General features: G+C 44.9%; 12 protein-coding genes and 1 long non-coding RNA gene across 32 annotated transcripts; 5 read left to right on the forward strand and 8 right to left on the reverse strand.

Annotated features, from left to right (window-relative positions):
• Positions 1–6,432: 6,432 nt before the first annotated feature.
• On the forward strand, positions 6,433–320,967 carry BSN (bassoon presynaptic cytomatrix protein). Its single transcript, XM_084839602.1, has 10 exons — positions 6,433–6,644; positions 39,315–39,714; positions 87,279–88,121; positions 283,186–283,620; positions 293,560–300,402; positions 314,124–316,287; positions 316,647–317,485; positions 318,370–318,466; positions 319,282–319,422; positions 320,927–320,967. Exons 1-10 carry the CDS (start codon positions 6,454–6,456, stop codon positions 320,965–320,967), a joined length of 11,994 nt encoding a protein of 3,997 aa, XP_084695728.1. The 5' UTR covers positions 6,433–6,453.
• A 10,925-nt stretch (positions 320,968–331,892) lies between these two features.
• Positions 331,893–337,931, reverse strand: LOC146354708 (zinc finger protein 28 homolog). 2 transcript variants are annotated; one of them, XM_084839619.1, is made up of 2 exons: positions 337,657–337,931; positions 331,893–335,578 (listed from the first exon to the last, which is right to left on the reverse strand). In XM_084839619.1, exon 2 carries the CDS (start codon positions 335,012–335,014, stop codon positions 334,535–334,537), a length of 480 nt encoding a protein of 159 aa, XP_084695745.1. In that variant the 5' UTR covers positions 335,015–335,578; positions 337,657–337,931; the 3' UTR covers positions 331,893–334,534. The 2 variants fall into 2 exon arrangements, with proteins under 2 accessions (XP_084695745.1, XP_084695744.1); XM_084839618.1 differs by having other exon boundaries at positions 336,284–337,931.
• Positions 337,932–338,001: 70 nt separating this feature from the next.
• APEH (acylaminoacyl-peptide hydrolase) lies at positions 338,002–363,622 on the forward strand. Its single transcript, XM_084839603.1, has 22 exons — positions 338,002–338,090; positions 350,758–350,887; positions 351,622–351,748; positions 352,197–352,287; positions 352,681–352,756; positions 353,112–353,272; positions 353,927–354,064; positions 354,529–354,620; positions 355,138–355,178; positions 355,263–355,384; positions 355,878–355,938; positions 356,827–356,924; positions 359,094–359,145; positions 359,350–359,438; positions 360,271–360,409; positions 360,580–360,663; positions 360,763–360,843; positions 361,702–361,790; positions 362,277–362,467; positions 362,562–362,664; positions 362,798–362,904; positions 363,078–363,622. Exons 1-22 carry the CDS (start codon positions 338,079–338,081, stop codon positions 363,178–363,180), a joined length of 2,187 nt encoding a protein of 728 aa, XP_084695729.1. The 5' UTR covers positions 338,002–338,078; the 3' UTR covers positions 363,181–363,622.
• Positions 363,623–363,712: 90 nt separating this feature from the next.
• Positions 363,713–407,786, forward strand: LOC146354710 (acylamino-acid-releasing enzyme-like). Of its 10 annotated transcripts, XR_014788469.1 has the most exons (24): positions 367,044–367,442; positions 367,632–367,761; positions 372,462–372,588; positions 373,118–373,205; positions 373,980–374,055; positions 376,463–376,599; positions 377,607–377,744; positions 381,172–381,263; positions 382,123–382,163; positions 383,353–383,474; positions 384,253–384,313; positions 384,588–384,682; positions 385,249–385,300; positions 386,033–386,121; positions 387,358–387,496; positions 389,416–389,502; positions 389,886–389,966; positions 391,335–391,426; positions 392,513–392,703; positions 393,016–393,118; positions 393,666–393,772; positions 398,248–398,390; positions 400,078–400,179; positions 401,084–407,786. XR_014788469.1 is itself a non-coding variant. In XM_084839608.1 (23 exons), the coding sequence occupies exons 1-23, from the start codon at positions 367,015–367,017 to the stop codon at positions 400,101–400,103; spliced, it is 2,229 nt and encodes a 742-aa protein (XP_084695734.1). In that variant the 5' UTR covers positions 363,713–367,014; the 3' UTR covers positions 400,104–400,999. The 10 variants fall into 10 exon arrangements, 9 of the variants coding, with proteins under 9 accessions (XP_084695734.1, XP_084695730.1, XP_084695732.1 ...); XM_084839608.1 differs by lacking the exons at positions 367,044–367,442; positions 401,084–407,786 and adding an exon at positions 363,713–367,026 and having other exon boundaries at positions 400,078–400,999; XM_084839604.1 differs by lacking the exon at positions 401,084–407,786 and having other exon boundaries at positions 400,078–400,999.
• Positions 395,577–398,084, reverse strand: LOC146354711 (taste receptor type 2 member 134-like). The gene has a single exon (XM_084839617.1). It carries the CDS (start codon positions 396,524–396,526, stop codon positions 395,630–395,632), a length of 897 nt encoding a protein of 298 aa, XP_084695743.1. The 5' UTR covers positions 396,527–398,084; the 3' UTR covers positions 395,577–395,629.
• On the reverse strand, positions 405,599–440,737 carry MST1 (macrophage stimulating 1). Of its 2 annotated transcripts, none has more exons than XM_084839615.1 (18): positions 440,622–440,737; positions 437,720–437,852; positions 435,800–435,912; positions 429,318–429,432; positions 423,610–423,746; positions 421,672–421,792; positions 420,416–420,534; positions 416,886–417,045; positions 413,901–414,031; positions 413,072–413,174; positions 411,536–411,672; positions 410,750–410,785; positions 410,413–410,524; positions 409,761–409,838; positions 408,979–409,125; positions 407,456–407,562; positions 406,330–406,469; positions 405,599–406,086 (listed from the first exon to the last, which is right to left on the reverse strand). In XM_084839615.1, exons 1-18 carry the CDS (start codon positions 440,668–440,670, stop codon positions 405,925–405,927), a joined length of 2,100 nt encoding a protein of 699 aa, XP_084695741.1. In that variant the 5' UTR covers positions 440,671–440,737; the 3' UTR covers positions 405,599–405,924. The 2 variants fall into 2 exon arrangements, with proteins under 2 accessions (XP_084695741.1, XP_084695740.1); XM_084839614.1 differs by having other exon boundaries at positions 416,886–417,048.
• A 10,731-nt stretch (positions 440,738–451,468) lies between these two features.
• Positions 451,469–474,408, forward strand: IFRD2 (interferon related developmental regulator 2). Of its 2 annotated transcripts, none has more exons than XM_084839620.1 (12): positions 451,469–451,657; positions 461,051–461,167; positions 461,920–462,004; positions 465,292–465,416; positions 466,366–466,523; positions 466,696–466,746; positions 470,067–470,248; positions 470,729–470,834; positions 471,718–471,855; positions 472,590–472,718; positions 472,945–473,040; positions 473,647–474,408. In XM_084839620.1, the coding sequence occupies exons 1-12, from the start codon at positions 451,612–451,614 to the stop codon at positions 473,725–473,727; spliced, it is 1,314 nt and encodes a 437-aa protein (XP_084695746.1). In that variant the 5' UTR covers positions 451,469–451,611; the 3' UTR covers positions 473,728–474,408. The 2 variants fall into 2 exon arrangements, with proteins under 2 accessions (XP_084695746.1, XP_084695747.1); XM_084839621.1 differs by lacking the exon at positions 451,469–451,657 and adding an exon at positions 460,158–460,252.
• Positions 474,409–476,071: 1,663 nt separating this feature from the next.
• Positions 476,072–486,893, reverse strand: LSMEM2 (leucine rich single-pass membrane protein 2). Its single transcript, XM_084839622.1, has 4 exons — positions 486,849–486,893; positions 480,440–480,589; positions 479,739–479,978; positions 476,072–477,424 (listed from the first exon to the last, which is right to left on the reverse strand). The coding sequence occupies exons 1-4, from the start codon at positions 486,868–486,870 to the stop codon at positions 477,291–477,293; spliced, it is 546 nt and encodes a 181-aa protein (XP_084695748.1). The 5' UTR covers positions 486,871–486,893; the 3' UTR covers positions 476,072–477,290.
• A 2,273-nt stretch (positions 486,894–489,166) lies between these two features.
• Positions 489,167–521,838, reverse strand: HYAL3 (hyaluronidase 3). 3 transcript variants are annotated; one of them, XM_084839625.1, is made up of 4 exons: positions 521,726–521,838; positions 495,765–496,751; positions 494,372–494,461; positions 489,167–493,039 (listed from the first exon to the last, which is right to left on the reverse strand). In XM_084839625.1, exons 2-4 carry the CDS (start codon positions 496,686–496,688, stop codon positions 492,569–492,571), a joined length of 1,485 nt encoding a protein of 494 aa, XP_084695751.1. In that variant the 5' UTR covers positions 496,689–496,751; positions 521,726–521,838; the 3' UTR covers positions 489,167–492,568. The 3 variants fall into 3 exon arrangements, with proteins under 3 accessions (XP_084695751.1, XP_084695749.1, XP_084695752.1); XM_084839623.1 differs by lacking the exon at positions 521,726–521,838 and adding an exon at positions 516,752–516,891; XM_084839626.1 differs by lacking the exon at positions 521,726–521,838 and adding an exon at positions 498,383–498,452.
• NAA80 (N-alpha-acetyltransferase 80, NatH catalytic subunit) lies at positions 510,106–521,838 on the reverse strand. The gene is made up of 2 exons (XM_084839630.1): positions 521,726–521,838; positions 510,106–511,576 (listed from the first exon to the last, which is right to left on the reverse strand). Exon 2 carries the CDS (start codon positions 511,509–511,511, stop codon positions 510,495–510,497), a length of 1,017 nt encoding a protein of 338 aa, XP_084695756.1. The 5' UTR covers positions 511,512–511,576; positions 521,726–521,838; the 3' UTR covers positions 510,106–510,494.
• Positions 521,839–521,913: 75 nt separating this feature from the next.
• LOC146354717 (uncharacterized) lies at positions 521,914–529,391 on the forward strand. The gene is made up of 4 exons (XR_014788470.1): positions 521,914–522,090; positions 525,259–525,365; positions 526,523–526,589; positions 527,748–529,391. It is a non-coding gene; the product is annotated as an uncharacterized LOC146354717 (long non-coding RNA).
• HYAL1 (hyaluronidase 1) lies at positions 525,207–535,006 on the reverse strand. Of its 3 annotated transcripts, XM_084839628.1 has the most exons (5): positions 534,765–535,006; positions 532,899–533,100; positions 529,590–531,101; positions 527,715–527,804; positions 525,207–526,147 (listed from the first exon to the last, which is right to left on the reverse strand). In XM_084839628.1, exons 3-5 carry the CDS (start codon positions 530,517–530,519, stop codon positions 525,821–525,823), a joined length of 1,347 nt encoding a protein of 448 aa, XP_084695754.1. In that variant the 5' UTR covers positions 530,520–531,101; positions 532,899–533,100; positions 534,765–535,006; the 3' UTR covers positions 525,207–525,820. The 3 variants fall into 3 exon arrangements, with proteins under 3 accessions (XP_084695754.1, XP_084695753.1, XP_084695755.1); XM_084839627.1 differs by lacking the exon at positions 532,899–533,100 and having other exon boundaries at positions 529,590–530,827; XM_084839629.1 differs by lacking the exon at positions 532,899–533,100.
• A 12,672-nt stretch (positions 535,007–547,678) lies between these two features.
• HYAL2 (hyaluronidase 2) lies at positions 547,679–563,726 on the reverse strand. 4 transcript variants are annotated; one of them, XM_084839634.1, is made up of 4 exons: positions 563,618–563,726; positions 560,426–561,406; positions 552,260–552,349; positions 547,679–550,311 (listed from the first exon to the last, which is right to left on the reverse strand). In XM_084839634.1, exons 2-4 carry the CDS (start codon positions 561,350–561,352, stop codon positions 549,907–549,909), a joined length of 1,422 nt encoding a protein of 473 aa, XP_084695760.1. In that variant the 5' UTR covers positions 561,353–561,406; positions 563,618–563,726; the 3' UTR covers positions 547,679–549,906. The 4 variants fall into 4 exon arrangements, with proteins under 4 accessions (XP_084695760.1, XP_084695757.1, XP_084695758.1 ...); XM_084839631.1 differs by having other exon boundaries at positions 563,443–563,726; XM_084839632.1 differs by having other exon boundaries at positions 563,430–563,726.
• Between the last annotated feature and the right edge of the window lie 5,500 nt (positions 563,727–569,226).

Here is a 569,226-nt window from a genome sequence, read left to right on the forward strand (position 1 = left end):
CCTTGCCGACAAAGGTCCGTCTAATCAAAGCTATGGTTTTCCCAGTAGTAATGTATGGCTGTGAGAGCTGGACTATAAGGAAGGCTGAGCGCCGAAGCATTGATGCTTTCGAACTGTGGTGCTGGAGAAGACTCTTACGAGTCCCCTGGACTGCAAGGAGGTCAAATCAGTCCATCCTAAAGGAAATCAACCCTGAGTGCTCATTGGAAGGACAGATAATGAAGGTGAAGCTCCAATATTTTGGCCACCTAATGCGAAGAGAGAACTCCCTGGAAAAGACCCTGATGCTGGGAAAGACTGAAGGCAAAAGGAGAAGGGGACGGCAGAGGATGAGATGGCTAGATAGCCTCACGGATGCAATGAATATGAACTTGAGCACGCTCTGGGAGAGAGCGCAGGACAGGAAGGCCTGGCGTGCTATGGTCCATGGGGTCACGAAGAGTCGGACACGACTGAATGACTGAACAACAACAACAATCCCAGCCTTCCCTCCAAGGTGCTCTGACAGGCATATCTACACCTTTCTTGGTTGTGCACTGGCTGTGTCCACACATGCTTAGCTAGCACTAGAGCGGTAACCTTCTCCACTCCCATTTTGAGTACATGCCCAATGATGTCAGGGGTGTGGCCACAGCCCCTGATGTCATCAGGCCCATGCTGGAGGGCTGGGGGGCAGTCATTAAGGGGCATTTGGCCCAAGACCCTCTCAAACCTGGAGCTGGTCGCAAGGCAGAGATCATTTCCAGCCCTGCTACCTGAGACCCTGCAAGTCTGGGCTGGGGAACCTATGGTCGCCAGCTGTTGATGAACTACTAATCTCATGATGCCTCACCAGTGGCCAGGCTGAATATGGCTGATGGGAACTGGAGTCCAACAACATTTGGAGGGCCACAGGGATTGGATCTGGGACCTTCTTAGCTCTTATACTACCATAGGTTTCAGAGTGTATCTAATGCAGAGCTGGGAGACCTGTGGCCCTCCAGATGTTGTTGGACTCCAATTCCCATCAGCCTGAGTGAGGCTGAGGGATGATGGGAGTAGTCATTCATCAACATCTGGAAGGCCACAGGTTCCTCATCCCATTGATCCAATGTATTCCCAATGGGAAAAGTCAAAGCTCCGTGGTAAACACTTTTTTGCATTCAGAAAGTCCTAGGTTCTTGTCAGGCAGCACAGGGCTAGGAAAGACCCTGATCAGGGGCCCTGGCCAGTCAGAACAGACAGTCCCGAGCAGAATGTATGGTATATTAGGGATGGCCCAAGATACTTCGCTGCCTGAGGTGAAAGACAAGATGGTGTCCTGTCCCCATTCCACGTACAGTACCAACTGGACCAGCAGCTGAATCTTACTTCAACACTGTTGACAGGATAGAGTTATCCACTGCGCCTGAGGGCAGTGGGCTTGTTTAGGGGGGCCACGACAGGCTGTGTGGCATACACAGTTCTGTCTTCCAAGAGAGGGGAACCAAGGAACACCCAAGGAGGCTGCTGCCGCTGCCAGAATCTGCTACCTGAGGTCATCTCCTCATTCTGCCTAATGGTAGGGCTGACCCCATGGTACCACTTTTCACAGAAAAACAGCTATGTGCACATCTTCTTCTGGGGAGTCAGCTATGCAGTTTAGATTCTAAAGGTGATAGAAAAGCAGTATATAGGATACACAATGTATCTTTTGGCACATCTGAGTGCTAGCTGCCATTATTGGTGACAATTATCAATGTTTTCCTGCAAGGGCAGTTAACTGCTAGCTTTTCTAATTGGAACATTTGTTAACTTCATCTGCAGGAATACATTTGTTGTTGCTAGCAGTTTCTTCAGTTTAAATAATCTCTCAAATCTCCTTCTTTCAATGAAGCAGCACCAATAACACGTCTGATTCAACTGATCAGTTTCAAGTCTTATGCAGCTGAAGCCATTTACAAAAGAAACCTTCCAAATAAGTTAAAACTACATATCAACTTACCTGGAGTGGATTTTTATTTGAAACTCAAACAACATTTAGTTTATTCTGGTCAGATAGAAAAAACAAAGGGGAGAAATACTAAATACAGATTCTTCTGTGCTAAGAAGGTCGGCCGATAATTTTTCTTTCTGGCTTTCAACGACCAGTTCTTGTAGGATAACTATTGAGTATCTGAATCTTGTGATGACTGAGGTTAAGAGTTCTAGACCCTTTGTTACTTCTTGGCTGGAATATTGTAAATAAGCAGTAAACAGAATTTCTCTGAAGATTTCTACCAGCAAATAAATAAATAAATAAATAAATAAATGAATGCTGCTCCTTAGTAAGTGCAGGCTTCATCCATTTGATTGGCATGATGTATTTAAAAAGCAATGAAAGGTTGGGGGTTTAGCTCTATTCCAGTGAGAGTATGGCAATATGAGTGTGCTAGGTAACATGAGAGCTAATTGTCTCTTTCTTTGAACCCAAGAGGGACTGCTCGGGCGTATGCTTTGGCTACAGACCTCAAATAGCTGAAAAGTCATGGCATCTTTTGCAAGGAAATCTGGGAACTTGAAGTTCTATGAAGGGACTAGGACTCCCATAACAGTTCTGTGTAGGAAAGAATGCCAGTATAGCAAAAGCATGAAACAGATCTGTAGATTATTGGCTGTGATTATTTCATATGCTTCCATCACGCCCAATAATCTACCCAGCTGTTTCACACTTGTACATGTGCAAGAAAAGGTATACAAGTGCTTTGCCGGTTGTAAAAGTATGTGAACAGCAACCTTAAAATTGCATCCAGACTGAGGTCCCCTATACATTGTGCAATATAGTGTTAAACCTGGTGCAGGAAAAAGTTCTGATGAACTCCTTTTTGGGGGAGAGGTCAAAGCTACAATTCCCTGGGTTACTTAGAAGAAACTATGGCAATTCATCTGATTTTAAACCCATTAGGTTGCAATTCTATGCACACTTACCTGTGCATTGATCTAAATGGTGCTTAGTTCTAAATTTGTTGCTCAAAATACTACAATGAAAATGAATTAGATTTCAGAAGAGAAATTCTGTGTATGACAGTGGAGGCTGATGGCTCCAATTTTGGTAGGGCTGCGAATCCACTCTGGGTTTCAGTCAGAATGAGCCAGAACTCTAAAGGAGATATCCAAGGTTCTGAACCAATTAGGACTCCCCACCCCACTGCTGGTGAATGACACTGAAAGAAATGAGCAAAGAGAGGAGCTACATAGATCCGTTCATATAAGAGGAGCGTTTGAGTTCAGAGAATGTATACTTTATTTTCTAACAATTAATACACAGAGACAGGGAGAGTTTAAACAGAAGAAAAAATGACTGACAATGGTGGCTTCAGAGATACCCAGCTGGCAGTTCTCACCCACCAGGACTGGAAGTAGAGTTTATTGGCAGGATATGTACACGTGCCAAAAGTACAGCTTTCTTCTGATAATCATGTTTTAAAATAATTAGTTGATTATCACTTACATGGGGTGTTACCCAAATATAGACATCTTAATTGATTTACAGCACAATCTTATACATGACTTCTCAAGAGTAAGTCACATTGCGTTCAATGCAGCTTATTCCCCGAAAGTGGGTTTAGGATGGCAGCCTAAATGAGTTTTAACTGACTGATTAGTCAAATCAGCATATATTTGTATTTAGAAACGATGGTTCTGAAGAAAAAAACACATGATTTATCCATCTTTAGATGATATTTAGATGGTAATTGTCACCCATAGGATGGTCACAGCAAGAACTCTCTTGGAAGAGGCATTCCATCCTGTGTGGGAGAGAAGAGTGAATGCCTCTTCTAAAGGCCAAACTACAGTTGATGTGACATTAAGTGTATCTCTACAACTAACCTGCAAATTTTGAAATGTACATTGCATCAGCTATGGGTGCGGTTGGTTTTGATAGTTAATAGGATCAGGGCAGGCATTTCAGGGGAAATTTAACCCTTTCCTCCTCACTGTAGCCCTAAGAAAATCCTTCTTCTGAAGCAGGTATTTATTTTGGGGGGAAATCCCTAATTAGCGTGAATGAGGGATTTTCTTTCAGTGCAGATATTAGCTTCAGAAGAGGGGTTTTCTTGCGGATCACAAGAGGAGGGAGAAAAGGGTTCATTCTTCCCCCAAGCCTACTCTGATTCTATTAACTGTCAGCCCCTCACAGCTAATGCAATTTGCATTTTTAAAAATGTGTGCCCTAAATGCAGCCAGACATTTATCATCAGTGTAGCTTCACCCTTGGATAGCACTTTATATGTGTTTTTTGTAAGTGCCTGTATTAAAAAAAAATTTAAATCTGCCTGATGAATTGGGGGAAGCTTTTTAATAGATAAAAAGGTTTGTAATCAATGAAAATAACAATTAATTAAACATTGCAGCCTTATACATTACATTTGAATAGCATATTACCAAACCCTTAACAGAAAGCAACAATGCCTTTATAATAATATAAAATGAAACATCATGTTTGCTGGAATTGCTCATTAGATTCCCCCCTACCTTTACTGCATTCAGTTGACATTCTGCAGCCACAATTTCAAGCACACAAACTGACCCAGAAAGGATAATGCTGTGGGTTTCTATGCCTTGGCAACTCCTTCAGTAGTCCCAAGTTCCAGAGTTTTTGCCTGCTGCCAACTCAGCTCCATTGATTAATAGTAGCTATAGCCTATCAAAAAGAAGCATTAAGGGTTTTTTTTTTTAAAGTAACAGTCCATGTTGTATGATGAATGGGATGGTACTTTGTCATTGGTGGCAAGCACTGAAATTGGATGAGTTATTGATAATTCAGCCATTAGCAATTATTGACAACTAGATAACAGCAACCCTAGTGGAAACAGACATCTGGAAATGGTGACAAAAGTTTCTGATGGCTATTGACAATAAGGTGTCAAAATGCTCTGAAGCAGTGAAAGTACCTGGCATTTATTTATTATTAATATTGTCCAGGGTATTATATTTATTTATTTAATGCATATCCTAGCTGCCTTTCAAGACTACAGTCTTCCCACAGCAACCTATAATATAAAAAATGCAATTATATTTCATTATAGTCCATTATAGTCCTGGGGTGAATCCAGATGAGGCTTTTATTGTGCAATTGCCCTGTCTCATTCAAAGAATTTTAGAGGAGGCTGAGATGTCATCCTCAGTTTCTAGCCATTTCTTTTTTCTTACCAGAAAAAAAAAAACCGTTACAAGAACAAGGTCGATTAGTTAACCAATGCTTTTGAGTGTTAGCGCTGAGTCTGGAAGCACCATGGTATACCGTGCAATGGCTGGCGACTCAGAAGCTGGAGTGAAAGTGTGTTTGTCTGAAATGTTTTGTTCGTTATCACTCCAAAGTTGTACCAAAGACCAACCATGTTCGTTGCCTTTCCAGTTCTTCATATATGGGGTTGTTATTTGGATATGGACATGCATAGTTGGCCTAAAAAAAAAAAAAATCAATTGAGCTCATATAAACAGTAGTGCTGCCTACCCAGCCTTATTGCATCCTCTGTGATTAATGAGAATGACAATGCTCATAACATTATAATGCAGCGCACATACACACACCATGTTGTGCCCCCCAAATCAGTGTCAGTCACAAGACGGGCACGTGTCTTTGCTAGCAGTAGGCAGCGCTGAATCCTGTCAACCATCAGTGCGTCCCACTAAGAGTGTAGCGGCTGGGCAAATGATCTTCAGGGTGAGAAGCCCTCTGAGACTGTCTCCGCCATCCCACCCAGCGGCAGTTCCAACGCATGGGTCAGGCCAAGGGCAAAAACAGTGGGTGCGTGTCCCCTTGGACAGGTCACGAGCGGAGGGAGGGAAAAGGTGGCGAAGCTGGGGATGGGGAGACTCTCTCCCACCTATCGGGCGAGGCAAGAGCGCGGAATGAGCCGGCCTCGTATTAGGCGAGCCCTGCCTGTGCTGGAGGGTGGAGTGAGGGGGAAAAGGCTCCTATTGGCCAGGTAAACGGTGGAGGGAATGAGCGCAAGTCCCCATTGGCCAGCCAAAATTCCATTCCAGGCACTGTGCCTTCGGAGTGGAAGGGGAGGCACGGAGGGTTTGGTTTCGGCCGCCTGCGCGTGGGCTCGCCGACAGGACTCGAGGGGCCGCTCGCGCTGGACTCTGATACCCAGACCCGGCGCGTGCCTGCGCTGGCGGGAAGGTTGAGGAGGCAGGACGGAGCAGGGGGAGAAACGAATAGGAGCAGCGCGCTCCCATTGGCCGGGCCGCGCACGTGCGCGCGGTGGGCCGGGTTGAACTCTGCGCGAGCCTCCATTGGTCCCGGGCCGCGCGCCCGCAGCGCGCCCCCCTGCCCGCGAAGCGCGCCTCCGGAGGGGTGGGTGCCGAGCTCGCGCCCAGGTGAGCGCATGCCCAGTGCGGATGGGGCAGGCGGCGATGGTGGAGCTAGGCTGATGGCGGCGCAGGCGGCGCTGCGCTGAGGACGCTCAGGGAGCCTGTCCCCATCCCGGCCGCTGCTGCCTGGCCATGGGCAACGAGGCCAGCCTGGAGGGCGGGGGAGCCGAGGGGCAGCTGCCCCCCGGCCCCGCCGCCGGCCCCTCCACGGCGCCAGGGACCGCCAAGCCGTCTTCAGCACCAGGCAGCGGCGGACAGCTCCCCCCGGGCAGGGCTCCAGCCGCCGCGCCGGGCCCCGCGCAGCCGCACGGACCCTCCGCCAGGTGGGAGACGCAGACTGGCCGGGCGAGCGGGGCGCTCGGGGGCAACTCGGGCGCGCGGTGCTGCGGAGGTGGCGGGAGGACGGGCGCCTGCCTGGGCTGCAGGGGGGACGGGGATTACGGGCGAAGTGCATCTGGGGCGCCCTCAGCTGCGGGGCGCGTGGCGGTGCTGAGGACTAGGTGCTGGGGCTGGGCGAGGGCGAGGGCGAGGCTCAGCCTTTCGGAACAGCGGAGAGAAGCGGGAGAAAGAAATCGAGAACAACCCTGAGGGGTTGTCAGTGTTTGTGGGGTATGGCGGGATGCCTCCCCAGAATGGATGGCTGTGAAGAAACCGAAAGATGGTTTGGCCTGTGTGGGAGTTTTGCCATGTGCAACTAATTTTAGGACGGCCCCTGTTTTCAAAGGTTGCCTCTTTATCCCAGGGAGCCAGGCTCCCTAGAGCATGTTGGATGCCCCTTATTCCAGAATGGTGCTCTCCATAACGCCCCTTATTTGGGGAATGTTGACCTGGTAACCAGGCTCCCTATGGTATAGAGTTTTGGCATTGTCTAAAGTGGGGAGAGCTGATCTGTAGAAAGCCTGTGGTAGGTGCCATTTGGGATTCATCTTTTTAAGACAGACGATGGAGGAGTCTGCCCATGTTTGACAGTGAGTAGGAAAATCAGCCTAGCTGGGTGATGGGGGAGAAGATAGCAGCATGTGCACAGACACAGGGTGAAGAAGACTCTTTCACAGAGTGCCGTAGTGCAGGCTAGTGACAGGGAGAGGGGAGCAGAGAAACATGAATGGGTTGCTGATTACATTACACAGCAGAGGATGGAATGTTGAATGGCATTTGAAACAGAGAGGGAAGGACATGGTTTGTGGGTGAGGAACCACAAGTAGCTTTTCTCAACCTGTGTGCTGTCAAGAATACTTCCTGTTGGAGTTGTCAACAAGAACAAATATTTCCCCATTCTTCTCTTACACCTAGCTATTCTTCTAGCCATCCCTCCTCGACCAGTTGTGTTGCTGTGATGCTTGCTTACAGCAATACAATTGATGGTGCTTAAGCCCAAGAGACATCCCTAGATTGCAGCCTGTTTGTAGTATATAAAAAAGAATAGTGGTTATGTAACCTACACATTGTACGTTAGCGTAGAGAAATAATTGAACTAAAATACTGTATACTGTCTCTTTAAGGAAAAGAAAACACGTTGGGGGTGGGGGGAGTAGTATAATGATTAGATATCATGCAGCAGACTAATGCATTTAAACTAAATTATAAAAATAGACATCATCCTCAACTAATATAGATAATTAATGTTGGAAAACAGCACAGATGGAAAAACAAAAGTTAGTGAAAAATTCAGGAAAATAAATTTTTTCATTGTCCAGTATTTTAAAATACAATGTGTAGCAATGCAAATAGATAGTGAGCCATTTTTGTTTGTTTAAAAGCTGGATAGAAATATATGAAATGAATACATTAATAAGTGTATCACCCATGTCCACAAGTTTAAAAAGGACTTGTGCTGCTGAATGCTCCATTATTATATGGAGGTTGTTATTGTGGGTTCTGGAAGAAATCAGATAGCTTGCTATTCTGTGTTAAGGTTGTATTGGGATTAATACTGAGCATTCTTTATCACCTTTTTATGATCAAAATATTTGATTCTGGCTGAACTGGATTTTTTTTATATCATTTGATTTTCTTGCAAAAGTTTGTAGAAGAAATCTGTTAAAGTGAAATTTGATGTTCAGTACTGTATCCATCTTATACTTCAAAATTGTATAGATATGTGTTTTCATAATCTTTAATTTTTTAATTTCTTCTGAAAATGTAGATCATCTATTTGTAGGATTGCTATCTGCATGGATAAAATTATGTCAGAGATGTGATGTGGCAGTTATTTCCATTCTGCAGGATCCCAGGTTTGCATATTATTCCCCAGCTGAGTTTAGGGAGGAGGTAGGCCAGTGCATAAGCAAGGAAAGTTCACGCAGTGAATGGACGTTGAAGTGCTTAGGTACAATGGATTTGTGTAAGGTGTAGAAGAGGTTTGTTTGTATGATAGGGTGTGTGCACGTGTATATATAGATAGATGGTATGGAAAGGAAATTAGTGCTTTTGTGCTGGGACCTGTAGCAGGATTATCTAATTCTTGTGGGCTGGGAGTCTGTGCCTCTGGAAGGTTTCCTTAATTCTGCAGCTTAGATTCACTTATGTACCATAAAGCGTTACTGATGGAGAGCTGAGTGTCTTGTTTTGAGGGTTCTGCGCATTGAGGCTTTTCTGTGACACTCCTGCCATGGTGTGTTGAAGAGCAGGGCTGGGAAGCCTTCCAAGTACTAATACATCTGTGCAGAAGTACTGGACTCTCTTCCAAACCCAGACAATCAGCACAACCCTTTTCTCTCAAAACAGGAATCCTATCATATCCCCACCCTGATTAATAAATATTTATTTTGTCAGTCTTCTCTTCCTCTGCTTAGGGAATGTGCTGGAATATTCACGAATATGGGCAATTTCCATGGGAGTAGCCCATGTTAGTCTGTTGCAGCAAAAACAACAAAGGGTCTTGTGGCAGCTTTAAGAGAAATAAGAGTTAAGCTAAGGATGTTAATTAAAAGTATCATCTAATACTAGAAATTTCTTTGTGCAAGAGAGTATGTGTGCCTTACTTCATATTAAAAAGGGCTGTTTTGCTTAATGAAAAATATATTTTATTAAGTGATCTTATTGTATAGTAACTGAGATGCATTTAATTCCATGTATTTTATTTATTTATTTATTTCATTTCTATACCGCCCAATAGCCGAAGCACTCTGGGCGGTTCACAAAAGTATTTATTGCTATCCATGGATGTGTTTCAGAAGCAGGTGATCCAAATCCATATGAAACATTGGAATCGGAAATGTACTATTTCAGATTTACTGAATCTGAACAGGGCAGGGGAGTGCTCTAGCTTGGTAGGAAACTACATGTTTTCCATGGATAAGGTCCCAGCCCAGGAGGTTCAAACCCTGGCATTTCCAGGAAGGCCTGGGAAAACTCTTGCCTGAAACCCTGGAGAGTCACTGCCAGTCAGTTTACTGAGCTGGATGGATCAGTGTTCTGGCTCTATGCAGCTAAGAGAACAATCCTATGCATTTTTAACAGAAAAAAGTCCTACAACTCCCAGCATGCCTCAGCCAGCATGGCTAGCTGGTGGATGCTGAGAGTTGTAGGACTTATTTCTGTCTAAACATGCATAGGATTGCGTCCTAACTACATTACCAGCTCATGATCCATCCTGATGCATATACATCCATCCTGTTCAATACATAACTTGGAGTAAACCCCATTGAACATAGTGGGATTTGCGTCTGAGTAAACTTGCACAGAATATTATTTATTTATTTATTTATTTGATTTGTGCTCCATCTTTCTAACAAAAATTTGGCACTAAAGGCAGCTTACAGGCACAATTAAAATTGATTAAAATAAAAAATACATTAAAATTCAATAAAAACATAACAATTATAGTATAAAAAAATAAAAAACAGCACCCATACCAACTGACCCACTAACAGGCCAAAGGCCTTCTTGAATAAAGCAGTCTTTACTTGCCAGTGGAAGGACAGCAGAGAGGGAGCAAGCCTAGCCTCCCTTGGGATGGAGTTCCACAGCCTGGGAGTGGCCACTGAAAAGGCCCTCTCTCGGTTGCCACCAAATGCTCTTCTGAAGGCAGCAGTCTTGAAAGAAGGGCCTCTCCAGAAGATCTTAAGAAATGGGCAGACTTTTATGGGAGAAGGTGGACTTTCAGGTAGCCTAGTCCCAGACTGTATAGGGCTTTGTAGACCATAACCACCATTTTGAATTCTGCCTGGAAATAGACCAGTAGCCAGTGAAGCTGCCATAACAAAGGAGTCATCTGCTCCCTGTAACCAGTCCTGATAAAAAGTCTGGCCACAGCATTCTGGACCAGCTGAAGTTTCTGAACAGTTTTCAAAGGCAGCCCCACACAGAGCGTGATACAGTAGTCCAAACGGGGTGTGACTAAGGCATGTGTGACTGTGACCAGATCAGACATTTCTAGGATGAAGGTGGTGCTCTAGTTTCAGCTGTGCAAATGCACCCCTGGCCACCGCCAAGACCTGAGTTACCCAGGTTCAGGACTGAGTCCAAGAATACACTCAAACTGTGAGCTTGAGTCTTCAGGGGGAGGGTAACCCCATCCAGGACCAGTTGAATACCTATTCCCGATCTGCCTTTTGACAGACCAAAAGCACCTTTGTCTTGTCTGGATTAAACTTCAATTTGTTTGCCTTTTTAGAACCAGAATTGAGAACCAGAACATCTTCCTTGGCTTTAAATGGAAAGGGGAGAGAGAGTTGAGTGTCAGCAGCATACTGGTGGTACCAAACCCCAAAACTTCGGACAGTCTCTCCCAGTGGTTTCAGGTATATGTTAAATAGGAAGGGGGGATAAGATGGAATCATGAGGGACAACACAGGCCAATGGCCACAGCATTGTTAGATTTTTTGGTAGCTTTCTTGTAGCTCTCCAGTTGTACTAATCCTGTTCCTTCAAATATTTAACATGTTTAGAATCAGGGATACAGCTACTTCTATCTCCCTAGGTAGAACTAATTTCTGATGGAACTGCTGCCTAAGAATGCAAATTACTCTTTTATTGCCACCTGATCTTCTGAACTTTCTCTGTGTTCAGCATTTTAGTAAAACATAGTAATCTAGTGCAAAATCTAGCCAAATGTAAGGAATTGCGGCACCATCTAGTAAAAGATAAAGCATTTTTTGTCCCATTGATTTTGTTTTGACTTGAGTGCTTAACTTTTTTCAGGTTTATTCTTCTATAATAGGCTAAAAATGTATTTCTCCTGCCTGTTGCCAATGACAGTCCCATCCATCACCACCCTGCCAATTTATTTATTTATTTATTTCTATACCGCCCCATAGCCAAAGTTTTCTGGGCGGTTCACAAAAATTAAAACCACAAAGTACAACATAAAACAATATAAAATATGAAAGCTTAAAACTACAATATAAAAGTACAACCGGAATAAAACCTAGCAGCGATGCAGAGATTTAAAATACAGATTTAAAACAGCAGAGCTCAAAGACTAGAATGCTAAAATGCTGGGAAAATAAAAAGGTCTTCAACTGGCACGTAAAGGAGTACAACGTAGGTGCCAGACGAGCCTCTCTAGGGAGCTCATTCCACAGCTGGGGCGCCAAACCACTGATGGAGCTGGAACCATGAAATGGGGGCCTAAAGGCAGGTGCCCAAAGGAAGAGAAATACAGTAGGCATTGGGCTTAGGGAAGGCGTAGGGAGAAGAATGAACTGAGGTGGCTACGTGAGTGAGGGCGCAATCCTATGCATGTTTAGACAGAAAAAAGTCCTACAACTATGGCCGGGGAATGCTGGGAATTGTATGACTAACATACATAGGGTTGCACGCTAAGGGAAGTAAAGTAAAGTAGGAGCCAAAGAAAAAAGTAGTGGGAGAGGGCTAGGTAAAAACCTGATGTGGCACCTGGAGATAGGAGGAAAAGGAGCCAGGAAGGTTAAAGAGGCAGATGTGAGTGTGGGGCACCTATTCAATATTTTGATGTGAATTAACCAGTTTGGTTGCAAATCTCTAGTTTGTATGTAATTCAGGAGTCAATAGCAGTTGATCAAATACATGTCTATTTGCAATGAAAGGGATATATGTTTTGAGCATAATCTTGAGCATACAGAACATGTTCCTGAAATTTCAGTTAAAGGCAACTTTAAAGACACACAACTGCATTTTACTTATAAAAATCAGGCATATCATTGGGATTAAAATGCATTTTCCAGTTTCTTAATGCGTTTTACTGTTAAGCTCCCTTTCCCCACAGTATCAAACCTAACATCTCAGTAGCATTCAGCAGTAATCTTTAGCAAACTGTTTTTTCTGCCCTGTTCCTTTTTTTTAACCTTTTATTGCCATAGAACATAATAGCAATATAAAAGTACATATATAATCACAAAGAAATATACTATTACATAAAGAAAAGTATAGCTCTCTACATATTGTAGACAAAGTTATAAATCTCTGACCTTTTAAAAAAAGACAGACTGGGGGGAAAAGAGCAAGTTCTGCCTACAGTGTTGGACTTGGGAGACCTGGGTTGAAATCCCTGCTTAGTTTTTAGATCTATTTCAGTCAAGGTTTAGGCCTAGTTTTTGCCCTAAAACTGCCATGGCCACCCTGCGGCAGCCTTCCCCAACCTGGTGCCTTCTAGATGTTTTGGACTACAATTCCCAACATTCCTGATCATACTGGTAGGAGTTGAAGTCCAAAACATTTGGAGGGCACCAGGTTGAGGAAGGCTGCACTATGGGATGACCTTTGGCAGGAGAGACAGGGTGAGGGCTGTGAGTATGACCCTGTTGATTCTTCTAGACCTCTCAGCAGCTTTCAGTACCATCAACCATGGTATCCTTCTAGAGAAGCTCTCTGAGTTAGGAGTTGATGGCACTGCTCTTTGGTGGTTCTGGACATGCCTGCATGGCTGCTTCCAGAAAGTGGTTGTGGGGGATATATGCTCTGCTCTGCGGAATCTATGCTTCAAGGTCCTGCAGGGCCCTATTTTATCCCCTGTGTTGTCTAACATCTATGTGAAACTGCTGACCGAGGGCATCTGGGGATTTAGAGTGTGGTGTCATCAGTATGCAGATTACGCTCAACTCTGTCTCCATTTTTCAACTAACACAGGTGAGGCAGTTGAGGTGCTAGATCAGTGCCTGGCCGTGGTAACGGGCTGAATGAAGGAAGCCCAATATACTGAAGCTCAATCTACTGTTGGTGGGTGGTTTGCCAACCCATTTTGCATACCCCTTAAAGGACCAGGATCGTAGTTCGGAATTGCTCATTGGGCTATCTTTGCCATTGGAGGTTCAAATGGCCTCTGTGGTTTGGAGCACATTCTGCCAACTTAGACTGGTACACCAACTATGACCCTACCTGGATAGACATAGCCTGGCTTTAGTGATTTATACCCTGGTAACCTCCCGTTTGGATTACTGCAACACATTGTACATGAGGCTGACGTTCAAAATAGTTTGGAAAATTCAGTTGATACAAAATATGGCTGCTAGAGTACTAACTGGGACTAGGTGTTATGAGCCAGCACTTGATAATCTTCAGTGGTTCCCATTCCATTTCTGAGCCCAATGCAAAGTGTTGGTTTCGACTCGGACATCAGTATTTGAAGCAGTGCCTCCTCCCACATATAATTACACAAACTCAGATATTGTTATCTGAGGTCCTTCTCTAAGTGCCCCTGCCTAATGAGATATGGCAGGTGGCTACAAGAGAAAGGGCTTTTTCAGTAGTGGCCCCTTGGCTGTGGAATGCTGTCCCCAAAGAGACCTGCCTGGGACTTACTTTAATATCTTTCTAGCCAAAGGAAAATACCCAGGGAAGGATTGTGTGGTGTCTGGCCACTAGGTCTATTCACATTGCAGGAGTGGAAACAACACTTCCACAACATCAGTAGCGCTTGTTAGTGCAATGGATTTCAGGAAACCCACTGTGCTAGCAAACACTGCGATTTCTGCTAGTGCAACGTAAACAGCATCCAGACACCATTGGGCTCTTCCCCTTTTATTTCCTCAGGTCTTTTAAATTAAATTATGGTTTTATACTGTTTTAGTTTTGTAGATTTTATTCCTCTTCCCTCAGTTTTAAATTGATTTGTTGCTGTAATGTTCTTTGCCTCGGTTTTAAAATGTTTTGTGATTTTATAATGGTGTAGTATTGGTTTTATTTTGTTGTTTTACTGTGATTTTGTTTGTTTAATCTTATAAGCTGCCCAGAGAATATTGTCTATAGCACAGCCTATAAATTGTATAAATTAAATAATTAGTAAGGTTGCTGGGGAGGCTTTGGGTTAATCATTATCTCTAATCATAGCCTACCTCAACAAAACAGCAACCTTTTACACTCAAGATGTTTTGGACTTCAACTCCCATCAGCCCCAACCAGGATGGCCAATTGTCAGGAACGCTAGGAGTTGTAAGTCCAAAACATCTAGAGGGTACTAGCTTTGGGAAGGTTGGTTTATCTCTGATAAAATATGGGAAACCCCAGTACCTGTGAGTTTCTTGGAGGAAGATAGGAATGTGATTAATAAATTGGAAGGTGATATTTTGAAATGCAGATCTACAAATTGAAAAGGCTATGACGATAATAATTCACTTGTATCGACTGCCTCTCATTTGTTCAAAGCACTTCTCAGTAAAAACAGCCTTGTATGTTAGGCTGGTATAATAATTCGCATATAAAATGATGAGAGCAATCAGTTTCTGAGTATGTTTTATAAATCTTAACCTGCAGTCCTACAGTACCTGGGGTTTCAAGGGGGCCATAGAATAGATTGGACATTCCCTTCTGCGGTCAGAGACAGAGCTCTGTTCTTGGAGAAAGGTATCCGAGCTCTGATCTCTGTTCCCAGCTCCCAGAGAAAGATCTGCGCCCTCACTTCTCCGATATCAGAGAACAGGAAAAGGGGGAGGATTTAGAGCATGGTATTAGGAGAGTGGGGGAGGTCTGGATCTGCAGGATCCAAAGCCTTCTCAGCCCTTGACCATGGTGCCAGCTGGGTCAGAAATACAGGCCAGCCCTGGAGCTGGTCTAAATTAATTTTCTCCCATTGCACACAAAGGGAGGAAAATTGTTTTGGATCAAAAAAACATGGAGGAAAAGTGGTGAATGCCACTCCTGCTTCCCTTCTGCCCTGCCAGCAAGAGCTCAGCAGGGTATTGGATGCATTGGACACTCTGATGCCATCTATAGGATTGCCCTTCCCATATGCAATTTGGAGGGGAAAGTGATTAGCGAGGCATGGTGGAAGAAGTAATCTAAAATGGGGCAGGTGACTCCTCCAACTTTTAAGTGTTGCACTTTTAGTGTTTGTAGTTCAAACAGAGAAGAGAAGGCAGGGGAAACAGACTACTCACTAAGTGATACTGGGCACCATCCAGCTACACTTGTGCATTTTAAGTCATACTTGTTTTAACAGGAAGAATTATGTAAGTATTTAACACTCTCATTGAAATCAAAGTGCTTAATTTGCTTATTCATCTCCTATGTTGTGTGTGTGTGAGTGTGAATTACTGCAGTGCTGACTCCACAGTACTGCACTGCCTTTAAGAAGAAATGTGAATCTAAATAACTTAATAATCTTGTGGATTAATCATGGGGGCGTTGATTCTTTGTCTCAGTAAACTTTTTTTTTCTGTTGAGAGCTTTATTTCCTTGTGAGTTATCCATTGGAAGCTGCATGACAATGATGGATCCAGAAGTGGATGGGGTTAAAGTCTCTCTCTTTCTGCTAGCCCCTTGTCTCTCCCCCGACTTTCTTCCCCTCCCAACGCGTTGCTGGGTGAGGAACAGATAGCTCTTGCCAGAGATCATAATTTATCACTTGCAGAGGACTTTCCCCTTTCCATTGCTTGGTCCATTTTGATCCCCTACCAGTTTCCCTTCCTCCCATGACCTTGCCAGAGCCCTGACTTGATCACTTGCAGGGGCCAGTTCAGAGGCCTAAACTGATCGCTTGCCCCCCCTCCAGTGCTCCATCTATTTCAGTTTCCCCCAGTCCCATTTTCCCTCTCCACTTCCTCTCCCTTTGGGTTTCCCCAACCTTCATGATATTAGGCCAAGAGTTCCATGAAATTGGGCTGAGGGCTAATTGTGGCCTGCCACTGCTTTGTATCTTTCTGAATTAATTTTCTTTCCTTTATGTCTAGTAACTTTGTAGAAGAGGGAATGCCTTGGTTTCTTTTTTTCCTTCTTCTTTTTTTAAAAAACTCACATTATTGTTGCATTTGACAAAATTCCTGCCAAAGAAGATATTGGGCAGACAACATTCCTAAAGTGCTGTTTTCATGTGTCAAATCAAACAGTAGTCAGGAAATGAAATGCTTAAAACCATGAAACTGCATACATATCCTTAGGAAGGTCCTTGATAGTTCAAGAGCCAGAGTCTAGACATACTTGTGGTAGAGATACCTAGTGCCTCTATACAGACGGCACCTATCAATCAAAAGTCATTGTGTGCAATTCCGTCTAAAGGATTTTTGTGGAAAGAAAAAATGGAAGAAGTGGTCAACGCTAATATAAAGGAAGCACAATACCAAGTTCTCAGTAGGTGGCACATTACTCCTGCAAGTCTTCACCTAATACATCCAAATTATAGTCACTATTGTTGGAAGGGGTGTGGTCAGATTGGTTCATACTTTCATCTTTGGTGGGAATGTTCTACAGTGCAGGAGTTTTGGAACATGGTTGCTGATTACTGTTAGAAATTCCTTTATGATAGACCACTTAAGTCCTAAAGCTATGCTTCATCTTTTTGAACCTAATGATCCTGGATTCTGTATAAAGACCTTCTTAAGCAGATGATACAGCTGAAACGTAATATATAGTGTCTAATTAGAAGTCTCCAAAGCAACCAACCAAAGAGCAGTGGATTGATAACATTTGGGAGACTATTTATTGATTTATTAAATGTATTAATCGCCTATCTGGCTGGTCACCCAGCCACTCTGGGCGATGTACAACATACAATGAAACAGTTTAAAACAATAAAATTCTACCATAAAAACATTTTCTAAAATACCCTAAACCACCCCAAATGCCTGCCTGAACAACCACGTTTTTAATGTGCGGCGGAAGCTCATTAAAGAGGGGGCATGGCAGAGTTATACTATACATGGCATAGTATAAACTATGACTATGTATAAACTTAGCAAGTGCAGCAAGCAAGGAATCCTAACTTTAAGAACAATATTACAGCACCATGGTTTGCATTTATTTCCTGTGCTGAAGCTCTTCAAACTTTTGATCAACATCCAGCCAAGTTCAGTTGTCTACATTTTTTCTCGCTAATACAGGCATACGCACAAAATAACATACAAACATGCACTTGCACACACTCCTTTTATATGTTGTATAAATTGTATTTTTACACTTTCATTAGGTATTGAGCTCCTACTTAGGCTGATTTACTGTAGATGTTCCATAAGCATACCTTTGTTTCTTTAGTGATCTTGATTTATTATTATGTATCTTCTTTTTGTTGCCTTTATTTTGTTAACTTTATCTTGAAATAAAGTAAAATTTCATGGAAGTGGTGGGAAAACATGGGAGAGTTACAGGTGGAAGTTTTACAAGTGGAAGAAGACATCTACTGGCTTCCCCCATAAAAATGCCATGAATGAGACAGAGTGATTGCATGATGAAAGCCTTATCTAGAAACATTCATCAGCGGGTATTAAGCATGACATGCAGGGCATCCATGTTAATACTTAGGCAGGAGATGGCAACATGTGGCCCATGGGCCACATGTGGCCCCCAGTGCCACCAAAACTTGCAACACCCCCTTCCCACTGATTTGCCTTAGGGTATCCCTAAACCCAAACTCCTAGGAACTAAAAATTGAGTACTGCTTTGTGAAGTCTCTGGATCTGGCTGTCTGGATGTGCAAACCTGTGTGATCTAGAAGGATTTTCACTGTTCCTCTCACAAGAGCCTGCTCACACAAGGGGGAGCTTGTTCTCCTCTGCTTTTCCACTTCTAGAAAGCCTCTTTATAACCTTCAGAATCCTGCCACTATACTTTAAGATATGATTTTATTTTTCATCTCAAGAGAGTCTGTACCATAAATTGCATACAAAGTCACTAGCCATAAGGAAAATGAAACAGGAGAAACCTGTTAGGCTGGAGAACCACTCTGCTGGCGACTAGTGTTTCTTCATCCATTCACACATTTCCCCACATTTGCACTACAGTTTGGAACAGCAAATGTCATGCTCTAGTGCATGTCCACTGCAGTTTTATAAACACACATTTCTGCTTCACATTTTATTTTATAGTGTTTGCTGATCCAAATTCCAGTGTATATACCACAGCATCCTTCCTACGTAGAGCCCCAACGCCTTTCCGGAAAACTACTTTCTCATTCTGAGCTTTCTGATACCAGTCATGTTCCCCTTTACACCATTGTCCTGTCCTAAATTACAAACCCTCTGGACAGGGGCCATGTCACTTCTGTGGCATTAAATAAATGTAAATAGTAATAGCAGCAGCAGAAGCTGTACTGCTTCAGCAGCAGACTGGAACAGAAGTTGCTGCAAAAAGTAGAAGGTGCTAGTGGAAGAATTAGTCAAGGCCAAGAGGGAGAGCCCAGATGGCTAAGATTTAAAATATTTATTTTATTTATTTATTTACAACATTTGTATACCACTCCTCATCTAAAACAGATTCCAAAGTGGTGAACATAAGAGGTATAACAGTAAAAAAGATAAAAGATTAAAACGCCATATTAAAATTATTAAAAACAATGCCAATAAAAGCCGTGGCTGGTCATTTAAGGAATGCTTCCTGGAACAGAACTGTTTTCAGGAGGTGCCAGAAGCAACAAAGTGTTGGCTTCTGCCTGACCTCCAGAGGCAGGGAGTTCCAAAGAAAAATAGAGCTTCAATTAATCCATGGTCAAGTAATTAAACATTTAATTGTACAGATTAGTCAATTAATGGTGTTAGCCTCCAATGTTCTTCCAATAAAGCACAATAATTGCTACACATCTTCCCATTTGTTTTGTTATTTTCATTTTCTTGCAAAACTAGGCTCTGATATTCTTATCACCTTAGAAATGTATTGGGTGTTATCATGCATGTGTCATCCTTTCATCCATCTTCTCTAAAGGCTCTCTCATGATATTCTTGCTGACAAGCTGGTAATGGGCTAGACAGTACTACTGTTAGGTGCATTTTGTAGCTGGTTGATGGACTGTACCCAAAGTCTACTTAACAATGGTTTCTTGTCAACTTGGAGAGAAGCAACAATTGGGGGTGGGGGTGCCTCATGGTTCGGTCCTGGACTGAGTGTTGGTAAACATCTTTATAGATGACTCGGCTGAAGGAGCAGAGGAGATGCTCATCAAATTTTCAGATGACACCAAACTGGATGAGGTAGCTAATACCTTAGAAACAGGATTCAAGATCTTGACAGCATGTAGAACTGGGCCAAAACTAACAATGAATTTAAACAGAGATACATTTATAGATCCGCATTTAGGTAGGAAGAATCAGTTCTACAAATACTCCTGGCTTGACAGCAGTACCTGTAAGAAGATTCTAGTGGTTTTAGTGGAACACAAGCTAAACATGAGTCAGCAGTGTGATGTAGTAACTAAAGAGGCTAACTGAATTCTAAGCTGTGTCAACACGAGTACAGTGTCCACAGATCATGAGAAATAATGGTACCATTCGATTATGGTTTGGTCAGACCTCATCTGGAATTCTGTGTCTATTTCTGTATAAGAAGGATATTAACAAAATGGAAGACGTCTAGAGGAGGGTGACAAAGATGGTGAAGGGCCTAGAGATCAAGTCCTATGAGGGAATTCTATGAAAAAGGGGATTTTGACTAAATGCGAGGACACGATTCTTGATGGTATGAGCTGTTTGACAGTAGAAGAGAATGAGTCAGGGTGGATTTTCATTAGAAGTTGACGGGAATGCTGCAAGTAATGCATTTCCCACATTGGCAGGGGCAAGGCTTTTGAGGTGTCTTCCAGCTCTAGGATTCTATGGTTTCTTCCAATAAATGACATGACTGTGTTGCTTGCATTAACCGAGGCCTGCTTGAAGGATTGTACCTGGCTCTTGTAACAGGAGAAGAAAAGACTGCTCCTGTTTTAAATAGAACTTTAGAATACTGTCTGCTGCTCAGCAATTGGAGCAGTGGGCACAGGTCTGAACAATTTATGCTGGCTCCAAGAAATAGGGATTTTTGCCATCATGATGGAACGTTGGGAGTTTCTTGTATAATTCTTTTTCCATATTTAGTATATGGTCTCTACCTTCAAACTTTTAAAGAGAGAACATGTACCATACTCAGGGTATACTGTGTAATACAAAAGAAGAAGTTATGTATTCTGAAGTATTCAGTGTTTTCTTTAAGGTGCTTGTTTCAGACTTTTATATGGCTGTTGGAAGGATATGAAAGGAATATATAATGGGACCTAGAATGGTATCTGACTAGGTTGGGATGAAGTTTTCGCACTACAAATGGGATTGTCTGATTTATTGTCAGAGCATAATTTTATTGAAGCAGTTGAGCTTTATGCATATATTAATTTTATCCCAAATGGAACTGCCATCTATTAAATAAATTGGTACTAATATAGAAGTGGGAACCTGCAATGAAATGTTGCTGTGTATACCCAGCCCCTAACAGAAGTGTTCAGGACTCAAGCCAACCTGGAAAGAAAAGGAGCTGTAGCATTGTTTGGTGCTCCCATGGTGGGATGGTGCTATAAAGCATTAATGAGTCTCCCTCCCAGCCCTGTCATTTTTCCTTTCCCCTTTCCTGAAAGCTCCCCTTATAATTCCTTTGTTAACTGATAGACAACTTGCATTTATATATTATTTAAAACTTCATATTTAACATTAACATTATATTTAGAGTACAAAAATGTGACTGTTTAAAACAAGGTGTTTGGATAGAAGGCTTTTGTTTTGAATACTTTGGTGTATTTTGGAGGAAAGTAACATTACTAAGCTGTGCAATGTACTGCTTTAAAGTTAACCGTCCCAGAACTTGAATAGACTGGGCACTAGCTCCCTTCCTTTCTCTTTTGCTCACCAAACAAAAGATGGATCTTATCAGTCACTGGGGTACTGTGAGCACAGCTGAAGGTTTGCCCATTTTCTGCTTGCACTTGCTTTCCATATACGGTTTATTGAGTCAACAACAGTGTCAGTTTTGTATGTATAACAGCTTGTAAGATAAATTTACTTTACACGTGCGTTAAACTAGAGTTGATATGATAAATTATAATCTTTACCTACTTCGAGCCTGAGGGACCAATGCCTGTATTTTCTAGCTGTGGGTTGTTGTTGTTTTTAAAATTATTGATGTTTTTAATATTGATTGCTTTGTTGTGGTTGTCAGCTGCCCTGAGTCCTTTGGGGATAGGCAGATTAAGAATTGAAAGAAGTGGAACAGGACTCAAAAACACAGGCTGTATGTCAAGTAGTAATTGATCACCTAGTGAATAACACAAGTTATGGAATAAGTGGTGCCCTTCCCACTTTCACCAGAGTGTGCAGCTGCTCCAGTTCTTTCCAGGACTACCACTTGCCTAGTCTTTTCTGTATGTTGATCAGAGCTAGTTATTCTTTGGAAGCAGCTGTGGAAGTGCACTTCCACTCCAGAGAGCCCTGCTGCAATTACCCGGCCCTCCATCTAGAGGAGCATTTCAGATTTTTTAGCAGAAATGCACATCCCTTGCAACAATATCTGATATTTCTCCTCCTTTCCTCCCCCCCCCCCGTTTTTTTTGTGCTATCCTCCACTCTTTCCATAGGTTGGTTACTCTAATTCTTACTGAAAGGTGCCAGGGGGCACTGATAATTAATCCGTGAGCGTGTGTAAAAACTTTCCTGGGAAAAGAGAGGCCATAATCTTGAATCTGACTTCTACTAAGGCTTTATTTTTGTGAAGAAACGAAGATTCAGCAAATTCACATAACAGCTCATGAGCTTGTAATTTGATTAAGCCGCAAAATGAAGACTAGTTGGTGTGTACAGCCACTTATATGGGGGTGGGGGCATTTGAAATGCGACTTTATGTGTGCAGTTCCACATGGTAAGGTGCTTGTGTGAGAGCTTTATTGCAAGGTTTGGGTGATTTCAGCCATGTCCATTTCACCCATGGGTAACAGCTCTGGGTTTGAGATGATATGGCTAAAATTACTGCTCATACAAATGGCATAACATATAAGACTGGAAACTCGTGATTCCATCTGAAGGGGACACTCAAGCAGGGTGCTATGTGTTTGGAGTCAAATGCTTTGCTTATACAACCACCAAGGCCATGCTGCTCTAAACTATGTGAGTTTGCTGTTTCTTCATTTTAGAGCTAAGCTGATAAAAGTTTAACAGGGCCACTGGAAAGGATAGAACCAACATCTTCCAAACTATGTAGGCTTCAGCCTTCTATCAAGTCACTGTGTAATTTAGTGTGAAAGTGTGACAGTTCCTACTCCAGTGGCTGCAATATAGGAAGGGTTAAAGGGTTAAAAAGAAAAAAAAACTGTAGTTCAAAGGGTGGAGTTTTGAAAAGGAGTTGGAAGTTCAGGGGTTTAATTATTATGTTTATGATTGACTAGCAGATATACAAGTGACATATCCTTAGATTCCTGCATTGAGCAGGGGGTTGGACTCGATGGTTTTATAGGCCCCTTCAAACCCTACTATTCTATGATTCTTTAATTCTATCCTTGAAAGTATGATTATATGATGAGAAAATGGCGTCTACCATACCTGTTGTGTACTGCAGTAATAATCCAGCTACAATAACATTGTAGCTCCTTTTGTCACTGGAGCATTTACTCTCAAATGGCACACATCACAACTTACATAATTCTGTGAGCCAAAACAAAGAAAAATTAGCTGCATTATCTGCTCTGTTTAGCATAGCAGCCATAATCTGCAGCTACTGCAAGCTGATGTGACTTTTTATTTACTGCTAGTCTTCATACTCTGATAAAGGCAGCATAGCTGTCAACTGTTGTCAGTCATTCCAAGACATTCTGCTACAGTGCTGGTACTTTACCTGTACCATTTGAAATATGTTTTCATTTGATGTAGGCTAGTAAGAAATACATGATGAAACACTCAAATACAGTAACTTTTACTTGAGTTAAATTCTCAACAGGATATCCTCGTGTGTGGTTTTGCTTCCATTGACAGAAGATTTTAAAAATGACATTGGTAAAACAATGATTTTCTAGGCACCTACAAATATTTTTGGCTGGCTGGTTCAAACTGATGTAATAAATTCTGCCAGTTCAGCCTTGCTTACAGTCCCCCAGCCTCCGGTATTGTTGACACCATAGTGCCCCTCCTGCCCCCTGGGCATCTTGTGAGGTTTTTTCTAGCCCCCGATCTTTCTGCTTAGATCTCATTTTCTCAACTCCTGGCCTCCATTGACTCCATTCCCCATTTATATCTCTGCATCCTCCATCTACAGTTCCTTCTAGGTTCTGTTTTCCAGGCCATTGACTGCTGTGTCCTAGTTTCTTTAAACATCCTTACTCTCAGCAACCTTCACATTCAGCTCCCCACTCCTTTGTTTCCTTGCTTTCCTTGTACTACTTAACAACAGTATGCACTGCACCTGTGTTGCCTCTCTCCTTTCTGCCAACAGCACAGAGATAGCTTTGCCTGTATTTAGGATCCCCATGTTAAGGTTTTTCTCCCATACTTTCTAGGTTGCCCCTCATTTCCTTCGCTATCTGTCTCCTCCGCTGTTACTTTCCTCAGCTCTTAACATAGCATAAGATGAGCCCTGCTAGATCAGACCAAAAGGCAGTCCAGCATCCTATTTCCCACAGTGGTCAACTAGGTGCCCCAATGGGAAGCCCATGATCAGGACATGAGTGCAGTAGCATCCTGCTTGTGTTCCCCAGCAACTGTTATTAAGAGGCATATTGCCTCTGGACAGCCAAATAGCGATCCTGGAGAGGCATACAGCAATTGTGGCTAGTAGTCATTGAGAACCTTATCCTCTTACATAAATTTGCCTAATCCCCTTTTAAAGACATTTAAACTGTTAGCCATCACCACAACTTGAAGAAGCAAATTCCATGCATTAACTATGCTCTGTGTGAAGAAGTATTTCCTTTTATCTGTTCTGAATCTCCTGCCATTCAGCTTTATTGTATGATTCCAGGTTCTAGTGTTACAAGAGAAAACTTCTTAACCAATTTCTCCACACCAGATGTAGTTTTATAAACCTCTGTCACGTTTTCACTTACTTCACAAACACTGTAACCTTCACTTGTAATGGAGTTGCTCTTGCCCTCTGTTCATTTTGGTTGCTCTTTGATGCAGCTTACAATATCCTTTTTGAGATGTGGACACCAGAACTGTACACAGTATTCCACATGTGGAATGCTGGCCTTCACTCACCCTTCATCTCTTTCTCATCCCACTGCCTCAGTAATGCTGTCTCTTACCTGCCTGTCACTTGGCTTCTCTCTTACTGAACCCTTTTATCATTTTCTTATAGCCTGTGTTCTTGTATAGCACCTCTGTCTCTGTACCATCTTTTGTCAACAGCACACAACTTCTGTTGACCATAGGACCTGTTCGAAGTTTTTCTTCCATACAAGCTTTGAGTTTTCTCACAGGGGATTCATTCTGTTTTCTGTTTGAACAGCTAGAATGTTTATGAATACTCCATGGCATTAACAGAGCTCAGCTAGTGCCAAAGGGGTGGGGTGGGGGGTTGTGTAAGTAGGTGAGAGTTCATCCATCCAGATATAGAATAGTTGATATAGAATAGCTGATAGGTGGATCCCATGGAGGTACAGTATTGAGACTCCCAGCTATTGATACTTGCAGCCATAAGCTTTCCAGGCCTTCCTTTAGATGGATTTGAATCCTTGGCATTCCAAACACAGACAGCAAAACAACAAGAAAGAGTGGCAGCAGGGTTATTTGCTCCTTCTGTTTTTGAACAGTTTCCATTCTAGCTGATTGTGATAAGACCAACAACTTTTGGCTGCACTACATAATTACATCTGCGTTACACCTGGTCTTTATAAGATCTGTACAATATTAACAATAGGTGCCTGAGTTCGCTTGCTTGCTTGCTTGCTCTCCTCTCCTCTCCTCTCCTCTCCTCTCCTCTCCTCTCCTCTCCCCTCCCTATCCCTTTTTCCTTTTGTGTCATGTCTTTTTAGACTGTAAAGCTGAGGGCAGGGACTGTTTTGTTTTTATTAATCTGTAAGCTGCTCTAGGAGCCCGTCCAAGAACAGGGTATAAATTCTTCAAATGAATAAATAAAACAGAGACCTCCATTTTTCAGTGGTTAGAAGAGATCCAGATGTGGAATCTACAGGTTTCCCTTGAGAAGGGTCCAAGTCCTGCTGGTGAACCAGTGATCCCATAGAGACAATGTTGAGAGCATTGTACACAACAAATCTGTATTGGTGTCTGAATGAGGGGAACAACCTTTTAGCAAGGGAGGGTCACTTTTGAGAACCACATGGATAAGGAAGAACAAAAACTAGAGCAGGAAATTAACAGAAGGCAACACCATAAACTACCTGGTTGCTAACCGGGAAAGAACTAGGCAGTTAGAAATGGGAAGAGTCAATTTGAGTCCTACCCTGGGGAAGCAGGAGGTGACCTCCACAGCACAAAGCTTACCTTTTGGGTCTCCTGCCAGCAACAATAAGTTTGGGTGGGAAAAGATAGAGAGGCATCAGGGCTAGAATCCAGAATTCCTGTTCTAGAGAGCTACACTTTCACCTCTAGGCCACAAGAGAGATTTACAATGGGGCTGTTGTAGTTTCTCAGAGGCCTAGGCCATAATATGTCACCTTTCCTACTCCTCAGCCTCATGACCCAACCATATAGATCTAGACTGCAGGTATTCCCTAGAGGAAAGGTTGTGACGAAATGTGCACACCTGAGGCAGTGCAGTGTGATAACTAATCATAGTGAGTGATGCAAGGACCAGTGGGGTTCACCTGGCTGCTGTCAACCCAACCCATTCTCCTTTGCTGGTGCTCCAGAAGCAAGACTGTGGCCAAGACAGAGACTCTTAGCCTTAAGTGGAGTGTTGTAGAACTCTTTGCCCCACCTCCCATGATGTGTCCCTTCATGAATGCTGGTGAGATGAAAAATAAGCTGGAGCTTATAATAAGAATAGAGTTGTAGTGGAAACCATCATGGCTTTTACTCAACAACTTTAGTTGTGGGGTGAATAATTGTCAGTACCACAAAGGTTGCCAATATTTTCTTCTTCCAGGACCCTTGTGCCTTTGAAGTCTGCATGACAGAGTGGAAGCAGGTACATCTTTTACTATTACTGCATCTCCTTGCTACATTTCTGCCTGTTATGCCCTCTGGAAAGGCACAGGAGCCCTGCAGCAACAAAAAGGTGACAACGCTACAGTGGAACAGCTTGCTTCTTACTGGTCACTACTATTGCATAGCACTGGGGCTAGGGACCATCTTTGCATTGTACATGGTGGATGGCCACCTAGTGACCTGTGGAGAGACATGGTGATAATGTTGACTAATGGGTAGCAGCTGGAGTTAATAGTGCCTATAACTAGGTGCTCATTAGGGGTTGTTGGAAGTGATGTAGGTGCTTTTCCATTCTACATGCCACAATTCCACTCCCTACTGTCTCATTGGTCTATGTCTGGAGTGTCACCTGATGGGAAAAATTATGTAGTAATTACAACAATAGTCATCCAATGACTTTGGGAATATTACACTGGAAATCTGTCTGCAGTTTCTGTTTGTTCTGTTCCATGTGCCCTGGCCAGCATGTTACAACAGCACCGGGGATGAAAATGATATCTGCTAAACTGATATCTGAGCAAGCATAGCATTCTGACTAGGCCTTATGCGCTATGCCCCGCCCCCAAATCTGCCCATACTTGCACTTTGTTCTAGCCGTATTATGCTGGTATAGCAGTAATGTGAGCATAACATAACACTAGTACAACCATGGTGTAATGCCAGCATAGTGTACCTTTCACCTAGTGTGCCTTCAGGCCCCTCCAGCACAATGGTAGTTAGTAGCAATCTCATCCTCATCCAGTGGGCATAATATATGGGTAAGAACATAAGAAGAGCCATGCTGGATCAGACCAAGGGTCTATCTAGTCCAGCATTCTGTTCACACAGTGGCCAACCAGTTGTTGACAGGAGACGCACAAGCAAGAGTGCAACAGCACCCTCTCACCCATGTTCCCCAGCAACTGGTGTACATAGGCATGCTGCCTCTGATACTAGAGATAGCACATAGCCATCAGGACTAGTAGCCATTGATAGCCTTTTCCTCCAGGAATTTGTCTAACTCCCTTTTAAAGCCATCCAAATTGGTGGTCCTCACCACACCTTGTGGTAGTGAATTCCATAGTTTAACTATGCATTGTGTGAAGAAGTACTTCCTTTTATCTGTCCTGAATCTCCCACCAATCAGCTTCATTGGATGACCCTGGGTTCTAGTATTATGAGAGAGGGAGAAAAATGTCTCCCTATCCACATTCTCCACACCATGCATAATTTTGTACAACTCTACCATGTCTCCCCTTACTCGCCTTCTTTCCAAGCTAAACAGTCCCAGGTATTTTAACCTTCCCTCATAGGAGAGTTGTTCCAGCTCTTTGATCATTTTAGTTGCCCTTTTTTGCCCTTTTCCCAGCTCTAACAATACCTGTTATAGGTGTGGTGACTAGAACTGTACACAGTATTCCAAGTGTGGTTGCACCATAGATTTGTATAGGGATGTCAGAGAATTCCGCCATGGATCTCGGTGAGGCTGAATGCCAGTGCATTTGGCCCCCCGAAATCCATGGAGGAACGAAGCCCCCACCCCCCCATGAAAGGCGCGTGAAATGGAGCACTTACCTGCTGCCATCCACGCTGACTTGCGAATGGCGGCCACGCTGTGGCCGCCATTCGCTTCCTCATCATAGCTGTGATAGGCTACATAAATAATTACGTAGCCTATCACGGCTAATGCAGGGACGCCATTTGCGTCCCTGCGGAGGCTGTGATAGGCTACGTAAGTATTTACGTAGCCTATCACGGCAAGCTAAAAAACCCCCACAGCGTACGCAAATGGCGGCGGCTACGGCGGCCGCCATTTGCGTTCCCTTTTTTTTTTGCTGTTTTAGCCTACTTAACTATTTACGTAAACTATTACGGCAAAAAAAAGGGGAACGCAAATAGCGTAGTGGGCACTATTTGGGTTCCTTTCTTTCCCCGCCATAATAGCTTACGTAAATATGTAGGCTAAAACGGCGGGGGGGGGGGGGAAGGAACGCAAATAGCGCCCACTACACTATTTGTGTTCCCCTTTTTTTCACCGTAATATCTAATGTAAATATTTACATAGGCGAAAAAATTACAGCGAAAAAAAGGGAACGCAAATGGCGGCCGCCGTAGCCACAGCCATTTGCGTACGCTGTTTTTTTTTTTTTCCTGCAGGCTGCCCAGCAGCCGGATGTCTGGCTGTGGGCGGCCCTGGCCGGTGGCTCTGTGGAATCTCCGCGGAGCGGAGCCAGCAAGATTAGGATTTCGGGGGAAAGTGCGGAGCGCCTCCCCCCCACCGCGAATCACCCCGTCAAAAAGGTAAGTGACTTTCGTACATTCCTAGATTTGTATAAGGGCAGCATGATATTGGCAGTTTTATTTTCAGTTCCTTTCCCAATTATGCCTAACATGGAGCTTGCCTTTTTTACAGCAGCCACACAGTCTGTTGACATTTTCATTGAATTGTCCACCACAACTCCAAGATCGCTTTCTTGGTTGGGCACCGCTAGCTCAGATCCCATCAGGTTATACTTGAAGTTGGGATTTTTTGCCCCAACGTACATCACTTTACACTTGCTTAGGATTGTAAGTGTAAAGGATTGCACTATTAAGGAACTTCATGGTACCGAAACTAAGGCTGCTACCTTACTGCCTCTCAATAACAGGACCAATGCTGTGGCAGAACAAGAGTGTTGCCAGGTGACTAATCCTTTGCTTAAACACAGTTCCTGATGCAAAGGCTTCAACAGTTCCTTTCTTGACTTTCAAGAGGCACCCTAGGAGTTAGCTGAAGAGAGCTTGGGCATGTGTCCAAAACATAGCGAATATTTTGCCTGTGTTTTTGTAGGCTTGTAATATATCTTGACACTGTATTAATAATTGATAGCAAACTTCAGTCTTAATTGACTGCAGTATTAATAATTCCTTTGTTTTGATTTTTAAGCATTTATGTATCTATTTTAAAGGAATCCTACTTACTCCTTTGGTCTCCATTTTCCGTATGACAGTATGTATCAAATATCATACTGAAGTCAAAGAATATTAATCTTCTTTGTTCATTAAGGAGCAACTTCCGCATGGCTTACTGTGCACGTAATTCCATTGCCCTCACCTTAACTTGCTGAACAAGATTAGACTTTTGAATATTGGGAAAATAGTTAAATTAGTCTCACATACTTAAATTTGAACAGTACACTGTATCCATGAATTGTTCTTTATTCCTTCAGGTATTTCATAACTTCATCCTTCATTAAATATTTCACCAGTTCACTACTTGTACTATTTTTTTCTGATCTGTTTTAATTGATTTTGTTTTTTGATAAAATGACATTTGCTTTTAATCAGCATTTTCCAATGGAAAAAACCTTGGGACCTAATAGAACCCCTCCTACACATGCAGCTCTGTTCTTCTGGAGAGGAATCCCATCAAGCTCTTCCTCTCCCCCACCTGGGCTGGCTATCAATTGGGTGGTCATCACTGTGAATATTAGGTCTTTCAGGTACCCATGAACTGCTCTTGAGTGTTCTGTGCATGGGAAAAGATGGCTCATGCTCTTGATTAAACAAACAAATTAGGTTCTGTTTGGATTTTGAATTTTTCAGATTTGAATTATAATAAGCATCTCTTTGTTTAGAAAAATAATCTGGTTTAAAATCAAATTTGAATTTAATACAATATTTAAGCAACAAGCTTCCACGTAATCAAAACTAAATCCAAGGGCCTTCCATCAAACATGTGACTTAGGGTTTCTCTACACAAGGCTTTTTTTGTGCACTCGTGATTGGGTAGTCATGGTAGTTTGCAGGTCCTTTACACAACATTGTCAACCTCCAGGGCCTCTCCCATGCTTTCTGACCATTATCATGGCTTTTTTCTTAATGGGCAAAATGCAGCATTTTAAAAGTGCTTTGAAGCTCTCCAGTGGCTGGTGAAATTCCGCAATCCTGCTATACTACAGCTCTACCTCAGCGCCATCTAGTGGCTGTATAATGAAACATATAGAACTTGCAGAGAAAGGAAATCTCTGAAAAAAGGCTTGCCTAAGGAGCCAACTTAATCCTGCAAAGAATCCAGAAGCAGAAGCCCCGGTGAAGGTTTAGGATAAAAGCCTGGTGTAGAGAAACCCTTAGTAACAAACACACAGGTTGTCTCTAGCTCCTAGCTCAAGGAGATGGCAAATTGTATCTTGCTAGGACCATCCACTGAGCCCAGCTGGATGATCTTTCACTCCTACTTTATGTCCTCTAACTATTTAAATTGTCCCATTTGCCCAGTTTTCAAATTATAAATATTTATGATTCTACCTATCAAACAAACAACATGTGCCCCAGTTCAGCAAGAGAGATCGATTCACATAGCAGCCTTGCCCTCACTTTGCTGATGTGGATGTACATTTGAACACATATCCATACCTTCATACTCATCCAAGTTGTGTTGAATTGGCTGGATGTATCTTTTTATGCAAATGGGATGCCCGTCTGTGGCCACCAGTTGTTATATGTGCCTGGTTGCCCATGACGACAGCTGGACTGGAACCATGGAGGCTTATTCCCAGTTTTGGGGGGGAAATACTGATCTGCCCAGTAACTATCAGCCCTTTCTTGGTGGTATTTGGTCTGCAAGTAAATAACCATGTTTACTGTTCTTACATGGGTAAAGAGAGGGAAAAACAGAAATTCATGTTTTGGAAAAGAAAGAAAACACACACACATTTTTTGTTTTGTTTGAAGCTCACTTCTAATTACCATCCTGACAAAGGTCATACGCAAAACTGTTTATTAAATAAGGAATGCATCATATTGATTTTCTAAAGGAGTAAAATATTGTTAGATATTTAAGAAATAATATGTAGTTACCCTCCTAGGAAGTATAAACACTTTATTTAATTGTGGATCAGCATATTTCAAGGCAGTTCCTTTGTTTAGGAACTATATTAAATAATAAATCTATTTGAATTAGTCTCTTCTCTACTAGGTAATTTTATCTAGAGCTAAACATTACTGGAAATGCATGGGTACTATTAAAAACAGCAATCCTGTTTCTCCTTTGTAAACTCTAATGAACAAAACACCTGATGTGACTATGAATCCACACATTTTGGCTGACCCTGTCCTTCTCCTGACATGGAGGCACTTGGAAACTGCTTGATGGTTTCAAGTTTCTCCTGCGTCTGGTGCTAGATCAGAGGGAAACATCTCAGTTTGGGCTGGGATAGGTACCACAAATGTGCTGTCCAGAATAATTTCTGTACTGACCTCTGGCGAAAATGTAAGAGCATTTGTAAAGCTGTGGACATGCCGTTTCCCTGCCCCCTCAAAAAGCAGCCAATGAAGTGGAGTGGGGGTGAGGATACTTGGAAAGCAATGACCACGATGTGTTTTGCTTTACTACACATGTTTTTTGAGGTTTTTGTTGTTGTGTTTTACGTGTTTTAATATGCCACATAAATAAATGAATTAAAATAAATACACATTACCTGGGAGGTAGGAGAAAGAGATTCAGGACAGCCATTTTCGGTGGCAACTGTGTGGCTCCAGTAAAGTATCATTTTGGCCTGGAGTTGATCTTGATTTCAGTCAGGCCCTGAGTTTTCTAGGACATTCTCTGTGGTCAGGAAATTCTAAAAATCTGTTTGTGTTCAGTTTATACTTCAGTGAATTCATTTCTTCTGTTGATTTTTTAAGTCACTGAATTGTTTAGATGTCAGTCTCAGACATTTGCACAGGCGTATCTGTTTAAAGTTCCAGAGCTAGGTCCCCGCAGTCCTGGTGAAACATCATGGTTTATGTGACATTGTGCTGGCATAAAGATTAGTACACCCTGTTAACACTTATTTTGTTGTGTAGCAAGTCTGAAACCAAGCGATTAGTAATTAACTAATATATTCTTTGCTATTTCTGCTTCTATAATTCCACTCCCTGCCCAACCACCATATTTTTATGCCTATAACTAGATACATATAATTTGGGCTGGAAGAAATCCCAGATACCTAATCATCCAGGAACCTAGAAATGTAATGTTGGCACTTAAGAGTTGGAAATATTTTTCAGCCTTGTTATTAGATGGTAAGCTTGCGATAATGGATTGTTTTGAATGTGTATCCTTGTGAAGTGCTTAATACATGTTAAGAATGCTTGCAGTAAGAAGTGATGATGCCTAAAAATGTGATGCTGGCTTTTAAAACACTTGATGCTGGAACATACTTTTGTGAAATATGTCATATTTATGTCTGGGAGACACTTCGAAAAGTCCAAGCTTGTCCTAGTGCCTCAACATGTGTAGGGAGTAGGGATGTACGAAAGTAGGGATGTACCTTTTCGCAGCTTGGATTCACGGTGGGGGGGAGGCGCTCTGTCCCTCCTCCCGGAATCCTCCCTGGGCCGGCTCTGCTCTGCGGCAGCTCCGTGGAGCCGCCGGCCAGGGCTGTCCGCAGCCAGAGTACCGGCCATGGCCGGCTGCTACGGCCGCAAATGGCGGCCGCCATAGCAGCTGCCATTTGTGTCCTGCCAGGCTGCCGTGATAGGCTATATAAGTATTTATGTAGCCTATCATGGCAAAGAGTAGGGGCGCAAACGGCGGCCGCTACGCCGTTTGCACTGCTGCTCTTTCCGTGATAGGCTGTGTAAGTATTTACGTAGCCTATCACGGTAAAGGCAGCTACGCACGGTAAAGGCAGCTACCATTTGCGTGGCTGCCTTTACCGTGATAGGCTACGTAAATACTTACATAGCATATCATGGAAAGAGCAGCGGCGCAAACGGTGTAGCGGCCGCCGTTTGCGCCCCTGCTCTTTGCTGTGATAGGCTACGTAAATACTTACGTAGCCTATCACGGCAGCCTGGCAGGACAAAATGGTGGCTGCCATTTGTGGCCGCAGCAGCCGGCCGAGAGACCAGCTGCCGCCGCTGCCGGAACCACAGCCGCCAGAACATCCGCCCCAGGTAAGATTTGTCCCAGGGGGGATTCTGCGGGGTGGTGGGGGGTGGGAGGCCGTTCCGCCATGGGTTCGGGGGGCCAAATGTCAGTGCATTCGGCCTCACTGAAATCCGTGGTGGAATTCTCCGCCATGCCTAGTAGGGAGTGAGTTAAAGTACTCACCTTTCTGTCTTGACTAAAGATGGGTGAACTCTCTCAAGCTTGCCTCTGATTAGTTCATTAATTATCCAAGATCGTCTGAAAAAAATTAGGAGGATGCTGGATCATTTTTCCAAGCCTTCTGAGGGCTTGGCAGAATGTCCCTGCCAGCCCTTACACTTCTCAGAAGCCCTTTACATCAACCCCTTCCCTTTACTTATGTGTGAAGCAGCAGGGGTGTACGAGGAGAGGCGGCAGCCCCCCTTTCTTCCCCCTTCTCCCTTGCCCTGATATGATGGGTAGTAGTGTTCCAGGGTGCAGAACCCAGGGAACTATGGGAGATGTAGTTCTCCCATGGGCTTTTGCAATTGCAGCAAGGCAACAGAGAGGGAGGGAAAAGGGAGAAATTGCCTCCTCTCCCTGTATGCCCCTGCTTGAATGGTAGGTAAAGGGAAGGGGCAGCGTGTCTGGAGCTGTGGAGGCCAGCTGGGAGGACAATTGGGGATCACAAAGGCTGGCTGGGAATGAGCTAGGATCTCTTCTCCATCTTGCATTTTAATACTAGCCAGAGAAGAATTTCTGGGGCTGTAAAGATTGGATATCCAATGCTAGTCTAATGTAAACCCCATTTATTTCAATGGGTCTACTCTAAGTAAGACTAGCATTGGGTACAACCATTGTCTCTCCTTTGAGGTGAACTCTTACAAGCCCCAGAAGCTTGTTTCTGAGCCAAAACTCGTAGAACTTTGCTGGCATCTCTAGTCTCCACTCCACACATTGAATACTCCAACCTGGCTTATGGTAGAACAGAGTTCCCCTTTTGCTACCCTCCGCTTCAGTGTCCCTTTGCACCTTCTTTAATCCCTACTCCTCTCATAATGGTTGCTCCATTTTGCTTCCCTGCCATGCTCCACTAATGCCAGATCAGCTGAATGTGGCAAGGTTCCTCAGCAACCTGGCTCCCACACAAACTGCTTCCTCATTTTTATATAATAAACTGTTTTAAAATCATTTTAACAACTTAGGTGATGCAATTTATGCCAGTATAAAAGTGCTTATAGAAATGTAGTTTGGGCATATTTGTGTACTACTTTGGTAGATCTATAGAAGCTGGTGTGATATAGTTAAATCTGAACAATACCCTTGTGGAGAAGAAGCACTACATTACCTTTTTAATGCTATTTGGCAAACTGAGGGCAAGTAATTATAGAATCATAGAATAGTAGGGTTGGAAGGGGCCTATAAGACCATTGAGTCCAACCCCATCAAGACTTTAAAGTGTTTCTCTACCATGTATTAGGGCCATTCAATGGCTGCAAGAATAATCAGAATAAATAAGCATTGGAATGGTCCGAAATGGATAACAAAATGTTTGTGCTCATGTTGTAGGTGAGATATAGAAGAGTCCCCCTACTGCCTGTGAGATTTGTAGTTACACAGTGAGGGTAGAAAGATCTTTATCTTTTCAAGAATGATTATTTTAGGCTACATGTCTAGGCACACTTATCTGGGAGTAAACCTCCCTTGAATTGAGTGGGATTTATTTCAGAATGAGCATGCATAGAATTGTGCTGTTAGGGCGCAATCCTACCGGGGATAGGTGGCTGCCTCCAAACTCAGAGGTGACCACCTATCCAATGCAGGGCGGGAGGACCGCGGAGGGGATTGTCTCCTCCGGGCTCCAGCCGCCCTGCATTTGTGGCTAGACGACTGAATTTGGCCGTCTAGCCACAGGACATCGGAGTGTGGGTTGCGCAGGCCAGACAATGCATGGGAAGCATCATACCGGCACTTATATGCTCCTCACCCCACCCTGCCCCCAGGAACGTCCGCTTTTGCCCTGCTCCGCGCTGCTCTTCTGAGTGCAGAGCCCAGGGACAATCCACGTAACTTACAAGGCAGCACGGGAGGGGGAGGGGAGGTGGTTCTCTGGGAACTGACCCTCTGAGGGAGGTTCCCAGAAACCAACCAATCCTATGGCCCTCTAGCTGCTGACTAGCAGCCATGGGATTGCGCCCTTAGTTACTTTTCAGTTTGGGACAAATGGCTATTTTGAATTCAATGATAAAAGTATTGCATGTTTACATCAGGGTCTGGATGTTATGCAGATTTGATAACAAAGAATAATAACTACATTTACTTGAATTCACTGGGGTGTTGTTTTCTGCTGCAGTTTGCCAGCAATTGAAAGGAAATTTTGTATGCCATTTTGAGCATTCCAAAATGGCAATTCATACATTTTCTAAATATTAAATAAAACATTCTGGGACTGAAAGAACAGAAATGGTTTCTCTCTGCTTGTAGTGTGATTCCACATTTTCTATATTGTTACTATTACACCGCTTTGCCACTCTAGCATTTCTGCAATGGAAGTCTTAAAAAACAAGAACTAACAACTGGAAGGTGGCTGTCCTGTTCATGTCCCAGATATTTGCAAAGTTCAACTGAAGGCAGCAGAAAACAAAACCCTCGTCTCTTAAGGAAGTGATCCAAGGGCAAAAGCTCTCCATCTAGAGTCCTGGCTTGAACATGGGCGGCCTGAGAGAATGATGGGGACGCCATCTGAATCCATGTGATCATCATTTTTTAATAGAATGGGAAATTTGGTCATTTTTATTAATCTGCGGAAAATATATACACATAGATTCTGCTTTCATGATACCTTTTATTTCACGGAGGGAAATGTGAAAAGGCTTGGACCAAAGATTCTGTGAGTTATTCTTTCACCTCTGGCACCAAAAATGATATCCAGCTGGGCACTGGGCAGTTCCTTTCATCAGGTTGCCTTCTTCGTTTATTTTGTAGCCTGCTAGGAAGGCTCTCCCTAAACCAAAAAACCTTCATCTGGACAGTTTATGTTCCACTGCAAATATCTGTCAAGAGAATGCTTTGTGTCATTGAAGTAGCTGATGGCTAGAGGTACAGTCAGTATAGAAGTGAGGGAAGGAATCTACAATAATATTTTTATTTATTTGTTATATTTCTATCCTGACTTTACTCCAAGACGACCTACATGATCCCTCTCTCCATTTTATCCTCACAACAACCCTGTGAAGTATGTTGCCAGAGCCCAGATGGAATAGATGACAAATTCCTGTAGTCCAGTTTTGTGCCAGTCTGTCCTATAAGTACTACTGATTTCCTCTTCAGGAATTTCGTAGTGGGTCTGGTTTATCATGCTGGTCAACGTCAGATGGTCATAAAGTCTCCGGGTTTTACAGTCCCTGATCCAAATATTTGGTAGTGTTTCTGTGCATTCTCAGTTGATGTGAAATGCCCATTTAATTTAATTTAATTTAATTCTCATCAGTTGAGAATCTGACTCAGCATATTTTGAATGTCATGGCTTGAATTTCTACATATATACACAATGTATGTCATGTATTGGGATATATACATACTAAATGGTTAAATAAACTGAAATGAAATACATTTTCAGAAGATAATAGAATTTTTTAAAAATAATAAAATCATGTTCAATACCACGGTACCCATTTTCATGGAGATGTAACAATGATAGCACCTGGAGGGTCTAAAGTAATCGGAAATAAACTTCATTTTCAGTCTCTTGGCAATATTGCTGTCAGCTGGGAACAGGCTTTTCTAATGTGAATGGTTCATGTGAATTCTTTTTATGTAGTTATCGGTTTGCATGAGATAAGGGAAAGATTTGTCTCACACTATCTTCATTTTTCTTGTTAAGAACTGCTGATGAAAGTGACACGTTATGTCGTAACATTATTTGTGTGTGTGGGGGCTATATGCAAATGATTTTAGACAGCATATATAATAAACCTCTGTTTATTACATTGTAAAATTGTTTCTCAGAATGGAAAACACTTTTGTTGCTGATGCAGTTACTTGTGTAAAAGAAAGCAGTAACAGTATGAAGCGTTTCTATTTGAAAGTAGTTAGCTATCATTTTCAAATCCATATTAATTAGACCTGTCGTTTTTTTTTAATCCACTCAATACTTTATTCATTCTAAATCCATTCTTGTGAGGGGTTTTTTTAAACCATAAAGCAGAGAGAAAAAGCTTAATATATATTTGTTTAGTTGACCAAATTGATAAATTGTTTTGAGCAAGAAAAACGTGTTCTGAGGCTGGAACTACACACAGTTAAAAAACACAGGTCTGCCACTGAAAATGGAAGCCCCATGTCATGTTACCCCTCTATTCTTCGTAATGTCTAGGATCATGATCATTTACCCCATATCATCACATCATCACATGGTAAATTTCCCCACTCCCTTTCCATGTCATTAGCAGCTCCTTGGGGGCGGGATGGGAAAATGCACAGCATAACGATCTCAGAACACTTGGTAAGTGATCCTACACATTATCGAGGAAGGGGAAAATTCAGCATGGGGCTGCCATTTTCAGCCTCAGCATTATGTTTCTTACAATGCGTGGTTCCACTCTAATAGATACAAGAAATTATATGACTAGAACAGCAGGCATACATTGAAACAGTCTAGTTGAACAGTGTGAAACTGTGTCATTGATGTATTTTAAAGATTTATTGTGTTTGTTAAACATTCTGGAAGACTTTGGCCTTCTTTGCTCCAAATCTGCGTCTGAGGACAGATAAACTTGATGTGCCTTTGGGCACAAATCATCACTTTTGCAAAATATTATTGCATATATTTTATTCTGTTTTTAATATAATTCTAGTTACAGAAGAAATCAGAAAGTATTTGGGACAATGCCAGACCATTTGACATAGAGGGCTGAGCACTGAATAAGCAGTATAGGATTTTCTGTTTCTGAATGATTGGAATTTATTAATATGACTTAGACATGAGAGAACATGAAACTGCAATATAACATTCTGAGAAATTTCACTGGGCTTGAATTCCAAAAAGACCATGCTTAATCCTGCCCTATAAAGAGGGTGGGTAGAAGCAAGTGAAAGTGACAGCTCTTTAATCTGAAAATGCGTATCAGTTTAGATATTCTGGTTTGTTGGACTATTCCTTAATGAGGGAAGCAGGAACGAATGACAATGTATGTGCATGCTTGTGTGCTAAAGAAGAAGAGATGTTCTTGCAGTCCATTGACCTATTTTAAACTAGGAACAATGAACCAGCAGCAGCAGCAGTCACAGAATCCTATTTTAAATGCCTTTCATTTTGGGGGGGAAAACTGAGAAAACTCCTTTTTAGAAAGCCCTGCAACAGCTGGATTATCTACCTATCCCCTAGCCATTTTGTCCTATAGAAGCACCATAAGGTAGAGCGGATTTGTTTCTACTGGTAGGCTGGGAATTCTTCTGTTGCAAGGAGATTTTAAGTGCTATTGCAAAGTACCAGATAGCCTTCTCCAATAATGGAAAACTATCTGATTGGAATAGAGGATGCCTGATTTCTGGCGGTTCACATATAGTCTCCCCTTCCCTCCTGTAGATTGCAGGTAAAAGATAGACCAGACTTTTAGCTGGACTGACTTAAAACACACTATAGGGTTGGCCAGTGTGATAAATTAGCCATAACTGCTTTTTGAAAAGTCTCCTATGTTCAGCAGTTCTAAGAAAGGGGCAGAGATAATAATGTGTGTCTAAACAACTATTTACAAGTTTTACTTTTATTAACTTTAAATCTTAGAGAAGTTCACATTTCCTTTCAGGGAAGGTCCTGAGGAAATATCTGAGGAAGTTTTGGTTATTGTCTTACCTAAATTCTCTGCAGCCAGTTGATTATATACGTGTTTCATATGTTTCAGCACACTAAGAAGACCAGATCAATCAGGCCCCTCCTTTGGACAGAGAGCAGCATCCCCATCCCTGAAACAGGCTGCTCAGACCAGTGAAAGCACAAAGGAGATGAAGAGCCATGGGCAGACCCCCCAACAGGCTGATGGGCCAAGGAGGACTCTCCAAGTGGACAGGAGGGACCAGAGATCAGGACGTTCACCATCTGTGTCACCCGATCGAGGCAGCACCCCTACCTCACCTTATTCTGTCCCGCAAATTGCACCCCTTCCCAGCAGCACTCTCTGTCCTATATGCAAGACAACAGAACTCACCTCTTCTCCTAACCAGCCAAACTTCAACACCTGTACACAGTGTCACAACAAGGTCTGCAACCAATGTGGATTCAACCCCAACCCTCACTTGACTGAGGTAATTGGTCTTTATACATCTATGTCTAAGCCTAAAGTTTTGATCAAGCCATGTTTCAAGAGTGGTCAACTTGTGGCCTTCAGATGTTTTGGCCTAAAAGTTGTAGGCCAAAACATCTGGAGGGCCACAAGTTCACCATCCTTGCAAAATGGCATCAAAGCTCTTATAAACTACTTGACTGCTCTTAATGCTTCTATATGTTGCGGACATACAGAAGCATTAAGTTAGTGCTCCTACTGCACTTTATGAAAAAGGAGTACAGAATTCAACCTTTGGGAGATAATTCTTGACATCTGAAACATATATGTGAAGTTGGGATTTCACATATATGCTGATAGGATCTGAGCTAGCAGTGACTGACCAAGAAAGAGATCTTGGGGTTGTAGTGGACAGCTTGATGAAAGTATCAACCCAATATGTAGCTGTTGTGAAAAAAGCAAATTCCATGTTAGGCATAATTAGGAAAGGAATAAAAAATAAAACTAGCAATATCATACTGCCCTTATACAAATCTGTGGTGTAACCACACTTGGAATACTATGTACAGTTCTGGTTTAAAAAAGAATTGGAAAAAGTGCAGAAACGGACAACTGAAATGCTCAAGGGGCTGGAAGTGGGAGGAAACGACAGTCCTTTGAAATGACTTACTCTCTCCAGCAGATTTTGTTGTTGGTGTCCTCAAAAAGTGGAATTAAAAACAGATTGCAGCGAGAGACAGTTTACGCTAATTGGTTTGAATAAAATTTATTTTTTGAATAAAATTTATTTATTTATTTATTATTGCATTTATATCTCGCCTTTTCTTTTCTTGCAAAGAACCCAAGGTGGTTTACATGGTCCTGTTGTAGGGATATCACATTTTCCTAGCATTCCATATGCAAAATTTGATACCAAGAAAAAGAGAGTACTTGTTGACAATATTTTCTGCTATACTTTCCGTGAAATACATTTAGTTGCTCCCCTTTTCAAGTCTCTGGCAGTCCTTCAGCTGGATATCCACTTGCAAAGGGGTTGACTTGCCACAGCAGCTGCCAAACAGTTATCACAACTGCTAGGTACAGATCCTATAATCTGTATGAAAAATAAATCTGGGTTCCATGACCGTGATGACCAAACCTAGGGCCAAACTAGGTGCAATGCATGATTGCATTTCATATATCTGTTGTTAAATAGCAGCCTTGGGTGTGGAGGACCAATCAGCATGAGAACTGTGTTACACAGGGATGGGAGGTAGCCCTTTTCCCCTATTTCACAGCCCCAACAAAAATCATCCCTCTGAAGCTTTTGTTCCATGGCAAATGGCAGCTTTGGATGGTGATTTTCGGCAGAGCTATGGCATGGGGGATAGGGCTAAATCCCCTTCCTGCACACCATGGTCCCAGTCCAGCAGATTTCACTGCTATATAACAGAAAACAACAACCAGATACATGATGTGCAGTCATGCAGATCTTGGTATATCATTGTGTGAAGCTTGCACAGCAAAACATCAAATTGCTTTGAATCTCCAGAAAGTGTGAGGGAGAATACAGTGGGCTGGAAGACTTGAGGCAAGGTGAATAATGTAGGGTGCAGCACCTTATTATGTCAAATTGGTTCAATATGGTTTCTTCCCACTGGTCTGAGTATGAGAGTCTAGATAATAAGATATCCTAGTTATACAAGGTCCCTTTTATAATAGAAAGTAACTTGAGCACCTCTCAAGCAGAGAGAGTGACCATAATAAATAATCCTTCATCTAGCACCCTTTCATTTGTGATTAAAACTGGATGAATTATTTGCTGCAACATTTTCTGTATGTTCTTTTTCATTTCAAAATTATTTATATACAAAAAAAGATTCAGCATCCTAACCACTTTTACTGTTCAACCTCCATTTATTTCAATGGAGTTTGAAATTAATGGCGTTTGTACAGCAGCTGTGTTTGAATTATGCCCCTGTTGTGTTAATGCATATTTGTCTGAGTATTTGGTGTGAAATATATTTTTGAATGAATGTTCATTATGCTTTTCCATTTAGAGAAATGAAACTGAATTTCCTGAATGGTATTAAAGAGCATTAAAAGCTTGGGAAAAAATAAAAGGATATTTAAGTTAAAATGAGTTAGCATCAACATATTTCAGAATTTGCCTGTTTCATTTTTTGTTCTAGCAAGGCAGAGAACCAGTAAACTTGGATAATTCTTGCTTCTTTCCCCTGTTCATTAGGAGGATTTAACTGAACAGTACCCTATAAGCAAACAACAGTCAGGCTGGCATAGTACCAGGTTATATATATATTTTTTTTAAATGATGACCAGGTGTAATACAAACCTGACTATTTTCAGTAAAGGAGGAGTTGTAATTGTGGGATGTGATGCTTGTATATGAAGGAGACAAATTCGAAGGGGGGAATCTAATAATCATTTACCATGTGAAGTGTTGATCATCTGCGTGTTTTAAAGTACCCATTATGTTCCTGCAGTCACTTAGAGCTTCAGAGAAGGGGTGGGGGCAGGAAACAGTGGTGGTTCATATGCCTTAAACCTACACACAACCATCTCTTCAAGCAGTTTGAGAGGCCACACAGGACATTTTTGAGCAGTCACATTTAGTAGTCACTGCTACACCGGCAGAATGCCTCAAACCTGATATTATATCAGCACTGTAGGGATGTTGTGCCAGGATTGTATCAGCACATATGTTTATGAAGAAATCCTCTTTTTATATGTTTGTTGAGTGTTTAATGGTACTGCTGTTCCTTTCACTTTCTAATTGGCAGACATAGCAAAAGCTTTGCTGCTTGGATTTGTTTTTTGTTTTTTTGTATTAGGCATAACGCCTAGGGTCTTCTATTTTTTAGCTTCCAGTGGAGGTTTGGGATGATGAAACAAAGTTGCTAATTTACAGACTCAGTCCTTTCTCTGTTTTATCTCCATATATTTAATTTGCTTGTCTTTGTTTAAGTAACCAATGCAGTATATAAAAGATACTAGAATGATGGCCAAGGGACATTTTTCTTCTCTGAATGTTTTATCCAATGTTTTTAATCCCAGGTGGGTTTTTTAAAGCAGGTTTGTAGATCTTTGATTTTTATATATATATATATATATATATATATATATATATATATATATGTGTGTGTGTATGTGTATACACATAAACATACACACACACACATATACATGCACACAGATGCACATAAACACACGTGCAGGCAGCAGCTTCAGATTCGTGACTGCAGAGCTATTGCAACTTGTATGCTACCTCTTCCTCCCTCATAAACTCTTCTGAGGTTCTTCTACTCTGTCAGCCTTCACTTATCCATATTTCCTCTGCCACTTCATCTTCAGGTTTCTGCTGAAAATTTTTTAAATCAATTATGCAAACTGAGCTTTTCTTATCTTATACCTTCCTAGAATACATTGACAGAAGTAAGAGGGAGTAACAGTACAACTTGCTATTGATTATGCCTCATCTGGATTATAATATTCAATGTAAGAAGGATGTTAACAAGCCAGAGAAAACTGAGAGGACAGCTATGAAGGCTAGAAAGGGGGCATCTCTACAGCAGCCTAAAATTCTGCATTTAAAACTGGGCTTTCTGCTTCCGTTTTAAAAGCAGGATCACGACGACTCCTTTTTTCATGTGCTTCCTTTCCCCCCACCCCCTTTCCCCCTCCTTCTCTCTGTATCTGAGTCTTCCATTATCTTTCATTGATCTCACTCCTCTTCTTGCCCTTTTACTCTTTTCACAGAGGGGTAATTTGATAGCTCATTATCTGTGATCTATTTAAAAACGGAACAAAGGGCATTTAGTGCAGGAGATGCCTTGAATGATCATGGCATCAGGTAAAGAGCCCGCAAACTTCCGTGAAGGAGCAATCTCAATCGCAGGATAAAAGCTGAGTGTGAAGGAGCCCAAGCTTTAGAAAGCATACCATAGGAAACATTAATGAAACGAGTCTATGTAGGCCCTAAGAAAAGATGGTTAAATGATTTCTTGATAACCATCTATTTTCAAATACTTAAAAGGTGGCCATAGAGAAGATAAAGAACAGTAGTTCTCCACTGCCACAAACCACAGGGTTAGATGCAGTGAGTTTGAATTGTGGCAAATAGATTTTAATTGGGTGCTATACAAAATTTTCCTAAACAGGAAAGCTCTTGACCAAAATTAGAAGTTCCCTGAATACTTCTAGAACCATCTTACATGGCAGATTTTAAAAGGAGACTGGGATTGATAAATCCTACTTCATCTAATAAATAGGATTAGAAAATTCTTGAGATCTTTCCCCAACTTGGCTCAGTGGTCACTTGAATGGCTCAAATCCTATATTCTAGTCTGTGTTAAATGCCAAGTTGGCAAACATCTATGCATCCAGGCAAGTAAGGTGAGTTTTTATTTAAACAGTTGCACATGCATGCTTTAAGTGCTCTATTTGCTGAGTAGTTCTTTGATGCCTAACAATTAATCATGATGCAAGAGCACAGTTTCGCTTAGAAGTGCTTACAAGGTTATGAACATTCTTTGACATTACTTTGCTACTTGGAATGTTGATAATTTAGGGAACTACAAATTAAGTGCAATCTTCAAGGTATTTACACCCACTCAGCATTTAATTTTGCTCTGCATGAGAGGAAGCGTATTTTGTTTTATTTTGTTCCATTGCTCTGTGCTCTGCTAGTTGATGAATCTGGCTATATCGCTCATTTTGCACACTGGTCAAATCTGTTTTCCCAAGTGTGGTGGCATCATGTTTAGAACCATGTCAGTTTTAATTATTTTAGTTTTTAGAAGAATGCTGCTGATTGTTCGAAAGAAAAATATATAGCTAAGCCATACTATTTAGTGAATGAGACATCAGTCTTGGATGCAGCCACAGAATATGAAAAGGAAGAGAAGCAAGAGGGAAACTTTTGTTTCAATATGCAGTACCAAAGTGGATCGAGAATGAGCAGTGAAGTGGCCAAGTTTGTTGATGACACCAAATTATTTAGGGTGGCTAAAACAAAAAGGGATTGTGAAGCACTCCAAAAGGATCTCTCCAGACTGGGAGAATGGGCAACTAAATGGCAAATGTGGTTCAGGGTAAGCAAATGTAAAGTGATACATGTTGGGGCAAAAAATCCCAACTTCAAGTATAGCCTGATGGGATCTGAGGTAGCGGTGCCTGACCAAGAAAGAGATCTTGAGGTTGTGGTGGACCGCTCAATGGAAATGTCATCCCAGTGTGCGGCTGCTGTAAAAAAGGCAAACTCCATGTTAGGCATAATTAGAAAAGGAATTGAGAATAAAACTGCCAATATCATACTGCCCTTATATAAACCTATGGTGTGACCACACTTGAAATACTGTGTACAGTTGTAGTCACCACACCTAAAAAAAAGATATCGTAGAGCTGGAAAAAGTGCAGAAAAGGCCAACTAAAATGATCAAGGGGCTGAAGCATCTTCCCTATGAGAAAAGGTTACAACAGCTGGGATTGCTTAGCTTGGAAAAAAGGAGGGTAAGGGGAGACATGATAGAGGTGTACAAGATTATGCATGGTGTGGAAAATGTGGATAGGGATACATTTTTCCCCCACTCTCAAAATACTAAAACCCGGGGGTCATTCCATGAAGCTAATTGGTGGGAGATTCAGGACAGATAAAAGGAAGTACTTCTTCATACAGTGCATAGTTAAACTATGGAATTTGCTACCACAAGATGAAATGCTGCTGGCCACCAATTTGAATGGTTTTAAAAGGGGGTTAGACAAGTTCCTGGAGGAAAAGCCTATCAGTATCTACTAGTCTTGATGGCTATGTGCTACCTCTAGTACTAGAGGCAGTGCTGGGGGACCAGCTGCTGGGGAACCAGCTGCTAGGGAACATGGGTGGGAGGGTGCTGTTGCGCTCATGTCCTGCTTGTGGGTTCCTGGTCAACAGCTGGTTGGCCACTGTGTGAACAGAATGCTGGACTAGATGGACCCTTGGACTGATCCGGCACAGCTCTTTTTCTGTTCTTATAATGTTATTTATTTATTTGGTCATTTATAAAGTACCTTTGTATAATAAAATCAAATTCAAGGCAGCTTACAATAAAATATAAATCACAAGAAAACCAAAAACAAACCTAACAAATAACAACCCAGCAGTAAAACAACATAGTAAAAAGCATATGAACAGCAGCAGAAATGAAGTGTTATACAGTATATTTGTTGACAGCAGTAGTATATTTTTTCTGTATTTCTGATAAAGTAGACTTCAGATAACCCTTTTTTGTGGTTAAAATAATAAAAGAAGGTCTGAAACAGAAGTTTCCTAAAATGTTAGACATTATCTCAAGGATTAAACGTTCATTTAAATGTTAGAGGCAGCAGGTGTTTGCAACTATAAGCATTTTTGATGCAACTGAAAGTGTTAGTCATACACAATTGACTTGGATCCTGAGTTTTGTTCTGCAAATTGAACATTTGTTCACATCCATGGAACAGGGATTCCTACCTCTCCCTTCCCTTTGCATTCCCTGTGTTCTCAAAAAATCTGCTCTTGGGGTTTGGGGAACCCTTGGGAATGGTGTGGGATATGGTGCCAGTGGTGACAAAGGGAGGGGGTTGGTGGAAATTGCCTCTGTCCTTATATGAAAGGAGGAGTCACTTAGGATCCAAGCCACTGTTGTTCTAGATTTCACAACTGGCCTGTCTTAGGGATATGAACTATCTTCAGCATTAACCTGCTTCAACTTCATGCCACAAAGGAGGTTGTAAGAAACTGTTATACAAAATACAGATGGGCAGAATTTTCTGTCTTGCTAAACATGGTTTATGTCTGAAGTTGCTCTTGATAATTCTATGCGCCACTCCAAATTTATTATAACCTCTTTACTTTCCCTCTGTCAGATATTACTGTCAATGGTATTTTTGTTCTTCTGGAAACTCAATTAAAAACAACAACACACATCTCAGTATTTTGAATGAAAACAGTCTTTGTGAGCACTTCCATTTTGTCATAAATCCATCAAAAATGTTTCAACCAGTCTGATTCATCCTTGCAACTCCAGCAAGTCTTTGTTATAGCACTGTGATGCAACATGAGTTTGCTTTCATCTTATGCACCTCTTTCTGGTGCAAAAGTCATGTTCGGGGCATTCTACATTTTAGCCTAGCCAGTACAGACATTTGTTAATGGTTTTGTAACTTATACTAAGCCTTTGTGCTTTGACCCTTATTGCAATGAATTCTTCAGGGCAATATCACCTAGCTGAAGAATTTTCCATTTTCATCTTGCAGTGTTTTCGTTCTTCTTTTACGTAGAGGAAAAAAATAAGCATCTGCCGTTCTTTTTATAGCAGATTCAATATTTTGTGCTCTTCTACAGCACCACCTAGCTTCTCTCTGAACTAAATATACCTGTTCTTTTAAGTCTTCTCTAATTTGGGATTTATTTATCTTTTTGGCTGTTGCCTATGTGTCATATCTTTTTTTAGAAGAAATTGTAGGCAAATAAGGCCTTTACATAATGGCATATTTCTCAACTTCAATTCTGTGAACCTTTTGCAATACATACTTTGCCACTATAATCTCTAAATCTGTTAAATAGAAACAACAAGTTATCACCTTGTTATATAAAAAAAGATTGTTATAGTGGGCGATCTTTTTCCAAATCATCAATAACATCCAAGGTTGCTTTATGTGCAAACAGTTCAAATTGCTCTCCTGCTCTGTTTCACTCTTCTGATGTATAGAGTGGGGGAGAATAATGAAAAAGTGTTGCAGCAAAACAAAAAGATGAAACAAGTGCTAATAAAAATGTGTTGGATACATTATTCACTATGAATAAGGCAATTCGTTTTACTGACAGCCCTCTTTAGATTGTGTCATCCACATGTTCTGCCTTCAGTATAAGAAGTGAGCAAGACCAAGCCGGAGTTCTGCGACATTTTAAGAGATATGACAAACAGTCAGGGCGGTTCAGATTGAAACATCAAGCTTTCCTCAAAGGATGTAGGCGTGTCGGTTTCTTTGTGGGAGAGCGAACATGGGGGTGAAAAGTAATTAGAGCAGCAGGTAGCAGAGACAACAACTTTCAATGTATTAAAAACCGCATGCTTGCTTCTTTGCAATTGCAGTTTTATCAAGGGCAGCATGAAGAACACTCCACAAGGATAGCCAAACGCTCCAAGGTTTCAAACTCATAATTTTAGGAAGCTGTGGAAGCTTGCATTTGGGATATCTGTCACTAAAATTATCTCAGTTGTTTCTAATTAAAAGTAAAACTATTTATTAATCATCTAATCCAGCATTTTGTTCACACAGTGGCCAACCAGCTGCCCACATGAAACCACAGAGAATTGAAGCCTATAGATGGATTCAAGTGACAAGCAGCTATGTGCAGCTTCTTTAATTCTGACTGCGTAGAGGCTGCTCTACAAGGAAACCAATAGTGTGTATAGGCTCACTACGTTGAAGCTCTAGGCTTGATCACATCACTTCAAAGTAGATTGCTGCAAAATGGTGGGGATGAGAACTTTTGAACCCCAGTACAACTAACTAGTTCCCCATAGGTGCTTGCGTTTAAATCCATCCTATATATATATAGTGCTTGCAGTGTTCCTAGCTGCAGAAAAGATGTTCCAAAATTAGTGCAAAAGTGCTCAGAAATAAAAATGGACATCTACACACGCCAGTACAATGCACTAACTTTCCCCCACCTGGTGCCCCCAGACGTTTTGGATTACAGCATCCAGCATTCCTGACCATTGGCCATGCTGGCTGGGTCTGATGGAAGCTGAAGTTCAAATCATCTGGAGAGAACCAGGTTGGGGAAAGGTTGCAATATACCATATTGTGAAGATATATTTTGCTGTATTTTGTAGGTCTGTATTTCTTTGATTTTTGCAAAGCTTTCTATTTGTAGCTTGAAACATTTCATTTCATTTGGAGAGAAAAACTCTTTAGGGATGAATTACATGTTGCATGTAAATTTCTGTAATAAAACTCCCAACAGTCTGGAACCCCATAGGGGGAAGAGTAAATAGGGGCAAGGAAGATTCAATAGAAAATAGTTGGTGGGGAAAGGGTTAAATGCATGCACGCAGGTACACATGTGCACACACCGTTTCTCCACTGTAAATAATGCGAAGATGGGTGAGCATGTATCCCCCTTTACAAAGGACAGACCTCTGATTGATGGCATCCTTTATTTGAAGGGCTGTATGGTCCAAGTCAGGTTTAAAGATAAAGAATCCTAAGGAGCTGCCTTGGGTTCCTTAAGGAGGAAAAAAGGCAGGATATAAATGTAACAAACAAACAAACAAACAAACAAACAAATGAGGGAGAGTCAGGGCCTTGAAGTCACCTATCAATTTATTTATTTATTTATTAAATTTATTAATCGCCCATCTGACTGGTCACCCAGCCACTCTGGGCGATGTACAACCCACCATAAAACAATTTAAAACAATAAAATTTTACCATAATTTTTTTTTTTTAAATACCCTAACCCACCCCAAATGCCTGCCTGAACAACCACGTTTTTAATGCATGACGGAAGCTCATTAAAGAGGGGGCATGACGGAGTTCCCTAGAGAGGGAGTTCCACAGAGTGGGGGCCACCACAGAGAAGGCCCTCTCCCTCGTCCCCACCAGTCTAGCTGTCCTGGCTGATGGGACAGAGAGAAGGCCATCCGAGGCTGATCTTGTTAAGCGGCCTGTCTGGTGTTGCTGGAGGCGCTCCTTCAGATAGGCTGGGCCGGAACCATATAGGGGTTTAAAGGTCAAAACCAACACCTTGAATTTGGCCCGGAAAACAACTGGTAACCAGTGCAACTCCTTCAGCACTTCATCAACAGTTAGCAACTGGGCAGCAGGATGAGCAGTTCCCCTTGGCTCAGCCAGCTCCCACTAGGGAGAGATGTATTTATTTCTATTTAAATTTTAAATGTATTGATATATGTTTGTTGTTCAGTCGTTCAGTCGTGTCCGACTCTTCGTGACCCCAGGCCTTCCTGTCCTGCGCTCTCCCCCGGAGTGTGCTCAAGTTCATATTCATTGCATCGGTGATGCTATCTAGCCATCTCATCCTCTGCCATCCCCTTCTCCTTTTGCCTTCAGCCTTTCCCAGCATCAGGGTCTTTTCCAGAGAGTTTTCTCAACGTATCTGTGTTCTCTTTCATCCTCTTTTAGGGTGATTGTGGGCACCGCTGGGACTCACCATCTCCTCAAGGCGACAGCTGAGAGGGCTCATCAGTCCAGCTGGCTAGGCAGAAACACTGCAGCTGCTGCTTATCAAGCAGGGTGGGGCTGAGACAGAGATGAAGAGGCACAGCAGAGGCATGGGGGGGGCAGAAGGAAAGGCTGAGTCGGAAAGAGTGAAGAGTCTTGAGGAGGCTGAATGGAGAGGCAAGTGATAAGATGACTGCATAGTAGAGAGAAAGACGAACAGAGAGGCAAGTGGAAAGGAGGAGGGGAAGGGACTGCTGGGGGAAGAGAAGCCTTGGCTGGAAGGTGGGAGCAGTCAGTAGGGACAGGCAGATGAGAGCAGCTCTGGCCAGTCACACTGGAAAGGGAGGAAAAGGGGCTTGCTCTGACCACCTATGACAGCTACTTCTCTTGGCCCTGGGGATCCTATGTTGAATGACTGCAGGGCCTAGATGGAGAGTAGGCAATGATAAGATTTGGGCTTTAGAGTGGCTGCGGGAGAAACACGAGGTAGAGAAACCAGAAAAGGGGAGGTTCCCAACTCTTTTTCCCCACCCAAAGGCCATAATGTATATTTGACTGATCCCTCAGCCAGGAGTAAGAGACATAATTCCTTGCCTTGACATGGAAGTACTTTGGGAGGTTGACTGAATAGTGATGCAACTAGCAGTGCTTAATAAAACGCATTGCATCCAACACTTCCCTGAGCATAGTGTCTTAATGGACATGATGGAAGGTGGCTGCTTCAATGTTCGCCCTCCAGGGGAGGTGCTGACAATGAGGCATTTCCTCCTTTTTGGCAATGTGTAAGTGGCCTCCCTACCGGCCTTCCACTTGTGTCTCAGACCTGGACTATCTTATCTGATAGCTTCTAGTGGAGGGCGCGGGGGGGGGGGGGTTGCCCAGTTGGGCCTGGGAAATGGTAATGCCTCGTTGATAGAGAGATTTGTCCCAGTCACCTAAAAGGTGGTAGTGTGATCATTCCTAAAGAAGCCTTCCTTGGACCAAAATGATCTGTTCAGTGACTCCCCAGTCATTATTATCCCCCTTGGGGAGATATAAATAAATAAAAATGCCCCTTCCGAACTTGCTTTTCTGTAAAAGGGTAATCCGTTGAGGTATTGTTACACACACTTGCATGTAATGTTTAGTTTGGCCCTCTGAGACTTCACTTACAGAGCAATCTTATGGAGGTGGCGGCGAGGGGAGAGTCTGCAGCGGAGTGCCGCCACATCTAAGCCATGCAGGACAGAAGGTTGGGGAGGGGTTTCCTGTTCACTACACTAATCCAGGGTTGTATTTTCTTTCCTGTTCTAAGTCCATGCTTGGGAAATCCTGTGGGTCCAAAGCCTCCCTCGGCCCACCCCCTAGCATGTCCCCTTTTTCTCCTTACCACTGTTGGAGCACCGGCAGAGGGGCAATAGTGGCAGAAGTTTCTGCCACTGCAATGAGGAGGCCTCCAGAGGTAGTTTTTCCTCCCACTATGGACCATCCTCTGCCTGAAAAGAGGGGCATCTGCAAAATGCTATGTCCCTTGGGACACCCTCTCAGGGACCATAGAATTGCTCCCTTAGAATCATGATTCAGTTTTAACTATGGTATTACAATCAGCATTTTGCAATAAAGGGGAATGAGACATTTAATACACTCTAGCAGAGAGAGGCAGTTATCTTACTCTGTGACTCTCCATCCAGGGCACTAGATTCATTTAAAAGCATTTCTGGCATTGTATTAATGATGAGAAAGAGAGAGCTATTTGTTTTCTTGACTTCTTCTCTGAGAAACTGAGCTGTTTTCCTCCAGCTTTCAAAGAAATAGGCAGAGATGAAGCATATTGTACCAACTGCAGTAGTTGTTAATGAGTGAAGCTATAAGAGAACAGAAAACCAGGAATTATTCTTGGCAACTTCAAATAAAACAGATGACATTTCCAGCTATGTCCACCAGTCCAGTCATGTCTGAGCCATTGCCTTTATTTCAAAAGGGTTGCTGTGTTAACTGGACTATAAAAAATAAATATTTTTAGCTTTGATTTAAAATGTCACTTTTATCTGCCCTGTGAATGCCTTTGATCAAAGATAGCCTAAAGGATGTAGGTCTGTACTACAGATTTACCATATGAAGCTAGTGTGTTCCTGTTAGAATCAACTATTTCACTGGAATTGGATGAAAAACTTTGTTTACATGGGTAAAGAAGGCTGAAATAACATATTTAATGCAAATACTCCATTAAGTGCAATGTCAAGGCACAAAGTTGGCCAGGATAGTAATTTTACACTGCAACGAGAGGTTGTAAAGGAAGATATTTTTGTGTAGTTGCAAATGATGAAATAAAATAATTCACTGGTGTCCAAAGAGCTTTGCAGGGTCAACCATCTGTGCATGGTCTTCGGTGTATGCATGTGACCTTTTCAGCTACCCTCTTATCTACTGCAACCCTCTCCCACGTGCCCCGAAGGTCAGGGGATTGTCCAGAGCAGGAAAAAAGAAGACAGGCACTAGTTTCCAAAACTACCAAACAAGATGAGGTGAACGTCCAAAGTATGCTTTTAAACACACACAAACTTCTTTATTGATGCATTTCATAAAGTTATTTCATAAACTCTGATGTGCTTAGAGTGTAATGTAACTAGTCAAGGGTAAACTCCCCTAGGCTTGACTTTGGATTCAGGTTGATAATTACAAACAAAAGTGGAGAAACCTTGGAAATAAGTTAACTTGAGAGTTCTAAATTCACCAGTAATTGCTTCCCCTCATGAGCCATCAAAAACCCTCCCCATGGATCCCTAAACTCTTTTTCCTGATGGCCACTGTGGCAGCGTCTGCTCTAGTGGCTATTGCAGCAGTTGCTACTGCTCTGCAGACGGATGCCCCCCCTCCCCCCCTCCATGGTGATTGCTGTGGCCATGGCTGTAGGGAAGTAAGGGTCTCTCGCTCTCCCACCCCATCCTCCTTTCTCTCATTCTTGTACTTGCTTGCTTGTTTTCTTCTCTTTCTTTTTCCCTCCTCCACTCCTATTTCTGGTGACTGAAACGCTGTTACGGCAAAGTTCCAGGTGCCAGGAGCCTTGGGAAACATAATTTTATCAGGGCACCAATGTCCATATAAACAATTTCAAAGCATGTTCGAGGGGAGAGAGAAAGAGAGACTGCCCTCCTAGCCTCCACCACCACAGCAGCTGCCACTTCAGCCAAATAAGTAGGGGGCAGTAGGAGGGAGGAGTTATTCCCAAGCTTAAATTAAAATCTGAGCAGAAGAACTCATAGTGCATAACAGTCACCTCATATTAAAGGTGAGTCAGAATATGAGGTTCTAAGCCAAGGAATTATGAGCTTTGGTAACATCACTGAATGTGAGCTTTTCTACACGAGGCTCTTAATCCGTTGTATCTACTTTCGGTTTCAACACAGAACTGAGATCGGAGCACTACATGAAGAACATTTCCTTTCCTGCTTTTCCATTACATAACCTCTAAGTGGCACTGTGGTATAGTGGAATAGTGCAAACACACCGGTAGAAACAGTGTTTTCTTTTGCTGTCTTTAAATAATACTGCATTTTCCCTGCTCTAAAAAAACTTGCTGACAGTGCTGTTTAAAACAGAAGTGAAACTGGAGGGTCATGATGTCGTCTAAAGAACCTGTAAACAACCATGACTAGGGAATGATGAGCATACAATAAATAACTCATGTAAAAAAGCTCTCAAACTCTTAATTGGAGGTAATGGTCATTTCATATCAGTTGCAGGAGATGTTTACATCTTCAAGAATGGTTTTCAGAATGCATCAATGAAAGTATACTCTTTCAAATCTAGAAATTGGCTAGAATTAGCATCCACCCCATGACAGCTGGTAGGCAGAGGGATGTTAAGAGCCAAGATAGCCTGAGATGTCTCCTGACCTTATTGGTGGACTGGGCTCTGACACTGGATATGAAGGTTGTCTTGTGGAGCTGACTGAGGAAGAATCAGCCAGCCTGTTCCCTTGAGGCCAAGGTAGGTGGCCTAGAGAAGCTGAGAGGCAGAGAGGTGTATAGAAAACACCATAAGGGATGCAGTAGAAACATCACATCTCCTCTGCTGTCCTGAAGAATGAGGGTGTGTCAAAGCAAAAGGGTACCATTTTGAGGAAACGGGAAACAATTATTTAGAAGGGACCTGTTCCTTGGGTGATGAAGTGATACCTTCTTGCACTGTGATATGCCTCCAAGGATGGGGGGTCTCTTAGTAGTAGGCTGATTCACTCGTTAGTAATATAATGAAGGCAGAACAGAGTTATTTCTGGTGGCTGGTGGCAGGCATTCCCCCTGTCCCTCATCATTCCTTTGGATACATACAGGGCCCAAGTATTGGGCAGGGAAGGATATACTTTACCAGGGCCTGTGTTACATGTTTGTACTGGGCAACCCAAAATAATGCTTGGGTTCTGAGCACCCTAACTGCCGTTACTGTTCATCCTGCTTTTCTGCTACATAACCTTTAGGTGGCACTTTGGTATAGTGGAATAGTGCAACTACACAAGTGAAAAAAGCAGGTTCTTTCCCTTTCACAATTAAATGCCACATTTCCCCTGTTCTGAAAAAACTCGCCAAAAGGGATCTATAGACACAGAAGAGAAACTGGAGGATCACGACATTGTCTAAAGAACCTGTTAACAACCTTGAGTAGGAAATGATGAGCGCATGATAAATGCCTCATGTAGAAAAGCTTTGGGTGAATGTGCAAGATAATGGCAAATTTGGTTCAATGTATGTAAGTGTAAAGTACACATAATGGCCTGGTTCGCATGCAACGACAAGCCTGAGTATGGGTTGTCATTGAATTGTGGATTGTTGTTGAATCAGGGCTTGTTGTACCTGCACTACAGTTTAACTGTGAATTTTTAACCATGAACAGTATAGGAAGAGAACCCATGGTTTATTGTTGGGTTGTGAATTCTGGGTTGTTTGTGGTTAACGATCTATAGTTAAACCATAGGGCAGGGTTCACATGTAATGCAATTCAACAACGACCATGATTCAACAACAACCCATAATTAACTCATACTCTGAGTTATCGTTATGTGTGAACCAGGTCGTTGTGGCAAGATCCTCTAACTTTACATATTCAGTGATGGTGTCTGAAATGGTGGTGACTAACCAGGAAAGAGTTGGGGGGGGGGGTTATAATGTGTAGTTCAATGTGTGTGTCAAATTTCATGTTAAGTTCATAGGAAAGGAACTGAAAATGAAATTGCCAATATCAAACTATACTTATACAAATGTATGGCAAGGTAATATTTGGAATACTCTAAAGTATTGCCCATCTTCATGTGTCCCTGCTGTTTTTTGAAATAATAATTGGAAAACCTTACCTGGGTTCCTTTGCCATGTGAGGTGTGGTGGCTGATTAATGGGGAGAGGGCCTTTTCCACGGTGGCTCCCTGGCTTTAGAAAACTGTCCCCAGAAGATTGCCTGGCGCTCACTCAGAGCTCTTTCTGGTGCCAGGTAAAAACCGTTATTTCTTAGGCTTGTTAATTTTTCTCTATCTGTTTTCCTTGGATTTTAAAAAAAATATTTCCTTTGATGCTTTTTAGATTTGCTATTTTTAGGTTATTTTATCTATTATTTATTTTATGGTGTTTTAAATATTTTATTGTAAGCTGCCCTGATAACGTGCTTGAAGGGAGGGAGTTGAAATCTTAATGAAAAATAAATACTATGTAGAGTTCTGATAGTTGTTGTTCAGTCGTTAAGTCGTGTCCGACTCTTCGTGACCCCATGGACCATAGCACACCAGGCCTTCCTGTCCTCCGCTCCCTCCCCCAGTGTGCTCAAGTTCATATTCATTGCATTGGTGATGCTATCTAGCGATCTCATCCTCTGCTGTCCCCTTCTCCTTTTGCCTTCAATCTTTCCCAGCATCAAGGTCTTTTCCAGGGAGTTTTCTCTTCGCATTTAGTGCCATCCTAAAAAAGAATGTTGGAGAGCAGGAAAAGGTACAGGAAAGGACAACCAAAATGATCAGGGGGCTGGACTAGCTTTCCTATGTGGAAAGGTTAAAGCATTTGGGGCTTTTTAGTGTAGCGAAAAGATCAATTAAATGATAGAGGCGTATAAAATTATGTATGGTGTGGAGAAAATGGATCAAGAACAGTTTTCTCCCTCTTTCAATATGCTCGAATTTGGGGTCATTGATGGGATGCACATTCAGGATGGACAAAAGAAAGTACTTCACATCTCACATAATTAATTTATGGGATTCACTGCCACAGGATGTAGCAATGGCCATTAGCTTAGGTGGTCTCAAAGGGGATTAGACAAATGCATGGAGGATAGGTCATTCAAATGCAATTGCTTAGTCATGGTGGCTCAATGGAATCTCCAGATTTAGCGGTGGCGGTCTGCCACTGTCTGCTAGACAGCAATAGTGGGAGAAGGCTGTTGTGTTCCATTCTTGTGTGCAGACTTCCCAGAGGCATCTAGTTGGCCACTGTGGGAATCACGATGCTGAGACTAGATAGATGGACCTTTGGCCTAATCCAGCAGGGATGTTCTTAATGAGAGCTCCAGCTCTCTTTAGTCTGTGGTCGCAAACTCTGAGGGGCCAGAATGAAGCCACCGTTCTTACTCCTACTGAAGCCTTTTTCTCTTTGTTGCCTTTTGAGGGAGCAGTTGAGAAGAAAACTTAAAATCCTCACAAACTATACTTCCAAAAAGCAACACCTACTCAGTTGGAAATGCTGTAATGAGGAGATGTCAGTCCATAGTGCAGGGCTAGGTAACATGGTACCTTGCCAGTGACTAGGGATCATGGGATTTGCAGTCAAAAACATCTGGATGGTACCAGGTTGTATACTCCCGCCCATGGGCCTTGCTGCTGTAATGTTACATAGATAGTGGATTTTTTTTTCTTAGAATCCCTGATACATTCTCAGATTATGCCTATTTTTGGTTTAAGAGTTTGTAGTGATCTTAGATCAGAGGTGGGAGCTTGTGGCCCCCCAGATGTTTTGGCCTACAACTTCCATCATTCCTCACCATTGGCTATTCTGGCCATGTCTGATGGGAATTGTAGGCCCAAATATCTGGAGAACATAAGAAGACCCATGCTGGATCAGACCAAGGGTCCATCTAGTCCAACATTCTGTTCACACAGCGCCCAAGCAGCTGTCGACCAGGAACCCACAAGCAGGAATGAGTGCGACAGCACCTTCCCACCCATATTCCCCAGCAACTGGTGAACATAAGCTCATTGCCTGTGGTAGTGGAGGTAGCACATAGCCATCAAGACTAGTGGCCATTGATAGCCTTTTCCTCCAGGAATTTGTCTAACCCCCTTTTAGGCCTTCACCACATGCTGTGGACATGAATTCCATCATTTAACTATGTGCTGTGTGAAGAAGTATTTCCTTTTATCTGTCCTGAATCTCCCACCAATCAGCTTCATGGGATGACCCCGGATTCTAGTATTTTGAGAGAGGGGGAAAAATGTCTCCCTCTCCACATTCTCCACACCATGCATAATTTTGCAGACCTCTATCATGTCTCCCCTTACCCTCCTTTTTTTCAAGCTAAGCAATCCCAGCTGTTGTAACCTTCCCTCATAGGGGAGATCCTCCAGCCCCTTGATCATTTTAGTTGGCCTTTTCTGCACTTTTTCCAGCTCTATGATATCAATTTTTTAGGTGTGGTGACCAGAACTGTACACAGTATTCCAAGTGTGGTCACACCATAGGTTTATATAGGGGCAGTATGATATTGGCACAAGTTGCCCACTTCTTTCTTAGGTCATGGAATGGGTATTTTAAGCAGGCCCCAAATGAAGTCCCTCTGCCCCTGTACAAGCAGTATTAAAGAAATTAAACTAACCCCCTTACCTCCAAAGACTTGGATGAGTTAATCTAGTTTTACAAGTAATTTACCACTGGCCATCAGCCACAACAAAGCAAATATGCAGTGAGAACCACAGTGGCTTATGACAGAAAAAAATGTTATCATACTCTGCGTGTTGACAATTCTTTCACTTCTAATATATATGATGAATGGTATTCTTTTTTTAAAAAAACACAAACCAGCTCAGTAAACATACCAACTTTAATATTGAGCAGAGTCTAGATTATTCAGGAACATCTAATGTTCTTATCAAAGTGGTGCAGACACTGCTTACATCAGTCATGGTTCAGGCCACCATATTAGAGTTGGCTGCAGAGCCCTTCCAATTTAATAGTCACTACGAGGCAGCTAGTTGAAAAACAGTCCTGATAAAGCAGAAGTTCTTGTCACTGCACATAATTCAACCTTGCAGAAAGCATTGAGGTTGATAAAATATATTACCTGAGGGATGCCTTTTTAAGGAGGGTGACAATAAGGATAGGTACAGGTAGCAGCAGCAGCACACTGTGTCTCTGCTCACCTTGTGGTCTTGATTGCATATTATTATGTATGTGTTGGGAGAGGAAGTGTTCCTAACACTAACCTGCTGTTTCGTTCGCTCATATGATGCAATGATTTCCACTGTAGAGCTGTTGTCCTGTAATTCTAGAATATGTGATAGAGAGTGCATTAAGTACCTGTGCAGGAGGTTAAAAATGGAGATGCCCCTGCTTTTACTGAATCAGCTTGTCCAAGTGGGGTAGCTGGCACACAAACTAAAGCTCCCCCCCCCCCTCGACACAATGTATTTAGGCCTAATTCTCATGTTATTTAATCATATTTAGATATATACTTGTGTGCAAAAATGTGTGTGTTGTATAGTGTAAAGAATGGTTGTACAAGAGTATCTTTTAGTTTTGACACGTATCAGGAAACTGATACCTACATCACCATGCTGATGCATGTATTGGGACTAAAATATATCCTTGCATGGGCATTTTTACCTTACATAAAATACGCTTTGTTATAAATCAGTATGAATTCTACTTAAATAAAAGTAGTGTAAGAAACAGCTTATACAGACATGGATAAAATAATGGAGCTGATCAAGTGCTTTACTTAAATACTGTTAGTAGGAAAGGAGATCTAATATTACAGGATTTGCCAAGGCTCTTCTATCTTAATATTACCATTGCCACTCATCTCTGAAAATGTTGGGACATGTATAAGACTACTGTTATGCACTGAGAGCAAGGTTTGACACCCAAGTTACTTTAGGAGACTTACAGTGCAATTCTGTTAGGGTCAAACAGACATTGGGGTGGGTCCAACCTTCATGCGAACAGAAGTCCACTCACGCAATGAGACTTTCGCTTGTGCAGCAGGACCTGCCCATCCTCTCCTTCCCCCTGCAGCCCCCTGTGCATGTTGCAGATCTCCTCCAGAGGGTCCAACCCTCCAAAGCAGATTGGGGAAAGGAGAAATCTGTTATGGGTTAAACAACCCAGTGTTAACCCAACAATTGCCCATGTTTTGTTGTGTTAAGTCTGGGTTATTTAGCCCATAAACAACTTAGAATTTCTGGGTCTGTACATCACAAAACAACCCAGAAATGGGGTGTTCCTGGGTTGTTGATTAAAAGCAGAAATGAAGTGTGTGTGCTCTGCTCGTGCCCGCAATTCCTGGATTGAACAACACAAAAATTGCAGTTGTAATGTCTGAACCAGCCCAGTGCTGTGTAAAGGTATTGGATGATGCTTAAGGTCAGAAACAAAATGAGAAAGGTGGGGGTGGGTGGAAGAGCAACTAATTGTCAGTTGTTAGCACTTGGATAGACTGATATGCACATGAACATAATTTAAAATGTTTAAAAATGGATATGTAATAACAGTACAAGAGAAGAGGTGGGATATTATGGGGAGAGATGTTTCAGGAAGGTTAGTTCCTTTTTAACGATATAACAACTTTAGTGATAAAAAAAAGGAGAAGAACAACTAATCCAGACAGGGCATGGGATTAGGCGCAGACTCTGCACCTGCAACATCTGGTCCCTGCTTCTCTATCTGGCTAATTTCCATCTGGCCTCGGAGGGCAGCGCCCTGACTGACTCAGGGCGCACGTTGCGAGAAGAATTGGTGGTGGTGATGTGTATCGTTGGTCTCCCTGGCAAGAGGAGAAGGAGGCTGAGATGGAAGATGCCCTAGGTGAGAGCTAGGAGGAAAAGTAACCTGGGAGAGAGATGGGTTGCCCCGCCATATTTTGCATCAGTATATTTCTTTGGCATGGACTTCGTGGAAGGTTGAGGGGATTGAAAATGTGAGCATGTTTACTGCTGCTATCATGTTGATTGAGATTAATGCACCTCCGTTTTCTGCTGTCTTACTGTAATTCTGCTTTGATAGACTTTGAATTTAATTGGCTTAAATCGTAACATTTTGATATTGAAGTATTTTCTGCTGCTGATTAGTTAGTGAAAGGTTTGTTAAGTGTAGATTTTTTGCTGATAATTGTTCTTATTTATGAAAGGAATGTTTTTCATATGTTTAGGGAAATTTTAATTGCATTGTTTTAGTTTGCTAATGTGGATATAAATATTACATTATGAAATATGTTATATTTATGACTGGGTGCTTCCAGAGGAGGCTTTTATGGCACTGTTGCCCTGCGTAATTCACAGATTTTTAGGGTCCAGACAACGTCTTCCATTATAACCTTTATGTATTTTCTTACTGCTTCTTCCATCTTTTCTCTTAGTGTAGATGATTTGTTAAGAAAGAAAATACAGGATACCTGCATAATGCCTCCTCATTGGTAGCACTAGGAACCCTCTATCTGGAAGCACCCCCTATCAATTTTTGTTGCTGATATTGCTGATTTGCTTACTGTTCTTGTGAGTCACTTTGACCATAATTTGGAAAAGCAGCATACAAATCAGCTCGATGATAATTAAAGATGCTGCTTGGTGTTAAAATCACATGAAAATTTCTTGGTGCTGAGATATCCTTAAGAACCAGAACTAAGGTTATGACATTATCTTGCCATTATTGGTTCATCAGAACCAAAGCAGTCTCTTTACATCTTAGTTAAATTTAGGCAAGGAAATACTGAGAATAACAAGTGTGGATATAAGTGCATAAGACAAACCTGAATGGATGAGATTAATATTTCTGCAAGTCTGGTGTTCTGTTTCTGATGGCAGCCAGTTCTGGATGCTTTGCAAAATATGCACAACACAAGGCACTATAAAATTACTTTGATTCCTGTTGTTCATTTGCAGCATTTTACATTGTAATGACAAGTTCAGTACAGTGATTTGTGGTTTGAGTATTTTCAAATACAAGTTGGAATGGGTGACATCATGGCATTCAAAATGGAATCCTGAGCATATAGATATCATTTGTCTAGCGATAGCAACAGTCTCCCCTTCATGTCCAAAGAAATACCTGGCCATAAATTTGAAGAGCAGTACATGTTCAGAGAAACAAAGAGAGACCAGCTGCAAGAGAGAACTCAGCTACTGCATTTTTCAGTCATTGTAGAAGAAGTCATTGCAACCTGTATAGCTTGATGTTTCGTAATGCTACGGGGGTTGAAAATGGCTGAATTCCCTCTTCTGTACCACTATAATAGGTGCAGGACCCCGGTATTACACACTGGCAGTGGCAAAAGGTCTTGTCTCCTAAGATGTTACCTCTCTAAATGAGATATTTTAGAAATATAAGGACCTGCCTGGTTATTTTCATTCATTCACTCATTAAAATATTTATATACTAACTTTTTGTCCCACAGTATGTTTGCCCTGTTGCCCAATCTGGCAAGCTGACAGATTCAAATAAAAACAAAGCAATGCTATATAATGAGTTCTATTGTTCCATCTTATCCAGTATGGTGTATTTTGACAAGTAGTTATTCTCCAGGGCATCAGTCAGAGGTCTTTTTCTGCCTGAGAGTCTTTTAACTGGAGATGCCAAGGATTGAACCTGGGATCTTGTACACATAAAGCAAATGTTCTACTGCTCAATTGTGACCCCTGCCTCAGTACAGACTGTGAAAATGCCTCTGCTGGGCTTTGGCACACAGACCTCCTTTCCAAGATCTTCCTATCTTATACTAATTGAATGGCCTGAACAAAGACTCCTAGAAACTCTGTAACTAAGGCCGCAATCTTAACTAGATAGGTGGACGCCACCAAATTCGGAGGTGACCGCCTATCCAAAGCAAGGCAGGAGAGGCACGGGGGATCGTTCCCTCTGTGCCTCTCCTGCCCTGCTGTTTTTCGCTAGACAGCCATTTTCGGCTGTCTAGCTGTGCAGGTGAAAAGAAAATCCGATGCTGTAAAGAACAATATTGTTTAGGAACCTGGAATGTCAGATGAATCAAGGTAAGCTGGAGGTGGTCAAACATGAGATGGCAAGATTGAACATCGACATCTTGGGAATCAGTGAACTAAAATGGACAGGCATGGGCGAATTTAATTCAGGTGACCATCATATCTACTATTGTGGGCAAGAATCCCTTAGAAGAAATGGAGTAGCACTCATAGTCAACAAAAGGGTGGGAAAAGCAGTACTGGGGTACAATCTTAAAAATGATAGAATGATCTCAGTACGAATCCAAGGCAAACCATTCAACATCACAGTAATTCAAGTCTATGCCCCAACCACTGATGCCGAAGAAGCTGAGGCTGATCGGTTCTATGAAGACCTACAACACCTTCTAGAACTAACACCAAAAAAAGATGGCCTCCTCATCATAGGGGATTGGAATGCTAAAGTAGGAAGTCAAGAAATCCCTGGGATAACAGGCAGGCATGGCCTTGGTGTACAAAATGAAGCAGGACAAAAGCTAATAGAGTTTTGCCAAGAGAACATGCTGATCATAGCAAACACTCTTTTCCAATAGCACAAGAGGCGACTCTACACATGAACATCACCAGATGGTCAATATCGAAATCAGATTGATTATGTCCTTTGCAGCCAAAGATGGAGAAGCTCTATACAGTCAGTAAAAACAAGACCTGGAGCTGACTGTGGCTCAGATCATGAGCTGCTTCTTGCAAAATTTCGGCTTAAATTGAAGAACGTAGGGAAAACCACTAAACCATTCAGGTATGACCTCAATCATATCCCTTATGAATATACAGTGGAGGTGAGGAATAGATTTCAGGGATTAGACCTGATAGACAGAGTGCCTGAGGAACTATGGACGGAGGTCCATAACATTGTTCAGGAGGCAGCAACGAAATCCATCCCAAAGAAGAAGAAACGCAAGAAAGCCAAGTGGCTGTCTGATGAGGCTTTACAAGTAGCTGAGGAAAGAAGGGAAGCGAAAAGCAAGGGAGAAAGGGGAAGATATATCCAACTGAATGCAGAGTTCCAGAGAATAGCAAGGAGAGACAAGAAGGCCTTCTTAAATGAACAATGCAAAGAAATCGAGGAAAACAATAGAATGGGAAAGACTAGAGATCTCTTCAAGAAAATCGGAGATCTCAAGGGAACGTTTTGTGCAAAGACAGGCATGATAAAGGACAAAGAGGGCAGGGACCTCACAGAAGCAGATGAGATTAAGAAGAGGTGGAAAGAATACACAGAAGAACTATACAGGAAAGATCTGAATGTCCCTGATAGCCATGATAGTGCGGTCACTGAACTTGAGCCGGACATCCTCGAGAGTGAAGTCAAGTGGGCCTTAGGAAGCATTACTAACAACAAAGCTAGCGGAGATGACAGTATTCCAGCTGAGCTATTTAAAATCCTAAAAGATGATGCTGTTAAAGTGCTGCACTCAATATGCCAACACATTTGGAACACTCAACAATGGCTGCAAGACTGGAAAAGGTCAGTTTACATTCCAATTCCAAAGAAGGGCAATGCCAAAGAGTGTTCAAACTACCGCACAATTGCGCTTATTTCACATGCCAGCAACGTGATGCTCAAAATCCTACAAGCTAGGCTTCAGCAGTATGCGAACCGAGAACTACCGGAAGTACAAGCTGGGTTTCGAAGAGGCAGAGGAACTAGAGATCAAATCGCCAACATTTGCTGGATCATGGAGAAAGCAAGAGAATTCCAGAAAAACGTCTATTTCTGCTTCATTGACTATGCTAAAGCCTTTGATTGTGTGGATCACAACAAACTGTGGCAAATTCTGAAAGAGATGGGAGTACCAGACCACCTTACCTGTCTCCTGAGAAACCTGTACGAGGGTCAAGAAGCAACAGTCAGAACCAGACATGGAACAGCCGACTGGTTCAAAATTGGGAAAGGAGTACGACAAGGCTGCATATTGTCACCCTGCTTATTTAACTTATATGCAGAGTACATCATGAGAAATGCCGGGTTGGATGAATCACAGGTCGGAATTAAGATTGCTGGGAGAATTATCAACAACCTCCGATATGTAGACGATACCACCCTAATGGCAGAAAGCGAAGAGGATCTCAAGAGCCTCTTGTTGAGGGTGAAAGAGGAGAGTGCAAAAGCTGGTTTGAAACGCAACATTCAAAAAACTAAGATAATGGCATCTGGCCCTATCACTTCCTGGCATATAGAAGGGGAAGAAATGGAAGCAGTGACAGATTTTACTTTCTTGGGCTCCAAGATCACTGCAGACGGTGACTGTAGCCATGAAATTAAAAAACGCTTGCTCCTTGGGAGGAAAGCTATGGCAAACCTAGACGGCATAGTAAGAAGCAGAGACATCACCTTGCCGACAAAGGTCCGTATAATCAAAGCTATGGTTTTCCCAGAAGCAACGTATGGCTGTGAGAGCTAGACTATAAGGAAGGCTGAGCGCCGAAGAATTGATGCTTTCGAACTGTGATGCTGGAGAAGACTCTTGCGAGTTCCCTGGACTGCAAGGTCAAATCAGTCCATCCTAAAGGAAATCAACCCTGACTGCTCATTGGAAGGACAGATACTGAAGCTGAAGCTCAAATATTTTGGCCACCTAATGCGAAGAGAAAACTCTCTGGAAAAGACCCTGATGCTGGGAAAGACTGAAGGCAAAAGGAGAAGGGGACGGCAGAGGATGAGATGGCTAGATAGCATCACCGATGCAATGAATATGAACTTGAGCACGCTCCAGGAGAGAGCACAGGACAGGAAGGCCTGGCGTGCTATGGTCCATGGGGTCACGAAGAGTCGGACATGACTGAACGACTGAACAACAAGCTGTGCAGGGGCGGGGTGTGTGTGTGTGAGACTGGGAGAGAAAGCTGCCATATGACACATTGGATGTGTTGTACGTGCAGCTCTGCTCTCCCCGCCCTGGAACGCCCCTCAGCCACGCCCTTTTTCAGTTGCGCTGCGCTTCTCTTATGAGCGTGGAGGATGGGGCTTCTCCACACTGCCTCCGAGGCAGTGTGGATGATGGGGGAGGCCAGTTTTCCGGGAACCAACCTTGGAGGTTCCTGGAAAAGAGCATATCCTATGGACCTGTAGACACTGTCTATTAGCCGTATTTGCTCCCCCTGTGTGTTGGGGCTTGCCTTTTCTGCATCCTGTGTGTAAAAACAAGGTCTGCTTTTATTTTTAGATACCTCATTTCATTTTATGCTTTGAATGTCTTGTGATTCTGAATTCCTTAAAATAAATCAATTTTAAACTGCCTTGGATTTAGCCCTCAGTGTCTACCTACACTTAACTATTTTGCCATGCAACTGATAACCAGGTATTTTGGCTTTCACAAGAGAAGAGTCTCCAGTTGGCTAGAAGAGCTGGTGTGGTCAGAGATTACTATCAGCTTTGGAATTTTAAATTTTTATTTATTATTATCCAGAGAACCACCAGAGGGTGCACAGTTGAGGAAGTTAATAAATCCCCTTTCTTGTCCCCATGATCTCCACAGGAACATACTGGGGAAATGTAATACTGCACAAACAAACCCTGAGGAATTGGACAGATTGGTTGGACTGACCTTCACAGTCCTCAAGATTTATATTGTGCTGTCCAATGAGAAATTAAATAACATAAACAGTGCTTGGACAACTTTCAACCATTTACAGTTCAGCCATATCTGAACAGATTTATGTTGCTAACAGCAGCATCTTCCTGTACCCTCACCGACGTTCAGTTTAAGAGCTACAAGGCAAGGCTATATTTTTATGCAACCTATATAGAGAGGGCTCTTCCTTGCTCTCTGCTCTTTATTACTTTTGTATGGCCCCATTATAGAAAATTGAAGTTTATCAGAACACTTGAGAGAACAGCCTGCCTTTTAAAAATTGAGATAAAATTTGAGAGAGAGAGAGAGCGCATCTGACTCTATTTCACTGGCTGTCTCTGAAATTAATTAACCCTTCTGAGTAAAAACATGGTTTTTGTTTTAAGAGCTTGTCTGCCATTGATCCCCTTCATGGATCACTGCCTTGTGGCGAAGGGGCTTGGTAACTCAGTGAAGCCATAAGCTATGCAGTGCAGGGCCACCCAAGATGGACAGGTCATGGCAGAGAGTTCTGACAAAATGTGGTCCACTGGAGAAGGAAATGGCAACCCACTCCAGTATTCTTGCCAAGAAAACCCCATGAAAAGTATCACAAGGCTAAAAGAGATGACGCTGGAAGATGAGCCCCTCAGGTCGGAAGGCGTCCGATATACTACTGAGGAAGAGCAGAGGGAATTTCCAAGTAGCGCCAGAAAGAGTGAAGCGGCTGGGCCAAAGCTGAAAGGACACTCAGCTGTGGATGTGTCTGGTGGTGAAAAGAAAATCCGATGTTGTAAAGAACAATATTGTTTAGGAACCTGGAATGTCAGATCAATGAATCAAGGTAAGCTGGAGGTGGTCAAACATGAGATGGCAAGATTGAACATCGACATCTTGGGAATCAGCGAACTAAAATGGACAGGCATGGGCGAATTTAATTCAGGTGACCATTATATCTACTACTGTGGGCAAGAATCCCTTAGAAGAAATGGAGTAGCACTCATAGTCAGCAAAAGGGTGGGAAAAGCAGTACTGGGGTACAATCTCAAAAACGATAGAATGATCTCAGTACGAATCCAAGGCAAACCATTCAACATCACAGTAATTCAAGTCTATGCCCCAACCCCTGAGGCCGAAGAAGCTGAGGTTGATTGGTTCTATGAAGACCTACAACACCTTCTAGAACTAACACCAAAAAAAGATGTCCTTTTCATCATAGGGGATTGGAATGCTAAAGTAGGAAGTCAAGAAGTTGAGTGCATGTACTGGAGGTTGGGCCCGAAGGGCAGTCTGGGGATTCTGCTCGTGTACCGTCCACCCCGCTGCACGACTGACTCCCTGGCCGAGGTGCTTGAGGTGGTCTCTGATGTGCGTGTACAGTCCCCTAACTTACTGGTGTTGGGGGACTTCAACGTACATTCGGAGGCCATCCTCACAGGAGCACCTCGGGACTTCATGGAGACCATGGCCTCCTGGGAGCTGCACCATATTCTAACTGGGCCCACCCATGTAGCCGGTCATGCACTAGACCTTGTGTTTGTTTCTGGAGAAGCGGGGAGTGATCTGGAAGTCGGGGGTATATCCACCACCCCCTTGTCATGGTCAGATCACTATCTGGTGATGTTGGACTTCTCGGTTCCACAACCCCTCCGCAGGGGTGGAGGACCCATTAAAATGGTCCGCCCCAGGCGTCTTATGGATCCAAATGGATTCCTGAACACGCTTGGGGATTCTCTGGGGCATGCCAACGGCCACTCGGTCAAGACCCTGGTGGGTGGCTGGAATGCCGCAATCACCGGGGCATTAGATAGGGTGGCTCCGAAACACCCTCTCCCCCTGAACAGGGCTCGGACTGCACCATGGTTCAATCCGCGGTTACGAGCTCTGAAACAGGAGGTGAGACGGCTAGAGCGCCGGTGGCGGAAGTCTCGCTCCAAAGACAATCAGACACGGGCTAGAGCTATATCTTCAGCCTATCATGTGGCGGTGAAGGCAGCAAAAAAGGAATATTATGCTGCCTCCATCGCGTCTGCAGAGTGCTGCCCCAGGAGGCTGTTCCAAGTGGTCCGGAGCCTGGTCGGTCCTGTGGCTCCGGAACCACTGGAGCATTCTAAGGCCTCCTGTGAGGCTTTGGCAAGGCACTTTGCAGATAAAATTGATCAGATTAGGTGTGTTACTCTGCACACTGTGAATACAGTTAGTGAGCAAGAGGCGGCCTGTGGCAAACCGGTTTTGTGGGATCGGTTCCAGCTTCTTCCTCCTGATGAAGTGGACAAGGTGCTTTCATCTGTAAGGCCGACCATCTGCTTACTTGATCCTTGCCCATCTTGGCTCATTATGAGCTGCAGAGAGAGACTGGGTGAAGGGATCAGGGCGGTGGTGAACGCCTCGCTTGAGGAGGGAGTGATGCCAACAGCCCTCAAGGAGGCAGTTATAAGACCACTCTTAAAGAAGCCCTCCTTGGATCCTCAAGTTCTGAACAACTTTCGCCCAGTCTCAAATCTGCCATTTTTGGGCAAGGTGATTGAGCGGGTGGTGGCGGTGCAGTTGAAGGCACACTTGGAAGAAACTGATTATCTAGACCCATTTCAGTCGGGCTTCAGGCCTGGGCATGGGACAGAAACGGCCTTGGTCGCCTTGGTGGATGATATGAGGAGTGCTCTGGATAGGGGTGAATGCTCCTTCCTTGTTCTCCTTGACCTCTCAGCGGCTTTTGATACCGTTGACCACGGTATCCTCCTGGACTGCCTGGAGGGGATGGGCATTGGAGACACTGTATTGTGGTGGTTCCGGTCCTTCCTCTCCGGCAGGTACCAGAGGGTAGCACTGGGAGAGGAGGTTTCGGACCCGTGGCCACTTACTTGTGGGGTGCCACAGGGTTCCATCCTCTCCCCGATGCTATTTAACATCTATGTGAAGCCACTGGGGGCTATCATCAGGAGGTTTGGGGTGCAGTGTCATCAATATGCGGATGACACGCAGCTCTACCTCTCATTCAAATCTTCACCAAGGTTGGCCGTAGAATCCCTGTCCAAATGTCTGGAGACGGTGAGTGGCTGGATGGGGAGGAATAAGCTGAAGCTCAACCCTGACAAGACCGAGGTACTTTTGGTGGGAGACAAGAGGAGGCTGGGGGATGTTGACCTGGTGTTGAATGGGGTACGGCTACCCTTGAGAGACCAGGTCCGCAGCCTGGGGGTCATTTTGGACTCCCAGCTGTCCATGGAGGCTCAGGTGTCAGCTGTGAGCCGGACAGCACTGTATCAACTCCATCTGATACGGCGGCTGCGCCCCTTCCTTCCCGACCATCTGCTCCCATCGGTAGTACATGCCCTGGTCTCCTCTCGTTTAGACTACTGTAATGCGCTCTACGTGGGGTTACCCTTGAAGACGGTTCGGAAACTGCAGCTGGTACAGAACGCGGCGGCTCGCCTGATTAAAGGCAGCCACCGGCGAGATCACATCACTCCAGTACTGAAGGAGTTGCACTGGTTACCAGTTGTTTTCCGGGCCAAATTCAAGGTGTTGTTTTTGACCTTTAAAACCCTATATGGTTCCGGCCCAGCCTATCTGAAGGAGCGCCTCCAGCAACACCAGACAGGCCGCTTAACAAGATCAGCCTCAGATGGCCTTCTCTCTGTCCCATCAGCCAGGACAGCTAGACTGGTGGGGAAGAGGGAGAGGGCCTTCTCTGTGGTGGCCCCCACTCTGTGGAACTCCCTCCCTAGGGAACTCCGTCATGCCCCCTCTTTAATGAGCTTCCGTCGTGCATTAAAAACATGGTTGTTCAGGCAGGCATTTGGGGTGGGTTAGGGTATTTAAAAAAAAAAATTATGGTAAAATTTTATTGTTTTAAATTGTTTTATGGGGGTTGTACATCGCCCAGAGTGGCTGGGTGACCAGTCAGATGGGCGATTAATAAATTTAATAATAAATAAATAAAATAAAAAGATATCACTGGGATAACAGGAAAGCATAGCCGTGGTGTACAAAATGAAGCAGGACAAGGGCTAATAGAGTTTTGCCAAGAGAACACGCTGATCATAGCAAACACTCTTTTCCAACAGCACAAGAGGCGACTCTACACATGGACATCACCAGATGGTCAATATCGAAATCAGATTGATTATGTCCTTTGCAGCCAAAGATGGAGAAGCTCTATACAGTCAGTAAAAACAAGACCTGGAGCTGACTGTGGCTCAGATGATGAACTCCTTATTGCAAACTTTCGGCTTAAATTGAAGAACGTAGGGAAAACCCTAAACCATTCAGGTATGACCTCAATCATATCCCTTATGAATATACAGTGGAGGGGAGGAACAGATTTAAGGGATTAGACCTGATAGACAGAGTGCCTGAGGAACTATGGACGGAGGTCTGTAACATTGTTCAGGAGGCAGCAACTCAATCCATCCCAAAGAAAATGAAATGCAAGAAAGCAAAGTGGCTGTCTGATGAGGCTTTACAAGTAGCTGAGGAAAGAAGGGAAGCGAAAAGCAAGGGAGAAAGGGGAAGATATATCCAACTGAATGCAGAGTTCCAGAGAATAGCAAGGAGAGACAAGGAGGCCTTCTTAAATGAACAATGCAAAGAAATCGAGGAAAACAATAGAATGGGAAAGACTAGAGATCTTTTCAAGAAAATCGGAGATCTCAAGGGAACGTTTTGTGCAATGATGGGCATGATAAAGGACCAAGAAGGCAGGGACCTAAGAGAAGCAGATGAGATTAAGAAGAGGTGGCAAGAATACACAGTAGATCTATACAGGAAAGATCTTAATGTCCCTGAGAGCCATGATAGTGTGGTCACTGAACTTGAGCTGGACATCCTCGAGAGTGAAGTCAAGTGGGCCTTAGGAAGCATTACTAACAACAAAGCTAGCGGAGATGACAGTATTCCAGCTGAGCTATTTAAAATCCTAACAGATGATGCTGTTAAAGTGCTGCACTCAATATGCCAACAAATTTGGAACACTCAACAGTGGCCACAAGACTGGAAAAGGTCAGTTTACATTCCAATTCCAAAGAAGGGCAATGCCAAAGAGTGTTCAAACTACCGTACAGTTGCGCTCATTTCACTTTGCAGCAAGGTTATGCTCAAAATCCTACAAGCTAGGCTTCAGCAGTATGTGAACCGAGAACTACTGGAAGTACAAGCTGGGTTTCGAAGAGGCAGAGGAACTAGAGATCAAATTGCCAGCATTTGCTGGATCATGGAGAAAGCAAGAGAATTCCAGAAAAACGTCTATTTCTGCTTCATTGACTATGCTAAAGCCTTTGATTGTGTGGATCACAACAAACTGTGGCAAATTCTGAAAGAGATGGGAGTACCAGACCACCTTACCTGTCTCCTGAGAAACCTGTACGAGGGTCAAGAAGCAACAGTCAGAACCGGACATGGAACAACCGATTGGTTCAAAATTGGGAAAGGAGTATGACAAGGCTGTATATTGTCGCCCTGCTTATGTAATTTATATGCAGAGTACATCATGAGAAACGCCGGGTTGGATGAATCACAGGTCGGAATTAAGATTGCTGGGAGAATTATCAACAACCTCAGATACGCAGAAGACACCTCCCTAATTAAGACGATTTAAAGAGCCACTTGTTGAGGGTGAAAGTGGAGAGTGCAAAAGCTGGTTTGAAACTCAACATTCAAAAAACGAAGATCTTGGCATCTGGCCCCATCACTTCCTGGCATATAGAAGGGGAAGAAATGGAAGCAGTGATAGATTTTACTTTCTTGGGCTCCAAGATCACTGCAGATGGTGACTGTAGCCATGAAATTAAAAGACGTTTGCTCCTTGGGAGGAAAGCTATGGCAAACCTAGACAGCATAGTAAGAAGCAGAGACATCACCTTGCCGACAAAGGTCCATATAATCAAAGCTATGGTTTTCCTAGTAGTAACGTATGGCTGCAAGAGCTGGACTATAAGGAAGGCTGAGCGCTGAAGAATTGATGCTTTCGAACTGTGGTGCTGGAGAAGACTCTTACAAGTCCCCTGGACTGCAAGGAGGTCAAATCAGTCCATCCTAAAGGAAATCAACCCTGAGTGCTCGTTGGAAGGACAGATACTGAATCTGAAGCTCAAATATTTTGGCCACCTAATGCGAAGAGAAAACTCCCTAGGAAAGACCCTGATGCTGGGAAAGATTGAAGGCAAAAGGAGAAGGGGACGGCAGAGGATGAGATGGCTAGGTAGCATCACGGATGCAATGAATATGAATTTGAGCACACTCCGGGAGAGAGCGGAGGACAGGAAGGCCTGGCGTGCTATGGTCCATGGGGTCACGAAGAGTCGGACACAACTTAACCACTGAACAACAACAACTGCCATTGATGGATATCCCTTGCTTGTATTCATGGTTCTTTTTTTTATGGAACCATAACTTCTATGGCAACTGTTTCTGGCATTGTGAACAGCAAAATGGCAATTTTATATGGGAAACAAGCATCAGGAAGAGATCAGCTCTAAGGGTGGTCAGTCTCCCCCACCTTTATCCTTATACTAGCCCTGTGAGGTGGGTTAGACTTGCCAGAATGTGACTGTCCTAAGGTCATCCAGTGAGCTTCATGGACTTGAACCTAGGTCTTGCTGGTCAAAGTCTGATACTTTGTCCAGTACAGCAAATGGGTCCTCTGGTAATATGGATGCAGAATTCTCTTCTTATGAAGATTCATCAAAGACCAAACTTGAGCATATTTAAGAAGCAATGTAAGACTTTCTTAAAAAGCACACAGATCAGGCTGACTTTGGTTACTGGACTGAAGCGTGCGTGTGTGTATGTGTGGTAGAAATGGAATTTTAATACATTTTAATTAATTTTATTTGGAGATTTTAATGAGTTTTTCTAAGACTTCCAGCTGGAGGTAGTAGTCACTTGAGCCTTACAACTGTAAACATATGCTTGCTTAACTTCAGCCTTTATGCGGGGGTCTTAGAAATGAGAATACAATAAAAAATAATTAAACTAATAGCAATTTAACATTTGAGTTCTTTAAGAACTGGGGGGGGGGCTGTCAAATGTCGTTGTCCTCCACTTGTAGCTGTCCTGTTTTCCCACTGCTTTTTCCATCCTTTTTCTTACCACAGAAAATCTGTTAAGGAGGGAAAGATGGAAATTGCTGCAAAATGGTTTGGATCCAGACATAGTCATACTTAGACTCATTGAACCAATGACTAACTTAAATCCCATTGATTCAAATGCGTTTACTCTAAGTATAATTAAGTCTGGATCCAACCCACTGACCCTGTTCAGGGTTTTGTTAGGGGTTTTGAGCTAACCATGGCGGCTTAGCATGGCATCTGAACAGGGGTCTGACCCAACCATGGTGGTTTATTAACCGCCGACTAACCACGCTCACTAACCACTTGCTGTAAGATGGTTAGTGGGCTCTTCCATGACTTAGTATGACATCTAGACAGCCTCTGTGGTTATTTTTGCAGCTACCATAGAGCTCCACAGCAAGAGCGGCCAAAGAAGGAGTAGCCACTCTAGCCTGAGCAGCAGATTTCTATGGTTGAGATCTGCCTAGCAACACATGATGCGGCTGCCAATCCCCATCCGTGCCAGCAGAGGAGTGCCCCTAGAGCTGTGGCTCATGCCCACCCATGCCCTGAGCTGCCACCGCAATGGACATGCTCTTTCTCCCGCGAGGCGCATGTCTTCCGACTGTGATTGGAGATCTGCTGAGAGTGGCAGGAAACAGCAGCAGTGCATCCCCACTACTGGCAGATCTCCTTCAGCCAAGATCTGCCCAGCAACACATGATGCTGCCGCTGCCAGCGCCAAGCACCAAAAAGGTCACTGCCACCACCAGCACAAAGGCTGCTGGGATGCCTGGCCTCCCATGTGGAAGAGAGTGGGTTCCTGTGGGAGGGAGGGTGGTTAGAGAATGGTTAGTCTAACAGCGTTGTGGACTGTGGTTAGCTACAAGTGTGGCAGTGGCACTCGCAGTGGTTAGCGGTAACCACCATGGTTAGCCTAATCATCCTTCCCAATGTGCATCTGAACAGGGTCTATGTCTTTTAATTGGTAGCACTAGTAGCCATCTGTGTGGAAGCACCCTTTGTGTGCATGTATGAAAACCAGAAATACAGTTTTTAAAACCTGTACAAACACATTTAAATCAGTTGATGGCTGTATAAGAGGATGGACTTACAATCACATATCTGTCTTCCCATGGGGGTTTTGTGTCATCTGTAAACAGAGGTGTTCTATCTGAGATACATTTTTAGTCCTTGGCCTAAAATTTTGTTGATAAACTTGTACATATTTGGGAATATCTTTTTTCACATTTAATCTCTCATTCCTGTATGGAGGTTTGGTGGGAAAACCTTGTAAGTTTTGCAAATTTCCTTGATAATTCCCCTTTCTCTGTCTTTTCCTGGTGGGGGTGGGGGTGGAGTGGGTGGGGAACCTTGTCATTTTCACTAGTGCAGATTTCCTTCACTGTTGTCCTATGAAATCAACAGTCCTGTCCCCTGACCTCAGTTTGACTGGACAGAATAGACTGGGATCAGCTAGAACTACACTTGTGTGATTAGATCTAAATCTAGTCTCAGGGTGGTATTGGCCAGCATCTGAAATAAGCAGAAATAAGCAGATGGGGACTACCTTCTCCCACACTGCCTGGAGAGTCTGTGGTGACATTTAAAGTGGCAAAAGCATAACTTTTGGATGATTGTAATGCATGTTAAAGTAGGTGGAAGTTTCCTGAGAGGAAATTAAAGCATTTTAAAATGCATGTGTGATTTTGGCCTTGATATTAATCTAGAATCATAGAATAGTAGGGTTAGAAGGGGCCTATAAGACCATCGAGTCCAACCCCCTGCTCAGTGCAGGAATCCAAGTCAGAGCATCCCTGACAGATGGCTGTTCAGCCTCATCTTGATCTAATCTGGTTGGCCTCTAGCTTTCATTAGCCTGATGTTAGTGATGTGAATCTATACAGTTTTACATGGAACAGTGAAGTAGAGTACCATAAGAAGAATAGTACAATGTATTCAAATCCCTAGATCCATTTAGTTTTTAGTAAGGTGCTGCAAAGCTGCCTTTACCAATGCTTCGTAGTCTAGCAGGATTTTTGCCTGTATACTTAGAAGCAGTGGTACTGTTTGTAAAAGGATGTGTTAAAGAGACTTTTATTAGGGCTCACAGGTAGTGTGATTTGTAGAGGCCTAGCTCCATAGAGACTACATTCTTTTGTATGACTATCTTGACAATGACATGCTCTTAAGTTATCAAATGTAAGGCTGTTTACAGAGAGCAGTTTGTTCTTTCTAGTATAATATCTATTGTGAATGACATCAGTGCTGTACTCTCCAGCTAAACTCCTCCCCTCCCTTCCTATATATAAAAAAAATCCAATGTCTTTATGTGTTTCTTTTGCTTCAGGCCTAAGGTACCAATGAATGAAAACAATTTTGAGCACCAGTGATCCTGGTTGCCTGCAGGCCACCTTCCTTCCTCTCAAGTTGCTGTTTTAATTCTGAGAAAGACAAAGAATGACTTCTCAGGGCCCCGAGCCTCTTGATTATTCACTTGCTTATCCCTTGGCCCTTTCTACCCTGCACTGAAAAAGCTTCCTAAATGCTGTTGTCTTGATTGAGAAGGCTGACTTTTAGAAGTGCTTTTTAAGGTAGCAAAAGAGGAGCTTAACTATAGGACATCATGACACATTCAGGTTTCAATGGCTAAAATCTGTGGAAAGACTTTTTCACATTTCTTTCTTGCAAAGGAGGGAAGAAAGGATTATGGACACATGCACAGGCTGGGACTTCTTTATCTTTTCCCAGAGCCAAGGAACAAGGGACATCTAAACTGGGTCTAGTGAGGCATCTAATCACACAAGAAATATTTCTTAATGAACTGGAAGGTTTGTCACTTTGCCTTGGGCTGGGTTGCTTTTGTGAGTTATAATTGACAGCTTAGTGCCTTGATTGGAAGACCTGCCCTCAGATAAGAGAAGTGCTGTAGTGTCTGTCCCCTTCATGGATCACTGCCTTGTTGTGGCGAAGGGGCTTGCATAACTCAGTGAAGCCATAAGTTATGCCGTGCAGGGCCACCCAAGACGGACAGGTCATGGTGGAGAGTTCTGACAAAATGTGGTCCACTGGAGAAGGAAATGGCAACCCACTCCAGTATTCTTGCCAAGAAAACCCCATGGAATAGAATTCCAGAAAAATGTCTATTTCTGCTTCATTGACTATGCTAAAGCCTTTGATTGTGTGGATCACAACAAGCTGTGGCAAATTCTGAAAGAGATGGGAGTACCAGACCATCTTACCTGTCTCCTGAGAAACCTGTATGAGGGTCAAGAAGCAACAGTAAGAACCGGACATGGAACAACCTTTTGGTTCAAAATTGGGAAAGGAGTACAACAAGGCTGTATATTGTCACCCTGCTTATTTAACTTATATGCAGAGTACATCATGAGAAACGCTGGGTTGGATGAATCACAGGTCGGAATTAAGATTGCCAGGAGAATTATCAACAACCTCAGATACGCAGACGATACCACCCTCATGGCGGAAAGCGAAGAGGATCTAAAGAGCCTCTTGTTGAGGGTGAAAGTGGAGAGTGCAAAAGCTGGTTTGAAACTCAACATTCAAAAAACGAAGATCATGGCATCTGGCCCCATCACTTCCTGGCATATAGAAGGGGAAGAAATGGAAGCAGTGACAGATTTTACTTTCTTGGGCTCCAAGATCACCGCAGACGGTGACTGTAGCCATGAAATTAAAAGACGCTTGCTCCTTAGGAGAAAAGCTATGGCAAACCTAGACAGCATAGTAAGAAGGAGAGACATCACCTTGCCGACAAAGGTTCGTATAATCAAAGCTATGGTTTTCCCAGTAGTAATGTATGGCTGTGAGAGCTAGACTATAAGGAAGGCTGAGCGCCGAAGAATTGATGCTTTCCAACTGTGGTTCTGGAGAAGACTCTTACAAGTCCCCTGGACTGCAAGGAGGTCAAATCAGTCAATCCGAAAGGAAATCAACCCTGACTGCTCATTGGAAGGACAGATACTGAAGCTGAAGCTCAAATATTTTGGCCACCTAATGCGAAGAGAAAACTCCCTAGAAAAAACCCTGGTGCTGGGAAAGATTGAAGGCAAAAGGAGAAGGAGATGGCAGAGGATGAGATGGCTAGATAGCATCACCGATGCAATGAATATGAATTTGAGCACACTCTGGGAGAGAGTGGAGGACAGGAAGGCCTGGTGTGCTATGGTCCATGGGGTCACGAAGGGTCGGACACGACTTAATGACTGAACAACGTAGTGTCTGTAAAAGGGAGAGAAAACCCTCTCCATTAGCTGTGTTTTCTGGAAGATTTTTTTTTCTTTAGGTCTTCTAAAATTTGTTTATTTCTGTGAGAGATTTGGGGAATGGGGAGCTGAGGCAAGGAATCAGACCTTCAAACTTTCTGGGAATAAGATGGACTTAATTCTGCTTCTACTGATGAAACATGTGAGAGGAGTTTCATCTTGCACACAACTATAAATCAAGGTTAGTAGGATTGATATTACTTTATTTTTTAAAGGAGTGCCTTCATTTATCAATCAATTCCTGTAAATCTTTTCATTTAGGTCTCCCAGGTTGGGAGCACAAAGAGAGAGAGGCACTTGGGGATTGCTTTAAAATCCATTGCCCTGAGTGGGGTTTAAAGGCTGGTTAAAGTTGCAGACTTGGAAGTAAGCCGCCTTGAATTCAGTGACTGCTTACTTCCAAATAGACATTCCTAGATATGCAAATGAGATCTGTATTAGCTAAATGGTGATTATGTATTGCAAAATACTAACCTGTCAATAGAACTCCTCTGAAGTTGATAGGATTAGTGGAGAGCAGTATTTTTCTTGAAACTGTATAAAGGCTTCAGGGCAAACTACACATTATGCACAATTGCATATAAAGCAACCCCAGTGGCCCCTTTTTCATAAGATAACAAGCTTTGTGAGGAGCCAGTTTTGAATACAGAAGTGGCAGGTGGAGAGAGGGGAGTTTACCATTTCCCCACCAGTTTTTCTGCACAAAATTCCCCTCCTCCAGCTGCCTTTCCAATGCAAGTAAACAACACAGTTGTCAGGTAGAGCTGAGTGGGGGTGTTGTTTGCACAGATGGGTAACAGACTAGATTCCTGACAGCACTTTGAGCTGGAACATCTAGTTCAGTCTCCCCTGGTGTGGCTGTGTTAGTACAGCCTTTGCAGCTTTCCTGCTAAGTAAAGCAATTACTAGCTGCTGTGTCAGTGTGATTGGAAGCATCTCTGATAAGTGCTCTATTTCTAAGATTGGTATACAGTGAGGCCACCAATTGCATAGCAGATACTTATGGCACACAGACATGGCTGTGTATTGTAAATCACAAGGAATTTTTGCTTTTGCATATATCAAGGCAAAGCTTATCTTGACAGGAGAGAAATAATGACGCATTCTCTGCTCTGCCTTTGCTCTTCCTATCTTCCCCGCTCCCCCACCTTTCAGTGCAGCATAGTTATTTTGTTGTGACTTTTGTAACAGTGTAAAACAGGGATGGGGAACCTTTTTTTGGCTAAAGGTCTACATTGCCTCAGTGAAAACTTGCTTGGGGAGAGTGTCATGGGCTGGATTCTGAGTCAACAGGTTCCCCATGCTTGTTGTAAAAAGAGCAAAAGAACATACAAACATAAAAAGGGCCACGCTGGATAAGACCAAGGTCCATCTAGACCAGCATTCTGTTCACATAGTAGACAGCTAGCTGCCCACAGGAAACCCACACTTTATTTATTTGTTCGTTTATTTGTTCGTTTGTTAGAATCATAGAATAGTAGGGTTGGAGGGGGTCTACAAGGCCATCGAGTCCAACCCCCTGCTCAATGCAGGAATCCAAGTCAGAGCATCCCTGACAGATGGCTGTCCAGCCTCATCTTGAATGCCTCCGGCGTGGGAGAGCCCACTACCTCCCTAGGTAATTGGTTCCATTGTCGTATTGCTCTAACAGTCAGGAAGTTTTTCCTGATGTTCAGCCGGAATCTGGCTTCCTGTAACTTGAGCCCATTATTCTGTGTCCTGCACTCTGGGAGAATCAAGAAGAGATCCTGGCCTTCCTCTCTGTGACAACCTTTCAAGTACTTGAACAGTGCTATCATATCTCCCCTCAGACTTCTCTTCTCAAGGCTAAACATGCCCAGTTCTTTCGGTCTCTCTTCATAGGGCTTTGTTTCCAGTCCCCTGATCATCTTTGTTGCCCTCCTCTGAACCCTCTCCAGTTTGTCTGCATCCTTCTTAAAGTGTGGTGCCCAGAACTGGACACAGTACTCCAGATGAGGCCTAACCAGTGCTGAGTAGAGGGGAACTAATACTTCCCGGGATTTGGAAGCTATGCTTGTATTAATGCAGCCCAAAATAGCATTGGCCTTTTTTGCAGCCACATCAATTGTTGGCTCATCTTCAGCTTGTGATGGACAACAATTCCAAGATCCTTCTCGCTTGTAGTGTTGTTGAGCCACGTATCCCCCATCTTGTAACTGTGCATTTGGTTTCTTTTTCCTAGGTGCAGAACTTGGCATTTATCCCCATTAAAAGTCATTCTGTTGTTTTCAGCCCAGCGCTCCAGTCTATCCAGATTACTTTGAATTTTGTTTCTGACTTCCAAAGTATTAGCTATCCCGCCCAATTTTGTGTCATCTGCAAATTTGATCAGCATTCCCTGCACCTCCTCCTCCAAGTCATTCATAAAAATGCTGAAGAGCACTGGGCCCAGGACTGAGCCCTGCGGTACCCTACTCGTTACCTCTCCCCAGTTGGAGAAGATCCCACTGATAAGCACTCTTTGAGTCCGATTCTGTAGCCAACTGTGGATCCACCAGATCATTGTTTCATCTAGCCCACTTTGAGCTAGTTTGCTCATCAGGATATCATGGGGCACTTTGTCGAAAGCTTTGCTGAAGTCGAGGTATGTGATGTCTACAGCATTCCCACAGACTACAAGGGAGGTTACTTGATCAGAAAATGAGATCAGATTCATCTGGCAGGACTTGTTTTTGACAAATCCATGTTGGCTTCAAGTAATCACTGCATTGTTGTCAAGGTGCTTCCAGATGGATTGCTTTATCATCTGCTCCAGAATTTTCCCAGGGATTGATGTCAGACTGACTGGTCTGTAGTCCCAGGTTCCTCCTTTTTACCCTTTTTGAAGACAGGGACAACATTAGCCCTCCTCCAGTCATCTGGCACTTCACCCGTCCTCCATGATTTCTCAAAGAGACTAGACAGCGGTTCTGAGAGTTCTTCTGCCAGTTCCTTTATTACTCTAGGATGCAGCTCATCTGGCCCTGGAGATTTGAACTCATTCAAAGTAATGAGGTGTTCCTTGACCATATGCCTATCGATCTCAAGCTGCAATCCTGCCCCTTCAGCCTGTACTTTGCCTTTGCCAGGGGGGTCATAGACCCTCTTTTGGGAGAAGACTGAGCCAAAGTAGGAATTGAGCACCTTTGCCTTTTCTTTGTCATCTGTTATCATTTTGCCATCCTTATTTAATAGCTGAACTACCATTTCTTTCATCTTACTATGGACGTATCTGAAGAAAGCCGAATTGATGTTTTTAGCATCCCTTGCTAACCTCAGCTCGTTCTCAGCTTTAGCTTTCCTGACACCATCCCTGCAATTCTGTGCTACCTGCCTGTACTCTTCCTTTGTTACTTGGCCTTCTTTCCACTTCCTATATGTGTCCTTTTTTGTTTTCAGGTCATCCCTAAGCTTTTTGTGAAGCCACCTTGGCTTCTTCTGTTGTCTTCCACCTTTTCTTCTTGTTGGAATTGTTTGTAATTGTGCCTTGAGAACTTCCTTTTTTAAAAGCTCCCACCCATCTTGGACTCCTTTTCTCATTAGCATCGCTTGCCATGGGACCTTACTGATCATTGTTCTGATTTTATTAAAATCAGCCTTCCTAAAATCCAGGGTACACGTTTGACTACACTCGGCTTTTGCTTCCCTTAGAACCAAGAGCTCAAGTACAGCATGGTCGCTTTCCCCCAGAGTTCCTGTAACTGCTACTTTATCCACTAAGTCATCTCTGTTGGTTAGGATCAAGTCAAGGATAGCTGATCCTCTAGTTTCTTCCTCTACTTTCTGTAGGAGGAAGTTATCCGCCACACAAGTCAGGAATTTCCTGGAGGGGCCATGTTTATTTATTTAAAATATTTCTTGGACACCTTTCAGGGTAGAGGCCCTCCCAAGGTGGCTTACAGCAATAAAATACATAAAACAGTTAAAATATTAAAAACAATAAAACCATAAACACAGTAAAACAGCAATAAAAACAACAATAAAAGCCTACAATAAAACCAGCTCCAACAACAATGGCAGGAGCAGCAACAACGGCGGTCAAAGAGAAGGCCACAGTAGAACGATGTTTTAAAGGCCTTCTTAAAAGCCTGCAGTTACGGAGCATGTCAGGCCTCCAATGGCAACTTGATCCAAAGGTGTGGGGCCACTGCAGAGAAGGCCCTCTCACATGTGGTCACCCATCTAACTGCTGTCATGGGTGGGCAAATGAGAAGGGCCCCACTTTTTGACCTTAAAGTGCAGGCAGGCTGATATAGGTGAAGTATATCCTTCAAGTAACTTGGTCCTAAAACATTTAAGGCTTTAAAGGTCAAAACTAGCACTTTAAATTGGGCTCAGAAGCACACTGGTAACCAGTGCAGCTGGCGCAGTATAGGCATTATGTGATCGAATGACCTCGCCTCCACCAATACTCAGGCGGCTGCATTCTGCACCAGCTGAAGAACATGGCTCTTCTTATGTCCTTATGTTTCTGAACCATCTTCAAAGGTAGCCCCACGTACACTGCATTACAGTAGTCCAGCCTGGGTGTCACTAGTGCGTGGATAACTGAGGCAAAGTCTGTCCTCTCCAGATAGGATGGTACGTCAGCTGCGGCCCTAAGCTGGTAAAATACACTTCTGGACACTGGAGCAACCTGGGCTTCCCCAATTAACTCAGATAGCAATAGCACCCTGTGTTCTCCAGCAACTTCCTCTGATGCTGGAAGTAGCATATATGCATCAGAACTATTTTATTTATTTATTTATTATTTTTTATTAAATTTATTAATCGCCCATCTGGCTGGTCACCCAGCCACTCTGGGCGATGTACAGTGTATAATGAAACAGTTTAAAACAATAAAATTCTACAATAAAAACATTTTCTAAAATACCCTAACTCACCCCAAATGCCTACCTGAACAACCATGTTTTTAATGCACAGCGGAAGCTCATTAAAGAGGGGGCATGGCGGAGTTCCCTAGGGAGGGAGTTCCACAGAGTGGGGGCCACCACAGAGAAGGCCCTCTCCCTTGTCCCCACCAGTCTAGCTGTCCTGGCTGATGGGACAGAGAGAAGGCCATCCGAGGCTGATCTTGTTAAGCGGCCTGTCTGGTGTTGCTGGAGGCGCTCCTTCAGATAGGCTGGGCCGGAACCATATAGGGTTTTAAAGGTCAAAACCAACACCTTGAATTTGGCCTGGAAAACAACTGGTAACTAGTGCAACTCCTTCAGCACTGGAGTGATGTGATCTCGCCGGCAGCTGCCTTTAATCAGGCGAGCCGCCGCATTCTGTACCAGCTGCAGCTTCCGAACCGTCTTCAAGGGTAACCCCATGTAGAGCGCATTACAGTAGTCTAAACGAGAGGAGACCAGGGCATGTACTACCAATGGGAGCAGATGGTCGGGAAGGAAGGGGCGCAGCCGCCATATCAGATAGAGTTGATACAGTGCTGTCCGGCTCACAGCTGACACCTGAACCTCCATGGACAGCTGGGAGTCCAAAATGACCCCCAGGCTGCGGACCTGGTCTTTCAAGGGTAGCCATACCCCATTCAACACCAGGTCAGCATCCTCCAGCCTCCTCTTGTCTCCCACCAAAAGTACCTCAGTCTTGTCAGGGTTCAGCTTCAGCTTGTTCCTCCCCATCCAGCCACTCACCGTCTCCAGACATTTGGACAGGGATTCTACGGCCAACCTTGGTGAAGATTTGAACCCGAGGTAGAGCTGCGTGTCATCCGCATATTGATGACACTGCACCCCAAACCTCCTGATGATAGCCCCCAGTGGCTTCACATAGATGTTAAATAGCATCGGGGAGAGGACGGAACCCTGTGGCACCCCACAAGTGAGTGGCCACGGGTCTGAAACATCGTCTCCCAGTGCTACCCTCTGGTACCTGCCTGAGAGGAAGGACCAGAACCACCGCAATACTAGTTGGTATTGATAGCCTTCTCCAGGAATTTCTCCAATTCCCTTTTAAAGTCATCCAAATTCCTGGCCATCACTACATCTTGTGGAAATGAATTCCATAGTTTAACTATGCACTGTGTGAAGAAGTAATTCCATTTATCTGTCCTGAATCTCCTACCGATCAGCTTCATGGGATGACTTTGGATTCTAATATTATGAGAGAGGGAGAAAACTGTCTCCCTATCCACTTTCTCCACCCCATGCATGATTCTGTGCATCTCTATCATATCTCCTTACATGCCTTCTTTCTAAGCTAAACCCTCCTAGCTGTTGTTACCTTTCCTCATAGGGGAGTTGCTCCAGCCTGTTGACCATTTTAGTTGTCCTTTTCTATACATTTTCCAACTCCACAATATCCTTTTTTAGGTGTGATGATGAGAACTGTACACAGTATTCCAAGTGTGGTTGCACCATAGATTTGTATAAGGGCAGTATGATCATGGCAGCCTTATTTTCAACTCCTTTTGTAATTATGCCTAACATGGAGTTTGCCTTTTTCACAGGAGCTGCTCACTGGGTTGACATTTCCATCGAGCTGTCCATCACAACCCCAAGATCTCTTTCTTGGTCAGTCATTGCTGGTTTAGATCCAATCAGCTTATACTTGAAGTTGGGATTTTTTGCCCCAACATGCATCACTTTACATTTGCTTACACTGAAATTAATTTGCCATTTTGATGCCCATTCTCGCACTTTGGAGAGATCATTTTGGAACGCCTCTCAATCTTTTTTTTTTTTTTTTTAACCATCCTAAATAATTTGGTGACATCAGCAAACTTTGTCATTTCACTGCTCATTCCTAATTTCAGATCATTTATGAATAAGATTTATGAAGAAGCAACTGAATATCCTGGAAATTAGGAGACATTAACACAGAGATGCCTTATTGTTTACATAAAATATGAGTCTCTTGAACATATGAAGCTGCTTAAACTGAGTAAGGTATTACTCAATGTATTACCCAACATGGTCTATTTTGACTGGCAGCAGCTCTCCAGAGTCTCAGACACTGGTCCTTTTGAGCCCTGTTATCTTTAACTTGAGAATGAACCTATGGCTTTCTGCATTCAAAGGATGTGCTCTGCTATTGGACTATGGCCTTCTCATTACCTTTATGAATGCAGTATTACAATTCGTGATTGTTGATTGTGAAAAATGAGGCAGGAGGTGGAAGATTTCTGGTCTTGAAGAGATATATAAAATAGCTCATATTCATTTCCAAACTGGTGTGGTCAAAGAAGTGTCTATGACGGGTAGATCAGCCTCTTACACATGACTTTGCTCCTGCATCTGCTGCCTCTGAGGACAAATAAAGTCTTGTTGCTTTGTTTTCTTGGTAAATATAAGGAAGGCTGCACCTCACCTCATTGTCTTTAAGAGGCTGCTTATAGCCTCTGAAAGCAATGAAGCCATGCAGATTTCTCAGTGGCAAGTGCAAAACTGGAACCCATTTTTGGGTGCTGTCAGTTGTACAGATGCCCTTTCATCCCTTAGGTCTCTGAAACAACCATAGCATTTCAGCAGAACTAGAAATGCCAGGGCAGGACCAAAATGTGTTGGTTGACTTCTTCAGCACTTCGGCCTCTGAAGGTGAATTGGTACTTAACTTTGGGGCGAGGATACTCCGCTTGGGAATATACTTTGGTGCCAGAGGGGATGGGAAGCAACAAGGTAAGGGGGAAATGAGTTCAGGGAGAAAGGATGGAAAGGGTAGTGTTTAAGAGGCACTTTGTATTTATTGGGTAGAAGAACATCAGGATACATTGCTGCCGTGTTAATTGTCTCAACAACAAGTACTAAAGTTCTCCACTATTATTTTGCTCTTTTTTTTTTTTTTTTACTCTACTAGTTTTTAGGACTGCAGTTGCTTGCCCTCAGAAACAAAAACCCAATTTGTGAAGAACTGGTGATTAATCCATGTAAATTTGGTCCCGTTTAACCTCAGAACCTGCACTAAATGGTTCCAAGCAGTGGGTAACCAAGCTAATCCCAATGGACAAACATCACTACAGACAAAAGCATAGATTGAAATCTATTCAAGGCTTTATTTCAGAAAAATACAAAATAAAGAAAGTGGCGTGGTGGTTATATGAGTGTTAGAAACTTTCTCTATAATTATAAGGAAAGAGAATGCAGCAAAAATAGAAGATTAAGCAAAAGGATTGCAATTGCCAAAGCTGGTATTATGAATTTGGCCAATAAGATAATGGCTTGAGCTTCTAACATTGTTATGACTCCTCCTCCTAACTTTCTCCTGTTTACTACTTGCAGTTTGAAGCCAGAGCAACAGGAACAAAAACACCGTACTGGAGCTCCCATTCCCTGTGCTTTTATACCCCTGCTCTGGTCAAAGGTGGGGCCCAAGGAGCAATGAGACAATCAGCTACCAATAAAAATGGGGTGCACGTGGTTAGAGCGTTTGCTCACCAATCAGAAGCAAGGTGTCTCATCTATCTCCCACAATTTCATGTATCTGGGGAACGTGTCTGGCACCATTACAAACGGGTTACTTTGAAATGTCCCAAAATATGACCCAAAGTCTGCCATCTGGGCATGTTATCTTGATTGACACATTTCTCTCTGGTATATCTTCTTTGAACTCCCAGTCATCTTTGGCCATTTTTGGTCATATCCACCCAAACACCTCCTCCTAGCTGTCGCTCGTCCTCAGGGCTACACTCCCCCGCCCAACTAGCATCAAGTAAGGACATTCCCTTATCAGCAGGTGTACACCACGAGATGTCAAAACAGTACTTTTCCTCCCCTCAGTAGGCATCTGAGCATGCTCAGTTCTGCTGTTCATCTCACTTAGACACTCTGCCAGCACGTTGGTGGCCTTGAGCAAGCTCTGTGAAGCCCCTTGTAAAGACAGCTGCATTTTCCCCCCTTTCTGCAAAGGCAGTCCTGCAGAGTCTCAGAGTCTCAGTTAGTGAAATAATATCATTTAGCATAGAATCAAACTTCAAGGTCTTCTTGCCCAGGGGTCAAGAGCCTGGAATATAAAGCTGGTTACGAGTCTGGGGTCTTCCAGGGGCTCTTCTTGTAGGCCTCCCCCAGATCAAATCAGCCATCTTTACTCTTTGTTAACCCTTTTAGTACCAGACTAACAAACAGCAGTGTGTTACATATTAATATTTGTACCGTCACATAGGTACAAATAGGTACACTGAGGATTGCAAGAATCAAAAGAACTGCAGCTCCCATAAAGCCTCTTTAATTAACTTGATTCAGATATTATTGTGTCACTAGGTATATCTCTCACGGGGAGAATGTTTCATTTGCTTAGCCTCGGCATGCCACAGTTTTCATTTTGTATCTAGAGGGTTTCACATTTGTTGAGTGAAAATGTGTCTTGCTTTCAGCCAACTGTATTCTAGTGAGGAAGGTTGAAACTTACTTCCTTGCTTCTGAGAGGCTGCTGTGCTTACAACCTTTCAAAGCCTGGGAATGCAGTGTGTGTCGAGCAGTAGTACTGTTGCCAAACAACATGATTTGGCATATTGCTGCCAGGTTGGCCGTTCACTGAAGAAGTTTTCCCAAATAAGCTAACGTATTGGAGAACAGTGAGCGAAACCTGGCCACTAAATGTAGGGCTGACTCATACGTGTAGGTGGTCCCCTCAGGAATGCATGGTGTGGCAGTGACAGCTGCTGCTGCTCAGCTCCCAGTTGGGCTATGTTCATGCTGAGTTGCTGTGTGAACGGATGTCTCCACGTATGTGACTGCTGTGATTTGCCTGTTCATGGTGGCTTAAGAAAGGTCACAGAAACAGTGCAGCATGGCCGTGAACCTATTTATTTATTTCTAAAATGTAAGCACACTGTAGTCAATAGGTCTTGGGGTGATATACAGTAAAAACACACATTAAATCCAAAACGATAATTAAACGATCGATTAAAAGCAGAAGAGGCTAAAAGAGGAATCACAAGAAGATCTAAAAATATCATGGAGATAAACCTGCTCAAAAACATAGCAGCAGAAATATTCAGAGGATTAAAAGGCCTGAGAAATTTTTTTTTTAAGTATTTGCCTGGCACTGAAAAGATAACAAAATCGATGCTGGGTAGACTTCTCTGGGAAAGGTATTCCATAACTCTGTGTGTGTGTGTGGGGGGGGGGGGGAGAAGAACCACTTACTCATGTTTATTGAATAGTAAAATATTTCTCTGGAGAGGAGGCTATAGCTGTGTACTAATTCTAGTTCTGTAAAGGGTGTTGCTCCTTGGATAGAAAGGTAACAGTCAATCCTTTTGCTGTCAATTAATTGCCAGTCAGAACCTGGCATTTGATGACTGAATCGTGTATGTGTCCTTGTCGGATTATCTTTGTTTCTTTGTCTTCTAGGTGCAAGAATGGTTATGTTTAAATTGCCAGATGCAGAGAGCTTTGGGGATGGACATGACCACAGCGCCCCGCTCCAAAAGCCAGCAGCACCTACACTCCCCTTCCCTTTCCCCTTCCCCTTCCCCTTCCCCAGCCAAACAGCCACAGCCCCAAGTGGCAACAGGACCAGAGAAACCACCAGGAACTATGCAGCCAGGCCCCAGGCCAAGTGCTGGTGTCATGCAACCTGAGACCCCCAAACCGCCCCCAGCTTCAGCACAGAGGGAACCACACAGCCAAGTCCAGCCAAAACCTGCTGCTCCTCAGGAAGTGGTGAGGTCTTCCCCTCAGCATCAACAAGCAAAGCCTTCATCCACAGATCAGAGAAAGACTGTGGGAGACCCCCCAGCCAAGACTCCAGCCCCTCCTCCCAGTGCTGGGGCACCAGAGCAACCCCAAGAGGGCCTCACCGGGAAACTCTTTGGATTTGGGGCTTCTCTCTTGACCCAGGCAAGCACACTCATGTCTGTCCAGCCAGAGGCCACCCCACCAAGTCAGCAGTCGCCTGGCAAAGTGCCTCCAAAAATTGTCTTCAGTGACGCCAGCAAAGAAGCTGGCCCGAAACTCCCAGGCACTGCACCTGGAATGCAGGGTAAGGCTGGAACTGTCCCAGCTGCAAAGCAAGTGAAAACAGAACATGTAATCAAGCCAAAGGAAGTGCCGAAAGTAAGGGTCTTGTGCCCCCTCTGCAAAGCGGAGATCAATGTGGGCTCTGGGGAACCCTCCAACTACAATAGCTGTACAACCTGTAAGCAGCAGGTCTGCAACATGTGTGGATTCAACCCAACACCTCATCTGGTGGAGGTAAGGACGTTTCTCTCCGGGCGGGGCATCTTTCCGTTTATTTCAACTCCTTATCCTGTTTTTATATTTAACACAATGTTGAAAAGTGATGTGCTTTCCTGTGGTGGTTTTTGATATAGGTAAGGTTATGATCAGCCGTGTATGTTTTGATTAGGTCGACAGGGAAAATTGCAACTATGCTAGTGGGTTAACAAACATGTAAAAGGAAGTGATTTGTGCATTTCTCATTTTTTCCCACAGTTTGCTCAGGTAGAGCAGGAGTACACACCCTGGTGTCCTCCAGATGTTCTATACTTCACCTCCCATAACTCCCAACCAACATGGTCATCAGGGATTACGGGAGTTGTAGTCTAAAATATCTGGAGGGCACCAGGTTGCCTAGCTCTGAAGTAGAGTCTGCTGGGAACAAAGTGGTAATGTTTTCTTGCACCATGTGAGGGTGAGGGTCCTTGGGAAAGTAGCACTGTGACAACGGCAGTAGTCAAGTAATGTTTTCCATTTTTTGAGCAGAAAATCATCAATAAAGTATGGGTAAGAAGGAACTATTTTGGACTTGGTTGCAGATCTGCTGCATTTGGTTTGGATAACAATCTGCAATGGCAGTGCGCTTCAAAACTCACTGGGATATACCTTGGAAATAACTCTTTGGTTGCCAAAGAGAGGACAGAGTAATGTCTCGCCTGTTAAATACCTGGAGGCTGGCATTGGCGTTGTGGCATTCCTATGAATAAGAGTAGAAGAACTGCAGGTAGGGAAAGGTCTTGAGCAACCCAGAGTCTTGTATCAGTCACCACACTGACTTCTTGTTCATGTTATTCAGGATAAAAAACCCACTGAATGTCATTCTGGGCTTGGGTTTCTGATGTTTAAAGGAAAGATGTATAACTACCATCATTTGTTAATGAATGAGGTCTCAGCTTTAAATGAGAGGATGACTTGCATCTGGATGATGTCATGTTGCTTTCTGTAGGGAAATTCAGTACAGCATGAATGGGAAACAGTAAATTTGCTCAGAAGATGGTGCGGCCATATTCTTTACACCTAGTTGGAAAATGCACAGGAAGGTCTTCTCCAGTTCTACTAAAATGTGGTACATCATTATGTGTTGAAATGGAGCTGGTGACGCAGAGATGGCCATAGTTACTGCAGGCCTCCTCATGAGTCCAGCCAAGAGGTACAGAAGTTAGTAGTACTCTTTTACTCTCTTTATGAGTATCAGATATCCTGAGCGTTAGTAGGAATTTAATGGCTAAAGGTGATAACAGTGGGGAACTGAGCCACATGGCTTGAATGAGTTGCCCAGTCTCTAGCTGATATAATTTAATTGGAAGTAATGGAGGTTAGAAAATAGAGGAATGAACAATGAGAATATCCATGCCTTAATGTATTGTATTAAGTGGATTAATTTTTTGGGTTTTAAAGACAACATATGAGAAAGTAACTTTTTGGGAAACAGTTTTGTTTATCTGAAGTACAGTAAAACCTCTTTCTCCAAAGGGACTTGGAGATATAAAAATATTTGCCATATCAGAAATTTGGGTTAAAGTAAGTGCTGCTTAAATAAAATTAGGATGATGCTGGTTTGGGAGGAAACATTGGCTAAAACCAACATTGTGTGGACAGATTTCCCCATCCTCTCCTCCCCTCTGCACAGCTGAATCTGCTCCGAAGGGTCCTGCAACTGTCCAGAGCAGATTTAAGGGGGGATGGGGGGGTTTGGGGGGGGATCCTTTCTGTGAGTGGTTTATGTTTTGCTGGTGGAAGGACCCATTGGATTCAATTTGGACAAGACTGGGATAACTGAGATGTGCATAATACAGGCCCCGATATGTGTAACTTCGATATGTTGAATATATTTTCTTATAACTTGAGCATAAAATTGCAGAGCCAAGTTTATGGTATAGACTTAGAGCAGTTCCTTTTCATTTTCAGAGCATTACTCCCCTTGATAGCAGAAGATCATTTTCCTAATTGACCCTGCAAGCATGACTTTGTTTATTACTATTCCACTTGAGCAATGCAAAATAAGGCTAGGGATCAGTACCAGTTTTTGATGCTCTGAGAACTGGTATAGATGACTGGGTAGCTTATGGTCTCTAAATTAGCAAGCAGCATGAAGACAGTGTTGTACGGTCCTGCACTGTGTTGGCACATCTCTTACTTGGACGGGACATAACATCCAATTCCTGATTATCTGGCCAATTTCCAAGTCGCATAATTTCTTCTAGACCTCACTCCACCCTTCCTTTCCCAAAAGGAAGAAAAAAAGGCTATCTTGACATTTCAAGTGCATATAGATGTTCCTTGCACAACTTTAAATTGCTTCTGGCTTACTTTAACTGCTGCTGTTAAACAGCTGTCACGTCCCACACAGCATAACTCTGCTGCATTTCACTGGTGGAGTTGAAATGTCTGTGTGGTGTGATGTTACCACTGACGTTGCAAAACCAGTAGTGCAGTATACTTGATATGCCTTTATCCATGGAAAGTCAAGAGGCCTCTTATTCTCATAAGTCAAAGCCCATCCTAGGCAAACTCAAAGTACTGCGCTTATCACAGGTAATAAGTTTGGATAACCTACCTATGTGAACAAGTAGGTTTTTATTTTTAAGCATCACAATATCTTTCCTTGGGAAATTCCTCCCTTGTTTTCTCTGTCAGAAAAAAAAAAAAAGGCCACATGGTGCAATTCTGCAAATTGGGTAATAACAATTCCTTGCATTGAACAATCACTTTATAACATTTGAGTAGTGGTGTCAGGAACAGCTGTTGTAGCAGGTAATGAAAAAAGGTGTGTGTGCATGCGTGTGTATGTGTTGGAGGGGGCACTTTTCAAGCACCATATAGTTAAAGGCAGTGCAGGGTATTTTTGCACGCACTGCAGCTGAAAGGGACGAGCAAAAGAGGGTGCCACGTTACACATTGGAGAACAATTCCCACATCAATAACCCAGATCCTCAACATAGATTAGAACAGTCCATAAACTCCATGTATCAAGAGTAGCAAAATTGTAACAGAGGGATTAGCCACTGGTTAATATAAGGCAAAGAGTGGCAAGGAGGAGGAGGGAGAGCTACAAAAGCTTATAAAAGCATAACACAATGTATGGATATGTACAGTGAAAGACACCTTCCCACCTCAGGTTGACAGATGTATTTTCTGTAACATTTGAGAGGCATTTCCATGATTGAAAATATGGGGCATAGACTCTCAGAAATCTCAGCAAACCAGGACTGCTTAGCATGGACTGTGGAGATGGGCGTACGGATCACTTCCTGACACTGAACTCTGGAAGTGTAACGGTCTCTAAAAGTCAATAAATCAGGACATTTCTTGTCTTGACACTTCAAAGAATGGGGTATTCCCTCTTGTATGGTATTTCATGTGTATAACAGTGCCTCACAGTGCTTTGAAATTTCCATCCTAGGGTTTGAAATAGGATTTTACTGCCAAGTTCTGTGTTGTTCCAGAGGGCCAAACTTGCGGGTGCTTCCAGGCAGAGGGCTCCTACTAGTGCTACCAGTCAAAAGGCATTGTACAATTATTCTGTCTTTTCCTTCTTAATTGGTGTGTGTGTGTTTGTGTGTGTGTGTATAAAGAAAAAAGTTGGAAGATGCAATGGGAAAACATGGTTTGTTTGTTTTTTACAAATGCAACACATCATCATCTGAACCCTGTACAATTTCTGTGCCTCATTTGGACATACCCTGCAGGTGGTGCAAATGCAACTTTGTATCTAACATGCAGGTTTTTAAAAAGTATGGTTGTGGCTGATAATGAATGGGATCAGAGTAGGTGTGGAGGGTGAACCTAATCATTTCCTCCCCTTCTGCAGTTCTGAGGAAAACCCTCTTCTGAAGCCAGCATTTGGTTTGGAGTCCAGTACTCCATTGGTGGCAAGGGAGTGCAGAGATGCACTCTGCAGCAAAGAGATTCGCAACGTTCTGCCAGAACCCATAATTTCGATCCTCGTGTGATCATGTATAAGTATGGTTAAGTCTCAATAAGAGGTTTAGCCCTGAAAGGGGGAAAAAAGGTAAACACCATATCAAGCCTACTAACCTAGCAAGACAGTGAAGGGCAGCTTCAGAACTACTTGCTAGTCTGACTGTTCTTATAATTTCAGCAATAGCTCTCTGTCAATTCATAATTAATAATCTAGCGGAATAATAATCACACAGTTATATATTGCTTTGTGCTTGTCTGTTTTCAACAGAAATGCAGCTGTGCCCTGCATAAGCACTGGTGTTACACTGCAAGAATGCCACAATTTAGGCCCGGTTTGCACATAATGTCAACCCATGGGCTGTTTAAACTATGGGTTGTCGGGGCCAAGCAGAAATGGGTGCGCTACATCCTGTGCGCTCCCCGCTTCTGCTTTGCATCTGCTTTTTTGTGATGTCTGAACCTGGCACTCTGGGATGATGAGGGTTAAACAACACAAAATTTGAACCCATGGTTTGTTCTTGAGTTCCGCTCATTTAACCCTCAAAACCTAGAATGCTGTGCTCAGACTTCAGGACTAACAATCCAGGAATGGGGCATTCCTGGGTTGTTTCATAAAGTGGATGCAAAGCAGAAGTGGCAAATGGGCAGGAGGTTGTTTAACCCATGAATTGGCATTATGTGTGAACCAGGTCAGTATTTGAAGAATGTGGCCAGCCCAAGTGTTGGTGGGGACAAGACAATTTGATCATATAACACCTATACTGAACCAGCTGCACTGGTTACCAGTGTGTTTCTGAGCCCAATTTAAAGTGCTGGTTTTGACCTTTAAAGCCTTAAATGGTTTCGGACCAAATTACCTGAAATATCGCCTGCATCCATATCAGCCTGCCCACACTTTAGCAAGATCAGCAAGAGAGGTCCTTCTCATTTGCCCACCCATGAGAGCAGTTGGGCGGGCTTCCACATGAGAAAAGGCCTTTTCCGCAGTGGCTCCACACCTCTGGAATGTTTCCATTGTGGGTCTGCCAGGCCCCATCATTGCAGGCTTTTAAGAAGGCCCTGAAAACTTACTACTTTATCCTGCTCTTCCCTGATAGCATGTTATCAGATTGCAGTTGTAGCTGCAATTGTCTCTTGTAAGTTTTATTTTATGCTGGTGTTGATGTTTTTAGAATGTTTGCTGCTGTTTTTACTGTGCTTTTATTGTTTTTATTGTTTTAATTATGTGTTTTATTGCTGTACGCTGCCTTGGGAGGGCTCCTGCCTTGAAAGGCGGTCGAGAAATATTTTGAATAGAAATAAATAAATAAATAAATAAATGTAAGACTCAGAATTGCTGTACAGGAGTACATGGGGCTCCCTTGGGCTAGAAGACTAGCGTTCCCTGCTGCCGCTGAGGTTTTAAAACTGGCAGAAGCAAGGGCTCTGGCAGCCCCCTATACAAGACCCTGAGGACCATTTGATTGGAGCTGGAGCACTGTCCTCAGGACTCCAGTAAAAATTTTCCTTTTATTTTTATGTCCCATATTTACTTCCCATCTTTTTCCCAAGGAGCTCAGGGTAGCGTCCATGGGGCTTTCCCCCATTCTGTTCTCATGTGGGGAAGTTCAGTCTGAGAGAGAGAGAATGTCCAGGTCCAGCACTTTTCTCTGGCCCAGGTCCAGCACTCTGAAGAACACTCACCCAGCCCGGCTCTGGAGGACTCTGCCCTTCATACCAGGCACAGGATCCAATTTTAGCTGAATCAGTGCAAGTCATTTGTTCTGAAAGGAGATTAGAAAAATCTACATAGCTGATTGTATGACTGTTGCTTGTGGTGAGCTTTTCCACTGAACAATTGATTACACTCAGAAGCCTTCACAGATACAAAAACCAAAACAAAATCAAGCCCAGTTGTAGCCATGTGAACCTGCTCCTTTGCTAAAATCAAAAATTAATGCTCAACAAACAGCTCTGTCTGCTTGTGTAGCTGCTTCCCATGCTAACAGGAAAATGTAGTTGCAGCCCTGTTTATTTTCCTTTTGTTTATAAGCAGTGCACTATCTGCAAGTTAATATTAATTATAGATTGATAAATAATAAACGGAAGACTACAGGAAATGTAAGTGTTCTGCACAGAAAAAAGACTTACTATTCTTTTGAAGTTCTTTTATTTCTTTCAGATTTATAGGCTAAAAGCAGACAACTGAATTAATATTTGTTGTTAAAATACACTTTCACATTGTTTATGAAAAGTACATTCCAACAAAATTATTCTTGCCCATTAGATTTTGTCTGCCATGCCAATCTGTTTTTAACAACTCAGTGCTAATTATGCTGACATGGAATTAAGCACTATTAATTTTAATTCCAGGGTGGTAGTCATGTTAGTCTGTTGCAGTAAAACCAAGAAAGAGCCCTATGGCACTTTAAAAACAATTCTGTGTGGGGTGGGACAGGATAGGGAGTTATGGGGCTGGCCACCACTTCAAAAGCCTAGCTGGCTCACTGTGGCCAGGATGAGTGGTGTGTGTGTTGGGGGAGGAACATGGCTGTTTTCTGTTTTTTCAAAGGGATGTAAAATTACTACCTTACACTGGTGTAGTTTGTGGGCCCAATCTGGGGCCATATTGGGGGAGCAAGGGGGCTTTGGACCTGGTGAATCCAAGGCTACGCCCAGAATACCCCTAGATCCCCTGCTTGGGCTCCTTCCAGCGGTGGGAACACTGCTAGTGCTAGATCAACGCACACAAGGTTTTCTAGCAGTGTACCAGGGCCTCCTTTGCAGCCATGCTGCCCTGCCCACAGTGGGGCACTTCCCCTCTATCCTGACCCTCTTCAGGGGCTAGGTTACCTGAAGGATCGCCTCCCCACATATGTGCCTGCCCGGACCTTAAGATCATCGTCAGCGGCCCTTCGTGAGCCCCTGCCAAAGGAAGTGAGGCGGGTGGCTACTAGGAGGAGGGCTTTTTCTGCTGTGGCACCCCGGCTCTGGAATGAGCTCCCTAGTGAGGTTCGCCTGGCACCTACATTGTATTCCTTTTGGCGCCAGGTGAAGACCTTTTTATTTTCCCAGGCATTTTAGCATTTTAGCTTTCTAAATTTTTAGCTTTGCTGTTTTAAATCTGTATTTTAAACTCCTGCACTGCTGCTAGGTTTTATTGTGGTTGTATTGTTATATTGTGGTTTTAATGTTCTATATATTTTAAATTGTTTTATTGTGTGTTGTTTGGTTTTAATTTTTGTGAACCGCCCAGAGAGCTTCGGCTATTGGGCGGTATAGAAATGAAATAAATAAATAAATAAATAAATAAATTATCTGTCTTGAATCTCCCACCATTTTGCTTCATTATAGTATTATAAGAGAGGGAGAAACATCTCCCTGTCAACTTTCCAACTTGTCAACTTGTGGAAGTTGTGGAATTCCATCACTGAGTGTTTTAAGGAGGAGGTGAAATCAGGAACAAACTGGGTGTGACACTGGGTATGTAAGATGGCCACTGACTTCCTATAAAGCCAGGGAATGGTAGAGCAACTGAAAGTTGTAGCATGAGCAGGTGGAAGGGGTTGCTGAACTTTTCTCCCAAAACTGCTTTTCCTGTAGCCATTCTGCCACGCCATCCCCACCGCCAGTGAGGCTCCAGGGCTGGAAATAATCATTATCAGCTAAGAATATTAATTCAGAAAAATGGTGCATTTCAGGAATCAGATATTTGTGAAACAGTGGGTTAACCAGTGGGTGAAACAGACAATCCAGGGATGTGTTAGGCATAACGTATCCTGCCTTATATCTGAGATTGGACTGAATAATGCTTTTTGATCCCTTCCAAGTCCATTTATATGATATTTTTTATAATATTGATCTTTTTATCTCCTTGGAGATGGCCATAACCTTCTTCAAAGGTTGTCCATCTATTTTGAATCTGGCAAATGAATTATTTCTCTCCACCACTTTAGTAAAGCTTTATGCTGTGAATAACATTTTACAATTTTTTTCAGAGAGAGAGAGAGAGAGAGAGAGAGGGAGATCATGTTATGGCTCCCTGAGCTGGGTTGGATCTTCAGGAGGTTCTCGAAGGCCTGAACTCATTTTGCACGAAGCAGAGACATAGAATGCAGCTCTCCCATTTTCTGGAGGAGTGCTACATTAGCTGTTCTAGCTTTGCAGTCATGGAGGTCAGCAGATGCAGCTCTGGATACACCAGCAGCCTGAACTGTTAAAGATGAACTCAGTTGAAACTGGTAAAGAATAATATAGGCTGCGCTCCCAGTGGAGGGTAGATTTCTGTTCCAATGCTGAGCTTTGGTTGGTTGAACGTTAAGTATATTACACATTTTCAGCAGTCTCTACACATGATCAAAATGGCAAGACTTGATTTGGTAAGAATGACATGCAGAGTTGTGAAGCAGAAGATTTTTGGGAGACACTGTGATGTAACAATCAGATTTGGAAAAACCGAAGAAAATGCAAACTGAAATGAAAGGGAATTAGCCTTAGCCTGCAAGATGGGGAAATGGATGTGACATGTAGGACTCTGCCCAAAGGCATGCCTCATCCCGTTTCAGAGAGGCGATGAACTCCCATCTACAATGTACCTGCTACTGTCACTGCTGAAGAGCAAAGTTATAATTGTGCTGCAAATTGTGCAGCTCCATCTGTTAATTGGTTACTTGAAGTAACTACATAGCTCCTTTTTGTGCCCCTTTGGCAATCTGTGCTTGATCTTATCTAGGAAAACTCGGTTTTCCCACCATTGATTAAAGCCCTTCCCTATCTCCATGCTCTATGATGGATAGCCCCTAGCAGCTCATAAGATTATTTTGCCTGGCCCCTGCGACCTGTGCCCTACCAGCCTTGACTACAGCAAAGGACAGGGAGAAGAGTAAAAAGAGTTTCTTATCCCAACCACCTTCAGTGAGCGTAGGAGTGCCTTGGCTCCCTTTTGTAATCCTTATGTTGCCCTCTACTCTGAGCTTGCATAGAAGATGCTACTCTTGAAGTATAGCGAAGGATAATGAAGAGGCACTTTTGCCCTTGCTACCATAGCACCCTCATCCATAGCCAGAGCCTGGCAATGGTGTCATGACCACAGATGATCCAGCCACTGAGCATCTTGCTTCGGAAGAATCTGGCCCCTTCAGCATAGAAAGTGATCCTCTGCTGCTCCAAGCTTCACTCCAACTTGGTGCCCTTTAGTAGTTGTAGACTGCAGCTCCCATCATCCTTGACCATTGGCTATGCTAACTGGGGCTGGTGGGAGTTCAGAATATCTGAAGAGCACCAGATTGGGGAAGGCTTTATTCATTCTTCGCTGGGTGGTGCTGGTGCATAAGGGAGTGTGTTGGAGCAAGCTTAGCAAAAGAGGCAGATCTTGATTCTGGATCAGGAGCCAGCTATGTAGTCATGGAGTTGGGAAGTGAATATAGTCACTGCACTGGTTCACTACTTCACACCCCCAAATGAACTGAGAATTGTGTATGAGATGTGGGAAAACAGATGGATGTGCAAAGTGTAATGAGGTGTGTGTGTGTGTGTGTGTGTGTGTATACATGCATATAACTAGGTTTCAGTCCTTTCCTCTAAAAAAAAGGATTAGTATATACCGCCTGTTCTTCATGTTTTTAATATGTAGCGGGACTCATCAGTGCATGTATCCTCCTCTCCATGTACAGGGTTTTCAGTTCTGTGTGTGTGTGTGTGTGTGTGTGTGTGTGAGAGAGAGAGAGAGAGAGAGAGAGAGAGAGAAATTGTTCTCTCTAAATCCACCAGCCCTAATATTCGGTACATAAACATCCCCATCAGATGCACATTCAAGCCCCAAAGGAGTTTTCACAATTTTCCTCCCTAGACAGCTTCTTGTCTTAGCTAGGGAGTTGAAATGGTCTCTCTGGGGAGACCATTTAAAGCAGTGGAAGCAGGCCTATTTCAGGCTTGCTTTCCCAACCCCTTTTCTCTGGGGAGGAAATCTATCTCCACAGCTCTCTCCACTGTGAATCATTGTTGAAGCAACTTGAGGCAATTCCCCACTTCACATATATGGCAAGCACCTTTTATTATTGTATTTTGTTTAATTTGCAGTTAATATAATAGATTGCTATGCAGAATCAATAAACAAAGAGGAAAAAAATAGAACCTTACCAGCTCCAAGAGCTAAGAGAGAAAGTAAAGAACAAAACATACTACTACTATGATATATTTAAAATTTAATTAGCAATGTTGATGCAGTCCTTTCCCAGAGGGCTTCCAGTATACATTAAACTGACAAGACAGGGATGCAGGGAGGGATCACAGTTTGACATAGAAGAGATAAGGGAGACTCAGGTGTAACTTAAGATAAGCTAGTCCAGGAAACACCTAATGAAAAAGGTGGTCCTGAGGAGGGAGGGAAGTGGCTTGTAGGAGGCGGCTGTTCCAGGCATAGAAATGCCTTGGCAAAAGGCATAGTGGGAGGAAAAGCACACCAATAGCAGATAATCTTGTTGGGATGCTGAGAGTGTATGGAGGGAAATACGGGGAGACAAGAAGTGTGATATGGAGGCAGTGACACAGAACCGCCATACAAGCAAAGACTAGAGGGTTATTGAAGGGATTATGCAGAAACATAAGGAGGGGGTAATCTAATCATAGTAATGAGATGATCATATGAAATGGGATGATTGCATGAAACAAATTCTTAAGTGGGAGGACATTCAGTGAGGAAGCCCAGCAATGAGATTACGAGAAGAGACGACCAGAGCATGTGTACAAACTGTTGGTTGCTGCATTTTGGAGTCATTACCTGAATGTTGTAGAGCCCCATCTTCTTGGTAGGAAGAGAGGATCTTCCCGTCGTTTGGGTTCTTAAAGAATAGAAGAGGACTGGTTCTTAAAACGCAGTTCAGTCTCCTCCTTAGTATTGAACCACTAAGGGGCAAAGATAGTTGTGAGTCAGTACATGTATTGAGCTAGTTGATGGGGTAGGTCATTTGTTTGTTTTTGTTGGTTCTTCTTTGTGGTCTCTATGCATCACACATCAGTTCAGGAAACTGATGTATCGTTTCAGGAAACTTCTATAGCTGAGGAGTTTTGGCAGGAACCCTTCCTCCACCATCCTAGTGTGCATGGTTCCCACCTATTCTGGCAGTTCTCGTTCAACTGCTGTCTGGGAACTTCTGCAATCAGACTCTGTTCTGATAGCATTTTTTCTTGTCAAAAGCCGAGGTTTTACTCTCTCTTTCTCTCATTATTCTGTCTTTATATCTGTGTTTACATTATTTTCCTTTTATTTTTTGCGATCCTGCAATAGCTGTCATGGGCATATGGCTCTTCAGGCCCCATTTAGAAAGCGCTCCTGCTGTGGGGCAAAGTTTCTGGCCTCAGATGGGCATTCTGTATGCTTGTTTTGCTTTGGGGAAGGCCATGTAGCCGAGGCCTGTCCGAATTGTTAGGCTTTCTCCAAACAAGCCCTTAGGAACCCGGCAGATTGCCTAAAAGCCACACTTTGGAAATGTGCGTTAGAAGTGATTGATGAGCCAGGAGATGCAGCTTCAAAAATCATGCATGCCGCACCTCCACAGGGGTCACAGTCCCCTCAACACCATACTCCACCGAGTATACAAGATCCCGCCATGCTGGACCAATCGTTGGCATTTGCTCTGGCTAAGAAGCTTAAAAAAAAAAAAAAAGCTGAAGCTTCGAAGAAGGCAAATCTTTCTTCCTCAGAACCGAAGCGGAAAAAGAAAAAGACTCGTGATAAGCCTGTGACTTTAGCTCAGAATCAAGCGCACCCATTGGGCTCTCTGGCTCTCCCTAAAACAGCACAGACCTCCTGGGATTGACAGCTGCCTCCGTCTTCGGTAGTATCTCCTGCAACCCTGACTCAAGATGAACCGCGTCCCTTGAGTCCGGCAACACAACCTGGGCCACTTTTGATATCTCTGGATTGATAGCATCCATCGATACCAACTCTGCTGCCCACTGCTCTGCCAATGTCTCCTGGTCACCTTTGGCCATTGGTACTGATGACTTTTCTGACTGTCTCACCAATGATGTTTTCACCAACCTGTATGCTGAATCCACTCCAGGTGACAGAGACAGTACCGAATGCCTCTACACCGGAAGACAAGATTAGGGATCCATCACTGCCGATACCACCCTTTCGGTCACTGTGTTTCTACCAAAAGGATGATTACGGACCGAAGTATGATCGACCCCTATGATCACCAGAATCAGTTTATTCCCTCACTTCATCTTACAGGAGTCATGCCCCTAGTTTTTACGAGCACAGCCCTTACCATGACAGGTCCAGATCCCCATATTATAGGTAGGATGAATACCCATCAAGGGACCCGCAGTATGGTAGATCACAAGATTGGGTAGATGACTGCAGCGAACATTATGAGTTGTACTACTTGCCTTGCCATCCTGACCCAGCTTACCTTGGAGTCAGTTGATACCGATCACAACTGTCGGCCACAGTGTTGAGACCCCCTGACCCTATACCGCAAGAACAACCAGTACTGTTACAGCCATTACTAGCACAACTGACACAGCTTTTTCCCTCTCTGCCTGCCACACAATCACAGACCATATAACAACGCTTTTCGCAATTGTGCACTAGTGACATGCCTAATCACCTTGTAAAGAGGTGGAAAAGCAAAACCCACCCCAGGTTCCACCTCAAGAATCCCCTCTCTCCGCCGTTGAGGATTACCAGTCTGACACGATGCAGTCATCCTGTCCTCTTTCAATCTCATTCCCGGATGCAGTGGTTGGGTCGAATGATTCTATCTCCCCATCCAAGGACTTGGGCCAATTCTCCAGCCAAGTGCTTAGGATGGCGCAAGCTTTAGAGTTGGAAACCCAACAAGTGGCTTCAACTGTACAGGACCCAGTGTTTAACATGGTAAATACTGATTCCTTTCACCCTGTGGCTTCTCCTCCCTGCACTGGAGAAGACAATAAAACAGCCCTGGAAATGCCCATCCACAATGTCATCAACATCCAAATGCTTGAAGGGGATGTATCACCTACAAGAATCATCCTCTGAGTATCTGTTTAAGCACCTGACACCAAATTCAGTGGTTGTACAGGTGGCTGAAGGCAAGGCCTGCAGGACTCATTCATCACCCACTGATAAAGTGGGTAGATGGCTACACTTGCTACAAAAACTGTCTACTCCTCTGTGGCAATGGGTTTCAAAATATCCAACTATCAGGCAGCAGTCTGGATATGAGTTGCTGCTATGGGACAAAGTTGGCCATCTTCTTGAGCATCTCCCCAAGAAGAAAAGGAACTGGGGCACCTGTTCCAAGCGCAGGCTGTAAAACTGTTGAGGCAACAAATTAATATATTAATAATAATATATTAATTAACCAGGTCAATTGTGATGCAAAAGTACTGGTCGGATCAATTGCCCTGAGTCACCATGCCTTGCTCAGGTCCTCAGGACTCTCACAGGAAATTAGGGCTCGTATCAAGGGCTTGTATCGAGAATCAAGGACTCAACCTTGGGGGAGCTGGGGGTGGTGACGGCCGACAGGAAGCTCTGACGTGGGCTGGTCCATGAAGTCACGAAGAGTCGGAAGTGGCTGAACGAATAAACAACAAATTGAGGATTTGTCCTTTGATGGACAGGGCCTATTTAATGCCAAAATCCATAACGTGTTGGATCTCAATGGACTCCTGGGTTCTCTCCATTGTATAGAACAGCTACAGGACTGAGTTCAGTACCCTTCCTCCTCATGGTACCGTGAAAGTCATAGTCTTGCATCCCACCCATCCTTTCTCACCAGGGAGAAGGGCCAGATCCATCTCCCAGACTTGGCTTCTCTCCAAGTAATAGCATGGAGGATCAGGTGACAGAGGGTGAAGTTGTCTTGACATTGATACAGAGAATCCTCAATGCTGTTCATAAACCACCAACGCAGCGCTCATACATGAGAAAATGGACAGCTTTCACCGCCTTTGCTCGTACCCAGGAGTTTCATCCACACCAGTGCTCTTTGCCACAGATGCTGCAGTTTCTTCTGGCGCTGTTTGACAAAGGGTTGAAGTTGTCAACGTTACAAGTTTATTTGTTGGCTAGTTCTGCCTACCACCCTCCTGTTGAGGGGTTTTCTGTTTTGTCACATCCAATGGCAAAGAGGTTCCACAAAGGGATCATTCTGGCATCACCAGTTCGGCCCATGGAACCGAGCTGGAGTCTTTCAGTCATGCTTAAGATGCTTTCATCTAAGCCCTTTGAGCCACTGGCAACTACAGATCTATGCCTCCTTTCGTGGAAAGTGGTGTTTTTGGTGGCAGTTACGCCTGCGCGATGAGCTAGTGAGCTCTGTGCACTCAGCCTTATTTAATTTTCCACAAAGAAAAAGTGGTGCTTAGACTTGATCCTGCTTTTCTGCCAAAAGTTGTATCAGATTTCCATTTAAATCAAGACATTGTATTGCCTGCTTTCTTTACATCCCCATCTTCACCACTGGAATTCCCTCTTCACACACTTGACATTCATTGGGCACTAGCCTTTTCCAAATCCAGGACTGAGCAATTTAGACTCACTCCTTGGCTCTTCGTCTGCTATGGTGGCAAGCACAAAGGTCAGCCTCTCTTGACTCAGCACTTCGCATCCTGGGTTCTAAAGACTATTGAACTATCATATGACCTGGCTGGGCTTGAACTGTCTGCCCCAGTCTGAGCTCATTCTACTTGTGATGTAATGGCATCAGTTGCATCCAAGAGAGGGGTTGCCATCCCTGAATTGTGCCACGCTGCAACCTGGTTAACGCCGTGTACATTTATGAAGCGCTATAGACTGGATGTCCAGGCTAGAGCTGACTGCGCCTTTCATCGTGCTATCCTCCCGTCTGTTTTGTAATTGGACACTGGCCCACCTCCATGTAAGTTAACTTGCTACTTGCCCATATGTATGATGCATGGAGACCATGAAGAAGAAAGGTTGCTGCCTGTAACTGTAATTTGAGTGGCCATCTAATTCACACAACCCACCCACCGTCCTCTTCGGTGTCATACTCGAGTTCGATGTTGGTTACCAAAGGTGTTGGTTTTTTCTCCCTTGGTTCTGAGGCTACAATGTCGTTTTCAAGGAACTGAGGAAATAGGCAGGAACCTGCTAGGGACATGTGCACTGGGATGGTGGGGGAAGGGTTTCCACCAAAACTCCTCAGCTATAGAAGTTTCCTGAATCGAGGTTCTGCACAGACACAGAGCCCGTATGTGTGAATGCATAGACGTCACGACCACTCAAAGAACTACAGTTAGAGGTAGTAACCTGTCTATTTCAAGACATCAGAATGAAAAATTAATGAGCGGATACTACATATCATATGGCATTCTGGTTTGGCTGTTGTATCAGTGGCAGTTCTTATGTTAGTCTAGATTTTACCTTTGCTGGATTAAATGGATATAATTTGATTGCTTGCATTGGTGCAAAACCCAACTTTTACAGGCATAGGGATACAAGCTAAGTGAACTACCATGGCCATGTCCTGCACTTAACTAACCTGTTTGCCCATAGGCTAACTTTCAAACTTCATGTGATCAATTTGACATGTCAGTGGGAAAAGTCATATTAATTTTTGTAGGGAAAACTGTGAAACCCTGTAAATCTTTTATATTTACCTGTAAAATATTATGGTTTAAGATGGGCGGTTTTCCCCACAAAGCATTACTCTAGACCAGACTTTCCCAGCCTGGTACACTCCAATGTTTTGAACTCCTTTCAGCCCTGGCCAACTTGGCCAGCATTAGGCTGAGGAAGGCTACTTTAGACTTTGTGAAAGGCAGCCATATCCCAAAAGTACTAGAAGAATACTATGGATTCTCTGCTTTCTCTTGGTTGACAGAACAACCAAGCCAGCGTTTGAAGTACATTCTACAGTAAATTCAATCTGTTGGAACTACTAACAAAAAGGAGATTGCTATAGCGAATATAGATCTAACCCAGAATATCTGCTTTCTGAACAATTCATGACCGTGTAGAGATCTACAAGGAAATAAAGATAAATAGAGCAAGTACCAGCTTAAAAAAAGGTTTTAAAGATATTTTCCTGGCATTGCCTTATATATTCCGTAAAGTCTTAAACTACTCCCTTCTGGTACTGAATTAAAGAAAGAATGCACTAAAGTAATCTGTGGCAATTTCTGTGGCAATTTGGCCCTTCAGCTAATAAGCTAAAGTGACATATGATTTGTACCAACTTTCCAATGGAGAATACTACAGCACCTGAATAGGAAATTCTAAAGAGAATTCGAAAGACTAATAGCATGCCCAGCATTGTTGTTGTAGTGATGATTTTTGCTCTGCTAATCTTTACACATTGTAAGTGCACATGGGGTTGGGGGTTGGACCCAATGGTCTTATAGGCACCTTCCAACCCTACTATTCTATGATGGTTCTATGATGGATGAAATCCTGGAATTACAGGACTTAATTTTTAATTTCTTCCTTGAAAATAATTTGTAAAACTGAATTTGTATACCAAGACTCATGTGTCTGTCTGTCTGTCCCCTAGTCAATTTGATGCAATTCACCAAGAACAAGAGCGAGGGATTTTGCTATGGACCTCCAAAGTAGCCTGGCTTTTAGCTTCTGATAAAAACAACAAATTAGCAGACTAAGAGAGCAATCCTATGGCTGCTAGACAGCGGCTAGATGGCCATAGGATATGCTGTTTTCTGGGAACTGACCTCGGTGACCATGCTGTGAGGTCGGTTCCTGGAAAACCTACCTCCCCCCATGCCCGTGCTGCCTCAGAGGCAGCGTGGAGAAGCCCCGTCCTCCGCACTCAGAACAGGTGCGCGGAGCAGCTGAAAAGGGGCAGTGCTGGGGCGTTCCAGGGCAGGGAGAGCGGAACTGCGTGTATGACACATCCTATGTGTTGTGCAGCAGCCTCTTCTCCCACTCAGCCCCCCCCCCATGGCTAAGCAGCCAAAAATGGCTTTCTAGCTTCAAAAGCAGGGCAGGAGAGGCGCGGAGGGAACACCCCCCCCCCCGTTATTCTCCTGCCTTGCTTTGGATAGGCGGTCGCCTCAGAGTTTGGAGGTGGCTGCCTATTTAGATAAGATTGCGCCCTAAGGGTGCAATCCTAAAGACATTTATTGAGAGTAAGTTCCACTGAACTCACTGAGATTTACTTCCAAGGTAAACATGCTTAAGATCGTATTGCACATTAGCGAGATATCTAATTTTCATATTCACCTTGGTACATTGAAGGAAATTAGATGTACAGAGCATGAAAAAGGCTCCAGTATTGAAAGAGGAAGTATGGGACAATAGCTGGGAAAAGGACCATGGGAGATGTCTGTCCAGACAAGTCACCGAAAAGTTTGTATTCCTTTAACATGTTAGAAGTCACTGGGTTTTTCCTTGTACAACCTACTCCCTACGTCATGTGCTAAAGAAGAAGAGAAACAATTGATCATTGTAAAATGTATATATGTATTGTGCATGTTCTGTGTACAGTTGTGCAAATCCCACAAGTCTCAATGCACCCAAAGTAATTTTGGATCTTTATAGTGCATTGTTTACATTATAATATTATTATTACTATTATTTCTGTTTCATTGTTTGCACAATCTCCAGAATGGTATGCACTGACAACTTTTTCAATGCTTTATATACCAATTTTAAGAGGCACATGAACTTTGGGGAGATGTGCAAGTCCCAATGCAGGGACAGCTTGTACATGGGGGTGGGGGGCAATGCAAAGTTCCCTTCAGACACGACAGCTTGCACTTTCTGTTCCCCTCCCCACCTACTGACACTGTCACATCCAAAATAGCTCTCACTTGTGATATTCAGCTATGACTAAAATCCAAAGCCTGTACATATCACTCTCTTAATCTGATAACTTAAGATACTATTGGTTAGTTTTTATATAGTGTTCCCTTTCTCAGTATAATAATATGCAATTTCAGTCACATTTATTTATTTATTTATTTAATTTATTAATCGCCCATCTGGCCAGTCACCCAGCCACTCTGGGCGATGTACAACAATAAAAACAGTTCATACAATAAAATGCAACATTAAAAACATCACATTTCTAAAATTACCCTAGCCCACTCCAAATGCCTGCCTGAACAACCATGTTTTTAATGTGTGGCGGAAGCTCAATAAAGAGGGCGCATGGCAGAGTTCCCTAGGGAGGGAGTTCCACAGAGTGGGGACCACCACAGAGAAGGCCCTCTCCCTTGTCCTCACCAGCCTAGCTGTCCTGGCTGATGGGACAGAGAGAAGGCCATCTGAGGCTGATCTTGTTGAGCGACCTATCTGGTGTTGCTGGAGGCACTCCTTGAGATAGGCTGGGCCAGAACTGTATAGGGTTTTAATGGTCAAAACCAACACCTTGAATTTGGCCCAGAAAACAACTGGTAGCCAGTGCAGCTCCTTCAGCACTGGAGTGATGTGATCTTGCCAGTGGCTGCCTTTAATCAGGCGAGACACTGCATTCTGTACCAGCTACAGCTTCCGAACCGTCTTCAAGGGTAACCCCACATAGAGTGCATTACAGTAGTCTAAACGAGAGGAGACCAGGGCATGTACTACTGATGGCAGCAGATGGTTGGGAAAGTAGGGGCGCAGCCGCTGTATCAGATGGAGTTGATACAGCACTGTCCGGCTCACAGCTGACACCTGAACCTCCATGGACAGCTAGGAGTCTAAGATGACCCCCAAGCTGCAGACCTGGTCTTTCAAGGGAAACCGTACCCCATTCAATGCCAGGTCAACATCCCCCAACCTCCTCTTGTCTCCCACCAAAAGTACCTTGGTCTTGTCAGGGTTGAGCTTCAGCTTGTTCCTCCCCATCCAGCCACTCACCGTCTCCAGACCTTTGGACAGGGATTCTACGGCCAGCCTTGGTGAAGATTTAAACGAGAGGTAGAGCTGCGTGTCATCCGCATACTGATGACACCGCACCCCAAACCTCCTGATGATAGCCCCCAGCGGCTTCACACAGATGTTAAATAGCATCGGGGAGAGGATGGAACCCTGTGGCACCCCACAAGTGAGTGGCCATGGGTCTGAAACCTCCTCTCCCAGTGCTACCCTCTGGTACCTGCCGGAGAGGAAGGACCGGAACCACTGCAGTACGGTGTCTCCAATGCCCAACCCCTCCAGGCTCTCCAGGAGGATACCATGGTCAACAGTATCAAAAGCTGCTGAGAGGTCGAGGACAACAAGGAAGGAGCATTCGCCCCTATCCAGAGCCCTCCTCATATCATCCACCAAGGCGACCAAGGCCGTTTCTGTCCCATGCCCAGGCCTGAAGCCCGACTGAAATGGGTCTAGATAATCGGCTTCTTCCAAGTGTGCCTTCAACTGCATCGCCACCACCCGCTCAATCACCTTGCCCAAAAATGGCAGATTCGAAACTGGGCGAAAGTTGTTCAGAACTTGAGGATCCAAGGAGGGCTTCTTTAAAAGCGGTCTTATCACTGCCTCCTTGAGGGCTGATGGCATCACTCCCTCCTCAAGGGAGGCGTTCACCACTGCTCTGATCCCCTCACCCAGCCTCTCTCTGCAGCCCATAATGAGTCAAGGTGGGCAAGGATCAAGTAAGCAGGTGGTCAGCCTTACAGATGAAAGCACCTTGTCCACTTCATCAGAAGGAAGAAGCTGGAACCGATCCCACAAAACCGGTTTGCCACAGGCCACCTCTTGCCCACTAACTGTATCCACAGCGCATGGAGTAACACTCCTAAGCCTTGGGTACTTAATAATGGCATAATATTTGCACTACCATTCACTCTATTTTGAAATAGGGTGTCTAATGCGCAGGTGCCAAAATGGGGTAACTGACTGGGAAAAAGAGGGTCCCTATATATGAGAAGGGCGTTCGAAGTATGCTGGAAAATCCTACTTTAAAAAGGAGGCTTCACCCAAAAAACCCAGTGGGGTCGTGCATGTGTGCTGCCCTCCTGCTGCCAGAGAGCAGTCCCCAAGCCTTCACCTGACAAAACTTGGAAGAAAGATGGGATATAAATGTGCCCACTAATTATTAAAAAAGTAAACCTGCACATCTCACATCTCTTTCACTAGGCAGTCTGTAAGGGGCAGGCAGGGTAAATGGATGTTGGATTACTGTAGGGTAGTAGGCCATTATTGGGATTTTGTTTATGAACTGTTAGAGCCTCTTGAAATGGTCATTTTCTTGCATTCATAGCAGGGAGGCTTGGAGCATGTTACTTGGAATTGTGCAAAGTTCTTGCTATGGTGCCAGATCTCATTACAAGCACATATTTCCAGTGTAACCAGACCATTATTGCAAGGCCCTTCTCAGTATGATTGCTTAGCTTCTACTTCCTTCTGTATAGCTTTGTTGAGGAAGAAGCATGGCATTTTCTCTTTCAGAATCCTCTGCTATCTCACTGAAAGCTCTGTGCTCTTTAGTCCCTTAACAATTCCTCTGTAAGCCTTTGAATGTTTAGAATCAACAGTGAATGGCACTGCAGTCCTCATTATCTGGTCCTTTATCATTAGCAGAGGTAGCACAGGTCTAATGCTAGACAATCACTCAGAATTGTTCCCCCCTGATCCACTTAACACATATTGATTAATCAGCCTGGCTTCATTCTGTCTGCCAGTGAGTCTGTTCAAACAGAGTTTTCAAGAGAGAGTTTGTGTCTGTATGCAGGTGCCATCCAGATTTGCAGAGGTTCTGATTTCCTGTCAAAACCCTATTATTCATACTGGAGTTCAAAAGAATTAGTCATATATTAAGGTGGAGAATGGACCTTGAATATATATATATATATATATATATATCTCATCTACTGGAAAGTGCACTGTAAAACTCAGGTTTGAGGTTATAATGAAAGAAACAAAAGCAGCACAGCTTGTCCTACTTCCAGTTTTTTCGTTTGGCTATAGTGAACAATGCTTGTAAATTACATCAAGCACTCTGTTAGCACAGCAGTTAAGAGGAGTATGTTACATCCCCCCAGGCATCAAAAGAAGAGACAGAAGAAAGGTGTGGGGTTAGAGGTGTTAAAGTTTAAATTCTTTTAATTTCTGCACGTATGCTTTTGAAACATAAATGTGTGGTCAGAAGCTGCAGTCATAGGCAAGCAGCTGTCTCTGGTCCCATTATATTGGTTTCAGTTCTCGAGTAGTCCCTCTCAGCTTGCATAAAGGGTGTGAGAGAGAGATTGACCTAACTGTTTTAGGAGATGGGAGCAGCTATGTTTGGAATGCCTTTTATTTAAGAATTCTTGAATTTCTTACTTAGTCAAAGCACCTTCTGCTGCTCTGGGAGGGGCACATTGTCACTGGGAATGTAATTATTTAGTCATTCCTGGCAAATGAGGATTAGAAGGTTGAGGCAATCCCAGTAGGTAGCTCACTGTTACCCACTTTCTAAGACTGTATTACTTCTTTTGAGAGCAGGGAGAATCAAGAAGGGAAAGAGAAAACTAGAGGAATTTGCAGTTGTATTTGGTGCAGTCGTGACAGTGAACACAGGTGGCTTCCAGATAGAGGGAAGGCTCCTAGCACTACTAATCAACAGACATTGTGCAGCTGTTCCGCCTTTTCTGCAACTTTTTTTGGTGGAAATCAAAAAGACGGAAGAAGCAGTGGGAAAACATGCAAGGGCTGCCAGTGGGAGACAACATTGTCTGGAAACACCCCCCCCCCTGAAATTCTGTGAATGAGGCAGGGGGATTGCTTGATATGATCTGGAGCACCCATGGTGATTGGTTACATGACCTGGAGACTTCCAACAGCTAGTGAGCCATCACAGGCAAAGAACCCCAGAGTTGACCTGCTCTAGATCGAGTCTTGGCTATTTGCAAGCAAGGACAGGGAGCGATGAAACAGAGTAGTCTGGTCTGGGGTACCTTGGGCTTCAGGGGCCTCTAGCTCTCCTCTGAGGAGGACTCCTCCAGTCAGGGCATGACAGGGTATCTTAGGCCAAACTAGACGTAATGGGGCAATTGTCCATTTGTCTGTCGAATCTACATATGAAATGGGTGGGGGAATCTATGCTTTACATGAAAAGGAGTGCACAGGGGAAGTTACCACAGCTGAAGCATCAGGAAGAAGAGAATGGAGCATTTTACTTGGGCCTGCAGATTCAAGGAGCGCCCCCCCCTCCAATCTGGGCTGTTAGCCCACTACCATGAGGAAAATGCATATGTTTATGCAGTCTTATTTCCCTGCATTCATATTGGGTGTCCAGATTCTGTGAAACTTAGTGGAACAACTCAGAAGCAGCATTAGAAGAGAACAAGCAACGTTTTGAACAGTGAACTACTAGTCCAGGCCCTCCTCTAAAACTATAAGAAGCATGTGTGTATACGTGTTTGTGTGTAATTGCATGGGAAACTACAGGACTTGCACGAGAAACTGTAGAGACAAGTGTGCCATTCTATGTGATATGTTCTCTGGGGAATAAGTACTTATTAGTTCTTGTTGGCATTTTCTATGATAGGTAGAACGAGCCAACAGGGTGTGGCAGCAGGAGGGTGGGACAAGTACCATAATAATCAGGGATATTGAGAATAGTTTTTTTCTGTTTCTAAAATCTCAGGGACAGTGGGGACCACAGCTGCTTATAGGATTAGGCCATGGAACATATGTGAATAAATGAGTTAGCCTTCTGGTCTCTACATTTCATAGAAGAACTAGATCCCAGGGATAGGGGAAAGTGCCTAAAGAGCATTGCATCCGTTATAATTAATATACATACATGCAGTACATCATATATGGCTACAAATACAGAAAAGGCAGCCAAACATGTAAGAACTTAAACAAAGGGACCTAAAAAAGCTAAAGTAAATCAATTAATTCTCCATATTTTCCAAACAGGTAGGGCCTTCCTGTGTGTGAGCCTGTTACAAGTCCATACTGGGCCCAGAGAAATGATGCTTGGGCACTTGAGAGGAACAAAACCCACCCCTATCCCAACCATACCTTGCAGTGTTCAAATGCTTTAAACAGTTCCTTCCCAGCCTGGTTATGGTATGGCAGGCAAATGACTTTATGTATGTATAAAACAGACATGTGGATAAGTAAACGTGGCTGCCCCATCATATTTAGCTTGGCCCTTAGCCACTCTCTCACTCACATGTCACATTCATGTCACTGTGTACTTACTGTGAATTCCGAATTTCCACCTACCTAAGAATAAAGATCATGCTGCTATTGTCTACAAAGTTACTTCTCTCAAGATGAAACACAGACAAAGCAACAGCCTATGACTATTTAGGAACTCTTTCATTCACTGTTCATCTTGCCTTACCCTCCGATTAGCCACATGAATCATGATCATGTAAATAAACAGATTAGAGACTGGGGGCATCTCTACACCAGCCTAAAATCTTGCATTTAAAACAGGGCTTTCTGCTTCCGTTTTAAATACAGGATCACAACGACTCCCTTTTTCACATGCTCCCTTTCCCCCCTCCCCTTTCCCTGTATCTGAGTCTTCCATTAATCTTGCTCCTCTTCTTGCCACTTTCCCTCTTTTCCTGGAGGGAACTCAAGCGGAACACAACAAGGTAATTTGATAGCTCATTATCTGCGATCTATTTAAAAACGGAACAAAGGGCATTTAGTGCAGGAGGTGCCTTGGAGGTTCATGGCATCATGTACCGAGCCCACAAACTTCTGAGAGAGAGCCTTCTCAATCGCAGGATAAAAGCTCTGCACGAAGAAGCCCTGGAGCAAGTTCAAAGGCTGTTATTCTAGGATAAATGATTATGTAAATAAGCTGTTAGATTCAGATGGGTACCACACCCCGTTTCTATACCTCTGAAATAGCCTGGCATGAAGAAATGGATCGTGCTGCTCAAAAGCCTGTATGCGTACTACCAATACATGGAAATAAGTTAGCATGGATGGGGCTCTCACATTGCGCCACTTAAACTTTCCATGAAGAAGGAGTTTCAAGAGTCTGTCCATGTTGCTCCATATAACACAGACCAGATTTTGAAATCTGCAGTATGACCCTTAGGTTGAACACAAGATGCCAAGGAGCCTGCCATCTCAAACGCTAGCACATTTAGCATGCTGAAGGAATACTTTCAGTGGTTGATGTATTTTTAAAATGTGCATGGCAGGCAAAGGGGCCTAAGGGGCATTTTCCTTTACCATCCTGAAGTCCTTTAAATTGCAAATCCCATGGCTGTTTTCTGGTGAGCCAGATATAGCACCTGTTCGTTTGTTTTTAAAATGATAATCTTGAAATAACCTAACAAGTTAGATCAAAGCTTGTTAAGTATAGGCTTGACACTAAAGACATCATAAGATTTCAACTGACTTCATTTTGAGAATAAATGTATAAGGAGAACTGGAGAACCAACAAGACCAACAGAACTGACTTACCATTTCTCTGCTCGCTTACACAGGCAGCTCACATTTTACAGGCCCCCAAACAGGCAATTGTCTCTTAAAGGTACAGCAACACCATTTTACAGAACGGTTTACTACACAATGCTCATATTTCCAAGAGCTGATGGTGCTTTCACTTTTATGAGTTCTGGCACAACACAGATTTCTTCTAAGTGACAGAGGAATGAGTAGTGGAATAGAGTCAAGGTGGCTTGTCTTATACATCTCTTAGTCACAAGGTCATGCAATGTTCTCTGACTTACATCTGTGCATTTTTTAAAGGCTTTCATACTGTCTAATTCCAGGATGGAATATCTTGATGACCAGGGAAGGGAAATATGTCATATGCTTAGTATTTTCCCTTCCTCACTTCCTGACACAGGAGAGAAAAGTGTGATTACTTTGCTCATAATGTCCAAAACTAACCTCTAAATCCTTGTCTGTAGTGCTGGAGCCTCTCTAGCTTCCCCTAGTGTGCAGTAAAGCCTCTGCAGGCCTTATGTTATTGTTTTCATCCCAGCATTTTAATTCTTCAGGATCATTTAGAATTTCTGCATCTATTCTTTAGAGAGTTTGCAAATTCCTCCCAGTTTTATAGAGTCTAAATTTCAGTCCTGTTTTTTGAGTAAACAAACTGTTACTAACAAGCTGATTTCTAATAGATTACGTCTTCCTGGGAATTGCAGTTGCAGGTAGCATTATACTTTTTAGCATTTGAAAATGCTGAAATCAGTGAAAATTAGTGGATCTTTTCAGAGCTTTATGAAAGATGCATCCTTTTATTACCAAACAGATGTCTCTTGTGGAAAATTTTGAAGAATCTTTTCCTACTGCAATGATGCAAACTGGGAAATTTTATCTGCTTAATGTTTCAAGGGTCAAATGCAGAATGCTGCCAAGTCTGTAAATGAATGGGTAATTGCTGCTCTGAGGGCAAGAAAAAAAGCAACAATTGTTGCTTTTTAAAACTTTATTTTTCTTGTAACACACACTTCCATACCAGTGGGACTCTGTTTTTAACCTCCAGTGAGCAGAGGACCAGGCACAGGCTACTCTAGAACAATCAGAAAGCTAGACGCAAAAAGGGAAAAGAGGCTATGGAAGGACAAGACTCTCCAGTGGTGGTGACCTGCAAGGTGTGTGCAATGTTTGTTTTCTTGCCTGAGAACAATATGGCCTACATGTGCAACAAGTGCAAGTTGATCTTGCTGCTGGAAGAAAAAGTAAGAGGACTGGAGCGGTGACTGTTGACCCTCCGGGGAATAAGAGAACATGAAGAGTTCTTGGACAGAATGGGGAAACTACAGCAGCAAAGTGAAGAACAGAAGCTAGAAGAGCAACAGCAAGCTGAGGCAGAAGAGGGAAATGCTGAGGTGAGGAAAAATGAAGTAGAGGATACTCCTTGGAAAAGGGTAACAGGAGCAGAAGAACTAGAAGCCACTCTACACCAGTGGAAGCATTGGAACTATGGAACCGTTTCCAGGTACTTGAGGATAAGACAGCCTGCAGAGGAAGAATTACAGGGGAACCTGCATGAGAGTGAGCAAGAGGCTGAAGGTCCATCAAGCAGAGGCAATGAAACCAAGGCCTACAACAAGAAGAAGAGAAGAGGAGGAGGAGTGGGAGACTCCTTGCTGCGTGGGATCAAAACCCATGTATGTCGCGAAGACCCGTGGACTCACCAGGTATGTTGTCTCCTGGGAGGAGGGATTAGAGACATGACTGAAGAGTTGCCTGCACTCATAAAGACAGGTATCCCTTTCTTCTCATCCATGTGGGAACAAATGATACCGCCAAGCGGAGTTACGAAGAGATCACGTCAGACTTTGAAGCTTTGGGAAGGAAACTCAAGAACTTTGGGGCCCAGATAGTTTTCTCATCCATCCTTCCAGTAGTTAGAAGAGGGATAGAAAAGGAAAGAAAAATACTCCAGGAGAATGACTGGCTACGAAGGTGGTGGTGTTGCGAGAGATTTGGATTCTGGGACCAAGGGCTGATGGAAGATGGACTGTTGGCAAGGGACAGGTTCCACCTCACAAGGGCTTGGAAGAATGTGTTTGGCCACACCATGAAGAACTTTTATCAGGTGGGCTTTAAACTGAATCCTACAGGGAAGGGAGATGTAAAGTTTGGGGTAACAATGGATGAAGGCTCATGCACCGCAATAGAGAGAACAGCTCTAATAGCAACCAATAACAGCCTTCACAAACATGTAGGAAGAAAGCCAGACTATGAAGCACATGGTCTTCGATGTCTATATACTAATGCCCAGAGTATGGGAAACAAACAGAATGAACGTGAACTCTTAATACAGGAGGGAAATTATGACTTTATAGGTGTAACTGAAATTTGGTGGGATGACTCTCATGACTGGAATATAGCAATTGAAGGATATAACTTGTTCAAAAAGAACAGGAGGAACAGAAAGGGAGGTGGGGTTGCACTAAATGTGAAAAATACATATCTCTGCACTAGGGATGTACGAAAGTCACTTACCTGTTCGCGGATTATGCTGATGCTGGGGGGGAGGTGCTCCGTCCCTCCCCCCGAAATCCTGGCTGGGGGGGAGGCGCTCCATCCCTCCCCCCCCCCGAATCCTGGCCGGCCGGCCGGCTCCGCTCCGCAGGGATTCTGCGGAGCCGCCGGCTGGCTCCGCCAGCGGCCGGACATCCGGCCGCTGGCTAGCAGGGACACAAATGGCGGCGGCTGTAGCCGCCGCTGTTTGCGTCCCTGCAGTCAGCTGTGATAGGCTACGTAAATGTTTACATAGCCTATCATGGCTGATTAAAACAAAAACAAAAAAACGGGCGTATGCAAATGGCGGCGCCCATGGGCGCCGCCATTTGCGTTCCTTATTTTGGCACGTCTTAGACTACGTAAACATTTACGTAGACTACGGCGAAAATAAGGGGAACGCAAATAGCGTAGACGCTACGCTATTTGCGTTCCCCTTATTTTCGCCGTAGTCTACGTAAATGTTTACGTAGACTAAGACGTGCCAAAATAAGGAACGCAAATGGCGGCGCCCATGGTTGCTGCCATTTGCGTACGCGCATTTTTTTTTTTTTAAATCAGCCGTGATAGGCTACGTAAACATTTACGTAGCCTATCACGGTGTTTTTTAAACTTTAGCTGTGATAGGCTACGTAAATCTTTACGTAGCCTATCACGTTGTTTGTTTTTTTTTTTAAACTTGGAAATGGCAGCGGCGGCAGCCGGTCGGAAGACCGGCCGCCACAGCCGCCGCTGCCGAACCGCTGCCGGAGCCGCCACCGCCAGGAAGATTCGCCCCAGGTAAGTCCCGACCCGAGTGGGGCGGGGGGGCAGGCCGTTCCGCCACCGATTTCGGGGGGCCGAATGCGCTGGCATTCGGCCTCCCCGAGATTCGTGGCGGAACTTCCGTACATCCCCACTCTGCACAGAAATACGGGAGGATGAGCTTGGTAGCCCCGTTGAGAGCATCTGGGTTAAAATTAATGGAGCAAAGAATAAAAGGAACCTGGTGGTCGGAGTCTACTACCGGCCAGCCAATCAAGGAGAAGACGAGGATGAAACTTTTGAAAAGCAAATAGCCGATGTTTTAAGGAAGCATGAGGTAGTAGTAATGGGGGACTTCCATTTCCCCGATATTTGTTGGGAGACAAATTCTGCAAAACATGGCCCCTGCAGGAAATTCCTGACTTGTGTGTCGGATAACTTCCTACTATAGAAAGTAGAGGAAGGAACTAGAGGATCAGCTATGCTTGTAAAAGGTAAAGGTGTCCCCAGCCAGTCGTGTCTGACTCTAGGGTGTGGTGCTCATCTCCATTTCTAAGCCGAAGAGCCAGCGCTGTCTGAAGACGCTTCCATGGTCATGTGGCCAGCATGACTGAACACCGAGGTGCACGGAACGCTGTTACCTTTCCCGCCGAAGCGGTACCTATTTATCTACTTGCAATTTCTTGCTTTTGAACTGCTAGGTTGGCAGAAGCTGGGACTGAAGACGGGAGCTCACTCCATCACGCAGCACTCGGGTCTCGAACTGCTGTCCTGCTGACCTTCCGGTCTGCAATTCAGCGTCTTAACCACTAATGCTTGACTTGATCCTAACCAACAGAGATGACTTAGTGGATAAAGTAGCAGTTACAGGAATTCTGGGGGAAAGTGACCATGTTATACTTGAGTTCTTGGTTCTAAAGGAAGCAAAAGCCAAGTGTAGCCAAACACATAGCCTGGATTTTAGGAGAGCCAATTTTAATAAACTCAGAACAATGATAAGTAAGGTCTCATGGCAAGCAATTCTAATGAGAAAAGGAATCCAAGATGGATGGGAGTTTTTAAAGATGGAAATTTGAAAGGCACAACTACAAACAATTCCAACAAGAAAAAAAGGTGGAAGACAACAGAAGAAGCCACTGTGGCTTCACAAAAAGCTTAGAGATGTAGGGGTGTACGAAACCCTGCTTACCTGGCTCCGCCAGTTTCCGCAGGTGGGAGGAGGCGCTCCATCACTCCCCCCGGAATCCTCGCCAGGGGGGGAGGCGCTCCATGCCTCCTCCCGGAATCCTGGCTGGCCGGCTCCGCTCCGCGGCCAAGCTGCGGAGCCGCCGGCCAGCTCCGGCCGCCCACAGCCGGACATCCGGCCGCTGGGCAGTCCTGCAGGGATGCAAATGGCGGCTGTCATAGCCGCCGTCATTTGTGTCCCTGTAGTGAGCCATGATAGGCTACGTAAATATTTACGTAGCCTATCATGGCAGGGGGAAAACCCCAGCGTACACAAATGGCAGTAGCCGCCGCCATTTGCATAGGCTGGGTTTTTTTTCCCCTTGCCGTGATAGGCAACATAAATATTTACGTAGTCTATCACGGCAGGGGGGGGAAAAAACCCAGTGTATGCAAATGGCGGCGGCTACCGCCATTTGCGTACACTGAGGTTTCCCCCCCCCCCGCTTTGATAGGCTATGTAAATATTTACGTAGCCTATCACGGCCTCCACAGGGATGCAAATGGCGTCTCTGCGTTAGCCGTGACAGGCTACGTAAGTATTTACATAGCCTATTATGGCTGAAGAATGAGGAAGCAAATGGCGGCCGCAGGACAGCTGCCATTCGCACAGCAGCGTGGACGGGAGCAGGTAAGTGCTCCGTTTTGCATGCCTTTTGTGTGGTCTGGGCGGCAGACACTTCGTCCCGTGTGCCTTTCATGGGTTAGGGGGGTGGGGGCTTCGTTCTGCGATGGTTTTCGGGGGGCCAAATGCACTGGCATTCGGCCTCACCGAGATCCGACGCAGAATTCTCTGACATCCCTATATAGATGACCTGAAAACAAAGGAGACACATATAGGAAGTGGAAGGAAGGACAAGCAACAAAGGAAGAGTACAGGCAGGTTGCAGGGCTGGTGTCAGGATGGCTAAAGCTGAGAATGAACTGAGGTTAGTGAGGGATGCTAAAAGCAACAAAAAGGCTTTCTTCAGATAGGTGCATAGTAAAAGACAGAGGAAAAATGGTGGTACAACTATAAAACAAGGATGGCAAAATGATAACAGATGATGAAGAAAAGGCAGAAGTGCTGAATTCCTACTTTGGCTCAGTCTTCTCCCGAAAGACCGTCTATGAACCCCTTGGCAAAGGCGAAGTACAGGCTGAAGGGGCAGGATTGCAGCTTGAGATGGATAGGCATATAGTCAAGGAACACCTAATTACTTACAATGAGTTCAAATCTTCAGGGCCAGATGAACTGCATCCTAGAGTAATAAAGGAATTGGCAGAAGAACTCTCAGAACCACTGTCTATTCTCTTTGAGAAATCATGGAGGACGGGGGAAGTGCCAGATGACTGGAGGAGGGCTAATGTTGTCCTTATCTTCAAAAGGGGTAAAAAGGAGGAACCTGGGAACTACAGACCAGTCAGTCTGACATCAATCCCTGGGAAAATTCTGGAGCAGATGATAAAGTAATCCATCTGGAAGCACCTTGAAAACAATGCCGTGATTACTTGAAGCCAACATGGATTTGTCAAGAACAATTCCTGCCCGATGAATCTGATCTCATTTTTTTGATCAGGTAACCTCCCTTGTAGACTGTGGGAATGCTGTGGACATAATATACCTTGACTTCAGCAAAACTTTCTACAAAGTGCCCCATGATATCCGGATGAACAAATTAGTTCAAAGTGGGCTAGATGAAACAATGATCCAGTGGATCCACAGTTGGCTACAGAATTGGACTCAAAGAGTGCTTATCAATGGGATCTTCTCCAACTGGGGAGAGGTAACGAGCGGGGTACCTCAGGGCTCAGTCCTGGGCTCAGTGCTCTTCAACATTTTTATTAATGACTTGGAGGAGGAGGTGCAGGGAATGCTGATCAAATTTGCAGATGACACAAAATTGGGCAGGATAGCTAATACCTTGGAAGACAGAAACAAAATTCAAAGTGATCTTGATAGGCTGAAGTGCTGGGCTGAAAACAACAGAATGAAATTTAATAGAGATAAATGCCAAGTCTGCACCTCGGAAAAAGAAATCAAATCCACACTTACAAGGTAGGGGATTCTTGGCTCAACAACACTACAAGCAAGAAGGATCTTGGAATTGTTGTCAATCACCAGCTGAATATGAGCCAACAATGTGATGTGGCTGCAAAAAAGGCAAATGCTCTTTTGGGCTGCATTAATAGAAGCATAGCTTCCAAATCCCAGGAAGTACTAGTTCCCCTCTACTCATCACTGGTTAGGCCTCATCTGGAGTACTGTCTCCAGTTCAGGGCACCACACTTTGAGAAGGATGCAGACAAATACAATCCCTGGGGAAGGAAACGGCAACCCACCCCAGTATTCTTGCCATGAAAACGAAATGGATCAGTACAACCAGAGATATGTTGGTATACCATCGGAAGATGGGACTCCCAGGTCGGAAGATGGTCAAAATGCTACTGGGGAGGAACAGAGGATAAGTTCAATTAGCCCCAGATGTGATGACGCAGCTAGCTCAAAGCCGAAAGGACGGCTAGCAGACGATGGTGCTGGTGGTGAACGACGAATCCGATGTTCTAAAGATCAACACACCATAGGAACCTGGAATGTAAGATCTATGAGCCAGGGCAAATTGGATGTGGTTATTGGGGAGATGTCAAGAATAAAGATAGATGTTTTGGGTGTCAGTGAACTGAAATGGACTGGAATGGGCCATTTCACATCAAATGACCACCAGATCTACTACTGTGGACAAGAGGACCACAGAAGAAATGGAGTAGCCTTCATAATTAATAATAAAGTGGCTAAAGCAGTGCTTGGATACAATCCAAAAAATGACAGAATGATCTCAATTCGAATTCAGGGTAAGCCATTTAACATCACAGTGATCCAAATATACGCCCCAACCACAGATGCTGAAAAAGAAGTAGATCAGTTCTATGAGGATCTGCAGCACCTACTGGATAGTACGCCAAACAAAGATGTAATTTTCATTACAGGAGACTGGAATGCTGAGGTGGGTAGTCAAACGACACCTGGAATTACAGGCAAGCATGGTCTGAGAGAACAAAATGAAGCGGGACATAGGCTGATAGAATTTTGCCAAGACAACTCACTGTGCATAACAAACACTCTCTTCTAGCAACCTAAGAGACGACTTTATACTTCACCAGACGGTCGACACCGAAATCAGACTGACTACATCCTTTGTAGCCAAAGGTGGCGGACATCTATGCAGTCGGTAAAAACAAGACCTGGAGCTGATTGTAGTTCAGATCACGAACTTCTTATTGCACAATTTAGAATCAGACTAAAGAGAATAGGGACGACCCACAGATCAGTTAGATATGAGCTCACGAATATTCCTCATGAATATGCAGTGGAGGTGAAGAATAGATTTAAGGGACTAGATTTAGTAGATAGGGTCCCGGAAGAACTATGGACAGAAGTTCGCAACATTGTTCAGGAGGCGGCAACAAAAAGCATCCCAAAGAAAAAGAAAACCAAGAAGGCAAGATGGCTGTCTGCTGAGACACTGGAAGCAGCCCAAGAAAGAAGGAAAGCAAAAGGCAACAGTGATCGGGGGAGATATGCCCAATTAAATGCAGAATTCCAGAGATTATCCAGAAGAGATAAGGAATTATTTTTAAACAAGCAATGCGCGGAAGTGGAAGAAGATAATAGAACAGGAAGGACAAGAGACCTCTTCCAGAAAATTAGAAACGTCGGAGGTAAATTCCAGGCAAAAATGGGTATGATCAAAAACAAAGATGGCAAGGACCTAACAGAAGCAGAAGAGATCAAGAAAAGTGGCAAGAATATACGGAAGATCTGTATAGGAAGGATAATAATATCGGGGATAATTTGACGGTGTGGTCAGAGAGCTAGAGCCAGACATCCTGAAGAGTGAGGTTGAATGGGCCTTAAGAAGCATTGCTAATAACAAGGCAGCAGGAGATGACGGTATCCCAGCTGAACTGTTTAAAATCTTGCAAGATGATGCTGTCAAGGTGATGCATGCCATATGCCAGCAAATTTGGAAAACACAAGAATTGCCAACAGATTGGAAAAGATCAACTTATATCCCCATACCAAAAAAAGGAAGCACCAAAGAATGTTCAAACTATCCAACAGTGGCACTTATTTCACATGCCAGTAAGGTAATGCTCAAGACCTTGCAAGGTAGACTCCAGCAATTCATGGAACGAGAATTGCCAGATGTACAAGCTGGGTTTCGAAAAGGCAGAGGAACTAGAGCCCAAATTGCCAATATCCGCTGGATAATGGAGAAAGCCAGGGAGTTCAGAAAAACATCTATTTCTGTTTTATTGACTATTCTAAAGCCTTTGACTGTGTGGATCATAACAAATTGTGGCAAGTTCTCGGTGGTATGGGGATACCAAGTCATCTTGTCTGCCTCCTGAGGAATCTGTATAACGACCAAGTAGCAACGGTAAGAACAGACCACGGAACAACGGACTGGTTTAAGATTGGGAAAGGAGTACGGCAGGGTTGTATACTCTCACCCTGCCTATTCAACCTGTACGCAGAACACATCATGCGACGTGCTGGGCTTGATGAAGCCAAGGCTGGAGTTAAAATCACTGGAAGAAACATTAACAGTCTCCGATATGCAGATGATACCACTTTGATGGCTGAAAGTGAGGAGGAGCTGAGGAACCTCATGACGAGGGTGAAAGAAGAAAGTGCAAAAGCTGGGTTGCAGTTAAACCTCAAAAAACCCAAGATTATGGCAACCAGCTTGATTGATAACTGGCAAATAGAGGGAGAAAACGTGGAGGCAGTGACAGACTTTGTCTTTCTAGGCACAAAGATTACTGCAGACGCTGACTGCAGCCAGGAAATCAGAAGACGTTTACTTCTTGGGAGGAGAGCAATGACAAAACTTGATAAAATAGTTAAGAGCAGAGACATCACACTGACAACAAAGGCCCGCACAGTTAAAGCAATGGTATTCCCCGTAGTAACCTATGGCTGCGAGAGCTGGACCATAAGGAAGGCTGAGCGAAGGAAGATAGATGCTTTTGAACTGTGGTGCTGGAGGAAAATTCTGAGAGTGCCTTGGACTGCGAGAAGATCAAACCAGTCCATACTCCAGGAAATAAAGCCAGACTGCCCACTTGAGGGAATGATATTAAAGGCAAAACTGAAGTACTTTGGCCACATAATGAGAAGACAGGATACCCTGGAGAAGGTGCTGATGCTAGGGAAAGTGGAAGGCAAAAGGAAGAGGGGCCGACCAAGGGCAAGATGGATGAATGATATTCTGGAGGTGACGGACTCGAGCTTGGGGGAGCTGGGGGTGGCAACGGCCGACAGGAAGCTCTGGTGTGGGCTGGTCCATGAAGTCATGGACTGGAGAGGGTTGAGAGAAGGGCAACAAAGATGATCAGGGGACTGGAATCAAAGCCCTATGAGGAGAGACTAAAAGAAATGGGTATGTTTAGCTTGAGAAGAGAAGACTGAGGGGAGATATGATAGCACTGTTCAAGTACTTGAAAGGTTGTCACAGAGAGGAAGGCCAGGATCTCTTCTTGATCATCCCAGAATGCAGGACGTGGAATAATGGGCTCAAGTTACAGGAAGCCAGATTCCGGCTGAACATCAGGAAACACTTCCTGACTGTTAGAGCAATATGACAATGGAACCAATTACCTAGGGAGGTGGTGGGCTCTCCCATAGTGGAGGCATTCAAGATGAGGCTGGAGAGCGATCTGTCAGGGACGCTCTGACTTGGGTTCCTGCACTGAGCAGGTTGGACTGGATGGTCTTGAAGGCCCCTTCCAACCCTACTATTCTATGATTCTATGAGGGGATTATGGTGTTAAGGGATACTTACAAATGAAGCTAGACTAGAAATAGTATTTCATTTTTGCTGTGTATTCTACATTCAGTGTTAATTCAACAAAGATACTTTGAAAATCTCTCATCCTGAGTCTGCAAGACTGATTTACATGAGCTTTCCAACTGGGTTAATTGCTATTTAGTTATGTGAATTTAATATGGGTTAGTTAACCTTTATTAAGTCTCTGTATTGACATGGTTCCTGGAAAGCCATTCTTAACTAGTGATTGTCTGCAGTAGAGTTAGTATGCATTGCACAACTCATATTAGCAGAGCAGAGTTAATTAAATCTAGATTCATCTTTTTTGGGTGGGGCTTCTGTACCTTAAGCAACTGTGAGACAATGTGAAGTTTCCCCAGTCACTATGCAGAGAGCTTTACCTGTTGGATTTTGGTCTGTCATGTAGCTGTGTAAGTCATGAGTCCTGCCAGAAAAAGATAGCAGCCCAAATAAAACATGAACAGTCTAACACAAGAGTGGGAAGTTTACACCCTCCACATGTTTTGGCCTACAATTCCCATCATCCTTCACCATTGGCTATGCTGGGTAGAGCTCATGGGAGTCATAGGCCAAACCAACTGGAGGGCCACAAGTTGCCCACACCAGGTGGTTAAACAAGAAAATAACACAGAAAGGTGTTGGGACATAATTGAGATAGACGTAGGAATAGATCCATACAGCATGTATTTATTTGATTTGTAAGTCGCCCTATAACAATTGTTCTCACACCATCACAAATAACATCCAAAAATCCAAATATGTAATTTTAAAAAAACCTTTAAAACAATAAAGCAATCAATTTAAAAGAAGCAAAGGCTAAAATCATAACAAGGAGTAAATGATACAGAGATCATTAAAAAAAAAAACTAACAGAATTGAAACCACACAAACACCCTAAAAACACACACACCATGGCACCACAAATATACAATTTTAAAAGCCTGTGAGGAGAAAAAAGTCTTTGCCTGGTGCCAAAAGGACATTAAACTAGGCACCAGGCAGACCTCTCTGTAGAGGGCATTCCATAACTGGGTCCCGTACTCAAAAGGCCCTTCTCATGTGGCCACTCACCATATATCATCATGTGAGGGCACTCAGAGCAGAACTCTCTTGACAAGCTCAGGGCACCCGCAGGAATATGTGGGAAGAAGCGATCCTTCAAATACCATGGTCCCAATCCTAAAGGGCTTTATAGGTTAGAACCTGAACTTTGAATTGGGCCCAGAAATGGACTGGGAGCCAGGGGAGTTGATATAATACTGGCGTAATATGACCATAATATGGCCATAATGCCCAGTTCCAGTCAGTATTCTTGCCATCGTTCTTTATGCTTGCTGAAATTTCCAGGCCATCTTCTAAGGCAGCCCCACATACAGTGCGTTCTAATCTAAATGAGACGTTAGTGGAGAGTGGATCACTGAAGCCAAGCTGTCTCTATCCAAGTAGGGTCATAGTTGGTGGACCAGCCGAATCTGGTAAAAGGCACTCCATGCCACAGAAGACACGTAGTTATTTATTTAAAAAACTTCAACATTGCTTAATATACGTGTGTCTCTAATGACAGAAATGCTTCCACAAACACCTCCAAACCTGATCCTTTAGGGTGGATTGACACGACCTCCTTTTTTCTCGCTGCTTTTGTATTACTGAAGGAGAGATCGCACTGATTTTTTTCCATCATCTAGTACAGGGGACATATCTAGATAATGGGCAACCCAAAATGACCAGTGTATGCTTAGTCAAATCCCAGCCATCTCTTGGAAACCACTGTCGTCTATCTGGCAGATCAGAAATATCACAGAATGAGGAAAAGCTGAAGGAGTTGCTGATTCCTTCCCTAATACAGGTACCTAATACAGGCTAAACAAAGTATCTGGGTCATAAGTGCAATTAATTTATCAAGGCTTTTGACTGTTTGCAGAGCCATTGGCTAATGTGGAAAAGATAATGTTCCATTTGATAGGCCTTTCTCTGATGGATCAGCTCAGCCTAAGAAATATGCATGCTATAATGTCTTTACGGTTCAGAAATAACCACTTTGCTTTTCACTTCCCCACCTTATTTGTTCCTGAACTGATAACACATTACTTCTTAAATAACACATCCATGATTTATTTTTAATTTGCTTTGGTACCAAGCTGGGAGCGCAAAGAAATTAGCAGCATTTGAAAAAGAGTCACATTTCTGAATTCATTTGCCTGTGCTCTATGCAGTTGGATACCTGGCTTCTATTTCAAAAGCTGCTTGTACTCCAGGCACAAACAGGTGGCAGGGGGTTATAAATAACTGGCAGTATAAACCCAAGTCAATATCAGAAAGTCTTTAATGGCACATGCTCCTTGAATCTGGCCCTTGTCTACATGAGCCCTCAAATCCTGTTATGAATCTTCTGTAATTAACGGCTTTCAGTAGCACTGCAATATTTTGGGCTTTCATGTCTGGGGCAAGGAAGATTGATTCCCACCATACATGACCTGATAAATTTATTTATTTACAGCATTTATAGGCTGTCTTGCAACAAAGTTCTTGGGGCAGCTCACAACAGAGTTACATAAACATTTAGAAGTGTGAGGAAAGCCAAGAAGTCACACCTCAATGTGCTAGGGACACAGATTTAATTTCTTAATTTAAAATGGGGTTTTCTAGACAAAATAATTCAGAATGCTCTTCACTGTGCTTTTCAAAGGGCCAAACTACATGCCATTCACATAGTTAGCCATTACATGAACTGCTTTTAAAAAGTAAAAAGCAGGTATGGGGTGCTTGCCCCTTCATGGATCACTGCCTTGTTGTGGCGAAGGGGCTTGCGTAACTCAGTGAAGCCATAAGCTATGCCGTGCAGGGCCACCCAAGATGGACAGGTCATGGCAGAGAGTTCTGACAAAATGTGGTCCACTGGAGAAGGAAATGGCAACCCACTCCAGGATTCTTGCCAAGAAAACCCCATGGAACGTATCACAAGGCTAAAAGAGATGACGCCGGAAGATGAGCCCCTCAGGTCGGAAGGTGTCCAATATACTACTGGGGAAGAGCAGAGGGAATTTCCAAGTAGCGCCAGAAAGAGTGAAGCCGCTGGGCCAAAGCCGAAAGGACACTCAGCTGTGGATGTGTCTGGTGGTGAAAAGAAAATCCGATGCAGTAAAGAACAATATTGTTTAGGAACCCGGAATGTAAGATCAATGAATCAAGGTAAGCTGGAGGTGGTCAAACATGAGATGGCAAGATCGAACATCGACATCTTGGAAATCAGCGAACTAAAATGGACAAGCATGGGCGAATTTAATTCAAGTGACCATCATATCTACTACTGTGGGCAAGAATCCCTTAGAAGAAGTGGAGTAGCACTCATAGTCAACAAAAGGGTGGGAAAAGCAGTACAGGGGTACAATCTCAAAAACGATAGAATGATCTCAGTACGAATCCAAGGCAAACCATTCAGCATCACAGTAATTCAAGTCTATGCCCCAACCTCTGATGCCGAAGAAGCTGAGGTTGATCGGTTTTATGAAGACCTACAACACCTTCTAGAACTAACACCAAAAAAAAATGTCTTCTTCATCATGGGGGATTGGAATGCTAAAGTAGGAAGTCAAGAAATCACCAGGATAACAGGCAAGCATAGCCTTGGTGTACAAAATGAAGCAGGACAAAGGCTAATAGAGTGTTGCCAAGAGAACACGCTGATCATAGCAAACACTCTTTTCCAACAGCACAAGAGGCGACTCTACACATGGACATTACCAGATGGTCAATATCGAAATCAGATTGATTAGGTACTTTGCAGCCAAAGATGGAGAAGCTCTATACAGTCAGTAAAAACAAGACCTGGAGCTGACTGTGGCTCAGATCGTGAGCTTCTTGTTGCAAAATTTCGGCTTAAATTGAAGAACGTAGGGAAAACCACTAAACCATTCAGGTATGACCTCAATCATATCCCTTATGAATATACAGTGGAGGTGAGGGATAGATTTAAGGGATTAGACCTCTTAGACAGAGTACCTGAGGAACTATGGACGGAGGTCTGTAACATTGTTCAGGAGGCAGCAACTCAATCCATCCCAAAGAAAAAGAAATGCAAGAAAGCCAAGTGGCTGTCTGATGAGGCTTTACAAGTAGCTGAGGAAAGAAGGGAAGCGAAAAGCAAGGGAGAAAGGGGAAGATATATCCAACTGAATGCAGAGTTCCAAAGAATAGCAAGGAGTGACCAGAAGGCCTTCTTAAATGAACAATGCAAAGAAATCGAGGAAAACAATACAATGGGAAAGACTAGAGATCATTTCAAGAAAATCGGAGATCTCAAGGGAACGTTTTGTGCAAAGATGGGCATGATAAAGGACAAAGAAGGCAGGGACCTAACAGAAGCAGATGAGATTAAGAAGAGGTGGAAAGAATACACAGAAGAACTATACAGGAAAGATCTGAATGTCCCTGATAGCCATGACAGTGCGGTCACTGAACTTGAGCTGGACATCCTAGAGAGTGAAGTCAAGTAGGCCTTAGGAAGCATTACTAACAACAAAGCTAGTGGAGATGACAGTATTCCAGCTGAGCTATTTAAAATCCTAAAAGATGATGCTGTTAAAGTGCTGCACACAATATGCTAACACATTTGGAACACTCAACAGTGGCCACAAGACTGGAAAAGGTCAGTTTACATTCCAATTCCAAAGAAGGGCAATGCCAAAGAGTGTTCAAACTACCGCACAATTGCGCTCATTTCACATGCCAGCAAGGTGATGCTCAAAATCCTACAAGCTAGGCTTCAGCAGTATGTGAACCGAGAACTACCGGAAGTACAAGCTGGGTTCCGAAGAGGCAGAGGAACTAGAGATCAACTCGCCAACATTCGCTGGATCATGGAGAAAGGAAGAGAATTCCAGAAAAACGTCTATTTCTGCTTCATTGACTACGCTAAAGCCTTTGATTGTGTGGATCACAACAAACTGTGGCAAATTCTTAAAGAGATGGGAGTACCAGACCACCTTACCTGTCTCCTGAGAAACCTGTATGAGGGTCAAGTAGCAACAGTAAGAACGAGACATGGAACAACTGATTGGTTCAAAATTGGGAAAGGAGTACGACAAGGCTGCATATTGTCGCCCTGCTTATTTAATTTATATGCAGAGTACATCATGAGAAACGCTGGGTTGGATGAATCACAGGTCCGAATTAAGATTGCTGGGAGAATTATCAACAACCTCAGATACACAGATGATACCACCCTAATGGCAGAAAGCGAAGAGGATCTAAAGAGCCTCTTGTTGAGGGTGAAAGTGGGGAGTACAAAAGCTGGTCTGAAACTCAACATTAAAAAAACTAAGATCATGGCATCTGGCCCCATCACTCCCTGGCATATGGAAGGGGAAGAAATGGAAGCAGTGACAGATTTTATTTTCTTGGGCTCCAAGATCACCGCAGACGGTGACTGTAGCCATGAAATTAAAAGACACTTGGTTCTTTGGGAGGAAAGCTATGGCACACCTAGACGGCATAGCAAGAAGCAGAGACATCACCTTGCCGACAAAGGTCCGTATAATCAAAGCTGTAAAGGTTTTCCCAGTAGTAATGTTTAGCTCTGAGGGCTGGACTATACGGAAGGCTGAGCACCAAAGAATCGATTCTTTCGAACTGTGGTGCTGGAGAAGACTCTTACGAGTCCCCTGGACTGCAAGGAGGTCAAATCAGTCAATCCTAAAGGAAATCAACCCTGAGTGCTCATTGGAAGGACAGATACTGAAGCTGAAGCGCAAATATTTTGACCACCTAATGTGAAGAGAAAACTCACTGGAAAAGTCACTGATGCTGGGAAAGATTGAAGGCAAAAGGAGAAGGGGACGGCAGAGGATGAGATGGCTAGATAGCATCACCGATGCAATGAACATGAACTTGAGCACGCTCCGGGAGAGAGCGGAGGACAGGAAGGCCTGGCGTGCTATGGTCCATGGGGTCACGAAGAGTCGGACACAACTGAACGACTGAACAACAACAGCAACATTGGGGTGCTTGATCTGTAATAGCATCTAGTGGAGTGGTAGGGGGCTTTTACCCTTTGCCCCCCACACCTGCTATGTACGTGGGAGTGGGAGAACTTTCATTGGCATGGATGGGAACTTTCCTTCCAATGTAAACAGCAGATGTTGGTATCCTTGTCACGACCACAGCAGGGGGCAAATGATTAAAGCCCCCTCACATGCTGCTGAAGTCCCAGTCTGGTTTGGGCCTCCCATGACAGCTATTCATTTTTTGAAAAAACGTTTAAACAATTGCTCATTGCATTAGTGGCATCTTGTATGATTTGACCGTAAAGAATTAGCCTGAATCACATGGCATGAATAAAATTATTTAAATTTAAGTTAAATACATGAAAATAAAATAGTAGAAATCAATAGCTGATTTGCCTTTATGGATTCCCCCCCCCCTTGTGGAATCCCTTGGTAATGTTTGGCTCTGCCTTTCTTTTGATACAACTCTGTTCCAAAGGGTGTTGCTTCTCTCTACTCTTCCTTTTCATTCAAGGTCTCCGAGGCTTTGAGCTCTTCACATGCATGTAGAAAATTCTATGTTCAGTCTCTGGGCTCCTTCACACTGGGCTTTTATCCTGCAATTGAGATTGCTCCTTCACGGAAGTTTGCGGGCTCTTTACATGACACTGTGACCCTGCCATGGCCCTCCTGCACTAAATGCCCCTTGTTCCGTTTTTAAATAGATCGCAGATAATGAGCTATCAAATTACCCCGTTGTGTTCTGCTTCAGTTTCCCCCATGCAAAGAGTTAAAGCCAGAAGAAGACGAGCAAGATCAATGAAAGATAATGGAAGACTCAGATACAGGGGGAAGGGGAGGAGGGGAAGGGAGCCAGTAGTGATCCTGCATTTAAAATGGAAGCGGAAAGCCCCGTTTTAAATGCAGGATTTTAGGCTGGTGTAGAAATGCCCTCTGACATCCACAGAAAAGGATATCAGGGAGCAGAGCTACGAGAAAATCTCTGCCAGAGAGTAGGTACTGGTCAGTTTGAGCAGCCATACACAATTTGTGACCGACCATGCTGAGTACATCCCATACTTATTTTTGTGTGTCCCCAGCAGTCAGCACAAGCAGGAGGTTTGCACAAAATTGCACTCTCCAGCTTAAGATAAACCATGCAAGAGGTTGTTGTCAGAATTAAGAGTCGAGGATTTAAGCATATGTAACTATTGAAGTTTGACTTAATACTATTCCTAGCTTCGGTGTTCCCCCAACTTATGTAGGAAGAGAACTGGAATGGAAAGATCAAGGGAAAAGGTGGGCTTACGGTTAATTTTCCAGTTTGCATACAAACAAATGTGAAGAAGCACAGCAGATACAAGCACACACAGCAGCACATCACATACAAACATATGCAGACACAAGACTCACCATATATGAGTATGTACAGGTGCATGCCATGTGCAAGCACATGCAGGAACACGCTATGTGCACGTGCAGCAACACATGCCACATACAAGCACGTGGTAAGGTACACTTGGCTTGCTTTCAAGACAGTCCAGGAATAGCACTTAGTTCAGAATATAGTGGATAGACTGCTAACTGGGGACAGACACAGTGGTGCTTCATCAATTGAGCTGACTTGTGGTCTGTTTCTGGGCCCAGTTAGAAAGTGCTGTTTTTGGCTTTTAAAGCCCTTTATTGCTTGGGCGCAGGTTGCTTGAAGAATCAAGCGTCTCTACATGTCCCTATGAAGGGTAACTACTAGGGAAAGGGCCTGTTCCATGGTGGTGCCCCAACTTCAGTATGTTCTTCCCAGAAAAGCTTACCTACTCTGATGTCATTGCAATGCCAAGTGAAGCCCTTTTCCCCAGGCCTGTGTTTTCAGTTATCTTTGCTGGTGGTTATATTTTTATTCTTCTTTTATTCTGGTGCTTTTAGCTTGTTGATATGTATTGTTTCACTGTATTTTAATTATTTTAGTGTTAGTTGCCCCACTGATTTTATTGTTGTAAATGACTGATTTAAAATAGGAACTTTGACATCTCTTAACTTTAGCAACCCATAACAGATTTTCATCCAATCAGCTAAAGGAAAACCCTTGCAGTATCCTTATACTTTTGACATAATCTAAATTGCCAAGAGGAGAAATTGAAGATATGTTTTGAGTAGGTACAGAAATGGTTGCAAACACAGGGTGCCTGGCCTTCAGGGCGAAATTTTTAAATTGCTATAACCTGGCCATTCTCTGAAATTAGGTCAGATTATACTCCACAGAAGATAGATTCATCATTCTAGATTTCCCACTGATAGTTTTATGAGTAGATATGTCAGTTTTTTTGTAATGATACAATGCTGAAAAAACCCACTCACCTTAACTATAGAGCCACGGTGGTTCTATAATTGTTGTTTTTTACCCACCATACAACTGTTAAAGGCAGAGAATGTCTGCCAGAAATGGGTGGTAATTCATGTCTCTGCTTTAGCCATGTTCAGCCCATCCTTGTTTCTTTATAGTTTAGCGTGCAGATTACTGCCACTTTTCAGCATTACAGTGCTCCAATGAGAAGAGTTGCCATACTTGTGTGTTTGTGTGTGTGGTGGTGGGGCAGGGAGGAATCTTCCTTTCTAGGCAAAAAGGATAGAAGAGTCCTTTCAGAAACCATATCATCACAACAGAAATGCAGCCTTGAAGAAAGACATGTGGATTGGGCACCGCAAATGAGAAAAGGAAGTGCATTTATTGCATTATAATTGCACCACCTGCTTAGGCCTTCTGTAACCTTCTGGATCTGAAAGTATCAAAGCCACTGGAACACTACCTGCAAATGAGAAGACAGATGCCAGAACCTCACTGTACTTTTTATTGGAGCTTTTTTGAAGAGACCCATTTAATTCCCATCTTCCCCTGCTAGGGACAAAGTTTTTTGAATTCCTTTGGGAGTCATCTCAAGAAATTGTCAGCTCTATTTGCAGTACAATCTGCCCTTACAAACACGTCTTAGCACATCTTCCCTCTGTGAAAAGTTAGCACATCTTCCCTATATGGTACATCTCATCTGCTGCATAACTTTGTTTTCACTGCACCATCCGAATTCAGGGCGTCTCTACACCAGCCTAAAATCCTGCATTTAAAACGGGGCTTTCTGCTTCCATTTTAACTGCAGGATCACAATGACTCCCTTTTTCATGTACTTCCTTTTCCCCCTCGCTTTTCCCCCTCCTTCTTCCCGTATCTGAGTCTTCCATTATCTTTCATTGATCTCGCTCCTCGTCTTGCCGCTTTTCCTCTTCTCATGGAAGGAACTCAAGTGGAACACAAGGGAGTAATTTGATAGCTCATTATCTTCAATCTATTTAAAAATGGAACAAAGGGCATTTAGTGCAGGAGACACCGTGAATGATCATGGCGTCATGTAAGGAGCCCACAAACTTCTGTGAGGGAGCAATCTCAATCGCAGGATAAAAGCTCCATGTGAAGAAAGCCTCAGAAGCGGCACCTATAGCAATGATATTCACAGGACAATTGCCAAGGGCCAGTTTGGATAAAGGGTACGTTTATTAGGACTCCAGCTATAATCAAACATACTATGATTTTTTCCAATTTTAACACACATTTGTGAAAATATCCTTCCACCCTGAAAACTCCATCTCCAGTGTCTTAATCACAATTCTCTTTCCATTGTATCTTTCAGTGCCTGCATTTGCAGTCTCCTCTGAGAGTAGTGATTCCTTTGGAGTCACTACTCCCAGATATTCTTAACCTTGCCTGTTATCCTTACTCCTACTCTTGCATATGCACAAATGCTCTAGCTTCTCTTAAATCAGGTAAGTAGCTCGCATTTATTGTCTGAAAGCAGCTCAGCATGCAGTGCTGCTGATGTAAAGCAACTCTTGAAGTCCCACTTGCTGATTAAGAGAATGGCTGCTGGAATGGTAAACAGGAGATTAGAGGACTGTAAGCAAAGCCAGCCCAAGGTAAATATCCTGCCCCCCATGGTTAGTTAGTGAATACCAGTGTTCATAGGTTTCATATACATCCTTTACAGCCTGTGGTAATGGAATATCACCAATGGTATTTTCTTCATTTTTTCATACATACGCACAAAAATCTCAGGGTTGCCTCTGAACACATAGAGTGGCAGAGCAGTTCAGATTCTGGGGAAGAGCTGCAAAACGTGGAGGAGGAACTTTCCCAGGCTTCAGAGGCACAGCCGGATGGAGGGGGGGCCCCTTCTCACATCCCTGTGATAGATAACGAACAGGGGGAAGCAGGAGGAGGAGAACCTGAACTTTTAGACCCAAGGCGCAGACTCAGAGAGAAGAGGGAGTTGGCAGGGGCTGAGCTTAAGCATTCTGCCCGATTGGCTTGGTGTCAACAGCTGCGTCTAGAGGTGTCACGGGAGAGAGGGAGATCTTCCCTTCCCACCCCTTAAGTTAGGATAGTTTGCCTCCTTTTCCCAAATGGTGGCCAACTTTCGTAGCTTCCCTTTAAACTCCTTGAAGGCTTTTCCTTTGTCGTCTGGGAGTCACTAGCAATTTGCATCTGTATACCTCATTAGAGTAAATGGATTAAAGCCATGGAATAAAAGACTCTTGTCTGAGTTTTGATTTGGCTTTTGGAGTTCTCAGCAGGGCAAAAAGGGAATCCTGACACTGTAACTCTTCCTAGATGATACCAATAAGAGTACTACTGCTGACAATAAAATGCATTGATCTTTGGTATGCTTTACTTGAGGGATTTTAGTACCAGTGCTGTATAAGCCTGAGGTAAGTAAGCCCTGTTACACCCTTTCCCTTTGCAAAGCGAACGTTTTTGCTTGAGAAGGAGGGGCAGCACTTTTGGGTGGAGCTAGCTAGCAGCAGGAGGTGAGCCCCATTTCAGGCTGGACTCAAAGAGATCTGAACACAGCTCAGAATGGAACAAGGCTCTTTGAATCGTCTGTATGGGGGTGGGGGTGAGGAGATTGCTTTCTGAACCCACAATATAAAGTACAACACCATCATTATTAGGCAGCCAGAAAAATTGCTCTAGGGAGGAGAAATTACAAAGGCAAATGAAAAAGGAAGGTGCAGTTCCTCAATTCTAGAGGGAGGTCAGTTGACAATCTTGAGGCCACATCTGTAAAAGCCCTGCTTCTAGTGGCAGATACTCATATTACATGAATAGATGGTAAGTAAAGTGGGGCCTGATTTGACAAATGAAGATGTTGGGAGGATTGATAAATCAGCGCCTTTACTTAGTCATGTAACCACCCTGAACAAGATAGATATTAACAGTTAGATAGATATAGATCACAGGTGCCATATACCCTTGGTCTTGCAGCACAATGTATATGGCACCAAAACTGGAATGCCTGTGCTTGCTACTGAGCAGCAGATCATTTTTTTAGACTAGGGACTGAGGTTTCTTCTTTCCCCTTGGAGGAATTGGAAAATATACAGCAATTTAAATTATGATACCCCAAAAGTAAGACACTGCTACATTTCTAGTTCCATTAGGATCTCATTCTCCATTAGAACACCTATGGAGAGTAGGCAAAGAAAACAAAATAATACTGTGCCAGAAATTATGGAAATAAATGTCTTAAATACATGAGGCATACAGTCAATTACATGCAAATTAAATTCTACTACTACTACTTGTAGTGGTGACAGTGGTCGTAGTTTTAATATTTCTTTAGTGCCAACATTGTACTAGGCCCCAGTTGCTGGAGGGCTTTGGTGTTGCGGCCTCTCAGAACAATCTCAAATCTCACTGTTGAACAGGGCTTATAGCCCACCCATATTGAGCTATCTTATTCCAGCTGCTGTGGAATTGGACACCAACATTCTGTCCTCTCAAGAGTAAATCAGGATATTTATAATATTTTGATCAAAAGAATAAAAGCCATAAATCAAATGAAACAGTAACTTCTATTGGATCAACTGGGGGGATCAGTTGGCACAAGTCTTCTTCAACATTAGAACAGTAACTGCCAACCATTCCCAGGGATGTATTTGTATGGACAAAAGAAAGTGTTGTACTAGTCATCCCACTGCTAGTACCAATTCCTCCTATGGTAGTGTCTGGAACAAGTGATGCTGCTGTCAGAGGAATTGTTGCTGCTGTGTTTGTGTGTGATCTCGTGGTTCAAGCTTTACATTTGTCTATGTGAGTGTGTGTTCAAGGATGGTCAGGACTGCATGCATATCTAGCAAATGTCCTAGGTGAATGAGCTCTGCTGGTTAAAATATTGCAAGGCTTTGGATCTTCTTCCTTTGTGAATATTCAGAATAAAAATAAACTAGAAGTAGGTCCTGCCATTTGTCCAGGATGACCGTCACCTGATTTGTTCTCTCTCTCTCTCTTTAGAACAAAGGCAATCAGAGCAGGCCATTAATTAGATTACAAATAGGCTTTACCCAGAGTTTTCACTTTTAGAACAAGTTCAGTGTCACACTGTGTAGGGAAAAGGTGGAAAGAAGGCTTAGTTAATTTTTGATGAGGTGTTTATTCAGCATGGCTGATTCAAGAAAACTAAGACATTCCAAAGGAACTACTCCAGGTTCCATGAACAAGAAACAAGATGGTGACTAAAATGTAAAGTGATGCAGATTGTAGATGAAATTTAAAGTACTCTCCATTTTCAGGCTAACACTACCATTGTCTCAGGGAGACGATCATGGACGTCATTTTAGGTAGCTGTTGTCAAAAAAGTAAACAGAATGCCAGAAAGCTTTTTAAAAAGAAGGAAAAGAATGGAGAAGAACTGTGCCATTATACAAATCAGTGATTCACTCTTTTATGAAATGTGGTGTTCAGGACTAGTTACCTCAGAATGAATAATGGAGAATTGTAGGTGACTCAGAGATGGATAATGAGTTTGAGCTCAGGAAGAAGTTGTAAAAAGACAATGTGAAGAGAACGTAAAAAAATTATTTACCTTTGAAATTAGACCTATATAAATTGGTGGCACAAAGATAAAAAGCATGTGTGAGTTGCAGAAAAGGTATTTCAAGGCTTATTCTTGAACACCAGAGCCAGGAGTCATTCAGAAAAAAGGAAAGGCCGCAAACTGAAAGCAGAAGTACTTTATTACAGTTAGGGGTCAGAACCCAGTGACAAATGAAGCTTAAGTGAGAGTTGCAAAAAGATTTGGAAGAAACCACAATCAAAGGCCATAGCAATTAATACCATCAAAATTTGGAGCAGATTAAAGAAGACAAAGCCCAATAACATTTCCTGGTTGTTAAAGTTGGGTGTGTTGCGTTGTCTTTGAGATAGAAGAAAGTAAGGAATTTAGCCAGGTCTGCAGAAAAGAGAATAAAAGGTATATTATCTAAATATGGTTAAATCTTGTATAAGCAAACAAAAAGGATTATTGTAACAGTAACTGGGAAAATTATTTTGGATAATAGTAAAATTATATGTGTTCTCAGAGATCCTGTGCTAAAGGTACATGACAGAACAGGAGAAATATTGGAGCTGTTAGGAGGAAAAATATATCCCACCCCACTACCCAATTTAGGGTTTTAAATATGTCTGTTTGGCTTGCTGATTACACCCTAAATAACATTGGAGGAAAGGTATTGAGATAATGTATACTAAGGCATAATCTTTCACGTGACCCACCATTTTTATGATCCACATTACCACCAACAAGAGGAGGGAGGATTGGCAAATAGTGGGCCAGTTAGAATCCTTCAACAGTCCTGATTCAGCTGAATGACTACCAGTTGCTAACCTCTATTTTAGGCTATTTAGACTTTTTGGTTTAGAGCCATGATGAGTTAATATTAAATTTCTTGACTGCAGCAAGACTGCTAGCTAAAAACTAGGAAAAGGCTTTATCTCCAGCAATAGAGAACAGGTTTTATAAAGTTTGAGAGATAGCTGTAATGGCTATTCCCAAGATTGGCCAGCTGGATGCATTTATGAGAAGGTAAACAAAATTATGATTCCTTTTTCTGTTAAAATGGAAATATTTTCTGAATTTCCCTAGAGCCCTGGGAAAACCAATTTAGAATACCTTGATATATGTGTTGCCTGTATTGTCGTGTCCATGAATCATTTTTTTCAAAAGGCTTGGTACATTAATCGACATCTTGGTAGTGTGGGAGCTTTATACCTCTTTTGGGGTAAGCCTGGTGCAATAAATATCCATAAATCAGCTTTCCTGTTTAGATAATTGGATTTATAAGAGAAAACATAATGGGTTGGACCTAGACTCGGTGCAATGGAACTCTGTGAACTGGATGATCGAAGAAGGGGAAGATGATTTTTGCCAATTCCTTGTATGGCCACTGAAATCTCCTCTGGATAGTTGGGGGATCCTCCAGAACAGTGTGTGAAGTGGCACTGGGAGGGAAGGAGAAACTGGTAAAAATTGCTGCTCTACCTCCTTCCGCCAGCAAGGAGGCTCTGCTGATCCCTGGTTACCTCCACCAGTGGAAAGAGCTCTTCCACTTGTGGGGTGGTCAACTCTGTATCCATCCCATTCAATTTTCCTTTCTGAGGAGTTCTGCCTGATCAAAATAGGAAGCTTGTACCCATGCATTAACAGAGGCAGGCTGGTGCCAATGTTTTCTCCAGGAATTGAAACTGGAGTGGTGTTGGTGCTTGAGGGTTAAGCAGGTGAGCTCCTTTGCCTTGGGTGAATGTAGACTCAGGGTGTATGACAGTATAGTAAAAATGAAAAATGTTTCACTATCATTATCATTTTATTACATTTAGTTTATGTTTTAATTATCACACAAATTAAAATTAGATACATTTATATCCTTCTAGATGCCTTGTAATTAGCACAGCTCTATTCCTAAACTTGAATACAGTGTATTCATCTTCGGTTGCATCTTGTGCATTTGCTAGTTCTGGTCCTTTAATTTATATACTTATTAGTTTATTCACATAATCAAGCAGGAGGTAAATTCTGGCTCTGGCTCAGGCTCCTGCTGTGTTTCTCTGGCTCAAAAAGTGTTCCTTGCATGCGTCCGTCAAGGGGCTACACTTGCAGGGTTACAGGTAAGTTATTTGAAGATCTAGTATGTACAGGGCCTAGTACACTAAATAGTTTGCAGATATCATTCTGTGACATCATCATCACTATCATTTCTTAGTCACTGGCAAAATCACCTTGTAACTGAAGTGTGTATTAAAATTTTGATTTCAGTGCAAATTTCCAAGCAATAATGATATGGAATGTTTTTCAACCAGAAAATGAAAATAAGCATGTGACAAGTGATCACTGGGAGGGGGGATATTGAGAGTAGTTGGTGTGTAGGTTGAGAGAAGGAAGAGTGGATGTCTGTGAGAGAGTAGGGGAGATATTGTAGTGCTCTAGAGTCTGTTTGCTTCTCAGAGGGCTTTCTGAGTGAAACAGAACTAGGTTTTCACTACAAAGTGTTCGTGAAAATAATTTAGAAATGCTGCAGAGGCAGCTGAGTGTCATGTGCAGGAGGAGCTGCAGAACCAAGCCGCCTCTGTGATTGCCTGAAGCACATCAGAATGTAATGGAGAAAGTGGGACAGTGCAGCAGGAGAGTAGAGGAGGATGCTCTGTTTCTCATGATTCTTAGCTTCCTTGTTGAGTCGAATTCACTACACCAATTTTTAATTGGTTCTTACCTAATCGTTCTTGACCCATCTGAGAAACACTGGCTCATTCAGATGTTACGTTAAACAGGGAATCATGGATTAAGAAATGACAATGTGAACGAGCTGCATGCTGGTGTATGTGGCCTATCTGCTCCCATTTGCTCCTTCTGTTGTGTGAGTGGGTAAACAAATCAGGAAGGAGATAGCTTTTTATTACCTTCAAACATGAGATTATGATTAAGTGTGTCCCAAACAAGCCAGGATTGGAAGCCAGGATTGGAAGCCAGTGTTAAACATAACACCTGAATGCAGTGTATTAATTCACTTGTGATTGTGATCAACTTTTTACCACTAGAAAACTATAGTGGCAGCTTACAATGAACAACCATAACAATAATTTAAATAGAAAATAGAATATAAAATCATACAAACAAAAGCAATATAAAATATAACAACCAAATAAAACTCACAGCACTCCAAAATTAAATACACAGATTTTAAAATTTGAGAGGCCCAGACTACTTGAGTAATTTAAAAGGCCTGGGTGAACAGACAGGTCTTCACCTGGTTCTGGAAACACCACAGGGATGGTCTCAGGCAAACCTCTCTGGGAAGGCTGTTCCATAACTGGTTCTATAACAGAGATTCACAAGTATCTTAGATACACTGCAGCACTCAGTTTATATCTGAAGTTGTTGTTGTTGTTGTTCAGTCATTCAGTTGTGTCCGACTCTTCGTGACCCCATGGACCATAGCACACCAGGCCTTCCTGTCCTGCACTCTCTCCCGGACTGTGCTCAAGTCCATATTCATTGCATCGGTGATGCTATCTAGCAGTCTCATCCTCTGCCATCCCCTTCTCCTTTTGCCTTCAGTCTTTCCCAGCATCAGGCTCTTTTCCAGTGACTTTTCTCTTCGCATTAGGTGGCCAAAATATTTGAGCTTCAGCTTCAGTATCTGTCCTTCCAATGAGCAGTCAGGGTTGATTTCCTTTCGGATTGATTTCCTTTCAGATTGACTGATTTGACCTGCTTGCAGTCCAGGGGACTCGTAAGAGTCTTCTCCAGCATCACAATTCGAAAGCATTGATTCTTCAGCGCTCAGCCTTCCTTATAGTCCAGCTTTCACAGCCATACGTTGCTACTGGGAAAACCATAGTTTGATTATATGGACCTTTGTCGGCAAGGTGATGTCTCTGCTTCTTACTGTGCTGTCTAGGTTTGCCATAGCTTTCCTCGCAAGGAGCAGGCATCTTTTAATTTCATGGCTACAGTCACCGTCTGCGATGATCTTGGAGCCCAAGAAAATAAAATCTGTCACTGCTTCCATTTCTTCCCCTTCTATATGCCAGGAAGTGATGGGGCCAGATGCCATGATCTTAGTTTTTTTAATGTTGAGTTTCAAACCAGCTTTTGCACTCTCCACTTTCATCCTCAACAAGAGGCTCTTTAGATCCTTTTCACTTTCTGCCATTAGGGTGGTATCGTCTGCGTATCAGAGGTTGTTGATAATTCGCCAGGCAATCTTAATTCGGACCTGTGATTCATCCAACCCAGCGTTTCTCATGATGTACTCTGCATATAAATTAAATAAGCAGGGCGACAATATACAGCCTTGTCGTACTCCTTTCCCAATTTTGAACCAATCAGTTGTTCCATGTCTCGTTCTTACTGTTGCTACTTGACCCTCATACAGGTTTCTCAGGAGACAGTTAAGGTGGTCTGGTACTCCCATCTCTTTAAGAATTTGCCAGAGTTTATTGTGATCCACACAATCAAAGGCTTTAGCATAGTCAATGAAGCAGAAATAGACGTTTTTCTGGAATTCTCTTCCTTTCTCCATGATCCAGTGAATGTTGGCAATTTGATCTCTAGTTCCTCTGCCTCTTCGGAACCCAGCTTGTACTTCCGGTAGTTCTCGGTTCACATACTGCTGAAGCCTAGCTTGTAGGATTTTGAGCATAACCTTGCTGGCATGTGAAATGAGTGCAATTGTATGGTAGTTTGAACACTCTTTGGCATTGCCCTTCTTTGGAATTGGAATGTAAACTGACCTTTTCCAGTCTTGTGGCCATTGTTGAGTGTTCCAAATTTGCTGGCATATTGAGTGCAGCACTTTAACAACATCATCTGTTAGAATTTTAAATAGCTCAGCTGGAATACTGTCACCTCTGCTAGCTTTGTTGTTAGTAATGCTTCCTAAGGCCCACTTGACTTCACTCTCGAGGATGTCCAGCTCAAGTTCAGTGACCGCACTGTCATGGCTATCAGGGACATTAAGATCTTTCCTGTATAGTTCTTCTGTGTATTCTTGCCACCTCTTCTTAATCTCATCTGCTTCTGTTAGGTCCCTGCCTTCTTTGTCCTTTATCATGCCCGTCTTTGCACAAAACATTCCCTTGAGATCTCCGATTTTCTTGAAATGATCTCTAGTCTTTCCCATTCTATTGTTTTCCTTGATTTCTTTGCACTGTTCATTTAAGAAGGCCTTCTTGTCTCTCTTTGTTATTCTCTGGAACTCTGCATTCAGCTGGATATATCTTCCCCTTTCTCCCTTGCTTTTCGCTTCCCTTCTTTCCTCAGCTACTTGTAAAGCCTCATCAGACAGCCACTTTGCTTTCTTGCATTTCTTTTGCTTTGGGATGGTTTGAGTTGCTGCGTTCTGAACAGTGTTATGGACCTTCGTCCATAATTCCTCAGGCACTCTGTCTATCAGGTCTAATCCCTTAAATCTATTCCTCACCTCCGCTGTATATTCATAAGGGATATGATTTAGGTCATACCTGAATGGTTTAGTGGTTTTCCCTACGTTCTTCAATTTAAGCTGAAATTTTGCAATAAGCAGCTCATGATCTGAGCCACAGTCAGCTCCAGGTCTTGTTTGTACTGACTGTATAGAGCTTCTCCATCTTTGGCTGCAAAGTACCTAATCAATCTGATTTCGATATTGACCATCTGGTAATGTCCATGTATAGAGTCGCCTCTTGTGCTGTTGGAAAAGAGTGTTTGCTATGATCAGCGTGTTCTCTTGGCAAAACTCTATTAGGCTTTGTCCTGCTTCATTTTGTACACCAAGGCCATGCTAGCCTGTTATCCTGGTTATTTCTTGACTTCCTACTTTAGCATTCCAATCCCCCATGATGACGAGGACATCTTTTTTTGGTGTTAGTTCTAGAAGGTGTTGTAGGTCTTCATAGAACCGATCAACCTCAGCTTCTTCGGCATCAGTGGTTGGGGCACAGACTTGAATTACTGTGATGTTGAATGGTTTGCCTTGGAGTCGTACTGAGATCATTCTATCGTTTTTGAGATTGTACCCCAGTACTGCTTTTCCCACCCTTTTGTTGACTATGAGTGCTACTCCATTTCTTCTAAGGGATTCTTGCCCACAGTAGTAGATATGATGGTCTCCTGAATTAAATTCGCCCATGCCTGTCCATTTTAGTTCGCTGATTCCCAAGATGTCAGTGTTCAGTCTTGCTGTCTCATGTTTGACCACCTCCAGCTTACCTTGATTCATTGATCTTACATTCTGGGTTCCTAAACAATATTGTTCTTTACCGCATCGGATTTTCTTTTCACCACCAGACACATCCACAGATGAGTGTCCTTTCGGCTTTGGCCGAAATAGCGTTGCCCTTATTTTCGCCGTAGTCTACGTAAATGTTTACGTAGACTACACGTGCCCAAATAAGGAACGCAAATGGCGGCGCCCGTGGGCGCCGCCATTTGCGTACGCACTTCCCCCCCCCGCAAGGTCAGCCGTGATAGGCTACGTAAACTTTTACGTAGCCTATCATGGTGTTTTTTGAAAATCTAGCCGTGATAGGCTACGTAAATCTTTACATAGCCTATCATGTTTGTCGTTGTTGTTGTTTTTTACTTGGAAATGGCAGCGGCAGCAGCCGGTCAGAAGACCAGCCGCTGCCGCCGCCACCCAACCTCCGCCGGGAGCCGCCGGGAGCTGCCACCGCCAGGGACATTCGCACAAGTTAAGTCCCATCCGGGGGGGGGCAGACCGTTTGTCCACCAATTTCGGGGGGCCAAATGCGTTGGCATTTGGCCTCCCAGAGATTCGCGGAGAAATTCTCCGACATCTCTAAATATTTACGTAGACTAAGACGGCGAAAATAAGGGGAACGCAAATAGTGTAGCGTCTACGCTATTGTCAAGGGCTCCTTGGAGGGCTCTCTCTGTCTAATCCAGTAGCCAAGTCCAGACACAGACAAAGGGATTCTTTGCAAAGCTTTATTCTTCTTTTACAACTTAGTAACTCAACAGGTAGCAACTAGATCTGAGCAGCAGCATCCCTATGCCCTAAGTTGGAACAGTTGGTCCCCGTTTGAAAGGCAATTACTGGCAGACCCCTGAATATAAGGACTAGGGAGAATCCCTCCCCTTTTCCCTTGGATCCTCTGGGCACAACCGTTCTTTGAGCACGAACCATTTGGCGCCACTCTCTGCGTCTGCGCCGCGCATCCCCCCCCAGTCTGCTATCTGTGCTGAGTCACTCCCTGGACTGCTTTCTAAACTAGGAATGTGGGTGGGAGGAATCTCCGTCAGCTGTTGGTCCTGGGAAAAAAGGAGCGCGCTCCTCTCCCGAAGGAGCGACTGCTCTTCCTCAGCATCAGAACTACTCTGGGATTCTATGGGCTCAGTGTCCACCCTGACAGCTATTTGCGTTCCCCTTATTTTTGCCGTCTTAGTCTACGTAAATGTTTACGTAGACTAAGATGTGCCAAAATAAGGAACGCAAATGGCGGCGCCCATGGGCACCACCATTTGCGTACGCATGGGGTTTTTTTTCTTTTAAATCAGCCGTGATAGGCTACGTAAACATTTACGTAGCCTATCATGGTGTTTTTTAAAAATCTAGCCGTGATAGGCTACGTAAATCTTTACGTAGCCTATCACTTTTTTTTTTTACTGGAAATGGTGGCGGTGGCAGCCGGTCAGAAGACCGGCTGCTGCCGCACCGCCTCCGCCGCTGCCGGGAAGATTCGCAGAAGGTAAGTCCCGTCCCTGGGGGGGGCAGGGGGGCAGACCGTTCCGCCACCGATTTCGGGGGGCCGAATGTGCTGGCATTCGGCCTCCCCGAGATTTGTGGTGAAATTCTCTGACATCCCTATTGACGCTCCAGGGAATAAGAGAACACAAAGAGTTCTTGGACAGAAGGGTGGAACTACAGCAGCAAAGTGAAGAACAGAAGCTGAGGCAGAAGAGGGAAATGCTGAGGTGAGGAAAAATGAAGTAGAGGATACACCTTGGAAAACTGTCACTCCTTGGTGACAGTTAGGAGCAGAAGAACTAAAAGCCACTCTACACCAGTGGAAGCATTGGAACTATGGAACCGTTTCCAGGTACTTGAGGATGAGACTGGAGGACAGCCTGCAGAGGAAGAATTACAGGGGAACCTACATGAGAGCAAGCAAGAGGCTGAAGGTCTGTCAAGAAGAAGTGATGAAACCTCGGCCTACAACAAGAAGAAGAGAAGAGGAGGAGTAGTGGGAGACTCCTTGCTGCGTGGGATCGAAACCCAAGTATTTGTGAAGACGCATGGATGTATGCTGTCTCCTGGGAGGACAGATTAGTGACTGAAGGGTTGCCTACACTCATAAAGCCCACTGACAGGTATCCCTTTCTTCTGATCTATGTAGGAATAAATGATACTATTAGATAAAAAGGGGAGGTCATAAGTAGCTAGTGTAACTAGTGACTCGGTCACGTAGGCATGACTAGGGATGTCAGAGAATTTTGCCACGAATCTCGGGAAGGCCGAATGCCAGTGCATTCGGCCCCCCGAAATCGGTGGCGAAATGGTCTGCCCCCCCGCCCCCCCCGGGATGGGACTTACCTTGGGCGAATCTCCCTAGCGGCGGTGGCTCCGGCGGCGGTGCGGTGGCAGCTGCGGCGGCCGGTCTTCTGACCGGCTGCCGCCACCATTTCCAGTAAAAACAAAAACAAAAAAAGTGATAGGCTACGTAAAGATTTACGTAGCCTATCACAGCTAGATTTTTTAAAAATGGGCACCGCCATTTGCGTATGCGTGGTTTTTTGTTTTACTCAGCCGTGATAGGCTACGTAAACATTTACATAGCCTATCATGGCTGACTGCAGGGACGCAAACGGCAGCGGCTACGGCCGCCACCATTTGCAGACCCGGCCGGCCAGGATTCGCGGCGGTAGGGACAGGGTGCCTCCCCCCCGGCCAGAATTTCAGGGGGGAGGGACGGGGCGCCTCCCCCCGGCCAGAATTTTGGGGGGGAGGGATGGGGCGCCTTCCCCCCGGCCAGAATTTCGGGGGGAGGGACGGGGCACCTCCCGCCCACCTCGAATCACATTTCGTCAAAAGGTAAGTGCTCGAGATTGCATTTACCCCAGATGGGAAAATGGAGGTGCGGCTCCCCAAACAGCAGAGTAGCAATTATGAGATGGCACTCTTGAATGCCATACCAGAACCCCATGCAGAAAAGGGGGAAGAATGGAAACAGATAGAAAACCGAATTAATCCCTTGGTTTGGGGTGGAAAAGGAGGGGCGGCCCGCGCCAAGACAGCCGCACCCTACAGAATACCTCTTAAACCAGGAGCCAGGCCAGTTGATGTGAAGCAGTACCCCCTTTCGCGACAAGGAAAAATTGGACTGCAGCCAGTAATATCAAGACTGCAAGAAGAGGGACGCCTAATCGAGGTAATGTCCCCCTACAACACCCCCATCATCGCGGTATCTAAAGGGGAAGGAAAAGGGTACCAACTTGTGCAAGACCTCTGCCTCCTCAACCAGCAAATAGAAACCCCCTACCCCGTGGTGCCAAACCCACACACTCTCTTGACAAAAATTCCAGAAAGCCATGAATGGTTTACTGTCATAGACCTGAAGGATGCTTTCTTCAGTATCCCACTGCATCCAGACTTGAGGCCGTTATTTGCCTTCCAATGGGAGGACCCAAGAGGCAGGGCCAAGGTTCAACTAACATGGACAGTGATTCCCCAGGGACTTAACTTATCGCCTGTCATCTTTGGCCAACAGCTTCAGAAGGATTTAGGGCCATGGATTCATCAACACCCTCAGATAAATGTCTTGCAGTATTGTGATGACCTCCTAATTTCGTCTCATACCAAGGACGGGACTTACCTGGGGTGGATCTTCCTGGCGGCGGCGGCTCCGGCGGCAGCTCCGGCGGTGGTGCGGTGGCGGTGCAGCAGCGGTGGCGGCGGCGGCCGGTCTTCTGACCAGCCACCACCACCACCATTTCCAAGTTAAAAACAACAACAACAACAACGTGATAGGTTATGTAAAGATTTATGTAGCCTATCACGGCTAAATTTTAAAAAACACCGTGATAGGGTATGTAAATGTTTACGTAGCCTATCATGGCTGATTAAAACAACAACAACAACGCGCGTACGCAAATGGCGGCGCCCATGCGCGCCGCCATTTGCGTTCCTTATTTTGGCATGTCTTAGTCTATGTAAATATTTATGTAGACTATGGCGAAAATAAGGGGAACGCAAATAGCGTAGCGTCTGCCCTATTTGCGTTCCCCTTATTTTCTCCGTAGTCTACGTAAATGTTTATGTAGACTAAGATGTGCCAAAATAAGGAACACAAATGGCGGCGCCCATGGGCGCCGCCATTTGCATACGCGCGTTTTTTGTGTGTTTTTTTAATCAGCCGTGATAGGCTACGTAAACATTTACGTAGCCTATCACGGCTGACTGCAGGGACACAAACGGTGGCAGCTACGGCCACCGCCATTTGCGTCCCTGCTAGCCAGCGGCCAGATGTCTGGCCACTGGTGGAGCCGGCCATCGGCTCCGCAGAATCCCTGCGGAGCGGAGCTGGCTGGCCAGGATTTGGGGGGGGGGAGGGACGGAGCGCCTCCCCCCAAGCATCAGCATAATCCGCGAACAGGTAAGTTACTTTCGTACATCCCTAACCCCAACCGGCCCTTTAGGCTTTATGTACACGAAAACAAGGGGATAGCTTTGGGGGTTCTCTGCCAGAAGAAAGGGCTGGCCTGGAGGCCTGTAGGATATTACTCCAAGGTCTTGGACGTTGTGGCAAGGGGCTGGCCGAGTTGTCTTCGAGCTGTGGCAGCTACGGCCCTAATCAACACAGAGGCAGAAAAAATGACTATGGGAGGACCCACTGAAATTTGGGTCCCCCACGGTGTGCCACAGATCCTGGGATCCGGAGGAGGAAGCAAATTCCTCAACCCTGCCAGGCACTCCAGATATGAGATAAGCCTACTCCTGAATGAGAGCCTCACCTTTAAAGCATGTTCCAGCTTTAACATCGCTGCCCTACTGCCAATACTCCAGGGCCCAAATAAGCCCGGACCACCCGACCATGATTGCCTTGAGATATTGGACTTAGATACAAAAGGCCGACCTGAACTAGAGGATGAGCCAATTGAAGGGGCTCAGGACTTGTTTGCTGACGGGTCCAGTTACATGCTAGATGGAAAGCGGTATACAGGAGCAGCAGTCGTCACTCAAGACAAGAGCGTACATGAAGAACAGCTACCACCACATTTCTCCGCCCAGTCCGCCGAATTGGTGGCCCTAACAAGAGCGCTCCAGGCCGGAAAAGGGAAGCGAATTAATATCTACACTGATAGCAAAAACGCTTTTGCCATCGTACACGCCCATGGGCAATTATGGAAGGAAAGAGGCTTCCTCACGGCTAATGGATCCCCAGTGGCCAACGGGGGCCTAATAGTAGATCACCTTGATGCACTTCAATTGCCCCTACAAGTGGCCATCATCCACGTCCAAGCTCACGGAAAAGAGAAGGAGGACAGATGGAGAAAAGAAATAAAAAAGCAGATGAGGCGGCAAAGAGGGCAGCCCGAGAGGGAGTTCAAGGGGTGTTCCTAGTCCTACCGGGGCAGGAGGACCCACCCACATATTCTTCCTCTGAGTTGCAGATGGCGTAGGAACACGGAGTATATCCTCAGGCTGATGGGTGGATCCAGATGACAGATGAGAGGTTACTTCTACCACAGACCTTGCAGAAGGCCATCTTAGAACAGGTGCATCACTCCCTCGGACACCCAGGGGCCTCAGCTATGATTGAGTACTGTAAAAGACTGTTTGTGTCCCCAGGTTTGACAGTCCGTGCCCATCAGCTAGCATCCACTTGTGTGATCTGCCAGAAAACTAACCCTGCAAGATCGCCTCCTCCACCCAAAGGGGGGAGGCCTTGGGCATATTATCCCTTCCAGAGGGTCCAGATTGATTTTGCTGAAATGCCACCTTGCAGGGGTTACAGATACCTGCTTGTCATTGTGTGTCAAATGACAGGATGGATAGAGGCATTCCCATGTAAAAATTGCCAGGCAAAAACTGTAGTCTCCAAACTATTGCAAGAGGTAATACCACGGTTTTCTTTGCCCGAAACTATTGAGTCAGACCAGGGTTCGCACTTTATTTCCACCGTTACCCAAGGGTTGGCCCAAGCTTTGGGGATAGGTTGGCATCTCCATTGCCCCTGGAGACCCCAGGCGAGTGGCGAAGTTGAAAGGGCCAACCGTAGCCTCAAGGAAACTTTAACTAAGCTCCAGAGAGGGGTTAGGCTCACGTGGGTTGAGGCCTTGCCCGTCGCTCTGACAAAAGTTAGAAGGATGCCCAGAAAGGGGATAAAACTTTCTCCCTTTGAATTAATGTTTGGATTCCCCCCCCCCCCGGTGCATTGCGGAAGAAGGGAAAAGGTTAAATGGGAATTGAGGGATCAGATGTTGAGGGGGCAATTAACTACTCTGCAGTCTGTTCTCTCACAGCTACGAGCTTACTCTGTGCCGTTCCAGAGGCTACCGTTCGATGCACCAATCCACCGATTCCAATCAGGGGACGAGGTGCTGCTGAAAAAGTGGAATAAAGAAACTCTAAAGGAGGGGTGGGAAGGGCCTTATTTAGTGGGACCTACTAGTCACTCATGCGTAAAACTTGTAGGATCAAGTAAGTGGACCCACTGCAGTCGAATAAAACCTTTCCGGAGGCCCCTGTCTCCTCCTGTCACCCGGAAAGAACAGGAGGACACGGGCAGGAACAACAGCCCTCTGCTTCCTGGCACTCACCTGGAAGCTGCCAGGGACACAGGCGAAGAGATCAACCAGGAGCCACAATTGCCTGTTATTTACAAATTCCAACACTTGGGGAAAGCTAAGGTTCGACTCAGCCGAGCCTGAGATTCAGGGGGATTGCCTATTGACAATCAAGGTATTCGTGTAATAGAGGCAGAAAATCCCGTACGCTGACAAGTGATTGGGAAAATGGAGTGGTTCTGGGTCCTAGCACTGCTAACCAATGGGGTAATGGGATCAAAGCAACCTTGTTGTCAGGAAGGGGGGAAAATAGTCTTCAGAACCTCTCTAGGGGCAGAATTCTACAAATCCATGAAGTCTATCACTTGCTTAGGAAAGAAGGTTTTTGAGATACAATTGACCAAACCCTACATCTATTACACTGGTAGTCAGAGAAGCCAATTATCACTAGGAGCCAAAGTTTGCCTCACTAAGGGAGGGCAGTGGGGATTAGATAAATGGAGCCCGCCGCGGGTCCATCAGACCTTTAAGCAAGCTGTGCAGCAAGCCGGGTTAACCCCTGCAGCCCCACGAGATAGAAGATCGCCCCTGGAAAGCCCAGCTTGGGCTTCAAGTGGCCCAAGATACTGACAATGTATGGTTAGAATGGGTAAAGTACACCGCCAAATCCTTGAACAAGTCTGATTGTTTCGTGTGCGCAGCTGGGAGATCTGTCACCAAGGTATTGCCCTTCCCTTTAGGCTGGGATCAGCCCTCCCTCCTCACTTGTATAATCTGTTTGTTCCAGCACTCCAATGCATGGGGGGATAAAAGCTGCCAGAGCCTTAATAAACCTTTCCCCCCCCCCAAGAGGGAGGATCGCGTTGTACCTCCCGTGGCTTCCATAGAGGGATGGAACCATACTGGGTGCATCTCTCGGGCCCTTGAGGAAGATAGTATTTCATTAGGAAACCTCTTGACCTGTACCAACATCACCACGTTTACTAATGACTCTTTGCCGATTCCCCGTGCTGATCTTTGGTGGTAGGCTCAGAACTCTTTGAGACCTTTCCCTCAAACTGGTCTGGAATCTGTGGACTGGTCCAGCTTGCGGTCCCCTTCTCCATCGCCTTCCACCTGACCCAGCAACCCACTCACCGCCGCCAAAGATGCAGCACAACCCCCTTTGACAATCAAATATACATAGATTCAATAGGAGTCCCGAGGGGGGGTCTCAGATGAATTCAAGGGAAGAAATCAAATAGCTGCAGGATTTGAATCCACCCTGTTTTGGTGGGCAACCATAAATAAAAACGTTGATTGGATTAACTATATTAACTACAATCAACAGCGATTCATAAACTACACCCGAGATGCCATAAAAGGACTAGCCGAGCAGCTAGACACCACTAGTCAAATGGCCTGGGAAAATAGGCGTGTCCTTGATATGATGTTGGCAGAAAAAGGAGGGGGGGGTGTGATGATGGGCAGAAGGTGCTGCACCTTCATCCCTAATAACACTGCTCCTGATGGCACAGTGGCAAAAGCACTACAAGGTCTTACCGCCCTATCTGAGGAATTGGCCGAAAATTCCGGGATCAGCAACCCTCTCATCATTTGGCTAGAAAAGTGGTTCGGCAGATGGAAGCATTTGGCAGCTTCCGTCCTTATCTCATTGGTAGTAATGGTAGGAATCTTGGTGCTCTTTGGCTGTTGCATCATCCCATGTGCCAGAGGCCTGTCCCAAAGATTGATTGAAAGTGCTTTATCAAAACAAATGCTTCTACTATACGACACAGCCGAAACAACCAGCTAAGCACTCGGACCACCAAAAACCAAAAACGGCTGTGAGACATGAGTAAAGACTTAAAGGGGGGAGTGTTAGATAAAAAGGGGAGGTCATAAGTAGCTAGTGTAGCTAGTGACTCGGTCACGTAGGCATGACATGTGACAGATGAGTCGGCTTAAACTGAGAGCAGGTGGAGAGACAAAGAACAATGGGTCAGTTTAAACTGAGAGCAGGCGGAGAGACAAAGAACAATGGGACAGTTTAAACTGAGAGCATGCGCAGAGACAAAGAACTGATGGAGAAGTATTGAGCTGTTAGGGGTGGGTATAAAAAGGTTGGGTGCGCCATGTTCTGGGTCCAGACTGCTCTGCACCTGTTTTGCAAAACGATCAATAAAACTTTGTTGGCTCCACTGTCGCCTGCCTGGCCTCTCATTTGACCAGAAGCAAGAACTTTTTCTAACAATACCACCAAGCAGAACTATGAGGAAATCACATCAGACTTTGAAGCTTTGGGAAGGGAACTCAAGAACTTTGGGGCCCAGATAGTTTTCTCATCCATCCTTCCAGTAGTTAGAAGAGGGATAGAAAAGGAAAGAAAAATACTGCAGGTGAATGACTGGCTACGAAGGTGGTGCTGACGTGAGAGATTTGGATTCTGGGACCACGGGCTATACTTCCTGGAAGATGGACAGTTGGCAAGGGATGGGTTACATCTTACTAAGGCTAGGAAGAGTGTGTTTGGCCACAGCATGAAGGACTTCGTCAGGAGGGCTTTAAACTGATTTTTTTCAGTTTAAACTTATTGGGGAGGGAGATGTAAAGTTGGGGGTAACAGTAGATGAAGGCTCATGCACCACAATGGATACAACAACAGCTCTAATAGTGCCCAATAATAATCTTCAAAAACATGAAGGAAGAAAGCCAGACTATAAGGCGCATGGTCTTTGATGTCTATATACTAATGCCCAGAGTATGGGAAACAAACAGAACAAACTTGAACTCTTAATACGGGAGGAAAATTATGACTTGATAGGTGTAACTGAGACTTGGTGGGATGACTCCCATGACTCCTTCTGCAACTGAAGGATATGACTTGTTCAGAAAGAACAGGAGGAACAGAAAGGGAGGGGGAGTTGCACTATATGTTAAAAATACATATCTCTGCACAGAAATACAGGAGGATGAGCTTGGTAGCCCCATCGAGAGCATATGGGTTAAATTTAATGGAGCAAAGAATAAAAGGAACATGGTGGTGAGAGTCTACTACCGGCCACCCAATCAAGGAGAAGACAAGGATGAAACTTTTGAAAAGCAAATAGCCAATGTTTCAAGTAAGCATGATGTAATAGTAATGAGGGACTTCAGTTTCCCCAATATTTGTTGGGAGACAAATTCTGCAAAACATGGCCCCTCCAGGAAATTCCTGACTTGTGTTGCTGATAACTTCCTCCTACAGAAAGTAGAGGAAGGAACTAGAGGATCGGCTATCCTTGACTTGATCCTAACCAACAGAGATGACTTAGTGAATAAAGTAGCAGTTACAGGAACTATGGGGAAAAGTGACCATGTTATACTTGAGAGCCGATTTTAATAAACTCAGAACAACGATAAGTAAGGTCCCATGGCAAGCAATTCTAATGAGAAAAGGAATCCAAGATGGGTGGGAGTTTTTAAACATGGAAATTCTAAAGGCACAATTACAAACAATTCCAACAAGAAAAAAGGGTGGAAGACAACAGAAGAAGCCACTGTGGCGTCAGAAAAAGCTTAGAGATGACCTGAAAACAAAAGAGGACACGTATAGGAAGTAGAAGGAAGGGCAAGCTACAAAGGAAGAGTCAGCAAGGCTAAAGCTGAGAACGAGCTGAGGTTAGCAAGGGATGCTAAAAGCAACATAAAGGCCTTCTTCAGATACGTGCATAGTAAAAGACAGAAAAAAGAAATGGTGGTTCATAAAATAAGGATGGCAAAATGATAACAGATGACAAAGAAAAGGCAGAAGTGCTGAATTCCTACTTTGGCTCAGTCTTCTCCCGAAAGAGGGTCTATGACCCCCCTGGCAAAAGCGAAGTACAGGTCGAAGGGGCAGGGTTGCAGCTTGAGATCGATAGGCATGTGGTCAAGGAATTACTTTGAATGAGTTCAAATCTCCAGGGCCAGATTAACTGCATCCTAGAGTAATAAAGGAACTGGCAGAAGAACTCTCAGAACTACTGTCTATTACCTTGAGAAATCATAGAGGACGGGTGAAGTGCCAGATGACTAGAGCAGGGCTAATGTTGTCCCTATCTTCAAAAGGGCTAAAAAGGAGGAACCTGGGAACTACAGACCAGTCAGTCTGACATCAATCCCTGGGAAAATTCTGGAGCAGATGATAAAGCAATCCATCTATAAGCACCTTGAAAACAATGCAGTGATTACTCGAAGCCAACATGGATTTATCAAGAACAAATCCTGCCAGATGAATCTGGTCTCATTTTTTGATCAGGTAACCTTCCTTGTGGACTGTGGGAATGCTGTGGACATCATATACCTCGACTTCAGCAAAGCTTTTGACAAAGTGCCCCATGATATCCGGATGAGTAAACTAGCTCAAAGTGGGCTAAATGAAACAACGATGCAGTGGATCCACAGTTGGCTACAGAATCGGACTCAAAGAGTGCTTATCAATGGGATCTTCTCCAACTGGGGAGAGGTAACGAGTGGGGTTCTGCAGGGCTCAGTCCTGGGCCCAGTGTTCTTCATTTTTTATTAGTGAACTTGGCTGAGGAGGTGCAGGGAATGTTGATCAAATTTGCAGATGACACAAAATTGGGCAGGATAGGTAATACCCTGGAATACAGAAACAAAATTCAAAGTGATCTTGATAGGCTGGAGTGCTGGGCTGAAAACAACAGAATGAAATGTATTAGGGATAAATGCCAAGTTCTGCACCTAGGAAAAAGAAACCAAATGCACAGTTACGAGATGGCCAATACTTGATTCAACAATGCTACAAGTGAGAAGGATATTGGAATTGTTGTCGATCACCAGCTGAATATGAGCCAACAATGTGATGTGGCTGCAAAAAAGGCAAATGCTCTTTTGGGCTGCATTAATAGAAGTATAGCTTCCAAATCCCGGGGAGTACTAGTTCCCCTCTACTCAGCACTGGTTAGGCCTCATCTGGAGTACTGTCTCCAGTTCAGGGCACCACACTTTAAGAAGGATGCAGACAAACTGGAGAGGGTTCAGAGGAGGGCAATGAAAATGATCAGGGGACTGGAAACAGAGCCCTATGAGGAGAGACTGAAAGAACTGGGCATGTTTAGCCTTGAGAAGAGAAGACTGAGGGGAGATACGATAGCGCTCTTCAAGTACTTGAAAGGTTGTCACAGAGAGGAAGGCCAGGATCTCTTCTCGATCATCCCAGAATGCAGGACACGAAAGAATGGGCTCAAGTTACAGGAAGCCAGATTCCGGCTGAACATCAGGAAACACTTCCTGACTGTTAGAGCAATACGACAATGAAACCAATTACCTAGGGAGGTGGTGAGCTCTCCCACACTGAAGGCATTCAAGATGAAGCTGGACAGCCACTTGTCAGCGATGCTTTGACTTGGGTTCCTGCATTGAGCAGGGGGTTGGACTCGATGGTCTTATAGGCCCCTTCCAACCCTACTATTCTATGATTCTAAGATTCATAAGTGCATTTACTTCCCAAAGATATCATATCATCTTTCACTCTTTTGCGTCATAAAGAAAACGTATGAACAATAGCACAGTAAGCAGTTATTCTTCCTGCCTTCTTACTTAATGCACATGTTTCCCAATTTTAGGTGGGAAACCTTGCTTTTCTTAAGGTTAGCTTTTCTCATGTCATCATGCTTAGCGGTCAGTGAAAAGTTCAGTCATAGCATGTCAGCATGAGTGTCTTGCTAGTAGCAAACTGATTCAAACGTAATATAGGAATATATTGTAATATTTCATATGCTTCTTTATGAAAATGGTAGTTTATGAGAATGTAGTAATTCATGATAAAGGTAGAAGACCAATAATTATTCTTTAGGATGAATATTTGCAAGGTAGCATATTATGCAGGTTGGTGCAGGAGTTTTGCAAGATGCAAAGTCTTCTGGGACAAATATTCAACACACCCTGTAAGATACTGTGTTTGAGGCAGAGTGATTGCACACTAAAAGCCTGATCTGGAAGCACCCTAAGTCCACTCAATTTATCTCCCATTATTATAATTACATCACCACTTGCCTTAAAGCTTTGCAATGACTGGCTGTCCATGAAGGAGAATTTTCTATGGTCCATAGTTTTAAAAGCTCTTCCACCTTCTATCCCACCGCTCCCCCTTTCCCTCATAATATCCCTTCTTCCTACCTCTATTCCTTCATGTTTTATCAGATTTTCTCAATATCTTGCTTCTGCTCTAACCTCCCTGCCTTCTACTATATGCTTCCTTATGCCTGCAGGAGCACTCTTCCCATCTCTGTTGATCAGGCCTTCCTTTTTCTGGTTTAAATACTACTTTACTACTTCTACTTTAAATTTTACATCACTTTGGTGGTTTTGTAACAAATAAGGCAGTATATAAATGCTAATGAATAATAATAATTGCATAAACTCCTACTGCCAACTAATCCCCCCCCACCATCTCCATGTCCTCACTGTTAAGCAATCTTGAGTTCTCATCCCAATTCCTGCTTTCTCATTTAAATGTATATCAAATTGTATATTTCTGACACTTTTCTACCCTGGGACTCTGGCACTTTTCTATCAGGTACAGCATTTACCATCTGTAGAGGTGCCAAACTATGCTTAGTAGTATGACTAGTGATAGTAGATCATCCGTGTTTCCATGCATGACAACTGATTTTGCTATTTCTCTGCCATCCCTGGTAGTTTAATTGACCGTTGTGTGCCTTATTCAACAGCCTGAATTCAGTTTGTATTCTTTGATGGAATGTGCGGAGTCATCTCTGTGATGTTAACACTGCAATGACATCACTAGGCAAATGATAGTGATTTCACTCATCATCACTCATCAGATATGAACTTCTTTATATGGGTGGCCCAGCATTAATTCTAGTATAACAGACTGTCGATTCATTTTCTTCGCAAATGGCTCCTTATTTTCTTTGCTCCGCTGCTTCTGTCAGGTGGGAGTAGAGATCTAGATAACAGTCAGCTGGCTCTGCTTCAGAATGGAAAATACAGATGAGCTGCATCTTGGCAAGAGAGACTGCTTTGAAAGGGCTGAGACAAGATGGTTGTCAAAATCTTATTTTTCAGTCTTTGCTTATTGGATCCAACAAGTGCCTTTATTATCTTTGATTCTGGCCAGGAGAAAATTATATTTCTTCTGTTGTTGTCCTGTCTCAAAAAATGTGGTGCTCTGGTATCAGATGAAGCCACGTTTCATAGAAAGACTTGGAAGTGCCAGTTCTAAGCCCAGAAGTGAATGAAGAAAATGTTTGAACTTAATTTAGGTTTCTAATCTATTTCAGTTCTTGGTTGAAGAATTAATTTGTTCTTATTTGAAAGCCAGTCTGAGGCTGTGGCTAGAATGTTGTGCCTGGATTTGGGAAACCTCAAGTCCCTGGTTGTCTTTTAAATTACTGAGTGGCCTTGGGCAAGTCAATATTTCTTAGCCCAGGGGTGGACAACTGATGGCCCTCCAGATGTTTTGACCTACAACTCCCAGCAGCCCTAGCCAGCATAGCTGATGGTGAGGAATGATGGAAGTTGTAAGCCAGTACATTTGGAGGGCCAAAAGTTGCCCACTCCTTTTAGCCTTACCCTAACATACTGTGCAGAGGAGGAGGTGGCTAAAACCACTGCTCTGAGTGCCTTAGAAAAAGGGTGGGGATACAAATGTAAACCCCCCCCCATCCAAATGTTTGTCTGAACTGTCTCATTCTAACTGAAACTAAACCAGTGGAAGGATTGTGATCCCCTAATAATTTTTAGCTGCAAAATACACAGGGGAAGACGTGTGTAGATTTAAAGTGGGTGTGCAGCCTCGCAACTGTGAATAGAGCAGAGTGTTGAATTTCTCTAGTGTCTTGGTTTCTTACAGTCTTTATGTATGCCCAATACCAGACAGCAGAAATATTTATACTTATCTGTACAAAATGGAATAATGCTTGTGATGCATTCAATGAATGTGTAGCAATAACTGGGGTCATGGACTTTGGCACAAGCAATGTTTCTGCACTCAGTTGAGGGAGCCCATTTGTTTAACAATAGAATGAGAAACTTCCAGGGTCAGCAAGGTATACATGCTATGCAGGGAAATCGCATCTTAACAACATCTCTACAGCAGAGAGAACAAAATGAAGCAGTAAATAGAAGAGTCTAGTAGATGGACTGGGAAGAAACAGAAAAGACGGTGACAGGTACAATAATATAGGTAGACAGTTGAAATCTGAAAACTGTAATGGTCTGACAATATGTGCAGGAGGAAGGGTGGGAGAAGAGTCTGTTTTGATTCTTCTTTCTCTAGTCACCAAGCTTTTGTTAAAATCTGTTGAAAGTGAAAAGTGTCTGTGAATAGGAACAGTGAAAAAAGTGACATTAGGATCTGCCTGCAGATACCTGCAATTGTCTCGATAGTAAAATGAAGCACTCTCCTGCTCTGTATCCGTATGCTTTTATATGCTACCTTGAGCTCCCTGGATGAGAGTCAGGATATAAATGTAATAAATAAGCCCACGGTGAGATCGTATACGATCAAAAATAAGCAGGAAATGAAATAATTGTAGTTAATGCTCTGCCAGTGCCCCTTACTTTTATTAATAGCAACCATTTTCATTTTTACACTTAATCGCATTTTTACCCAGGTTTGATCCTGGTTTGTTTCTAACATTCAGAATTAAAATAAACCACAGATCCCAGAATTCATACTGGGAAACTGGTTTAGTGGGGAAAAATTAAAGCTTTCACTCTCCTCCTCTCATGCACAAAGAGGAAGTAATGGGGAGGGGAGCATGTTATGATCTAGTAATGAAAGAGGGGAGGATAGCTTTGAGCATATGCAGAATACCTTTTCCTCACCCCTGGAAATCTAGTGGTAGAAACTACATACAATGCATCAGGGATAAGAGGACAGCCTCCAGGACAGAGAGCATGCCTTCCAGGCAATTGTGAACTGTGGTACAGTTCGGTTTAGAAAACATTGGATTTCCCGCTAACTAGTACTCCCTCTAAGATATTTCATTACTGCTGTCCCTGAAAGCAGCCCCCTCTATAGCATGACTTGGAGCAGTAAGTAAAGTTAACATGTGATGTCTTATGGTTGTACAAGAAACTTGATCATTTACTTAGTGTTCATAACCTTCAGCTAGATAAAGGAGGTCTCTTAATATTTAATGCTGAAAGAGACCACTTCCCTTAGCTTCCCTTAAAGCTACAGTCAATGAGTGTGGATATTCAAGGCCAAAACTAAGCTTTAAAATAATAACACAGTAGAACATTTTAGAAACTTCTCATGGGGGTTGTGTATTTATTTATTTACCATATTTATATACTGCTCCATATCTAGAACAGATTTTGGACCAGTGAACACAAAAAATAAAACAATAAAAGAATAAAAAGATTAAAGCACCACATTAAAATTATAGTTGTTTAAAAAAACACAGTGCCAATAAAACCCATAGGTCCATATGGAACCACCAGGAGCAAGCCCTCCAACGACCTCAATGACTGGGCAGGTTGGTAAGGGAGAAGGCACTCTCTCAGGTATTCTGGTCCCAAGTTATTTAGGGCTTTATACACTAGTACTAAAACCTTAAACCTGGCCCAGTAGCAAATAGGCAGCCAGTGTAGTTCCCTCAGCAAAAGAGTTATATGATGGAAAGGGGCAGCTCCTGACAACAGCCAAGCTGCTGTGTTCTGCAGTAGCTCCGGCTTCTGGACAGCGTTAAGGGGAACCCTGCATAGAGCACGTTGCAGTAATCCAGTCTTGAGGTTACTAGCACCTGTATCACTGTGGCCAAGCTATCCCTATTCAGGAGAGGCTGTAGTTGGTGAACCAGCTGAAGCTGGTAAAAGGCACTCTGAGCCGCCATGGCCACTTGGGCTTCCAGCAACAATGATGGATCTAGGAGTACCCCCAAACTACAGACCTGATCTTTCAGAGGGAGTGCAACCCCATCCAGAACAGGCAATGAGCCTATCTCCCAGACTCGGGAACCACTCACCCACCCCCGTCTCACCAGGATTCAGTTTCAGGTTATTGGCCCTCATCCAGCCCATTACTGAGTTTAGGCACCGGTCCAGTACTTGCACAGCCTCTCCTGATTCAGATGTCACAGGGAGGTAATGCTGTGTGTCATCAGCATACTGATGGCACTTGGCTCCAGATCCCCTAATGACCGCTCCTAGTGGCTTCATATAGATGTTAAATAGCATTGGGGAATAAGATGGTACCCTGCGGCACCACATAGCTCAATTGCCAAGGGGCCTGTCAGTGTTGGATCAGAGCCCAGAGAGCCCTAAAGCAGTTCAGATTCTGAGGAAGAGATATAAACCACAGGAGGGGAACCCACGTGCTGTTCAGAGGAGCAGCCAGGGGGAGAACCCCTCCCCCAGGAGTGGTCGCACTACTGCCTCCTTAAGAACAGCAGGGACCACCCCTTCCTGAAGGGAAGCATTCACCACACTCTGGACCCACCGAGTCATACCCCCTCGACTAGCTTTTATTAGCCAGGAAGGGCAAGGATCGAGAGGGCATGTGGTTGGTTGCATTGCTGCAAGCACCTTGTCCATGTCATCAGGCCACAACAACTGAAATTGATCCCACAAAATTAGGCAGATGGTGGCATCAGATGCCTTGACTGGAACTGCGCTAACAACAGCATCAAGTTCGCTGCAGAGACAAGCAATTTTGTCCTCAAAGTGCGATGCAAAAAGGTCACAGTGGGTCCTTGAGGGGACCAGGGCCCCATTCTCTGGGGAGAGTGTTAACAGCCCCCGGGCCACCCGAAAGAGCTCCGCTGGACTTGAGGATGCAATGGAGGCAGGAAAGTAAGCCTTCTTTGCTGCTTGCACCACCACACAATAGGCATGATTATGTGCTCTAGAGCATGCTCGGTCATCTTCACTTTGAGACTTGCGCCATTTGCGCTCTAGCCGACGTCCAGCCTGTTTCATTGCCCATAGCTCCCCAATATACCAGGGAGGAGAACAGGTTCCACAGCACCGGAGAGGGCACTCAGGTGCAATCGAGTCAATGGCTCTCCGCATCTCACTGTTCCACAGTGAGGCTAGGGCCTTGATTGGATCACCAGCTTTCTTCACTGTGAAATCACCAAGATCATTTAGAAATCCATCAGATTCCATCTTTCTCTTGGGGCAGACGATCCAAGTGATCGTCCCCAAATGATCATCTTCAAGTCCAAATGATCCAAATGATCGTCTTCAAGTCCCCCACCCCTGCAGGAGGGAAGTAATGCCATGACTTCAAATCTTACCCGGAAATGATCTGACCATGACAGTGGAATTACTTGGGAACCCCCCCCCCCCCGATTTTCAGATTACTCATCTCACACCTTGGAGCAAAAACCAAATCAAGGGTATGCCCTGCTTCATGTGTTGGACTGATGACAAACTGAGACAGCCTGATGGAGGCCATGAAGTCCTGAGCTCCAGAGATAGCCTCAGCGTGGAAGTTGAAGTCACCTAGAATTACTGTCCTAGGCTCCCCCAACACCACACTTGAGACCTTCAGCTTGTTTAGAATGTTGGTTATAGGAAGCATGCAGCTTTCATGTTACAGCAATGTTGCTGGATTCCAATCCATTTCCGAGCATGATTCAACATGCTCAGAAACAAAGCCCTAAACAGCATGGGACCAGATTACCTGAAGGACCACATTCTGTCATATAAGCCTGCCAGGATTTTACGATCTTTAGGAGAGGCCCTTCCTTCTGTTCCACCAACATCTGAAGAGGGTTTGACAGGAATTTGAGAGAGGGTCTTCTCAGTGGTGGCTCCCAGGATCTGGAATTCATTGCTGAGGGAGACCTGTTTAGCATCTTCCTTGTTGTGCTTCTACTGGTAGGCAAATACATTTTTATGCAGACAAGCCTTTGGCCTGATATGCTTATTTGGCTGTGAACACTGTAAATGTTGCATTTTGTTCAATTGGCTGCTATTATTAATTTATTGCTATGTTTTATCTGCCCTGTTTTAATTTATTTTTGTTTGTTGATTTGTGTTTTACTTTGTATTTTACATTTATTGCTGTTTGCTTCCCTTAGCACCATTTGATGGAATGGTCGTATAGACATTATAACAACAACAACAACGTTCCTTGAGGTGCTATGATTTCTGATTGTGGCTGTCAGATTAATAAAATTTAAGGCGAGGAGAGACTGATGAAAGTGTGACCACTTGATTAATAGTAAATCATGTTGAATATCATCCGATTATTACTGCATCATCTGGTCTAACAAGATCTTGTGTTAGACTAGAGCTTCTCCACTGTGATTTCTCTTTTGTGATCCATAAAGAATTCATTACTTTGGCGCAGCAAGGAAATCCTGCTGAATATCTGATGTTTTCACAGACAACGTTCTAATCAACTTAGTTTATTCTACCCAAAGGTGAGGATATCAGATGAAATAAAAACAGATTATTACTATAAGAGCCAGTTCTTGACGTAGACAAGAAGTTCAAATGAGACCATATAATAATACTTTCCTTTCTCCGTTTTATCTTGGACATTTTAATGGGCTCCATACTGAAATCCTCCTGCCAGTCTTCCTGGATGCTTGGCTGTGATCACGTTGTCATCCGTGCTACCAAGCCACCTGATCTACATTGAACAGCCTTCTCCAACCTGGGGTCCTGCAGATGTGTTAGACTGCAATTCCCATCATTCCCATGGCCATTGGCTGGGAATGATGGGAGTTGCAGTCCAACATATCTAGAGGTTACCAGGTTGGGGAAGACTGACAAAGAGAGTGTCAAGAAGAGGAAACCAGATACGAACATATTTTAGATTGTGAGCATCTGAGGAGAGCCATTTTTTATGCCAGAGTAAGACCTAAGGACCAAGCCACATAATACATTGCAATGGAGCCCACTTAAATCTTCCTTTGTTACAGAGGCTAATGGGAGGTCTAATGAGGGGGAAAAACACACACCCCAAACCATTCCCAATAGATAGTATTTTGAGATAAAATAGAGGACATGTATTTAATCCAAAGCTTTTTCTCTATATTATAGGGTGCTGTACTAGGATTTAACCCTCTCAAGTAGGCTGCCCTGGCAGGGCATAAGTAACCTTACTTACACTGGCAGCCTCATTACTCTTTGCGATGGCCCCTTAGCAGGGGCATGATTTGGCTGAAATAGTGGGGCTTCTGGATTTTATTAAAGGGCCTCTAACTCCCTCTTCCCCTGACATAACTCAAGCACTCCCACACTATCTTTGCAGCAATCATTATTAGACACTTGAAAATGTGCCTTTTCCTAGAAATATATTGAATGTAGCTTCAAATCTGCATGTGTTCATGGGAAAGTTGCAGTCCCAGATGAATGGTTGTGGTAGAAATATTACTAGAAAGGCTATTTGTACAGGGAATATCATCAATGTATCCTTAATATTTTGGGCAGTCATAATTAGTGGGCAAAAAGCCTACATACTGATGCACCCTGCAAAAGTAGGCTGCAATGTACTGTCATAGTAGCAACATTTCCTATGCAGGGGACCCCCTGCAAATAGATTTTGTAGATGGTGTCAGGAAGGGAACAGGAAGCCAACAATTTGGGAGGCAGTAACTTGAATGGAACAATTGTGTTCCTTCCTAGCATAATTGGCATGCATCTCCTTTGTCTGCCCCATTTATTCAACACGCTCGCATAGGAATCACTGCAGGAAAACAAATTGTGTGAATGGGATCTTTAGTATTTACCAAGATATTACTGAAGATTGAGAGATGAAGATGCAGACTGATGTCGCAGTGCAGGGCTGTAAGTCAGCTGTTGACAAGTTAGAACTGCATGTTTGAAAGAAAACACTGGGACTTCTACTTAGTCTTCTGAATAATAAATGTGACTGCACATAGGAATGTTATGCAACCAGCTTGCATCTTTAGCCTGACTGTGCACTGGAATGGAATAAGTCTATTCAAAATATGACTGTAAAAGTTTTGTACTGTAATATCAAGTAAATATCAAAATAATCAAGTAAATATCAAAATAATGAAGGATGGAAATATACTTCAAGACAGGTTGAAATGGATTACATTGAAATACAAGTGACAACAAACCTAATCAAATTAGTCTATCCAATAAAATTAGTTTTATGCAACTACAGGCATCTGGTTTCAGGGATGGCTGACATCCAAGGATGGCGGCTTTATGATTTAGAACCAAGCAGCTTGGAAACCAGTTAATTAAAGGTTTTTCCTATTGCTAATTAAAATTTTTGTTCCTAATGTCCATGGGGTTTTGTTTCTTATATTCATATCTGTATACAGGAGGTGCTGTGGCCATTTAAGCCAGGAACCAGTGCTGATACTAGCCAGGTTCAATGAGAACAGAAGCATTTCGTCTTCTTGTTATCTGAGCCAAGTGGGTCTTATCATTCCATATGTATTTGTGCTTGGCATCAATGTGTCCACAGATAACATTGCCACAGGTGCCTGCGGCAAAGAAATATCTCAAGAACGCTCCCCAGCCAGGGATCTGGTGGACAGAGAAGGCAGGCCCATGAGGCCATACAGATCACCTCTCAGACGTGGTGCTACCTGTATGCTACAGTAAGCTGATCAAGCTGCAGCAGTTTACAGTTCTATGACAATAGACTGAATTCCATGAGAACATTTTCACCCTTGGATATTTCTGGATTAGAAGTAAAATGGAGCATAATGTAGAAAAAATAATCTTCTAGATGGTCACCACAGCTGATCCGTTACATATTCACTCCTTTATTAATATTTCAGAGCTGCCACTTGCGTTATTGTGAAGATGATGAAAGGTGAACATTCAGGAAGGTGTTGGCAAGAAAGGTGAAAATTCAGAGAAGGGGGCACTCCCAACACTTTAACCCCCACATTTAAGAACAGAAAGCAGAGAGTAGGAATAAGTGGTAAATAAATGGTAAAATAAATGGTAATTTGTGGTGATGCCCGGGAAACTTTTTAAAACTGTCACATGTGCCCGCAGGCCTCAAAATGTTGCCTACCTCTGGTTTTATTGAAATGACTACCCTGATACTTAGTAGCAACATTAATGGAATGGGAAAGAGCATAAGAAGATAAGAAGACCTATGCTGGATCAGACCAAGGTCCATCTAGTCCAGCATTCTGTTCACACAGTGGCCAACCAGCTGCCCACAGGAAACTCATGCATTGCAACAGCACCCTCCCACTCAAGTTCCTCAACAACTACTGTACATAGGGCTTACTGTCTCTGATACTGGAGGTAACATAGCCACCAGGACTAGTAGCTATTGATAGCTTTATCATCCATGAATTGGTCAAATCCCCTTTTAAAGCCATCTAAAGTGGTGGCCATCACTATATCTCATGGAAATGAATTCCATAGTTTAACTATATTTATTTATTTTATTAAATTTCTTAATCTCCCATCTGTCTGGTCACCCAGCCACTCGGGGTGATGAAAAGTACAATTTAAAACAGTAAAATTATACATTAAACATTTTAAAATATCCTAACCCACCCCAAATGCCTGCCTGAATAACCAAGTTTTCAGTGCGTGGTGGAAGCTCATTAAAGATGGGGCATGGCAGAGTTCCCTAGGGAGGGAGTTCCACAGAGTGGGGGCCACCACAGAGAAGGCCCTCTCCCTTGTCCTCACCAGCCAGCAGTCCTGGCTGATGGGACAGAGAGAAGGCCATCCAAGGCTGATCTTGTTGAGCAGCCTGTCTGGTGTTGCTGGAGGTGCTCCTTCAGATAGGCTGGGCCGGAATCATATAGGGTTTTAAAGGTCAAAACCAACACCTTGAATTTGGCCCGGAAAACAACTGGTAGCCAGTGCAACTCCTTCAGCACTGGAGTGATGTGATCACGCCGGCGGCTGCCTTTAATCAGGTAAGCCGCTGCGTTCTGTACCAGCTGCAGCTTCTGAACCGTCTTCAAGGGTAACCCCACATAGAGCGCATTACAGTAGTCTAGACGAGAGGAGACCAGGGTATGTACTACTGATGGGAGCAAATGGTCGGGAAGGTAGGGGCACAGCTGCCGTATCAGATGGAGATGATACAATGCTGTCCAGCTCACAGCTGACACCTGAACCTCCATGGACAGCTGGGAGTCTAAAATGACCCCCAGGCTGCGGACCTGGTCTTTCAAGGGTAGCCATACCCCATTCAACACCAGGTCAACATCCCCCAACCTACCCTTGTCTCCCACCAAAAGTACCTCAGTCTTGTCAGGGTTCAGCTTCAGCTTATTCCTCCCCATCCAGCCACTCACCATCTCCAGACATTTAGACAGGGATTCCACAGCCAACCCTGGTGAAGATCTGAACGAGAGGTAGAGCTGTGTGTCATCCGCATATTGATGACACTGCGCCCCAGACCTCCTGATGATAGCCCCCAGCGGCTTCACATAGATGTTAAATAGCATTGTGGAGTGGATGGAACCCTGTGGCACCCCACAAGTGAGTGGCCATGGGTCCGACACCTCCTCTCCCAGTGCTACCCTCTGGTACCTGCCGGAGAGGAAGGACCGGAACCACCATAATACAATGTCTCCAATGCCCATCCTTTCCAGGCGGTCCAGGAGGATACCATGGTCAACAGTATCAAAAGCCGCTGAGAGGTCGAGGAGAACAAGGAAGGAGCATTCACCCCTATCCAAAGCCCTCATCGTATCATCCACCAAAGTGACCAAGGCTGTTTCTGTCCCATGCCCAGGTCTGAAGCCCAACTGAAATGGATCTAGATAATCGGCTTCTTCCCAGTGTGCCTTCAACTGCATCGCCACCACCCACTCAATCATCTTACCTGAAAATGGCAGATTCAAGACTGGGCAAAAGTTGTTCAAAACTTGGGGATCCAAGGAGGGCTTCTTTAAGAGCAGTCTTATCACTGCCTCCTTCAGGGCTGATGGCATCACTCCCTCCTCAAGGGAGGCGTTCACCACTGCTCTGATCCCCTCACCCAATCTCTCTCTGCAGCTCATAATGAGCCAAGATGGGCAAGGATCAAGTAAGCAGGTGGTTGGCTTTACAGACGAAAGCACTTTGTCCACTTCATCAGAAGGAAGAAGCTGGAACCGATCCCACAAAACCGGTTTGCCCCAGGCCGCCTCTCGCTTGCTAACTGTATCCACGGTGCATGGAATAACACTCCTGATCAGATCAATTTTATCTCCAAAGTGCCTTGCCAAGGCCTCACAGGAGGCCTTATAATGCTCCAGCGGTTCCGGAGCAACTGGACCGACCAGGCTCCGGACCACTTGGAACAGCCTCCTGGGACAGCACTCTGTGGACGTGATAGAGGCAACATAGTATTCCTTTTTTGCTGCCTTCATCGCCATGTGATAGGCTGAAGATACAGCTCTAGCTCGTGTCTGATCGTCTTCGGAGCGAGACTTCCGCCACCAGCGCTCTAGCCGTCTCACTTCCTGTTTCAGAGCTTATAACTGCGGATTGAACCATGGTGCAGTCCGAGCCCTGTTCAGGGGGAGAGGGCGTTTCGGAGACACCCAATCTAATGCCCCAGTGATTGCAGCATTTTAGCCACCCACCAGGGTCTCGACCGAGTGGCCGTTTGCGTGCTTCAGAGAATCCCCAAGCATATTCAGGAATCCATTTGGATCCATAAGATGCCTGGGGCAGACAATTCTAATAGGTCCTCCACCCTTGCGGAGGGGTTGTGGAACCGAGAAATCCAACATCACCAGATAGTGATCTGACCATGACAAAGGGGTAATGGATATACCTCCGACTTCCAGATCACTCCCCACTTCTCCAGAAACAAACAAAAGGTCTAGTGCATGACCAGCTACATGGGTGGGCCCAGTTAGAATAGGGTACAGCTCCCAGGAAGCCATGGTCTCCATGAAGTCCCGAGGTGCCCCCGTGAGGATGGCATCTGAATGTACATTGAAGTTCCCCAACACCAGTAAGTTGGAGGACTGCACACGCACATCAGAGACCACCTCAAGCACCTTGGCCAGGGAGTCAGTTGTGCAGCGGGGTGGATGGTACATGAGCGGAATCCCCAGACTGCCCTTCGGGCCCAACCTCCAGTACGTGCACTCAGCAACCTTGGTCTCCCGGAGAGGGGGTCTGGTGAAGACCAAGGACTCATGGTAGATAATAGCCACTCCCCCTCCCCAATCCCCAGCCCTCGGCCACTGTGCATATGAAAATCCGGCTGGGCACATGGCCGCCAAAGTTGGAGCAGCTGCCTCAGCCAGCCAGGTCTCGGTAATACATGCCAGGTCTGCACCCTCATCCAGGATCATGTCATGGATGAGGGATGTTTTCTGGGTAACAGACCTGGCATTGCAGAGCAGCAAATGAAGGCCAGAAGATGGAGTCACGCCTCCCCCAGCCATCCTTTGGCTCTGGACGGGCCCGAACAGGGGACAGATATTACACATCTCTCCCTTGCTCCCCTTACCTGGCATAGCCTGCCCTTAGCGCTCTGCCAGCACCTGCGACCCAGCCTCTGCATAGTCTGGCCCCCAACACTCCCCGTCAGGTGGACACTTGCCCCCTTGCTTCCACCTATCAGGCAGGCTATCCACCCCTAAAAATACAACCCCCCCAAAAAAACCCACCCCCACCAACAATTAAACAAAAATCAAACAAAACAAAACTACACTGATTGACTCAGGTCCCCTCAACTGGCGCAATATCGTTCCTCCCCGGCACATACTCAGGCCACCAAAAAGCTAGACAAAGGAACAGGGTCCAGGTCCTGAATCACTCGCAACTAGGTGGTTCCTGGCACTTCCAGCAGTAGGCAGCCTTTACAGCTGGAGCTAGGTTGGGGCCCTGCCCTCCCAGGCCAGGTGGAAGGAGCCAGGCAGAAAAGCAGGGTCCAGGTCCTGCAAGGCTCACAGCTGGGTGATCTCTGGCCCCTCCAGCAGCAGGATAGCCTTTGTAGCTGGAGCCAGGTTGGGGCCCTGCCCTCCCAGGCCAGGTGGAAGGAGCCAGAAAGAGAAGCAGGGTCCAGGTCCTGCAGGGCTCACAGCTGGGTGGTCTCTGTGCACTGTGTAAAGAAGTACTTCCTTTTACCTGTCCAGAATCTCCCACCAATCAGCTTTATGGGATGATCCCTGATTCAAGTATTATGAGAGAGGGAGAAAATTGTTTCTCTATCCACTTTCTCTGCACCATGCATAATTTTGTACATCTCTGTCATATCTCCCCTTACTCACCTTTTCTCTAAGCTAAACAGTCCTAGCTGTTGTAACCTTTCCTCATAGGGGAGTCATTCCAGCCCCTTGATCATTTTAGTTGTCCTTTTTTGCACTTCTTCCAGCTCTATAATATCCATTTTCAGGTGCGGTGACCAGAATGGTACACAGTATTCTACGTGTGGCCACATCATAAATTTGTATAAGGGGAGTATGATCTTGGGAGTTTTATGTTCAATTCCTTTCCTAATTATGCCTAACATGGAATTTGCCTTTTTCACAGCAGCTGCACACTGACTTGACATTTTCACCACAACCCAAGATCTCTTTCTTGGTCAGTCACTGCTAGCTCAGATCCAGTCAGCTTATACTTGAAGTTGGGATTGTTTACTCCAACATGCATCACTTTACATTGCTTACATTGAACCGCATTTGCCATTTTGATGCCCGTTCTCACAGTTTGGAGAGATTGTTTTGGAGCTCCTTACAATCCCTTTTTTATTTTAACTACTCTAAATAATTTGGTGTCATCAGCAAATTTGGCCACCTCACTGCTCACTCCTAATTCCAGATCATTTATGAATAAATTGAAAAGTATTGGTCCCAATACAGATCCCTGTGGGACCCCACTATTTACATCCCTCCATTGGGATAATTTACCACTAATTTCTACTCTCTGCTTTCTGTTTTTTAACCAGTTACTGATCCATAAGAGGATCTCTCCTCTTATTCCATGACTGCTAAGTTTGCTTGGGAGTCTTTGGTGAGGGACTTGGTCAAAAACCTTTTGGAAGTCCAAGTAAACAAAGTCTACAGGATCCCCCCTGTCCACATGTTTACTGACACTCTCAAAGAACTCTAACAGGTTGGTAAGAAAGGACTTACCTTTGTGGAATTCTTTGTTGATTCTTTTTCAGCAGGGCTTGTCCTTCTATATGCTTACTAATTTTATCTTTAATAATGCTATCAACCAATTTACCTGGAACAGATGTTAAGCTAACTGGCCTGTAATTTCCTGGACCCTGCCCCCCCCCCCCGATCCCTTTTAAAAAATTGTTGTTTTTTAAAAGACCATTTTCCAGTCCTCTAGTATAGAGGCTGGTCTTAAGGTCATGTTGCATATTGTTGTTAGAAGATCAGCAATTTCATATTTGGGTTCTTTAAGAACTCTGGTATGGATACCATTGGGACCTGGTGATTTATTAACTTTCAGTTTGTCAATGACATTGATAATTTCATCTTTTGTCATGACTATTTGCCTCAGTTGCTCAGACTCCCTTCCTAAAAACATCAATTCAGGCACAGGTATCTCTCCTATATCTTCTGCACTGAAAACCAATGAAAATAATTCATTCAGCTTCTCCACAATCTCCTTATCCTCCTTTAACTCCATTATCATCCAGCAGCCCAGTGGCCTCCCTAGCTGGTTTCCTGTTTCTGATATATTTAGGACGCAGTCCTATGGGGATAGTCGGCCACCTCTGAACTCGGAGGTGACCGACTATCCAACGCAGGGCGGGCAGAGCATGGAGAGGATCTTCTCCTCCATGCTCCAGCCAGCCTTCATTTGCGGCTAGACGGCCAATTTCAGCTGTCTAGTCGGGGCAGCTCAGAGCAGGTTGGGGGGAGCCCGGATGGTGCATAGCAAACATTGTACCAATGCTTCTGCCGTCCCCTCCCTGCCCCCAGGAATGCGCCCTTTCCTCCCACTCCGCACTGCTCTTCCAAGTGTGGAGCTGGGGACGAACCATGTTGCCTTCCAGGTGGCGGGGGGGTGGGGAACTGGGAGGCAGTTTTCTGGGAACTGACCTCAGAGTGCTAGCTCCGAGGTCGGTTCCTGAAAAATGAAAAATCCTATGGCAGTCTAGCCGCTGTCTAGCAGCCATAGGATTGCGCCCTTAAAGAATTATTTATTGTTGGCTTGATGTTGTTGTTAGCAATATCAGAATCTTCAGAATGCTGTTTTGCATCTCCTGTTGTCTGCTTGCATCTCCTTTGTGTAAGCTTGTGCTCGCTTTTGCTTTCCTCATTTGGGCAAGACTTACATTTTCTGTCTGGCAAATATGACCAGCATAGAACTGAATTTTAGATGAATTCCATCAATTTAAAAACTTTGGGAAATAAATGTAAAAGTTTTTTTTGAAGCAGAAAAAGTCTTTTTAAAAAAATGTCTCCTTATACTACAGGGTTCTATATGCAATTTATTTTTAACATGGTAATGGATTCTAGCTAGCACTTGCAATAAACACATAAAAGGTGAAAAAGCTGTTGGAAAAGGTGTAAAGTTAAATCTTAATTGCCTCAAATAAGTAACTGATTAAAGGAAGCATCATTCATTTTAATACCTCATACAGATGACCCACTTTGACATTTATTTAATTATTTATTTTGTAATATGATGGTGTATAATGCCTAAAGGCTATTTCTCTTGAATAATGACCTAGTCAATGATATTGTGGTAATTAAAAATATGAGTGATTGGTGTACAAGATCTTACTGTGATGCTTAGTAACAGCATTTATTCAACAAGCCTTTTGATAAAAGACCCCAGAGATAACTTACCGTTTTCCCTCTCTTGTTTGCACAAGCAAAAGAATTCACAGCCTTGACATTCTAGTGCAGGGATCAATTCTACATCCGTTGGTCCTTATCATTCCCATTTCATTCTGCCAACCATTCTTTTAAGGTGTCCTGGTAAGCTTGAATGTAGGCTTACACTGCAACTATGGAGTATTTTTTATGTTGCTTTTGAAAGCCATGGTTACATGTTCAGGTTGCACTTTAATTTATATTGTATCTATCTTGGGTAGAAGACATACAACCTCTGAAATTACTTCTGGAATTTTTCCCTACAGGGTCACATGTAGCATAGCTAAGGCATTATGTAGTCATAGATCTTAGCCATGGGAAACTTTCCAGAGTGCACTCACTCTTGCAAAAATGAAGTGAAAGGAAGCCTTTTAAAGAGCAAATGAATTGGCATACAACAGTCTTCCCCAAGCTGGTGTCCTCCAGATGTTTTGGATTACAACTCCCATCAGCCCCAGCCAGCATGGCCTAGGATAAGGAATTATAGGAGCTGTAGTCCAAAACATCTGGAGGGCACCAGGTTGGGGAAGGCTGCCATACAGTCATATGTGGTGCTTATGCCCACAAAACTGGATAGCTACATACATGGTTCAGGGGAAAATCTGGTGTTCATGTCAATACATTCTTGGAAATTCTTTCTGTGATGTTCAGTGGCTCCGCACCTATCTTTCTTGCTAATGTATAATTACAAGAAGCAAGCCACCTCTTGGATACTCCCATGTGAGCTACTTTCAAGTAGAATATTATGGATGTTTGCTTGAGCCTGGCTCAGAAACAAACTTATGAGGTTCTTAAAGGAGCACCTCAAAAGAGAAGCACCAGCCTGGATCAAGATCAAGGCCAGAGCAGAATAGGGATGGGTGAGAATTTCATTTTCCGATTAGAGAACTAACACTATTAACTCCATTCTGTTTTTGAAGAAATTTGTCAAGAACTGGAGATTTAAGACACTTGATCCAGAGAGCGAGCTTTGAGTGCTTAGCTCTTAGAATCCTGGAACTGAATCCCTGTGTGCTCAGCCATGTTTGTGGTGTGGCATTAAGGTCGCCACTTAACAGGCAGGTACAGCATGGTGCTCCCCATGCTGGGAATAGCTGTGCCTATTGAATTTGGCAGGTGCAGATGGTTGAGAATTTCGTTCAGTTCATTTTCTATAACAAACTACCAAAATTTGCACATTTCATCATAAACTGGCTAAAATGACCTTGAGATTTTAAAGAATCCGAATATGGGAGAAAGCGAAACTGACAGATTTGTCCATCCCCAGAGCAGTCTTCATTTTAGGAACATAGGAACCTAGGAAGCTGCCTTATACTGAGTCAGACCCATGGTCCATCTAGCCCGGTATTGTCAACACTGACTGGCAGTGGCTCTCCAGGGATTCAGGCAGGATTATTCCCTAAGCCTACCTGGAGATGCTGGAGGGGATTGAACCTAGGGCCTTCTGCATGCAAAGAAGGTGCTCTTACCACTGAGCTACGGCCCTCCCATTTTTATTCTCTCCCTGTCCCCACCAACCGCCAAAGCACCTGTCTCACCTTTCCCTTTTGTTAGCTGTAAGCAGGGAGTGGGAACAGTGGTAGTAGTAGTAGCAGCAGCAAAGAGTAAGAAGGAAGTGTTTTTTCCTACCCCTGCCTTCTCCACGATACACCAGGACTGAAAGAGCAGTGGCCACTGGCCATTGGGACTTGGGGTAGTATGACCGTCTGTGAGCAGCCAGCCCCGCTGATTCCGTTGTGTGATACCCACCACTTGTGCAATGGAGATTTTGTGCTTCTGGGGCCAGGCAAAGTGAGTGGAAACACTTGTTTTTTAAACAGGTCAGGTCAGCAGAGCTTGCATAAGGGAGCTCTGCCCACCTGCCCCGATCCAGAAACAAGTAATTCTGCTCATTTGGGGGCTTGCCCCTGGAAGTGCTAAATCTCAGTTGTGCAAGCAGTAGGTGCTGCTTGCCCAGTGGAGTCCCAAGTGCAGCTCTCCAGGTCCATGGCTTGCCCATGAGTAGATCTAGACATAAATTTTTCCCACATTAGGATCGTGCTAGAGTAAATTGGTAGCATTCCTGCAATCATAACATGGGAAGTGGCTTAAGACAGGTTCTTGATAGGGATGCTGAACACTAACAGATGACTCCAGTGTTGATTGCTCATCTCCTCCATGCCCTTTGTTCATCTCAGTCTTTTTGTCTTCCCCTTTCCTTTCTCTTTTTTCTACATTTGCTTCTCTCTTCTGCCTCAAAGCAAGGTTTTGTATTGTAGCAAACTTTGTGCGCTGTGGCTTTATTTATTTTGTTAGTTTATATTCTGGCTTTTGACCTAAACCAGGCATTCGAACCAGCAACGTAAAGGAAGCTAAAGTTTGCTAAAGTTTGAGTCTGCCAGGGATCTTCATGACATCTTCCCTAGTAAAGTAGATTGTGCCTGTTAAGATTCAAACAGCTCCTTTCAGAGTGGGAGGTGAGTGAGAGTGTGTAGGCTGATGCAAGGAAGAGAGATTTTTGCAGCCTAAATGTGCTGCTAGCATTAAAAGCTCTTTTAGGTGCTTCTAGAAATGATTCTGCAACAAAGCAACAGTTTCACCTAATTAAGTACCTGTTTCATAAGCTCCAGATAATACTTTGCAACTTAAACAATTTTCCAGGGGTTTTTGGAACAGAAATAGTTTTGAAGGAGCAGCTGTTGCTATTTACCAGTCTGAGAATGTGTGATTAGAATGATTACTAGATTTTCTTTTTTGTGTTTATGTGTGCTTCATGATGTGATCTGAGACAATATATAAAGCCATCTGAATGTACTGCAGCTCCAAGAGTCTGTGGAGGCAAAAAGATTCAATAGAGGTCATATCAGTGATGTATGGTAAGAAGCTGACTCTATCCCAGCCCCAAATAGGAAGGCCTAAAGTAATTTAGGGAGCAATCCTATGTCTGCTCTAGACAGCAGCTAGATAGCCATAGGATATGCCGTTTTCTGGGAACCGACCTCAGAGCCCGCGCTCTGAGAACTGACCTCCCCCCAATTCCGCACTGCCTTGGAGGCAGCACGGAACTGCCTGGTCCTCCGCGCTCACAAGAGGAGTGCAGAGTGGCTGGAGAGGGGCGTGGCTGGGGGTGTTCTGGGGCAGGGAGGGTGTAGCTGCGTGTACAACACATCCAAGATGTCGTACAGCAGCCTTCTTCCCCGCTCTGTGCGCCTGTGGCTAGACAGCCGCAATCAGCTATCTAGCCAAAAAAGCAGGGCAGGAGAAGCACGGAGGGAGCAATCCCCTCCGTGCTTCTCCTGCCCTGCTTTGGATAGGCGGTCACCTCTGAGTTCAGAGGTGGCTGCCTATCTCGATAGGACTGCGCCTTTAGTGGGCTATTTCCTACGCAGAAATATATCTTTTATTTCTGTCTGTAAAAGCCAGATCTCAATCCTGAACAGAAAAAGGCACATGTCTTCTATGTTCCTGTGGTCTGGGTTTCACCCTGTTCAGCACAGAGATTAAGGAGCTCTAGTTTGCTTGGAGTGACCCTTTTCCTGCCTTTGAGGCTGAAGGGATAATCCCTTCTCCTGCTGACACTGGCTGTGTAGCATAACAACCTAGCTCATTATTTCTTAGGCAATGGGCTCCATCATAGTGGTTCCTGAGACAAAGGAAAGGCAATAGCTTCAGGAGCTAGTGCTGAACTGATTGCTGGCAGCGGGATTCCGGTCTGATCTGATGCTTGATTTTTAGACATGCATGCTGGCAAAAGAACAAGAGAGCACACTACTCGCAAACTCAGAATGGCATAGGTAGAACCAGGGCCAACCCAAGATACTTCCCTGCCTGAGGCAAAGTACAAGATGGTGCCACCCTCCCATTCCATGTACAGAAGTTGACCAGACTGGCAACTTAATCTTGCTTCAATGCTGGCAAGAGGACACTGTCTGCAACTGCACCTGAGGACAGCAGGCCTGCTTAGGGGGCACCGGGCAGGCCATGTGGCATCTTCAACTCTGCTCCCAACAGCTCACTACTATTCTCTGCCTCCAACATCTGCCATTTCACTCTGCCTCATGTTAGGGCCAGCCCTGGGTAGAACCAAAGCACTGTTTGCATATATTTCCCTGAGTTTGTTTGCCATGACAGGTAAGAAAACAGAACAAGGTTTCCATTAACAGAAGTTGTTACTACTATGTACTGTCCATTTTTGCTTCTACTCAGCATGGACTTAGTTACAGACAAAATGAACATAAGCATAGTTTGGACACAGACAGGGGACACCAGAACTGAACTATGTACCCGCAGCTGGTAGCAAGATTCACAGTTTACATCTGTTTTGTTAATGTGGAGCTTCTTCCAGACTGCTGCACTAATGTAATTATTTGCATATCATGAAGATACAGAAAATCAAATCCAGACATGAAGAGATTCATGAGCACTGTAAGAAGAATGAATTGTCCATGTGATGTTTGAATTGTCCATAGCACTCCAGCTCTACCGTTTCTAGAGTTCCTGACTGCTTGCTCTCAGATGCCATCTGCTGGCATACTTGCAACAAGTGCTTTCTGAGTTTTTGGTGAACAAAATGAAATAAGCGCATGTGGAAGAATTGGACAAATAACCAAAGTTAGCACCTTAAACTTGCAGGTATACAGGAACATGCTATGTGTCCTTTGAAAATCAGAACAGTTGGTGTATCAGTACCCCACTGTGATAAACAAAGGATAGAAAGCGCCATGATAATCCACACAGGAAGAGAACAAACCAACTGTTGTTAGTGCGTTCGAAACAAGTGTATGACCTAGGCTTTTCCGTTTCGTGCTGTTAACTGGGAACCTTATGGATGTTTTGCACCCAGTCAGATGGGCGGCTTAGTACAATAAATCACACACACAAGAGATAGGAAGCAGTACTTTGAAGACCATGTCTCCAGCCTTTGAAAAACAGGTCTTTTTTCTTCTTTTTTAATCATTCGGTATGAGACATGGATAATTTAAGCTGTAACAATAACTAACATGGCATTTATTATCTAGTTAATTATAAATGCGCTATCTTTTCCAAATATTAGTTCAGAATTGTATTTATGTTGCTTTCTGTTCTTCAGATGTTGTAAGTGGAGCAGTGTTAATCTTCAGATTCCTGAGGCTTTTAGATTGTTCTCAGATGTGATGTTAAAATACCATTCAAGTATCTCATGTGCTACCTGACTGTAAAGCCACTATTTTCCTTCCCACAGTTTTGATACTTGATTTCTTGACTGTGTTGCTGTGAGTTTCGTCTTCTTTGAGCAATGCTTCAGAGTGCTGCAGTAGAGTGACAAGGATGTCACTACTGTCTGAGAAGACACTGGCCTACATTGGCAATGGGAAAAAACCTCCCTGCTCCCTTCTCTTTCTCTTTATAGATGTCCTTTCTCTTTATAGCGAAAGAGAAGGGAGCTCTTTACATTACAGCTCATCACGTTACATTATACCCCGTTGTGTGCATAGCACTTTACAGAGTAATATAATGACAGACAAAAAAGCAAAAGCTGCCCCAAGGAGATAATAATCTAAATTTTGACAGTGGGAGGAGACAAGAGAGGGAGGGAAAGGAGAGGGAAGAGCAGCAACACAGAGGGAGGAGCAGAGGAATTTGGAGAAGCAAGGTTAACAAAGGATTAATGTGAGCGGTGGTGTTTCTTGGTGGTGGTGCATATAAGGGGGCTGTATGTGGTGTGCATGGCAGCAGCGGAGGCAGGAGCAGCTGGAGCTACAAAGTTGTTCGAAGGCCAGCCAGAACCAACATAGACCAATTATATTATTGGCTTACAGCAGCACTAGTGCCTATTCAAGAGCTGCACAACTGCACAACATAACCCTGGCAGCCCACTGTGTCTGCCACCAAGCCACACCCATCAGCAAGGGCATGACTGCTTTCATGCCCTCTTGTTTGCTCAGCAGCGGCAGCCATGTACTTCATTCAGCCCCTCCCCTGCACACACTTCCACTTGAGCTGTTTTCTGGTGTTTCTGAAGCTAGATAATTTAAAATATTTCTTATAAAGATTGAAATTAATTTTTTTTAAGATTAAATATTTTTAATCTTAGAATTAATCTTAAGGGCTGCAGCATAGACAGATTAACCCCAAAGAGCACCTTCTCCCATATGTTCCTGCCCAACCGTTAAGGTTATCTTTGGAGGCTCCTCTCCAGCTGCCTATGTCCACAAATAGTATGGTGGTGGGTAACAGGGAAAGATCCTTCTCTGTAGTTGCTCCCAGTCTTTCCCAGGGAGATCTGCCTGTTGTCTTCACTGTATACATTTAGATGCCAGGCTAAAGACCTTCCTCTCCCAGCAGGCATTTAATCTTTCATTTGTTGTTTTAATGATCGGTTTTATTGCTGGCTCAATGTTTTTAATATTTTGTTCTTTTCATAGGCTGTATTATTGTTTTGGCTGTTATCTTATTATTAGTTTAGTTTTTTATGACTGTAACCCGCCCCAAGGGTATTTGTCACTTAGGCGGTGTATAACTCAAATAAATGGATCAACAAACAAACATTGGTAAGATATGGGTGCCACACCAGCTATGACAAATTTAGCAGCAGCCTGTTTCATGGCTTTTTTGTTGTTGTTGTTCGTAAGGAAAACATTCAGGCCAGATTAGAAGGCTGGCTTTTGCCACGGTATCACTGTCAAAGGAGGAGAGGATTAATGTTCAAGCTCAGCTGGCTGAGATCCAGACTCTCTCTCTGTCTGTCTCTCTCTGTCTCTCTCGCATCCAGAAGAAGTTCTGAGATCTCTACGTTAGCCAGTTTTTAATCCATTTAGTAGACATTACATAGGTATTTCTAGAATCAGAACAGTATGAAATACTAAGCCAAAGAAATACTACATAATAATTTAAGGTTTTATCCAACAGATGCAATATACTGTTTTTATTTACTCATTTTGATAGATTTTCACATTTCTACCTAATATGCATTTGTATATTATTGATTACATGTATATGACACCCTTTCTCTGAGAAGCTCAGTGTGGCATTTTATCCTCCCGCAGGTTAAGCTAAACTAAGAGAGAGAGAAAGAGAGGGAGACTTGCTCAAGGCCTCCCAGTTGGGTTCATTACTGAGCAAGGGTTTGTACTTGGGAATCCCACATCAAATCCTAATGTTCCAGCCATTGAACAAGACTGCCTCTCTAATATCTAAAACTAGCATATGTATTATGAGCGTTTGCAGAAGACAGAAGTGGCTGCTTTACTGCAGTCTTCATAAAGTTAACATCTTTTGGAGAATGAGCATAGATGTTGGGTCTGTTTTTTATGCCATGCATGGTGGCTTCTCCTGAAGCACGCTAGGGGTTTCGAATTTGTGGGGCCTTAGGCTAGAGATTTGCTAGACTGATGTTTAGATGTACAGGAAGTTCAGTGTTTTATGTAGTGCATTACCTTTGGGACAACTTTACATGTCTTTGACAACTGGTTTATTTATAAAGCTTGCCTGATCTCATGCTGAAGATGTACTGTACCAAAGCTGTTGGCGTATGGAGTGCAGCACTTTAACAGCATCATCTTTTAGGATTTTAAATAGCTCAGCTGGAATACTGTCATCTCCGCTAGCTTTGTTGTTACTAATGCTTCCTAAAGCCCACTTGACTATACTCTCTAGGATGTCCAGCTCAAGTTCAGTGAGCGCACTATCATGGCTATCAGGGACATTCAGATCTTTCCTGTATAGTTCTTCTGTGTATTCTTGCCACCTCTTCTTAATCTCATCTGCTTCTGTTAGGTCCCTGCCTTCTTTGTCCTTTATCATGCCCATCTTTGAACAAAACATTCCCTTGAGATCTCCGATTTTCTAGAAAATATCTCTAGTCTTTCCCATTCTATTGTTTTCCTCGATTTCTTTGTATTGTTCATTTGAGAAGGCCTTCTTGTCTCTCCTTGCTATTCTCTGGAACTCTGCATTCAGCTGGATATATCTTCCCCTTTCTCCCTTGCTTTTCGCTTCCCTTCTTTCCTCAGCTACTTGTAAACCCTCATCAGACAGCCACTTGGCTTTCTTGCATTTCTTTTTCTTTGGGATGGATTAAGTTGCTGCCTCCTGAACAACGTTACGGACCTCCGTCCATAGTTCCTCAGGCACTCTGTCTATCAGGTCTAATCCCTTAAATCTATTCCTCACCTCCACTGTATATTCATAAGGGATATGAATTAGGTCATACCTGAAAGGTTTAGTGGTTTTCCCTACGTTCTTCAATTTAAGCTGAAATTTTGCAAGAAGCAGCTCATGATCTGAGCCACAGTCAGCTCCAGGTCTTGTTTGTACTGACTGTATAGAGCTTCTCTATCTTTGGCTGCAAAGGACATAATCAATCTGATTTCGATATTGACCATCTGGTGATGTCCATGTGTAGAGTCGCCTCTTGTGCTGTGGGAAAAGAGTGTTTGCTATGATCAGTGTGTTCTCTTGGCAAAACTCTGTTAGCCTTTGTCCTGCTTCATTTTGTACACCAAGGCCATGCTTGCCTGTTATCGTGTTTATTTCTTGACTTCCTACTTTAGCATTCCAATCCCCTATGATGAAGAGGACATCTTTTTTGGGTGTTAGTTCTAGAAGGTGTTGTAGGTCTTCATAGAACCGATCAACCTCAGCTTCTTCAGCCTCAGTGGTTGGGGCATAGACTTGAATTACTGTGATGTTGAATGGTTTGCCTTGGAGTCGTACTGAGATCATTCTATCGTTTTTGAGATTGTACCCCAGTACTGCTTTTCCCACCCTTCTGTTGACTATGAGTGCTAATCCATTTCTTCTAAGGGATTCTTGCCCACAATAGTAGATATAATGGTCACCTGAATTAAATTCGCCCATGCTTGTCCATTTTAGTTCGCTGATTCCCAAGATGTCCACGTTCAATCTTGCCATCTCATGTTTGACCACCTCCAGCTTACCTTGATTCATTGATCTTACATTCCGGGTTCCTAAACAATATTGTTCTTTACAGCATCGGATTTTCTTTTCACCACCAGACACATCCACAGCTGAGTGTCCTTTCGGCTTTGGCCCAGCCACTTCACTCTTTCTGGCGCTACTTGGAAATACCCTCTGCTCTTCCCCAGTAGTATATTGGACACCTTCCGACCTGAGGGGCTCATCTTCCGGCGTCATCGCTTTTAGCCTTGTGATACGTTCCATGGGATTTTCTTGGCAAGAATACTGGAGTGGGTTGCCATTTCCTTCTCCAGTGGACCACATTTTGTCAGAACGCTCTGCCATGACCTGTCCGTCTTGGGTGGCCCTGCACGGCATAGCTTATGGCTTCACTGAGTTACGCAAGCCCCTTCGCCACAACAAGGTAGTACATACACTATAAAAAAATCTTCAGTATGTTTTGTAATGTCTAATCTAGATGCATATCTGGCTCTTTATGAAGTTGTCATGGGGAAAACATAGATCAGAATGGAGCAATTTTGCAGGTAGTCTTGCTCCGTGCCATGAGCTGAGTTCTGAATTATTTTTCAGTGCCAACACTGATGATAATGAAGGAGTATCCTTTGAATAGATGAAACCACACAGGTTTATGTTTGCTGTGTGTTACAGAATACTCAAAAACCTCATTGCTGTCAAAAAGAACAAAAAATCAGAATGTTCTTCTTGAACTTTCTTCTAATGATGAGCTAAGGTGGATTTTGGAACCGTGTTGCTTTCTTCTTCTTTTTTTTAGTAATATCAGCAAAGATGCACATGGAAAATACAGTTACCATGTGTTAAATGCCATACCAGCAAAAAAGCACGTGGGAAGAATTCTAATGAAATAACAGCATTTTCTGTGCTGTCGTTTGAGAGAACATCTTACTCTAATATGCACTGGAGGTAAATTTACAGACCTGTAGGTGCATTCAGTATGTAATAAGATGAACTGTCCAGATGATACTTAGGTTATTTATATATTGTATGGCTTTGGATCTAACCACTAAAGAAGCTCTATGTCCAGCTCCCTGTTCTTAATATGCTAACACCACACACATGCTCCATTAACCAATCAATGTAATAAGTGTATTCATTCAGTAAAATATCAGGGTTCATGCTGAGCGAATGTGAATTCCCTGCTGTTTTCTCTTTTCCGTTATTAGCAGTGGCTCATTACATTGCAAAAGGCTGGAGCTTGTAGTGATCACTTAGGTTTATGGAGAACATTGGCAGAGCAAGTGATTACAAACTTTTGTATGCCTGGTATTGGCTGAGTGGGAGCAGGGGAGCTCTGGTTGAGAGAACTTAGGGTGGGGATGGGCATGGGGGGTAATATTTCACCCATATTAGCCTACCCGCACTTTAAGGCGGTTTCTCTACGACAATGGAAGGAGAAGCTAATGGAAGATTACCCAGATTGTAAAGATAGAGAGATAGTGAGATGGGGGGGGGGGTATAGGAATAGCTGGCAAATGCGAGATGGAGATATAGGTATTGCTGGACAAATGCACAATAGTGAGAAAGGGGGTGTAGGTTTTGCAGACAAAAGCGCTATTTTGCTTTAATGCTTTACTTAAAAAAAAAAAAAGTTACAGGCTGCCCGAACCACACCTGTACTTTGCAGGGATGGCCACCAGAGTTTAGTGGTAGGCAAGGTGAAGTAAATGCCATGAAGAAGCTCAGAACTCTGAGGGCCAGCCCTGAAATGGCAGAAACATCGGGGAAACACAGGCAGGGAAAACATTGGGGAAATACCCCTTGACCGGGGTCAGTGAGGTCACGGCCAGGTGAAAGACACACGACTGGGCAGGGCTATCATGCCAGAGTCAATGCAGAGGGTGGTACACACCAAAACAGAAGTGCAGATAAGATGAATTAAGGAAAACAATCGGACTAACAGTTGTCTCAGAAGAACCATTTTTTCTGCAATAAGCTCCAGGATAGCTGTGGGATAGCCACGATGTCATGTATCCCTAACGACCTCCAAACACAGCCAGCTTGGAGTAAATTGGTCATGGAGACACCTCCTAAGATCAGAAAAGAGGCCCTTCTCATTTGTCCACCTGTGAAAGCAGTTAGGTGGGTGACGACATGTGAGAGGGCCTTCTCTAAAGTGGCCCCACACCTTTGGAACAGGCCATTTTAATGTGCCCTTCTCTTGATATGACTGCTGTTCTTGCTCTTACTGCTGTTGTTATTTTTGCTGGTTTTATTGTTGGCTTTTATTGTTGTTTTTTTGCTAATTTTACTATGTTTATGTTTTTTATCATTTTTAATATTTTAACTGTTTTTATGTATTTTATTGCTGTAAGCCACATTGGGAAGGCTTCTGCCCTGAAAGGCAGCCAAGAAATATTTTAAATAAAGTAAATAAATAAAATAGTACTAGTAAATATTCAGATGTCTTCTGTAACTTCAAACACTAATATAACACTAACGTAACTTTATTGAACAAACTTCACAGCCATCCATACTAGCTAAAACTCCTGTTCCTTTTTCTTCTAGTCTTCCCTAGAAGAGAGTGTTGCCTTTTCTTAAAGGGTTGTTGTATGGATGAAATAATGAATGTAAGGCACTTTGAACTGGGGCTGGGCCAAAGTATTGACTCTGCTCTGTTTTTTGGCAATATTGGGAGTAGGGGAGCTCAATTTTGGACTGGCTTCCTTTCTGTGGGGAGGGTGAAAGCAAGTTTCTTCTTCTTCTCCCCCCTCAAAAACCCCCCACAAGCTTTGCCTTGGCCAAGCCTTTTTTTCCTCCCCAAAATGCCTCAGGGAAGCATGCTTCTTCATGATGTAGTGTCATTCCCATCGGGCCACTGGATGGGAGAGATGAGCCAGAGCTAAATCCTGCCTAGAAGGTCTGGCACATAAGCACCTCCTGTTCTCCTCCTCTCCAAAAAAAAGCAAAGAAAAGAGTCTCAGTTCCAAGCTTTGAAAACTGGTAATGGAGCTGATGCCCTGGCCAGCCTCAGCCTCAAATTAAGCTCAGCTGTAAGATGTACAGCAGTCCCCTGTGGCTCATTTAGTGAGCTTTCTGTCAGCAGGAGCTGCTAAAAGGGTCTCCAGTGCAGACCAAGATCCTGGCTATGATGTTTACTTTGCAAATATTGCAATCTTAGCAAGAGCATGATTGACAGACTATATATTTTCAACAGGCTGGTGAGGTAGCAATCGCAGAACAAGCGCTAAGCTGCTGCCCATACAGAAGCTTACAGTAAAGCTATGCTTATATTTTCATTCATTTTTTTAAAAAAAACTCTTTTATTGTTGTTCAGTTTAGCTTGAATCAGGCTAGGCCCTGCATAGTAATTTGGTTTGTGATTAACAGGATTCATTCATGGCAGCTGGCTGGGCTTATCTTTAACGCTAATAGACATCACGATTAATTTCCTAGGCGATGTGAATGGTAATAAGACCAGCCCAGGCTGTGTAGCAGCAGCGTTGAAGTAACGCCTTGAAATGTGCAATGTATTGGGATTGGCAGGCTCAATGGTTTTGGAACACTGCAATTGAGGTTTCCATTTTTCATTCTGAAGTGACTATGATGTAGGACATTGACATGGCTTATGTGGATAAATGTCGCTACATTTTGTTTCGGATGAAACAAACTTCACAGCCATCCATACTAGCTAAAACTCCTGTTCCTTTTTCTTCTAGTCTTCCCTAGAAGAGAGTGTTGCCTTTTCGTAAAGGGTTGTTGTATGGATGAAATAATGAATGTAAGGCACTTTGAACTAGGGCTGGGCCAAAGTATTGACTCTGCTCTGTTTTTTGGCAATATTGGGAGTAGGGGAGCTCAATTTTGGACTGGCTTCCTTTCTGTGGGGAGGGTGAAAGCAAGTTTCTTCCTCTTCTTCTCCCCCCTCAAAAACCCCCCACAAGCTTTGCCTTGGCCAAGCCTTTTTTTCCTCCCCAAAATGCCTCAGGGAAGCATGCTTCTTCATGATGTAGTGTCATTCCCATCGGGCCACTGGATGGGAGAGAACTCTGTCAGCCTGCCGATTCTGGGTCTGCCCCTTGAGGAGGCAGCAAAACATTTCTTGTAAAAGAAAGTGAAAGGAGCTGAAAGCCTTCTGCCCCCTTGTCTTATACTGATACCCCTGCCCCTCCTGAATATTATTAGAATTCAGCACTCCACCCTCAGAAGTTGCTGAAAATGCCTCTTACGTGAGACAAATGGCCCTGCAAAAGGGAGAGGGATATTTGGTCCAGCACTACTTTGAGCACTCTGAAGTGCTATATAGATGCAAAATATAGTTATTAAGACACCTTTGGCAGGAAGGATCTGCAGTAAGCACTGTACTTCCATCATTTGCAATTTCCCACTCAAGTCTTGTTCTGGGATGTAGCACTGCCCTTGGTCACCTCTTTCCTACCTGCTCTTGTATCAGCTGAAGTTAGTACGCATTTCTATTCAGCAGGTAGAAAAGTGAGCAGGACCATGTCATGCAAAAGTATCTGCAGTACTGGATGAGGCATTCCTACAATGCCCCATGAGCTGGGTTTCAGATGGGCCTCCTCCCTCCTGAGCCTAATTCATCTGTCCCATCTACCAGCATTTTCTCTGTTGTAATTTGTCTTTGCTGGCTCTGTTCTTGCGGTTTCTCTTCTTCTTTTGGTTGTTGTTGTAAGAGGTTGATCTAGTTCTCTTTTGCTTCTGAAGTTACATCCCAAAACAGAGAGAATCCCCAGTGGCGGGTGGGTGGGGAGGTGAAACAATTCTATTAGCTTTGCTAGAAGAGGAGTTAACCCTTTTCTTCCTGCTGTCCTGCAGGCTGAACAGAAAATGACTTGGTTAAATGGTATTCAGCTTCCCTTTTATTGAAAAATGAAAATCGTCTTATGGTTTTCAGTGACAGGAGTGCTCTGTAATTGACTTGTGGATGTCTCAGCAGATCTGTGTCTGATTCATGGGTAGCTGCTGTCAAAAATCCTTCTGGCGTTACTTTTGTCTCAGGAGTGACTTATGGGATAACATTCTTTTGAATGAAAGTGGAAATGTGTGAAGTGGCTCTAAAAAAATAGTATTAGTTGGGGAGGAACGAGACTTAAATATAAACACAAAGTGCACCCTTGAGTCATATCCTAGGGAAACCTATGAATACCTGAGTGTACCCAACAATTTTTTCCCCTTTTGGAAACAACAAACCAGCAACAGCTAATACACACACTACCACCCACACATTGCAAACCCCCAGAACTTTTAATAGCGGTTTGTAATGTGATGCGATTTATGTTGGTGCAGCTGTATTTGTTTTCAAAGGAAAAAAATGTGTGTGCTCATGGTGCCCTGTGGATCATGGCCTCTGGCAAAATTAGGCAAGACGTTGCCCTAGTTTGCATGTAATGGTGGCAAACCATGGATTAATTAAATAACCCACAATTTGCCTGGGTTACATGCTGCTGCCATTCTAAGTATGCAACCTTCCATCCATGGTTTGTTGTTGGGTGAACCGCTGGGTTGTGTAGCCCCAGTCAAGAGTTGTGGAGTAAAGGGGAAGTGGTGCTGTCTCCTGCTTGCCTCCGAGAGCCCATAGTCTATTTAATTGATGAGCTGTCATTACATGCAAATAACACCACTGTCTCATCCAGTCTGGGCTACAGTGTCTCTTATCCGTAGTCTTGATGGAAGGAAGAAAGGAATAGTGGGAAGTTAAAATGAATGAATATCTATCTTCTGCACATCCCCAACATTTAAATCGTTGTGTGCCATGTTAAAAATTCTCATTCCTTTCTGATTAAAATCAGTTATCTCCAATGGCTGAGCTAATTAAAAGATGAGGCTGGCAAGTCAGAAGTCTCATAAGGAGGTTGCTCCTACAATTCTTGTAGCTGTTCCTATACTTCAGATAAAATTCCCTGAAACTTTTTATTTCACTGGGACCTTTAAAATCTTAAATCTACAATCTATAAAAACGAGACATTGACACCTCTGATTTTTTGTTATCCTACTGAGCAGCAAGTCTGAGCACAAAACTACCATAATCTTCTAGCAAAGCATATGACCCAGGTAACTCTTGATAAGCACAGAGCATGTTCCAGGTCATTTTGCTTAGCTCACCCTCTTTTTTCAGCACATTGCATAAAATCTGTTGGAAGGTATGTATGTGCATATGTGCACTTGAGCAAATTAAGCATTTATGGCCAAAAATAATCATTTCCAAGCATTTGGTTCTTGGAGGGGGAAGGCTGTGTATACAGGAACACACAAAGGTTATTGCAGGACAGTAAGGACTGAAACAATGAAATGATATGTGACAAGGGTGTCCAGGAATTTTGACAGCATCTATGAGAGTGCTGATCTGTTCACAACTTCACCTGCATGCACAGTAATAGGCACAATGTGGAGCCTGTTCATCTGCTCATATATGTGCTGTATGGTTGTTGTTGTTTTAATTAACTCATCTGAGAGCACAATCCTATTGGTAGCGACCTGGGTACTCGTAAGCCCCCGAGCTTATGCGTATCCTATTTAGAGAGCATCCTATGCAGAGAAAGAGGCTCCTTGCACCTCCCTCTCTGACAAGCAAAAGCAGAGGCTTTGGGGAGAAGGAGGGAAGGAGGCTGGGGTGGTATAAGCCAACCGCCCTGGCCCCCTCCCCTCCTCACCCCCAGGAATGCCCACTTCCCTCTGTCTCCATGATCCGTTTACCAAGCACAGAGAGGCAGCCAGCATGGTTCTCTCTACACTGGCCACAAGGGGGAATGGGCGGGGAGTGCAGTTTCCTGAGTCCAAGCTGGAAGCCCTGTTTTTGAGCTCAAAGCCAGGGAACGGAAAAATCAGTGAGCTTTGCATCCACTGAATAGAACAGAAGTAGCCAATTTTATATGCTGCAGTACTGTTATATGTAACTCTATACTGTGTGCTTGTCATGGCTTAGGAATAGATGCGCACACACACCCCTCAACCTAGGCTTGTCTATTACCCTCAGAAACATGGCACTTAATATATACATGAGATGAGTTTTGGAACACTGCAATTGAGGTTTCCATTTTTCATTCTGAAGTGACTATGATGTAGGACATTGACATGGCTTATGTGGATAAATGTCGCTACATTTTGTTTCGTATGGAAGTACAGGAGTACAAGTCTGTTTGCGTTACTAGTTTTACTGCTGATGTATTACTACTGGAATGATGGGTGGAATTCTCCCCTCACACTTCACCAGTGGTAGTTTGGTGTTCTGTTTCCGACAGTGGATAGGTGACAAAAAGCTATACTGGGAAGTTGTATAGTTTTAGAGGTTAAGCTCTAAAGCTCTAAACCCCATTGGATAGATAGACAGCCGTAGACAACATGAGCATGTGTGCATGTGTAAGCAACCTTCTGCTTACATTGCAGCATGGATGCGCTCCTGCACATCCCCATCTTCAGCATCGTGACACTCATCCAAACCCTATTGAACTGGCTGGATATGTCGTTTGTTGTGAATGGAGATCTGTATTTGCATCTGGGGCCTACCAGTTGTTTTGACAAGTCCAAGATTAGAGGCATAACTAGGTAGAGTTTTCTTTTCCAAGGCAGAATGGTCTAAATTTACTCAAGGCAATATGGAAGAGCTATTACATTTTTTTCATCAGCAAAGCAGAGATGGGCAGCAGTAGTTTAATCCCCACTGAAGTGGCAGTGTGAACAATATAGAAGTAAGGTACATACTTCTAAAATAAATGTGGATGAATTCTCCTGCCATCTGAAGAAGTGGGTGGTACTTTTTACATATTAGGATTGTATATAATGAAGACAATATGTTTGAGTTTGGATGCTTTCCGTTACACTGTACTGAGTTGTGTCCACATTCACACATGCTAAACCATAGTTTAGCGTGATGTGAATACGCAGGGATGAGCTGCAGTGAGCCTCAAGCTCTCACACTTTCCCCCTCCCCTCATGTTTATCCCATGTGACCAGGAGGGGTTATTCAGACATTTTTGCTTCTGATTTTTATTAACCACAGCTTGCCATGTCATCTAGAATGGTGGTTAATCTTAACTTTGATTAGTTTTAAGAAGCTCATTCCAGTAACTTTGAAGTTGGCTTGCTTGAAACTGACCATAATTAATGTTAACCACAGTTTTTTGGTCTGGATGACATGACAAACCACTGTTAAGAAAAAGTGGAAATGAAGGTTTTCAAGCTCTTGCCAGCTGAGTGGGAAGAGGAGAGGGGAGGGGCAAGTGCTCAGGCCCAAGACTAGCTGTGTTCTTTCCTAGTTGCACTAAAATTTAGTGCCTAAGGGTGCAATCCTATGCATGCTTCGCTGGAAGGATGCTGGCTGGTGGGATGCTGGGAGTTATAGAACTTTTTCTGTTTAAACATGCATAAGATTGCGCCCTACACTATTAATCAGTGTGAAGTGGAAATGTGGCCGCAGTCTCCCAGAAGTTAGGGCACATCGTTCAGTGGTAGAGCACATACCATGCTTGTACACTGCCTTGAAGTGCTAATAATAAATAACATTTTCAGAAGAAATGAAAGCAACTTAAAAATAAAGCCAAGCTCACTTCCTTCCACCAATGCATGTTCTTGTAGCTTAAGCCTTTAGAATTACCACCACCACTTGACTCTGAAAATTTTGAGAAGGGATCAGTGTTTCTTAGAAGCTAAAATTTCAGAGGAAAAAGAGTTGCTTACCAGGAGGGCAAAGGTTTAGCTGGAATCTTATGCTTGCTGAGGGCTTGCTGCTACCCTTTAACATTATCCGTGCAAAAGAGGAGGCATAAGTAAAACACTCCCATTGGAGAGCCCCAGATGACTGAACATCACTTCTGCCCACCACGTTAGAGGGCAGGATTGCAATTAACCCAGTAGCCAATCATGGGACATCACCAGGAGTACATAAGTCCCAGAAAGAGAACACACATGTGCCTATCACTCTGTTTCTGTGTCTAGAGCAGCCTTCCCCAACCTGATGCTCTCCAGATGTTTCAGATTTCAGGGCAATCTACATTACAACTTTAAACTGGTTTCAAACCTGTTTTTAGCAATTAAAAAAAACAGGCTACCAAATACAGGAATTCCGGGAATTGTAGCTCTAGGAAGCGGGGCCGCTTGGGCAGGGGACAGGGGTCTCTAGCAAAGAATTCTCAGTACCCTCATGAAACTGCAGGATCCCTTTAGACAAACCGGTTTGAAACCAGTTTAAAGTTGTAATGTAGATTGCCCCTACAACTCCCAGCATTCCTGACCATTGCCCATGCTACTGGGGTTTATGGGAGTACCGTCTGGAGGGCACCAGGTCGAGGAAGACTGGTCTAGAGTTATATAAGACGTGCCCTTGGTGAAAGGCAGTAGTTTGTACGAACAATAAAGTTCCCTGTCACCAACCACTCAACAGTCAAGGAGAACTCAACAAATAAAAAAGGGCAGATGGATATCACTCGTGTTCCCAGAATCCCTTACAGGTACTCTGCCTCAGGACTCCAGACACCAACAGCTTCTAGGAAACTCAATTCTGTTCCTGCAACTGGGACAGCAAGAATAAGACCCTCGATGCAGATAAGCAAGGAAGGGGATGGGGAGGCCTTTCCCCAAAGTATGCCTCTTGCACCTCCTCCATCCCACCTCTCCTAAATGCCCCAAGCTGTGCACAGCTCTCAAATACCCATGGTCATGGTGTGTGTCTTCTTTCCTCTGGAATATAAGAAAACTGTGAGCTGGCTTAAAAACCTTTTCTTATTCTCAGACTGAACAGGTAGTAGCAGTACCTCCCACAAAGACAAGCCAGGTTTACACAGTTAGTGTTCAAGACTGGGGGGGGGGGGGCTAGTTACCCATTAACTCTCTCAAATGCAGGTGAGCTTCCACCACACACTGGGTAAGGAATACCTCTGCCTTTGTTAGGGAACACCAAACACTCCACTCCACCAATTGGTCCTGCTGGCCTAACATTTCAGCATCATAGCAGGCTCAGGGTTAATGGACATGGGATGAAAATGAATTGTTACTGCAGACAGCATTGCAGTGGAACTCCCTTCGCTGGACAAATGAGCATTCCTGTAATTTCCCCAACAGGTGAACCCAAAACGTAGACACCTATGGGATGATTAAATGAATACATCCCCAGAGGGAGAGTAGGGAACTGGACTAGGCCACACAAAATGGAAAAACGCTCAGGTAACGGCACTCTTTCACAATCACTCGTCCCTCAAATACGCATTCACAGATCTGTTGCAACTGCTAACCATTATCCCTCACTATCCCAAAGTGTTTTGGTCTCTGCACAGGCAACTAAGCAGCTCTTCCCATTCCTAGTGCCATGTAGGCCACAAGGAAAGCTTACACCAGCAATAGTGAGCAGTGGACAGCCAGCTATTCCTGTTTAGGGTTGACACCTCTTTCCTCCAAGGGCTCCTGTGCCTTTCAAAAGTGCATGATGGGTGGAAATGAAACACATGCAACTATAGCCACCAAGGAGGTGCAGTGATGGAGAAAGTGCTAGGCTTGCAGCCACCAGCATAGCAGGACCATAGGACTGGATGTTAAATTAAGCAAGAATGAACCAACCTAGGGAGAATCTTCATGGAAACACACTGAGAATCACTTTCAGCTTTTCTCCACTTTCTCCTGAAATCGGCTTTGGTCCGTCAGTGACACACTACACTGAAAAAAGTGGACTATACCCCTCCCAAACCAACGGTGTTCACAGGTCACACTGTGCTCTAATCTACCTTACTTTAGGGTGGGGTGGGCAGAGTCAACCACATATGAAAGGCTTCGTTCCCGCCCCCTTCTTTTCCCTACTCAGGGACAGGAAATCTATTGTAAGGGATATCAGGTATCCAGAGAAAAGGCACAGATCCTTTGGTCTGGAAGTTTCCCTATATTCCACCAACAAGTGTGCTTGTCAGTCTTTCTCCACAGAAACAAGTCTCCCATATCACTGAAGCATTAAACCCTTAAAGCATTAAAGCAGTGAATCTGTAACATATCCCTCTGCTGGTTGAGAGTCTCTGTAAAGCCCCCCCTTCTGTGTGTGTTTACTCAGAAGTAAGAAATCTCACTCCCCTGCAGTGAATCTTTAACATATCCCAATGCATATGGAGCCACAGTATATTGCTAAAGCCTTCAAAGGTTAAAGTGCTAAAGGGTTTTAGCTCTTTAAATGCTTTAGCGATATACCATAGCTCAGTATGCTTTGGGATATGTTAAAGATTCACTGCAGGGGAATGAGATTTATTCCTTGTTGTTGTTCAGTCGTTCAGTCGTGTCCGACTCTTCGTGACCCCATGGACCATAGCACACCAGGCCTTCCTGTCCTCTGCTCTCTCCCGGAGTGTGCTCAAGTCCATATTCATTGCATCACTGATGCTATCTAGCCATCTCATCCTCTGCTGTCCCCTTCTCCTTTTGCCTTCACTCTTTCCCAACATCAGGGTCTTTTCCAGGGAGTTTTCTCTTCGCATTAGGTGGCCAAGATATTTGACCTTCAGTTTCAGTATCTGTCCTTCCAATGAGCAGTCAGGGTTGATTTCCTTTTGGATTGACTGATTTGACCTCCTTGCAGTCCAGGGGATTCCTAAGAGTCTTCTCCAGCACCGCAGTTCGAAAGCATCAATTCTTCGGCGCTCAGCCTTCCTTATAGTCCAGCTCTCACAGCCATACGTTACTAGATTTATTCCTTACCTCCAAGTAAACATGCACAGAAGGGGGCGGGGGCTTTACAGAGACTCTCATCCAGCATTGGGATATGTTAAAGATTCACTGCAGGAAGCGAGATTCCTTTCTTCTGTTTAAACATATACAGAAGTGGGGGATATGTTAAAGATTAAAAGCAGGCTACCTAAGGTGAATTAGTGTCCCCACTACTGTGATTGGCATTGTGACGGGTCACTGCTACGCTCCTGGGGATTTTCTCAATGGGAAAAGATACTTCGATTGGGGAAACAAGAGGGAATGGGGCATCCCACCCTCTTGACCACATCACTGACAGGTCACAGAGGTACGCAGAGGATTTAATGCAGTGGGGCATGGCACACTGTGGCAAAGCCACGTGGAAACTGCATCTTAGGAAAAAGACTCAGTGAAAGGACTTTCAGAAACTGCGCCTTTTCCAGAAGGAACCGGCGGCTTTGCTGTGGATTGGCAACGATGTCATATGTCGCAAACGACCTCAAAGTGCTCCCCCTCTGCAGTAGATCACCCATGAAGATTGGCCCCTATAGGAGCTTAGGTAGACGATAATATCCCGTTTTTCCCTATTAACGCGGTCTACAGTTTGGCTGCTTTAATAAGATTCATTTTGAACATGTTGCATCCTAACACACTGCATGAGCCAAGGGGGGTCTTGCAGTTCAGTGAATTGAACTTGCATAACCTTATGCCCACTTGTGACTCTTCAGCCTCAACTTCCCACATCTAAAAGCCCAGCAACATGCAAATTCTGCAGGTATCACATTCAGCTCAGGCCAAGTCATTCCAGGAACTTCATGAAAAGATGCCTCATCATAATTCTTTTCAGTGCAGCAGCGTCTCACTTTAAATGTAGCTGGATCAGTGGCAAGTTAGGCATGGCAAGAGGGGTACCTATAGGATCTTCCACATTGTGCTTGGGGAGTGGGAAAGGGATGTGTGTGTGTTGTCAGAATGCTAATCACTGTGAGAGCAATAGGATGTGGAAGTATTTGACAGTCTATATTTATTTATTACATTTCTATACTGCCCAGTAGCCAAAGCTCTCTATAAAACCTTCTGTGGATTTTTCCCATTATTGGATACAATCCACCTAATTAATGCAAAGACAATGGGAGTTTTACATAGATTTGAAGGCATTCTCTGTTGTGATGTGTATCCCGAGATCCACAACTCCTTTTAAATCAATAGTATTTCCTTGAATCGCCTAATGTACAATATAATCTTGCATATTCTTCAAAAATATTGTTCGAGAGTGGATTGAGAGGAAAAACAAAATTAAAATCTTGTAACAAGTGTTGCAATAATTATCCCTGTGGCACATTACAGTCAGGGTGAAGACTGTTCATGTACTTATTCTTATTTGTATTATTTATTATTAAAATGTACTAGCATTTTACAAAAGAAAAAGGCCTTTCCCATTTGGTTTGCAGTTTAAATAGAGGTGGGGGGGAAACTACAGTTTTTAGGATTCTCATGGGAAAGGAGGTTACATAAGAAGCAAGAATTTAAAGATGGAAAAATGTGCACACTGTTAGAATAATGTGGCACCACATATGCTACAAGTTACAAAAATGGAACCTACACCTTTATTTTTATATTAAAAGAAAAAAGCTGTGTTTTAAAAAGGATTTTAAAAGGAAAATTTATGAAGCTTCTTGAGAATTAACTTCCAAATGAATATTTATCAGTACCGATAAGAAGAGAATAGTAAAAAGAGAGAATTTAGGTGTCACTAATGGCCAAACTAGAGGTGCTTCCAGATGGAGGGGTCTTAGCACTACTACGCAAAAGACACAGGGTAGCTAATCCATCTTTTCCTCCTTCATTGATTTGTAGAAAGAAAAATGACGAAAGAAGCAGTGAGAAAATATTGGAGGGTTACAAGTGGCAGGTGCGCTTATGCGTATCCCTGTAAAATTCCCTGAATGAAGCAGCATAATTCTGAAAGTAGCCAAAATGTGACATAGTTTTTTTTCCATTACTGCAGCTCTCAATGTATTTGTTTTCTAAAAAGCATAGGTGACTCGGTTTGGATCAGGGCTGTCACCTCTCAAGCTATTAGCTGTGGAGGGGAAAACGCATCGGCACATTTTCACTGGGGACTCAGCACAGATCAGAAGGTTAGCCCCCTTCTCCCCATGCCACAGCTCCGGTCCAAATCCTACCCACCTACCCATGGCTGCTTTTTGGACATGAAATACACATCAGGGGCTGCAGGAATGGGCCATCCATGTCATGTTTAGTTTGGCCCTTAGGGAAGTGAGCATTCAGAATTGTCTCCCTTTCCACAGTTTGTTCTGGCATTGTAAAACAAAAGATAAAGTGCAGAATTTCTTCATTTTGCATAGAGAGTGCTCTGGAGAGAGTCTTTGTATAATGGCACGAGTAGGTGGCTTCTCAAGTGTCACTCCACATAGAAAAGGGACATTGGCTGTAATGTGTTCTAGTGATTACAGTTGAGAAACTGGACTTTCTTTTCCACCATCGCCACTGCAGTTGCCAATAATTACCTAAGGTCCAAAAAATGCAAAGGTGGCCATGTTGACCTTAAGAAAAATTTCAAAATTCATGCTAGTGTATTACCTTTATTAGGCCAACTCGAAGGTCACAAAAACTGTGCAAGCTTTCAAGATCTCCAGATCCCTTCATCGGGCAAGAACCCCAGGTTGGAGACAATTCTGAGTTAACAGCTGAATTTTATATTTTTAAAAATGGAGGATCAACAATTGTCTGTTTCTTTCTTGTTCCCAGTTGTCCTAAAGGCAGAGAGAACTGAAACCATCACTTCACCTGATAGAACCCTCCTCCACCATATCATCTTAAGACTCTGACTATGCAGGTATCATGACTTCCAACATAAAATCAGCCTCGTTTCCCCTCCTCCTATCTCTCCCCCCCCCCTTACAGACATTTTTTGTAACTTCGTGGCTGATGAAGAGATCTGGGGAGCTTGAAAGCTTTCACATTTTTTGTGACCAGTGAGTTGGCCTAATAAAGTTGTTACAGGAATATGGATGTTTGGATTTTCCCTCCTCATAAATTCACAGCTTAGCTTTATAAATAGCCTCTCCCAGTTGGCCAACACTTCCCCTCTTTGCTATGGCTGGGACCAATTAACCAGTGCTCCGGTGTCTGGGCTGCTAACCCTAGCATCTCTATCCCCAACAGGATGCTTCCCTGCAAGCACTTAGGACATGCTCCATTATGCTTCATGTACCTATAGTTACCGTTTGCAAGAGGGAGAAGGAATTTCCTCCCTTTTACATATACGATACTACGTTTTGTCTTCTCTGTGAACAATAAATCATCATAATCTGCTATCTGTTTCTGTCCAGCCTCTTGAGCCATGTTTAGTTGAGTGCTGTCTTGAGTTAAAATAGGAAGACAGACAGTTAAGAGATCAGTGAGCAAGAAAAAAGGATTTTCTGATACTTCTTGTCATCCTGCTCCTGTAGGGTGACTCTGCCTTTTTCCTGTTTCCCCTCTAAGTGTGAGCCAGACCCAAAGGAAAACAGTATATCCATTTTGCCAGTACTATCTTCAGTAGCTGATACAAGGAAGTCTTTGTTTTACTTTTACGTTCCAAGTTCCTATAGCAGAAGGAAAATAAGATGGCTCCTGGGATACCCCTGGCATTGTCCTTTTGTCCTTTCCCTATTTTTTTCTGCTTTCAAAACTGCTCTAAATTCTCTAATGTCTTTTCTTACCCTAAGTGTTGTTGTAGACAGGCATTTCTCATTTTGTGATCTGAGAAGATATTTGTTTTCTTTCTGGGTACTGATTTTTGTTGTTGTGTTCTGTCAGGCCTTTATTGCTAAATAGCGAGGAGCTCAACACTGTTCACGATCACACAGCAAATGTCTTCTTCTTAGTTTCTTCTGGGCATGTGAATTGGCCTTGTGTGCAACCTTACTGTTTACTGGTAGGGTATGCTTAATTAAAAATCAGGATACCGCTTCCATTGCTTTTCTTGCCTCGCAAACTGTATTTTTCCATGCTGATAACTATTTAGAAGGGCATTAATTTTGTGATGAACTGCAAGAATAATTTGTAATCTAAAAAAGAAAAAAAACATGGCTTCTGGAAGGACAACACAAATACATTAATACAGTTCTATAGATTGTGAGCCTGTGGAAAGAGGCAGACTTCTGCTTTGGATTTTATTCTATTTGTTGCAGTACCTAGACTCAGGGTGCTTCCAGATGGAGGTCCCCTTGTACTACCAATCAAAGAGCACTGTGGAGCTCTTCTGCTTTTCCTCCCTAATGGCATTTTTCTGGAAAGAAAAACAATTGGAAGAAGCAGTGGGAAAACACAGGAGGGTTACAAATTGACGTTGATGTTGTCTGGACTCCCCAATAATAGGGAGTCCAGTATCCCCAACCAATACTGTGGTTGCACAGTAAAAGCCCTGTCTTGAAGCACCCTCAGATACTGGTTACCACAAGTTGCTTATGAAAAGAATAGAAATATGTAGAAACTATCTCAGACCCCTAGACCAGAGTATTTCAACTGTCACTTGTTCTCCTACTTTAAAATAGCTGGAAGTGAAGGAGTACTGCCATCCTAAGCAAAGTAATCACTTAGGAGTTGAGAGTTTGGGGTCTGTTCTTTGGTACTGTAAAACCAGAGCTTGCACAACTCAGAACAGTCTTATAAATTATAGGAAGCAAGAAGAGCAGGATCAGACCAAAGACCTATCTAGTCCAGCATTCTGTTCCAACTGTAGCCAATTACATGCCTCTGGGAAGCCCACAAGAAGGGTGTGAGGGCAATAGCTCCCCCACCCCCTTCTCAAGCCTCTGAGATTCAGAGGAGTGCTTTTTCTGATCCTGGAGGTAGCTGTCTCTGATACTGACTAGTAGCTCTTGATAGGCTTATCCTCCTTGCCCATGAACTTGTCTAGTTCCATTAGAACACAAGAAGCATGTTTTGAAGTCCAGAAGATTCAGGGCATAGTGAGGAAGCACCAATAGCAAAAGTTATATTTACTGTAAATAAATTCTATATTTACATCAATGAACATAAATAGGGGCACAGAATTAAAGCATTAGAGAACAGAAGGAAGGAAAATGAAGCTGCCTATTTACTTTGGCTTACTCTATTTGGTCTTTGTTAATTCCAAGGATATAAAACATACGTTAGTAAGCCATGTTACAAGAGGTTACATGTCCAAAGTCCAGATGTTTTGGGCCTCAGCAACTTGCTTTTGACTTCAGCTCAGCATGGATGCAATTGGTCAGTCTCTCCCCAGTCAGAGACAAAGGTCAAATGCATACAGATCATAGACAAAAGCATGGTCCAAAGACTTATGGCCAAAAATGTAGCAAGCCCAGCAATAAAAGACATGAGGCAACTCTCATTGCTAACAAATAAATTCTAGACATATATGTACCTGTAGGTATTAAAAAATCACATTGATTTATCCCCCCACTGATCCACGTCTTGTGCACTGTGAAAGGACAGTCGACAGATAAAATATTTTAGGTTTGAAGAAAGAGATTCTTTGATTGTTTACCCTGAAAAGGTCAGATATTGATCATGAGTCTGAAAGCTGTGAGATGATGTAATTTAGCTCATGCTAATGACAAGGCTTGAAGCACAGAGGTTTTTACAATACGAAATTTTTAATCTTGATCATGTTAACCCCAACAAGTTTATAGACTGGGAATATATTGCTCACTTCACCCTTTCTGCCTTCCTGTTTATGGATGTTCTTCATACCACCTTGGCAGCTCAACTGTGATGGTCTAAACCCGAGGTAGAGATGAAATGGTGGGAGATGCAATCATTTTTCTTCAGCGGTATGAATGCTCATTTATTTGATGTTTTCCTGATAATGAATAGTATAGGGAAGCAAGATTGGACTCTCACTCTGCAATGCTATTTAGCAATATTTTTGTAGAAAAATGAAATAGAAGCAATACTTCTATTGTTAACAGTGCTTTGGGATATTACATCCTCATTCATGTATATTTATAGTCCCAGGTAATCACCTTCAAGGAGTTGAAATTATAAATGCATATTCACCTAACGTTCCATGGCTCAGTGCTAACAAAGAAGTCTCAAGACACTTAGCGACCTGTGCCAGTGGCTTTTAAACCAGATCCTCATTCTGAAAACATGAGCACATGAGTGTGGCCCTCCGGATTCAGTGAAGCTCCTACTGATTCATATATTTTGACATTCCAGCTATCAGCTTTTTGTCTCAGCCCATATAGTCGCTTGGTACAACCCTTTGTCAGGATATGAGAACATGTCTGTTCACAGTGACATACTCTGAGATCCAGCACTGAAGGCTGGGCTTCATGATTTCTAGATGAATTGCATGAACACACTAATGAAACAACATGGATTGTCATATTGAGTTAGCAACATGGACTGTAAAATCAAATGCGGCATAGCCATGGCTGAGGAAGCCAACACAATAGAAAATAAAAGGGAAGCAGGAAAGAAGACCTGTATGGTGGAGACATGTATGAACAGCAGTAGAAATATAATGCAAAAACAGCCTTGAGGAATAGAGAGAGATGTGTGCCATACGTCCCAGCGGCCTTGTTGATTTTTTCTGCACAGCGGTTGCAATCCAAAGAGGCCTGTATGTGTGGCATTGCCCCACAACTGATACGATGCTACTTTAGAGGATCCCCAACTTCTGGGGGTTATTTTTCAAAGAAAGTCCCAATTTTTTCAAATGATATTTCACAATAAAATCCCAGTAAAAACAGTCAATATAAAATTAATAACATGCCAACATAGCATCAAATATAGTAAGAATATAAAATGGAGTTAAAACCATTAAAAATAAAGAATATAATCCAGCATCAAGTAAAAGTGGACTGAAACATCCAGGTCTCTAAAGCCTGTTTAAAAATAGTGAGGGAGCCAGGCCTTATCAGTTGTTGTTTGGTGAACAAACAACTGTTGACTTGTGCTGACTTCTGCTAGCTCTTGTCTATGCGGACAGTTCCTTCAAAACAGATCTAACACAACAAATCTCAGTTCTCTCATCTTTTGGTGTAAGTCCTTATGGAAATAACATGTTGAGCTGTTTTAGTGTCTGCCTACTCTGCCATCATGTCTGAGGAGAAAATAAATTATTCCCTTGCCCTTTGCTCTTAGGAATACAGTTAGGTCAGAGTAGGGAAAAAGTACAAAGGCCTAGCCAAAATTATACAGAGCACTTTCCTTTGCCATTTAGAGAATGTTCTCAGAGCACAAGAGAGCTCTATGCAGCAATTTTCTGTCTTCTGTACCTAAAGCTGGTGTAGCTGTCACCCTGTTTTAATTATCTGGAATAAAGTATTCAGGGAAACTGATCATATCACTTTGTAGACTAAGACTGCCTTTTCCACTTCCATGCCTGACTTTTGTTTCAGTGCCTAATCCCAGAGCAGAATAGCTTGGAATGATAATTCTACAGTAAGCTTAACTCTACCTATTATTTTTCATGGCTTTCGTTTAAAGAGGATCTTTACAATTTGGCAGCAGGCCTCAGTGGGGGAAAATCAGTTTATTCTGCTTCCTGAAGTTCTTTTTTGTTAACAGTAACCCAATGGGACAATGTGGGATTTTTAGTATTTGGATTCTACTTTGTTTACTTTGGGAGGTGTTCCCATTTATTTTCATAGACAGTGCAAAGAAAGATGGATTTAATTCTAATTTTATCTATCCCCCCTCCAATCCCAATAATCTGTATAACAATTTCAACAATGCTGTGAGGAAAATTCATGGTATCTTCTGAACACATTTGAATGGTGACATTAGACCTTCTGCCATTTTATACAAGAAGAATTTGAGACAAATATTGTGACTAAGTTAATTCAGAATTCCATTCCACAAATTGCAGCAGTTCTACTGAAATCTACCATGCTTTAGGAGAATCTGCTTCATCCCGAACCAGGAAATTTTCATTGTTGTCACAGCTGCATTAACAAGCATTCAGTATATTTTTTTATATCTGCATTCTTGCGAGATTTTAATCCCTTTGTTCCATTCTTTTTGCATTCTCGTATGTTAATCCGTTCATGCCAGACATATATTGCACAAAACTCATATGCTTCCATATTCACCACAATTCAGTAGTCCACATAATGGACAATAAATCCCATGATTTGGTGTGCCATGATTTTGCATATACATACAAGTTCACTAAATTCCAGTGCAGATTCAAAACTTCCAGAGAAAACCCTTTCCATGGTTTTAAATGGGCAATCCCTGGAGTGCTCCAGGGAGATTCAAATAGGGATGTTCAAACTCACCCCCGTCCGGGTTCTCCAGACCTGCCCAGTCCCTGTCCCCATTCGCCAGCTCCCAGACTGCACTTGAGCCCCTCCTACGTTCAGCAAGCAACCCGCACTCACCCCAGGGGCCTTGTCGAGCTCTGCGGTTGCCATTTAAAAATAAAATAAAATGGCAACCACAAAAATGCGCATGTTTTTGTATGCGCGAACATGCACATTTTTGCGAATGCTCATATTCTCATCTGTGAAACGCACATTCTTTAGAAGGCACACATTAGTGTATGTGCGAAAATGCGCATTTTTTGGAAAATGCGTATTTTTGGACATGCACAAATATGCGCATTCACAAAATGCACATTTTTGCATATGTGAATATGCTCATTCGCAAAAATGTGCATTTTCGTGTGTGCACAAATTTGCACGTTTTTGCTATCACCATTTCATTTCTCCAAAAATGGCAGTCGTGAAGCTCGACAAGGTCACCAGGGTAAGTGCAGGCCATTCGCCGAGGATGGGCAAGGGGTGAGCAGGGGCAGGGGTGGCAAGTGGGGCTCAGGTGTGCGGGCAGGAGCAGGTCCGCCAGATTCCCAGACTGAATCAGGTGCCCGTACCATCCCTAGATTCAAAGCAGTATTAGTTAGGTACTTCCTGAAGTTATTTCTCCGTCCACTAGGGTTGCCACCTCCCAATTCACTTGGAGCTCCTGTACCATCTTCTGCTGTGCTGTTGCAAAGGCCTGACTATTTGCCCACCTCCCCTTGTTGCTGCAGTGTATATCTATCTATCTAAAATTATTTCTAGGCAGCCTTTAAGGGTGGAATGCTGTCAAAGTGGCATACAAAAAAACCTACACAAAGTAGATACAATTAAAAAAAATTCATGAAAACATGTTCAAAACTATAAAATAGAGATTGCCAGATAAAATAATTAAAAACAAAATTTACCAAGAAAAACCAACAGCCCAGACTTACAAGACGGCCAGTGAAAACTTTCCTGAAGACCTGCAAAGAAGGGGCCTAATGAACTCGTGATGGAAGTTGATTCCAGAGGTGCAGGAGAAAGTCCTCTCCCTTGTATTCACTAGCCTAACTGCCCTTGGTGGCAGGCAGGTGAGAAGGGCCTCTGTTGATAACCTTGGAATGCAGGCAGGCTGGTACAGGAGAAGGCAGCCTTTCAAGTAGCTTGGGCCCAAACCATTTAAGACTTTAAAGGTTAAAACCAGAACTTTAAATTGGGCTCGGAAATGCACTGGCAACCAGTACAACTGGCATAGTAGTAGTGTCACATGGGCTGACTGACACACCAATATCTGGGCTGCCATATTCTGCACCAGCTGAAGTGTCTGAACTGTCTTCAAAGGCAGCCCCACATACAGTGGATTACAGTAGTCTAGCCTGGATGTCACCAGAGCATGAATAACTGAAGCAAGATCCGCCCTCTCCAGACTGGGTCGCAACTGGTGTACCAGCCTAAGCCGGTAAAAAGTAATCCTGGCACTACCACCACCTAAGCATCCCCAGTTAGCGTCAAGTCCAGAAGCACAACCAAACTTCACACTTGGTCCTTCCAAGGAAGTACAACCCCATCTAGGACCAAAGTAATTCTCTATCCAGATTAGTTGGTTTCCCTACCCATAGTACTTCCATCTTTTCTGGGTTGAGTCTCTGCTTGTTTGCCCTTATCCATCTCAAAACCACCTCCAGACACCAGTTCAGGAGTTCAATATCCTCCCTACGATCATTAGATGGAAATGAGAGGTAGAGTTGAGTGTCATCTGCATATTGGTGACACTTCAGCCCAAGCCTCCAAATGACTTCACCCAGCGATTTCATTTATTTTTTATTATTAATATTTATCACGTTTCTATACAGCCCCACAGCGGAAGCTCTCTGGGTGGTTTACAGAAGTTAAAACATTAAAATACAATATACAAAGTTTAAAAGCATTTGCATAAAAGCACATAGACAATATACACGAACAACATATAACTAAAAACAACTTGAACAGTCTGTCATAAGTAAAGACACATCCAGGACTGATTAAAACTCACCATGTGCTTCCAAATGCCTGGGAAAAGAGATAGGTCTTAACCTGACGCCGAAAAGATAATGATGTTGGCACCTGGTGGATCTCATCAGGGAGCTCGTTCCGCAGATGGGGGGCACTACTGAGAAGGCCCTCTCCCTCATTGCCACCTTCCAAGCTTCCCTCGGGGGAGGCACCTGGAGGAGGACCTTAGATGCTGAACATAGAGTATGGGTAGGTTCATTTCAAGTGAGACATGCCGTCAGGTGATGCTGAAAAGCATAGGGGACAAGATGGAAACTTGTGCCACACTATATGCCAATGACCATGGGGTGGAGCAGAAATCCCCAAGGAACCACCTTCTGAGACTGTTCATCCAGGAAGGACTGGGAACACCATAACACTGTGCCTCCTATCCCTAGCCCATATAAATGATCCAGAAGGATACCATGTCCGATGGTATCAAAAGCCAATGAGAGGTCCAGGAAAACGAACAGGGATGCACTTCCCCCATCAATTCCCTGGTATAAGTAATCTACTAAGGCAACCAAGGCTGTTTCTGTCCCAAAACTGGGCCTGAAGCCAGACTGGAATGGATCTAATTCATCAGAATCATCCAACACTACTTGGAGCAGATAAGCTATCACACGCTCCAAAACCTTGCCCAAGAATGATGAGTTTGACACTGGGCCATAATTATCAGAAACCAATAGATCTAAGCTAGGTTTCTTCAGTAGTGGTCTCACCACTGCTTCACTTAAGCTAGCAGGGATCACCCCTTCCCTCATGGAGGCAATAATCACCTCCAGCGTCCAAGTACTTACCCCAGCTCTGGCTGATTTCACAAGCCAGGATGGGCAAGAATCCAAAGAGAAAGTGTCAGGCCTCAATTCTCCAAGCAGTTTGTCCTTGGCCTCAAGCTGTACAAGCTGGAAGATATTAATGATAACATGACTAGATGGCACTCTGTTTGCACCCCTGTCAAGGCAGCCTCAGCATGAATATTAAAGCCCCCCAAAACTAAAAACAAAACTAACTACTATAGGCCTCAGTCATACCAGATTATCAAATTGGAATCTTCTTCCAGTTTCCAAATTCTCCGTGTTTATTCTGAACTCTTGGGGTGAGGGTAAAGATACTCCACTCTTTCCTCATGAGGTAACCTTCTTTCTTTCACAGCAGCATTATGTGGAGGTGGTAATGCCAGCATGGCTCTCCATTCCCAGGGAGCTTTTGCAGATGCCATCTTCTCCTCCTTCTCCCCCTTAGGTGACCCCAGATCTGGAGGTGGGGTCTTAAGCAGAATCCCAAATTACTACTCCTCCCCTCTGCAATTGGTCTGAGGGTAACCTGCTAATTTTCAAGGGGCATCCTCCTTGGCCTGCCACCTCCTCATCTCCAAATGCCCATGGCCTTCTGGTTCATGGCCTCTATGTCTCTGTTTCCCAGGAACCAAATTCTTCTTGTGATCAAGGGACAGAACAGCAACATCTCTCCTTGCTGGGCCCATTGGTCTGTTTTCCTATGCTCCGTTGCTGGGATGGTCAGCTTTGTACCAGGGGCTGAATCATCTGGCCAGAGATCCCTTGCCCTGGGCACAGTCCATGACAGTATGTAGATGTGGTCCCTGTGATCCAGAACTCCTCCCAGGATGGGGGTTGTAGCCCCCAGACGCTTGTTACCTCAGGCAAGTGCCTTGGAGCAACTCAGTTGCCATGTTCCTTACCAATTTCCTCTCTCACCTCTGGCGAAGTGTCTCTACTATCCTTCACATCAACATGGGACCTAAGTCCTGTTCTGGCATTTGTGTGAACGCATGAGGGCTTAAACTGGGTAGGGGGATGGGGCTATGCCCCATATGTCCCTGTGGATGCCAGCCCCCGCCCCCTCAGTTCCCAACCTCTCCACGTTGAGCAGGGTGCTGTGAAGGGGCATCCTCTGTTGTGCAGAGTTATGTTGCTGCACTGTTGAAGACCTAGTACCTTTTAAAAAGAAGAAAAACAGTAAGAAGCCTTCCTGCCACCATTGTGAGATGCTCAGTCTCCACCAAACTTATTTTGGGCGTTGAAGCAAAGCCCCCAAATGGCTGACTGTGAATGGGATGGTGACCTAGACCAGCAAATGGGATGGTGAGTTGGTGTACCCCTAAAAATCCTTGGTTCTTTTAAGCATATGAGAATTCTTGCACAGTTGGCGACACAGATAGGCTTCCATCTTCATATTACAACAAATGCTGGCTGAAGATGGCAGACTAGAATACAAGAGCTTTAGGCTTGTTGAGTGGTGGCCACCCTATCACTTTAGTATAGGAATAGAAAACGGGCCTTCAGTTGTAAATAGCTGTAGAGAGTGAGAAGGCAAAGCAGACAGTATAAATGAATGACCGAATAATAGAATGAAGCAGTCCTTGCCAAGGCATGATTCCAGGGTAATAAGATTACAGTCTTCTCCCTTGTGCTTTTAATCGCATTACTTGTAGTGTGAAGACCTGCAGTACATCACTAGCACATCTTAAATAGTAACTGGAGAGATTATCAACTTCATCACCGAAGGGGAATTGGCAGAAGTCAGCTGATCCTTGGAAACACACAACTCAATTCATAGTCATATGTCTAACTGTGAATTGAATGAAACCCGTGATTCTAAAATGTATAGATCCCCTTTGTGATCTCTACAGCAGATGTTCTAAATGACATTGATAATATTGGCAGATTTATAAATTGCATCAGTGATATAAGTTGAATTGTCTTATATGCTTGAAGTTCAGGGGATCACATATTTTAAACTGTATAGCATGTAAGTTTACATCTGTTTCACATAATGCCCTATACTCATTTCTAAAAAAAACAAATCCAGAAGTTGTTTACAGTTCCTGAAATGAACCATGTATTTATAGGCCTTTAAAGAAAAAGTTCACCCAGAGAACATGGGACAATATTTTGGACATTTTGCTGTGCTGTCTTAAAATAAGTAATATAAGCAGTCTAAATAAGTGAATTTCCATGTAGGCATGCTCACCTTGCTTTCATTGTACTTTTAAAAGTTATCTATATGTGCCAGAATGTGGATGGTGATGTGCATTGGAATGTGCATTGAAAGAGGGTAAATGACATCCACACTTAACTGTGCATCTCAATGCACATCCAGTTTATGCCCGTAATTCCTAATCCAGGAAGTGATATTTTCATGGAAACCTGGTTTCACTCACAGAGTTATTCTGTGTAGAATATCTGTGCTACAGATATACTGCACATGATTAAGCAGATTAAGGGCATTTCTACACCAGCCTAAAATCCTGCATTTAAAATGGGGCTTTCTGCTTCCGTTTTAAATGCAGGATCACAACTGACTCCCTTTACACATGCTCCCTTTCCCCCCTCACCTTCCCCTCTCCTTCTCCCCTTATCTGACTCTTCCATTATCTTTCATTGATCTCGCTCCTCTTCTTGCCGCTTTTCCTCTTTTCATGGAGGAAACTGAAGCGGAACACAACGGGGTAATTTGACAGCCCATTATCTGCAATCTATTTAAAAACGGGACAAAGGACATTTAGTGCAGGAGGGTCACGGCAGGGTCATGGTGTCATGTAAAGAGCCTGCAAACTTCTGTGACCGAGCAATCTCAATCGCAGGATAAAAGCCCGGTATGAAGGAGCTCTAAATCACATTGACTACCTGCAAACCACACCCTGAATTTATCATGATTTATGACCCAGAACTAGCAATGTTATTTTTATTTATTGTAATTTATGTATTTATTGTAATTTATGTATTTATTGTAATTTATGTATTTATTTATTCACTTATTTTATTACATTTCTATACCGCCCCATAGCTGAAGCTGTCTGGGTGGTTCACAAAAATTAAAACTGCAAGGTATGACCCAGAACTAGCAATGTTATTTTTATTTATTGTAATTTATGTATTTATTGTAATTTATGTATTTATTTATTCACGTATTTTATTACATTTCTATACTGCCCCATATCTGAAGCTGTCTGGGCGGTTCACAAAAATTAAAACTGCAAGGTACAGCGTAAAACAATATAAAAACTTAAAACTACAATATAAAACTACAACCAGAATAAAACCTAGCAGCAATGCAGAGATTTAAAATACAGATTTAAAACAGAGCTAAAAGACTAGAATGCTAAAATGCTGGGAAAATAAAAATGTCTTCACCTGGTGCCAAAAGGAGTACAACATGGGGCACCAGGCAAACCTCTCTAGGGAGCTCATTCCAGAGCCAGGGCACCACAGCAGAGAAGGCCCTCTTCCTGTCAGTAGATAAGTGCTTTATATCAGAGCCAGATATCCCACTTGGTAGTATGTATGTATATATTTATTCACTGACGCTATTTTATATAATTTTCCCAAAAGCTCAAAGCTCTGTACAAATAAAATAAAAACACATTACAAACAATACCGTATCAATATCAATTACAAGCGCAACAATCATCCTAAAAAATAGCAGCAGTCAGTCCACGTAGTCCACACCAGCCCTACACTTGCCATTTTGGTTAAGTCTAAAATATGGTAGCACCGCCTTTACCAATAACAGTTGCACAGAGATCAGGGCAATTGCTATTAACTCTTAAAGTTATAGGAATGGAGGGAGGGGAGTGAATAAGGATATGTGGAAGGGCCACCGTGTTTGGAATGTTCTGGAAGTGGGCGATATAGTAGGTATTTTAATATTTTTTTATTATAGTGTAATCAGCCACCCAATAGTTGAAGCTCTAAATAAAATATTTTATTTGCTACATTTTGCATTTGGAGCTAAAAATGTCCAAGACCAGCCCCACTTCGGAGGGAATACAAATACAGCTCCTTTACCTATGCAGTGCCACAAACTACGAAGCAGCCATGAAGCATACTTGGTGACCTTGGGCCAGTCATAATCTCGCAGCCTGTCCTACCTCACTGGCCTATTCTGGGGATAAAATGCAGAGGGAAGAACCATGTACGCCAGCTTGAGCTCCATGGAGGAAAGTGGGGAATAAATGTAATAAGGAAAGCAGTAATTGCATTCTGATCCTATGCATCTTGATCAATGGGACTTAATCTTAAGTACTTTGCGCAGGATTCCACCACCACTTGCACTTTTCTTCTAGTTCTATACAAGCGCCATAATCAGCAGTTCTCTCTCTACATATAATTATGTTGTATAGCCGTAACCTGAATGTTAGCAACATGGCTTTTGCAGCCCCTCTCGTCTTCTGTATAAGGTTTTTATCAACATCCTGCAGAATTAGTAAAAACCTTTCTCAAACAGAACGTAGTAATTGGTTTCCTAGCAGAGACAGTGAAGGACCAGAGCATCTGTCCAAGTCATTTGGCTCTGAAATGGATTGTCTTTTATTCTTGTGCAGTTTGATATAATTCACAGCTGAAGCTGATTGACAGTAGAATCACAGGAAGGACAGATTTAAAGCTCCTTGGATTTCTCCTAGAGATTTAGCACCTACAGTAGAGGCTTTTCGACTTTAGCTTTCAGTTCCATTGAAGTCTGCACCTGTGGTCATAGCAAAAGCCCCTTAAATTTACAGCTCCTCAGGACTGATGATATTATGGCAAGTTTGTTAAAAAGAAACATTGCATGCAATAGCAACTAGTGCCTCCATATAATTTAAAGATCATTTGCTTTTCCTCCAGGATACTGAGATGTTCAAACCCACAAATATGCTTTGCAGGATTCTCTGTCTGGCTGAAAGAAAATTCTTGCTCTGACCATACTTCAGAGAAAATTCCTAGATTCTATACAGAATTAATGGCTTGCTTTCTCTTAAAACAAACTTGCCCACACAGAAGACTGTTTCTCCGGCAATGTATATCCACATTGAGCCCATATTAGTGCTCATCTGATTTGTTTGAAAGCCAGAGCCAGCCTAAGATATCTTGCCTGACCCATTCATGTATCCCCTGCCCCCCATTCCATGTACAAAATATGACTAGACTGGCAGATCAGACATTCCAACACAGCTCAAAATCTACTTCTGAGTTAGATCCAGGATGCTAGGACAGCTCTAAAATTGGCTAGCAGAGCTGCACAAAGACCTGGGGCCTGTCTTCACAGGTGATTTGCTGCGAATTGGGATCATTGGGAGAAACCTGTACGAGGGTCAAGAAGCAACAGTAAGAACTAGACATGGAACAACTGAGTGGTTCAAAATTGGGAAAGGAATATGACAAGGCTGCATATTTTCACCCTGCTTATTTAACTTATATGCAGAGTACATCATGAGAAATGCCGGGTTGGATGAATCACAGGTCGGAATTAAGATTGCTGGGAGAATTATCAACAACCTCCGATATGCAGACGATACCACCCTAATGGCAGAAAGCGAAGAGGATCTAAAGAGCCTCTTGTTGAGGGTGAAAGTGGAGAGTGCAAAAGCTGGTTTGAAACTCAACATTAAAAAAACGAAGATCATGGCATCTGGCCCCATCACTTCCTGGCATATAGAAGGGGAAGAAATGGAAGCAGTGACAGATTTTACTTTCTTGGGCTCCAAGGTCACCGCAGCCGGTGACTGTAACCATGAAATTAAAAGACGCTTGTTCCTTGGGAGGAAAGCTATAGCAAACCTAGACAGCATAGTAAGAAGCAGAGACATCACCTTGCCGACAAAGGTCTGTCTAATCAAAGCTATGGTTTTCCCAGTAGTAATGTATGGCTGTGAGAGCTGGACTATACGGAAGGCTGAGCGCCGAAAAATTGATGCTTTCGAACTGTGGTGTTGGAGAAGACTCTTACGAGTCCCCTGGACTGCAAGGAGGTCAAATAAGTCAATCCTAAAGGAAATCAAACCTGAGTGCTCATTGGAAGGACAGATACTGAAGCTGAAGCTGAAATATTTTGGCCACCTAATGCGAAGAGAAAACAGGACAGGAAGGCCTGGCATGCTATGGTCCATGGGGTCACGAAGAGTCGGACACGACTGAACGACTGAACAACCCTGCAGTTCAACTGCTGTGTGCCCATTCCCCCACTTTAAATTTGGTGTGATTGGGCATTCATAGGGGTGTGTCTTTCACCTGGCTGTGACCTCAGTAACCTGGGTAACTAGAGTAACTAGCGTGCCTTTCCATCTCCTGAAAGCACTAGAACGCTCTTCTGTCCCTTCAAGAGTCGCTCTGTACTTCTTTTCACCAGTGGGAAAGTAGCCTCCATTTCCCAGCCCAGCCCCATTGAGACCTGTGATTATGTGCTTCTCTAATGCTTGTGTTACTTCCCCACTTCTCTGATGCTTGTGTTACTTCGCTGCTTCTCTGCATGGAGGGAAAGGGCTGGCTGGAGTTGCCTCCCTCAGCTAGCACTGCTGCTGCTGCCTCTACTGGCCGCCTCCTCTCCTCCCTCTCCTACATTCTTTAGTTTTCACTGTATCACCATATCGATACAGTGAAATACTGGGGCTGAAGGCTCCCGCTCCTCTGGCCGCCTCCTCTCACTAGATAGCTAGTACTTGAAACAGTGCTGCTCTGATTTTCTTAATGGGAAAAAGACACTCCTTGGGAGGAAAGCAGGCAACAGAGGCTGCAGACTGAGAATGGGAGAAGCAGCTAGATCCCTGTATTACTCCCTGGAAAAGGAGAAAGGGCTGAGAGGTCTAACTCCGTGACGGTTGGCTAGAATGGGGCAAAATTGCACTGGTGGGGTACTCTCATGGGGAGCCTTCAGATGCTGTTGGGGATAATAATGTGGTAGCCAGGGGGAGCCTGGAAACAAGCCTCTCTCATTGGTGAGCAGCACCTGCTAGGTTGATGACATTCAGTTCTGCTCCCCACCCCCTCACCCAACCCGGAAGTATGTTGCTTTCAAGTGCTGTGTGACCTGTGAAAAGCAGATTTTAAAGGTACGACACACTTGGCTTTTCTTGCTTTGTGTCTCCCTGATGGACCAAAGCTGATTCCATGAAAATCTGGATAATATTCCAACACGTTTCTCATTCCGTTGTTGTGAAGATCCCCCCCTAGTCAAAGGCAACTGCTTTAGAGACACTGAGGCTGGGAGATAAATGACTGACACAAGGCCAGCCATGGCAGGGAATTCTTTTTAGATGTTACTGGCATTTTTAATTGTTATTGTTAAACTATTGGGAGTCAGAAATCCTTGCTGATCTAGTGCAAATCACCCAAAGATCTACCAGTAGATCCTGATCTACCTTCTGCCCACCTGTGGCTTAGGAGACTCTAGAGGAATCGTGAGAGGGGGGCTGCTGCTGCTGCTTAAGGCAACCACCTCACTCTGGCTAATGGTATGGACAGCCCTGATGAGTTGTGAAAGCCTGGGGGGGAGTAGAAAAAATGGGAGGAAAACCATATTTAAAAAAAAAAATCATCCCCCACCCCATTTTTCCCAGGGGTTTTTAAAACATTTGGGGAAAATCACATTTCCCCCCCAAATTTATCATTCCCACACTCCCACCCCCATTTTTTCTGTTTTTCAGGTCTTCACATCTCTACTTATACATTGGATCATTTTTAAATGAAATTTTGGAGAAACTCATTAACCCCACCATGGGGCAATTTGGCCATTTTAAGATCTGTGCCTCATTTAAGGTCTTGGAACAATGGCTGAAGTGCCTGAGACTAGGCACAACTTCTGAAACACTAATTAATCTATTTTACAAAGCAGTTGGACAGTCACTATAGGGAGTTAGAGTTGTTGTCTTTAAATCTTGGCCGAGGTGCCAGGGCACCATGGCACAGGACTGTCAATTTACTTTCTAAGACTATTATTGTGTTGCAGCTAATTTAATTATGAAGATGGTAAATGCTGTTCAGACAATATGGAGAAATTGAGCAGTTTTGAGGAAGAGAAAAGCAAGTGATGGACCCATTCCTGCCAAAGATAAATGGTTACAACTAATTAATATGGGGGAGGGGGGCAGGGGACCAATTTCAATCTGTATTAAAACAATGGAACAAATTCAACAAATACTTAATCATTGTCTTACAGATCTTGGCAGAAATCTACTTAGAGGGGAAAGTTGCTAGCCCTGTCACATGTTATTACTAGATCATATACGCAAGCATTTCTAGGGCAAGTTACTCCCTCTTTTCCATTACAGGAAACTTACAGGTTCTGTACATTCCTAAACTTACTACCAAGGTATTTTATTCACTTTGCTGAAGATTAAAACTTTGGGCTTTGTTATTGACTGACAAAAATATTGGCTTTACTGGTGAATATCAGCTTCATAATTTAGATTAATAAAAAGATCAAAGTACAGATCTTGTAACTAAGATGTAAATTACAAACATTGAAGCTGCAATCTTATATATACTTACCTAGAAGTAAATCCCATTGAACTCAGTGGGGCTTATATCTGAGTTGATGCTTATAGAATCACTGTAAATTAGATTTTTCACATTTAATTCAGATTCTCACCCCCCTACTTTTAATTCTCTTGAAAAGTCAACCACTTGCATAGCTTAAACAACTGATATATCTCCCGTAGAGTCCTGTTGCTCAATAGAACTAGGGTGCTCCCAGACAAGGCTTTTGTTGTTCAATTGTCCTACCTCAAACACAGAATTTTACAGAGGCGCTAGACGATGTCATCTTCGATTTGTAACCCTCCCATATTTTCCCACCACATTGTCTATCTCTTACAACAAACAGTCTGTTAAGTAGAGAAAGATGGAATAGCTGCACAATGCCTTTTGATTGGTTGTGCTAGGAGGAGTCTGTCTGGAAGCACCCCTAGGCTACTTAAGCAGTAGTCCCTTTCTCAAACTTAGAATTTTGCATACTTTATGGCCTTTCAGCAACCCTCTCTGTCTCACATCTGAGTTTAAGTTATATGCTTCAGATAGTCATCACTAGACCAGAGAAAAGCTGTCAAGTATTATGATTTGACTGAAGTTATTTTGCGCCTTGAAGAGCAAGGTTCTGATTCAGTGAGTCCCATTACATGAATGTGTATTATTTATTTATTGACTTGATTTGTATCCCACCTTTCTACCAAGAAAATGACACTCAAGGCAGCTATGTATGTGTAGACTGGAACACATACAACAGGACTTTTTAGATTCATTTTTCAGCAATAGCTTCCCCATGCCATATTGCAAGATGCTTCTGCCACATACCATCTGATGTTTGGATACCAGGCTGAACATGGAGGACCCTGCATTTTGGGGATAGTGACCATAGATCAGGAGTAGAGCAAATGCTTGGCATGCAGAAGGTTCCAGGTTCAGTTCCTGACATCTCCAGTCAAAGGTTCAGGTGATGTGAAAGACTGAGACCTTGGGGAGCCACTGCCAGTCAGTGTAGACAGTACTGGGCTAGATGGATGAAGAGTCTAACCTGATATATGGGCAGCTTCTGATGTTCCTTCCTATCATGTACAAGCTATGCTGTTGTATTCCGTATTGTCTTCATTTTAGATTGCCCAATGGCATGTCAAAGTGCATCTCTCCCTGTCAAAGTGCATCTCCCACTTCACTGGAGTGTTGCCCCCCATGAACGCAGGAGGAAAGAACTTTAGGTACTTCCATGGGAAGACAGAGCATTGTTCACAGCTATGTTCCTGAGGGAAAAGATGGCTGCCCCCCTGGCCTACCCAAACTTTGGGGAGGTTTTCTCACACACATACACACACACACACACACACACACACACACCAACCCACTCCTTGAAAATTGAGGGAAAAGCTGGCTGAATGTCTGAGGCCAGCTTTAATTTATGATCACTAAAAACTTTATTCTTTTTTACATAGACCAATTTATAAACAAAACAAGAAAGATATTGGGGTCCCATTGTACTTGGCCTTATTTCAAGCAAGATATATCTGAACTGCTGGCACACGACAACAGCTTACAGAGCAATCTTCTCTTCTAGCAACCTAAAAGATGACTTTATATATGGTCAACACCGAAATCAGATTGACTACATCCGTTGTAGCCAAAGGTGGTGGACATCTATACAGTTGGGAAAAAAAAACCTGGAGCTGACTGTAGCTCAGATCACAAACTTCTTATTGCACAGTTTAGAATCAGACTAAAGAGAATAGGGAAGACCCACAGATCAGTTAGATATGAGCTCACTAATATTCCTCATGAATATGCAGTGGAGGTGAAGAATAGATTTAAGGGACTAGATTTAGTAGATAGGGTCCCGGAAGAACTATGGACAGAAGTTCACAACATTGTTCAGGAGGCAGCAACAAAAAACGTCCCAAAGAAAAAGAAAACCAAGAAGGCAAAATGGCTGTCTGCTGAGACACTGGAAGCAGCCCAAGAAAGAAGGAAAGCAAAAGGCAACAGTGTTAGGGGGAGATAAGCCCAATTAAGTGCAAAATTCCAGAGGTTAGCCAGAAGAGATAAGGAATTATTTTTAAACAAGCAATGTGTGGAAGCGGATGAAGATAATAGAATAGGAAGAACAAGAGACCTCTTCCAGAAAATTAGAAACGTCGGAGGTAAATTCTAGGCAAAAACGGGTATGATCAAAAACAAAGATGGCAAGGACCTAACAGAAGCAGAAGAGATCAAGAAAAGGTGGCAAGAATATACGGAAGATCTGTATAGGAAGGATAATAATATCGGGGATAGATTTGACAGTGTGGTCAGTGAGTTAGAGCCACACATCCTGAAGAGTGAGGTTGAATGGGCCTTAAGAAGCATTGCTAATAACAAGGCAGCAGGAGATGACGGTATCCCAGTTGAACTGTTTAAAATCTTGCAAGATGATGCTGTCAAGGTGATGCATGCCATATGCCAGCATATTTGGAAAACACAAGAATGGCCACCAGATTGGAAAAAATCAACTTATATCCCCATACCAAAAAAGGGAAGCACCAAAGAATGTTCAAACTATCGAACAGTGGCACTTATTTCACATGCCAGTAAGGCAATGCTCAAGATCTTGCAAGGTAGACTTCAGCAATTCATGGAACGAGAATTGCCAGATGTACAAGCTGGGTTTTAGAAAAGGCAGAGGAACTAGAGACCAAATTGCCAATATCCGCTGGATAATGGAGAAAGCCAGGGAGTTTCAGAAAAACATCTCTTTCTGTTTTATTGACTATTCTAAAGCCTTTGACTGTGTGGATCATAAAAATTGTGGCACGTTCTCGGTGGTATGGGAATACCAAGTCATCTTGTCTGCCTCCTGAGGAATCTGTATAACGACCAAGTAGCAACGGTAAGAACAGACCACGGAACAACGGACTGGTTTAAGATTGGGAAAGGAGTACGGCAGGGTTGTATACTCTCACCCTACCTATTCAACCTGTACGCAGAACACATCATGCGACATGCTGGGCTTGATGAAGCCAAGGCTGGAGTTAAAATCGCTGGGAGAAACATTAACAATCTCAGATATGCAGATGATACCACTTTGATGGCTGAAAGTGAGGAGGAGCTGAGGAACCTTATGACGAGGGTGAAAGAAGAAAATGCAAAAGCTGGGTTGCAGTTAAACCTCAAAAAACCCAAGATTATGGCAACCAGCTTGATTGATAACTGGCAAATAGAGGGAGAAAACATGGAGGCAGTGACAGACTTTGTCTTTCTAGGCGCAAAGATTACTGCAGACGCTGACTGCAGCCAGGAAATCAGAAGACGTTGACTTCTTGGGAGGAGAGCAATGACAAATCTTGATAAAATAGTTAAGAGCAGAGTCATCACACTGACAACAAAGGTCCGCATAGTTAAAGCAATGGTATCCCCTGTAGTAACCTATGGCTGCGAGAGCTGGACCATAAGGAAGGCTGAGCGAAGGAAGATAGAACTGTGTTCTATCTTCCACAGTTTTGAACTGTGGTGTTGGAGGAAAATTCTGAGAGTGCCTTGGACTGCAAGAAGATCAAACCAGTCCATACTCCAGGAAATAAAGCCAGACTGCTCACTTGAGGGAATGATATTAAAGGCAAAACTGAAGTACTTTGGCCACATCAAGAGAAGACAGGATACCCTGGAGAAGATGCTGATGCTAGGGAAAGTGGAAGGCAAAAGGAAGAGGGGCCGACTAAGGGCAAAATGGATAGATGATATTCTGGAGGTGACGGACTTGACCTTGGGGGAGCTGGGGGTGGCAACGGCCGACAGGAAGCTCTGGCGTGGGCTGGTCCATGAAGTCATGAAGAGTCGGAAGCGACTGACCGAATAAACAACCACCACCACCACTGGCTGTGGAGCTTGGGGTGGACTAGGCATGTCCTTCCACCAGCAGAGAGGAGCTCCACTGGCAGTGGGGAACGTTTACCCTGGAGTTTTCAATTACACCTTCAGAAAGTTCTGCAGGTGTAAATCAACCACTGGCAGAGTCCCACCAGTGGCAGGTGCCAAAAAAAACAGTATTCCAGGTAGGGCATGGGTAGCCATGGATCTAAGGCCCCACCATTCCCCTGTGAGGCCACAAGATTGGACCCCCTGCCTATGCCAGCCTCAGACTGGCATAGGCATTTCCCCTCCCTATGAAAGCAACAGCAAGGGAAATGAAAACTACCACTGAAGACAAAAAACTCAGGTAAGTCTACCCCCTCTCCCCTGAGCAGCATGAGCTGGCAGGGCTTTGGAAGAAGCAGAGGATCCGCTGCTTCGCTCCTCCACCCCCACCCCACTTAGAATCAGTTTCTTACACTACAATCCTATATACACTTACCTGGGGTAAGCTCCATTGAGTGTATATGTGTATATAGTAGACATGCATAGGATTGCACTGTTCGTCACTTTGGGTGGGAGGTAAATTACCCTTTGCCCTTCTTCCCCACAGAATTGCGTGCCAAAGGCATCTTTGGACACTGTTTTTTATTCAAAATAATGCTAAGTGCTTCTAAGTTTCTGATTAAAAGTATCTGATTTATTGACACAACAAAACACTGAGTGACAATGAGAAATGGCAAGGAAAAGCAATGAACAAAACTGAAAAGCCAGGAATGATTTCCTGTAAGAGGTGCAGATATGATGATAAATGGGGATTGTGCTAAAGTTAGGGAAAACATAATAAGATAGCACAGCTGACAGGTTTTTGCTTTTTCCTGAAAGTTGTGTTGAATGTGAAGCTGAGAAATGTACACCTCATACATTATTTTCAGAAATCTCTGAGGCTGGCTTGGTTTCTGATTGAGATGCTAAATGTGCTTTCTAGACACTTAGCATTCCAGAAAGCACCAGACTAATGTCTATTAATAAGTTACTTGAAAGGTTCAGTGAGATTTCCAAATTTTAATCTTGACAAGTAGAATTGAAGGCTCTTGCACACATCGCCCCCAGTCGGCAATGTTAGCTGGGAAACAGGAAGCACAACAACAGTGCCTCAATAAAAAGGAGATAGTAAGTGGAGGTTTGAAGAGACTTACTATTTTGATTTGATGGCAGGACTTTCTCCCATGCTGCTTCTGCTGGCCTGTATGCTCCACGTCACATATATTTTGCAAGTGGTCAGTGATGCAGTTAGGAAATTTTAGATTCTGAACATAATGGCCTCACAGGAGGGGTGGGGGCTCTGGTTTTCTTCAGATGGCAATATGTATTACTTCATTTACTTCCAGTGGTGCAGCTAGGTAATTTTAGACCCTGGATGTAATGGTCATACAGGGCCCCTCCCCGCTTTCAGTGGTGACATGTATCATTCACTTCCTTCAAAATGTGATAAGCCAGCCCTGCTGATGCCTTCCTGCTCATTCTACTGAATGGGGCCTTGGACTCCTGCCCCAAAGGTCTGCCCTGAGCGCATCATTGTTCTCAGTGCATTTGTGCAGAAGCTTCCAAAGAATGCAGAAAAATTGTTGTTGCCTTTTTTATTTTTCAACTTGTTCATCATAGTCCAGTTGCCCAGTCCTTTAGAGGGAGTCCAGTCACCTCTGGAACTGGTTGAACACCACCTTTGTGGCAAGGTAAACTGCCCATGAACAACACCTCCATCTTGTCAGGATTCAGTATTTATTTATTTTTACATTTATATCCTGCCTTTTTTTCCTCTTGCAAGGAACCCAAGGCAACTTACAGGGTCCTCCTCCTCTCCATTTTATCCTTATTTATTTACCCTCATTCAGCTAGAAAAGACAGAGCTGGGTGTTATCAGCATAGTGCTGACACCCAGCTCCAAATTCCGCGATGACTTCATTAAGGGGCTTCATGTAAATGTTGAACAACAGAATAGATTCGCAAGGGGATGGGGGACCTGTAATTCCCCATCCACCCCAGCAGCTTCTTGCCCTGGCCCCTCCCGCCAAGGATTTGGGTTTAGTCCCAGCAGGAAGTCAGTGGGGAGGTTCTGCCTATGCCCCATTGCTAATAGCTCTGTTGGCAAAGTAATCTTTGACCTACTAGCAAAATATTTGCCATAAAAATTGATAACCTAGCAGTGGCACAACCAACAAAATCAGTGAGTAATCTTAACATGCAGGGAAGAAGTAATGACTGAAGTGGCCTTTTTACCTGTTACTTCTATGAGTTGATGAATAGTCAGAAAGTTTACAGATTAGAATAGAGGGGCATTAGTGAAACTGCAGGTGGCAGGGATTGATGAGATGAATAGGAGGCACTGAGCACCGGAACTCAGAAGAAACCTGTAAAATGTCATTGTTATGTAGCAGTGAAGTTGAATGCAGCATTGAAGTGAAGGGGGCACCAGTCACTACCTATGGGCTGCATATATGTTTTTGTGCCCCCCCCCGACCACCACCCTCCCATTTTACTGGTGCTGATAATATATGCCCCCCCCCCCAACTACTGATCACTCCCCATCCCCCACTGCTGATCACCACCATCCTCTCTAATGAAGTCAAGGATTGTTGCTGGCTGCTTCCAAATAGACACTCTAGGAACTGGTCTCAGAGGGCCCATCCTCTGAGTGTTGGGGGCCAGAGTATCTACTAGGAGATGCTCTGGTAGCTGCTCTCAGAGGGCTCTGTGACCCTCTGAGTGATGCTGCTGACAGGAGAGTGACAGGAGCGCACTCCTCAAATCTGTGAATACATTTCTGTTTTACAGTCTGACTTGAAAGCAGAGAGGCTAAGGCAGAAGATAGAAAAAGAGCCACCAAAGAGAAAATATGGGCTTCATCACACGGAGCTTTTATCCTGCGATTGAGATTGCTCCTTCACGGTAGTTTGCAGGCTCTTTACATGATGCAGTGACCCTGCCGTGACCCTCTTGCACTAACTGCCCTTTGTTCCGTTTTTAAATAGATCACAGATAATGTGTTATCAAATTACCCCGTTGTGTTTCCTCTGTGCAAAGAGTTAAAGCGGCAAGACGAGGAGTGAGATCAATGAAAGATAATGGAAGACTCAGATATGGGGAGAAGGGGGGGGAGGAAGCGTGTGTAAAGGGAATTGTTGTGATCCTGCATTTAAAACGGAAGCAGAAAGCCCTGTTTTAAATGCAGGATTTTAAGCTGGTGTAGAAATGCCCTATGTATCTATTGGCTGAGAATATTCTTAAATGGCATAGTCCTTGCTGTTTTGTCAGCTTGATCAACACTGCATATTGCCCTAAGTGCCAGAAAGATTGTGCACCCCTGATTTAAGCAATGGAGTGATTATGTTGACCAAAACCCTGCAAAAGAAGTTTTATTTTTCTTAATTGCAATTTTATTTGCCATGCATTAGTAAAATAAAACAATTGCTGAGTCAGAGTCCTTTGTTGGCTACCATTGTTCCAGCTAAGTGCCAATGAACACCAAACAGCTAAAAAAGAAAAGAAAAAAAGAGCCAGCCACATAATATGGTTACATCTTGAAATGGATGACCTCACTGCTACTGCATAGGTTTTTCCAGTGCTGGCAGCTGGTTTCAAATTAATTTCAGAGATGATGGGTGAAAATAGGATGGTGAGAAACATGCTTTCTCAGCTGATCACTCTCTTAGCACTGCTGTAGCAGCACCACTCCGTAGTTCTGGATTGGAAACCTGATTTATGTTCCTGGGAGTGGTGCTAGCAGTTATTGCTAACTCAGAATACGAAATGTTCTAAACCCAAAAATTTAACTTTCATTTCACTAAATATGCCTGTTCTTTAGTCACTGATGGGCTGTAATTCATTTTGAGAAAAATAGATCTAGTTAGAAGGCAATATATCCCAGTCATGTTCTTTCAGTAGGCACACAGACACTAACCCTGCTTTCAGATGCTTCCTTGCTTTGTGTGTTTTGCATAGTGGACAATATATAATAATATGAGTTTCCTTTTCCCCTGACAAGTTGGCTCTTTCTGCAGTGTGCATGTATATGTGTGCGTGCGTGCGTGCGCACGAGCATGTGCATGTTTATATACAAGAGTGATTTATGAGAGTGCTCCTGTGACATAAGAATGTAAAATGGGAAGTGGACCAGCAATTCAGGGGCACTAATACAGACTGTTCCTTGAGCATATGTCTTCTCCCTAATTCCATGATGAGAAAGAGAGTTGTGGTAATTGTTACACTCGTATTGGAGCTCAGTATTATGAGAACTGAGATAGCAATGTATCCATTAGGGTAACACGCACAGTGGAACCAAGTGGTTCTAGAGTAGCAAGCAAGTGATAATTGGCAGTACCAGCCTCCTAAGGAGAGCCATCTGCACACTTCTCTGCTGCCAACACCCTCTCAGTCTTCCCCTTCCCTGACTGCTTCTCAAAACATCTTGAAAGGAGGGAGTGATGGAGATCTGATCACAGAAGTGAAAAGGAACCTTCCTCTCCCTGGCATGTCAACATTTATCTCATCCTTTCTGCCTTCTCCTTACGGACAGAGACAAACAGGAAACGAAACTTAAGCTGGGACATACCAAGCAGCACAAAGTAAAGGCTAAAGAGAGAAAGGTGAGGGAGCATTGCTTATGCTTGCTATCAGACTATTTTTGAGAAGCATTTGACTCTCTGTCATTTAGAGTGACCCTTTGGCAAAAGTAGCTGCCAACCAGGATGTTAGTGCCTAGCTTGGCTGCCATTACAAAAGAACATGCACAGCTGCAAAACACTCAGAACTGCAAACAGTTTCAGCAGTATCTTCTGACAGGGAAGGGAGCAGAGGTATCACAATATCCTGCGTTCAGCTCTGGTACCATTGGCACAGGTTACTACCAAGCTCTGTGATGTACCAGACGTCTTTAAAATATTGCATACACAAATTGTCTCTGATCATGCCCAACACTACCCATTTTGGTCTTTGTGTGATGTATCTTTTTCCAGCATAGCAGTGTCTGTTCAGTCTGCTGTGTGGGCTTGACATCATAAATAATCCAGAGTCAGGGTGAACAGTCAGGTAGCCAAATTGGCAAATAACACTGAGGTAGAGAAATCCCAAACAGAATATTTCTTGAAGCAATAAATGGGCCACAAAATAGCCGTTGAGTTTAAGTGTAAGTGCAAAGTCATGCATGTTGATAGAAAAATCAAGCTGAATGGAGTTTAATTGGTTGTGATTACCCAAGAAAGAGATTTTTAGGTCACAGTTGAAAGATCAGTTAAAATGTCAGTTTAGTTTTCTAGAGCAGTGAAGGTAAATTCATAAGGGTGAATTCAGTTTCAGAAATGATTAAGAAAATGGATTGAAAATAAAACCAGTATCCTATCCTAATGTCATTCTATCAATCTATGATGCAGCCACATTTAAATTAGTGTGTGCAGTTCTGGTCACCCAAAAATGTTATGATAAAAAGAACAGCTAAATTCATGAAGAGGCTGGAGTATATTTTTTGTGCAGAAAAGCAAAACACGTTTGGTTGTTTTAGTTTGGGGGAAAAGACACGAGAAATACTCCAATACACATTTACTAAGGAGTAAGTCCCATTGAACTGAATGGGACTTACTTCTGAGTAGACATCTAAAGGATTGAACTGCATGGGAGGGTATGATAAAAGATTTATAAGATTATGAATTGTGTTCAGATAGCAGATAGAGCAAGTTCTCTCTCTCTCTCTCATACACACACGCACACACAATATTAGAATGCAGCAGCATCCAGCAACTGGCAGTTATGTTCAGGACTGAGAAAAGAAAGTAATTCTTCACATACCCATAATCATCACAAGATACAATGATGGCAACTAACGTAAAAAGTGAAGGGGGATTTGACAAAAAATGGAGAACAGGTTTATCATTGACTATTAGGTATGACAACAAAATGGAACCTCCATGTTCCAAGGCAATATATCCCTGATTACTTGATGATGGGCAAACAGTGGACAGTCATCATCATCATCATAATCACTCCCTGTTTGTGAGTTTTCCAGAGAGAGAATCCTGGACTATAGACACCTTTGTCCAGCAGAGCAGTTCTTATGCTGTTTAGGCAGCTAGGTCTGATTGTGATGCCAGGACAATGCCAGAGGTTGCAGTGTTATAATGACTTAAGTGGTTGTTCTATCCTCTTGACATTTAGTGGTCATTGTGACCACTGATTTGCTGGCACAGTGACTCATAGAGTTGGTCTTTGAGATGGCTCCCACATTTGTGAGCTCTCTAAAGTGCTCCAACTGAGTATGCTTTACTCTACGTCACTTGTGGCTTCCTCTTGTTCTCTTCCACATCACATTTATAATAGCTCTATAATTCTCCAGCTAGTGCTTGCGTGGTTTTGTTCGGGCTTTTGCCATGTTCCATTTCATCCTCAGTGTTTCAAAAGCACCCCTGACTCATTGTGTATGCTCCCCAGCCCTCGCCTATCAACTCCTTTCATGTGTGCCTGCCATTCAGAAGACCAGGCAGTGTTACATGGCTCCTGAAATATATCCTGCCTTTCCTCCTTCCTTCCTGCTGCTGACAGAGTTGAGCATATTGCTGTCAATCTATTTGTGAAAGCTGTTCTCAAACGTTGCTGCAATTTTTGTACTATTCATCTGTTCACCGCAGTATCCCTGCACATTAAGATTCACATACAATAAGTATCTCATTATTATCTGTTTTGCTTTTCACGTTGCCTCCTGTTATTACGAATGTTGTGGAAATTAGCATCTTCCCTCCCTGATTGCAATTTGGAGTGCACATTTTAACAATATGTATTTTTTTTTCTTCTTGTCCAATTTACTGACTTCTGCTAGTACGGTCAGGATATTTGGATTGTAGAAAATTTGTATTGGCATCAAACAGCCTCAGTTCATATAGATGGAGAGTTATATCAAGAAATTCAAATCCAAAGAGGAGTAAGACAAGGCTGTGTCCTATCACCTATGCTGTTCAATCTATATTGTGAAGCTATATTTAATTAAGCACTTGCCGAACAAATGGCTGGCATAAACATCAGCAGGAAAATAATTAACACAGTTCTATATCCTGATGATACCGTAGTAATGACAGATAATATATCTGAATTACAAAAATTACTAGATCGAATTAATAAAGTAAGTAACAAGTATGGCCTTAAAATAAATATCAAGAAAACAAAATATATGGTGATAAGCAAAAAGCCTTTTACTGCATTTAATATTATGATAAATAATATGCCAATTGAATGAGTCAAAAAATACAAATACCTAGGAACTTGGCTCAATGAAAGAAATGACCAAACACAAGAGATAAACGCAAGAGTGGAGATGGCAAGAACAGCGTTTGTTAAAATGAAACAATTATTATGTAATCGTTACCTTAATCTTGCAGTCCAGATTCGGATGGTAAGATGCTATGTGTTCTCAATATTATTTTACAGAGTGGAAGTTTGGACACCTAAACAGAACAGTCTGAGGAAAATTGAAACCTTCAAAATGTGGATATACTGATGCATGCTGAAAATATCATGGACTGATCAAGTAACACATGAGAATGTACTGTGCAGAGTAAGCAAACAAACAGAATTGGTAAAGACCATCAAGAGAAGAAAGTTATAATACCTTGGTCATATTATCCGAGGCGAAAAATACACTATACTCCAACTTATTATACAAGGGAAAATGGAAGGAAAAAGATCAATAGCAAGAAGATGAACATCATGGTTAAAGAATTTGAGGGAATGGCTCAGCTGTACTTTTATACAACTATTCAGAGCAGCAGTGTCAAAAACAAAGAGCTGTAATGATAGCTAACCTCCTATAGGAGATGGCACCTTAAGAAGAAGCTAGTAGAGGGACAGAGCAAATGAGACAAGTAGCAGAAGGTCACACTGTGATTCTTCAATATATAGTGAGGTTCACACATTGTTTGCAACCAACCTCTGTACACATTCATAGGAGGAGTATTGGCTCTCATGACTCAGTAATAAGGTATCTCTATCTGTTACAGCAAACAATCAGGTGTGTGTGTGTGTGTGTGTGTATTATCACTCTGAAACCTTTTCTAGCATTACAAATTCAACAATAATTCCCACATAGTCCCTCTCCAAAAGTTATTTCTCTCCAGTTGTTCAGCTTGTAATAATACAGTAAAATTTCTCCCCCTTTGTCTCCACTTGTACACATTTCTAATTACTCTCTAAAACAGATTTCCCTTTGGGGGCATTATCACACTTTACCTTACTACCATCTACATCAAGCATACAAAGATTCAGTTTCCTAGTCAGGCTGAAAGACTAAAGATTTTCCCAAGCAACCATTTGTTTTTATAATGCCAAAGATTCTACCCTTTAAAACAAAAACAGTGTCTACTCCTTTATGGTTCCTGAGAAAAAAATCCTGAAAATGTGACTTCAGTCTGTGTTATAAGCTTCTGCTTTCTAAATTGCAGGGTCAGAATCCACCACTGGATTGTAGAAAGCTTATGGGTAGATCATCAAGCAGCTTGCTAGGGACAATGGAGGTTCCAGTTGAGAAGCTGGAATCAAGGGGATTCCTGAACAAGACAAATGTTCACTGGTAAATCTCTTGAGTAAAAATATCAAAGAATGATAGAGTTGGAAGAGGCCTCAAGGTCATCTACTATTGAAATCCAACCCCCTGCCAATCCAGGAGAACTGCTGCTACAGCATCCCTAATAGGAGGCCATCCATCTGACTATTTTGGAAACAAACTGGTGGCATGGTAATGTCACTGATCTCTAGCACTGAGAAACCTGGTTGGAGTCCAGAGAGAATACAGGCATAAGCCTCAGCATTTCTGTGGGCTGGGTTAGATGTAATGTTCCCCTCTCCTCCTCTACTGTGGCCATGAGGAGGACTTCAGAAGCATTCACTTCCATTTTTTATTCATTGTAGCTTGATGTGCCATCTGAACTCAGACACACTGTGGTTAAATTTTAATTATGGTTAGTGGAAGCAAACCAACTAAAGACCATAGTTTATGAACCTGGCTTGTTTTCACTAACCATAGTTGGATATAACTACAGTTTGTGATTTGGACAACAAACTGAACTGCGGTGAATTTTAAACAGAAGCAGAAGTCCCAGAAGAGAGGGGGAAAGGGAGTATGTGAGCCTGAGGGACAGGCTAAACTGATTCTTGTAGTGCTTGTTCTCATAGCCGTGCTTTAGCATTACATCTGAATGCAGTGTGTGCTGTAGCTTTCCCAGTGTTCTACTTCAGTCTCTGCATGCCTCAGGTCAGGTTTAAGCACAGCTTGACGGGTGGTGCAGGGCAGGGGGCTGCAGTCAGATTGCTTGTGATAGCTCTCTACCATGCCATTTTAGGGTTTGGTCTTTATCGTTATATTATGTCTGTGCAACTGCTATGAAGACTGCAGGCCCCTACCAGCTTCCTTGGAATTCTGAAAGCAAGCTCCACTAAACCCAATAAGACTTTACAGTAGACAAGTATAGCATTTTGTTGCAAGATTAAGATAATTTCTTTTGATAAGATCTTTAACATCACCAAATTGGCAAATATGATTTTCTCAGAAATATTTTGAGAGCTTGTTGAAGGCTTTGTTGTTGTTGTTGTTGTTGTTGTTCAGTCGTTAAGTCATGTCCGACTCTTCGTGACCCCATGGACCATAGCATGCCAGGCCTTCCTGTCCTCCGCTCTCTCCCGGAGTGTGCTCAAGTTCATATTCATTGCATTGGTGATGCTATCTAGCCATCTCATCCTCTGCTGTCCCCTTCTCCTTTTGCCTTCACTCTTTCCCAACATCAGGGTCTTTTCCAGTGAGAATATTTTCCAGTGAGAATATTTCTCACTTTTCCAGTGAGAACCACCAATAAGGATATCTGGGACCTTAAAAAGATTTAGGAGGTCCACTCTTGGGGACTCTAAGCTATATTTATGACTGTTTGTATTTAAAGCACATGAAACAGACATATTCTATCAAAATCCTTAACGGTCCTGTGAAATCTTATATAGGAGGGTGAGTCTTTGATTTTAGTACTTTTGTAAATATCAGGGAATCCCTTTTCCAGTAAAATACCAAAAGTTGTAAATGCATCATTAAATTGAATCGTTACTTCAGTGCTTGGAGCAAATTAAACTTATCCTGGCCGGGCAGAATTGCCACCATGAAAATGATGATTTTATCCAAGTTCCATTTCCTCTTTCAGGGCTCCTTCACACTGAACTTTTATCCTGTAATTGAGATTGCACCTTCATGGAAGTTTGCGGGCTCTTTACTTGATACTGTGATCATTCAAGGTGTCCCCTGAACTAAATGTTTGTTCCGTTAAGTAGATCACAGATAATGAGCTGGCAAATTACCCTGTTGTGTTCCGCTTCAGTTTCCTCCATGAAAAGAGTAAAAGTGGCAAGAAGAGGAGCAAGATCAATGAAAAATAATGGAAGACTCAGATACAGGGAGAAGGGGGGGGGGAGGAAGCATGTGAAAAAGGGAGTTGTTGTGATCCTGCATTTTTTAAAATGGGGATTTTAAGCTGGTATAGAGATGCCCTTAGACTCTCCCGGTCAAGGTTTCAGAAGAATCAATTAAGAAATGGCAAAGACTACTTGAAGCTTTTGCCCAGAGTGGGAAAAGAGCTCGGCTTCATAAGCTAGCTCTTTACAGAAACACTAAAAATGGTGGTGGTGGTGGTGGATTTTCCAACTTGAAACTTTATTATCATGCTGCTCAACTCTCTCTGTTACTTCACTTTATCAATAACACCCCCGGACATCAACTGGGTACAGATGGAAAACGTACGAGCAGTTCCATCATTACAGGGAAGTGTTTTCCTTTCTATTAGGCCATCAAACTTGGCACACCTAACTAGCCCATTCACCTGAACCACCTTTCAGTTTGGAAGTGATGGGTGACACAGCTCACTCCATTTCCCTCACCTCTTCTTCTGTTCCTGGATCACCAGTAGGACAAATATGGTTTTATCAGTAGGACAAATATGGACAATACAGGGAATGGGAAGTTAGAGGGCTTTATAGACTGAGGTATCTTGTAGACAAAGGGCAGCCCATTTCAGTTGCAAAACTGAATGATCTATTAGTTGGAACATGAGCTGGGTGGATGCAAAAACTCCAGATAAAAGTATTTGCTTACAAGGTAGCCAAAAACATGGCATTAACCAGGTCATTAACAAACTTTGAATCTTTGTGCCTTCAAGCCATAGACAACATAAAAGGACTTTTATCTAACATACTGACGGGTGACATGCAAAGTTTAAAGGCGGTCTGGGAAACTGATCTACGCTGCCAAATAGACAATGACTATTGGAACAAACTTCAAGACTGTCTCCACAAAACTGAAAGAGCTGACAATCACAACAATATACAGATGGTGCTTCACTCGAACCAGACCTGATCAGATGAACCCTTCCCAGTCCCTACTTTATGGAGGGGGGGTGTGAGTGTTGGGATGCTGGCCCATATTGTTGGTTGCATTATTGTGCCAGCACTTCTGTCTCTAACAGATAATGTAAGAGGCAATTTGCCACACTGTGAGATCCTTTTTTTGTTGATAGCAGCGCGCCTAGAAATAGTACAACATTGGAAAAGAGGTACTGGCTGCACGATGCAGGGCTGGAAATATCTGGAAAATTGCACTTTCATAGAGATTAACCCACCATAGCAGAGTTCTGACAGGGGTGGGCAAACATGACCACTTCGTGGAAATCTGGTTTCCTTCATTGTGTTTGTCAACAAAGGACGGTGGCCAATAAGTCCCTAATACCCCAAACATCATTTTGGAGGGATCTAATTAATGAGGGCCGCGGTGGCTTAGTGGTTAAGACGCTGAACTGCAGACTGGAAGGTCGGCAGGTCAGCAGTTCGAGACCCGAGTGCTGCGTGACGGAGTGAGCTCCCGTCTTCAGTCCCAGCTTCTGCCAACCTAGCAGTTCGAAAGCTAGAAATTGCAAGTAGATAAATAGGTACCGCCTCGGCGGGAAAAGTAACAGCGTTCCATGCACCTCGGTGTTCAGACATGCTGGCCACATGACCACGGAAGCGTCTTCGGACAGCGTTGGCTCTTCGGGTTAGAAACAGGGATGAGCACCGCACCCTAGAGTCGGACACGACTGGTTGGGGACACCTTTACCTTTAATTAATGAGGAGTGGTCTACAAACATTCTACTGTTAAACTCAGACAAGAATGGGAACACAGTTTCTTTTTATTCTTGTTTGAATAGTTGACTTTTATTGTATTTTTCTATAAGCTCATTGTATTATGAACAATAATTAAAGTTTTTTTAAAAATTGAATCATCTGCCATCATGCATATCAATCTACCAGGACTACCAATATCAAAATTATGTATTTCCTGGGATATGGGAGGCAGTATGTCATTGGGGGAAGTATGTGCTCTTGCACTCATGTCCTGCTTGTGGACTTCCCACAAGCATCTGGTCTGGCACTGTGGGAAGAGAATGATCCAGCAGGGCTCTTACATTGTCAGTGGCCAAGTCATAGTTCTTGTCTGTCTGTCTGTCTAAATCTATCTAAAATTATTTCTACACCACTTTGAAGGTGGCAACCTCCTCCTGCTGCTGCTCTTGCTCCTGCTCCTTATTATGATTATTTCAGTTCTCTAATAGTTGCCATGCTGGTTACCTAAATAGAGGACTCACTTATGCGAAAAGCTTCATTTAGCATATGCATTTGCAGCAAATCTTGATAATCTCTAATTAAGTAACTCAAGATCTCTTCATTTGCATATCAATAGGAACCTCACCCACATTCATTCTTTATGTAAATTGTCTTCTTTCCCTCTATGCCCCAACCCCTTTAGAAAGGAGAGTGCCAGAAACTTCTCACAACTACACAGTTTCCTTCAAAGGAATCCTTTCTCAAAGTATCACCACTACTGCCTGCCTGTTCATGCTTCCAGCCCTCTGGCTTCCTTCAAAGCTCAATTTACCAACAGCTGGAAACCTCATGAACACTGAACTCTGTCTGTTTAAGGGCCCACCTAGACGCTAAATGCATATTTGATGAGCACACTTTTCTCCTCCCCTCACCAAATGCAAATCCCAGCTATAGGGTGTGTTGTTGTTCAGTCGTTAAGTCATGTTCGACTCTTCGTGACCCCATGGACCATAGCACGCCAGGCCTTCCTGTCCTCCACTCTCTCCCGGAGTGTGCTCAAGTTCATCCTCTGCCGTCCCCTGTGAATGTACTCATGTGAAATGAGCGCAATTGTACGGTAGTTTGAACACTCTTTCACATTGCTCTTCTTATATAGTTCTTCTGTGTATTCTTGCCACCTCTTCTTAATCTCATCTGCTTCTGTTAGGTCTCTGCCTTCTTTGTCCTTTATCATGCCCGTCTTTGCACAAAATGTTCCCTTGAGATCTCCGATTTTCTTGAAGAGATCTCTAGTCTTCCCCATTCTGTTGTTTTCCTCGATTTCTTTGCATTGTTCATTTAAGAAGGCCTCCTTGTCTCTCCTTGCTATTCTCTGGAACTCTGCATTCAGTTGGATATATCTTCCCCTTTCTCCCTTGCTTTTTGCTTCCCTTCTTTCCTCAGCTACTTGTAAAGCCTCATCAGACAGCCACTTTGCTTTCTTGCATTTCTTTTTCTTTGGGATGGATTGAGTTGCTGCCTCCTGAACAATGTTACGGACCTCCGTCCATAGTTCCTCAGGCAATCCGTCTATCAGGTCTAATCCCTTAAATCTATTCCTCACCTCCCCTGTATATTCATAAGGGATATGAATTAGGTCATACCTGAATGGTTTAGTGGTTTTCCCTACGTTCTTCAATTTAAGCTGAAATTTTGCAACAAGAAGCTCATGATCTGAGCTCCAGATCTTGTTTGTACTGACTGTATACAGCTTCTCCATCTTTGGCTGCAAAGTACATAATCAATCTGATTTCGATATTGACCATCTGGTGATGTCCATGTGTAGAGTCGCCTCTTGTGCTGTTGGAAAAGAGTGTTTGCTATGATCAGTGTGTTCTCTTGGCAAAACTCTATTAGCCTTTGTCCCGCTTCATTTTGTACACCAAGGCCATTCTTGCCTGTTATCCTGGTGATTTCTTGACTTCCTGCTTTAGCATTCCAATCCCCTATGATGAAAAGGGCATCTTTTTGGGGTGTTAGTTCTAGAAGGTGTTGCAGGTCTTCATAGAACCGATCAACCTCAGCTTCTTCAGCCTCAGTGGTTGGGGCATAGACTTGAATTACTGTGATGTTGAATGGTTTGCCTTGGATTCGTACTGAGATCATTCTATCGTTTTTGAGATTGTACCTCAGTACAGCTTTTCCCACCCTTTTACTGCCTATGAGTGCTTCTCCATTTCTTCTAAGGGATTCTTGCCCACAGTAGTAGATATGATGGTCACCTGAATTAAATTCGCCCATTCTTGTCCATTTTAGTTCGCTGATTTCCAAGATGTCGATGTTCAATCTTGCCATCTCATGTTTGACCACCTCCAGCTTACCTTGATTCATTGATCTGACATTCCAGGTTCCTAAACAATATTGTTCTTTACAGCATCGGATTTTCTTTTCACCACCAGACACATCCACAGCTGAGTGTCCTTTCGGCTTTGGCCCAGCCACTTCACTCTTTCTGGTGCTTCTTGGAAATACCCTCTGCAGGGCTCATCTTCCGGCGTCATCTCTTTTAGTCTTATGGTACGTTCCATGGGGTTTTCTTGGCAAGAATACTGGAGTGGGTTGCCATTTCCTTCTCCAGTGGACCACATTTTGTCAGAACTCTCTGCCATGACCTGTCCATCTTGGGTGGCCCTGCACGGCATAGCTTATGGCTTCACTGAGTTATGCAAGCCCCTTCGCCACAACAAGGCGGTGATCCATGAAGGGGTGTATGGGCAAGTAATTATCAGGATTGCACCAGATGCAAGGGGGGGGGGATTTAACCCTTTCCTCTCCCTCTGTGGTCCTGAGGAAAATCACTCCTCCAAAGCTGCTCTTTGCATTAGGAAGAAGGCTCCCATTGGCACCAAGCTGAAACTAACACTTTGGAGAAACAATTTTTGTCAGGATCATGGCAGGGGGGAAAAAGGGTTAAACTCCCACTCCCCACCTGCTATGATCCAGTGAACGATCAGCCCCACCGCACCTCCCCAACAGCTAGTATTTGAATTTTTAAAAACTGTACGTGTTAAATGCAAAGACATATCTATCGTCTTTTCTTGTTTGGCCATTAGAGGTGAAGCAGCCCTGAAGATGGGATGAGATGAACAAGATAGGTCAAGAGAAGGCTTACATTCGCCACCTTGGGTTCCTTAAGGAGGAAAAAAGGCAGGATATAAATGTAACCAACAAATAACAAACAAATGGGCTTGTGCTCCTCCCAGACCTTTGACTTGCTCTGTGTTTCCTACCTCCTCTTCCTCAGGGACTCTCCAGACCAGGAAGAGCCCTGTGCAGATGACAAACCTAAGTACTATGAACACATGGAGTGGGAGATAGATTCTCAGTGCCAAGTCTTGCCCCTGACCCCGCTGCTTTAGTCATTACATGCTGTATCACATAGACTCTGTACATGAGCGATGATCAGCATGTGAAAGTCAGAGATGATGTTAGCTGTCACAATCCCATTCCCTCCTCTATACATTGATTGTACCTAGATATCACTTCTCTGTATCGCATGTGTGTGTAAAAACAACAACAACCCTGAAGCTTCTGGTGGACATTGGATATTTAGGATTTCCACTAGAAAAGAAGGTGAATTATCATCATATGACTGTCGCATCTCAACAAATAATTAACTTCTTAGGTACATTGGCAAGAGATGTAAAAGAAGGCCTTGTCTGTTGTGGCACCCAGGATATGGAATTCGCTGCCCTGGGAGGTTGATTTGTCTCCTTCTTTGCCAGTGTTCCACCACTGAATGAAGACCTCGTTTTTTCAAAAGCATTTACTTTTAATTTATCTGCTTTCTTGGGAGCTTCCAGAAAAAGGGGTCCTACTGTTAACAGTCAGAAGGCCTTGTGCAAGTATTCTGTCTTTTTTCACTTTACGGATTTTCTGTGGTAAGAAAAAAGATGGAAGAAGCAGTGGGAAAAGTTGGGAGCGTTATGAGCGGAAGATGATGGCGTCTGGAATCCCCTGTAATATTCTGTGAATGAGGCAGGGTGACAGTGCCATAAAAGCCTATTCTGGAAGCACCCTTTGTTTCCTGTCTCTGCGTTTGGTTTCTTTTAAATCTTCTGCCTTAATTTGATTTATACGTTTGGGTTTTTAATTTTTTATCTATATAAGCCAACCCCTCTTTGGAGATTTTATTTACTTATTTATTGCATTTATACCCTGCCTTTTTTCCTCTTGCAAGGAACCCAAGGCGGCTTACATTATCCTCCTCCTCTCCCTTTTATCCTCACAACAAATAACCCTGTGAGGTGGGTTGGGCTGAGAGCGTGTGACTGGCCCAAAGTCACCCAGTGAGCTTCCATGGCCGAGTGGAGACTAGAACCCGGATCTCCCAGCTCCTAGTCCAACACTCTTGCCACTACACCACACTGGAAAAGAGAGTTATAAATGTCTAGTTAAATAGCATTATTGCTGCATGAGATTTGGTACTTCATCAGCTGCATAAAATAGATTACGCGGGGGGGGGGGGGTATACATTCATTGGTGGGAAGAGAACTGACCAGTGGAGGATAAACCTCTCCGTAATGACTCTGTGCCCTTTTGTGCATTTTTTCTTTCTGAAGTACCCAGTATTGGTTGCTGTCTCGTACAGTATTATGGACTGTGGATCTTACTCTGTTATAGAATTATTTGGTTTTTAGTGATTATCATGTGGATAAGCAAAGCAATAACTTCCAGGGGATGGGCAGACTGAGTTCCAGACTAATGAACTTGTACAGATAAATTCTCAGCCTGAACAAATAATTCTCTTTTTTTTAATATAGCCATTGTCATGTGTTTTCTATGGATAGTGGGACCATTCAGAATACATATTAGGTGGTGTTTCAGATGGTTACCTTTCCTGTTTGAAATTTGGGGAACGTTAAGGGGAATCTGCATGGACCTGTGTATTGAACTTCGGTCTCTACGAGTTTAGATCCCTGATGTATCCTTTAAGAAATGGGAATTATCTGTTTATTTGGGTTTCTATATAGTACTCTTCTTCATAGTATCTAAGGCTTTGCTTCAGAAAGTGAAGAACAAATCTCTCACCCAGTTATTTCCCAGCAGTGAATGGAATATAACAAATGTTTGTGCTAGGTTTTGAAACTGTTAACTGCAGAATAAGTCCTAATAGCTATCACTGTCAGATCTTCTTAACCTTTATGTGGGTTTTTAGATGCCACCACATCCACTGGACAATTTATACTTTTCCCTGAAGCTACTTAATGTTGTACTCACATGAGGCATTGCCAAGTGAAGAGCCATAACATTTTGCCAGAAATATAATGGGGATACCACCACCTCCAGTACCCTGTAAAGACCTGGAAGCCAAATAGATGTGCTTTTATCCTTGTAATAGCATTGTAATGTTTCATGTTAGGTAATTTTTATATTTGGTTGCTTGTGCCTTGTCAGTGTGTGGATTTGCAGAAGAGCAGAGAAAGTCTAGCTGCAGCACAAGTGGAATGGAAATTCTCCACTGTGTCGTGTGCCTTCTGCTGGACTGTGTGTGCCAGTACTGACTCTCATTCATCAGGTATAAGAAATCCCATATCTAATTATTAGTTACAAAGTATGATTTTAAAATTGTAGCATTTGTCAATTTGCCATTTGTGATTACCGACATTTTTTTTAAATGTCAGTTTGGGGGGGAGGGGACGTTTAAATCTACCAATGAGACTTTTTTTGATTAAGGGCTAGATCACACAATCATTTTCATGACTGAAATGTCTTCTTGCAACTGTCCTTTGTGGGCAGAAGAATTTCTGTGATTGTGTGGAGAAATCTGTGGTATAAAGGATACATTATTCCTGCAAGTGTTTCTTGTAGTTGTGTTGCTGGAAACATAAGCCCTGTCCATCCATCCCCCCACCCGCCTGCCCAAATATGCACACTTATCATTCATGCTATATTTTCCCCAAACAGTTATGCACTCAGGAACTGTTTGCATGGAGAAATCATGGTAGCCAATGACAGTGTAAACTTGCCCTAATTTTAGTAGTCATCATATTTACTAAAATGAAGCTTGGTTGAGCTGTTCATTAAACCTGCACATTATATATCACAGCCAGCATGGCCTTTCAATTAAGGCACTGAAAACAGTCTCTGCAACAGGAACATATTCTATGCAATAGTACTGTGTTGTGAGAACAGGTCTTCAGATACATTTTTAACCAGAGCAGATTTATTAAGGAATTTCTTTTATAACTGCTCTAGAAGGATCTGGGAGTAGATTCATAACTGCTGCAGTCAGCAAAACAAGTAAACAAGTAACCAAATTGTGGTAGCCTAGTGGTAGATTAATGCCTGTGGTTCCTCTCTGCAGAGTTCTTACAAACAGTGGTGTAGTGGTGGCGGGTCACGCCGGGGCTTCGCTCCAGCACTTTTTTTGAAGCCAGCCCCCAGCTGGGTTGCAGTCTGCTAGGGAAGGAGGAGGGAGCAGAGGAAGTGCGGGTTGCTACCTCTTGGCTGCCGCTCATCTACTACACAGAGCCGGCTGGACAAAGGGAGTGAGAGAGAGAGGGAGCCTGAGGGAGCACTGCAGCCTCCTCTGGCCCCCCGCTTCTCCTCCTCAGCTCTTGGGTTCTCCGCCTGTCCCTTCTGCATGCCCAGCGCTGTCCTCGTCTCCTGCAACACTGGCCACCCGTTCAGGGCTGCTGCTGGCCACGTCAGCAGCGGGGGGGGGGGGGGCGCTGCCACCATTATTTACTTATGGGCCAGGGCGGGTGGCTGCTTTGTGCCTGTTTTTAGGATTTATCACACAATCCTATGCATGTTTACTCAGAAGTCAGTCCCACTATGTTCAATTGCCAAAAGCTGTTCATTGGGCTTTCTCCCAGGTAAGTGTGCATAGGACTGCAGCCTTAGCTGCCTTCCCAAGATCTCTGTAAATTTAATTTGAAATAAACACCCAGTGGATTGCACTGTGAATTCTTCAACATTAATTTCTACAGTAAGCAGAACTGCCAAATGCAACCTGTTTGGTCAGCTACACTTTTTGGTACAAGGTTGGCAGGTATCTGGGCAAACAAACCCTGGTGGAGGGAAGGGAAACAGAAAAACATCAGTTGTGGGGAGAGGAGAAAGAAGGTGTGTGTGTGTGTGTGTGTGTGTGTGTGTGTATTTGTGTGTGTTTCAATCCAGCTGGGTGTGTGGATGTTTCTGTTGGGGGCGGGGGAGATATAATGAAGGAGCTTAGGGAAGGCTAGTGGGTAATGTTGGGCCGCTAAGGGAGTGTGCAAGGGGGCTCTTTAAATGAGAAGGGCTCTGTCCATGAGGGCTGAGTTGAGAGGGTGAAGCTTCCACAGAGTATCATATTTTGAAAACCTAAAATGTTTATGTTTGAGTGAGTGAGTGAAAAAGATTTTAACACCCCTGCATTTTTTCTCAGATGTGCAATTGAAATACCACTGCCTTACTCTCAGCTGCACTTTTTTTGGATCCCAGTTGAAGGCTGTGTATCTTACAAGGTTGTACAATCTTAGAAGGTGGTGGCTGTGGTTGTCACGAAGGCACCCTGCACTTCTGAATTTGCCACTACACTACAGCTTACAGACATCAGGAAGCAGCCATCTTAAACCCTGGCTACCTGAAAATAGAAGTTAGTCTCCAACAGCTGTAAAGCTGATCTAAAATTCAGAAGTGGTTCACTAAACAATAGTCATTAAACAATTAGTATTATGTCTGGCACGTGCGCTTGAGAGAAGGTATGATTGTAGTAGGTCAGAAGGCCTTTACACACACTCACTTGAATGCATGCCAGAAGTACATAGTAGCCCAAGAATGAACAGGACATGGGGGGCAGAGAAAGAAACTTGACCCCATGTGTGGTGCGGTACAGTGACTCAGCCATATGCCCAATCCCATATAAGAAACCTCAGCAGAAAAAGGACTGTCCATCACATGCCTAAGAAACTGAATGTCGCATCATTTTCTTAGAAATGTATTCAATTTGTGACAAGCAATTGCATTTTCTTTTAGGGTCTGAAATAATTGCTTTGCTGTCTGTTGTGAGGGAAAAATCTGATTCAAAAGCAAGCTGATGAGAATGAATTCTGAAATAGAGGAGACAAATGCGATCATTAAGATATAACGGGGCTGTATTTGCCCTCTAATTAGACTTTCTTTTTGATTAAGCAGTAATTAAATATAGCAGTGCGGAAAGGGATTTTATAGCCAGCAGAATCAGCACCCTTCTTAAGATGTTTATGTGATGAGGAAGCAGCAGTGTACACTCCAGTACCCGCTGTGTAATAGAGCTTTTTATGTTCATGAGTCAAATTTGACTATTCGTTTACTTGGACACATATTTAAATTGGTTACCACTGAATAGTTTAAAATACTTTTAATTTGCAGTTTCTAGAGCTGCTGTGAATTCATCTTATTCATAGTGAATGAACTGGACTTAATCTAAATTTGATTAGTTCTTATCTGGGTGAGTGAATCAACTGGTTTATTTCCAGTGCAATTCATGGATTTTAATGATTTTTTCAAGCTATTTGATTTACTTAGATGTATGCAACAGAGGAGGGAATAAACAGATCCCTGTTCCTAAAGGGCACTTAGACTAATTTGCATACAAATAAGAGTTGCCTTGCTGCATCAAGCAAAGGTCTGCCGAACCTTGCAATAGCCGGGTTTGCACAATTGGGGAAGGAAAATAAGCCACCGTAGCTTATTTTCCCAAACCATATGTGCCAGTGGTGCACCATGTAATTACCATACTTACCTTCACTGGGTGTGGTTTGCCATGTTGTCAAACCCAGCAAGGGTCGGGGGCAGGTGGGTGTACAAACCACCACAGGCACCATGTCTTATAACACACCCTTGCTGCCCACGCTCACCGGGTTCAGATGACATGACAAACAGCACCTGGTAATTATGTGAGGCCTTGTCCTAGTTCAGGCAGAGCTATAGGCTGTGATGCTGATTCTGAGTCAGAAGGCGACACTGCAGAATCAGGTCCAGCTGTGGGAAGTCAGGAGCCTGAGAACTCAGTTTTACTAGGCCTCCCACTGGTTTGCCAGATGGGAGGGGGAGAGACACAGGACACTGATACGGCCTATCTATCTCCACAGCCGAGAGACCTGACTTTTGCGGAGGCCCCTGCTTCTTGACCAGGGGAGCCTTCCATGGGAACAGGGCAGCAGGAGGAGGTCTTTCCAGGAGAGGGTGGTTCAGAGGTGTCTCCTTTACAGTGGTGTCAATTAAAGAGGGTGAAGCAGAGGCGTCCAGTGAGATGCAGCAATTGCCTAAGATGTAGGTTTCCCTGCCAGAATCGAATGTTTGATACTGATCCATAGTGGCCACTCCCCTGTATTTAAGCCAGAGCCTTTAGCAGTAGTCTTTGCTAGAGACAACACTTGGATAACCTGCAAACCATCCCTACATTATATTGGACTTTCTGAATGTAGTGGGATTTATTCTGCCAGCTTGTTACAAGACTGCTTGGGGTTTTGTTTTGCTGATGATGAACTGAACTTGGTTTAACTCTTATGCTGAGAACCGTTATCTGTGGATCTTTATTAGACCTGTAAAGGCATAAACCTGTTGACCGGCATTATGACAATGAATGGTTGTACTGTGAATTGGGCTTCATCTCAGGGAAGTCACGTCCTGACAAAGTATGGTAATTATGCAGCGCATGACCAGCAGGTGCTGGGGGGTGGGGATAAGCTACGGTGGCTTATTTTCGTTCCCCAGTTGTGCAGACCTGGTCATTCTGTTTCCAGTGATGGCAACCTCCTATTAGTTGTCCCTAACATCTGCTAATCAAAAGTATACATCCTCTGAACTCAAGACTTCTTTGTTGCTGTCTTGACTAATAACTACTGGCCAGTGGTGGCTGGTGGCGTGGATGATGGGCTCACCAAAGGTGGAGCCAAAGGATCATCAGAGGTGAGCCAAGAAGTCACCAGAGACAGAGCAGTCTTTTGAATGCCCAGCATCCCATATGACAGAAAGGGGAAACTGAGGCACATGAACGTAAATATTACTAATGCAAAGTGGTGGTGGTGGTGGTGGTGGGGAAACCATGCAGCCACACAAATAATAAATGCATCATCACTGTAATTATTGCAAAAGGTGACACTGAGAAAAAAAAGCTGAGTGTGTAGTGGTGGAGTGGTGGGAAAATAATAATGATAATGATTATATATTCCGGATCATTCAGGAGTAAACATGGGCAGCAAGTTCAGAGACCATCCAAAATCTACCCATTGCATGTGATGATGATGATGATCCATACAGACAGACAAAAGCATAATAAAGTGTCCATAGAATTAGTCAAGAGTGGCTTCAGAAATTATGCAGAACTTTTTTCAGTCAGTACCAGAAGCACGAGGAGCACCTTTAAGCTAGAGGCAAAAAAAGAAGAAGCTAAATTGTTCTTGTATAAGTGACAGATTTTGTGCCTTCTAAACTAATAAGACTTATAGAATGGGGAGTTATAAGAAAAATAGATTTCGACTTGGCAGAAAAGGGAAAAGTTTTTAAATGATGAAACATCAAAAGGCAAGAAAAGGTCAGTCCCCTTCTTCATGGACACTATGGTGAAGGTAAAAATAGCCTTTTGAAGGCTGTTTCTGATCTGTTGACACAGAGTTCTCATTTTAAGCCCTGGAGGCTTCCTACCACATACATCCTTAGTTGCAAGCTGCTCTTTCCCAGTAGGCCAGGTCAGAAAATAATAGTTCTTTCTGCATGTTTCACTGGAGAAAAGTTGGCTTGTTCATTCTTCTATACTGTACCCTTAAGTTGATATCCTCAACTACTTTGTTATTTGTGTGACCTCCCCCTACCAACCGCATTTTCTGATAACCAAAAGGAAAATTCTTAAGCACTTTAGTAGAGCATTGAATTATATACCTTATACCAAACAAAGTGAATCCTATAAAAGAGGAGTCATGATTCAACAAATGGTTGAGAGCCAGTGTGGTATAGTGGCTGGAGAATTGGTTTTGTAAGTGTGCTTTGTCAGTTCCCTGCTCAGTTTTGATGCTAAGACGTTGTTCTTGGGCCAGTCACGATATCTCAATCTAGCCTACCTCATAGGCTTGTGTTGAGGCTAAAATGCTGCTCTAAGCTTCTTGAAGAAAGGGTGGGATACAAATATAGACAGCAGTGACAGTAAAGTGATTTACTGTTATTGTAATTTTAAATTACCATCAATCAGTGCTTCCAGATTCTTTTATTTTAACTACTTAGCATTCCAAAATACCATATATCTCTTCTTTTTACAGAAGATCCATTATTTCAGGGCTGTATGTGCTTCAGAAATACATTATTTTTGTGCTGACTAACATGATAGAGATTAGCAAAATGCCAGTCATTAAGATGAGCAGAAGGTGGAGAATGGGGTGGAAGAATTGACTATATATTACAGGGACCTCTGGAGGGGTTGCAATGTCCCCATGTACCCTGGTCAGTAATGCCTAGTCACCAAGTGTCAATGACACAGTACAGGTTTTTCCCTCACTGTAACAGTTCTCCAAGTTCAGTGTTCCACATTTTACCATGGGATGGATGGTTTTTAATTTTTATTGGGAGTAGAGGATGAGATTGGAAAGAATTGATGTAAAACAAGGAGGTGGGTTATAGACCTAGTGCGGGCCCAGGTTATGCTTGTGCTGGTGTAACCAGACATTTATCTGAATTTAAATGTGGTAAGTGACAGCAGCAATTCCTTGTTCATCCTTTATGATGCCTATATGAATTGTTGAATAACTCTGATTGGTATTATCCTGGTGTACTGTGGGTCTTTACATAGGCAAGGTAACATAATGCAAGGTTTTTACCCCATATTGCTGATTTGCTGCTTTATGTCCAGGAAGATCTACAGCTGTAGAAACTAGAAAAGGCTCTACTATGTTTGCTCTTCCTCTGCTTTATGAACTCTATTTCTACTTAGCAAATAGCAAGACTTGATAAGGGGTGGTTATGAAAAGGATAATCAGGTGGTAGGATCCCTTCCTTGAGGTTTTAACCAAGCCAGAGATTTTGAGCTAGATCTCTTTGGGAGTTAATATACACGTGTGCGTATAGGTTTAAAAGCTGCCTTTAAACCATCTAGTAAAACTCTACAGAAATCAATAGCAGGAGTAAGTCGCCTGGGAGTAGTATATTGTACTGCTCTACAGTGCTTTAGACTATATATTATGAATGTTAATGGATCTGCCAAGCATATTAAGATAGCAGGGCACAATCACTCAGAGCCCTTTGTGTGTGGAATTCGCTTCATGCAGGAAAGCCTTTGTAATATGGAAGTAATTTTGTACTCCCTCTGCGTGAACTATTTGGATATTGCTGTAGTACTGTGTTTATGTATTGCTACAGGTGAACATTAGGCGTTACAAGTAAATATAACAACCCTCATTCTCTGTCTCCATCTGCATGAGGCCTAAATTAAATCATCAAAACGCATTGCCAGTAGGTCATGGTGTTCATTCCAGAGGGATAGCTGTATTAGACTGTTGCAGCTGAAACAACAAAATTGTATTGAGGCAAAGATATTGTATCACAAGTTCTCAAGGACCAGTGCCCATGTGGTCAGATACATTGTGTTTGTGATTCTCGTGGCAATTTGTTTTCTGTTCATGGCTGATGTAGCTCTAGACCAGCCTTCCCAAACCTGGTGCCCCCCAGATGCTTTGAACAACCATTGGCCAACATGGCCAATGGTTAGTAATGCTGGGAAGTATAGTCCGAAACATATGGAAGGCACCAGGTTGGGGAAGGCTGCCCTAAACAACCCCTTTATATGTTTTGTTATCAGGGCTACAATCCGATTAAAGAAATTTCAGTCAATTAATACAAGATTAGTTGATTAATCTAGCATTTAAATATGTATATTCATTAAGCAATTTTTCTCATGCTCATTAAAATGAATACAACTTCACTATTCAGTGAATGCACTTGGTAATATTGCATCCACCTCCACACTGTGCAAACTGATTCGCTGTGTGGAGGTGGCTCTCGTATCAGGCAGGCATCTTGCTTCCATCATCCTTTATAGCTTCTCCCAGCAGCTCCTATTCCTAACCATATGTAGAGGTTCCATTTCCAACTTATAGCTGCTTTTCTGGAAGAGACCCCGAAGTTGTAGTGTCCTGTACCCACCCCTGGCCAGCCAGTCAGTGGCTAAGAACTGCCTCACTGGAACAGATCAAGGGTTCATACAGTATAGTATCCTGTTCCTAACAGTGGCCAGCCATTGCCTCCAAGAAGTGCACAAGCTTTGAAGCCCTCATAACACAGCTGTAATTGATACCAGCAACTGGTATTCACTTGCTTTGCTCCACCTGCACACATTTCTCCATCAGATGGATCTTATGCTAGGGATTGGGGGGACAGCATTGAAGGGACAGAGCTCCCCTTCTTCTATCCCTTCCCAGTAGCAGTCCATGCTGCATACATGAGCTGCTGCTGCCTGCACCTCCTTTTCTTCCAAATATTAGTCAGATCTGCTAAGTGGCTGAGCCTCCTCTGCCTTTGCCTTCCCAGCACAGCAGCTGCGGCATTCTCTCATTGGTGCTGGCTGGGCTAAAAGGAACCTGGGTGTGTTGGCGGTGGATTTGATCAAGTTCTGAGCTGAGCTCTGACTGATCTAGGAAGGAAAAAGTGGCAGAGGAAGCTCACACAGGAGAGGAAAAGGAGGGGAAGGGAAAGGAGACCATCGCACTGTGATTGGTGTGAGGAGAAGCATTATTGGACTACAGGCAGTCAATATATCCTCATGGGAGAGGTGGGGGGCAGAGAGAGGGAGAAATGGTCTGAGCCAACTCAAGCACAGAGCCTTGAAGACAGAGGAGGGGGGATATCCCAATCAGTCAGGGCCATGATTTTGATCAAGACAGAATATTTTGATTGATTGATTGATTGATTGGGTTGATTAATGTTGCAGCCCTTGCCATCCAAAAGGAGGTAAGATGCAGACAGCTGGAACAGTTTCTTGCTGGCACTGTTTTTTGGATAAATTAACCAAAACAAATTGAATTTCTACTAGCCAACAGCAATAGATACATAATTGAAAAGATGGTTTGATATGCCTTTGCAGCACAGTATGCACTTCAAAGCTTTTTATCTTTGCATGTGATATATGGTTTTAATGATAAATGACTATAGATTTTGACATTCTACATATGTTGTATATCAAATTATGGTTTATGTTATGACTTGTGGTTTGATCATATACGTTATCATTGCCCAGATTGTCACTGTCTGCTGATCATTGTTACAGAACACCTTGTTCTCATTCTCATTCTCTCTCTCTCTCTCTCTCTCTCTCTCTCTCTCTCACACACACACACACACACACACACACACTTATTTCATGCGGTCCAGCTGCTGAGATTATAGTCTCACAAGCATTTAACCAGAGCTGGAACTAGCAGGACACTGAGCAGCTAGTGTCTCACCTTGCAAGTACTTTAATGCAAAGCGAGGTGCACCTGGGCAAGGTGCAGATCCTCAGCCACAGTGGGGTGTGGTGATAGAAAACCCATTGCCCTACCTCCAAAATGTAAGTGCATGCCCCATCATAGGATCATTTGAGGTGCAAACAATTGGAAGGGTGGTGGTTCCCTATCCGCTAATCACCATGAGAACATGCACCCAGCTAATTACCACGTTTAATGAAAAGCTTCAGTTATGGAGGGAGTTCTGGCAGCATCACAGAGGGGGAAAGTTGCAACTTTTTTGGTTTTGCAAGTCCCTGTGCCTTTGAAAGTAAATGACAGATGGGGATCAACTGGTACAGACTTCCTCATCACTGCATCTCCATGCTGTAGAACTGCACCTGTTACATTACAGTCTGTCTGAACAGGAACCCTAGAAAGACATAGATGGCAGACCCACAGAGGCATAGCTGGCTTTCTGCTGGTCAGTGCTGATGCTTTAGGGCTCACTTATAGTTTGCTTCACTCAGGGAATAGGGAACATCATTGCCAGTACATTGAATGGCTGCCTGGTTGCCTATGGGGAGACAAAAGAAACATGGGAATAATGAAATGGGCAACAGCTGCAAATACGTAAGTCAGGTAACTATGTGCTCATTAGAAATTGTTGAATAAGTAAGTTGAAAAGAGTACTGTTGACTCAGATATTTTCTTTTCATCATTTGCACCATACTCCCTCCTTGGCAGCAGGGAATTTCCTACACACAACATACACACATTCACTCACTGCATTCCCTGAACACCCGACCCTAAGAGACCAAATTGTCAGGCATAGCGTTGTCATTTTCTAGATGAAAAATGTGTTCATTTTGACCCAGTGTTGTTGATATGTTCTCTGGAAGTAATCTGACTACCTCCAAGCACAACATCTACAGATCAGTATTCTATCTCATCCCTGAATAAAATTTTATATTCTGAAAAAAATTGTTTCTGTACAATCATGTAAATGAACGAATAAGTACGTCAGTTGGAGGACTGAAACTACTGAACTGACACAAATGAAGCGACTGAAACTGAACACATTGGGTTGGATCCAGAATAAGTTAGTTGTAGTTAGGTCCCACTGAAATCAATGTGAAAAATTACACTTTTTAAAAAGTGGCACAAACACATGTATCAGCAGCCTTCACAAGCCCCAAGGTTATTTTTGAACTTTTTGCCACTATATATGGTGGCAGTACAGCAAGAGATGTTGGTGGCCTCTGTCACGCCACTTTCTCATGTTATGCCCTTGACGCTACACTGGAGTCAGGGGACATTATGGGGAAATCAAAATGCCAGGTGGAGGCCACCAAGTACCTCTTCTTATATTACTACTGTAGCTTAAAAATAACCTGGCCCTGGGTAAAAGCCAACCATGCTTGTATTGCTGTCACCATAGCATTGTTGTTGTTCAGTCGTTCAGTCGTGTCTGACTCTTCATGACCCCATGGACCGTAGCACGCCAGGCCTTCCTGTCCTGTGCTCTCTCCCGGAGTGTGCTCAAGTCCATATTCATTGCATCAGTGATGCTATCTAGCCACCTCATCCTCTGCCATCCCCTTCTCCTTTTGCCTTCAGTCTTTCCCAGCATCAGGGTCTTTTCCAGAGAGTTTTCTCCTCGCATTAGGTGGCCAAAATATTTGAGCTTCAGCTTTCTTGATTCATTGATCTGACATTCCAAGTTCCTAAACAATATTGTTCTTTACAGCATTGGATTTTCTTTTCACCACCAGACACATCCACAGCTGAGTGTCCTTTCGGCTTTGGCCCAGCGGCTTCACTCTTTCTGGCGCTACTTGGAAATACCCTCTGCTCTTCCCCAGTAGTATATTGGACACCTTCCGACCTGAGGGGCTCATCTTCCGGCGTTATCTCTTTTAGCCTTGTGATACGTTTCATGGGGTTTTCTTGGCAAGAATACTGGAGTGGTTTGCCATTTCCTTCTCCAGCGGACCACATTTTGTCAGAACTCTCTGCCATGACCTGTCCATCTTGGGTGGCCCTGCACGGCATAGCTTATGGCTTCACTGAGTTATGCAAGCCCCTTCGCCACAACAAGGCAGTGATCCATGAAGGGGCACCATAGCATAGGCAGTAGCAAAAAGAGATTTTTAAGCAGTACAGCTGCAGAGGAGTGCTGTAGAAAGGGGGTCAAGGACAGACATCAGTAGTGGGACCCCCAGGAGGCAAGTCCCACTGCCTCACATGGAGCTGACCCTGTCACCCTTCACCTCCTGAAAATTCAACCCTGGCCCCAATTTCAGTTCTTGGGGGAAAACACTGCTTGGCAATCCCCCTGATGTCCAACCTATTGTTGAGGACTATTGCAACAATAGTCACCTATCCACAACAAGGTGATGCCTTGATATTCCACCTGCAATTTCTGTTTGTTCCTTTCATGTGCCACAACTATGATACTGCAAAGAAAAACAAGTCATGAGTGTTTGGCTGGCAGTGACAATAGATGGACTTGAGTGCTTGGTGTTCACTCACAAAGTGGCTGTGCTCCCCAGTCCTTTTAGTGGTCATTTGGGGGGCTTATCTGAGAGTTTGTTTGCTGACCCCTCTCCACATTGTATACTTAGCCTGTGCCCCCTCTGGGGAGGGGCAGTATTGGGTGAGTGAGGTTTGTTAAACCTGTATACAGTTTCCCTATATTGCATGTGGAGGGGAGATATAATAATGGGCATCTGAGTCCTCTGCATATCCATCTCTTTTCTAGGAGTGGGGGAGGAATGGAGGAAATAGATGGTCCCTACCTCTCTGGAGACTGCCCTCTTCCTTGCTAACCTGTGCAGGATGTCCTGTGCATGTTTATCCAGATGTAAGTCCCATTGAGTTCTATGGGGCTTACTCCTTGGCCCTAATATGCATGTTTAGGATTGCAACCTAAAAAATATGAAGTAAATATTTTAATTGTTGGCTTTTATTGTTTTTATGTTTTATCACTTTTAATATTTTAATGGTTTTGTGTATTTTATTGTTTTAAGCCGCCTGTAACCAAGAAATATTTTAAATAAATAAATAAATAAAATAAAATAAACCTCAGTTATAGCAGTGACGTTGAGGGCGTACTTCCAGATGGGTGGCTCCTAGCACCACGCAATCATTGCTCTTCTGTTTTAAGCTACAAATGGAATTGCAATAGACTTTCCATATTATTACGGGTATGGTATTTTTTTCTGGGTGTACATCTACATTATTGGGCTTGGCAGAGCCATGTGGGTGGGAAAGGAAAAGTACAATTTGCCTGAGCAACCATTTAAAACACACACACCCTGCCGCCACTGCCCATTTTGCAGGTACTGTGTTATGCAGTTTGGAGGGGCAGGACCAATCTCTCAACCAGCAAAGGATTTCAACTTAAGCCCACTCCTCCTCCACCTTGATCCCAGCTTTGCCTAATTGCCTCCCTTATGCCAGTGGAGTCCTGCCAGTATAAGGGTTGCACTGGCGATATTCTCCAAATGGCACAAGGCTAGCACCATGCAGGTGTAGTCCCACTCACCCCTGGCTTATCTTTCGGCCTCCACCAATGCAGAAGGACTTGATGAGATATATTATTCCTGCTCAATATGAGTAAGTCAGAGATAGGATCCATCCATTAGTTTCTTTTTTCATTGTAGAATTCTCTGAAATAGCAGAATTAGTGTTTTGCCGTTGATCAAGAATCGTCATCCTACTTGAGGAATAATTCTTCTTAAATTAATTCAGATTTTAGATTATTTTGAACAAAAATGGCAAGTACCTTTCTGTTACTAGATATTGAATAATGTTCTTTGGTTGCTCTTAGTTCCATTTATTTACTTCTACTCATCCCAATTAATTTTATTACAATAAGAATTGTTGTTGTTTTTAATGGAACTGCTGATGCTTTGTACTAATATTATTGTCAAAGGGGTCTGCCATTGCTCCTTTTTCCCACGAGAGGGGTGATTTTAATCTTCTGTAGTGGGGAGCAAATGATTAACCATTCACTAGTTCTAAGAAACTGGAGCTTAAATTAGGAGATAAGACTAATAATAATACACTGTATGGAATGTGATGCCTGTGAATGGCCATTTTCTTGCCCACTATTAAATGCAGGGCCTGAAGAATACGTTGTTCCTTTGGCTTATATGCATTTTCAAGAGAAGAAATCTCAAAAGATTTGCTACAGCAATGCAACTGACTCTTGAAAACTGGAATCATTTAGTGGCTATGAATTCTGAACTAGAAGGGCCCTGGTTGAAATCTCACCTCAGCCATGGACTCCCAAGCAGCCTTAAGCTGTTGCCTTCCCTTCTGCACAACAGCAAACATATGGTGAGCAGCAAAAACGGCCCCAGCTGAGATGAGCTTTCAATGATTCAACATCAGATGACATTGCCACTAGCCCCTTCAGCTCAGCTAATCTGCAAGAGGCAGGATGGCCAGTGGCCAAGCTGATGAAGCAGATGCCAAACCAATGAGCAAGGCCTTCTGACAGCCACCTTGAGTTTCAGGCTTCATCTTCTGCTGCCAAGGAGAACACTGTCCTTTTCAACACAATGGTCCTCACTCCTTTTTGAAGTCAAAGAGTAGCCTTCAGTTGCAGGCTTCCCTTTCTCATGTTAAGTTTTTATATAGAAATGTTCAAAATAAATAAATTTCCAAAGCCACATATACTGTAGGCTAAAGCTCAACCTCCAGAGCAGACTTACTAAAACTTTCCCAGGGCCATTAAGCCATGATGTTGAACAGTGTTCATGTCTTCCCTTTGGCAAAATAGAGGAGTCCCTGATGAGCATTGCTGCCTGTAAATAAAGCTCTTCTGAAGTGGCTGTGTCCAGGCACAGACTTTCTATCCATTCTGTGTTTCCTTTTTGTCAGCAGCAGGTTGAGAAACAAATGGAAGCCCTGTCCCAACATACCTCATGCTGCTTAGGAAAACGTTCCCTTGCTTGATGCAGACTGCATACATACCATCCATTCGCCTAATTGGACAGGTAATTCTGGAAGAGGCAATTTACAGATAAAAAGCTAGTGTTTCTTGTTTTTCCTAAATATACTTCACTTCTGTTTGTTGAGCCTGGAGCATTACTGAAAATATTTTATTGAATGGCCGTTTTAGCACGCAGCCTTACTGTTGCAGCCAGAGTTTGGGAGATAGTGATCAAAATCATGGGTTTAGCCTTGTGTTGCAGCTCTCAGACTGTTACACCAGAAGTTCCGAGCATACCTCATAATTTCAAAACAAAACAGAAAGTGAGCATTGTCTCTTTAATATCTCTCTAGTTGTGTTCAGGCATGTGAAATAACTTTGAAAGAAAGTACAAAGAGTATGAGAGTCAAATAAGAAAAGTTTATACAGTAAGTAACCATCATAGTCCAGTTTGGTGGGGTCTTTTTGGTCTTCGAAGAGCACTTTCCACATTGATTTGTCTTATAAAGAGTCTGTTCATATCAGCCATGGAACCCCAACATACTGTATAGGATTCTGGAGACTAGGGGGATTTCTATACCAGCCTAAAATCCTGCATTTAAAATGGGGCTTTCCACTTCCGTTTTAAATGCAGGATCACAACTGATTCCCTTTACACGCAGTTCCTTCTCTGTAGATGGCCATTCCCATAGCGTTATGTTTCCGTGAAGAGGCATTACAAATGCTCCAGGTTCAACGATACTTGCTCCTGGGTTCCTGCCCCTTTCCCTCCCCTTGCACGTTACTGGTGGATGGGGACTGACACGCGGACAGCCCCGCACGATCTCCCCAGAACCCGCCTCCCTCTTTCATGCTTTTGGCCAGTCCCTGCCACTCAGCCCCTCTGCTGCTCCTCCACTCTGAGCCCTCCCTTGCTACCGCCGTGCCGCTCTGTTTTGAACACGCAGGCAGAAAATGGCACAGGAGCGGGAAGGCTGAATGCCCATCAGACCTTCATTACCACCTTCGACATCATGACCATGCCCCCAACAATCACACACTCAGCGCTTCATTCACCCTAGGGGAGAAATACACGGGGAGGACATGGTGCTCCATTTGCGGATATCTGGAAAAATACCCAATTTTTTCCGTTTGAGGAAAACATGGGATAGGTGGGAGGAAATAGTGGAATAATGACTGGACAACGAAGACGTCATGTAATGGACCTGCACAATTCAGTGAGTGAGCAACCATGAATGAGCAATAAACTTGAGGTGTAGAGATCCCCTAGGAAGTACTCTAGGCTGGACACACACAGTTCATATAAAATGCTGGCCACAACTGTTGGGTCTCTTTGTTGGCTCTGCATGAACTGAGAACAAAACACACCCAACACAGCCCTCTGTGGGCTGCAGGGGCAGTTTGGTAATGAGGGGCTGTCTTTTAGCAGAGCATGTTCTTCATTTTGGATCTTGTCACTGAGGAATCCCTGAGCGTATTCTTCCATATGATTCCCTCCAGGTTTTATGATCTGGCAATGAAGCTCTGCTAAAGGTATCAACTTTTATGGATGGAAGTTTAGCATCCACTGGATGCTAAACTCTTCAGTAGTTAACCCAGTGTTATAGAATGCCCTTTCTCGGGAAGCTCACTTAGCCCCTTTCCTTTTTTCTAGTGGCAGACAGAACCATTCTTATTCTGCTCAGCTTTACTGAAACCATACCCTTAATGGCTGAGGTGAAGCGTCTGAGGCTAAAGATTGAGTTTATGTAATCCTGCTGCTGTTTGATGGCTGCCTATTGTATTGGGATTTTGTTTTATTTGATCATTGTTTCCTGATCACATAAAGGGCTATAGCTCAGTGGTAGAGCATATGCTTTGCATGCAGAAGGTCTAGGTTCAATCCCTGGCATCTTCAGAACAGCTCTTGAAATGCAACACATACATTCTATACATGCATAACCTTCTGAAGAACCCCAGGTTGTCGTCCTCCATGCACACCCCAATCTGAAAGTTACTCCCATTTGCAATTAAGTAAATGATATGAGTTAATGAACCATACTTTTTCACAAGCTAAAGGACTAGAAGAGTTTAGGTTACATGCAGTGCAAGTATATACACAGAAGTAAGTTCCACGGGCCATGTTCAGATGTAGTGCTAAACTATGGTTTGGGTAGGGGGAGGCAAATTCTGAGGGTCCGGGAGGCAATTTCAGCCCCCCTGAACCCACAGCCACCAAAACTGTGACCACCAAATTCCTGCCAAATTTTGGCAGAGAAAAAAGCCACCTTTCTGCTTTAAAACAAGGTGTGTGGGGTACGTGCACCTTGTTTTAATGAAAAACCATGCTTCCATAGCCCCATGGGAGCATGATTTTGCCTTAAAATAAGGCACATGCTCCTTGTGCACATAATTTAAAGCTAAAATGCGACTTTTTTTGCTGCCGCTGCATGCCAACAGCCACTTAAAGACAGTGCATTACATGAATGAACTTGGGCAAGCCTCAGCCTTATGTGCTCCCTGCTCTGGTGCAACTGCTAGGAGGAAATCAGGAGCTTTTGCTTCCATTTTTTACCAACCGCAGTTACGTGTTATGTCCCAGCCCGGACAAATTGTGGTTAGTCTTAACTGTGGTTTACTGAAACAAGGCAACTTCCACCCTTGATTTACGAAGCTGGCTTGTTTCAATAAACTATAGTTAAGATTAAGCACAATGTAGGGTTTGGATGTTATGGTAAAATGTGGTTAAACAAAAACAGAAGCAAAACTTCTGATCTCCTTGCATGTCAGAGGAGAAAGGGGAAGGGGGTGCACATGAGCTCAAAATTCATGCACATAACAATATATAATAGTTTATTGTTACATCCAAATCAGGCCAATGAGTTACTCTCTCCCAGCTGTGCCCTCCTGGGTACTCAGGGCAGCACCAACACCGACTCACGGGTCAGGGAGTGGGGGTGGCCGTGGTCTATAGGAATTCGAATTCGATCTCCCTCTCAAGGCTTCCTGTTCATTCAAGTGTGGAACTTGAGTGTCTGTACCTTGTGTTGGATACCTGGGCCAGATTAAGGATTCTGCTGGTGTACTGTCCACCCTGCTGCCAGTCAGACTCCCTGCCTGACGGAGGTGGTCTCGGACTTGGTGTTGAGGACCCCTAAGATGATGGTTCTGGGAGATCTCAACTTCCATGCCAAGGCTGCTGTACCCAGGGCAGCTCAGGACTTCATGGCCACCATGACACCCATTCGGCTGTCTCAACATGTCATCAGCCCAACACATGTAAAAGGACTAGGGATGGCGGAGAATTCCGCCACAGATTTCAGTGAGGCTGAATGCACTGGCATTCGGCCCCCTGAAATCTGTGGTGGAACAGCCTGCCCCCCCACCCCCCGTGGATTCCCCCCAGGACGAGGCTTACCTGGGGCGGATGTTCCGGACGGTGGCAGCTCCGGCGGCGGCTCCGGCAGCAGCAGCTGGTCTTTTGACCGGCTGCCGCAGCCGCCATTTGCATCCAGGTCTTTGCCGTGATAGGCTACGTAAGTATTTATGTAGCCTATCACGGCAAGCCAAGCAAAAAAAACACGGCATACGCAAATGGCGGCAGCTACAGCAGCTGCCATTTGCGTTCCCTATTTTTCGCCGTTTTAGTCTACGTAAATATTTACGTAGGCTATTACGGCAAAAAAAAGGGGAACGCAAATAGCGTAGTGGGCACTATTTGCGTTCCTTTCTTTTCTGCTGTTTTAGCCTACATAAATATTTACATAAGCTATTACGGCAGAAAAAAAGGAATGCAAATAGCGCCCACTACACTATTTGCGTTCCCCTTTTTTTTCGCCGTAATAGCCTACGTAAATATTTACGTAAGCTAAAATGGCGAAAAATAGGGAACGCAAATGGCGGCCGCCGTAGCCTCCGCCATTTGCGTACGCTGTGTTGTTGTTGTTTTGCCCAGCTGTGATAGGCTACGTCCGCAGTAGGCCACTATCAGCTGTGATAGGCTACGTCCACCATTTGCATCCACAGCAGCCCGTCCATAGTGCCTGCGGATGGGCCTGGCTGGCTGCGGAGCAGAGCCAGCCGGGCAGGATTCTGGGGGGGAGGACCGGATCACCTCTCCCCCGTCAAGGATTCTGGGGGGAAGGACAGAGCGCCTCCCCCCCCACCGCGAACACAATCCACGAAAAGTTAAGTGACTTTCATACATCCCTAAAAAGGACACATGCTTGATCTGGTTTTCTCGAATGGGCAGGAGGATGGTGATCTGAAAGTGGGGAAATTAACATATGTCCCTTGTCATGGTCAGATCACTCCCTACTAAGGTTTAGACTCTTGGCAGCCTTTCCCCTCTGCAAGGGTGGGGGACTTATTAAAATGGTCCGCTCCAGAGGCTAATGGAATCCGATGGATTCCAGAGGGCTCTGGGGGATTTTCCTGCTGGCATGGCTGGTGCTCCTGTTGAAGACCAAGTTGCTCTGTGGAATGCAGAGATGACTCAAGCAGTTGACACGATTGCACCCAAGCACCCTCTTCCCCTGAGCAGAGCCCGGCCAGCTGAGGGCAATGAAGCAAGAGGGGAGACAGCTGGAATGCAGGTGGAGGAAAACCCGTGCTGAGTCTGGCCAAACACAGGTTAGAGCTCATTATCAAGCCTACGCTGTGGCAGTGAGGGTGGCAAGGAGACAGTTCTTTTTCAACAGCATTGCATCTTCCCAGTGTTGTCCAGCGGAGCTTTTCCTAATGGTTTGCATCCTGTTACATTCTGGGCCAGGGAGAGAGACCATGGAACCCTCGGTAGCATGCTGTGACAAGTTTGCATGGCACTTTGAACATAAAGTTGCTCAGATTCATCATGAATTGGACACCACAATTAATGCTGTTCCATTAGCAGAGGTGTCCAAAGCACTGTCTGGCTCAGTTTTATTGGATGAGTTTCAGTATTGAGTCCCGAGGATATGGACAAGGTGCTTGGCCAAGTCCGGTCAACCACCTGTGTACTTGACCATTGCCCTTCACGGCTTATTACATCAAACAAGGAGGGGATGTCTGGCTGGGTCCAGGAGGTTGTAAATTCCTCCTTGAGAGAGAGAGTAGTGCCAGCCTCTTTAAAAGAGGTGGTAATCAGGCCACTCCTGAAAAAGCCTAACCTGGACCCAGAGGACATTAATAACTATAGGCCAGTGGCCAACATCCCCTTCTTGAGCGGGTGGTTGCAGGACATCCCCAGGCAGTCTTGAATGAAATGGATTATCTAGATCCATTTCAGTCAGGCTTCAGGCCTGGTTTTGGAACGGAAACTGCCTTGGTCACCCAGTGGGATGACTTCTGCCGGGACAGGGGGAGTGCGACTCTGTTGATTCTCCTGGACCTCTCAGTGGCTTTTGATACCGTCAACTATGGCATCCTTCTGGATAGGTTGTCTGGGTGGGGAGTTGAAGGCACTGCACTGCAGTGGTTCCGCTCCTACTTGGATGGCCGATTCCGGAAGGTGGTGCTGGGGGATTATTGCTCTGTGCCTTGGCAATTATGCATGGGTTTCCACAGGGCTCTATTTTATCCCCCATGCTGTTCAACATCTACATGAAACCGCTGGGGGTTTCAGAGATGTGGGCTGAGGTGCCATCAATATATGGATGTCACCCAGCTCTACCTATCTCTTTCATCAAATTCAGGTGAGGCAGTGGCTGTTCTGAATCAGTGCCTGAGCACAATAATGGACTGGATGAGGGCCAATAAACTGAAACTCAATCCAGATAAGACAGAGGTAGTGTTAGTGGGTGGTTCATCTGCCCAGCTAGGTGATGTTCAACCTGTTCTGGAGGGGGTTGCACTCCCCCTAAAGGATCAGGTTTGTAGTTTGGGGGTGCTTTTGGATCCAGAACTGTCACTTGAGGCACAGGTGAACTCAGTACCTTTTATCAGCTTAGGCTGGTATACCAACTATGTCCCTATCTGGACAGAGATGTCAAGGGCTCCTTGGAGGCCTCTCTCAGTCTAATCCAGTAGCCAAGTCCAGACACAGACAAAGGGACTCCTTTCAAAGCTTTATTCTTCTTTTACAACTTAACAACTCTACCGTTTGCAGCTAGATCTGAGCAGCACAGTACCTATGCCCTAAGTTGGAACAGTTGGTCCCCGTTTGAAAGGGAATTACTGGCAGACCCCTGAACTTAAGGACTAGGGAGAGTCCCTCCCCTTTTCCCTTGGATCCTCTGGGCGCAGCCGTTGTTTGCGCGCCAACTGGGCACTACACCTCCTTTCTGCGCCCTCCATCTGGCGCCGCTCTCTGCGTCTGCGTCGCGCGTCCACCAAGTCTGCTATCCGCGCTCTGTCACTCCCTGGACTGCTATCTAAGCTAGGAATGCTGGTGGGAGGAATCTCCGTCAGCTGTTGGCCCTGGGAAAGAGGAGCGCGCTCCTCTCCCAGGAGCGGCTCCTCTTCCTCAGAATCAGAACTACTCTGGGATTCTATGGGCTCAGTGTCCACCCTAACAAGAGATAGCCTAGCTACAGTTATCCGTGCTCTGATAGCCTCTCGTCCGGATTACTGCAATGTGTTATACATGGGGCTGGCTTTGAAAATGGTCCGGAAACTTCAGCTAGTCTAAAATAGGGCAGCGAGATTGTTAACAGGGACTGGCCAACAAGATCACATTACGCACATACTTTTCCAGCTGCACTGGCTGCCAGTCCATTTCCAGGCCCAATTCATCGTGCTGGTATTAACATTCAAAGCCCTAAATGGATTGTGGTCAGATTATCTGAAGGATCGCCTCTTCCCATATGTGCTGCCCGGACCCTAAGATCATCTTCAGGGGTCCTTCTCTGGGTGCCCCCGCCAAAGGAAGTGAGGCTGGTGGCTACCAGGAAAAGGACTTTTTCTGCTGTGGCCCACTGGCTGTGGAATGAGCTCCCTAGAGAGGTTCGCTTGGTACCTGTGTTCTCCTTCTGGCACCAGGTGAAGACCTTTTTATTCTCCCAGTAATTTAGCATTTTAGCTTCCTAATCTTTTAGCTCTGGTGTCTTAAATCTGTATTTTAAGTCTCTGCATTGCTGCTAGATTTTATTCTGGTTGTACTGTTATATTGTGGCTTTCAGCTTTCGTATTTTATATTGGTTTAGGCTGCACTCTGTGCTTTAAATTTCTGTGAACCGCCCAGAGAGTTTCAGCTATTGGGTGGTATAGAAATTAAATAAATAAATAAATGCTCACTTGTAAACCTTATAAGGATTACAGACTTATTTTAAGAGATTGTGGCATGATAGATGATATTTCTTCCATCTTTTATGGTATATTGTGCAAGAATTCATGTAAAAAAATCAGTGGTAAATACAGAAGCAACTCTTTTGCATTCTAGTTTAACAGGAAACTAAAACACTTGAATAAAGCACTTGTGCTGGACAGTGACCCTGAAGCCACAAGTTAGTCAGTTATCCAATAATCACTATGATATGGCCCACTGTGGATGTATCACTGCACATCCTACTCTGTACAATGAAGTAGGTACATTAGATGTAACTTTGGCAGGATCAAGTGATTCAGCAACTGAAAAGGGGATACATAGGACCCAACTGAAGGTGAACAATAATAATGTCTTAGGCCTTTCTTTTAATGTGCCAGTTGCAAGGGAATGCTTAAAAGGGTTCTGTTAGCCTGCCCTATTCATTGGAAGTGCTGCCTTCCCTTTCAGTAAGACCTTTAGTTTTTTATTTAATTTTCAAATGTAAAGGCTATGCAGGAGATGCTTTATAGCTGGGTTATTTTTAAACAGCTCTGTTAATACATTTTAAGAGTACATATGAAATCATCATGTCCATATGGCATTTCTTTCAAATGGGAAAACATTAAAAATAAGCGTGAGTACCTCTATTTAACTTTGCTTGCATTCACATGAACATTACGGAAGAGCATTTGGCACTAATGTAGAATTTATTTAGCAAGTGCATTATTTTTGTATTATTTTCACATTTTTAAGAGTATTTTAATGCTGTCCATGTTCAGTGAAAATCATATGGAGATATCCCAGAGTTCTTCTTGGATATGTTTTGTCCATTTGAAATGGGCATATTCTCTGTATCCCCTTCATGGATCACTGCCTTGTTGTGGCGAAGGGGCTTGCATAACTCAGTGAAGCCATAAGCTATGCTGTGCAGGGCCACCCAAGATGGACAGGTCATGCTGGAGAGTTCTGACAAAATGTGGTCCACTGGAGAAGGAAATGGCAACCCACTCCAGTATTCCTGCCAAGAAAACCCCATGGAACGTATCACAAAGCTAAAAGATATGATGCCGGAAGATGAGCCCCTCAGGTCGGAAGGTGTCCAATATACTACTGGGGAAGAGCAGAGGGTATTTCCAAGTAGCGCCAGAAAGAGTGAAGCCGCTGGGCCAAAGCCGAAAGGACACTCAGCTGTGGATGTGTCTGGTGGTGAAAAGAAAATCCGATGCTGTAAAGAACAATATTGTTTAGGAACCTGGAATGTAAGACCAATGAATCAAGGTAAGCTGGAGGTGGTCAAACATGAGATGGCAAGATTGAACGTGGACATCTTGGGAATCAGCGAACTAAAATGGACAAGCATGGGCGAATTTAATTCAGGTGACCATCATATCTACTACTGTGGGCAAGAATCCCTTAGAAGAAACGGAGTAGCACTCATAGTCAATAAAAGGGTGGGAAAAGCAGTACTGGGGTACAATCTCAAAAATGATAGAATGATCTCAGTACGAATCCAAGGGAAACCATTCAACATCACAGTAATTCAAGTCTATGCCCCAACCACTGAGGCCGAAGAAGCTGAGGTTGATCGGTTCTATGAAGACCTACAACACCTTCTAGAACTAACACCAAAAAAAGATGTCCTTTTCATCATAGGGGATTGGAATGCTAAAGTAGGAAGTCATGAAATCACCGGGATAACAGGCAAGCACGGCCTTGGTGTACAAAATGAAGCAGGACAAAGCCTAATAGAGTTTTGCCAAGAGAACACGCTGATCATAGCAAACACTCTTTTCCAACAGCACAAGAGGCGACTCTACACATGGACATCACCAGATGGTCAATATCGAAATCAGATTGATTATGTCCTTTGCAGCCAAAGATGGAGAAGCTCTATACAGTCAGTACAAACAAGACCTGGAGCTGACTGTGGCTCAGATCATGAGCTTCTTATTGCAAAATTTCGGCTTAAATTGAAGAACATAGGGAAAACTACTAAACCTTTCAGGTATGACCTAAATCATATCCCTTATGAATATACAGTGGAGGTGATGAATAGATTTAAGGGATTAGACCTGATAGACAGAATGCCTGAGGAACTATGGACAGAGGTCCGTAACATTGTTCAGGAGGCAGCAACTAAATCCATCCCAAAGAAAAAGAAATGCAAGAAAGAAAAGAAATGCAAGAAATGCCACAAGACTGGAAAGAAAAGAAATGCAAGAAATGCCACAAGACTGGAAAAGTTCAGTTTACATTCCAATTCCAAAGAAGGGCAATGCCAAAGAGTGTTCAAACTACTGCACAATTGCACTCATTTCATATGCCAGCAAGGTTATGCTCAAAATCAAGCTAGGCTTCAGCAGTATGTGAACTGAGAACTACTGGAAGTACAAGCTGGGTTTCGAAGAGGCAGAGGAACAAGAGATCAAATCGCCAACATTCGCTGGATCATGGAGAAAGCAAGAGAATTCCAGAAAAACATTTATTTCTGCTTCATTGACTATGCTAAAGCCTTTGATTGTGTGGATCACAACAAACTCTGGCAAATTCTTAAAGAGATGGGAGTACCAGACCACCTTACCTGTCTCCTGAGAAACCTGTATGAGGGTCAAGAAGCAACAGTCAGAACCGGACATGGAATAACTGATTGGTTCAAAATTGGGAAAGGAGTACGACAAGGCTGTATATTGTCGCCCTGCTTATTTAACTTATATTCAGAGTTCATCATGAGAAACGCCAGGTTGGATGAATCACAGGTTGGAATTAAGATTGCCGGGAGAATGATCAACAACCTCAGATACGCAGACGATACCACCCTAATGGCAGAAAGCGAAGAAGAACTAAAGAGCCTCTTGTTGAGGGTGAAAGTGGAGAGTGCAAAAGCTGGTTTGAAACTCAACATTCAAAAAATGAAGATCATGGCATCTGGCCCCATCACTTCCTGGCATATAGAAGGGGAAGAAATGGAAGCAGCGACAGATTTTATTTTCTTGGACTCCAAGATCACCGCAGACGGTGACTGTAGCCATGAAATTAAAAGACGCTTGCTCCTTGGGAGGAAAGCTATGGCAAACCTAGACAGCATAGTAAGAAGCAGAGACATCACCTTGCCGACAAAGGTTCATATAATCAAAGCTATGTTCTTCCCAGTGGCAACGTATGGCTGTGAGAGCTGGACTCTAAGGAAGGCTGAGCACCGAAGAATTGATGCTTTCGAACTGTGGTGCTGGAGAAGACTCTTACAAGTCCCCTGGACTGCAAGGAGGTCAAATCAGTCCATCCTAAAGGAAATCAACCCTGAGTGCTCATTGGAAGGACAGATACTGAAGCTGAAGCTCAAATATTTTGGCCACCTAATGCGAAGAGAAAACTCCCTGGAAAAGACCCTGATGCTGGGAAAGATTGAAGGCAAAAGGAGAAGGGGGCGGCAAAGGATGAGATGGCTAGATCTCTGCAATGAATATGAACTTGATCACATTCTGGGAGAGAGCAGAGAACAGGAAGGCCTGGCGTGCTATGGTCCATGTGGTCACGAAGAGTCAGACACGACTTAACGACTGAACAACAAATTCTCTGTATAGATGGATGAATCAGTCTATTTCACTTTCACATGCTCCTTGCATCCCATTTCCTTATTAATCTGTGATATATGCATTTTAAATTCACACAAACAAATTTAAATACATATTTAAATATGTATTTTCTCTCATAATATGCATTTCTAAACATAGTTTGATTTTTATGCGCATTGGAACATGGGAAGAGTGAAAGATGGGGAATAACAAGATTCTGATAGCACATTGTTCCAAGAAGTAAGGTTGGATCAGGGTTGTTTTTTTTTAATTCACAAAGTTCTGATTACTAACATCCTTATTTCAAGAAGCACCCTGGGAAGGGGAACAATAGACCATATACCTGTAATGTTCAAACTGTGAAAGGGTTGGGATATTTATCCTTTTCAAAGATTGCCTTCCTTCTTTGAACTACTCTTTGTGTGAAGAGTAAAGTAGTTAAATAACACCTCCTGTAAACATTGCCTTGGCAGCAACTTTCCTCTACAGCCACCTTATATCTCATCAGTATAATTTACAGACCTGCACAATGTGTGTGGACAAAAAAATCACATTCATCACTGGAAATCTTACATTGAGCCCTTTGTCATCCTTCTGTTGCTTTTGATCAGTCCTCCTGGTAGAGCCGTGAAAGGGGTGTGTAGTACTTAGGTAAACCACTGCTGGTTTTTGACTTTCCCCTCTTTTCCCCCCTCTTTGCTTGTTGTACAATTCTATGCAAGCAAGCACAGAAAACAGAAAGACATAATGTCATAATTGAACATATAACCAGAGGCATCCTATTGTCATTTGCAAGAGCAAAACAGGCCAGTTGATGATGTCTGATAATTGATAGCCCAGTCTTAACCATATTTACTCAGAAGTAATGCCATTGATTTTAATAGGAATTACCTTCCAATACATATATTTAGGGTTGCAGCCTTAGCCGCTAATATATGACAGGCATCCATGTACCCATTTTTTTGTTTGCTTTTATTTCCTGCAGAATGTACATATTTCTGGCTTTAGGATACATTTTGTTTTGGAGAGTGCTCCATAGAACTACTGTATGGAAGAGTGCCTATTGCATGCCTTAGGGGTTATGCAGTCCCTGTCCATTAGATGTTGAAAATGTTTTCTTTCATGGCTTTGAAAGAGAAGCATGTAGGAGACTATGGAGTTTTTACTGAACTTGTCCAGTTGCTAAATTAGATGGTGAGCCATTCAGGGACAGGGCTGGGCGCTATCTTCCATTGTTAATGCAAACATTTGTATTGTGCTTTTGAGATCACACAGGCTATACATCTAAACAAATAATATCAAGGGAAAGTTGCTTGTCACTAATTAGTCTCTTTCCTATATCTTATTCTCTTTTTTATTAAATTACCATCATATGAGGGTAGTAACATCTGGAGCACATTCATCTCCCCTCCCCTTTGGAAGCTTCAGAACTTGCTGTATAGAACAGAAGGGACATGTTTCATCAACCTGAGGTGGTAATCTCTCTAGCGGCTCTCCACCAGAATCAGCCCTCACTGTCAGCACCCATAGCTTCAGATCTTCAGCAGGCAACTGTCATAGGGTGGAAGGCATGGTTGTCAGATCTTAGAGTGACTGTTTGGGTAGGACTGAAGCTTCTGTGTAAGGACCAGCTTTTCCCATATGTTCCTCCCTGCATGTTCCATTCATCACCTGAGCCTCTGCTCCAAATTCCGTGGCTGTCTGAGGCCTGATGAGTGGCAACAAAGAGTAGAGCGTTTCTGGTGGTCACACCTGCCCTGTGTGGAATGCTCTCCCAGCTGAGATCTGCCAAGCCGCAACACTTTTTTGTTTTAGGTGCTGACCAAAATCTGATTACATAGCAAGGCCTTCAGACAAAAAACTTTCCTTTCCTTGTTATGACTATGTTAAATCTGTTTCTATGTGTCTTCACTTTCTTTTTTTGGGGGGTGCTATTTTTGCTGATTTTGAATTTTGTTTTTTCTGGTAGTTGTTTAATGCATTCTATGGATTTGGTTTTATTGTATGTATATATTAGTTGTAGGCTGCTTTTGAATTCTTTGTGGGGGGAAGGCAGGATATACGTTTTTTAAAATAAATAAATACTCAATATGAGAATTGGCTGAGCACACTGTGGATACAATGGAATAAGGACTGTAGTCCATTAAGAGTTAAGAATTTTCCCCTGGGGTTAATTTTCCCCAGAGAGCTTCGGCTATTGGGCAGTATATAAATGAAATAAATAAATACACAAAATAAAATAATGGTGGGGGGGCATTTGAAGTGTGTGGGAAGTTGGGAGCAGGAATAGATGGGGATGTTTTGATAAGATGGAAGGAGGATAAAGGAATGGTTTGACTGGAGAGCTTGTTTGTGCTGTAAAGAAGGATGGGGACTATATACTTGGGAAGGAGCTTTGTATAGCTGTATAATTTGTGAGCCTTCAGAAGAGAGAGGTTTGTTTTCATACGGTGTAATGCTGTAACCCACCCTGCAGTCTTAGAGTAAAATAAGATGCAAATCTAAATATACTGAATAATGTCCTCTTATGTCTGGTTCCAAGGATGAATGTACACAGACCTTTATAATGGGGGAAGGCACCACTGAATACATTTTCCTCCTTTCAATCTCCTCTGGTGAAGCTTTCTCAGTTGTTCAGACTTATATTTAACTACATCCTGAAGAAACTGATTGAGAACTAACCTTTTTCAGGTCACCCTCACTCAACCTCTCATGTATGTTTCTAGCGTTAGAATTTAATTAAAGAGGAAGTGGGTGGACAGGATTGGCTATTTATACCTCTGTGACTGGCACACTTACATTGTCTTCACTTGTTCTTTCCTGGATGGAGATTTTGATACTCATTAGAACAGCATCTTATTTATTTTAACAAGTGATACAAAGGATTGCAACAAAATCTTTAGGAAGTTTGTGTCAATGCAATGAAGCCTTTTCCCATGCCTTACAAAGAGGGCAGATTATTAAAGTTCTGCTGTGATAGTAATAAGCAGCACAGAACCATGGTTTGGGAGTTGCTGGCCTTCAAAAGCTAAAATCTAGCAACAGATCTCACGGGCAAAAAAATCTTGAGGGTGAAACATATACCCTTGTCTCCTGATCTGTGGGGGTGACTTACATAAAAGTAGCAGATTGACTACCTTTATGGCCCACTAATGGCAAGGACAAGTTCACAGGTAAATGGAATGGAGAGTCCTAACAGACCAGAGCAATGCACCAAGAATAAACATAGAACATAACAAAAAAAGTAAATAGACACTGGATGATTTTCTTCATGCTTCCTTATAATGATATTTTACCACAGGAACACATGCTTTGAAGCAGTATGGCATCAGACCACTGCATCATCTGTACTGACATGGTTGTAAAATAGACATGTGGGTTTCACCTCTTTTACCTCTTTCCCAAAGATGTCACAACTGGATGACATATATACTCTTCCCACCTCATCCGTCTCCCATGATGCAGCGTTCTTGAGATCAAGTATAGTGTAATGGCCAAGAGACTGAGCTGCAGATCAGAACTTCCCTGCTTCAAATCTTAGTTCTGCTGTGACGTCACTAGGTAGCTCTACAAAGCTACTCACACTCTCTCTCCCAGCTTCATTTTCCCCTTCCCTCAACTGTAATATGGAGATAAAAATGCTGACCTAACTGACAGGTTTGTTGCAAGGATGCTAACATGTGAAACACTTTAAAGTGCTATATAAGGACCAAACTACATGTTATGCTACTAGAGTGCTTAGGACTGGCCATGACTGTTTCTTAACAAAATGCAGACATGGAGGCTGCCAGTCTAGATCAAGATTGCAGCTGCTTTTTGTTAAGAGAGCATCATGGCCAGTCCTTAGCACACTAGTAGCATAACATGTAGTTCGACCCTTATATAACAGTTTAAAATGTTTCACATTCTGTAATCCTTGCAACAGACCTGTCAGTTAGATCAGCATTTTTATCTCCGTATTATAGTTTATAATATAATATTTATTTACAGCATTTATATACCACTCCATATCTAAAGCAAATTCCAGAGTGGTGAACATAAAAGGTAAAATCGTAAAAAGATAAAAAAAAGATTAGAACACCATTGTTAAAATTATTATATAATATTATATATTATACCATTTAAATGTGCTATTAACCTAACATGTAATTTGGCCCTAAGGTGCTAAGTAGTAGTATTTCTTGTGAATGAATCCTCCCTCTGTTCTTGATCAGATCATTTTCTACCACATACGCTTGGTCATTCTTAAATTTGATGACATCATGAAAATGTATTAAAAACTATATTTTCTAGGTTACTCCTCTTATGATTTATCCTTTTTCTGTTAACAAGTTCATGAGAGTTTTACCTATTCCAGTTCATATATTCTTGCCCATGATCATACCCATTGTAGAATCAGAATGGTCAGGTTCTTGGTACGTTGGTCCCTACAGCCCACATTAACTTGCAAACTATTTTATGTATGATGCACCACAGGATCTCTATAACTGAGTTGTCAAGGAATCTCAGGGGAAGTTCTGTATTGGAAAATATCCACACTGTCCACCATATATTAGACCACTACAGAAGTTTCTGCACGAAAATGATATCCAGTGTTTTGCTTCTGCAGAAAAACTTGGTCTATAAACTTTAGGTCATACTTCAGAGAAAAAAGCAGAAGACACAGGCTGTGTTTATATGTTGCATCAGTTTTCAACCTGATTTAAAGCAAAGTTACCCATAAACTGTGTAACTGAATCAAACCTGAACCAAGTTATTTATGACATGCATTGTTGCTTAGGTTTGTGTGTATTGGTGTAGATTTGTACATGTGTGCTTCAACAGGTGTTTGATCAAGTTAAACCATATGCTTATGGCAGTTCCTACATTGTGTGGCTACAGAAATGGCACAGAGCTGATTACGAGAAGTGTAGTTTTTCTTTCCACTGCCTGTCCGTCTCTGCATTTCTATTTTTTCATCACCATAGCAACTCTCTTTATTTCAATGGGTTATTTTTACTCCCAATTCTTGCAGTACCATCCATCTCCCTGAGGATTAGCACTCGCTTCTTCTCACCAGGAGAAAGCTATAATCATGCTAACAAACTTCAGCACACAGCAGGAACTAATGGATCTTCTGGAAAAAGTCAGAGTCGTCAGCAGCGTTAATTGCTCTGAATACCTGAAGTGTAGTGAGCACAACTGGTACAGCACTGAATGAATGTGCCTTGGGAACACCAGGAGATAGGCTACTAAATAAATCCATAAATAAGCTGCAGTGTGTTCCAGCTGGGAGTTTCCTTATGGCCAGCACTCTTGGACTACAGGGTGAAGAAGGATATGTACTTAACTGACTCCACAAACAGCTCAACTGTCTGAAGTTTGAGCTCTGGACAGAATCCAGCAAAGTCCCTAAATGGCATAGCAGCACACAGTTTAGGGGAGAGCTAACATGGGAAGATTCTGGGATTCACATGGCTGCTTCAAAGAAAAAGGAAACAAAATGGCTGGAAGTAGTGGAGCTGTCCTTAGGAGTGCTCAGAGGAAATCTATTGCTGTGTGTGGGACTTGGGGCTACCCAGAGGTTGAGTTTCTTCCATAGGTGGACTTTCTGTGTCCCTGTATGGAAAACGAATTGGGAGGATTAAAGTGTCGTGCAGACTCTGAGACAAATCAGAGAAAAGTTTGTGCACAGTAAAGCAATGCTTGTGATAGACTTGAAGTCTGGAGAGACAGGTGGCCTGAGAACACTAAACATAAAACAGACTCTGTGGATAGCTGTGTAAAATGTTCTGAAATCCTTATCAGGATTTATCAGACGCAACAGTGTAAACACTAGACCCATGGTGACAGAAAACTGGATCTTTGAAGTGAAGCCTAAGTATGCAGGAAGGGTTAAACATTCTGATCTCGGAAGCTAAGCAGGGTCAGCCATGGCTAGTACTTGTATGGGAGACTCCCTGGGAATCAGGCTTCCTGCATTAAGCAGGGGGTTGGACTCGATGGTCTTATAGGCCCCTTCCAATCCTATGATTCTATGAAGTAATTAAATAAATATATGGGAGGCTTCCCTCTACATGGATAATCTTAGAGCCCAAAGAGAGCCATGGCTCAAATATTGTTGATGTATTGTAACTTGTGATAATTATTGGGGATCCTTTCAGAACTATCGCTAAACCATGTGTCTGACCATGATGTATCTGAAAATAGCTTCCACAGCCTGATTCAGAAAAGATATATGACAGGAAATAAACTGAAAATGCTGTGCTCTGAGATCACATACGGATGATCAGAAAACAGCAGCTGAGCCAGAAAACCAGCTCTCAAATATCTGATTTTTCTCCAAGTGGGAAAAATAGAATATAAGTGAAACAGCAGAAGGCTCTTATGGCTGATGCTAAATTTTAGAAATGAGTATCCAGGTTCTACATATAGAACATCAAACTACATCAAACCCATTCTTGCCATTTCCAGAGGGGTAGCTGTTGCAACAGAAACAACAGAGTCTTGTGGCACCTTAAACAAATATATTTATTTTAGCATAAGCTATCATGGATGCTATCCACTTCATCAGATGCATTCTTGGTAACTTGGTCCACAAATGCATCAGTTGCCACCTATTTCCTGAGGGCAACAGTGGGTTTTAGATACACTAATTCCATTATTTAGCAAGTGTACCAAGAACCCAAACAATGCAATCTTCCTTGAGGTTCTGAGTGTTACTTGGTGTTATTTGCTCTGCTACTGAGAAAATACTTGACTTACTGAGAACAGGTGTTATGATTGCTTATTGATGGAGGCTGATGTTACAGACAGGAACTTGACTTGAAACTATCCCCTTTGTGATATTGTCCACAATAAAGTAAGTAAATGTGATTGAAATCTTCACTGCAGTATTGAATCACTTGCACCAGAATGGAAAAATACATTGCAGCAGATTCCCAAATAAATAGGATTAATATTTGGAATTATACTTTATGTTAAGGTATTTTATTAGACCATTTTTTATTAGACCATTTATTAATCTCTTGAGTTTGGGTTGGTTATGGGTTGTTATTGAATTGTGGGTTGTCATTGTGTGCAAACCCTGCACTATGGTTTAACTTTGGTTTGTTAAGCACAGACAACCCAGAGTTCACAACCCAACAACAAGCCATGGGTTCTCTTCCTTGGTTGTTCATGGTTAACAACCTATAGTTAAACCATAGGGCAGGGTTTGCACATAACAACAACCCATGATTCAACGACAACCCATACTCTGGGTTGTCATTTTGTGCAAACCAGGCCTATGTAACTTTAGGAACTGGTGCCTGAGGGCCAAACTAGACTTTTGTTATTTAGCCCTGGTATGCATGACTTTTTTTTTAAAGGAAAAGCTGGCATCAGGGTGGGGGGAGTGAACTGCATTGGGACTGTCATGTACAGGGAGAGGGTGTTACCTTTTTGTTAACCCTTTTTCCCCTGCTGCAGTCCAAATCCAAACTGGAGGGACCGCACATGCTATTTGTAATTGGAGGAAAGCTCCCATTTCTACCATTTGATGATGAGATGTTAGTGGAGGACGTTGTGTAACTAGTCAGAGAGTTGTGGGATGACAAACTGTCACGTTTTTGTATATTTGCTTAAAGAATGCACTGCAAGTACTCCAGATAAAGGAGAGCAATACACTGATGACAACAGCTCATGCTGGAAGAGAACTGCCCTTTCATCCTAGTTGCAAGTTTGCAGTAGAGGTGTCAAGTGTTACTGTCAGGAATATATTCCCTTTAGCTGAAGAGTTCTTTTTATGTATTGGTTTTTGTATTATATGCGATGTTTTTAACTCTGTTATAAGATATGCTGGGTATCCATGATGGATGCAAGGCTGGATGACAAATGTTTTTAAAAATACATAAAATAAAGAGTACCTACTCTCACCTCACCCCCTTGGGTCCAGTCTATGGTCTTTGCTTCAAGACTAAAACATTCCCAAGCCATGTTTGGGAATGTTTTCCCAACATTTTCCTACAACACTGCAGGATAGTATATTGCTTTATAGTGTCATCTTAATGATTTAGCTGTTGTTGACAGTGTTTCCAGTTGTACTAATTTGGCTTATTGGCTTAGCAAGTCATAGTACCACAGCTAGCTGTAAGGAGGGGACAGGTTTATGTCTTTGTTTAAGCCAGTCATGGGGAACCTGTGGCCCTCCAGAGGTTATTGGACTACAACTCCCATCAGCCCCAGCCAGTTTGGTAAATCATGGGAACTGTAGTCCAACAACATCTGAAGAGCCACAGTTTTCTCATCCCTGCTCTAAGGCAAGTCTAACTGTGAGTATGCAGGTACTACAAGTCCCCATGGAAGTGGCAAACCTGTGCCTGAATGGTTCCACTCCAGACTGCAGGTGGGAGATGACATGGCAGAATTTTCCTCCGCCACAAAAGGAAGTCAAAGTTCTAGCCTTGGCTTCTCCCTAACATAACTGTATATTTCAGTAACTATAATAGTAATTTAATTACCATCAGTATCTTCTTATAATTCCATCTTTTATGAGTAAAAACCAGCTTTTCCTTTTGACATGGCCAGCATTTATCTGAGGCCCTAAAAATTTTCTTAGCCTAGATTAAGAGTGGGCAACTTGTGGCCCTCCTAATGCTGCTGGACTGCAACTCCCATCATGCCTCACTGCTAGCTGTGCTGGCTAGGGCTGATGAGAGTTTCAGTCCAACAACATCTGCAAGGCCACAAGTTGCCCACCCCTGGCTTAGATGATGAAAAATGGCACTAGAAAGTACTTAGTAACAGTTTTTAAATCTGATATTGATTAAATATTTCAGTCCGCAAAGCAAAGAAATATTTTTGTTATTAATCTCTTATTTTAAATTTTCCACATAAAATAATTTAAAGCTTCCAGATATAGCCTTCATCAAAGTGCTAAAAACTTTTGATAACAGACCCTGAAATTCTTGTTACATCACTAACTTACCATTGGAGCTTATTGTTCCAAACCAGTCTCCTGATCAGTGCCTAAGTGTATGTTGGTTTTCTTTCTTTTTAAAAAACAGTGATGATCACAGAAATGCATTTCATCAAAGAGAAAAATAATTTGGACCAAGAGTACAAATCTTGCTTCACTTTTTCTGTTAGTAAATTGTAGTTGTCTGTCCAATTAATTGGCATCATTTGATAATTTAATCTGCAGATATTAATATTTCTGGCTTTCAAAGGGCAGTGCATGCAGCACCGGGCTTGCCCAGCCTGGAAGGCAGTTGCAGATTTTCAGGTTTAAACTTTCCTGAACTCTACTTGATTGGGGGAAATGGGAGCTGGGCCAAACATTCATAAGGAACATGGGATGGAATTTTTTCTGTGGCCCTCGCCACACTTTATTAGTGACTTGGAAGACTGTCAATCCATGCCACCATCAAACCATATATGATAGCTCCATTAGCTGGCAGATATGTAGTTATTAAGTGGATTCTTGACTTAATATGACAGAGACATCAGGATGAGCTAGGTGAATATATGGAAAAATGCAATATACCAGCATATTATTCCTTAATATGAAATCCCCATGCCCCCTCTTTGAAGTAATAATTGCCTCAATTTTCAGATTTGGCGGGGACAAGATGGGGTGTGTGTGTGTGTGTGTGTGTGTTGTTATCATTGTGTTGTTATCACTCTTCGATCTGAAATGAAGTTGCCCTCAAAAATCCTCCTCTGTGAGTTTTGATTAATAATATTCTCTGCATGTGTGAATATTCGGTGCCTATTTGAGGTTCAGTCTCAGCATTTGACATCCAGAGATTTTGTAATAGCAGTAAACATTTGCAGTATCTGACATCTGGCATGCAAAAGTAGTCAGTTTTGAACTATAATTGAGATGTAGCAGTTAGTCTTTGATAATGACAGCTGATATGCAGTAGCAGCCAAATATTTGCCAGTATTTGACAGCTTGCAATAGAAGTTAGGATGCTTAATAATAATGTAGCCAATCAAAACAGGCCATTTTCAAATTTTATTGTAAAATTTTGATTTGGAAATTCAGCTGAAAATTTTGGGGTCAAATTTTGTCATCCATATCCAGATTTCAGCTTTTCGTAAAAAAAAAAATTAATTTCACCTCTACAAATTACAATAGTGCTGCCACGTTTTGATTTTATTTCATTAATTTGCATTCATATCTCACTATATCCAGAGGGCTCAGGTTCAAAACCAAAAGATAAAAATAAAGGTTGATGTGCAGTGGATCAACTTTTATATGCAGATAATATAGGATTACTGCCTTGCACATCAGCATTACCCTCTATTGCTGCCCATAGTCACTGTAATACCATTTAAATCATTTTGGCAATTGAGGGTTATGAAAGTCAAAGTGATATGAAATGTTATTTATTTGTTATGCATTTATTTATTCATTTACTTTTTTATAAGAATGTTTCTATACAGCATTTTGGCTCTAACAAGGGTCTCCCACACTAGTTTACAAATCATACAATTTAAACAATAACAGAATTAAAACAGAGTATTAAAATAAAAAGCAGAGTTAAAATCTTCAGCCTAACAACCATTAAAAGCCAGGTGGAATAAACACGTTTTTGCCACTTGTCTTGGGACAGAATTCCATAATCAGGGTGCTGCCACAGGAAAGGTACTTACTTGTTTTGGCTTAATTTTCACTTACTTGCTACACAATTATATTGATTCATTTGCTGCAATATGAAAATATGTGATAAGAATTCCTGGTATTATTATTTTTTGTTTCTTTCTATTAAAGCAAAATGCCTTGTAGACAACGGTGTGGGCTAGGCCAGTGGTGTGTGTGTGTGTGTGAGAGAGAGAGAGAGAGAGAGAGAGAGAGGGAGGGAGGGAGGGGGGGAGAGAGAGAGATTCTGCAGATATTTGCTCATGAAGATATAATTCACACCACCTACATTCCCTGTTTTTTCACTCAAAGGGCTTCATTATACTGAGCTTTTATCCTGTGATTGAGATTGCTCCTTCATGGAAGTTTGTGGGCTCTTTACATGACGCCATGACCCTGCCATCACCCTCCTGCACTAAATGCCCTTTGTTCCGTTGTTAAATAGATTGCAGATAATGAGCTATCAAATTACCCCGTTGTGTTCCGCTTCATTTTCCTCCCTGGAAAGACTTAAAGCGGCAAGAAGAGGAGCGAGATCAATGAAAGATAATGGAAGACTCAGATACGGGGAAAAGGCGTACGGGGGGGGGAGCGCATGTAAAGGGAGTCAGTAGTGATCCTGCATTTAAAATGGAAGCAGAAAGCCCTGTTTTAAATGCAGGATTTTAGGCCTGGTGTAGAAATTAGGGGTGGACGAAAGTCCCTTACCTTTCGCCGAAGCTTGTTCGCAGTGGGGGGGAGGCGCTTCGCTGCTCCCCCCACGAAGTTCAGCCCGGGGGGGGAGGCTTCCCGCCTCCTGCCCCGGCTGAAATTCAGGCCGGGGGGGGAGGCTTCCCGCCTCACCCCGGCCAAAATTCAGGCCGGGGGGGAGGCTTCCCGCCTCGCCCGGCCGCAAACTCCAAAGTTTAAAAAAAAAAAAAAACGCCCCCGTGATAGGCTACGTGATGATTAACGTCCCGGGGGGGGTGCGGGGTGCGGGGGGGTGCAGAGGATTTCTCCCCGAAACTTGTTCGGGGGGCCGAACACGTTGGCGCTCGGCCCCCCGAAGTTTCGGGGAGAAATTATCCGCCATCCCTAGTAGAAATGCCCAAACTCTTGTACCTCATGGAAGAAAGGCTACAAGCTTTTGCCTGCTTGCTGTGCACAGAATTTTCAAGCCATCCATCTTTCTGGTCATTGTTCCATCCCTCTCTTTTCATTATCAGAGCCTTTTTTCTTTTTAAATGTTCTAGTGAATTTGTGCCATTGCACCTGCACACCCATTCATCTTGGCAATCTTTTCTGTCAGTTTCTTCAAGCAGAAGCTAAACTGTGGTTACTTCACAATCCCAGACCCCAGCTATCATGGCTCGATCTTCCCACCTCATTTGTTATTTGCAGGGTAGTATTGGTGTACACAGTTGTGTAAATTCAGGCATTTACTAATAAAAAGAAAAACAAGCCTGCAATTCTGGAAGCACATGTATATAGGAAACATACAGAAATTTGTTCTGGGACAGGGAATGACAACAATGAAATGTGTTAGGAGTGCTGATCTGGGCATCGCTTTTTTTTACAATAAAATGTAAAAAATTACTAGGTATTATGCCATTTATTAAATTTGATCTTGTGAACTTTCAGTAGTGTGCAGTTACCATCCAGTCCACTCTTCAAAACTGCTCGCTTTTATAAATGTTCACATATTTCAATAGTAAGGATGGGATACAGTTCTGAAGGCAAGAAAAGAAAGGCAGAACGTGTTATCCACATGTTCAGATGTAAACAGGGTAGGATCTACACTAGAATCCCTTTTGTGTGTGAGGCACCAGTGTGCCAGTATTTTTTCAGGACATAGTAATTGCTCTAGGGGCACACAATAATGAATACAGTGCAGTATCCACCGCTATTTCAGTTTGCCCTTTTGTTTTAGTCCACTAAGAGTGTGCACACCTTTGATGCTGCACAGGAATGAAGAAAAATAAATTGTGTGGTTATTCACATCAGTGCAGCTCCACAGGTACTCAGTCAAAAATAGCCTAAACAAATATCATGGCTGAGGAGCAAGATGTGGGAAGGGGGGGAAAGGGGGGAAGGTCATGGAGCTGTTTTTGGTATGTGTGGCTGTCCTGCCTGCAAATCCCATAAAAATCAGTGTGAAGAAAGTTGTTGTTGTTGTTCAGTCGTTCAGTCGTGTCCGACTCTTCGTGACCCCATGGACCATAGCACGCCAGGCCCTCCTGTCCTGCGCTCTCTCCCGGAGCGTGCCCAAGTTCATATTCATTGCATCCGTGATGCTATCTAGCCATCTCATCCTCTGCCGTCCCCTTCTCCTTTTGCCTTCAGTCTTTCCCAGCATCAGGGTCTTTTCCAGGGAGTTTTCTCTTCGCATTAGGTGGCCAAAATATTGGAGCTTCAGCTTCAGTATCTGTCCTTCCAATGAGCAGTCAGGGTTGATTTCCTTTAGGATGGACTGATTGGACCTCCTTGCAGTCCAGGGGACTCGTAAGAGTCTTCTCCAGCACCACAGTTCGAAAGCATCAATTCTTCGGCGCTCAGCCTTCCTTATAGTCCAGCTCTCACAGCCATACATTACTACTGGGAAAACCATAGCTTTGATTAGACGGACCTTTGTCGGCAAGGTGATGTCTCTGCTTCTTACTATGCTGTCTAGGTTGGCCATAGCTTTCCTCCCAAGGAGCAAGCGTCTTTTAATTTCATGGCTACAGTCACCGTCTGCGGTGATCTTGGAGCCCAAGAAAGTAAAATCTGTCACTGCTTCCATTTCTTCCCCTTCTATATGCCAGGAAGTGATAGGGCCAGATGACATGATCTTAGTTTTTTTAATGTTGAGTTTCAAACCAGCTTTTGCACTCTCCTCTTTCACCCTCAACAAGAGGCTCTTGAGATCCTCTTCGTTTTCTGCCATTAGGGTGGTATCGTCTGCATATCGGAGGTTGTTGATAATTCTCCCGGCAATCTTAATTCCGACCTGTGATTCATCCAACCCGGCATTTCTCATGATGTACTCTGCATATAAGTTAAATAAGCAGGGTGACAATATGCAGCCTTGTCGTACTCCTTTCCCAATTTTGAACCACTCGGTTGTTCCATGTCTGGTTCTTACTGTTGCTTCTTGACCCTCGTACAGGTTTCTCAGGAGACAGGTAAGGTGGTCTGGTACTCCCATCACTTTCAGAATTTGCCACAGTTTGTTGTGATCCACACAATCAAAGGCTTTAGCGTAGTCAATGAAGCAGAAATAGACGTTTTTCTGGAATTCTCTTGCTTTCTCCATGATGCAGCGAATGTTGGCGATTTGATCTCTAGTTCCTCTGCCTCTTCGAAACCCAGCTTGTACTTCCGGTAGTTCTCGGTTCGCATACTGCTGAAGCCTAGCTTGTAGGATTTTGAGCATCACCTTGCTGGCATGTGAAATGAGCGCAATGGTGCGGTAGTTTGAACACTCTTTGGCGTTGCCCTTCTTTGGAATTGGAATGTAAACTGACCTTTTCCAGTCTTGTGGCCACTGTTGAGTGTTCCAGATTTGTTGGCATATTGAATGCAGCACTTTAACAGCATCATCTTTTAGGATTTTAAATAGCTCGGCTGGAATACTGTCATCTCCGCTAGCTTTGTTGTTACTAATGCTTCCTAAGGCCCACTTGACTTCACTCTCGAGGATGTCCGGCTCAAGTTCAGTGACCGTACTATCATGGCTATCAGGGACATTCAGATCTTTCCTGTATAGTTCTTCTGTGTATTCTTGCCACCTCTTCTTAATCTCATCTGCTTCTGTTAGGTCCCTGCCTTCTTTGTCCTTTATCATGCCCGTCTTTGCACAAAACGTTCCCTTGAGATCTCCAATTTTCTTGAAGAGATCTCTAGTCTTTCCCATTCTGTTGTTTTCCTCGATTTCTTTGCATTGTTCATTTAAGAAGGCCTTCTTGTCTCTCCTTGCTATTCTCTGGAACTCTGCATTCAGTTGGGTATATCTTCCCCTTTCTCCCTTGCTTTTCGCTTCCCTTCTTTCCTCAGCTACTTGTAAAGCCTCATCAGACAGCCACTTGGCTTTCTTGCATTTCTTTTTCTTTGGGACGGATTTCGTTGCTGCCTCCTGAACAATGTTACGGACCTCCGTCCATAGTTCCTCAGGCACTCTGTCTATCAGGTCTAATCCCTGAAATCTATTCCTCACCTCTACTGTATATTCATCAGGGATATGATTTAGGTCATACCTGAACGGTTTAGTGGTTTTCCCGACGTTCTTTAATTTAAGCCGAAATTTTGCAAGAAGCAGCTCATGATCTGAGCCACAGTCAGCTCCAGGTCTTGTTTTTACTGACTGTATGGAGCTTCTCCATCTTTGGCTGCAAAGGACATAATCAATCTGATTTCGATATTGACCATCTGGTGACGTCCATGTGTAGAGTCGCCTCTTGTGCTGTTGGAAAAGAGTGTTTGCTATGATCAGCATGTTCTCTTGGCAAAACTCTATTAGCTTTTGTCCTGCTTCATTTTGTACACCAAGGCCATGCCTGCCTGTTATCCCGGTGATTTCATGACTTCCTACTTTAGCATTCCAATCCCCTGTGATGAAGAGGACATCTTTTTTTGGTGTTAGTTCTAGAAGGTGTTGTAGGTCTTCATAGAACCGATCAACCTCAGCTTCTTCGGCCTCAGTGGTTGGGGCATAGACTTGAATTACTGTGATGTTGAATGGTTTGCCTTGGATTCGTACTGAGATCATTCTATCATTTTTAAGATTGTACCCCAGTACTGCTTTTCCCACCCTTTTGTTGACTATGAGTGCTACTCCATTTCTTCTAAGGGATTCTTGCCCACAATAGTAGATATGATGGTCACCTGAATTAAATTCGCCCATGCCTGTCCATTTTAGTTCGCTGATTCCCAAGATGTCGATGTTCAATCTTGCCATCTCATGTTTGACCACCTCCAGCTTACCTTGATTCATTGATCTGACATTCCAGGTTCCTAAACAATATTGTTCTTTACAGCATCGGATTTTCTTTTCACCGCCAGACACATCCACAGCTGAGTGTCCTTTCGGGTTTGGCCCAGCCGCTTCACTCTTTCTGGCGCTACTTGGAAATACCCTCTGCTCTTCCCCAGTAGCATATTGGACACCTTCCGACCTGAGGGGCTCATCTTCCGGCGTCATCTCTTTTAGCCTTGTGATACGTTCCATGGGGTTTTCTTGGCAAGAATACTGGAGTGGGTTGCCATTTCCTTCTCCAGTGGACCACATTTTGTCAGAACTCTCTGCCATGACCTGTCCGTCTTGGGTGGCCCTGCACGGCATAGCTTATGGCTTCACTGAGTTACGCAAGCCCCTTCGCCACAACAAGGCAGTGATCCATGAAGGGGTGAAGAAAGAGCAGGGAACAAACAGGGGAGGAGGGAAGAAGGTGGAGAAAAATGTTGCAAAACACGTTCTACAACTTTAAAGCCATCCCTACCAGTAAGAGTTATATCACTAGATTAGAACACACATGTTTTTGTAGCACACGGAAACCACAAGCACCGAAAAATCTGTCATAAAAATAGTTTAGGAAACAACAGGATATTGAGGGAGAAATATCATGAGAACAATGGGTTGTGGTGTGTGTCCCGTGTGTAAGCCAGATGTTAGAGTACTGGGATAAAACTCTACTGTAGATTGACCCCAGGTAAAATTATTCAAGATTACTGTAATACAGTTGCTCCCACACAATTAATCTCTAACTCATAGGCATTAACACATCAGAAGCTTTTTTTATTCTCCTCAGTTATGAAGCAATTATAGTTTACGACTTGGAATTGATTTACCTGCTCACTTTCAGAGCCAATCAAAATCATTAAGTTGCTACCACATCACCTAGAAAGCTGAAATTTCATAGAGATGCAGTCCAAGATATCCTGATTTCTAGTAATCAAGTTGCCTTGGACAGTGGACTACATATGTACCAAGTTTTCAGATGTCTGAAAATGGGACATTTTGATATCTTAACCATCATAATTTAGGACATGACATTTACCCCCAGGCAATCTAACTAAGTGTTTGGCTTTGCTAGTTTTATTGTTTTAGAGTTTATGGAGCTAGGATTGTGTTAAGGTCTTAATCTTTGAATGTTGTACTTTATATTGTTTCATTGTATGCTATAAGGGAGTTTCTTGAGGTAGCAAATATGTCTATATTTATTTGAAAGAACCATAATATTAATTGCACTCTAGCACAAATAAAGCCAAGCCAAGAAATGCCAGTCCCACTGCTCCAGCCCAAGACTTAATGAACATGGCCTGGGAAAGTAATGGTAGTGTATAAGCTTACCTGCCAAATGTGTATGAATAAAGCCCAAGGAAACCATTCCATTCCTTAATTCATGGTTCCCTTTTCACTTGTATTTTGAATTATGCTGTACCTTGAAGTTTTCATCTTTGTGAACTGCCCAGAGACCTTCAGGTCTGGGGTAGTATAGAAATATAATAAATAAATAAATAAATCTCCAGATTGGGGGGGGGAATCCTTTGTGGTAACAGTGTACTTCTTTGTTCTGCAATTGTTATTTTTGTGCTTAATTTTCTTTTTCTTTCTTTCACTAATTTAGAATCAAGGCATGTATTTCACCATAGCCTGTTTATTTTATTATCTCATATGCTTTGCTCACATATGTGCAATATATATGTTCATGATTGTGGCTGTATTTTTAGTTTTATGATATATCATCTTTTTCCCAACTTGGTAGTTGTTGTTAAAAGTGGTTGAATATTATATTACAATGAAAATCCTTCATAAATACAATGGGTTGGATACAGACTTAGAGAGTTTTTCTACACGAGGAATTTATTGTGTGGTCGTCATTCCTTACTCAGAGTTGTTTATGAGTTCTTTAGATGATGTTGTGATCCTCCAGTTTCGCTTCTATTTTTAAAGAGCAGTTTTGCAGGGGGTGGGGGTGGGTTAGAGCGGGGAAAATGTAGTATTATATGAGAAAGTGAAAAAGAATACATCCTCCTACTTGGTGGTAGTGCTATTCCACTTCACCATAGCACCACCTAGAGGTTATGTAGCAGAAAAGCAGGAAAGGAAAAACTCTTTGTGTAGACCTCGGATATTAACTCTGTGACAAAACCAAAAGTAAATATCTCGGATTAACAGCCTCATGTAGAACAGCTCCTATGTCATACCTAGAGTAGACCTATTGAAATCAATGGGGCATAAGTTAGTCATGACTCGGTCTGGATACAATCCAGTGTTTAAAAATAAAGCCAAGCTGGGCTTGGAATGTTGGGTTGTGGGAGTTTCCCTTTCACAACTTGAATCAACTTTGGGTTTGGATATGGAGGATTTCCGGTAGCAGTCAGTGCTTGCAGAATGCAAGCTGTGTTTACTAGAAGAAAAAAAACCCTTACCCATATATGTAATGGGTGGGGAGTGAGGGAGAAATATAGTTGGAGAACTACTTGTTTACTTCACTCACTGATTGTGAACTTTCATAGAGTGAGCAAGTCTTTTTCCTATTTTCCTCCTCTCTTGCTGCATTGGGACATTTGAGCTGAGCCTTAGCACTGACCTGAATAAAGAGAACAGCCGGTTATATTAATTATAGTCCCTGAGGAGAATGAATACAGCAGAATTTTCAAAATGATTGTCTCATCATTTTAACTGTGCATTTACCTTCCCACGTAACAGGGCGATGGCAGAAAATGGCTGTCTTTATGTTCTCTACAGATTTTTCACAGAATCTCAGGGGTGTCAAAGTATGCTTATAGCTGCACCCTATTATATTTATAAGGATGTTTAAAATGTTCAGCATACCGTGTCAGTCAGAAAAATCATTTCTACATGATAGATGTATAACAGGAAGAATGCTAAGAACAGAAGCAAGGTATCAAAAGCCTATTACATATCCATCAAAAAGTAAAAATGATAGGACTCCAGTCCACTGGTAACTTTTCATTATGAGAGAACTGAAAGAAGTACGTCAGCCTCTCAGTGGAGGGGAAATGGGTGCAGACAAATGCACCAGATCTATGGAAGAACCAACAGGAGAAAAGTACTATTTGTGATGGATCATATATTATTGTACAGTCATATATATGTCCTTCTGGGGCCCACAACATCTTATTTTGTATGATTTCTCTTCTCTACTTCCATAGATCCGACACTCCAGTCATACTAGAAGTCTGGAGCCAAAGAATTGGCTTGTTAGTTGAAGTGAAAACGTGAAATAAAACACTCCTTCCCACTGCCCTTTGGCCCTTCACTGCTTCCTTAGGCTTGCCGGGTCACAATGCTGCTCTAAAGATAGAAGCCACAGGTGGAAAATGATTCTTTCTAGGCAGCTATTAGAGGCACAGGCGCCCCCTCAGGACCTTGACCAGGCAACACAATGCTCTCCAGCTCCCCAGCCATAGTCCTTAGGCCTCAGTTCCACCTTAATTTATCTCAGATTTCTGTATCCGCTGCTTATTGTGCCCCTTTTCTTTCACCTGCCTACCTCTCGGCTCTCTAACTTTTAGGCTCTCTACCTTCCAGGATATCCCTCCCTGTCAGATTTCCAGTTCTAAACCTTCTTCCAAAGAATCCATGTAAACTTTTAATCCCAGCCTGATTATTTTCCTTTCCCACAGAAGCTACACTGTGAATATTTTGTTACCGACAGTTTTGTCCCTTGAATAGTTGGAATGTTTGTGGACATCAGCTCAACCATTCTTTGTTGGATGCTTCACTGCCACAAGTGTAATACACTATAGATTGGCTGCATATTGAGCAGGGAAAGGTGATAAGAACATAAGAATTGCTTTGCTGAATTAGGCTATGGCCCATCTTACCCAGTATTCTGTTTCCAACAGTGGCCAGTTAGGAAGCTCTGGAAGCTCAAAAGCAGGACATGAAGGTGAAGGTATAGTACATGGTTGGGGAACCTGTGGCTGTCCAGATGTTGTCTGACTCCAACCGCATCAGTCCCAGCCATCATGCCTAATGGTCAGGGATGCTGGGAGTTGTGGTCCAGCAACATCTGGAGGCCCACAGGTTCCCAAACCCTGTTATAGTGAGGCTGAATATGGAGGTTTTATTCACCTATCATGGCTGGCAGCTGTTAGCCATATCCTCCATGAATTGGTCTAATTATTTTATAGCCATCTACACCAAAATGTTAGTAGTGGAGTATGAATTCTTTTAAAAGGTGCTGGGAAAACGTGTTTTACTTATTATATTCACATCCTACTTCTCCTTGGAAAGGCCAGAGTGGCTTACATGGGGCTCCCATCAGGCACTGATTAGCCTGTGTAAATTTATAATCAATAAGGCTACAATATTGGGTGTTCCCAGACCATTCAATGGTGTCCCCCAACTAGTTTTTTCTGCTGATCTCCATTTTTTCCAAGTTTGCTTGCTCCTCTCCTTATCTGCTCTCTCCTATCTTGCTGCTCTATGCTGCTGTTAGATCGATGGGAAGTATGGCATGGGGGAAAGGGTGGGGGTAGGTGAATAGAGCTTTATTTTTAAGACATTTGAGGTCTCTGGAGAAATGGGGATGGCATTAACTGCAGTGCGTGGGGAAGCAGACAAGGTTTTATAGATGGACCATAGGTCATGTCAGGTGTTGTCAGCTACTGCTACCTTTATTATCAGACCTGGTTCCCATCATGAAATGAGCTGAGTGTTTTACAGCACACGGTTTATTTATTCAGAACAGTGCCTCTATCATGTAGCAGAAATGAATTAAAAGTGATCTGTCAGATTAGTGAAGATAGGTTTCTTTTTGTTTTGCTTTTAAATTACAGTAGTTTTGAAGCACTACCTGAGGAGCACTGGAGGACAGAAGAAACTTAATTGGAGTACAAATATTATCCATGGGAGAGCAAAGAATAAGGAAAGATAGGTGCAGCATGGACAGTTATGATCTTGTTGAAAGATAGGCGAAGGGTTTATATAGCTTAGAAGTGTATGATATATGTGAGCGAGGCACCAAACATTCACCTACACAAATTTTTAAAGTGAAAAGAGGCTTTTGAATTGTGCAAAATGCACCCTCAACTCAAATGTACCATTGCTAGAATCTGTTTGCCGCCTCTCCTCCTCCCATCTGCTCATTTGGCATAATATTTATTTTTTTAAAAATCCTTAAAGCATGAGCCTGCTATACAGGGATCAAATTGTGAGAATCTCAGTGTCACAGCACCACGTAGCCAATAAGATTTGGTGACATCACCAAGAGCAAACAGAGCCTTATAGAATCACAGAATCATAGGGTTGGAAGGGGCCTACAAGACCATCGAGTCCAACCCCCTCCTCAATGCAGGAAGCCTGATTCCCAGGCGGTCTCCCATCAAAGCACTAACCGGGGCTGACCCTGCTTCAGCGGTGGAATATGTCCCTGTTGCTGAAGCAATCAAGCCAACGCTTGCTGTTTTGCCAGCGCAGACTGTGAAAATCAGTCTCGTTTTGTCAGTAAGGGGCACACATTTTCTCTTCTGTCCCCCCACCTGCCATTCAGAGTGAGGGCAATGAGGAGGCTTTGCTGATGTTGCTAGATAGCCCTCTTGTACTCACTCTGAATGGGAGGGTGGAAGTAGAGGAAATGTGTCCCATTGCCAAGGTGGATACATCCCATCTTCCCTCCAACACCTTCCCCTGCACAATGCACAAACGTTTTTGCACCTCCTCAGTCAGACAAACCACTGGCCAACAGCACCTCCATCTTGTCCGGATTGAGCTTCAGTTTATTGGTTCTTATCCAGACCATTACTGACCCCTAGTATCTGTTCAGTACTTCCACCGCTTCACCTGAAAAGGAGAATTAGAGTGAGGTATCATCACCATACTGATAACACCTCACTCCAAATCCTTGGATGACCTTACTCAGAGGTTTCATGTAGATGTTAAAAAGAATGGGAGACAACATTGAGCCCCACAGAAGCCCATACCTTATAAAGGCCATGGTGCATAGCTATAGCCTGCCAGTGCCACCTTCTGGAACTGGCCCATTGCATAAGAGCAGAACTACTGTAAGCTGGTCCATAAGGATTCCATGGTTAATTAATTAATTAATTAATTAATTCGTTCACAAAAATTAAAACCAAACAGCACACAATAAAACAATTTAAAATATATAGAACATTAAAACCACAATATAACAATACAACCACAATAAAACCTAGCAGCAGTGCAGGAGTTTAAAATACAGATTTAAAACAGCAAAGCTAAAAGTTTAGAAAGCTAAAATGCTAAAATGCCTGGGAAAATAAAAAGGTCTTCACCTGGCGCCAAAAGGAATACAATGTAGGTGCCAGGCGAACCTCACTAGGGAGCTCATTCCAGAGCTGGGGTGCCACAGCAGAAAAAGCCCTCCTCCTAGTAGCCACCCGCCTCACTTCCTTTGGCAGGGGCTCACGGAGAAGGGCCCCTGAGGATGATCTTAAGGTCCAGGCAGGCACATATGGGAGGAGGCGATCCTTCAGATAACCTGGCCCCAAGCCGTTAAGGGCTTTAAATGTTAATACCAGCACTTTGAATCGGGCCCGGAAATGGACTGGCAGTCAGTGCAGCTGAAAAAGTACTAGCATAATATGAGCTCGCAGGCCAGTCCCTCTTAACAGTCTTGCTGCCCTATTTTGGACCAGCTGAAGTTTCCGGGCCATTTTCAAAGGCAGCCCCACGTATAACGCATTGCAGTAATCCAGACGAGAAGTTATCAGAGCATGGATAACTGTAGCTAGGCTATCTCTGTCCAGATAAGGGCATAGTTGGTATACCAGCCTAAGCTGATAAAAAGTGCTCCGTGCCACTGAGTTCACCTGTGCCTCAAGTGACAGTTCTGGATCCAAGAGCACCCCCAAACTACGAACCTGATCCTTTAGGGGGAGTGCAACCCCCTCCAGAACAGGTTGAATATCACCTAGCCGGGCAGACGAACCACCCACTAACAGTACCTCTGTCTTGTCTGGATTGAGTTTCAGTTTATTGGCCCTCATCCAGTCCATTTATTGGATGAGGGCCAATAAATCCATCAGGCACTGATTCAGAACAGCCACTGCCTCACCTGGTTTTGATGAGAAAGAGAGGTAGAGCTGGGTGTCATCCGCATATTGATGGCACCTCAGCCCACACCTCCGGATAACCTCCCCCAGCAGTTTCATGTAGATGTTAAACAGCATAGGGGATAAAATAGAGCCCTGTGGAACCCCATGGCACAATTGCCATGGCACAGAGCAATAATCCCCCAGCACCACCTTCTGGAATCGGCCATCCAAGTAGGAGCGGAACCACTGTAGTGCAGTGCCTCCAACTCCCAACCCAGACAACCTATCCAGAAGGATACCATGGTCGATGGTATCGAAAGCCGCTGAGAGGTCCAGAAGAATCAACAGGGTCGCACTCCCTCTGTCCCTCTCCCGGCAGAGGTCATCCCACAGGGCGACCAAGGCAGTTTCTGTTCCAAAACCAGGCCTGAAGCCCGATTGAAATGGATCTAGATAATCCGTTTCATTCAACAGTGCCTGGAGCTATCCTGCAACCACCCGCTCAAGCACCTTGCCCAGGAAGGGGATGTTGGCCACTGGCCTATAATTGTTAACATCCTCTGGGTCCAGGTTAGGCTTTTTCAGGAGTGGTCTAAATGGTAACGAACACCAGTCTGTAGTGTGCCAAATGTTGTAACATGAACTCAAATGTGAACCGTATAAGAAAGGTGTATTTGTAATTTGAAATACTGAGGATTGAAAAGGCGTATTAATGTGGCGGATAGAGACACCTTTTTCTTTCTCCATCCCTGCTGTAGCCCATCCAGCAAACCTAAAGAGCCCTCATTATAGAAAATCATCCTCTCAGTACAATACAGTTTAGCCTGTGAGTTTCAGAGCTAAAAATATATATTAAAAAACAACAAGCAAAGAATGTCTGTTGTTACACATGCAGCAGACACATCGCACACAAGGGAGCCATTATGAGCAGAATGAGTGAATGCAATTAACAGTGCTAAAGTGACTAAGCATTACATATAAAATCACTATGGATCAAAATGAAGCTCATCATGTATTCAATTTCATTTCTTTAGTAACAAGAAACACAATTCAAATAATTTTTCTTAATGGTAGGACATTAGGATCCTACCCCCCAATGTTTCATAATTAAGAAAATTATACTTTGTATAATATATTTTCCAGAGAAAGACGTTGGATGGAGCCTCATAATTTTAAGCTGCTGCTCTTGAAGGACAAAAGGATGATTACAGATACAGTATCTAACTTTTTCTTAGAACCCAGTGATGTTTGGTCTTGGGCAAGTGTTGAGATACACATTGAACTTGAACTTGTGAAAATATTCAGAAAATATTTGGTTCCCCAGCCAGCATCCAAACAATAAACTTTGCAAATGTAGATACTGGAGTTAAAGAAGTTGTGAAATGTTGCATTTTTTTAAAAAAAAAAATCCCCTTTCAAATCATTTTTACGGCCCAGTCTGAAACATGTTTATTTGGAAATATGTTCCACAGAGGGCAATGTGTCTCTGGTGTGGTTGCTACTTTCACACACTTTTCTCATATGCTTGTAGCAGCATAGAATCATAGAATAGTAGGGTTGGAAGGGGCCTATAAGACCATCGAGTCCAACCCCCTGTAGCGGTAGTATCTAAAGCTAGTGAGCACATGTGGTGGGCAGATCACATGGGATGTCCCCATGCCAGCACTGCACTTGCCCAGGGGCCAGTGGTGTTGCTGTGGTAATGTCCCATAGGCTTATCAGACTAAGATATCAGCACTGCAAGTCCAAGTGGACTCAGGCTGAAAATACCAATCATGCAGCAGAGCTAACGTATGAATTTGCCTTTTATTTAATGGAACTTACTTCCAATTTACTATAAGCATTTCAAATTCCAAGTAAGTCTTCAAATACAAATATGTGGATTGGATAAATATATATATATTTTAATAGGTTTCACTTAGTTTCACTGAAATCAGTGTGAAGTTAGTCATGACTTAAGCCCCATTGATTTCAACTGGAAGTAAGTGCAACTAATTTAATCCATTATTCCTGATTCAAGACTATCTCTATTTTTTAAAAATCGGATAGAAAACTATATACCTTCCTTCAGGATTCAGTCGTTTAGTGGCATATCATAACAACTGTGCACTTTTCAATAAAAGCACCAAACCTGGCACAGAGATAGACTGATATATTATGAACAAATCTAGATATTGGGCCATCACTGATTTGCCCCCGATGGCCATCATTCAGATGAGGCAATCCTATGGTCCCACCATGTTGGCAGTTAGCTGATGCTGGCATAATACCAGTGTAACATGGTAGGAATCCTATGCAGTTCCAGCAGAAAAATTGTGAAGAAAATGGTAGCGCTCTGAAATACAGAGAATATAACAATTCCAGGAGCCAGTCCCCCAGCACCATGGCAACACCATTGGCGCACACTGATCATAGAGTGCCATGCTGACAACAGACCCATATTAGCCATGCATTGATGGGGCCAATCCATGTTTGACAATAGGGGTGCCTCCAAGACGTCACCTTGCCCTCATTACACATACAAAGCACACCCTGGCAGACATATGGGCACAATGGCTCCTTTCAGTGTGGTGTAGTGGTTAGAGTGTTGGATTGAGACTCAGGAGACCCAGGTTCTAGTTCCCATCCATCCACAAAGCTCACCAGGTGACTTTGGGCCAATCACTGTGTGAAGGTTTGAGGCCTACAGAGGCAAAGGGAAAAAAGGGTCAGGATTAGAGGCTTGGGTTTTTTTGTTGGGAGGGGGTATCCCTAGAAGAGTAGTTTCATTTCCCCAGTTAGGTTTCAGTGTCATTTCCCCAGTTAAGTTTCATTTCTTCAGGTTTGAAACAGTACTTTCGGTTTTGAGGGAGGAGAATATGAAAAGAGAGTGAGAGAGCCAGTAAGAGAGAGTCGGGGAGACCAGAGCCTGAAGAGGGAGCAGGAAGAAGCAGCCTAGAGAAGTCTAAGTACAGCTAGGCTACAGGAACTTGCATTTTGCAACTTTTATTTTCTCTTAATGCCTTTTGTATCACTCAGCTCTACTGTGTAAATACCTTTAGTTGTGATTTGCTTGCTTTAATTTACCAGTAAACTGTTGTGGTTAAACTCTGTGTCTAGAGTGTAAATCACCCCACGCCTATAGCGTAAACCCCATGTTATTGGGAAGGGGAAAGTAAAAGAAGGAAGGTGGGACTATTGAGGAGGCAAGAGATCCTTAAGGAGTTGCTCAGGGAGTCCAGGTCAATGGTGGAACCCTGACACACTGACTCTCAACCTTCCTCACAGGGTTGTTGTGAAGATAAAATGGAGAGCAGAAGGATCATTTTTGCTGCCTTGGGTTCTTTGGAGGAAAAGGAGGGATATATAAATGTAACAAATAAATAAATATTCCACAACAGCAACCACTCTGATGCAGGCAGTAAAAACCTAGAAACTGAGATGCTCCAGAGATCCCTGCACACAGATGTTTGAAACCCTTTATGCCACACAGCCTAGAAATAGCCATCCTTTTGAACTATCCATACAAAGGGAAAGAAGGACAGTGCAACACCCAAGCAGCTTGCTTGAGAGGCTTCCCTATCATTAGGAGTTTATATACTGCTGTGGTCAAGCTATAACTGCGTGCAGAGCTGATCTCAATCCTGTACTCAGTCATAGTGGCATGGTGATATTGGCAGAGCAGGAGATGGGGGCAGTATGTTTTGACTCTCAGTTGAGTTCAGAATATTTCAATCATAGTTGTTGTTAGTAATCATTAATCTAATATTAATTTTTTTTCATAATTCTTGCTTGTCCTCGCAGCAGTCTTGGAAGGGTTGTCACTGTTAATCCTATTTTACAGAGGGAGAGTTGAGGCTGACACACAGAAACTTGCCTTAGGCTTCCAAATAGGTAAATCCATGGCTGAGACAGAATTTGAAACAAGATCTAAACCTGGGAGAAGGGCTGTGGCTTAGCGGTAGAGCGTATGCTTTGCATGCAGAAGGTTCAGTCCCTGGCATCTTCAGGTAAGGCTGGGAATGGCCTCCACTCCAGGCACACAGATCTGCTGCCAGACAGTATAGATAGTACTGAGCTAGACGGGCCAGTAGACAGATTCAGTATAAGGCAGCTTCCTATATTTCTACGACTTACCTGGCATTAAGCTCTACTGAAGACAATGAGACTGATTTCTGTGAAAATATACTTAGGATAGTGGTGTAAGCCTGGCAGTACCCACCAGAGCATGCTGGTTTAGGTTGCAGCAGAACATATTTTCCTCCACATAATGCAAAGTGAAAATAGTCTAATATGAAGAAAAAGGGCTATGTTGCATTCCACAAAAGAGGTATCTCTGCGTTGATCTTTGGATAGGTTTCAGTGAACATATGTAGATGCAATATTCAATGTTCCTCATTGTTTTTCAGAAAAACGAATGGCTGTGTTTGAACTGCCAAACTCAGAGGCTGCTAGAAGGAAGCCTAGGAGACCCTGCTCCAATGCCACTGCCTGCTCCAAAGCAACAGCCAGCTGGATCCCCCCGACACCAACCAGGAGGAATTGGTCAGCAACAGAGGGGAGCCCCTCCACTTGTAACACCCCAGCAACCCGAAACGTCGGCTCCCCAAGACAAGCACCTTTCATATCTCAGGACTTCAGAGCAGAGTAAATTACCAAGTACTGCCCAAGAAAAAAAGCCTCCTGCTTCATCAGAAGGAAAGCCACTACCCAAACTATCCAAAGAGCCTCCAAAAACTGCTGAAAGTCCATTGCCAAAAGGGAAAGCTACGGCCACGAAATCAGAAGCAGATATCAAAGAGAGCCCAGCCGTATCTGAGTCTCAGAGAATGAGAGAGCAGGAGGTAAGCATATTTCCACTGGCGGTTTTTTATGAACACAATGATCCTGTTTGCACATCACTATGGGCAATTCCTGGGTTGTTTAATTGCGAGAGGTTTATTGTTGGGATAACTCTGGGTTGTTTAACTCATAAACAACCCAGAATTTCCGGGTTCGGATGTCACAAAACAAGCCAGGAATAGATTCCTTGTTTGTTAATTGAAATTGGAAATGGCACATGTGCAGCTTGTGCAGTCTGCTCCTCCCACAATTCCTGGGTTAAACAACCCAGGAATTGCCTATCATGATGTGTAATTGAGGTCAGTGGTTTATTTTATAGTGATACACATGCACCACGTAAGAGCCAATAGGTAACAGCTTATATAAGCAATTTGAACTGGCAGTCAGACTGGGGATAATAGAAACATGGACTATAATCTAAAATCCATCAGTCCCCTTTACAGAAAAATACACATTTGTGTAGGGGTGAAGTCCCCCCCGCCGCTTTGCTGAGAAACCCATTGCTTGCTGTTTTTCAAAAGCATTCTTAGTTTCAGACATGTTTTCTGAAATGATCAGTTATTGCTCAAGAAAAAATAAATCCTACCAGCACAACTCTGGATTGCAGTTATGCTAGTCCCCAAAATATATGGAATTTGTTTTCAAGTTTCCTTTTAGTAGACTAATGGAGAAAGCATAATTAATTCTTCTTAGAACTATGTAGTTTACAGTCATGACAACATAGGGAAGTATTTACTGTAAATCCTTTTGGGATATAATGGCTTTTTAATCTAAGACCCTGTCTACATGGGGCTTTTACTCTGGTTCTACTCTGCCCCCAAATCAATAGTGTCAGTTGACGGATGCTGCTCTCCATAGCTAGCCTGGCATTTCTTGCCCCAAACCCAAACTCATTTTGTGTTGGATTTTCCTGTCACAGTGGCTTCAGTGCTGTTCAGGAGTCCATGCGACCTCAGCTGGCTTTGGCGTGGGCTGGTGGAAACGGTGCTGATTGGTGGAAGGGAAAGTAGCATGGCGTGGGGAGAGCAGAGGGGTAAACATGTCTACCCGCAAGTAACTCATTGCCTTCAGTTCCACTTTGCCTGCCCTGCTATTTTAAAACTGTGCAGCTACAAAGGAGTACAGCCGAGAAATGCTGACTCAGTCGCTGCCTCTCACTTTAAATAGTCATTGGGCTGGGTGCGGGGGAGCCAGCCCTCCTGTTTTGAAGCTGTGCAGCAAGAAGGAGTACAGCTGAAAAATGGTGGATGCCTGTTGATTCAAAGCTGCGCAGCTAAGAAAGGGTGATTGCCAGGGTGGATTATTTTCATGAACATGAACTCAGAAGCTCTTCATTGAGCCCATGTTTGTTAGGCGGCGGGGAGCCTGTTGACTGGGCAGTTAATATACATTAAAGACAGCATGCTACTCGCTCTCCCTCCTTGCCCGCTCTGCGCTCTCTGCTGTCAGTACCTCTTGCACTCCTAATAATTCTGCTTAGTCTCCAGGTGGCAGCAGCTGCCTGCTTGCCTGCCCGCCTCATAAGTGTGTATGTCAGGTTTCTCATGAACATCTACTCATAAGCAAGTCCTCCATTGCACTTGGTTGAACATGCGAGGGAGGGGGAGCAAGCTGCCGCTCATTGGCTGCCCCGCACCTACACAATTGCTGACATTCATTTCTACTTGTGGCAGGACTCGCCCACCCCACTCCAACTAATGCAGCTTCAGTTCCCGTATACACCACAAAAGCAGAGGAATGCAACACTGCATGTACCATGGAAAGAGAGAATTAAATTCTGTGAAAATGCAGATTTTGCCCAAATCGCTTCATGAAGCGTTTCCGTTTAGGTTGGCCCCAAGTGCCAGAACCACCTGGCTAGATCAGATCAAGAATCCATCTTGTCCGTATCAAACAGTGGTCAGCTGGATGCTTCTGGGAAACTTACAACTAGGGCATGGAGGTGTTCCTTGTTGGTCTCCAGCAGTTCGAACTCACTTGTATACTCCCTCTGTACATCAAGGTTCCACCTAATTACCCTGGCCAATGGGAATTGATTTAGGGAACAATCCTAAGTGTGTGGTAGGGTGAGGTAGCAAAGTGGTGGATTGTCCACCACTTCCGAAGACCTGCTGGCTCACACCAGCCGGGTCAGACAGTGAGAAGCGGGGCAGACATGCCTTTTTTCTTTTGGGTTTTGATGAAGGGAAAATACCTGCATCAACCTCAGGCTGATGTAGGTGAAGGGCCCAATCCTGGGACCTCACAAGGGAATGGAGGGGCCATGGATACAGTAGATCAAAGGCTGCCTGCACCGTGCGCCATGCCTGGAGCCCTCGTTTCAGGCTTACCACCTACAGCAACTCTGTCAGTGTAGATTTATGCCAAGAGAGATTTCCTCAGGTGTATCTGACCCCTGGGACCTCACACCAGCAGATCTTGTCTCCAGTGGATCTGGAGGCTGGAATTACTCTGTTATCTGATCTCAGAAGCTAAGCAGGGTCAGCCCTGGTTAGTACTTGGATGGGACTGCCTGGGAATCAGGCTTCCTGCACTAAGCAGGGGGTTGGACTCGATGGTCTTGTAGGCCCCTTCCAGCCCTATGATTCTATGATTTATTATTAAAAATGCTCAAAGTGGCTTACAGTAAAATCCAATGCATCATAAATAACCAATATAACAGTAAATATTACAATAAACCCTTTAAAAATCTTATAAGAGCTGGTTAAAAACATAAGTAAAGTAAAAATACAGATAACAAAGAGCAGCAGAGAAAACAGAACAACTCAGTGGCCAAACAGCTGTTTACATAAAAAGTTGTTTTGCCTGCCAGTGGAAGGCCCTTAACAAGCCCTTTTCAGTAGGGAGTTCTGAAGTCTGGGCATAGCCACTGACAAGGCTCTTTCTCAGCCTGCTTGCCAAATGCACATCAGATGCCAGCAGGACAGAAAATGGCCTCTCTGGAGTATCTCAAGTCCTGGGAAGGCTTGTATGGGAGAAGGCGGCCTGTTCCCTAGGCGTCTAATAGATCCATCTTTCATCAATTTGTTTAATCCTTTAAAAAATCATTTGAGATAGTTGTCACCCACAAATCATGTGGTAATTATTTCTATCAGTTAATTATGCATAGTGTGAAAAAGTTCTTTGTATCTGTCCTGAACGTACAGCCAATCAGTTTCACTGTTGATCACAATATAGTTTGTTTATATATAGTGATTCAAGGCATGATTTACAAAGCAGGCCATTTGTTGAGTCTCTTTTCTTCTTTCTGACCCTGCTGTAATGCCGCTATATTTTTAGGGCCAAACTACATGATACTCCAGGGGGTGGGCAACCTTTAGCCCTAGAGCCACATACTGCCCTTGGCCTAACTTCATGTGGCCCTCAGCCTAATTTCAAAAGCCTTCTCGCTGCAATCAGTTCAGAGGTCTGGCAAGAGCAATCTGTCACTTCTCTGGCAGCCCACTGGGTGGGAAGGCAGAAGGAAAGAGAGACGAAAGGGGGTGGAAGAAAGAAGAAGAGGAAAGGTGTGACCCACCCCCTTTTGGCCCTACTCACTGCTGGCTTTGACCCCACAGGTTGGCTGTTTCAAAGTTGATGGACTGCACCCCACAGATTCAAACAGACTCTGCTTCCAATAAAACTTAGCAGTTTTATTTAAACAAAGACTCCTATATAGAGCTCTCAGGCTGTGGCCACTGTCTCCTGAGGGCAGAAGCAGGAGGTGTTGCCTTTAACTACTTCCTGGTTCCTTCCAGGCTGAATCCAGAAGTTCTTCCATATTGGTACACTGCCAATGTGCAGCCCCCGACAGATTTCCAATGTGCAGCCCCCGACAGATTTCCTGTGAGGGAATGCAGCCCTTGACAGAAAAAAAGATTGCCGACTCCTGTGGTACATTCACATGTAGGCCAATCTCTCTCTCTCTTTTCTTTTAAAGGTTGCTTTGGTAGGGTAGTTATCCTGCAAATGCCACCATGAGTCAAACTGGCTACCTTTGAATAAAATTTGCACCTGTGAAGTCAGTATCAGGTTCGTTTTATTAGCACTCGCTGCTAGGTAATGATAGGGGTTCCCAAGCACTAACAGAGTTTAACAGGAAAGAGTGAAAGCAAGAATCAGGGGAGGTGGAGTTTTAGGTGCCATCCGCACGGTGTGAGGCTAATTGTGAGATGCTCCAGAGAAAAACAAAGGTGAAAGTGAGTGCCTAAGGCAGAAGTGGAAAGCACGCACTAGCAGAAGGATCAAGGTGGAAGTGAACAAGCAAGAGCGTGTTGAAGACAAGCCCAGGGGATTCAGCAACAGAGTACAGTTTAAATGTGCTTCCTTTTCTACCCAGCACCTCCTGGTCCCCAAGACAGCCATGGCGCAGCAGAGTTATTTCCCAGAGATCTGCACGCAAGCTGCCATTTCGGCTGTTAAAGAAAAGGGTTCTTTATCCAGACTGTTGCTGTTGTTTTTAATGGAACATTTTCTAACTGCACGTTGACTAATTTCACATTCCGTAGCTGTAGGGCCTTCCTTTCTCCCAAGCTGCAAGTTGGGAGTAACCATTAGCACAGACAACACTTAACACCTGTTTGGTATGGGCAATGTGGGAATCCCCAATTATGCAGAATCATTCTGCTGCCAGTATTTTGATTGGGGTATTGATTAAAAGCAAAGTTTTATTTGTGCCACTCTCTGATAAGCTCCCTTGTCTTTATCTCTTGGGTTTTCTTAGCAAAACTGCCAGGACCTGAGAGTAAGCTCTGTAGAGTGGTTGCTGCCCCCAGAGACTCTGATTAGCTAGCCTTTTTGTCCTCGCTGTTGTTTTGTTAGCTGGTCTTGGCATCTGAAATGTAGGAATTAAGATCTTCAGCCTCTTGCCTTTCAGGGCATCTAGAAAATTCCCTTCCTGATCTCAAATTTCACCTTGCCGACAAAGGTCCGTCTAATCAAAACTATGGTTTTCCCAGTAGTAACGTATGGCTGTGAGAGCTGGACTATAAGGAAGGCTGAGCGCCAAAGAATTGATGCTTTCGAACTGTGGTGCTGGAGAAGACTCTTACGAGTCCCCTGGACTGCAAGGAGGTCAAATCAGTCCATCCTAAAGGAAATCAACCCTGAGTGCTCATTGGAAGGACAGATAATGAAGCTGAAGCTCAAATATTTTGGCCACCTAATGCGAAGAGAAAACTCTCTGGAAAAGACCCTGATGCTGGGAAAGACTGAAGGCAAAAGGAGAAGGGGATGGCAGAGGATGAGATGGCTAGACAGCATCACTGATGCAGTGAATATGGACTTGAGCACGCTCCGGGAGAGAGCGCAGGACAGGAAGGCCTGACGTGCTGTGGTCCATGGGGTCACGAAGAGTCGGACACGACTGAACGAATGAACAACAACAACAACAAAGTTCCATGTGAAGATTCAAAAATGTCAGTGGCTGCATGTGGGATTGCAGTCACCACACCAATTTTACTGGAGCCCTGGGAATAAACATAGCGCTTAGCTAATTACACCACCATTTCTGAGATGCCCTTTTGGACCAATATCTGCTTGAAGGAATTTGTAGATAAGAATGGAGGTGGAGTTTGTATTCCAAGCCTTCTTTTTCAAACAATGAAAAATGTCCATCAGGTATTTGCATGGGTGTAGCACAAAGTGAGGCCAGACTGCAAAGCAGCAGAAAGTGACACTAAATACTGTTAGTGGCCTGAAACAAGAAGCAGGATCCTCACTCCTACTCATTTTATAGAGGCTGGCGCCTTGCAGGATGTTGCTGAGTTACTGGGTCAGAAGTGGCAGAGAAACCCCTTAGATAGTGGGTGCTGTGATGGGGAAAGGAACCCGAACATTAACCGGTGCGTGTTTTCTGTTTTGAAGAAGCCTAATTTTCCGACTCATTGGGCAAATGCTTTTTGTGTGGTACTGGGAGGAGGTGTCAAATCACAACTAGTTTATGATAGTGTTTGCCAGATATCTATACCACCCTAATCCTGTATTAAATACAGTTACTTGGGAAAAGAAAGCATAGCACTTCCAAATTAATCTGATGCTTGCTGCAGAAGTTTTGGACTGCCTACACTTAGACAGGGTTTTCAAAGCCTGACCTGGACAGGACTGAGATCTTTCAGGCCCTATTCAGCGCCCCCGCTCCAGCCCTGTCCCGCAAAACACACTCCATCCATATGTGTTTGCTGTCATATGCAACGGTCTGGCTCTACATCACAGCAAATAAGGAGGACACAGAGACCACAGAATTATGAAGGAGGAGATGTACCAGTGGTTTGGCTCCTGGAGAAGCTGAAGCAGGGAAAAGCTCTACCAAAGATTAGACCCACCCCCTCTTTCATAATTCTGAGGTCTCTGTGCTGTCTTTGTTTGCTGTGATTCAGTGTCTGTTCTTTACATGAGAGCAAGCATATGTGGAGATGGGTAGGAAATATCAGTAGCTCTTTGTAAGAGGGTGACAATAGGGCCTGGAAGGTACCACCAGAGCCCACTCCAGGATAGCATCAGAGGCACAGAAAGCCATATTTGAATCTAATCCCAGAGGGTGTGCTCTCCAGCTCAGGGCCCCTGATGTCAGTGACTGGAGCTGGAGTCTGCAGGCAGAAGGTACTGCTCTGCTGGCAAGGATGGAAGCCCGCGCTCCCACTATCTATACCATGCCTGCTAATCCAGGAGCTTCCTGCTGCTTGCCAATTGTAGGGAGCACTGTGCTCACATAGGCAAGGACACGACTTTGGGTAAAATCTAATATAGGTCCTGCTTATAGTAGACCCATTGAAATGAATGAGACTTAAGTGAGTCATCTCTAACTCAGTGTAGACCCATTCATTTCAGTGGATCTACTCTAAGTAGGACCTATGTTGGATGTTACCCTTTGAGTACTTGCGAGCAGGATCAGGGCAAGCACAACCTTACTTGCAGCCTCTGCTTGCCCCAGTACTGTGAGCCTCTGCCTGTCCCTGCCCCAAGCCCCCAAATTTTACCTTAAGGCAGAAGCAGCAATAGCTGGAGGTGCTCCTAATCCTGGCAGAGCATCTTTTCTCACCTGGGACTTTCAGCCCCAGAATCCCTGGTGGGAAACTGACACTGCCTGTGCCATTCTCATCAAGGAGAAGGCCCCCACCCTACCCTAAGAGCCAAATATATTTTATATACAACTGGGAGGGAGTGATGCATGATTGAAATTGTCACCTTGTTCTTTAGCAGGTACTTTAAGGCAGGTGCACATGTTACAAACACCACATGGAGTCTGTTATAAATCGTTCTAAATAGCAACTCTCACCTCATGGGTGATCATTTGTGCGCAGTAGCTGTCTCTCTATGAAGTCTGGGTGGCTTCCTGCATACCACCACAGACCTTTTCTTTTTTTAACCATTTGCTGTGTCCTGGAGCAACTTGCCGAATCTGCACCATGAGCCAATGCACACACATGGTTGCACACGAAGTCACAGCAGTGACACAATTTAAGGCTGCCTCCAATGGGAAACATAACAGATGAACCTGTGCTCAGCCTGCCCTGAACCAACCATGTTAACTTAATGTATTTATCCAATCAAGAGATAATTCCCCTTCTGAATAGTACCACATAATCTTGTAGTATGTTGAGGATATTTAAAAGCACTGATAGAATCATTGTCTCACAACAGCTGGTTACAACTTCATCTGTGAAGCGGGTTTTTTTTTAACTAATGTTCTTGGCAATTAATCTTCTAGCCCACATTTTCAAAGACACATGCCAAGCAAATATTTGAAGCAGAGCTGTGCACACACATTTTGATCGTTGATGGGGCCTCAGACCGTGGAGAACCCAACTGTCCAGCAGGTGTTAGCAAATATTTCATTGTTAGCTGGCTCTGTTGATTTGCACATCTAAAATGGGCAAGTTTTGACATGTGTTAAACGTTGAAAATAGTGCTTATTAATAACTGTTGGCCATGGTAGCTAAATAGAACGTCCCTGTTCGGAGCCAATGTTTCTCTCAGGACCAGATACTGGCGCCACTATCCTCAGAGGCACCTGGCAGGCTGCTCTTGGAAATAGTCTGACCTTGGTCAGGAAATCCTGTGATTAGTTTAAAAATTATTTATGAGTGTTGAAAGGAGCTATGGAAACGCTATTGAAATGCATTATTCTTCAAGACAGCCACACTTGCCAACGTCTAGTTTATCTTTCCAAGCGAAAATACCAGTGAGATGGAAGGACACATTCAAAGGTGGCATGAAGTATGCATTGAATTGCAACTCTTCCATAATGTGTGGTGTGTGTTTGTGTAAATATAGTTGGCCTAGTATGCAACAAAGGAAACAGCCATTTTTAAAATTTGAATGATTTGGCAATTTAATTTAATTGTGTGTCTGTTGGACACACTCCCTTGGCTCCTAGGAGCAGATGCAGTTTTGGGGACATGTTACACACTACAGGAAAGACAAATTCCTGTTTGTCTACCTTGTGTCTCTTTGGTGACTTCTGTAACATGTGGAAAGAAGACACATGTGTGAAAACACAGGTATTTACCACATATACTGAGCCATGCTTCAACCCTCCATACTTAATAATATTATCCACAGAGACAAACATGGACAAGGAGAGACTTGATTTTTTCCATAGCATGTGGAGTATGTACCACCTCAAATATACCAGTGCCAATTACCAGAAGATTTAGTGCGGACCCTACTCAAGTTTGAGATGAAATTTTATAGACAAAAATAATATGCAGACTCACCTCTTTGTGTAAGTGTTTCCCATGCTAGAAAATGTTGGGTGTGATATTTCTGTGGACATTTTTAAAAAGTTGCTGTTTGAATATGCATAATGAAGGTTAATGTGCTCTAGTCCTGGAGATGTGGAAAATTCAAAAAACAATATTGTGAAAATCCCCAGACAAAGAACAGATCCTCAGTGCTTGTCTTTGCAAACTAGTAAGATTTGAAAGGTGTTATTCCTTCTCATTGCAAAAGCAACAGCTGTATTCTCTCTAGACTTCAGGCTATGAAAAAAGCACACAACTTTGGAGCTGACCAGCCTTGGGCAAACCAGATGGCCCTTTTTAAAATGGATGGAACCAGCCAGTAAGACACACTGTAAATCTGAGCCCCTGACTTGAGGAAAGAGAACACAGATTTACAAAACTGCAGAGCCAGCTGTTTAGATTTTGCAAATGTTTTGTGTGTTCCTGGGGACTTGCTGAAAACAGGACCTTTCATCAGCAGACAGATTTATTGAAGCTTAGCATGAATCTCACCATTGGAGACCTGAGCTATACTTAGAAATCCTTTAATTTTTAAAGAAAAAGAAGCTAGTATAAAATGGGATAAGATTTTTAAAAGAAATATGTAACAGTTTACCACAGATAATTAGCTACCATCAGAACAATCCACCAGAATAAGTCTGATCTGCTAACACAGAGTAGGGGGAAATAACAAAATGTTTTCATTTGGATGCTGGGAAGATGTAATATTCCTCGAAACAAGCACTGCCAGGACAAGTGACATCTGCAGCAACATTTTATTGGCTTGTAAATGGATTGTCTGGAAAAGACCTTTTCTTCTTGTTTTTCTGATATGAACTTGGGAGGGGGAGAAAAATACCATGCTGTGATACTTTTCTTATGTCGGTTTGCAAGCTTATCAAACAAAAACTAAACACTTGAAAACTTTGCATATGTTCCTTGACATCTGAATATTGAAGGATAGGGTGGGATGGAAATTTAAGAATGAAGAAATTACGTGCTTATGCCCCCTGAGTCATTCCCATTTGAGTGTTTAAATTATTATTCAAGTTAGAAATGACACTCACCTCTTGGCATATTGTGGCTAATGTTTATTGGAATTTTGAGGGCCATTTCTGGAATGTCCAAGTTAATTATAGCTAGGGATTGCTGCAAACCTGTACAATAAAATGGGTTGTGTTAACAGTGCTCAGTTATGATGGAATCTAATGGGTTATTTTTTCGCCTCTTCCTTTGTAGGAATCCAGTAAGCCTTATCCCTCAGACCTGTCCCGTAGCCCTCAAAGCTTGAGTGACACTGGCTATTCATCTGATGGGATCTCTAGCTCCCAGAGTGAAATCACAGGCTTAGTGCAGCAAGAAGGAGAGCAGCTAAACGAAACTGGAATCACAGAGCCAAGCCCTCCAAGTCCTTCTGAACTCACTAAGCTGGAAAGCAGCATGCGGCCTCTACTGGAGTCAAAGGGCTTGAGCCAAGACCCAGCGGACAGAGGGAAAACATACCATGAATTACAGGAGGAGCAGAAGCAGAGACAGAGGCCACGGTCCCTTTCTATCACCCCAGAAGCCTTTGATTCTGATGAGGAGCTAGAAGACATCATGGAAGAAGATGAAGATTCCCTAGAATGGGAGAACCAGAGGGAGCAGAGGGAGAGCATGGAGTCTTCGGATGACTTTGGCAGTAAGCTGCGCCATGACTATGTGGAGGACAGCAGTGAAGGAGGCTTTTCCCCATTACCAACCAGGCAGAAAGGCAAAGAGCCCGAGATGACTGATGAAGAGTTCATGAGGAGGCAACTCTTGGAGATGAGTGCGGAAGAAGATAACCTTGAGGAAGAAGAAGAATACAATCGCAGAAAATATAGCGTTGCAAAAAATGGACACAAGCCTGACTCTGAAAAAAGCAGAGAAGCTACTTCATCCAAGAGACGTCTGCCTCACAGCTCCGGCAGCATATATGAGGAAGAAAGAAAAGAGCTGGAAAGTTCTGAAGGTGATGACATGAGTGCATCTCAGGGTGGTTTGCGGCGTTTCAAGACCATTGAGTTAAACAGCACTAACAACTATGGCAGAGATATCGAGATCAGCCAGGAGGCAGATATTAGCCTGGACAGAGAACCTGAACTGGAGATGGAGAGTCTGACAGGTTCCCCAGAAGACAGATCAAGAGGTGAATATTCCTCCACCCTGCCAGCAACAACACCCAGTTATACATCAGGAACCTCCCCCACCTCCATCTCCTCCTTGGAGGAGGACAGTGATAGCAGCCCTAGCCGCAGGCAGAGACTGGAAGAGGTTAAGCAGCAGAGGAAAGCCCGGCATCGCTCCCATGGCCCTCTGCTGCCAACGATAGAAGATTCTTCCGAGGAGGAGGAGCTGCGTGAGGAAGAGGAGCTCTTGCGAGAACAGGAGAAAATGCGAGAGGTGGAACAGCAGCGCATCCGAAGTACAGCCCGCAAAACAAAAAGAGATAAAGAAGAACTGAGGGCACAGAGGAGGAGAGAGAGATCCAAAACTCCACCCAGCAATTTGTCTCCTATTGAAGATGCTTCACCTACCGAGGAACTACGGCAGGCTGCAGAGATGGAGGAGCTGCACAGGTCTTCCTGTTCGGAATACTCACCTTCTATTGACTCAGAAGCAGAAGGGTTTGATATAATTGCCTCCAAGCTGTACAAGTCTGGCAGTGAGTACAATCTTCCAACATTTATGTCCCTCTATTCTCCAACAGAAAAAACTGCTAGCTCTGGTTACCCCTCGAGCAAGCCCCTGAAAAGTGCAGAAGAAGCCTATGAAGAGATGATGAGGAAGGCAGAAATGTTCCAAAAGCAGCAACCTTCTCAACAAAGTATCTCCTACAGCAGCACCTTTCAGCAAGTAGGCTATCGTAGTTTAGAAGGCCAAAACAATTTTGAATACCAGTACATAGATGACTACAGCTATGATAGCCGGAAACTGGATTCTACTCAAGCTGACTACCAAAATGAACTTTCCAAATCTGGGGCTGTTTATGAAGAAATCCTTCAGACATCACAGAACATCTCCAGGATGCATCAGTCCTCTTCTCTGGATTTGACACTTGAACAGGAAGTAAAGAAGAAAGGGAGAGAAGACCCATATCAAGACAAGCAGTTTCTGAATGCAGAAAGTGCTTATGAAAGTGGCCCACTCACTCCTGGGACAAGTCCTACGCAGCTGTCTGCTCCTGTCTCCTTTTCATCCACTGAAAGCAGCACAGGCAGAATAATCCCTGATGTTAGAGTCACTCAGCATTTTGCAAAAGAGAGTCACGAGCATGCCAAGCTTCATAGCTCACCTACTGCACCTACTTCAGTTTCAAAGAGTGTAACAACACCTTATTCATACTCTAAAGGAACAAGCACAGTCACCACTGCAGTTTCTAGTCCAGCAAGCACACCACGAATCTACAGCACTCCAACATCTTTGAGCGGCTCAGATGCACCATCTGTGTCCACCATTAGCCGAAGTTATAGTCAAACCAAAGTGACGTCAAGTTATGGCTCTCAAACAGAAAATATTTCCAGGGTCAGGAGTGTAGCAGATATCAGTGGGCCATCAGCAAGAGAGAAACTCCAAAGCATGACTGAGAGCAAGACAAATGTTCCCATGTCGACATCTAAAATGTATTCTTTCTACAAAAGCTCCAGCCCACCACTTTCCCCTTCTTCTCCTACTCAAAGTCCCACTCATTCTGCTCCAAGAGTTGGAATGCCACCTAGTTCAGGGGTGGGAACTAAATCAACTGCTGAGTTTTCCACCCAAACGCATAGCACAATTCTCTCATATGATGTCCCAACTACTACCATCATATCAGCAGCTTCTCCTATGATAGCGCAAGGGACACAAACTCCTCACCGGTCTAGCTCCCCTCGACTCGCTAGGCAACAGTCATCCCAAGAATCCCCCTTTATGGTCATCACATTAGCATCTGACGCAGCTATTCAAACCAAGCCGGTCAGTATAAGTTCCTCCATTTCACCAGCCGCATCTCCAACCCAGCAGGGCCGCCAGCAAACAGTGCATAGTTACAGTCAGACAGTAATCCATGCAGCGCAACTCCAGCAAGAGCAGCTGCAGTCCACTTACACAAAGACACAATCAGTGCTAGAAAAAGCCTCTGCTTATAGTGCTGCAGTGCAGAAAGTACAAACCACTGCTGCTCCTGACAGCGCTCCTGGTGTGTATAGCTGGGGAACACTGCCTGCAGAGAACATTTCTTTGTGTAGGATATCATCAATACCTGGGACATCCAGAGTAGAACCTGGACCCAGGCCACCTGGTAGTAATATTGTAGACTTACGAACAGCAATAAAGTCAGCTCCAATCATTATAACAGACCAGGGGATGGATCTCACATCCCTAGCCACTGAGAGCAGAAAATACTGCCTCACTATGGACCAGTCACCGAGTCGGCAGTCCACAGCCATCCAACCCTTAATTATCAATCTTAATGCCCAGGAACAGCCTCATGCTATCATAAGCACAGCCACCACCGTCAGCATAACAGTTGCATCTTCCATGCTTGTGTCTCAGCCAAAGCAGCCTGCGGTATATGGAGACCCTTTCCAGAGCAGAATGGACTTTGGTCAAGGGACAGGGAGTCCGGTGTGTTTGACACACATTAAACAGGTGGAACAAGCAGTTCAGACCGGCACCTTCAGAGGAACTGCGAGTGGTGCTGGCATGTCTGCTTCTGTGGGCTGGCCAGACTCTGCAGGCCCACAGCAAGCAAAATTTGCAAGGTATAATTTGCCCAACCAAATGACGTCCTTGATGAAGAAAGACGCTCAGACCAATAACGCACAGAATATTGGTAGTGCCATTCCCAGGCAGTTTCCTCAAGATCAAAGTTCAGAGGTATATAGAGGGATCCCAGTGGAACTGAAGACTCCGGCCCCTTCAGTCACCCCTGGAAGTAAGAAATCCCAGGTGATGATGGTGCAGATGGGTGAGATTGCAGCAGGCCCTGTAACAAAACTGATCAAAGAGGAACCTCCTTCCAATGCACTGGATCTCACGGGGATGAAGCCTGAGAGCCAAGTGGCATGCTGTGATGTAGTGTACAAGTTTCCATTCACAGGCAGCTGCACGGGGGCTTTTAACCCCTCTTCCAAGGTGCCAGAGAAAAACGTTGGGGATGCAGCTCACACTGGCAAACCTAGCGGCCCGTACTATGGAAGCAGAGAACAGGAGGTGTTGGATGCATACCCTTACAGAGAGCAATCGGCACCAGGACCTAACCCATATGAAGAGCACCGGTTCTACCCTCATGGCCTGTTTGGGAGATTGTATTCGTCAATGTCAGATACAAACCTTTCTGAAATGGGTTTGAACTATTACTCAGTTAAAGGAGAGCAGCCCTTCCACTCCCCTGCCGGGGATTCTGCGGTGGATTTGACAACCATGAAACATTCCTACAGCCACAGCTTTGCTGAGGGAGGCTACATGGGGCAGGGGATGCAATATGGCTCTTTTTCTGACCTCCGACAGCCAACTGATTTGCTAAGCCATTCGTACCCAATGCGGAGGTACAGCTCGGCCTCTAATATCTACTCCGATTATAGATATTCACCGAGAGGGGACTTGACAAATTTCCAGGAAGCCAGCTTGGCTCATTATAGTGCTACAACAGCTCGTGAAATCAGCCGGATGTGTGCAGCACTCAACTCCATGGACCAGTATGGGGGCAGGCATACAAACAGCCCAGACCTTCTCCAGTACGGACATGGTGCTCTTGGTGCTGGGCCAGGGGGGAGCAGAGGCATCTCAGCTCAGCAGGGCGCTGTGAAACCCAGTATGATGTACAACCCCAATTTTCCCGAGTCTCGCCCAGGCTTTGGAAACCTAGCCCAATACAATCTCTCTAGGCTTGGAGCAGTCAGGCAGGTCCTCCCTTCCACTGCCACTGTGCGAGCTGCTGATGGCATGATTTACTCAACCATTAATACGCCGATAGCATCAACCCTTCCCATCACCACCCAGCCAGCATCTGTGCTGCGGCCCATGCTGCGAGGCCTGTATAGGCCCTATACTCCAGGTGGTCTTGCAGCAGTCCCTCTGGCCAGCCTGACCAGAGCGCCTCTCGTTACTCCACGAATGCCCCTTGCCGCCCAAGGTCTGTATCACTACCCAGTGCCCAGCAGGCTCCCGGCAGTCCCCACATCATCGGTGATGGAAACGCCAGTGTATTTGGGGAAGCCCATCAGCGCCACTGCAGCCAGCACTGCTGCCAGTAGTGCCAGCCCAGCGCCAGCTTCCAAGCCCTCTGCTCCTGCCACTGTTGGCATGCAGAGACCTGAGCAGGCAGCAGCTGGCACACGAGAGGAGGTGCCTGTGGCAGTTTCCGGAGCACAGAGTATTGCCAGGGATGCCAACCAGGCACAGCAGCAGCAGGCACCACCACCAATGCCAGTCCAGAACCAGCAAACAGAAGCTCCACAGTCCAGCAAAGGAGCCACAGAAAGGGAAGAGAAGGAGAAGGAGGAAGAGAGGCAGAGGAAGCAGCAGGAGCACATCCTCCAGATTGAGAGGGAGAGGGTAGAGCTGGAGAAACTGAGGCAGCTGAGGCTCCACGAGGAGCTGGAAAGAGAACGGGTGGAGCTACAGAGACACAGAGAGAAGGAGCAGCTGTTGATGCACAGGGAGATCCAGGAGTTGCACTCCATCAAGCACCAGGTCCTACAACAGCAGCAGGAGGAGCGCCAGGCCCAGTTTGCCCTGCAGCGGGAGCAGCTGGCACAGCAGCGCTTGCAGTTGGAGCAGATCCAGCAGCTGCAGCAACAGCTGCAGCAGCAGTTGGAGGAGCAGAAGAGGCAAAAGAGTACCTTTCCTCCGGTGTGTGATCCGACAGGGAGGATTCCTCCCCAGGCTGTCTCCGAGATAGCCATAGAAATGCAGAGGACCTTGGCTCAAAATGGACAATACTGGCCACCCCTAAACCAAGCCTTTATTGCGACTGCCGCCCCGGGGCAAGATGGGCAAGGCCAGCCTCTCCCTCGCTATCCTGGGCTCCAGAGGCCCCTCACCAACTCGGCCTCTGAAATGTCTCTGCAGACCGAAGATCAGTGGGAAGCCGGCCGAGGGATAAAGAAGCGGAACTCTATGCCACGCCTTCGGGATGCGTATGACAAGGAGCCCAGCCACGAGCCATATGTTGTGAAGAAGATCACAGACAGCAGTGTGCAGACGGATGAGGAGGATGGTGAGGAGCGCTTCTACGCCTCCCGCCGCCGCCGTACCCGCCGCAGCACTGACTGCAGCGTCCAGACAGATGAGGAAGACAATGGCGAGTGGGAACAGCCGGTGCGCCGCCGACGCTCCCGCTTCTCCCGGCACTCCGACTCCAGTGCAGAGAGCAAGCAAGACTCCTCCACCAAAGGCATGGCCAGCATAGCCATCCAAACCATCAGTGACTGCTCTGTGCAGACAGAACCCGACCAGCTCCACAGGGTGTCCCCTTCCATCCACATCACCACCCCTGACCCCAAGGTGGAGATAGTGAAGTACATCTCCGCCCCTGAGAAAACCCAACGAGGAGAGAGCCTGGCCTGCCAGACAGAACCAGAAGTCCAGGCCCAGCCAGGCATTGTTGTCCCTCAACTCACTGTGCCTACAACAATCACGCCTTACTCCTCCAACATCCAGATCATAAGCACAGGCCCCCTGGATCCCCATTCTGTCCGACAGCAAGCGCTGGTGAAGAAAAAGCCTGACCCCCTTGAAATTGGCTACCAGTCCCACCTGCCTACGGATTCCTTGTCTCAGCTGGTGTCTCGTCAGCCTCCCAAGTCACCCCAGGTGCTCTACTCCCCGGTCTCTCCCCTCTCCCCACATCGGCTGCTGGAGTCATCCTTCACAACCAGCGAAAGGCTCAACAAGGCCCATGTGACCCCTCAGAAGCACTTCATGGCTGACTCCACCCAGCGCCAGCAGACCCTACCTCGCCCCATCAAAACCATGCAGAGATCCTTATCTGATCCCAAGCCCATCAGCCCGACGTCAGAGGAGTCTGCAAAGGACAGGTTCTCCTTGTATCAGCACACATTGCTCCCTGGCAGCCAGGTAAGATTGCTGCTTGACTGACAGATGAGAAGGGTCTGATAATATTTATTTCTACTGTTCATTTTCAAAGCCCCAAAGCTCTGCTGTTTCTACATCAGCCTGGTGGTCATACCTGCTTATCACATAATCCCTGTATAAGCCCATGTGCAGCAGGCCAGGAATGACGGGGAGCTGTTTTCAGTGAACACAGACATATCACTCTTAATGAACATAGCAGGTTCAGCACCCAGCTTTGCAACTTGCTTTGTGCATATACATATATGCAAGTCAAATGCTGGATCAGCTTTTAATCATGCCCCTTCCTTTCTGCTTCATGCAGATTGGTCACTGTTTTTTAAGCCCAGAAGTCCTTTTTAAAAATGTATGGATGTTTTAAAACAGTTATAAAACTGTTTTAAGGATCGGTGAAGTAATAGACATTAGCCAGTACACATCTACTGCAGGCAGTTTTTTACCTGACATGCTGAAAATTTGCAGAACCAAATTTTCCGAGCTCACTCTAAATATAATATGCATTTTAGTATACGTTAAAGAGGGATGGGCAACTTGTGGCCTTCCAGGGGTGGTTTGGGGCGTACAACTCCCATCAGCCCTAGCCAGCATAGTGAATAGTGAGGGATGATGGGAACTGTAGGCCGCAACATCTCAAGGGCCAAAACTTGCCCATCCCTGTATTAAAGTGTATGTGTATTTTCAGGGCAGCAAAGGGGACTTCAAACACTCCCATCATATGCAAAATGTTACATCTGTCTTCGCCCTTTGAGAAATATATTGTTGGGTTTAATGTATTATTTATCTACAAGGCACTGCACCCCATAATGTTAGACAACCCATTGCCATTCCTCCTGTCTCCAGTATGATATTAGATGCTGGGAAATCTCCAGGCATCCTAAAGATGTTACAGCAGCTTTCCCCAATCTTGTAACCCCTAGATGTTTTGCACTACAGCTCCTGGCATTCCTGACTTTTGGCCATGCTGGCTGGGTGTTGAAGTCCAAAACATCCACAGCGGAGCAGGATGGGGAAGGCTATCTTAGAGGATCGTCCCATCTCTCCCATGCAGCATTGCAGGTTGGCATCCTGGTGCTTAGGAGCGAACCCTAGTTTTGAACTGCATAGCATCTTTACTGGATTTTTACAAGAAATATACAGTGGGATTCACTGACTTACAAAACCTGATTTCCATCATAGTTGGCATAAACTACTAAGGGCATATGCTTTTATGAAACCTCTGCAATTGGTGGATAGAGACAGCTGAGCAGTGTGTCAGCCTTCCCATATCTTATTTCATGATGTCTGCCCCGCTATAGCAATCTCTTTCATTTCCTCTTCTCTTTAATATCTGTGGTGTGTGTACTGTCAGACACTGAACACAACCGAGTTCAAAATAGTGAGCGATCCCCTTTCTGCATCCTAAAACCCCATAGAGGTTGGGGATGGCTGTTGCAGGGAAATCCTGTTCGCTTTCGGCTTGAGGGATCCTCACGGTACCCCAACTTGGTATGTATTTGCAATCCAAGCAGCAGGTCAGTTCTTGAAACTCAGGAACTTTGCTGCCTTTTTAAAAAATCCGCAAGTCATGATTTGCACAAAATTCCAGGTATAAATATTTACAGAAACAATGATTTGCGCAAAATCACAACCGTAAATAGTGCAATTTGCGCAAAATTGCACTACTTACAGCTGAGATTTTGCACAAGCTGCAATTTCTGTAAATATTTGTACTCGGATTTGCGCAAATAAAAAAGGTACAAAACCGCAAGCTGGCCTGACTTGTCGTGCAATGAGCCGGGCCAGCTTGGGGATGCACGCGCTGCAGTCTGGGGGTCCAAGCTGGCAAAAACTCGCCAAGCTTTACTCTGCAAACAGATTCCTCCAACATCCCTAACAGAGGTAGAGAAGCCAAAATTGTGTTCTCTCCTGTGCCATCTGGTGGTGATAAGAAGAAATACCATTTTGTGCAGCAATGTGTTGTTAACTTGTACTGGGAACTTTCTCTTCATTGGTGCATATGAAAACAAAACGTCCACATGGGAATTGTCATGAGATCTTTCATTATGGCACCTGCCATTGAGAGCAGAGAGCAAGGGGAAACCATACCACCTTCCCCAGAATGACCCATCACCTCAACCTCCTCCACCATCGCTTTTATACACAGATCTAAGAAAGGCAGTTTGGAGCAGCTGATCTGTATACTAATAGGAGAGATTTGGGTAGAGGAGCTGGGAAGCAAACCTGAGGGCAGCCTTCTCCACCCTGGTGCTTTCCAGATGGGTTGGACTACAACTCCCAGCATGCCCCAGCCATGTTGGGGAAGGCTGCCTGAGGGTCTTTACAGTTAGTAAATTGCAATATTAACAAAACATTCCTCCAGTCCAAGAAACACGATCCAAGAACTGTGCACAGCAGCTGAGGAGAAGGATCAGGAGGTTACATTGGGCTGCGATGGACCAGCCCGACTTCTGCTTCTAGCATAGTTTAAAGATATAGAATGACTCCTATGTATTTGAAAATATATGAAAATGTGTCTGAACATTCATCTGGGACTTGGACTAGCCAATATGTTTGCCAGGACATCATCTATCCTGGCCTTATTTTTCTTTTAGAAATAGCAGCCATGTAGGGATGGGGTATGGGGGGGTCCAAAGGGACTAAATGGAGGGATTTCCCCCTACCCCTCACCCTTTCTCCCTGAAAATCCCTGCTCCGAAAATGACTATCTGTCCCCACTAAAAAGTGCCTTGCAGCTTCCAGAGCTACCATTTGCTGCAGTGGCACCTTTGGGGATAAATAGCAGCTGGAGTGGATTTTCAGTGGGAAAATAGCACGGGAGGAAGGATAAATCCTGCCTCAGCACATGCCATGGTACCGGTATGGATCAGAGGGCCCTGCAGCTCCTATTTCTAAAAGAAACCCCCGGGATAGATGATTTTGTGACAAGCATATCATGTAGTCCCCATCTGGCTCCCAAGCAGACACATGAACCTCAAAGTTCTGAGAAGTCGTGTTGGGAGTTTACAGGTCAGAAGCAAAGGAGCCAAACACCAAGGGTGCTTCCAGACAAGGCTTTTATCATGCAGTTGCCCTGCCTCATTTACAGAATTTTATGGTGGATCCAGGCAACATTGTTTTCAACTCATAACCCTCCAGTATTTTCCCACTGTTTCTTCTATCTTTTTTCTTGCCAGAAAAAAAATCTGTTAAGGAGGAAAAGATGGAATCACTGCACAATGCCATTTGAGTGATAGCACTCGAAGCCCTCCATATGAAGCATCTATATTCTGTCAAAAAGTTGGTTGACATTTATGAAGACATGGGAATCACCCTGTGTCTTTTTATTTCAGTGGAAAGATGCTTCCAGATATGAGGGGTCCTTCCAGACAGAGGACTCCTAGCACTAACTATCAAAAGATATTGTGCAGTTTCTCCCTAATAGATTTTTTTCTGGTATGAAAAAAGGCAGAAGAAGCAGTGGGAAAACATGAGAGCGTTACAAATTGAAGATTTGTCATCAGGACCCCCTGTAAATGCCAAGAATGTGATAGGGTAGTTGCATGATAAAAGCCTTGTCAGGAAGCGCTCTGAAATTTTTTAAAGTCCTGGAAACTTTCTAATTCTCTGGCTCTATCAAGCTGTGTGTCTAAACTTTAATTGTGTCAAGCTGTTAAAATGGGCATAACAAGTTTTCCAGATTGCCCTAGCACTACAGTTTGTGCCTGCAAGCAATTAGCATAGTGCCAACAAATGCTTTCATAGTACTCTGTTATAACGCTTTTATAATGTGGTCCCAGTCAGTACCCTTGCTATTATATTTTGCACTAACTATGGTTTCTGAACCATCTTCAAGGAGAGTCCCACATACAACACACTGCAGTAATCCAAACAGGATATTTTAAAAGCAAGAATAAGTGTGTCTAGGAGCAGTCTCAGCTGGTGTAGGATGCATTGTGCCACTGAGACAACCTGGACCTTGGCAGATAGGGCTGGATCTAAAGTGTGGACCTGATCCTTAAAGGAAGGATCCAGAACAGGAAACGTACCATCTTCCATTTCAGACGAACCAGCACACTGAAGGTATGTATTGTACTGTATATTTAATCTGCCCAATAACCAAAGTTATCTGGGCAGATTACAAGCAGTTAAAAGACTAAAATGCATACAAACAGTTTAAAATATAAAATATGATACAAATATTTAAAAGAATAAAATACAATACGATACAAAACAAAACAAAACAACAATCAGCACCAAAAACAGGTGCTGATAAAACAGGCATAAAAATCTAGAACTAGGCCTCTAAAATGCCTGGGAGAAAAGAAAGATCTTTGCCTGGCACCAAAAATATAACATAGGCACCAGGTGAACTCTTTGAGGAGGGTATTCCATAAGTGGGGTGGCACAACTGAGAAGGCCCTCCCTCTTGTAGCCTAGCTACCTTTGGCAGGGCACCCGAAGGAGGGCCTCCAAAGATGACCTAAGTGTCTGAGCACATGCATACTGGAGGAGACGTTCATGTAGATACTCTGGTCCCAAGCTCTTTAGGGATTTAAAGGTCAACAGTAGCACTTTGAATTGGGCTTGGAAATGGATTGGAAGCCAGTGCAGCTAATGAAGCACTGGCATCATACGATCATATCGGCCAGTCCCCAGTATTACACACCAAATGTCTGGATGACTTCACTCAGTAGTTTAATGTAGATGTTGAACAGCAGGGGGACAAAATGGAGTCCTGCAGAACACTATAGCATAAATGCCATGAGGTAAAGCAGAAGTTCCCCAGCACTGCCTTCTGGAACCATTTAGACAAGAATGGAACCACTGAAAGGTAGTGGTTCCAGTCCCAACCTCGGACAGTCTTTCCAGAAGGATACCATGGTTTATGGTGTCAAGAGCTGCCGTGAGGTCCCGGCGAATAGGCAGGTTCAGACTCCCCCTGTTCTCCCAACAGAGTTCATCCTTCATTTTAGTAACAGAACCAGACTAGAAATTAGATTCAAACAGATCCAGAGAATTAGTGTCATCCAAGAATGTCTGGGCTTGCACATTAACCACCTGTGCCAACAGCTTACCCATAATAGCAAGCAAAAGAGAGGGAGAAACAGGCTACACGACACACATATATGATAAAGAACCTGTACCTTCCCCCACCCCCTTTTTGGTAGTTGCTGCAGACAGGAAGATGCAGGCTACTGCTGTGTTGCAACAAAATGAGCAGGAGTGCCTCATGGTTGCTCTAGGCTAGGAGCTAAGTCATGACTTCTCTCTTGGGGTGCTAGCATGTGAAACACTGAGTTATAGGCTGAAAGGGGAGAATCTGTTCGGCTTTGTCAAGACATTTCACAAATAGCTGTCACTTCCTGACCCCTATTATAGGAATGAAATTGTCGTGCTTTCATTGGGGAGCAGGAAGTTTGCTCCAAATTGCTGTGTGTGCATCTTCTCCAGTTATTTCACATGCTGATTAGAATATGAGTCCCCAGGCAGGCCTTCTGTTACAGCCCGATTGCTTATTCATTTACCGTTTATACTGGGAAATGTACAGCATCACTTTGCCTCTTCCTTGCCATAACCCTGGAAGCGTCACTCACTCTCTAGGCTTATCCAAATGATTTAAAAGCTTGGCCTCTTGACCTGACTGAGGGCTTCTTCAAACATTGCACAATTCCTACCATAAAAGGTCAGTTGTCAATGTGATAATCATGTGTGTGTATTTTTCTGCATGTGTATATGCTTGGAATCTGACTGATTTGTGGCTTTCCAGCCTGTGTACATTGTGGTTCAATTCAGCAATTATGTTTCCCAGTCTTCAAACCATGGTATGGAGATTGGGAGCATGCCAGAGGATCCCCCCCCCACACACACACACACACATTTCCCAAATTGTTTGCTACATCCAAAGTTTTCCATTATGTCTGAATCAAAGCTGACTATGGTTAGCACTAACCAGAATTGTCCCAAAGGGTGGTTTGCAAACCAGTTTCAAACCATGGTTTCAAGTTAGCTCCAGTTCAAATGAAGCAAGCCACAAAAGAGAAGGAGGAGAGGAGGGAGCATGTGAGCCCGAGGCCATGAAATGTGTCTGAATTGTGCTCATATGTGCAGTCAGTGCTGCAATTATGTACACACGGTTTGCATGCTAATTCCTATATTTACATGCTTTCCACGTAGGAAGTTTGAAATGTTTGAAGTGTCCCTCGACAATCATAAAATACATTACTAATTATAGATTTGGACAGACACCAAATGCATATTTATAATCATGAGTAGTACCTGTAATTTTCCAATATTTTCTTGCCTAGTAGATGGTATTGTTAAAGCAATGCTGCTTGCTTTCCCATATCATCACATAATATTTTAGTATTTCCTCCTTGTCACAGTCTTCGCAGGATGCCCCTCAGTGCAACTGGACACTTACATGAAGCAATATTTTATTGGGCTTGATATACATTTCAACTTTTTGCCATTATTTCTGTCTACTCTCCGCACCTCTTTGTACATCCAGCATTTCATGCTATAGAATAACCTTTATGTGGGAGAATGTCCCCAGCAGGTACACCTGGACATTTCCATTTGATTAATGTTCCAACAATGAATATTTTAGAAGCCTGGCTTCAAATTACAGCCTTGCTGTGCACACAGACATAGTCACTTACTGATGCACTCACAATGCTACTATCTGCAGTTTCTTGATGAACAGACTGAGGCCTAGGTTGGCAAAATCCCTCATTCCCTGAACACCATCTCTTCAGCACATTTAGCAAAACACGAGTCCTGGATAGCAAAAATAGCTGAAGGATGTCTTATATAAGGTACTTCCATAGTGATTGGTGAGGAGATGTTAAGGTTGCATGAGCTGCTTTCACCTTGGCATTTCCTAGCTTTCTAGTACTAACTGGAAAATTAATAATAACATAAGAAGAGCCCCGCTGGATCAGACCAAGTGTCAGTCTAGTCTGGGATCCTGTTCCCGACAGTGGCCAGCCAGATGCCTCTGGGAAGCTCACAAGCAGGGCATGTTCCCAGCACCTGGCATTCAGTGGCGCATTGTCTCCGAACATGGAGCTTCTGTTTAGCTATCATGGCCAATAGCTGTTGATCAGGGATGGAGAACCTGAGGCCCAGGGGCCAAATCCAGCTCTCCTGGAATCCCACTCCAGCCCTCCAGAGTTTCCCAGAAGGCAGCCTTCATGTTCCTGAAGTTGTATATTCTTTATAACTGTGTTTGCTCATAAAATTATAATTACAGTTAAAAACTTTTAAAAGTAAACTCAATTAGTACATTTGTAATTACTGTCTGAATAAACTGTACTTTTAATGTTCCAAACATTACTTTTATGAGCAAACCAAATTATACATAACGTATGTTAGGTTCCCGTTTTATGTCTGACCAGAGGGAACATCAGCAAGTACTCCCTGAAACATCTGAATCATCGTAGAAGCCAGAAGAAGCAGGAAGAACTGGAGGCAGTGGAAGACTGGTGTACAGCATATGCTCCTGTTTTTAAGGAAGTTTAAGGAAATTCCTAAACCTGTTTCTGTTTGTGGGGTGGAGTTTAGGGAAATCTGCTCTGAAGGAAAAGCTGTTGAGATTTTATTTAGTTGGGAAAGACTTTCTCAGCTATTGGGAATGGTAAGCAACCATATTTTATTTAAGAATCTTTAAGCAATCTCAACCTATTTTTCAAAGACTGACATTTTATTCACCTTTGTAAGTAATTTCCATCAATGAACATTTTATTTTTTGTTTATTTTGAAATGTTTTCTTTGGTGGTAGTGTCAATCCCATGCCTATGCCATGGGAACCAGGCTACGAGTTTCTTTTGGGTAGAGAGGATTTATTCTAGTGGCAGCACTTAAAAGGTTTTATAGCTGCGGCAGCAGTCCCTAGTAGTGAAGCCTAATTGAGAACTTTATTAAAAATTGTGGCAGTGAGTTCTAAAGACCCAAGCCTCAAGGTTAATTTAAAAAAAAACATAGATGGCATAACACACATGCTTGTCCGTCACAACTGGTGACAGTGGTGGGATAACCTACAGTGGGGGTTTTTCACGTGTGGCTTTAGATTAATTCTTTTGAACCACCCAGAGAGCTTCAGCTGTTGGGCGGTATAGAAATGAAATAAATAAATAAACTACATTAATTGACTGCTACAGAATCCAACCAGAACAAAACTCACACTGTCAAGAATGTACATTTTCTTCTAGAATGTACACCATTATGATACAGTGACTCTACTCACATATGGGGAAACTGAGCATGACTTGGGGCATCCCTAAATGTCGATCAGTAAAAGATACATTAGATTAATAATTTTAACGAGGAATGGAAGAAATAACTATACTGGGAATCTTACAGAGAGGATTTAAAAAAACATTTTACCTCATGGCTTCATTATTTCCAGACATTTTACATCTCTAATTTTTCTATAAAAGTCTTCTTATTACAGTTTTAGAAATCATTTGGGCAGAGTAAAGGCTGGATGACAATATATAACACCTTGTCTTAAATTCTAAAACAAAATATTTCATAATTCAAAGCTGTTCAATTTGGGGGGGAGGGGAAACAAAAACGGTCCTTGGGGGGGAGGGGAACACACCTTTTTTTCCTGAACTTTTCAGGCTTTCACAACTCTAATGTCTTGTCACCTCTAATGAACATTAGTTCTCCCCAAACATGAGGTTAAGGTAGGGGTATCTTTCTCATATTCCACTGTGAAAACTGTACAAAGAATTCATTCAAAGAATTATTCTGCGTGATCTTCCTATCCTTCTTCAGCAATGCTTGCACACCTCTATTATCTGACAGTCCTGCTTTCTGGTTTCCTGCTTCTGATGTTTCTAAAACATTGTTAGTGTTTGTCTTAATGCTTTTAACAATATGCTCCTCAGTTGTTTTTCCTACTTACCTTATTGTTCGTTTACATTTGCTTTGCCAGAGTTTGTACTTTTTTATTTTCCTTATTTGGGCAAGACTTCCACTTTTTAAAGGAAGACTTCATTAATATAAAGCTTCCTTAAACTTTGCTCATTAACTATATGGGCATCTTCTTGGAACAGTTTATAAGTTGCAGTTTTGTTGTATATCTTTTATTTCAGCTTCTAGTATAGTATTTTTAATTAGCTCCAAGTGTTCTGAAGACATTTGACTCTCTTGACTTTTCCCTTCAATTTCCTTTTGGCTAACCTCCCTCAGTTTTTAGAAGATCTTCTTTCAACAAATTTATGAATGCCATTTCTAGTATTCTATCAATTTTCCCATCTTGCACTGTCTCCAAGCTTTACTCTTGAGATTGTGAGCACTGCAGTACAGACTTCTATCCATTGATTAACAGACTGCATTTGCTAGCTGACAGAGTTAAAGCTCAGTACCTGCCTGTACCAGCTACTGGTTGAAGACACGTATTATTAGTGATGCGTGACATTTTAATGATGTTCGATTTGTTTTTGTTTTTTACACAAAAGCTGTTTCATACGGTGTGAAAGAGTCTATAGCTCTCCCTTACTTCCACTGTTCCCCTTTTTTTCATGCCTGTTCTCAGCTCTCCCCCACTCCCTCCAATTCAGCTCAGCACTACATGATCTACTATAATAGATTACGCACACATGAGGGATGGCACATTTTACAAACGATGCAGACTCAGATTCTTGGCAGATTCATTTGATTTCTCCACACTACAATTTATCCTGTGCCAGTGATGAAATTGATTTAACCAGCATTAGACCCACAGCACCTATGCTTCTACTTGACATCTGGGGGCTATCTACTTGGCACCGCTTTCAAGGTTCGTCGTAGCTGCACGGCATTGCAGCTGCGAAGTAGCTTCTGCTGTGGTACACACGCGATTTACTGCGGACTTCTCCAGTGGAAAAATCTGCTGTGCCCTGATACATGGCCATTAAAGCAAAGTAAACTGGGGCAGTCATGCCGCTCTCTCTTTTTTTTACCATTGTATTTAAATGCGCAGCTGCGCAGCCACGTGAGGGTGGGGATGCAACACTTTGGGTTTTAGTGGCTGTTTTGTATTTTAGGGATTCTTTTGTGTCTGTCTGTTCCTCATTAGGTAAAATGTGAGTGTTCTGCTCCTTCGTTACCCTGCCAACTGTTTGGCATGTTAACTCTCGCGATGGTTCGCACATGTGACAGGGCATGCCCACGTGAGAGGTACGTGCCTACCCATCCTTCCAAAATGGATGCCTCTCTGTTACTGCACAGCTGCAAACGAACAGGGAGGAATGGGGAGGCATGAAAAGGTGTCACAGAGTGACGCAATCACTAAGCTTGCCTACCCCACACCCACTGCAAACTGTGAAGTCAGTTTGAGGAAGGGAGAGACAGCTCAGTAACTGTGGTAAACCCGCAGCAAGCTAAAAAAGGCGCAGCAAAACGCCTCTGTGGAAATCTGCGATTTCCCTGTGAAAACCACAGTTAGGCTGCGAAGTGGCGACTGCGTCATATGTCCCGAAGTTCCTCAGATCACAGCAGCCCCGGAGTAAATGGCTCATGTAGATGGGGCCCTGATCAGACAAAAGGTAATTTGCACTGACCGTATGTGCGACTAGTACAGGTAGAATCCGCTACTGTTTTAGGCCACTACAAATTGTACATGGTGAAAGAGAGAAACATTCCCACATTGCAGCATATGGCTGGAAGGCAGCAGCCTGATTCATGCCCTGTTCAGCTCCTGAACCTGTTACTGAGCAACAGTTGAAGTTGCCTCCCCTTCTCTGTTGCTGCCCAGGACATTGCATCTGGGGAAGGAGGAAAATCCCTGAAGATCAGCTACCTTGGCAGGCCAAGGTGCCTGTGGCAATGATACTAGGATCCAGTCCCCCCCCCCTTTTGACCAAAATGTTACTTTTGTCAGCTATAGGGACTAGAAGGACCAATACTAAAGGCTTAACTATTGCAGGAAGGAGCAGCTGGACTCGGCTGGGGCTTGCAGGAGCTGGCAAGCCCCAGTCGAGTCCCGTTCTCCATGCAGAGAAAGGCATGGAGCTCCATGACTCTCTCTGCACAGAGAAATAATTTTTTTTAAGTGGGTAGGGCAGGGCAGATAACATCAGAGGAGGGGCTTCAAGTCTGAGGCCCCTCCCCCTGATATCATTTGACCCTCCGGCTTGGTCCGGGCGAGATAATCTGCCCCCCTGAGCAAAAGTGTTTGCCTTGCCCTGACTTAAGCACAGATACTTGGTACCCCAGTTTCATCAGCAAAAATCTGTGTTCTTCTGAGATAGCTGTAGCTCTTGCACAGAATTTGTCAGTATTTTTAAGGGCAGGATAACCAAGTCAATGAATGAATCTGCATTATGCCTGCCCAGACTCTGTTGGTGCAAAATGAATCTGACTGTGAAGACTAAGGATGCATTCCCAGCGAGGGAGCACAAAGGAGAAGGCCTAATACAGCTGTGCCATAAGCACACTGTAAGTATCACAATCCACCAGTACACGGAACAAGTGTGAGGCAGAGTGCAGCGGAGTTAAGGCTTTTGTGTGAGGCCAGGGATAAATTCAGAGCCCCATTGAAGCCAATGAGAGTGCTGGCCCTGATTCAGTGAGATCAGAATACAGCTTAACTAAGTATAGATTCACATAATATTTCTTTCAACCCAAGTTGACTGTAAAAAGCAGTGCTGAATAGATCTGCATCATTGCCTTTTCAGTATGGTGGAATTGGCATCCAACAACAGAATTACATACCACAATAGAAAGCCCTACGCTGTATTTGCTAACAGATGGAGCAGCTTCCCAGATACTATTGAATAGATTTGTCTCACCCTTACCCTCCCTTTCTCACTCATTAGTCCTTATCCTTTATCCTTCCCTTCTCATTCTCTGTATCCCTTTTTTTCTTTTGTTCCTCTCTAACACTGAAAATATAATCTATTGATTTTTCTGGTGTGTTTTATAATACTTGAAGTGCAATAAAAAGTAATCACAGATATGTCTGTATGTACCCCAGACTTTGGAATAGTTCAAGGTATGACCTAGTCATGGGCTAGCAACTCTTACAAAATTCTCAAAATCTGGCAAAATAGGTTGGCCTCACAACCTGGCATACATTGAAACTGTATAAGACCAAGTTATATCTGGTGTCAACCCAATCCAAGCTGATTTCTCAGGGGGCGGGAGGTGTCAGTAGCTTGATGAAATCTCAGGAACATGACAGTGAGAATCCACTCTTTAGTTGCTTAAAAGTAAGCCTGCTGTATTAAGAGACTGACACCCCATCTCCTATCACTAGACCCTCCACAACAAGGGATCTCTGCTGAATGCAACAGAGAAATAAACAGGTATTCTTTTGTGAAACTATTTATGATTATCATCATCATCATCATTGGACTAGCAGGAGCTGTGTGAGAGGGAATATCTCTCCATTTTTCAGCAGTGAGAAGTGAAAACTGATTGCTATGAAAATACTCATGAAAATGGTTTGATTGCCCAAGGGCTAAGTGTTATTTCTGCTCATCAGAATGCCTTCATGTCAGACTGATGACATTTTGCCTGCAAGACATCCTTGCCCTCTCTGCCTGGCCCAATGGAAATCTGAAAGCTGCATGGCCCTTAGAGACCAATCAAAGATAGTGAATTAGAATCTCTGTTATCCCCTTCCCCAGGATCCATCTGATAGCTGTCTGTTTCTAGACATCTGCTGATCCCATGCAGACTTATTATTATAGCTCATTTGCATGACCTCTGGTACTGTAACAAGGCTTTTTACACCTTTCAAAAAATGCATACCTTGGAAGACTCTGCAAAACATACTTGTTTCCACCCAGAAGATGGTTAGAATCCCATCTTTCTAGTGGCTGTGTAAGATCATCTGCCATGGTGATGGGACTGGTGGGGAGATTTCCTTGCTCATTGATTTTGCATATTGTTTCACTCAGATTTCAGCAAAAAGAAAGAAAAAACAATAATATGAAACCTGAAGATCATCTGAATTTCAAAGATGATGGATTAAGCCTTCAGACTAAATAAGAGTGTGTTTCCCAGCGATACGGATTTAGAATTTTAGAAACATGGTTTGTCTGCAAAGGGTTTAGAATCAAGATGTGTGATCTAATATTTTTATTTGGACTTACTTAACTCTCTGAACCAGACTGGGTTGTTTTTGTTCTGGCTCATGCAGGGAAAATATTCCAGCTGATTCCTGCTTCTTTCAGAATTCATTTTCTCCGTGTCTGTAACTGTGGCTATTCATATAGTAGAAGCTTGCCAGCAACATCATTATTCACTCTCACTGTTCCAATATCAGGAAGCTGTCCTCTCCCAAATCAGGAGTATTTTTATACAGTGCATTTCAGTCATACATTTTACCTTCAATAAATTCACCAACTGACCTCGTAAAGTGGATGCCTTGATCTAGGGCTTTACCAAATTTTAGAACCTCCGCGTAGATCTGATTTGCTTTACCTAGTTTCTTCCTTCAGGGAGAGACAAACAGAGAGACAGAGGATGCAGCAGTACTAATAAGCAGAATGAGATAGTTTCAGGACTCCGACATTCTTGTGGTTCATGTTTTTTTTAGTACTGGTGTGTTTTAACGAATATGAATGTTTAAGGTTCCTCTTGTGCCTCAATCACTTTTATGAAATCTTGGAAGGAAGTGCAAACCACTATTGAGTTATACACCCACATAGTCACTGAAGATACAAGTTTGTTCTTTCACATTCATGGTTACCTACTCTCTGAATTTAATTACGGTTTTCATTGCCTTCTAGATTTCAGCCTTGCAGTCAAACACGCTCACTCGGAAAGTGAAGCGGACGCTGCCTAGTCCCCCACCAGAAGAAGCTCATCTTCCTCTGGCCAGCCAAGCTCACTCACAGATGTACATGCCTGGCCTCATGCAGAAGGGAGTAGGAGGTCAGCTCGTTCAAGTGACCAAAGCCAGCCTCCTCAAGGAACTTGACCGTGATCTGAAGCTGGTGGAGCATGAGTCCACTAAGCTGCGGAAGAAACAAGCTGAGCTAGATGAGGAAGAGAAGGAGATTGACGCCAAGCTGAAGTACTTGGAACTGGGGATTCATCAGAGAAAGGAGTCTTTGCTGAAGGACCGGAATGTGCGTGACTATCCTTACCTGAGATGCCTGGGAGAAAACAGGGATTACATGTCTGACAGTGAGCTCAACAACCTTCAGCTCTCTGGCTACGAGAGCGGCAGTCTCCTGACGAGGCCCAGCACTGCCCCTTCTAACCAATATGCAGACTTCTCCAGCACACAGTACACATCAGCGTCCTCCTACACCCCATATCAATATTCCTCAGGGCAAGCTGCCCCACCAGCTCCAGCCACATTCCAGCAAACAAGGTTTCAGCCTCCACACTACCCCCCAGGAAGCAATGGCCCTGCTCAAAATGGCTTCCAGGCAAGCCAGATGCCTGCCTACCCTTCCCAAACAACATACCAGACACACAGCTTCACTCCAAGCACTGGGTATCAGTCCGAACTGGGTCTGCAGAGCCATCAGGGCTTTCGGCCTCCATACCAGGCTCAGACCACATATCCCAGCCAGACACCTCTGCAGCCTGCTGCACAGAGCACTCTTTTCCAGACTCATGCAGACACTCACACAACTTCCCAGAAACCGCGGCAGACATCTCTAGCTGACCTAGAGCAAAAGATCCCCACCAATTATGAAGTCATTGGCAATCCAGCCGTGGTGATCTCTGCTGCCACCCCAGAAGTGACATATAGCACCACAACAGTGACCAGCAGCTATGACCAATTCAAGGCCCCAGAAGGAAGGCCGGCAGACAGGAGTAGTGCAGCGCAAAGTCCATCCACCAGCTATTCCTCTGACTCTCTCTACACCAACCTGGAGCAGAACATTCCTCGGAACTATGTAATGATTGATGATATCAGCGAACTAACCAAAGAGAGCACTACAGGGGAAGGCCAGAAAGGAGATGTGCAATCTCAGAGCAGCAATGGACGACATATCAAAGAAAAAAGTGACCTAGCAGATGTTTCCAGCAGGCCTTGCTGCTACTCAAAAGGAGAAGAGGAGTCTGAGGAAGACATGTACGATCATCATGGCCCCGACCATCGGGGGAAAAGTTACCATAGGGGCACCGAGAGCAATGGGAAGATGTCAGGTAGCTCTGGCTCCTACTACTATGGGGACAGTGATTACAGGCACTCCACTCGTTCAGACAAGCATGGGTCCAGTATGGGAATACAGAAGCACTCTTCGAAAAACTTGGCCCCAGCTGTCATCTCTTCCAAACGCAGCAAGCATCGGAAGCAAGGTATGGAGCAGAAAATCTCCAAATTCTCCCCTATAGAAGAAGCCAAAGATGTAGAATCAGACCTGGCCTCCTATACAGTGACCACATCAGTCAGTAGCAGCAGTGTAGCATCCAGAGCAAAGAAGCTGCAAGATGACATCACTTATGGCCTCAAGAAGAATGTATATGATCAGCAGAAGTACTATGGCACGTCTGGCAGGGATGTGATGGAAGAAGATGACAGAGCATATGGTGGTGGCCGATCCAGATCCTCGGGTTATGTGTCGGAGAAACTCTCAAACCGTGAGATCAGGAGTAGGTCCTATGAGAGAGAAAGCATGGAAAGGCCTCAGAAAGGAAGCTCTAAGCCTTCTTCCCTTAGTATGAGTCAGAGTCGCGGGCGACCTCCAATTCGCACACAAACATCAGAAGAAGAGAGTCCTGTCAGTCCTTTGGGGAAATCCATGGGTGTATCACGATCCTCAGGTGGACCTCTCCCTCAGTCTGCTGGAGACAGCTGCTCCCAGTTCTGCTCCAGTCACTCATTGCCTGATGTACAAGAACATATCAAAGATGTGCCAAGAACCCACTCTTACAAGCACGAAGAAGGTTACATCATGGATGATTCACATTGTGTTGTTTCAGACAGTGAAGGTAATGGCTACCTGTGGTGACTTACCCCAGAGCATGCTCAAGTGGGTCATATTTGCACAGACAACACTACAGCCTGAGTTTGCTTGCCATGTGCCTTTCTCCCCCATTTTGATTTCTGCTTTGGTGGTTTTGTGTTAGCATGTGGCACTCTGCACGTCCCACTGATGCTCACTGCTTGTTCAGTGTGATTATGTGCTAGGATTCCTGTTTTTGTATTTCCTGAGTGGCTGCTGTGACATATCCTGTGTGCATGTGATAAGCTCCTTGCATTATTTTATTTCATTGCATGGCTTCAGCCTGGGCTACATTCGCACCTTTGGATCCGGAGATTGACTGTGATCTGTTTTTGGTTTCTGAAGCCTATCACTTGGGTCAGGAAGAGACAGACTGGTTTGATAAGCCAAGGGAACCTCGTTCAGAGAGGATGAGGCATTATGGTGGCCACTCCTCATCCTCCCAGAAAAGGGCCCCGATTAAACACACCTACCATGACTACGATGAACCCCCAGATGAAGATTTGTGGCATCATGATGACTACTCTCACCCACGTCACTCCTCTTCCAAAGAACACAGGCACCATGGAGACTATGGGAAGCATTCGTCCTCCTCCCGCCACACCAGTGATGACCTGCCCAGGAGAACATCTAGGCAACATCCGAGAGATCCAGGCCGCCATGAGTCGCGCGGACATGGGCAGCCCTCTGCCCAGAAGAAGGCTCAGCAAGCAGATATGAGAGCACAGCCAGGTCATCCCTCCAGCGCCTCAGAGTATGCCCAGCAGTCCCGACAGCCATCTAGCTATCACCATACTGGAGAGCCCCAGAAACCACAAAGGCAGGTGCAGCATGGGCCGCCGCCTCAGCAGCCAAAGGCAGAGCCTCTTCCCCAGCAGCAGCAGCAACCCAGGCAGCAGCAAGTAGGGCAGCCACAGCCCATGCCACAGCAGCAGCCCTCCAGGCAGCAGCAGCAGCAGCCAGGCAGGCAGCCGCAGGCGCATCAGACGGGCCCTTCGCAGCAGCAGCCTCAGCAGCAGCCTCAGCAAGCTAGGATGCAGCCGCCGCCACCACAGCAGCAGCAGCAGCCGGGGACCCCAGCCCAGCCCTCCGCACGACCAGCCCCGCAGCAGCCTGGGCAGCCCCAGCCAACAGGCAAACCACCGTCGACCCAAGCACAACCTAGCATTCACCAGGCAGGACCAGTGAGTACGCGTGCATCTTCGCTTAATGCCAGTCCTAAAGTAGGTCCAGCATAACTGGCTTTACCGTGACTTGCTCTGCATCAGGGTGAGAGTACCAGACAAAGCAGTGGCCTGCTCTGCAGTGTAGGAGCTGTGTAGAAAGGGCACTCTTCTAAATACCCCAAAACACAAGAAATGTGGATTTATTGGACTTAAGCAGTCTTAAGGGGTGGGGTGGGGAACCTTCAGGGGTGGGGAACCTGTGTCCCTCCAGGCTTTGCTGGATTCCATCTTCCATCAGCCAGAATGGCCAATTGTTAGGGATGATGGGAGCTCTAATCCAATGACATCTTTGGGCCACAGGTTCCCCGCCTCTGGTCTAGGTATATTGTATTGTGCAGAATAAGAGTCTTCCCAGCAGAAAGACTGCAAGAATTAACAAAGGTCACAGGTATTTATATACTGTAGGTGGCATTCTGCTCATCAGGGCAATTGGGTGGCTGTTTGGAGAGAGCCAAAGAAGATGGGAGTTGGACTCAATGGCCTTGTAGGCCCCTTCCAACCCTACTATTCTATGATTCTATGACATGGGAAGGAAAGGAAGGAAGGAAACAATGTGCAATTTGGGGATGGTCCAAGTCCTCTAGATTCGGTACAGAGGTTTCATTCGTAGACTCAACTAAGTCAACTGAGGTCATAGGTAGGGGGTGTAGCATCTGATGGCTAGTTGGAGACAACAAAGTTGACCTGGCAATTACATTCTGGGAAGAAAGCTGACAAGAACATCACAGAAGGTTTCATATTACAACTATTCATCTCTAATCTGCGTTGCTGTCCCCTCACCCAACACCTAGGAGAAAGCAATGTTTCCTAAAAAAAAAAAAAAAATCTCTTTATTATTACAGCCTAAAGCAGAGCAGATGGATGCATCCAAACCTATCACAAAAGTGCCACAGGTGGGGAAAGCACCCCAAACACAGCCACAGGGAACAGCAGCAGGAGGTCAGTATGCTCTCTTCTCTCATAGGCAGACCTTGCAATCCTTCCCATTTCCTAAAGAATGAGAATGTATGTATGTATGAATGTACATACATACATGTCATTGCATGTATTTCCTAAAGAATGAGAATGTATGTATGTATGAATGTAGCCCACTAGCCGAGGTTCAGTTTTCCCAAAAGGAGATTCCCTTTGATCTCACCAAAGTGAATTCCAAAACCATTCACTGAAGAAAATAAAAGTACAGCAAGATCAAGAAGGCAAAGGTTTTTGGTCAAACCCTAATCTAGCCAGGGTTGACTCCAAACAGTAGGCTAGTCAGTGTAGAATTAATTCTCAGGAGACTAGCATTTTGCAGTTCATGGAACAGACAACACAAGAAAGATGCCTGAAAGCCTGGCTACATACTTAGGGTTTTTTTGCTATAGCCATGGAATGGGAGAATGGAAGGTCTCCTACTCCTGCTCATCAGGGATAGCGCATACGTTGCATTCTCACCATTCAGCTCCAACTTAAAAAGCTGCTTTCACCAAGAAATGTAAATCATGTCTTCTATTTTTTGTGCCTGCATATTGATGTTTCACCATGTTCAAATGTTAATATTTTTGTATCCCTAGAAGTAATGTGCCCACCATTTTCTAGTGGAGGCGATTGGATAGGGATTGGTCATGCATGACCTGTGTGCATGTATATGGGAATATAAACCAAAGGAGAGATAATTCACAATTTTGCGGACTGCCACATGACCCTGCCCTAGGTGATGTGGCGAGAGATGCATTTCACTAAATTGATATGAATCAACTTCTGTCCCTCAACAGGCATTAAATTGGGTCCCAAACCAGCCGGGGCACCCGCTTCTGCAGGTGCAGCAGCTGGACAGCCAGGAGCAGAGGGAGAAAGTGTCTTCTCCAAAATCCTGCCAGGAGGGGCAGCAGAACAAGCAGGCAAATTGACAGAAGGTGAGAGGTTTCTGAGCCATCCTTCTTGTGACACCCCACCTCAAAGCAATAAGGGACGTGCTCCTGGGGACAGCTTTCTGCCTCCAAGCTCACAGACATGGACTTGCTCAAAGCCTCCTGCAGGAAGACTGGCAGGACCACAGAGCAACTAACCAGATTAAACAGAAGAACTGTCTTCCATTTTACCCCTTTGTGAGAGTGCAAAAAATAGAGAGTCAGCAAGAAAAGTTAAAATTATGTGGGGAAACAAGTGAAAATAAGGTTTAGATAGTAGAGGAACTAAAGACGCAAGCATGGTAGCATCAGAGACGATTAACACCACAAGCCAATAAGTGCTCCTTTGGCTGTAAGGATCAGTAAAGACCTCAAATGAAGTTACCTTGCACTTAGACACAGTGGAGGCTGGTAGCTCCAATTTTGGTGGGGCTGTAATTCCATTCTGGGTTTTAGTCAGAATAGCCAGAACTCTTAAGGAGCAATCCAAGGTGCTGAACCCTATCCCCAAAATGGGTTCATCACCTTGTATACCTCCCTTAGAGTTCTGACTGGTTCTGACTGAAACCCAGAGTGGAATCACAGCCCCACTGAAATTGGAGCCATCAGCCTCTACTGGTCAGACCATTGGTCCATCTAGCTCAGCGTTGTTTATTCTGACCAGCAATAGTTCTCTTAGATCCATCATTGCTTTTAGATATCCAGGTGGCAGCTGTGGCTAAGAGTATGTTTGCCCAGCTATACCCCTTCCTGGAGAAAGCAGTTCAGGACAGTTATTACATACCTTAGTCAGCTCCAGATTAGATTACTACAGTGCACACTATGTAGGGCTGCCCTTGAAGAGTGTTCAGAAACTGCAGTTGGTGCAAAATGTGCCAGCCAGAATGTTTTCAAATGTCTACTTTTGGATCATACGACACTGATCTCCACTGGCTTTGTATTTGCTTCTGGGCCAATTCAGGGTGCTGGTTGTCACCTATGAAGCCCTAAATGGCTTTGGACCAGGATATCTGAAGGACCGCCTATTCCTGCATGAACTTGCCCATCAATTACAATCATCACTGGAGGGCCAGCTCAGTGCTCCACCGCCAAGGGAGATGCAGCTAGCAGTAACACAAGACAGGGCCTCTTTGGTGGCAACACCCAGTTGTGGAACTCTCTCCCCAGTGAGGTTTGATTGGCCCCTTTGTTGATGGCTTCTTGACAGGCAGTCAATACATAGTTATTTTGCCAAGCTTCTAATTCTGCTGGGTTTTTACGTTTTATTTGTCTTTATAGTCTTTTACTGTTTGCGATTTCTATTGTGGCAAGATTGTGTTTTTATGGTTGTGAACCATCTTGGGGGCCCTTATGAGGGCCAAAAGGCAATATATGTAAGAAAGGCAGGCAGGCAATATAAACTGAAGATAGGGTGGAAAGAATATAGGGCCAATTGCAGGCCAATCTCTGCTACTATGTAATGTTGACATACTGCCTCAGGCATTGATTTCTCTCTCTTTTATACCCATAGCTGTGTCAGCTTTTGGCAAGAAATTCACATCATTTTGGTGAGAGAACATCACTGGGTGAGTCACCTTTGAATATCTATATACGCAAGCCCCAGTGACTGTATAACTGCCAGGCAAAGATCAAGTCACATTTAATCTACCCTGGCCATTGTAACCTCAAGAGCCCTGAAATAATTTCTTATTTAACAGTTTGGTTCAACTTTTATCCCCAACAGAAGCCTTTAATTGCCCCTGCACCCTGACATCAAGGTTAACCAGTTGCTCTCTTAATCCAAGTACTCTTCCAGATGCACTGATACTTTCTTTCCTTTTCTGTAGATTTTCCTTTTGTCTTTATTAATAGCCATCTCTTTCTCTTTTGTCTATCTCCATCATCCTGACAGGAGTTTGGGAGAATAAGTGGAGATCTCATCATTGCACTGGAAAAACCTATGAAGAATCCATTGGAATTCAATCTGCCGCTCCAGACTCTGGGTATAACAGTGAGTGTCACCTGGTTGCCCCCATTCCTACATCTGTCTCATTCCATCACGGCTCAGAGAGGGTTGCCATGAGGTACATCCTTGAAGAGAGATTTTTTCACCAAGTCATAGGATATCCTGCTTAGCTTAGGGCAATTTGCCTGTTAATTTAAGTATGTTATGCCACTTCCAATCAAGAGTACATCCTACTGCTGCTAAATGTTTGCTTAATGTCTACAGCTTATTACACACTGCACAGGATTACAGAAATTAGACATCCCTGCCCAGAGTTTTACAGTCTCTGTTAGATGCATACAACTGGCATGGGTGGGGAGGCCAGGGACTGACCACAAAGAGCAGGAATGGTGATCAAAACATCAAAAGAAAATGAAGGAACAGTTCAAATGTGGCTAAGATGGTACAGAAAAGGCTTTGTTAAAAAAGTAGAGGGACTTGAAGGAGGAGGGAGGCACTGAATATTTGTATATGGAGTGAGATGCTGTTCTAGGCGCAAGAAATAGAGACAAAAATGGCAGAACAGGGAGATGATAGGACATAAGCTAAAGCAGAATGGAGAGAGCAGGAAAATGAAGGGGAAGAATAAACTGAGAGGTCAAATACTGAAGAGCTTTAAAAGAAGCTGAAATCCAGGTGAATAGTATAACTGACAGCGTCAAAGGTGCCAGATAGATACATGAGAATAAGAACTGAGGCCTTTAGATCTGGCCAAGAGAAGATTATTATATATGTTGGAGTAGCTTCAGTAGAGTTAGAAGAGGCCAAAAACCCAGCATCAAGAAGAGAGAGGAAGAATGTGAAGTAAAGGCAAAGGATACATGGGAAAGGAAGGAGAGAAATGGCGTGATAGCTTGAGAGATTTGAGCATAATGGAAAGCAGAACAGCAGGAACCAGAGAAGGCAGATTACAGAGATCTGGAACGAATGAGATGATATTAATGTAAAAATATCAGGAGAGTGTAGGATCAAGGGAGCAGGCTGTAAGATTGGTGGTGAAAAACAGTGTCAGTAGAATGAAGAATATGAAGTGCTTTTGTGATAGAGTAAGCTGGGGGTTGTAATAATTGGAGAGTGGAAATTCTGAGACCGAGAGGTCAGAGAGAGAACGACACTAAGATGATATCAAGGGCGTAGCCAGAACCCTGAATTGTAAGGGTGGAGTGAAGTTGGTAGTGGTGAGAGAAAAGACAAGAGGCTGATGAATCAGGGGCATCATAAATGCAAGTATTTATATTCCCAATGGTAAGGACAGGAGATTGAGAGGGAAGTAGGAGTGGTTAAAACGTTAGTCCTCAAAAGATTCAGAAAATGCATCCCATTTCTTTGGTGCTTTGTCAGTGGAATATAAGGGCATCAAAATGACTTCACTGTTGCAGGAGACTATGATACAAACACATGCACATTCAACCACAGGCCCCAAAGTGGCAAGCCAGAGGCAAATGGATATTAAAAGGCATCACAGGAAGCACAAAGTGAGAATACTGGTCCTTTGCTTCTTCTTTTTACTAAGAGAGACCCCTTTGGTTAGCAACAGTTTTAACACCTAGATAACCGTGTCCATTCTTGGAGCAACAGCTGTGCTTTTCAGTCCTCTTGCTGCAGGCAGCAGGCAACAATACCACTCCATTCTTTCTGCTCTGTCCATAGAGTGGAAGGGCTCATACAGGAGGGGGAGAAGAAGCGATTGTGTACGTTGCTGTGCTAAGTTGCACTGGGAAAGGCAGGGTGGCCATGTGCCAGATACTCTTCCCAAGAGAAGAGTTGAAATGAGAGAAGGGACGTGAGATGCATGGCAAGTGGCTACATTGCTTTTGTAGCCAGTGCTCAGCTCCAGAATGTTAGCAGTACAGTAGGGCCAGTGTGGTGTAGTGGCAAGAGTGTTGGACTAGGAGCTGGGAGATCCGGGTTCTAGTCCCCACTCGGCCATGGAAGCTCACTGGATGACTTTGGGGCAGTCACAGACTCTCAGCTCAACCCACCTCACAGGGTTGTTGTTGTGAGGATAAAATGGAGAGGAGGAGGATAATGTAAGCCGCCTTGGGTTCCTTGCAAGAGGAAAAAAAGGCAGGATATAAATGCAATAAATAAATAAAATAAATAATAAATAAATAGGGCTACCTAAGCCCCAGGACCTCAGCCCTAAGCCAAGAGTGGAGAGAACATTTTTTGTCCTGCTGTGCGGATTCTAACCCATGGATGTGCTCAGAGTTTTTCCACTTAAAGCACAATCTCCTTTCATGGCTCTGTCTGTTTTTTGTCCATTTTAGAGAGCTCACTGAAAGGACTGCATGCTTTTTGATTTGGGGGAAAAAATTGAACTTATCCTAGTTGAGGTAAGTGGGTAGCTTCTTACACTTCCTGGCTCAATGTGTAGAATGCAATGTAAACCAGGTCTGCATCCCAGTTTGAGTGAAGAGATGGGACCAAAGAGCTGGCCTCTTTGGAAACGTGCTAGTTCTTTCAGTCCTAATCTTCAGATAAACCCAGTATATGAAACCATTGCATCTCAGTAAGTGTGGGCAGCTGATCTCAGTTCTTGGTTGTTCATGCTCTTCGACTGATGGTCTTTTCTGACTAGTTTCCCAATTTGCTTTGGTAATATTCTCCTTCCATTGGGAAATAAAGGATACACAATGCAGCCATACAGTAGAACAGGGGAATGTTCTACTTTTTCAGGGAAATGTTCTTGGTGAACACTCAAAGGGAATCAGGAGAGTGGGTACCAAACCATGATGTAACAAGAGCCTTTGTTTCCCTGAATGACTCCTGTAAATATAATATATGTCTTTTTTGTCTCACCAAGCTTTTGAAACCATAGAAAACCACTAGGTTGCGAGATGGAAGGTGGAAGAGGTATTCATACAGGTGTCTGCCTGTGGATCTCACAACAAGGTCCTTGAGGACCTCTGAGCCAACTGTCCCAAAAGGCCTTCAGAAGCCACCAGTTGTCAACTCCACCTGTGTTGTGTGAGCCCTGAGGGGTGAAGGCAGATTCTTAGACTGAGCGGATGTACATAAAAGACACATTCACAGAACATGAGTCTGATCCAGCTTGTCACACGGCCTGGCTGCTTCCCTGATGCTGGAGGAGATGACTGGGTCTCCAGAGGCTCTTCATGGCTGTGGTTCCACCTGTGCCTAGGGTCTCATGTTGGGTTGGGGTTGAGAGCCATGGCCCTTTCTCGAGATTATACACAGAGTTTCTCTCTCATTGAATTTTAACTCTAGAGTCTTCATAGGTTTTTCCCACCCTCCAAGATGTACTTGAGTTGAGGGCTGGGAGCTGGACGCGCCATTCTCCTTCACATTCCAGTTTGCCCCGTCAATCCCTCCACCTGCACAGTGTTTGTTCCCGCTCATCATCCCTGCAGTGGAAAGCATGGGACGAGGAGAACTTCGACTAGGACCTAACACTGTTTCACTACTGAGATAAGAGGCCATAGGACTCTGAAAGGCAGTGCGAACTGGCTATTGACTGAAGCAAAGCCTGGCCAGGCATGTCTATCAGCCACCCAAAGCCATCCTGAAGCCATTCTAAAGCATTCAAATGGCAGTGCTTTCCATTGTTAGTGTTGCGCATTGTTTTTCGTATGCCTGGGGATTATTTTTATTTCAAAAACAGCCTTAATCATTCCACTTTTATTTACGTGTATACCTCATCGACACCCAGCAACTGGGTGTTTGGATTTTGTTTTTTGTGAGGTTCCTTTTTTGTTTTGTTTTTTACTTTGTATCAAACATATTGTTTTCCTCTTTGCTTTGTACGGAGTTAGCACATGGGCTGTTGTCGGTAGAAGCAATAGAGTGCAGAAGGCTATAAAGAGCACAATCCAGTGTGATGAGATCAGGAGAGCTTGCCTCTGCCATCCTCCTTCCTACTACTGTGCAATTCAAGTCCTTCTTAAGCCATTACCAGTGGGCATGCTCAGAACGACGGAGGAGCTACTTGGAGCAGAAAGTCATTGGACCTGCCAGTATGGAGCTCTTTGCATTGTAACCTGCAAGAGCTGGAAGGGAGACCCTGTGAAACAGCTCCTTTTCTGCTGTAAAGAATTCAGCAAGTGTACAGATGCTCTGGTTCCCATTTGTTTGTGCTGTCTGTTTCCTGCCCGTCTCTCATCCACGCTGAGCATGCTCAAGAACAACAATTCATTGGTGTGACCCATAGGAGCTTCCATTCACCGTGGGTAACAGCAAAATGATTCTCATGTCTAATGTTCTATGCAATGAAATAACAAAATTTTAAAAAACAACTGTTAATATTTAATAAGTTCAATGTTATGTATAAGAATTTAATTGCAAATGTGCTATCAAGAAACTGGATAGATACCTTTATATTGGACACCTGTGTGTATGAAGTTTTCAATTAGTGGCATGCTTGACCCGTTCGAGGGACACTTTTGCCAAAGGGTAGCCATAGAGCCAGTGACTGTCTCTGTCTGTTGTAGAGCATGGCTTGCTACTTCTCTGCACGGTTTCATCTACCTAGAATGCTTGAAGTTAATTTATTTTTTTCTCCAGTTGGTTCATCTTTTCTATTGAATGCCATTAGCAGATTTATGCACTTGTTATTGAAGGCCTGTTAGTGACACCATGAAGCATAATTATCCTGCAGAATGTAACACCAGATGTTCTCCACTGAACTACATTAACTCTCCGCCCTTTGCTACATCCTTTCCTACAGTAGCCAATAGTGTCCACTTCTAGGGATCCTAGTCTTTGTCTAGACCTGAAGCACATTCCTCTTGTCCAAAAATTCAGTACAAATCTTCCCTAGATTTGAGAGAGCACAACCAGCTGGGGAGGTGCTCCAAGGATGGGATATGCTGACAAGCTCTGCAAGGGCAATTTGAGCAGCTCTGGCATCAGTTAAAGAAAAGGAACTACCTAATTTCCCTTTCTTAGGTTCAGAACCTGGGGACCAACAGTGATGACTGCTGTTCCAATTACTGCATTGTCAATGAATAAAAAGCCACTGAAAGACAGCTCCTGAAGCTTGGAAGCTGAGAACCTCTGAGAGGCACAGTTTAAGATGTTGTAGATTCTAGAATCTGGAGCAATCCTGCTCATTTCCACCATGCTCATACCCTTAGTGCAATGATGGCATGGGGCCTATTCCGGCATGGATGCACTGAAAGGCAGAGAGCTCTTTACCAAAAAATGGAACGTCTGTGTGACGTCTGCGTAAAATGTCTGTGCGCCGTTTTATGTCAAGAGAGGAGAGGAAGAAAGGTTAAGAGGCTAGTATCTCTGTGGCATGACTGGTTCTTGAAAAAGTGAAAGTCTTCTGGTACAGTATTTACAGAATAAAATAGGCATTTTCCTCTTTGATTGATGCACTTGACAAGGACACTCCCAAGTCCTGAATTCGGCACAGATAACAGCACAGGTACATCAGATTATTAAGTTATCATAGATAATTTATTAACAGTACAGAAGCAGAGGCTACTGGTCTCAGTGTGCAAGTAGGCATACTTTTCATGAACAATCATGGACATATACTGTTGAGGCACTTCTGTTCCCACAGAGACTAAAATGAAGTTCAACATTTTAAAGTGAACTTGCAGATCAGTGAGCACAAAGGTCATTGCACACATTAGACAGAGGCAACCCTGGATACCAACTGCTCACTCAACAAGGTGCAGCAGTTCATTACGGCTCCCGGACTAATGTCCCTATGCGATATTGACACATGCTTGCACATGTGTTTCATACTCTCACACTTTCCATTTAAGCGTGCACATAAAACATCTTAGATGTACACTGAAAAAGGAATGTGTGATGTGGGATCACATGAGCTTTCTAGAGTCTTAGCCCAGTCCTGCATTATTTTAAAAAGAGACACATTTGAGCAACTAGTATATGAGGTGGTGCATCTCATAACCAAAAGCAACTACTTTGGAATGCTATAAAGAGAACTGTTAAGGAAGACAATGTTCCATGGTCACCAAAGGCTCAGGACACACACACACACACTGCAGTCTGTTTGGGCAGCAGTGACCTGTCCTTGTTGTCTTAGAGGACACGTTCACACAGCAATTACCTATGCTCCCAGTTTATTAGTTTGTGCCCAACTAGAAGTGTGGGGAGATGCCTTAGAAAAGGCAGGTACCTTTTCGCCTGGGACACCTATGCAATGAGAGCAGGTGTCTGCTTGAGCAAGATGCACAGTTCTCCCCACCAACTGCATGGATTGAGAAAGGAAACCAGGGCAGGTTGAAGCCTATTATGAGCTGTGTGGACTAGAGACAGCACAACTGCAGCCAATCTCTGAATAAGTCTGGTGCAGACATGGCCATGGGTTGCAAGTATAAAATAAGCTAATCCTTTCCATGAGAGGCAGGACTACAAAGTGGGGAAGTTCTCATTCTTTTATGTATGTAGACAAAAAGCCAACCCTTCATATTTCACCAACATGAAATCCTTTCTAGAAATAAAGGCCAGACATTTGATACAGCAGTTGGCTTAGGCCTGGGGCATTCGTGACAGAGGCTACACTTCTGAGCTCAAGAGCTGGCTCAGTAGGTTGCTAGCACAGTTTAATTGATTACTCTCCTAACAAAAGCATAATCAAGTACTTAGGCCTGGAAGCCTGAGAGTACCTCATTGTACCATCTTACTGGAGCAAAACATGGAGGCCAGATGTCAACTTAGCTTGAAGCGAATACTAATTGCAGTCTCCATGGATGAGGAAATGATATGCCCACCTTGGTGACAGTTACCTGTCAGCAAAGACCCAGTTTTACTACTAGTGCTCAGTCTGCATAGTCGTAGCTCATACAAGGCTTGCAGTCACCAGAGCAGTAGCTGAGTGCATGGATCTTCCTGATGATGGACAGACAGGAAATACTTTCCTACAGGAGATGAGGAAAAAAATATTTCTAATGGAACTGCATACAATGTGGAAGGCTTGTATGGCAGACATAGGTTCTTGGCAGCTCCTTCAGCAAGTATGGCAAACTGGGCCAGAGATACTCCCATCTTTCTATATCCCAAGATGGGGATTTGCTTCCATCTTGAGCTGAACTAGACATTTGGTAGTGGCAACTGCAGCTCTTTCCACCCAGCTCCTTTCCAGCCACACAGGCCTTTCCTTCTAAGAACTCCCTGCAATGACAAGTGCATAATCTGAGGATGCTTCTTCAGGGCTCTAGGTTGAATTTGCGTCCCCTACAGGTTTTCTCAACGGTGGCTGCTACAACTTCCCCCATCCCTTCCATTGTAAATATTTGTACAGTGTGTAAAAAAAATCAAATAAAAATCTCATGTGGTATGAAGAACAAAAAGAAAGAAAAAGAAAACAATCAACTCATAGCCCCCTTTTGTGGGGGCTCCATCTCAATGACCAGCACACCTGCCAATTCTTGCTTTTGTGTACAAAAAAGATCAACAAACAAAGCCTGGTGTTTGTGACTGGCTCCTTTGGACTGTTCCTCTTCTTGCGAAGCATAGCAGAGTCTAGTAGAGTTGTTGTGGCTGTCTCATGACATGTACCTTCCATGCCCGCCTCCTGCCTTCCATGTATCTTGAGTTGTTCCTCTCTCTCTCTCTCTCTCTCTCTCTTTTTTATTATTTTTGGAGGTGGGAGAGGTTCTGTATAAAAACAAACAACAACCCATCAAACAAAAGAAGTTTACAGTTGTAAGTGCAATGACCTAAATCCTTTATCTGACCATTGTAAATGATGTGTGTGTCCTGCTGTGCTCTGTGAGAACTTGTAGTATTTCAGTGTACCACCTCATGTATTGTGATTCCGTATGGCAAGTTGCCCTACAAGGTATTTCTGTGGAAAACAGAATAAAAGGACTTGATATGATTCACAAGGTGCTCTGGCTTAGTCCCTGCCTGCTGGGAAAACCTGAAGTTGGGCAGGGGTGGGGGGACCCTCTCCTGGGCTACACAGTATAGATAGCTGCCTCAGGCATCAGAAGGCTAAAGGCATTTGGCTGCCCTCAAAGGGGGCAGGAAGAAAAGAGTTTTAAACACACGCACATACCGCTACCTTCAGTTGACTCCAGGCTGATGGGAACAGACAGCTCTTGCTTACTTCCAGTGGAGCTAGAGTGGTTTACTGTGAATGTGTGAGGTGCTTCCCTAATTGTAGCTTCTACAGCTACAATTAGGGGATGGCTCCAGAATAGTTGCGTGCTACAACACCACACATTTCCAGGACCTCAGCAAGGCTTCAGGGACTCCCTGATTGTACTGACTTGCGGTGCTTCTTCACAGGTGGACATATGATGCTGCTTGGAATTGTCAGACCGTTAGTCCAACTAGCACAGTATGGTCTACTCTCGATTGGGATGAGGCCTCCAAGGCCTCAGGCAGAGATCTTTCCTAGCCCTGCTACCTGAGGGCTCTGAAGTGGAAATGCCAGAGACTGAAACTGGGACCTTCTGCTTTCTCTACAGAAAGCTATAGCCCTTCCAGTAAGTCCAGACTTCCCATGCCTAGACTTTCTATTAATCCATTAAGGATATTGACCAGCAGCATCCAGTAGGCATAGTTCCGGACATTGGTTGTTAATCTTTGAGACAATCCTGTAAGACAAGTGAATTCTGAGCTCGATAGGACCACACATGTCGTCTGGGTAGTCATTGGCAGCCCCATTTAGACCATGTTACAGTAGTTTTTACCTTGATGTTACAAAGGCGGGTCTACTAGGTCTGGATCACATCAGAAAGGTCTCTCAAAATGTAGCTGGTGAAAACTGTGTCACTGCTGCTACAGCCTAGATGTCCATGCGAATTTGCATATCTGGATGCATCCCAAAGCTGTGAACCAGGAAAGCTAGAAGAAGCTAAGCACTGAATGTTATGGGTGTTCCTATCTCCCATCTCCAAGATCTGCTATTTCATTACAATCTTGCCAGGAGTAATCTTCAGTAGACTTACCTGCATCCAGCCCCTCATCACAGCCAGACACCAAATAAACACCACTGAGCCGGATGAAAAGGACCGGGCATGCTTAGCGTAATTATGACATTAAGCTCTTCACAGACTCATTTACCAGATCCATATACACTTCCAAAAGGAGTAATAATTGGGTAAGACCCAGCAGGATTCAACAGAGAAAGTACCATGGGGAAGATGCACAGCTGCTGCTACACACGAACAGGCAGGCTTGCCCGATCAGCTTAAAATGGCCTTCAGCTGGGCTTTCTCTGGGCAGGGGGAAGACTGACAAGTGACAGATCTACTGGGGGCTGGAAGGGCAGGCAAGGAACAGCCAATCAGCAACGAGATAGGCCCTGCACCATGATGAGAAGCAGGTATCTATTATCCCCTCCTATGACCTTTCAGAATTGAATGGGACCATGCTAGGGGGCACAAATGCCCACCAGGGCCCACAGTCAGGTTACTAATACCTGCTGATCAATGCTATTAAAGCCAGGAGAAAGGTCCTACAGGATCAACAGGGAGAAATGGCTTGTTTCAATTGCTAAGGGACAAATGCCCACCACCACCCAAGTGCTATGCTCAGGATAGGCGAGAGGGAAGCAGATTTTAAAAGGGTCTTACACAAAGAAATGGTACCCAGCTTTACCTAGAAATGTAGTGCACATTTTTTTATTTACTATGTTTTTATACCGCTCAATAGCCAAAACTCTGGCTGGCTCACAAAAATTAAAGCCATAAAACCTAACATGAAATCATGCTCAGAAAACTTTCTCAGAAAGGGAAGTTTTGAACAGGCCAAAAGCTGACCGGGGAGTATGTATCCAAGAAGGGTGATTTGAGAGGGGAGTAGGGACAGACTGAATCCCTGAATTACCATTAAAAACACAGCCAAAGGACATGGATCCTGCAAGTCTGGATGCCTTTATATGATTTTTAGACAGGGTCAGGAACAGGCCCATGTTGGGTGACAAGGACCAGGTTCTTTCGCTGTTCCTCAGAACGGCTTCTCCTGCAGCTTTTTCAGTGCATGGGTGCACAGATGCACACATAGAAAGCCTTATCACTTCTGAAAGGTACATACACTGATGGTTGGGAACCAGAAGACACATCTCTACCTGCACATAGCTTCAGGCTTCAAATTCAGGCACGGCTTATCCTGTCAGAGGCTTTAAACAAGCACACATGAGTTGTCTTCCTCAGGAACAATATGGCAAGAAGAGCCCGGATGCTCACCCCTTTTTTTTTTTTACTGTTCATCTCCCCCACACACACCCCACTGCCACTTGCGTTACTGTACCTGGGTCTTTCTCACCAACCCACCCCATGCGGATGCAGTTCCCACTCAGTGCCTGCACAGCCATCTGTCACCAAGAGCTTTGCGTTGCTGCTCAGCCAATTCGGAAGACATAGGCAGTGCCAATCACCATGTGTCACTCGTCATCACCCTCCAGTCACACTGCCATGGGGCTCACTTCCCACTGGGCTTTGCGGGGAGATGCCTTCTGACCCCCGAGATATTGCTGGCTGGATCAGTATGGGAGCTGCCCCCGTAGACCTCAGCCATTAACGAGCTGGGCAGGGGGGTTGGTGCCTGCTGCAAACTGAAGCTGCCTCCTGCCATGAGCCCCAGCCATTCGCATTTACAACGAGCTGCCTGCAGACCCTGGAGCTGCACAGCTTTCCTGTGGGAGTCACACGGCATGTGCTATTTATTCTCCATTCAGTACTGGCACAGGAACATTCAGTCCTACACAAGCAGTGCTACCAAGAGCTGTTGTGAGGCAGCCCTGATTATTTGGCAAGAGAAGTGGCTGCTCTGTTCCATGGCATCATGAAAATTATGGGCACACCTGTCGGAGATGTCAAACTGTAATGAGTCCTGAGCAGCTCTACCCAAGTACACTGCATAAAATGGCCGCCAAAACCAAGCAGTGTTCATGTCTTATTTAAAATGATGCATTTTTAAGGGCACCTTAAGGGTAGAACCCTCTCACGTTCCAAAGCTGCAGGCTCTAGGGCCCCAAACAGAGGCTAGGCTGAATCTTTCTCAGGGGCGTCCCCTCCTCTTCGCAAGACACAGCGTACACGTCCTGTTCATGAACCATTTCAGTGAACAGCTCTCCTTAGATGGAATGAATAGCCTGACAGTCCCTTTGTTAACTTTGTATACCTGAAGTCCCTGTAGAAAAAGAGTTTATCCTACACATTCTGCATTTTAGGGCACAATCCTATGCATGTTTAGACAGAAATAAGTCCTACAGCTCCCAGCACGCCCCAGCCAGCCATGCTAAATGGGTTGAGGGCCAATGCGGAATGCTGGCAGTTTTCCCCAATGTGGTGCCTTTCGGATGTTTTGGACTTCAACTGCCATCAGCCCCAACCAGTATGGCCAATGGTCAGGAATGCTGGGAGTTCTGCCCTCTTGATGTTTTGGACTACCACAATGAAGAAGGCTGAAATATGGGGTGTATGAGGCCTATATGGGATATTTAGCGAATTCCTAGAAGTGACCAATAGCCTCACTCTGGAAACTGACCCATTCATGCCCCAGGGAACCTTTCATGTTGTCCATCCCACCTTCCTCTCTTCATGTGGCTGACTGCCAAATGTGCATATTGTCACAAAATGGCTTATTATCCCTCGGTCACCGTCCACTTCATGTGCTGCAACTGCGTGGCTTATTATCATCACATCGGCAAAAAATAGGGAGGGAGTCGGTGGGGCATTAACCCTTGCTAGCATTCCAGCAGCAATACCAAGGGACAGGATGAAGGCTTTCAGCCCTGGTGGGGCACTGCAGTAGTGAACCCATTGCTCTCACTACTTCTCAGTGTTCATGCCCTGTTATGAAGCCAACCAAGGTGATCAGTAGCTTCTCCCTCTTCTCCGCTAACCATCACCAGGACACATCTGAAGCAGTATTTACTCAATAACATCTGAGATGATGAAAAGGCATCCAGGCTGTGCATTTTAGCCCTCACAGAAAGGAGAAAGCTAAAGCAGCTCAGGGATTCATGCCACTATACACTGCAGAAAAGTAGCATGACAAACTACGGTCCCATAAATGCTGAAGCATGAGCCTACAGGTGAGGGAATTAGGAATGTCTTTTACATGCAACAGACACGGATTGGAAGGCAGAGGTTTTGACAACTGGCTTGCCACCCTCTCCTGGGGAGAGCTGCTTAAATTGTAAATAAGAGGCTGACACAGGTGGGGGTTGTGTCCATTTCTATTATCCCCAGAAGTGGACAGCTCCAGACTCACACTAGATGGCTGATTGGGAAATTCAAGTATGACTGAAGATCACTGCACCAGAGGCTGTAGAACCTGCCAGGTATCAACTGCACAAATCCTCACAACCTATGGCACTGATTTTAAAAACATTCCTGTTTTCATATGCATTAGGGACTGGTGTTTCCCAAAACAAGTACAATTTCAGTTCAAAGCAGTAGTAAAAAAGTCACCGAACTTAGTTTGACTATTGAAAAGATGAATTGCTTGACTAAAACTAATGGAAGTGGAAGGTGACGGGAAAACCTTGATAACATAGTTGCTTGCATTTCAAATCCCTGGTAGCCAGATGCTTGCAGAAGCAGGCTTCAGGATCTGCTGCTTCTGCCAGGTTGGTGCACTCAGACTTCCATCACCCCTAACTCAGAAAATTCATATTAAAACAAACATGACATTTATTCGAAGAAATAAAGATGCAATTTGGAATGGCAGGGGGTTAGGAAAAAGGAAAATACCTGTACACAAATAATACCAAAATATATATTTTAATTGAACTCCATTTAATTGGAGCATTTATAAGGTTTCTCCCCTGTGTAGATTCTGTGATGTCTTCCAAAGGCTGTGTTCAGCCTGAAGCTCTTTCTGTGATGTGAGCATTTATATGGCTTCTCTTTGATGCAAAGTAAGGGTTGAGTGGTGGTTGAAGCTCTTTCCACACTCTGAGCAAGTACATTTTTTTTCTGTGTGGATTCTGTAATGCTTCGTAAGGTCTGTGGGGGCACTGAAGCTTTTTCCACACTCTGAGCTTTTATATTGCTTCTCCCCTGTGTTAAGTCTTTGTGTGTCAAGGCTTGATTTACTAGCTAAGATTGTTAACAGGCCTTTATTCCTTTTGTTTTCTTTGTAGCACTCTTGTTGGACTGGAATGTCATGGAAATCAACCCATTCTGAAGCAACGGAATTCTTCCACCACTTCCGCTTTTGCTTCAGTTTTCCTCCTCAGCTGTCCACCTTCTCTCTCATTCTCCCCCCATCACTTGGAGAGACCAGATTCCCGTAATTCTCCTCCATGATTTCTCTGTGCAGAACCCTCTGGCCTGGATCCAGCACAGCCCACTCCCCTTCTGTGAAATAAACAGCAACCTCCTCAAAGGTCACCAGACCCTGAGCTGGTGACTGCACAGATACTGAGTCTGCTCCACCACAAAGAGAAGGCCTGGAATGAAGCACGAGGGTCATTTCACTGCTCGGTGAGGCAGCACCTCCATCACCCTCCTGAATGATCCCCCTGAACAGCAGCCTCTGTGTGGGATCTACTGGAGCCTTCCTTTTCTCAGGGAAATTGCTGGCCACTTCTGTCTGCCTCTCCTCCGACTCTTCCTGCTTCTTGCCCTCTGCCTGGCTCAGGAGTAAACTTTCTGCCAGGGCCACCACTTGCAAAGTGCTCTCCGCTCCACAGCCTCTCACCCAGTTCTCCATCTCTTGGGGGCAGGAAGGTCAGGAACTGCTCTAAGATCACCAGGTCCAGGATCTGATGCCTTTTGTGCTTTTCTGGCCTCAGCCACTGACAGCAAAGGGTGTGGAGCTGGCTGCAAATCCTACGAGGTGCCTCAGCCTCCTGGTAACAAACCTCTGAAGTGTTGGCACTGTTCATCCAAGCTGGTCTTGCTTCTACCCAGCATCTTCTGCACTGTTCTTTCCCAGAATGCCCCACTTCTCCCAGCCTGAAGGGAGATTAGAACTTCTTTCTGCTTCAGGGCCAGCTGAGTCCTGCTCCTCCATCTCAGCTCTGTACTCTCAAGGCAGCTTCTTATAATCACTGAATGATCCCCTTCTTCTTCCGCCAATTCCTCTCTTAAGATGAGGCCTACCCATACAAGAAGGGCTACCAAGGCCTGCAAAGCCAAGGAGTTGTTCTGTGTACAAAGTATAACTTCACTGGAGTCAGGCAGTTATTTTACATGCACAAGTGGACATTTCTAGCTAGCGACAGACAGTTTCTCCATCAACTCCAGTCCCTGGGACTTCCCTGCACCCAAAGGCCTGGAAAAACAGAGTAAAAAGAACGGGTCAGCAATCTGTGCCAGGACCTATGACTTGTAAGCATCAGAGAGCCAATGCAATGCCGTGGTTGGACTCGGACCGGGGATCGCTGGGTTCGTATCCACCCTCAGCCACAAAGCTTTTCTGGGTGACCCAGTTGTCATCTCTTAGCCTAGCCCACTTCACATGGCTGTTGTGAGGATAAAAGGTGGGACCGTACATATTGCTGAGCTCCTTGGAGGCGTACCCGTGGCATTGTACCATTCTGTTCACTGACCTCAAAAAGGGTATTGTAGAGCTAGAAAAGGTGCAGAAAAGGGCAACAAAAATGACCAAGGGGTTGGAGCAACCCCCTACGCATGGAAAGGTTACAACATTTGGGACTTTTTAGCTTAGGGAAAAAAGGCAACTAGTGGGGGCGGGGAACGACAGCTGCATAAAATTATGCATCACGTGGAGAAACTGAATAGAGACATGTTTTTCACTCTCACAATATTAGAGCCTGGAGTCATCTGATGAAGCTGAATGGTGGGAGATTCAAGACTGACAAAAGTTCATCTTTACACAGCACATAGTCCAACTATAGAATTTGCTTCCATAAGCTTTAGCGGTGGGTACCAACTTGGGCAGTTTTGAAATGGAATTAGACAAAGTAGTGAAGGATAAGGCTACCAACAGCTACTAATCATGCTGGCAATATATTACCTCCAGTATACCAGTTGCTGAGGAACACAAGCAGGAGGGTGCTGTTGAGCTTGTCTGCTTATGGGCTTCCCATTGGGGCAGCTGGTTGCCCACTGCGGGGGTAGAATGCTAGACTAGGCAGGCCTTTGGTCAGATCCAGCAGGGCTCTTCTTATGTTCATAGACTGTGCCAGTAACATCTCTGGTAGGCTTACACCCTCTCCTCCTTGGAAGCTGCAGATGGGGAAGTATTCTACAGTACAGCGGAGACTAAGCTTCCCAGTTGCCATTGAGCCCAGATGGTAACATCTGCAATCGAGCCATCAGCTGAACTGCAAGCAGCTCCCTGCCTACAGGTGTCCCAGGACAGCAGCTACATGTGTCCAGTAGTTGCTTTCCACTGGGAACATTTGGGGGTGCGCCAAGGAAATGACTATGTATCCAGACTTAACCTTCAAATGGAAGGTACAGGTTAGGGAGGGAAAGGACTGTGTGAGAGAGAGGGTGGTATGCCTTAGGAACTGGGAAGCCCAGCGGGGGAGAGATTGGAAGAGGAAGCCAGAAAAAAGAGAGCCAAGGACAACGGCGACGCCCCCCACCCCCAGATGCGGAGCAAGGCAGACCCTCGGTCTGTCTAGCCACATATATAGGAACGCCTGCGGCACCGCAGCAGCCACCCTGCTGTGCCACAACTGGGCTGGCGGGCTCAACTGCACCTCCTTGCCATGCTGCAGAGAGCGTCAAAGTTAGTGCTCCTCCCGCTGGGGTCACTTTCTGTCAGCGGCTGCTTTGGCTTTCCCCAAGGAAAACGTCCCACCCAAAGCACGCCCGTCTTCAGCATTGTAAAGGGGCGCGAGTGAACGCGCCGACCTGGCTGCGGCCGCAGCAGGGCCTCAGGCGGCCTCAAAGCCGTGGCAGCCCCGGCTCGGATTGCGAGCTGGCCGCGACGCCTCCCTCGGCCTTAGCGCGCCCCTTCCGCTCAAGGCCAAAGCCAGGGCCAGGCTGGGCGTTGGACCTTTTGCGCTGCCTTCAGTTGCTGATGTTTTTGTTTTTAGAAAAATGCACTATCCAAAACATAAATAAGGGCGCAATCCTATGCGCGTTTAGACCAAAAAAAAGGACCTGCGTGGACTGGCTGGGGAATGCTGGGAGTTGCAGGACTTCTCCTACGCACGTAGGATTGCGCCCTACGCCTCTCCCTTTCGCGGCCTCAGGCTACAGAGCTGCCGCAAATCCCTCTCCCTCCCTCAGGCCCAAGCTGCAATATGGCGCTGCCAGTGACTGCCTGGCGGGCCGCGCTCCGCCCGTCTCCCCGCGACCCCGTCTCTCCCCCGCTCTTCCAAGACCCGCTAGAGACGTGGCTTTGCAACTCGTTGCTGCGTGTTCCAACATTACTCTCTTTCTCCGGTCGAACAGAGATGTGACTTGGGAAGAAGGCTGAACTCCTCCCCGCCTTTGCTTCTGCCCCGGGAAAGGGGCGCGGGGCGTGGGCGGACGCGACTAGCGCCGCCTCCCGCCTCCGGGCGCAGTCCAGCGAGCCCCGCTCTTCCCTACGAGCGGCGACCGCCCCGCCCCCGCAGTGCAAAAGGGGATCAGAAGCAACCAGGAAGTCCCGTCTCCAGATAATCAAGAGACTGCCACAGGCTTTCCATTTAGGAGCGTTCCCTGCTTTGATGGGCAGGTCCAGTGCCAATGGCAACCGCCGAGCCCAAAGGCACGCCCGCCCACCCACCCCGCCCCAGAGGTACCGAGCGGAAGGTTGCGAGGCTTCGCGCCTCCGGGACTGGGGCAGCAGCAGCAGCAGCCGCGAGAAGGAGATGGAGCCCCCGGTGAGGGACCCGGGGGAGGCGGGCAGGCGGGGACGGCGCGTGCGTGGATGCGAGGCGGCCCGGTGGGCCCCGCTGTGCCTTGCGCGGACCCTCCCACAATGCCCTGTGCGGGGGGCGGCTCTCCGTGCCCTCCTTGGATGGGGATGAAAGGGGTGGTCGCGCGCGTCCCTCCTCTGGCCGCTCCGACTGCCTCTGTGTATGATGGTTCCTGGGATGTATCCATGCAACACTTTCCAAGGTTGCCAACTCCACCCTCACCCCCGGGGGCCTTTCATAACCAGAAATTCAACGGCTGAAGCTTTTCGCAATATGGACATAAAATCATAGAAGCTTCTTTTCTTGGGTGTCTGCCTGCGCGGGGAGGCTTTCTGAGGTGGGCGGGGGAAGTGGTCACTCGACTTCCTCCTCCATTAAAAAAAAAGAGTTGGCTCCTATCCTACTACTTCAACACGCCCTCTTCCCTCCCAACGTGGGAGCCCTCCCAACTCCAAAATGGCCTTTATTTTTTTTTAAGGTGCTGACCTGGAATTTAAAAACCATCTGAGATAGTTCAGATGGTTATTCAAATAATATGGCACTGCTTTAAGCAATTTAGGAGGCAATCCTATGCATATTTAGATTTTCTTCTGTCTAAACATGCATAGGATTGCGCCCTTAAGCTCCTACAAACAGGAACCCTCATTAAGGACTAATGGCAGGATAATTGTTTCTGTTCCTTTGTCCCCATGATTTTCTCCTGTAACAAATGGATGATGGGGTAAGCTTCTGAGCCCAATCTCTCCCTGCTAATTGCCTTGGAGATGAAGGAAGGGCTCAGCTCGCTTCTTGTTCCTGAAGTAGCTTTTGTAGTGGCGTTGCTTTAGTGTCAAACCACAGAGCAGATGGCAGAATTGGGTGGAAGATCATGGGAAGGCTTCTGCCCTGGCCCATGAGCTCTTGGGACCCAGGCCACACTCTCCCCAGAGAATCTGTGTGGCAGCTCCTTGGGCTGGCTGCACTGATGCTAGGTTTTATTCTGGTTGTATTGTTATATTGTGGTTTTAGTGCTTTTATATTTTACATTGTTTTACTGTGTGCTTTTTGGTTTTAATGTTTGTGAACCGCCCAGAGAGGTTCGGCTGTTGGGCAGTATGGAAATGAGATAAACAAACAAACCTGGGGTCACTTCCCACTCAGGCAACAAACATTTCTCCATCCTCAAGGTTATTCCCCGGCATGAGGGAAGTATGCATGAGCAAGGGAGACAGGGGAGTTCAGCGTCCTGCTAGTTTTCTGCAATGGTGAATCATCTCTACCACCAGTAGACACCCACCTCTCTCCTTTTAAATTCCTGGAATATCCACTCATAAACATCCTGTTTTAGAAATAGACAAGTGGGACCTGCAACAAAATGTTGTGGCGTGGAGTACTCCTGTTTAGGATGCCTGCCAGCTAGCCATACCTCCTTTCAGAATACTCAGTTTCTTCCATCATCACCCCACACACCAGTCAGTTAACATGCCATGGCCTACTTAACCATACTTAGTCATCATTAGACACTAGTACTTCCGCAAACATTGGGGTTTCCCCAAACCTGCTGATGCATCCTTCTTTTGTATGGATGGTTTTTATGTAGCTGTTTTGGCTACATAAGGATCCACAGTCACCCCTGAACCTCACAAATAGAGGGAATGATAATTGTCCTGATATTACTGCATGATTACTGGGTTTGACCTTTCCAAAATAAATGGTGTGCCACATGCAGTTCTTGAAGATCTGCCTCTCCCCAAAGAGTATTCCAGTTGTATGTCACATGATGAGTTTTCATCAGTCCTGGATGTGTCTTTAGTTATGTCTGACAGTTCAATGTTGTTTTCAGTTATATGTTGTTTGTGTATATTGTTTGTGTGCTTTTATGTGCTTTTTTGTAAATGGCTTTTAAACTTTTTATATTGTATTTAATGTTTTAACTTTTGTAAACTGCCCTGAGAGCTTCGGCTATGGGGCAGTATAGAAATGCAATAAATAAACGGGCTGGGTTGACAAACATTTTAGCAGTTCAAAGGAAATATCTACTGTAGTGGCTGCAACTTTGTACAGAACAGACTTCCTAGTTTTGTCTCTTGCAAAAACAAACAAAACAGATGTACTAAAGTCATAAAATCTCTAGCGCTTATCTAGTTTGGATTGAGCCAAAGGAATCTTGTGTCACCTCACCTTTTAGGGCACAATCCTATGCATGTTTAGACAGAGAAAAGGCCTACAACTCCTAGCATTCCCAGCCAGCATGACTGGCTGGGGAATGCTGGGAGTTGTAGGCCTTTTCTCTGTCTAAAGATGCATAGGATTGTGCCCTAAAGACTTAACAGATATTTTGGGATTATGCTTTTGAGGACTAGAGCCCACATTATCAGATGCTTGAAGTATATCCTTGAGTTAGCTGATATATACATATATGTAGACATGTGCATAACAAATATATATAAAAATAATGAGCCCCAGAGGCCATAAAATGCAACATTTCATAGCCCTTGGACCTCACTGTTCACATTTAAACATCATGCATCTAATGATGATGAAGAGGGTTCTAGTCCATGAAAGCATATGGTACAATAAAACTGTTCTTTTAAGATGTCACAAGATTCCCTGTTGGTTTTGCTGTATGAAACTAACATAGCTTCCCCTCCTGAGCTGATGGCATTCAAATTCTGAAATTCACTTTGATTCCTCTCCAGCCAAAATCATTTTTTTCTTCCAATATTCTTTAGAAGTGCTGATTTCCTAATTAACACCAATCCAAGCTAGAGCTGATAGATACAAACATAAGAAAATGAGAAGTCCTATGGAATGATGTGGATCTATTTAAAGGAGACATAGGCTTCTGCAAATATTTTGGCACATTGTTTTCATGGGGTGGGGGTTGCATTACCGGCAATAGCTAGCTCTGAGAGAAACTGCCTTCTCACTTCTTTGTATTTTTATATTGTTATGGTAGTGCACAGGAACCTTAAATTCATAAGAAAGATGCACTTATCCAAAAAGTCTGTGGCTGGCTGGCCTCGGGCAGGCCATTTTCTCTCAACCTTAGTTCATCAGTAACATGGAAATAATAGTGATCTATCCTGTGGATTCTTGTATGAATGATATAGAATAGAATCATAGAATAGTAGGGTTGGAAGGGGCCTATAAAGCCATTGAATCCAACCCCCTGCTCAATGCAGGAATCCAAGTCAGAGCATCCCTGACAGATGGCTGTCCAGCCTCATCTTGAATGCCTCCAGTGTGGGAGAGCTCACCACCTCCCTAGGTAATTGGTTCCATTGTCGTATTGCTCTAACAGTCAGGAAGCTTTTCCTGATGTTCAGCCGGAATCTGGCTTCCTGTAACTTGAGCGCATTATTCCACGTCCTGAACTCTGGGATGATCAAGAAGAGATCCTGGCCTTCCTCTCTGTGACAACCTTTCAAGGACTGGAAGAGCGCTATCGTATCTCCCCTCAGTCTTCTCTTCTCAAGGCTAAACATGCACAGTTCATTCAGTCTCTCTTCATAAGGCTTTGTTTCCAGTCCCCTGATCATCTTTGTTGCCCCCCTCTGGACCCTCTCCAGTTTGTCTGCATCCTTCTTAAAGTGTGGTGCCCAGAACAGGACACAGTACTCCAGATGAGGCCTAACCAGTGCTGAGTAGAGGGGAACTAGTACTTCCTGGGATTTGGAAGCTATGCTTCTATTAATGCAGCCCAAAAGAGCATTTGCCTTTATTGCAGCCATATCACATTGTTGGCTCAGCTTGTGATCGACAACAATTCCAAGATCTTTCTCATTTGTAGTGTTGTTGAGCCACGTATCCCCCATCTTGTAAGTGTGCATTTGGTTTCTTTTTCCTAGGTGCAGAACTTGGCATTTATCCCTATTTAATTCTCTTGTTTTCTGCCCAGCACTCCAGTCTATCCAGATCACTTTGAATTTTGTTTCTGTCTTCCAAAGTATTAGCTATCCCGCCCAATTCTGTGTCATCTGCAAATGTGATCAGCATTCCCTGCACTTCCTCCTCCAAGTCATTAATAAAACTGTTGAAGAGCACTGGGCCCAGGACTGAGCCCTGCGGTACCCTACTCGTTACCTCTCCCCAGTTGGAGAAGGTCCCATAAGTACTCTTTGAGTCCGATTCTGTAGCCAACTGTGGATCCACCGGATCATTGTTTCATCTAGCCCACTTTGAGCTAGTTTGCTCATCAGGATATCATGGGGCACTTTGTCGAAAGCTTTGCTGAAGTCGAGGTATATGATGTCTACAGCATTCCCACGGTCCACAAGGGAGGTTTGTTGTTGTTGTTGTTTATTTGGTCAGTCGCTTCCGACTGTTCGTGACTTCATGGACCAGCCCACGCCAGAGCTTCCTGTCGGCCGTCGCCACCCCCAGCTCCCCCAAGGTCGAGTCCGTCACCTCCAGAATATCATTCATCCATCTTGCCCTTGGTCGGCTCCTCTTCCTTTTCCCTTCCACTTTCCCTAGCATCAGCATCTTCTCCAGGGTATCCTGTCTTCTCATTATGTGGCCAAAGTACTTCAGTTTTGCCTTTATTATCATTCCCTCAAGTGAGCAGTCTGGCTTTATTTCCTGGAGTATGGGCTGGTTTGATCTTCTCGCAGTCCAAGGCACTCTCAGAATTTTCCTCCAGCACCACAGTTCAAAAGCATCTATCTTCCTTCGCTCAGCCTTCCTTATGGTCCAGCTCTCGCAGCCATAGGTTACTACGGGGAATACCATTGCTTTAACTGTGCGGACCTTTGTTGTCAGTGTGATGTCTCTGCTCTTCACTATTTTATCAAGATTTGTCATTGCTCTCCTCCCAAGAAGTAAACGTCTTCTGATTTCCTGACTGCAGTCAGCATCTGCAGTAATCTTTGCGCCTAGAAAGACAAAGTCGGTCACTGCCTCCACATTTTCTCCCTCGCCAGAAATCAATCAAGCTGGTTGCCATAATCTTGGTTTTTTTGAGGTTTAACTGCAACCCAGCTTTTACACTTCCTTCTTTCACCTTTGTCATGAGGTTCCTCAGCTTCTCGCTTTCAGCCATCAAAGTGGTATCATCTGCATATCTGAGATTGTTAATGTTTCTTCCAGCCATTTTAACTCCAGCCTTGGCTTCATCAAGCCCAGCACGTCGCATGATGTGTTCTGCATACAGGTTGAATAGGTAGGGTGAGAGTATACAACCCTGCCGTACTCCTTTCCCAATCTTAAACCAGTCAATTGTTCCGTGGTCTGTTCTTACCGTTGCTACTTGGTCGTTATACAGATTCCTCAGGAGGCAGCCAAAATGACTTGGGATCCCCATACCACCAAGAACTTGCCACAGTTTGTGATGATCCACACAGTCAAAGGCTTTAGAATAGTCAATAAAACAGAAAGAGATGTTTTTCTGAAACTCCCTGGCTTTCTCCATTATCTAGCGGATATTGGCAATTTGGTCTCTAGTTCCTCTGCCTTTTCGAAACCCAGCTTGTACATCTGGCAATTCTCGTTCTATGAATTGCTGGAGTCTGCTTTGCAAGTTCTTGAGCATTACCTTACTGGCATGTGAAATAAGTGCCACTGTTCGATAGTTTGAACGTTCTTTGGTGCTTCCCTTTTTTGGTATGGGGATATAAGTTGATTTTTTCCAAACTCTTGGCCATTCTTGTGTTTTCCAAATTTGCTGGCATATGGCATGCATCACCTTGACAGCATCATCTTGCAAGCTTTTAAACAGTTCAGCTGGGATACTGTCATCTCCTGCTGCCTTGTTATTAGCAACGCTTCTTAAGGCCCATTCAACCTCACTCTTCAGGATGTCTGGCTCTAGCTCACTGACCACACCGTCAAATCTATCCGCGATATTATTATCCTTCCTATACAGATCTTCCGTATATTCTTGCCACCTTTTCTTGATCTCTTCTGCTTCTGTTAGGTCCTTGCCATCTTTGTTTTTGATCATTCCCATTTTTGCCTGGAATTTACCTCCGACGTTTCTAATTTTCTGGAAGAGGTCTCTTGTCCTTCCTGTTCTATTATCTTCTTCCACTTCCGCGCATTGCTTGTTTAAAAATAATTCCTTATCTCTTCTGGCTAACCTCTGGAATTTTGCATTTAATTGGGCATATCTCCCCCTATCACTGTTGCCTTTTGCTTTCCTTCTTTCTTGGGCTGCTTCCAGTGTCTCAGCAGACAGCCATCTTGCCTTCTTGGTTTTCTTTTTCTTTGGGACGTTTTTTGTTGCTGCCTCCTGAACAATGTTGCGAACTTCTGTCCATAGTTCCTCCGGGACCGTATCTACTAAATCTAGTCCCTTAAATCTATTCTTCACCTCCACTGCATATTCATGAGGAATATTCGTGAGCTCATATCTAACTGATCTGTGGGTCTTCCCTATTCTCTTTAGTCTGATTCTAAATTGTGCAATAAGAAGTTCGTGATCTGAATTACAATCAGCTCCAGGTCTTGTTTTTACCGACTGCATAGATGTCCGCCACCTTTGGCTACAAAGGATGTAGTCAATCTGATTTCGGTGTCGACCATCTGGTGAAGTCCATGTATAAAGTCGTCTCTTAGGTTGTTGGAAGAGAGTGTTTGTTATGCACAGTGAGTTGTCTTGGCAAAATTCTATCAGCCTATGTCCTGCTTCATTTTGTTCTCCCAGACCATGCTTGCCTGTAATTCCAGGTGTCGTTTGACTACCCACCTTAGCATTCCAGTCTCCTGTAATGAAAATAACATCTTTTTTTTGGCGTACTATCCAGTAGGTGCTGCAGATCCTCATAGAACTGATCTACTTCTTTTTCAGCATCTGTGGTTGGGGCGTATATTTGGATCACTGTGATGTTAAATGGCTTACCCTGAATTCGAATTGAGATCATTCTGTCATTTTTTGGATTGTATCCAAGCACTGCTTTAGCCACTTTATTATTAATTATGAAGGCTACTCCATTTCTTCTGTGGTCCTCTTGTCCACAGTAGTAGATCTGGTGGTCATTTGATGTGAAGTGGCCCATTTCAGTCCATTTCAGTTTACTGACACCCAAAATGTCTATCTTTAATCTTGACATCTCCCCAGTAACTACATCCAATTTGCCCTGGCTCATAGATCTTACATTCCAGGTTCCTATGGTGTGTTAATCTTTAGAACATCGGATTCGTCGTTCACCACCAGCACCATCGGCTGCTAGCCATCCTTTCGGCTTTGAGCTAGCTGTGTCATCACATCTGGGGCTAGTTGAACTTATCCTCTGTTCCTCCCCAGTAGCATTTTGACCATCTTCCGACCTGGGAGTCCCATCTTCTGATGGTATACCAACATATCTCTGGTTGTACTGATCCATTTCGTTTTCATGGCAAGAATACTGGGGTGGATTGCCGTTTCCTTCCCCAGGGATCGTATTTAGTCTGACCTCTCTGCCATGGGTGTTCCTTCACGGTTTAGTTCATGATGTCATTGAGGTGCTCAAGCTCCAGCACCACGACAAGGTAACGATCTCCTTTGCTGGAGACAAGGGAGGTTACTTGATAAAAAAAATAAGATCAGATTTGTCTGGCAGGACTTGTTTTTGACAAATCCATGCTGGCTTCGAATAATCACTGTATTGTTTTCAAGGTGCTTCCAGATGGATTCCTTTATTATCTTCTCCAGAATTTTCCCAGGGATTGATGTCAGACTGACTGGTCTGTAGTTCCCAGGTTCCTCCTTTTTACCGTTTTTGAAGATAGGGACCACATTAGCCCTCCTCCAGTCATCTGGCACTTCCCCCGTCCTCCATGATTTCTCAAAGAGAATAGACAGCGGTTCTGAGAGTTCTTCCAGTTCCTTTATTACTCTAGGATGCAGTTCATCTGGCCCTGGAGATTTGAACTCATTCAGAGTAATTAGGTGTTCCTTGATCATATGCCTATTGATCTCAAGCTGCAATCCTGGGGTCATAGACCCTCTTTTGGGAGAAGACTGAGCCAAAGTAGGAATTGAGCACCTCTGCCTTTTCTTTGTCATCTGTTACCATTTTGCCATCCTTATTTAATAGCTGAACCACCATTTCTTTCCTCTGCCTTTTACTATGCACGTATTTGAAGAAAGCCTTTTTGTTGTTTTTAGCATCCCTCACTAACCTCAACTTGTTCTCAGCTTTAGCCTTCCTGGTGCCATCCCTGCAATTCTGTGCTACCTGCCTGTACTCTTCCTTTGTTACTTGGCCTTCTTTCCACTTCTTATATGTGTCCTTTTTTGTTTTCAGGTCATCCCTAAGCTTTTTGTGAAGCCACCTTGGCTTCTTCTGTTGTCTTCCACCTTTTCTTCTTGTTGGAATTGTTTGTAATTGTGCCTTGAGAATTTCCTTTTTTAAAAGCTCCCACCCATCTTGGACTCCTTTTCTCGTTAGCGTCGCTTGCCATGGGACCTTACTGATCATTGTTCTGAGTTTATTAAAATCAGCCTTCCTAAAATCCAGGGTACGCGTTTGACTACACTCAGCTTTTGCTTCCCTTAGATCCAAGAACTCAAGTATAACATGGTCACTTTCCCCCAGAGTTCCTGTAAGTGCTACTTTATCCACTAAGTCATCTCTGTTGGTTAGGATCAAGTCAAGGATAGCCGATCCTCTAGTTCCTTCCTCTACTTTCTGTAGGAGGAAGTTATCTGCCACACAAGTCAGGAATTTCCTGGAGGGGCCATGTTTTGCAGAATTTGTCTCCCAACAAATATCAGGGAAATGAAAGTCCCCCATTACTACTACATCATGCTTCCTTAAAACATTGGCTATTTGTTTTTCAAAAGTTTCATCCTCATCTTCTCCTTGATTGGGTGGCCGATAGTAGACTCCGACCACCAGGTTCCTTTTATTCTTTGCTCCATTTATTTTGATCCAGATGCTCTCGATGGGGCTACCAATCTCATCTTCCTGTATTTCTGTGCAGAGATGTGTATTTTTCACATACAGTGCAACCCTACCTCCCTTTCTGTTCCTCCTGTTCTTTTTGAACAAGTTATATCCTTCAATTGCTGTATTCCAGTCATGAGAGTCATCCCACCAAGTCTCAGTTGTACCTATCAAGTCATAATTTCCTTCCTGTATTAAGAGTTCAAGTTCGTTCTGTTTGTTTCCCATACTCTGGGCATTAGTATATAGACATCGAAGACCATGTGCTTCATAGTCTGGCTTTCTTCCTACATGTTTCTGAAGACTATTATTGGGCGCTATCAGAGCTGTTCTCTCCATTGCAGTGCATGCGCCTACGTCCATTGGTGTTACCCCCAACATTACATCTCCCTTCCCCGTAGGATTCAGTTTAAAGCCCTCCTGATGAAGTTCTTCATGCTGTGGCCAAACACATTCCTCCCATCCTTTGTGAAGATATAACCACCCTAAAACCCTTCCGTAGATTATAGAGGGCCATAGATAATAATAATCCAGGCACCTATTTGGCTAGGTGCCAAAAATGTCTTGCTGGTTTCTAAAAATGCTTGGTCCTGGAAATATTTTTCCAGCCCTGATAATAGAAATATATCGCCAATAGGATAAAGAGAATTAATGGGTAATATAAGGTGTTTCTTAAAGGCACCCTTTATTTAAAGGGTTGCCCCTTATTTCATCTCAACCTCTTCAAAAGGAAGAATATTCCTGCTATGCTTTTTGTAATTTTAGAAAATTTGATCAAGCAGTCATAGATAACAAAGAACTGAGGTATTCATCAATTCCTCTTGTGTGTCAGGGGGCCTGATTGAAATCAAGCGTTCAGTTGGTACTTCATGTACTTTCTAATTAATGATGCATACTGATTAGTTAATTTCAACTTTACAGAGATGGAGAAAGTGTGGCCCTCCAGATGTTGTTGAACTACAGTGCCCATCAGCCCTAGCCAGTATTGCCAATGGAGAGGGATGAAGGGGTGTGCAATCCAACAGCATCTGGAGAGCCTCGTGTTCACCATCTGATCTAAACACAAAGGCTGCAATCCTATGCATACAACCTGGGTGTAAGTTCCATTGAACTCAGTGGAACTTACTTGTGACTGTAGATCATGTTGATTTACAACAGAATAGAGAGTTTACGCTAGGGAATGGGTGTGTATAAAAAACTTGATTTTTTTCTACTTCATTTAGGAAATGTTTTATGTGCACTGCTTATTTAATGGATAATGTTTATCAACCTTCAGTACAATAGAAAAGCTTATTAAGGCTGCAGTCCTATGCATACTTTCCTATGAATAAGACCCACTGAATTCAATGAGGCTTACTTCTGAGTTGACATGCACAGGATTACACAGTAAATCATACAGTACAGATTTTATTAAACAAGCAAAAATGTTATAGCTACTTTTTACAGATACAGGGTTTGAATGACATGCTCATCATGGGTTATTTAAGCCACGTGCCCCAAAATAGACCATGGGTTTTGTGAGGGTTGTTTAACCCTTGCATAACACATGCTTGTCGGGTTCACACAATTATGACAACACCCAAGTGGGTTGCATATTGAAAATGGCAGCTGCATGTGCCCGAAACATGCCACAGCCTCACAGTGGGTTAAATAGCCCTTGGTGGGCTGCCATGTTGTGCAAACAACCTCCCTTTTTTCCAGAGTTGCTACTTTCTGGTTCACGTCTGCTCCTCCTCCTATTATTATTATTATTATTATTACATTTATTAATCGCTCATCTGGCTGGTCACCCAGCCACTCTGGGCGATGTACAACATACAATAAAACAGTTTAAAACAATAAAATTCTACAATAAAAACATTTTCTAAAATACCCTAACCCACCCCAAATGCCTCCCTGAACAACCATGTTTTTAATGCACGACGGAAGTTCATTAAAGAGGGGGCATGATGGAGTTCCCTAGGGAGGGAGTTCCACAGAGTGGGGGCCACCACAGAGAAGGCCCTCTCCTTCGTCCCCACCAGTCTAGCTGTCCTGGCTGATGGGACAGAGTGAAGGCCATCTGAGGCTGATCTTGTTGAGCGGCCTGTCTGGTGCTGCTGGAGGCGCTCCTTAAGATAGGCTGGGCCGGAACCATGTAGGGTTTTAAAGGTCAAAACCAACACCTTGAATTTGGCCCGGAAATCAACTGGTAACCAGTGCAACTCCTTCAGCACTGGAGTGATGTGATCTTGCCGGTGGCTGCCTTTAATCAGGCGAGCCGCCATGTTCTGTACCAGCTGCAGTTTCCGAACCGTCTTCAAGGGTAACCCCACGTAGAGCGCATTACAGTAGTCTAAATGAGAGGAGACCAGGCCATGTACTACCGATGGGAGCAGATGGTCGGGAAGGAAGGGACGCAGCCGCCGTATGAGATGGAGTTGATACAGCGCTGTCCGGCTCACAGCTGACACCTGAGCCTCCATGGACAGCTGGGAGTACAAAATGACCCCCAGGCTGCGGACCTGGTCTTTCAAGGGTAGCCGTACCCCATTCAACACCAGGTCAACATCCCCCAACCTCCTCTTGTCTCCCACCAAAAGTACCTCGGTCTTGTCAGGATTCAGCTTCAGCGTATTCCTCCCCATCCAGCCACTCACCGTCTCCAGACATTTGGACAGGGATTCTACAGCCAACCTTGGTGAAGATTTGAATGAGAGGTAGAGCTGTGTGTCATCCGCATATTGATGACACTGCACCCCAAACCTCCTGATGATAGCCCCCAGCGGCTTCACATAGATGTTAAATAGCATCGGGGAGAGGATGGAACCCTGTGGCACCCCACAAGTAAGTGGCCACGGGTCCGAAACCTCCTCTCCCAGAGCTATCGTCTGGTACCTGCCGGAGAGGAAGGACCAGAACCACCGCAGTACGGTGTCTCCAATGCCCAACCCCTCCAGGCGGTCCAGGAGGATACCGTGGTCAACGGTATCAAAAGCCGCTGAGAGGTCGAGGAGAACAAGGAAGGAGCATTCACCCCTATCCAGAGCCCTCCTCATATCATGTACCAAGGCTCCTATACTGCACAACTCTCCTGTCTTCCCCTAATCCCACCCCTACTCTAAAAACACAAAGTGGCTAAAGCTGTAATCCTACCTATACCTATTTACTTCAGAGCAAGGCTCATTGAACTGAATGGGACTTACTTCTGAGTAGACATGTAGACAATTGTGCTATAAGAGTCTAAAACATTTGCTCATTGCAGCCCAGATGTCTTTGCCTATGTATCTTTGTTCACTCAGAGATAAATAAGAACTTTCTGGAAGCAAGAGTTTGTAAATAGTATAGTTGCTGTACCTGACAATGGGGAGTGGGGGAGAGAATGGACGAAGAGAACTGGACAGAAGACAGAGGGAGAAATGCACACCCTTCTCAGCATGGCAGCTCCATTCTAATGAAGCATTTGCCAGGTAGGAGGCAATGAGTTCTGTCTATAGTAGTGATGTAGGCCTTTTCTTTATGCACATCATTACACCAGCTTTGGGAGGAAGCGTGGTTGGTAGCAGCCAACCTCCCTTGTTACCTTTCCTGCTAGCACCCTCTGATTTGCTGCGTGCTGTCTTCTATAAATTGCCAAAGTGCCCCAAATCACATGTTCCCAAGCTGCAGCTTTTCACCCAGATGCAGTTTGTTACTTGCCTTGAGTAAGTGGCTAATTGCAAGCATGCTTGTGTTGCTTTTCCCTGGAGCCCATCCCAACTAATTATGCTTCTTCCTCTTTTTCTTTCTTTTTTAATGTGCAGTTGCTGAATGACACAGAAGAAATAGCTGCTTTGTACCGTGAGCTTAGCCAGTTCCCATCTCTTTCCAGTGCCTGTATTGGGCCGGAGGTAACAACTCAGTATGGTGGCAAATACTGCAACATTTACACAGGTACTGTGCCTCTCCCTCATTTTTCCTGCATCCCTGGGACTTTTGTTTGCTATATGGAAATGTGATACATAATTGAGGCCATAATTACATCTTCTTTCTACTTTGCCTTGGACCTTCACTCCCACAGGCAAGGTAAATCAGGAGACTAGATGTCACATGTCAGCACCAGGGTTTCCCTGGCTTTGACTGGCTGCTTCCTCTGCTTCAGTAGCATTCAACCTTTGTCCTTCCTCTGATGATCATAAGGAATAAAAGCCTAAAGGCTGTTCTCACCATGGACAAAGAATGGGATGATGGACCTTTTAACTGCAGAAGGGAAGCTGCCATTGTTTTCTCCTGAAATATATAGACTTGGTTCATTTCCTTGACTCTTCTGAAGCTATTTGCTCTGTAGGGACTTGAAGGACACAATCCTACCCATGTTTAGGCAGAAAAAAAAAATCCTACAACTCCCAGCATTCCACAGCCAGCCACACTAGCTAGGGAGTGCTAGGAATTGTAGGACCTTTTTCTGTCTAAACATGCGTAGGGTTACACCTTTGATGTATCTGTTCAATTCTTGTTGCTTACCAAAGTCTGGATTGTGCATGGTCCTACCTTGCAGTGGTGGGGGAAGGGGCAGTGACATTTGGTCTTTTCCAGTGATTCTGTGTTGGGGTGTATGTAGTGGACGCAGGCTTGGTTCTCATTGTGCTAGGCTGGATGGAAGCTGGGTTCTTTCCCTCTCTTTACAGAGTGGTGTCAGCGGGACCTGGAAAGAGCTGAAAACGTGAAATTTTGCCGGCAGTACCTCATCTTCCATGATAGCCAGTCCATCGTGTATTCAAGCCCCTCTGGCAATTGCACTGAAATCAAGGGAGAGTAAGTTTCTGCTTATTGAGTTGCATTGCTACCTTTTCTACAGAAATAGCAGGCCAGTGCCTAAGCCTTGTGATGAATGCAGGCTCCTGCAGTCCCAGGGAAATAGATCAATCCCCCAGGGATCAGCAAAGCTCTGAATCTCCATTGCTAGAGTTTTGTGCATTCAACAGAAAAATAAATATCATATTCTGCACTGGGACAATCCAAATCCTGTGATGAGAAATTGCCTGCATTGTATACCTTTATTTAGTACTATGTTTGCTATTCCACACTTTGAGTCTGAAGTGTCCTCTAAGGCAGTTTACAGAAAAGTTAAAAAAGTGTAAAAACAATAAATATCCAGCAGCAGCAGAAGAGCCTTTCCACCTCTTCCTGGTACCCTGGCTGTCCTGGTACACAATTGCAAGACCAGCTTTCCATATGCTAACCATGTTACTTTCCCTCTTAGGCTGCTCAGTCGGGACTCTCCTAGCGGAGCACAGAAAGCTGTTCTGCGGAAGACTAGCAACAGCAAAGGAGAGGAAAAACAGTTCCTAGAGGTACATCAGTTTGGAGGAAGCTGGGCCCTTCCGGACCAAAGGGATTTGCCTCTTTAGCTCTTGGGACCCATGGAGAGTAGAGCCCTTGCACTCCCAGCTGAGCCTGGCTTTGCATTCTGCTTGTCTGCTCAGTTGCAATAGTGATCCTTTGGCTCTTTACTGTTTAAACCCTTGCTATCAAACTCTCATCTTGCTCCCATCTCAGGAAGCAATTGTATGGCAGCCATTACTTGTGTGGATGTTGTTGTTTTTTTCTGTGAGAAGAAAGGAAAAAGTTCATAGCTCTGTTATGTGATTTCAGGTGGATCCAGGTGTCCAAGAAGGTGTTAGATACCTGAGAAAGGGGTTCAGGGATTGTGATGTGCCTAAGCTATGATATGCTTGCTCCCACAGGTTTGGGAAAAGAGCCGCAAGGTGAAGAGCATCGAGTTGACGGCCTTAGAGAAGCATGGCAAAGTATATGAGGATGGTGAGGCTTCTCTACAGGTGTTCTTCAGTTTGTAAGAGGCAAGAGGATAGCCAGCCCCACACCACACCCCCAAAAACCTCCTCTTTTTCCTTAAGACTCTGGGCAGTGGTGGGGGTGTCCTTGACTAGTCCTGATATGCATTGATGAGGAGGGTCCTGAGCCTTTCATCATATTTGATGAGGGGATTTAAGGAAACCCAGGCTGTACATGGATGACTGAAAGGTATGGTAGGGATAGGCAATATTCTTCTCATGGGGCAAGCAAGGACTAATGGGATGCTGCTTGTCTCAGTATTTTAGGATGGAGAGATCAGTGATGCCCTTGAGTCTATTGTCATGTTTTTCTTTCCCTGCAGACCAATTTGGCTGCTTGGCCTGGTCACACTCAGAGACTCACCTTCTCTATGTGGCAGAGAAGAAGCATCCGAAGGCAGAGTCTTTCTTTAAGCCAAAAGCCCCTGAGTTGAGCAGTGAAGAGGAACTGACCAAGGCAGAGCGACGAGACAAAGCCATTAAGGTAGGATGGGGTTTCTGTCTTACCCAGTGCTCCCCAAGCCAGTATTTCAGTTTTTCTTGGTGCATAGCAAGCCAGAAGAGCAACTTGATAGCCTAAACATGAGACTTTTGAGTACAGCTTTCAGTTTTGACCATTCTCTCAAAGTGCCCTTTCTGGGAAGCCACTTGATCACCCAATGCCTTGATTTCCAAGCTTCAGATGGTTCCACTCTTCCAGCCTGTGTCCATGTTGCTTCCAAGTCTTTCTGCTGAAAGCCAGCCTCTTACGTTGCATACAGCACATGACAGCAGTGGAAACCACCACTTCCCCACCATTTCAACCTATGAAGAATTACCCTAATGCAATGGTTTGTGGGGCTTTACTTGTATATAAATATGGTCAAGCTGATGCTTTCTTCTTGAATGGTCTGTTTTGGGGGAGCATCTGCCTCCACGTTGATACGACCTGCCATAGAATGGCTGAGTTTGTAAGCAAGGTGTACATACTTGCCTGCCCTTTGGGTGGTAAATGAAGTGCTCTGTATCTTGACTGATGTAAAGTTGAAACCCAATGATGCGAGTCCTGGCAATCTGCCAGACAGGTGAGACTCTCTTTGCTGACACTTGAGGTTTCTTAGGGGCTCTGCGTCATGATCTTTCTCTTTGCCTTTTCCAGGGGGAGCAGTTTGTGTTCTATGAAGACTGGGGGGAGACCCTGGTGGCTAAAAGCATCCCTGTGCTGTGTGTATTGGACATTGAGAGCAACAATGTTTCTGTGCTGGATGGTGTTCCAGAACACATCTCACCTGGGCAGGTCAGTACAGAGCACCTGGGGAGAAGGTTGGTACCCTGCAACACAGTTGTACTTGGTAGGTCTCCCCCCACCCCACCCCAGTGTGATGTGTGTGCTCTTGCTGTGTTCCCCACCCCACCCCCGTTATTAGCCTATCCCTAAAATTATAAGAGCTGTGCCCAAACTGATAGGAAGTAGTGAAGGGCTCGGTGCTTGGGGGACAGGGATGCTACCTTCCTGGGAAGAGAATTTTAAATCAAATTTCCCTTGCCCCAGATGCACCAGTTTTTCTCTGGGAAAGCGATAGGATGTGTTTCCCATCCACTTAGTTCCAGCATTTCAGATTATATATTTGTTTGATCAATATCTAGTGGCACTTATTTCCAACCTGCCCTCCCCCTCCATGCTGGAGTCATTTTCTGCCTAGTAAAATCTTAGCCCTAACCACCTCTTTACACTTGACATTGCATTCCTTCTGTCCCTAGGCCTTTTGGACTCCAGGCGACACTGGGGTGGTGTTCACAGGCTGGTGGCATGAGCCCTTCCCTCTAGGGCTGAAGCACTGCACCAATCGCAGGTGAGTTTCCTACCAGAGTCAGTAGGAATCCAAGTGGGGCATTACTCTCTGTATTACGATAGGGATGGAGACCAAATTATAGAGATATGGACCTGGGAACATTCCGAGGCCATTTTACTGCAATGACATTTTGAGTTTGTGGTACTCATTCTGCCTGCAGAACATTGGTTGTAGGGAGGGGATGCTGCAGCCTTATGACTAAGAAGGAGCTGTGTGGTTTCCTACAGATGAAGTAGCTTCCCAGAGTAGACATCGACCCTTTTCCATTCTAAGCCTTGCCCATTTCTGTATGAGAAGCACTCTCCTGCTTTGTGAGGAAGAAGTCAGCTGAGCTAGTAGTATTTGGGTATTCCTATTTCTGTCAGGAAATAGGAATACCTGTGGGACAGTAGTTTGGCCCAAGAAGACAAATGTATTTCCCTTTCCCTTCTCTCCCCTCCGCCCCCTGCTGGCTAGTGTTGCATGGTGCTCTCCCATGTAGCTATCATCTCTGTGTTGTTGTTGTTTTCCCTTCCAGATCAGCTCTCTTCTATGTGGACCTGACAGGCGGTCGTTGTGGTGAGAGACCTATTGCTATTATTTCCCACTCAGCAGCTTCTCATGATCCTGTCTCTTAATTCACTGCCTCCCCTCCTATTGCAGAACTGCTGTCAGATGACACCAAGGCCATTTGGTCTCCACGCTTGAGCCCAGACCAATGTCGCATTGTGTACCTGGAGAACAAGGCTTCTGGGCCCCACCAACAGTGCAGCCGCCTCCGCATGGTGACTACTGCCTTTGAGCCTTGAATGTTGTCATGAGAGACCTCCCTGTGTAGAATCTGGAAGAGTCATTGAGCTCTTCGAACCTGGAGTATGAGATCAGACGGAGCTCTGTATGAGTCTGAATTAATTTCATTCAGTCATGGGAGCCACTGCAATTGGGAATCCATATTTGCTGGTAGAGATTATGGGGCTTGCTTCTTGAATAGCCTGGTCAGAGGAATTGAGGCAGAATTCTGTAGTGAATATAAGGAGCACTGAGCCTTAGGATTGTCCTAGAACTATCATGTTAGCTCTTCCTATGCTGCAAGTGGTGACCTGGGCCTCCTGTATCATGAAGCACTGCAGTGTAACTTTCTTAACTATAGCATAAATTGAAAGAAGACTTCCATCCCAGCACTCCATGGGGTATGTCTTGAAGCTGGAAAAGATTTGTGGAGCAAGAAGCTGTGCTCTGCCACTTCCTTTTCTGAACTCCTTTTGACCTCTCTTTCAGTACGACTGGTACACAAAGCTCACCTCAGTCGTGGTGGAGATTGTCCCTCGGCAGAGCCAAGGTGAGTAGTTTGACACCACTGGTTCCTCCAGGGTGTGCAGTGGGGGAGGTTTGGATAAGATTTGAGGGGATCTGATGGAACCCTGTGAATGCACCAAGCAGTCCATATGTATCAATGAACAAAGTCAACGTTGTGACCACTGCATATTACACACATATTGTGTGTGAAATTGCTTACATTTATTGTAACCACAGGAGACTGGTGTGGAATAAGGAATTATTTGGTAGGACTTTGAGTGTTTTTTAAATTTATTTTTGGAAAATAAGGTGGTGTTGAGGTATTGCTAAAGGAGGAGATACCAGGGAAGTAGGGAAAAGGACTGGGCACTGGGGAAAATGTGGTGAAGATGAATCACAGGCTACTCATGGTCCCTTCTCTGTTAGGATGGCTAACTGTCTCAGGAAAGACAGTCGCTTGGGAGAAGGGACAGGGTCTTTGTTTGCCCAAAGCTTGGAGTCAGCCATGAGAGTTGGTTCCTATTGCTTGTGCAAGTGGTTTTCTGTAGGATTTTTCTACCTTGGTACCAAATTCTTCATCCGCAAAGAGGAATTCATTAGCACATCTGAAAGGAGATGGCATTAGGGCTGACCTTAACTTTAGCAGGGTGAGGGGGCCCATTTCAGGCAGAAGATTTTCTTGTACCATTAAAGGGTAGCAGATTGTCACTTATTTATTTTATTACCACCCGGATGAGGGTACCGTTTAGATTTTTTGCCTCAGTGTCCAAATATCACAGGCCATATCTAGCTCACATCCATAATGGCTGAACCAGAAGGGGGGTGATGGAGTTTGCAATATGTTTCTCATAACCCTGTCTCCAGTGCAGGCCTTGTGTCTTGCTGCAGGAGGGTAGCCTACGCTTGAGTAAACATGCTCTATTTCTTGCAGGTGAATTCACTGGGATCTATAGCACAGCACTGCCTGAGCACTGCTGGGCAGCAGACAGCCAAAGAGTTGTGTTGGACACAGCTCAGCGTAGTAGGCAGGTAAGAATGAACTGTAGAATACCTTGATTCAGTTAGTGAGCAAGAGGCGGTCTGTGGCAAACCTGTTTTGTGGGATCAGTTCCAGCTTCTTCCTTCTGATGAAGTGGACAAGGTGCTTTCATCTGTAAGGCCGACCACCTGCTTACTTGATCCTTGCCCACCTTGACTCATTATGGGCTTCAGAGAGAGACTGGGTGAGGGGATCAGGGCCGTGGTGAACACCTCCCTTGAGGATGGAGTGATGCCATCAGCCCTCAAGGAGGCAGTGATAAGACCCCTCTTAAAGAAGCCCCCCTTGGATCCTCAAGTTCTAAACAACTTTCGCCCAGTCTCGAATCTGCCATTTTGGGGCAAGGTGATTGAGCGGGTGGTGGCGATGCAGTTGAAGGCACACTTGGAAGAAGCCGATTATCTAGACCCATTTCAGTCGGGCTTCAGGCCTGGGCATGGGACAGAAACGGCCTTGGCCGCCTTGGTGGATGATATGAGGAGGGCTCTGGATAGGGGTGAATGCTCCTTCCTTGTTCTCCTCGACTTCTCAGCAGCTTTTGATACCGTTGACCACGGTATCCTCCTGGAGAGTCTGGAGGGGTTGGGCATTGGAGACACCATATTGCGGTGGTTCCAGTCCTTTCTCTCTGGCAGGTACCAGAGGGTAGCACTGGGAGTGGAGGTTTCGGACCCGTGACCGCTCACTTGTGGGGTGCCACAGGGTTCCATCCTCTCCCTGATGCTATTTAATATCTATGTGAAGCCGCTGGGAGCTATCATCAGGAGGTTTGGTGTGTGGTGTCATCAATATGCGGATGACACACAGCTCTACCTCTCATTCAAATCTTTACCAGGGTTGGCAGTAGAATCCCTGTCCAAATGTCTGGAGACAGTGAGTGGCTGGATGGGGAGGAATAAGCTGAAGCTGAACCCTGACAAGACCGAGGTACTTTTGGTGGGAGACAAGAGGAGGCTGGGGGATGTTGACCTGGTGTCGAATGGGGTATGGCTACCCTTGAAAGACCAGGTCTGCAGCCTGGGGGTCATTTTGGACTCCCAGCTGTCCATGGAGGCTCAGGTGTCAGTTGTGAGCTGGACAGCACTGTATCAACTCCATCTGATACAGCAGCTGCGCCCCTTCCTTCCCGACCATCTGCTGCCATCAGTAGTACGTGCTCTGGTCTCCTCTCGTTTAGACTACTGTAATGCGCTCTACATGGGGTTACCCTTGAAGACGGTTCAGAAGCTGCAGCTGGTACAGAACGCAGCGGCTCACCTGATTAAAGGCAGCCGCCGGCAAGATCACATCACTCCAGTGCTTGAAGGAGTTGCACTGGTTACCAGTTGTTTTCTGGGCCAAATTCAAGGTGTTGGTTTTGACCTTTAAAACCCTATATGGTTCCGGCCCAGCCTATCTGAAGGAGCACCTCCAGCAACACCAGACAGGCCACTTAACAAGATCAGCCTCGGATGGCCTTCTCTCTGTCCCATCAGCCAGGACAGCTAGACTGGTGGGGATGAGGGAGAGGGCCTTTTCTGTGGTGACGCCCACTCTGTGGAACTCCCTCCCTAGGGAACTTCACCATGCCCCTCTTTAATGAGCTTCCGCCATGCATTAAAAATGTGGTTGTTCAGGCAGACATTTGGGGTGGGTTAGGGTATTTTAGAAAATGGTTTTACTGCAGAATTTTATTGTTTTAAACTCTTTTATTATATACTTTGTACATCTTCCAGAGTGGCTGGGTGACCAGCCAGATGGGTGATTAATAAATTTAATAAATAAGTAAAATAAATAAATTGAGCTTTAGACTGAGTAGTTTGAGCCAACCAAATAGAACTCTGTATCTGGCTGATCTCTAAAGGCACTTCCAAACAGAGGATTTCTTAGGTGTCAGTTGCATTGAACTGGCACATCTATAAGCCACATGGACTGATCCAAATAACAAAGCAGAGGATTATAACAGCATCAGAACATTTGCCTCAGTCCAAGTGACTGTGTAGAGGGATTGTTGCATGAAAATCCTGTGGAGCCTTGCACCGGTACTTCTTCATTTCTTTTTTGGCAGCACTCTTTCCCACGCTTCTAGTTTGGAACTAAATTGTTCAACCAGCTGTGTAGGAAGCTTCTGTCTGGATGTAGCCTATGGCAGATCTCTCCCATGCTGTCTTTTCCTCTAGGAGCTGATTGTGGTGGATACATTGTCAGGCAGTGTGTGTTCTCTCACCAAGGGTAAGTACTAAACACCGTGGCCTGGCCCTCATAATTATCTCCCTTCTTTCAGTGTCATGCTGCTGCTCAGCAGAGAACTCTTATGGCCAAATACTAGGTCAGAAACAAAGTGGTAAATGATACATGCTCTTCCTCACCTGCCTGAGCACAGAAGACAGGGAAAGAGAGGGGCAGTGTTAAAACTTCATTCTTTCACTAACCTAGGGTCCCAACTTGGAAGCTGGGCACTGCTCACTGTTGACCGAGATCTGCTGGTAGCCAGATTCTCCACTCCAAACTGTCCTCCCATGCTTGTAAGTGCCACATGACTAGAGGTTTGGCAGAGACATCTGTATTTGAAACCCCTCAGAACTGCCCAACATTGGTGCTTGTTGTAGAATAACAAAATGCCAGTACTACAGCACTGCGGTGGTATTTGGGATGCATGGAGGGAGTGGGTGAAGAAGGAGGGAAACCAACAACCCAGGGATTGAGAAAACAAACCATGATTAGTTCAATCATATGCCAGACAAACTCTGGGTAGAGCAACAAAGCATGGGTTAACCATGGGTTAAATAAACCATGGGTTAGGATTATGTGCAAACCATGTCAATGTATCAAAAACATTTTTTGGGTGTGATTACACAAGGCTTGTACCCAGATTGCAATATGCTGTTATTTATCTGCTTATGTGATTCTTTTTTTGGTAATTTTAGTGAGACAAAATGCAAGTTGAGAAACAACGATGCATAAAATAAATGTGGTATGGCCCATGGTAAGACTTTTACAGGCCTGAGTTGAAACAGCAGAGGCTTTAGGGTCAAGGACTGTCAGCAATGCAGAGTCATAATTAAAAGCCCAGGGATGGAATACAAAAGTTGCAGATGGGATTATGTGCACACCTGCATGTGTTTATACTGAACCTCCCTGCCTTGTTAGCAATGCTGATCTTTCTCACGCTGCAATCCCACTGGGCCTGTCTCTGTTTCCCTTTCAAATATCTGACATATGCTGCCATTTAGGGGCATAAGCTCTAATCCTTTGGGTCTAGATTGCCACCTCCAGCTGTCTCCTGAATGAGAGGCCTGCCCCAGTGGTGCTGGGTTCCTCTTTACCCCTGCTGAGTAATATTTCCCCTTGCTGCAGATGGTGGCCTTCCTCCCTCCTGCTGGTAAGGAAGCTGAAGTAAACTGGGTGTGTCTGGAGGAAGCCAATCCAATTCAAGGCATCACTTGGGATGTCCATACACTGCAGCCTCCTCCAGAACAGGACAACCACCAGTATGGTGAGTGACCAGAGAGGAAAAAATTGGACAGACTTTGCCAGCTATCACTGGCTTTAATTCCCTGCTCTGAGCTGGGCTCCCAGTGAAGAATTAATTAATTTGGGTTGTGATGTGCAGGCTGTGTGTCTGACTGTCAACATGATTTGCAATTTGGTGGTCTATCTTCACAGCGGGCCTTGATTTTGAAGCCATCCTACTCCGGCCTACTCAGATGCCAGAGAAGGCCAAGTTTCCATTAGTGGTGTCACCTCATGGCAAGTGCTTTGTTTTTCACCTTTCTTTCATTCAGGGCTTGATGTAATTCCATCACCATTTATCTTGGCATTACTCCATTTTTCTTCCTTCCCTTGCAGGAGGCCCACACTCAGTGTTCACCACCAGCTGGGCGTTGTACCCAGCAGTGTTGTGCCGAATGGGGTTTGCTGTGCTGCTGGGTGAGTGAAAGCTTGGCTCTTTCTTGGCCACCCAAGGGGTTACTGGTGTCTCAATATATCCTAGAATATACACCAGGGTTGGGCTGCCTGTGGCCCTTGGCATAATTTCCTGCAGCCCTAAGCGTGCAATCAGTTCGGACCTCTGGCAAGAGTGATCTGTCCCTTCCCTGGCAACCTGCTGGAGAGCAAGGAAGAGGGAAAAAGAGAAAGGGGGTGGCAGAAAGAGAAAAGAAGTGAACCCCCCATCCCCCCGCTTTTTGGCTCTAGCCCTACCTACCGCTGGTTTCAGCCCCAACCACCACCGCCATGTGGCCCGACAGATGACCTGTGAGGGAATGCAACCCTTGATGGAAACCCCTGATACATACCATAGTTGGAGGCACTGAGTCTGGTCTGTCGCAGGATCCTTGTTCGTGCCAGTGGTGAGGAATGTAGCACCGGGATATCCAGTCCATCACTCTTGGCCTGAGGACTGGATGTTGGTACTCCCCTTATCTTTCTGTCTAGCCTGCTGTTTCAGTAGGACAGCCCTGTTGCTCAACTTGGAACATGAGGAGGAATGGCACAAGAAGCATGGCCACCCTTCTGGAAAGCAGCAGCAGTGCTTTGGAGCATAGGGGCTGCTCTTCCTTGGCACCTCTGATACTAGAGCTGCTTCAAGGCTAGTTCAGATAGTAGGATCCAGAGCTTCCTGCTGAGATGTTATCTGCTCGTTAGAGGAGGCATCCCCATGCCTAGTGATTCATGGGCTGAAACCTGGCTGGGCAGAATAATCTCCCTAGAGGTAGTGAGCTTGGGGCTGGCAAGAAACGTGCTCCCAATAACACTATGGGATGTTGTTTCCCCCCCCCCCCCAAGTGAATTATCGAGGATCACTGGGCTTTGGCCAGGACAGTGTGGACTCCCTACCAGGGAATGTGGGCTGTCAGGATGTCAAGGATGTGCAGGTAAGAGGGGCTCGTTCAAGTAGAAGAGGGGCCCCACACTCCCTTCATCTTTCCACAACAGGAGTGTGGGGAATAGAACTTTTTATCTCTTCACTGAGTGGAGGACAATAGGTACATAACATGGTGGGAAGAAGAAGCCTAGTCCCAAGGATCATAAATCTTCATACTCTATTGAAATATGTACTGCATGCAATTTCACCAATTCAAATGATCAGCAGGCACATGGTACAGTTCTCGGGGGACTGTACCACTTCCAAAGATGCATGTAATGCTCTTGTTTTGCATGTACAGGGCCAGGAAGCTTTTAACAAAGAGGTCCATCAAGCATGTGATTTCCCTACCCCCAGGCTACATATTGAGGTGATGCAGGAGTGTACCAGATATGCTGCTGAACATTTGGATGGACTCTCTTAGTCCAAGTGTCCAGAGCTCAAAGAAGCTCCAGCCTTGTTTTTTCCCTTACCATTGTTGCCTACTTCTTTACAGTTCTGCATGGAGCAGATGCTAAAGGAGGAGCTTCTGGATCCACAAAGAGTGGCTTTGCTTGGTGGCTCCCATGGAGGCTTCCTATCCTGCCATCTCATTGGCCAGTACCCTGGCACCTACAAGGCTTGCGTAGCCAGGAACCCTGTGGTCAACATGGCCTCCATGGTAGGAAGCACTGACATCCCTGACTGGTAAGTATGCCAGGAACCCCAGTTAGACTCCCACCTTCAAGCTGAGCCTGTGGCTCCTGTCCTTATTTGACACTTGTCATGCTGCTGCTTCTAGGTGCTTGACTGAGGCTGGCTTACCCTTTGACCATGCAGCTCTCCCAGATCCTGGACATTGGACAGAGATGCTGCTTCATTCACCTATGCAGTATGTTGATAAGGTACAACATGTCCTCCCCTATCAACATCCACTGGTTTGAGATCCCCATGCTTTCCCTACTTCAGTTTCAGAGCTCTCATTTCCAACACCTATTTTGATTGCCTTGGGTTTCTATCTTGCATTTTCCTCCTTAGGTACAGACACCTGTTCTCTTAATGATAGGAGAGGAAGATCGACGTGTACCCCCCAAGCAGGGCTTGGAGTACTATCGTGCTCTAAAGGCCAGAGGCGTTCCAACCCGGTAAGCATATTGGGCAAGCTTGGGAAGAAATGCAAAGAAGACGGCTGCAAGGGGAATTTCAGTCATGAAACTGGAAATATGGAAAATGGGATTGGGGCAGAAGGTCTGGCTAGAGATGGTGTGAGCCAAATAACTGCATTATCGCTAATGACTTCCTCTGTGTCTCTTTTTAGGATGCTGTGGTATCCAGGCAATAACCATGCACTATCTGGCGTGGAGGCTGAGGCAGATGGTTTCATGAATATTGCACTCTGGCTGATCCAGCACCTGAAATGATGTCTGCAGAAGCTGGGCTACACCTTTTGTAACCCACCTCCATGTTAAACAATGTGGCTAGCCAACAACTAGTCAAGACACTTAAATTCCAAATAGCTACTGTGGGGACTGATTACTTCAGTACCCTAATTCATAGTCTCCAGAGCTTGAATAGGTACATGAGGGCAGCAGTGGTTGGTGTGTCTCTTCTAGGCTATCTCAATTGCAGCAGAAGTTACCCTGACCACAAGTTGTTGGTTTTTTTGCCAAATCTTGCACTCTTATCAGTAGTTCCACCCTGGTGGATAGCTATTGAAAAATGCCAGATGCTGGAGCCGTTAGAAGTGGCTCTATTCAATATTAACGGAATCTCTGTCTTTAGCTGTTTTGGGAGGCAGAACTGGAAAGGGTGAGCCCCAAGGGTCCATATTCAAAAGATAAATAAACACACTTGATTGTCTAAGACTTCTTGCAAAGTATTATTACTTATACTACTATCTCAGCTGCTGAGATGCAAACTTCCTTAGTGAGTATTGCATATTTTTGGAGGAGAGGAAAAGGTAGTGGTGTCAACAACATGTAGGTCAAAGAAAAAAAAATGATTTACAAGGGGAATTTCATGAATGCAGTGCATAGTACAGGCTCAACTGACAGTTTACGTTACTCCTTATTCTTCCTATCACGCCTGTAACTGCAGATGTCACCAGGAGCTAAATCCCAATCTGATCACAGTATATTTGAGTTTGAGTCTCCTGCACCATGCTGTCTCAGGATTGATTCCTGCTTGTCTCTCTGCTGCTGTATTTTCGCCCCCCTTGCACTTGGTGCACTGTTCCCCCTAGCACTTCAGCTATCCCTTATATAAAGGTGTTACAATGTCCACCATTTGAATGAAGTAGGAATTCAAGAACAAAGCCTGCCAGACTAGTCTGATCTCATTTTTTGATCAGGTCACCTCCCTTGTAGACTGTGGGAATGCTGTGGACATAATGTATCTCGACTTTAGCAAAGCTTTCAACAAAGTGCCCCATGATATCCTGATTAGCAAATTAGCTCAAAGTGGCCTAGATGAAGCAACGATCAGGTAGATCCACAGTTGGCTACAGAATTGGACTCAAAGAGTGCTTATCAATGGGATCTTCTCAAACTGGGGAGAGGTAACGAGCAGGGTTCCGCAGGGCTCAGTCCTGGGCCCAGTGCTCTTCAACATTTTTATGAATGCCTTGGAGGAGGAGGTGCAGGGAACGCTAATCGAGTTTGCCGATGACACAAAAATGGGTGGGATAGCTAATACCCTGGAAGACAGAAACAAAATTCAAAGTGATCTTGATAGGCTGGAGCACTGGGCTGAAAACAACAGAATGAAATTTAATAGGGATAAATGCATTATCCCTAAGTTCTGCACCTAGGAAAAAGAAACTAAATGCACAATTACAAGATAGGGGATACTTGGCTCAACAATACTACAAGCGAGAAAGATCATGGAATTGTGGTAGATCACAAGCTGAATATGAGCCAACCATGTGATGTGGCTGTAAAAAAGGCAAATGCTATTTTGGGCTGCATTAATAGAAGCATAGCTTCCGCATCCAGGGAAGTACTAGTTCCTTTCTACTCAGCGCTGGTTAGGCGTCATCTGGAGTACTGTATCCAGTTCTGGGCACCGCACTTTAAGAAGGATGCAGACAAATTGGAGAGGGTTCAGAGGAGGGCAGTGAAGAAGATCAGGGCATTGGAAACAAAGCCCTATGAAGAGAGACTGAAAGAACTGGGCATGTTTAGCCTTGAGAAGAGAAGACTGAGGGGAGATATGATAGCACTCTTCCAGTCCTTGAAAGGTTGTCACAGAGAGGAAGGCCAGGATCTCTTCTCAATACCCCAGAGTACAGGATGCAGAATAAAGGGCTCAAGTTACAGGAAGCCATATTCCAGCTGAACATCAGGAAACACTTCCTGAACTGTTAAACCAATACAACAACGGAACCAATTACCTAGGGAGGTAGTAGGCTCTCCCACACTGGAGGCATTCAAGATGAAGCTGGACAGCTGTCAGATATGCTTTGACTTGGTTTCCTGCATGGAGCAGGGGGTTGGACTCCATGGTCTTGTAGGCCCCTTCCAACCCTACTATTCTTTGATTCTATGAACCTAACAGTTTAGTTGCTGATGATTACATATAATCAATTAAAGAAGACAACAGTCCCTACCTGCAAGCTTACAATCTAAAAAGACATAACATGCCAGGAAAAAATAATAGGGGGGGGGGAATAATTTACCTTCTCTCTGTACTTAGAGCTAATTTTCAAATAGAAACTTGCTGACTCTGCATGCATAGAAACAAAGGATATTCATCTAGATTGGTATTTTGTAAGTTTGCTAGTGGCCAGAATGCCACCCAACCAGGTGTTGAATTTCTGCTTAAATGGAAGGTGCTATGGAATTTATCATTTCACAATGCCCAGGTACTGTTTGTCCTTTTCTTTCCACCTCAATGGCTTGTGACAGATTAAAATATATAATTTTATCCTCCAAACTGTGTGAGGTAGGTTAGACTATGATTGATCAAAGGCCAATGAGCTGAACAAGAATTTAACCTGGATTTTGTATATTCACAGTCTGTTCCCTCACACTACACTGTTTTTTCAGCAATGCTACATGGGAATAATTGATTGCACCCTTCACCCCCGCCATGGATTGTAATGAAAGTGCTGTAACAATGAAATCTCACAAGACTTACTGAAATCACCCCCTTGGCCTTGCTGTCTCTGTCACCTGCCATTTTTCTTGTTTTAATTCTGCTGCTACTTGCTTCCAGGGTTTGACCCTCTCTTGGACTCAGCTTACTTTTCTAATTATGGAGAAAATGTGTTTGTTTTATTTATTTAGCTAAAGCGTTTCTATCTTGCTCTTCAGTCCAAAAGACTCCCAGAGCAGCTTACAAGAATCAACAATCCGGCAGCCCCTGCCCTCAGGCCCACAATCTAAAACGTCACAAGACACAAGGAAAGGGATTGGGAGGAGGGGTCATGGGGGAAGCATGATGGTGATGCTTGAAATTCTTTCGAGTTCAAGCCTAATCTGTTTCTTCTCCCAGTCACGCAGAGCAAGATGTTTCCTCAGACACCCTTCTGATGGAAATTGCTGCAGAGACGGAAGCAGGGAGGGCTGCTGCTGCTACCGAGGGCTAGGTGGGGGCAGCTCTCAAAGTTGCTTTCTGCTTCTTCTCCCGTCCCCTCGGGGCAAAACGTGTCGAGAGGGACGCACACAGTTTTGACTTGTTAAATTGTGGGCAAGCACGAGTTTTCGTCACACAAAGTGATTGGAACACAGGCTGGTCTATGCCCTTAAGGAGCAGGATTAATTCTCAGTAACCGAAGTTCAGTCCCCACCCCAAGTATGTCCCTGAGGGTGCCCCTTTATTATTTTCATTATGTATTACATTATTTTAAATCCCACCCTTTATCCATGAAGCTCAGGGCAGCCTTTTTGCCGCACTCCGGTTATTCTCGCAACAACCCTGTGAGGTAGGCTAGGCAGAGGGAGCGAATGGTTCGTTCACGGCTATCGAGGACAGCAAAACAGTATTGGGGACACCTTTAGGATAAAGGCAAAGCCTTCCCACCGTCCCCGACTCAGCGGCTCAGCCATTTCTCGGCGACAACGATCCTGCGGGGCGGACCGAGGCGCGCACAGCGCTCGCCTCTCCTTCCCCCGTTTCCTGAACAAGCCCCCTCGCCCCACCTTGCCCCGGCACGCGTTCTCGCCCTTTCCCGGGGCCCCGGTCACACCGGCAGGGAGCGGGTAGCGTGTGTGAATGACCTCGAGCAACGAAATGTCTGGCGGCGATAGCGAATCATGTCCTTCAATGTGAGCGCTTGCAAAGAAAAAGCTGCGTGGGGGGAGGGCAACGGGGTTCCTCCTGCTCGGCCGGGCGGGCCTGCGTTACGAACAGCCGCAGGCGGCGGTGCCCAGATTAGTGTCCCGCTGCACACGGGCTGCAGGGGAAACATGGAGAGCCGAGGGAGGGCTTGGGAGCGGGGGGAGGCGGTGTGCGCGCCCCACGCTCGCGGCTTCCCGCTTGGGCCCGCCTCCCTGCAGCCGTCGCCCGCTTCCTTCCAGCCGTTTTCGCGGCACTGCTGACCGCTCTGGAGCCGGCCGTCCTTCTGCGCCCCCCCCCCCCGGGACTATCGTCTCCCGCTGTCCGGAGAGACCCCCGGCTGCTCCGGAGCAGCTTTGTGGGGAAAGACCTCATGGCTTGCAGGCTGGAGCGTGCAAGAGAGGCGGTGGGACAACTTTGAGGAGGGGGAATTGGGAAGGGAGAGGAAAGGGGGAAGGAGTTGGTGTTGCTGAGCTCCGTGGAGGGAGGCGGTTACAGGGGACTGAGGAGCTCCTGAGAATGTGCCCCCAACTCCGCCACAACTTGTTGCTGCTTCAGTCACAAAGCCATGAAATGTGCCTCTTCTCTCTTCCAGCTGCCAGCGGGCCTGGGCCCAGTCCGTGCCCTGTACCAGGAGCTGAGCCAGTTTCCCTCTGTAGCTTATGCCAGTGTAGGAGTTGGATTTGCTGTTTGTGGGGGCGCCAAGTGCCTGCCCCTCTATACGGGTGAGCCAGTTGCAGTCTGTTCCTTGCGCCCCCTCTCCCAGGCCCCCATGGTGAGGAGGGAGGGTGTCGCTTCAAAATAGCATGTGTTATGTGGGCACAATTGAGGGGGTGGGCTGATGATCTGTGTGCAGGAATCTTGCTTTCTGAATGCTTCAGTGCTTTCTTTAAGAATAAAAAAACCCTCACACACACAGAGTAAGGAGTCTGAAATACTTACTCAGCGTTTTGCAAACAAACTGACAGACAGGAGGATTCACACACTGAGGAATAGACAACTAGTCTCCTGGATAAATGTAATGCTTAGAAGAATAGTTCTGCAGCAACATTGCCAGTACACTGTTTAACTTGCTGAAGGATAGATGAGGTTCCTCAGGTTCCTACTTTGGTGACTGTCCTGAGCAAAAGGAAAAAAAGGTTTGAAAAAGGTCATAGGTGCAAAACTGGCATATGTAAGGAGGTTATATGCATGCTTGTGTGTGGCTCTTGTTGAGTGGTTTTTAAAAAAATGTCAAACCAACATTCTTGTTGGTCAGTCAGTTTAACCATTCTACAAACATTTATATGCAAGTACCCCCTGTTCTGGACAGTCAGACTTCAAGCCAGAGCTTGTTAAAAGATGGAGCTGTGATGGCCTTCCATCTGAACTCTGCCACAGAGAGTGGTTGACTTAAGACAGCCACTTACTTAGCAGTTGATGAGAACAGTATTGGATTGGTCCTGGCCCATGCCAGTTTCATCGCTAGGATTAGAGGCATCAGGGCAGAAAATGGAGTTGCCTTTTAACATCCTGCCTCTGTTGCAGCCTTTTGTTAGTCAAATGGAAGAGAAGTTGACCCAGTCTTCCAGAAACTCACACATGTATTATAATTATATGCACTGCAAATAGCTGACTTCACTGTGTAAGAATAACACTATTCCAGCCTATACATCTCAAATTTGCAGTTTCTTCCAAACTAAAAGATGGTGTGTAATTTATAAAAAGAAAAACAATTATCACATATGCTGAAAACAAAAGAAGCAATTGGCTTCACCTTTTCTATATGATAAAGAAACTTGCGTATAATGTCATGTTAAGAGCCAAATGTTAAGGGTACCATGGAGTCTTATGACAAGACTCCATAGCTAAGAAACAATTTGGTATCAGACCTTTTTGGGGGAACTGGTCCTGTGGTAAAAGAGCTGAAGGGTAGAAAATACATGCTATAGGAGAAAGGGATGAGGAGTACCAGCTTCAGAAGATGGTATTTCTGTGCCAGAGATACGTGGCTCGGCACTCCCTCTATTTTCCCAGTTTGGCTGCCTTGGCTTGTTTTTTTCTGCCTCATCTTTTACCTCTTCCCATTCTCTACCTTTCCTTTCATTGGATTTCTGCACATAAGTCACTTTTCCACTCTCAGCAGCCCAAATGAAGAATATTTTATTTATTTATTTACATTTCTATACCACCCAATGGTTGAAGGTCTCTGGGTAGATATTATTTATTTATTTGCATTTCTATACCGCCCTATAGCTGAAGCTCTCAGGGCGGCTTACATAATAAAAACAAATACAATAAAACCAATGGTAAGAAAAAATATGTTTTGAAAGTTTTTAAAAGTAGCAACAATAATTAAAATCTTGAAAGAGGTAACTGTCCAAATATTAAAATATAATTGTGGGTGGAGACCAATAACCTCTTGTTTCATTATTGCATGTTTATTTATTCTTTATTTATTTCATTTCTATACTGCCCAAGCTGTCTGGGCGGTTCACAAAAAATTAGAACAGCAGAGTGCAGCATAAAAAATATAAACTATGAAAGCTTAAAACCACAATATAACAGTACAACCAAAATAAAACCTAGCAGCAATGCAGAGTTTTAAAATACAGATTTAAAACACCAAAGCTAAAAGATTAGGAAGCTCAAATGCTAAAATACTGGGTGAAATATTCTTCTCGTCTCCTGGCTTTCTGTTTCAGTTCTACCTGGAGGGAGCAATCCTGTGGCCGCTAGACAGTGGCTAAACGGCCATAGGATATGCTGTTTTCCAGGAACTGACCTCGGAGCTCATGCTTCGAGGTCAGTTCCTGGAAAACCGACCTCCCTCCACCTCCGTGCTGCCTCGGAGGCAGTGCGGAACAGCCCAATCCTCCGCAGTTGCAAGAGGAGCGTGGAATGGCTGGAAAGGGGCGTGTTTGGGGGCATTCTGGGGTCGGGAGAGCGTAGCTGCCTGTATGACACATCCTATGTATCATAAAGCATCCTCCCTCCCTGCTCCATGCTCCCACAGCTAGACAGCTGCAATCGGCTGTCTAGCTGAAAAAGCAGGGCAGGAGAAGCACCAAGGGAACGATCCCCTCTGTGCTTCTCCTGCCTTGCTTTGGATAGGCGATTGCCTCCAAGTTCGGCGGCAGCTGCCTGTCTAGATAGGATTGTGCCCTAAATTAATGAAAATCTGTCAGATTTGGGGTGTACTGTGACTGGTTTCCTATTTTTTAGTGTGCCTTCTTACCTAGTTACTATGTATAAATTGGACCTGAACTCAGATATAAATTTTGTAAAGCTTATTTAACTACTAAAAAAATCAAACAATCAAATATAATTTAGAAAGTAATGTAACATGTCAAGAAATTCACATATAAGATAGCATCAAAGTTTAAATGACTTAGGGCGCAATCCTATGGCCGCTAGTCAGCGGCTAGACAGCCATAGGACTGGTCAGTTCCCCACGGTCCAAGGTTGGTTCTCGGAGCGCCAACCTCCACCTCCTCCACTGCCTTGTAGAGAGCGTGGATTGACCCCACGGGGGAAACGGGGTGTTCCTGGGGGCGGGCTGGGGCGGGGAGGTTGGAAGTGCCGGTACAACACTTCCTATGTGTCTCCCAGCCTCCCCACCGTGCGCTCCAAAGTCCCACAGCTAGATAGCTGAAATCAGCTGTCTAGCCGTGAAAGCAGGGCGGCACAAGCACGGAGGAGATGCACTCCTCTCCACTCCTCCTGCTCTGCAGTGAATAGGCGGTTGCCCCCGGGTTCAGAGGTGACTGTCGATCCCCATAGGATTGCTCCCTCCGCTGAACAAAGGAAACTGTTCAGAATGTTATTGTATATTATTAACATATGTAGTGTATGTTACAATGTTGAAGTGTATGAAATACTTAAACTGCAATCCTATGGATGTTTACTAAAAGTAAGCCCCACTGAATTCTAGGTGCTTACTTCCAGGTAAATGTGTATAGGATTGCAGCTTTAATACATCAAGAAAACAGATTCAGTCTGCAATCCTATACTCACTTACCTGGAAATAAGCCCTATTGAATTCAGTGGGACTTAACTTCTGAGTAGGCAGGTAGAGGATATATAGGATTGCACTATAAAAGTCTTAATGGAATTAAACTTGTCATACCTGCTGCCAACAGATTTAACAAGTGCAGTTATCCTGGAGGAGCTGCTCCCCATTGTTTTATCCTGGATTCTACTGGCCAAATCTACAAATCCTCTTGAAAAATACCTGACCTGGACATATGAGGACATCTGTTACCTTACAATATCATCCCAGGGTTCTGATACTGTTTTCTTTCTTTTTGATCCCTTGTCTGATTTCATAAATGTGGCAAAATCCAAGTATTGCTTTGCCTCCTGAAGCTTCCTCCTTCTGGATATATTACATCAACTTCAGGTGCTGAACCACTAGCTGACCAAAGCTGAAACCTCTATAAGAGCAATTCTTTAAGTCTATATCAGTTTCAACTCACCAAAGAGAGATATTCTTAGCTTTAATGATGAATCTCCCTTAAAGTTACATGTCAGTGAAGCCTGTTCCTGCTGTCCTTGCCTTGACTAGAATCCCATAGATATTGCTATAATCCTCTCCAAAATATCCCAAATGTAGCTAAATGGCAGTATTCCCCACCTCCACAAATTCTTGAAGCCTTCTGCCAATTTTACATTTGCTGTTTTACTGCTCTGTCCTAGTATTATCAACGAGGGTGGAAAGCCAAACCTTTGGGCTGCTGCCTAAAGCTGCAATCCTAAGCTTACATACTTAGAAGTCAGAATCAGGCTGCAAAACAGCCAAGAATCTCACAGCCTAATTTTTATCTAATGCTAGCACATGTTTTACAACTATATTTTGCTTGTAGAATATTGACTGTTTTTGTTACTCAGTTTAAAAACTTCTCTATATGCTAGATTTTTAAGATGACAGCTGTACTTATATATGACCACTAGACAAGCGTGTGTGTGTGTGTGTGTGTTGTATAACATAGTACAGAACTGTACCTCTTGAAATTAAGGTTTCAGCAATTCTTTAGTGAGAACTCCTCATTCATTCTGCTTGTTTGCCATTTCAGTACTGATGAGCGACACTTTCACTAAATGTAGAGTGTATACTTATCTCTAACAAACTGCTATCTCTCTAATTAACTCTAGCATAACACTTTTTGTGTCACTCAATTTTCTTTCCAGATCAGGTGTTCTTTCTTCTTGTAATACTATAGTCAGCCTCCATTTCTGAACTCTGATAAGCTTACTCATCTACCTTCGAGTAGAATCAATCTGTCTTGGTTTTCTTGATTCTGTGTTTTCCCCACATACCTGCATGCGGCAGTATCAACCAATTAGTTCAGAGCTAGCAGTATTACGCTCTAGGCTGGGAGGTTCCTGAGCTCACAAACTCAAGTAGCGTAAGTTCTCTCACCTTAAATTTCCTCCTTTCCTGCAGAGTGGTGCCAGCCTGACCTGGAGCGCTGTCAGCAGCTGCAGTTCAGTCGTCAGTATATCCTGCATCATGATGGCAAAGCAGTTGTCTCAGTTACTCCGGTTGGTGTGCCAGCTGAGATCCGAGACCAGTACGTAGAACATCTCGCTGCCCTGGCACTCATAATCATGTTCAAGCTGAGGTTGGATTGCACCTAACTTGGCACAAGACAGAACAGAAACCAGAATAAGGATGATCTGCTTTCTGAGGAATGGGGACACATGAGGATAGGGCATATTAAAGGTTGGTGCTTTGAGGTGGCATCATATTTTCCTTCCATACACATACACTTGCATGTCGTACTAGCCCAGTAACCATCAACTGGAAGTAGCATCAGTTCGCCAAAGCAGCAGCCTGAAGTCCTTCAGTCAGAGGTGGTGGGGATCATAGGACTGCATATGTGACAAACATGTGCTGTCTTCCCTGAGCTATAGCCTTTTCCCAGGTTAGAGGGTTTTCCTTAAAGCAGACGGAAAGCAATGGGCTTTGCCCCTTTGGGTGCATTCAGATTATGCTTTTATAATGAAATCAGCCTGCTTTGCCCCTTCGTTTCTCTGGTTAAAATACCTTGGAACTGGCTCTGCTGCTCATGCTGTCCCCTCCTGTCTCTTGTGCCACAGACTGCTGATCAGAGTGTCACCTACTGGGAGGCACAAGGCTGTTCTCACTCACCACTTGGAAATGGGGCAGAAACAGGAGGTGCTGGAGGTAAAATGGTATATCTGCGTGAGACAGCAGAGTGCATACTATCTGGATGCTAGGGCAATATCCTGCCATCATCACAGAGTTGGGGTAGTGTTTGCAGCACTGTACAATGAAATTATTTATGTAGATATAGCAGGGATGGTGCTGCTGTAGCCTGATTTGTGCAGTAGTCAAAGCTGGTTACTACAGGCCTTGTGGTATAAGGGAAGAATTAGATATTGCCCTTTTTAAACATGAAAGCTGAGATTCAGGCTCAGTGGGGATGAATGAAGAATGCCAGACATTTGAAAGTAGGGAACATCGCTGTAGGAAATCTGCATGTGTGGAGGATGTCTGATAGGACCAAAATGATAGGACTAATTTCACAATGGTTTTACCGGGCACATAACTCATGCCTGGCCACAGCCAGCAGTAATTATAATTATTCTCCTAAAGCACATCATTTGTTGGCATTAACCATTCTGGCTGTGGTTGATGGAAGTTGAAATCCAACTACATATGGAGGGCCACAGATTTCCCCATCCCTGTCATAAAGAGACCCAGTAGAGATTCAGACCTTGATTGGGAAAATAATCTGAAGTGGCTTCTTATAATGTAGGTGTTGCTATCCCTCACCTTCCTGGAGCACCTTCAGCTCTCCCATCTTTTTCAGTCACAGCAGGGGACCAGGGAGGAAAGAAGATGTGGGGTGTGAGGGAATGTGGCAGACCTGTTGATTACTCAGCCTAGGAATGTGGTGGTGGCTATTGCCCTGTACTGATTTCTGTGTCCCAGCAGGTCTGGAGCAACCGTGGGAGGGTAAGAAATGTCAACCTCACATCGCTGGATAAACATGGCAGAGTATACACAGATGGTAAGGGCAGTTGCAGTGGGCTTGGCTGCATGCTGCTCTTTGCAGGCAGAGCAAGTGGTGCTCCCTCCGTCCTGTGTACTCTGCTCTCTACCAGCATAGCACTTGTCCATGCTCCTCCTTCCTCTTAACATCCTCTCCCCAATGCCAAAAGAGAGTTTCCCCAATTGTTCAGTGCTATGTGCTTGCCCCCTCCTTGTCATTTCAGACTTCCCTGGCTCTCACTGCAACCTGGAGGTCCAGGAGCACCCCACATTTTCAAATCTTCATGACAAAACTCCCATTTTGGCCAGGACCTTGGGTCACAAAGCCCTGCTTCTAGTACTAACTCCAACTATAACACTGCTGATCAGATTGCACTGTCAGTCTTGTCTGGATTTAGTCTCACAGTGGAGTCCTATGCATGTCCACACAGAAGTAAATCCCATTGAGTTCAGTGAGATTTACTTCATCCTAAAAGCCCTAATCCAGGTGAGCCTCATCCTGTTCCCCTCTATAGCCAGATACTATGGGTACTTCCAGATGGAGGGTTCCTAGCACTAACAATGAAAAGGCATTGTGCAGCTATTCCATCCTTTGTTCCTTAACAGATTTTCTACACTAAGGAAAAGATGGAAGAAATGGTGGGAAAACACAGGAGGCTTATTAGTGGTAGGAAAACAGTGGTGGGAAAGGAGGGTCGATGTCTGGACCCCCTGTAAAATGTTCTGAATCAGGCAGAGCAGTGACAATAAAAGGCTCATCTGGAAGCACCCTAAGTAACAGGCTTGGGTTGGATGAAAATCCAAGAGACTGCTGTGTGCCATCAACATGTTTGATGCATCTACTGCATGCTTCCATATGAGCTTCCCCAGTGGCATTGCATATCTTAGAGGGGATACAGGATTTGCTTGTTAGACCCTTGGAAACAATGAGTAGCTACCCATCATCACCTTTTCAGGCTTCCCTATATAGAAAGAGCAGCAAACCACTCTAGAGCAGTCTTATAAATCTCCATGGGTCCTAGGCTGGCATCACCAACATGTTGTGATCAGTAGTACTGAAAGGTGTAGACGATCTAATAGTTTCAGTAAGGTGCAGTATTCCCTGTTCATCTCTCTATATAGTGATAATCAACCATGGCCACAGGCATTGTCATTCATTGTTGTATCTAAGGCAAATATTACAATATAATGTGTAAAGTCACTCTAAACCTGGGAGACCTCAACACAACCTCAGAGATGGTTGCTTCTTCAACAGGGCCATTTAGTTCTTCTGAGGTACTGCTCTTCTGCAGTTATCTGAAAGTGGAATCAAAACTGGCTGTTTTTATAAATCAGCACGATTATTCCCTTTCCTCTGATTGATCCTGCACAGACTTACCAGCCAGAGCCATCTGAGCAAACACTGGCCCAGATGCATCATCCAGGCAAATCACTGTGATGTACATAGGCTTTGTTGGTGAAGGTGTTCTCCACATGCTCAGAGACACATTTCTCTCCTGCCAACATGCAAGTGCAAAGGTAAAACTATCACATGCTGCATAATATCTGGGAAACATGGGGCCAAGAGTCCCGAGAGCTACCTAAAACAGATTTTGAAGGTGAGGATACTTGTGAGGTGCAACTGAATGCAAACCCTGGAGCTGGTACTTTCTTCCAGCAGTAAAATAAAAATGACCTATCTGTATAATGTGAAAACTATGCTATGTGTTTGAGAAGTGTTTCCCAATACTAGATATGCACAGCTACAGAATATGAGCAGCTGTGTCTGGAAGAAATGCTAGGCTTGGCAAATTGTCTTCGTTTAACTGTGTGTGTGTGTGTGTGTGTGTGTGTTGCTCACACATACCCTTTCACATATTTCTGGCTGTAAAAACATTCTGGAGCAGAACACCAGTGAAATTTAGCCAAATTTGAATATGCTGCACAATTTAAAACACAGTCTACGTTACTTTAGATTTCTCCTTGGCTTCACTCAGAAGCATGCCAGGTTTCAGTTAGCAAATCCTGAGCTCTTTACAAAATAGCAAGCATAAGCATCTGTGCTGAAGGAGAGCTTGCTTTTGAGGCAAAAATGAACTCTCTCATCTAACTCCTCAAGCACAGCAGGATTATCTTGGGATGATAATAATTAATAACATAGCTGCTCTCTGTCCACAACAACTGTATATTAGGGTCTCAACAGACACAGCTGTTGTCATTTTCTAAGAGCAGGAGCTGCTGTCTCTTATTCTGAAATGTTCATTGCCCTCAATAGCTTTGGGGAAGATAGTCAATCAGTCAGTCAGTCAATCAATCAAACTATTACTCATAGTTGTGTGGTCAGTATTGTGAGCTCCTGACCTTCTCCACTTGCATTCTGTTTTGGTGAGGTGGGTCAGTATAGGGACAGTCATTACCTATTTCCCCATCTATCCTTCTGCCACCAGGGCAGTTTGGATGCTTTGCCTGGTCCAGCTCAGAAATACAGATCCTGTATGTTGCGGAGAGAAGACACCCCAAAAGACAACCACTTTTTCCTCAAGGCAGGTCCCCCAAAGGAGAGAAGCCAGCTGAAACAAGAAAGGTATCTCCTTTATTATTTATCATTCAAATAATTGTACTGTGCCAAATGCTTTACAATCTTTATCTTGCTGATCTTAAACTTGGGAGGCAGGTCAAACAAAGCTACATATTCCAAATTTCTCAGAGCAAAACAGCCTAAACAGATATATTTGTTTTACATTAAATGAGCCAGGAATTCATAAAATACTGAGGAAGCCATATTAGCAAGCCAGACTTTCATGAGGTCTGGTGGCATGCCCTGCTAAAGAATGTTTTTGAAACACTGACTTCTGTTTAATTCAGGATACACAAGTTTAAAATAACTTGCCACTCACAGGAGAAAATTCAGTGCATGCACTGCATCCTAGCAAAGTTGCAAGATCCAAACTCCAAGCATTATCATATTGTGCTATTGTTCCCCGGGTACGGCTGTAAAAGTACAGAGTCGGTAGATACCAGGCACTACACAAACTATACATAATGAATAGATTAGCCCTGTGCCTCTCATATGCGAAGAGTTACAAGATATGGACTTGTCTTAGAGATACTGATTTGCCTAAGGCCTCTTAGAGAAGAGTTAGATAGCTTTGTCCGAATCCTCTTTCTCCTCTGTTCCCGGTTAGTAATAAGACTGTAGTTAGTCTGTGCTGAGGGGAATACACTCCACATGCACAGAGGCACACATTCTGCCAAAAGACTCGGCTCTGACATTGGAAATAGGTTCTAGAGCTAAGGAATCTATGTTCAGTGCCACATTCCCTCATCATGATAACCCAGAAAGACTGAGGCTCTCCCTTGCACTGTATGCCTACTGTAGAAAGGACTGTTGCAACCCCAAGGCCTCTCTCTTTCCATAAAGGCTAAACTACATAAAATTCACATTGAACTTCTCTATGTAGTTGCAGTCTACTGGCAGGTTGTCTGCAGCAAGCCCTGGTGCGTGGAGAAAGCCTGCACATGACATTCAGGTTTCCTGTGTCTGTCTCATGGAGAACTGCAGTTACTCTTTTTCCTCTGATTTTGTCCTAGGAGGAGCAGTTTGTTTACTACGACAACTGGGGAGAGGCACTGGGCGATAAGAGTGTTCCTGTCTTGTGCATGCTGAATGTTGAAACCTGCGAGGTTTCAGTGCTAGAGGGCATCCCGGGGCACGTCTCCCCTGGGCAGGTTAGTGCAATGCAGAATTGGAACTTAATGGGACATTACTGCAGCCTGGCAGAGATCACAGGCATTTCAGAGTAACAGAGAGAAACGGGGTTTAAAATAGATTGGGAGGAGAGAGGCTCTGACCCAGTTCTACTGGTCATGAATTATTACATGTTTTTTGGTTACAGAAGATTGAACAAAATGACATGTTCGGTGGCCCTGGGTCCTACAGACTGTTCTGGGCTCTCAGGACTCCACTTCCATCACATTTCTTGTACGTTTTACAAGTTCAGTGCTTCTCTGAGCCTTGTCTTTTTTAATCAATTCTTTATTGTTTTTCAACAAAACAAGCAAACAAAAGAACAACAGAATTGTTAAAAATCACTAACGTTGCTACATAGTTTAAAGATCTCAGTTTCAATTATTACAACATTCTAAAAAAAGAAAAAATATACATAAACTACAATAAAAGCAGACCAAGTATCCATATGTAGGTCGAGCCTTGTCTTTGAATTGGGGTCCAGTGTTGGACTGAACAGAGAGTCAGACATGTGACCTACGGTCAGGACCAGAAATAGTGGAACAAGGATAACTGTTTGGGCAGTTGGCCTCTGTACACCACCACACTGAAGTTGAAAGGAAACACACCCAGATAGGAGCAAAGTCAGGACTTTCAGCTGTAATTCAAGGGGTTTGACAAAAGTGGGGACTAACCATTCAGGAAGGACAGCCAGTGGCATACACACACACCCATCGTTGGTGGCTCATAAGTAATGGAACAAACCAACATCATTTTAAACTTAAGGATCGCCTGTAATACCTGGATGAAAATCCTTTGCAGTCAATGACTGCCTGAAGTCTGGAACCCATGGACATGACCAAATGCTGAGTTTCCTCCCTCAGGATGCTTTGCCAGGCCTTTACTGCAGCTGCCTTCAGCTGCTGCTTGTTTGTGGGACTTTCTGCCTTCAGTCTTGTCTTCAGTAAGTGAAAAGCATGCTCTATTGGGTTGAGATCAGGTGACTGACTTGGCCATTGAAGAACATCCCACTTCTTTGCCTGGAGAAACTCTTGGGTAGCTTTTGCTGTATGTTTTGGGTTATTATCCATCTGCAGTATGAAGTGGCATCCTATCAGTTTGGCAGCATTCAGCTGAATCTGAGCAGAAAGTATAGCCCTTTACACTTCAGAATTCATCCTGCTGCTTTTATCAGCAGTCAGGTCATCAATAAACACCAGTGACCTGGTTCCATTGGCAGCCATACATGCCCATGCCATAACACTGCATCCACCATGGTTGACAGATGATGTGGTATGCTTTGTATCATGAGCTGTTCCTTTCCTTCTCCATACTTTTCTCTTCCCATCATCCTGGTACAAGTTAATCTTGGTTTCATCAGTCCAAAGAATCTTATTCCAGACCTGGGCAGGCTTTTTTAGGTGTTTGCTGGCAAAGGCTAATCTGGCCTGTCTGTTCTTGAGCATTACCAGTGGTTTCCACCTTTTTGTGAAGCCTCTGTATTTACATTCATAAAGCCGTCTCTTGACTGTAGATGTTGACATTGACATGCCTACCTCCGCAAGAGCGTTCTTGACCTGGCTAGATGTTGTGAAAGGTTCCTCTTCACCATGAGCAGAATTCTGCAGTCATCCACTTTAGTTGTCTTCCGTGGTCTTCCAGGCCTTTTGCTGTCGCTGAGCTTGCCAGTTAATTCCTTCTTTTTCAGGATGTTCCAAACTGTTGTGTTGGCCACTCCCACTGTTTTTGCTATCTCTCTGATGGGTTTATTTTGTTTCCTCAGCCTAATGATGGCCTCCTTCACTCGCATGGACACCTCTTTGGACCTCATGTTGGGAGTTCCAGTGAACAGCTACCAAATGCAAATGTAACACTCAGAACCACCTCCAGGCCTTTTCTCTGCTTGATTGGTCATGGGGTACCCAGGAAACAGGCCACACCTGGCCATGCAGCTGCTTGTCAGCCATTCCTTCCGTTACTTATGAGCCACCAAGGATGTGTGTGTGTGTATGCCACACTTCCTGAGTGGTTAGTGCCCCACTTTTGTCAAACCCCTTGAATTACAGCTGACAGTCCTGACTTCGCTCCCATCTGGGTGTGTTTCCTTTCAACTTCAGTGTGGTGGTGTACGGAGGCCAACTGCCAAAACAGTTATCCTTGTTCCAATATTTCTGGCCCTGACTGTGTATTCTCACAACAGGTGCTGTGAATGCACAAAGCCAGCTTTCCCTAACTCAGAAAGATAGAAAAAACCGTTTCTCTAAATTCCAAACTCATTGCCGGTTGCAGCTGATAATCTGTTTGGAACAGGATGCTATCACATCAGCTCCCTGCACAAATGTAAAAGTTCCCTGCTATGAGTGCTTCCAGATGGAGGCTCCTAGCACTACCAATCAAAAGACATTGTGGAGCAATTCCATATTTCCTTCCTTAACAGAATTTCTGTGGTAAGAAAAACAGTGGAAGAGGTAAACGCAGGAGAGTTACAAATTGAAGTCATTGGGTATTTCCAGTCAAGGCGTTTATTGCACCATTGCCCTGCCTCATTCATAGTCTCCCACTTGTAACTTTCCCTGTTTTCCCCCACTGCTTTCCCCATCTTTTTCCTTACAGCAGAAAATCCACTGAGGAAAAATACGGAATAGCTGTACAAGATGCCTTCTAACTGGTAGCACTAGTAGCCCTTTGTCTGGAAGTACTCGTCATCATCTAGACCCTCCATAAAATTATGTGAATGAGGCAGGGTGATTACGCAACAAAAGCCTCTAGAAGCACCCATTGTGTTTACTGCAAGCAGCACCCTTGGTGGTGGTGGTGGTGGGGAGCCAGGGTGTGTATGGAATGTTCAATGAGAAACCGGGCCCCTAGTCCAGATCAGGAAGTCAGGGCAGCCCTTAGCTGCTTTTCCTTCAAAATAAAAGTGACAGCTCTAAGGACACTTTTTAAAAAGTGTTGTTAATGTCATACGTAGTTTGATCTTCATGCGACGCTTCAACTCAACTACACACACAGCCTTAACCTTCTAAAGGGAGCGCATCATTATTTCAGTCCACTGGTAGTGGATATGAGGGGCATGTGCATTCATGCAAGGTCAGCTCAAGCATGAGAGGCTGGCATTTAGCAGGAGAATGCTGGAGAAAATGCTACTTTCCCCATCCCATCTCCTCTCCTTTCCACAGGTAGAGATGCATATCTCCCATGTTATTTGCTTGCAAATGCTTCTAACCAAGAAGAAGTCTGTAAATCACTCCTTGGGGAGTTGCTGTCGAACAGTAGTCCTGAGGACAATGTAACAATACCCAGTAAGAGGACTTTGTTGAGGAAACTGATCAGCTGCAGTGTCATTCTGCACATCATATAGAGGGAGCATAGAGACACAGTATAGCCCAATGCCCCTAGCTAATACTTTGGCTTTGCTTCTCTGGTCAGGCCTTGTGGTCCCCGGATGACAAAGGTATAGTGTTTGTTGGCTGGTGGCACGAGCCTTTCAGACTGGGATTGAATGCTTGCTCCAACAGAAGGTAAGTGAGGGCTCATTGGCCCTTAAATGTGAAATAACATGCTGACCCTGGATCCTGGTCTTTGATTGGCTGTACCCGGACCAGCCACTGCCTCAAGGAAAAATCAGAGGGCACATTTTAACTCTTTTCTCTGAAAGGATGAAGAGAAAAAAACATATCCTGAACGCTAATGAGATCAAGTCAGTGATCTCTGATCATTTCTGAAATGCAGATCTGTGAAAGATAATCACCAGTTTTGAAGCAGTCCACTGGGTCACTAGTCCAGCTCCACCCCTGCCCTTCCTAAAACAGGCTAACCCAAACTGGTGGCCTCCAGATGTTTTGGACTACAATTCCCAGGATTTCTGACCATTTTCCATGCTGGCTGGGGCTGATGGGCATTGAAATCCACAACATCTGGAGGACACCAGATTGGGGGAGGCTGGGATAACTTATGTCTAAAGCAGCCTTTCTCAGCCTTAAGCCTGTCACCGATATGCTGGCTGGGGATGATGGGAGTTGTAGTCCAACACATTTGGACAGTGCCAGCTTGTGGGGAGGTTGCTGTAACGGATCCCTGACGAGTGTCAGCCTAACTTTTCCTTGATGAAAATCTCTCAAGGAAGGATCTCCCTAAGGTATCTTGTTCTATGGAAGATAATACAAATAGTTAATCCTTAGGACATCCCGTAATCAATGTAGGGTGAAGGGAAGGTGGTTGCACTGCAGGCCTCCAAATCCTCAGCTTCATTTTTCTGTTAAGTTCAGAATGTGAAAATTTGGACCCATAGTAATACATTTAATTCATCATAGGGTTGGCTTGGTGTGGGGGTTGGTGGTGAAAAAGGAGACTCCTCACCATTCCCTCTCCTCGCCATAGGTCGGCCCTATTTCTCTTGGATCTCTCCAAAAGTAGCTGTGGTAAGTCATCTCAGAGGTTCTTTAAGTCTGCCCCTTGTCCCTCCAAGCAGTGGCATTCCTTTCAGAGTTTCCTCTTCATGTGCATGTATGTACTAGTAGCTTCTCAGCTACTTGGAGCTCAAAGTGGATTTCCTCTCTCCTGACCCTGTCACAAGAGTTTTTGCAGAATTAGATAGGCTTGTTACATTCAAATATAGGTCAGGGATCTGGTGCCTGTAATAGAGAGATAGCGTATTGCTCAGTAGCCAACTAGGCTTTTGCAAATATATCAGACGAAAAACAGACCAAGTGAGATACATAGTATCGGCATACAAGAAAAAAACACAGGTTAAATATAATAATAGGAAAATAAGTAATATTTTAACAGACTGTCAACAACTGATTGTATATTTTAAAAGTTTTTAAGATAACTAAAATAACTCAATGGCCTTTATTGTCATCTGTCAAGATAAAAGACTTCTTCCCTAGTGCCAACTTAGTAAATTTAGCAGTGTGGCATGTCACAAAGTAGTCTGTCCCTGCCAATAAAGGTACAATTTTGTTTAATTAAAGAGAAGTTATCTCTGATACCAACAGTAAGCAGCTCAAGATATTGAGTGCCTGCAATAGCTGCACAAAAGGGTAAACATTAGTAGGTACAACTTTTCCTGTCTTAGTACTGCAAAAGAAAAGAAATGGTGTCTACCAAATCCTTCCTCCTACGCAACTGCGAAAGCCACAGTTCTGTCCTCTGTGGGATTCTGCATTCTAGCAACACCCACTTCTGATAGTAGTTTCTCCATATTTGCCTTTTGGAAAGAAGCCAAATAATGCCCAGAGACATGTGGTTGTCTAACATCTGAAGAAACAGCTACAAGTCGAGGTTTCCAAAGCTTTTAGACCTTCTCAAACCTATTTGGCATTCTAAAGATACGTAAGGTTCCTTCAGCCACTGTATTGCTCCTTTTCTATATTTTCAAAATGTGATTAAGGAAGTGTGTTAGCAGAAGAAGCCCTGAAAGTGCAGCAACAGGGGCCTTTTACAAGGTAAATTCAGAAGGCCAGCCATTCATGTTCTAGTAATCTCATCACCTGGGAGCTTTGGGCCAATTGCTTTTAAGAAATTAAAAGGCTCTCATCATCTTCAGATCTGTAACTTCACTTAGACAGGACTCTACCCCCTGATCCTGCATTATGACTGTGGTTGCAGAGCTGCTATCCTCAGATGACCAGGCTGTCTCTTCTCCTCGGCTCAGTCCTGGCAGAACTCACCTAGTCTACTTGGAGGGGCCAGTATTTGGGTCTCATCGCCAGTGCCTGAAGCTACAGATGGTGAGTGCCCTAAGAAAGGATTTTCTCTCCCACCATCCACAAGGGTTGAGCAAGCAAGTGGAAGAAGCTTCAATTCATCCACAACCCCTACCTCCACGGTTCATAGACAGCCTTCCAGGTCTTCTCCCATTATCTTTGCCACTTAACCGAGGGGGTTTCCCCCCTACGACATGACAGTCAGTCAAGACATCAGACTGCATGCCTTCCATGGCCTCTCCTTTCACTCAGATAGGAAATAGAGGGTTCTTCATTGCCTCCTCCATCTCTCACCCAAATAAGGACTGTAACTTCAAATACTGAAAAAGCCTGCTGGGTGAAGGCAAGATGTTTGTGGCCTTCAACATGGCAGCACATTGAGCAGGAATGGCAGGAGAGAGAGACAGTGAAATTCCCGTTCAGTATCAGGAGAAACAGAGACCCTATCTTTCTCCCATCTAAAAGAGTTCAACTTGTTTACTTTAGGGGTCTGACAGGTGACAGCAGAGCTATCTAAAAAAAAAGCAGAAAAAATCCAATGGAATAAACAGAACATTGATCAGCCATAAATGGGGAGGTTGAATCATGATGTCCCGATCGTGTCAACCAATAGAGGGGATGTTTTCGGTATCTGCTGTTGCTAGGCAAACTTTAATTGAAAAAAAACCCTAATAGTTACAGCAACTATTCTTGTTCCTAGCTACTGATTATGTAATTGAATGCAATTATAAGACTGATACTGAAATCTGAGTGTCAGGAGAAATCTCCAGTATCTGTCTTTCTGATCATCTCTCCTGTCTAGCTCAACTGGCAAACAAAGGTCACGTCTACTGTGGTGGACGTAGTCAGGACTGCCACAGCTGGTAAGTCTCAAGTTCAGAGACTGAACATGAAAAATCAGGGTTGCTTTTTCTGATCACCCTGCCACTTCACCTCAGTTCAGCCACACATCTCGTGCTGCTACGTACAACCCTGCTACCCCCAACAATAAGGTATCCTTTTGTAGCTTGAAGATGGAGAGCCCCGGGATCAGACATATGCCTCCCCTTTTTGTACCTCCACCCCTTCACTTAACGCTCCTGACTTTGTCCATGTTTTACTTGAGTTCTCCACAAGGTCTGTCTTCTCCCTTCTAAGGTTTTTTTGGGATTTACTCGGGGTCACTGCCCCTGCTTTGCTGGGCCAACGACAACAATAGAGTCCTGCTTAACACTCCTCAGAGGAGTAAGAAGGTATGTTGAACAGCTGGCCTTAGAGTAAATATATGTATATATGTACATCTTTATTCCACCAAGAGGCTCTGAGCAGCATTTTGGACACCAATCACCCCCTCCCCCGAGTCAGACCGAGAAAGAGTAAACTGTTCAGTGAGCTTGGTAGCTAAACAAGGATTTGAACCTGGGTTTTCCATGGCCTAATAAAGCACCCTAATCATTATATTACATGGGTTTCCAGAAATGTGAGAGACAAACATTATTTACAATGGGGGAAAGTGAGCCATGTCTGCTGAACCTGAAATTGCTTATAAGATAAGGGTGACTGTAAAGAGTCCTGTCTATTGAAATTAGATAGGAAGAGGCTGGAGGCTCAAATTTGAGATCTAGATAGATCTATGGAACGTTTTACCTCCCCTGAGAGGATGTGTGGGGCAAAGTGCCCACATATGATTGCTCTCAGACCTGTATCTGGATGGGGAGGGAAATGTGAGAAAAGCCTTTCCTACTATTAGGTTTTAATGGGTTTCTGTAGCTGAACAGCCACTTTCCCATTCATAGTCTTCCTTTACCATCTGTTGCAGGAGCTGCTGGTTGTGGATACCAAACTGGGGAGTGTGAAGTCAATTACAGCAGGTATAATCAGATCGTAGTTTGTAGGCTGCAGGAGCTGTATTGTATTTGCTGAGATCTGTTCCAAACACCAGAAAAAATAGCAAGAGCTCTTGTAATCTAGTACTTCTGCCCATTTCACAGAGCTCTATTATCTCCTAGGGTGTTTCCAGGCAAGGCTTCTAGCATACTATCGCCCTGTCTCATTTATGGAATGTTTTGGTGCATCCAGGCAACATCATCTTCAACTTGTAATCCTCCTGTACTTTTCTGCCTCTTCCATCTTTTTTCTTTCCACAAAAAAATCCGTTAAGGAAGAAAAGGCAAAATAGCTACACAATGCCTTTTGATTGGAACTGTCCATCTTGAAGCATCCCTGGAAAAGGCTGCAGCTGTAATGGCCACAGATTAGTTCTTCTGCTTCCTATAGTCTTGCTACATTCTCAACAAGACCTATCAGTAGAGAGTGCTACCATCAGCCTACTACTAAGCCATGATGCCAGATCTAGTTCTTAGACTTATAGGGGGTCCTCTTCTGAGGTCAATGAAGCTGCTGAAAGTTTGGTGCTAGACTATCACTATTCTCTGTGCATACAATTGCTACTGCTCCAGAACCAGCTTGCCGTGGTTTGGGATCAGTAAGCCTCCTGTGTAGCTGCTTTCTTACTTTCGTTTTTGCTCCCGAAATGTGACAATTAGCTTTTCAACTGACAGCCCAGATAAATCTTAAGCAGTCTTCTCGGTGCCCCACACTAGGCACACCAGAAGGTAGCTGGACTCTGCTGGGAATTCATCAGGATCTCCTGGTAGTGAGCTGTTCATCTCCCAATTGCCCTCCAAGCCTGGTAAGAAACTTTCCTTGCAGGTCAAGGTGTGGGTTGCTGCAAGCTTCCATTTCCCTTTTTTTGGACCATGATAAAATCAGCAAAGGCTAGTGTTGAGCTAGCATCTTTGCTGTGCTCTTTTCTATACTGCTCGCACGTGGAAATATTTTGTGTGCGACCTCTTCCTAGATAAATGTTTTAGGAAGGTTTTTGCCCCCTCCCTCAGAAATAAAATACAGATATTTCCTTAAACTAATTTGCTTTAATTAACTATGTACAGTAATCATAGAATAGTAGGGTTGGAAGGGGCCTACAAGGCCATCGAGTCCAACCCCCTGCTCAATGCAGGAATCCAAGTCAGAGCATCCCTGACAGATGGCTGTCCAGCCTCGTCTTGAACGCCTCCAGTGTGGGAGAGCCCACTACCTCCCTAGGTAGTTGGTTCCACTGTCGTATTGCTCTAACAGTCAGGAAGCTTTTCCTGATGTTCAGCCGGAATCTGGCTTCCTGTAACTTGAGCCCATTATTCCGTGTCCTGCACTCTGGGATGATAGAGAAGAACGTAAAGACAGTCAACAGTGTGAGTTAGCCAATGCCTTCAAAAAGACCCCTCAGCCCAAACTCTGGTGCACATGGACCTTGTCCTCAGAATATAGGCTCATAAAAGACACAGGCTCAATTTAGACATCATACAAACCACGATTTATGCTAATCATAGTTAAAAGCCCACACCATGCTTTGAGCTTCCAGACATACAGCGAGCAAACCATGTTTTCTTGAGCTTCTTGTCTGCTTTTGTTTTCCATCTGCTTTCTACTCAGCTTCCTAAATTCAGATATTTACTCCTGTCTCTATGGTGCAGCCACCTCTTGAGCTGGAGCAATAGCAATAACTGGTTTGACAATGGTTTGTGAATTCAGATAACATGGCAGACCACCTTTACTGCAAACAGGTTTGCAAACCAGCTTTGAAATGTGGTTTAATGTGGCAGCTCCTCACAAGCCCATGGTTTGTGAACCAATATAGGTTCAGATATAAAAAACAAACCATGGTTTGTCATGACAGTTGGACATATTTGAATACAACCATCAAGAAAGATGCCAGCAAGCAAATCCCCTCATGCTTTGCAACAGATACATAAACCCTTGAGAATAAAGTTACCGCCATATAGGCCACTTATAATGCTAGGAGATCTTGTAAGAGTGTGCAACACTACAACCTGCGGCTCCTAATAACAGAATATTCTATATTTTGTAGAAGGTGGGCGTGCTTCCCCCTGCAGGGAGTGAGCTGGAACTGCAATGGATAAGTGTGGAGGAAGCCTCTGTGCTGCCAGATATGGAATGGAAAATCCTCACAGTTCATCCTCCTGTGTCCGAGGAGGGCAGCCCCTACGGTAAGGAAGCAGAAGCACGGAGCCTGCATCCAGGCCCACGACTCCTTTACCCAGGCGGATGGAATTTATTGTGTGTTTTGCAGTTAGTTGGTCCTAAATGGGGCTAGACAGCGGTCTAGCAAAATGCAGATTAGGGGGAACAGCCAGGCTTGTGGTGGTGGTGAGGGCTACAAAGAGAAAAAAATTGACAGTCACAAAAATGTCTGTTTTATTATGTGCTTGCCCAGCATTTTGGAGAACAAGTTTCCTTCTTCAGGGGCTGCTTGCAACATAATAAAATAGAGAAATGTAAAAACATTCTTACATAAAAGCCAAACAGACTGTAGCACAACACCATGGCCAAAATACAAATAAATACATTCATATTTATGAAGAATAACATTCTATTATCAATAACATAAAAACCCCTCCCATATTAGAAATGCCAAACCACCAAACAGCTTTTACCAGCACTATCTGTATCACCTTCAACGATTACCATTAAGCCCTCCCCCAATCTTTATCTTTCTCTCCCACAGGTGCATATAATCAACATCCAGGGCTTTTCTCAAAAGTCAAACCACCACATTTTTCATGCACAGTTTCCCAGGGACTATCTCTAAATGCTTCTGTTTTTCTTTTGGGATTGGAGTGCCTTCCTGTTGTTGTTTCACTGATGAGGGCTACAGCATAGGAAAGCAACATCCTTTATTAATTCATTTCTTGACATCTGGCTAAAGTTAAGTCTGATCTTGACATAGAAACATGGGATAGATTCATCACCTTGCTCTGAGTTCTGGAGCAATCCAAATGGGGATAAACAGGATGAATAAGAATTTGATGGGCCTGGATTCTTGGTCCAAAGTTTTACTATGATGCTTGAGCTGTAGAAGACATATGAGAAGGGCCTGGCATTGCACTGAAAGAAATGCTGATGTAGGCAGCTTTCCCATCTTGTATTCTCATTTAGGGGTGAGACAGGTTGGAACTCGATATATCTGTCAGGGTGGACACTGAGCCCATAGAATCCCAGAGTAGTTCTGATTCGGAGGAAGAGCAGTCGCTCCTGGGAGAGGAGCGCGCCCCTTTTTCCCAGGGCCCGCAGCTGACAGAGATTCCTCCCACCCACATTCCTAGATTAGAAAGCAGTCCAGGGAGTGACCCAGCACCGATAGCAGACTGGTTGGATGCGTGGCGCAGAGAGCGGCACCAAATGGAGAGCGCAGAAAGGACGCGTAGCGCCCGGTTGGCGCTCAAAAGAACGGTTGCGCCCAGAGGATCCAAGGGAAAAGGGGAGGGATTCTCCCTAGTCCTTATATTCAGGGGTCTGCCAGTAATTGCTTTTCAAACGGGGAGCAACTGTTCCAACTTAGGGCATAGGGATGCTGCTGCTCAGATCTAGTTGCTACCTGTAGAGTTGTAAGTTGTAAAAGAAGAATAAAGCTTTGAAAAGAATCCCTTTGTCTGCGTCTGGACTTGGCTACTGGATTAGACTGAGAGAGCCCTCCAAGGAGCCCTTGACAATATCCTACTGGTGTTGTATTGGCTGTTATGAAATAGAGAATAGAAGTCTGAAGTGTAACGAGGTCTGATTTCCTCAGGCATAATATTTGGGCTGGCCTAGCACCAAGCAGAGTGCAACAGCAGAGATTTGGAGCATCATTAAAGGGAAGCAGGTTTATATTACTTTACCGGGATGGAGGTGGGATTTGGATTTTCTCTCTTAGGAGCAAAAATATCTTGGGCTGGCTTTGCATAACATGAGAGAAAATCTTGAGGCCTCTTATCGTAGGGACTCTGAACAGGTGGCAAGCTTTACATGGAAAGGGAAAGATGCATGGGGAAGGAGGCATGCATGTAGAGCCATGGATTGCAGGTTGCCTCCCCTGAGGCTGCTTGGAAGCTCATGTTCAGCAGCTAACTTGTGGCCTTCCTTGCAGCTGGCCAGGCATTTGAAGCCCTGTTGCTGAGCCCTCAAGGACGCAAACAAGGGGAAAAGGCCTTTCCCCTTATCGTTTCTCCACATGGTGAGTCATAGCAGCTCTGCTCTGTTGGCTGAATAAGCTCTTCTTAAACCATGCCCTGACAGTTAATCCCATGCTTCCTGGTTCTTTCCATTTTTTGTTAAGGGACCGTCAAAGATGGCCATAATTTCATTTTCTGTTTTCCCTTAGGAGAGAGGAAATCTTGAGTCCTTCTGAAATCTGAAGGGGGAAAAAAGTGCTTTGATGGGCATGGCCACTCCTATACTTCCACCCTATAGCCTGGTCTCTCCTTTTCCCAGAACCCTGGATCTCTCAGCTCCTGCTAGGGAAGGGGATGTATGATAGTGCTGGCTTCTCAGAGCTGTTTTCCAGAATCTGAAGATGCCCTGGCCCTTTCCTATACAGTTGTGTCATTCTGTTTCCAGGTGGCCCACATGCTGTCTTTGATGCTTGTTGGCATCCAACCATGGCATGTCTCTGCCAGTTGGGTTTTGCTGTGCTCCTGGGTGAGTAGCTCAAGAATCCTGCATTTACTTCCCCTTGCTGCACTGAGGACTTATCCAGATAGTCAGTGCATGTGTTTTACTGTTTGTGCAACAGTCCTGAGTGTGCAGTACTTCAGACAGTTATGTAATGGATGGGAGGGGGGTGGGGAACCTTGCTTCAGAAGGATAGCCATGCAGACCCCTGAGAAGAACCCTGTGGTTCCTCTACTGCCCCAGTCCTCCCCCTCCCCCGCATTAATGGCCCAGGAAGTTATTCCCAACCCTCCAGAGCTGGGTTGCTTGTAGACAAGGCTTTTATGGCACCATTTATTTTTTATTTATTATCTATCTATCTATCTATCTATCTATCTATCTATCTATCTATCTATCTATCTGATTGATTGATTGATTGATTGTCCTGCCCCATACATGAAATTTTACGGTGGGGTCCAAACATCATTGTCTTCCACTTGTAACCATCCCATGTTTTCTCACTGTTCTTTCATCTTTTCTCTTACTGCAGAAAATCTCTTAAAGAGAAAAAGACAGAATAGCTGCACAGTGCCTTCTAATTAGTAGTGCTTAGGAGCCTTCTGTCTAGAAGCACCCCTGGTTTAAGCTAGATTTTCCATTAACTGATCAATTATTCTGCCTGAGAAATACCTCTACCAGTTGGATATGCAGCATGACAAAGGACGGTGAAGTAGCCTCTGTGTGTCCTGGCAGAAGGGGCAAAACGAACACGCGATTCCCCATAGAGTGGCCTAGAAGGACAGGATGAGGGGAAACCATGGAGCCCAAGGAGCTAAAACCAAAGGCTTATAGAAGGAGAATGTTCCACACCCTGAGCCCAGTGTGGAAATACTTCCCTCCCAAGAAAACCCACCACTTTCCCATTGTCTCCCTGCTCATTTCCTGCTTTGTTGTCCTCTTTTTGGCTCGGTAGCACAGCTCACTCCATATGTGCTCTTTGAGCATCAGGCTGAATCCTCTTCGGCTCCTCCTATGAATAATTTCCCTTGAGTGCATTAGCCTGAGATTGAAAGAATAGATAGATTTATTCACTACTGAAGGCCAAAGCTCATGAACCAGGGTTTGTTGGACTGGAATGAACTATGAGCTTGAGTCCACCCTCCTCTCCTTCTTTCCTCCACCTGTGCACCCCATTTGAAAGGGGACTCCCTGGTTGGTTAAAACACTGTTAAACCAGTTTACGTTCTCCCTACAGTCCCAGTTTGGAAACCAGGAACAAACTGTAGCAAGCAACAGGGTTGGGGAGGCTGTCCCACTGTCAGCTGCTTGCTGCTGAGCATCCTCATGGGTGCAGAATGCTCTGGACATGGCTTGAAGCCAGGACCCACTCACTTTTATAATTTGTCTTTGTTTAAGCAGTGAATTACAGGGGCTCCCTGGGCTTTGGTCAGGCCAGCATCGACTCACTGATCTCCCACGTGGGGGTGCAAGATGTGGAGGACACTCAGGTCAGACCCTTTTCTTTCCCCTCCCATTCAGTGCAAGAAACCTGGACTAGGGCCAGGTTTTGATAAGACAAATGACAACATCACATTGCATATCGATTTGTCCTGTTTATAACAGCAGGGTTCCCATCTTTTATTTTTATTTATTTTTTAATAGACTTATATACCATTTTCCATTTTTAAAAACATCCCTTAGTGGTTTTCAAGGAGATTAAAATACATTAAATATATTACAATACATTGTGGTAGACATTAAAAATATAATTAACATACATAATAATTGCTAAAACATTTCTATAAAACTTTGATAAAAACATTAAGACTAAAACTCACAGTACTTTAAATAACGAACAGGCTGGGCAGCACAATCAATCAGGGAAGGCCTAACGAGATGGGTCTTCAATTGGCACCTAAAGCACATTACCTTTGGTGCCTCCCAAATACCAGGAGGAAAGGCATTCCTTAAAGTGTGTGCCACCATGGAGAAGACCTGCTTCCAGATTGCTGCAAGATGGCAATCTGCAGGGCGCAGTACATCCAGCAAGGCTGCCTCTGAAGATCTTAATGATTTCACAGGTCTAAGTCAGGATCATACAAGTCCCCTTTATGTCAGGAGGCGGGCATTTTCACAGTTCTGGTTATTGCAAGGCACATCTGGAATATACTATGGTCCTCTGCCTGTACCGGGACCATCTCTTCCACGCCATCTGTTTTTGCCTCTCATCACAGCTGCATGTGCTAGGTCCTCCTGGCAACATCACCCCAGCCAGCTTGATGGATTGCATGAGTCTTCTTGGTTGGGTGTGAGACAAGTTGTTTGAACAGCAGACCCTGTACCTTGAATCCAAGAGCACAAACCAGACATCTCCAGGTTCCCATAGTCCTATCAGCATCTCTCTGCCACCTTCCCTCAAGAATTTCATTCCTCTGTGTTGTGCAAATAATGGATGTGAGTGGATATGTCAGACCAGTCCAGTTTTGAGGGCTACATTCCCCTCCCCTGCCAGAGGCGCTCCCAACTGCACTGGATCTGGGTTTGCAGCAGACTCTGAGAATACAGCTGACTTTTGCTTGGTTCTGCTCTCACAGCTAGCAGTGGAATTGGCACTGCAGATGGAGCCCCTGGACCCAAATAGAATCGCCTTGTTGGGAGGCTCTCATGGTGGTTTTGTGTGTTGCCATTTGATCGGCCGATACCCAGAGAAGTACAAAGTCTGTGCAGTCAGAAGCCCTGTCATCAACATGGCCACTCTGCTGGGGACCTCTGACATCCCTGACTGGTAAGGAACTTACCTTCCCCAGTCTTTTCGCCTTGCCCAACCCAAGAGCCTGACTTATCTTATCCTAAGTCCTTCTATCTGTCACAAACCTGTTCCCACCTCTCAGCTTTTTTCACACACCCATCTCTCCTCATCCTGTCTCAGCTCATGAGTCAGTCTCCCTGCTCCTCTACTTTCAGGTTGAATTCACCCTCCTTTCCCTCTGACCCGTTCCACAAATGCCATTCTCACCATTGGAGATTGTGTTGTTTGGCTCCTTGCTAGAGTTCTGGAATTTGGGCATGAGGCTAATAGGCTGCTCCATTCCCACAGGCGGTACGCAGCTCTTGGTCTGCCATATTGCTTTGAGCGGATTCCCACTGAAGAAGATCTGGCTGCCATGCTTCTCAGCTCCCCCATAACTCATGCTGCAAAGGTACGAGCCAGCTAGTGGAAGTGACCATTGGCTGCAGCACTTGCAACTCTAATAAGTGCCTTGTGGGGGCTTTTCCCCCTCATTGTGCCACGTGCAGGGCTGTGTGTATCCCCACAATTCAGCACCAGCCCTGCATTAGTGCATAATCTAGACCTGGGGTGTACAATTCATCAACTTGAGAATCTCCTTGTTCATGTTAAAAATAGCAAGTTTCTAGCCCTTATGGCTATGAACGGACATGAATGTTTGTGGGAAATGCTTCCTGAAATCTCAGCAGCCAGAGGAAGAGCTCAGTAGGATTTTGTGTGAATGCATTTGTGTGTGTAATCTCACTGCCCTTAATAGCAATATGAGCGCCCTTGACTCATTCTATGTATAGCAGAAGCTAAAACAGCAATGATGTACTAGTAGCTTAATTGGCATGGTTTATATAATTGCAGAATTTGACTTTTCTTGGCACAGCATTTTTTTTTTCGTGAAAACTATCAACAAATTTCGCTACTTGGCTCCACGTGACATCACACAATAGCTGCTCCCTCTCCTACAGGTGCAAGCCCCACTGCTGCTATGTGTGGGTGGCAGGGACCGGCGAGTGTCTCCATACCAAGCTATGGAATATTATCGTGTGCTGCGAGCCAGAGGTATCCCCACGCGGTGAGTTCTCAGCCTGGTCTGCAAACCCAAATATGCAGCAGGCAACCTTGACGTTCTTGTTTGAACAGAGTCCCATGCCCAGAGGCTAAGCCTTCTTCTCCTAGAATGTTTTGCAAAGGATTCTACAAATCCCTGGAGAAGCAAAACTGGATCTGAGGGCAGGCACATTTGGGGGATACATTTTTGGGGAGGGGGTCTTGTGCAATCTGTCTGTCCCTCAAACGTGCCAGCACTCTTCCTCCAAGCCTTTCTCATTGCATATGTGTGACTGCTCTGGCTTGTCCTCAGCCTTTTTCCTTATATTTGGCCAAGGCCACCTCTTAACTGTGGAGACCGAGCATGGGTATTTGAGAGGAAATTTCTCGGTATTTTGTTTATACCATTCCTGCCCTCTTTTGCTTGTTTGCTACTGGCCGAATGAGGTTTCTTATTGGAGGAAGCAGCAGGCTATCCAGCAGATGGTGCTGGTGAATCACAGTCTCCCATTTCAGCCAAAGGAAAGAAACCTCTCAGACTTGTATACCACTCCTTATTGACCATCTGATAACTTGCCACTCTTTTAAGCAATTACACAGAATTTTGATACTCTATGGGATAATTTTTGTATGGGTACATGGCACATTTTATTCTAAAATGAAATAGCAGGAAAATAATGTAATATAAGACAAATCTAAAGTTGAACAATTACAGAACAGGCAAGATCAGCACCAAGAAATTCCCAGTATTGTCTCAACTTAAGGGACAAGTATCTGATTTGCAAAATGAGGCTAAATGAGCAACAGCAAGGCTGTATCCCCAAGTGTACAGAATACTTATGTTTATTACCTGTGGATGTGATTTTTGTTGATAATGAAGAATCACATGCAGGAGGATTACATTATGTTGAAAGTTAGGCTGGGGCATGATTTGAATGATTATGTATAAAGGTCCCAAGTTAGACAGATGGAACAAAGGTGAAAGCAGAGGAGAGGGCCCATTTGAAGGGGTAGCAGGGAAAGGATAGCTAGCCGATAGCAGAAAGCAGAGAAAGGTCCAGGATAGAGTAGGCTGGAATAGGTTTTTGCTAAATAAATGATTTAACAAAGCCCAAAGCAATCCTTGGAGTTGTGATGACCATACAAGTACTCAGTCTTTGGATTTGTCAATTGCAGTCTCTGTGTTTAGTAGCAATTTGTAGAAATTGTAACATCTTGGCCTAAAAGTCCATAGTTAGGGGCTTTCACCAACCATCACTTGTGAACTTTTCCTCCATTATTCTTTGTTACCTGTGCATCAATTCAGAGATTGCATCTTTTGGTGTCATAAGCTGGCATTTCTGACTGAAATTAGAAATGGTTGAACTAGGCTAAATGAATAGATCTGCTGCACTTAGAGAAAACACATCAATGCCACTTGGAGAACATTCCCTTTCATGTGGATGAGCTTCTGAAGACCAAGCTAGATGTGACGTTTGTCGTGTAGTTTGCCCTGGCATCCTTGATTTTTAAGAACTAAATAGCTGGCATGGCATCCCAACTTGGATGGGGGACATGGCATGGGGGAGGGGGCTTTTACCCTTTGTCCCTCCTATGTCTCAATCAGATTCACCCCCCTCCCACATGCCTGGTGTTAGCAATGGCAGGAAAGCTACCATTTGCACTGATTAGAGTTTTCCTCTCTTTGTGAATAGTAGACACATGAGGGACTGATTCCGATCAAGACATGGCAGGGGCAAAGGAGGAAAGTCCCACTCCCTGCACACCACAGCGCCAATCTGGTTCAAGCCCCCCAAATAACCCCCTATTTATTTTTTTAAAACGTCAAGCACACAAGGGTAAGATACATGACAAGCATTACATCTACTTTGGTCCTGAGAGGTTAAGGCTTTGTTCTTGGAAACATCCGTGTAGCTGCCTGCTTTAGTTTAGGGTTAGCCAATACCAGGATGGTAGCCTGAACAGGAGAGTATGCTATAATCACTAATAAATAAAAGATTTGGCTTTCTTCGAGATGTACAGTCATAGACAAGGTCACTGCCACATAAAGTGAAAGGTAAAGCATCAGGAGGGAGAGCACTGTCCCAGTTGCCTTGATATGAGCTTCTGTTTGGAAGCTCCCAAACCTGGATTCTTTACTTGTCATCTGGCAGACATGTCGGCAGAGTGAGGCAATAATGAGGATGCAGCAAAGTGAAACCACGAGAAAGGGACAGCCAGAACCAATAATTAAAAACAAAACTTTGAAAGAACTGGAAAAGTTTATCCATAACTTTGCTTGTGTCGCATTTGTAATGTTGGCTGTTGTGTTGCTCTGGGGTTGTATAGAAAGATGCTGGGATGAAAAGATGGAAACAAACAAGGAGACAACTAGAGATCCCACAAGAAGCTGGGGTATGAGCCATGATATCCTCAGTTTGCACCAAAGGAAGAGGGAATGGCTGCTGTTCACTATCTTGACGCAATAAAAGGCACAGAGCCAGGCAGTGAGCCAGAATCTGGAGTATATGACAAAGAAAAGAACGCTGCATAATATTTGCAATATGCGGTAGTTCCTGAAGTTGGTTAAGTGGCCATCGATCGACAACGCAGCCAGTAAAACTGTAATACCGAAATTGGATATACCCAGACTCAGAAGCAGTTGTTCACTGGAAGCGAGGCTCCTGCATTTAGCCCATTCAGTGATCATCACTGTAATTATAAAGCCATTGGAGATGAGCCCACCAAGGGCCAAGTCAACTGCAGCTACAAGAAAGGCAATTATCTGGAGAGTAGACATATCTCCTGATCATCTACAGACCCTGCTATACAGGTGGACTTCACTCATCCAACCAAAATTGTTGAGCTGAATGGAAAGTGCAGGTAGCAGATCTGTGGCATCCTTTTTAATGCATTGGGAATTATGCTAATGAACTATGCATCAAACTATGCAAATTAGTAGGGCTGTCATGTAACCCATTTCCATAATGCTTCTGTCTGGAACAATGGTGCTGATACCCACTTTGTAGAAGTGCCTGACTCATGTCTTCCTATAAATGGGGGATGGTGCTCAGTTTTGGTGGCTATGCGAATAAGAAGGTTTGACACAGATAAGCCCTTTAGCTGTCCCAGAAGAATGGCCAGAGTTGGAGATGAAACAAGGAAACCTCCTCTAGAAAGGGATAATTAAAAGCTTTCTGCAGGCTTTGCTAGGGCAGTTTACCTTCCCTATTGATTGCTAGTTGCTTCATCTCTCTATTATGGTCTTGGGCTATGACTCTGACAGACAGACACACATCTATTTGCATATATTATATATACACACACACACACACACACACACACATACCGAGAGAGACAGAGAGAGAGAGAGAGAGAGAGAGAGAGAGAGAGATGTTATTTCTTCTTTAAAAGAGATGTAGAATTGTACAAAGGAACAATAACTGATAGTGGAATTGGCTAAGATACAGTTGAACACATTACTGTATTTTGCTAAGTTTTGCTAGGCACATTTCTACATCCTACTTGAACTGTACAAGCACAGCTGTTTCATTGAACACACTTCGCTTAAATCTTCAGCTCTGCATAAGCCCCCAGTATAATGTAGAACAAGTTTTTAATACTGCATATTTCCAGATAGAGGGCTCCTAGTGCTAACAATTAGAAGGCATTGTGCAGCTATTCTATCTTTTTCTCTCTAACATTTGTTCTGCAGTAAGGAAAAAGACTGAAGAAGCTGTGGGAAAGCATGAAGGGTAACGAGTGGAAGCTGACATAATCTGAATCCCACATAAAGTTCCATGAATGAGGCAGGGTGATAGTGTGATAAAAGCTTCGTCTGGAAGCAGACTGTGTCAAACACTTTGATTTCTTCTGTTTAGTTAAGCCAAAGGACCTGATTGCCTGTATGTATTCAGAGTAAATACAGAGTTTTGACTGTGCTCAAGGTTGCCATACCAGAGATCTTGATTTTTGAATTGTATCTTTGAGTCAACAGACACGTACAGTCCAATCTCATTCATTACTTAGAAGTTAGTCCTACTATGTTCAGTAGACGTTTAGATAAGTGTTCATAGGATTGTGGCCTTCATTGATATGTCATCTGCCATATTGTGACAGATTTTTGTTTCTTTAGTATTTTAAAGGACACACAGATTTGTTTACTGCTGTTTACACAAAAGGAAATGAAAAAAGATGTGTCCCTGATACAGCACGGTGGTAACTATATCTATTTGCATCCCTGTGATTGCAGCTGAAGGTTAAATAAGCAGTACCTTTATTAGATTCTTGAAAAGCCTCATTCTTGCATTGGCTGTGTGCCTCATTTGGCACTTGGGATATGGATAGCAGCCTTCACACAGGGCAAGGAGAAAAAAATAAATTTAAGAGTGATTTTTATGCTTTGAGTGCATGGGAAATGCAAAGTACTCAGAAGGGCAGTTGAGGTGCCTGTTGTAATAATAAAGTGTTAATTTGTAGTCAGGTACCAACTCCTAGTGTTTCTTGCTGATCCTTTTGCAGGCTGTTGTGGTATCCAGAAGAGAGTCACACCATAAGTGGAGTGGAGGCTGCGGCAGATGTCTTTATGAACTGCGCACAGTGGATCATACAATATCTTTCTGCGGAAGCAGGCTCTGAAAGTCAGCAGCCAGCTGAAAAAACAGGTGTCTAAACTGTTGAGAAGCAAACTGTCTGTGGATATACATACCCTGCTGCATGAAGATCACGGGAGAGATCTTGCCTTCATATTCTGACAGGAGTTCTTTCCTGCACCCCAACTCCCCCAGTTATTGGTGCTTATTTAATCCTCCCCAGGAATGTCACTGTGCACAGTTTTCCTCAGTCACTAAGCCTGGAGATATTGCAAAGAACAGATAAATCTGCATGCTAATCATAATACATACTAATAGCAAACTCATTATCCAGGTCTGGATCTTTATGTAGTCCGAATGACATCATCCACATACAAGAGAGAAGTATCAGCAGCCTTTCAGGGAACTTCAGGGTTTGCACAAGTAAACGCAAAAAGCAAACAAAAAAAACTTGTAGGAGAAACACCTAAAAGGAGTGGGGGGACACCCCAAAACAGCTCAGTGAAGACTGAGTATACTCAGTGGCCACATATTGCTGGCTGACTATTGGAGAAGAGGGGATGGAAAATGGGGCAGCAGGAGGAGATGGAATGGAATAGAGTATCCTGGAAGAGGACGTGGCTGGTTAGCTGGACTCCTGAGCAGGAGCACTCCAAATACTGCAATATTTTGTTGCAGGTTCCACTTGTTATATTTTGTAAATTCTTCAAAGATCGAATTCTAATCACAAATTAAGAAATTTCCTTGGGAGGTCTTAATAGAAAGAATTGGATATCTTGTAATAACTTATTAAATGTTTGCCCAACTTTTTAAAACTGTATGATACTCTTGAGAGCTTTCTGTGCCTTATGTTTTAGCCACAATCCAGAGATCAAAGTATTATGTTGTGCACAGAATAGCACAGATGAGGCTTTCGTCCCCAAGCAAATGTGAGTTAGTGATCAGCTTTTGGGGAAAGGGCCAAAGCTGAATGGTTGACTATAGTGACCATCTATTTAGCATAGCTTCAATCGGGGTTTTTCTCTTTATGCAGCAACCTTTCTCTGCACAGAGGCCTGATACAGAAATTATCTGCACACAGATCAGCCTTGCTAAAACCAGGGCAAGGAAATTATGTTATTTGTTACACATTCTAGTTGTTTACAAGTTTTGTTGCTGAATCAGTGTGTTCATATGTTCTAAATCTTTTTTTTCAGTAAGCACAACTAGTCTTTCTTATCTAACTACTTATTTAAGAACAATATTTTATTGATGAATAAGCCTCATCTGTACGTTGCAGCTGTTTATTCTCATACATTTAGCTAGCTTCTCTCTCTAATTTTATTAATTTATTAAAGAAAAGACTTTTCTTGTGAATTTTTTGGAGATTTCCTCTCCCAGTAAAATCAATATGGAATAAAATGAATCACTGGAGTTGGACTAAAACGATTCACAGAACTGTCCAATTCTGTTTATCCTAGATTAGGGCATGATCTGAGAATGTTCTGGAGTTGATAGTATTATAGTTTTTAAATGAAGGAGAAAGACAAATCACATTACAGTACTTTGACATTTTTCACAGTACTCTGTAATGAATATTCTGATTTTTTAAAAATAGAACCCTTCCAGTACCTGATAAAGAGCATATAACATCCCAAAATTAAACACTCTACCATTATAATTAAAACAGCTTTGCCTACTCAGTCCACATAACTTTCTTTTATCAAAAATGGAAAATATGACCATAGAAGAAGAACTAATTCCTCATTTCTCTTATTAGGGAAAATGCAACAGAGGTTTACTTGATATCACCATGTAGTCCAGTCCTAAACATTTTTACTCAGAAGTAAGTCCTATTGTACTCAGTGAGCCTTACTCACAGGTAAGTGTACATATGATTGCAGCCTTGCAACACAATCCTACGCATATTTACTCAAAAATAATAGATCCACTTAGTTTAATGAGTATGAATTCTGTGGTATAGGATTGCAGCCCTAGTCAAAGAATGGCAGATTTTTTAACTGTATGGGTCTGTTGCAGAAAAATAATACCGGGTCTTTTTCTCTTGAGTCTGTTCTTTGAGAGTTACTGAAGATCCTTGGTCTGCAAATAACAGTACTGAATCTTCCAATACACAATTGTCTGTGTATAAAACAGCAATGCTTATGAATAAAAGATCCGATGGCAACATTTTCAGAAACAGTGATTTCATGCTATAATTTCCATTCTTATCCTCCATCTTATCTGTTATAATTATTATATAATACTCACTATAAGTATGCCTCATGAGTGCTTAGCACTTAATTATAATAAGTTACTGGATAATGATCCTAGTTGCTTCATTTTTTAAGCATTCAAGGACAAAAATCTGCTACGCTAATATTACACTGCCATTTAGTGCATAAGATAGATTTTCAATTACCAATTGCTTGATTCTTTTATTATATAGCAAAAACCATCACAGATTTTGAGACAATTTGGAATATATTCTCAGCTGTTTTTATTGTTTCTATATTAGCACCTAATAAATAATCTTCTATTCTTCAGTAAAACATATTGCCTTCCTGTATACCTTCAGGAACTCCTGCTACATTAATAGTACTCCTTGTTCTGTAACATTATTCCTCTAAAGGTGTGCAAGTTGCTTCTTTATTTCAATACATAATCAGCTATCAATATATAATAAACCATGTATCACATCATATACTTATCATATCGCAATGTAGTATCTATACTTCTATTTCAACAAAACACTTCCTACGAGTGAAAATATATATATTTTCCAGGGTGTTTGGTCTGGAGAAAGATCATGGAAAGGGCAATGCTGAAGTGAGGAGATGGTGTGTGTTATGGAGTTGACAGAGGAAATGATGGTTTGTGAGGTGAGGCTGTACACAAGACCCAAGGTACAGAGTATGACAATGAAGACAGTGTGAGACTAGCAGCGTATTCTACCTTCCTTTTACATTTTTGTTCATCCTAAAACGCTCAGAGGTTGGCAAGGCCCCCGTTTCTTTTAGACTGCCTCAGATACCTTCATATGAGAACACCTTGCTAACCACAACTTGTGATGTTATTGTGTCCCTTTGTTGCTGCAACCATTATTGTGTAGAAGAATGTAAAGCTGGGCTCACTAGTGAAAGAGAAAAGGCAATCCTATGGTGTATCAGGAGACTTTGCTAAGGATGTGGTTTAATAAAGCTCAAAATGGAACAGGACTGAGCAAAAGGCATAGATAGACGTATTCTGGATATGTATAGTGGCCCACTCAGTTCCCTTTTCTACAAAAGAATGCTGTTCCTTTGTCCATGTGTTAAGCAGCTGACAGAGTCACCGTAATGCCTTGTGCAAAACAGTCTAGTCATGAACTGCATCGACCATGTTTTGTGTTACTTCTGCCCTTCTCTGAGTTCTCCAACACCGATGGTGCAGAAACTGCCTCACTCCAGGGAATGGTGAAGTCTACTGTGGCATTGCTAAGACATTTGTTGTGTTGATGTGTGATTCTGTACCTTCAGAAAACTGAGTGGAGTAGATCCATGTTCAAGTGGATGAGCTGGAGGGAGGCCAAGATCTTGGTCCTGCGAGAAGCCGAGTGTCTGCTTGCTTGAGCTTGGGGTTTAGCACCATCAGGATGGCAGCCTAAACCAGTGCATATAACAAAGCAACAACTATCTGTGCTGACACAACTGCACGGTTTTTGGAGATAATATCAAACATCAGCAAAGTGTATGTTGTAGCAAAGGAAAGGTAAGGGACTAGAAGCCTACTACTGCCCCAGCTACCTTGATAGGAGCTTTCATTTGGGTACTGCTAAGATGTGATTCTTTGCCTGTCATCTGACAAATATGTCTACACCATGAGGCAACCATCAGGATGGAGCAAAGTAAAATAACAGTAAGGGGACAGCAGAAATCAATTAGTAAAAGAACAAGGTAGGGGACACTAGGCTTAAATTCAATATCTCCTTCGTCCATGTCCAAAGCCTGGATTCCGTTCCTCTGGGGTGGTACAGAGATGTTCCAGAAAACAGGGATGGAGATAAATGAGATGAATATGGAACTCACAAGAAGCCACAGCACCTTCTGCAATAACTTAGCGTGCACCAGAGGAAGAAGTAGTGAGTGCAGTTCACTATCCTGCTGCAACAGAAGACACAGAGCTAGGCTTTGAACCAGCATCTGCACAAAATGACAAATTCCCAGACACACAAAATCTGCTTCTCAGAAGTACCATGAAGTACAACAGTAATCAGCATCTTAAGGATTGTGCAGAAGACGTTAGATTCACTCAAGCTTAGCAGGAGTTGTGCTCTCGAGGACAAGCTCCTACCTTAGGTCCATTCAGTGATAATTACTTTTACTATAAAACCATTGAAATGAGTCCCACCAGCACCAAGCCACTTGCAAGAACTAACCACAGAGGAGAAAACATGGCTCCTGATCTTCAAGCTCTTGCATGGGCTTTTGTATAAGTACATGACACCCTGCCAAAGTTGTTGAGTGGAGATGGAAAGTATATGTAGCAGAACTTTGGGATTAAAAAAACAGTATTAGGAGCCAAGCATAAAACCATTCAAATTCAACAGGGCTCTCCAGTTACTTTTTTCCATATCATTGGCAGTGATTGGAGTGTGTTTGTCCTAGAATACAGCAATGGAACACCAACCAGGTGGCCAAAACAGAAATTAGTACCTGCATAAGGAATTATCGTGTAGGAAGAGGGTGGATTTCCAACGCTGTCAAGTAGAGATGGAAAGGCGGGGGTGGGGTTGGAATATTATTTATGTTTTAAGGAAGAGAACATAAAGCCATGGAAATGAACAGAGCTCTCTTGTTACACATTTTCATAAGAATCCTTGCTAGAGCAATGTCACTGATCATGACCACACAAATGGTTCTACATTGCTATCATTTTTCAAGTTTAATTTTGGAATTTTTGTGATGAGAATTAATTCAAGGCCAAAGCAGCATAATTTAAAGGATTCCATGTTTAGAGGGTGCAATAGCTGCAACAGTATTTATTTTTATAGATCTTTGAAAAATGCTGTGAGTTTCCATTCACACACCTTATCCCAGTGTTGGTCCTCACAGCTTGCATCCATTAAGCAGTTTAGTCCTTTAACCCAGTGGTAAGCAACCTTTTGGGCCCATTTGAACATTAGAGAGACTGCCTGGGTGCAACAATGAAAAGGGTGGGCATGGCTAGTCACAAAGGACAAGTAACCTGTCCAGAGGGATTAATGGGAAATTAAGATGGCAGCAGCAAAAGGATCCCACTTTGCTTTGGAGAAATCCCAGCTGCCTCAAAGAAAATATAAAAATACTTAAAAAAATAAAAATTAGGTGGAGTAGTGGGCAAGGAAGGTGTCACGTAGGGGCACATTGGTGCCTATGGTCCTCACATTGAATACCCCTGCTCTAACCTATTTGACAGGGGTAGAAAACTGCACTGCATCTTCCTGTTTATTTTTTTTTCCTGCCATGAGTAGCATAAATGTTGCTGAACGTCCGTGCCTCCATCCTGTGCACAATGCATGGCTCTGTAGCTTCCTGTGTTCATGTAGATAGTGGGGGGCCAGACCTCATATTTTCATGGTATGTTTATGTACTTGCCACATAATATGATTATGCCACAGACTGCATTGGAAGAGGGGCATTTCTGAAGTATATGAGCACCCCTCCCATTTATGTGATATTACAGCCATTCTTTGGATTAGAATGCTTCCAGACAGAGGGGCCCTACTGCTAAGTATCAGAAGGCATTACGCAGCTATTTCATCTTTCTTAACAGATTTTCCATGATAAGAAAAAAGATGGAAGAAGTGGTGGGAAAACACAGGAGGATTACAATGGATGACATATGAAACCCTACCCCATAAAATTTCATGAGTGAGGCACCACAGTTGCACATTAAAGGCCTCATGTGGAAGCACCCTAAATGTCTAAACGTCCTTTTGCTTGAACTCCTAAATTATAAGTGAAACCTGCATTTACATAGTAGCAGGCTATCCCATGCTAACAGAACTTCTTCCTCAGCCTTGGCAGTGTTCTCTCTTCAGAGTTCTTTGGAAATTCAAGGACTTTGAGAAGAAATTGCAGGATTTTGAAAACTTGTGAGCTAAGTCACAGTTACGTAAAGAGATTCAGAATTGTAATTTTGTTTCTGACAGATACACAATTCTAATTGCTTTTAGATATGTACTACAACTGTAAATCTGACACACCCAACTTAGCCTATTTTGGGGGTCAGATTTACAACTGTTGAATAGAGCTAAAGAAGATTTGCCACTAGACTCCCTGCCCCTCCTTATTTTTTCCTTTTTAGATCTTGTAATTATTATTTTTTAATCTGGGAGGCTGACATGCTACAAAGCAAAGCATCGGTCTACAGCACCATCTTTATTTCCAAGAACGCCTCTGTGTACCACGTGGCATTCTTGGCCAAGTTATTTGTCTCTGAGCCTCAACAGTTTGCACAGGAAATTGTTTTTGTGTTTTGGAGCTCAGACCCCAACTTTGCCTTGTACTTGTTCATGGTTAAGAGAGCAATCCTATGATTCCTAGGCGAGCATCCCAGGGACTATAGGATGGCTCAAATTCCCCCCCGCCTTTGGTCATATACAGCACTCCGATCTTGGAAGGGCATTTGGAGATACACCCCTGCCCCATTGCAGCTGGTGTGGAAAATCAACCTCGGAGAGGGGGGAAGAGGGTGTTCCAGTAGACAGGGAGGGTAGGAGACTGGAGAGGCCAGGATACAATTTATCCTGGGCCTCCTCCAGGGCTTTCTCCCCCTCGCCCCTGCACCCACAATCACCCTTGCTAGAGGAGCTGAAAAGCCCAACTAGTAAAAGCAAAGATTGGAGGACACGGAGGCAAAGATTGCATCTGCTGCTCCTCTCAGCCTGGTGGCTTCAGCCTGGGAGGGCATAGGAATCTTGGAAGCCGCTGAGTTCAGGGATGTCCAAGCAGCAAGGGCACAATCCTATGGTTACTTTTCTTTTAACCTCATCAGTTTGCCTTATAGGAAATGGGTGTTTCATGATTGGTCACAACTACCATGGCAACAATTTTGTGAATGCCCAATCCCCCCTAATTGTAAGAGCACCCATGACACTCTCAAAATTCCAAATGTGCCCACTGACCCAAAAAGGTTGAGGGACCCCTGTAATCTAAGGATTGTAAATTGGATTTGTCTGGACTATAGTGAGGGATGTTTTGATTTCTTTTTTCTTATAAGTTTAGTTCTCATCATTTTATTACTATTTGTGGGGGGAGTGTAATTTTTAAAAAAGCAAATACAAATCACTTTGTAGTTCAACAAAACAAAAACAAATTTTGTTTTTTGGCATTTTGTTCTATTGTTGTATCTGTGTTTTCACAATAAAAGCTATTCCCAAAGAAGGAGAGAAGCGAGTTATTATGGTAGCGTTTCTTTCAAAACTCCATTTGCATGTGCCAAGAGAAGTTGACTCCACCTGTACATGTTCCAAACAGAGTTCACATTGATCACCATCAGAGGACCTTGTACCTCAGGAATGAGCAGGGAAGGCCCATTCCTGGGTGATGCTGAGAAGGAGGCAGAGAGGGTGGGGAGACTTCAGGATGAGCTGACTCCAGCAAGCTCAGCTCAGCTTCATGACTTTGTTGATCCAGTCCACGTAGAGGGAGACACGGATGAAGGTGGCAGGCTTGTCTTTGCGAGCACATACACGGGATGGGGTAATCACACCTTCTAACACCCAGCAGTCATGAGTCAGGCAGGCCAAAGGGCCCCCAAAGTCACCCTGCAAGAGTGAAAAAAGAAAGGCAGTTCAAACAAAAGCATGCCCCAGCCCAGGGACATTGCTAGACCATTTCCCAATGCTCATCCTTCCAGGCTTTTCCTAGTCCTCTCTGCAGGTGCTTCTTTGCCTCTCTGTCCTCCTTTTGCTTCTCACGAACACTCCTCTGTGATCCTTCTCCCATTTTCACCTCACAAGCCTTTGTAAGCAGCTCATGTCAGTCCCCCAAATTCCCACCCTGCTCACCTCGCAGGCCCCCACGCCGACATGCAGGGGTGCTGTACACAACTCACTCTCCTTCACACGGCCTCGGAGCGCCACATTGCATTCTTGATTGCTCATGACTGGCAGCTTGGCCACATTGAGGACATTTTCGTTACCAGTACCTGTGTGAGCAGAGTCAGAGTCTTAATGTTGTGTACCACTAGAACACATGAAATGGCCTGGGGGAGGTCTGCTAATGCTGGGCCATGTCAAGAGAGGCAGCCCATGCAAACTCGGAGGTAAGGTCAGGCACAGGGGAAAACATGTTCATTACTTTTCTGTGTCACCTGGGGGACACAGTGCAAACTCCAATACCAGCAGCTGCAGTAAGGAAAGAAAATGAGAACAGATGGAATCACTACAACGTAGCTATTACAGAACAACCTCGTAACTGGACGGGTGAGTGCTAGACCACAACCCCCTTTTTTCTTTGCAATTTATTGTACGTGGGGCTGCCTTTGGAAATGGTCTGGGAAATGCAGTTGGTTGAAAACAGGGCTGCAAGATCATTAAGTGGGACTGGTCGATTCAGTCATATTACACCATCGTTTCCAGCCCATTGCTGGCTCCAGTTCAAAGTGCTGGTTTTAATCTTTAAAGCCATTAACAGCTTGGGACCAGGATATCTGGAATATCACCGTCTCCCACGTATACCCAAACGGTAAGATCTTTGGAGCCCCTGCTCTGGGTGTCCTTGCCAAGTGAAGACAGGGGAGTAGCTACCAGAGAGATGGCCTTCATGGTGGTGGCACCATGGTTGTGGAATGCCGTCCTCAGAGGGACTTGCCTGGCACCTTCTGAATGGCCATTTCAGCACTAGGTTTTTAATTATCCCAGACCTTTTAAAAATCTGTGATTTTAGTGTTCTGAAACCACTGTTTATGTGCTGCATATTTTTAGTTACCTGCTTTTATTCTTCCCTTTGGTGGGAAAAAAATGTTGCAAATTGCTATGTTATGATATCATGCTTTTAATTCCACTTTAGCATTTTTTGTTGTGAGCCACCTAGAGAACAACATTATTCGACAGTCTTATATAAACAAAGTAAGTTAATAAATACTTCCCCCCATAATCATCCCTTAAGTCATTACATTTCCCGAGATTGTACCTCTGGTGTCACCCCATCCTGCGATCTCACACTCTGTATTCTCGGGCACAATGTAACGCTTGGGTGGGAGACAGATCAATGCCACACGCTGGTTCAGAATGGCTGGCCTGCAGAGAGAAAGAGAAGCCGAAAAACCAGACATTTTAGAGCCAGGCTCATATGGCCTTGAGGCGACATAGTAGTTGCTTCAAACTGCATCAACATCATGTCTATGGCTAGCTGGTGGTGTGCAGCTGACTTCCTGCATAGGATTGATCTTTTTGCACGCCACTGTAAACATTAATCCTGTGTGCGGCAAGCAGCTGCAGATGGCCATTAGCAGTGAACTAATCCATGCAAGCTCAATGGTTGTGTGAACTGACCCCAAGCAAGCCCACTCATCATGATATTCTGCAACCTGGAGCCTTCTGCTAAAGCAAGCTCGGGGAAGCTTGCCTTTCAGTAAAATCAATTCTATTTTCCCCTGTTATGCACAAGATACTTTTTTTTAAGCAATGTGCTGCCAAGCTTTGGTTCGCCTGAAGCAGCAGCTCCAAAATGGTTGTGTGTGTCGTTTCATCATAGTCATAGTTCTGTAGCTCCATGCAATTTTCCTGCCCAGATGAAGCTTTGCTTCTGGAACATGTCGCATAGCAGTGTGAAATCTTCCCCTGCAGAGGTTTCCAAGGCACTGCACAAGCATTGCGTAGGATTCAGGATTCTGTTTCTGAGACAGGAACATATTTAAAGACTATCAGTAGTGGCAAGGGCAGCTAGGGTTGGGTTCCTGCTTCTGGCAAAAGCTGTCCTTGATGACTTACAAAGCCCTTTCTGCTGTGTTGCGTTTCCATTATTGTAAGGAATCAGAAGAGATCTGGGATCGGGGGAGAACAGCATGGCTGGCTGAAAGCCACTGAAGCAAATAACTGTCACCCCATTTTTTCTGGAACTCACTGGGGAAGACGAATCTCAGGATTTGGTTCCCAGAAAACATCACCCCTGCAAGGTCCAACAAAGGGAGCTGCCTCTCAGGTAGAGAGAAACAGCTTTAAAAAGACTGCTGACACATTTAGTTTTGCTCCTGTCCCACCTGTTAGACATTCCCATATAGATCATCCATCATGTCACACTTAATCCTCCCTGTCTACCTAGCAGCATGCTGCCATCTTCACCAACTTATCCTGCAGGCCGCATTATTCCAAGAATGGACCATGATATTGCCCTGGCCTATTTGGAACTTCCTGAGTCTTCCATGCATTGCTCAGCTCCATTGCACCCCATTATATGCTAAATGTGTGTGTTGGTAAGGGTGATATTGGGAAGCCATACACCATCCATTTAGATCCTCCATGGCAGTGGGGATGGTCTCTCCAGAACCAGAGTATAGATCATAGATTTCAGCATTTGAAAGTGAAGTAAGTAGGTAGCTAGTTATGACCTTGATGCAGGAAGGCTTCTGTTCCCCCCATCTTAGCATCTAAAACAGGGAAGTCACTTTCATTCTTTAGGGGAGACGGAGTCCTTTGCCAAGGGTCACCACTCACCTCTCCAGTTTCAGCATCACCAGAAAAGACTCTGAGGGGCCGCAGACAATCTTCATGATGGGGATGGCCTGTTTCTCAGGGTCATCAGGACTGGGGTTCTTAAAGAGTGTTCCAAGCCAGACTTGGTAGCCAGATAGATCAGCATCACTGCCAAGAAGAGGAGTACACAGCTATCACAGCTATTCCCACCTTCAAATATACCAACTTAGAAAAGGCAAATGGGGCATTAACCCCTCCCGCACCTACACTAGTGCCTTCCATGAATAATATTGCTACTACTACTTAGTACTGCGTGATAGAAGGACTAGGAGAAAGCTGAGGAGAAAGTGAATAGCTAAGGCCTGGATGTTACGCTATTCCTTCTCTGTCAGATAACCATACGTGGCTGGTGAAGACCAGGAGTAGAGAGCAGGTGGCTGTGTTATGCCAGGAAGCTGACCTAGGATCTTGCCAGAAGAAGGTTACACAAGCTGGCATTAAAACCCAGAAAAATGGTCCAAGAAGCCAGAAATACAACAGGAGGACCTCTGAGTCCGAGGAAAAGCTGGACCTTTTTGTGAGTATATCTGGCCGGGGTGGAGGTTTACAGTATTTGCCTGAGGTAAAAGAAGTCATTAAGAGGTTTGTATCAGAAAAAAAAAAAAAATCTCTTGAGTACTTAAGAATCCAACACATCTGGAGGGGCAGCAGATTGGGGAAGGCTGCAATAGACTCTCCCAAGCGGGCTGGAAGAGATTATCTGAGGACAGCATCCCCAGAGAAAAGCTGAACAAGAGGCTTACCAAGAGGAGAAACATTGGCGCGTGCTGATGACCCACTGCTCTTTCACAAGTGACCCTCCACAGAAGTGGACTCCTTCCCTGGAAACCGGAAAACAGCATATCACATTGGAGAGAAAGTAACAGGCTCTTTAGTGAACCCATTTTCCCTGCAACACCACCACATTTTCACCCACAGTGTGTCCCACATTGCAGGCACATCGTTCCTTCCTCTGCAGCTACACAGCAGTTGACAGCCCCACTGCCACCCCAACCCCCACCGCAATCATTTGCCTGGCCCCTATGCTTTCAGTCACTTTTGGCAAAGAAGCACCTCATTTGACTAGCAGGGACAACCACACATCATATAAAAAACATCCATTTGTCAGCCAGTAACTGAGAACATTCCCATTGTGCAGTGCTTTATTACTTGAAAAATGCAGAGGGTGCTGAGCAATGAAGAAAATGGATAAATGGAGATAGGATCTGTCACAAAGCTGGAATTTTCCCCTTTAAGGATAGGGACCACTGAGGTGGCTGTTCTCTCACTGGTATCTACTCCAGATTCTCTGGAATACTTTCCCCATGCCATCTGTGTCCCTACCATACAATTCAGTACTTTTCATAACTGCCAGCCCTCAAGGAACTCCACCACCACCACCCATATCTGTCTCACCGATTGCGGATGCTGACTGTCCAAGGCGAGTTCCCAGGGCTCCCGCCCACAACACGAGCCCGCAACTGCGTTCGTTCGTCCCTCTGGCCACACTGGTCAAAGACTATGTTCTCTGAAACCGGGACATTACAGCAAAGTCAGGCACAGTGTCCTCATGGCACTGTGGTTGAAAAAACAACAGACATCCATTTCCAAAGTGTATTGATAAAGTCAACAGCCTGGAGGTGACAGCACGGGAGAACCCTGTGCTCTGGTTCCTCAGCCTAGCTGCACTCCTTTCTCACCAGAGCAGGCTCCATCACAGGACTGCCACAGGCATCTTATGCAGAAGACTTACCTGGGTTCAGCAGGATGGATGGCTTCTTGTCACCAGCTGCAGAAACAAAACACAGAGCTGGTTCACACATGCAAGTCCACCACTTGATTTCTCTATGTCTGATTACTGTATACTTGATGACTGGCAGCTGAACTGACTCCACTGAAAAGCACCGTCTGTGATGTTTATATATACACACAAGAGCCTTCCAAAATTGTGAGTCACCACTTGATGTTACAGTCATTGAGTGATGAACATGCCCGTGTAAAGCAGCTCAAGTTGAGCTGTGAGGGAGCGACTGTTAGAACTTCTCAATCAGGACAGAACCAGAGGGCTGGAGGAAGGGGTGGCTGGCTTCCCCTCAGCCCTGCCCTTAACAGATGATATAGCAAAGGCTTTGACAAGGTGCTGAGCTGGGGTTTTGAATCTGAAATGTAGAATTATGTCCTGAATGCATATACCAAATGTTGTTCCAGTATCAAAATGCTCCAGAGAGTTATGGTGTTACAAACGTACAAATGAATGGATGCAAAATAGATGCATCTAAGAGATGCAAATAAATGGCCAAAGGCCTCACTTCACTTGGCTAACAAGAGCTGAAAGGGTGCACAGAAGACCTTGGGAGGGGCACAAGTTGCCCACGACTGGTAAAAAGGTCAGAGAGTGGCCAGGATAGGGTGGGTCCTGCCCTGCTGGAAACAGCACATGTCCTGCTCTTGGTCCATTGCCTAGCATGGGAGAGGACATAGCTGACAAAGAAGTCACCATGACTATGTCCTTTATCTCATTGTTGTCTTGGATACTCACCACAAGGCTCAATGGCACAGTAATCAAACTGAGTGTTAGGATCCATGGTGTAGCACCAGGGCCCATGGCTGTCATTGTCAGGGTTGCGGCAGTAATTCTGCTCAAGACGCACAGGAGGGAACATGGTAGGGAAGACCCTATAAGGAAGAAAGGACAACAGCCCCTCCAACACATTACCATTGGACTATCTCCCAGTCCCTACACCCTCAGGACCTATCCGAGGAGATCCTTTTTCATGCCATAGATGTGCGGCTGGCAGTTATTTGCTGTGAATCATTCAGGTGTTTGAAAGCATTTCCACTGGGCAAGTACTGCATTTTCCCAACACTCAAGTGGCAACATTTTGTTGCTGGGAAAATGCAACTCTTTTCCTGCAGCTAGTGATTCCATTCTGTGGTTGCACAGATGTCTCACACACCAACTGACTAGCATCTTTGATGCTAACAATGATAAGCAACAGAACCCCTCCTCCCCTGTAACATTGGGCCAGTTTGCATAATTGGTGGCTAGTGGCGTGGTTTAAATAAGCCATGGTGGCTTGTGGTGCATGCCAGCTGCCACTGTGAATATTCAAGCTGTGGCGGGCAGCCACCGAGCCTTATTGTGTTGTGCAAACCTGGGAAGGGTGGCTTGTTACTGTGGTTAACAAGCCATCCCAGGACCCAAGAACAGCACTTTATTTTAGCTATGTTCCCCCCTCCCTGCATTTTCTGCTGGAATCTTCTGTCCTCAGTGAAGCCACAACGGTTACCGTTCCATCTGGTTATTCCTAAGAATCTCTAGGCTCCCTTTTTCTTGTGGGAATGTCCAGGGGCTTCGGACTTTTAGAAAAGGATACAGTAGCTAGGACCCAAAGAGATAAGGAGAGGTGGGCTCTTTTAGCCCAGGGGCCCTGCCAACCACTTTCAGGACTCTCCCAGATTACCTCCCTAGCAGAACTATCCCCATCACCCAATGCAAACCTTAGAAGACAAGATGCACAACAGGGATAGACCCCGTTACACTACTCTTTCCCACAAGAGCTACACCCTCTCTCCTGAACGCAAGGGAAAAAGCACCGTGGCAGTACACCAAACACAAGCCATGTCTCCCTCTCGTAAGCTCCTTAGAGCTTACACGCAGGTCCTCTTCTGCAGGAGGGTGCTATGCACATGCCATTCCCCACCCCGCATTTTCCCCAGTTTTTTCCCAAGGCCTTCACATCCCTAGTTAAACCTTCCTTCACAAGGTGCTACGGCTCTAATTCAAATCACACCCCACTGCTATGCTTGCTATTAATATGCTTTTTTAAAAAAAGCCCTGCTGTGGTTTCTAATGATATATTTAGTGTAATGTCTAATTTGGCCCTCAGGAAATGGATGAGCTGGGAAAGTAAGGACCATGAGCAGTGGTCTCTCTCAAAGCCCTTGCTGATTGTCACAAATTAAAGGAAGAGAGTAATTCTTAGCCAGTTCCAATGAGTTGCCACTGGCTTTGCCAATGGCCACTTCAAAGAGCCCCACTGCCAGAGAGACCATCACACACCCACACACTCACTGGGGTTTGTGAGGCGACTGATCTTTCCACTTCTGGCAGGTGATTCCTTTCCGAGTCTTGCTGACAGTGCCTTGATATTCTTCTCCATTTCCACGGTAACAGTCTGTGGGGACAAAAGACTCACCTGAGAACCACTGCCTGCCCTACATCATTTCCTCTATAGCCCCATGACAACAGTCATCTGAGCATGAGTAAAAGTAAAGTGGTGATGTCGGTGTGCGCCTAAGCCCCAATCCCACAGCCCCTGCACACCCGCCTGCCTTTTATGTGAAGATCTGCAAAGGTTCTGTGAGTGCATTTGGTTGACAGCAGTTACTGAGCGCCTGCAAACAGGAACCTTGACAAGGCCAGGCACCTGACTGCGGGAGCTCAGTAAGAGCTTTCAGCTGACTGTGTGTACAGAACTCCACGCAGATCTTTGTGCCGAACATGTGAAGATCTAGAAGGCAGTTGGGTGTACAAGGATGTTTGAGGGTGGGGCTTATGCACACATCCACATTCACACACACACACACACACACACACACATATATGGAGAGCACTATTTATTACATTTATATTCCACCTTTCTTCCATCACAGAACTCAAGGTGGCTACGTGTGGTTCCCGGGTGGTCTCCCCTCCAAGCATTGACCAGACCCAAACCTGCTTAGCTTCAGCAAGGTAGCTGCCTCATGTGCCTTCAGACTATGCCCTGGGACACTACCAATATTTCTTATTACAACATCTCCAAGAGTGCAGCCCAGCCTCCAGTAAGAAGAGAAAGAATGACTCCTGTAAGATCCCCATTGGATCCCAGCTGCAGACCACCAGTCCACCCACCTCTCACCTTCCACCACCATATCATCAACACAGCGCTTGATCTGGAAGCAAAAGGCCATCCTCATGTTGGGGAGGGTAGTGAAGCACCAGGGGGCCTCTGAGCCATCAGGGTTCCGGCAATAATTCTCCTCCAGGTCTCTAGAGGGCGCAAGACAGAATATCAGCACCCTCACAGACAGACCCAATCCCACCTAAGCACCAAGGAGCTCCCAGCTGGGCTGAGCACCGTCCTAGATTCAGGCACTCTTGAGGACCTCTCAGTCTTCCTGTGCAAGGATGTTAACTGCCACATATTTCATGTTCCCTCTGCAACATAGCGGTGAGTCACCCTGAGTTTTGCTAATGCAGCCTATATTGTGGAAGGATTTCAGAGACAGCCAGCAGCCATTTTACCGTAGCCTTGTCATAGTTAGCCATTCACTCGTAACATACATCTTTGGCACCTGGGGAGTTTTTAGAAGGGGAAGCAATGGGAAGATGGGCAGCTTGTACCAGTGCATCATAGTCATCATAACATTGCACAAGCTGGGGATGGTTAGGGTAGGGTCATATGGCCTGGTCCACTGATTCCATGGAACTGTGTCATCTGAACAGGTCCAGCTGCTAAAAGCGGTGGCTGGCTGCAGAGTCCATTACGCATTAGCACTCTTAAGATATCCCAATTCTACAGGGATTCTGCTACGTGTTGATTCTAAATGTTATTGCCCAATGAGAAAAAAACAGTCACCCAATTATGCAGTTAAATTAAGGAGGCAACAAAGGCATTCAAGCAGAGATTTTCAAAGTTTGAATCTAGCAGATAATCAGTAAGAGTTTAATGCAGGGCTGTTGAACCAAAGGTCTGTGGGCCAAATCTGGCCCTTCTGGGGTCCCAATCCAGCCCTTTGGGGTTCCCCAGATGACCACCCGCTTTCTCCTGGTCCTACCCCCCTTTCCCTGACTGCTGAGCATTTGGTGGTTTCTTGGCCTTTGCACTGCTTCTCACCCCAGTCTAGAAGGTTGAAATGCTTCTCCAGGGCTCAGTTACCAGCAGTAAGAGATTTAAGCAAATATATACCGGCATTTTGGCCTCTTCCCTTTTGCCTTTGGTCCTGCCCACCACTGGAATGCAGCCCCTGAGAGCTTCTCTGAAATGGAATTCAGCGCTCAGGCTGAAAGACATTCGACACCCCTGGTTTAGTATATATCCCTTGAAAGAAAACTTCATCTTTAGACATCAAACAGGGATTTGAAAACCTCATCTTTAGTCATCAAACAGCCTGCCTGCACTTTAAGATCAGAAAGAGAGGCTCTTCTCATTTGCCCACCCGTGTGAGCAATTAGGTGAGTGATCACATGTGAGAAGGCCTTCTCTGCAGTGGCCCCACACCTTTGGAACAAGTTGCCATTGGAGGTCTGCCATGCCCCATCATTGCAGGCTTTTAAGAAGGTCTTGAAAACATATTATTTTACCATGGCCTTCTCTTGATATGGCTGCTGTCTTTGCTGTTATGGCTGTTGTTGCTGCTGCTGGTTTTATTGCTGGCTTTTATTGTTGTTTTTGTCGGTATTTTACTGTCTTTATGTTTTTATCGTTTTAAACATTTTATGTCTTTTATTGCTGTAAGCTGCCTTTGGAGGGCTCCTGCCCTGAAAGGTGGCCAAGAAATATTTAAATAAATACATTTGAGTGAATGCATGAGAGCCCTGTCCCTAACATCCCTGTCTATGCTGGGTACACTTCAGACCTTCACACGTTCAACATGGGAGCCTGAAGCAAGTTGCTAAGCATGTTAATCTGAATGCACTCAGGATCTTCCCCATGATCAGGAAGGCTGATAAGGCAGCATTCCCAACTGCAAGGAGGCATCGATGTATATTCAGGTGAACAGTGACACACTTAAGAGTCTCTATTCAGACCTTCACACTCAAAGCACATGGGCCTAAAGCTTCCCCCAGCAGGGTGACCATGTATCCTCTTTTACAGAGGACAATCTTCTCTCTGAAGGGCTGTCCAGTCTGCTTTAAAGAGAAAGAACCATCCGGAGGAAGAGCTGGGCCTTGAAGTTGCCCATCAACAGCACCTGGACAGCAGACTAAGCAAGGTACAAGGTACACAGATCCCCTGGTCTCAGCCTTCCACATGATGTACTGTATTTCTCTTTAAATTGTAATAATTATTTCTAAATTAGCATCTCGACATATAAATTAACGTATGCAAAATTTATGCAAATTGGCACCCGCTTTCGTCATTTTGGGGTGATGCATAAATGGCCACCTGATCCCATAGGGACAGTGTCACTGGAGGCGGGGCTCATGCGCATGGCCGTGCTCTCTACTACATGTGTTCATTTTGAACACCTGAAAGGAGCTGAAGTCAACCAGCAATTGAGAGGAACAGGACAAGCACACTGCAGGAGAGGGTAATGAAGCCCTAAGAGGTGTGGAGCTTGGGTAGTTTCCTTCCTCTCTTTTGAAGTGTAACACAGAATTCAGTTACAAAGAAACTAGTTCAGCAATACAGCATACAGTATGTCTAAGCAGAGTCTGTTCTGGGGCACTTTGCAAGGCTTCCATCTTGCTTCTTGACTCAGGATCTTTGTCTTTAACAGCTATATAACAAGCAGGGTGGGGGGGATTAGTAGAGGCTGCTTTTCCCAGGATGGTGATACTACTGTGTGCAAAGCTACACCTGTTGAATGTCTGCTAAAGGCACAGAAATTCTGTCGGGGGGGGAGACCCCTGCACATACAACACAATGTCATTAATGCAGCCTTCCAGTTATGATGGACTATAACTCCCATAATCTCCAGTTGTAGTCCAACTCATAAGGAATATAACAGGTTGTGGAAAGCTGCATTAAGTCACAGTACACCCAGCAACAGCAACCCTTAGCAGAGAAACCCCTTCCACCCCCACTGCTACTAGGGTGATATATTCCTGGCACACGGCGACTCCTTGGTGGTAAACATCCCCTTGCATGTATGCCCGCTTTTCCCCACCCTATGCCTACTTGCACTCATATTTCTCAGGCAGGAAATGGTGCTGGTGAGGCGTCTGCGAGTCCCAGCGCTGGCAGGGGATGCCTGACGTTGTGATGTTCACCTTGCCACGATAGTCTTCTCCTTTCAGTCTGAAACAGTCAGTTGTCGCAGGTAGGTGCGGATGCTTCTCTGCTTTCAGGGATGCAAAAGGGAGAAGCCATGCAAATAGGGTTGCAATCAAATCATAACTCCATCTTAGTTGTGGTATATGCCGCAGATAAGACAGAAAAACAGCAGCGGTGAAATTAATCCTGACTGCACACCTCTAAGGCCTTTACAAAAAAACTAATCAGATTTTTTTTTGGCAGTTAAAGTTTTAAAAGTGATGTGTATCTGAGTTTACATTCTGTGTGTGTGTGTTTAAAAATACGGTCCATAGTTACAAAAGTGGACTGTTAAGGCAGTGGAGGGGGCGAATATCCTATACAAATGAGTTCAACAATGCACTTTCTCACAGCCAAATATGGATCTGTGCACATCACCAGTCTGGAGGGAGTGTGTGTGTGTGTATGCGTGCGCACGCGCGCATGTGTGTGTGTGTGTGTGTCAGACAATCACAGGGATCAAGTTGTGTGAAGATACATTGAATGTTTTGCTTCAGGTGCCCGTGTATCTTGGGCCAGTCCTGGCCAAGTCCCTGCTAAGTGCATTAAAAATTGTTCAGGCCTGGGCTGCATATACATTTTCAGACTCCCCTGGGCAACTCACCAAGAGACTAAGGATGAACAAACATTCATATCATGTTTCATTTCCCTGGCTCTTGGCCATGGCTGGCATCAGGGGTAGGCATTGTCAGGTACTTGCCAAGACCCACAGCCCAGCCAAGGGCCCGCTTCCACCCTCCTCCTTGCTGTCACTGCCTGCTCTCCTGTCCTCCCTGAGCATGCCAGCAGTGAAGAGAGAGAGGAGACAGCAGCATTCTCCTCTTGCCTAGAGCTCTGGGCAGTTACACAGATCAGGCAAATGAATTGGATCACAGGGACAGCAGGTAGCCCATTCAAGGAGGGCCCCCACGGAGTGCACCTGGAGCCAGCATTGCGGTCTTGGAAGACTGCAGATTAAGTATAGGTGTTAAAGGGGACCAAATCTCCTTTGGCAGACCAGGAGGGACAAGCGGTAGTTGTAGACCATAGGTGGGGAACCTGAGGCCCGGGGCCCAAATTTTGCCCTACTGGGGTCCCAATCTAGCCTTCTGAGGTCCCCTAGATGACCACACCCTTTGCCCTGACCCCACCCCTTCCCCCCAACCACTGAGCATTCAGTGATTTCCTGGCTTTTGTGCAGTTTTTTCCCCATTCTAAAAGGTTGAAATGCTTCTCCAAAGGCTTTAAGCTACAATATGCTGCTGTTTTTAATATTTCTGGCCCTGCCCCATTTGCCTTCGGCCCCACCCACCACTGCAATGTGGCCCCTGGACACTGCAATGGAATTTGGCCTTTGGGCTGAAAGACGCTCTGCACCCCTGCTGAAGAGAAAGGGCTTCTGGGCCCTCTGGCCCTTTTCCATTCCATAAACAAACAGAGGCACTTTTGTACTTTCCCATCCCCACCTTATGTCACCTTTACAGGCCAAACTGGCCAGGTGAAACAAGTACAAAGTCTCAGAATTGGCATTGCTCTCAAATCACCAACAACAATGGAGGGATGCTGCCAACTCAAAGAGTGATTCACTAAGGAAAACCCAGCAGGTCGGGGCCTACCCAATGGGTTTTCCTTAGGAACTTACTCTTCAAGGTGACATCATCCCTGCCATTGTCAACAGGGACAAGCTGTATATATTTCCAGGGGGGGTTCTTCATGACAACTGAAGAAGAAGCCAATCGTGGCTCACCTGAATTTTTCAAGGAGCCAGCTTTGCTCTGCACAGGACTCCACAAACAAGTGTATTGCACCAGTAAAAGTCTCTTCACAAAACATACTTCTGGGTAGGGTGGGGGGAATTGGAGTGAATTCATCTGATGGGCAGGGGCTGCTCAACCAGTAAGAGAGGCTCCCCCGCTCCCAGGTTCTCCCCCTCCCCTTTCACCTTTGATAAAATCCCAGGAGGTTTCCTCCTGTGTCACTACATAAATCACTCTCCTTCTCTACCTCTCTCTCTGTCTCCTCCCCCTCCCAGCATTATTTACTTCGTTAAAGAACAATCACAAAAGGAACACAGTGTGTTCCTTCCCCTGAAATTGACAATGCTGGGAACAATCTTCTTCTCTCTAACCCCTAGGTCCCCCAGCATTATTTACTCCCTTAAAGAACAATCACTAAAGGAACACAACATTCTTTCTGCCCTGACTAGCTGATGACGCGATCAATCGAAGCTTCAAAACTTCGACATTAAGGCTCCTAAATGTGTTACTTCGATTCATGGGAATCTAGTAATGCTGGGAGTGAGCATTTTGGTGACAAGCCTCATTGACCATAATGGGAGTTACTTCTGAGTAGACATACATATATTTGTGCTGGGAAAGATGATCAGGGGACTGAAAAAACAAAGACCTATGAAGAGAGACTGAAAGAACTGGGCATGTTTAGCCTTGAGAAGAGAAGACTGAGGGGAGATATGATAGCGCTCTTCAAGTATTTTAAAGGTTGTCACAGAGAGGAAGGCCAGGATCTCTTCTCCATCATCCCAGAATGCAGGACACGGAAGAATGGGCTCAAGTTACAGGAAGCCAGATTCCAGCTGAACATCAGGAAAAACTTCCTGACTGTTAGAGCAATACGACAATGGAACCAATTACCTAGGGAAGTAGTGGGCTCTTCCACACTGGAGACATTCAAGACGAGGCTGGACAGCCATCTGTCAGGGATGCTCTGACTTGGATTCCTGCATTGAGCAGGGGGTTGGACTTGATGGTCTTGTAGGCCCCTTCCAGCCCTACTATTCTATGATTCTATAAAAGACAGAGGGGAAATGAAGGGATGGGAAACCAGCCCCCTTTCTAACCCGATGCTGCGCAGGATGTAGTGATCGAAGGTAGAAGTAGTTACTTCGGAATGGCAATAAACCAAGCAACAGAGAATTGCAGCTTCAGGAAAGCACTTTACAGCCTTTAGGGAATTAGTACTTTAAAACCTGCTATTTCAGTTGAGGGGGATCTCTGTAAATGCTGGTGTGTGCATTCAGGGGACAAGCCTCATTGACCACAGTGGGAGTTACTTCTGAGTAGACACTAATTGGTTTGTGCAAAGATGGGAAACACAGAAGAAACACCCCCTGTCAGGGGTCATGGTGAAAGGCACACCTCTGGGCAGGGCTAGCATACCCAAGGTCAATGCGGGGGTTGGGGCACACAGCAACTATACTGGGGAGAACCCAACTTAAGGAAAAGAATCGGATTTTAAGCAGTCTCAGGAAAGCCGTTTTTTCCCTGATAAGCTCTGGGGTGGCTGCTGGATGGCCACAATGTCATATATCCCTAACCACCTCCAAACGCAGCCAGCTCGGAGTAAATTGCTCATAGAGACACCCCCCAGGTGGACCCTGGAACTGCAGGAGGACTTACTGCATTTCCGAATGTGGCAATACTCCCGCTTCTTGGCAGGATCCATTGTGTAACACCAAGGATGCTCAGAACTGTCAGGATTACGGCAGTAATTGTCAGCAAGGTCTTTATCAGGATATCTTTTCAAAAAGCAGTGAAGAGAAGAAAAAAATTAAATGAAACATTCTCATAGTTTCCATTTTCATTTACTTCTGTGGCAAACCTTTATTTGCACTTCCCACAAGAAGACGGCAACATGGCTCCCTCTCCCTTCTTTGTACAGAAGAGAACTGATTCTGACAGAGCTGATCCAGTTATGGTCACCACCCACTGCAGGAGGAGGATGGCTGTTGCTATTTTTTGCAAGTAAAATTTGCGTCAATGCAAATCGTTTAAAAACCACTGAGCAACAACCTTCACAACCAAGCATGTGGGGACAGTATCTTCTGGGAAGAAATAGGATTGGGTACTCTGAGCAGCTGTCACAATGGACAAAGGGCCAACCTTAGAAAGTCATGCTATGATGGCTGTCCCATGATGCAATGGAAAAATCCCTGCATCCTGAATTGTGCCTTGTGCTCACCAGCCCAGTTCATGTACACGCAGCCACCTGGTGGCTGCTGTAAATTCCAACTATGGAATTTTGTATGTAGCTGCATCCACCGATTTTCATCACAGTTCCAGAAAGTGCCAGGAAAAGGAGTTGAAAATCACGTGGTGTAAAGTCAATGAAAATGAATGGCAAGCAGCTGCCCCCAAATGGCTCATGGCACAAATAAGTCTTCACACTGTTCTGATTTAAAGCAGTTACTGTTCAGTAAGAATCTGATGTCCATTTGCTTGGATCAGATTGGGAACAGAGAGGGGAGCAGAGAAAACTGCCCTAAGGTGAGTCAGACCATAAGTCCATCTAGTTCAGGATTGTCTACAACGACCAGCAGCGACTCTCCAGGATTTTGGCAGGAATCTTGCCCTACCTGGAGACGCCATGGATTGAACCTGGGACCTTCTGCATGTAAAGCAGGTGCTCTACCCCTGAGCTACAAACCTTCCTGAATGGGAATGATGTAATAAGAAGGCTAAGTCACTATGGATATAGACCACATCCCTCTCACTGGAAATAACAGCTCAGCAGTTCCCTGGAAAGTGCTGAGAAAGGATGGGACAGATTCCCATGTCTCCTAGGAAGTCCCACAACAAGGAATGCCCAGTCACTGTCTGATTATATAAAATGGGCCTCCCCCTCAGTATGTTACCCAAGGACTGGAACTTAGTACTTGTTTGGCTCGTAGGGATGCTTATGAGGATGCTGCAGGTCCCAGCGCTGGCACTCTGTGCCCGACTCAGTGTGATCCACAAAGCCCCGATAGTCCTCGCCATTACATGACACACATACAGCTGCAAGGGAAGGACAGAGAGTCGCTATCCGTCATGAGGAATAAGTCTCACCCATCACCTTGACCAGAAGGGTGGGCTCATCTGTAAAAGTGCTGTGCATGAGCAAACACCCAAAGATACCAAACAGACATGGCTGGACATGGAGCAAACCCTGAGTAGGCACCAGACAAAGCCAGACAACATGAGCACCTCCTCCCTCCTTCCCATTCTCTCTCTCTCTTTCACTCTGTGTGTGTGTGTGTGTGTGTGTGAGAGAGAGAGAGAGAGAGAAGACGCAAGATAACTCCAGACATTGAGCAAGCATGAGCAGACACCAAACAACACTGAGCAAGACCAAGCTTACAAGAGCCAATATGACCAGACAAGAGAGGACACCAGCACATGCAGATAACAGTCAGCACTAGATCACATGAAGACACATGCACAGACATCACACAGACACATGGAGATGGGAGGAGACACCAGACAATGCCAGAAACTAGACATCAGAGATGAACAGGCTCTAGTAGTTTTGCACAGTACTTGACTCCGATGAACAGATGCACTTTGTTTTGAAGTCTGCAATATTTATACTACAAGCAGCAAGACTAGTTTTCAAAGATGACATTCATCAGTGTGTACAATATAGAAAAGCAGATTAAAAATAATTGTACACACAACCACTGCAGACAGGTGCTGGCCCATGGAATAGGTCGTCCTGGCTCACAGGGGTTTTTTTTTGGGGGGCGGTCAGCTCAGCCCCCTCTTTCTAAACAGGGAGCTACACCTTTTTCTTCCTTCAGAAGTAAAACTGAGCTTGCCTCTCACTACTAGGTCTAAGCCCTCTGCAAGAGCTTTCAATCCATGCCCATATGGCAGCGATGAGAGTCTAGAAGGGGAGAACAGTGCCTTTCCCTTGTAACCAGGAAACTGTTTCCATTACTGATTCTGAGGGACCAACATGGCCCCATCCACTGGCCAGAAAAGGAGCTGCTGCTTCAGTGCTTGATTTTCTCTTCTCTCCCCATTCCCTTTTTCTTTTGCTTCATGTCTATTAGACTGTAGGCAGGGACAGTCTTATCTTTCAACATATTTACAGCACTTGCCAAACTTTAGATGATGATGATGATAGGACCTGACTTTTTTCTGATCTGAAAGGCTACTAAGGGTGCAATCCTATTGTGATGATTGTAAGCCTCCAAATTTGGAGACTTCTGGTCATCCTATGCAGGGTGGGAGGAATGGCAGACACAATTTTCACCTCCCTGTTCTCCCGCTCCGCATTTTTGCTAGATGAGTGTTTTTGCCTGAAGTATCTTGGAGGAGGAGAGAAGGAGGCTGAAGAGGCCTCAGGACAGCTCCTATCCTGGCCCCTCCAGTCTCCTCCCTCCCCATCCACTGAAATGCCCCCTTTTCCAAGATCGCTTTTCCAACCTTGGAGAGGCAGCTGGCACAGTTATTTTCCTTGCCAGCTCGGGGGGGGGGGGGGAGTGAGTCAGAGCTCCAATTCCCAGCTCTGAGGTCAGAGCGCTGTCTCTGACCTTGGGTCTGGGAATCTGAAATATCCTATTGCCCCACAGATGCTGTCTGGGGCCATAGGATCGTTCCCTAAATTGCATCTAGGTTCCAACGATGGCAGAACATTGGGCTCAGTAATACTATTGCTTCCAGTGGCATTCAGTCCTGGAGAGATTTGGAAGTAAAACAGTACAACAGTGCAAACATATATATGTGGATAACTGTTATTTCATGAATGATTATGTGCTATTACATGGGATACTCATACACTGCGATTGGTCAACATGTCACCTGTAGGTCTCTCAAATCAATCTACGCACCATTTTCACATTTCTTGATGCCACAGCTTTGATATCGGACAGTAGGATCAGTTGTGTAGCACCAGGGACCTCCCTCGTCTCCATCTGGATTCCGGCAGTAATTTTCTTCCACTCCAGTATATTCCGATACAGGATACCTTATGAGATACAGAGAGGAGACCAGCAGGCTCAAGTAAATGCTCCACGCTGAAATTACCCCATTAGCTATTGAAGTAGAATTCTCTGCAAAGTCAGTCCTCCAGTTACTTAACCAGAAACCATAGATTCTGAAACCAGAACTAATTGTACCAGTTATCCCAAATTAGCATAAACTAGCGTGCTTATTTCATTTTGGTGGGAATTATGTTTAACTTTGTATCCTGCTTTTCAGCTCCCTCGAAAAATTCTTTGTTTCATTTGGGAAGTGGTGTGTGTGTGTGTGTGTGTTGGGGGATGATTGTTTTGTGGCCTTTTCCTTCCCTTGTTCAGTCGTTAAGTCATGTCTGACTCTTCGTGACCCCATGGACCATAGCACGCCAGGCCTTCCTGTCCTCTGTTCTCTCCCAGAGTGTGCTCAAGTTCATATTTATTGCATCAGTGATGCTATCTAGCCATCTCATCCTCTGCTGTCCCCTTCTCCTTTTGCCTTCAATCTTTCCCAGCATCAGGGTCTTTTCCAGTGACTTTTCTCTTCGCATTACGTGGCCAAAATATTTGAGCTTCAGCTTCAGTATCAGTCCTTCCAATGAGCACTCAGGGTTGATTTCCTTTCGGATGGACTGATTCGACCTCCTTGCAGTCCAGGGGACTCGTAAGAGTCTTCTCCAGCACCACAGCTCGAAAGCATCAATTCTTCGGCACTCAGCCTTCCTTATAGTTCAGCTCTCACAGCCATACGTTGCTACTGGGAAAACCATAGCTTTGATTATACGAACCTTTGTTGGCAAGGTGATATCTCTGCTTCTTACTATGCTGTCTAGGTTTGCCATAGCTTTCCTAACAAGGAGCAAGCATCTTTTAATTTCATGGCTACAGTCACAGTCTGTGGTGATTTCCTTCCCTTTGTTGTTCAGTCGTTAAGTCGTGTCCGACTCTTCATGACCCCATGGACCATAGCACGCCAGGCCTTCCTGTCCTGCGCTCTCTCCCAGAGCGTGCTCAAGTCCATATTCATTGCATCAGTGATGCTGTCTAGCCATCTCATCCTCTGCCGTCCCCTTCTCCTTTTGCCTTCAGTCTTTCCCAGCATCAGGGTCTTTTCCAGAGAGTTTTCTCTTCGCATTAGGTGGCCAAAATATTTGAGCTTCAGCTTCAGTATTTGTCCTTCCAATGAGAAGTCAGGGTTGATTTCCTTTAGAATGGACTGATTTGACCTCCTTGCAGTCCAGGGGACTCGTAAGAGTCTTCTCCAGCACCACAGTTCGAAAGCATCAATTCTTCGGCGCTTAGCCTTCCTTATAGTCCAGCTCTCACAGCCATACATTACTACTGGGAAAACCATAGCTTTGATTAGACGGACCTTTGTCGGCAAGGTGATGTCTCTGCTTCTTACTATGCTGTCTAGTTTGCCATAGCTTTCCTCCCAAGGAGCAAGCGTCTTTTAATTTCATGGCTACAGTCACCGTCTGCGGTGATCTTGGAGCCCAAGAAAATAAAATCTGTCACTGCTTCCATTTCTTCCCTTTCTATATGCCAGGAAGTGATGGGGCCAGATGCCATGTTCTTAGTTTTGTTAATGTTGAGTTTCAAACCAGCTTTTGCACTCTCCTCTTCCACCCTCAACAAGAGGCTCTTTAGATCCTCTTCGCTTTCTGCCATTAGGGTGGTATCATCTGCGTATCTGAGGTTGTTGATAATTCTCCTGGCAATCTTAATTCCGACCTGTGATTCATCCAACCCGGCGTTTCTCATGATTTACTCTGCATATAAGTTAAATAAGCAGGGTGACAATATGCAGCCTTGTCGTACTCCTTTCCCAATTTTGAACCAATCAGTTGTTCCATGTCCGGTTCTAACTGTTGCTTCTTGACCCTCATACAGGTTTCTCAGGAGACAGGTAAGGTGGTCTGGTACCCCCATCTCTTTCAGAATTTGCCACAGTTTGTTATGATCCACACAATCAAAGACTTTAGCGTAGTCAATGAAGCAGAAATAGACGTTTTTCTGGAATTCTCTTGCTTTCTCCATGATGCAGCGAATGTTGGTGATTTGATCGCTAGTTCCTCTGCCTCTTCGAAACCAAGCTTGTACTTCCGGTAGTTCTCGGTTCGCGTACTGCTGAAGCCTAGCTTGTAGGATTTTGAGCATTACCTTGCTGGCATGTGAAATGAGCGCAATTGTGCGGTAGTTTGAACACTCTTTGGCGTTGCCCTTCTTTGGAATTGGAATGTAAACTGATCTTTTCCAGTCTTGTGGCCACTGTTGAGTGTTCCAAATTTGTTGGCATATTGAGTGCAGCACTTTAACAGCATCATCTTTTAGGATTTTAAATAGCTCAGCTGGAATACTGTCATCTCCGCTAGCTTTGTTGTTAGTAATGCTTCCTAAGGCCCACTTGACTTCACTCTCTAGGATGTCCAGCTCATGTTCAGTGACCGCACTATCATGGCTATCAGGGACATTCAGATCTTTCCTGTATAGTTCTTCTGTGTATTCTTTCCACCTCTTCTTAATCTCATCTGCTTCTGTTAGGTCCCTGCCTTCTTTGTCCTTTATCATGCCCATCTTTGCACAAAACGTTCCCTTGAGATCTCTGATTTTCTTGAAGAGATCTCTAATTTTTCCCAATCTGTTGTTTTCCTCGATTTCTTTGCATTGTTCATTTAAGAAGGCCTTCCTGTCTCTCCTTGCTATTCACTGGAACTCTGCATTCAGTTGGATATATCTTCCCCTTTCTCCCTTGCTTTTCGCTTCCCTTCTTTCCTCAGCTACTTGTAAAGCCTCATCAGACAGCCACTTTGCTTTCTTGCATTTCATTTTCTTTGGGATGGATTTAGTTGCTGTCTCTTGAACAGTGTTACGGACCTCCGTCCATAGTTCCTCAGGCACTCTGTCTATCAGGTCTAATCCCTGAAATCTATTCCTCACCTCCACTGTATATTCATAAGGGATATGATTTAGGTCATACCTGAATGGTTTAGTGGTTTTCCCTACGTTCTTCAATTTAAGCCGAAAGTTTGCAACAAGAAGCTCATGATCTGAGCCACAGTCAGCTCCAGGTCTTGCTTTTACGGACTGTATAGAGCTTCTCCGTCTTTGGCTGCAAAGTACATAATCAATCTGATTTTGATATTGACCATCTGGTGATGTCCATGTGTAGAGTCGCCTCTTGTGGTGTTGGAAAAGAGTGTTTGCTATGATCAGCGTGTTCTCTTGGCAAAACTCTATTAGCCTTTGTCCTGCTTCATTTTGTACACCAAGGCCATGCTTACCTGTTATCCCAGCTATTTCTTGACTTCCTACTTTAGCATTCCAATCCCCTATGATGAAGAGGACATCTTTTTTTGGTGTTAGTTCTAGAAGGTGTTGTAGGTCTTCATAGAACTGATCAACCTCAGCTTCTTCGGCCTCAGTGGTTGGGGCATAGACCTGAATTACTGTGATGTTGAATGGTTTGCCTTGGATTCGTACTGAGATCATTCTATCGTTTTTGAGATTGTACCCCAGTACTGCTTTTCCCACCCTTTTGTTGACTATGAGTGCTACTCCATTTCTTCTAAGGGATGCTTGCCCACAGTAGTAGATATGATGGTCACCTGAATTAAATTCGCCCATGCTTGTCCATTTTAGTTCACTGATTCCCAAGATGTCGATGTTCAATCTTGCCACCTCATGTTTGACCACCTCCAGCTTACCTTGATTCATTGATCTGACATTCCAGGTTCCTAAACAATATTGTTCTTTACAGCATCGGACTTTCTTTTCACCACCAGACACATCCACAGCTGAGTGTCCTTTCGGCTTTGGCCCAGCGGCTTCACTCTTCCTGGCACTACTTGGAAATACCCTCTGCTCTTCCCCAGTAGTATATTGGACACCTTCCGACCTGAGGGGCTCATCTTCCGGCGTCATCTCTTTTAGCCTTGTGATATGTTCCATGGGGTTTTCTTGGCAAGAATACTGGAGTAGGTTGCCATTTCCTTCTCCAGTGGACCACATTTTGTCAGAACTCTCTGCCATGACCTGTCCGTCTTGGGTGGTCCTGCACGGCATAGCTTATGGCTTCACTGAGTTATGCAAGCCCCTTCGCCACAACAAGGCAGTGATCCATGAAGGGGCTTCCTTCCCTATCCTACCCCAAAAACTGGAGTGCTGGAGGGGAAGGAGTTTGATCAAGGGAAATGGTATCAGGTGTCATGGGGAATGGCAGAAGCTGTGCACAATGAAAATGTTCGCCCCCAAACCATTTCGGGCTGTATCTACACCACAGTTACTTGTCTTGTTCCTTTTTTGCTTGTTTCATTTCCATTTGTGCTTCATTCCCCTAGGGTGTTCTTGTGCTGCTCTTTGTGCTTTTGCAGTCCACATGCAAAAAATACTTGGGTGGAAATACAGGAATGCTTGGGTAGGCACCCCAGCCTGCCACATAGAATGGCAGGCAAGCTGGAATGCTCACATTCAAGTAGATCCACTCTCTGGCTTATCATTCCTAGTAACAACTTTTCACAGAATGATGTTCCTTGCAACAGCTCTCCAGACATCACAAGAAGCATTGCAGGGAACTTACAGAGTAATCCTATGTGTATTGACTCAGAAGCCAGTCTCGTTGTGTTCAATGTTGCTAACTTCCAGGTAGTGTGCATAGGTGTGAAGGTTTGAGGCCTACAGAGGCAAGGAACAAGGTCAAGCCTAGAGGCCTGGAGGGTTTTTTTGTTGGGAGGGGACATCCCTGGGTGGAGTAGTTTCATTTCCCCAGTTAAGTTTCAGTTTCATTTCCCCAGTTAAGTTTAATTTCTTCAGGTTTGAAGCAGTACTTTAAGTTTTAGGGGAGAAGGATATAAAAACAGAGAGTCAGAAAAACCGAAGGAGTAAGAGCAGAGTTGGGGAGAGCCTGAAGAGGGGGCATGAAGAAACAGTCTGGAGAAGTCTAAGGACAGCTAGGGTAAAGGAACTTGTGTTTTACAACTTTTATTTTCTCTTAATGCCTTTTGTATCACTCAGCTCTACTGTGTAAATACCTTTAGCTGTGATTTGCTTGCTTTAATTTATCAATAATCTGTTGTGGTTAAACCCTGTGTCTAGAGTGTTAATCACCCCATGTCCACAGCCTGGCAAGAGATCCTTAAGGAGTTGCTCATGGGGTCCAGGTCAATAGGGGAACCCTGACAATAGGATTGCAGCCTTAGTATCTCTTTATGGTGGGATGCACTTACCTATGTTCTGGGTTATATGCTAGAAAAACACTCAGAGATATACCCAGGTAAAGAAACATACCCATGATCTGTAGGAATCGTATACTTACATGAAAGTGCTGGCATAATATCCTAATGGGAGACATATCCTGAAGAAGGATGGACTCCTCTTTCCTCAGTTGTAGTCTCTCTTGAATAGTCACCTGGATGATGGTTCTACTTTCTCAGAATTTTCAGCCATGGGCATCCACTACTCTACTTGCTCACCTAATGCCCACACTGTACTTTATTTTATTTTACTGTATTTTATTTTATTTTATTTTAGGGATTTATACACAAACCTTCAACAAGTTCCTAACACAGCTTGCAAAGACTTACATATGATCATGAGGAAACTTCACCTGCCAGCGTTGACAGGTTTTCCCCTTTTCAGTCACCGCCTTGGTCCCCCTGTAGTCTGCTCCATTTCCCATAATGCAATCCTTTATATAACCTGCGGAGGGGAGAGGTGACAACTGAGGCCAACACCTACAAATTTCAAGCAAGACGGCACAGGACATCTGAGTATAGTAGTCATTTGTGACTGGATTTGGGGAGTATACATTCCAGACAGGGTGACAAGAGACAGTCCTGTCCTGTCCTCCTGAGACTGAGAGAAGGAGAAAGTGGAATTTGGCAATCTTTTTTCAGCACGGGTTCTAATAGTATCTGAATTACCACTGACCAACAGTTTCCTCAGGAGTCAGACAGGAAAAGTGGAGTAGTCTTTTTGAACCAGCCAACCAACCCTGGCAACAGAATGACACACTTTATGAAAGAGTGTTCTTTTATCTGATAATAGAATTCTATTCTCTGCTTAACTATAAACTATTTTGACATCTCCTATATACTATTAATTTCATAGTGAACACACACACACACACACACACTACTGTGTGTTGAATGGACCTGATATTCCACTCTGTTAATCTGGATATCCAGGCTGGGCTGCTGAGAGGATTTATAGACCCCAGAAGAAACATGAGTCTCCCTCCCCACCCTGCAAACATATGCTCTAGCAGCTAGAGATTCTTAATAACCAATATAACTCTCGGCATCTGCCTGAGCGCCAGCCTGCTCCTTGCTGCCCAAGGTATCCCTCCTGACTCAGACCTGCCCAGGGAAAGAGGGGGGTAACCGGCAATTAGTCCTGGGCCTCTGAGAAGTAACAGGTCCCCAGCATCAGCTCCTGTGTATACTGTTTCCATCCTTGCATGCAAGAATTCTTGCACATGGTCCCACAGCTTCGTACACACATGCATGGGTCCTTGTAGGGGCTAAGCAGCAGCAGGGCCACCAACATCATCCCTGCCTCAGGCCTCATAAACCTCTGGGTGGCTCAGTCCTCACTTGCTCAGCTCACTGCTCTTTACCAACACTTCACCCAAATCATTGCACTGGAGGTAGTTTTGCGTTTTCCAAATTTCACAACTCTCATTCTCGTGAATATTCCATCGGACCTCAGCCCTTTCCAACTTATGATTCTGTGTAGATTTGGCTCTAGTCAGTTCCTGAGGGGAAACCATGTTAGAATCAAACTATGTGTGATGTGGGAGATCCATGAGCAGATTTTCTGATGTCTTTTTTTAATGCTTGAAAGCAGTTGAGGGCAGAGGACAGGAACTGGCTTAAAGCTGCAGTGCTGTGGGAGGGGGTGTCACTTTAACCCTTTCCCCAGTACTGTTTCCCAGATCAAAATTTCTCTCTCTCTCTCTCTCTCTGCCCTAATGGGGAAAGGACAGGTATCTGTATTGTGCCTTGTCTTTTTACCTCATGAAAGCCAATTGTAGCTGTGGGGGGATAAACGAGGAAAGGATGAAACAACAGCCCAGCATAACTGCGTAGAGCCAATCCCAACACACACACACGCACACACACACCTGCTTTAAATGCTTAAAAGGCGCAATCCTATGCATGTTTAGATGGAAACAAGGCCTAAAACTCCCAGCATGGTTGGCTGAGGCATGCTGGGGTTTGTAGGCCTTTTTTCTAGACATGCATAGGATTGCACCTTTAAGTATTTAAAGAAGGTAGGGTGTGTATGCGGGCAGGGAGGGGGATTTGCTCCTGGCAGTTATTCTTTAAATGTTTAGAAAAGATGTTTGCTGTTCCAGACAGAAGGCTGAACTGTGATCAGTTCTCAGACAAAATTATTTTGAGTCCTGTGGCACCTGAAAGACAGAAGATTTATTGTAGCATATGCTTTTGTACACTAGAGTCCACTTCATCAGTTGCATGATTTGCAGTTGCCAGACACATATATTGTTATTGCCAGCTATTCCTGGTCATACCTTCCTTAAGGGAGACTGCTAGTTAATGCCCCAAAATGGCCCATGGGCATTGTCTCAATAGCCAGGAAATTGTTGGATCTTCCTTGACTATTCTGAATAGTGTAGGTACCATACTTCTCCTCCTCCCCTCCCCTTACCTACAGGGGTGTGTGTGTGTGTGTTTGTGTGTGTGTGTCTAATAGGATAATAATCATTGTTTAAACAGATTAACATGGAGATAGAGCCAGCTTTGACCTAGAAGGTTGAAAGCATATGGCAGTGCAGAGGAGATTCTCCGGAGATCTGATGAGGATTTGCTACCGGTAGGAGTGCTTATGCCATTTGCCTCTACCTACACCCTACTTCAGGAGTGGGCAACCTGCAGCCCTCGCCCTAATTTCATGCAGCTCTCAGCCTAATTTCAAAAGTCCTCTGCATTTGATCTGTTCAGACCTTTGGCAAGAACAATTTGTCCTTTCTGTGGCAGTCTGCTGGGCAGGAAGGAAGAGGGGGAGAGAGAAAAGGGGGTGGCAGAGAGAAATGAGTGTCAGAAAGAGAAAAGGGGTAATCCACTGACCTTTGGCTCTGCCCTCTGCTGACTCTGGCCCCGTTCACCACCATCATATGGCCCCTGACAGACTACCCAGCCCTTGACCGAAAAAAAAAGCTTGCCTGCCCTTACTCTACTTGTATATTTTCAAACAAACCCAAATATTAGAAAACTCCACAAGCCTCCGGTGAGCTCTCCTTCCAAAGGAAACCACCCCTGGGTAACAGGCTGAAACTTCTGTCCCCTCAGGGAAATGAGGAGTGCATAACAATATATATTATATATGTAGATACACATGGATCACTGCCTTGTTGCGGCGAAGGGGCTTGCGTAACTCAGTGAAGCCATAAGCTATGCCGTGCAGGGCCACCCAAGACGGACAGGTCATGGCAGAGAGTTCTGACAAAATGTGGTCCACTGGAGAAGGAAATGGAAACCCACTCCAGTATTCTTGCCAAGAAAACCCCATGGAACGTATCACAAGGCTAAAAGATATGACGCCAGAAGATGAGCCCCTCAGGTCGGAAGGTGTCCAATATGCTACTGGGGAAGAGCAGAGGGTATTTCCAAGTAGCGCCAGAAAGAGTGAAGCGGCTGGGCCAAACCCGAAAGGACACTCAGCTGTGGATGTGTCTGGTGGTGAAAAGAAAATCCGATGCTGTAAAGAACAATATTGTTTAGGAACCTGGAATGTCAGATCAATGAATCAAGGTAAGCTGGAGGTGGTCAAACATGAGATGGCAAGATTGAACATCGACATCTTGGGAATCAGCGAACTAAAATGGACAGGCATGGGCGAATTTAATTCAGGTGACCATCATATCTACTATTGTGGGCAAGAATCCCTTAGAAGAAATGGAGTAGCACTCATAGTCAACAAAAGGGTGGGAAAAGCAGTACTGGGGTACAATCTTAAAAATGATAGAATGATCTCAGTACGAATCCAAGGCAAACCATTCAACATCACAGTAATTCAAGTCTATGCCCCAACCACTGAGGCCGAAGAAGCTGAGGTTGATCGGTTCTATGAAGACCTACAACACCTTCTAGAACTAACACCAAAAAAAGACGTCCTCTTCATCATAGGGGATTGGAATGCTAAAGTAGGAAGTCAAGAAATCACCGGGATAACAGGCAGGCATGGCCTTGGTGTACAAAATGAAGCAGGACAAAAGCTAATAGAGTTTTGCCAAGAGAACATGCTGATCATAGCAAACACTCTTTTCCAACAGCACAAGAGGCGACTCTACACATGGACGTCACCAGATGGTCAATATCGAAATCAGATTGATTATGTCCTTTGCAGCCAAAGATGGAGAAGCTCCATACAGTCAGTAAAAACAAGACCTGGAGCTGACTGTGGCTCAGATCATGAGCTGCTTCTTGCAAAATTTCGGCTTAAATTGAAGAACGTCGGGAAAACCACTAAACCGTTCAGGTATGACCTAAATCATATCCCTGATGAATATACAGTGGAGGTGAGGAATAGATTTCAGGGATTAGACCTGATAGACAGAGTGCCTGAGGAACTATGGACGGAGGTCCGTAACATTGTTCAGGAGGCAGCAACTCAATCCATCCCAAAGAAAAAGAAATGCAAGAAAGCAAAGTGGCTGTCTGATGAGGCTTTACAAGTAGCTGAGGAAAGAAGGGAAGCGAAAAGCAAGGGAGAAAGGGGAAGATATACCCAACTGAACGCAGAGTTCCAGAGAATAGCAAGGAGAGACAAGAAGGCCTTCTTAAATGAACAATGCAAAGAAATCGAGGAAAACAACAGAATGGGAAAGACTAGAGATCTCTTCAAGAAAATTGGAGATCTCAAGGGAACGTTTTGTGCAAAGACGGGCATGATAAAGGACAAAGAAGGCAGGGACCTAACAGAAGCAGATGAGATTAAGAAGAGGTGGCAAGAATACACAGAAGAACTATACAGGAAAGATCTGAATGTCCCTGATGGCCATGATAGTGCGGTCACTGAACTTGAGCCGGACATCCTCGAGAGTGAAGTCAAGTGGGCCTTAGGAAGCATTAGTAACAACAAAGCTAGCGGAGATGACAGTATTCCAGCCGAGCTATTTAAAATCCTAAAAGATGATGCTGTTAAAGTGCTGCATTCAATATGTCAACAAATCTGGAACACTCAACAGTGGCCACAAGACTGGAAAAGGTCAGTTTACATTCCAATTCCAAAGAAGGGCAACGCCAAAGAGTGTTCAAACTACCGCACAATTGCGCTCATTTCACATGCCAGCAAGGTGATGCTCAAAATCCTACAAGCTAGGCTTCAGCAGTATGCGAACCGAGAACTACCGGAAGTACAAGCTGGGTTTCGAAGAGGCAGAGGAACTAGAGATCAAATCGCCAACATTCGCTGCATCATGGAGAAAGCAAGAGAATTCCAGAAAAACGTCTATTTCTGCTTCATTGACTACGCTAAAGCCTTTGATTGTGTGGATCACAACAAACTGTGGCAAATTCTTAAAGTGATGGGAGTACCAGACCACCTTACCTGTCTCCTGAGAAACCTGTACGAGGGTCAAGAAGCAACAGTAAGAACCAGACATGGAACAACCGAGTGGTTCAAAATTGGGAAAGGAGTACGACAAGGCTGCATATTGTCACCCTGCTTATTTAACTTATATGCAGAGTACATCATGAGAAATGCCGGGTTGGATGAATCAGAGGTCGGAATTAAGATTGCCGGGAGAATTATCAACAACCTCCGATATGCAGACGATACCACCCTAATGGCAGAAAGCGAAGAGGATCTAAAGAGCCTCTTGTTGAGGGTGAAAGAGGAGAGTGCAAAAGCTGGTTTGAAACTCAACATTAAAAAAACGAAGATCATGGCATCTGGCCCCATCACTTCCTGGCATATAGAAGGGGAAGAAATGGAAGCAGTGACAGATTTTACTTTCTTGGGCTCCAAGATCACCGCAGACGGTGACTGTAGCCCTGAAATTAAAAGACGCTTGCTCCTTGGGAGGAAAGCTGTGGCAAACCTAGACAGCATAGTAAGAAGCAGAGACATCACCTTGCCGACAAAGGTCCGTCTAATCAAAGCTATGGTTTTCCCAGTAGTAATGTATGGCTGTGAGAGCTGGACTATAAGGAAGGCTGAGCGCCGAAGAATTGATGCTTTCGAACTGTGGTGCTGGAGAAGACTCTTACGAGTCCCCTGGACTGCAAGGAGGTCAAATCAGTCCATCCTAAAGGAAATCAACCCTGAGTGCTCATTGGAAGGACAGATACTGAAGCTGAAGCTCCAATATTTTGGCCACCTAATGCGAAGAGAAAACTCCCTGGAAAAGACCCTGATGCTGGGAAAGACTGAAGGCAAAAGGAGAAGGGGACGGCAGAGGATGAGATGGCTAGATAGCATCACGGATGCAATGAATATGAACTTGAGCACGCTCCGGGAGAGAGCGCAGGACAGGAAGGCCTGGCGTGCTATGGTCCATGGGGTCACGAAGAGTCGGACATGACTGAACGACTGAACAACAACAAGATACACAGGCAGACAAGTGTAGGAACAGAGAAAAACACAGAAACAGTGGGCCCAGAGGCCATGAAATGCAAGAGGCACAATCCAAGACATATCTACATAAACCTCAAATGCATACAACACTCTGATGGGCTGACTAGGCCATGTCATGTGGTCAGCTTGATGACAGGTGGTCTTCCACGTAGCTTTGTCATGTGGCTCCCCTGCATGGTGGGCGCCTTATGCTAGTGTCTCCCTTGCACCTCCCTTGGCAGCTCTGGACCCAGGCAGGCATTTCTGCATAGCTTCCATCCCACCATGCCAGAGGAGGCCCTGAGATGCGTTTGTCTGTATTTCCCTCTCTCTTGCCTTACATCAGCCTTTCCCAACCTGGTGCCTTTCTGCTGTGTTGGACTACAACTCCCAGCATGCCCCTGCCAGCCATGCATAGCCCTACATGCATTGCCTTGTCTATCTAAATTCCTCTTCCTTCCAGAGCTTGAGACATCCATCCTACCTTTCTTCTGGTAGAGATCATAGTGGACATTCCTCTGCAACTGGGTGCCTGGTGAATGCTGGGACAGGTGCAGCAGCTGGCATCCTTGACTCCGCAAGTTGTAATTAAAAGCTCTGGTGGAGCAACACACACACCAATGGCATCAGCCTCATTAGCATTTGCCCTAAGAAAGCCTCACCTTCTCCCACATGCCGCCGACGTGCTTCAGGCCAACAGCCAAGCTCACTCCTCACATCCATGCAGGGGTTCTCTATCACAGAGCCATTTTTTGCCCTATCTAGGCCATGACTTCTTCCCACCATACAAAAGAATCCTATTTATTTCCCTGGCTCCTACTTGCCATTATTGTTTGCATCCTCCTGTCTTATCTCACCTCTGCTAATCATAATTACCATTTGTACAGAGAGTTTCAGCATCTTTATATCTCAGTTAATCCTGTTGTTAATAATGGAATAACAGTCCATTTTATTCCCATACTGCATCTGTGTGTGCATGCGCTGAAGCTGATAGCACTTTCCCAAAGGCTACCTAATGAGCTCACGCTAGAGGCAAGATATGAACTTCCTAGCTCACCGCTCAGTCTCTTACAGCACAATCATATATGTGTCTAATCAGAAGTCCCATTGAGTTCATTGGGGCTTGGGTGAATGAGTATAGGATTGTGGCCTTAGCCTTTGTGCTCCACTATGGTATCCAGATGTGCACCTGCACTTTATATGGTTGGTGCATGGAGGGGGTGGGAAAGAGCATGTGCTGGCTCCGGGTCTTTGAAGGCCGTTGGGCAAGACACTCTCAATGCACCTTGTCCCTCAGTGAGTCAACCTTCTCACCACCATTGCGCCTTATCCTGTTCCTTGTCATTGCGACCCCTTGCTTGCTTGGCAGGCAGGGAGCCAGTGACCAAATCGGCGGGGGCATCGGCTGCTCCTCCTCCTCACCACCACCATTGTCGGGCCAGAGTGACAGGCAGGTAAACAAGCTCTTGTCACTGAGCCCTTGGCAGGTGCCTGACCATGCCTATCTTTGACGCCAGCCCTGCCTCCAAGGCACAACCTCCCCTCCAAGACACACATTAAAAATCTGAGTTCAGCTGAACTACAGGTCTCTTTACCACCGAGAATGGGATGCAGAATACTCAGCCTATAGCATGTGGCTCAGTAGACAGGACTGTAATGGCATCACGTAAACAGAAGGCATGATACTACTTCCCCTCCCATGCAGTCCTCTCCTCCACACATAGGGGCTTGTGGTCACACAACATTGTCCGTATATGTACACATTCAAGAGTCATAATGTGGAGCAGCATGCACATTCAAGGTGTGCACTCGTAGTGCTGGTAGAGTACATGCCTTACACGCACAAGGTCCCAAGTTAACCCTCTCAGCATCTTCCGTTAAAGGATCTTAGGCAGCAAGGCTAGAACAGACCTCTCCTGGCGAAACTGATGTTTGAAACCTGATGGCTTTAAGTCATCCTTGGTGCTGGGGAGACCTAGGAGAAACCCTTCCTGAAGCCTTAGAGGGCTGCTGCTGCTTAGTGGAGAGTACCAGGCTGGATAAGCCAATGGTCCGATTCAGTGCAGGCAGGTCCATATGTTCATCCCTGTATGGTCCTGCAGCGGACAATCACAGCTCATGTGCCCAGGGCTATTTATTTATTATTGCATGGTATTTATTATTATATTTATGTCCCGCCTATTTTCCTCTTGCAAGGAACCCAAGTGGCTTACATGATCTTCCTCCTCTCCTTTTCATCCTCACAACAACCCTTCAAGGTAGGGTAGGCTGAGAGTCAGTGACTGGCCCAAAGTCACCCAGTGAGCTTCATGGCCAAATGGGGACTAGCACCCGGATCTCCCAAGTTCCAGTCCAGCACTCTAACCATTGCACCACACTGGCGCTCTCCTTACTTTCTCCTTACCTGCAGTCCAGCAATGTCGCACATTGCCGCGCACACTCCTCCACCCGCGTAGGCCTCTCTCGATGCTCAAGGGACAAATGCGTCAGCTGAGTAGCTTTTAGCCTATGGAAGCCATTAAGTGGAGAACGCTGGCCTGGAACGCCATAGAAAATATAAGTCACCCTAGTTCCCTGCAAAGGAACCAGTTACCAACCAGCAACACAAATTCTGGGCCACAATCCAAAGAACCACATAGGAACATAGGAAGCTGCCTTCTACTGAGTCAGACCTTTGGTCCATCTAGCCCAGTATTATCAATGCTGACTGGCAGGGGTCTCCAGAGATTCAGGCAGGGGTTTTCCAGCCCTAACTGGAGATGGCGGGGATTGAACCTGGGACCTTCTGCATGCAAAGCAGGGGCTGTACCACTTAGCCATGGCCCCTCCCACCTAGCTATTTGTTTGTGACAAATGAGCAGTCTGTAATACCAAAGGAATGGGGGACAGGGCTGTAGTTCAATGGTAGAGTCTATGCCTTGCATGCAAAAGGTCGCAGGTTCAGTCCCCAGTAAGGTTCTAAAAGATTCCTATCTGAATCATAAGAACGTAAGAAGAGCCCTGCTGGATCAGACCACAGGTCCATCTAGTCCAGCATTCTGTTCACACAGTGGCCAACAGCTGCCCACGGGAAACCCACAAGCCGGACAGGAGTGACTTGGTGTAAGGCAGCTTCCTAGGTACCTATGACAATCAAACAGACAGATTGTGGTTCAGACAAAAATGTCAGAAGCCCCTCTGAGTGTATACAGGCCTGTAGGCATGCCTAATGGAACTCTCTGGGCATTGCCATGTAAAAGTAAATGAAAGCTTGACAAGCCACAAAGAAATCGCTCTTAAAGCACATTCAGCATTTCCAGTATCCGCAGCCCAGACATATACTGTGTTTTATCCACGCAGCAGATAGGGACCGGTACGAACTATGCACATTGGGGTTCCCATGCTGAGTGTGCAGGTGTTCCAGAGGAAGAGGTACCTGCCTCATGCGCCTGGTCACACCCTATACACTAGGAGTCTCCGCTATAAAATGGCTGCCATAGGGGCATAGCAATTCACAAAATATTGGGAGGTGAGCATGTTGGGAGGTTCTTCATACAAAAGAACAGAAAGAATGATCCAGGACCAATAGCAAGGGTAGATGTGGTTGGGCACCTGCCAAGGGCTCACACTTCAGCAGGGGCCCACTGACAAGAGCCCCCTGGAGTTACTCCTCTTCCTCAATACTGCAACCTGCTTGTTCACCTGCTTCTCACTCTTGCCCAAACAATGGCGGTTGTGAGAAGGAGTAGTAATAGATGCTACTGCCTACTCACTCACTGGCTCTCTGTCTGTCTAGAAAGCAAGTGGTAGCAACGATGAGAAAGAGCAATAGCAGCTGGTGACAATGGTGGTGAGAGGGTTGACTCACTGAGGGAGAGAACCCACTGAGGGTATCTTGCCCAAGGGCCCTCAAAAACCTGGAGCTGACACTGGCAGGGACTCACAAAGAGACAGGTATAAACACTCCAAAATGTTTCAGTAAAAGCAGTCTGCTGGTAGTTTGTTTGTTTTTTTAAAGGAAAGGAAAAAGAAAAAAGTGACAAATGTATTGATTTAATCATTTTATTATTTAAAACAGTTCTTGGCTGCCTTTCAGAGCAAGGAGCCCTTCCAAGGCAGAAGACTTTAGTGCAGCTACATAATTCTTGCCATTTTTAAGGTGTGAGACAGCAAACATTGCTCTTAATAAAAATTAAGAGATAAATTAATTAATTTATTAATATGAGATAAAACAAACAGACCAAATGAAGCACTGATGAGAGATGCATTTGGAATAACTCTCGTGTTCAACTGCACGAGAGTTATTCCAAATGCTTGTGCCTGAGGCTTTTTGTTTTTTCCTGACCAGAGCTCTATCTATGCATTTAACAGCTGCATGCCAGGCAGATATTTACCAGGTGTAGCTTTTTTCCCAGTATAGAGATGCAGTGATGGGGAAACCCTGCATCTGCTGCTAAATTTTAGCTTGTCACACAGCTATTACAGGCACAGAGCCTTGGTCAAGCAAAAGGTGGCAACCCTCGCTTGAGAATATGTGGCAGGGGAGCTGAAAAAAGCAGGGTTCAGGCAGGGTCCCTGTGCCTTTCACAGCTGCATGACAGACATTCAACAGCGTAAGCATTTCCTAGCAGTGAGCCAAAAAGCTTCACCTCCTGAATGTCTGTCACAGCCTCTTGAGCCTTAAGAACATAGGAAGATGCCATGTCCCCTACCTGGAGATGGCGGGGAATGGATCCGGGACCTTCTGCATACAAAGCATGTGCTCTGCCACTGAGCTCTGGCACCTCTACTAAAACCTTGCCAGGAGAGAGGTAGTACCCATGCACTGGAGGCTTGTAGTGGAGGCTGGTGACTCCTATGTCAGTGGGGCAGTGAACCTACTCTGGGTTTCAGTCAGAACTGTAAAGGAACTATCCACAATGCTGAACCCTCTCCCCCAAATGGGTTCAGTACCTTGGCTAGCTCCTTTAGAGTGCTGACTGGTTCTGACTGAAACCCAGAGCAGATTCTCCACCCCACTGACATAGGAGCCATCAGCCTCCACCGGAGGCATGACATCGCTTCTCACTTGCTTATTTAGGGCCCTGTGGCAAGTGCAAGAACTGGAGAGCAAAAGTGGTGGTGGCGGATAACTGCTGTTCCCAACTCTGATCGCGCCACAGCAGTATCGAAATGGGAGTGCCGCTTCCTTACCCAGTTGACCTCTAGGTTTCCCCTGCCTAGGCATCTCAGTGCAGAAGGCTTCAGAGGGCAGCAACACTGAAGGACCAAAGGGAAGGGATTCACCTGGGGGCAGCTGCTGAGCCTCAGAAAGGGGGTGTTCTCACCTGTGCTGAAGGAAAAGAGCCCCAGGAGCAGCACAGCTGTGGCCTGCATGACTGTCTCTTCGGCAGCAGCAACGTTCCCAGCTTGGCCAGGCAGATATGCCTGCTGAGTTGTGCGTACAGGAATATCCTAGCAGGAAGTAACATTTGGAGCCCCCTGGCCCTGCTGGCCAAATATTTACCTAGAGCTCACGTGTGTCAGCAATGAATCTACAAAGAAAGGAGGGAGAGCTTCAGGAGTTTGGGGTCCACTTGCACATAGGGCCCATTTATAGTGGGTGGGCACCTACAAGGGGTATCTCTGCACTTTTCCTTGACCATCCCTTTCTTCAAACCGTGAGTTCGCCCCTTCCCCAAGCCCCAGCGGACTGACACAAAAAGCTAAAGCAAGTTTTAATCAAACAGTGTGATGCAAAAGCAAGTTAGGCAATTGCTCCAAACCAGTTCAAGCTGGTCCTGGACCAAGAGCCTTCCCCTTCCTGGAAGTGGTCTGACAGCTACTACCACCCCATGTTCTTATAAACTAGTGCCGTGCCGAAAATTTCTCCCAATGTTTTTGACCGTACGCATTCAATTTGGTAGAAAAGAAATTGCTTTTGAAAAGAAATCCAAAAGAGAAGAACATTTCTGAGTTTTCATGGGCTAGGTTTGGGGTTGTTGTGCTTATCTTACTTAGGATGTGGCCAGGGAGTGTCCACGAGTGTCTTGTCTTTCATTCTACAGACATCTGTCCAGCAGCCTGTAGCTTCCTTGGCTTGCTGCACTTCAATTAAAGCCCAAGGGAAGACATCATGAGGTAGTTCCTCCCATAGGGCTTTTTCAGCTCAGGAAGCCTGGGAGGCTGGTCTTACGAAGTATGCGAAGTATGCGTTAATTTACATTTACATATTGCATACATGTAAACCAAACACATCCATGAGGGATCTTTTAGCACTGAATTTTGGGCGCTTAGGAAAATCTGATCCACACCAAACCTGAGAGAGTCAGAGACCACAACAAGGTCTTTGAAAGCCATTATTTATTTTACGAAAGAAGAATTTAAAATGAATTAAAATCACACATCAGGGGAATTAGAATCTTACGTTAACACTAAGGTTAAGACAACAAGCATTTAAAGTCAATAGTGAAGTTAGGTGTACTGGGATGCACAGAAAATCGTGTGTGTGCATGTGTGTGTGTGTTTAAAAGAGGTTTGATAGAAATGCAGCACTTCAAAGAGCAGTTTTAACTCCTAGCAAGGTATGTGAGTGTGTGTATCGCTGATCCTGGAGGAAGGGGGAGAAAGTGGAGGGAAACAAAGGGCATTTCTACACCAGCCTAAAAGCCTGCATTTAAAACCGGGCTTTCTGCTTCCGTTTTAAATGCAGGATCACCACTGACTCCCTTTACATGCACTTCCTCCCCCGCCGCCCCTTCTCCCCCGTATCTGAGTCTTCCATTATCTTTAATTGATCTTGGTCCTCTTCTTGCCGCTTTTCCTCTTTTCATGGAGGAAACTGAAGCGGAAAACAACGGGGTAATCTCATAGCTCATTATCTGCGATCTATTTAAAAAACGGAACAAAGAGCATTTCGTACAGGAGGCTCACGGTGTCATGTAAAGAGCCCGCAAACTTCCGTGAAGGAGCAATCTCAATCAATCACAGGATAAAAGCTTCGTGTGATGAAGCCCAAAGACATTTCAGCTTGGGATAATTTGAATGGGGGAGAAACAGACTCTTTGGGGGGATTGTGAGAGTTTTGGAGCAGAGGCTTAGAGCAAATGCAGGGGTTTGGGAAGAAAGTGGATAGAGAGGCATAAGAGAGCAACAGGGAGCTCCTAAGACCAACTGCTTTTGGAGTTTGGAATGGGATGGAATATTAGGAAAAAAGGGAGGAAAAGAGAATAATTGGATTATGGACCACTTAGAAGGAAAACAGAAGATAATGCAAAGATTTAGCTCTCCATATCTGCTGACTTGTGAAGTGCTGGAAGCTCTGTTGAGCTCCTTCTGTGGAAAAGAAGAGCAGACAGAGAGGAGGAAAAGGAGGGTTGCTTTCCTGAGCAGAAAGGATGGGAGGAGTCCTCTTTCTTTGGTTCTCTTCACACCTGGAATTTTATTCCACTACAAACTGTTCCTTTTTATTCCTGATCCTTTCTGGGATTTAGACTCGCCCTGTATATAGGCATCTCTCATAGCGCTTCCCTCTGCTGTATTCCTTTTCACATCTGGGCAGAGATGCATGAAAAAATCGGGACAGAAGGTGGCTGCTGGCCCCTCCCCCCCTCCACTGATCATTGCTTCCTGTAACATGATTGATGCTCTGCCTGTCCCTCCTGCCTTCCTTCCTTCCTGCATCCCCTCCTTCCTTATCTGTTGTCAGCAGTGGCTGCTCTACCCCCTTATTCTGCTTTCCCATCAACTGGCTTGTTCCCCCCCCCCGTACTGTTGTTGCTTTCCCCCCCTCTTGCCTACCCAACAACCCTGCAAGGTGGGCTAGGAGAAGAGATTGTGGCTGGCTAGGTGGGAGGGAGTACTATGGAAAACCTCCTCAGCATTACTGCCTTATCTAAAACAACTCCACACCCCAAAAAGAAACCATTAAAAATGACCATTCCAAACTCTGCATGATGAATTTATTCAGAGGAGGAGAAAAGTGACTTTTAATACCCATTGAAATCCTAACTGTCAAGCCTTTCTCCTGTGTGGCTGAGAAGGGAGACTCCCCTATCCACTCTGGGAGGAAAAAAGCCCATCAATCTGGTGAGCAAAAGGGAGAAGAAGCAGTCAGTGAAGTCAGTGGGAGGGGGAGGCTCCAAGTAAATGCACTGAAGGGGATGGGAGACCTTAAGACTGGTACTCTAAGTAGACTTACAATACACTCCTATGCGTGCCTACTCAGAAGCAAGCCACACAGATTTCAAGAGTGCTTACTCCCAGGAAAGGAAAGCCTTACAGCCAATGAGTTTACTCAGAAGTAAGCATTACTGTGCTCAGGGGGATCTTGGAAAAGCATTTGGGATAGTTAAGCACTTACAATTCAAGCACCAGTAGTGGAATGGGAGAGAGGCAGAAATGGTCACTGGAAGCGTGGTCAGTGACCTGCCCCCCCTTCCAAGAGATTTGTTGTCATGACAATGTTATTCAACAGTGCCCAGCAACACCCCCTAGCACACACCCACACAAGGCAGGATAAAGCGCTAAAGGGGAAATACACAAGGGGGAAATGGCGATTTCAATTGCAAGCACAGAAAATGCAGGGTTTTCCCAATTCTCAGATAGCATGGAAAGAGGGAGGGGAGGTTGTGAGATAGCAGCAGGAGAGATGCTCCCACAAAAACCAGGGATTTAAAGAAGGACGATCCTGCTAAAAAAACCAAGATGTGAACAGAACCTATCCCTTTTGGTGTGTTTTTATGTATTTGGGTTGCTGTTTTTATCCCTCTTCTCAGGATTTAGTAATCAAAGTAAAACAAAACAAGCTCTTCCTCCAAGAGTGCTCATGGATGTTGGAAAACTGATTTTTAGGTATTAAGTATTAAGGGAAGAAAGAAGGCAATGGGTTGTGAAAATTTCCTTCCTCATGTGAGGAAAGGATGGGAGTTGATGGGTGCATATCTCTGGCTGTCACAGTCCAGGTGAGCAAGATAGCCAGAGGGATTTTGGTGATGTAATAATGAAAGCCTCTTTCTCGGGGGAAGAACACTTTTAGGAAATTGGAGGACAGATTTTGGCTCAGCACTAACTCCACCTCTTCCCTGGAGCTAGACACAGCACTGCCTCACTCACGCCTGCATTGTGGTGGATGCAGAATGGGTGCCAGCCCACTGATGCTGTTGCAGTGACAGCACAAAACAACAACAACCAAAAACCCTTAGGAAAAAAAGGAAGGAGCTGTGCTACAGCCCTTGCCATTGGAGAGCCCTGCCTATGAGATACTGTGGAGAATTTCTCCTCCCGCTAGAGGAATTTGGTGAAATTCCCCCCTTGCATTTCTCTGCCCACAAATAGGGTGGAGAATTTTGACAGCCCATTCGTGCACATCTCTATGATAAACCCTGCCCAGCAATGGAGCCTGACAGAAGGGAAAGTGAGCAAAAGCCCAGCACAGGCTGCTGAGCGGGATCCTGTAACAGACAATAGCAGGGCTGTGGCGGCTGCAGTTTCAAACCCAACGCAGCCATGCCCACCAAGGGACACAAGAGGGAACTGAAGAAGAGCAAAAACCCATGTCTGTGCATTCCACCAATAACTTCTGGACACAGCACTGCAGTCACTTCTTTATTAGGCAGGCATCTTGCTCACTATGTTCTGCACAGATATACACAGAGACAGCAGAAGCTCCCTAGGAGTTTGATTGACGTGGAAAACACACAACAAAATCAACAAAGATTCATGAAGCACCTTAAAGACTAACAAATTTTTGTTATAGCACAAACTTTTATGGACTAGAGCTCACTTCATCAGATGTAAGTGTAGAAGAGCTGATTCCCTAAGGGAGCGATCCTATGATGCCCAGACAGTGTCTGTGGGGACATAGGATAGTTTGGTTTCCTGGCTCCAATGTCAGAGACAGAGCTCCGAGCCTGGAAACTGTGCTCCCTGCCCCTCATAGTCAGCGTGGAGAGAACCGCACTGGCTGCCTCTCTGTGCTTGGAAAACGGAGTGCGGAGACAGGAAAACGGGGTGTTCCTGGGGGCGGGGAGGAGACTGGGACTATGATATGACATATCCTGTGGCCACCCCAGCCTCCTTCCCTCCCCCTCTGATGTGCTGCCACTAGATGGCCAAAATTGCCTGTCTAGCAGAAATGCAGGGCAGCTGGAATGCGAAGGCAATGACTGCCTCTGCTGTCCCCTCCACCGTGCATTGGATACTTGTGAGCTTCCAAGTTTGGAGGCTGCTGGCAATCCACATAGGGTTGTGCCCTTAATGGCTCTGTGGCCATCAGAGTAAAAGGAAGATTTAATGCTTGAGTGGGCAACTTATGGCCCTCCAGATGTTTTAGGCTACACCTTCTATTAGCCATAGCCATCATGGCCAATGGTGAGGATTCATGGGAACTGTAGGCCAAAAACATCTGGAGGGCCACAAGTTGCCCACCCCTGAAAAGGGAGGTGCACACCTTGAGAACACAGAGCTGGAACGGCACCTTTTAATGGATGGAAGTTCTATGTATTTAACAGCTTCACAATAAGCAGATATTTACAACTGATGCTCTTCTGTGTTGGAGAAAAGCAGCCCTTTCTGATCTCTGGCTGTTGTGCAGATTAAAGGCATGGGGTTCCCTGCCAGGAAAGAGTGCAGCTATTTTCACAGTCCGGAAATTGTTAGGTTATTACTGAGACTATATTGAGAGGTAGATACCCCAAACAACTATGTTTTGTTGAGTGCGTTTACATACATATTCACCACAAACAAGGTTAGTGTGAGTGAGATTTAGCGTGAATGCCTTGTCCTCTGACAAGCAGAAATTCAACAGGTATAGTTTGCCCCCGACAGTAACAGGAAATGTACCTGAGATTTCTTCCAGTTATGCAGCAGTTAAAAGCACAAAGCCATTTGCACGGCCACTCTAACAGCATGTTCCTAAGCATGTTGACTTACAAGTTCCACTGGGTTCAGTGGGAGTTATTTCCTAGTAAATGTACTTAGGGGAGTTGCGGCCTTACAGCTGGATCTTATGCACCCATAGTTAAAAGTAAGACCCACTAAATTCAATGGAACTTACTTTCATGTAACTGTGCACAGTTGCAGCTGTGTAGCCTTCTGCTGTGGTGGTATAATGGACTGTACCATTCAGACTGAATGAAGAGATCGAAGATCACGTCAGACTTTGAAGCTTTGGGAAGGAAACTCAAGAACTTTGGGGCCCAGATAGTTTTCTCATCCATCCTTCCAGTAGTTAGAAGAGGGATAGAAAGGGAACGAAAAATACTCCGGGTGAATGACTGGCTACGAAGGTGGTGCCGACGAGAGAGATTTGGATTCTGGGACCACGGGCTATACTTCCTGGAAGATGGGCTGTTGGCTAGGGATGGGTTGCATCTCACAAAGGCTGGGAAGAATGTGTTTGGCCACAGCATGAAGAACTTCATCAGGAGGGCTTTAAACTGAATCCTACGGGGAAGGGAGATGTAATGTTGGGGGTAACAATGGACGTAGGCGCATGCACTGCAATGGAGAGAACAGCGCTGATAGCGCCCAATAATAGTCTTCAGACACATGTAGGAAGAAAGCCAGACTATGAAGCACATGGTCTTCGATGTCTATATACTAATGCCCAGAGTATGGGAAACAAACAGAACGAACTTCAACTCTTAATACAGGAGGGAAATTATGACTTGATAGGTATAACTGAGACTTGGTGGGATGACTCTCATGACTGGAATACAGCAGTTGAAGGATATAACTTGTTCAAAAAGAACAGGAGGAACAGAAAGGGAGGTGGGGTTGCACTGTATGTGAAAAATACATATCTCTGCACAGAAATACAGGAGGAGGAGCTTGGTAGCCCCATCGAGAGCATCTGGGTTGAAATAAATGGAGCAAAGAATAAAAGGAACCTGGTGGTCGGAGTCTACTACCGGCCACCCAATCAAGGAGAAGCCAAGGATGAAACTTTTGAAAAGCAAATAGCCAATGTTTTAAGGAAGCATGATGTAGTAGTAATGGGGGACTTCAATTTCCCCGATATTTGTTGGGAGACAAATTCTGCAAAACATGGCCCCTCCAGGAAATTCCTGACTTGTGTGGCGGATAACTTCCTCCTACAGAAAGTAGAGGAAGGAACTAGAGGATCGGCTATCCTTGACTTGATCCTAACCAACAGAGATGACTTAGTGGATAAAGTAGCAGTTACAGGAACTCTGGGGGAAAGCGACCATGTTGTACTTGAGTTCTTGGTTCTAAGGGAAGCAAAAGCCGAGTGTACTCAAACGCGTACCCTGGATTTTAGGAAAGCTGATTTTAATAAACTCAGAACAATGATCAGTAAGGTCCCATGGCAAACAATGCTAGCGAGAAAAGGAGTCCAAGATGGGTGGGAACTTTTAAAAAAGGAAATTCTCAAGGCACAATCACAAACAATTCCAACAAGAAGAAAAGGTGGAAGACAACAGAAGAAGCCAATGTGGCTTCACAAAAAGCTTAGGGATGACCTGAAAACAAAAAAGGACACATATAGGAAGTGGAAAGAAGGCCAAGTAACAAAGGAAGAGTACAGGCAGGTAGCACAGAATTGCAGGGATGGCGTCAGGAAGGCTAAAGCGGAGAACGAGGTGAGGTTAGCGAGGGATGCTAAAAACAACAAAAAGGCTTTCTTCAGCTACGTGCATAGTAAAAGGCAGAGGAAAGAAATGGTTGTTCAGCTATTAAATAAGGATGGCAAAATGATAACAGATGACAAAGAAAAGGCAGAGGTGCTCAATTCCTACTTTGGCTCAGTCTTCTCCCAAAAGAGGGTCTATGACCCCCCTGGCAAAGGCGAAGTACAGGCTGAAGGGGCAGGATTGCAGCTTGAGATCGACAGGCATATGGTCAAGGAACACCTCATTACTTTGAATGAGTTCAAATCTCCAGGGCCAGATGAACTGCATCCTAGAGTAATAAAGGAACTGGCAGAAGAACTCTCAGAACCGCTGTCTATTCTCTTTGAGAAATCATGGAGGACCGGGGAAGTGCCAGATGACTGGAGGAGGGCTAACGTTGTCCCTATCTTCAAAAAGGGTAAGAAGGAGGAACCTGGGAACTACAGACCAGTCAGTCTGACATCAATCCCTGGGAAAATTCTGGAGCAGATCATAAAGCAATCCATCTGGAAGCACCTTGACAACAATGCCGTGATTACTCGAAGCCAACATGGATTTGTCAAAAACAAGTCCTGCCAGACAAATCTGATCTCATTTTTTGATCAAGTAACCTCCCTTGTAGACCGTGGGAATGCTGTAGACATCATATACCTCGACTTCAGCAAAGCTTTCGACAAAGTGCCCCATGATATCCTGATGAGCAAACTTGCTCGAAGTGGGCTAGATGAAACAACGATCATGTGGATCCACAGTTGGCTACAGAATCGGACTCAAAGAGTGCTTATCAATGGGACCTTCTCAAGCTGGGGAGAGGTAACGAGTGGGGTACCGCAGGGCTCAGTCCTGGGCCCAGTGCTCTTCAACATTTTTATTAATGACTTGGAGGAGGAGGTGCAGGGAATGCTGATCAAATTTGCAGATGACACCAAATTGGGAGGGATAGCTAATACTTTGGAAGACAGAAACAAAATTCAAAGTGATCTGGATAGACTGGAGTGCTGGGCAGAAAACAACAGAATGGCATTTAATAGGGACAAATGCCAAGTTCTGCACCTAGGAAAAAGAAACCAAATGCACAGTTACAAGATGGGGGATACGTGGCTCAACCACACTACGAGCGAGAAGGATCTTGGAATTGTTGTCGATCACAAGCTGAATATGAGCCAACAATGTGATGTGGCTGCAAAAAAGGCAAATGCTATTTTGGGCTGCATTAATAGAAGCATAGCTTCCAAATCCCGGGAAGTACTAGTTCCCCTCTACTCAGCACTGGTTAGGCCTCATCTGGAGTACTGTGTCCAGTTCTGGGCACCACACTTTCAGAAGGATGCAGACAAACTGGAGAGGGTCCAGAGAATGGCAACAAAGATGATCAGGGGACTGGAAACAAAGCCCTATGAAGAGAGACTGAAAGAACTGGGCATGTTTAGCCTTGAGAAGAGAAGACTGAGGGGAGATATGATAGCACTCTTCAAGTACTTGAAAGGTTGTCACAGAGAAGAAGGCCAGGATCTCTTCTTGATCATCCCAGAGTGCAGGACACGGAATAATGGGCTCAAGTTACAGGAAGCCAGATTCCGGCTGAACATCAGGAAAAACTTCCTGAGTGTCAGAGCAATACGGCAATGGAACCAATTACCTGGGGAGGTGGTGGGCTCTCCCACACTGGAGGCCTTTAAGACGAGGCTGGACAGCCATTTGTCAGGGATGCTCTGACTTGGATTCCTGCATTGAGCAGGGGGTTGGACTCGATGGCCTTGTAGGCCCCTTCCAACCCTACTATACTATGATTCTATGATTCTATGACTGCAGGTGGATAATCATACGTTTTAATGCTCACTTACATAAATGTTGCCCTGCAAACAGGAAACAAACATAGCCAACAAGGGTTGAGTTATCAACTTTCTCTATTGCTACTTTTCTATTTGTAGGGAGCTGGTTTTGGAGTTTTCTCTCTGTGGAGGAGCATCCAAGCTGGACCCTCACACCTTCTGTCTGAAGTGGCACAGCCCATTTTACTGTAACTACCTCATTCTCCTGCATGTGTAGACCAGGCCTAGGTCTACTATGCTATGGTGGAACAACACAATTACACAAGTAGGAAAATATCTTTTCTTTCACTTCCAGAAATAATCCCCAATTTTCCTCCCCCCCCCCCCGAAAGTTCTCTTTAAAAACAAGCAAAACTGGAGGGTCATCCACGGAACCCATAAACAACTGTAAGGAATGACAAGTACACAATAAATGCCTTGTGTAGAAAAGCTCCTTACTGGTTATGCAGTGGAAAAGCAGGAAAAGAAAAGCCCTTAGTGTAGAGCTTGGATCTCAATTCTGCGATGAAACGGAAAGTAGATACAGTGGATTAACAGTCTCATATAGAAAAGTGTTCCGTGCACCTCGGTGTTCAGTCATGCCGGCCACATGACCACGGAGGCGTCTTCGGACAGCGCTGGCTCTTCGGCTTAGAAATGGAGATGAGCACCACACCCTAGAGTCGGACACGACTGGTTGGGGACACCTTTACTTTTTTTTTTATATATATAGAAAAGTTCAGCAACTGGACAGCCATCTCTCAGGGATGCTTTAAACTGGATTTCTGCACTTAGTGGGGGGTTGGACTCGATAGCCTAAATGTCCCCTTCCAACTCTATACTCTATAATTTAATTGTTGTTGTTGTTGTTCAGTCGTTGAGTCGTGTCCAACTCTTCGTGACCCCATGGACCATAACACGCCAGGCCTTCCTGTCCTGCGCTCTCTCCCGGAGTGTGCTCAAGTCCATATTCATTGCATCGGTGATGCTATCTAGCCATCTCATCCTCTGCCGTCCCCTTCTCCTTTTGCCTTCAGTCTTTCCCAGCATCAGGGTCTTTTCCAGAGAGTTTTCTCTTCGCATTAGGTGGCCAAAATATCTGAGCTTCAGCTTCAGCATCTGTCCTTCCACTGAGCACTCAGGGTTGATTTCCTTTAGGATGGACTGATCTGACCTCCTTGCAGTCCAGGGGACTCGTAAGAGTCTTCTCCAGCACCACAGGTCGAAAGCAATAATTTAATTAGCCCCTGCCAACACAGCATTGCTCGACCTTGGGGGAGCTGGGGGTGGCGACTGCCGACAGGAAGCTCTGGCGTGGGCCGGTCCATGAAGAGTCGGAAGCGACTGACCGAATAAACAACAACAAAATCACAGCATCGCTCCGCCACAGAGCGTGAGTGTCAGTATGTCCCGGCGCCTAACTCTCGGGAGCTCTAGAACTGCGGGAGCGAGGCTGAACCCACAGGTTCTACCGCGGCGCCGAAACTTCGGCCGTGGGCTTCTGGGAGTCGTAGTTCACTTCCCTCCCCGCAGACGTTACAAGCGCGCCTTGATCCTTGGGACTACGTTTCCCAGTAAGTCTATGAGAGGACGGCGCGCGGAGCATCATGGGGCTCGTAGTCCAGGCGCCCCGCTGTCACAAAGCGCATGGGCTTGGCCAGGCGGGCTCGCCAGGACTTCAGCTCCCAGAGGGCACGTCGGTGGCGGCGCCGGCACTCGCTTGGAGGGAGGAGGGCGAAGAGAGCGAGTGATCGATCCATCAAGGAAAGGAAGATGGTGGAGCAAGCGGCGTGGTTCCCCCGTCAGGCAGTGACCGGCTCCGTCGATCCCCAGCGCAGAGACTCCGCCCGGCCCGAAACCGCTTCCTGATAAACGCTCGGCCCGGCCTGGCCATGCCCCGAAAACGCCGGGGCGATGGAGCCCGCAGGGGCGGCCGAGGTGAGTGGGTCAGCCTGTCTGGCACCTTACTTGCCCGCCAGGCTCCTTCCCTCCCTCCTTCCTTTTGACTGCAGGCGGGCGGGAGAGGAATCCTCCTGCAACGGGGGGAAGAGAGTAGGAGGAATCCGGATCAAGGCCCCCCCCCCCGCAAGTTTAGCTCCGGTTTCGCCCCCTCCAGGATCTCTGACAGTTCTTGCGCTGGCGGTGACGCCCGAGGCTGAAGTGCCGCGTGTCCATACAGAATGAGACACGCGCCCCCTAAAGGGTAGAACTCTCTCCTCCTCCCCCTCCTCCTCCTCCTCCTAGTCCTGACCTCTCCAGCTGGTCACTCCGGAGTCGCGAGTAGTGCGCGCACCCTTGGGGACTCCTGGCCTGCAAACCCGGAAAGCGTGGGGATGGCTGGGGAGATACAAGTAAGGGCTCAATAAGCAAATCTGGGTAGTGTGAAAGCGAGAGTCGCCGGACCAGGACTTTTAGGCTTGGCGGTGCTTGGTCTTACGGCGTTGGAATGGTCTCCCAGGACATCCATCGCCTGCCCTGTTGCTCTGATCTGGAATAGTGACATCCGCCAAACTCACCACATGGCCTTTAAAAAAAAAAAAAAAAGCACCCATCCCACTTCTCATGCCCTCATTCTCCACTTGCAGATCACATCTGAAGACAACCCCTTCCCCGCTTCCTCTTGGTGTGTTTCACAAAGGGGACAAAAAAGCATTCGGAAGTGACATAAAAGCCCCATGGAGATTGTCCTGTGTGACCAACACTTGTATATTTCTGTGGTATATTTCTGTTCCGTGTATGTGAATCCATCTGCATGTGATGAAAAGCACGTGGGTGTCATGCAGTGGTGAACTAGTTTCAGATTTCCTATGAGATCTTGTGTGGAAGTACTGGGAAACCACAACAGGAGAGGACTGTTCCTTCATGCCCTCCCTGTGGACATCTGCAGAAGCATCTGTTTGTCCACTGTGGGAAACAGGATGTTAGACTTGATGGACTTTTGGTGTGATCTAGCCCCGCTGCTCTTAAGGGCTGAGCAATGAAATAAGCTGTAGTTAAGTCTGCCCAAATAAGGAAACGGTAGAAAACAAGCACTATTGGATGGCAGTGATTGTGTGGCCCTTTAACATGCTTCTGTTCTGAAATCCTCCTTATGTGTTCTCAGATTGCCCTCCTGAGATCCCTCCCTCTTCCCCTTTCTAACACCTAAGCATTTCCTGCTGCACATAGGGATGTTTCTGATTAGTCTGTGATAAGCCAAATTAAGTTTTTTGATGTCCTAGGCCAGATAATTAAGTTCGGTGTGATGGGAATACAGAAAGGCTGTATTACTCAGGATATGTTGCCATTATATGACACAGCCTTACCACTTGTAAGCAACATCTGTTCTGCCACATGTACTCAATCTCGTGCCAGTTGTGTGTACATCTGGCTTTGTCTTACTATTGGGTGAAAAACTTCGATAGAATTTACAGGATAAAATCAGTGCTCTTGTGGTAAATCTGAGTGTGGTCTATACCACTTCAGACTGCAGCTAGAGGTTCACATGACTGAATACCTCTCCATGCAAAACAGTTTCCTCCACATAGAAAACTAGTGCTACTGGAAAAAAAGTAAGTGCTTTACACAGGGGGGAATTAAATCATGTGAACCTACAGCTGGAAATGGTACAGCCCTGGCATAGTTTTACTATCTCAGAGAGATCTAGGCCACAGAAAGCAAGGATTAAACTGTCTAACTTCCAAGTCCATAATTTTAAATGTTTTACCTAGGTGTAAATATATTTATATGCCTTACCTTATAATGAACATTTGATTACTATTGTGTGCTCTGAAGTAGTTTCCTATTTGCTGCTATACATGAAACTTGAACATCTTATGTAGGATTGCTCTTTCACAACTGTGGAGAAAGCTGCACTCTCACCAACAGAAACCAAGAGTGTGAACTAGAGTGGTAAAGCAAGTATGTTGGGAAGAACAGTAGACCTCTGCTTTAAGCAGTGTAAGCTGTTTATGCCTAGAGATATGAAGGCTTGGGGGGGAAATGGGGAAGCTGGAAAAGAATTGGGGGGGGGTGTTTCCACATTTTCCAAAAATTCCTGAGGAGAACATGTTTTATTTTTCCAGTGTACCCCCTCCCCTCCCCCTCTTTTTCTTCTCTGGGCTTTCACATCTCATTCATGCCCAGGAACCTTCAAATTGTAAGACATTTTCTATAAATAGAAAATACAGGAGAACATTCAGGTATAGAAGACGTGAGTACACTAGTCTTCCTATTATCCATTCTTTCGTTCTTCACACCTCCTAGATACCTGAACTGACTATGTCATTCATGTCTTAACCCTGCGTAAAATAGTATTCCCTTTTCTGAAAGCTCACAGCATGCCTTCATTGAACAGCGTGGCTTTGGGTTGTGCAAATTAAAAAAAAAAAAAAAACTTGGCATGCTTGCTGCATTGAAAATACCATCGAGTTCTTTTGCAATGCATGAAAGTGAAAAAACAGAGCTCTTGGTGTCCTTTACAGGTGTACTAAACAAATCTGTTTGGCTCCACAAACACACAGCTGCAGGTGCCACAGTCCTTTTGTGTTGACTTTCTGTTGTCAGCACTGGTCTAAGCACCTGTTTTCTCACCCATGTGCCCTGGCATGTTCCAGAAGGGCTAGTGAATACTTAGCTGGCTCTCTGCTGGCTCTCTTTCAGTTTGTTATTACTTAGCGGTGCTGTTATCCAGAAAGTGTGGGGTACTCTTTCTACAAAAATTAGCTGATACTGTTTATGGAACTGTGTTAACAGAAAACTGTCTGAAATCTCCCACATGGACATCGTGTGCACTGAAATAGCTTGGGTAGACAAAGTTTTTTTTAGAGCATTATTTTGGAGGCAAAGCTTTATGGTCTGTCTGTGGGTTTAAGAATTATTCTAGAAACCTTCTGAAATGGAAGCCCCTTGGGCTCATGATCAACCGTGGCAGCCTGACCACAGTTATTTACGCCCTAGTAACCTCTAGGCTCAGCTACTGCAATGTGTTGTATGTGGGAGTTGCCTTCAAAGGCATCTTGGAAACATCACTTGGTTCAAGGTACAGCAGTTGACTGCTGGCTGGCACAGGTTATGTGGGACATATCTTACCAGCTGTGAAGCAATTCCCAGATGTTCCCAGGCACAATTCAAAGTGCCAAATAGTGTCTCAAGGACCGCCAGCTCCCATACAAACCTACCCATTCCCTGAGATCTTCTGGGGAGCCTCCTCCCCAGATTCCCCCATTTGCTGAGGGCAGGCAGGTGGGGATGGCCCTCGCTAAGTCCGTATGCTTGGTGTTCTAAGTTTTTGGCACCAGGTAAAACAAAACGTTTGTTTATTTGCTCAGACCTAGTTTGGTACATTTGCTGTTTTATTGCTTGCTGCCTTTAGGGTATTAATGTTGTATTGGATGCTTGTTATCTGCTGCTGCGTTGTTTTAACTATACTGTTTTACTGCTGGTTTTTGTGTGTGTGATTGGTATTGCTTTCTTGTGGTTTTTATTTTCTGTATTTTTAAATTCTTGTTAGGATTTATTGTTTACAGATTTTGTAATATTAAGCTAGCTCACATTTTTGGATGTGAGAAATATATTAAATCTGATTTCATTCTTAGGAAGCCAGCTTTACCCAACCTAGTGCCCCCCCTTGGGGTGATGGGAGTTGTAGTGGGAAGGCCGATCTAACCTATCCTTTTGTTAAATAAACACACATATACACTATGAACAAGGCACAGCCCAGCCAAAGTTAAGCACTTTTAAATCCCGTTGATTTCAGCGTGTGGGTTAAGCTCTGCATTGTGCCCTATGATGCTGTTTTAACCTCTCTTTGTTTGTGTATACGGTCTTTATTGCCCCTTCTTTAAGTCTTTGCCACATGAGAATCCTACCCTTGTTTCTAGAGCATTGCTGTCTTAACATGAGGAGACCACTCTACTGTTCTAGGCAAGATGCAGTAAGGGAAAAGACTGCTGGGGATGGCTACTTGTTATAAAGAGCCTAAGGCTATGTTAGTATGTTGGGGTGAAACAGTAGAGGAAGCAGTATTGGTCCTTTAGAAAAATTCCCAAAGCCATAGTTGGGCAATACCTTTATTAGCACCAAGCAAAACGTTCCAAGATAGCGAGCAAGTTTCTAAGGTCTCCAGAACTCTTCATCGGGATGGGTGTTAAGTAAAACAGGGCAGGGGTGACAAAGCCAGCTTGATGATAAAGCAACAGTCTTCATTTAGGCCATCTTAAAACATTGTATGGGAGGAAAATGCAGACTTACTTTACCTAGGGAGGTGGTGGGCTCTCCCACACTGGAGGCATTCAAGATGAGGCTGGACAGCCACCTATCAGGGATGCTCTGACTTGGATTCTTGCATTGAGCAGGGGTTGGACTCAATGGTCTTGTAGGCCCCTTCCAACTATTCTATGATTCTGCTTGGATTGGGCTCTACTAGGTGTGATGCAGGTTTCAATGAGGGCCACCCTGACATGCATTCAGCAGACACAGACACACACACGCGTGCGCCCTGGGGAGACAGAGCTTGTCTGTCCTCCCAGCTGGGCAGAACTCAATGTCCTGTTCTTTTGGCATCTTGCTAGCAGGCCAATTGCATACGCTCCAAATAAATATGACCTCTCCACTAGTTCGGTGTGTTAAAGTTCACACATGCATCCCACTTGTCTTCCTGCTAGATGATTGTTCTTGCAAGTGGATTGTGAGGGGAATCTCGTTGCCCTGCCTTGGCGTTTGGGACCTGGAGTGGCTGTGTCACGTCCTGGCGATGAACAGCCCCTGTTGGGCCTGGTGCAGAATGGTCCCTGCAACCTCCCTTTGCACTGGGTGGCACTGTGCTGCCGAGTGCTTTGCTGTGGGGCTCGGCTGTGTACTCAGCAGTATGCTTTCATGTGGCTCATGCCACCATTGCAGCCTTTTTCTTGCACAGGGCATGAAGCCTGAAGCCTATTAACCCTTTAGCGGCACTCCCTTGGCACTGTCTGCTTAGGAAGTGCTGGCTGCTGTTTTTGATTATGAGTTTAGTATCCCAGCTATCTTGTACCCAAGGTTGATGCTAGGGGGCAGGAATTAAATGGCCTTTCGTCGTATCTCTACTGCATTTTGTCATAGCCATATTTCCAGTCCTTTTCTCCTCTCTAACCCTTCTTTCCTTCTCCAGCTTGCTGCTGCTCTGCTCCTTTACCGGAACCAGAACATGGGTTATGAGTCTCCTTGTACTGGGTCTGCTTCTGCTGATTGTGAGGGCATCCTGGCTTCTGGATTGCACAACACTTTCCATCTGGTGGGATGGCCTTTGTACAAAAGTCTAATCTAAAACAACACATAAAAGCTGTGTGACCAGCCATTATCTGCCAGATGTAACAATAACCTTGCTTTTCAGTACAGCTGTTAATTGGGCTTCCTTGCCCTATCACCCGATGGAGTGCTGTTTAGTTCAAACACTTGCACATCTTTCATAGCTCATGTTCTTGGTTGCTGTGATAGGTATCTTAAGGACTACCGATGAATCCCCCCACCAGCGCATATGGGCTGTGCATAGCCTGATCTCTCACATTCTCCCCAAGTAGAGCAGGGAAGGGTGGCTGGCTCGACATAGCCACTTGGCTGCCTTCCCAGATGGCCTCCCTCCTTGCTTCTGCATGAGGTTAGCTAAGGAGAAGCGCTCTCCTAAGCAGCTGAGCATGCTCAAGCTGCTTCAGTGTCCGGTTGTTGGGAGCTTTTGTGCCTCTCAGCCAGAGCGAGGAGTTGATGGAAGAGACTACTGTGGGCAGGCGTGGATCTTAGAACTGGGTACCCAAACCCTGCAGCTTCAACAGCTAGAATGTATTATATAAGGTAGCAAAAAGTAAGTGATTATCAGCCAAGCCCCTAGAAGCCAGGCTCTATCCACTGTCTAGAGCCACGAGCACTGAAAGTATTAAGGGTTTCCCCTCCTCTGAGCCCACATTTTGGTTATGGGACTGCTTTTGTTTTTACATGCTGAGGCTTCATCTTCTACTATCTAAAACCTTTCAATTGATCATAGCTAAGATTAAGCCATATAACAGCGTTCCGTGCACCTCGGTGTTCAGTCATGCCGGCCACATGACCACGGAGGCGTCTTCGGACAGCGCTGGCTCTTCGGCTTAGAAATGGAGATGAGCACCACCCCTAGAGTCGGACACGACTGGCTGGGGACACCTTTACCTTTACCTAAGATTAAGCCATGTCTTGCACTGCTCATATCATGCATAGGTCTGTGTCAGTGAGGAAGGGGTACTTGTTTGCTCCTTTGTCAATCTGAAGATGGCTTTTGATCCCATCCATAGGTGTTGTGGGAAAAGCTTGCAGGTGCTGACCTGGTCCATCGTCTTCTCTAGTTGGTTAAAGCTCTATATTCTAGTATTTGACTAAAAACAGCCTTCTCCAACCGGGCATCCTCCAAATCTCCAGCCAGTGATTAATCTCCCTATGCAGGGCTGACTCTATTCCAAAGTTTTGGGGGTGATGTTAAGGAGGTTAAGCAAGGATGTGCACTGGTACCCTGCCTCGTTAACACTTAAAGTCATGATATAATTGCTGAGCTCAGTAGTGATTAGTTCTTCCCCTGATTGTAGGCAAAAGAAAGTTGTCTTTATGCAGATGCCTTCCCCAACCTGGTGCCTTCCTGGACTATTACTTCCACCATCCCCACTCAGCACGACCAATGGCCATGGACTAGTTTCTTTGTGTTTAGATTCACACAAATTGGAATAAGTTGAAGCATACTGATATTTGAGATTGCTGTTTTCCTGTTCTGGGAATTTGGAAAAATCTTGTTGCTACAAAATTGAACGTGTTTAATAGTGTGTGTGTGAGGGGTAGGGGGGATCAATTTTGCAATAGCTGGTCTGATTCCAGCAGAGTAAGTGGCCAAGACGCCATAAAATCAAATCAACAGAATTTCCCTGTGGAACCATATAGGGTTGGTGATGAATCTGCTCCATTAACACTGATCTTTGCAAATCTGTTTTCAAGGATACAAAGCAGTTTGCATCAGTAATTAAAAAGATGTATTAAAACACTGAAGGGGTGTGTGTATGATCCATTTACTCAGTGTGATTTGTCCCTGTAGCCAGACAGTATTATTTTAGTATAAGCATGAGTATGAAAACAGATGTTGACATGTTTGTATTGTCTCTTGAACTATAACAAATGTCTTTTGCAACTTCAGACAAAAGATACTGTAACATCCACCTCTGTATAGTGAAATTGGGAATGTCCTAAACTACATGTTTACCTGTCTAGCACCTGTGAGTGTGTAGGACAAGTTCTTCCCGCAGTGTCCTAAACTACATGTTTACCTGTCTAGCACCTGTGAATGTGTAGGACAAGTTCTTCCCGCAGTTCTTGAAGAATTGTGACCATTGGTCAAGTTGACAAAAGAGGAGGTGTATGTTTTTTAAAGATGCAAATGACAACAAGAGGTCCATGCCAAAGGCTGTGACCTCTTCTTTACCCCTGGCTGAAATGTGATCAGACTTTTGAAACCTATGTGCATGCTTGCCACTTGGGTCTAATGGAACTTTTTATTGAAGTTTTGCTTTGTGTTAAACACCGCCTTTTAATGTTTGTGGCAGTAGTACCTTGTGTATTGCATGTTGTTGTGGCTTTGCAATTTTATAATGGCCTACAGCCGAAACAAGAAGTTGATAAAACTGAAACTGTATACTGTATTAGTATTTTTTTAATGCTTACTCCATTATTCTCCACTTTCTTAACCACTTTCTCTACATCTAAGGATAGCAAGTCTATCAAGTTCAGTTCTCATAGAATCATAGAATAGTAGGGTTGGAAGGGGCCTACAAGGCCATCGAGTCCAACCCCCTGCTCAGTGCAGGAATCCAAGAACAATTCTGTTCAGTTTCTCATTTTTTCCTACATTAAGTTGATTCCATTTCTGCATTAGTTTACACATTTGTTTTTTTACAGTCCACATGAAAATGTGTTCATATTTGTGTGCGCATTTTTCAAAATGTATGCATTTGTATGCATTTTTCAAATTATACACATTTTTTACAGGCGATATTCCCTAAGATGAAGTGTTCTGGTGCTCACCTCTCTGTAATATATGAGTTTTTGTGTGCACATTTCTATACTATACACAATTTTTTGATGTGCAAACTTTGATTGGAAACCAGAAAAGTGAGGATGTCAACATTTAACTGCATTCCAGTTTGGGTGGTGTGAATTTTGTAAGTTTGCATAAAAATGTGAACTGGGTGAATTTCTCCCCTATTCCCTACATATGACTTAGCTATTTATGCTTATTTCTCCCTGAATGAAATCAATAATTACAGTGAATTTATCCAAGTGTCTCCCTGTGGGTATTGAGTAAAGACCTGGTTCCTTAAAGTCAGAAAGGGTTAAAGAGCTGTCTTCCCCTTCCATATGGTGCTGATTATCTCCTGGTCCAGGCCTTGAATACTTATCGGTAGGGTGTGCCTAAGCTGACAGTGCCAATTTTAACCAAAGCCAGTAGCAGGCTAATTCCCGTCCTGTGCTAGCAAATGTATCCAGGGATGTGAAGAGAGATGGTAACTTTAGGTGAGTGGAAAATGGGGTTTCCCCCTTTCCCTCCTGATATTTGACTGCAGCTTTCTGCTCCAGAACTGCCCTGGCTTGCTTGATGGTTATTTGCTTTGTATTGCATCATACTTTGCAGTATGAACTTAGACAAGGTTACAGTCTGGTGGGGGTTGCAGGAGTGAGGTATCACAGAAGGGTCTTGATCTGGTAACCTAGGACAAGAAGAGAAGCATGATAGATAATAGTGAAGATGCTGGGCTTTTGTTTAGAAGGGAAACACGTACGCAAATTAACAAGTCTGGGTGAATGCAAATGATCATTTATCAAGTAGTAGCATCCATGTACCCGCTTGGTGGGCTGGTTGTATGAGCCAGTACCACCAAACTTTTTGGAGATGAGCTGTCTCACCCCTGGGGTTGCTTGGTTGTTTGTTATCCTGCTAAGGGGGTTTTCAGGTGCACATCAGGTGAAAATGTGTGGGAAAACAGTCACCTGTATGGATTTTGGGTGTTGCCCAGCCAAATCATGAGGAGAATCTTACTATTCTCCTGCTTCCACAGATTTCTGATCAGGTTAGTAATTCTGCTCACTATTTGGCTTGGCACTGGCAGCCAGCGTATCAGGTGGTTACGTGAATGCCAAGATAAATTACTTCTTGGTAAATAGTCATCTGTAGTCACCCTTAGTCACACCTGGAGAAAATAAAACTCTGTAACATACTCTATATTCTTCAGATAGGTAAACGCTTGATTTGGCATGGTTCTTTGTTCAGGTGGATGAGAAGCCGCCTCTGACCTTCTTAATCTCTTCCTTTAGGAGCTCGTAGTAATGCCAAGATGGAGTCCCAGGCCAGTGATGACGAGGCAGCCAGTGAAGTGCTGAGTCACTACAGCAGCGCCAGTGAGAGTACCAGTGTAGTAGAGGAAGTGACAGGTGAGTGTGGGCAGAAGTTAGTGACAGAAACTCTGGAATTCTGTGTGTTAAACAAACCTTCGATTTTTTATAACCACAGAACTTTGGTTAAACACCTATGTAGGTATGGAAGCTCCACACAACATAGTTTGGTTTCTGGCAGGTGGGGTGTTCTTGTTGTTTTTTGGCAGGACTTAGATATATTGCGGGATTGAGAAGGAAGACCTAGGACTTATTAAATAAAATGGGTGGAGGAGAGTATGTCAAAGGTTTTAGTAGAAACTGCCACCATATGTTTAGACTTGTAAGAATCTCCTCCAGGCAATCAGACATGGAAGGTTTACAAAAATTGATATTTTGGGGTTACAAATGACTAATATGGATCTGCATTAGCCATTCACAATGTGACCATAGGTAGGCACACTTCCAGAGACTGACTTTTAAATTCTGTATGAGAGTGTGCTACCAACCTGGTCCTCAAAGTGGCAGTGAGCTTCATTCATTATAATATAACTCCATCAGAACCAATACTGTTAAAGTAACAGCAGCAGCCAGAACAATTCGCAATTGCCAAAAGCCTGTTGAAAAAGTACTCTGGGCAAAAAGCCTGTTGAAATGCTAGGATAAAGAATCCTTTTGCAGCTCTGACTGTGCCATTCACCTCTGACTTGCAGCTCTTGCTCTCCTTGCTTTACGAGCGCAAGATTCACAGGCTGTGGATCTGGCTGGTCTGATATAGCTTTGATGATTATTTTTTGGGCTGCGTTTTGCAGGAGGTGAAGCGGTGGATGAGCAGGCACAGCAAGAGGAGATGGAAGATAAACTAAAAGAGTGCATTGACAATGTGATGGACAAGAGGTGAGGCATATGTGCCATTTTGAGGCTAGTTCAGACATCATGCCAAACTGTGGTTTCACAAGCTTATGAACTTTGATTTAATGTGATGTCTGAATTAACAAACTATGGTTTGTGATCAGCTGGCAAACCAGAATGGTACACCATGGCTTGAAGTGTGTTTTCAAACTCTGGGCTGGTGTGGGGGAATGTGGGTGTGCACACATTCTGACTGTCCTAATAGCCAGCAAAAATATGAACTTGCCACTGGCCATCTCCTTACTGCTTGTCTCTGATGTGTGGAGCTTGGTGCACCTCTAAAGTCCAGCAGAAGTGAGGGAAAAGACCCCACCTTCCTCTTCAGCTTCAACCTGGAAAAAGGCAGGGGGTGGGAATGACGAGAATGCATTGCTGTCATTCAGGCTTCATGCTCAGCAGTGACCAAATTTGTGGACTGCTGATGTGATGTCTGGATTGGCATTTCAACTCTGGTTCTGGAGGCCAACACACCTAGTGCCTGGGGTTCTGAGCAGGTCACAAATGAAGGCAAACAAGCCAAACCTTTAATCGAAAGCAAACATGCTCTCCACACCATGGTTTGCTTACATGTTAGGAAGCTCAGACTGTGGCTTGGATTTCAAAGTATGGTTAGCACACATCATCGCTTGGTGTGATGTCTGAATTGAACCTGAGTGTCCTTTGTTCTGCTGAACCCTGTGGCTTTGGAAGGCAGCGGCATCCTCCACTCGGGATACTCCAGCTGCATTGGTATTGGCAGAGCTCACCAAGCTGACCAAATTCATTACAACCATTCTGTGCTCTAGAGCTGAGGGTTGCCTTCTTCCAGGATACTCCATTCCATTTCCCACATGCCAACTAAGGATGCTCAATCCTTATCGGGCTGCTGCTGTTCTCCCCCCTGCCATTAGAGTTCACAAACCTCGGGGTTTCACCAAGCATGCTGACACTTCCCTCTTGTGTGTGGTTCATTTTGGCTACATAGGGATCAGCGCTTGGAGAACTGAGTTCCTTATTAGTATGTAAGATACCTCAGTTCTCTCCAGATTTCACCAGCAGCATCAAACTGCCAACCAGGATAGGCTAGATGCAGTTCTGTGGAGAAGAATTTGGCAGAAGCACACGCAGTGCTTGGCACTGCTCCTTGCTACACAGTATGAATTCCTGCTGCCTTTCTGGCCATGCAGCCGGATTATTCAGAGTGAACTTCTGAACTGGTGTTTTTGAATGATTTTTTTTAAAAGCAACACTCCTTTTTATGCCTGTCACTTTCAAATGGCTTTCCCTAACTCCCTGTCTTCTTATCTTGCAAATCCTCATGTACCCTGAGGCAGTGTGTGCCTGGGGGAATGCTCAGCCCCTTGTGGACTGTTGACTCCCTATCTTTGCATACTGTCCCCTGGGATTTGTCAGCTGTAATCTTCTGTGTTGCATTTTTTTTCCTTCCAAGAACACCAATCCCTAAAGCTCCTGCTCTGTTCTCTTCAGTGTATTAGGGAATTGATGGGCTGCAAAAATTAAAAACAAATAAATTCACACAGTGCCATAGAGGAGGTAGGTCTCTGCACAGTCCACACAACTCCACTGCTTGAGTTCAGAAATCTGACACAATGCAGAATTATGAGGTGTGCACCGATATATCATATATTCTTGTGATGAATTACATAACATATGAAAGCACTACGATGTCTGTGTGCCGCTGAAAGCTGCAGTTAGTCCTGGGTTCCAGAGGTATGTATACACTGCCCTCTCCACCCCAACAAAAAGGTGTGTGTGTTGTGTATCACAGGATATACACAGTGTACTTGTTAAGTTCATAATGGAGAAGTTCTGAGTTTAGATTTTTTTTTTTTTTTAAAGAACAGTTCTAGGTCTCATACTTGCTGAGAACTAAGACAGGTAAGGCCTCACCAGAAAAACGTCTATTTCTGCTTCATTGACTACGCTAAAGCCTTTGATTGTGTGGATCACAACAAACTGTGGCAAATTCTTAAAGTGATGGGAGTACCAGACCACCTTACCTGTCTCCTGAGAAACCTGTACGAGGGTCAAGAAGCAACAGTAAGAACCAGAGATGGAACAACCGATTGGTTCAAAATTGGGAAAGGAGTACGACAAGGCTGCATATTGTCACCCTGCTTATTTAACTTATATGCAGAGTACATCATGAGAAATGCCGGGTTGGATGAATCAGAGGTCGGAATTAAGATTGCTGGGAGGATTATCAACAACCTCCGATATGCAGACGATACCACCCTAATGGCAGAAAGCGAAGAGGATCTAAAGAGCCTCTTGTTGAGGGTGAAAGAGGAGAGTGCAAAAGCTGGTTTGAAACTCAACATTAAAAAAACGAAGATCATGGCATCTGGCCCCATCACTTCCTGGCATATAGAAGGGGAAGAAATGGAAGCAGTGACAGATTTTACTTTCTTGGGCTCCAAGATCACCGCAGACGGTGACTGTAGCCATGAAATTAAAAGACGCTTGCTCCTTGGGAGGAAAGCAATGGCCAACCTAGACAGCATAGTAAGAAGCAGAGACATCACCTTGCCGACAAAGGTCCATCTAATCAAAGCTATGGTTTTCCCAGTAGTAATGTATGGCTGTGAGAGCTGGACTATAAGGAAGGCTGAGCGCCGAAGAATTGATGCTTTCGAACTGTGGTGCTGGAGAAGACTCTTACGAGTCCCCTGGACTGCAAGGAGGTCAAATCAGTCCATCCTAAAGGAAATCAACCCTGAGTGCTCATTGGAAGGACAGATACTGAAGCTGAAGCTCCAATATTTTGGCCACCTAATGCGAAGAGAAAACTCCCTGGAAAAGACCCTGATGCTGGGAAAGACTGAAGGCAAAAGGAGAAGGGGACGGCAGAGGATGAGATGGCTAGATAGCATCACGGATGCAATGAATATGAACTTGAGCACGCTCCGGGAGAGAGCGCAGGACAGGAAGGCCTGGCGTGCTATGGTCCATGGGGTCACGAAGAGTCGGACACGACTGAACGACTGAACAACAACAACAGCTCTTTAGCATAGCCCACAACACTCATTTTTGTGCCTTTACTGCCTACTGATGTGCAGTGTCCATAGTCACTTGCCCTCTTCAGTCCCAATAAAATCCTACATTTTGGGAAAGAGGAAGTAAACCTGAATTGACATAACTTATTCCGAGTGAATTTGTCTAGTGCAAAGCTTGGATTCTTGGGAATGGGGGGTGGGATTTTCCAGGTATCATTCCCGGACTGCCCCTTGCTATGACCGCTTCTCTTTCTTTCTCTCTCAACACCTTTCCAGTGCCAAGATACGGCAGGTTGCTCTAGAGAGCCTGCGGCTAGCGTTCTCCTCCAAGACACTCTTTGACTTCCTGTTGGAACGCAGGATTACTGTCACGGATTCCTTAGAGAAGTGCCTGAAGAAAGGTGGGTCTCCGCAGCCTTGTGGACTGTTCTGTTATGATACTTGGCACTTGATACACCCTAATCGAAGCATTTTTCAAGTCTCATTGATTTTAGTGGGAGAACAGAAGACCTGGTTAAATCTCTCCCATTGAAATCATCTGGACTTGAAAGTGGTTTGAGTGAATTATATTAGTAATTTCATCCTTTTAAAATATGATACTTTCTGATGGGCATCTCATTGTCCTTTGAAATTCGATACTTTTATTAATAAAGATTATGGCTTGCCTGAGGTTATCCAGTGAACTTTGAACCAAGACTTTCTGGTTCTTGCGCATTCTCTTAACCACAGTGCTATCATTATGCCCATGCTTGGTCTGGGAACTGGGGATTTTCTGCCTCTAGTGGAGGCACAGTTATCAGAACAGCTGGGAATGCTGGCAAATATGGCAACTCTTGTAGAGCTGAGGGGATAAATAAATGGTAGCTTGGCATTTTCACACAAGAAGGAAATATCCTTTAAAAAACAAACCCTGCTTAATAATTCTAAGACTGGAATGAAGCATCATGGGAGACAAAGCATGCTAGATAATGCAGGCTTTGTTGGCCTTCCTCCATCTTTGTGGACCGGTAGCCTTTTCTGGCATCCTCAGTGTTATATGGTAGGAGAAGAGAGGTGCATTTCTCCATGTTTATTTTTGTGTTTCTTTAGCACCTTTTGTGCTTCTTAGATGTGTTCTTGATGTTGTCTTTGAAATACCGTTTACGTCCTGTAGGCAGCCTCTTGTCCTAACACCACTTTAGAATATTGCCAAAGAATCCACTGCTGACAGGGTGCCACCGCTTGTGCTCTGTGCTCCACCACTCTAAATCTCTTCATCTCCCCCGTGTTTGGTCTTGCTGGCACACGCCTGTCACCATTTGCACATTTTGTACCAGAAAGGAGGCCAACTGCATCTTTTTCCTCTCTCAGGGAAAGGGGAGGAGCAGTCCCTTACTGCTACTGTTCTTACACTATTGTGCCTTCAGATGGGCTCGGGGCCCGAGGGGGAGGAGGTCTTCCGCAGCCTGAAGCCCCTCCTCATCACCATCCTCACAGACTCCTCGGCCAGCCCAGTCGCTCGGCAAAGTGTGAGTAACGCCTTTTCTTTCTGCCTTGATGCGAATGTTGATGCATGAGAGCGCTTGTGGGAGGGAGATGTTACCTGGGTCTGTGTGGAAGTATTCAGACTATTGCTCAGAATGGCTTTGACATGATCTTCCTCTATCTCTCCCTTTTTTGTTCATCCCCCCACCCCCATAGTGCGCCACAGCTCTGGGGATGTGCTGTTACATCGCTGCTGCAGATATGGAGGTAACGTAAACTCATGCTTTAACTATATGTGTGTGTGTGTGTGTGTGTGTGTGCGCGCACACGTATGTGTACATTTTTATTTTGTTTCGCAATAGAATAATTCAAACTGATTAAAAATACTTCAGCTTAATGCCCACATAGTATATCTAAGGTTGCTATATCATCTTGCCTAAGCCTATTCCAATAATTCATTAACGCCATCCAACTTCTTTGGAAGTTCATTCTTCCCTCTTGTAGCAACTTATTACTTGTTGTTTTATTTATCACCATGATAGTACAGATCTTCTGTTTCTATAGGTTGTTTGGCAAGCTTTTGCTAAGAGGATCCTTGCAGCGATTAACATATACCTCAACATCCCCACTAAAACTCTAGAGATCTGGTCTTTAATATCACCCAGGTGTATAGTTGTTGGGATTAATTGTAGCTCATAGCCTGTAATTTCTCTAATTCCTTTTATTTTCTTCTTCCAATATTCCCTAGCCAGATTACAGTACCACCATATATTGGCAAAAGTCCCCCTACCATTACACCTCCAGCACATATCTGTTACTGCTGGAAATATCCTAGGCATCCTGGCTGGTATATAATTCCATATGTATATTATCTTATAAACATTTTCTCCAGAAGTCACATCTAATACATTCCTACACATTTTTGAACATACATAATTCCATTGTTCCTCTGAAACTGTTAAGCTAAATTCTCTTTCCCACCTTTGTTTAATTACCTCTGCTCCATTTTCATATACATCTCTATTAATATTTTATATACTTTGGACAGTAAGCTTTCTGAATGTTCAAAAGAGGTATAAGACCTAGCCATGGCTATTCCTCTAGTTGCTTCTTGAATATAAGTTCTAATTTTCAAGAACTGGAAGAAGGGAAGTCGCAGGTTCACATTTCTGTCTACCAGTTGGGCATATGAAAAAATAACTCCCTGGGAAATATAATCTTTACAATTTTCCAAACTGCTTGCACACCACGCAGAAAAATCTCCTGGTTCTCTTGCTGTGCCGAACCCAAAACTATTAAGGGGCAAATTTCTCTTCATCCTTAGGTATCTCTCTGAAGGGATACTCAAGGGCTTTGGCATTTCCTGGCTTTTTTATTAATAACCAAACTCCACATAGTTTATGGAATGGGCTCTATTTTGTTTTCTAAATACTCCAGACAAACTTCTAGAATACATTGGGAAAGAGTTTTCCAGCAATGCAACAGGCACCACAGTTTTGACACCCTAAACATCTTTGACTCGAACTCTGGGAAGGAATTTCTCCACTGAGCTTAGATAGACAATTTGTACTGATTTACTGTTCATTTCCATTTTTTTAAATTCTGCCCTTTGTCATAGTGATTTGCATGGGATGTGTCCATTTGATCTTCACAGCAACCCTGTGACTAGGCTGAGAAATAGTGGCTGGGCCAAGGTTACTCAGTGATCTTCACAACTGAGTGGGAATTCAAGACTGGGTCTGCCTGGTCTGGGTTCAGTACTGTAACCACTGCACCACACTGGTTCTCTAATATAATGTAGTGGTTAGAATATCAAACTAGACTGTCTCTCTCATACTGATCCTTGGGGTTTGCCAGGTGATTAACTGTAGGTTTCTCTGCTAGACAGCACCACAGTTTGAAGTCCTGTCAGGGAGCATTCATTGCTTTGGGGGGAAACGGTTAATCTAGCATTTGATCCTGTGATATCTCTTTGGAAATCCACCCATTTTGTATTGAGAACTCTGGCTGCTGTCTCCTTGCATAGTCCAGTCTACAGAGAGAGAAATAGGGTTTACCACAGTCTCTTTCCTCCCGTGGCCTATTAATCATGTAGTTAGCTAGCTCCTGGCTTTCCACCCTCAGTTTTTATCCAGCCGTGCTTTTCTAGTATATGGCTTAACTGTTGCAACCAAGAGGATTGGCCATGTAGCTCTAAGTGCAGCCGATTTCTTTTGGATCTGCCCTGAGAGTTGGGGCAGCGTATGAGCCGCTTGCTGTGTTAGGGCATGGGTGGGGCTTCATAGCCTGGTGTTACGTGTTGAAGTGCTGGCTGAAGTCAGTTCAGCAATGCCAGTTCAGCTTTTAAACAATCTCATTCTCCGAGTTTAGGGAAATTAGAATTTACTGGTGTTTTTTCCTCAAACCACCTGTTTAAGATTATGTCAGGTTCCCTTTTCCTGTCTACTGACATTTGGCGCTGGCTGGGAGAAATGGCTGCCTTGATGCATTGACTTCCAGATAGTCATCGGTTCAAAATAGAACAGAATGCTTTTATTGGGAAAAAGTAATACACGCCTTTCATACTTCATAGAGAAATAGAAAGAAAAGAGTTGGGCTTATACAGGCTCTGCCCCCTCTCCTTCTGAGAAGAAGTACTTCCCTTAGAATTGGGATAGAAGGCAGGGCCTTGCCCATAAGGTGAACCTCCTTTTATTCTTTTAGTCCTCTGCCAGTTATTATATGTAATACCTTACTTGGCAACTATTATGTTTAAAGCTTGATGACTGGTTATCATAAGGTGGGCCAGCTCTTTCTAAGCCATTTACTCTAAATGTAAGTGCCTCCTATCTACTAATAGATTGGTGATGTCTTTGTTAATTTCAAAGAAGCTCAGAAATTTCCCAACTTCTCCTTAAGCATCCTGTCTTTGTACTGTATGGTTTGCAACTTGTCTAAAAAAAAAAAGTGCATTAACCACAAGCTTTCCCCCATAAACCTCTTTCTTTAGTAAAGTCAAATGACTCTGCTACCCAACAGTCACTACCCAAAATTCACTCTGGATCAAAATAGACCCGTAGAACCAATCTTTGGCTGTCTTAGTTATTCCTCCTATACCTATCTTATACTATCATATGCTATCTGCACTGTAAGCAAAACCCTATGGCAGGTCCATGTGGCCTTCCTTGAATAAGCTCAGTTACATTTCCTGGCAGAGGCTGATAGGAGTCGTAGTTCAAAACATCTGAAGGGCACCTTCTTGGTAAAGGCTGATGGAGATCATAGGATGTTATGAGCTGACAGCTAAAATGAAAAAGAGTACCATAGCAGAGGTGCCTGCAGGACAGCTATTACTAAAAACTATTTAATAAAATCTATTAAATCTATTAAAACTAATAGACAGCTATTACTAAATATGGCTCAAGGAAGTGAAGTTTGCCTAAGAAGGGGATAACTCTCCGGATCAATAGCCAGGAGGACCTGGGAGCAAATGACACTCTGAACCCCAGCATCGTTCGCCTAGCAAGTTAACTAGCAGCTCTTCTGGCTTCCTTTCAGTTCCTCCTATTGTTCCTGTGATAACTAATGGATCCCTGCCCCTTTTTCAGGACCTGGTCTCCTGCCTTGCCTGCCTGGAGGGAATCTTTGGCACTTCCTGCAGCAAGGATACCAGCTTAGTGCCCTCGCACCACAGCCCTCTACTCCAGACCTTGCATTGCAATGCACTCCAGTCGTGGTCCCTGCTACTCACCATCTGCCCGAGCACCCAGATCAAGAAGATCCTGGACAAGTGAGTGACCCGTCTTGCCAGGCAACATTTCTTCTGACGGGGGAAATATTTCTGCCTCATTCAATTCTTGCTGTGAATGGACCATGTAGAAAACTTGGATTTAATGCTGGAATGTAGGGAGATCACAGTTGTCTTTGCTGGCCATATCTGCCTGGGCATGGAGAATCTGGGGCTGACTGCTGGGAAAAGGGATAAGGAGGCAGCTTCCTCACAAAATGGGCTTGATGGTCATGATGATGGCCTCTTCCATTACTTTGGTGGTCATCATCTAAGAACCGGTGCCTAAGTTTTGCATTTCCCCTTCTCCCTCCCAATCCCTTTTGCTTTTGTGTTGTGTCTTTTAGATTGTAAGCCTAAGGGGCAGGGATGGTCTCATTATTAATCTTTTTAAGGGAGACTTTTTTGGCTAAAGAACAGAATAAAAATACTGCAAGTCAATAAATAATAATAGGGCATAAAATCTCACACTCTTCTCCTCAGTCACTTACCTAAGTTGCCTCTGATGCTGTCCAGTGACAATGTCAACCTTCGGATTGTGGCTGGAGAAACGATTGCGCTTCTGTTTGAACTGGCCCGAGACATGGAGGTATTATACGACCCTTCTCACTCTTACATGCACACGTGCACACCTCGCCCCTCGTGTGTTCATGGTCATTTTCTAGCCACGGTGGCTATAGAGAACCTCCGTTTTCAGAGGCAGTGTGTCACAGGATACTCGCTACAGGGGGGCAACAAGGGGAGAGGTCTGTTGCCTTCATGTCCTGCTGGTTGGCTTCCCAGGGACATCTGGTTGGCCACTGTCGGATCTGAATGCTGGCCTGGGTGAACGTCTGGTCTTATCCAGCAGGGGTGATGCTATGGGCCCTGGGGCACTTTCCAGTAGGTTGGAATACTCAGTGAGGAAATTGTAGCCTGCTTTGGAACGATCGTCAACCAGCTCCAAGCTGCATCCTTTCCCCTCACTGGCTACCTTAATGGCTTGGGAGGTGACAACCCCTTGTGGTCATTCTTGTGGTCTCCCCTGGCTTGGTGCTGGTCAAAGTCTGACCTTGAATCACTCAGTCTTGAAGAAAATGCTGTCGAAGTCCAAATTTGGGAGCCTGCACTCCAGCCTTCCCCAACCTGCTGATCTCCAGATGTTTTGGACTACAACTCCCAGCATTCCTGACCATTGCTAATGCTAGCTGGGGCCGATGGGAGTTGAGGTTGAAAATATCTGGAGGGCACCAGGCTGGGGAAGGCTGCTGTGCTCTAAGAATAGCCTGTGCCCAGTTAGTAGACTTGGCACCCAGGATGCCCTTCCCTTGCAGTACCTTTGTAGATGGGAGATCCGGGGGGCGGGGGGAATACCCTTCTGCGTTTTCTGAAGGAAAAGTGGGGGCTGGATGTGCAGCCTTCACAGCCTCCTGAATAGGCCTTGGCCTGCAGGCTGACACTTCATTTTGGCACCTGTCTCACCTTTGCCACAGGAGGATTTCTTTTATGAGGACACTGACCTGCTGTGCACAAAATTGAAAGCCCTGGCCACAGACAGCAACAAGTACCGAGCCAAGACAGACCGGCGCAAGCAACGCTCCATCTTTCGTGATGTGCTGCATTTCATTGAGGTGCCCTGCCTGGCTCTTGCCATCCTTGCCCAGTGGTCTGTAGAGGGTCTCTCCCCTTAAGTGTTGCTTCAGCCCTTAATTTCTCAGAAAACAGAGACACAGGGACTCGAGCCTACTTTGAATCCTCACACCTCCATAATGCCTGACTTGTGAAGCACAGGTTATGATTATTCACTGCTGAGCAAAATGCTTTCTCTGCATGCTCAGAGGAACTCTCCCATTTTCCAAGCTGCTTCACCAGTTCCAAGGCTCACGTTCAAAGTAGGTTCCACAATCTGGCTCAGAGTCAAGCTCTGGACTCTGGAAATGGAGGAGGGGGGTCTATAAGCACAGGCTCCCCACCCCCACCCCCCCGGGCTGTGGGAAGTTCCTTATGTCTGCTGCCTCCTTGATACGGAAAGGGACAAAAGCCAGAATTGCTTGGGGCAGCTCTGTGTGTCCTAGGTATTGTACCCAGAAGCAGTTCAGTTGGTTGTTCTGAACCCTTTATAGTTGGCATCTTGGCAGAGCAGGCGGTATGCAGGGGCTTGGGTGAGATCAGAACTGCCCGCAAATGGCTTATCCTGCGGAGCCTCCAGTGGCCGTGAAGTGGCCAGTCGCACCCCACCTTCAGCAAGACAAACTAGGGCTGAGCGTGGCTCTTCAGCCACGAGGGACCTGGGGGTGCGGGTGGGGTGGGGTGAACTTCTGCTCCTCTCTCCGGAGTTCCCCAATGCACTTTCTCCCTGCTCCAGAATGGGGAGTGCCATGAGGAGACCATCAAGTTCGGACTGGAATGCATGTACGTGGACAGCTGGGTGAGGAGAAGAACATACAATGCCTTCAAGGAGGCTCTTGGCTCTGGGGTCAGGCACCATCTGCAGGTAAGGACAGCAGAGATGTGTGTGTTTGCTGAGAGAATTCGTTGCAGAGGCAAGAAATGGTGCGCGCGCATGTGTGGTGGCGTGTGTAGCGCTACAGTGTTGGAGACCACTTTCTCCACAGCCGTTCTTTGTTGTCTGGGGTGTAGCCGTGGGGACCCTGCTCAGCTGCTCCGCTCCTGGCTCCGAGATATTCCCCCTAATGGGAGTGTTCTCTTCTCCTCCACAGAACAATGAGCTGCTGCGCGAGATATTTGAGCTGGGGCCCCCTCTCATGCTGGATGCTGCAGCTATTAAAGCCAGTAAGATCTCGCGCTTCGAGAAGGTACGTCCGCTCTGCTGCCGCCATTTCTGTTGCCGTCAGCTGCCGCACTTGGTTTGGTGTCTGTCTGACACCAGGAAACGAGGTGCCTCTTCCCCAGCAGGGGCAGCTTACCACAGGCCCCTGAAGATGCTGCTAGAAATCGGCCTGTGCCCACTCAGAGGCTTCGGGCTCTGATGTGATGTGCAGTGGCTGAAACGCAAGTCTCCAGGCTGTGTGGAGATGGCCCTGCTGAAACCAGATCCTAGGGAGCTGAACGGGGAAGGGTGCGGCCTCCCTGCCGTGCTTCCCATCCTGAGAATGATGGGAGTTGTAGTCCATCACATCTGGAGGGCTGGCACTGGTACCTTTTTGGTCTGATCTAGCGGGGCTCTTGTCATGTCCTTGTGTTGTAGTGTTTTTTCTGTGGCAAAGGCAGAACTGGGGGGGATTTCCCATCCTGGTGTGGAGACCCACTGTGCCATATGTATATCCCTTCTCATGGACAGGGCCTAATAGAACACAGTCATGCATTCCGCTTTCCCCCGCATGTTCTTAAAGTTATCGATCAGAGGTTCCCTCAGCTAATTTTTATCTGTACCTCTTCCCTCTCTCTCTCCACTCCACCAGCACTTGTACAACTCGGCCGCCTTCAAAGCCCGGACAAAAGCAAGGAGCCGTGTTCGAGATAAGCGAGCTGATGTCCTTTGAGGGGAGCTTGTGTCCTCCTGCCTTCCCAAGCCAATGAACTACAGACCCGGACCACTGTGAACATTGCAGGGGTGGGGAGGAAGAGCCTGGGGCGACGGTCCCCCTGCCTCCGCTCATCCAGAAACCGGGCGTGTGCCATGCACTCTCGGCTCCCCCACCCTTGCCTGGGGGCTTTTATATATGTACAGAATAATATTTAAATGTCTCGGATGTTTGAATCATGGTGGGATGGCAGTGGGCAGGTGCCATTTTATTTTTTTAACCAAAAATCTAAACGAGGTTGGGTGATGGGGAGACTTATCCCTGTACCCTGCTTTTTTAAGTGAGTGGTTTTTTTAGCTTCTTCTTCCTGCCTCCATTGCCGAACGCCTTCTGCAGTTGCTGTTGCGGTGCATGCAGTGAAATCAAATACTGGATCTTCTCTCCCGAGCGGTGGACTTTTTCAGCAATGAACTCAGTGCGGGGGCTGGTTTAGGGTGAGGGTGCAGACTGCAGTGTCCACGATGGAGGCAGGAAAGGGACTGGCTTGAGGTTGGGTGCCTTGGGGTTCTTCCCCTCTGGGGTTGAAGGCATTTTGCCTTGGATGGATGAAATGTACATTACAAATCAGTATAGATTAAACGCTGGGCTGTGAGCACCATGAGGGGGGTTATACCCCTTTGCTGCTCTTGCAATTGCTAATTCTTGATTGTCTAGCCAGTGATCTTCACTCTTTTTCAAGCAGGAGCCACTTCTGGGCCAGAGACTGCCGCTGAGGCCGCTGAGGGCTTTTCCCAGGCCGCTGAGGGCCTCTGCTCTTCCTCCCCTGCTCAAGTGGTGATTCTGGGCTTGGAGGCCTTTTCGGGCCTCTCCTCCCCCTTCCCGTACACGTCAACCATCATTTTCTCATCGCTGAGAGGGTGCTCTGTTCTGCTCAGTGCTGCAAAATCTCCTGGCGCAGGCCCACGTTGTGCACTCTCTCCCCCCTGCCTGCGCATTCAGTTTCCCCTCCAGCATCTGCGCAATGCACCGCTGCGGCTAGCCAATCACATTGCTCTTGGGCTCCTCCCCAGCCCCAGCTAATTGGCTGGTTGCTGCTGTGTTCTCCCCTCCCCCTGCCACCATATAGTTGAGGAGAGCAGCAAGTCTCCTGCCTCCACACCTGTGCAGCCGCCTCCGGTAGCCCAGAGCACTGCAGCTGGCCCACCGCTAAAGCAAACAGCAAGGCAAAGCCAGAGAACCCCTGCTGAAAGGGAGAAGCTGCTGCCGAATAGAGCTGCGCTTGAGGTGACTGGAAGCCGCCCGTGGCCTTCGAGCCTTGCAGTGAAGACCCCATTGTAGCCCCTCTCTGATGCCCTGCCATGACCTCCTATAATGATTTGTGCTCCCTTTTTAACATTTCACTCTTTACTCATGAGGCTGCTTCTTTTTTCCTCTCTCTTCTTGGCAAATGGCCCTACTTCGGTGGCAAAAAGAAATCAACCAAAGCCATGCAAAGAACAATACTTCTATTTGTGCCATATTCATGGGGCGGGTGGGTGCCCTGGTGCCTCAAATACTGACAGCTGCAGTTCTTGCTAGCCCTTCTCTTAGATTTTGGCCAGGCAGGGACCACATGCGTCCAAGCCTGCCTTGGCAGCCATAAAGACTGAAATCCATTTATTATATATAATGGGCTAGAGCCAGACAAAGTTGGCTATCCTTCCATTCAATGGATTTCAACAGAAACTAAGTGCAACTGACTTAGTCTGGATCCCATCATACAGAAGGTAGCTCTCCAGACGTTTTGGACATCAGTTGCCCAGAAGCCCCTGCCAGCATAGCCAGTGGTCAGGAATGCTAGGATTTGAAGTCCAAAATATCTAGAGATCTACTTTCTACCCACCCTGGATAGAGGATTAGCTGCCATTCCCATTCTGCATACTCATTAGCTGCCCAGTGTACTCTGGGCTTCCCTCATTTGTATTCTCTTGTGTTGTATTGGTTGTAATTTTTATTGTCCCAAGCAGGGTAAAAGTATAGTGTGTAGACCTTCAAGCTACACAGAAGCTTTCATTGACCAGAATGGAAAGGTGGCTCCTTTTTAGCTATGGGCAGAGCAAAGTTAATGGGGGTACACTTTTCTCCAGATAATCTTGCATTTGTCTCTAAAACATTGCCTCACCCATCTGCTATTCTCAACAGAAAATGTCTGTATTGACCTATTTCACTTTAAAACATGAGGAAAAGATTAGAAATAAGGCCAACAAATCAACTGAGTGGCCAGTAAAAGCCATGCTCTTATCAGTGTGACTGTATGCCCCGGCCATGGGTTGCCAAGGTTTGGAGGTGCCGAGATAGTGATAAGCCAGATCCAGGTTTGCTTACAAGGAGACTTTACTTAGTACTTACAGCACACAGGTGTACCCAATGGTTGGATCAGACAGCTCCTCTGAACCCAGAGCCAAGGAGTACAATGGGCTTTATATCATACATGTCAGCAGTGAGGCAGCATGACTACGGCAAGCGTTAATTAGCATTCAACTTTCCCAGCATAGGCTAACAGTGCTTGGTCAGAAGGGAAACAATCAGAACTTTCCCAGCAGAGACACCTGCAGCTCGGCCTAAACAGCACCTCACTTCTCGGGCGCTTCCTAGGCCCTGATAAGATAACCGGTAGCTTGTTAGCATGGAATGTGCTGAGACGGCAATATGAACCTTTGACTCATCTTACCAATCAAGAAGCCTACTAGCAGGAAAACTGCAGCTGATGGACTGAAGTTAGATAGCAGTATGGATCTCTAAGCCCCTCTAAAACTACAGGCCTGGGGCCAATACAGTGACCATGTTGCCATGGAGCTTGTGTCAGGGGAAGGGGAGTCATGTGTCTCATAGATGTTTGCCAAATTAATGGGGGGGGGGGTTCCTGTTGACGTTCTTGCAGCTACGTACAGGTGTAGTGCCTTTCCTTATTGTGCCTTCCCTTGTTCTAGCTCTAGTTGCACCCTCGTGTTACAAGGCTAAATCACGCCCCCCAGTTCCTTTCAGGCTGGGGACCCCTTTTCTACAACTAGAGCCTACTTTTTAGCAAACTGGGCAAGTGCTTTGAGGGTCTTTCAAAGAGAGAAGCACACCCTGGCAAAGAAAGCCTATTGGTTTTATTTTCTATTAGCACCTCTGCAAAGGTGCCCCACTGGCAAAACTTTAAGTGAGTATAAAGTAGCATTATAGAATACAAAAAGAGAGAGATGCTGGTAATATCTTTCAAAATACTGTGTACGAATAAAAACAGCAGCTGAGATGCTAGTGGGAGGCTGTTGAGCAGAAATCCCCCCTCTTTGCTCCCCAGTGGGATTTCTGCCTGTCTGCCCCTCCTTGCCTCAGGCGGCCTCAAGTGCCCCAGCCATTGCTGCCCACGGGGCACATGAGCCTCGCAAGGTGCACCAGTGACTAGAGAGCCTTCTTTGCTTCAGGGATCACGTAGTCCAAACCAACGGCAATCAGTGTCCGAAAGGTGCCAAGCAGTGAGTGCGTGTCCCCTCTTCTGTGGCGCTGGAACTGAGCTCCCCCGAGAGAGTTGAGGGCAAGAAGCACAATTGTCTGGCTCAGGTCTGAGCACCTGGCTCAGTGGCGTTGAGCTGCCTCCACAGCTGCAAGCTCACAGCTCTCATTTGCTGGATGGCCTCCTCTTGGGACTCCAGCCACTGGGCGAGGACACGGAGGGACTCACGCTGCAGGACTGTAGAGGAGAGAAGTGGAGACTATCATGCTGTGGACTGTCGAGTGGAGACTGTGTGACTATCGTGCAATGGTTATACAGCCTCTCTGTTTCGCAGATGGTTTTTATACCGACATGTACCACCCTGTTGTATCCCAGAGCCTTCAGCCTGTGTGTTTTAGCTGGTGAAATTTGCCAGTTCCACTCGTAGGTTTTGGACCACACCTCCCATCAGCCCCAGCCAGCATACACAGTGGGCAGGGATGATGGGAGGGCACCAGATGCAGGAAGGCTGCACTAAAGGGACCGGGTGTATGAGGCTGCCTGCTGGAGACCTGCAATCCAAGGAGTTCTCTGGAGAGGCCTTCTGTGATCTGTGTGGCTACCACTGGCCCCCAGTTGCAAAGGCCCAGCCCTGTTAGATTAGTGCACTTGTGGGCAGAGGCGCAGACAGAGCTCAGGGCAGCTCAGCTGTTCAGCACCCTCTGGGCCATCCTGCCTTCTTTTGAAGGGAAACATCCCACCTATTACCATCAGTTAGACCATCCCTAACTGTCATGTGAAGTCCTTGGATGCTAGGCAGCATTGGCTATCAGCATAATAGGCTTGTATGTTGCCTGGACAAAGGCAAACAGGAGTCTTCCCTGTTGCTCCATCACTTCTACAAAATACGTGATGTATTTTACATATAGAGGACAATACCCAATGGTGTCATTTCGCAAACTCATGGAGCGCTAGCAGAGTTCTGCTAAAGCTTTCCATTGCACAAAAGGTTGCGCGACAGGTTGCACAAAAGTAACGCGCAATGGAGTGTGCAACCTCGCACAAAGGTAACTTTAGTTGGATTCTCCTCGTGCACATAGTTTGGAACTTAGTTTCCGCTAGTGCAGTGTCATTTGTGGAATGACCCAGTTGAATACTGCCCAGGCTGTTAATTAAATGGATACTATGAGAACTAAGCGGAATGGGGATGATACCAATGGCTAAAGTCCTCTGGCTAGGGGCTGGGAGTCTACATAATTCTGTCATTTCATTATTCTCTCCTTATCTCCACTGGTGGTTGAAGGAGGGCTTGGAAAAGCTAACTGTTTCAGGAATGCACGGTGCTGCGGAACTGGGTCCTTGAGCACTATATGGCATCACCATGCTGATAATGTATAACTTTCTGGCAACTTCCTGTTCTCTTCTTCCTGGGAGAACAATGAGAGGCTGACACTGCTGCAGCAGTAGCTGCACTTCTGGGAGAGGGTGGATAGGAATGTAAATGCTGAAGGGAGAGCAGGGTGGACTGGGTCAGGATTTATGGTGGACAGATTTTGTTTTAGTACATTGATAGCCCACTTTTCCACTAGAGTTGTCAAAGTGGCTCACCATATTTATAAAATACAATACGCACAGCAAGAAGCACATGCTAAATCACAAAACCTGAGTACCTTTGGAGTAGGAGCCAATATTTGATGTTCCTCCCCATAGGGCAGTTAATGTCAATTAGCCTGGTGGGGTTAGTCCCACTGGAGCAGGTCCTGATGTTCCCGTTGCATGTTCCTGGCTTCCTCACACCTCCTTCCTTCCCACAGGACAGTTAATGTCAATTTGAAAGTGCTCTGTGTTCATTGAGAAGGTGTGTGGTGTTTTAAATTGTAATTTTTACTTGAATGCTAATGATAAATAGTTCAGTTGCTTTGGATATCCAGGAGCACAGTCTGACTTTATGGCACTTTCTCCAGCATTACCCAGAAGGCCCACTATGAGGCACCATGGCTCCTCAATTTCATACCATCAAAAAACTTCCTCTTGGATACAGCTTAGGGATATCGGAGAAATCTGTTTGGAGTGTGGAGTTTGATGAATTTTCCTAGTTTTGACCCCCATGGACTTTGTTTTGGTTCCTGCTTTGGCACCTGACTCAATCTGCAGTGAGTCGGACCAGTTTGTGGATTTTCCAGGCATTTTGCGCATTTTTGTGCAGGTTCTGCAATTTGTGAATTTCTGAGTATTTTGTACAAATTTGGCCATACTTTGCACAAATTGCTCAGACAATTGTGGAACCTGCTGGAAAAATGTACAAAGAAGTTCCCAGAGTTCAGGAAAACCCAGCAGCTTGGCTTGCAAACCCAAATCGTGCTGTATATGCTGCAGAACTTGTCGAGTCAATACAGAACTGGGTTTCCCAGTGATGGACATCCCTACTTCAAACTGAGATTACTCAGACTGTGAAGTGTTTGGGTTGCACACAACTATTCTCATCACTTGCCCCTTTGGTGGCTACTGGGTTCTACCAGGAGCATCTTCTTTTCGGCCCACTCAAGAACAACCCTGCAGGCCCCAAACTTACCACTCAGATAGACAGCCAGTGTGGCTAGGCCAAGGCTGGCCATTACTAGCACGCCCAGGAGTGTGAAGAAGCCTGTGGGGCAACATGTGGGGCTGAAGCAGGGGCAGCAGGGGGAATTGGAGATGAGGTGGAAATTCGGGACCGGTAGAAAGGATGGTTCGTCTTCATTGGGGAAGATGAAATGCTTGGAGGAAGCACTGTGAGGAGTCCATGGGGTGTTAGGCTGAGATTGGCTGCTACCTGAAAAGAAGGGGAAAGACTCATGAGCTGGAGTGATAGAACAGCTATTGTTGGTTATGTTGATGTATCTATTTTTACATTTATATCCCACCAAGGAGCTCATGGTGACATGATCTTCCTCTCCATTGTATCCTCACAACAGCCCTGTGTTGTAGGTGAGACTGAGAGTCAGTGACTGGTCCAAAGTCACCGAGTGAGCTCCATGGCCAGGGCAGGTGGACTAGAACCCAGGTCCCTCCAGTCCTAGTCCAACACTCTAGCCACAGCACCACACTGGCTCTTGCATTACTAGCCTATGTAATACCCCAGTGCCAGCTCAGCCTACAGGGGTCTGGATTTCATGATGAAAAGCCACTACTGTTCTGTGGTCAATAAAGGTTTTTACTGCAGGGTGGGGCTTGGTTACCCTGGCCATGCTGGAGGATGCTAAAGATCCAGTTAGGATGCTGTGGAGTACATACCTTCAGACGCCTTGACACTCTCGGGTCTGCTGGATGCATAGTGCAGGTCGCTAATGGATTCCACTGCATGCAAGTTGATTTCTGCCATGTCGTCATCACTGAGTTCAATGAGTTCCCTATCCGAGGAAGCAGCGTCCTTCACCATAGTGTCTGCACAGAAAGAACAGGGGTTTGGGAGATGAGAGGTGGTACACTTGCTCAGAGGTGAAACTAGACCACCCTGTCCCAGTCCCTTTGGAAACTGTTCTGCTCAGGTGCTCCTGATAACATTTCTAAGGTTAGTAATGTCAGTTCCTGTGTAAACAAGAGGGAAACATAAAAGAGTTCCTGGAGAGAAGCTTACTTTATGTTTAGAGCGGGGGTGGGCAACACATAACCTGTGGGCCACATGTGGCCCATCATGGCCATTTGTGTGACCCCACTGCCGCTGTAGACAACTACGCTGCCCTGAAATCCTGGCAACTCTGCTGGGAAACAAGGGTCCGCGCTCCCCAAGCGTCCTCTTTCCCAGCAAAATTGAGGTTTCTGCAGGGCAGCAGGATGCACCTGATGGCTCCCTTCATGTGCCTGGTCTCTGTGGAATGTGGCTCCTGACAGCCCACCGAACAGCTGTTTGGTGGACTATCAGAGACCCATTTGCTCAGAAATAAAATGTGTGCTCGCCACATGCTGTTTTCCCATCAGAATCACTGGGATTTTTCCAGCAGCCACCACTTCCGGGGGGCTGGAGGGCTTTGCCCCCTGCCTGGTTCCCAGGCCTCTAAGCTTTGTAAGTTATGGAACCCCTAGTTTAGAGCATTAACCGTAACTTCTTACAGAACATAATGGGTCTCCCTTGGAACATACACAGTCGTAAAGCAGATGCACTTGAACTGGTAGTGCTGGTCCAAGGCATTGCTAGCTTGCTAACTACAGCAGACTTGTAAATCAGCCTCTCAGAGTTACTAGCCTGTACAAAACAACCCACCAGCAACAGCTGGTCTGCTGAGGGCTGACTACAAGGAGGGGAGACCTGCATTTCTGTGTTGGGTGTGGAGGAAGGACTTTCCCTTCCCTAGCAACCCACTCGGTTTCTATGCTAGGTACAGAGGGGGAATAGCACATATAATCCATCTTCTGCCATGCTGTTCACTTGCTGACACTGAATTCCAAGCATGTGCCTGAATGCAGTTATTAGTTGCTTCTGGCTAACAGGCTAATGCTGAAATGCAATGCTGAATGCAGTGGAGACTGGTGGCTCCGATTTTGACAGGGCTATGATTCAATTCTGGGTTTCAGCCAGAACCAGCCAGAACTCTAAAGGAGCTGTCCGAGGTGCTGAGACCTGTCCCCAAAATACTGGAGCCACCAGCCTCCACTGGCTGAATGATGACATTTCAATTTTGAGAATGAGTGAAATGAATGTACACTCTGTTCCCACCAATCAAGAAAGGGCCTAGGGTCTAATTATAGACTCTTCACACCGTCAAACTAATGGCATTTCGAGAATGGCAGATGTGCAAGCAAGGAGTGCCGGAGGGGTTCATATCTGGGAAACCAATATTCCCCAATATGGAGCCATGCTTTCTTTGCAAGGCCTAGCAAGGTGGTTTTTTGTGCCTGTAACTTTAAATGGCAATTATAAGAATCTAAACTGAAAGTTGTTGGTTTTTAAGATGTATTTATAGTTCTATAGTAGTTAGGACTCTAAAGTCCACTGTGCTGCCTCCTTGCATCTGATCCAGCTACCTGTGTTGTAGCTTCAGTCCTTATGCAGCAAAAGGGGTTTGTTTATTACAGTTATTTATAGCCTGCCTTTCAGGATATAAAGTCTTTCAAGGTAGGTTACAAGTAACATCAAAATGCATTTCACAGAAAAATAACATCAAAATTTAATACATTTTCCAGATCCCTCCCAAAGGGCAGCCCGTGGTAGATGCCCCTGTTGGCAGTGAGTAAGAGGACACGCCAGGTGAAGGAGGCTCCAGGTTTTCTTCAGCTGCCTCCTTCACTCTCCTTTAACAGTGTTTCTTTTAAACGTACAGAGCCATCAAGACATAATAGGAATCTCACCAGGTTGCTTGTGGATATGATGGGAAGGTACTTATCAACAGTGGTGAAGTGGTGAATTCTGAAGTGCAGGTGTTCATCATGAGAATCCCCATAGCCACACCCCCAAGGAGAGTCCAAAAATGCAGGCAACCTCTGTTGATCCATGCCAATAAACCAGTTCTAGGAGTTTTCATCTGCTAGGAGCAGGTATTTTGTAACTGCCCATTCAAGACCAAGCCACCTCAAAATATTTCACATTACAACAAGGATCAGGGAAGTCTGAGAAGGGTGGCAGATGACATCAGCATCCCTGCTAATAAAAAAGTGCTGATGCCACATCCCTGAGAGCCCTGGCTCCACAACATTGCTGATCAAAGTTGCACAAGCATACTTGTCTTGAGTACTGGGGTTACCTCCCTAGTCATCTGCGTCATGGATTATTCCGCCTATGTGAGTTATATAGATTGCGGTCCACCTAAACAAGTGAGCAGACAGAGTGCATGCTTCCTGGAGGTAGCAGTTTCGCTCATGGTAAACCAAGCATAAGAGCTGGATTACGATCTATAATAAGCCAAAGTTCCCGTTGAATTAGTATGTGCAAATTTCTCCTTCCCCTGATTTCAGTTTTTGAACACCCATGTTGCCTGCAATGGCTCATATACTCCTTCCTTTGGCCATCAGACACTGAAAGGACATTAATTTCAAAAACAAAACCAGATCCAGCCCTTGCTCAAGTTGCACTTTTCATTCCAATTATACCATTGTGGTTCAGGAGCCAGAGGGGCTGTGCTATTAAAATCCAGACACAGCCTCCCTCGGTCACTGATCTTGAATAAGTTTTACTTGAGTAAAGTAATTTTCCTCTAGCATGTAGAAAGGACTTCTTTCACAAGTGTGTTCTTTTGTTTCATTGACTAGTATATTTATGTAGAGTAGCTGAGGTGGCCAAAGCTGGGCTTCTGGCACACTTTGGCACAGTTGATGCTGCCATGGGTCAACCTAAAAAGTGGGCACTGCCCATTATTTTATCCATGGAGTAAACAGGATATGACTGGAGCAATGTTCCCTGCCCTGGGAGATGCTTCCCTTGATGTGCAGCAGATCACAGGTCAGCCTTTGGCTCTTCAGGCAGCCAGTCAGTCAGACAGGGCTGTAGCTCTCATCACAATGCTACTGTATGCAATGCAAGCCAGTGCAGTGGTGGTGATGGCAGCTCTCCTTTACTCCTTCCGTAGGAGGCAGAAGGCAGCCCATGGAGATGGACTGGCGGGGAAAGACCTAAGCAGAACCCTCAGCACTTGTGATCCTCAGGCCATCTCCCATTACCAGTCCCTTGGGACTGCTGAAATCCTTGGCTTTAATATTTTGGATTTTGCCACTTAGGACAATATGCTACACTTACCTCTGCTGTGTGCTGCCCTTCCCCATTTAAACTTCTTAGCAGCAGCCCAGGAACAACATTTTCCCTGCCTCTTCAGCAGGGGTGGAATCCTGGGCCATATCTCAGGGCCCAATAAGCCTTAATATAACTGCTGGCCTCTTCCCGTGTCCTGATTGGACACATCACACAGAGGCTCAGTTCTCAAGCTACAGAAGCTGCAGGCCTCAGATGGGAGAGAAATTGGGTTCAGTTTGTTTTTGACCAGAATTTATCCAATTCGCACCTCCCTGAACCAAACATATCCCGAAGACTGTACATTTCTGAGCTTGTGATTCGAGCAACACCAAAACGTGGTTGAAAAATGCGCACGTTTGGAAAAAATGCATGTGTTTGAAAAATGTGCATGACAAAATGTATATATATTCAAAAAATATGCAGAAACACTCTTTAGTCAATGGGACAAAAATGCATACATTTGAAAATATGCACAACTGATGTATACTTTTGGGAAAGTGCACACAAATGCACATGAATCTTCCAACACAAAGCTCACATCCACTATGAACCCAAGCTGGAGCAAGCTTCAAGCCGGAGAACCTTGCTGGAATCATGGTTTGTGGAGTCGCACATCCTGACCTCAGATATGTGTTGCTGCTGCTGCTGCTTTTTTGCTGCCGTTCTTCACCCTCACAAAACAGCATTACACTTTCACATTCACTTTGAAGACCTTTTCACATTTACTGGACCTTCTCTTTGTCTTGTCTTTTCCATCTTGTCAAGCTGTTCAACAGTGACATACCAAGCAAAAACTGAAGAGGGGAAGCTTTTCCTGACATAGAGATGTGGCAATGGGGAAAGCTTCACTTGCTGGACTTCTGCCTGTCATATAGTTGTTAAAGGAACAAAACCCTGCTGTGGAAACACCCACCACTACCACCAAGCTGTAATCCTGTACCTGGGCAGGAATGCTTTCATGATTAGAGACATGTTGCTAAGTAGATCTTGGCTTACATTGACAGGCACTTTGTGATCATATTTTTCAAGGGCACAAAGGACGCGGACAGCATAATTACACTTTAAGGAAGCACTTAACAGTTTTTACTTCATGTTAAGGATGTTGAAAAGGGGAATGAGGAGGGCTACAGTACATGAGTGCCTGTAGTAAGAATGGGGCAAGTTAAATAATCTAAATAAACACAGAATAAACTGTCAGAAGAGTACTATAAAATGCTTTGGTTGTGCGGAGAAAAATAGTCTGTAAAAAACACCTCGTGTGAGGACAAAATTATTACATCTTAGTCAGAACACAAGTGAACTGGGCCAATACATGTTCTTCTGGAATATCATTAACATACATTTATATTTATTTTTTTAAAAACCAACTGCAAAGGTAAGCAGGAGATTTCAGTACCGAGTTCCAGGAGTAAAGCAGCAAAGCAAAGCAAATAATTAAGGGTGCAATCCTACCCAGATGCCCATCAGCCTCCGAACTCAGAGACTGACAGGCCTTCCTTTGCTTAGTGAGAGGAGCGCAGAGGCGATCATCGCCTCCGCCCTCCCTCCGCTTTCCATTTTAGGTAGACGGGCTTCGGAGAGTGGGAGAGAAGGAGGCCTGGGCAGACAGAAGACTGTTCGTAAGCCAGCCACCTGGGGCTCCTCCCCTCCCTGCCCACAGAAGCGCCCCCTTTTCCTCCTCTTCAGGCTCGTGTTTGTTTGCATGCTCCTAGAGGCAGCAGGCGTGGGTCTTTCTGTGCGGGCTGCAAGGGGCGGGGGCGGGGTGGGGGAGCTCAGACTCCTACTTCCAGGCTGGAGTGCTGACTCCGCCCTCGGATCCAGGAATCCGAACTATCCTATCCCAGACACTGTCTAAGGGCCATAGGATTGCTCTCTAAGTGACTCCTAATGCCACTTTGAAGCACTCGAAGGAGATAGTACCACTTGCCTTTCTAAACGACTAGGAGATTCCCCTCCCCCTCGGCAGCACATCCCTGCTATCACCCCCACAGCAAAGCTCTCCCCTACAATATAAATGGGATGATGGAAGAGACAGTGAGGGAGGGGCTGTAGCTCAGTGGTAGAGCACCTGCTTTGCATGCAGAAGGTTGCAGGTTCGATCCCTGGCCTCTCCAGGTGGGGCTAGGGGAAACCCCTGCCTCAGACCCTGGAGAGTCGCTGCTAGTCAGTGCCAATAACGCTGAGGTAGATGGGGCGTGAGCAGCTCCCTGTGTTCCTATGAAGCTTAGGAATGGGCTCTCACACAGCTGTTCAGTCTGCCGTCGTGGTCTCTGAGTCAGGAGCTTCTGGTGACCCTGACTGGACTGCACCTGACAGGCTTTTGTGGCTTGGACTGAAGGAGAAGTGGGAGTGACTCAGCCATTTTGGAGAGAGTGAGCAAGTGCATGTGGCGATGGTGGGGAGTATTAACTAACTCTCATTCAAATGGATTCAGGTAATTTTCCTCCCTCTTGCCTGTGCCCAACTCAGGCTCCCCACAGCCAGGATTTCAACTCTTTTGAAGCTGTCCAGCTCCAGCATGTGTTTTCCCAGGCTCTGCTTTTTGACCTTTCAGGTCTATGCCGGCTACAGCTGCACACCAGGACAAAAAACTCTCTGGAAGGTGCCTTGCTGTCTCTCAGGCCCATAAGAAGCCACAGGTTCACCCGAACCAGGATTCTGCCCCCCACCCCCATACATTGTGCCTAGAGCAGCTCAGCTTCTCTCTCTTTCAGGACGTCCTCGTCACAGCTCACTGTGCCAGCGATATCAGCACAGAAGCTGGACTCTGTCGTTTGATTATGGTGACCTGGCTGAGGCCCAGCACCAGAAAAAGTTATGCTACCCTGGACCTTTGTTCACCTATCATTGCAATGGCAGAAGCCGTCCTGTTCAAGGACTGCAGCCAAACACTTCCAAAGAGGTGCAGTGCCTTTACATTTGCCCTTTCCCCACCATACTCTTACATGTTCTCTACAACCCGGCCCCCGAAACAGACCATACCTTCTCCAATCTCGCTGGACATCCCTATAGCCAGACTCCTGTGGCTGCTCCAGAGGCAACTCGAGACGGGGGGGGGGGGGGGAGAATCTGTCTGGAACAAGCTATGAGAGGCCTGTGCAGATCCCCTGGGAACTGTTGGGAAAGTAAACACAGGCTTCTGGCTGTCACATCAGCTGCTCAGGCTTAAAATAGGACTAAAAGCAGTCCAAGGAGGAGCTATAGACAGAGACAAAACAGAGGGTCTGAAGAGGATACAGCATGGGCTATATTAGGCTGGAACAGAGGGCGCAAGCTTGGAGGGGGCAGGTTGGAGAATGAGCGACACGACTATTGGGGTGGGGTAGGGTGGGGTATAGCACCAGTGTCCTAAACACAGCAAAGGTGAAATGAGGATGGAAGAGCCAATATGGTAGAGTGGGAAAACGCTGTAGCTCTTAGGGTGGAGAAATGGAAGACGCTGAGACTCCCTGACACCAGATACCCTCTGAACAGAGGGTTTTTTTTCTAGGTAAGTAGCAGTGAGCATCTAAGCTGCAATGTACATCTCCCAAGCATTTCTCAGAGCCTCTATGGACAAAGAAGCACATTGTACTCTGACGCATGGAAAGGGGGGTAATAAGCAATTGTAGCTGTGTGGAATGTCGGTGGAGGTGCTGGTCCCCTACAGCTATCCCCTACAGAAGGCTGAATATGTTCATCAACCAAAAGCTGGAGACTTGGTTTCATCTCTTGGTATCAATAACCAAAAGGGAATATCATTGCTCTAGTGTCCCATTGGCAATATGGAACTGGATTCTGGCCTTTCCATTATCAAGATTGGAACCAGATTTAGGTGCATGCAACTGGACTGGTGGAAGTAGACATTCCTGTACCCCTCCTCCCCATAGCCGCTCCTTCAGCCCCCTGCAAATGCTACGCAGAGGATTGGGGAACCTGCTGAATGGAGTGAACAGAGTGCACGGAAGGAGGGGGAATCTCTGAAAATTGGGTGGAGGCACCTTCCCTAAGCAGAACCCTTCCATCAATGGAAGACAAATGCTGGATCCAATCCTCAGCTCTTTGGGGACTAGTCAAGGTTGGAACCTTGAGGTGGCCCTTCCTGCAAACAGTCATCCTAAAACAGCACTTAGCCAGTCACAATATTCCATTGCGAAACGTTTGAACTACTTCTGTAGGCAAGGACATCTCACAAAAAGAAGAGAATCAGAAATTTATTTATTTATTTATTGCATTTATACCCCGCCTTTCTCCCTCTCACAAGGAACTCAAGGCGGCTTACATTATCCTCCTCCTCACCATTGTATCCTCACAACAACAACCCTGTGAGGTAGGTTGGGCTGAGAGTCTGTGACTGGCCCAAAGTCACCCAGTGAGCTTCCATGGCCAAGTGGGGACTAGAACCCGGATCTCCCGGCTCCCAGTCCGTCACTCTCACCACTACACTACACTGGCTCTGAATGAAGCAAGATGCAGATTGTTTCCCAGAGAGTCAATGTTATATATGTCCTTATATCATTTTGTAGACATGTTAACAAGTTAGACCCCAGAGTAGTGAGCTTGAGATGACATTTCCCCTTGTTTCAAATGGCCAAGTGCCAAAAGAAATCTATCCAAAAAACCACAGGCATGCATTTTGAAGCCCTTTATCTACCAAACCTTCACATTCTGTTCTTTGATGTTTGTGTGTGTATTTGTCAGTTGACCTTGATATTTCTCTGATACTGACGATTTGCTTGTTGATATTCAGCATTTAATAATAAATAGATGGGAATGCAGAACAATGTACAACTAGCAGAATTACACAACCTGAGCAGAGAAATTCCTTGATCTCTCTGGATGGCAGTAAGCCATTCTCCCAGTTAATGATCTACACTACAACACCCAGATAAGCCCATGCAGCCACATGTAAACATTCTTTGTAGTCTTTCAGACATAATCAAGCAGAAAATGATCTTTAAATTAATTATTATTACCATTAAGTTGGGCTTGCTCCCAAATAAAACATAGCTGAATTCTGATGACATTTAACGTGGCAAGGACAGAATTTCAGTTTAAAAATCCAAATGTTGGAAATTTTCCACATTTAATTCCCCCCTGCCCCAGACACCTTGGCTAATGAGATGTACAATTCATATAACAATACCGCAGTACTCCTATATTAAGGCTACAACCCCATACACACTTACCCAGGAGTAAGTGGGACTTATTCCCCAGTAGACACGCATAGGATCACATTGAAAGCATCAGACCAGAGACAAGGCAGAAGACAAAACACATCACTTTTATGCTGATAATTTAAGAAAGCACAAAGAATTGTTCTGAAGATTGTTTTATTTAAGTCAGATTACATCAATTTTTAGCCCATTAATTTCTCATACCATTACTCTAACATCATCCAGAACATCGTGCTTTAACTATTTGGGGACTGGATAGAAAGGTGAGAGGTTACGGCTTGTCTCCTGAAGAAATGCATTATTGGACCATTATAGTGCCATCTACGTATAACTACTAGGAGGCTGTCAGCCTTATGTTTCAGAGGAAGGGTTAAAACCCTTCTCTCTTGATGCAATGTCAGTATGGGCTGGTGTCAGAACAACTGCTGATGGTTTAGCAGTTTGACATCTGATTTTATGTTCTAATTACCATACTTCTATAGTCTTATGAATGTACAGAATTAGCCACAACAGCTTAATGGACCCACCAGGTTCAGAGGTAGTCTGCCTTTGAATATCTGCTGCTGGTGGGGAACGTGTTCCTGCTGCTTGTGAGCTTCCGGGAAGAATCTGGCAGGCCATTGTTTGAAAAAGGACAGTGGGCTCAGTGAACCCTTGGTCTGATCCATCAGGGCTCCTCTTCTTCTTTTGATCTTGCTAGTGTTAAGAACAGAAGAAGAGCTGTGTTGGGTCAGACCAAAGGCCAATCTAGTGCAGCATTTGGAACATAGAAAGTGGCCTCATTTTGAGCCAAACCATTGATCCATCTAGCTCAGGATGATATGCACTGACTGGCAGCGACTCTCCAGGGTCTCCTCTCCAAAGAGTCTTTTCCAGGCCTACCTGGCGATGGCACAAATTGGACATGGGATCTTTTGAATGCAAAGCATGTGGTCTGCACTGAGCTATGGCTAGGGATGTTGGAGAAATCCGCAATGGAGCCAAATGAGTTTGGATTTTCATGAATCCAACCCATGGATTCTGCAGGGGATCAGCTTTTCCCCTGTTGGGTGGATTCAGCAGATTGCAGATGGCTTTCTAATTTTCCTGAATTTTGTGCATAGAAAAATATGCAATATAAAAAAAACCTGGCCAAAAATGTGCATTATTTCCCATAGGCTAAAGCATGATAGTGCGCATTTGGGGGGATTTGTATATTTCTGTATGTGCAAAATTGTGCAAATGTGCATTTGGGGGATTTGTGTGTCTCTGCATGTGCAAAATTGTGCAAATGTACAATTTGCACAAATTCAGAAACAAAACAAAAAATAAAATTCCATGGATTGGCAGACAACAGAACGAAAGGCACCTGACAATCCGTGAAACACACACAGAATGGATTTTACACAATCTGTACATCCCTAGCTATGGCCAACCAGTGGCCAACCAGGTGCCTATGGGAAATATTTGGCATTGCTGAGCCAGGAAAGGAGGTATATGCTTGATTGAAGGAGACAAAAATCTAGCAGAGATGAGCCCCAGCTATTATGCAGCTAGACTAGAGCCACCCTAGAACCAGGGAATAGCAAAGCTCAGGACATTCTGGTCTCCCACCATCGTGAAGATTAGTACACAGGCAGACACATGCTTCAGCATAGAAGCAACACATGGGGCTGCCTTATATGGAGTCAGCTATTGGCGCATCCAGCCTGACATTCTTCACCCTGATGGGCAGCAGCTCTCCGAGGTCCCTGGCAGAGGTCTTCCCCAACCCTGACACCTGAGAACCCTTTAACTGGAGATGCTGGGAACTAAAGCTTGGACCTCCTGCATGTTCCCAGCCCCAGCCCTGCCCATTGTTTTAGCAGTTAATGGCCCAGAAGCTGTGGGGAAGGTTAAAAGTGGTGCAGTTATTCCATCACATCATAGGGCAGCCTGATGACCCTCCAGATGAGTTGTACTACAACTCCCATTGACCCCAGCCAGCATAGCTGGGGCTAATGGGAGCTGTAATACTACACATCTGGATGGAGTTGTAGTATACACATCTAGAGGCTGAGGAAGGCAGCCATAGGGTTACAGTAGAAAATGAGCCCTTTCGCTTCCAAGGAGATTCTTGCCCTCCCCGTCAACTGCAACATCTTGTTGGGGAAGATGGTGGCCTTGTTGGTGTTTCAACATCTCCCTCTTTACTAAAGGCATGGGTGCAACCACATTCAGGTTGAGTGTTGGTAAACAGGGCTCAACTTCTAAGGAATTTTATGTTAAATTAAGTTAGACTTAATCCCTACCCCACTCCCACCCCTAGAAATGATGCAAGAGAGGAAGGTGTTGTGCCACTCTTATCCAAGTGTCATGGGCACTATCCAGTAGGTGTCATGAGCACATCTCCCTTCTACACTGTGAACAGTGGGAAATAGCCAATTATCAGGTACAAAATATACCAGTTTAGGCTGGGAAAATGTTATGCCTTTGCAACAGCGGTACAGGTGAGAGGAAAGGAAGCTGAAGCTTGCATAACAGTTGTGCAACTAAGTGTGCTAAAAATAGCCTGGAAAAAGTCAAAGAATCCAGCATGGAGAGGTGCTGAGAATGGGGCCTTTCAACCCACTTGTTTTCTCACAGGTACTAGGCAGGCAGGGAGAGAGAAATGGTTATGATGGAGCAGGTGTGCAGCAGCATTCTGGGTATCCATCACCTTCAAGTTGTAGTGTGAAGTGGGCGGGAGGAACATGGAAACAAAGGAAGCTTGCCTTTTACTGAGTCAGACCCTTGGTCCATGCAGCTCAGTATTGTTGACACTGACTGGCAGCAGCAGCTCTCCAGGATTTCCTGCTCTACCTGGAGATGCTGGGGATTGAACTTGGGACCGTCTGCATGTAAAGCAGGTGCTGAGCAGCATAGACTGAGCATGGATGATGATCATGCTGGGGAACATTTCCATTTCCTAGCATTCTCTCTGCCATGTCACATACAAACTCTGAATACCTTTGTTACAGAAGCTTGTAAGGTACACTCAGTCCCACAACTGTAAAATTGTTAGGGTTGCCAAGTGTCCCTTTATTTTCCCCGATGTGTTTTACTATAGAGTTCTAACAATATCTTAGGCCCTTAACGATAGAACCCCACTGCTCTATATAACACTATAAAATATGGGGAACACAGGAAGCTGCCTTATACCAGTCTGATTATTTGTCCATCTAGCTCAATATTTGTCTGCTTTGACTGGCCCAATATTTGTCTGCTCTCTGGCTCCACTTGCTATCTGATCCTTTAAGCTGGAGATGCCACGAATCAAACCCGAGACCTCCTGCATACAAAAACATAGCTGTACCACTGAGCTATGGCTCTTCCTTGGACACACAAATCTCTAGAGAAGTCTTTGAGAATATTGTCTGACAACTATGATTATTTCAACTGTTTGTGGACAAGACAGTGGGGAGAAAGTATGGTCTGTGTGTCTGCTATTTGTCAACATCTGGACATCATTCGGGAAACCTGCCTCTGCATTCAGAAAATGGAAGGGTCACCCAGCTGAGGAACATTCACTCTCTAGAACAAAATCCATCAAGACTGCCCTTGATTATAGGGCTGGATCTTTGGGAGTAGTTTCTGGAGTTCTGTCTTTTCATCATAAATGGAGGGAGGACAGATGTTTGACTTCATGACAATCCTGTTGTCATGTGCTGCATCATAGATATCATAATACTGTAAAGCCTGGCTGCGCTGTGGTCCCTTGAAGGGTTCTATCCACTGTGGCCTCTCACACCAGACCCCAGTCCAGCCAGGATAGCAGATACACTGAAATTGCTCCCATGCTGACACTTCTGGGTCTAGAAAATCTGTCATCACAGACTCCCTTTCCCACAGCTTTGGGTTCAGGTGAAGAAAGGCTCCCAGCTCATTAGGCTGCCGCCTCACACAACGTCCGTTCCCGTGGCACAACTGGTGGCTGCATCTGCGTGCTGCTGTGGTTACATTGATGACATATGGCCCCAACGTGCTGGTGATGTAATGGCGAAGGCTCCTGCAGCTCTCCTAAAGGAAGGAAGGCTAGAATGAGAGCTTGGAACATTAAGAACGCAAGAAGAGCCCTGCTGGATCAGAACAAAGGCCTGCCTCACCCAAAATTCTGCTCCCACAGTGGCCAGCTAGATGCCTCTGGGAAGCCCATAAGCAGGATGTGAGGGCAGCAGCACCCTCCTGCTCTTGCTCCCCACCACCTGGACACAGATATACTCAGTGGTGCAGCTACAGCTGGACCTTGGGGCTGCAGCCCAGGGGCCCCCCAAATACCCACCCAGAGAACAGCAGGTGATGAGAGAATCAAAGTAGCAGAAGCAAATTCCACTTTATTGCTGTTGTCGGGATGGTGCTATGATTTAACCAAGCATAAAACACAAAATTTTAAAATGCTCAGAATATCATCATCTGGGTTGGTAAACATTCTAACGTATCGGGAATGTGGAAGCAGTTGTAACACATGGAATGGCAGTTTGTGGAGGGAAGAGATATGTTAGTTGTGTGCTTGACAACTGAAGTAATACACAAGGGTGTCTAAACGTCTCCGCATAAGACCAATAGATCTCAAATGACTGAGCTGCACCACTGGGCATAATGCTCTGGTACTGAAGAGAATGGCTTTGCATTATGACTTGTAGCCAGGGATAGCCTTGTACTGCATGAATCTGCCTTTTAAAGCCATCCAAATGGCTGGCCATTGCTACATCCTGTGGTAGCGAGTTCCATAGTTTAACTATGCGCTATGTGAAGAAGTCCTTCCTTTTCTCTGTCCTCAGTCCCCCACCATTCAGCTCCATTGGGTGAAGCTAGGTTCTAGTATTATAAGAGAGGGAGGAAATCGTGCCCCGTGCCACTTTCTCCACACCACGTATCATTTTATACACCTCTATCATGTCCCTCCCCTTATTTGTCTTCTTTTTCTAAACTAAGGGCACAATCCTATGCATGCTTAGACAGATAGAAGCTCTACAACTCCCAGCATGCCCCAGCATGCCCCAGCATGCCTCAGCCAGCCATGCAGGAGTTGCAGGCCTTTTTTCTGCCTAAACATGCATAGGATTGTGCCCTGAAACATTCTTGGGACTGGACCATCTGCCTGGAATTCCTAGAAGGAAGAGCCAGCCACAAGGCCAGGCAAACAGAGTAATTAGTCTGGGCAACAAGAACTTTAGCGGTAAACAAATTATCCTGCCACGAGATCTAACCAAAACTGTGGGGCGGGGTGGAGGAGGAACACTGCCTCATAGCTGCTGGGGATACCAATGTTATGGGAAAGGGCATGTCTGTTTTCAGCCAGAGGCTCACCCTCACCCTAGGGAGCACAAGAAACAAGACAGAGACACTTACGGGTGAATGGGAATAGGAGTGGTCACCCCAGAGCACAACCCCAGCAGCTCCAAGTGCTGCACTCTCTCCAATTGTATATACCAAGTCAGCCTGAATGAAGAAAAGAAATAAGAGAAGCTTATTGTACAAATGATCCTTTGTGTGATATTTAGCCTGCGTTAGGCTGGTTTTCTGGCTAGGTACAAGGGATCCATTTTCAAAGATTTGAAGGTAAATGCGTGACAGAACCATCATTGCCCATGGTATATGTGTTCAGTTTTTCTGTCCCAGTAAGTTCTCTGGCCAAACAAGTGTTAAAGAAAGGGTGGGCAACATGTCCCCCCCCCCTTTTTTGCAGCTCCCAGGTCGAATTTCTTACTCCCAGGTCGAATTTCAGTAGTGGTAGAGTGGCAAAATGGCGTGGGTTTTTTGCCACTGCACTGTGCCAATGAATTTCGGTGGCAAATTTGGCAGTGGGGACAGGAGTGCAGCCCCCCTGACCCCTGGAAGATGCCCACCCCTGGGTTAAAGGCTTTTGCAGTGCTTCAAGAGTCTGACAGACTTGTATGGCCAGAGACATTGTGAGACAGAGACAGATAACGTCTGTACTCCAGGCAAAGATGCTTCTACAGTGCTGCATTTAAGTGTCTGAAAAACTAGTGGTCTCAGGTAGCCTTCTCTGGAATATGAAGGATGCTTATTTGGCCTGTCCCCATCCATCACCACCACACTGGACCAGCCTCTCTGAAGCTGCTTCCTTACTAGGACCCTTTAGCACTGCTGAGATTGCTTTTCTGAAATCAGCAGACCATGGAATTAAACCCAGGGTTCCATGTTTTACTTACTATAGCACTATATTTCCCATAAAAATCTGGCAATGCCCATCCCCAGGGGCAGGATCCTACTATATGATTACTCATCTTGTCCCATTCAACAAAGGTCCCACTTCTCCCTAAATTAAAAGCTTCCTGTAGCCCTTTTCTATAAAAGTGGGTAATTAGTTGCTTCCTGTTCACTCACAGCTTGCTGCACCTTTCAAGAATGGATTGTAATTAGTAAGTTCCTGCAACTGCATTTTTATTATTTGTAATGGTGCAAATGCAAAATTGGACTTGGAAGACCTGGATTCAAACCCACTCCAAGCCATTAGATTCGCTGAATAGCCAATAATTTTCCCTCAGCCTAGTCTACCTCACAGGGCTGTTGCGAGAATAAAGTGAGAAAACTCTGTATGCCATTCTGAGTTCCATAGAGGAAGGACAGGATAATAAATAAATAAAGTACAGCAGAAGCTAATATTCCCTGCAGAAGACAGTTTCCAGCCAAGTAGCAGATGTAACCTTTATTCACCTGCTGCATAGAAGAACCTGTGGCATGCTGCTAGCCCCTTCTCTCAGCATCTCTCACTTCTTACCTCACTTAGGTACCTTGAGGAATGTCTGTAGGAGACTCTGGAGTATGCTATCACAGGAAGGGGCTGCTTCAGGCCAAACTGCGCCACACGGAATGCCTCCCTGAGGCGGTGGTGAACATAACGCTGGCGGTAAGGTGATGGCAGCTTTGGTGGGAGGTAGATGCTAGGGTAGAGAGCTGAGGAAACCTTCCAGAGCCACATGAGCTGATCATTCCACTGGACCTCCATTGGGTTGCAATGCCCAGTGTAGTTTTCTTCTTTCTCCCAGTTGTCATTGAAGCAATCAGGAAATCGGTAGAAGCCCCAGGACCCCTGCAGCCTCATTTCTGTCCCCATATACAGCGTTCTCTCCATAAGCGCCCGAGCTGCCTGTTCAAACTCTACCTCAGCCAAGAGAGATTGTTCCTCGGGGGACAGACCAGCAAATCGTTCCTGCACCCATTGTTCAGAGGCCTTCCTGTACACCTCCTTGGGCCCCCAGTTCCGTCTCCAGAGAGGGCGCCACTCCTCCCAATCAACCACTGCCAGACCTCGGAAGTCGTGGTTCAAAAGTTCTGCGATTTCTTTCGAGGCCCTCTGTAGGTGTTCCTTCAGGTCAACCTTCTGGGGTATTCCTGCATTATGCCATTCACCCTCTGGGGAGATGTAGGGATATAGCCCAAACTTGTTTTTGTAAAAAATAGTCATGTTCTGGCCAAGAAACACGTTGCCTTTGTTCTCCACAATGCCGTAGACCCCAAGAGGTAGAGGGATCCCAAAACGCTCCTGACACCTGGCTGTGGGCATGTTCCACACCACAACAAATGGCTCCTGGTCGACAATGGAGCTGGCCGTTGTCTGCTCCCAGCTAGGCCCTCTCAGGGGTTGGGTGGCCCCAAGGCAGCAGGCAATGCAAACCCAGATGGCTCTGGAGTCCAGGATCATGGTGAATGTAATAAGCCAATGTCTCTTCTGGGGCCCCTCTGGCTTTGTTTACAAATGCATGCCCTGGCAGCAAGAAAGGAAAGGGGAGACTGAGTATGATCTTCTCCCGATCCTGCCATTCACAAACTGCCAACAGCTACAGAGGGCCAGCATAGTGTAGCGCAGGAATGCAGCCTTGAGGCCAAATCCGGCTTTCCTGGGTCCTAGTCTAGCCCTCTGGGGTTCTTCAGATGGCCCCACCCGCTTTTCTTGGCCCCACCCTTGGCCCTAAGCCAGTGGAGGCTGGTGGCTCCGATGTCAGTGGGTGGTGAATCCACTCTGGGTTTCAGTCAGAACTCTAAAGGGGCTGTCAAAGGTGCAGGATAGCTCCTTTAGAGTTCTGACTGAAACCCGGAGGGGATTCATTGCCCCACTGACATTGGAGCAACCAGCCTCCACTGTCCTAAGCGGTGGTCGTTTTGTGGTTTCCCAGCTTTTGTGCAGTTCTTACCTCATTCTAAAAGATCGTGATGCCTCTCCTAAGGCTTAGCTACTGGCAGGGAGAGGTTTAAACTAAAACAGGCTGGTATTTTCACCCCCGTGCCCCTTTGTCCCCATCCATTTTGGCTTCAGACCCTCCACCACCCCTGGAATGCAGCTCCCCCCAATAGTTACTCCAAAATGGAATTTGCCCCTTGGGTTGAAAGAGGTTCAACATCAACAACTAAGACTGGGAAGGGCCAGGTTCAAATCCCCTTACCTAGGACATGTGCTATGGGAAGCAATGCAATTTTGAGTCCACGTTCTCCATGTCTCTCAGCCTACCTAACTTATCTCACATGGTTGCCATGGGGATAAATTGGGGGGGGGGAGAAAACCATGTGAGCTCCTTGAAGATAGGTGGAATATAACATGTCATTAATCAGTTCATTCATTCAACGACACTAAACTAACACTCATCACACAGCCCAATAATAGTTCCCAAGATGTATCTTTAACCTGGGGATCTCCACTAAGCGTGGATTCAAAATTACTTTAGTATATGGGTAAACAACTTGCAGCACTCAGCCCAACTGCCAAAGCCCTCTACAAGTGGTCAGTTCAGACCTCTGGCAAGAACAATCTGTCCCTCCTCCTGCGGCCCATTGGATGGAGAGGAACAGGAGTGGGGAGGGAGAAGATTATAGGAGCCATTAGGCCATCAACTCCAACCCCCTGCTCAGCGCAGGAATCCAGTTTAAAGCATCTCTGAGAGATGGCTGTCTGGTCTCTGCTTGAATAACTCCAGTGACGGAGAACCCACCACCTCCCTAGGCAGTTGGTTCCATTGTCTGAGTGAAATATATCTTGCTGTAACGTAAGCATGTTATGTCATGTCTGACAGCCTTGGGTGACAGAGAAGGGGTGTCAGAAACTGAGAGAAAAGGTGTGGCCCTGCCCACTTATGACTGTGCCACCACTCACTGCTGGCTCTGGCCTTGCCCACCACAGGCATGTGGCTCCTGACAGATTATGGCCCTCCACAGAAAAAGGGTTCCCACCCCTTCTAAGCACACCGAGGCAGTTATCCTGGGGTAGATGTCTTGGGCAAATATGCTGTCAGGGAAATAAACTCATGGACAAAATTTGTGAGGGAGGAGGTGGTGGACTGAACCTCAAGAAGTAGGAAGCTGTCTGGGGGAAACCTGGTTGCACCGGTTGATGTGTCAACATACCTAAAGTTGCCTCATTTGTGAGCAGAAGCTGTTTGAATTACACAGGGATACTGGAAGAGATGGCTCTATGGCTGGCAGGTATTTTTCCACAATGGAGAAGCCCAAAACCCAGACTGGGCTCCTTCCACTTGTTGGTTTGGATTTGTTTGTTGTTCAGTTGTTAAGTCGTGTCCGACTCTTCGTGACCCCATGGACCATAGCACACTAGGCCTTCCTGTCCTCCGCTCTCTCCCCGAGTGTGCTCAAGTCCATATTCATTGCATCGGTGATGCTATCTAGCCATCTCATCCTCTGCCGTCCACTTCTCCTTTTGCCTTCAATCTTTCCCAGCATCAGGGTCTTTTCCAGGGAGTTTTCTCTTCGCATTAGGTGGCCAAAACATTTGAGCTTCTGTCCTTCCAATGAGCAGTCAGGGTTGATTTCCTTTAGGATTGACTGATTTGACCTCCTTGCAGTCCAGGGGACTCGTAAGAGTCTTCTCCAGCACCACAGTGCATCAATTCTTCGGCGCTCAGCCTTCCTTATAGTCCAGCTCTCACAGCCATACATTACTACTGGGAAAACCATAGCTTTGATTATACCAACCTTTGTCGGCAAGGTGATGTCTCTGCTTCTTACTATACTGTCTAGGTTTGCCATAGCTTTCCTCCCAAGGAGCAAGCGTCTTTTAATTTCATGGCTACAGTCACCGTCTGCAGTGATCTTGGAGCCCAAGAAAGTAAAATCTGTCACTGCTTCCATTTCTTCCCCTTCTATATGCCAGGAAGTGATGGGGCCAGATGCCATGATCTTCGTTTTTGTAATGTTGAGTTTCAAAGCAGCTTTTGCACTCTCCACTTTCACCCTCAACAAGAGACTCTTCAGATCCTCTTTGCTTTCTGCCATTAGAATGGTATTGTCTGCGTATCTGAAGTTGTTGATAATTCTCCCGGCAATCTTAATTCCGACCTGTGATTCATCCAACCCGGATTTCTCATGATGTACTCTGCATATAAGTTAAATAAGCAGGGTGACAATATGCAGCCTTGTCGTACTCCTTTCCCAATTTTGAACCAATCGGTTGTTCCAAGTCCGGTTCTAACTGTTGCTTCTTGACCCTCATACAGGTTTCTCAGGAGACAGGTAAGGTGGTCTGGTACTCCCATCTCTTTCAGAATTTGCCACAGTTTGTTCTGATCCACACAATCAAAGGCTTTAGCGTAGTCAATGAAGCAGAAAAAGACATTTTTCTGGAATTCTCTTGCTTTCTCCATTACTCAGCGAATGTTGGCAATTTGATCTCTAGTTCCTCTGCCTCTTCGAAACCCTGCTTGTACTTCTGGTAGTTCTCAGTTCACATGCTGCTGAAGCCTAGCTTGTAGGATTTTGAGCATCACCTTGCTGGCATGTGAAATGAGCACAATTGTGCGGTAGTCTGAACACTCTTTGGCATTGCCCTTCTTTGGAATTGGAATGTAAACTGACCTTTTCCAGTCTTGTGGCCACTGTTGAGTGTTCCAAATGTGTTGGCATATTGAGTGCAGCACTTTAACAGCATCATCTGTTAGGATTTTAAATAGCTCAGCTGGAATACTGTCATCTCCGCTAGTTTTGTTGTTAGTAATGCTTCCTAAGGCCCACTTGACTTCACTCTCGAGGATGTCCAGCTCAAGTTCAGTGACCGCACTATCATGGCTATCAGGGACATTCAGATCTTTCCTGTATAGTTCTTCTGTGTATTCTTTCCACCTCTTCTTAATCTCATCTGCTTCTGTTAGGTCCCTGCCTTCTTTGTCCTTTATCATGCCCATCTTTGCACAAAACGTTCCCTTGATATGTCCGATTTTCTTGAAGAGATCTCTAGTCTTTCCCATTCTGTTGTTTTCCTTGATTTCTTTGCATTGTTCATTTAAGAAGGCCTTCTTGTCTCTCCTTGCTGTTCTCTGGAACTCTGCATTCAGTTGGCTATATCTTCCCCTTTTTCCCTTCCTTTTTGCTTCCCTTCTTTCCTCAGCTACTTGTAAAGCCTCATCAGACAGCCATTTTGCTTTCTTGCATTTCTTTTTCTTTGGGATGGATTTCGTTGCTGCCTCCTGATCAGTGTTATGGGCCTCCGTCCATAGTTCCTCAGGCACTCTATCAGGTCTAATCCCTGAAATCTATTCCTCACCTCCACTGTATATTCATAAGGGATATGATTGAGGTCATACCTGAATGGTTTAGTGATTTGCCCTACGTTCTTCAATTCAAGGAGAAATTTTGCAATAAGAAGTTCATGATCTGAGCCACAGTCAGCTCCAGGTCTTGTTTTTACTGACTGTACAGAGCTTCTCCATCTTTGGCTGCAAAGGACATAATCAATCTGATTTTGATATTGACCATCTGGTGATGTCCATGTGTAGAGTTGTCTCTTGTGCTGTTGGAAAAGAGTGTTTGCTATAATCAGCGTGTTCTCTTGGTAAAACTCTATTAGCCTTTGTCCTGCTTCATTTTGTACACCAAGGCCATGCTTGCCTGTTATCGTGTTTATTTCTTGACTTCCTACTTTAGCATTCCAATCCCCTATGATGAAGAGGACATTTTTTTTGATGTTAGCTCTAGAAGGTGTTGTAGGTCTTCATAGAACCGATCAACCTCAGCTTCTTCAGCATCAGTGGTTGGGGCATAGACTTGAATTACTGTGATGTTGAATGGTTTGCCTTGGATTCGTACTGAGATCATTCTATCATTTTTGAGATTGTACCCCAATACTGCTTTTCCCACCCTTTTGTTGACTATGAATGCTACTCCATTTCTTCTAAGGGATTCTTGCCCACAGTAGTAGATATGATGGTCACCTGAATTAAATTTGCCCATGCCTGTCCATTTTAGTTCGCTGATTCCCAAGGTGTTGATGTTCAGTCTTGCCATCTCATGTCTGACCACCTCCAGCTTACCTTGATTCATTGATCTGACATTCCAGGTTCCTAAACAATATTGTTCTTTACAGCATCAGACTTTATTTTCACCACCAGACACATCCACAGCTGAGTGTCCTTTCGGCTTTGGCCCAGCCGCTTCACTCTTTCTGGTGCTACTTGGAAATTCCCTCTGCTCTTTCCCATTAGTATATTGGACACCTTCCGACCTGAGGGGCTCATCTTCTGGCGTCATATCTTTTAGCCTTGTGATACGTTCCATAGGGTTTTCTTGGCAAGAATCTGTGTCAATTCCCCTTGGCTTCATTTTCTACTCCAGCATTGCAGCTTGAAGGAAAATCAAGGCTAACAAGCTCTTTCTCCAGCTTTACTACCAACTGGCAACAAACTCTGAACAGGGCTTTTGACATCTCCCAGAGTTTGGGTGGGCGAGAATGGAGGCAAGCTAGTGAGTAGGGCATCTCCTCTGATCCAGCCTGTCCAACTGATTCAAAATGGTTCAGGATCAGAACCATAAGCCCAACCTGAAGCCAACAGGTCAACATCAATATCCCCCATGCACAAATATCTATCCCCCCCACCCACCCACCCACCCAACAGAGTGTCAGGATTCAAGTCTAAGTTTTATTGCCAGACTGGATAATTCATTGTCCCACTGAGATTTTCCAACAGCAGCTCTAATTAGCATACAGTTCCCTCAAAAAGCATGGAAAACCTCAACCGCTGCCTTTCTGTCTGTATTACAACATTTCCTGTCAGTGGAACAGATATGGCAATACATCCTTTCTCGTAGGCTCTCTCTAACACCCTGTTCTTCATCCTTGTGTTACTCTAACAAAGACTGGTTCTGCACGACGTGCTAACACAGTGTTGAACCACTGGTTGTTTGTCTCCCCCCTCATCTTTTCCCTTTACCTGTGTTTGGTGTGAGGCAATTGAGAGCTTTGCACTAAAGAAAATCATTTTGCTATGGTATATAGGGCATCCCTCCCTGAAGCAAAGATCTTTGCAAATCTACCCACAAAGTGAAGTTTCCTATGCCCACAAGTGGACAGACATAAAAACTAGTGCTTGTTATCTTGCAGGGGTGTGTGTGTGTGTGTGTATCTGGTTGAAACAGCCCCACATGTTTTTATATGGGCCTTGACAACCAGGAATTGAACTCTGCTTCATGATAAATGCTAATACCTAAACTAAGAGATGCTGCAGTCTAATCCTGCCTAAAATACATTTCCGTTGCCCTGAAAGCAGTTTAATCACAGAGGTATATGGATGTTGGACTTGGTTACTCAGTAATGGGAGAACAACACTCTGCACATGCTTGGGGCCACACTCTTTTCTATTCTTTATTTTTCAAAGCTAACCTCTGGCATTAAAAATAGTAAGTTAAAATAATATGTCATCATTTATTAAAATAATAAGTTTCCAGGCTTCAGGTTCAAACGTAACCTGGATGGCCAACCCTGCAATGAGGTCTGTGGCAGCCTAGCAGAAGAAGCCGGCATTGCTCTTCATGAGGGAGGTGATCAGGAGTCAGATGAAACTCATCCTCATCTTGCAGCCACCTTCCAACCCCTGGCTCAGGTGACGCCATCCGGACTCCCACTGCTTCACAATGACCCAGTCCTGCAGTAGGCAGTGCCTGGTTCATAGCCCTCATCAGCCTGCAAGGTAGCACCAGAAATGCAAGCAAGCCAATCCCAGAAAGAAAACACTCTGGAACATGTGGAGCCCTAGGTTAATTGCCTTTAAATACCCCCTTATCTCCAATTAGTGTGAGGTTAATTTTAAACACAGCATGCTGCCCAGTTCTTCTGATCAACCATACAAAAAGCAGGTGCCTCACACTAACAAATGGGCTTAGAACAGCCAAAATTTATTAAGTACTAAGAGCTCAGAGCAACAGTCATACATTAACATGATCATGGAGGCAACCCAAATGTTTGGCCTCATTTGTACATTACAACCACCAAAAACCTGAACCAGGTTTGGAGCTAATGAAGTCACTTGTTAGCAGTCTCTTACCTTTCTATGAAGAACCAGCTTTTAAGGAGAGCTGCTGTTTCTGTGATCTATGGCATGGAAGCACCTCGGTCAGTAAGTTTGAAAAGCGCCAGTCATAGTTCATAGCTAGCTTTCCATCAGAAAGGAATAGAACTGCAAGCTGTGTTGTGCAATCCTGTACTCTCTTGGTGGGATTTACTCTAAAGCAAATCCCACCACGTTCAATGGGATGAACCCACAGGTTCATTCGATTGCAGCTGTAATCAGCAGATTAATCAACTAGAGCTTTAGCTGATTAATCAGTGGGAGCCAATATTAAGTAGTGAGGCAGAGGGTTAAGGGTACATTTGTTAATTCTCTATCTACCCTTGTTCCTTTGGCACCGGTGAATCATTATAATAGGGAAAGAAAAAGAAAATGCAGTATTTCCCTATAAAATAGGTAGTATGTTTTAGTTATCAAAGTGTAAGGTCTCTCACATTTCATTCAGTGCCTCAGAAAGGCACTTTCATTCAGGTTTGGGTAAAACATCAATACATATAGGTTTCATTAACTGATTAATCAGTTAGAATGCAGATGGTTAATCAACTTAGAAAATATTTCATTGGGTGAGAGAAAAAGTGAAAAATGTTTTCTTCTCCTGCTAGAAAATATAATAATTTTTAATGAAGTTGCTAGTTGGGTCTATCATTTTGTTTCCAGTGGACTGCTGTGGTGTCATTCAGCATCATAGCAAATGCTTTCTCAAGAAACCAGTGCCCCTACTCTATTTACCACAATGCACTCAATGAGCCCAGTAACAAGAAACTGCATTATGCTCCCATGACCTGGAAATCTGTCTCTAGAGGCATTTTAAATTGGACAGTTGGCTAGGAAAGGTTGAAGCCAAATGGACTCTGTTCAGTCAAGTCAACGTGACAATACTCTCGACATTTCAATTTGCAAAACAGGACCTTGCTAATTCACATATAGGAAAACATTCCACTTCCCATCACCATGAGGTTATAAGAGCAGAGACAGCTGGCAAGAGGGCTCATTTTTCCTCCCTTCCTCTCAACAGAAGGCTGTACAGCAGTTTCATGCACACCGGAAAGTGGAATAAGTTACTACAACAATGGACTTGCAAACAGTACTATATAGGAATGATATTTGAGTAGGCAACCCTTGGGCTTCCTTAAAAATGGCACGGATCCACAAGCTTGCAAGATGCCCCATCATTCCATGGGACATCTGAGGGAGAAGGGTGGATTTGAGAAGCCAAGGTGTATGGCTACATCCAAACTGGATAACTCTAGATCAGCCTCCCCCAACCTGGTGTCCTTGAGTTGTTTTGGGCATTAGCTCCCATTGGCTCCAGTCAGCATGGCCAGGAATCCTGGGAGTTCTGGCCCAAAATATCTGCAGGACAACCTGTTGGGAAAAGCTGCACAAGGTCACATATTGCATTCTATCCTTCCCGGGGCAGCAATATTATGATGGGACTAGTGACTAACTAGACTGGGCTGGAGCCTGACAAACCTCTACCTATACAGCTGCCTTGGGTCAGCCACTTACAGTGTAATCTTACTTGGAAAGAAGTCCCATTGAGTTTAATGGGAGGGACTGCCAGGTAAGTGTGCGTAGGACTGCAGCAGTGAAGCAGGGCTGGAAAACTGTTTCTTTCTAGTCCCAGGAGGAAGGATTCCCGATCAACCCTTATGTCTGACCGAATTGTGTTTTACTGACTTATATTAAGCTAAAAGGAAGAGGGGGAGGGGGATGCTTTTTTTTTTTAATTCACTCTCATGATTTTTAGACAACTTTAAATTGAAACCTTCAGGTTTTTTGTAGAAGTAGGTAGAACTCGATTGGGCTACACTTCTTCAAGTTCACCATGGACGGCAGGAGTGGGAGAAGGAGGAAGAGCAAGTGATAGAGGGTGTGGGTACATGGGCCAATTAAAACGTTTTGGTGCCTTGGAGTGACTTTTCTAAAATGCTAGTAGTGTGTTGTGATGCCCATGCCAGAGGAGTCTCCTCCCGCTCATCGTCTGCACACAGTGCCAAAGATATACATTTTTTCCAGCTGCATCACTGTGAAAGAGGTGATGCTATCTCAGAGTACATCAAAACGGAATTGTCAGAAGGCATCAAAAGAGAAAGGATATCTCTGGGAATCTATATCCATGTGCCAGCATGATTGCCCTTGCCCACGTTTCTATTTCAACCTGTGCTGAAGTCTCACATAACCAAATCACCACACACACAAACTGGACTGAGCTCAGATAAACCACCCACATTTTGGCTAGGCCATGAGAGGTGCTGAAATAGACACATCATGATGCATGTGTACAAGAGAATGACGGCCGTGAGGCACTGAACTGGTGACGTGAACAGGCCCTGCACCGAGGTCAACAAGCAAAGCTTCATCCTGCCAGGCAATCAAAGGCATCCCTTCCCATGAGGTATATGGGGAGCTGACTTGTACGGAGTTGGTCCATCTAGCCTAGTATTATCTACACTGGGCTAGCAGTGGCTCTCCATAGTTTCAGACAGGAGTTTTTCCAGCTCTGCCAGGAGATGCGGGAAGCTGGGCCCTTTGGCATGCAAAGCAGGGGCTCTACCACTGAGCCCGCCCTTCCCCATTGCTCCATGTCACTTAAATCAACTAAGATGGGAAGTGAAGGATGAGAAACAAAAAACATAATACACATGGCGTAGGTGATTTCTAGTGCAAAAAGTAGTGATCAGGCCAAGGCAAACCGTGAGGGTTGTCAATTGGCTGGAATTATGCCCTCCTGGCTGGCCGAGGATGCAAGTCAGAAAAAAATCCAGCAGAGCTGTTTCTGTGGTTAGATCACTTTCATACACTAACGCAGCCTTCCCCAAACTGATGCCCTCCAGAAGTTATGGGCTAAAACTCCCAGCATTCCTATTGGCCATGCTGGCTGGGGCCGTTGGGAGTTGAAGTCCAAAACATCTGGAGGGCACCAGGTTGGGGAAGGCTGCACTAGAGTGTGCCATGTTTAGGAGTAATGGTTGCATTTGTACTGCAGTATTAATATTATTGCTGATGACAAGGATTTATATCCCATTCTATTTCAGAGCCGCTTGCATTAAAAAAAAAACCCAATGCAAAAATATTCTGGGCTAAATCCAATGTTTGTCTTACTTAGAGTAGACCCACTGAAATGAATGGGGCTTAAGTAAGCCATAGCTAACTTAAGTCCCATTCATTTCAGTGGGTTTACTCTAAATAGGACTAACATTGGCTTTAACCCCCTAAAAACATAATCACAACACATATATCATATAAAAATAGTTTAGAAGCAGCTGCCACCAACAAAACAAAAATACAGCTCCAGATTAATCTTAAAGATGGCACAATTAATTATTACATTTCTAGACTGCCCAATAGCCAAAGCTCTCTGGGCGGTTCACAGTAATTAACTCTGCAACAGAAGTGTTCCAAATACAGCCTGTTAGGCCTCTTTAATAGGATTAAGAAGTCACAGTACTTTACACTTCTCCCACTTCTAAACTCCACAGTTCCCCACTCATCTCATTATAATGTTATATTGACCTGGTTCATGTGTAACATCAGCCCATAGGTTGTTTAATCCATGAATTGGTGGGGCTATGTTGGAGCAAGCCCACGGCTTCCTACATGCTTACAGCCTCTGCTTTGCAATTGCTTCCATCAGCTGCCCAGGAACACCCCGTCCTGCCCCTGGACTGCCTGATACAACGCGGGCTGGGCAAATGCGCTATGTGAACATGAGCTTATTCACACCACACCACCACATGGCCATCCTCTACTAAGGGGTGCGGAGGTGGCCGGTGGCCTTTGGAAAAGCACAGTTAATCCCAGACACAGCCTAGGCCTTTCCCACTCACTGGAGTGGCTGCTTGCTGCCTTCTTGTCCTGGGGCGCCTCCTCCAGAGCCATTGATGTCCAAGGCAGGCAGGCAGCAGGGAAGGGGTAGATTCCAAGCTCTGCAGCACACGCATGGAACAGGAACATTCACTCCCCCAACCTGGTGCCCTCCAGATGTTTCAGACTCCAACTCCCATCAGCCCCAGCCAGTGTGGCCGGTGGTCAGGAATGCTGCAAGTTGTGGTCCAAAACATCTGGAGGGCACCAAGGCTGCCCTACAAAAAGGAGAGGGGTCCAAACATGATTTTTTAAGAAAATGCCCTCCCGCTTAGAAGAGCACTCTGCATATGGCTTAGAAGGAAGCAGCCCAAGGTGACCCTCATATCGTTGAAAATATGTGTGACTTGCAGGGTCTGAAGAAGGCAGCCATATCTATGGGCTCCTCCATTTAACAACAAGGGTGCTGTAACAAGGAGGGTGCTGTTGTGCCCATGTCCTGCTTGCGGGTTTTCCATGGGCAGCTGGTTGGCCACTGGGTGAACAGGATGCTGGACTAGATGGACCCTTGGTCTGATCAAGCGGGGCTCTTCTGATGTTCTTAAGGGACAAACCACTAGTGGAGTATGAAGTGTTATGTTGGAAACAATCTAGAGTCAGTGGACCGCAACTTATTCACATACGTATGCTTCAATGAAAAACAAATGCTTTATGCTAAATGTGTTGGACTTCATAGATGCCAGTACACACGCTGGTGGGTTTGCATCTGCAGCGCCCTTTGTGCGGTTTCTGGTATGAGATTGGAAGAGGCAACGGTGTGATTATTTTCAATTAATGGAAACCCCTGTGTACAACATACAAGAGCCTTCCCCAACCTGGTGCCCTCCAGAAGGGCTAGCTGGTGCATGCTGGGAGTTGTAGTCCAACACACCTAGAGGGCATCAGGCTGGGGAAGGCTGGCATACAATATACAATTCAGAAAGGAAAGCATTTGCTACACATGCACCAAAAGAACTCTACACATGTAGATGTCATTTGACAACGTATACATAGTTTGCACACTATTTCCTGCGGTGACCCTTGACAGCACTGCTGTTTGGAAAGCACTGCTGCATACAGTAATGGGGAAATTCTCAATGGACTTGGAATCTACATTCTTAAAAGGAGGGTTTAAAAACTTTGACTGAAAATGCAGTGACAATTAATTACGCACAGCGTAAGTTCAGTGTCACATTAGATGGTGGCATATTTAACTTGTTATAATTTTGTGATTGCAGAGATACCAGTAATTCACTCTTGCCTGTCCTTCTTTATTCACTAATAAGAAACTTACCTGTGTGCATTACACTATTGTGAACATAGGAAATGAGTAGCCATTCTCCATACAATTATTGCTTTCTAACTTTTGAGCCTATGGAATGTCCGTTGTTTTTGGCTACCCCTCCCCTCCATAGAAAACCTATTTTACACTACTAAGAACTGAGCCAATTTAGTTTGAGAAAAAGGGGAGGATATACTTTCTGCAAACCCATCAGACGAAAGAGCATATCAGGGCCACTTCACACGTTAAAGATGTGTCTGTAAAAGATTTTAAAGGTGCCTGTAAAAACGTGCTGTCTCGACGTGACCAGTATGTATTTGCAAATGCATGCAATTATTCTACAGGTACATACATTAACTAGGGCAGCCTTCCCCAACCTGGTGCCCTCCAGATGTGTTGGAGTATGACTCCCAGCATTCCTGACCATTGGCCATGCTGACTGGGGCTGATGGGAGCTGGAGTCCAAAGCATCTGGAGGGCACCAGGTTGGGGAAGGCTGCACTAGGGAGCTGAAATTGGCTGTGGTTCCTCAATAAGCATGTATGCTGTGGCACACAAGGGTTTGTTGCTGTGTAACATATGAAACAGCCTATGGAGATAGTCATCAGCCTCCAAACTCAGAGGCTGAGGACTATCCAATGTAGGGCAGCTGGAGCATGGAGGTGATGCTCGCCTTCATGCTCTGGCCACCCTGAACTTTTGGCTAGACAGGCAATTTCGTCTGTCTAGCTGGGGAGCTTGAGAGTGGTGGGGGGAGGCTGTGCAGCACAGAGGAAGCTGCATAACATGGCTTCTGCGGTCTCCGCCCCTCTCCTCCCCTGGGACTGTCATCTTTTCCCCATCTCCACACTCTGTTTCTGAGCATGGAGACGTAGCTGGCACGGAGAGAACCAGGGGAAGAAGTGGGGAGCATGGTTTCTGGGCTCCGAGATCACAGCCCTGGTTCCGACCTCAGAGCCTAGAAACTGAAAAATCCTTTGTCCCCCAGATTCTGTCTAGGGGACACAGAATTGCTCCCTCTGAGGTGGGACACTAATTGGTTACTGAGGTCAAATGGGCTCAAAAGCAAATGGCTACAGACTGACCAGTGGGTCATTTCTTTAAAAAAAAAAACAGTGCATCAGGGGCTCAACTTTCCTAGAAGCCACATCCTTTGACCTGTAGTCCATGAAAGCTAATTCCACAATAAATGTCAGTCTACCACATGACTTGTTTAACCTTTAACCCGGAAACCCGGAGGCCAGAGTTAAGGCAGTCAAAGTTGGTTATGGAGCTTGTCTCTCCCTCAAATCAAGTCCTGAACATGATTATTTTTTAAATAATGTAGGTTGGCTATCAGGAGAGGGTTTCTGATACAAACCCAATTCTGGAACACAAGCCTCCAAGACCAGACCTACAGGCACAGAATTGTAGGGGATTCAAGTCAGAATTGGATGCATATCTGAAGGACAGGCTTGCTCCGCTGTTAGCCCACCAAAACACATCTCTTCCTCTCAGTTCTACCCATTCCATGTGCAGACGTTGGCTGCTTCCAGCAGGGGGGAAGCCAATGGAATTCTACTGCATCAATTTCTCTTTGTGCACCTGCATCAATAACATCAAGCTGTGGGACATGTCTGTATTTGTGTATCCATTGCAGAGTCAGAGGCGACAGTTCAGATCTGTCTTTATTGGTAAAATGAAATCAGAGAAATGAACTGTAATTTATAAAATCCAGTGGACTATAGCCCCACCCACTCAGCTATGGCAACAGCCACTGGAATACAATGGGAAATAGCCGATGGCCTTGGAAATGTATTCAAAATATAGAGAGCTTTGTCTTAGCATCTTGACATTCTCATGGCATCAAAATGGCCTCTTCTCTGAAAAGGAATCAGGTAAAATAGAACCACGGGAGATCCACTCTGTTGGCTTATCATTTTGAAATGGTGATCTCTTATCGCACCCATGAAGCCGGGCTTTCCTTCTTAAGAGTCTATCCGCCTCTTCTCCAATTATCATGTCATCTTCATCACCGCACTGTCACATGATGACAAGGTCAGATGTCCTTCTCCATCCAGAATATGGGCTGCCCTTTCAGGTCATGATACGGCGTGTCTAGAAACAGCTGTCCCTGGGCTTGGCCCCCTGAGGGGCTGGAAGAGGCAGGCTTACAGGAATTTGGCTGGCCCAGCAGAAGGGCCATTGGGGGAGGCCCAGGAGGAGGAGGGGGCAGAGGAGGAGGAGGGGGCGGAAGAGTTGTGGCACTAAAGTAGCTCGCAGGGAGAGGGACGGAGGGTGATGGGGAGGAGGGAACAGAAGTGCTAATGGGCTGGAAAGAGGAACTGTGGGGAGGGAGAGAAACAGGAACAGTCACTGAGTGAGAAGAACTGGCAGGAGGCAATGGCGGGGGCATGGGGGGAGGGGCTACTGAGCAAACCGGGGAGGAGGAAAGGAGTGCAGCCTGTCGCAATGGAGGGAGATTTGCTCCTGATCTGCTGCTACAAGATGCACTTGCATTATGTTTCCCAGGCGCTGCATGGAGTTCCCTGTCATGCCGAGGGGGAGAGAAGCTCTCCAAAAAACCCATTGGCACAAGGGAACTCAGGAATCCTGCACACTGAACAGGCGTGGACAAGCTATAACCCAGGTGGGCATAAAAATGCTGCTTGTCATGGGTGGTGAGGTGCAGGCGCCGGTAGCCCCGGGATGTGGCATAGCTCTCGACAGCTTCCATCAACTTCCGACCATAACCCTTTCCACGGAGGGCCTTGGCGACCACCACCGTCTCCACAAATAAGCTCTTTGGCTGGCCAACCACACGGGACAGCCTGGCATGGCCCAGGAGCTGGCCCGGGCTCTTGGCCATCTTCCCACCAGCCGGGTCCTCCACTGCCCTCAGCGTCCGAATAAGCACCAGGCACAGGGGGAAGCTGTCGGTGGACCTCTGCAGGGAGTGGAGGCGGGAGGCCCTGCTCCTTCGCCACTCTTCGTTGATGAGCTCAGCACAGGCCTCCAGGAGATCGGGCCTCTGGTGAAGGGGGACGGCAGCGAGCATCTCTGACACCGAGCCCATTCTTCACACTAGCAGGGAACCAAGCGATGGAACTTTGCAAGGGACACAGAGAGCTTGGCCCGGTCCTGAAAGCACAAACACAATGAAGTGTGCTTGCAAGGCACAATGGGTACCAAGACAGCTGGCCCTGCCTGTGACACTACAGGGACACCCGAGCTGCTCTGTGCCTTGCCTGGATTCCGCCCAGCTGGGAGGAGTGTCAGCACCCTCTCTAAACAGCCCATTACATAAAGCAAAGGACACCCGATGGGAATCCATTGAGCAGCCGAACACACAGGGAGGCAAATGCAAGGTGCCCAGCCACTGAAGGATGATGAGACATTTCACTCCCCACAACGGCTGGGTCTTGTTCTCCCTAGGCAGGGGTGGGGAGGGTGCAGCTCTCCAGATGTGGTTGGACTGCAACTCCCATCAGCCTGAGCCAGCATAGCCAATGATGAGGGGTGAGGGGAGTTGCGTCCAAGCACATCTGGAGGGCGGTACCCTCCCCACCCCTGCCCTAGAGTTTTACCCTGAATAGTGCAACGCACATCAAGCCAGCATCGTCCACTGCGACGACATCTAGGAATCACTGTAGACTCCAGGCCCATCCCTATAGCCTCCTTCTCTGAGCCTGTCTCTCCCCTCCCCCTAACAGCCACACGGAAATTACCATGTTATGCCTCATTGATCCGGATGTGTCCCTCTCAGCTGTACAGAGGTAAGGCACCCTCCTGAACAGGGCAGGCGTCAAGGGTAGGGATGGCTGGGCGCCTGCTGAGGGCCCGCACCCCAGCAGGGGCCCACTGACAAGGGCCCCCTGGACTTGCTCCCCTCTTCATCGCAACCTGCTTGTTCTCCTGCCTCTCTCTCTGGCCCAGACAACAGTGGTGGTGGTTAAAAAGAGGAGCAACAGATGCTGCTGCCTACTTGCTCCCTGGCTCTCTGCCTGCCAAGCACGGAAGTGGAAGCAATGATGGGTAAGTGGGTTTGATGGTTTCTAAACGGTTAGCAAAAAGGTGAACTTCCAGCATGTTTCCACATTTCAATCCACAAACATGAAAAGAAGCTTTTATTTTTTAAAAAGAAGAAACATGTTCTGTACTCCATGAGACTATTGCAGCCATGCAGATTCCTGGGCAACATAGCTGTAGGCCAGAGAAGATTTACTGATCTGGAGCAACCCACTGTAGATAGACACCCAAGTCCAGTTTGGCTGCTTTACTTTCTTGCAACAGTCCAGTTGGGGCCCTGACCCAAGTCAGCATTATTTAGTGAGCAGCTTTACATTTAAGATGCTTTTACAGGACCTGAGGTGGTTGGTGGTTTCTCATCAGTTCCCTTCAACAAGAGATCCAAGCTAAGCATAGCTCACATTATGTCTCCCCCGTTTCTGTTTGCCTACATTGCCGCTCATTCAACTGAACATTTGACTGGAATATTAATTAACCCAGATTTCCCCAGCCTGGGGTAGTATCCAATGTTAGTCCTATGTAGATAGACCCACTGAAATGAATGGGTCAAGTTCGTCGTGGCTAACGTAAGTCTCCTTCCTTTCAATGGGCCTACTCTATGTAGGACTAACATTGGATACTGCCCCTGGTGCCCTCCAGATGCATCAGGCTGCAGTTCCCATCATTCCCAGACAGCATGGCCAATGGTGTGAGTTGCAGTCCCACACATCTGGAGGGCACCAGGTTGGGGAAGGCGGAGTTGACCAACAGTATCTCAGAACTGTGAACAGCAGTTCGTTGTAAAAAACAAAACGAGCCCCCAGCAACACAGCAGACTCTTGTACCCAAAAGGATTTGCCACCTCAGCAATGGCCACCTCCCATGTCCATTTTTGCTTCATTTGGGGCATGTGGGAACTGGCCATGGGACAGTGCACCACTTCCTCAAGAATCTCCCAGAAGTGGACTCGGCATGTAGTGTGATGAAACATTCCCCTAACCAGTGACAGATGAGCCACAGTCGGTTTCCAGAATTAGCTCACAGGCTTATTAATCACACAGGACCCTGGGTCAGCATGTGATTTTGCAACCGGGGTGCGGTTGCAGCAGTCTGGGGTGAAGACTTTGGCAAGCCCCCAAGTGACTGCAAGCAAATCTAGCCACGACTCTGTGCTGCCTGACACACCTTGGGGGAGGGGGCATTGCGGGGGGGACACACACAAACAAACAGCGGAGGGAGGGCTTCCTCTTACACAGTTCAAACCCTGTTTTCCCTCCCTCTTACTCTCTCACATGGTGCAGGCAGTTGCTTCGCCATGTTGTCTCATCAGAATAGCTGGGGGGAAATCAGGGAGAGAACGGACCCCCTTTCTTGCTCATTCTCTAGGGGGCTTTTCAGAAAGCTCAAGCAGCCAGAGAGGCTGCATGGACAGAACCAGATGAAAATGATAAAATAAAGAGCGCACCCCCCTCACCTCCACTCCTCAGCCACCTCCTTACCGTGAGGTAAGCACTGAAGCCCTGCACCCTGAGAAATTTTCCCCAAACTCTCAATCCTTCCCACAATTTTCAGGTGCGATTTCTTTTCATCCCTCCCCACAACAAATGGTCAAAAATAAATAGAATGAAAAATTTAGCACAGTGCTAATCTCTCCCCCCTTGCACAACTTTTCAACACAGCCTGTGTTACCTTTTCTGGAAAAGTGTTGCACACACAGGCAATTTCCCTTGCCAACTGCTAAAAGTTTCTAGAAAAGCCACACGCTTGTGGAAGGAAGTGTTGATGTAAATGGCTTTCTCAATAAAGGCTAAAAGCACCACAAATTATGCCTCCCTATCAGCCCAGACTGCAGCTACTGGCAAACACCGCTCCTCTGACAAGATTTAGCTGTCCACCCAAAATAATTAATGTACATCTCTTAACATTAATTTTGGGTAGTGGCCCCCAGTTATGGAACAGCCTTCCTAGAGAGGAGGTCCCCTAACACTAACACTAACCCTGTGGTCCTTCCGGCACCATCCTGTTCACCTGGGCCTTTTAAATAATTTATGTGTGCTGCACTTCTCCATTTTAAAATCTGCTTCTAATTTTGGGTGCTCCGAGTTTTGATGTAGGATTTTATGGTGCTTCTGATTTTGTGGTCTTATGTTCTTTTTTTATTTTAAATTATTTTCATCTTTATTTACTGTAAGCCACCCAGAGAACTTTATGTTATGAAGCAGCTCACAAATGTCATGAATAAACAAATAAATAAATAACACCCTGGTATAAACTCTTGCCAGGGACAAGAATCGGCCCAACAACCACAAAATATTTTGATCTTCTCTTACAAATATCCATTATTCATACCAAGTATTTAACACAGGACTTTTCCAAGTGCTTCATGTATGCTATTTTAGTTACGCTTACAACAGCCTTATAGGAGAGGCTACAGCTATCTAAGAAGGTGGAAGGAAGCTGAACAATAATGGCCTACCTGAGTGTGCAACCGATATAAAGACTAATATAAAATTACTATTGAACTGTTTTGATCTGCTGATGTTTATGTTTTGCTGTGCATTGCTCTCATTGCTATTTTCTTACGTATTGTAACTTGTAAGCCACTTCAGGCAAAATCTCTAGTGGAAAAGTAGCATACAAATACATTGATGATGATGGTGAAGATGGTTTAGGTGAGATTTGAACTGGGAGTTTGCTGATCATAGTTCATTTTCTTAACCACACGCTATACCAGCTCCCTTAGAATATCACGCACGTCACAAAAAGAACTTTTACAGTCACTCTGAACCTCTTGTGCCATCTGTGAGTGTTGCTAACGTGGGAAAGAACGCAGAAGTGAAACTTAATTTACCAATTCTCATCAATATAGGTTTTGCATTTTCATTACAGATCGACTTAAGCATAATGTGTCAAATCGTCTATGGCGGGTGATCACCATCACTAGCCCGAGAATATACACACACAAAGCATCTGTGCCTAAAGTCATACACACGGCCTTGTAGGCACAGTACAAGACTCCAGTGGAGAGGGAATGAGAAAAGGAGAGAATCGTAACACAAGGGACACCTGCTGCATCACTCACAGACTTCTTTAGAAAGCGCTCTAGTGGGGATTACCACAATCAGAAAATAGCATAATCCCAGATAAGTAGACTTAGGGCTAAACTACACGCTATATTAAATGAATAGCGTGCAGCTGATCCTAACTTCTTTTTTTTTACTTTAGTGTAAGCACATGGGGCCTCAATCCAAAACAATACCGCCACATGCAGGTGGTGGGGGTTAAACCTTCCCACCCAGCTGATTTCCCACCCTAAATTCCACCCCACTCATGCAGGGGCTAAAGAAAAAAACCTCCTTTGGTGCCAGTAGAGTTTTTTTTCTTTCTTTAGCTCCCAGTGGGAGGGAGGCAAATTTAGGGGGGAAGCAATTGGGTGGGGCAGTTTAACCATCCCATACCTGTGTGCTGTGGTGCCAATCTGGATCAGGGTCACACACACTTACACTAAACTAAGGAAAAAGTTAGGATCAGCTATACACTATGCATTTAACATAACGTGTAGTTTAGCCCGGATAGTCCTTCCTATTTACTGAAAACCCAAATCATGAGACAGCCATTATAGCTGTAATCCCAAGTTGTAATCCGAATAGCTTTTCTCACAACATTTAACTGACCCTTCCAGGGCACTTGGCAAGATCTCTTGATATCAGGGACCCTGGCTCTAGTAATAACCTGACAATGTCATCACAACACCCCAGAGACAATCCCACACAATATATGACACACTGCTTCCTTTCTACTTCTAACCATCAAACATCTACAGTGCCACCTCCTTTTCCTAACCACCAGCTGGGCACTGGGATTCCATACCCCTCCTGCTTAAAAACAATGAAACACTCCATAGGCCTCAGAGAGGAAAAAAGGCTTGAAAAAATTCCATTCAGTTCAGTCACAACTAAACAGCATTGGATGGGAATCTCGCTATGCCACAGGATGAAGATCCACAGCCTTATCCACCTTGATGTTACCCAGGAAAACATCCCTCATTCCTCAGTTTCTACCCTTTCCTCTCAGAACATAGCAAACCCATGACAAAATATAGACCCTGGTCCCCACCTTTCAAATGCAGAGACAGGCACCAAATCCATCTAACTTATGCCTCACTTTTCCCAGATTTATACTGCGTATTCCTCTCCAGTACCTGACTGAGTCTGCCATCCAGGAGGCAGGGAGTAGGTTTGCTGCAGGACCCCTCTATATTACAGAGTCTATAATAAGACCAGGAGGGGAAGTAGTAGTATGAAATACCTGCAAGGAACGGGAGCTGCCTGCAGCACTGCTTCCCTCCTTTGGTGCTTCTGCTTGCAAAGTAAGGCCCAGGAGAAACTGTCTAAGTGCTTTCACAAGAACATGACAGGAAGCTACACATGCTCCTGCAGTTCATGTCTTCTTTTAAAGAGAGAACTATGTTTATTTGACTATGGGAGGAAAACCCTAGTCATGGAATGTAAATTGTGTGTTGCACAGCCCAGCCCTTAAACCAGTCAAAGGCTGACACACTTCCCAAAAACAACATCAAGAGACAGTAGACACTTTATGGGGTTCTCACATGGATGTCTTCAGCCACCACAGCTGGCAAATCCAAGTGTAGGTTAACCTAGCACCCAAGTGCATGTTTCCTTTGGGAAATGGGCTGATTGAGATTCAAAAAACCCAGTCTCTGATAAACAACCATGCATTTAACTGGGGCAGTATCCTGTCCTATTATGAGTAGAGGATCAGGGTTAACAAGGATGGAACAGCCCAGAAAGAAGGGCAGGCAAGGCAGACAAACTAGACTTACTGCTTCCTGTGCCCTAATTCCTTCCCAATGCTTCCATCTTCAGGTTAGTCCTATCATGAGATTTCTGGTAGTATATTGAGCCTTTGGGTAATTTACAATCTTCTACTCTGTCTTGCTGCTGCCATGCCTTTAGCCTAGTGCCTTGCTTATGCATGCTCCCAAGTTCATATCTGTATGAATACACATGGCAGGAGTGAGCAACCCTTTTTTCCCATTGAGGACCATGTTCCCTCAGAGGTACTGCTGGCAATGAATGGGACCAGACCCACCCCACACTCTCTTTTTTCTTAAAATCATAATCAAACCACAGTTTCTATCTTAAGCATCTCAAGAGAAAGAAAGAAAGAAAGAAAGAAAGAAAGAAAGAACGAACGGAGGGCACTGATGATCTTTAGTTAACATCACCCAACTCACTTTCGCACTCACTCACACATCCCATTCATCGATTCACACCACTCACACACATACATTTCATTCTCTTGCCCTACTTTTCTCTCTCTTCTTCCCCCCTTTCTTTTCTGTCTTTCTTTTAAAAAAGCAAACCTCTCTCTCTCTCTGGGTCACTCCACTTTTGCCCCTCCTCCCCCTGCTAAGGACTCACCACCTCAATGAGCACTTCTGCCCACATTAATCCAGTTAATCCAGTTGTGGCAGCAGTAGCACCCTGCTACTGCTGCCACAAGAATGACAGACTAGGAGGTGCGTGCGTAAACTCAGAAGCTTTCGCATGTAGCAGGGTGACTAGAAAGGACGCTATGCTGCTCTAGCTGCTGTGCTTGAGCCCCTGAGCTCACGTGTGTGCCTGCTTCTCTCTTGTTGTCCTTGTGATGACAGCTGGTACAGGAAGGAATGGAAAATTCCCCGGGTGGCACCATGGGCCACATGTGGCCCGCAGATTCCCCAACTCCAATGTAAGGGATGTTCAATAGTGCTCAAAGTCAGCAATGGATGGATCTACACAGCCAAACGGAGCTTTCATTGCTAGAGTTCTAAATGGAACTAGGGGATTGGGAGTCAGGCCAGACTATCCACTGGGCAGAACTAGGATGTTGCCAGTGCGACAACTGGTGGCTCCAATGTCAGTGGGGTGGTAAATCCACTCTGGGTTTCAGTCAGAACTCTGAAGGAGCTATCCAAAGTGCTTGGATAGCTCCTTTAGATTCACCGCCCCACTGACATCGGAGTCATCAGCCTCCACTGGATGTTGCCGTGAAGTCATTCATTCGGCCAGGAAGCGTGTTGTTTACAAGGCCTCAGAGCACAGACAGCTTGTTCTTCTGTTGCTGCCTGTGCTGCCTCCCAGTGTCAACACTTGGTGAGGCACATGGAGGAAAAACTGCCTTGTCACAGGTAAGTCAGCGACACCCCTGCTGCCAGCAAACACTCCCTAGCAAAAGGTCACAAAACTCATGGAAACTGGAAACAAGAGAAGGTGGATAGACTGTCCCCAGGCAAAGAGGTGGTGTGTTTTCTACCACCATTATGTACCTAACACAGCTTTTCCTGCTCTGAAATGAAAAATACCAATTAGGCTCACTTCCCTTCCGGACCCTGGCTTCGAGAATACAGAATCATATTCATGTTGGGGACACAGAAAACATTCACATAAACAGCACCTTGAATAGCTTGGACTGCTATTTACCCATTGTCAGATGGGAAATAGAGGGGGCACAATCCAGTTAAAGTGAATCGTGACTATGCCCCATTGAAAGTAAAGGCACTGACAGCACAATCCCATACATGCTGACTCAGAAGTAGATCCTGTTGAATTCAGCGGGGCTTAATTCCAAAGAAGTGGGCATAGGATTGCAGCCTTGAAATTAGTTACAACCAAGTCCCCTTTCCTTTCACTGCTTTCAACTTGGCTTAGTTATGACTAACTTCTCCTGGATTGTGGCTAGTGAATAAGCATAAGATGCAGTTTTCATTCTGTATTTCCGCAATACAAGGCAGCCGAATCACAGGGACCCTGCCCTGTATCAAGGGTGGGGGGGCAGTGCCCGTCAGCAGACAGGGCATTGGGCGCCCACTGTTGGTGACCGTTTGTCTCATCTGAATCCACCACACTGCAAACTTTGTACTCAAGGGAGGACTTCGGTGCCACACAGTTTTATCCAGGTTTAGATAGAAAAAAGTCCTATAACTCTCAGCATTCCCTAGCCAGCAGCATTTCTCACACTCATTGTAGTTTATGTTATTCTGAGTAGGTAACATTTCATATGCACTTCACCCACAGCAGTAGAGAGTGGAGGAGCATGACCTGTTCTCCACAAGGTAAAACTATTCAAGCCCTGGGTATTTGCACCTGTTACACAGACTTGTGGGTGGTCGGGCCCTCTTGGTAACATCAGGACCCGCCAACCAACACATCCCTTCCCATGGATGAAGTGATCTTTCAGTGTGGTTTCTGGAAGCAAGATTTCCATCTCCACCTCACCACCCCCAAAGGTTATTCTGTCCAAGAGTCATGCTGCACAGACCAATGTCTAGACCCAAAAGAGGGAATGGTCAATAGATCTCAGCTAAAATTATCACTGTCTGGAGAAGCCCTACTCAAACATTTTCAACCACTGGAAGGGGAGGGCCAAAAGTCACCTCTATAAACAGCATCATGCAGAGGAATGGTGAGCACATGCCAGTGCTTCTCACATCCCACCCTCTCCAAAATAGTGCTCCATCTACTTATATGCTTTATCAGTTTATTCATTTTTAATGTGCATTTTGCAATGAATATGGACTTGAGCACGCTCCGGGAGAGAGTGGAGAACAGGAAGGCCTGGCATGCTATGGTCCATGGGGTCACGAAGAGTCGGACATGACTGAACAACAACAATGTGTCTTTCACCTTCTCCAGTTAAGCTCATTGACAAGCCATTGAGACATGAAGGCCTGGAAAAAACGGGGCGGGCGGGATGAAAAATTGGGAATAAAACCATTTCCCCCAAATTTCCCAAAAAATTCAGGGAGGGGGGGAGCAGGAGAAAATGTTCTCCCCTGTGAATCTGTCTACTTCCCCCACATTTTTTTCTGGGCCTTCACATCTCTAAGCCATCCATATCAGCTGAATTCAAATTAAACCATATGTGTGCACAGTGCAATCCTACGCATGCATAACTAGAAGTGAGCCCAACTGGGACTTACTCCTAAGTAAAAGTGTATGGGATTGCTGCCTCCGAGGTCTACACATAAAGAGAACTGAATTGCAGATGGGCTCTCATTCTCTTTCCAGAAAAGTGAACACAGCAATTCAAGTAATTACACAATACAGGATTTAGGAGTGGATACACTACCGAGAAGCAAGGATTGTGGCTAACCAAAGTCCATTGCCCACCGCAACATCACCTCCCCCTGCCCCCAAGGCAAATCCAAAGGCTGCTATTTGAGTCAGCATGACTTGCTCTGCTCCACGAATACAATGCGGTGCCCCCCTCCTCTGGATATTCATTATCAGAGGATGCTAACTACAGGCTCTAACTGGGCCTTCCCAGCCTGGTGCCCCCCAGATGTTTGGGACTACAACTCCCAGCATTCTTGACCTTTGGCTATGCTGGCTGGGACAGGTGGCGCTGGAAGGTGAAAACATCTGGAGGGCACCAGGTTGGGGAAGGCTGCGTTGAAAGATCTGGTGAGGGAGCAAAGAGTCTTCCCAATACCAGGCGCAAGGTGTCAGCAAAGCACCAGGCTAAAAATGGTCCTCTCTCGCCAATCTAAGGGGCTATACAGGAACATGCGCTCTCTTGACGGCAGACCTTTCCTCGCTGGCGGATTCGGAGAATTAAGAGGCATGTATAGCAGCCCTCCCCAACCTGGCGACCTCCAGATGTGTTGGACTACAACGCCCATCATGGCTGCGGGATCACGGGAGTTGCAGTCCAACGCATTTGGACGGCGCCAGGCTCAGGCCGGGGAAGGCTGATTTCGAGTATGATTCGCTGCCACGCATTTCTGCGCGCAGCTCAGTCGATCAGCTCTTGCAAAGCACCTGGCCTTCACCGCCAAGTCGGATCCCCCCGAGGGTGCGGGTGCGGGAGCGGTGCGCGGGCACGCTCTCTACCCCGCGCCGCCTCCGCAGAAACCCCTCCTGCTTTGCAGAGATCCAGGTCCTTTTATGGGCACAGCCTCCAGCTTTCTCCGGGCGAGGAGAGAGATGCCGCAAGCCAGCCCCGGGCCACCCGCCTTCCAGCGCCCCTCCCCGGCCCTCCTCGAAGGGGCCAAGCGAAACCCCAGCACTAGCCCCGTCCCTTCCCGACCGTGGGGCTAGTGCCGCTGGAGGTGCCTGCCTCCTGCTGGCAGGACCGCTAGTCAGGAAGACCCCAGCAAAGCCTCCTCCGCGCGCGCCAGCATCGCCACCACCCTCCTTGTTCTCGGCCACGCGCTCTCGTGCCATGCGCGGCCCCACGAGCAGCGGCGGCGGCGAAGAGGCTCCGAGAGATACTAACATGCTAGCAAACGGCACGGCGCGCTCCGCTTCCCCGGCCGCCCGCGGCTTCCAGCGCACCGCTCGCTCGCCGCCTCGCCCGCCCGCCCGGCCGCCGGCCCGCCGGCCCGCAGCGAGGAGAGCGAGGGAAGAAAGGCGCCCCGCTGCTTCCTCGGGAAAGCGACGTCGCCGTCTAGCGGCTGGGAAGCCTCTTTCCCCGGAGCTTTTCTTCTCTTCCCCTTCAGCTTTTCGCAGCTGGTGCCCTTCTCGTCCAGGCCGGCTCCAAAGTTCTGCGGGCCCCTGTTGCATTAAGGAAAAAGATCGTCCTCAGCCTACGGTGGAGGAACAAACCAAGGAAGGGAAGGGCAGGAGAAGAGGGGGCCGCAGGTCTGTGCTGCAAAGTGGGCTTGAGCAAGCGTATGCGCGGGACTGGGCCCAGAATGCGTGCGCGTTCCGGAGATGGGAGTGCTTCGTGAAGGGGGGATGAACGCATATCGCGAATGTGGTGTGGGGGTGTGGAATTAGGGGGGGGGGAGAACTGAAGCGGGGCCGTTGATGATCCACTGCTTGGGCCCCAAAACATCGGAAGCCAAGCTGCCGCTGTAAGCGGGTGAGACCGCCTCTGTAATGTTGTTTTGCTTTGAAAAGAAAGACATCCGTTCAGTTTGGCACTTTCAGTGACCTATTGAGTATGCCTAATTTAGTAAAGTTAGGCTACATAAATATTGCTATTACTACTGGCATGAAGAGATTCCAGTTGAATAAGAAAACAATTCAGGCTGCAGAAGCCTATAGCCACTTACCTGGAAGTAAGCACCATTGAACTCAGTGGGACCTACTTCTGAGTATACATGTATAGGGTTGCACTGTTGGGATGAGGAAACCATCCCCTGGAGGTTTAATTCTACCATTTCCTCTTTCTCTTCTCAGTAGAAGATATATTGTGGTCTGAGAAAGGAAGTATTCTGTTTGTCTTATGCGTAACTATATTATCTCAAGTCATTCGACATTTATGCAAAACCTATATAGATTTTTGTATATATACAAAGGAGACGGCAGAAGGTAGATTGGGATGAACTGAAAGATATCTGGGTGATTTGTAGTGAATAGATCAGCAAGGATTTCCAGCTCCCAATGGTTTAACAACAGCAAAAACAAAAGGGCTTTCCCCCACCTAAATTAGGCCGCTAAAATCAAGAAAGCTCCGAAGAAAACAGTAGTAGATTTGTGTGTGAAAGGATTTGTGTGAGAATTCCAGTTCTGGCATCCATCTGCCAGAGAACCAAGGGCCACTGAGAGCTGCACCCTGGGAAGCTCGCTTCACCTTGTCAGCTCCCTGGGTCTGCGGACTCTCATACACCGGCCAAAGAACCAAGGGGCACTGGGAAGCTGCATTCTCCCTGCCTCCCAGGATAAAAATCGCAGCAAGGGGGAGACCCCTTGCCCCCTAGCCCCATGCATCAACCAGAGAAGGAACAGCTACAGGGAGCTTGTTTCACCTTTCTCTGCCAGAAAGGACACCTATAAGAACATTGGAACAAAGAACTGGTGCCTGAGTTTTTGCTCTTTTTCCCCTCCTCCCTCCCAATCCCTTTTCCTTTTGTGTCATGCCTTTTGGATTGTAAACCTGAGGGCAGGGACTGTCTTCTGATTGAGCTTTGTGAGCCACTCTAGGAGCCTTTTTTGGTTGAAGAGCAAACATGCTGTAAATAAATAATAAAAACTAATGCCTGGGCTGAGCATATGCTCAGAGGCACCTTGTTCCTCAATTCCCTGTGTGCCTTCCTGAACCTCTATTTTGCACCTGGGTCCTGCTATGGGCCATGGGGTTCTAGTGAAAACCCAAATGGATCCTGCAAGCCTCAAATCTGCCCGCCGCTGACCTATGCTAAACGTGATTTATTCATTTATGCCGGGGGTAGGCCATGAGCAGCAATGCACCCACAGACACTTTTATTGGCAGCTGCCAAGGTACACTAGCCCTCCCACTTTAAAACAAAAACAAATCTTACCAACAGCTGGGATTGCTGTGAAATAGGGTTATGTTGCTATTGAAAAATGGGCTCAGCCGAAGTGTTTAGTGTGCTGGGGCTCAGACCCCACCTTTGCCTTGTGCTCAGTCTTTTGGGCAGGTTACTCGTCCTTTGCCATGCCTCCCAGGTGCTGCGCAGGACAGTTTCTCAAATTGCCAAATGTGCCCACAGCCCAAAAGGATTGCCTGCCCCCGATTTATATACTGGGAGTTACCATACTCATGTGGGCATATGAAACCTGCTTTGCTTTATATGATGGACTGGATATCACTTAGTTCAGTATAATGTGCTTTTTCTTTCATGGGCAGTTCTTAAGCATTGCCACTGAAAAGTTTGTTGGCATTGGTTCATGGGAGAGGACGGAAGGTGTGTACACCTTTACTCCAGGATCTCAGGGGAATTTGCACTTGTGTAAACCACAGTGAGACCCCTGGGAAGGAGGTATTGCAATTCTACCCCCATTAATGAGTGCCTCGTGAGCTTTGCACAAAACCTGCCCCCCCACAATTCCTAAAAACTTCTGCTGTCCCAAGAAATCTGCACTGTCAGGAGAAAAACATTCCAGGAGCTCTTCTGCCGGCATTGGCATTGCAAGGAATGAGAGACTAGGTTGCCATATATGTAATGAAAAGGGATGCAGCATGTTGTCAGTTACCTTTGTTTGCTCCCCAAAGAGGCTGAGGCATCCTATACACTAATAGCAAGCTGGTAGTAGTGCAGTTCCATATTTAGCCAGAACAGCACCATCCATGCAGGTGGGAAGTATCAGTAGACTTGGGGGGCGGGGGGGGGAACCCAAGGTTTGTGGATTTTTTAATCTAACAGAGGGGGTGGGGCTCCAAAAACAGGCCTGTCAGGCATGTTCAGCAGCCACAGAATGCTAACAGACTGTTGGGAGGGATGGAAAACAGAAAAGGGGGAGGGGAATGGAACAGAGTATCCTGGGAAGAGACATACATGGCTGGCTGGCACCCTTTTGTTCCATTCTAAAAACAACCTGCAGAGGATTGGCAGTGACCACTGTGGGGTCCCATGGAAACCGACCAAGCCTTTTCTGCAAGGCACAGGCTACGTTTACATAGTGGGTGTAGCGTATGTGCACGTGTGCAGAGCATATGAGTTTCTGCAGTATTGTGCGAGGTGGGGGCAGGCAGAGAACGGTGTTTGCAGAGGGAGTTGTGTTCAATAGTCTGACAGCTACTGTCAGATGCAAATGCTGACCGTAGTTTCTACTTACACCATTTTTAATCAAGAGCAGGCCTGTTGCTGTGTGTGGTGCGAAGAGGGGATTATTCTGACTATGATCCAAGACTGTTTTAAAAAATGCTTAGACAAGGATTCATCTAGTGCTGGGCCTTCTCTGTCTCAGAAGATGGCATGACATGACATTGCCATTGCCCGCACACACAACCCCCCCCCCGCCCCCGCCCCCTGAAGTCAGCTCTCGAGATGGGGAAGAGCAGCGTGATTCATTGCAAACTCTGTGATGGGATATCAGCTTTATTATGTGCTTCCTCAACAGACAGAAAGCTGAAGTTTGGCACACATTCAATCCAAGACACTCTAACTACTAGAAAAGTCTGAAAACAGATGTACAACTCCTGCTTGAAACACAAAAGTCTACACATGGTAATAGCTGGCTCCCTGGGAGAGCACTAGCACATTGTAATGGCAGCCAAGAATTTACATAGTTAACACTTTGTTCTCTCTCTCTCACTCACACTCACACATATACGGATACTCACGTGTTCTAATAGTTTTATTATATATTATGGATGGGTGGTGTGTTAATAGTGCTGCCTTTGTTCAGACACTGTCCCTCTCAGACAATATGCATACCTTCAGAACAGAATGTATCTCTCAGGAAGAAGCCAGGTGTGTGCTCCTGAGGTAAGTATCCATGTGTGTGCATGCATTAGCACATGTTGACCAGCAGATATACATGGCTATGACGAGATTCTCTCATGCCAGGGGGGTGAGGTATATATATTCTTATGGAGTACATGCTTGTTATATGTGCCTTTCTCATAATTAAAAAATAAGCATATATATCCATCCTGAATCAAATGTATGGACACATGATGTTACCAGTCATTCCAGACTGACTTTTTCTCACACTGCAAACCCTCCCAGCCACTATAACACTGGCATGTGAATTCTTTGGCCATATTGACTTGCTCCTCCTTTGACATCTGACCCATCACAAAGAAGTGTGGCTCCACAAGATGTCTCTTAATGGCGAAGCTGGTAGGACTGAGATGGAGAAAAGCCTCTGGATGGCTCTCTTGCCGCATGCAGCGTCCGTTCTTGGAGCACAATATCTGGCTGCACAGTCTGGTGCTGCTAGTCACATTCATAATGTACGGACCCAGGAGAGTGTCCACGTACGTCTTCACATGGAGACAGGCTTCCTGAAAGGTGCAAAACGCAAGTCCAGAAAACAGTGAGCTGGGAGAAATGCTAGGCTAGTCTGCAACAACCATGCTCCTTCAGCATATATATATATATATATAGAGAGAGAGAGAGAGAGAGAGAGAGAGAGAGTGTGTGTGTGTCTGTGTAACCCCAGAGGGTTTTCCTTAACCTATACATTTATGAATAAACCATGTTTTGCAGACAGCCTATTAAGTTTCCAGTGTGGACTCCTAACGCTACTAAAGCTAGCTAGAGCTGCCCGCCATTTGCAAAAGGGGAAGCAAAAAGAAGAAGGCAGGTGGGGGGAACTGCGATATTTATTTCTATTTATTTATTATTACATTTATATCTCACTTTTTTCCTCCTGCAAGGAACCCTGGGCAGCTTGCATGGTCCTCCTCCTCTCCATTTTATTCTTACAACAACCCTGTGAAGTAGGTAAGGCTGAGTGAATGACTGGCCCAAGCTCGCCCAGTGAGCTTCATCGCCGAAGGGGGATGAGAACCCCAGTATCCCGACCACACTGAAGCTGCCTGTGTCTCTTAAAGATTTTGCAAGACTGAGCACCTCATAATCCTTCCCATGCTGGCTGGGAATGATAGGGATTGCAGTCCAACACATCTAGGGGGGCACAAGGTTGGGGAAGGCTGCTATAATCATCTCCATACACATCCACAGGACTGTTACCACCCCATATGGCAGGGAGCCAAGCTGTGAACAGCCCAGGCCTGCTGAGTTCATGGCTATCATCCACACCCCTAAGCCATTCTTCTTTATTCGGGTATCCCCACAGTTGCGGGATCCCAGCCTCTGACTGTACTAGACTGCATCATCTTTAATGCTAGGCTTATTTATTTGGTCACATTTCTGTCCCACCTTTCCTGCAAGACCTCAGGGTGACGTAGTTACCCCACTCACCCCTTAAGGAGAGAAAGAATTGACTGTCCCAAGACCACCCAGTAAGCTTCAAGGCACTGTTTGCCACAGCCCCTAGGAAACTACAAGCATATCTTAAAATAAATTGTGTTCATGATCTTAACTGAATTGATTTTATAGGACCGGAAAACATGGTGGTTTTAATTATGATTGAGTCTTATGAATATTGTCAATGTGTATTGTACTTTGTCAAATTGTCAATTTATGGAATGAAAGCTCTCATAAAGGCCTTTGGCTATCTGTATGAAGTTTGACCAGTATTAAAGTGGGGATCTGAATGTGGGACTCCCCGTTCCTAGTCCAACACTCTTACCACTTCACCATAAGAACATAAGAGCACTGCTGGATCAGACCAAGGGTCCATCTAGTCCAGCATTCTGTTCCCACAGTGGCCATCCAGCTGTCCATGGGAAACCACAAGCAGGACACGAGCGCATCAGCACCCTCCCACCCATGTTTCCCAGAAACTGGTGTACGTAGGCATTCTGCCTCTGATGCTGGAGGAAGCATATAGCCATCAGGAGTAGTAGCCATTGATAGCCTTGTGGGATAACCCTTGTGGGATAACCCTTGTGGGATAACCATATGGGCTTCCCACACCCAACCTTGCCCCTCAACACCACTCACCTCTGAATAACTGTAATTTGTGCTCCCCCACAGGACAACTCCAGCAGCACCTTGAGAAGCGCTCTCACCAATGGTGTGGACCAGGTCTTCCTGCAGGACAAGTGGCAGCCAAAGAAAATAAGGGCAACAACCATCTCCTTTCATATTTCATATCTGGGCTTGATTATCCATCCTTTGGTCCTACAAAGGACATTTAGATCAGCCTTCCCCGACCTGGCGCCCCAGATGTGTTGGACTGCAACTCCCATAATTCCCAGTCAGCATGGCCATTGGGAAATATGGGAGTTCCAGTCCAACACATCTGGAGAGCACCAAGTTGGGGAAGACTGATTTAGACACTACTACTAATGGACAGCAATAGCCCCCCTTTGAGAATCTTGGCCATAGCAATGATTATGTATTACGAATTGGATTAAGAAATGACTACTCAGTAGAACTTTACCATACCCTACTGTCTTTGCTAACAAGGCGCTCACTATTATTTGTAAAGATTTAAGTGAAATGAGCTTACACTCCTTTTCTTCAATGGTTCTTGTTTTAAAATTGACCTTTATCTGGATGACATCCACATCCATCTTTCAATGTTTCTATCTGATTGCCTCTCTCAAGTGATCATTCTGAAATTATCCAGGATGTGTCAACATTATTATTACTGGATCTGCTCTCCTAGGCATGCAATACTTTTGAGACATTTTCAACTTTCTCCCTTCCTGGTCAAGCCTTTGCCAAGAGATGATGCTTCTTCCTCTTCAGCATTTTCAGAAACCACCCATTCTCTTTTTTATGTCGAAGCCCTGGTCACTTCTTCCCTTGACTTCCATAGATCTACCCGCTCACCAGTCTCCTGTCATCTCTCTTTTTCAGCCAACTCAAAAATAATCCCGCTCATTCATAGGATCACACCAGCCTTGCCTGTAAATTGAATCTCAGGCTCCCTTCACTGCTTTCTTCTACCTCAAAGTTGCTAGTCCTCGTGTCTAAAGCAACTAGTCTTCTTCTCCTTAGCTCGCTTCCCACTCTTTCCATTCTGAGTAAGCTCATCTACTGTCACATCCCCCATACACAACTTTATCCTATCTTTGTGCATTCCTCCATGCTACTCCCTATTAATGGAAGAATATCTCTCTGTCTTGTCATGCTTTAAATTGTTCCTTCAATGACTTTCTTCTACAAAGTCTTTCCTGGACTTTCTTAATTCACCTATTCTATTATTTCTGCTTTCAGCTAACTCTTCTACAACCAAATCTTTTATCAGCCCTTGAATTCTCTTTTCACCTTTGTCCTGCCCATGTTACTGACAGATGTTTTGTAAAACACCTCCTTCATGATTAACAGACATTAATAATGATAGTAATGTGTTTTTTAGTCTATTCCTTCCTCCCAAGGAATTTGGGGAAACAGGAATAGTTTGAGATTTTTCTTCTGTAATATTTATGACTTCTTAAATGAAAAAAAGGTATTTATTTTCAATATCTGTCACATTCAAGACACAAGCATTTTCAACCTTGCCTCTTTGAAATATAGAGCCTTGTTAATGTTGCAACCAAAGTGTAACATAAATCAGAATGGATAACAAAAGCTGAAAAATCAACGTTTTTGTTTAACTTGAAGAAATACTGTTGTTCACATTTATGTGTTGAGGTAGTTATTTTCAAAAAGAAATATTCAAAAATGTTTGTCATGTCTACCGCTCATTATCTGTTAAACTATAGTAGCCAGTGCTTCATGCGGCCAGCACACTGAGCCAGGACATGACGCACACTGACAGAGAAGTATGTTCCACTGAAATCCACAGGTTTTATTTTTATGTGATGTTCTTCAGTTAAATACCGATTGGAAAAGACTTATCAAATACTGCACTGGGAATAGGTTTACCTGTGAGAGGAAGTTCTGAGTGAACTCATACACAATGGAAGCATAAGGTAAGACTGGGATGCTGCCATTCCCTGTCTGGTTCACTATCCTGAATGCCTCGTGGACCCGATGACGGACAAACTCAAGAGTTTTGTTGAAGTATCTGAGCTCTTCAGGGAGATAAATGCTCGGATAAAGGGCCCTGCTTTGGTTCCAGAGCCACTGCAATTCCTCGTTTCTCTCCCTCTCGATCTTTGGACATTCTCCTGTGTAATTGGCATATTTGTAGTCATAATTATAGCAGCTGGGGAAGCCGTAAAAGCCCCAGAAACCTTCAGGTCTCAGGTCTTTGCCAAGGGCCAATGTCTCCTCCATGAATGCCCGACTATTTTGCTCAAATGCTAACCGGGCTTTCATAGCCACCTCATCCACAGGCCAGTCAGGATGCTGTTCCTTAACCAGCTCTATAGATTTGTTCTGATAGATTTCCAAGGACCCCCAGTTGCGAACCCACAAAGGACGCCAGCTCTCCCAGTCCATGACTGCCAGGCCTTTGAAGTCTGCCTCCAAAATGGTCTCTTTAATGTCTTGTTGAGCCTTCCAGAGATGATAATTTAGGCTGGCATTTTGTGGAACACCGCCATAGACTGCAGTCCCATCCTTAGTGTAGTATGGATAATATCCTAACCTCTTGCTGTAGAAAAGAGTAATATCCCTCCCCATGAATGTTTCATTCTGGTTGAGGATCACAGAAAAAATATCCAAGTCAAGGGATATGTTGTATTTCTCTTGACAATGTTGACTGGGAGCATTCCAGACTATGACGAATGGGTGATCCAATATTACAGGGCCTCCTCCGGCCATTCCATGGTACCAAGCCATTGTGAAAATATTCAATAAACAGACCCACATTATCAAGTATGCCATAATAATCACAGTTTTGAAACACATTTCCCAAGATACCTGGAAAGAGCGCCGGTCTGTTTGTCCTTTTCAAAGCCACCAGCTTCTGACTGAGTTATGCAAAAGGAATAACATGTTCATTCCAGCAAATAGGGAAGTGAATTTCAACAGGAGGGAAAGAAACAGTAGCTCTCTGAGTTACTCAAGTTTTTCTTCCTTACCCCACCTCTGAGATGAGGAAGCTGGAACAGAGGGGACCACAAATTCCTGGTTTATTCTTTCATATTCCTCTTCCATTTCCAGATTCTTCCAGAGGTAAGTCAAGTAGTAAATAAACACCAGAGTGCTGCAATAACCTGTAATGAAAATGTTGCTGTGATTCACCACTGACCTTTCATCTTTGCTTTTCCAGTGACCTTGGCAGACATTTTGCTAGAGCTCACTGTTGCCAGGATGGACAGCAATATTCTTATCCAAAACAAGCTTGGTCCATGTCTTTGTTTCTCTCCTCCAAGTGGCGTAACTTTTTCCTCTTATGAAAGAGCACAGAATCACTCTACAGCCTAAAGGGGTGATTGGGTATATCTAAGCTACCAAGATCCCTCTGAACACAGGTTAAAGATTGATCTCCTATGGGGAAAATGGGAAAGAGCGAAAGTGAGAGCGGAGAGGCAAAACAGGGATCAAATAAAGCCAATAATAATACGATATAGCACATTTCAAATGTTCAAAGCATTTCACATACATTGGGCTGTCTCTACCTACTCTAAGAAGGACTAACATTGGATGTACCCCATTATCTCAGTAACCTTTACAACAGCCTCTGAAAGGAGCTTGACTAAAGCAACTAAGTGAGTTCATGGATGAATTGAGACCTGAACAGATTACCTCTTGGCTCACAGTTCACGTTGTAGGCATTTAAACACATCAGTAGAAGCAATCCAAAGGAGTTCACGCTGGGATGGTCTACCAAGCTGAACCCCACTAACAAGGCTTGCATAAAACCAACTTTACATACACCTAGTTTCTAGCTGCTGCATTTTAAGATTATACACAGATCCATAAAAACATTCCATAAAAGTCATATTCTGCTAAGGTTTTGCAAAGCCTGAGACCTTATGTGACCTTTAGTTAAGCCTGGCATCCCTGGTTGGTCAGCTTCTTCCAGCAGAGTTATCATTTGTCATTCCCTTTTTGTTCTAATAGAGACTTGTTTAACCAAAGTTTGGCTACATGAGTTACTTTATAGCAGGGGTGCAGAACCTCTTCCAGACAAGGGCTGAATTCCATTTTGGAGAAGCTGTCTGGGGGCGCATTTCAGTGGTGGGCAGGGTCAAAGGCAAAGGGGCAGGGCCAGCAATGCAAGCATATTGTAGCTTAAAACTCTTCCCAGTAACTGAGCCTTAGGAGGGGCATTTCAACCTCTTAGAATGGGGAAAAAACTGCACAAAAGCCAGAAAACCACCAAACGACTGGTGGCTGGAGGAAACGGGCAAGGCCTTCTAGGGAACCTCAGAGAGCTGGATTAGGACCCCAGGAAGTCCAGATTTGGCCCCTGGGCCTGAGGCTCTACACCCCTACTCTACAGGAATTACTCCAAAAGCTCTATGAATCTAATTATGCCAGCTTACGTAAGGAACAGCTGTAAAGAAGCTGAACCACTTGCTGACATAAAGGTGATGCTGTTATGAAAAAAACACAAAGTACTAAGTGGCTGTTGGCACTGGGATTAATTCATACTAGGTGAAACATAGGAACACGCAGGCAAATAAAATAATGGAGCTGGCTCTTGCTCAGTGCTTGAATCACAGGTGGCCAGGGGCAGGCTGCCCCCCCTTAACTCTGACTTACCCCCTATACTTTCAGCATTAATCCTACCTGAATCTTTGTTTCTACAAACTGCACACCAAAAGCAGCAACAGCACATAGAGCGAGAATTCAAGAGAACAAATCAGAGCAAAGGCTTCCCTTGGGCCATTAGTTGCAACAGGGGTTAAACAAGCGGACTTCCCCTTGCTCTCCTCACCCCGGCACAACCTCCAAATCTGCTCCACAGGGTCCCCCAAACCACCAGTGCAGATTGGAGACTGCAGAGGAATGGGGAATCCATTCCACCAGCAGCTTCTGTTCCACTGGTAGACAGACAGCACTGGATGCAACCCAAAAATTTTGCCCCAAACTCTACGATACAAAAAGCTCAAATGTTGCGATCTCCCCTACCCCTACTGCATTGGTAGGCAAACAGGTAAAGTTTCACATCATTTCCAACAAATTGTGGACATTTGCTGTTTGTCTGCAGAAGGTACAGTTAAAGGGGGGAAATGACAAACAGGAAAAATGCATTAAGAAAATGCAGCTAGGAAACAAAAGGTAAGAAGGAACAGATCATAAGGAAAGAGAGAAATGTACATATTGAAGTATTCTCACCTGATCACTGGAGGGTTATGGTTTCTGATCTTTTAGGAGGCGTTTAATTCAACCATCTTTCTTGGCGCAATTAAAAAAGAATGTACCTGTGACAATCCCGGGGTTAGACTACAACTCTCATCATCTCTGACAACTGACCATGCTGGCTGGGGCAGATGGGAGCTGGCATCTAACAACATCTGGAGGGCCACGTGTTCTCCACCTATGATTTAATCCATTTAAAAAAATCTCCTGCCTTGGTGCTTGCAGGCCGCTCAGGCATTTTATCCCATTTGCCATTATTAACCAGCACAAGACCAACTCACATGAAATCATTGGACTCTTTTCCTACAAGTCTTACAGTCATTAGTAATCACTGTTATGTCTAGCCACTGATGACTAAGAACTGGATTTACACAACTGGGAGAAGACCGTGGAAGGAAACAAGCTCCCAGGACGACGACGCAACAATGGAGGAAGTGGCCCATGAGAACACCCACATAGATAAGGACTCTGAGGGAGATTCTAGGAAATGGTGGTTTTGGCTATCAAGATAGAGCAATAAATTCTAGAAGAGCAGAAGCAAAGTCAACAAAAAAAGATTGTGGAACTTTAATTGTGACATGAACTTTCAAGGCAAGAGTGTACTACTTCATCAGTGATAGCAGAAGGGAATAATATCAACATTTTGTTCCCTTGCCACTGCAGATTTACACAACCATGGTCACTTCTTATGCCAGCCTTCCTCAACCTGGTGTCCCCCTGATGTGTTGGAGTGCAACTTTCATCATCCCTAGCCAGCATGGCCATTGGCTGGGGATGATGGAAATTGCAGTCCAACACATCTGGGGGGGCACCAGGTTGAGGAAGGCTGTTGTACGCCTTTACACAGAAATGTCCAAATCCTGTACTGAACGAACCAAAATTATGTGCCAATGAAATTAAAGTTATACATTCATTTATATAAATAGATGTGTGTGTGTGTGTGCCTGCACTATTCATGTACATGGGGCTTCACAAAATATATAGCACAAAGGCAAGCCCCCACCCCAAGAAACTCACAATAAATTCTGACAAGGGCATAGGCAACAAAGGTTGAGGAAGGGAAGAGATCATTTATATTTTATAAATCTTAAGATGTGCTCTGACTTATATTGAACCATCCTGCCCTGAACTATGTGCTGAAGCCTCCGACGGGCGCCAGTTACTTCCAAAAGTTTCCGACAGGGGGGAGTGCGCGGGATGAGGAGGGACTTTGCCCTTAATACCGGCGTTGCTGGGAAGTGAACCCGGAACATAAAGGGTGCGGCTGACCTAAGTTATCCCCCTCCTGGACTATGCAGCGCGTTTTCTGCTTGCAGGATTAGGGGTCTTGCAGAATTCTGAATTTCTTAGCAATGGCGTGGACTAATTAGGAAGAGTCTGGCCCGGGAGTCTTTCCTGCCACTAAGGCGGGAGGCTCCCGCCAAAAGGAGGGAGCGAAGGGGAGGGGGACACCGTCCAACAAACGCTCCCCCAGAGCCTGGTAAATCTGTAAAGAAAAAAACCAAGCGCCCACACACGCTCAAGCGACTCCCCGGCTCCCGGGGAAGCGGCATCTCCCCCCAACCCTGCCCCTTTCCTAAACTTTCGGCCAATGGCGTTGTGGGAGGGGGGACGTCATTTCCAGCACGGTTTGGCTGGGCACGTGGGCTTCCGCCAGTTCACGCGGCTTGGAGGGGTCGGGCGAAAGGGAGCGGGCAGGGCGCGGGATGAGCTGTCCGTCAGTCATCACGTGGTGGGGGGGATTAAGAAGAAAGGGCCCGGGGCGGGAGGCGCGACGCGCCTGGGCAGGAACGCTGTTGTTAGACGCGGTTCCTCGGCAGAGGGAGAGAAGCGAGCGTGGACCTGTATGTGGTTCGGTGCTGGCCGGTCCTCTGTCGTCGGCTTGGCCTACACAGGTCCGACGGTCACCTTTCCGCCGGGGCGCCGGGAGCCCTGCCGCTGTCATGCCGAAAGGGAAGGAGCCTGACTCCAAAGCGCGGTTGATCAGGCCCCGCGCACGTCCGCCGTGCACGTGTGAAAGTTCATACTGCAGCAGGACGCCCTGGGCGCGGGTGCTGCTCCTCGGGCGTTGGCGCCCACGCCCCGGCGTGTGGGGTCAGGCGGAGGGTTTTGGAGGCCGGGCCCACGCGCGGGGCATTGGTCGGCAGAGGGCAGCACAGATCGCCCGCATTCCTGCCTCCTGAGTTTGCAGCTCATTAGAAAAGCAGCTGGCCAAAAACCTGAAAGGGGTGGGGGGCGTGAAGCGGGCGAAGAACAAATCCCCCTTTCCTCCGGATCTGGTTTCTATTATGCAGCCAACTCCGCGTGCTCGGGCTGAGAGGAGGCGGGAGAGATTCTGCGAAAGGAAACAATTAAGCTCTCCGGCTTCTGGAGACAGACCCGGGGCTCTACTGGAGATCGCGGTGGAGGCTTAACTCTTCGCTCTCCGGAAGGAGCACGCGGCCTGCAGGGGGCACTGGCCCGCGGGGGCCCACCTCGCCCAACTGGGTCTTTAGGGAAACTCTTCGTACCAGTAGCTACCTCATGGGCGCTTGGATGCGGCGCTGTCGGAAGAGGGGTCTTTCTTGCGGAGATTCTAACGCACAAAAACTTAAGCGTTCTGGGAAAATCGAAGGACAGGGTGGATACTGTGCTGTACTTGAAGCTACACAATGGTGCTTTAACCTCCGGTCCCAGCAAGGGTTAGCTGCTTTTTTTCCCAGGCAGATGATTTAGGTACAGCCCCTCCATCATTTTTAAAAAACAAGTTGACTCCTTTCACAGTTGAAAGGCACTCTGCACATGTTCATCGGCCCTTTGCCAGAGGCCCTTAAAAGTATTTCCTGGAGGAAATACATAGCTCAAGACACTGCAACTTTGGAGCACAACAGTTGGTAGCTCTTTAGGCATTGCCTGTTTCTCAGCCTTAGTTTCTTATTAGCAATGTCAAACAGCTGATTCAAGCTAGCTAATTAATGTCCAGTTGGATCAATACTGTGAACAGCTGAGCTCAATTACCAGAATTAATCCAGTCTTGCAGACTGAATTTCTTTCTGTCCAGCTCCCTAAAACATGTCAAATTAAATTCATGAGATGCTACCCAAACTGGACTATGAAGCAGTCCAGTAAACACCTACCCACCCTAGTAACACATGATTCGGCATAAGTGCTGGTGGCAACCTTCCTGCCACTCATGGACTTTGTTCTAAAAGGGCTTCTAGACAGCTGCAAAATAAGAGGAAATTCAGGTTAAACTTTAACCTGCCTGTATTTGCATGCAAAAAGAGCCCTCCTCCTGCATTTCTGCGGGGTGGGGGGTGTATACTCCAATCTTCCCAGACTTAATTGACTTAGTCCTCCTTCCTTATATTCCCTAAACTGGTGCCTTGGCCCATAGTAAGACATTAACATTTTGGCTCATCTTCCCCACTTCTCTGAGAGGTAGAGAGTTCTAGGGCAGCTTATAAGGCAGATTTAGAGGGCCTTAGATAAGAGCTCGTATGGCACCTTAAAGACTAACAAATTTATTACGGCATAAGCTTGTGCACTAGTATCCACTTAATGAGATGTGCCTGATGAAGGGGACTCTGACCCATTAAAATCTATGCTGTAGCAAATTGGTTAAACATGAAGGTGCTACAAGATTCTTTGTTGCATTTGCAGCATCAGACTAATATGCCCTCCCTTCTGGGGATTAGATGGCATTTTGTAATAACTTTATTTACAGATGTGCATGTTAAGTGGGGCAGGGGGTGCTCACCTAAAAGCAGCTATGGTCCCAAAAAGCAATAGCACCGATGAAGCCCTGAAACGCAAACCTTGTTTTTCCATTGCCAAATTCAAACCACCCCTATGGGCCCTCCACATAAACATAGGCAGATGGGTGCAACACATTCCAGGAACTTGGACATGTCTGTGCAAATGCATTTGCTGAGTATCTTATATACCCTTGCCTCTCCCCCTGTGTTTGTTCTTGCCTAACCTTAAGAGCTTCAGAACAGGGATATTGCTCATTGCTTCTAAAAGATCTTCCTGTTTCCAAATGCATTAGAATGTGTTCCAACCACAGTTTGGCTTTTTTGCAGTACTGCAAGAAGACCCTTTCCAGTGGTGATGGTGCAATATCCTGGCTGCACCTTATAGAAAGAAAGCAATAGGATTGCTTTGGATAGCTGTGCTGTTGGTCTCATCCTTTAAAAAAAAAAAAATAGCGACCTATATGGTAGACTCCAGACAGAGCAGCCTCTGAAGAATCTAAAAGGGGGGAAAGTTCACAAAATGATGCGAGAGCCACATCACTAATAACGTTACACAAACAATATCCATCAAGTGAGGACCAGGGGGAAAAGTATCTGGGCAATTGTGTCCTCTGAGGCTAATTCCTCCTCCCTCGTGGTCCTCGTAAGGTGCAAGGGAGCAGATCCCCTCCCAACATAAATGCTGCTCTCCAATATGTTTGGGCTCCCAGCGCATCTGCAAATGGTGAAACACCTTTAATAACAGTGATAGATGTGGCACTTGTGCAATCATAAGATATTGCACTGAGTTCTGGAGAAATGTAATACCCACACAACAGCAGTGTAACTTTGCAGAAATGTGTGGACTGCACAGCAAATGAGGAATGGATGTGTGTTTATTCTACAAAAAAAAAAACCCCACATACCCTGATGATGCAGAAATGACCTAAAGACTGTGCCAACTGGAGTCACCAGTAGATGTCTCCGTCAATCTAGATTGTATGATTAAGAACAGCTCTACTGAGTATACTGAAACTGAGCTGGGAGGGGGATAATTACTGGATGTATTAGAACAATGTTCTGTAAACTCTTAGGTTAAAACACATTCTACAAATTAACTGGTATGATTGTTCTGTCATGAGAGCTCCTTTTAAATCTCCAAACATGTATTGCATCCAGTCCAGGATTTAATCAGGGGACGGAGCACAGTTGTGGAACCGCTCTGGAGTGGCATTTAAGAAAAACAATGGACTAGAAGGACTTTTTGGAAATGTGCAATTTCAAGACAGATGCTGCAGGATGGCGGCAGATTAGCGACAACATCATCTGTCACAAACGACCCCAATGCGCTCTACCACCACATTAAATTGGCCATGTAGCTCGGCCCCCAGTTTCTACAGCTAGCCTTTGATAGAACCCCTTACAAGTCTTGTAGAAAGGAAAGTGCCAAGAGACAGAGCCTATCCTAAGTACAGTCCCACTCGGGGTCTAAACGTAACCCCTACTGTAGCCATGACATTTAGACACCTGTAGGCCGATCATTCAAATTCAAACCCAGGTCAAGCATCTGCCATGGTAAGACTGAATTTTCATCGCATGAAAGTTCTGTTTGCCTTGCCCTCTTGGTGTGTGGTTCCACAGAGGTGACTCCACAGTACAACAATTTTGTTCTGCTCTGAACACTAATGAAGCACTTTGGCAACAGGAAAGCAAACTGTCCATCTGGTGTTGATCAAGAAGATATACGTTCTGTTTTTCCTAACATTTCAGCAACTTTCAGGAAACCCAATAAAGAGTTAACACTACTTGTGGTTCTTGTCTTGGAATACAGCGAAAATACAATACAGCCTCCTTTAAAAGCGATCTGTCCTTATTCTAGATATGTCTACCAAGCTCTCCTGGCACACTGAAAAAAACAGCATAGTAGCAGTACTTGCCCCCTAGGTTTTCCAGGTGTTGGTAGACCCAAATGCTGACAATTATTTCTGGCCCATAAAGATTCTGTTGGTGGGGGGGGGGGGAATGACACAAAACAACTGCGTAAATCAGTCCCTGATATCTAGGAAGAGGTCTGGATGCAGAGTTAAGAGGGCAGAGTACTCTATTGTGTAGCCTAAAACATTCAAGCTAGCCACTGTAGTAAAACAAAGGGTATCAGAATCCTTGCCTTTCTGAAATGATAAACGGTTATGGTGGGTGGGGAACCATCACTGTTGGTCTCCCCTGGTGAGAAAGCCTGTAAACGGAGGTGGGTGGAAGGAAAGGAGCAGTCAACATTCTTGGCATGTGCATCAGAGGAAAGTGAAAACACGCACTGTAATGTAGGGGGTCCAGTTCTCTCTGCCTCATACTGGAGTTAGTCTCTGGGACTTAATTTTTTAATAAGCACATTTTTACTGCTAAACTCACACTAGTACCAGTCCAATGCCAATAATACAATATCCTGTTCCTATAAATGAAGGGGGTAACTTTGTTACTAGAGGGGGAGGCATTATTATCACCCTACTGCTTGACCCTTAAAAAAGAAAACAGGAAGGTTGTGTGTCGTGTTCACACCCTACCTTGAACTAAGTTCATTTTTCTGTTTCTAAGAAGGGAGACAATCCTCAAAAGACAGCCTTGCTCGCATTTAGCACTTTTAAAGAAAGGGCTATATGAGTACCTCTGAGCTTGTGTGGTATGGTGCTCATCCGCTTGTGGGATCGACTTTGTTTTTTGTACTAGATGCCCAAGATCCACTAACTGGAGCCTGGTGTAAAAGGCAGAGCACTTCAAAGAGCTCAGGAATTTTGGAGGGAGTGCCATAACTGAACAGAGCTCACAATCCTTCCACAAAAAATCCCCTTCTAGTTACCCTAAACTCGCTTCATTTCAGCAGTATAATTTAGGACAAGGGAGGGGGAGAAGAGAGAGAATAATTTTATTGCTGCTTCTGTCAAACAATGGGGAATCACAAATCCTTGCCAATCAACTGCAAATTAACTGGAGATCTATCTTCTGCCCACCCTAAAGAACTAAAGAGGAGAGAAAGGAAATACAACTTTAAAAATTCACCAAGTTGCAGGGGGATGAGAAGGAAAGGATGTTACTCTTCCCAGTGAAAGAAATGTATGCTTGGAACATATATCCCTGCAATGGAAGTGCTACTTGGAGGAAAGTCATTTGGAACTTGCGTAAAAAATAAGTAATAACTGTATATTTGTTGGTCAAAACTTAGCCATAAATCCTCTGGAAAGGCCTTAAACTAGCTAGAGCATTATAGGCCCTTACTCAACCAATCTTACAGCCTGATCCTACACATATTTTCATAGAAGTCCCACTGAGTTCAATGGGGTTTATTCCTAAGTAAGTGTGTATAGGATTGCAGCCTCCCTACTAAGCTGCAAGCAATGTCTCTAGATCAGCCTTCCCCAGTGTCCAGTGCTCTTCAGATGTTTTGGACTTCAACTCCCATCAGCCCCAGCCAACATGGCTAATGGTCAAGAATGCTGGGAGTTTGGGTCCAAAACATCTGGAGGGCAGCAGCAGGTTAGAGAAAGCTGTTCTAGATCATCTCTAGATCTGCCCTAGGTAGTTCAAACCACATGAGTAGTTCCAGTCTGCACTCCCCTCCCTCAAGTTTAATTTGGAATCCATTTCACAACCAACTAAGCTTGATTGTGTGTTGGCTGGAACAAGATCGAAGGAAGGGAGGGAGGCAGTTGTGCAAGCACCCAACCCACTCGCTAACTCAGTCGATGCGCTATATAACTATTTCTGTCCTTGTCATTCACACATGCTTAACCACTGTTGCCAGATGTGTGAGAATTCTTGTACGAGCCATGAAACCTTTTACACCCTCGTACACCAGTCTGTGAGAATTATCAGGCTTGCCCAGGACCAAATTAAATGTTACGAAGGAATTCCTTGACTAGAACATCCCACTCCCACCCCCACCCTGCTGCTGCCATAACAACAACAACAAGCTGACCTTAAGGGTGCCTTGCTATGCATGTTTAGACAGAAAAGGCTCCACAACTCCCAGCATTCTCCATGCAGCTGATTGCACACTTAGTGCTGCGCTAAGGTGGACAGGCATGGTAGCAGTGCTTACCATGGCCAGCAAGTCTCAAGCAACAATGGGAGTGGGGGAATGGATTGTCGCCTTGTGTGAGGAGGAGGTATTTCTCTGCTTTGCTGTTGTTGCCCTTCTGGGGGATTGTTTGTTGTGCAAAGAGGGTTGTGGTTGCATATCCCATCCTGTATAGGGCCTAGCAGAGTATGGAAGACAGGACTTCCTCTTCCATCTCAGTTGTTCTAGGTGAGGTGTAGGCCGCTTTCCATTCTTTGTCAGTGGAGCTGGGGAAGTGGTGTATGTGCAAGAGAGAGAGCTGAGAAGGGGAATCCTACACCCCTTTAAACTAGTTTAGGTGTGCGGGGAAGCTGACATGCCTGAGGTAAGAAGGGGAAACCACAAAGGAGCATGGTAGCCATGCTGATCTGTCACTTTCCAGAGGTGACATGTCTATGGGGCTGCTGTGAGAGAAAGCAGAGGAGTGCAAGGAGGTAAATTTGGGCCTCTACCCCAGGACAAGAAAAAGAAGCGTTGGGGCTCTGAGACAAGGATTCCAAACGGATAGTCTCTCGGCTGTTGGCAAAGGCCTCTGATGTTGTGTGGAGCAAGTGAAATTCCAAGCATGAGGCTGTCAGCATTGGCACTGCTGTCTGTGGTTAGAATTAGCCACTCAAGGCTCCTTTTCAATCCTAGAATAAGACTGTGAGTGGCCATGGCAGCAGAGGGAAGGCTGGTGGTTATTTAGTAGCATTAGCATGAAAAAGCCACACAGGAGGTGGGTGGGGTGGGGGAGAAGGCAGATTCCAATGATCCACAGAGAAAGAATTTCAGTCCCTCCACAGAAGAGCCATCTAGGTCAGCATGAGGGGGAGTGGGCTGAATTTGCCTTTCTGCTGTCGGTAGCACCAGTGCTTACTTGGTTTGACCTTTTAACTCTCAGAAATTTCAAGGCAATGGAATCTACCCCTGTCATTACTGGTCTTTCTTAGGTCTCTAAACCCTCCTTATGTAATAACATGATGGTGAAGCTGCCATGAATTAGATTAGATATAGACACACGCTCTTTGCCATATATTGAGCGAAAATAAAGCAGACTTATGTTCTCTTCATACTGAGGCTAGCTGCTTATCGTTTGGTTTCATAGAGTCTAGATTTGTTATGTAGATAATAATTCATTTAGCCTTGAACAAAGAGAAATGGTTTAAGCAAGACATTAAGGAAAAATAAAGCAAGGAAATGAAATATCGTGTTTTGGCCTCCCGTTGTGTAACACCCACTTAGCAACTAGCCTAATCTATCATGGGGAGCTGACAGAGCACCATGCGCTCTGGCTGTAGTCTACATGACAGAGGACAGAAGAGGCACATTAAACTCACAACACTGCCAATCCCTGATGAATGAAAAGGCAGCAGTGTGGGGCTGCCAGCAGAGGATGGGGCAAGGCCAAAGGAAGTGCTGTGGGAAAGGCAGGACTTGCAAGGGAGCCTAGAGCCTCCTATGGCTTGTGCGCTGAGAAACTGTATCTCCTGTTAGCTTACTTGCCCCTCTGATACGCCTTTCTCATTTGCCACCCACCTGAAAACCCCACTCTCCTCAGTTTCATTCCACTTATTTTGCAGCAGTTCAGCTAAGCACTTCAAAGAGCCAGACCTGTCTCAGCTCAGTGAGTACTACACATTTCACCTCTCATGATTAATTCAATAGTTCTTTCTCTTCTTGACCCTTAAAACTCATATCTCCAATGGAGATATGTTTTGTCTGAGCAGGGGGTAAAGTGGCTTCTCCTGCTCCTTTTGTGCCACACAGATCTCCGTCTCATGCCCTTCCTTCCTCAGTTTCTAACTCATCCTCCTTCCTCACACATATTCCACATCCCAGGGTTCCTCCTCTTTCTGAGCTACAGACAAGGCATCCATTCTTCAAGCAGCAATAAACCGCCAGAGGCTGCCAGCAGCTGATCAGTCCTGAATGCCAGCCCTCACCTCCAGTCTCAGGATCAGCCTACTTTTCTGGAGAGTTATTACTCATGGGAGAAAGTGCCTGCAACTCATTGGCTACCTCATGGCACAAGCCCAGGAAGTACACATTTTCTGACTCTCTCTTACCAGTGATGACCTACGAGCCATGTTCAGGGCTTTGCCTCAGTGTTTTTATTGTGGCTACAGAAAACTCAAATGAAGCCCCATCTCCTCCTTCATGCAGAAAATCATCAAGGACCACCCAACCATGTTTTGCATCTCAAGTGGAGAAAAGCCTTTAAAAAAGAAATAATTAACTCCGGGTTCTTCCAGACAGAGGACTCATAGCACCACCAGTCTTACAGACAGACTTCCACTGTAAAGTACAAGAGGAATTTCCATGTACTGCCCACGCTGTCAGGGGAAATTGCTGCTACATGCCACAAACATCTGTCCACACCAGTAAGTGGAGATGTGGCCAAAACTCCTCTCTCCCTTTGCTACTTCCTCCCACCATGTTCTTTGGGCTGAGGTAGGTTTTGGTTGTTTTGTTTTGTCTCCAGAATTGCAGAGTTCTGGAAGTTCAAAGGTTCACTGTTGCGCTTTTACCCCCATGTAAGTGCATGTCGCCCTCATTCAGATCAGGACCAAGGTGTTCCATGAGCAGAGGGTTAAACCTCCCCCTCCCCAGTTTTTTCCCCTTACGTTACTTACACACACACACACACACACACACACCCGTGTAGGGGTGCCCATTCTAGTCATTTTTCTTTTTTTTAACCTCTGGGTGGGGGGGATGATAATGGTGGAGTTTCTGTAGAACAACTGGTGTGGGGGTGGGGAAGATTTAACCTTTTTCCTCCTAGACCACCATGGTCCTGATCCGAATGAGGGCAATGTGACCTTACATGTGAAGTAAAAGCACCAGCAGTGAACCTTTGCATTTCCAGAATTACGCAATTCTGGACAACAACACGTAGGCAGTCCAAAGCCCCCTGCTAACAAGGCAAGCCAACAGTGCCTTAAAAGCCCCATATGGAAGAGCCCTCACTCATATACACACCTTCGGCAACAGAACTCAGGTTCGGTGGTCTTTCAGATCACACCTAAAACGCACCACTTGGGTTACTTGGATTGGAGATCAGCAAGCAATGCCCTGGGTTGTGATCATACTGGATTTTAAAAACTGTTTTGAAGTGTATGGACTTGGAACTAACTTGAAGTACTCGTGTTAAATAGAGGACTGGGCAGAAACTTTCTGGCGTGCCACAGAAGACCACCAATTTGCCTGGCCCACTATACACTGGGACATATACAGAGAGCTACTTAATTCCATCACTGTCTTCTGACAGTGGAAGTGTATTTGTATATGTAGTCAAGTTATTCAGTGAACAGCAGTCATAAAGACAATGTTTGTTGAAAGCTGTACCAGTGGCATTTGCCACAAGCAAAATTAAACATGAAAAAAACCTACCCAAACACTTATGATAAATACTAGTGCTCTAACTCTTTATTTTATCCATCAACTGTGCAAATATCAAGTTGGATCCAGGATCTGGCTTCCACAAGAGGAATGAACCTTCCACAAGAGGAAGGGATCTGCTTGAAGAAGGTTCCTTTGCCTAATTTGGGGGGTCCCCCTCACACCACAGCTCACCCCATTCTCCTGACTTTCTGTGTAGCATTTTCAGGAGACTGGCATGGAGGGGGCAAGGAAGTCCACTACCTCCAGCGCAGTTGATCCAGCTTGAATCTGGACCCAGCCCACCATATGATAGATCTCGCCGAGCCATTATTATGCACCAGAGAGGTAAACAAAATAATACTAAGAAACCATAAAACCTCAGGTCCCTTTTGATCTTGTTATGATCATTACAACTCTACCCACACCCAGGCATATGAATGGCCTTATTTATTACTTTTATATCCGACCTTTCCTCCAAGGAGCTCAAGGTGGCATCCATGGTTCTCCCACTGTCATTTCATCTCTTCAACCACACTGTGAAGTAGCAACTAGCCCATGGTCACCCACTTAGCTTCATGGCTAAGCAGGGATTTGAACCTTGGTCTCCCCAGTCCTAGTCAGACATGCTAACCTCTCTGCATCACACTGGCTCTCTTATACAGAGTTAGACCTTTAACTTCATCTAGCCCAGTGCCCTCTACTTCAGTTGGCAGCAGCTCTGCAGTGTCTCAGGCACAGGTCTTTCCCCGCCCTGCTACTTGACGTTCATGTCTTTCTGCATGTGCATTCCCGCTCTGTGCAAGGCCAGTATGAGGATACAATACATCAGCAGTGGGGATCCTGTGCTCCTCCAGATACTGTTGGATGGCAAATCCCATCAGCACTAGCCAACATGTCCAATAGTTGGTGCTGATGGGAGTTGTAATCCAATAGCTGGAGGTCCACAAGTTCCCCACTCCTGCAGTATACGGTCTGCTCTACAGATGCAGAAGACTCAATCATCCCCTCTGTAGTTAGTTGTGGAACAACTGATGCCCCTAGCAAAAAGTTGAATTCCAAGTTTTATCTGTAATGTGGCATTTCATGAACTTGTATAAAATACATTTATTTTGTATTCTTTGAAACTGAACTCGACATCTCCTAGGTATACTGGCTGACCTGTGACTTCTGCAATATATTTTAGGTCATGCTTAACATTTTTTAATCACTGTTCCTGCTTTCAGTGGAAGGGTAAAGAGTGACAAAGATTGGATCTTTCTTTTCTTCCAACGCACACCTCTGGGTAGGATGAGGACTCTAATTTATATTAGTGATTATGAGTATTGAATCAGGGATTATAATTAATCTAGACCTATGAATCCACTGTAAGAAGTAGAAATTTGAGTACAAAGTGTAAACTGGCTGGTTCTTGCAAAATGTTAAAACACTTTAAACATTCACACCACGTGCCCAAGCACTTCACATGGTTTTAAAGACGTTTTCTTAAAAGAAAACACTATTTTAAAAAAAATGGTTCTCTCCTTGAATTTGGCACGGCTTTAAACAAAGGCTGACTCTGTCTAGTTACAGTCTCTGACAACAAATTAGAGGTGGAACTTCACAGCACAAAGCATATTCCAGACTCAGAGAGAAGAAACCGTGCAATCAATGTGACGAAAGAGAGAATAAAACAGGGGAAATGTTTTCTGTTGCAGTGTCTTGAATATATGGAAATGTGTGGAAAAGCCCTGAGAGACTGTGAAAGACTTCACATCAAAAAAGCAAGGAGGTGGGGAGGGAGGTGCAGAACACATGCCTGATCCTGGGAAAAAATTTAGGAGAAAAAGAAATGGCCTTGTGCCATACTGTAGCCTTGCCATTAGAGCAGCAGCGTACTGGAGTACATCCTGCAGAAATCAAACATGCGGTCTGGCCAAGGCTTGCATGGGTGGCAGGCTGCGACAGCAAATTGAACTCACTACCCATTTAAATATACTGGAAGTCATCTATGTGCCGCCCTCCTAGGGAGATATAATTGAGTTTGGATTTGTTGGCTCGTCTGTGGCACTAGAGGGTGCTCTCCTACTGGATGGAGAGGAGCAGGAGGGGAGGGCATTCCCTCCGGAGTCAACACTGACCCCAGCGCAGCCAGTGTTTTGACAGGGATTCATGAGGGACTGCTATTCCTCAGTTTTCCAAAGCTGGCAGCAAGAGAAGTCTTGCATTCCTGATTTTCAGGCAAGGGGAAAACAAGCCACCGCCCCCATCCCCACCTCATGTTTGAGTAGAGGCTGGTAGACATCTTCAAGCAAGGTGGGCGAGAGCAGAGCTTCCTCCACAACTGCAGGCAGAGGGGCACTCACGCTTGCCAGGGCAAACCATCAGTCACCCATTTGGCTGAATGCGACCCACGGAGCTCCCGTCAGCTGATACAGTTATAAATCCTCTATCTCAGCCTTCCACAACCTGGTGCCCACCAGATGTTTTGGACTACAGCTCCCAGGATTCCTGGCCATTGGCTGATAAGGCTTGCAGCCCATGACATATGGAGGGCACCAGGCTGGGGAAGTCTGCTTTATCTCCTTTCCTAATAGCAGCAGCATGAGATGCTTGCTTGATTGGTCCAGTTATCCAAATCTTCTTTGCATTTTTAAAAAAACAGACTGATGAGAAAGATACCTGGTAAATATACCCTTGCCCTGTATGTTCTCAGGTACATTGCACCACATTTTATCAGGCTCCAGGGGGCCATGGACTGATTATGTTGAAGGGCAAAAACAGGAATAACTGAAGAGTGGTGTATTCAGAGGGATCAACAAAAGCATTGGTGGATGAACTTAACTAGCAAAGGAATGCTCATATTCTAGCACACCACATGCACATTCCTGTTGCTCCTGTGGTTTCAGCTAGCTCACTTTTCTTGCCTCTAGAGAATGGTGTTGTGTAGCAGCAACCACATCCCACCCCGTAGCCAGCTGCACTCCTCTGTGCCCAAGGTCATTAAGTGAGCCTTTGCTGTTGTGGACAAGGTGTAGTGTCCTCTGAGCTTGTGAAGTCTTAACTGGGAGTTTCACTTGAGTTAGCAGGTCTAGTACTGCTCTAGTTCACTTAGGGCACCATCCTGTCTATGTTTAGACAGAATAAAGTCCTACAATTCTCGGCATTTCCCAGCCACCTATGCTGGCTGGGGTATGCTGAGAGTTGTAGGACTTTTTTCTGTCTAAACGTACATAGGATGGTGCCCTTAGAAGATCACATGAGGAATACACACTGGGTTACAGTTTCTCCACCCTCAGCCCGCTATCTCTCGAACAGCAGGTCTGATTGAAGGCACACTAACTAGGCAGCCAGCCCACTCCCTCCCCACCATCAGCACCAGAGCAATCTCCCAGAATAAAGCACCCTTCCAAACAGAGGTGTCTCCTCTCAGAGACCCATCCTAGCTGCAGTAGCAAGGAGCGGTTTAAAGAAACAGCACTCACTCTCATCACTTGTGCCAGATCCTCAAGGCAGCAGAAGCGGTCTGGTGACCACTATCCCATCAACAAAATAAACATTCACTCAATTTTTTTGTTTTTATAAACTCCTGTACTGGGTACATGCAGCTCAACTCCTTGAATACAGAGCAGGCTGGGAGGAGCGTCTCTAGCTCAGAGGTACAGAACAGGTTCCAGGTTCAAGCTGTAACACTTCCCAGTTAAGTGGTCTTAGGTAGGAGGACTGGAAGCAGTTCTAGTAAAAAGAGCCCAAAGAGTTTGGCCTTTGCCAACAGCTTGACAATGCTAGCAGTAGCTGACAAAACTAGACACTGGCCTAGCTTAGGATGAGGCAGTTCCCTATATCCTCAACACCAATAATCACAAAGGAGGAGGAGAAGACAAGCTGTAACCTTAGTGTAGCTCTGTCTTCTTCCTACTTAGTTTCTCCGGCCCCACACAGCTGCCTCCCACTCCAGCGGCAACCCAATTCAAATAGTAGTTGCCCCATTAAGAGTCGACCCCACAGAGGATCAGAATTTCATTTGGCCCAGTATCTCAGACAATGCTCCAAGAAGATCTTCCATAGAGGCCCAGTCTTTTTGGAAATTATCAAGCCACTATCAACCAAGAAACACACAACCAAGGAAAAACAGACACTCTGGAACGTATCTCAGTTGACTCAAAGAACAAAGCAACAAAAGGCCAAAGGTTCTTCATCAAGAAGCAGCAAAGTGAAACTGGGCTCCATTTTGGAAGAAAGGAAACATAAAAGCAGTAGCTGAGAAGAGGCAGATTCTCCTCCACTACCCTCTCTCTCTCTCTCTCTCGTGCAGTGCACACAAACCTGGCCCTGAGAGAGACACGCCAGCACTGAGGCTTCTCTTTTCTACTGTGGCAACAGCCTGGCTTTGCCAGCCAAGTCTCACTGACTTCATTACCAGGAGCAGAGAGACTGGAGAAGATGGCCCTTTGCTGCTCCAGAAGAGCTGGCAAGGAGAACTGAAGGCCAGGCTGGCAGATGGCATCACTTTTACAACACAGCAGGAGGACAGGCAGGCAGGCAGGCAGGCAGCTCTCTTGCAGTTGGTCTCTGGTTCCTGGTCACATGGGAGACGGGAAGAAACAGGGAATTGCCAGGCGTGGGGGTGATCCCTGCCAGGCACAACTGCTGGGATTCTCACTGGGGAGAGACCGGTGCTGCCAAGCCGAGAGGGCGAACCGCCCATAGCGGGGCTGCGATGGAAGGCAGGCCGAAATGCAATGGCGGTCTGGAGGTGAATACCACTCACAGCCGTGTCGCCCTATTGGCAAAGCATAATGGGAAGACGCACCCACAGGGCAATGAGCAAACTCCCAACACACAATGCAGGACACCCATCAGTTTTCTCTGTGTGTCTTTTAATTTTTGAGGTAAAACTTTTTGGTTTTCCTGTGACAGAGGCAGGGCTCCAACTTAGCACCAGCCACATATGGACAGAGCGTGGCACCCCCATTCCCCCCATGAATGCCCTTCTCCAAGCAATTTCAAAAAAATGCTTTGCCCCCACCCTAGCCCACTGGTCAGCACTTGCTCCTCTCCAGGATAATCCCCACAGGCTGAGCAGTACTTCTCGCCTTCTCTACCACCTATCCTAAAGAGACGCATATCAGCAGCAATTTTTTCCTCACTACAGCAGCTCCATCAGACCCACCACACTCCTCCTCAGACCTACGCCCCAGGACTCCAGTTTTATCACTGTGCCCCCATCCCTCCTTACAACAGAAGAGCCAAGCACTCCCTCCCCAGTCCTGGCAGCCAAGATCCAGAGCTCTCAGAAAAAGAACTGCTGGAGGCAAATAGACAGCCCCTTCCCCCAGACCCCCATCCTTTGAGTAACTCACCCCACCCTCCAATCCTGCTTCCCTTTGGGTAGCTGATCCAAGGCACTGTATCGGCTCCTGGGTTGGAGGCACTTCTAGACAGCCCGAGACCAGGGGCAGCAGGGGAAAGCAGGCCAGGCCAGGCCTGATGGCAGCCCTGGACCTTTGCCAGGCCCGAAAGCGACCCTCTTTTCCAGTAGTCCGTCTGTCTGTGAATGGAAATCCTCTCAGTGGGGAGAAGGCTCCTCCTGCCTCTTGGAGGGCCAGTGGCACACATGGGAGAGAGGTAGGACAGTCTCTTAAATTGTGGGTCTGCTACATCATTGCTAAATAAAGATACAAAACAAAATGCCGAGAGGCTGGTGGCTCCTATTTCTCCCTTTCTGGCTACCCTCCCTGCCTACTGCGCCCCATCTCCCACTCTGTGCACCAGGAACTGGCTTGCAGCCACACAGATTCCAGTTAGAGGCAGCCTAGTGCAAACAGGCCAGAAGAGCGAGAGTTATCAGCAGCTGGAGACACAGGTTGCAAGAAAGGTACGGGCCACCGCCCGGGGGGTTCAGCTGCTCCTCGCATCCTTCCCCGTGCCACCCCTGGTAGCAATGGCACTGGAAGTAGTTCTGGAGGAAGGCTGTGTCATCCCGAGAGAGTTTCCCTCGGGCTACAAGCAGGGCCTTTGCCTGCCGGGATTCATTGTGGTAGATCTGGAAGCTGGCTGGGTTGAGATGCAGGAAGACATCCGTATTGCTGTCTTGGCGCCGGCAACGCCCATGGCTGTTGCACAGAGTCTGGCTGCAGAGGTCGGCTGCCGTCGTCACATTGATAATGTAACGGCCGAGGTCCTTCTCTATGTAGTTTTTTATCACCTGGCAGGTTTCCTACAGAGGAGAGGATTGACAGTGAGTGGCAGCTACTGAGCAGCAGAAAACAGGCCCAGCACATCAAGGATCAGACCAGCAGGTGTGGCAAGAAGGTGGGCTGGTTCAAGGTTCCCTCCCATGGTTCAGCATCAGGGAGCCTACGAGAGTGAGAAGGGTCAAAGGAAGGTATCTTTTAAATAAGAGAATACGTGTGTGTGTGTGTGTGTGTGTGTGTGTGTATATATATATATGAGAGAGAGAGAGAGATCTTGGGTATCCTACAATCAACTGTTCAGGTTTCTGGTGAAAGAGTGGCAAAAGGCCCAAACCTATTAATTATTACTTAGAAGTCATTTCCACTGGTTTCAGTGAGACTTGCTTCCAGGTTAGTGTGGATAGGATTTCTGCCTCTGTCAGTATTCTTCAATTTTCCATTCATTAATTGCAGGACATTTTTTCTAAGTAATCATGCCTAGGATTGTGCCCTTAATTTATTTAGTACATTTGTATCCCCCCTTTCTTCCATCATGGAACTCCAGGTGGTGGATGTGGGGCGTTCCCAGGTGGTCTCCTGTTCAGGTACTGTCCAGATGCAGACCTGCTCAGCTTTAGCGTGCTTACTGCATCAGGCAATTACTGTAGGTCAACAGACATGGATGATACAACCCCTGTGCTAGTCTCTACTGTTGCAAACTTCCTGTAAGGAGGTGAAGCAAGAATTGCCTCTCAGAGAGCCCCGTTACCAGGCTTCCACTGTGGTTCTGCTGAACATCATATGGAGACACAAGGTAGTTGGAGAGGGCAGCCTCTGAGGGCCAACAAAAGGCAGTGCTCACAGCTCTAGAGGGCTGCTATTAGCCTCCAACTCCTTGGAGGAGGCTAGTAATTCCTCAACACAAAGGGGCCTCCTGGAGCAGAAATACAGAGAGAGAGAGAGAGAGAGAGAGAGAGATCAGATGGGTGGGCAACCCATGGCCCACAGGCAACATGTGGCCTGTGCTGCCTCACATCGCCTCTCCAAAAATCAGCAAACGAGGAAAAGAACAGAGGTTTACTAAGGGTAAATTTAGCTTGAAAGCCGATTTTTGCCGATTTGGGGGGTGAAAAGGTGTGGCCTGTGGAAGGATGGGGTTTGGGGGATGGCTGGAATTGGCCTCTGGACCACCTGAAGTTGCTTCTGAATCCATCCGTGGATTAGAGCCACACACAGCCTCAACCTCCAATATTAAGCTGAGAGCGGCTGTAGGCCATTATACCCTGTGGACACAAACAGGAGTATTTCTGTACACTTGCATCTCTGTCATGAATGCTCTACATACCTAGCATTAGCATCAGAATGGCAACCAGATCAGTTTAATCTTGGGAGTGCCAATGAGGCCTCTGTTCGGACTAAATCACCTTGAGCAAAGTGCGTATCAAGGAGGAGAGTCTTTGCAGCTCTCAAAGAGAAAGGCCATTAAGAGTAAAAAACAGCCTTTTTCCCTCTGGTGCAGCCTTCCCTTACCTAGGTGGGTCCCTCCAGATTTTTGGGTCTACAGCACCCATCAGCCCCAGCCAGCATGGCCAGGTGTGATGGGTGTTGTAGTCCAACCACATCTAGAGGGACCCAGGTTGGGAAGGCTGCTCCAGTGACAGGTGGTCACATCCAATGAACTACGGTCTTTGTCTACACATGTCTCTCCATCTTTGCCTCCCCTGGCAGCCTCCCATACCACAGAATTGCCCATCTTGCCTAGTACCTCAATAGCCTCTTCAAAGATCTTCAGGCTTTTAAACAAAACAAACTGGAGAAGCACCACTAAGAGGGCTTCCTGCTGAAGCAGACAGGACCCAACAAGTTCCAGAGAGGAGAGAGATCAAAGGGTGTGTTTAAAAGAGTGATGGAAAAACAAGCCCACTCTAGGCTTGTCTCTGCAAAAGTCCATGCTGAGCAAGAGGGAGGCGGGGGGTGGGGGATCATACCTACCCGACTTCTAGTGTTTTCTGCATCTCCCCAGAAGATAGCTCCAGCTGCCCCCAGGGCAGCACTCTCCCCAATAGTGGAGATCAAGTCCATCTGGAAGGGAATATCCAAGTAGATCCACAGTTATTATAGATGCACAACAGCAGCAGATCAGTAGAATACCTCAGAATTGATATAATCCAGCCTTTCCCAATCCGGTGCCCTCCAGATGTTTTGGACTACAACCCCCTTTGGCCCCAGCTAGGATGGCTAATGTTCAGGAATGCTGGGAGTTGTAGTCCAAAACATCTGGAGGGCACCAGATTGAGGAACGCCTACTGCTAAATTATTAGTATTCCTTAATTAAGGAAGGGGAAAATACATTTAACACTGATGTCAACCTTATGGTGGAGGAGAAAGGTCCAATTCACTGCTCCATTTCCAGAGGGGTAGCCGCGTTAGTCTTTTGCAGCAAAAATAACAGTGCATTTATTCTGGCATAAACTGTTGTGGACACTATCCACTTCATCCGATGCAACAGATTATCTGATGAAGTGGACAGTATCCAGGAAAGCTTATGTCAAAATAGGTTTGTTCATTTTTAAGGTGTGACAAGACTCTCTGTCGTTTTCACCTTTCAAGACTTGCATTGCCAGATGGAAGTAATATACATTTCGGAATCTCAGATGAAACAAGTAAAAGCAGGTGAGAGCCTTGCCTGGCCAGCATGAGAGTTGGGGCTACTTCAGGACACTGCAGGAAGTAGGATTTCAGTTCCCCCTGTAGGGACACAGTATTGCTCAGCTGCACTTACAGTGAAAGCATGGAAAGCATTCCCTATAGTTCAAGGCATGGCGTGAACTACTTTGTGCCACAGGATAAGCTCCGTTCATGGATATTATTTCCAGGTAAGAAACTGGTGTGCACACCAACATCATGCACAACGAGCATGCACGTATCGCCTTAGTCATGTAAGCCAGCCTTCTCCAACCTGGTCCCCTCCAGATGTGTGGGGCTACAGCTCTCATCATCCCCAGCCAGCATGTTGAACAGCTGTGCTGGCTGGGAATGGTGGGAGCTGATGTAGAATGGTTGGAGAAGGCTGACGTAGACACATAGGTGGGAAGCCCTAGTTGGTGGCAGGTCCTCACAGCACGTTGTTGTTGTTGTTCAGTCGTTCATTCGTGTCCAACTCTTCGTGACCCCATGGACCATAGCATGCCAAGCCTTCCTGTCCTGCGCTCTCTCCCGGAGCGTGCTCAAGTCCATATTCATTGCATCAGTGATGCTATCTAGCCATCAGATGCATATGCGTTTCCCAACATCACCACCCCCTACGCTGCCATTGCTGCCACCACTGCCGCCACCCCCCATGGATTCTGGTGCAATTCCCTATGTGGCTTCGAAGTTGTTATGCAGGTATCATCACATGCGAAGCGGTCTGCTCTTGTGCAATTCTGCACCTGGTGGTGAATTGCGAAAGGCAGCCTCTGGCCACCCACAGCACATCGTCTGCTTTCCTGAGAACATGGGAAGACACAATATGACCCCAGCCTCACTCCACCCACTGTGCACATTGCAGTCACCGTACACCACCACAACCTGCTGCCTGCTAGATGTGGTAGACTGCAACTCCGATCATTCTCAGCCAGGTACGAACAATGGGCCTTGCAGCTCACCATATGTGGAGAGCCACAGGTTTGGGGAGGCTGGCGCATGCCTTGCCCCCAGACCACAGTCCTATTCCAGGGCTGGAGCTGACACCCTGCCTTCTCGAGGAAAGCAACGTGAATCAGCAAATGCCAGGAACAGAGCAGGAGGTTTCTGGACAGATAGTGCCCAGTGAACAATGTAGGGGAGCCGCTGACAAGAGGCAGAGGCCCGGCAGCCGCTTGTAGGCAGGGAGAGTCAGAAACAAAGAGACCTTGTTTCTCTCAGATGAGGACCTTCTCTAGGCAGAACAAATGGAGGGGCTAGCCAGGGGCTTTTTCAGCTCTTGGCTTTCAACCCTTCACTTCAGCTCATCACTTGACCTCCAATCTAGCCCTCTGGGGAGGCTGACCAACAACTGTTGCAGGCCAGTTGGCTGCTCTGGCCCAGCCACCTGGTTTTGCTAGGCCAGACAGCCAGTTTTACTCCAAAGGAGGAAGTGTCACGTCCATTCTTACCACTGTCAAAATGTAGTGCTCTGCATGCCCATGCTAATCCAGAACTCAAAGGGCACTTGAGATTGTACTCCAGTCTCAAAATGTAACCAACTGCAATTTTGTGGCAAGGGGTGCAGTCTGCCAGGATTGGGGTGGAAGGGCCCCAATTAGACAACAATACAGGATCAATAGGGCGGGATTAGAGGGCAATACAGGATCAATATGCAGGGCTGCCTAGTCCTAAACTGGCACAGGTGCTGTGAATCTTGTTGGAAAAACTGATGCAGTTCGACAGTCAGAAGCTGGAAAGCAACACCTGTTTGCCACCACTCCATTATTGTTAACTGTCCATAAAGTGATGCATACTGGGGCAAAAAGTCCCAGCTTCACGTATATGCCAATGGGACCTGAGCTGGTGGTGACTGACCAGAAGACCGATGTTGGAGCTCTGGTGGACAGCTCAAGGAAAAGATCAATTCAGTGTGTGGCTACTGGGAAAGCGGCAAGTTCCATGTTGAGCATAATTTAAAAAGGAACTGAAAATAGAACTGCCAATGTGCTACTGTCCTTATACAAATCTGTGGCATTACCACACTTTGAATATGGTGTATAGTTCTGGTCACTGCACCTCAAAAAGGATATTATAATGCTGGAAATGGTACAGAAAAGGGCAACCAGAACGATGAAGCAGCTGGATCAACTCCCCTATGAAGAAAGGTTACAATGTTTGGACTCTTTAGTTTAGAGAAAAAAGGGAAATAAGTGGAAGGACATGATAGAGGGGTATAAAATTATGCACGGTGTGGAGAAACTGGATAGACGGAAGTTTCTCTCCCTCTCTCATAATGCCAGAACCCGGGGTCATCCCATGAAGCTGAACTGTGGGAGATTCAGGACAGGTAAAAGAAAAATGCAGCACATAGTTAAATTATGGAATTTCCTATTACAAAAATGTAGTGATGATGGCCACCAAGGTGGATGGCTTTGAAAGGGGATTGGACAAATTCATGAAAGATAAGGCTATCAATGCCTACTAGTCCTGATGGCTATATGCTACCTCCAATATCAGAGGCAGTGAGCCTGTGTGCACCAGTTGCTGGAAAACATGGGCGGGAGGGTGCTGTTGCACTCATATCCTACTTGTAGGTTTCCTATGGGCAGCTGGTTGGCCACTGTGTGAACAGAACGCTGGACTAGATGGACCCTTGGTTTGATCCAGCAGGGCTCTTCTTATGTTCTTATTAACTGCGGGTGGTGGGAGGACAAGAAGAGAAGTATTCGGCTTGAACTGGGAGATTGTTTTCCTTGGCTAGCATTGAAGCATAATTAATGGGTAATCTTTTATTTTATTTTATTTTTAAGGTTAGCTGAATTAATATTTCCAAGATCCTCAGTTAGGTATGAGAGTATTTCTTCCATGTCACACATTGCACTCTACCCTCCCAGACCTCAGGCTATAACTGAGCAAGGATGGGAATCTGACATGGGAGCTGGAAAGGAGCCACTCTCCCAAACTGGAAGCAAACCCCCAAATAAGAGGAGGTACTGTCCAGGCATTACAATCTCATTATTGGCATAACTTCCATGCACTTCAGAAGATATGTGACTTCAAATTGCAGATATTCAGGCCTTGATGGTAGGGTAATTTGTGATGTGTGCAAGAGAAACACATTATGAACAGAAGCAGGGAATATAAAACTAAAACAAACCATGGTGGCCAGAATGCCAAGATCAACCCTTGAGCTGAAGGGGAAAAGCCGTAAGTCCTATCTTACAGACAATTGGGCCTTTAGCCACAGTGTGGTTTAAGCAGAAATGTTGTTATAAGTGTCTGCTTCAGAGCAAAGAGCAACCGTCATCTCACTAGATTTAAAAACAAAGAACAGAACTAAATGTTTACTACCTCTTGCCTAAACTTGCATTAGCTTACGCCAGAATAGACTGCTTAGTCTTTAAGGTTCCACAAGACATGTTATCATGTATTAGTGTAGAGAGGGGAACTTCCAGCCCATGGGTCATACTCAGCCTGCAAGGGAGCTCCATCCAGCCTGCCAGCTTCTCCCACCCCCAGCAAAAATCACTCCTCTCCAATTGTAGAGTGGGGGGGGGGCAGAGCAATCACATCAGGGACCACATGCCAGCAGTGGGGTGGCCCCACCCATTATGGGGGTGGCCCCACCCATTATGGGGGTGGCCATGCCCATCCAGGGATATCGCCCTGCCCACTGCTGGCATGTGGCCCTTGACCTCCTTGCCCAAAGCCAATTTCGCCCTTTGTTTAAAAAATAAAAGAAAAAGGTTCCCACCGCTCTGTTACTATTTCCCTTGCATGGCTTACCTTCAGAGCACTCTTTAGTTAACCCGCATGACTTCTGAGTTTGTTTGTTTGTTTGTTTCATTTCATTTCTATACCGCCCAATAGCCAAAGCTCTCTGGGCAGTTCACAAAAATTAAAACCAAACAACACACAATAAAACCATTTAAAATATATAGAACATTAAAACCACAATATAACAATACAACCACAATAAAACCTAGCAGCAGTGCAGGAGTTTAAAATACAGATTTAAAACAGCAAAGATAAAAGTTTAGAAAGCTAAAATGCTAAAATGCCTGGGAAAATAAAAAGGTCTTCACCTGGTGCCGAAAGGAATACAATGTAGGCGCCAGGCGAACCTCACTAGGGAGCTCATTCCAGAGCCGGGGTGCCATAGCAGAAAAAGCCCTCCTCCTAGTAGCCACCCGCCTCACTTCCTTTGGCAGGGGCTCACAGAGAAGGGCCGCTGACGATGATCTTAAGGTCTGGGCAGGCACGCACATATGGGAGGAGGCGATCCTTCAGATAACCTGACCCCAAGCCGTTTAGGGCTTTGAATGTTAACACCAGCACTTTGAATTGGGCCCGGAAATGGACTGGCAGCCAGCGCAGCTGGAAAAGTACTGGCATAATATGAGCTCGCAGGCCAGTCCCTGTTAACAATCTTGCTGCCCTATTTTGGACCAGCTGAAGTTTCCGGACCGTTTTCAAAGGCAGCCCCACATATAACGCATTGCAGTAATCCAGACGAGAAGTTATCAGAGCATGGATAACTGTAGCTAGGCTATCTCTGTCCAGATAAGGGCATAGTTGGTATACCAGCCTAAGCTGATAAAAAGTGCTCCGTGCCACTGAGTTCACCTGTGCCTCAAGTGACAGTTCTGGATCCAACAGCACCCCAAACTACGAACCTGATCCTTTAGGGGGAGTGCAACCCCCTCCAGAACAGGTTGAATATCACCTAGCCGGGCAGATGAACCACCCACTAACAGTACCTCCGTCTCATCTGGATTGAGTTTCAGTTTATTGGCCCTCATCCAGTCCATTACAGTGGCCAGACACTGATTCAGAACAGCCACTGCCTCACCTGAGTTTGATGAGAAAGAGAGGTAGAGCTGGGTGTCATCCACATATTGATGGCACCTCAGCCCACACCTCCGGATAACCTCCCCCAGCAGTTTCATGTAGATGTTAAACAGCATGGGGGATAAAATACAGCCCTGTGGAACCCCATGGCACAATTGCCATGGCACAGAGCAATAATCCCCCAGCACCACCTTCTGGAATCGGCCATCCAAGTAGGAGCGGAACCACTGTAGTGCAGTGCCTCCAATTCCTAACCCAGACAACCTATCCAGAAGGATACCATGGTCGATGGTATCGAAAGCCGCTGAGAGGTCCAGGAGAATCAACAGGGTCGCACTCCCCCTGTCCCTCTCCCGGCAGAGGTCATCCCACAGGGCGACCAAGGCAGTTTCCGTTCCAAAACCAGGCCTGAAGCCCGATTGAAATGGATCTAGATAATCCGTTTCATTCAACAGTGCCTGGAGCTGTCCTACAACCACCCGCTCAAGCACTTTGCCCAGGAAGGGGATGTTGGCCACTGGCCTATAATTGTTAACATCCTCTGGGTCCAGGTTAGGCTTTTTCAGGAGTGGTCTAATTACTGCCTCTTTTAAAGAGGCAGGCACCACTCCCTCTCTCAAGGAGGAATTTACAACCTCCTGGACCCAGCCAGACATCCCCTCCTTGTTTGATTTAATAAGCCATGAAGGGCAAGGGTCAAGCACACAAGTAGTCGATCAGAGTAACAGGGATAAAAACCTCCATTCACTCCATCCATGGGAAAAGCCAGCCACGTAAAGAGCATGGGCTGCATTTTTGCAGCCCCGGCACTCACACTGGCCATAGACTTTTCCAAAATGTTCAACTGCAAAGCTGCTGTTGCCTTTGGACAGAGGCTGAGCATGAAACTAAGGTCAATATGGATGAACAAGAGACTGTGCTTTCCTCTGCTTTTCACTGGGTGAAACTTCATGCAAGGGGCTTACAAAAGGACGTTGTAACTGTTGAAGACTGTCTAGCAGGGGTGGGCAACTTGTGGCCCTCCAGATGTTTTGGCTTAAAACTCCCATCGGTCGTAGCCAGCACAATCAATTGTGAGTGATCATGGGAGTTGTAGTCCAAAACATCTGGACAGCCACAAGTTGCTCACCCCTGCTCCAAAGGCAGCCCCAGTTTCTGTTTCAGCACCTTCCCCCTCCAACCTCATGTACACCAAGGCAAGACAGAAATGGTCCAGTCCTAAACCGATCTTGGAGCCCAGTGATCTCAGATGCATATAGATGTTGCAAGGTCAGAATGGCTGAAAGGAAGCTGCTCCCTGCCCTTGAGTAGCCTATTCTCCCATTTCTCATAAACCCAGATAGGAGGGGCAGGTTATTGTATGACTTTATTTCCCACACTGCATCTCACCTCCTAAAAAGGGCACCAGCCCGCCTCCACCCCCCATACACTCATGTACAGTCACAGGGACCAACTTCCCCAGAAAGATCTCTTTCCAAGCTAGGGAGAAATATTGGAAGCTACCTTAAACAGAGTCAGAGCTTTGCTCCATTTGGCCCAGTACTGTCAACACTGACTGGCAGCAGCTCTCCAGGTTTTCAAGCAGGAGCTTTTCTAGCCCTTCCTGGAGATGCCAGGGATTGAACCCGGAACCTTCTGCATGCAAAGCAGGTGCTCTCCCACTGAGCTACAGCCCCCTCCTTAACGCTATGGCAGAAGAAAGAAGGCAATACGTTTAGGTACTCCATCAACTGGATCCAGAGACTATCCTCAGACAGGTATCTGTAGGATTCTGTTCTACCATGCAGTGTTAACAAGCCTCAGACATTACCTTGGGCAACCGTAGAAGCAATGCAGCTTGCCTTTCAGCATAAGTTTACAGCCCCAAAGGCTGGCATAGAGTAGTATGCCATGGTGCCACAAAGCACAACCGTGAAGCATGCATGCTCCCTCACCAATGTAGCCTGGTCCAACAGAAGAGATTCCCCAACTTTTTTACCTAGGGAGGTGGTGGGCTCTCCCACACTGGAGCATTCAAGATGAGGCTGGACAGCCATCTGTCAGGGATGTTCTGACTTGGATTCCTGCACTGAGCAGGGGGTTGGACTTGATGGTCTTGTAGGCCCCTTCCAACCCTACTATGTTATGATTCTATGAACTTACTCCATACGCCTCAGGGAGCTACAGCTAAGCCCACCCACAGGAACAATTTCAAGCATTACTTCTGATTTCTTAGGACATGTATCCAAACCAGTGGCTCCCTCCCTATCCTTTAGGAAAGCCCTTAGCAAAAATGCCAGACTAAGGATTGTAGGAGAATTAAGAGATCGTTAATAACACCACTTTCCCACATCCAGACACAACTGACAGACAGAAACACCTGGCTCCTTCACCTCACTCCTACAGGCTTCTTCTTAGGTATCCAGGATGCCAATGGTACTCGTTTCCAAGTTGATGCATTTAGGCCCAAGATAAAGGTCTAAACTTCCCATTAGACAGCAAACCAGGACATTTATTAAGCCCCTGATGGACACCAGCATCACAAGGTGAGCAGGCCTGCACTACAGAAGGCCATTTTAAGTGGAGCAGGTATCCACCCCAATTGTCCTGGTTTCTTGGACAGTCATTCCCAATTCCAGTACGCAGGGCTTTCAAGCTTACCTGGCTTAAGAAATCCTGTCTGCGGCTATAGGTGGGCCTGGTGTAGACAAAGACAGGGAGGCTGTAGTCATCATGATGCCGCTGGGAGATACGAAGGGCCTCTTTTACCCGAGACCTCACAAACTTGCGCCCATTTGTGGTGTTGGCCAACACCTGCTCCAGGTAGATGGAAGGGTAAAGGGCAGTGCTCTCCTTCCAGAGCCAGGACAGGTAATCATTGCGTGTCTTCTCTACATCAGGACACTGTCCTGTGTAGCTCTCCTGGTTCTTGCTATAGTCATGGTTATAGCAGTCTGGGAAGAGGTAGTAGCCCCACAGTTGCCGGGGACGAACGTTCTTGGCGTGCCGCAAGGTCTCCTTCATAAAATCAGATGCTGATGTCTCAAACTCATACTGAGCCACTTTCTTCACTTGGTCCTCTGGCAATCCAGGACGCCGAGCCAGCACCAACTGACTGGAGGCATTGCGGTAGATGTCCTTTGGTACCCAGTTCCGGATCCAGATGGGTCTCCACTCTTCCCAGTCGATGACGGCCAGTCCCTCCTTCGTCTCAGAAGGGATGTATTTCTGGATGCCTCCTGGTAAGTGCTGCAGATGCTGCCGTAAACTGCTGTTTTGGGGGACCCCCCCATTCACTGCCACTTTCTGCCTATCATAGTATGGATAGAGGCCCAGGCGTTCTTTATAGAAAATGGTCAAGTTCTGGTCCACAAAGCCCTCATTGGGCGAGGCCTGCACGTCAAAGATACTGAAGTCTAGCTGGACCTTGAAACGAGGCTGGCATTCCTGGGTTGGCACATTCCAGCCCACTATGAAGGGCCGCCGGGTGAAGATGGGAGTAAAAGCAGGCTTCTCGTACTGCCCTGGGGCACCAGCCACAACCAGGAACTGGAGCCATGCCACAGCCAGCGCAGGGCCTGCCTGCATCCTCTCCAAGTTGTTTGAGGACAAGACGATGGCAAATCACAAGCTGAACAAGGCCTGCAAAGAAGAAGAAAGGGGAAGGGGGTGGGCAGAGAAGAGATAAGTGTGTGATTATACTAGAACAACGGGAAGAAGCATCATCCTTCTCACACCATGAGCTTCTGTCTGGTCAGTAGTACAGGCTAATGTTGACCATCTGCAATGCTTCTTGGAAGAATTCCTCAATCTGGAATAGCTTCTCTCCTTTTCTAGCAGCAATAATCCTCACTCCACTAGTCTTTATTCTACTCAAAAGGTGGGGAGGGGAGAGAAACCCTGGGCCTTTGGTTTGCAGCTCAGAAAGTGAGATACCAAAAGAGAGAAAGACAGAGAGATCAGAGCACTGGCCTAATGGTGGTGGCAGAGCTAGGAAATGAGTGCTTAGTGTTACAGCTCATACCCCCCAAAGTCTAGCCTTTTCACTGGGATATCCTGACAGACCCATGCCTTGATTTTTCCAGCAATGGTACCAATTCTAAAGCTCCATGCCAGCAACCTGCAGTAACCCATCTGCTCACAAGCCCAAGGCTTGGAACAGTTCACACACAGAGTGAGTCTTGCAAAAGCATAGCAGCACTAGCAAAGAAGCAGCAGGGAGCAGAGCAAACCCTGGCAAAGAAGGAGCCCTCTCCCTGGAGCTTCAAGAAATTCTGCGTGCAGTGACACGTGTATGGGAAACCAGCATGTTTATTTAACAGCCTGCCAGCACTGCAGAGGCTTCCTAGAAAAGGCAGTCGTTATTTCTGAAGACACCCCCCCCCCACCTTCCTGCATTTTCACTGCTGGAGGTCCCTTTATCAGTATAATCCTAGATTAACTCATAGCCCAAGGAGAGAGGGCTGTTATACCAACATCAGATTCCACAGAAGCTCCATTGGCCTCAGTAGGTAAGTGGGGGAGTAAACAGAAACCTTACACCACCCCAATCCTGGCTGAGGAAGCTTTTCATTAAGGGAGCAAAACAAGTGAGACCTCAGCTCCGACTTCGGGAGAGATTTTTTTGCCGACCGTCACTGTCCCAAGCCTTGAACTATTTTAGGGAATTTAAAATAGGATGCTTCTCTGCATAAATCACAATAAAAACAATAGACCTCCTGCAGCTTTAAAATATGCCTGCCTGAAGTTCAGTAAGATCTCCCTCAAAACCCTGTTTCAAGAAAGATGTGCTTACGGAAGTCGTCCTTTGTTCTAAAAACTTCGTACACTCCAGCAGTTTTTTTTTTTTTAAAGAGTAGCTGTGTATGTTTTCAACTTTTTGCACAGAAAGCGTTCACAAGGTCAATTCTATGGTGAAAAGAAAGAAGCTCATATCAAGTAGCGCTTGAGAGGAAGGAGTCAGGGGGAAAATGTAGGTGTCAGCAATTGTAGAACAAAGCCACACAAAGAGTAAAATCCAGCACAAATCCTACTTAGAGTAGACCCATTGAAATGAATGGGATTAAGTCAGTCATGACTAACAAGTTCCATTCATTTCGCTAGGTCTCCTCTATGTAGGATTTATGTTGGCGTTCACCCAAAAGGTTTCGCCTTAAGGGCGACTTTTGGAGCAACCAGATAACGCCAGAACAGGTAGCGGCAGAGCAGGGTGGGCCAGCGTAGCTTATAATGGGGGTGGAAGAAAGCGAAGGAGCAACTCAAGCCGGGGCAGCGGGCAGCGCTCTTGCACGTGCGGAGACAAACGCCGGGTCAGATCTCCCCGTCCTCCAGAGCGAGCGTGAATCCTTCCAGCGAGGAAGCCTCCCCCACGACAGACACAGCTGGAGCCCGGGCTGCAAACCAGAATCCTCGCCACAAAACATTCAAGCGGGGCACATGGGAAGGGGCCGGGGGGAAATGAGTTCAAGAAGAAGGGATTCGCTTTCCACCCACTGGCTCGGCTTCCTCCAAGGGCATCTCACCAACTAGGAGGCTTGCCAAGCCAAGAAGGGAAGGGATCTGCCGTCTTGCAGGAAACTTCGCCTTGCGCGGATGCGCTAGAGGACTCGAGGAAGGCGCCGCTCCACAGAAGGAACCACGTTAGAAGTACTTTAGGAAAACCCACCCTAAGCACACACCTCCTTTCCGATGTCTTTCTTAACTTCAGACGCTCCTTGCTCGTCAAACTCTAAACCAGCCCTGAGTGCTTCTAGGCAGCTTCTCCATTTTTCTTTCTTTTTTCCCCCTTCTTCTTCTTCTAACAGCCCTGGAAGAAAATAAACCCACGCTGGAGTTTCCCCTGCAAGAACTCACCTGGATACTTAATCACCCCCCTTGCCAGCTTAAGTACAGTATTCTCCCGGGCACAGAACAGTCCCTTCTTAAAGGGCACATGAGCCCTGTACCACCCACCCCCTTCTCCGGCTACTCAGCTTTTCCTTTAAAAGATCCGAGCGAGGGACGGTCCGATGCCGATTTGCGGGAAGGAGGGTGCAGGGAGCCTCAAGAAAAAAAGTCACCCGAGCAGAAATTGCTTGAACTGAGAAAAAGGTTGAGCGCCAACATGTTTTTGAACGTTGATTTTTAACGCTCAGGTGCAAATGCTGCGATGTTCCCCCTCCCTTTCCCACCGTATTGCCGAATCTGAATGCTCCCCCCGCCTACGGGAGCCATTTGGTACAATCCAGCTGCCTTTTTGTACGCCAAGTCTGGCTTGCCTCTTAAAGGCACACGAACATATTTAGTAGTCCGAGAGAATGGAATGTAATACGGTAGTAGGCAAGATGCCAACAAGTTCGCAGATTTAGTAAAGGCGGCTGCAATCGTCCCCCCACCCCAGCCTTTGCAGAAAGAGGCGATGTATGGAGTAGAGAGATGTGAATTTCCAGCTAACCACAGCTATTCTTAGCATGGGATGCTCAGGACCTTTTTTTTTAGCTAAGCATCGCGATGTCAGGGCTCTGCCCTGGAACTCATTTTCAGTGCTGGGAACCCGAGAGAAAGTGCCTCTTAAAAAGTGCACTTCCCTCAAAAGTGAATAATCACAGCTAATTGCAGACCACTGCATGTCTGCAATTAGGAAGCAGGGCTTCAACTCAAGGTGACAATCAGAATTTTTAGCATATATATATATATATAATGCTTTAGGGCGCAATCTACGCATGTTTAGACAGAACATAAATTGCTGGGGAGTGCTGGGAGTTGTAGGATGTTTTCCCATCCAAACATGCATAAGACTGCGTCCTTAGAGTGCTTAGAGAGCTTCACATAAATTATACATTCAATAACCCTGTAAGGCAGCCTTTCCCAACCTTGATCCCCAAATGTTGTTGGATGTTCCCATCATCCCCAGCCACTGGCTATGCTGGGTGGGGATGATGGGAGCTGTAGTACAACATCTGGGGACCCAAGATTGGGGAAAGACGCCATGAGGTATATGATTTCCATTTTGTAGCTAAGAGAGTGGCTGGGGATAAGAGATACTGGCTTGCCAATGGTTACTTAGTGACTTCATTAAGTGACTTCACTAGACCAGCTCTCCTCAGCCTAGTGCCCTGCAGATGTTGTTGTTGTTGTTGTTCAGTCGTTCAGTCGTGTCCGACTCTTCGTGACCCCATGGACCATAGCACGCCAGGCCTTCCTGTCCTGCGCTCTCTCCCGGAGCGTGCTCAAGTTCATATTCATTGCATCCGTGATGCTATCTAGCCTCCCATCATCTCCAGCCAGCACGACCATTGGTCTGCTGGCTGGGGATGAAGGGAATTGTGGTGCAGGACCTCTGGAGGGTGCCAGGCTGGGAAAGGCTGCTGTAGACAATGGAGAGACTCAGCTTTTCCCCAGAAGTGTTGCTATGCATGGTCTGAAGGCACATCAGGCAGCCACCTTGCTGAAGCTAAGTAGGTCTGGGTTTGATCTGTGCTTGGAGGGGAGACCACCTGGGAACCACATGTAGTCACCTTGAGTTCCACCTGACGGAAGCAAGGTGGGAAATAAAATGAATAAATAAAACATCATAAAGTCAAGGTGTGGATAGGAGTAGCACTGATGGGATCACCTCCAGCTCCATTTCAGAAGGAAGAAGCTCCTGGCCATTTCATTCTATTCCCACCAGGTCCCGTCAGGACACTTTGGCGAGAGCGACGCTTGAGGAACTTTTTGCAAACAAGAAGTTGAAGAAGGCCCACTGGCTCGCCACCCTCCTTCCCACACCATCTCTCAGTGGCAACTGGTATAAAGATTGACTTGGGAGCACTGGCTCCATTATCAAGGCACAAAGCGGTTGTTATGTCCAGAGCTGGAATCCCTCAGAGGGAGTGTTCATTTGATTATAGACTGCAGATAAGCATCTGCCCCAGGAGCTTTCACTGAATGGCCATTGTCTCGCAGCAGCAGCCCAGTCTTCTTCCCAGGAATGTGCCTGCTGCCTCACTGGCTGGGCTCAGCAGCAGCTCCCAGTGTCCTGGCAACAGGGGCACAGGATTCTGCCATTGCAAACAATTGGCACATTCCTACCAACCACTGCTCTGGAGCTGTTCCAAAGTGCCACTAGAAATCGGAAAGAAAAGCAGCACTTGAGAGCCAAGTTGCCAAGGAGGAGGATTTTGTTCCTTTTCTCACATGCAAGCTTGCTGCACACATAAGAACATAAGAAGAGCCCTGCTGGATCAGACCAAAGGTCCCTCTAGTCCAGCATTCTGTTCGTACAGTGGCCAACCAGCTGCCTGTGGGAAACCACAAGCAAGGCATGAGCGCAACAGCACCCTCCCACCCATGTTCCCCAGCAACTGGTCTACATGGGCATACTGCCTCTGGTAGTGGAGGTAGCACATAGCCATCAAGCCTAGTAGCCAGTGATAGCCTTATCCTCCAGGAATTTGTCCAACCCCTTTTTAAAGCCATCCAATCTGGTGGCTATCACCACTTCCTGTGGCAGCGAATTCCACAGTCCAACTATGCGCTGGGTGAAGAAGTACTTCCTTTTATCTGTCCTGAATCTCCCACCAATCAGCTTCATGGGATGACTCTGGGTTCTAATATTTTGAGAGAGGGAGAAAAAGTCTCCCTGTCCACATTCTCCACACCATGCATAATTTTGTAGACCTCTATCATGTCTCCCCTTACCCTCCTTTTTTCCAAACTAAACAATCCCAGCTGTTGTAACCTTCCCTCATAGGGGAGTTGCTCCAGCCCCTTGATCATTTTAGTGCCCTTTTCTGCACTTTTTCCAGCTCTACAATATCTTTTTTTAGGTGAGGTGACCAGAACTGTACACAGTATTCCAAGGGCATCTCTACGCCAGCCTAAAATCCTGCATTTAAAATGGGGCTTTCTGCTTCCATTTTAAATGCGAGAACAAAACGACTCCGTTTTTCACATGCTTCCTTTCCCCCCACCCCTTCCCCCTCCTTCTCCCTATATCCGAGTCTTCCATTATCTTTCAATTAGTCTCACTCCTCTTCTTGCCACTTTTACTCTTTTCACAGAGGAAACTGAAGCAGAACACAACGGGGTAATTTGCCAGCTCATTATCTGCGATCTATTTAAAAACGGAACAAAGGGCATTTAGTGCAGGAGATGCCTTGAATGATCACAGAGTCATGTAAAGAGCCTGCAAACTTCCATGAAGGAGCAATCTCAATCACAGGATAAAAGCTCAGTGTGAAGGAGCCTCAAGTGTGGTCGCACCATATATTTGTAAAGGGCCAGCATGATATTGGCAGTTTTATTTTCAGTTCCTTTTCTAATTATGCCTAACATGGAGTTTGCCTTTTTTACAGTGGTCGCACACTGGGTTGATGTCTTCATTGAGCTGTCCACCACAACTTCAAGATCTAATTCCTGGTCAGTCACTGCTAGCTCAGATCCCATCAGGCTATACCTGAAGTTGGGATTTTTTGCCCCGAGGTGCATCACTTTACACTTTCTTACACTGAACCACATTTGCCATTTAGATGCCCATTCTCCCAGTTTGAAGAGATCCTTTTGGAGCTCTTCACAATCCCTTTTTGTTTTAACCACCCTAAAGAATTTGGTGTCATCCACAAACCTGGCCATTTCACTGCTCTCTCCTAATTCCAGATCATTTATGAACAGGGTGAAAAGCATTGGTCCTAATATAGATCCCTGTGGGACCCCACTATTTACTTCCTTCCATTGGGAGAATTTACCATTTATTCCTACTCTCTGCTTTCTGTTCTTTAACCAGGTACTGATCCATAAGAGGACTTGTCCTCTTACTCCATGACTGCTAAGTTTGCTCAGGAGTCTTTGGTGAGGGACTTGGTCAAAAACCTTTTGGAAGTCCAACTAAACAATGTCTACCAGATCACCCCTCTCTACATGTTTATTGACACTCTCAAATAACTCTAAAAGGTTAGTGAGACAGGACTTATCTTTGTGGAAGTCCTGTTGATTCTTTTTCAGCGGGGCTTGTCCTTCTATATGCTTACTAATTTTATCTTTAATAATGCCTTCAACCAATTTACTTGGAACAGATGTTAAGCTAACTGGCCTGTAATTTCCTGGATCCCTTTTTTAAAATTGGTGTTACATTGGCCATCTTCCAGTCCTCTGGTATAGAGGCTGATCTTAGGGACATCTTGCATATTTTGGTTAGAAGATCAGCAATTTCATATTTGAGTTCTTTGAGAACTCTAGGATAGATACCATCTGTCCTGGTGATTTATTTGCTTTTGATTTATCAATAAGGTTGAGAACTTCATCTTTTGTCACCCCTATTTGCCTCAGTTCCTCAGACTCCCTTCCTGAAAACATCAGTTCAGGCACAGGTATCTGTCCTATATTTTCTGCAGTGAAGACGGATGAAAATAATTCATTCAGCATCTCTGCAATCTCATTGTCCTCCTTCAGTACTCCTTTAACTCCATTGTCATCCAATGGTCCAATTGCCTCCCTAGCTGATTTTCTGCTTCTGATATATTTAATGAATTCTTTATTGTTGGCCTTGATGTTGTCAGCAATATGCTCTTCAAAATGTTTTTTTTTTTTTTTGCATCTCTTATTGTCTGCTTGCATCACCTCTGTACAAGCTTGTACTCCCTTTTGTTTTCCTCACTTGGGCAAGACTTCCATTTTCTGAAGGAAGCTCTCTTTTCTCTAATAGCTCCCTTAACCCTGCTCATTAACTATGCCAGTGACATCTTGGATTTGGTGCTACCTTTCCTAACCTGTGGTATACATTTTAGCTGGGCTTCTATTATTGTAGTACTGAGTAATCTCCAAGCATTCTGAAGGAATTTAATCCTCCTGACTCCCCCTTTTAACTTCCTCTTCATGAGTTCCCTCATTTTAGAGAAGTTTCCTCTTTCGAAGTCAAATATGACTGTGTTGGACTTCCTGGGCAATTTCCCACATATATTACCGCTACCAGAGATAGGACCAAGCCATTCTTATTTATTTGATGAAGGGCACAATCCTATGCATGGTTAGACAGAGAAAAGGCCTACAACTCCCAGCATGCCCCAGCCAGCATTGCTAGCTGGGGCATGCTGGGAGTTGTAGGCCTTTTCTCTGTCTAACCATGCATAGGATTGTACCCTTATTTGATTTATAGCCTGTCTATCCCAAAATGGCCCTCAAGTCATTGCTGTTCCCAAAACAGCCTAGTTTGTACCTAAACAGCCCAGTCTGTACCTAGAAATCACCAGAAAGCCTACTCAGTAGCCAATGGGGATGTTCTCATTTTTGGAAACCAAGGGAAAGTGCTTGTGGCTGGGGTTCTGAGTGATAGCAGCCTGAATGGACCTAGGAGCAGTCAGTGCTTCCAGAACCTTACTTAGGATCTCCCTCTTACAGGTTTGCTATACCTGTAATGTCCTAAAGTCAAAACAGCTAGGGTGTTTTTTTTTTATAGAAGTGATCCAGCTCATGCCCCACATGAAACCAATAAGCACCCTACCTCA

This window comes from Heloderma suspectum, chromosome 2 (assembly GCF_057233095.1).
Source record: "Heloderma suspectum isolate Gila_16-S chromosome 2, 16-S_ref, whole genome shotgun sequence".
Classification (NCBI taxonomy): Eukaryota; Metazoa; Chordata; class Lepidosauria; order Squamata; family Helodermatidae; genus Heloderma; species Heloderma suspectum.

Coding starts and splice junctions, on each gene's coding strand:
- BSN (XM_084839602.1), top strand. CDS start 6,454: ATGGGCAACGAGGCCAGCCTGGAGGGCGGGGGAGCCGAGGGGCAGCTG. Junction 300,403..314,123: donor CATTGCTCCCTGGCAGCCAG/GTAAGATTGCTG, acceptor ATTGCCTTCTAG/ATTTCAGCCTTGCAGTCAAA. Junction 316,288..316,646: donor TGTTGTTTCAGACAGTGAAG/GTAATGGCTACC, acceptor TGGTTTCTGAAG/CCTATCACTTGGGTCAGGAA.
- LOC146354708 (XM_084839619.1), bottom strand. CDS start 335,014: ATGGAGAACTGGGTGAGAGGCTGTGGAGCGGAGAGCACTTTGCAAGTG.
- APEH (XM_084839603.1), top strand. Junction 352,288..352,680: donor AGGAAAAACAGTTCCTAGAG/GTACATCAGTTT, acceptor TTGCTCCCACAG/GTTTGGGAAAAGAGCCGCAA. Junction 359,439..360,270: donor CAAACTGTCCTCCCATGCTT/GTAAGTGCCACA, acceptor CCCTTGCTGCAG/ATGGTGGCCTTCCTCCCTCC.
- LOC146354710 (XM_084839604.1), top strand. CDS start 367,410: ATGGCTTGCAGGCTGGAGCGTGCAAGAGAGGCG. Junction 372,589..373,117: donor CCAGCTGAGATCCGAGACCA/GTACGTAGAACA, acceptor CTTGTGCCACAG/ACTGCTGATCAGAGTGTCAC. Junction 376,600..377,606: donor AGCCAGCTGAAACAAGAAAG/GTATCTCCTTTA, acceptor ATTTTGTCCTAG/GAGGAGCAGTTTGTTTACTA.
- LOC146354711 (XM_084839617.1), bottom strand. CDS start 396,526: ATGTCTACTCTCCAGATAATTGCCTTTCTTGTAGCTGCAGTTGACTTG.
- MST1 (XM_084839614.1), bottom strand. CDS start 440,670: ATGCAGGCCACAGCTGTGCTGCTCCTGGGGCTCTTTTCCTTCAGCACA. Junction 417,049..420,415: donor TTGCCACATTCGGAAATGCA/GTAAGTCCTCCT, acceptor CATCCCTGAAAG/CAGAGAAGCATCCGCACCTA. Junction 414,032..416,885: donor CCTGAGAAATATGAGTGCAA/GTAGGCATAGGG, acceptor TGCGCCCTCTAG/AGACCTGGAGGAGAATTATT.
- IFRD2 (XM_084839620.1), top strand. CDS start 451,612: ATGCCCCGAAAACGCCGGGGCGATGGAGCCCGCAGGGGCGGCCGAG. Junction 466,524..466,695: donor GCCCAGTCGCTCGGCAAAGT/GTGAGTAACGCC, acceptor CCACCCCCATAG/TGCGCCACAGCTCTGGGGAT. Junction 470,835..471,717: donor AACTGGCCCGAGACATGGAG/GTATTATACGAC, acceptor CCTTTGCCACAG/GAGGATTTCTTTTATGAGGA.
- LSMEM2 (XM_084839622.1), bottom strand. CDS start 486,870: ATGTCCAGCGAGATTGGAGAAG. Junction 480,590..486,848: donor GTCCAGCGAGATTGGAGAAG/GTATGGTCTGTT, acceptor CTTTCTGTGCAG/ACACTATGGTGAAGGACGCT. Junction 477,425..479,738: donor ACTGGCTGTCTATCTGAGTG/GTAAGTTTGGGG, acceptor TCTCCTCTACAG/TCCTGCAGCGTGAGTCCCTC.
- HYAL3 (XM_084839625.1), bottom strand. CDS start 496,688: ATGATCCTGGACTCCAGAGCCATCTGGGTTTGCATTGCCTGCTGCCTT. Junction 494,462..495,764: donor CCTCAAGGTACCTAAGTGAG/GTAAGAAGTGAG, acceptor TTCTTCATTCAG/GCTGACTTGGTATATACAAT. Junction 493,040..494,371: donor ACTCCTATTCCCATTCACCC/GTAAGTGTCTCT, acceptor TCCTTCCTTTAG/GAGAGCTGCAGGAGCCTTCG.
- NAA80 (XM_084839630.1), bottom strand. CDS start 511,511: ATGGGCTCGGTGTCAGAGATGCTCGCTGCCGTCCCCCTTCACCAGAGG.
- HYAL1 (XM_084839627.1), bottom strand. CDS start 530,519: ATGTGTTTCAAAACTGTGATTATTATGGCATACTTGATAATGTGGGTC. Junction 527,805..529,589: donor CTCAGAACTTCCTCTCACAG/GTAAACCTATTC, acceptor CTTGTCCTGCAG/GAAGACCTGGTCCACACCAT. Junction 526,148..527,714: donor CAAATTACAGTTATTCAGAG/GTGAGTGGTGTT, acceptor TGCACCTTTCAG/GAAGCCTGTCTCCATGTGAA.
- HYAL2 (XM_084839634.1), bottom strand. CDS start 561,352: ATGCAGGCAGGCCCTGCGCTGGCTGTGGCATGGCTCCAGTTCCTGGTT. Junction 552,350..560,425: donor GACAGGATTTCTTAAGCCAG/GTAAGCTTGAAA, acceptor ATTCCCTTCCAG/ATGGACTTGATCTCCACTAT. Junction 550,312..552,259: donor CAGAAAACACTAGAAGTCGG/GTAGGTATGATC, acceptor TCTCCTCTGTAG/GAAACCTGCCAGGTGATAAA.